The 576,716-nt window shown below is 39.3% G+C and overlaps 2 protein-coding genes and 2 long non-coding RNA genes across 12 annotated transcripts; 2 read left to right on the plus strand and 2 right to left on the minus strand.

Moving 5' to 3' along the window:
- The first annotated feature begins 390 nt into the window (after positions 1-390).
- On the plus strand, positions 391-47,833 carry LOC128148191 (uncharacterized). Of its 3 annotated transcripts, none has more exons than XR_008237207.1 (4): positions 391-1,373; positions 3,971-4,085; positions 4,222-4,542; positions 44,535-47,833. It is a non-coding gene; the product is annotated as an uncharacterized LOC128148191 (long non-coding RNA). The 3 variants fall into 3 exon arrangements; XR_008237208.1 differs by lacking the exon at positions 44,535-47,833 and adding an exon at positions 31,825-34,528; XR_008237206.1 differs by lacking the exon at positions 44,535-47,833 and having other exon boundaries at positions 392-1,373; positions 4,222-7,650.
- A 15,853-nt stretch (positions 47,834-63,686) lies between these two features.
- DPYD (dihydropyrimidine dehydrogenase) lies at positions 63,687-431,705 on the plus strand. 2 transcript variants are annotated; one of them, XM_052801600.1, is made up of 23 exons: positions 63,687-63,816; positions 86,112-86,222; positions 112,217-112,299; positions 164,144-164,231; positions 175,847-176,008; positions 185,055-185,251; positions 189,951-190,032; positions 192,556-192,643; positions 231,862-231,969; positions 235,729-235,898; positions 237,577-237,787; positions 248,207-248,391; positions 255,764-255,979; positions 287,947-288,111; positions 312,807-312,875; positions 315,370-315,453; positions 333,747-333,867; positions 334,734-334,853; positions 361,626-361,768; positions 381,017-381,196; positions 416,486-416,629; positions 427,400-427,540; positions 430,250-431,705. In XM_052801600.1, the coding sequence occupies exons 1-23, from the start codon at positions 63,778-63,780 to the stop codon at positions 430,418-430,420; spliced, it is 3,078 nt and encodes a 1,025-aa protein (XP_052657560.1). In that variant the 5' UTR covers positions 63,687-63,777; the 3' UTR covers positions 430,421-431,705. The 2 variants fall into 2 exon arrangements, with proteins under 2 accessions (XP_052657560.1, XP_052657561.1); XM_052801601.1 differs by lacking the exons at positions 63,687-63,816; positions 86,112-86,222; positions 164,144-164,231.
- Positions 431,706-472,843: 41,138 nt separating this feature from the next.
- Positions 472,844-492,768, minus strand: LOC128148521 (uncharacterized). Its single transcript, XR_008237303.1, has 3 exons — positions 492,312-492,768; positions 491,918-492,010; positions 472,844-473,765 (listed from the first exon to the last, which is right to left on the minus strand). It is a non-coding gene; the product is annotated as an uncharacterized LOC128148521 (long non-coding RNA).
- Positions 492,769-509,838: 17,070 nt separating this feature from the next.
- Positions 509,839-565,658, minus strand: PTBP2 (polypyrimidine tract binding protein 2). Of its 6 annotated transcripts, none has more exons than XM_052800539.1 (14): positions 564,952-565,205; positions 563,281-563,311; positions 549,854-549,929; positions 537,170-537,342; positions 536,601-536,744; positions 532,778-532,942; positions 532,591-532,701; positions 522,153-522,348; positions 514,379-514,533; positions 512,895-512,928; positions 512,363-512,455; positions 511,774-511,990; positions 511,594-511,671; positions 509,839-511,445 (listed from the first exon to the last, which is right to left on the minus strand). In XM_052800539.1, exons 1-14 carry the CDS (start codon positions 565,164-565,166, stop codon positions 511,313-511,315), a joined length of 1,821 nt encoding a protein of 606 aa, XP_052656499.1. In that variant the 5' UTR covers positions 565,167-565,205; the 3' UTR covers positions 509,839-511,312. The 6 variants fall into 6 exon arrangements, with proteins under 6 accessions (XP_052656499.1, XP_052656500.1, XP_052656502.1 ...); XM_052800540.1 differs by having other exon boundaries at positions 509,839-511,442; positions 564,952-565,204; XM_052800542.1 differs by having other exon boundaries at positions 509,839-511,442; positions 514,379-514,518; positions 564,952-565,203.
- Positions 565,659-576,716: the final 11,058 nt, after the last annotated feature.

Genomic DNA, 576,716 nt, shown 5'->3' on the forward strand with positions numbered 1-576,716 from the left:
CCGGGGCTGGGGTGGGCTGGGGAGGAATTCGCCTCCCATTCGTCCTAGCAGCCCTTTCCCCCACAGGTGATGGGGAAGTGGAGTGGAAGGAGCACCCCGACGGGCGCACTGTGTCTCCCCGTCTGTGTGTGTAGACGCGGCCGCCGTAGACGTCTGCGCCTTGTGTACTTACGCTGCTTTAATAATTACATATACGTCTCTATAACCTCATTATTCAGGAAAGACTAGAAAACGCGAGCAAATTGGAGCGTTGGCAGCAGGAGTGATTGCAGGTCTGGATGCACACTCCGTCTCTTCCCAACTCGCCGCCCCCTTCCTCCCCCCCCCCAATCATATTTATCTGAGATTATGTCAAATTTCAGTGATCGGAAATGTCTTGCCCAAAAGCCATTCCCGCTGGAAAAAGTCAAAAGGGTTCCTGGCATTAAAACGACCTTGCGTCATTCCTGATGAAATTAGCAGTGCTGCATGTTTAGAGCTTTTCTATGGATGCACTTTGGTCACAGTAAGAAGTAAGAGATTTGGGGTTTAACCCCCCATCTGTGCAGGAGCTGTCTGCTTTCATTAGCTGCGAAACCCGAGACTGGCACTCGAAAGTGCCTTAGACCTGCAGTCCATTTTTTACTTGTCTTTAAGTGCAAGCGATGGGAATTGCTAACCTCGGCTGAGAAAATTTCATTTCCCCCATCCTGCTAAACGGTTCTGGTCGACATATGTTTGTTATCAGAGAGAGGTGCTATGAACACAGAGCCATTTTCTTAGCAGCTCTTTGACTCTGTGTTACCATAGTCCCACACGGCATTGGTCCTTTCCCGTTGGGAAGTCATGAATAAGAGACTATGAAGCTTGCACGTCAGATCTTCCTCAATTAATCCACCATTAGCATGTTTGGGATCCTCTACTGGATGGTTAACAGCAGCTTTGGTAACTGTATGCTGTCCATACCCAATTATGCTCTGCTAAAAATGAACTCTGCAGAACAACCTTCCTGAGCTGTCAGTGTCTCCCGTTTTCCTATTTTAACGCTTGTGTGTAGTGGCAGGCGACAGATGGTGTAGATCAGATCGATTTGATTGCATTAGGCGATTTTTTTTTCCTCCTCTCCCCCCCGACTCCTCTTCTGGAAGCCCACATTCATCTGAGAGGCGATCGCCGGGGACATGGGAAGCAAGAGCAGCCGCCGATGTGTGAAAGCAACGAGACATGGCCAGCCAGGGGCGCCGGGGTCCCTTCCCGGGGTTTGTTAACATGGTAATCCGGCACCAGGAGAGAAAGCTGCTTTCTGCTGCCCAGAGCCCATTCCCCATCACACATCAGATGACTCCCTGGTTTTACACACAGTTGGAGTTCTGCTCGAAACCTGGATTTAAAGGGTAAGCGCTTCAATAGAGGTGGATTTCTGGCGGTTACTCGGGTAGGTGGCGAAAGGAGCGAGCTCCCAGTGATTTTAAAAAGAGGCTGCCTTTGAGCGGGAATGAATATTTTCTTCCTTCCTCCTTTCTTTCTTTTCCCTGTCTCCCCCCCCCGCCCCCTCCCCCTTTCACCAGCGAGCCCCCTAATTCAGAACAATTTCTCGCACGGAAAGACATCGCGCCTCTCTATTGACGGATGGGATCGATATTCCCCCCTCTGAAATTTGCTTTTCGTGGCAAACCCGAGCTCTGCTCAGAGCTCCGCTACTGATAGCTTAATTGTTTAATTCCCTCCATCCGTTCCCCTCCCTTCTGCCCCCCCCCCCGCCCCCCTCCCCGGGCACGGCAGAGGCAGTGGAGGTGCCCCTCGGGGCCCTTCCCCGGCCTCGCCAGGCTGGGGCTCCGGCACCCAGGCTCCTTCGGTGGGGGAGCGGGGCGGCAGCGCCGATAAACATGGCTTTCCGGAGCCGGTGAACAAAGGTATTTAATGCCGAGGCGGGCGCGCCGCCACCGGCACCTTCCGCATGCGGCGAAGGTGCGAGGCGGGCAGCGCACGGGGGGTTGCGCTCCCCCGGTCGGCGTGCCCGGGGGCGGCGGGGGGGGTGGGGGTGGTTATGTGTGCGCCCGGGCGCGCCGGTGCCGGGGTGGGCAGGGGCGCGGGGGTGGGCAGGGGCCCGCCGGCGGGAGGGGGCGCGGGTGACCGGGCAGCCGGCGGCCGCGGGGAGCGGCGCGGCGGCGGGCGGTGCTCGGCGCTGTCCGGCGCCGCGGGTGCTGCAGGGCCCGCCGGGCGGTGGGTGCGGCGGGCCGGGCCGGGCCGGTGCGGGGCGGTGCAGGGCGACCGCGGCGGCGGGGCTGGGCAGGGGAAGTTTCGGAAGGCGCCGTATTCGCGGGGGGGGGGGGGGGGGGATGAGGCGGGATGCTTGTCAGGGAGGGGAAGGGCAGTGTCAGATGGACATAGCGAGAATAAGGCTGGCGCGGCGCGGGTCGTCTTCTCCCCGAGAATCGCATTCTTTAATATTAAAAAAAAAACCACCAAAAAACCCACCCCAAAGTTTGGATTTCTGCCTAATTCTCGACGCATTTGTGGAGCGCCTCCAGATTTCGGAGAATATCGGTCTAGGTGTATCACTGTAGAGTGTTTTCGCCACGACTCGGTGCATTTTACTTTTTCAAATGGCTTTTGTTCAAGTTGAAGGAAACCCACTGCATCAGTTATTTGAGTTCCAACGCCAGCTAACGGGGTTACAGCCTTCAATTTCACAGCGGGGAAAAATTACGGTGTTTGTTATTTACTTTCTATCTGCCATTTAAAATGCAACTCGAAAGCTTGCCGTGTTAGAGGAATATAGGAAATTACACCTAAAATGAGATTAAGATAGAGTGAGTTGGATTTTTTTTTTTTTTTCATTTAAGGTAATATGGCTATCAAAGTGTTTCTTTTTTATTTGTTTTTCTCTTTCGAATTCAGACAATAATCTGTGTTGCGAAACAAATGTTGTCTTCTCGTACGTTTTCGTAGGAAGCATGGTGGTAATATGTCAAGGAAGGCAAGGGCTCATGTTCAGGAAGGAATCTGTAGAAAAAAGCGAGCATCTTGTATTAATTTCAATTGGAATCTAATCAACAAGCTGGTCAGTTACCGAGCGCAGTGGATAATGAGAGCTGTGCATGCTGCATAATTACTCATGGCTGAAGAAGTGCGGAGTACCCCTGCTACGTGCGGGCTTTGCCCGTGTATTGCTAGTTTCTTTCCCCCCCTCCCCGTCACTCACACAGAAACTGTCCGTAGCGTCAGGAGCCGGGCTGAAATAACCCGGAGAAGTTCCTAATCGCCAGGCGAAGTGTGCTGTGCCATGACGTTGCAGAGATCCTTTCTATTTAGTTGGCGAACAATAAACGTTTATTATCACCGCGGCAGATCATCAGACAAAGCTTCCCCCTCCCGCCTCCCCCAAGTACGAGCGCTGCTGATAAGGGAACTGCTCCGGGTGACAGGCAGAGCCGCAGGCGCCATTTGGAAATAACTTCTTTTCTTTTTTTTCTTTCTTTTTTTTTTTTTCTTCCTCCCCCCGGTTCGCCTTTTGCAAACATTTGCAGGGAGGCGGCAGGTGTCAGTGCGGAGGTGCGCGGCCGCGGCCGCTGCCCCCGCCCGCCGCCGCCGCGGCGGAGCCGCCTGCCCGGCTCGGCGCCCCGCAGCCAGTGAGCTCTGCCGTTCGGGCACACGCGGGGAGCGAAGCGCGCCGAATTCGTACTTTGAAGCCTTTTTCGCCTTAGGTTTTCGTGGCACTAGGGAGGCCTGGCAGAGGAGTGCCTCTGCTGAGCTCGGAGCCTTTGCTATTTCTTTCTTTGATTTTCCTTCTCTTCATCGCTCTCCTTTTCGCCCTCCCTCCTCTTGGTAGCACATCGAGTCAGTGTGAGTCAGGACTTGTAAAACGCATTTCCCAAGCCCAGATGAAAGTCTCTCAGGCGTGGCTGCTGCTTTATCGGAGCTCTCCCAAGCCCACCTATGCAAACAGATTTGTAATATTTGTGTGCTTAACCGTGCATCTCTTTTACAGGAATCTGTTGCCGCGTGTGACATCCCTTGCGAGCTCCCAGAGAGAATTGATGGAGCGTACAGCTAGGGAATAGGATGCCAGAGAAGCACAGAGGAAGAAAGCAGGCAATCGCCAGGTAAACTCAACCTTACTTTGATTTATTTCTGTTCACCTCGCCTGCAAGACCTTGCCCGCTCCAGTAAGGCAGCAGGAGAGCGGAGGGACTGTACGCGTGTGTATTAAACGCCCGCTCCTCTCGTTTGCCTCCGCAGGATGGGAAGGTTCAGCGTCCATTGGATATGGGACGAGATCACTCGGCACCCCTTGTGGATTCTCCTTCTTCTAGAGGGGAATTATAGTTATGGATTTATTGTCCCGGTGCAGCACTTCCAGCAGCAGCAGCCGCAGCAACAGCAGCAGCTTTCTGACTCTCTTCGGTGACGGGTATTCTTGGGTGGATAATACGGATTACGTTGTTATTGCTTAAGAATACGCGTAGTCGAGGAGAGTACCGGCGGCGGGCAGGCAGGCAGGCAGGCAGCGCGACCGCCCCCAGCCCACCAGCTGGCTCCTAACCTCCTCTAGTTGCCAAGGTAGCACCTTTTCCATCTTTTCCTACGCTTTGCAATGTTTCACTCTGTCTGTGTCTCTGCCCGGGCGGGGGGAGTTCGGACGCCCTGTCCCCTGCGGAGGGGGGTGCCCGCCTGTGTGCGTGTGCGTGTGCCTGGGAGCAAGCCCGGGGCCGGGGCGGGCCGGGGAAGTCTTTGCCGAGCCTCGCGGGAGCACGCCGCGGGCGGCCCTGGCCCGCCGGGGGCAGCGGGCAGGGGGAGACCGGGGGAGCCGGGGCCGCTGCGGGGGGCGCCTCCGCGGGGCAGCGCTCGGCGGGCTGCGCCGGCGCCGGGGGGAAGGTGCTCGCCCCGTGCGGGAAGCCCCGGTGCCCCGGCGCAGGCCCAGCAGCCCCCAGCCCGCGCCGCGCCCGGCGCCCGCAGCCCCTCGGCCCTCCCCGGCGGGGAGCGCGGGCCGGGGGCGGGGGGGACCGGGGCGGCCGGCCCCGCCCGCCGGGGGGTCCCCACCCCCGGGACACGGGTCGCCCGCGGGGCCGGGGCGGCCCCGGCTCCGCCCGCCCCTGCCGGCGGAGCCCGGAATGCCGCCCCCTCCGCGGCCGCCGAGTGCTGCGGGGCTGGGAGGCTGCCGGCGGGCGGGGGGGTGCCGAGCACCCGTGCTAGCGGGGCAAGGGGCACCCCGCACGGCCGTGGCCGCGGCCTACCCCGCCGGGGAAGCCCCCGTTCCCTGGGTGCCGAGGGGTCCGGCCACCCGGCCGCTGCCGGGGAGCGGGTTGCGGCCGATTGCTTCGAGGGGGTGATGTCCCCCTAGCCCCCTTATCCTCAGCCCGCCGTAGCAAGCTGGTGAGGGCAGGATTAGGAACCCCCCTTCACACCAGCCCCAGCTCGGCAGGTCGGGAAGCACCCAGCCGAACACAGGTCTCGTCAGCCTCTGCGGCCCCAGGTTGAGATACATGTTCGGGGCCAGGGCCGAGGGGTCGTTTCCCCCCTTGGAGCTCAGGCGGTGGCTTCTTTGCCCCCCCCCCCCCCCCCAAAGAGCTCAGGACTCCCCGAATGCTACTTGCAGCTGGGCGGGCAGGAGACACAACCAAGAGAGCGTTGATTCCTGTTACTGGCCAAGCCATGCCCCATCTAACACAGAAAAAGAGGTGCATCCGTCCCTCTCTCCCATCTCAGCAGCAGGGCACGGGCTTTGGTTAAAAGCCTGGTCAGCCTTTCAGCTGCTGTGCTTAGGAATATCCAGGCATAGCATTCCTACTTGCAGTCTTTTTTCCCCTGCTGTTCTGCCCCCAGGACTGGCAAAGACAAGGAGCTGAGTGTGATCATCCCTATGTTTCCCTATTCGAGAGCTCGCGACATGCCTAGATGATCCCAGGTCTTGTTGCCATGTAGTCGCCAGTGTGAGATTTCAGCCTTAAGTGAAATAGATCAGAAGCCATTTTAAAGCAAGACCAAGAGGACTGTGGTGAGATAGCCTTTTTGAATGGATCTTTCCCCAAGCTCAGCTATGACGAGGCTAAGAACGATTTTTAACATGGATGAGTCAGACATGGGGTGATGGTTAAGTTGTGAGTGCGATGTGGGATGATGGAGAATGTCTTTCTCTCCATCTCTTCCTTAGTGATTGAAAGGCCATCTATGTTCTGCTTAATTATTTCCAAGAACTGCCGAAGGAATCTTACTCTGTTGCTTTCAGTAGCGAATGGAGCACTCGTTGTTACGCAGACGTGTGGATCTGTTATTCTTTAGACACATCTTTGATGCTAGCACTCTGATCCTTCTGTTTCTCTAATACCACTTGAAAGCAGATTTTTTTTTCTTGTAGTTTAGTATGTTCAACAGCCTCAGAAATAATGTTAAATTATGCTTTAAAAAGACACGATGAGCTGCTAAGTCATAGTCAGTTCAGCACCGTAACACAGCCACATTCACAAGTGCTGCAGGAACAGCGATGGAAATACTATTTTAAACATCCAGGTTTGTATTACAAACCTTGCTCTGATCTGAGCTTTTAGTTGACATTTTCCCTTGGGTCATGACTTAGAGTATTATCAGGAGTTCCCATTTCATCACATAAAGGATGTGGTTTTGTTTGCTCTTTGCTTGGTTGAGTATCTTGTGCAGTATGGATTGGACTGGTACCCATAAATACAAGCTTAGCAAAATGTTCCTTTATACCTGGGTTCTTCTAGTTGCTTTCTATTTAGCATGATGAGCTGGTTTTGCTGAATAATGCCTTAATGACAGGGCTGATGCATTTTTAATGCATGTACTCTTTGTCATTGTCAAAATTAACATTTTGATGATTGTAGATTTCTTTTCTCTAAAATCTTTTGGGAATTGCTATGATATGTGAGTTAAAAGAGTGAAACTGTAAGCTCCGATCGGAGAAATACTGGATGTGCTCACCAAAATAATTATAAAGTGTTGTGTAAAAGCTCAATAACATAAGGGCTCTTAGAATGATGTTTCCCAATAGCATGATCTCAGAGTGGCTCTCCCCGTTCATTAGCAGTTCCTGGGGTCTGTCACGTATGTATATTGACGGACAGAAGCAGTTGTTTCTGAACAACAGATGTCTAAGAAGAGACTATTTATACTGCGGGCCTGATCCTGGGAATGCACGTAGCTTCCACGGGACTGCTCAGGGGAGCAAGGTTGCTCATGTTAAATCCAAAATATTTGGGGCCAAATCCTACCATTCAATGCAATAGCAAAGCCCCAATTGATTTCACTGCAGGAAAGATTAGACCCCTAGTGAAAGGGATTTTTACAACACTACACTTCTTATTTTTTTTGCTTTAGAAATTGCGAATCCTGTGTACTAAAAAATGAGGCTAAAAACCCCCTGCCTCTAATAGTCTAATGTTATTTTATTAACAGCAGAAATTATACTAAAAGGCTGTAGTGCAACATAATAAGAAATTACTTTATAAATAAGGGGTTTTAATTGTATCAGTATGAGTATTTTCTAAGACAATGTTTTAGAATGAGGTTTGTGGCAGCACCAACCGTGTGTTAACAGCTGTTTTGGCGAGTGCATATTTAATTAATTTAGAATACTAATTTCTGTTCTAAAATTGTTTTTGTAATCTGCATCCTGGTAGAAAATTAAATAAAGAATTAGCCCAAAAATAATTACTTGAACTTAGCCTTTTTTTAAAGGCCATAATCCTATGAAGATTTATATCTCTGGATAATTTTATCCGCTGGTGTAGCCTCGAAGGCCGCTCCCATAGGTAAGTCTTTGTTGCGCCAGGGCCCCCGTAGCAGCGTAGCCAATGGATGGAGGAGCGGACACTGGGGTGGCAGCCGCCCTGGTGCAGAGCAGGGTGCTGCAGGGCCCCCCCACGCAGCCACCCGTGATGCCGGTTGCTCCCCGCCCCAGCTCCGCGCCAGGGAGACGGTGACTGCTCCAGCTTTCCCGGAGCGGGGGACTGCCGAAAGGGCTGTGCCCCCGGGCGCCGCGGGCACGTCGTGCCCCACGGCAGGAGTGGGCAAAGGAAGAGTAGCTTTGGGCCCTGTTGCCCTGCACAGGCAGGGGAACAGCCCTGCCTGGGTCTGCCTATAACAGGAAGCATCGGTCTGCTTAGCAATACCCTAAATTAAGTGACGAAGGCTGCCATTTGATTTTGGGTGCTCTTTCCACAAGTATTTAAGCCTACAGCCCTTACATGTATACATATTTCTGAATGGAATGAATACATATATATACACACACATGTCTCTGAAGGGAGGCTACAGGGTAATACGAAAAGCCCCCCTCTCCCAGACCTGACAGAGGCACAACTCCCACTCACCTCAGCAAGGGCCGTACCGTTGCAGTGCGTATTTATGACCGGTGTTGTGATTCCTCTTGCTGCCTGCAAATTTGCCTAAAATAAATGCACACACTGTTGCATGTAGATCGGTACGGTTACGCAGATGCCTTTCCTTGGGATCAATTCTGCTTGCTTTCCACTTTTAAGACTATACCTGATTTTGAGGGCAGTGTAAGATTTCTTCCCATAACAGGTTATTGCCTTTCGTGTCAGTTTAGGTGGCTTCTAGTGTTCATAGGGTTTTCTTAAGGAAACTGAAAACAATAATACCTATACATCCACACAGCTATACACATACTTTGCAGTTGTAAGAGTAAGCTAACTAGGCTTTTTCTCTGGGTTTTTACATCACACTAGAAGTAACATATACACTGGATTTTTATGCTTTTATTTTTTTTTTAATAAATAGTGTGTTTACACACACGAAAGGCTTTTTCTTCTCTTCGTTTTAAAAGATTACTATTTTTCTGAAAAGCACCCCCCCCATGCTGTTATGCCCCTGGCTGTTATGACACCTCACCATTTGGTGCTGTAAAGGTAAATTGTAACACTCATTATTAATAATCATAAATTTTTACCAGATTCAGCATCTGCCTCCTGGAAGCTTCAATGGTGGAAACATTTCCTGGGCTAATGCCTGTGATGCTTGCATGCTTTTTATTGCTATCATTTAGTAACCAAATTGCTCAAAAATCAAAAGACTTGATTATCACATACCTGCAATGCATAGAGCTATTTATAAATGTTGGCTCGGTAATAACAATGACTCAAAAGAAATTTAAATGGCAGGCCAAAAATAAGAAGTCTAAAAGTGAAACCCAAGCCAGAATTCATAGAGGTGATGGAAGGAGTCTGACATCAAAAGACAGAGAGGATCCTAAGGAAGGTAAAGAGAAGAGGCCTGGAGGTGATGGTAGAGGGTAGATGTGCCGTGGCTTTGCAGACCCGAGGGCAGCCGAGAGGAGAGGCGCGAGGGATGGCAGGCAAGGAGGTATCGCAGCGTGGCGCTGAGAGAATGCACCAGAAGTGTGGAAACCAGAGTTGGAACATCACACACGTTTGATGGTTTGCTTTCTGGCAAAAACCAGCATCTGGTTAAATGCAGCCAACAGAAAATTAGGTGAAATGTTCCAGAAACTAGAGGGGTTCACTGATGGGAAAAAGAAGAGCTCTGAATATATAGCTGAAGGGAGTTTTATATAAATATATATATATATACACGAATATACATACCTAGCCAAAATTACATAATAGTGCCCGTATAGATAAATGAAATGAGTATCCTGCTTTTGAAATTGTTCTCCTACAGAAATCGGTGGGAATTTTCCATTGATTTCAATGGGGCCAGAATTTCTCCTGTCTGCACGAAAGCGATGTAGCCTGGTGTGTGCAAATAGACCTAGGAGCTATGTAAGGAGAAAATGCAGCGTGGCTATCGAGAAACGTTTCCTTTCAGTGAACCCAATACCTCTCTAGCCAGCGGGGATGATCTAAAGTAACGGAGCAATCTCCATGCAGGAAAGCCCTTGCCTGGGAGATATAAAATTAGCTTGGCCAAGACACTGCAGGCAGCAGTCACCCTAGGAGGGCGGGTGAGCCACCTGGGGAGGCCTTCTTGCCTCTGACTTCTGCGATACACCTCCAGGAGCTGAACCAGCTCTGATAATTCCCCAGTATTTATACTACTAGAAAGAAAGAGGTAGGCCCATAAAAGGCTACTTAAACTTTCCAAGCTACTCTATCAGAGTATTTCAGATTAAGTCAAACTTAATCTTTTATCTGTTTCAAGGTCAGTTGTCACCATGGTACTGTTCCGTATCAGTTCATCTGAGTTGTATGTAATGTACACCCCTTTCACATTATTACATTAAGTATGAAATGTTGGAAAAATACAGCTGCCTTTAATATTAAGAATTCTGATTCATAATGTTGTTTGGAATATTAGCAGTTCTCTCTCTAAGTCAGGACAATATCACAAAGTTTATTAACGTTCATAGGTCAAGCCTATCTTTTAAATCACTGAAAATCAATGACAAAGTGGTCACCATGGGATTGGTCTTCTCTAATTGGAGAAAAGGGGACGTCCTGAACCAGCGCTGTACAGCCTGTTACCAAAAAAAAGAACCATCTCACTGCATCTTACAGAGGCATTTACATAGATAATGTAGATTTTGTATGACTTCTTTTAGATTATCTGATAGTCATAGCTTTGCAAGTATTCACATTCTCCTAACAAGAAGTTGATAGAAAATTCAAATAAAGAGGTATCCTGTAATTACTGCATTATAAAGAATTTTTTTTTTTTTTTAAGTTAGGTGGGAAATAATAAGAGCAGGGAGGCTTGATGCATTAATGCTTCACACCATCTGGAAACTCATCCTTTAGCAACCATTCTTTGGGAGGTAACTTACCTGGTTACTCCAAGAAAATGGAGAGTAGTATTACCTCTTCATCAAATTGCCAAAAACATCCTTCTGAAATCCAAAATTATACAGTTCAATGCCTGCTGTTTTACTGGAGCAACAGTTATTACAGTCTTGATGCTCTGGTTGTTAAAAATGATCACTACAGGGAAAAATTGTTTCTTGTTCCCCTACTTTTGTTCCTCTGCTGCCTGTCTGTCCCCTTTCCTGTTTATGATACATGCAAAAGGTTTGAGGGTACAGAAGGGTTTTTCTTTCTCAACATGTTTTATTTTAGAAATGTCAGGATCATTTAATTTCCTATTTTTTTTCCTGAATGTCTTGAACTATAGAGAAGAGCAGTGGAAACTTTTTCAGACCTCCGTTTAAGAGGTGGTGATTTTTCCGTTTTTTAAGAAAGAGGCCTTCTTCCCTGCATGTTTGCCAGGGGTCTGAGTTATGCAGAGGACAATAACATAATTACTTGCAAGGTTTCAGTACAATCCTTTTCTTTTTGACTGTGCATGTAGTATTGTCCTTTGTTGTGTTATGACATGATGTGGCTGTTGTACATGTGGTGACATAAACCCATTTGCCTTCAGCCATTCCTAGAACCCCTTGGTGAAAACAGGATCTGCAAGTCCTGCTCTAGGAAGCAAGAAACAAAACCACTCCCTTGCTCTCCTTGTTTAGGTGCTCGTCGTTTCTGTGTATGTAAATTCTTACCAGCGAAGAATGCAGGACCAGTCCAGACCCTCGGTTAGAGATGAAAATAGAGATGTTTAATTTTCATTTGCTGGAGCTGCAGTGAGTCAGTGCTGCTCGTTCTGCTCCAGCCTCCCTGGTACAGAGGGAGGAAAAACTCCAACAAGGGAAAGGAGGCTGTATGCGCATGATGCGAAATCCAAGAAAAGCAAACCAAATAAGATAAATCCTCCCCCCAATACTTAGCTGGAGTTTTTATGTTTTCATTTTTACCAAATGCCACAATAAAGTATTCCACATTTCCTGGATGCAAAACTTAAATATGTGCCCCATAGAGAGGCTCAGAATAATAGCTCTGCTTTCTCTAATAAAATCTCTCTTCTGAGATTAACTCTGGAGCTGGCAGTAAGGTCAGTATTTCATTTCATAGAAGTCAGCTCACGCTGACAAGGGTTTGGCCTTCTTAGTGATGGGCTGTTTGCTGCTCAGAAGTGTGAGGAATGGCTTTCTGAAATATCGATAGCTTGCCTTCGCTAGAATTCATGGTCAAATTTAGCTGGCCAGTATCAATGCGCTACAGCACCCAGACTGAAGGGCTGAGAGGCTTGGGCCTTGGGCCAGCCACTAAGGTTTGCTTTTCAAATCAGAGGCTAACTCTTCCATTAGTGTACATCAGTGATTTATAATAACGTCAAATGAGATTTGTGTCAGAGTAGCCCAGACTACAGCCTGGTCTTGGGATTTGAAAAGGCATAGAAGAATTAGGCTGAGACCATTAGTATTCTGTTTTCGTTTGGGTTTGGTGTGCGTGTGTGTAAATGTGCCTATACTCACATGTGCACGCATGCAGAGCTGCATTTCCTTCCCAGGGCCGTTTCCCATGGCTGTGTGGCTGCCGTTTAACAAGGACCGAAGAGCACAAAATCTCCATCCTGGTGTGGTTTGATTGACATGTGCAGAGATCTCACATAAAGGCTCTGGGATCCCGCTTTTCATCCATAAAAGGAAGGCAGGCAAGCTTCATCCCCGGCTAAACCCTTTGCACAACATACATCAATAATGAGGCAGCATCTATTTATATATTGCTCACTGGAAATGACTGAATTCAGACAGAAGTTGGTGAGGCAGCCTGAGCTCCATCAGCCTCCATGGAGTCTATTGTTAGTACCCAGGATGACTCCTCAGGCAAACGGGGAAGAGAGGCACGATTTGGAGCCTACCACGCCACGGGGAGGAATATCAGCTTCGGCACTTGGCAGGTGATGTCTCCTCTCAGAGAATGCCTTCGATGGCTCTGCCAGGACCTGCCAGTCATGGAGGAGGAATGCAGGAGAAACGGTCGCAAGAGCAGGGGGGGCAAGAGCACAGCCCCATTGCTCCTCCCCGGGAAGCGGCACGCTGACCTGGGCTTACCCGCAGGGTGCCTTTCTTCATGAGAAAAGGAGATGTCCAAGAAGGAATGGGAGGGAAGCAGTACTAGCTTGATACACGCCGATACCTTCTTGCCGTGTCATTGCAGAAGGTTTTCAACAATATTTCTTCTTTACCTAGAAAAAAAGATGCAGTAAAAAAGCCCCATCTGGCATTACGATGTTGGTTAGGTAGGTCTGGGTGGCTGATAGTCCAGTGACGAGGCTGAGGTACAATGCTGCACATGCCTGTGACAATGAAAACTTGCTTGTCTGTGAGATGTTTAGTGTAAATAAGGCACTCAAGACCCCTTATCAAAGCACAATCCAGACAGTGCTTTTGCTCTGTGTCCTTTTTTACTCTTCCTTTCCTCTGTGGCTCTTGTGTACTTTGCCCATATGCTCTAAAGCTATTTTGTTTTCAGTTTTATGTGTGTTTTATGTAAATTAGAAGAATCAGGCTCCTCTGCTTGCTAAATTATAAATTGAGTGGAAACTGGTCGACTCGCTTTAGACTATGTCTACAAGTTATACAAAATATAAGTAATCAAGCTGAGCAGACTGGGCTGGGGAGGGAAAATACGTCAATAGCGTGGGCCACATGAGCTGCGTCCACACGTCCCCTTATACTGCCACTTGCCTTTGCAGCCTTGAATGTCTCTTTCCTCTAAAGTGCCAATCTAACTCCTTTTAGACCATTCTCAGAGATGCAGGTTTATTGCCTCCTTTGGTAGTTTGCTCAGCATATTCATTACGCCTTGTATAAATAAACTACTCTTAAAGGCTTGTTTCCACTCTCTCGCTTTAGGACAAGAGTAGGTCCAGGCTGCCTCCTCTGGGAGCACTGATTCATTTTGTCTCCCTTCTTCCCCTTGTAAGTCAAAATGCCTCTTGAGTTTAGTATCTGTCTCTTTGGCTTACTCCCTGCTTTGGCTCAACTGCCCCTATGCCACACTAATTTTTGTACACTTTAGTTTTGCCCTGGGTTATCTTTTCCTTAGTAGCCCACTGCAATCCCACAGAGCAGGGCCGTGGTGTAAGAGCGGGAGCCTGGCAGTGGCTGGCAGCCTGAGAAATTGGTGCCAGGAGAGCAAGGGAATCGGCTGGTGTCTTGGGACTCTCTGAAATGGTGGAGAATCAGTTACAGGGGAGAAAAGACAGCCTTGCTGTGGCCTGTTACTGCACAGTTAGACCAAGTTTTAAGAAAAAAGGGGACTAAAAATCAGACCCCTAAATCTATCTTTACACACTTAAAAGCAGGCTGAATTTTGGGAGCCAGGTAGGACCAGCGTTATCATAAGCAGATACGGGCATGGCCCTGCTCTACAGTCTGACTTCAGGGTTCCTCTTAAAAATGGCAATTTTCAGACGATTGTGACCAAACAAACTGCCCCTAAAAGAGGAGACTGACTGCAGCCTCAGCACAGGCAGGGATGTCTGGCAGGCAGTGGCCATGCCGGCACCCGCACTCTGCCAGCGTGTCTGGCAGCACTAACCGAGGGCAGCCTTGTGCCACCGCCGGCAGCCCGTCCGCCCCACAAGCACCGAGCCACATCGGGGCCAGAGCTCGGGATAGCTCTGGTCTCTGTCCTTCACTTCCACGCCAGCCGGAGAACAGAAAAAAACGTCTTCAGAGAGGCCGCGTAGTGCAGTTCTCGTGAAATCTTGACCAACTTTTTAAGGCCGGCATCACAGAGACTGTGAATGCTATTGCCGTGGAAAATTCAGGTTAGAAACAAATCGCTGCAGAGGGGGTAATTGTGGGTGGTGGGTGGGCTCTGCAGGCACGGCCCCAGGGGCACAGGCCTTTGGTGGGTAGCATGTTCCCATGTAATGCACAGGCCTCTGCGCCTGCTGGGTCCCGGGGTGCCCGTGCGGGTCCTGAAGCCCTCCCAGCCCAGCCTGGCTGCTGAGATGTGCTGCTCTTCGGGCACGGTACGCTCTGCTGATTCCAGTGGGGCTGAAGCGTGTGCTTTGTTAAAGGGGATCCCAACTGAGCTGGTGTTGCCTGAGTAGACAGATGGCCTTCAGGAGTCTCGGGCTAGGACCTGTAGGGCATAAATGGGAACCTCTCTGCTCAGGCTCTGCCCTGCAGTTACTCGAGTTTGGGCTTTCTTTCACTGAGTTCATAAAATAGAGGCTTTTTTTTTAATTCATTAAGTACTTTGATTCAGTGATATACCGTGAGAACGTGGTTTATTCTGTCCAGTCAAACATTTACTGAGAAGTGATAAGAAACATCCAGCTGCTTATTTTATTTCAAAGGGAAGGCATAACCTTTCATTTCCTGGTGTGATTTTTATTAAACCTCTGCCTATTTTATTTGTCAGACCACATATAAATTTACTACCACTTGTGTTTCCAAATAAAAGACATATAGGTTGGTAAGCGGTCTGTAAGTCAAGCTGCTATTCCTTGAAACTCATAAAAGGATCATTTTAATGCATGGAATTGCTAATTAAAGCTGCTTCTCAATACACAAAAATTAAGTTAACAGTAATTAATGTAGCCAGCCTGGAACCTTAGGAAGCTACTGCCAGCAAGTGTCTTTTGGTGCACTCAAGAGGATGCAGTTTGATTGTTGGCACCAACAGACAGGTTGGGAATTGTAAACATGGTAATTAGCAGTAAGTTTCTGGATCTCAACTTGCCAGACTGGCAGTCTGATTCTTGGAGTAGTTGTCGCATGGGAGGAGGGAAAAACAAAGTAAGGGAATTAGAGCAACCTTGCATTGCTCCGCCAACATATGCCACTGGACCAATGTTTTTCTTGGCAAAGATCTCTGACAAGGAGTTTAAAAGCAGCATTGCAGCCCTACTGCAAACTGTCAACCTCACTGCAGGCATCAACCAAGCAACTGTCTCTGGCTCTTCTGCTCAAACTATGAGTGTTGCTCCATGGAAAGGAATTGTAGAGTCTGAGATTCCCCTGCTCCACCTCTATGGTGGAGCACAGTGTTGCTAAGGTTATCAACAATAATGGGATTAAAAAGAGTTAAAATCCAGCTTTTGCAGTAATCCCAGAGTATTCTATTGTTGAGCTATCAAAGATTAAGGTTATAGTAACCTTATTAACCCTTGGTGTAGTGTAAATAAAAGTAAATGTCAACCTTAATTCCACCATGAAATTAAATCTTCACTTCTCTAAATGATGATTCAAAGACAGCTTACTCCAGCCAACATGGTTTACAAAAATACGGAACCCACGTGAATTTAAGAAATCCCATCTGAGAGAAAGAGAGGGAGAAAAGGGCGGTAAAACATGGTGTTTGTTTAGTTTAACGTGAAAAAAAATTAATATTCATCCAGCTTGTATGTCTGCAGGAACTATACCTAGAGCCAACAAAGTGTGCAAAGAATAAGGTAGGGACCAAATGCTCACGGTGTAAATCCCTGTGATGCAGTGAACACAGTTCCCCCAGACTGCAGCAGCTCAGGCTCAGGCTCTGGCCCTGGGCAGAACAGCCACTCCTGCGCCAGGCAGCAGCCACAGCACTGCTGGTGGTTGGTGTCCCTGTCCCCTGCTCACCGGGCACTGTGTGGCCTCGTTAGTGCTACCCCAGCACCAGGGGGCCCTGACATAAGAGCTTGAACTTAGCATTGCTCCACCAGCGCTTTCAGTGCCAGAGACGAGGTGATGAAAACCAAAAAATGTCAGAAATAAAATGGCTGCTGAACCTTCTGGAAACAGAGAGCCAGGTGCTGGTGTGCAGGGCACAGGTTTTCCTGGCTAAGCTGATTCCCAGGGGGTGGGAGCTGCCTCTTTCGGCAATGGACGGTTCCCTCCTCACCTGTGCTGGGCACAGCCCCTGCTTCCCCTGCCCACAGAGGCTGAATCTATAAGTAGGTCTGAAACTGCCTTCTTGGACTAGCTGTCCTACCTGAAGAGAAGGAAGGATGGGCAGACTGGGTTTTTCTTAGAAGTCTATGGGATATTGTCCAGGTAAATCTATATTTCCTTGTGGGGAACAGGAGGGGAATTAGGGTGGGCAGAAATAGGCTGAGCGCCCTTTGTTGTGCTTTTTTGACTGGGAGGAAAAAACTGTAGTGGTAAAATGGGGTGATTCAGAATGATTCTGTATATTAAATAACTCAAATGCTTACTCTGAGTCTCTAGCAGAGAGGTAATTAAGTATTAGGGAGCTGCCTGTAGCAGGAAGAGAGCTCTGGAGGGCAAGAGGCATTGCCAGAGAAAAGAGGTGGTTTCAGTGGGGCTCTTCCCAGGGACAGGGGCTTTGCCCCTTCAGCAAACCCCTGTCTGCCCCTTGGCATCTGCATGTCCTGGAAATTACTGGCTCTGTGGGTTGGTAGAGGCGGGGAGTGGGCACACTCTGCCTCTTCATATTGCTTACCCCAGTCCTCATGAACTCTGGTGAGTTGTGTTATGGAACTCAGACTCATAAAAGAGGTCAGTTTAGGATGTTTTTTTTCCCCTCCACTCACTGAATCATACTCTTCCCTGGTGTAAATTGTCACATCTCCAAGGCGTGCACCAGTTCAGATGTGCCTGCTGGGTCCTGGGCTGCCTCTGTACCCGCTGCTGCTGCAATTGCTACCACAAACACCAATTGGCTTGCTCTGGCTCTTCTCGTCTTTCCGCAGTGTAGGAATAGACAGTGGGCCCATGGGGTTGTTCAGAAATATTACTGGTTTCCAGTGCTGGCGTAATGCTCCCTTCTAGGTAGTATCCCTTTTCTGGATGATTTCCCGGTAAAATAGTAAATGGCAACTGCATAGCAGTAAGGGCGATGGCGTATTTGTTTGACTGATGTTTCAGAGCCTGCAGAGCAAATGCAATTAGGATCCACAGTGTGTTGCGGCTTCCTTTCTTCATTTCCCTACCCTGGAAGAGCTGCTGTTAGATTCAGTTTAAGCCTGGTCCCCGCTCCGTGTCAGCCTTAGAGTGGGGGAGAGGCTCTGGGAAGGGAGGGTGGCATGTCCCCGAGCCCCTGCGGGCACCCTCTGCATCAGAAGCAGCTGGCATCTCGTAGGGCTCAGGTGGGACAGGAGCTGCTGCCACCCTGCTGCTGGCACTGCAGCCCCGCGGCAGGACAGGAGTGATTTTGTTAGTAGGCGTGAGCTTCCCCCGGACTCAGCAGAGTTGGCACTGGCGTGGCCCTGCAGCTCTCAGACTTGCACTCCTCATCGGGGAGAAATCCCCATCGGTGCCTGTGGATACCTGCCAGGCAAAGCAACCCAGGGCTTGGGCTCCCCCAGTCTTCACTGGGGGCAACGGATGCTTTCTTTGGAGTTTTTGCAGGGTCAACTGTTGATGCATTGCGGACACTTTGATACACACTTGGCATCAGAAAGAGGTGGGGAAAAAAATGGTGGTAATCGTCCAGATTTGTCCGAAGGAGGTAATTGAGAACCAATTGCTACCAAAAGCTGAGGGTCACAGTTAATTGCGGTGGAGCGCTGAGGGTCACTCACCTGTAGGGAAAGACAGCTAAAGAACAGGCAGGGGTCAAAATTCCTTCTCTCCTGGTGGGGAAAGAGACTCTCAGCCATGTAACTTGGTTTGTAGGTTATTCTGTAGCTCATAGACCCCGACATGAAAATCCAGGCTCGCGGAGCAGCGCTGTAATTGCTGGAAGAAATGCAGTTGGCAAAGGCAGAGGCTGCCGTGGCTTGCCCTGGTGGCAGGGGGGTGGCCAGGCTGCAGCATCCCTCCTGCCCCGGGCAGGTCTGAGCTGGCCCCCGCAGGCAGCACACAGCAGGAGAGGCATGTGCAGCTGCCGAGTCCCCTCTCCACTGGGTCCTACTCGAGGGAGGGGGCACGTAAATCCTGGACGTGGCTGAAGAGAGTGTGGCATGGTGGAGGTTGCGATGTGCACAGAGCCGCCGCGCTACCGACCCGCTGCAACCGGGAGTTTTACTTTTCAGTTTGAGCATTGCTGCCATGCATCGTTTTATTTAACAAATTTAAACCCTGCAATGTTTGCTATTCCTGGTGCTTCTTAGATGTCTGGACTCAGGCAGACATCAATGCCCATGTAAATTAGCGAAACGTTCTGCAGCGGGTCCTCTGGACACAGAGGCAGGGGAAACCGGGATGCAGGGTGGCATGGACCTGCTGCCCGGGGATGGCAGGAGGGGGTCTGCCCTCGCTGGGCGGTGGCTCCCCAGGACAAAACCTCTTCGGTCTCTCAGAGAAGCTCTTTCCAAACCACTAAAGCTAGTGCAAGGGTTCAGGAGATGAAAATAACGATGAAAAACCTGATCTAATTTTTACTAAACGGCACTTTTTCTAGATATTTTGATTCAGAGCTCCTGCAGGGTAAAAGAAGAATTTCTTCAACTTCCTATATCTGGCAACAAATTCAGTACCACCCTCCTTCAGGGCAGGTCTTTCTTCCTGGCTCTTGCACCTCTGCTTTGTGCTCAGGTAACAAAGTACGGGAGCATGCTACAGCCTGCGCTGCTCTGTGTCTGCTCCCTGCACTAACGCTGCCAAGTGGGGCATAAGCCAGGTCAGCAGGAGAAATGGGAACCAAAGTTTCTTAAAGCAGCCTAAATGCAGGGCAACCCTGCTGAAGTTTGTGGTGTTACGTGAGTGTCGGCTGTAACAGCCCTGAGGGTTGAGCCAGCCCAATTAGAGCCTGGATTCCAGCGCTTCAAAAAGGACTTTAAAGTATACATGTGTAGCACAAGTATTAGAATATGAATAGCTCTGTCTAACCTGAGATATGGGAAGAATGATCGCCTGGCTCTCCTTGGAGCTTACCTTCTTTGATAGTTCAACATATCCTTACATAGAAATCCAAATCCTATGCTGATTTATTTGACTTACTGTTATTATTAAGGACAGCTTTTGGGAAGATCGGTAATAAAGCCATTTCTCCTCTTCTTTTATAATGAAAAACCCAAACGCTGTCCACGCTGCAAAGTCTGTCCCCGGATAGCAAGCCTAGTGCGGCAGTGTTAGTGACACGCAATCCCACTCCCCTCCGTGGGAGCCTTGCCTTCGTGAGGGCTGCGGGCTGTCCCCGCGGGGGTGGCAGCTCTGCTGCGTAGGGCACGTGAGCAATTGTTCTTGTTTTTAAAATGTCAGATCACAACTTGCTCATCCATTCAGTGTCAAGGTTGAAAAATGCTGTCGAAATGAAAATGCAGGAGCTGAGGAATCAGTGAATATGCTATCTGGGTGCTCCAAATTTAGACATTGTGATTGATAAAGGATATAAAATATGTGACTTTTTTTCAAGGGAAAAGACACTCTATTAATATTATGCAATTTGAACACGTTTGTTTTAAGAATAACAGCTCTGTTTTACAGCAAGTGTTCGTACCTGTGTGTGTAGGTGCACACGTACACATGTACTGCGGCAGTTCAGCGTTGCATGGAGTTAGCTGCTGAATTAAGCTGACAGTATGAAATGTATTACCAACTCCCCACAGGGTTGGGCATAGTGCCTGTACAAGAGAGTGCAAAAGTCCGAGTGGTACTGGGTGAGAATGTTTTCTAGCTAAATTTGCTGGTGTTCGATTTGTAACTTCATAGTCCCCTTCCTTTCCATTATTTCCTTTTATTTGTATAAGCTGAAGGAAAAAGGGGGGAAAATGGCTCTCCCATGGAAGGAAAATGTCTTGGCAGGGCAACAGCTCTGTGGATGCTGCCGAATGCTGCGGGATACAAGGAGCTGCTGAACACGAGGTGTACGTGGTGAACTGAAGGAGCTTACAGAGGGCCTGTGTGGCTTTTTTTCGTGATAACCCCAGGGCCAGGACATCTGGGAGCTCAGGGAGCTTCGGTGGTCGGGGTGGTGGATTATTGCGACGAACAGATACGACCTAATCCCCCAGAAAAATAACATATAACCACATGCTCAAAGGCTCGAGCCGTGCCGAAGCCATGGCCGCCTGGGTTTCTCCCATCCTGCCGCTCCCCACCTCGGGGTGCGGCGCTGAGGGCCGGTGCCGCTTCGCCTTGGCGTGGCAATCTGCGCGGGGGCACGACCGGCACGGCGCGGTGCGTGGGGACCCTCCTGCTCCTTGCTGGGCTGGGAGATTTCTGCCCGGGCCCTGCCTGGGTGGGCAGGGATGCCGCCCGCAAGGCAATGCAGCAGCAGCTGGGCTCGCCGGGAGGTTGCGCAGAGCTCCCCGGGGCCAGCGCCGCTCCTCCCGGCCCCGCTGAAAGGATGCGGCTCAATAGCATCAGCAGGGCCCCTGTGCTTTTGACCTCGGTTTTTCTCTTGCATATGCATAAAGCACAGTGTGGTGTTAGAGGGTTTTACTGGAAGGAAACTGAGGAAGCCAGTGAGTTATTTTCAACGGTAAATGTTTATGTTCCTAATTGAAAAATTCAGTGTAATTTTTCCCAGAAATTTAATATTACCTTTAGAATATGAGAGCGGGAAGTCACTGGAAAGCATAAAAAAGGAGGGTCTTGCAGTAAAGAAACTGCAAATAAGGACGCCTCTCTTTCTCTCGCAACTCTCCACGTTTCTACTGATGGATTTCCAGATAGCTACTGTAAAACTCTGGAAATCTGAGTATTATTTCCAGAGGATATATCCATACAGTGATTTAAGCCTGATATTCACAAGACAAAAGCTGTTTGCCGCATGAAATAAATCCTTGCAGTTCAGTCCCTTCTCTGGGTTAACTTGCTCCCTCCGTGAAGAGCTGGGGACACCAGACTGCCAAGTGGGTGGAGAAAGGTAGAGGGAATTGGTCTGATGAGCCGAGGAGTCTTGATCCCCCCGTGCAGCACCTTCCTTGCCCAGCACTGTGCTTCCAGGCAGGATTCAAGCCTCCAACATCTCAGCATTCCTGCCCAATTACATGAAATGAGATCGGGAGAAAAACCTGTTTACTACAGCATGGTCTAGTTTTTAGATCCAAACAGATTGCTGTACATTGGGTGTGAAACTCCCTAATGTTTTAGTAATGATGCTGGAACCTCTCTGACAGCTCTGAGGAAAACACTTTCTGAGGTTATGTAAATGCCTAAAAAGAAATCTAACCCCAAATCTTAATTGTGTAGCAAATTTGAGACCTGTGAAGCCCAGTCATTGCCAGATTTTAAAGCCATGCTGCTACCTCACATAAATGGTCATAAATACTTGCAGTAAATGTCCTAAAAAGATCCTTGGCTCACCGAGTGAGCTAGAAGGCGGCATTGCAGGGCTGCCCCATCTCCGCTGGCTGCGAGTGGCATATGGTGCTGCCCAGGCCCGTTCCAGCGAGAGCGGGGAACCTGGTTCCCTGCAAGTCCAGCCAGAACTATGGATTTCGGGGATCATGTCCCAGGCGGAGGAACAAAGCTGCTTCTGTTTCCAATGCCCACTAACAGGGCAAAGAGACCTTTCCTTGTGCTTCTGTGCTCTAGCCTGTGCAGAAACAATTATAAAACATGTTTATAAATTCCACTTGGGTGTTGCAGCCCTTGCTATGAATCTCAAAATATATTTGAGATTTATTAAGATTGTGCTGCTTCTGACACAAAGGATGTGGGGGACAAAGAGCAGCAGCTTCTGTGGTAGAAGGAAGCACATGAAAACCTGTCAGTACACTTGTAATTTCATGCTTCTAAATGCTGGTATCCAAACATCATTGTACTCACAACTATTCTGCGTGCATTAAATCTGAGGTGTAAAATACTACCTGGTATTAAAAATGCGATAGTAGGACGAATGGTTAGAGTACAGCTAATGTTTTTGTGAGAGCTCTTGTTAGCTCTTACTGCCTTGTCCTTGGTGCAACTTAAGGCAGTTTACTGCATTTTAAAAATGTTCAGAAATATGTGCTTAAGTAAATAGATGTCTTTATTTTCAGTGTTTGAAAAGGTATGTAAAGAGAAGGGGATTGAATAAAGGCAAAGTCCACATGATAGAGCTTCCTAAATAGTGGTTGTGACTAATTTTGTAGAATTGTCCATGAATAACTGGCAAAATGTGTTTCCCATATCCCACAACTTCTAGAACTGGCTGACTCATTACTGTACTCAAGGAGTGGTACCTTTGAGTTGTGATCTGATGCATATTAAAAATTGCCATTGATTTACTTTTTTGGAGGGATTGAATCAAGGCCCTAAAGGACCTGTGATATTTTTTAAACAAAATACTTGTTATATTCTTTCCTTTTTGTTGCTTGTCCTAGGCTAGGTGAGGTATCAGTGCTAAATCACAGCAGCGCCCACTTCTCTCCTGGAGGGAGCAGAGGAGAGGGACAGGGCACCTGAACAAAGGGGAAAGGTAGAAGAGAAAATGCACAGAAGGGAATGACTGGAAATAGCAAAGGAAGGGGAGAAATAGGAAAAAGCAGAAAAGAAAGAGAATCAAAGAGAGACAAGGGAATGAAAAGGAAGAGAGAGGAAAAAGGAGTAGAAAAATGAAAACAAAAGGGAGGACTGGATAAACATGAGTAAGCTCAATAATTAATTATCAGTCTTAATCTTCCAGCATACTCCTTAGGCAGGAGCTCAATGTGATTTGGAGGTTTGTGGGGGTTTTTTTGAATGCACCCACTCCCCACCTGCCCCCCCCCCCCCCCAGCGCAGTCTCCAATAGCTTTTCTCCCTCTTACCTTGGCCGGAGCACGAGGGCTTGCACGGCTCCGTGGTGCCCGACGCTGCCCCGTGGGCTGGCCCAGTGAGCCACTGCTAGGCGCGGGCACTGTCTGATGTTCATCCACATTCAGCTGACCTGAGGTCTGCGAGGAACATGAGTAAGCACCAGCTCCCGGTTAAATCTCAGCAGAGTTATTGTTTACAAAACTGTGACAAAAGATGAAGTAATGTCCTATCTGGCCACGTATCGGGCTGTAGGTCCTCTTTTTTTCTAAAAGGAGAGCTATCTGATGTGTCTTGTTACTGTCAAAAAAAAAAAAATCAGTTATTGTGATTTAGAGGAGCTAAGTGTTTAAAATAAAATATATATTCAGTGCTTTCATACAAAGATTCAGCGATAACCAGGTGGCTCAAATCAATGTACTCTTATCAAAGCCCAAAGCTGTTTGGTTTTTTTTTAAGGTGTTTATAGATTATCTCTGCTCTCATTGTGCCCTCTTACAATTACAGATGGGGATGATGAAAACACACGTTCCCATGCAATTACTTGCTGCTACCTTATAAAAAAGCAAGGCCTAATGAACTTCAGTATGGAGTAAACTAGTAGTGTCCTTGTGAAAGAGCAACCTGAGGAGTTTTGCCCTACTACTGACAGTGAAAGCAGACCTGTCAATGAGAAGAAGCCTTTGTAAAAAGCTAGGTTTAAGATGAGATTTGAAGGAGTTTGACTCAGCATTTCCAACCTGTTGAGAATGAATTCTGGACCTGGGCTGGACAAGAGTTAAGAGCATGTCTTCTGTAAATCCTCACCCTGTGTTTTGGAGAGACCAGTACACTGTCCTCTGGTAATCAGAAACATCAGCTGCCCTTGCGCAAAGAGCAGTGCTCTGATAAATGCACTGATCCCAATTTGTGCATTGCTTTCCAAGCCATCAAAGCAATTTTAAAATCAGTATGTTATCTTTAAGAAGGATGCCAGGCATTCCTCTCTGGGCAGGAATTACCCATCGAGTCTGTGCAGGGAGAGTTAACATCCTAGATGCATTCGTTCTGTACAAACCAGAGAATATAAAGAATATTCTGGGAAAGCCATAAAGGGAGATGACGCAGTAACCATTTCTGGGATGTTAAAAATACAGTCATGCTTATGGGCTGCTGTGTGAGCTTGACTGCAGTGCCTGACTTGGCGTGATACTGTGTGGATGACAGAGTTTCACAAATGTCAAGAGTGCAGGGCTGAGTCCCAAGCAGCTCCTGCAATTTTAACATGGCTCGAAGACAGCTTGGTGCAGTAATAATACAACTAATATACGTAAAGACGTGTCTGAAACAGTGTCGGTAGGTCTGCCAGCAGCACTTTGTTAGACACCACAGTGATCGATCTGGGGTGGGGGTTGTAGGCTTGAGTATAGGTCTGTAGGATCAAGCCACTAGTTTTTAATGGGTTTGAGCTGTTCTTAAATAAACCTTCATTAGTTAGGGTGGCACCGCTAAGTCTGCTTCCTACTGAGCAGCAGGAAGACAGAAACAGCATCTACAACAGTAATAGTTTAACACAAATTGATTTAAAGACTGGAATAATAGGAAGCTTTGAGAGCTTCGATAAGGGATGAAGGAGTTGGGCAGAAAGAGGTGGAAACAGAAAGGAACAAAGCCCAGCTGGCTGCAGATGAAGGAGGAATGGGTCTCCCCTGTTTTCTTCCGTCAGCTGAAGCGCACCACATTGCAAACAGGAGATGTGAATACTTGCGGTGCACCTAGGAAACCATCCTCAACCTTGTGACCTGTTTATAGTGCCAGGAGAATGACCCCTGGGCAAACTGGGTATGCTGCCTCTCACACCCTTCCAACTTCCCACCCCACAACTGGGATCCACTGCGGGGTTGTTCAGGCTGTGTTTTACTGAATGATCTGCTAAGGGACTTGATTATGGTCTCCAATTTCCAGAGATTTTTTGTTTTTTTAGTCTGTCCAAAATACTTAATGCCTGCAACATCTCAGACCTGTCCATGTCTTTATTTGTCTGCTGGGTATAAAGTAGTTTGGCTTTTATGATGTGTCTGTATATAGGGTTTTAGTAGATTGGATTGCTTTTAGATGTTCATAATGAAAGTAACAGCCCCTTACAAAAATCGATTATTGATCATGGGAAGACAGTAGATGTTTTTAATCGTTAGAAGCAGAACTACAAATCAAAGTGTATAAAGCATTTTATTTAAAGGCATTTTATTTTATTAAAAGCACTACATCCAGTGTTTGTGGAAATGGAGTACGTTTTGTTTCTTTATATGAGGGTTCAGAGGAAACCATGGTGGGAGTTAGCCCTTCTCACTCAGTAACTGCACTGATGTCAATAAGTCAAAATTAGACTCTTCCCAAATTGCATAAACCACCAAACGATTCAAGAGTAAGGATTTGGAGGGCTGTAAAATTCCCATTTCAGTTGATAAACTACCTGTAAGAGTTGTGATCTTTTTGCACAGACACCCACGATGCATTCTTTCTTTACTGAAAATTTAGGACTACCATTGTGTGCCTATACATACACACATACATATGTATGATGTGTAGCTGAGCGTGTATGTAAATGTGTGTGTGTGTGTATATATATTTCTGAAACTATATACATATTGCACTGTGTTACAAAGAACCAAAGGTTGCTTTTGGCCATGCAATCTGTGCCATTTCTGAGTATGCCAAGTCCTGCCGGTGCCCGTAGCAGCCTCTCTGTCCCGCTCAGCATGCAGCTCTGGCTGACCCTAGTGATGATGAACTGCAGCAGAAATTCCCTCCCTGTCCTTGTTGTGACCGGGTGCCTGAATTTGGGGGCTGGTTTACGTGTTCCAGAACAGCAGCTCTGCCAGATGCGACCGCAAGAATGTGAGGTCAGTGGGCTGAGCCTTGTGAAGCAGAGAAGAGCTGCCTTTAGCCTGGAGTTTGCACCTTCCACCATTTCCAGGGGTTAAGCAGGAAACTGGTTCCTCCCTGAGAGAAGTCAACCAAAGAGGCATTATCCATTCAAGGAGGCCGGTGGGACTGTGTGAATGCCAGTGGTCTTTGTCATTAACCAGCTCTCTTCAAGCTGGCTGAGGAGCTGAATGGTTCTGTTGATTAAATCCCATCCCTTCAAAAGGCAGGAACAAAATCACCATTATAATATTTTGGCAAAGCAAAACATTTTTGTTTGCTGGCAAGGGGTTTAACTTGTGTGCAGCCATGCTCTCCCCTTAGGATGTCAAAGAAAGAGGCTTCGCTAGTCAAATGCTGCCTGCCTTACCCTGTGTTACCTTAGCCTGTGTTACCCCGATGATAAAGTGCTCCAGCGACAGAAGTCACCTTCCGTGTTCAGCTGAGCTCAACTGGAATCGTGCTCTGTAGCTGTGCCGTTAAGTGACTCTGAAGATGTTATGGGTGCAGAGCTGTGCCACTGTATTTCAAATGATAATAAAACCTCATCGGATAAATTGAAAGAGCACGGCTTTTCGTTGCAGCAAGTTGGGACCGTATAAGCAACTCTATCATTGTGCTAAGGCAGCAGATGCAGTCAGTGTTTGGAGGAAATGGTTCATGACCCGATGATGTTTCCCAAGAGATGCAGCCTGGAAACAAAGACGCTGGGGGCCCCTCGGGTGGGAGTAGCACTGGCGGGGCAGGCGAGGGAAGCAGGAGGATCAGACAATGGCAGAGACCGAGGAGAAAGGTGCAATGCAAGCAGAAAAACTCTTTGCCGTGCTTCAGGCTCACTCTTGCACTCAGAGCTGTAGGATGAAAAGCGATAGCTGGGGAAAGAGCCCCTTACCAATGACTAGCAGAGCACACCAGGAGGGTGCTGCAGCTGCTGGCTCTGCAGTGAAAGTGAGGAGCAAAACCACAGTCGGCAAAGGCACGGACTGCAGGGGTCAGATCCAAGATCTGCATCGCCCTGAGAGTTGGGTCCAGCAGGTCCCCAGCAGGGGAAGGACCTCGCCCCACATTGGGAGCCGCAACCCACTGGGACAGGGTGCTGTTGGGCACCAGGCGGCATGCTTACCACACAAGCACATTAAAGCTGATCCCTGGCCAAGCAAATGCTGATGGGGTGTTACTGGAATATTTCAGTCCCTGAGCAACCAACCCTGAGAATATGTGAGCGCTGGTGCCCCAGGTGTGAAGCATGGCCTGGCTGGAGGTCCAGGGCAGAAGACCAGGATGCTCCCCCGGGGGCTACACCCTGAAGAAGGGCAGCCACGAGGCTAAGGGGAGAAGCTGAGCTGGCCTTGTGCAAATTCTCCGGTGGTTAAGGCTGGCTGAGCTAAGCGGGTCACTTCCCTTGGCTGATGTCACGACTTTGAGGCAAACACCTGGGACCGGTGGGTGAGAGGCAGAGCTGGCTCCTGGCTGCCCCTGCACAGCACGCTTGCCACTGCGGGAGGACTGTGCTGAGGGCGTGCAGACCTGGAGCTCATCCCTGGCAGGGCTCAGCCATCACCCCCAGCACTTTCCCACCTGGGTGACGCACTGAGGACCCCCCCGCAGGCAGCATCCCGTAGCTGTCACACTGACCTGTGCAGGTGGATGTGGCCGCACCAGTGTGCACGCACAAACAAACCCTGGTGGTGCAGCCATCGCCACCCCCAGGTACAGGGGTGGCTTTCACCCCTTCAGGAGGTGTCCCCAGCACACAGTGATGGGCACCAGCATGGCCCCTGCGCTCCTCCGCTCGGGGCACCGGCTGCCCTCATCCCCCAGATTGTGCCAATGTGTGCAGTGCTGCAGGGCAGTGAGAGGTCCCTGGCCCTGAGCCCCCCCCTCCTCAGGAGCTCTGCAGCTCCAGCTGAGAGTTTGGCCCCCTTGTCTTTGCATCAGGTCAATCCAGCTCAGCTGCACTGGTGCAAAGAAGTGAATATATTTTAAGAAAATAACTGCAAAATAAAGGTGTAACAAATAAAGATAAAAATGCTGCTAATGAGTCTCATTGGCAATGGCATTATTTGCAGCTATCACCTTGAGATTTTAAAAAAAAAAAAAAAGTGAAATAAAGCTGTTTTTGTAGGAAGGGGTCAAAGCTTGTGCGTTAGCACTCCATCCCTGCTGTGCTTTGTGTTTCCTGTTGCCTGCTGACCTGCTCCACCTGAAGGGCTGTGCCAGGGAGCAAAGCTGTGGCCACTTTGAAGCCTGTTGGGGCCATAGCTGCTCCCTGGAAGGGGGAGAGGGAAATCAGAGGAGGCAGCACCAATGGGAGGGGAGGAGTGTGGACTGGGGAAGGGAGCAGGTGTAAAACAGCTCTTCAAAGCAGGGGATGAGGCTGGTGTGCTGCTGCGATGAGCTGTGGTGCCTGACAGGATTTGTCCCGTGCCAAGGGTAGGTCACCTTTCCTTTGACTCAAGCAGGTGTTGGAGTGCGTGTGTGTGCATGTGCTGAGCCCACAAACTTGTCTTTGCTGCACTGGGTCTTTTCACAGACAGTCATGGTATTCTCTGCTGCTCTGTGATTTGCAATATCTATTTTATTATTTACATAAACTCATGCTCTTGCTGTATTCAGGGAATTTCATCCAAGCATTGAGGTAGTTTATTTTCCTTCAAATCCATAAGCACAAACACCTTTGGCATAGTTTTTCTGCTACTGAGATCTCTGTATTACTCACTTTGGCTAGGTCCTTTTTTAAGAAGTTAATAAACCTGTCACTGCAAGTGCATTGACTCTCAGCAGAACACTTCTTTCGTTCCTGAGGTCCCTTTCACAACCAGTTTGCATACTAGCACTATTTGTTAGGATCCGGCCACCTTTTCTCTTCAGTATTACTGTGCAATGCACTTTCTTTTGTCGTACCTGAAGGTCATAAGACAACTATCAGTTTGCCTCCTGATGGGGGAGAAGGTATCTGTAATCTGTGTTTCATGTCTTGAGTCTCTTAAAAGGACTAGAAATCCCAAACGCAGTAACTTGTGGGTTTTCTGTCTTAGAGAATTAGGATGTCTTTGCATTACTGAGCAGGCAAACATTGAGCAGTGCTTGATCAATAAGAGGCATCGCCAGAGGTCTGGTATAGTCTACCACAGCTGACGGTAAGTGTTGCTATAGGCTATGGAACTAGGAATATAAATTGTCAAATGACAGTAATAATTCATGCATCCTGGGACATATAAAACCAACAGCATGTCAATAGCTGTGCCATGCTCTGCAGAAAATATGCAGGATTTAGATGTTGCAGGAGCCTGTGTTTTATTTTAAACCACACTTTCCTTGGTGAAATACAGACTTTCCCCATTAAATGCATTTATTTTTTGTTTCATGTTGCTACTTTTCTATTGAGATTCTAAGAGCCACGCGGCTCAAAAGGGGGCCCCGAGATTCAAAAAGCAAAATATATGTATTTATTGAAGGAAAACACATAAAAGATTTATAAAACAGAGGGTGCAATACTAGTTGAGATTCATGGACCATTTCAGCATTCATAAAAGCATACATGGTTCTCTTGTTGGCTTCACTGGGAATCGGACTTGCTAGATGGGTTACACAGGAGGTGTCTGGCATTGCCTTAAAATGAAACTTAATACAGTCACTTTGCATTTTACTTGGAAAGCAGAATATCTTGTGAAATAAGTAAGAACTTCTCTAGTATTCATGCTCTTAAAAAATACTTTGGCATAATTAATATTGCTTGTCTCTTATGAAAAGATACTGAAGAGGGTGAATTATTGCATCTGGGAGGGTACAGCAGGCATAAGAAGAAAGACCGTGTCTATCTGGTACATGTTCTCCCCTGTGCTGCTATTACACTGCTGCTTGGGAACCTAAAAGTGACGAGTGCTGTTATACTGGCTAAGGCTCCCACAAAAATTCTTCAAATGAAACTTTAATGAGAAAAGGAAAAAAAAAAAAACAGATGTTCAAGCAGCCCCATTCTTAACACTTTCAGCTGTGTGCTGCTGTGCACCTCAGCTGTGTGTTGCCAGGCCTCAATTTCTCTAAATCTGCCTGGAACTAGAAAGGGGAGACAGAGAAGTTGCATGTCACTCATGATTATATGAATATAGGCCTAAATGTACAGGTAATACTCGTAAAAGAATGTAAAATATTAACAAAAAAAAAAAAAGGGAAAGCATCACAAAGAAATCCACCACGTGTTATTTGAATCTTCCCCCGTGAGAGGCTGAGGACTCAAACACATACGAATTGTCTGCTCCTCCGTGTGACAGCAATCCTTCCATTTCAGATTTGCATGGTCCTGGCTGCCACTTGTCTGCTAGGGTATTTTTTTTTTTAAGGTGCATATTCAAATAAAATGTCTTAAATATAATTTCTGTTTTTTGAAGACCATAAAGTGATTTCGGTGCAGTGGACTGCACCTACATAAAGAGGCACTAATAGGTATTTTAGCACATCTTGCTGAAGCTGGAATGAGACAGAAATGGTGATAAAAATAACAAAAAAGTTAAGCCTGCTAACTGTCTGAGACCTATGAAAAGGGATGTCTTTGTTCTGAGGAGAACATCTTGGCTCGTTCTGCTCCTTCAGCTTGGTTTGGGGAGGATGTATTTTATAGTCCTCCCATGATACTTGGCAAATTTAAAACTGTTGCTGTTGATCCTGCTTCTCTTTGTATTAAAAGAATGTCTATGGTGTTTATATTATGGGGCAAAACCTGCCATTTCTACTTATTGTATTTTCATTGTCTCTTTTCTTATGACTGTACTGTTTGCCAGCAGCCGAGGGGCTACTTTGATGCTTGCTTTGATGCCACAGTTTATTGTGTTGCACAGTTGAGCCTACAGTTTTCCTTTCTAATCAGAGCTGGCATACTGGGTGAAAAAAAAAAATAAAGCTTTTCTGTAATTATGGTTATCTCATAGAGTCTGCATTTGTTATAGCTGCTGGGGTGCTGGAAACCAGTGTTTGTAAATACCTATATATATTATGATTTTTTTCAGTCTCAGAGGTGATATTTTTGCCTGCTTCTGTTCCTCACCCTGGCCACTCATGCGAGCAGGCTTGTGTACCTGCATGCCGAGAGGCTATTGCCGTGGGAAGATACTGGCCTGCATGTGTTACCTGGATTATGTGCATGGTACAACCTACACCTTGTTCACTCTCCTCACTCTAAAGGATTAGCAATCAAGAAAAACAAATGAATCTTGTTTTATCAATTCACCCAGGGAAGTAAGTAGCCAAAATAACCAGAACATTGATGCTGGCAGCAGGGACAGAAGGCTGGCTGGGTTAGAGTGTGCTGCGTGATGCCCACCTCCGCCTTGCTGCTCTCAGAGGCATATGATTTCACTGTGGGTCCTAGTATGTGTCACAAGGCTCCTGTGCCCACAGAAAGATGCACTTGCTGGCTCCCTTTTTGCCCCATGCTCCATGTGATAATGGCAGGCAGGGCTTGAATAATACCCACTCGGATGTAGCTGTTCCTTTTCTCCCTGTGTCTCGTGGCCGTTTGCGGACTGATGAGGAACCGTTCTGTTTCCGTTTTACAGATGGAAAAGGAGAGACTTCGAGAGGCTGAGTGATTTGTCCAGGATGATGCAGCAAATCAATGGAAGAAAAAGGGAAAAGGCCACTCCACGCAGTTTAGGAGTGCCTTTAATTGCCCCATGGGTTTTGTAGGGAAAGGCATGCAGGTCCCCAAAGAGGCATCTTCCATCGCAGGAGTGTTCCTCCATTGTTTCTGTCAGATTATTGCTGTGAACAGCGGAGAAATGCAAAATGTATTATTCATCTCTCCTACTCATAAAATCAATACCTATCAAAATACAAATACAATTTAAATCAAAGGGCACTTGTTGAGTGCCGATCCTACTAATTAGGTATGATTTCCCAACAATTTCTTAAATTATTTATCCAAGGGATGGGTAGCAGGCACTTTATGTACCCCAGAGTGAATATTATAAACCTCTTGTCATGATACAGCAAATGTGAAATGTAGTGCAATGCAGTGTGATTTGTAACCTTGATGAACTAATGTAATATCAATAGACATCAATCTGTGCAAAAAAAAAATCTGTCTCGTGGTAACATCTAACAAGATGTGTCGAAAGCCAATAACCTTGTGAAATGGACACGTATCAGTGAAGGATGCAGACTGTGCTGCTAGGAATCAATTAAAAATGTAATACCCACTTGCAATGGAAGTTACTAAACCACCACCAACACCACCACCAAAAAAGAGGTTTACATCATGCATGGACATTTGTCATTAGAGCAGCTCCCTCCAGGCTGACTGTTGGCTCTGTAAGCAATTCTACTGTAATATCTGGCCTTTTCTTCTTATGCTGGTGTTGCTTAGTCTAGCCCCATGGTCAACATCTAAACAGTATTTATACCCTATCTAGTTAATTATGCTTTTAAAACATGTAAAGAAAAGAGCCAATGGTTTTGAAGATTTCTGTGTACAAGTTAGGAAGCAGCTCTCCTGTAAAATGAAAGGTTTACAATTGTCGGTCAATAACGTAGATCAATGCTCTTCAATTTTTAATCATAAGGATTTTTCTTATGCAGCTTCTTTGGATCTTAATTTTCAAACTTAGACTCCCATCCATACAGCAGATCTTAAGACTCCATCACACCAGCCATGTGTCAACTGAAAATCCATGGTCCCACCATACAAACATGATACCTACTCACCAAATTGTTCCATATCAGTGATTCAAAAGAACAGTCTGAAATATTATGTATGTTTTCTCCCCAGTTTTTAAAACAGATATTTTAAAAAGCGAACATTTTATCATTTTACTTTTTCCTTCATCATCTGACAAAAATTTAACAGCAAGTGTAATTTTGAGGCCCAAACTAAATAGTTGAGCATGGATCTGCTATGACTTCTAGAACAGGGATACATGAGAGGCTGAAGTAAAACCATCAGAGTAATTCAGAGCTTAAACTTCTTACTCAGTGCCTTCCTGTCTAGCCTTAATGGTGACCAGGCTTCCAAGCAAGCCATCAGGAGCCTGAGCAAAAAGCTGTAGCCGTCCAAAGTGCTGGCACATTTCAGCTGCTGCAGGCAGCCTGTGATCTTACTACACCGCTGGCAGTACTTAGGTGCAATTGTGCAACTGGGGATGCAAGGCAGAGCCTTAATTCAGAATTTCATGGCATTTTAAAGTACAAGTCAGAATTTTAATGGTATTTAAACCTTCCTTATTAGTTGCACAATAAGTGTCTTTCAGCTAGTGTTCTGCAAAATCCTTCCTGGTGGTCTGTGAAAGACACGGTTTGAAAGTCAGAGAGCTGGAGGTTGAATGCCAGGTATGTGGAAATGGATCACTGTGCCTGAACTGATGGGAGGAATAAGGGAGTCTGAAGAAGCACTGCATTAAGATATCGTGGGCTAATAAGGGTAGTAGCACAAAGTATAAAAAAGCATGGCATGAATACCTTGGTTATATGGGATAAATTCACCTTCAATTGCTCAGCTTTTCTGCTTGTATTTTTGTTGCTTTTAATTAATAGAGGTTTGTCTGGCAGGTATGAAAACAAAGTTCAATCCCAGAATGTTTAAGTCCCAGCTACATCAAGTGAAAATAGACAATCCTACATTTAATGTTTTGCATTTTCTCATTCTATTTAAATGAGAACGAGCTATCTGGAAGGAGCATCAAACTTTGCAGCTACTCTTTAGTAGTATTTTCATTTTCTTCTTCCGCCTAATTCCTTTCATACTTGTTTAAAAAGTCCGTGATTGTATATTAGTGACTGCAAAGGTTACCTAAATTAACACCGTGGACTGATTTTGTTTTACATGGAGGGTAAGAGCAGATCTTTCAAACAGCTTTGTAATATGTCTTTTGTGAGTTCAAGTCACATACAGTAATGGCCACTTAAGTGAGCTCCTACATGCACAACTCCTTACTTGCAACAGTACTAACCAATGCATCTATAAAATGGCACTAGCATTTCGGTGCACTGAAATAGGTTCCTCCTCTCCCCTCCCCTTGAAAATTCAGCCCTATGTTAGTGTTTAGTGGATACCAAACAAAAGCGTATGGTCTTCTCCATGGCAGACGTGTTATTCACTGTATAACTGTACCGGATAGATATTTTTATATTTTGCTTGCATCTCCCTTCAAGCGAGGCATGACATTTTTTGTAGTTGTAACTAACACTGTTTTTCAACCATGAGTTGTTATAATTATATAACATTATAAATATAATTGAGGTAATAAAAGCAAAGCAAACAGTCTAGATTATATCTCTGGATTGTATTCAGAGGTTAAAAGTGTGTGGTTTTGCTGTACATCACACTGGTTTAGGAAGGATATAGTTTGGAAATGATCACACATGGAAGACACCAGCTAAGGGGCGTATACCTTGTATATGAGCCTAGATCAAATGGCTTACTTAAATAGGGCAATATGTCTTTTTCCACAGATGTCCTTTCTACAGATAAAGGTGTGTACAACCTGCAGATATCTACAGTGGGCAAACTGAAAGTAAACAAATAGATATGTGTTCAGCTGACAAATTTCTAATGTAAATGATTTTGCCTTAAACTGGAAGGAACAAAGAAAAGCTTTGCGGAATAGATCCTCTATCGCGGAGATAGGGAGGCAGAGGACTGCAGTGGTACTGCCTGGACTCTGTTGTGGTGCAATCTGTAATGCACCTGTCCTGTGAAGCACGAAAGTGCTATTATATTTATTTTTCAAAGAGAGAGCTAAGACAGGGACAGAAACCACGAGACCCGTCTGCACACGTAAGGGAACTCTGTAAAAGCTGAGGGGTTGAAGCAAGCTGCGTGGAGGCCTTGGCTAACACCCTAAAACCATTAGACCATCCTCACAAAATTTATGTTGCCAAGTCTGTTGCCACTGAAATCTGAAAGCAAACATTAGCAGCCAAGAACATCATGCTAATTAATTGCCTCAGGAGGACACAATTTCCAAGATCTAATGAAAGATGGAATCCAGCTCCCATATGTCCCATTTGATAGCCCAAGAAAACATGCCCACATTTTTCACAGAAACAGTGACAAATGTCCAACTACTTGTCTCTCAGCTGAATAAAACTATTCACCAGGCCCAGAGATGGAAACGGCTGCTCATCAGCACCCAGCCTGAAAAGCCAGCCCAGGATCTGTCACTGAGGAACCATTTTGATTCACCATGTTGAAGGCAGCTTCAGAAGGTGACAACTGAGCACCAGCACACCTCTCTGTGCTGCTGTGTCAGCCAACAGAACAGCAGTACCCCATACCTTGCGTGCAGCTACCCTGTCACTTTGCGGGTTCATTTAAAAAAAAGAAATAATAATAGAAATAAAAAAAGGTAGCATGTCATGTTCTTGAGAAAATACTGGAAAGAAGACAGAGGCATCAATGTAAATGCAGTCAACAGTATGTGCCAGTGCTGCCTTGCTGTGCTATAGGCTTGTTCTTGCTTGAACCTGAAATTCCTGTAGATGGGATGTTCGTGCCAGAAGGACAGTGGTGCGTAGCCCCAGGGCAACAGCGAGGGCCGGAGAGCCTTGGTGTTCACCTGGAGAGAGGCCTGTCTGTGGGAGTACAGCCCTGTGTTCAGTGGGGATGTCCTGTCTCAGTGTGGCCCTAGGGCATGTGGAATTGTTCAGCTGGCCTAAAGACATAATGTTTCTTTTTAATATTTATTATTTGAAGGATGTGTCTGTTGCCACGCTGGTTCTCTGTTGCATACGTGAGGAAACCTTGTACTGTGGAAAGACTGGCGTGCTGCTGTGCAGGTGCTGTGGCTGTACCCACGACCTGCCATGTTCAGGGAGAGGCGGGTGTCGTCTCCGCACACGGGAAGATGGTCCTGCTGTGCTGGTGCAAGGTGTTTGATGCAATTCCCAGGTTGGTTTGGATAAAGTTGACTAATGGGGCTGTTGCTGTGCACACTGGCTTATTGTACCAGACCTGACCCTGCAGTGTGAACATCTTTCACACGTTGCAGCCATGGCCCCAGCCCAGCTCGCTTGCTCAGAGGACGGTAGGGAACACCTTGGTGGCCACCGAGCAGCCTGAGAGGCTCAGTGCAAACGGGGAAGCAACAGGGTTGTGGAGCAGGACTGTGGCAGACCTCAGTGTATAATCCAGGTCTTCTGAGCTTCCCCTTATCCATCCAAACATCATTAGTATTTGCTAAATCGTCAGTTTTTGGAAACACTTTCGTCTTTTATATATGATATATGTGAAACTGCTAATCTAAAAAGAGTATCTTGACACCTTGTTTAGTGAAAATGGGCACAAGGAAAGCAGGTACAAATTGCACAGCAAATTTTTACCTTAAATATTGAAGAAAATATATTTTATTCTGTCTAGCCCGAGATTAAAGAGCAAAAAAAAATGAGAAGGTCAAAGTAAGTAATTGTAACACGCCAACTATTGTGTATTTCCTCAAGATCTCTCAGGTTTGTACAGAATAATGACATTTCTGAACTTCAATAACTTCCATGCAGAAAAGCACACCGTTTTGACAGGCCTCAGTAAATCATTTAAAACCATAAGGGCTGCCATTATGCAGCCTGTGGGATAAAGTTAGACACAGGGTATTTTTCTGCAGTTGGGCTTCAATTTCACTCTAGATTTTAGGTGACACAAAGCTCAAAAGGAGCTCCTGGTACTACTCTCCCAGAGATGAGATCAACACTTATGAGTACATGTTTTGATGACACAGCTCAGAAAACTGAAGCGATTATTATTATGGAAGGACCAAGGTGATAAGTACCATGTTATATATGAACAACTGTCAGTCAGACAAGCCAAGAAAGGTCATAATCCATTATATTAATGTCATAAATGTTATCATAAACTGACATCAGGATGGTAAACTGGGATTCTTGCCTTTTTTTTTTTTTTTTTTTTGAAGTGCTGCTGTTCTTAAACGTCACTGTGTCCTGGAAAGACAAGTTTAGTATTAATTTTTCTCTCAAAATAAAGGACTTAAAGATTTTTAGCATAACAGAAGTAGGTTTTTGAACATCCACATAATTTTTTTTTTTTTTTATTTTAAAGTAAGTGGCTGAAGTGTCACAGCAGAATCCAAGACACCATGAACAGATAAGGGAGAAGAAACCAGCAACACAATAATTCCTGACTATTTAGATACTGTCCCCCATTGCTTTTTTGAACTGTAGCTGTCACACCTGCGTCACGTGGGCATCTCCAGACCTCTTGCCCACATGCTGGGGGCTGCTCCAGCTGATGATGGGGGCAGCAGGATGGCAGAGGTGGGAGCTCCTGCCCTGGCTGCTGACCACGCCAAGCCAGGACTGTGCCCTTTTGCAAATCACTCCTTGACTTCCATTTTTTTTCTATATCAAATATGAACTGCTGTGACACTCAGGAATTTATGACAGCAGAATGAGAGAGCGTAAATCATGTTTTATGTCTTTTGTGTTGCTGAGCATTTTCACACCGACAGAGAGCAGGCAGCTCAATGGATGTCAGCAGTGCACGGCTCCTCTGAATTCACCCCGGGCTCCCAGAGGAGTATCACCGGGGACGGAGAAAGCAGCGTGCTCTCTAATGAGGCTTTCCTCTGGCCAGCACCAAGGGGTACTGCATCCATTGCCGACCAGTTAAGAGCCAGGAGTAAATTGTTGTCACCTTGTGTAAATTTGTTCCCAACACAGGCTGCCAAACAAGGGTAAGGGAGGTGACCTCTGAGCCCATCCAAAACCAAAGCCTTGTGTCCACACTCACTAACTTCACAAATTCTACAAAAGAATGTTGTCACCCTGAAGTGTGGGTGCATTGGAGGTGAAACAACTACCCAGTTAGCACTGGACAACTTGATTTCCAGCATTTGGGGGAATGGTATGGTAAACTCCAGAAATGCAAGAGGAATTTAAGGTGAGTTTTCACATCCCATGCAGTCCAAAGAGAAAAGCAGGGTAAGTACTTCTGGAAAGCGCCATGCTGTATTTACCGACCACATCAGATCAGAGCTGTGGTTTTATGTCAGACTTAAAATTCAGCATTTCCAGCACACTCATGCTGATGTACGGGTGTGATATCATTGACGCAAGCAGGAGACAGCCACCAGTGAGTCACCGCGCCACTTCCTCCAGAAGCCAGCTGTCTACGGTAGGCATCCCATTGCACTGCTGATCTAGTCCGGCTTGTAAAAATCACCCATCTAGTCTAGTTTGTCCAATCTACAAATAAGCTGTGCTTGTACTGTGCAGGTAAATGTTCAAAGTGAAACCAATACGGGCTAACTTGAATTGTATAAGATAACTGCAAATCATTACTTCAAGTGAGAGCATAATGCCTGGAACCACAGGCAGGAAAATACATTTGCAGACTATCAAATTATCTTGGGATAATAGTGTAATGCTTTTTGCTGCTGTACTGTGTGTTCTGATAGCTGAGCAAATAATACTACAGCTGGAAAAGCCTCAGAATTTCAGAGAAGAGATTTCGTAAGCAGAGTGCTTCCACAGAAGAGACTGGGTTTTCTGTATTATTTTGGGGGGGAATATTACCCCCCCCCCCCCAAAGATATTTTTTATGATTCAGAACTACATAGAGTAACATCCTATGATAAACAGAACCTTTAGACAATTTGTCTATTTTATAACATAACCTGCGAAGTGCTTCCTTGTTCATATGAGGTTACTTCTCTCTGTGATTTCAACAATATTCTTTTGATCAAATGTGTTTTCAGAACTGGCACAAACAGATCAAGTAGCTAAGCAACTATAGCAGTTTGCGTGCACAAGTGCTGTTTGAATGTAAATTTTTTCAAGCACATTTTTAGAGAAAACAGAGCGCCCTTTGAAATTTTGGAACTAAAGCTATATACCATAGTGCTGTTTATGATGTCTGTAGAAGTGTATGACACCCAAAGCACTTTTAGGATGCTCCAAGATATATCAAAGAGCATTAAATTCAGCACAGCTGGGAATGTCCCCAGATTCACTTATGAATACATATTTCTTATATCCTGTATGTTAACTACAGTTAACATAGCCTTGGTCATTGAGAATAATCCACAGAGTAAGCCTATTAGGTGAGATTTAGCATCTACATTTTTCTGCTCACATCTGCTTGCCTGACATATGTAAATCTGCCTGGATGTCACAGTTTACATCCTATTTTCATTGGAGGATAATGAAACTTGATCGGTGTCTTCATTGCCTTCTCTGTCTCTCTAAGAAATGTTTCTGCTTGTCAGTTCCTCCTTACCAGCACTCTTTGGTGTGATCCTTAGTCAGGTCCTTTATCAGAGGGGAGTACATGCAAGGCTTGCAGGCAACCATACAATTTATTATTGTTTGTGCAAAATGGGTGCAGAAAGTGTTACTTCAAAGACAGTAAGAAAATAAAAGTGATGTAGTAATTTCCTAACCTGAATTTTCTGTACTTCTTTCTCTCACAAAGCTCTGGCATATCACAATTTTAGCAGCAATCAGTCAGTAATAGCTTTCCGAAGACTTATGTTTCCTTTTAATTCTTACAAAACTGAACTGTAGGCACTTCAGTAATTTTAGAATAGCTTAGTCCGAGAGGTAAATTAGAATTAGGGAAAATTAGACCATTTCTAATGAGATGGTTATTACACTGAATAATGATGATTATTGGTTCTGCTTAATAAAACTGTCAGCCAATGCAAAATATATATTAAGTGAAATTACATTACATTATATTTCTATCAACTCAAATTCAGTGCATTGCTTTTCCACAAACCATGGGCATAACGAAATGTTCGACAGTGCTTCCTTTTCCAAATAGGATGAAACGTGGAGCTTTCAAAAACAGCCCTTTAAAGCCCTGATTTAAAGCCCATTAAATCTAATGTGGTGAAGATTCATGCTGACTTCTGTGCCATGTAGATCAGGACTTCACTAAAACGAACAGTGTTCTCTCCTATTGTCTGTGCTAAATATCTAGATAATACTAGTGTGGTGAATATATTACAGTATTATTAGCCTGCTAAAGAAAAAACTTGTAGGCATACATTCCCAGCCCTCTTGCCTCTCCGAGCTCATTGCTTGCCGGTTCACCTGCTCTTCTGTTCTGATTTACCTGGCAAAATAGGAGATGGACTTCACAGGCTGAACTACGCTTTTTATTTCTAAGGTGAAAACAATGAGGAAAATTCTCTATTAGCTAAAAATGAGATCCTGCTTTACAAAACTTGACACTGGAGCCCCGAATGCTTTGAGGTGAGGCAACTCCCCAGAAGCCTGTTGGCTGTCCAGGGACACAACTGGCCGTGAAATCTGAATGCTCAGCATTTTTTTGTTTAAAAGCAGGACATAATATCAGACCTTGCCTTCAGCAAGGACCGCTGTGCTGAGGAATGATAGCCATCCCTCTTGGGAGAGTGACTCCCTGCCTCTGCACTGGGAGCCTATATGGCAGTAAACTGCCAAAGGGGGAGGAAGAAAGGAGGGGGGAAGCCGAGAGCACGTTCCTGCTACCATACCTTCTCTGTGCAGGACTTTGTCTAAAAGGAGATGTTTTTGTGGAATGTTTTGATACAAACTAAGCCATATTTGTCTTACAGAAAAGGTGGTTACTGCAACTACAGTAGCAATATATTTTATAGATTCTGGAAGAGATTAAACAAGCAGTAACAACTGCATGACCAGGTATGCACCTTTGCCAATTGACCTGGTGAATTGGGGCATGGAGGCGAGAGAGTCTTTCTGTGGTGCACATTGAAACCTGGAGAAGCACAGATTTTCCTATATAATTTTATTTCTTTGCGAGTGCTATTGCTCTTACAAACAGCAATGTATTATCTTAAATGAGGATGATAACATGGTTAATAAGTCACAGCACATGTGGTTATAAGGTTTTTATCATGCTTTGAAACATCTACTAATCAACAAGATTTCTCCTTTTATGAAGCCCATTTTGTAGCGTTCCATAAACAAGGTTCAACAGTCACAATTTCATTAGCATTATATTGTTGCCATGGTAATGTGGTACCAATTCAATTGATGGGCTTTTCATCCTGGGCTTATTATAGAATTGCTTTTCCTGTCAAAGATACATCTATATGGAAACAGCAAACAGACCTTATCATCTGAATATTAGCACAAAATTTCATCATATGCTAATTTGGGTAGGAACATATCATGTTATTGGCATCAGACCCAGAAATCATCAGAGACACGATAGAAGTTACTAAACACCATGCATGGCAAAGTCGCACTCCAAAATTAGGAAAATTACTTGCATTGTTTGCTGCAGTATCTGAATTTGTTACCGCAAAAGCACTTGGCTCTGCTGTGATCATTCTCTGTAATGCTGTTGGGAGGGCACAGTGCTGCAGGTGGTAATATCAAAGGAAAAAAAAAGCAGTAACAAATGCTAAACAATAAAATGTGAGCTGAAGGGATGTTGGTCCTTCTCCTGTTTGCACGTTCTACAGCATGTTTTGGGGAAATCGCTGCCAAATGCAACGCCTTGGTTTCCCGGTCTGTAAAATGGGGATAACGACCCCTCTCCCCCTGTGCGGAGCACCTGGCATATACCCAATAACTAGTGATAGCTAGTACTGCTAAACATTGTTATTAAGTAAAGTAGCAATGTTTTTAACAGCTCCAGGAAAATACACTGCACAGATCTACAATTTGAGAAATGTCACTGGGAGAATCTGGACTCACCCAGGGAAATGCAGCAGAGTTGGCAGACCGAGGAGGCAGCAGAACATATGCACTTATGGAGGGAAGATACCCACGTCATTACAAAATCATGACAGTTTGTAGTTTTTTAAGAATAAAGAATATTGTAGGCTACAGGAGAAGTATCTGCCGCAATCTGAGCAAGGAGAGCAACAATACAATACAAGGCAACAGCAGGGTGGCTTGTTTATTGTATGTTGAAATATTTTCTTGTATATTTTCACTGGTTTTTGATGATTATTTCCTATTTAGATAGGAAATATCTTTTTCCATCCTGACACATAATGTTCAGTCTATCATTTCTTAGCTTAATCATGTTGCGTCCTTTGCAGCAGCAAGGGTAAATTACAGACAGGATAGTATTCAGTATAATCAAAGATGTGTTCCATTTTACATGATAAGTTTTGTCTGATTTACAAAGGCAGTATCTTCTCCAGCTGAGTAGGGGAAGAGAGACCTTCACTTGCAGATAAAAAACACCCCAGAGGAGAGGAGAGGCTTCTCCTCCATTAGGATCCTATTGTTCATACAAAAAAATAACCATTGTTACTACTATTATCTATTTATTTACTTTTACCATGATATAGCCACAGGACCCAGCTGAAACTGGGACCTACTTGTGCTAAGCACAGCAAAACCATACAGAGAGCCATGGTCTCTTCTTCAGGCAATTTATAACCTTAAGAGCCATGAGAAAGACCAGAGAGGAAAGAAAAATAGAGAGAGAGGGAGAGACAGCTTACGTAACTGACGGAAGGTCAGAGAAGAAGTCAGTGGCAGAAGAAAAGCAGGTCTCCCACCCTGGTTCCCTCCGTCAGAATACCTGCCCTGCTGGAGGAAGGAGATCTTTGGAGATAGCTTTCCCCAAATTCTGAGGATTCAGACTCTAACTCATACACGGAGCCATACTTTACCCCCTAATTTCAATGGCTGCATCTACGTTGCTGAGCAGGGGCAGCCTGAGGCAAAGCTTGAAGTAAGCTGTGCAGCCCACCCGTATTACCTATTAAAACACCTTCAGGCTGGCTCCAGGGCAACTCTGTTAATCCTCCCAGGGACAAAGGCTCAGGAATACCCTGAGCATGTTCAAGGGCACCAGGGTCAGGGTACCTGCCAGAGGAATATTAATGGGTTTCAACACCACAACCGAGGCAATAGGGATCAGGCTTTCTTCCTCTGCGGTAGGGACTTCCAAATCCAAGCCTGAACAGATGGAGGGAGGGGCGGCAAGAGAGGAGATTTTGGTCACAAGAGCAAAAAAATCAGTTTGCACCAGAATTTGCAGGCTTTGATCAGGAAGAAATATGATGTCTTAGATGAGGAAAGCATTGGCTTGTAGTTATTCTTGCTTTCTCCCCCCCCCCCCCTAAAAATCCATATATTGTAAAACCGTTAAACTCTGGGGGAGGAAGCATTCATCTTCTGATCAGTAAATACTTCCCTTTGCTGTGTGGTGCCTGCTGACTTTACTGCTGTTGCAACCTTTTAAAATGCTTCCAGGAAATCTCATTAGATTTTAACTTTAATTTTTTTTATTAAGGAATCTGAAGAGAGTTTATAATAATCCAAATTTAACTTTTTAATAAACACTGCAAATAATATGCTAGCATGGACTTGATCTCATAGACATATCTGATAAAAATTCTGATCTGTAGTAAAATTTGTTAGCCAGGGGTCTGTTGTCATCATATAAATGAACAAAAAAGCTGGCAGCTTTAAAATGCCAATATTACAGTAAGCCTATATTTTTTTATAATGGTTTTGCGCCGTGCATTCAGTGTTGGTGAAGATTAAGATTTAGCATGCAGAAGTAATATCCATTATGATGGGATTGTCCAGAGCGAATTGAGTAGGACATTTGCTTAATTAAAAGTATTTATCTTAGATGATTTAAGAAGTATGTCCTACTACTGAACTGATGATGTAAATTAGTTTCCTATAATCAGTTCACTACTGGTGACTCTCATACTAAACAGAAGAATAAAAACTAAGAGAAGAGTGAGAGGAAAGTAATAGATCCCCCTGTCTGAGAATTTAAAGGGACTTTAGAAATAATGATTAATTAACACTATGTCACGAGCAGGAAATATACATGCTCACACCCATAATGCAGACAGCTAACCAGAGCCCTAGAAGGGTGCATTTCTAGCAGAAAGTGAGGAAATAAAAACATGAACAAAACCCAGATTCCCACTCCTACCCACCAGACCTCTGCTTCCCCTAATGAGGCCTCAGAGGCACTGACATTTGGGGAGCTGACCTCGAGGATTAGGGGTGGGACAGGTCTCTGCTGCAGTGGGCAGACAGAGCCCGGGGCAGGATGAAGCCCCGTGCTGAGGTGTGGGGAGTCTCGTGGGGTCTCGGCGGTGGCTTTCCCCGGCTGTGGGCAGGGTGCTGGGGGAGCAGAGCTGCTGTGGCTGGGGAATTTGGGCAGAGAGTGGAGAGCAAAGCCAAAGCAAAGGCCAGAGCTACAGGGAGGGCAGGAACTGTTCTGACCTGTTCCCCTGGGGGGTTTTAGGCATCTGTTTATAAAAACATGCCTTTAAGGGAAAGCCTAACTAGTGGAGTGTTTCAACCTGTCTCAATGTTACAGCCGTCCAGCTTAAGTCTCCTGAACTAGCCCGTCTTCCTTCCTCGCAATGCCAAATGACCCATGGAAAGCTGTAGATCTTCAGTCTGTGGGGACAATCTAACATCGGCAAATTCTGGGGTTGCTGCTACAAGGTAGGGCTACATCTAACTCCTTCAAACTGTCCCATCAGCTCAGGTGTCCTGCTCACATGAAAAGTTCATGACTCCCACTGCAGAGACCTACTTGTCAGCTTCTTGGAAAACCCTCCTGCCTGCATGGCAGCCCCCCGGAGACAACTGGACCTTCCACCAGCCAGACATACAAATCACCCGCTAACTAGTTTTGGCTGAGGTTGTTGGATGAAATCTTCATAGATAGAGCCAAGAGGACAGGCAAGAAATATTTCTCTTCTTCATGCCACAACTTGTTTTCTCATTATTTCTTCTTGTCTCCTTTTTACACTCCAGGCATTTTTTTCTTTCCACATAAGCTAATAGGAAGAAATACTGTGCCCTACTCCAGTCATTTAATTTAAGTAATTTGTTTTAATTCTTATTACGAGCATTCAAATAGCAAGTGAAATTTATTGATATATGTTACACTTCTGAAACACTAGAAAAAATTGTCTGGCCCATTCTTTGCTAATGCTGGCTTAGATGACGTTTCAGGAACAGGAGCCACCCTGCAAAGGGCTGGGCATGTGCAGAGGACAGGAGCTGTCAGTGAAGCGCATGGCCACGAATCTGGTTTTGATCTGTCCGTGTGATTTTCCAGGTGAGCCTCGGACCCTGCCTACGCTCTGTGCTCCCAGACGTTGGCCCCACGACGGCAAACGGAGTGACGTCCGAGTCCCGCTTCCCCCGGCCGCGGCACTGGGTGTTCGCTGCTCCCGGAGCTGCCCGCATGCTGCGGGACACCCAGCTGCCCGACACCTGACCCAGCTCGGCCACTGGTGGGGACGCTGCTGGGGCCGGCTTCTCCCTGCTTGTTGCTGCCTGCCTGCCTTATTCTTCTGAGTTATGCCCCAGCCCACGCCCATCCTGTTGTGCCACTGCCTCCGGGCTGTGTTGAGTTTTCAATTATCACAATATACAATGCAGATGATATGTAAAACAGCTCATGTGACTCGAGCAGGCTGAGCTCAGTAGAAATACAGTTAAATAAAAAGTACTGCTATAATACCAGGAGGCTGATTGGAACCACAAGATACTGGTGTCATATCCTGCGGCTTTTATGTTGGTAGATGTAGATTTTAGACATTAGAGCCTAGCTATCCGACAGATAACAACCAGAGGAAATGGATCTGGGTATCTTCAGTTGTGAATAACTGATGCACTTTTGCCAATAAATGGAGGACCTGGTAAACTGCCAGAAGAAAAAATCTTTTCAGATACCTACAAATACAATCAGGCATGTAGTATGTGGTAGCATCTAACTACGTGTAACTTAAAGAAACTCCCCGATTGCTCACAATACATTTAAAATGGTACGTGAAGAGAGCTCTGACCTCAGAGAACCAATGTGGTTACATTGTCAATTCCAAATTCAGACAAGGAAATAAATAGCGAGTGTAGGTCTCATGTATCTGTACAAGCAGTAACAAACCCCCAGGTCAGGTATCATGATATCTAGGTGGGGTAAAACGCTATGACGAAAGAGGGAGAAATAAGCAAAAAATACAATAATGTAAAATGTGCCTGTTACTAACTTCTGGAAAAGCTCAACAGCTAGAACTTTAGAATGTGGTATGTAGGCAAATGTAAAGAGAGCAACACAATAAGTGTGTTTTTGTCCAGAGCAAAATGAAATAGGCATACAGAGCAAATTATAATATTTAGTACTTTCAGGGCAAATTCTAGTTGAGGATCATGAAGTAATTTGAAAATATTAATAAATTAGCCTCACAGCTAGCTTTCAGGTAGGTAATAATGATAATTATTACTATAAATAAATATTATTATTATTATTATCATTCTTGCTCCAAAGAAATGAAAATTGAGGCATAGAGTATTTATGTATTTGTCCAAAGTCTGTGTTTTACTACTGTAACCATCCTTCTCTAGAACTATTATATATCAAAGTTTATCTTTTTCCAAATACTGTGTGCAATACACTATTCAGCTTATGAGCTCTAAAAACCAACCAGCTGAGCTTCCTTACGAAACAGTGCCTGTGAACATCTCCATTTGCATTTGAATTCTCAAGCGACAATCCTGCTTAAAAAAATATAAATAAAAAAGGAATCATGAAAATCAGTACAAAATCTGTCAAGGCCCCATCTGTGACTGGGTATCAGAATATCGCTAAGAAGCTCTGAGGAACAAAGTTCATTCCAAGTCTAACACATAGTGCTTTTTGCTCGATGAAATTAATTCAAGCAGGGTGAAATGAGGGCACATACCATGAAAATCTCTGTTCCTCCACTGAGGAGTGAAGGAAAGCAGCATCTCTGCTGTGTGTGTGGTCTTGGTTTTGGTACATGTAGTTGTGCTTAAATACTAAAGGTTTTACACCGCAAAATACTCAGTGTGCTCACATCTCCTTTTCATGGCCATGTATACCTGCTGCTTCTCTGAGGAGTGTCAGGGAATGAGTAATCTCTGGTCCTGACAAGATGAGGACTTAGATTATGTATGCTTGTTGCAAAAAGCAAGCTTTCATAGCTAGCTACCTGAAGTAGTATGGAAACAAAATGATAGACTCCACCCTGGCCTTGAAAATACCCCTACAAACATGTTTATTTCCTTCTGAATGGGAATTTATAAAGGGTAGGGGCACTTATTTGTAGGCTATTTATATATCTCCTCTTCAGGATCTGAATTCCTAAAAGTCTTGGCCATGGCTTTTTGCTCTCACACATGCAATATTTGAAATTAACTATGGAAATAGGAGAACCACAGCATTAACACCATTCTAATGCACTGTATTATTTTTCTTTCCCTTTTTTTTAACCATTAGAGTATGCAAATGTTCAGTTAACTGGTCCTCATGTTTCCTCTTTATTGAATTGCTTTCACTATGGCAAATAAATATTCATAAAGAAATGTGGACAATAAATCATTTCAAATAGTTCAAAGCCATTTTCTTTCTAGACTGCATATATATTCAGCTGTGACTCGCCTTTAATATTTCATTCAAAAGAGAGACTTGTAGAAGGACAATAGAGATAATGTGTCAAGCAGTAATTAAAACAGGGGCTAATGATTAAAACCATTTTGATCTACACTGTGCTCTGTCAAATTCATAATCTCCTGTGTTTGTTAAGATGACTTTCTACTTGCTTTATACAGAAACTCAAAATAAACTTCTGTTTGAAGACACTGCACAGAACAAAAGATTTCAACCCTGAACTTGTGGAGTCCAGAGCCCTTCTCAGCTCTGGAGTTTAGGTATATCTTCTGTACCATCCTAGCAAGAGAAACTCAGGCAGGCACTGTCCCTCCTGCTGATATTGTGACTTCTCTGGGAAGTAGATCCAGGTGCAGGGCAGAAGACAACCAAGGGCCACCCCAATGGGTACAGGCACATGTAAGCTGTCTCACCATTTAGATTTAAGCTAAGAGCTCTAAAAGAAATGAAAGTTAAAGATCTGGTTAGCTTACACATTTGGGGATCTTGGTTTAAATCCAAATAACAATGAAGTTCCTTGTCTCATTATATGCGTTTTGGCTACTAATACACATATTTGGCCCAAACTCACTATCTTTCCTGATTTGTTGCTGACTTTAGTCCCAGATTCAACAGAGCACTTACATACAGACTTAAATAAATTGATTTAGGAAAGCATTCCTCTTTGTGTTTAATCTTGGGCAGACATTCAACTTTGAAATCAATGGGACTTATGAACAGCCCTGACCTTGGGGTCTAAACGGTTGCTGAATCAGTGCATTGACAGAAACATACTGGAAAAGATAATATCCATGTCTAATCAGAAATATAGTCTCTACTTTCATGGGAAATTACCCATAGATAACACATTATTCTGCTCAAGAAATCCATTTTATAGCATTTATTAGAAAGCCTTAATTCACATTTTCTGTTTATGCCAAAGATGCCAGATGAACAGTGTCATTCCTTGATGGTGTATCTGTAATATTCTCTAAATGAAAAAATAAAATACAGGAAAAGTGCTGGCACACAGGGCCACTCCTAATTATTTGCTGAAACTTTCTCAATTGCCCGCCACATGGCAATCCTTTGGAGGATGGGTGGATGGAAGGCGAGGCAGAGTGCTTCTGAAATCCCATGGACGTGAAGACAATTGCACATGAAATACCATGTTATGCAGTATCTAAAAATGAAACTCCCCCCTAAGAATAACATTTATAAGGGCTGTCTGCCCAGTCTACATATGGAATTTTGAGTGATCACATGTTTTTATGACACAATGAGAGCAGCAAGAGCAAAAGAATTTGATGTTTCTGGTATCATGGTGTGTAGGTTATACAAGTGCAACTACGGCCAAATCTATGAGATTACCAAGTAGTTGGTAAAATAATTCATGCTGTGTTGCATGAAATAAAATAGTCATCTTGCCATTCTTAAAAATGTTTCACACTTTAGTCTTATTTATTATATTACAAAGATGGCAAACAGGGACTCTCAGATGTTGTTTATAGGGTTGAAAAACAGACATAGAAGGGAAGTAAATTATGATGAGTCACGTCATGTCATCTGATTCAATGCATGATGACTATGAGGATCATAAGAAGATGCAGGAAGAGTCAATGGGTGCTACCTCTCTGTACAACCATAGAGGGATACAGCGATCCACATTATTCCACTGGGTTCTGGGGGCAGAGTTTGGGAATAACACATAAAGAACAGTGTTCGCCTGGCTCATGGTGGTGGAAACTCCCACAGTTACCTCTATCTATCCTAATGCTGCCTACATTTGCTTTAAAGGTGATGAGTCAGGAATATGCAGCTGCTGTATTGTACGCTCATTGCATGTGAGATCTGTATTGCCTGCAAACCTCTGAACCAAGGTCCCTTAGATCAAAGGGCAGGCTGTAAGGGGAAAGCACAGAGGGCTGTGTAATTCTCAAATTACAACAAAAAAGCGGAAGCTCCCTTTTCTGTCACATCATCTACTCTACTCCAGGAGAGGGTGAGGTTAGAGCAAATCTGCATTCTGAAACAGTTCTGCTTCTGATAGGCATTTCCATATATGGTCATGAATTGGAGCTAAATTTGCTTAATTTAAGATCACCTGCTCTCAATGAAATCAATTAGTGCTTAGCAGGAGCAAAAAGCTTATAGAGCTCAAGGTGAGCAGGAACAGGTCCTTGTTGGATCAAAGGCTTTTTCCAACACAAAGTTACTAGAAGGAATAATGGATCTATGCTATGATGTTAGGCTCTCCTTAATAATTTCTTTAGTTTCTGCTGAAATCTTACTGATTTAGAAAACTTAATTACACAGGTGAGTTTTGTAACTGATTTAAAGAGTCTGGGATTTCACTTTTTTCAACTTTCCTGATACCTTTGATTAGAGAGGAGTAATGATTTTTCTATGGTGCATGTAACATAGAGGTCATAGAAAAAAAATGTTTCCCCTCTCACTTCACTAGTATTTACATGGTTGTATTTTTTGCAAAACTAGAAAGAAATCACCTACTCTGTTTTTGTACCAAGCAGTATCCTTGTATGCCTATGCCTATTTGTCACAGTTATTCTCCTTTTTAACTTACGAAGATTGTTATTTGTATCTGAAAGTCCCTGTGATGAGTCTGTCTTTTGGCTTTATTTTCTGGTTCTGCCTGCCAATATTGGGCCAAATTCTTAATTAGCATTGATTTGCACTGATTTTTGCCGGAGACAGGCCAACTTTCAACTGCTGGACACTTAACTTTACATCCTAATCACTTTAGCTTTCTTGATTATCCTTCTCTTACTAAAGAAAAGACTAGTTCACTCTTTCCTGAATGTGTAATAATAAGAAACATGCTAAGGCATTATGATCACAAGGAAGAAAGTCCTACAGATGCTCAAATTCTTATGTTTTTAACAACAGTTTAGCACGTATTGTTGTAGTTACCTATGGAGCAAAAGAAGTTCATCATATGTTACACTATGTTAACTTCACACCCTGATGCAGCACTTGAGCTAATGTGAGGTGAAATGCAACATAGAGTAGCGTAACTTGATATGGAAGAAATACTTCTTAGTGGTCATCCACAGAGGTAGGGAAAGAAAAAATATTTCCCCCTACTAGCGTATTTCCTTTTTTCCATATTTACCTGGAAACTGTGAAACCACCTAAGATAAACTGGGTGGAAAGGACTGCTATGCATCCTGCATTGCTGTTTGATTAATTTCATTACATCCAAAGCATCTTTATCAGAAGGATGTTTGCTTATGAGTTTTTTGGTGGTTTTTTTGTTGTTTTTTTTTTTTCTTTTCCAGTGCTCTGGCTTTTCTCCAAGCAGGAGGATAATTCCAACTCATAACAGATGTAGACCATCCCCTAAGACTCAGGATCAATCAGACAGAAGGTGACTGTTCTCCTTAACATCTTAAGATTTACTTTGGTTTAAAAGTCTGTTTTGTGTCCTGCAGACCCATTATTTACTAAAATAAATCCTACAAAAGCAGCCATAGTATGCTTGAAAATTAACAAAACTAGATTGAGTTTATACTCAAATGTAAACTGTTCATCACAGAGGAATAAGAAAAAAAAAGGCTCCTGCTGCTGTGACAGTTAAAAGCAAAAGCTCCACATGGTAAAAAGGGCAAGTGAGAAGAGAGGATGAAGAACAGGTGGTAGAATGGAGGCAAGGGGAGGGGATAACAAAACAATGGGAAAGGTGTATTAAAGGAAGAAGCTTAGACCAAAGCAGCATGTGCAGCCTCAGGGGTATGCTTGTGGCACTCCAAAAAAGGTCTGACTAACTTTCAGAGGTAGTAAAAACACAATGAAAAGAGGAAGAGGAGACGTGACAGCCTCTAGCAAAGAGTTAGAAGAGAGTTGAGAAGAAAAACATAAGGCATACTCTGGTTATTTATATACTCTCCTACACTTCTTTCTTTGCAAAACATCCTGTGTCTCTGTTAGTGTGGAGGTAGGAAGAGCATAAGTAGATGTAATGGCTTAATGTTGCTGATGTGTCCTGTGACTAAATAGTTTGACTTAGAATATCAGTGTTCTGAACATGAAGTACAGTCCATTTATAAAACCTTAAAAGGGGAAAAAACCCACAAACCCTACTGTGGAGTGTATATTGATAATAGAAGTGATATTTGTATTGTAGAAACTTCAGATGGTCAATTGCTCAAGTGGGAATCAAGGTGTCACAATATTAAAACTTGGCCCAAGTAGACTCATATTTTGAGTACTTCAGTCTTTGTATTTGGTATCACTGTCATCTTTTATGGCAGAAATGCAAATCCTTGAAGTTTAGATATGATGAACTTCAGATAAACATTGTGATGAAACTACACATGCTGTTCTGTAAAATCAAAACAAGGAAACAAATTGAATCGATTCTCTCTTCAGTGAAGTTATCAGTAACAGAAATGGGTCCAGAGTCTGTTTATGACTTTGTCTGCAGCAGGTTTAAAGGTCTCTTTTGAGGGACTATGTGATGAGTTTAGCTTCTGCTGTGTGTACAGCTTCATCTGTCCCATGAGGAGGTTTCTGTCAGCACATTGGACTTGCTGTTCACAGGCCTGGGTGCACAGGCTTTCCGAGAAAGCGTTGCAAGGAGCATGCGTTGCTATTGTTTGTATTGAAATTGTTGGCTAAAACTGTATTTTGGGTTTAAAACCTCCATTTACTGTAGTTGATCTTAAGGTTAGAGATGGACCCTTCCTTCTAACTGGTGGTTTCAGGGTTTACTTAACAGGAACCATTTGTGATATAGCAATGGCTGTTCTTGAATATGTTCTGAACTCCCTTCATACAGCACATCCTTCTAAGCACTCCTTGAAATTGGTGGCATCCAACTGCTTGTGTAGTCAAGGGCTATCTAGAGTAATCCAGAAAGATGGCTCGTCATCTTAATGCAAATGGGCATCTTGGTGAACTCATGCCATATGCAACAGCTTTCTTATCTGAGGAGAAACTATTTGCCCCCTTGCTTGGGATGGCTACATATCTCTTCATTGGAAGATACAGAGCTTTGCTGCAGCTAATTATGGATGACTGGGCAAAATTAACCCCTCAAAGTGCCATCAATAAATGCCTTGATTATGAACATGCACTATGTTTTGCAAACAGCAGATATCACAGATAATGACCTTCAGTAAACAGAAGACCAAATAATGATGTTGGAAGACTTATAGAAATTTTTGACATACAGAAATGAAATACTTTCTAAACTAGATGTGTTTAAATTGGAGAATGCAGAGCACATGCTGTAGTCCTGAAAGAAGAAGTTGTAGAAGAAGCTTTAATCCTCATTTCCCCGATGCTAAGCTTGTGTATAAATGTTTTCTTTTGCCTCCTTTTCTGCTGCTACAAATGAGGCAAGGCGCAGCTTATGGGCACTATGTCCGTAGGAAATTTGGGCCGTGGGGAAATCGCACCCATATTTTGAGGCTTGCAGGGTCAGGGTAGAATAGCAACTATTACCTTAGTTAGCAGCCTCTCTGGGCTGCTGTGGAGTAGTACAACTGAGCCCTAACATAGTTGAGAATCTGGCCCTAAATGTTCCCTTGAAATAACAGGCACATGAATGGTCTGGTTTACCTTTTAAGTTGGCGATAGTTAATTGAGAAATACTTTAATCAATACTTTATGTAATTTAAACCTGATGTAACCAAGTAGTCTGTCTCTGAGAAACTTTGCAACAAAGGTTTGCAATCTTCCCAGGACTCAATGGTATTTTGATGAATAACATTTCTAGCAGGCTAATTTTCTAGCTAATTATCATCAAACACCTAGACAGACTTTCTGCAATATTAGATATGCTTTGGGGAAAAAAAAAAAGTAAAATGCCTTCAACCATGGGCAGAAGGGAATTAGAAATTCATTGGTATAAACACTTTCAAATCTTGAACTAGTGGTTTATTACAATATCTTGGCGGTAAAATATAACTACTTATAGTTGGTAGATAGCAAAAATAACATAACTGATTCTGAAATTAAAAATCACAATCTGCAGATAGAGCCCTAAATTGTATATTAAAAAATAAATAAAGTTGTAGAAATTTAAAATGGCAAACTATGTTTTCCTCCAACCAAATATGTTTGAGCCAAAGGGATTCTATGCATTTTTGATTTTGCTGAGTGTTTTATTTCAACCTTAAAGGGAAAAAAAAGAAACCCTACAATACAGCTTACCAAAATTCACAGGTCTATGTAGAACTTACAGCAGTTGTTATCCCAAGTGTATTACTCCTATTCCAAAACACTTTGAGGTTACACTTAGTCATAAATATTTCTAGTCTGCTAGTCCTCTCTTAATTTTGTTCTGTGGAAGTAGTATGAGATAGAGGTACAGATTTAGGAAAAAAAATGTTACTGGAAGAAGCAAAGCCAGCTATGTCTCTGCCACACTCTGCATCCTTTCAAATTCATCCTGCTGATACCAAGGCTTGTCCCTTGCAAGATCACAACCTATATGTGTAGTGTGTAGTACTTGTTCAGTGTCACCTTACTCAAGCAGTGCAAAATCAGATCCAAGGAAAATTGTGTTACCATGGCTTTCGTGGGGGTGGGGAGAGCTCATCATCGTTAAATGGCTGGTATGTACTTGCAAAGCATATAACCCGAAACGAGAGCTGACAGTTTAAGTATATGATGGGAGAATAACAAACAAGCGTAACAAACAGATGGGCTAGCCAGTCTGTTACAACGTGGTTCAACTGCAGGTCTTGCTGTGTGTGTGTGTGTGGAGCTCCTTAGTCAATCTTAATTGTCATAGATCCATTGGCTTTGGTATTTACAATAGCTTTATTTATATGATGATGATTAATTTCTTCTGTGATTGAGGAAAAAAATTAAAAAAATAAAAGGCCTTTTAAACCCTATGATTTTCTGTTCCTTTCAGGCTTATAGCGAATATATCCAGTGACAGTGATATAGGTTCTCTCTGCAATAAGTGTGAAATGACAAGTATGCATATATATATGATCTCATTGTCAGTATTTGACAAGCTTAAAAAAAATGTTTTGGCTATAGAAGCTATTGATGTAGGTGTTATGAGGCATGTGGGAGGGATCCTTCAAGTTTTTGGAATGTTTGAAGGTGGAATTTGCTGTGTGGGCTAAAAGGACTCTATCTGTGCCCCTCTCTCCCTTCAGGAGTCCCAGCCATGTGGAGATCACACTTTTCCAGCCAGTTGTTGTGGCTGTAGTACACCACCTAACTGCAGGCATTCTGCAGGAAGGTGGAATGCAGTTTAGCCAAAAGTTGCCATAGCAATAGATTACTATGCAGTTAGAGTAAAATCTTGGACGTGTAGGTGCCGCAATGAAAAAAGTGATAACTGGTACAAATTTGGGAAGGAGCTCTACTGGACATAATCTTAAAAACAAACGAACAAAAAAGCCCCAACAAACCAAACCAAACAACCTAAACCAACCAAACAAAACCACCAGCAAGAAAACACAAAACCTTTTGCTTTGCTTTTTTGCGTAAAAAGTGGACAGCTCCACAAACACAATGACTTTTTTTTTTTTTTTTAAGATCTAACCTTGCATGAGGTAAATAGCACCCAGCATAATACAGTACATTTTTGTTAGGCATACATTTCAGTATTCCATGAAAGTTGTTGTTTTCCTGTGTGAGACTTAAATATAATATATGGCAAAAATACCCCAAACATGTAAAACAATAGATGACCAAAGAAGTGAAGACATTGTGTATGCAAGATGTTTGTCTAGAAAAGCTATCATAAGGTCACCTGGTATTACAGGGCTAATGGTAGCTACAGAAGAAGAGAAAGGTAGAAGAAACAGTTTTGGAGAAAATAAAAGCAAGAATTAAATTTTTGAATCTGATCAAAATCCACAAATTTAGGCATGAGATTAGACAATCTTGTTTTATTTGATGGGAGAGGATTTCTTTTTTAAAGCATGGTGTGTGTTCTATAGCAGTAGTGATTTTCAGAGTAAATAAGATGGTCTGCATTGGTGGATAAGGTTTCTGATAAAGGGTTAATTTCCAGAAGGAAACTGGTTTAGCTCAGATTTTTTTTTTTTATCAAATTGACTCTGCTTGATTTGATGTAGTGATCTAATATGACCTTGATTAAATTAGAGAGAAAATGATGATGCAGACTGTTCGTCCTATTGACAACTGCTACCTTAGGCTAGGGTGGCAGTGAATTAACGTCTTGCCCATATTTTGCAGGGACCTTGGGTAGGAATTAATTTCTCCTATTCATTTCAACCTTGCCAAGAAGGCAATAACTGTTGCTGATTGTAAAGTTAGCTATTTCTGAAATGGTGAAATAGGCTTCAGGAATTTGCTCAAAACAGTCCAAGACAGATGACTAGCTTGCCATCAGCCTAGTAGTTTAGCAAGGACATGGGGATGTACCACAAGTCATTTATGTTATCTGAGCATCTGTTCTCCAGTCAACCGCTGAGGCTGTGGATAGTCTTTATCAATTGCCTTATACCAACAATTGGGGGCTACAGCCATGTGTGAGACTTGTAAGTGGAAATCGGCTTTCTTCTATGCAGTGTATACGTCCTGGGTAAAAGTCAGCTCTATAGCAAGGTAGGGAAGAGAAATTTTCTTGAACTGTCCTGAGGAAAAGTTAGTCAAGTTTTTGTTCTTTTTGCGCTATTTGCTGGAGACTACAGAGCAAAAGATGTACTGGTTAGTGCTTTGGGAGCTTCTACTTTGTTTGCAGCCCAAGCACTATGTTACCTTACAGCAATTATTTATGCAATGTAAAGCACCATAGAACAGCTTTTCTCCAGCAATATTTCATTGCTTGGCTTAAAATATTCAAGTTAATTACCTGTGTCTGTTAGTGTTGATGGCTGTTGAATACTATTATAAAACCAAGTTATAGTTTGGGTCCATTGCACTGAGCACTGTAAAGACCTGGAGAAGACAGTAGCCTCTATTAGAAAATGATTTCCAACTTACAGCCTTTTAACTCTGTGTTTAAATCTTGCAATAGGAGCAATACATTTCATTGTGTGTATGGCCACAACAGCTGAAGTTGCAAGACAGTGTAAATGAATTGTTTGCAAGTAAATGGAACTCTGTAGGAAGCAACTTGCAGGCATGCAAAGAGTTGGGTTAAAAACGTGCAGAGTCCTGTTCAGTGGCTACATAGAGCACTGGTGGAGGGAGAAAGCTTCGCTGTTTTGATGGCAATCCAGTATGTATTTAACTAACATGAAAAACAAAATTTTAATTTTTGTGTACTATAATAACTAAATGGGAAGATGTCTGTTAATATAAAAGTAATATGTGCTCTTACATAGCTGAACAACTGATGTCACTTGTAAATTGTCATCTCTAAGCAAGCAAGTAGACAGTCCTCTGGGAATGCCATGCATTATATGTATGCTAGGGAGAAGAAAAGTGTTCACATTACAAAATCAGACAAGGTAACTCTTCATTCTTGTTTTGCCTTTAGTGTTAAAACTAAGATTTCTCTGGTAAACCTGCCTACCAAGGTGACTTATGATGAGGCTAGCATATAGTTCCTATCAGTTGCTATGGTTTTTCTTTTGTAGTGCTCTCATTAGTACTTTAATAATAGATTCTGCAATGACTGTCAGATTTTTTTGTTTTGTCACAGGGCATAGCTGAAGCTGTCAAAAGGTACTAACCTAGCCTAAAACTGCTGTTGCTGATCATTGGGCATTACTAAGTATGGCTGGGATTTCAGCCATGAGAGGAATGGATGTATTGAGGAGACAAAGGACTAATTGCATTTACTTAAAGGGACATTGAGTTATCAGTTATTACATTTCTTTTAGGAAAACACAAACCTGTTTGTTCCTTTTTGAACTACTAAATAAGAACAATCCAAACACACCAACAGTTTGTGTCAAGGATGTTAATCTGATAGCAGTTTTTCTTTACAAAATAGTTATTTAAAAAAGCAAACAGTAGCCATCTTGTTTGTCAAATATTTGCTTTGTGAGGCATTTGAAAACCTATCAAAGTTGAAACCAGTTATGCTGCAACTATAGAGACAAGTAGTAAATACTAGTAGTATTTTGTAAATAATTCAAGAGACCAGTTTGTACCTTGTCAGTATCTCTGGAAAGCAAGACACCTGCAGAATCCCTGCAAAAAACCCACAAAACAAAACAAACTCCTGCTGATGCTTCTGCCATTGTTGGAAGGGGTGAATTCATACCAATAGTTCAGTGAATATATTTGTGGTCTCTGTCTATTTTAGAGGCTGATCTTCCTCTGATCTCACTGCGTGCCTCCCTTTGAAACTGTTAAGCACAGAAGTAGCTACTTTTGCATGGTCATAGGCAAGGCAGTAAGTCACCATCTCTAATATTTACCTGAATGGAGAAATACTTGCTGTTGCCAGAAGTTAGGTATGTAGTAAACCTGTTCTCTAATAGCTTGGCAGTCTGACTTCTTGGAGGCTTGGAAAACACCTCTGCACATGGGAGGGAGGGCTGGAAGGTCAGTTTGCACAGACACCAGCCAGTTGACATCTAAAGGAATCTCAGGTGAACTCAGTATCATTTTGTCCTACTTCACTGCTGCACAATGAAATGGCTCCAAACCAGGTTTCATTCAAAAGGCAGACCTCACCCTTGTCAGAATCTTGTTGCCACAGGGAATGTAGAAGATGCAAATAATGCACTGTACCAGGCCTCAGCACAAATGGTCTGATCCTTCAAAACAAAACTTATTTTTCACTCCTCCCGTCCCAGAGGTGTGTATGTCTGGAAAGGAGCACCCTTTGCTTCTAACACCCAGGGCTGAAAGATGAATGTGACACCCCTTCCACCACCACAACCATGAGATGTCTCAGAGGCAACTAAGTGATTTCAAATTTTCAAATCCTATAGCGGATTTGCTTTTTTTGTCCAGAAAGGATAATTTGGTCTGAAACTGAGTGGCTGCTCAGTATCTCTAAAATTAAGTCCAACAAATCCTTCCATTTCAGCCTCCTCTTCCCCAGGTTCAGTGGTCCAAAATCCCATCTTATTGTGAGATCTGTGATTGCTTTTATCCAGGGAAGACTCATGCTAAATGTGTATACTTCATAAACATTCAGATTTCCTGACTATTCTACCTAGCTAAGGTCCAGCAACATGAGAAGCACATTGAGACTGAAAATAATTTGAGGCACATACAGAGAAAAGGCTCTCGGACCAGTGCAAACCCAGGACATCATTTTAGTGATTCTCAAGCTTAGTAATAAATATAGGATTTCTCTACAGATGTCATCACTGGAGGGGGGAAAAAAATAGCCAGATTTTTCCATCCCCTAAAATATCCTTAAGAAACATTTGGTGGCATTTAGATAGGAAAACATTATGCTATGCCAGAAACAAGTCTTACTTTTTAATATTTCTTTGAATTGCACGATAGTGGTTATCAAAAGATGTTTGTGGTGTGAAAATATGTGGGTTCTTTTTGCTTAATTTTTTTCCCCAAGATGATCATGTTGAAACTTGTGGTCCTTGCTACATCTAAAAAATTATAATGCAGTTTAGGAGATAAGCTTTTGTTTACACTGACACAGATGGCTGGAATAAATTAGTGGACTCACTAAAGAACAGTTCATTTTAGTTTAAAATGCATTTGGACACTTGTCAAAGCTCACATGGTGGCCATTTTATATTATTTATTCATCTATTTGTGCTTTACAGTTCCATGCCCAAAGGCTATGTCTGGGTAATGGTCAGAGTTTCCGTCTAACAGAATTTATAATTGTGTATATCTCACACTTAAAGTGCATTTGTACTCCTGTACTGGGGCATACCCTGTGTTATCCTGTGTAGCTACTCTTTCTGAAGAGTACTGCAAATCCAACTGTAAACAAGCAGATTAGAAAAGCAAGGTAAACTTCTTCACTAATGTGAATGTTTTAAGTTGAGCATTTTCCCTAAATTGGTGAAGAAATGCATAAAGCTGTAACTATATACTTCAACGTCAATGCTGCTGTTTGGGAGAGGTAGTGAGAGCAAGACTTCCCAAGTTAACTCTTGAATTCCAGTCCCCCTGGACTGGATTGGCATGAGGGAGGACAAACGATGGCATAGTTACTCTATGGCTCTTCACTTATGGATATTTCAGAAACAGTACAGTAAAACCTTTCCCTCTCACACTTCAACTTTTTCATGTGTATACACTTGTTTACTCCTTGACACCAGTACAGTAAAGACATGCACCACAGATGTCTTCAGAGCTGATGAACCTGGCATCAGAATCAGTGGGGCTACTTCTTTCAACTTTAATAGTGATTTGCCTTGTCCTGGGAAAGTCAACATCACTACTACTGTGACTCCTAGCGTAAGGGAAAAAAATCAAACTAACATCTGAGAAGCTGTTGGGAGCCTTCAGAAGCAGCTTGTCATCTTCATGGCATTTTCTTGCTAATCCCATTTCTCTTGGACCCTTTGCATACTGGATATATCACCTTTTGACAATTGCACTTGGGAGTTGACAAGCCAAACTGAGAGGGCAGGAGCAGCAAATAACTCAAATGTAAATCTGTGCACTGTCATAGTGAGGTGCTCAAAGAAGGTAAAAGAACAACTTGGGTTCACTTCAGGCTTTCCTGAATTTGACAGATGAACTTGCTTAAGTGTAATGAGTAATCTGGATTGCTAAATCTGCATTCAGATGTTGGGAGATGCTAGCTGTGAGACTGTAACCCTCACTCTTATGTGTGAGGAAACTGGTCCTGGAATAAAACCAGTGTGTGATTAAAGACTGCCCACCAGTTACAACTGCACAGCAAATTTAAAGTCTGGAATGTCCTGTCTTTCTAGTACTGGAACTGATGTGAATCGGGGCAGTTTTGAGGAAAAAGTGAGGAGTTGCTTGTATGATATGTCAGTACACTGAGACCTCTAGGCTCCGTAATACATCACTGCCAGAATTTGAATGCTGGACTTCCAGAGTTTACAGTTTACCCTTTAAACTCGCAGATTAACTACTGCAATGGCTGGAGGAGGAATCTTTTGGTTTAGATTGCAGGTTGTGTTCCTGGAACCATTTGAATTTGAAGGACATGACCTTGCTTGCCACCCTGCTCTGCGCTCCCAGCGAGGCAGCTGTTCCCAGCACAAGGCTGTTGCCGCTGTGGTGGCAGTGAGTGCCTGGAGGTTTTCTGAGAAAGTTCACATGCAATTATTTCTTTGGCACATGAGCAAATTTTACCTGAAGAGCATAAGAAAAAAAAGTTAATGGCAGTTTTCAAAAGCCTGTAATTCAACCAAGCCTCAACAGCATTTCATGCCAGAAGAGGAAGTTAGGTCTTTAGCATCACTGCTCTGTTTCTGCTACTGTCAAAACCCTGCTGGGGGGAAGAAAAAAAATAAATTAAAAAAATCAGAGGCTTAGCACTTCTTCAGGAAAAAAGCCCAAGCTATATTTAGGCTGCATAACACTTATTAAAATTTCTTATAAGTTTGGCTTTAGAAAAGTGGGAGTACTTGTATTCTGATGAATGTTGTGCATGCCTCCCTGTTTCTGCTCATTTATTTCCTGAAACAAAGTTCAGCTGTACAGATGCTCAGTGCTGATAAGAGTGCTATTTGCCACAGCTGAGAATCCAGAGATCAGATGGATGATCCAAGGAAGGCCAGCCCTCCTGAACTGCTGGGGAAGCTGGCAACTGCAGCAGGCTGACACAGTCTGGCTGACTGCCATGGGTTGCAGACAGTAAGTTGATCCCCAGGAGAAATGTGTGGGAGTGGAAATAAAAGGAGCCCCCTCTACCAAGAAATACAAATTCTGAGGTAAGGCAGGATATGGTTAGATGTCTGAATCCCTTTCTCTGACCTGTACTTATTGGCAGAATAAGTCCTGCTTCATTTGGAGGGAAAAACCTTACTTCTATGAAATTTAAATGGTGTTACTATTTACTGGTTCCACAGGGCAAAAATCCTACAGGTGTCAGGTTTCATTTGGCTTGGTAGGTAACATGGGGGTAACCAAGGATTTATAACCTGCAGAACAAAAGAGAAAATGTGTGTGATGACACTTTCCAAAAGAAATGGAGGTTCTTCAAAAGGGTGTTATCTGTAATAGCTGAAAACCTGACAGGACAGAATGAAACTGGAAAGTCCAGTGACTGCTGCTAGTCTCTTCTAATGTAACTGCTCCTTTAGAACAAATGGATGCAAGCTGTAGATGGTTGGACACAAAGCAGTTTATTATTTCATATACATGGCAATATTCCTTGTGAAAATGACTTATGGGCCTAATGCACTTGTATAGTCAATATACTGCTGTAGGTCAGGAGCAAATGCAACTAGAAAACTCCTCAGCTAGCACCAGAGACCACCGAGCTGCTCAGCAATGTTAATATCAATGAAACGAACCAGACTCATGGATTCGTTAGAGACAAGTACTAGAAATGCTGGGGATCCTGCTTCTGATTTTCTTGACAACACTTTAACTGCTTTGCATGGGTGATTGTAATCAGCAAGAATTGTTATGCGATAGTGCTGAAGCAGAGACTTGAGAGAACACAGCTCTCACTTGAGACACGAAAGACCACAACCTTATTTCTCCACATCTTACAAGGGAAACAAAATCTCCACTGGGCATCTCAAAAGTGCTCATTTACAGAGATGGAAAGAAATAAAATAATTACAAGGCAAAGAAAAATTTCCATGCTATTCTGTGAGAGGCATTCTCTCTGGAGACATGAAAAGAAGAGAAAAGGCAAACATATTCTCTCCTGCACACAAAGGGTCATCAGTGTCCAGAAGATACTTACACTTTTTCAGGCTTTTTATAAAGCAAATAAAAGTGGGAAGCCCTTTTAAAAATCCTTTTAAATGCTGTAATAAAGAAGGGACAATGAAAGCTAACTGGATAAAATGAATGCTGCAAAGAGCATGTTGAAGACCAGATGTGGGATTCTCTTTTGAGAAGGGGAGAATAAAACCCAAGAAGTTGCCTGGCCTGCAAATAGGAAAATCAAAGATTGATCTTAATTAAAACTTTTCTATTCTTGTGAAATGATGAGAAAAGCTCTCATATTTTGGGGGATCATAGGTGTAGCTACTTGAAAGTGCTGTCTAGAAACTGATGTTATAGTTTTTTGTTTGTTTTTTTCAAATGGAGAATAATTGCTTTTGCTGTTTTTTAAGGTAGCAGGGAAGGCAGAACTTCTTTGTAGGCATGTTGCACTGGGAGTGTTTATTCCAGTGATACCATAAATATTGTGTTTGTAGTATTAAACAATCGCAATGTTTGGGAGGAGAGAAACTTAAGGCAGCACAGAGGCTGTGTTACCTGGCCTGCTCGCCTTTGTGGCACTCCCTGTGGCAGGATGGCTTCTGCGGTGGGGGGATTCTCCTGAGGAGATGCTGGGGGAGGGAAGGCTCACTGTCCCTGCGGAGAGCAGGGTGAAGGTTCAGGGACAGTCCAGGCCAGTAATGCTGAGAAGGTGTATGTGCAACCCTGGGAAGGGGCCTCTCTGCCTCTATGCAGGAGAGGGGCCGTGTCCCTGAGCACGGCGGTATTGGCTGCGGCCCTGGTGTGCAGGCTCCTCTCGTGGGATTTTCATGAAGTAGAGAAACAACCAGGGTGAGGTTTGGCCCTGTCCCCGCTTCCCCTTCTACCAAGGGGAATGGGAAGGATGATGGCGAAGGAGGCTCTGGCGTGTACGTGCCCCGAGACACGGCGAGTGCCCGTGGGCTCAGGCGAGGGGTGCTGCGGCAAGTCACGGAGGCGCGGCTGGGCCCCAGGACGCCCGCCCTTTGGGCAGCGGCGGTGCCACGGCCGTGCCGTGTGAGGCCTGCGGCTGAGGGGCCGTTTCCCAGCGGGGGGAGCGTGCCGTGAAGCCCCTGTGGAGGGCTTCTGCCGAGCCGCGACCTCTCCCCTCAGTGGCCGTTGGCGCCCGCCGCGGGCCTGAGGTAAAGCGGCGCGAGCCCTGACCGCGCCGATGTGCCGGGCCGGGAACGCTCCCGCCCCGCGGGGACACGCGTCCCCCCAACCCGCCGGGACGCCCGTGCCCCGGCGCGGCTGTGCCCGGCGGGGCGGCCCAGGCTCCGGCCCGGCCCGGCGCGGAGGGCGCCCGCCCACTTGGGCGTTGCTGTCCGGGCTGGCGGCTCCGCCTCCTCCCGCGCTCGGCTCCGCTCCACTCTGGGACTGCGGGGAGCCGCGGGAAGGCGGTGGCGGTGCGGACACCATGGCTCGTGTGCTGAGCCGGGACCCGGTGGACATTGAGGTACCCACTCGCCCTGCCGGGACGTGCGGCTGTCGCTAGCGGGGAGGGGGCTCTGCCCGGCGGCGGCGGCGGCGCCCGGGCCGGGAGCGCCCAGCAAAGTTTGGCTGCGTCAGGAAGTGTCTCGCCGCTGTTGCCGCTGCCCGCCGGCGGCGTCCGGGTCCTCGCTCCGCCGTGCCGCCCCGCCGCGGGGCCGGCCGCGGGCAGAGCCAGTCCCGGCCTCGGCGGCTGGCCTGCCGCCCGGGCAGCCGCAGACCTTGTCGGGCGTGGCCGCCGGGGCGGCGGCCTGAGGCTCCGCTCCGGCTCTCGCTCCGCGTCCACGTCCCTCGCCCCGGTGAGGGGGGCCGCCGCCCGGCCGAGGGCTGTGTGGGGGCGTGAGGGGGCGGTGCCCGGTGCCTCCCCTCCCCTTCCCCTCGCCGCCTCCTGTCACTCCCCGCCGGCGAAGTCGAGGGCTGGGCCTGGGCGAGCCCCGTCTCTCGCGGTGAGGTCTCCCTCCTGGTTCTGACAGGGTTCCTGCTCGGGCGCCGTGGCCTAAGGAGGCCCTGGGCGGCCTCACGGGCCTCGGGCTGCCAGGCCGGACCCTCTCACAGCCCCTCACGGCCTTGGCCTCAGTGACCTGCAGCTGCCTGTGGGCCGTCGGAGGCGTGCAGGCCCTCAGTTCTTCACTGTCCTGCTATGGGCCAAGCTGAGCTGACGTACCGCACTGTGTCTCCTGGGAGTAAAACAGTTGCATGGGACGCTGAGCAGGATGGCGGGAGTAGCACGCTTGCGGCAAGTGGCTTGCAGTACCTGAAGCGCTTAACGTCTTTGCATGACGTTCCTTGCTGCAGGTTGGACTGGGAAGCTTGGAAGTAGGGTCCAGACGTGGCCTGCTGCAAGGTGGAGGTGAAGTGGAGTGGGACCAAGGCTAGTGCAGTGTAACATCTGGTGAACTCCTGCTGATGTTAGCCAGGTTGCATGGTTGGGACTCAAGGTAGCTTTCTGCCACTGTTCACAGGACCTTGCACTTGGCTGTAAGCTTCAGCTCTTTCAGAGAGTCTAGTAAAAACCAAAGTGATGATAAACCAGCTTGTAGTTTGACAGTCTTGTTCCCGCCTGACACAACTTTTTGCTGTGGTATACCTTGAAGTTTAAAATATTAGGTTTAGGATGGGCTGTTGCAGCTCATTGACAGCCCAGTCATAATGCGCAAATGTGCACAGCAGCAGCTTGAATACACCTCTAGGTCAGTTGTGACTGAATTTTATCATCAGTTCTCATATTGAGTTTTTGTGTCCAGTCCATTTCCTAACTGCGCTACTGCTCAATCTGTAACTAATGTCCAGAAATGCTCTTACAGATACTCTGATAAAACTGAAACATGGAATGCATGGGAAGAATGAACTATCATAGAAGTCTTCCTGGCAGTTAGGGAGGCACTGTGGTATGAAATCATTAGTCTGCCTTTTACCAGCTCAGTGTTTTCAGAGCAGCCAATCTGAGATTTTTCTTCAAGTGTTGAAGTTCATTTTTCTATTAAAAGAGTTTGATTTTGATAGTACAGGTTTTTGAGTATTTTCCTCTGATTTTTAATGCAAAATATTTCTGGGACTACATTGTTTTGCATTTCTTGATATGTATGACAGATTCAAAGAACAATATATTATTGTAGGATCATGTTGGTAATAGTATGCAGCACTACATGATTTAGAAGACTAACTGGTGGATTTTGAAAAAGGCTAGTGTTTGCCTTACTGTCAGGTTGAAAATAGAAACTTTGGTCAATATCTTCCTGTGTTTTTGTTTTCAGCACTCATTTAAATTAGCAAGGAAGTCAAGGCAGTCTAATTCTAACCAAATGCATTGTCCTTTCCCCATCTGTTCGAATAAATTTAGTCACTGTATGATTTGTCTCCTAGATGAATATATCAATAATTACTGGTAGTCTAATTGCATCTCCCCATCTTCCCCCCCCCCCCCCCCCGGACTTTTTTTGGGGGAAAAAAGTGGTGTATTTAAGTAATGTATTTTCAGTAAAAGTGTATTTTATCTTTTTCTTTGAAGTAGAGAAAGTGCATGGTAGCTAAGCTTATATTCTTGTAGATAAATATTCTAAAAAATTTGGTTGTTCAGTGGAGAAGTCTATCACCATGAGCACTGGCAGCACAACTTGAATGTTTTGGTCACTTTCTTGGCTACAGTATAAAAACTAAACGAATGATTTCATGAAACTTATCTCAGTGATTAGCATCTCAAACATAGTTCATATAATTAAAATATTAAATATGACCTTTGGAGTCTTGGTACTACTTTAACATTTATTTAGATAGTTAAGGCTGTATAAAAAGACTGATGTCACTGGTTAAAGAGGAGCCAAGAATCTGTGCTAGAAGTAGCTAAAATCACAGCCAATTCTCCAAGTTATTAAAAAAAAGAAAAATTCCAGGAAGCTGTCCCTGAGGAATCTTGTCCCCCTTGGTTGCCTTAGGCAGCAGCTTCAGCTCCTGAGCAAATCTTTTGGCCTAACTGAAGAAGGTGAAGAAATTACATAGATAATCTTGTTCTAAAAGTCGTGCTTTCTAAATTGTGGAAGACTAGGAGTGTTGTGATTAAAATATAGGGTCTTCTCCAAAAAATGTTAGTGTTACCCCCCCCCCCCCGCCAAATCCCCCCAAACCCCAAACCAAACCCCAAACTACTGCCAACCCCACAAACCCCAAACACTGGCTTTTTTTGAATCTGGTCAACTCTATATCAAAACGTGCTGATAATATTCCTTGGGTGCAGAAACTCTAAGCAAAAGGAAGGAAAGCCCATTCCAAAATAGCTACAGGTGAACGTACCTGCCTTGGATGTATGGTGCAAGGACTTGTCTTGGCTTTTTATTTATTGCACCTTTAGATCTTTATAAAAAATTGTGAAACCTACAGTATCAAGACAGCATTCCCTTTCTAACTTGTAATGTGAGACTGTGTTAAATGTACATTCAGACTCCAGATAGTGTTTACAGGCTTCATACATACCTTTCCCAATGATACTCTGGGAAAGAAAGCCTTCTTTTTTTTCCTTCCTTTTTTTTTTTAGCAGATTCCTTACTATCTTTATCATTGTATGTAAACCATACATAATTATATCTCTTGGAAATTTCAGGATTCTTTAAAGAATTAAAGTTGTCAGATCAAGTACTCAGAAATTAATGAATGGCAAAACTGTGAAGTGTTGAGTAGAAACTTAACTTAGTTTCTTGAGTTCATGCAGGATGACCCCAACCTTGAATTACATCATTTAATATTGTACTCTGCATGCTATATTTTCCTGACTGCATTTCAGTCCTTCTCTGCAGTCCCTCTAGTCACCTCATTTGGTGATGTTTGGGTGGTGGATACTTTCTACCTCTTTGCCATCCAGTCTACAGCTAGTCAGAGTGGGTCTCCCAGCCTTCTTTGGTAAGGGCTGCTTCTCTGCAGAACAGAGATGCTTTGCCACGCTGTTGTCACAAACCTGAAACACTGATGGTAAATTAAGACCCATGCCCCCAGCATACCTTAGTATGAAACAGCATTATCATTCTTACAGTAGATAGAGAGTATGTTGGCATTTCACAGATCTAACTGTCCCTCTGAATCATCTATTGCATATGTTTAAAGGGGAGTTGGGTGTTGATGAATGGGTAGTTCCTTGCTGGGCCAACAGCTGGGTACCTAGCATGCTGTCACACCTGTTTCCAGATGTTAGCACTGATGCCTGACTTGTGAGAATAAAAGGAAAGGTGTGAAGGGCTAGAGCCATGTTCTGAAACAGCAGTCAGGGAATTGTCTGAGAATTACCAGGGTAAATTTGTGGCGCTTTCACATATAACGTAATGAACATCGTCACTGTAACTGTGTCAAGCTTTCTCTTCATTTAGTTTTAGAAAGTATAGATGGCTCTTAAATCACATCTTTTTGTTTGAAAAGTTGTTATAAAATTCATCCATGTAGCTTTGTTTGGTGTTACTTTAGAAAGCTAACATTTGCTGTGCTGCTTGTGCACTGTACTCTTATTACTGTTGTAGTGTAATCCATAGGTATAAATAAGTTGCTGTTGCCTATTGTGGACAAAAGCTTTACAAACTACATTAACTTCAGGGTGAAGAGGAATGTTTCTTAAGGGCCAGACTGTGCCCATTGGGTGCTGACCTTAGTGAGGACACAGGAGGCTCCAGGAGTTCCTCAGTGCATAGCAGACATGTGCATGTTGATTTTGAGTTTCTTCAGCAGCGAGATACACACTGCTTTCTGAAGGCCGCTAATGAAGGTGGAAGGAGGTTATAGCCTGTTTGAGCAGCTCACCAAGGATGCAGACAGCACACCTGAAGTCAAGGGCTGCAGCTGGTTCCAGGGTTGGGTAGGTAGGGGAACAGGACTTCTTGTGCCATACTTCCTGCTGCATGTAAGAGCCACCTGGGAAGTGCCCCTAAGCCTCAAGGAAGCTTTATTGTACAACCTGCAGCTTCCATACCCCTTAAAGTAGCAGGTTTGATAGCAGTGACAGTTCTTCTTTCCCTGGGATATATACTTAGCGGGTGCTATAAAGTATGGGCTATGACAGCAAGGTAAGCAAGTTTCGTTTGTCAGATTTATTCTTCTCCCAATACAAATGGACTAGAACAGTGAAAGACTGCAGGTAGCAAAGGTGGTGCTTGAAGGTACATCTGAGAGCTAAGCTCGGTGTCCTCTAAAGGGAGAAGCAGGGCAAAGATTGAAAAATAAAGAATACTGTAAAAACACAGGAAACCTCCAGCAAGATAGCAGGGAACCCTACTAGTCAGCATGGCTCGCAAAACTGTCAAGCAACGGTTATGTGAATAAATAGTTGAAGCTAGCTTTCTTTGATCTAGGCTAAACTTTTATTTTAAAAAGCTCCAATTATTACAGTGTCTCTCTCTGTTGTAGATACCTGTTAGTTGTTTGAATTTCCATAACGAAGCTTTAATATGTAGAATTTTTTAAAGTTATTGCTTTATAGCTTGCCGTGATGATCAGATGGCTGTTCCAGATTGATGGCTCCGTCTTCCTAGGGTCATTTGATGAGCAATCAGTGAGGAAACAAAACTTCCTGTTTCGCTATTTTTGTTTAATGAATTTCTCAAGCTCTTTCATTGTTTTAGTGGTTTTATTGTAGTAAACTCTTAGATGAGTGGAACAGCAATTATAGCATGATTACCAAGGCCTCATGGAAGATTATAGACCACAATTATCATGTCTTTCATGGAGAACTGAACAATATGATTTACTCATCAGGTTAAAACCTGGTCTGGCAAGTAGGAAGGAAAGTCTTTTGTATGAAACATTTTGTCTTTTCATGTTGTATATGCAAATCCTGTTGATGCTCAAAGAGTTATGTACTATCTTGCCTCCACTGCCAATAGTCTGCTAAATTGTAGCACTGAAATTCAGTCAAGTCCTCCATAATATATATTGGGATTCAGTCAAGTCCTCCATAATATATATTGGGAAAAAAAAAAAATTGGAAAAAATTGGACAAAAAAAATCGATGCTTGTGCTTTTCATTTTCCTTTGACCTTTGAGTTTTAATGTTACTCATGAATTCAACTTCCAATTTTTTCCACATTTTTAAAATTTTAAGAAGGTCTTTAAAATAAGACTTGCTACTCCCACCTTTTCTCATGGCTGGGACTTACGAGTTGTCACTGCAGTTAACAACTCTGAAAACAAGAAGGAACTGAAATTCATTTTCCTTTTTGTTACGTAAATGGATTTAATGATGAGTTTATGTTGTAGACTGGACTTGAATTTTATTCTTTCCTCTGCTTAGTGTCACATCTTCTGTGAAAGTAAAATTACATGTTGATATAGGAAGCTGAGATCTGTAAGGCAAGATTTTGCCCATCAGATGTGACAAGAGCGCAGTGGTGCAGGGCAGTCTTTTGAGATGCATTTGAAGGGGTACCATTCTAGCAGCAGGGCAGGACTTGCACGGTTTTCAGTGCAGCTGAGAGAGGTGTGGCTGTATCAGATGGACTGGGATTTGCTTGGACCCAAGGCTGCACAGCTATCTCCATCCTACAAGCCAGTTTACATGCATGGTGCAGTTTGTGCTACCCAAAAGCACATGCTGCTGCTTTTCAATGGACACTTTTTAAAAAACTACTGTCCATCCCATCCTATGCCATTTTGCCAGTGTCCCAGTGCCAGTAAAATGACCCAGGGAATACAAACATAGCTGGCACTGAGTTGGGAACACACATCTACTTAAAACGTTGAGAAAAGCTGAAATTCCTGGTGGCTGCAGACAAGCTGGATTGAATGTGTCCTGTTTGTTCTGGCTATGCTAACCCTTTGACAGCACAGAGTTCAAATCAAAAACTGCTTTCTCTCCCTCCCTGGTTGCCTGGCAACCTCCCTCCTCTTATTAGCATATGATTTCTATTCCTTTTTTTATTTCATCAGTACAGTGTTACACACTCAGCTCCCTGCCCTGGGCCATCGCCTTTGAGAAGAGCAAAATTTGTGCCTTTATACGAGATGTTGGCAAGTATGTGATTTGGCAAAGAAATCAAACATTTGGGATTAGGAAACCTTTGGCCATAAATGTCTTATCAGAAGCTCAGAGGGTGGTGTTTGTGTGGGCATGTTATTCAAGTCTTTTCATTTGCTGTCGTTTGTATACTAAGGGCAGATTTCTTCTTGCAGATCAGCACAGCATAAATCTCTGGTGTCTTTACATGTGCAGAGCATCAGATTGTGAAATCTGCCAATAGAGATTGGCTACACAGATCTTGGTTGGCATTTTGTCGTCTTGGTCTGTATGCAGTTCAAATGCAATGCCATAATTCAAAATGTAAATATAAAACCCCCCAGATATATCCAGGTCAAATTGGGACTAGGGAAGAAAACAGGTAAAGAAGTAAGTGGAGGAAATGAACTAAATTTTCCAGTTTTCTTCTTATAATAATGATTATTAGAAATAAGAACAACATTTTGCCTTCAAAGTGGCCAGGTGTATTCTTTTATGAAATAACAGGTGATTCAGACTAGGTCTTAAGTTTAACTTTAAATTCCTTTTTTTCTTCTCATAGACTCTTACAGCTGCAAGAAACACCCAAATCTTTTTTGTTGTTGCAGATGGCAAAGAACATAGGATTCAAGTGGGCAAGTTTTTTTAAATATCATTAGAGAAAAACAACAGCAACAACAAAAATTAGAAACATAGTGAGGATGAAATGCCAAAGCAAGTACATTTGGGGACTGTTTAGATCAAGATATGTATAGGAGTTTTTTCTTAATATTATCCAAATCATAAGCTATTACCCAGTTAAGTTGTAGTTGAATCACCATTCTCAGCCCAGATTGACACCAAAGGGATCCAGTTTTCCTTGCAAGCAGGAAGAATGCAAGAATCTCTTCATGAAGCAATTCTGATATGTACTCTGTCCTTGAGATGGCTCAGAAAGCACTGCGTAACCTTCCCTAACTACCTTACAACAGAAGAGGGGTTTATTTCCCTTGGAAATGCATCATCTGGATGACTAGCATCTCTATATCAAACCCCTAAGTGTATTTGTGAAGGGCTTAGGGTAAACGGAGGTTCCACATTAAACAGTGGCAGGCCTTAGTCAAAGCCATGAGATGTTTTAATTCCCTTAGACATCGGTGTATTAGCACGCATTGTGAGTGGTGGGAGGTGACTTACTCTGTCCAATAGCAGTAGAATGTGAACCTTAGATGGCCAGTACTTAGGTCACATTGCTCACGCTGAGGATGGGGAGAAATACACCCATACCTTTGATGTGTAGTCTCAGAACAAACAAAATAACTTTTTCAACACCCTTGTTTTCTTACTGTGGACTGAGTTAGGCAATTTCACTCCTGCCCTCTGTCAAAACACTTAAACCTTATGAAACATCTCGTCTCTTACCATGGTCGGAGATGCCTCACTAAACCAATGTGGAATTTTGAGTGTTTTTAGGTCTTGCAGAGACTTCACCATTTGAAATTAGGGTAAGCCCACCTATAAAAGTATTTTGTTTTTAATAATGCTTCCAGTATTTACACATACAGTTTCAGAAAGCTTTATTAGTATGATAAATATTAATAAATGTGATGCGGGTATTTTATTTGTAAATTTAAAGTGTGTCGTGGTTTAACCCCAGCCAGCAACTAAACACCACGCAGCCGCTCACTCACTCCCCCCCACCCAGTGGGATGGGGGAGAAAATCGGGAAAAGAAGCAAAACCCGTGGGTTGAGATAAGAACGGTTTAATAGAACAGAAAAGAAGAAACTAATAATGATAATGATAACACTAATAAAATGACAACAGCAATAATGAAAGGATTGGAATGTACAAATGATGCGCAGTGCAATTGCTCACCACCCGCCGACCGACACCCAGCCAGTCCCCGAGCGGCGAATCCCTGCCCCCCACTTCCCCGTTCCTATACTGGATGGGACGTCACATGGTATGGAATACACCGTTGGGCAGTTTGGGTCAGGTGCCCTGGCTGTGTCCTGTGCCAACTTCTTGTGCCCCTCTAGCTTTCTCACTGGCTGGGCATGAGAAGCTGAAAAATCCTTGACATTAGTCTAAACACTACTGAGCAACAACTGAAAACATCAGTGTTATCAACATTCTTCGCTCTGAACTCAAAACATAGCACTGTACCAGCTACTAGGAAGACAGTTAACTCTATCCCAGCTGAAACCAGGACAAAGTGATAAACACAATGAAGTCCTTGAAATGCCAAACCTTTCATCTTTGCTCAAGCCAAGGTTCAATTTTATTTTCAGTATGACATTTGCTGCCTGAAGTGTTACAAGTGACGTGACCTTAAAATGATGTTTATTTTAGTTCATTGAAATGATTGGCCTTTCCAGTTCAACTTGACACCAACAGTGCAAATGGGAGATGGCAGACATGCTTGCCTGTGACTTCATTTGAAAGCTAATTAAAAAAATATCTAGGTGATGAATCTAAATATTTCCATTTAGATGGGATGGTAGTCATCAGTTAAAGGTAATCATGGTGCATTCTGACATTTTAATTTCAGGTTCAAAAACAATTATATATGTAATTAAAGGGAGAAGTGTCCAGGCAGCCAAACTGTCTGATTTACATGTCTTGCTGGTGTATGCAGTTTTTTTAATAGATGTACCTGTGCACACCACTTTGAGAATATAGAAATGAGGTGGAAAAATTGAAAGCTGTTTTGAAAGTTTGACGTTAGTTAATCTTTCTTCCTAATGATGTACTTCTTTCAAGTATTAGTCATATGCGCAATGTCATTAGGTTTATATTTATGATGGAGATTGGACTCTGTGCCATTTTCAGATAGGTTGTTGTGGTACCTAGTTTATTTATTGATATATTGCTGCACACTTTCCTTGGTTCTTTGTTGTGATTTTGTTAGCTGTGCTCTGAGAGGCCTTATTTAAATTGAAACTTCTTATGTTGGAATGAACATAATGGCCGGGGTTTTTTTGGTCAACAAAACATTTGACCAACTTGGAGACAATGAAGCAGACTGCTGTGTAGGAGATGCATCACTGAAATTTGAGCTACTGTTTCCTAAGACAGAGATGTTTGGTTGTGCTGTACGGTCTGCACAGGGCTGTCTACCCAGCCTTGAGAGAGGTCCTCATACTGCCCAATCACATCTTCATTAGTTGATTAAGTAGTGATAATATTGTGCTCTGAAGGGAGCCCTTTGCAGTCTTGCGATGAAAGGACAGAAAGCAGGACATGTCCTTCTGGGTGAGGAGAAATGGGCTGATAAGTATGTGGAAGGATCTAGAGGGAAGGAGGAATAAAATAGGCTCTGCAAGCAAGCTATTGCTGAATTTAACAATCACAGCATTTTCCTTAACAGCCATTGCACTGTTAGCATCTATACTAGCATCTAGCTCATAATAAAATGCTTGGTTTTACCTTGATTGTGAAGGGCATTCTATGAAACCTAATTCTGTTCCGCTCTTAACAATAAGCTGACTACCCTCCCATCCAGGCATGTCTAGCATCCATGCAAAACTCCAGAATGCATGTGTGAAAGTAGGTAGAGGTGTTAGAATAGGTTATTAAAAATGTAGACCCATAATGTGAGTAAAGAAGATTGGAAGTATAAAAAGAGGTTTTACACCTGGAAGTTATTATAGTTATTTAGATTGAGCAAGAATAATAACCAATTGTTTTCTAAGATGTATGACACATTTATGAAAAACCTTGAAGGATAAATGGATCTTTTTAGTATGCTACTTCCACAAAGGACTCTATGAATAAAATAATAGTGAGAGAACTCTCAGTGGATGCTGAATACTGCTAATTGATGAAATTATTACTTATTACACTGCAACTGAACTCTGCTTAGAAACACTATTTTCAGTATGATTTTTTGAAAATGACAGCTGAAATGTAAGAGGCTTTGTATTGAAAGTGAATAGTGATAATTTCTTGATATCTTTGAAATGAAGGATATTTCAGTGACAGTTAAAACTGAGAAAAGTGTTTTTTTTTTTTTTAAGTGCTCAGATTATGGAATATTGCTATGGAAATAAAATGAACTTTTCTGAAATCAATAAAGTAGACTTAATGTGGATTTATGAGGCATTTAAAATAATTTTAAGTATTCTTATTTATAATAAAGCAGTCAATTATTTGTGTCAGCAGTTTTCATATTATGTCACATGTTAAGGTTAAAAATGAGGTTTGTGAGATAGGGTGTAGCCATCGCATTTAGGAAAACTCTAATTGTAAATTAAATCAGTATTGAAGAAGAACTCCATGATTTACTGCTCAGGGCAAAAATGGGAATGAGTACCAGATTTGGCTTTGATTTAGAACTGATGAAATTAAAGCCCGCTGTCCTTCTTGGTGTGTCATTTTAGGTCTATGTACTAGCTCTTAAGGAACGTTATCAGTAATTGGTGTGAGGATCTGTGCGCAAAGTATCATGTGTAGTGTAATATTTTGGAACATAACTGCAGGTGAGTACAAGATCTGATTTCAGCCTTAACAAATTTGTTCATCAGTCTTAGAGGTATACCTCCCTCCCTGTTAATTGGCAGTCTTCAGAATCTGAGGGACAAAGTAAGTGTGTGCAGATTCACTCACACACTTGCATCTGCGTGTGTGTGCATGCTAATGACAGGAACACGGGATGGGAGATTAGAGGTGGTTCCCAGACTTATTCGGCTTCCATTTTAAAGCTATGTTTGATACTGCCCTTCTTTCAGTTCCAGTTGAAAACCAAAATTTTGAAGATTTTAGTAAGCTCATACATAGCTCTTCAAAACAGATGGAAGTGAGAGAGTGACAAAAGAGTTGGGAGGAAAAAAAAATCAAACAAGATAACCACAACAGAAGCTGTTCTAGAATGCTGGTGATAAAATGCAGAACTGAAAAGAATACAGAACAGAAAAAAAGAAAATATTATCTCTTCTCAAAAAACCTGCAGTCTGAGTAAAATGTCAGCAGTCAGCAGTAACCAATACTATTGACTGCTGAAGGGCCAGTTCCTCTTTGTTAGGTTATGATAAGAAATAGTTTTCAGAAGACTGTAGAATATTTGTTCTGAAGTAAAGCAGAGTAGCTTGCACGCTGCCAAACCTTGGCACCAGGTGAGGAGATAAGATGAAATGATTTAAGAACCCCAAGAAGTATTAAGCACAAAAGCAAAGTTAGCTCATTTTTAACTCCCAGCATAATGTTCTCTGTGCACTTAATCAGTGAGCCCTTAATGAAAAATATATAAGCAGTCTTGAGAGAGAGTTGGGTCAAAACTCTTTTAGTGTTGGAGCAGTGTTCTTGTCATATTTGCTCTCTGATTTGCTTTTGTAATCTTAGCTGAACAGCTAATCAGCTCAATTTCATCCAGGTTAGCCTTCCATCCTGGTCAGTGGAAGGCAGGAACATGGGGATGGAGGTCTTCTCTTTCCAGGGTGACTCCAGTAACCATTAGACTATTATGCAAAAGTGACTGCTCTTGTCATTTCCTGTGACTCTTCCCCCCTTTTCCCCTTGTTTCAAATGGAAGCTAGGAAACTCATGCATTTGAGTAGAGGTAAGTGTTTAAACTCAGGTAGAGTTTCAAGTTGAGAACCATCATCCCAGAGAAATGTTTGTGCAAATGCTGCCAGTTGGTGTGTAAGTCCAGGAGGGTGAGAGAGAACAACCATCGTGGTTGTGTACTTCTTGGGTATTTGGTGTTTTGTCACAACTAGCTGCGGTGTTCTGCTTGGCATGCTGGGAGCTGTTGAATCCCTTCCTCAGTTGCTGTAAGAGGAAGCCGACTTAGGCATGCAACTTCCACTTCTGGAGTTAGTCACCTGCCTTACTTACAAAACTTACCTGTCTGTGAATGTAGGCCTCTGCTCAGGAAAAGTGAGCAAACAATAGCTAAAAGAAGAGCTGACCTAAAGTCAAGCTGAAGAAGGTAAAGACCAAATCCACATTGAACTGTTGGTTCTTCTGGCATGTTTCTGAAGCTGTCAGGTGGAGAAGAGTGGGAGGATAGTTAAAACACTTACGTAACAGTTACCTGGGTACTTTTCCTTTGCATCATTTCTAGTGTACTAAATAATGTTACTTCTGTTACAGCTGTTCCTGTTACTCTGCAATATTTGCTGTTGCTCATACCAAACCACAAACAAAGGGATGCTGATCTGAGACAAGTGTTTGTTAATATTTCCATCCTAACTGAATGACAGCTTTGTGGTCTTGTATCTTGTAGTCTAGGAAAGACAGCTTAGTCCTGTCAGCAAGATGGGAATTTTATTTTTTGCAAAAGTCCAATACTTAAATTTTTCTGCAGCTTGGAATCCAAGGCTTTAGAATCATTACAGTATGTTTATAGGAGAACTACTTAACTATATTTTTAGAAAAACTTAGAAATGATAAAAATAGTAATTCTTCCCTGTTCAAAGGTCTCAGCAGAAATAAAGTTTGGCTTAGTAAGTAAAAGAGTTGGAAAATAATACTACTACATATAACACCCTTTATAAAGTATTTTAAAAATGAGTTTTCTGTATAAGCATGTGACAAAGTATGATAGATCAGAATCCAAATGTTTGCTGGCATGTTTTTAGATTGGGCAGCCTAATTTGATTATCCTATTTTTTTAAGAGTATCACCTCTGCCTCCAGGCCACATATTCAGCAGTATTTAATGTCAGTAAGATTTAAAAATCAAAATTGTTGAATAAGAGCAAAGAACTCCAAGGAATTGCTTTGTATTCCTCATTATTGATATATGTTCCACTGTCATCTATAACGCATGTGATGCCCTATGAATTTACAGAATGTCACATTTCTTTGCTTAAAGGTGTCAACATAGGATCACTGTGTGCTTCTGCAAAAGAAGACAATGACATGTTAAAAGGAAGAGGAAAACTTGGCAACAGTTTCCTCTTGCCTTACTTGCATGGGCTGTCAAATTTTGTTGTTTGAAGATTGGCTGTGTTATTTTTTCAATTATCAGACGTTTAATAATATTTTAATATGTGACTTCACACATCAAACCCTTACTGTTTATAGTATATAATTAACAAATCCTTCATATTTCCATTTTCCTTCTACATGCTGATTTTTTTTTCCTTTTTGATTAGGATGCTGTGATGTATACACAAAGTTACTAGAAAATCAATAGTTCCATTGTCAGTTTTGTATTTTACCATTGTATTAAACAGTTGCTACTGAAATTTTTGTAGGAGTTTGCACATTAGTTGCATATGGGTAAGTTTATTTGTTGCTTCTTAATGTTGCAACAGATTTAGAAAGTCAGTACTGATAAATAGTTGGCATGTTCTTGGAACAAATATAAATGTTCACGTGTTTCAAGCACTGAATGTACTAGATGTTTTAGATGTATATTGTCGCTCTCATCCTTGTATTTCAGGTTCATTCATCGGACTTTGAAAATCACCTTTTAACGAAGTTTTCAGAAGATTGCTTTGCTCAGCTGAAGTTAGTTCAGCTGATTTTGCTAATGTTTAAACTTAAAGCAGTAATAACATTTAATGCTAATTTCTCTCCTATGATCAAAAGTCAGTAGAGCATTCACTTTTCATTAACTGACATGTCTCTAATGCAAGTTTGGGTTTTGGTTAAGCAAACACCTGCAATTGAGGGTTCAATAGAGAGGTTCAATTATGGGGATGCAGTGGCCTGTTTTTGGTTTTGGCACCAAGTTTATCTCCGAAGGCAACCGAGCTTGCTTTCTCTTTCAATCTGTTTGTCTTCTTGCAGAAAAATAGAAGTGAGATGTAAATGTATGTGTATGATAATGATCCTTTTTGCTGTGAGATATTCATTAAATGACTGTCTGTATGAGTGAGCAGTTACAAATGTTATTTAGTATTTCTCATGTAACAGGGCAATTTGGTGCACAAGCGATCGAGGCATAGATAAATATTATAGTGAGGAAACCAAAAACTTCTGTTATACCTGTGATGCAAACCTAAATATTTTATGAAGCTTTAAGTTTTGATTTGTAAAGAAGGAAGATATTTTTATTAGGAAGATGAAAAAAGGTAACTTTGAGTGTAGTGGGTTTCATAGTCTGTGGAGACCATGCATGTGCTTACTTTTAAAGTAACAGCAGTCATGAAGCTAAGAATCAAGGCTGTGACATGAATTGCTCTGGGTTTTTTTGCACTTAGCCAATTGGTTGAATGATTAAGACTGTCCAGTTAGAGAGAAATCGGTTAAAATGTTAAATGTAGGTGTGGAAGGATAGCTGCACCAAACTTTAAACCCTTCTATTTTTAAAGGCTGTCAATTAAATAATATTTTGGTCAACAAAATGAATACATAATAGTGAATTCAACTCTGAGTACATCCATGAGATGTGTGCACAGCTACGCCTTCTCTGAATTTGTTGTGTTCACCCTAATAGCTTTTGACATAGTGTATTGTTTATAGTGTGAAAACATGATGTCGTCACAGAGTAGGGTGTTCCTGGGGAATCCTCAGATCTGAGAACTTTATCTTATGGCATGGTGGAGTTTGAGCCTGCTTTAAGCTATTTGGCTTTTAAGGTGTACATGCTTGTGTTAAGTATGTGAATAATTGACTGAATGCTGGGATACTACTTGGGTACTTAAAGTTAAGCATGGAGGGTGAGTATTCACTTGAGTTTTCCTTGTGAGGGTCAAGGTGCTTCTGCAGAGATCAGTTGTGTAAAGGAGGTAGCATGCAGAGTTTCTAGCGGCATAATTTACCACCCAGAGCTCTTCCAATAGAGGAGTGGTTGGTATCTATGGGAAGCAAGTAACACTTTTCTTTTTCAGTAGACCTTTTAGAATTTACAGTAATGCCTAGCATAAATGCATTGCTGAGGTAGAGAAATCAAGCTCTTAATCTGAAAGTTAACGTATCAACAAAATTAGGTAAACCATGTTTAGGGTTGTGTAATTTTGCTACTTTGTTAATCTGTAATGCATTAACTTTGCTTGTGTAACAGAAAGTGCATGAAGTATACCACACTTTTGTTAATATAGACATATTCCTGACTTTTGTGGGAGCGATTTAGAAAACTGCTTGTTTTGTTAAGAGGCAGTATTTGCATACTGCAGGGAAGTCTGAGGACCATGAAAATCTGTAGTGGTAAAACTGTTTTGGAAATCCCACTTTCTAAGTATCTAGTAATGGATCTAGGACTACACCTCTAGGATACCGGTATGCTATGATATTATTACAGGATAAAGAATAGTCTTACTCTCACTAAATATTAGAGGCTGTGTAAGGAGTGCAAGAAGACAGAAAGGTGTTTATTCTGATATAGCAGCAGTCTGTCTTATGGGGAAATCTAAAGCTATGTGGAAGTGTAAAGATGAAGATGTAGTATTTAAGCGCTATGCTAACGGTAGTGACGTGTCAGTGCACAGCTAGAATATGCTTACTACAAGATCATCCACTGGCCTTCGAGTTCTTGCTCCTTTTTGAGGCTCTGAGCTTGTGTGGCTTAGAGAAGAAATAAGTCTTGTGATTAAAAGTTGAGTCTTTTCCCAGCTGTGTTTGATCTCCTCTCGCCACCCATACGCGTACCAGGATTCAGGCACCCATATGCGCACCAAGATTCAGGGTCAGGCCCCAGTCCCTGGAGCCTGTCGGCTTCTCAGCCTCTGTCTCACAGCAGGCTGCAGCGCTACTGCTCTTCTGGTACATTTCCTAGTCACAGGCTGGCTGTCGCTCCACAGAAGTGGAGCCCCATCTTCCAGCTCTCTGGACCTTGAGGACTCTGGTTTGAAGATTTCATAATAATGTCAATTACGAGTTCTCGGGCATGGATGCAGAGGGTCACCTGGAGAGTTTATCCGAGAGATGAGAGGGTTGCGGCTTGTCACGCTATGATATACTGTAATATAAATGAGTTTGCAGTCGGCTTGTGACTTTGCTCACATGTGCAGCCGTTTGTCTCAGTAACAGAAAACATATCTGGTAATATACAAAAATAATTCTTTGGGGGTTTCCCCTCTGAGTCCCATGCTGTCTGGGATGCTTTCTGCTTCTAGAATTGGGTTCTCCCAAGGCTGACTACACTATTCCCCTGACATCTGTGGTCATTTCATGTTTCATCAAGTTTTCTCTGGCCTTTGTCGCCTCACAATTAAACTAGGCTTGAAATACTATGAAAGCACAGTCTTTTCTCCTTTTTGAAATTTTTTGATGAATTCCTAAGATGTATTATCAGCCAGGTTATATAAATTGTTTGTAAAGATTCTCATCAGTTCAGATCCCCTGTAAGGAAATACACATTTGACACAACTGTCAATTTATGACATATTCTATCATACATAAGCATGAGGGAGAAATTCACAACATTTTCCCATATTCCTTCAATAATGAAAAATAATATAGAGCTAGCTTGGGAAGACATGACTTAGATACTTTTTTTTGGAAATCTTGTTTATCTTTTAGTGTTACAAACTCTTCCTAGCACTAGAAATTGCTCTTGCTCATTTGGTAATGAACCTTCCACTTGTAATTACACGGTGTTTGAAGTGCTGCATCTAACTGTGAGTGCTTCATGCAGCTTTGCAAAAGGCAGAGTAGATGTGAGAAGGAAAATGTGAACTTGGCAGTTCAAAAAAGATATTAGTAGGTAGAGTTCAAGGCTTAGTCATCCTTTTCTTAACTGACATGATTTTTAAACAATACTCATTATTCTGGGTCACCTAATCTCATGAAAACAAACACTTCTAGCTTTAGTTCTTTGGTCTTTGACTGACTAACAATAATAAAATTAGTTTCATGTTCAGCTATACTAGAAAATATCAGGGGAAAAACCACAGGTACTTGTTTCTGTCAGTGAATTAACACTTGCATAGCTTTGAAATTAATTGTTTAATATGCGCATTACTCTTAGAAAAAAGAAATATGTTCTCATTATGTTCACTTGGTGAACATATATATCTTGCAATACGTTTAACATTACTTGCTGCGAGGGAGATTACAACTCTTTTTAAGGAAATTGGGTAGATTAATGGAATGGGGTGGGTTAAATTGCTCTCCACATGCATTCCCTAGCATGCCTAGCCTACTCCTGAATTTTAATTGAGAGAGAGAGAGAGATATATATAACAATATTTATACACATATATATAAAAATATAAAAGAGTTTAGCTGAGGATAGTCTGTGAAGCAACTGGAGTAAAACAGGATATAACCTCTGTATTGCAGGGGCTGGGTTAGGTAAATGTGCTGTATGCTAAAACAAAGTGAATAACACATGGACCACATTTTGTGCCCATAATCATAGTCAGCATGTGAACAGTTGCATTTTCAGCAGCTTCATTGTGGCTCTATGCGTATTGATCTGTGGTGAACTTCAGCCGGCGTTTTGGGGCCATTCATAAGAAACTTCCCCAACAAGCTAGAGAAAGTGGACAGAATCCATGGAAAGAGCAAATTATTACTTTGTCTTATTAAGAAGCCTATACAGTTTTAATACCACAGCCTGTGACAGAGCCTGAAGAGGGTTTTTCTGATCCTTATTCTAGCTTTGAATTACCAGTAACAAAGGTGAGAATTACTAAGGACTAAGTACTCCTGGTGCAACTGATTGGTTTTAATAGTAGTTCTTCCAGAAGCAAAGTAATCTTAACTGTGGAATTTTTACCAAATTTCCTGTTTCGAATGAGAGGTAAGGTCCACATAACCAGGACACCTTGCTAAGGCTGTTACTTTGGGGGAAAAAAAAAAAAAAAAGAAAAAAGCTGAAGACTTCAAAGCTTAGTGCTTTAAAGAAAAGCTTTCAGAATTTGGAGTGATGTCATATATTTTACAAAGACAATGCTAGACTAGCAGGACTTTTTGATGACTGCCGTGAAGTTAGTGCAGTCCCACCTATGATGTAAATTGTACTTTTTTCTTAACACCATTCCCTCTCTGCCTGCCACCCTGCCCTGGTTGGTGTTGGAGCGTTCTTAATAAGCATAGTGCTTCCATAACTTTATATTTTATTTTGCTGAATAGGCATTTAATTAAAAATCAGATTTAATTGCAATAGCTTCATAAGATTTCAGCTAAAAGGGTGGCTTTATGAGATGGGAATAAAATGAGTGTGACACTTCTAATGAAATTAAAAATGAAATTAAATTTGTACACCAGAAATTTATGTTGGATCACCACAGAGCATGTGCAAAACTTGTCTTGATTTACCCCCAAATGCTGTGTCAGAAACAGGACTCCCAAATGCAGAATGTGTCCTATCCCAAATAACTGCCTTGAAATCACTTATTTGGACTAATATTAATTCAAATTCTTGGTAAATTACTCACTGTAATATGCTGTTTTAAAACTTTTACAGCCTTTTCATTAATAGATGATAGTGAAGATTAGAGCTAGTATTTTTTGTGTAGACTTCTTAATCATAGCCTTTAAAGTAGAAGCTGAGCAATAAATATCTAATTAATATCTTATGGCAAGTTTATTCTCAGAAGCTACGTTACTGTGTTGGCACAGATCAACATAACCATTTATCACTAAATTCTCAAAATTTAAAAACTGTAGCTATCACGCATGCTAGTCATTCTCAATGTACATTACATATGAGTAGTTTATAGCATTTTAGGATACTTGCAACCTAAATCAATACGTATTAGTCACAATGAATATGTTCCATTCTAGAAGAGGATGTATTAGGGAATTAAACAATTCTTTAATATTTTTTAGCTTATAATAATCTTTGTCTTTTAAAAGACATAAGAGAAATCATTGTCATGGGTTATTATTAAAGGAATTCGTTAAGGTAGTTGTATTTGAGGGAGTCATCTGCAATATATATTGAGTTGTGTTCTGTAGAGACAGACCACTTGGCTTTCTTCCCAAAGTGGTCTTCAGAATTAATCTATGGAAATAATGAAAGAAAGTGTAATACTTTCGTGGTTCCCATAATCATTGGTGTTGTGCAAAGCCACAGGCTTAACTCTACTACGCATGTTGTGCGGCTGTGCCACAAGTGTGTACTCAGCGTGGGCTGAATTTACTTCTGTGTACTTACTCATAGCGCTATTTCTTTCTCCATCAATGTAGTACCTAAATAGTTTTCTACAGAATACAGCAGCGTTATATTCTGATTTACAGCCATTAATGATAATGGATTTATACCTACTTTATTTTTAATGAAATAAATGTGGCCATTTATGTAAAACACTAAATATATAATTCATAGGTTTCTCCATTACTATACAAATAGCATCTTAATGTGAAATCCAAAGCTCATAGTACTCTGAAAAGTGATGTATTATGTACCCACATCCTCCATTGGGGAGCTTGAGTCTTGCCCTTTCAACATCTGGAGAGATCAAACAACAGCTCATCTAGCAAGAATGAGAATTTATGTAGCAGAATAAGCATGGGATTGGGACAAGCAAGATCACAGATGCCCAAATAATTCTCCTCACCAATGAGCTCTCCCCCAGTCAGATGGCCAGTGTCTTTGAGAGATTGGGGGTCCTAGGATTCCTTTCTTGCATGTCCAAGGGGGTTTATTTTTGTTTAGCTGGGTGCATACATTAAGTGTTAGTTGCAACACTCCCTCTAGAACTTTCTTCTCAGTAATTTTCCACTTACTGGCTCACCTACCTGAATTTATTTGTTAAATTTACTAAATGTCTGACTAGCCATAAGCTGCGGAAAACCAACCAGGGAACTGAAATGAATAGGAAGAAAACACCCTCACTAATTTTCCTTTCTGACAGTTTAACAGACCCCAAAGCATTTACATTACTTTCCCATTTAGGCAGTTAACTTCTGAGCTGTTCTTAAACACCAGGGATCTCTAGCTAGAACAGCCACCTTGGTCAGCAATCCAAGATTTAGGCAGATAGTATTTTATTTACGTAGTGGGAATATAAGCAATTTTTATATTGTATATGTGATTTGGTATGTTCTGTGCCAGTTTTATTTCAGATTTAATTCTGGGACATGCTGCGCTACGTAGTCCTTTTGGATTTCTGCAACTGTTGCGCTTGGACCCATGCTCCTGCTGCAGAATTCCAACAGGAGCAAACATATGGGGATTCTTCCGTCCTTGGCTTGCCCCACCATTTGTTCCATGTTTTAAACCAACTGGTGCTGTACCCAGTGGAGTACATCTGTTACAGTTTATTACTAGAAATTTGCAATTCATTTCAGTTTGCTAAAATAATTATAATATTCATGGCCAAGAATACTGCATTAAGCAATTACAAAAGAGAGTAGGCAAAATTTTTCTAAAGTGTATGTGTGATTCAGGACCTACTGCCCAGTTTGGGTGATTTGGGCACTCAACAGTCTATCACCCATGAGTCAGATGTGCTCTGACAGTTGAGTTCGATCATCCTGAGAAATTAAAGTAGCAACTGAGATGCTGTAAGTGACATCGTTTATGTGAATGTCCCTGCTCTGTTTTAATTAAGAAGGAAATAAATTAGCATAAACCACCACTGAATGTATTTGGTTGCCACATCTTGCCTGAGGTACCCAGCTGGGGAACACCCAGAAATGGAGCAGAGTCTTTAGTGCTGGAATTGCAGAGGCACATCTGATAACATCCTCTAACTCTTCCTGAAAGTCAACAGCGTGCAGGCTGCTAAATAATCTATACCTTTTTGAATGTTGTACCCCACTTTTTTGTGTCTCTGCTTCAGGCAAGCTGGGAGTTACTACATTGGGCTATGTTGTTATTTGCAGGTAAAATTTTCAAGTAGGTGAGATTTCTGTTTTGTGGGAAAAATGGATTACTGACCAGTCCAGAGTAAGTATTAAATAGTTGATAAGAAAGTGACCCTGTTGCATTAAAAAAAAAAGTCCCCATAAACAGCACAATAAAATCTTAATACAACAGATAACTACTTCATCGTTATCACCCACTCAAGCAGACTTTTAAAATAAGGAAGCATCCTGATCATCATCATCAGGTTCAGTCTCCATTTCTGAAGTCAGTCTCGCACATCTTTGACATATATTAACAAAATAAGCACACCCTATTCACCACAGTGGAGAAGTATAGTGCTAAAGTCAAGTTTTTTTAAAGGAAAACTTACTTACAAAACCAGTTCCAGGAGTTACAACCAAAAATATGCCTGTTTTCATTCTCCATCACAGACCTGAGTCTGGATCTGTTGCTTGCATGCTGTTCACATTATACCTTGAATTAAATGAGGTCAGTTTTGCTGTGGAAACCTGTCATTCACCTGATTTGAAAAAGAGCTTGGGTTCCAAAAAGCTGATTTAATTTTTCAAGTTACACTGGTATAATGAAAGACATTACAAACTTCATTCTGCCTGTGTCATCAGACCACCACTGTCACTTGAAAATACGGCTGTATTCCCAACATTTGTTTGTGTCCTTGCAAATAAAAGCATTGTAAGAGAAATGAAGTTAACTCATCAGCTCACTAGGCATAAAGGCAGGGTCCTGCGAAGGGGAAGTTGGAATTTATACTAAAATGATGAAACATCCAGAAATAACCCAGATCCTTTAAAATATTTTTGCTTGTTTTGCTTTACTAGTGTTACTTGGAGTGATACAATGAAGCAGAATTATGTGTTTCTATATGCCCTACATAACAAACTTCCGGGAATGGAAACGATTATCATGGTGACTAAATATAATTCTGTTTTCTAGCAGTCCTAGAAATGTCTTTAAATATTCATAATCTAAGTGGTATGGACAATACAAATCTAAACAAATTAGTATGAAGCTGGGATATAATGTTGAGTAATTGTGTTTTGTTTTTGCATAGCACTGTAAATAGGTGTGTGAGGTGTGATTTAAGAGACTTTGAAATTTTTGGGAAATTTTATCTATATTTTAAAATTTCCTGTTCTCTTTCTACAGAACATTCTGGCTTTAAATCCCCGAAAACAGACACATGCAACTCTTCATTCAACTGCAGCAAAGAAACAAGTCAAGAAGCAATGGAAAAGGAATTCTGACAAAAGCTGTTCAGTAAGTGCATGTTTATTATTGCATCTGGAACATGCAATAAATCATTGAGGCTGAAATCTCAGTTGTGTGAGAAATTAAAATTTGAATTTCCTGTGTTGTTCAGTAGCGAAATTTGGCCCCTAGTTCTGTTCCTGTAGATACAAAGTTACTTTGCGATCAGCTATTTACTTTTCAGAACCCAGTACATGCCATACTTTTTTCCTTTTTGGTGATTTAGTAAGCCTTTGATGCAACTTTTTCCCCTTTTGTTATGGAGTCTGATCCGTCTCAAGTATCAAGCAGTATCACAGCTGGCTCACCACCTCCTGAGCCTCTTGCTGTCCCTGGGTAGCCAGCGTCAGCTGCCTCTTCTGCCACTTGCTCCTTTTCTTTCTGTTTTCCAAGAGTAACACTGGGTAGAGCAGCACTTCACTATCCTTTCTGAGACTTTTAAAGGTCATTTTATTTCAGTACAGAAATAAGGGAACCCATCACATGTGCCTATTTTATGTACATATATAAGTATATATAGAGCTATCTATATATGGACTATATATACATGACCATATTTATATGTTACATATAAATACATAAAGATTAGATTAAAACATGGCTCTGGATTTTAAATTCTGTGCATTGTATTTTTCAGGAAATAGGTCGTTTTAGAATAAATATTTTTTCATTATAGACTATATTCTTCAGTATTTCTGCCATTAGATATCATCATTTTCTCTCTAGGTATATAAATTCCTAGTCTCAGTGTGATATTTGACTAATCCTATAGACTTAGTTGTCTCTTTGCTTTCTCGTCTGATTAGAAGGTTTGTAGTGTTTTTACTGTCTTCCTACAGATTCTCTTAGATAATCCTCTAAATTTAGAAGAGTTTTAGGTGGAGTACTACTTCTACTATCTGCAAGCTATTTCCTTTGTGGGTATAATGTTATGGTGTATTTTCATAGTGTTATCAAAACACCTTCTCTCACTAAGTAGGAAAATTCAGGTTTGATAGTTGATACTCATTTATAATTAAAAAAACCCCAATCCAACAAAACACAAACCAAAACAAAAAACCCACAAAGTTCCTCAGTTTCTCAAAATCATGAAATCCAGTAAGACCAACAAATATTTTCTGGGAGGAGCAACCCAGGGTATCCTTAGCATTTCAACCATACTCTAGTATAGTTTCCCATTTTATAGCATTGATTATAAGAATCTCTCTCTTACTATAGCTAATATTCCTATTTTCTTATTTATTGGCTTAGACATTGTTATAATAACTGGAAACTAATGTACGTGAAAAGCTTCTGTTTGTGAACAGGGATGATTATTTTGGGATGTCTGATGCAATTATTGCCCAGAACTGTTTTTTCCTGTTGTACAGGTGGTTGAGCTGCTCAGCAAGCGGCTCCTGGACAGCTGCAGTTTACACTGTTATGTTTTCAGGTGACCTGAAATCAATACTGGGCTGTAAACTCCTCTGTTTTCGGAAAGTGTTTATTAGGAAGCTCAGGTATCCATGCAGCAGGGCAGCTAGGTATCTGTGTAGTAACCTGTAGTAACCTGTTCCAATGTAAATTGTCCTAGTTAGTTAAACTTCAAACTATAGCATACACATACATATCTTTCTAGTGGGTGTGTTAACACACATTTTCTAAAGCTACTAGGCTTTTAAGATCACTCTTGGTTGTCTCTGAGCTTTTCCTCATATCAGCCTTGTTTGATTTTTGTATTCAGTTTATTTGTAAAATGTTTGCTGTTTGAAGGGTTTGCTGTTAATTGTGAAAGTTTTTTCTAGAAAGCTTCCTAGAAATGGTCTCTCTTCCCACGTTCCTGCTTTTAGCTGTGTGTGCGTGCTTCATGGTGTCCCAAATGTTCTTGGATCCCCAAGGTCTGAGCTTCTTGGGCTGTGCAAACAGCACCGATTTTGGGTTCATCGCTAGGTTGTGTTCCTTGGCTGGATTTGCATTTGAAAGAAATTCTGAACATTGTCAAATATTGCAGGATGATGTTTTGGCATGGGTTTACAATCTAATAAACAACTTGGTTTTATAGTTCTGCATTACTGCATGGAGATCTGTGCAGTTAAGACCCTGCACTGAGAGAGATCTGCTCATGTGTTGCAACTTAGAGGGTTAAAGGTTAGAGATAAGCAAATAGGTGTATCTGTACATGTACACACCTTCATCACAGATAGTTATTGTACTGTATATTATGAATTATTTGGTAGAAATGTCATATTATTTAGTTTGAAAGTCATGATAAGAAATGTAAAATGCTGGAAGAAACTGTAAAGGGGTAGTCCTTATTTTTAGGCCAGTAATGGTCCTAGTTTTTAGAACTGTCAAACTTTTCTTTACTCAGAAATATGTAGCTTACTTTTACTGTGCAAGATTTACCACACAGCTTACTATTCTGGCAGAAAAAGCCCTACAAAACTAAAAAAAATCAAACCTAAACATTTGTCTGGCATCCCCTTACATTATAAAGGCGTTAGGAAAAAACGAGAGACTTTTTACATTCTGCAGGTCATTGTTGTTGAGTGGTTTTAATAAACAAAGAAAACAAAATGATAGAATCCTTTCCTAGCCTTCTTAAAATAAGAAAGCTAATGTGCGAAAGGATACATTGAGCACAACTTTTTGTTACGATCTAAAAAGCCATTGGCAGTAACGTTTAGGCTGGCTATTAAACAGGTCAAGCTCTATTTGAAGTCCATAAGAAGTATACTTGTTTGCATTTCCTCAAAATCTGAATTTGGCTTTTAGCTTTGGATTCTTTTAAAGCTGTACTGATGCTGCCTTTGCAGAATTACTGTTGGAGGGAAGGTGGGAGTATGAAAATACAAAACTAATTAAATTAACAGCCCTCAAAACTCCGAACAAAAGCTGCATCTGCTGAGGCATGCATACAGTGACTTTGTAATGTCTAATACACTTCCAGATGGCAGACTTACATATTTCCTCAGAATAATTACACAAGTGAAATTTTAACTCCTAGCCTGCTCCGAGACACTTTGGGTTGCCCATTAAATGAGTTCTGAAGTAGAAACTGAGTGTCAATATCTTTCCTCATCATTAGAAAAGCATTCTCCTAAAGGAAGGTTCAATTATGCTTTCAATGAGTGCTGTTGTTTATTTTCTGTGTTAGCAACCAAATTTTGATGTAAAAATGATTTATAGCTGTAGGTACAAGATCAGTCACTTTTCCTTCAGAAATTTTAACTCAGAGATTTATATCACAGTACGTAAACTATTGCTGAATCACCCTCGGTAACAGTGCTAAACCTAAGCATCAACACTCTGGTTTCTTCCGAGTCATCCTGAAAGGTGGTATAAACAGATGCCACTAGTCTGTCTGGGGAAACAAAGGTTTCTGTTGGTCAGAAGAAATTAAAAGTAGAAGAGTTTTGAGTTGGCTATACTAATAATAAATCTTGGAGAAGGAAGCAAAATTTAGATCACATTAGGTCATCAATTTACAGATAAAACTAAAGCAAAGGAATGAACTGTGGAAGCTGTGAGGACTTTGATTTCAGGGATTTTCTAGGTACTTCAGGATTCTTTAGACATCTGATCTATGTTTTGATTTATGGTTTCCAACTCTCTATAATTCCATTTCTGTATGTATTTTATGCTTGCTGATATTTAGATCATGAACTAGATGGGCACACATTGTGTGCATTTGCATTGCATCCAGCATAATGAATTCTTTGCTTTATGAATAGGGTTTCTAAGCATTATGGGACAAGTTCTGCTTTTACCTTGTAAACATGCGGGTTTGTCGTTTTAATGAAATTCACCTCTGGAATTTTTACAAATTCACTTGTCACTGGAGAATTCAGTAGGATATTGTATCCAGCCTTTTTTGTAATGAAACCTTGGAGGTACCTACTAAAGGATACGTGAGAAGGTGATATAAACCCACCTATGTATTCAGACATTCTTCAGTTTCTGCATTTAGAAATGATAATAATAATTGCTCCAGGTGGAAGAGTTGGAAGTATTTCAACAAGACAAGAAAGGTGAAAAGGAAATGAGGTTTAAATTGGTTTCTAGTTAATTGCCATAGCCTGTACAGTACTGATTTTCTGGCAGTGGTAGCATTGTTCTTTGTCCTTACATTTGCTAAGCCCGATCAACATTGTACAAGAGCCTCTCTTCCTTGAACAAAAAATTTTTAAGCTCAGCTGTTCTTCTGCAGGGGCATCACTTTTGGGCAAGAGTCTTTAACTGTTCTATAGTTCTTTCCAGCCATTAGAGAGAACCAAATTCTTCACCTTGTCTTTTTCTTTGCAACATTAAGATGCAACTACCGGATTGCTCTGTGCTAATGGTGGAGAGCGAGATCTGCAATTCATTGCAAGATGTAACAGATCACATTACTCTTTAAATTCAGAGGACAAGGTTACTCCCTTAAAACAGTAGTAATAAGAGTTTGCTAAAACTTCAAACTGCTTTTCGCTTTGATAGTATTTCTGTGGCTGTCACTGCTATATATGAACATCCATAAAAAGGAATTCTTATTTAAAAAGGTTTGTAAGTATCTCTTGGTGTACCAACGTCCAAGCCTGCATAGAAAAACCTGTAAATAAGATGATTCTTTCTCAGCTGTAATCAGTTTGTTACTTTAAGTATTGCCTTCCAGTGAGATGGAAAAATGCCACGTGATTTTTGTGCCCAATCATGTATCACAGTTACAGAATAATCGAGTTAGCAGTTCACAGATAACTGGGTTGAAGCAGAAATAGTGCAAACTGCAAACAAGTAGATATGAAACCCAGTTCACCGAAGGCCTGAAATCAGGAACCTTAGTGATAAATGCTTTTTCAGTGAATAATTTGGCCATTTCTAGACATGTATTGATGAAAGATTATATATTTATAAATAAAAAATAATCCCAAATATTGTAAAATAGAGAACACTCATTAGAGGAAATCAACTCAATTATCTTTATAATCTAAATGTATAGTTTACCTTTGCAAATATTTATTTTTGTCTTCATTGCATATGAATATGCAAGTTTAGCTCCTTTCTGAATGGATATACAATGGCAGATGTCTCTCTAATCGCTGCTCTATTCAAACATTAATTGGTAGAACATATGTAGAATTCTACTAGTCTGAATAGGTATAGGATAGCAGCAGTCTTTTTAATCACATCACTATTCAACCACTAATTGGTGTGATGATTAAGGGACATTAGAGGGAGCACTTTGACATCTGATTCTTTGAACTGATGTCTGCTCGGGCTGCACTGTATTCATCATGGCCAGACTGATTTCTTAAATAAAACGCTCTGATTCCCAAATGTGGAAAATATTGCATTAGGATCTATTGAGGTGATTAGGGAATTTGAGAATTATTCTTTTATTTAACTAGTGATTGACTGTATATGCACAAACTATTCATATGAATATTACATGAGTTACTGAGTATCAGAAAGAGCTGAGAAGTAACATCAAGAGATTTTCTCTTTTCTCGTAGTGTCAATAATTAAATATTAATACACATTTTAAAATGTACCAGTTTAATCATTTAGCAGTCAAATTCCTACTCATGCATTTTTTAGATTAACTAATTACTCTGCATTTTCTCGTATCGATACCATATGCTGGCATTTATAACCATTTTACTGGAATAAAGTGGTTTACATGTTTATATATGATATCACTTATACTTGCTCTAAGAAATGCATATTATAATCCTTGAATTTTCTGTTTTATTTTAGTTTCAATGTATTAAGGTATTTTCATTGGAATATCTCAATAGGTCCTAACTTGCCTGACTGCGACAAATTAGTGCTTTTATGCACATTTTCTGTGTATCAAATTCTAAATACTAGCTGATGGCAAGTTATGCCAAATCCTTTCTTAGTCCTCTGCAAAAGGTTCCTTCCTACCTTGTGGCTCTTCTGGAGTGCTATGCAAAACCACCTCTGATCTCTTAACTTCTTCTGTTCAGAGTTCTTCAGGTTTGGTGTCCTTCAGATTTGATGCTGGATGATTCCACTTCTTACAGAGCAGCACTCACCAAAGATTTTCAGTTCCAGGTGTATTTCTGAACTTAACGATTTCAAAACTGAATTGTCTCAGAGTTGCAAATTGTTTGGTTTTACACATACGTAAATGACAAAATCAAAAATGCTTGTCTGCCACGAATGCTGAATTCTAGATAAGTCTGATCAACTCGTTCCCCTTCATTAAACCTGAGCGTAGAGATAGGACCAGAAACAATCTTCACTGTTAACTTTCATTTTATGCTTAGGTTTATATTCTTTTAGATGTTGGTTTCTATATGTGCACTTCCCTGTGGTTACTGGATGGAGATAAAGGTGCCTTCTTGTGTTGGTGTATTGGAAAACAGAATAAATAACAAGAAGACTAGCTTCTCTTTTTTCAGCTCCTGTACTTCCACTTTTTTTTTCTTTTGTAAACCATTGCCTATACTGAAACCAATACTGCTCTTTCACTCTTTCCTTTCCTCTTCTAGACTTTCTTCTTGTGTAGCGAAAGTCCCATCTCTGTTCTGTTTAGAAATCTATAAAATTAAAAATGATCATGAGCTTTAGGTTGAGAAATTGTAAGTGCTTGAACATTGCTTCTTGGAGAAACCTGTGCCATTGTTAGCCTGTTAGTAATTACTCACTTCAGATCTATTTATAGTGTCTAAACCCTGGAAGACATCTGCTCACTAGAAGTAAAAGGAGCTGAGAGACCAATTTTAGTGTGAAGGAAGTAGTATAGCTTGCTGAATGCTGTATTTTAAGCAGGGCTGATAGCACTGTCCAATATCAAGTTGCACCGAAGTGTTCATTACAAGACCCTGCTTGTAGTTTGCAACTTTGCCGTATATTTGGACAAAAATTTTCCACATACCAATCCATCAATTCTTTTATGCATATTAAAAAATCAGTCATATATGGATATCAAAAAATGACTTGATTTAAGTATGAATGAAAAAGTCTGGCAGAAAAGCTTGGTTTTGATCTTTTAACCAATCCTGATAACATATTTAAAAAAACCACTAGCATCCTCATGCTTTGAAGCAAAGATGTGTAACAGGCTGGGGATTGAAAAAGTATGTTGGTGCAACAGAACTGTCCAGAAGCTTTGAAAACCTGTTGTGTTTTTATCACCATGTACAGTCTTCAGGCGGAGAGCAGTTAACTGCCTCATCACTCACTGCTCCTTTGCTTACAATATTCAGTATTCTTTGCTTACATTAGTGTCCTCATTTCAGGACCTCCTAAATTTTTGGTGGTGCATCTCAGGAACAATTTGAGACTTTCATAATGATTTCTTTGTTGTTTTATGAACTGATACATTGTTTGAATATAGTGTTGAAAACAAACATAGTATCCCATCCAGTATTGATAATCAGAAATAATGTTTTGGGGATTCTTCAGTCTGCAAAGATGCTAGGTACTCCTTGGTACAAGAACCTTCTTTGTAGCGTGTGTGCTTCATATTGATGAAATGGGAACTAGTCCATCCTCTGGAGCTGTAGTGTTGCCACATTGAGGCATATTCCCTCTTAGTCTTTCTGGCTGTGTGCCAGTTCCAGCTGTCTTCAGAAAGCTACATGTACGTGTTTTCTGCAGTCAGTTCTTCCATCTCCAATCAGTCCTGTTTCATCAGCAAGTATCTGGAACAATCGCTCAGCAAAACTTTCTGTTCCCCTGTAATATTGAGACAGGACAACAACCTCCTGTTGCTTAATTGCTAGCTGAAGTGGAAGAGGTTTTCTATAGAGCTAAAGATCCTACCACATGCATTCCATTTGAAAATTGTCAAGTTGTAATTCATGTCTTTTTGTATTTTCCTTTAAAAAAATAAGTTGAAGATTTCTTGTTCATGTACGATGTGAGAGGAATGTTATTAACATTGCTAAATCAAGTAAACAAATTAAGAAGCATCCAAGTGACTATCTGTATAGCTACCTTAAAGGATATGCACTATTCAGGAATGAAAAACTTAAAGGTAAAGCATTTTATGTTAATAATGCAACAGACAATAAAAAGACAGCAAGGGTAAAACCGAACCTTTATGGATCAAAATCACTTTAGGGAAGGGTACTAAACTAGTTTCTAGTGTACTGAGAATATGCCATAGAGTCTCCACACAGCAGGTTTAAATTAGGCTATGGCTGTAAATAGAAATCAATCTAATCATAGAATCATAAAAATGTAGGTTTGGGAGGGATAGTGAGAGAATTTCTGGATTGGGACAGAATGAAATATAGCTAGACATTTCTTCACAGATATTTCTATAACCCACTTCTAAAGGCATATGATGTTGGAGACTTCTCATTCTTGTTAGTGTTTAATCAATGCAACAGCAAGTTTTTCCTAAAATATACTGTATTTTATTTGTTGAAGATCAAATTGTTGTCTTGTCCTTCTCCTCCTACTTGAAGAACAATTAATGATTGTTCCCTTTTTTGTATAAAATCTGTTATATTAGAAGATTCCTGTTAGATATCCTTCCAGTTCTCTATTTTCCTTCAACTCTTCTTTGCTGGTCATGTTTTCTGAAAATGTTATTTTGGTGCTTTTCTTTGGATTTTCATTTTCTGCATCTTCCTCTAATTGTGATGATGAAAAAATTACCCAATTTTTCAGCTGGGACCTAGCTAGCACCAAGTAGAATGAAATAATTTCTTTGCCTCATGCACTGAACTATCCCACGATGTGCTGTTCCTTCTGCAAGAGTGTTGGATTCTCTTGTATTCAATTTATGGCCTAAATTCTGACCCTTCAGTTTGTCTTGATTTTTAAATTCTTCTCTTGCCTTTTAAAATGTTTAATATCTCCTCCTTCCCTGTTTCCCTTATTCTACCAAACATGATGTTGGTTGAAACCATTAGTACGTTATTCTTTTTCAGCTATCCAAGTCACTGGGGTCCTGGATGAATCATGAAGCATCTTGATTCAGTTCCTTTTTCAGTGATAGAAACCAAACTAGGGGTTGTTCTTCAGTAAGAAGAATGCACTCACTGGATATTTGTTTATGCACTCACTGGATATTTGTTTTATTTAGACTACATTTTTAATTGGCTTATGAAAATGTGGTGTGGAATACTTATAAAAAAAGTTTATTCGAGATTTATCACATCTGCCACTTATTCATGAGTCCATCCTCTTAAGGACAGAAAATAAGACTTATTTAACTTTGTTTTTACATGCCCGCGTTGGCTTTTTTTATGTCACATTATAATTTTTCATAAATGTACTTAATTTTCTCTTCTGGGGGCTATAATTGCTATTTTCACTCCCTTTTTTTGTAAAGGGAAGCATTATGTCTGTCTCTCCTGGCCTTTTGGAACCCCAAGCCCTCAGAGTCTTTGGGTGCAATTGACAGTGATCCATGCATTGCTTCAGTTAGTTCCTTGATGACTCAGTGATATATGAACTGCATCTGTCTGATTAAAAAAAAAAATTCCCAAACCTCTTTTTCTCATACTTAAGCCTGCAATCCCCTGTTCTTGCTAAAAACAATACTTTTAGTAATAGTTATGGCTATACCATGCCATCTTCATAAAGAGAGCAGGGAAGGCTGTAAATAATTCAGTTCACTCTGCATCATTTGTTATTTGCTCTCCTTTCCTGTACATTACCTCTACTTTTTTTTAGTTTCATCTTACTTCTCATGTATATAGGACTATTTTCTTATTGTGTTTTCTCTTCCTTGCTAATTGAAATTTGCTTGGTGCCTTAGCTTTCTGATTTTATTCCTATAGTGCTTGTGCTGTAGAAATTTATATACTTAGGTATGTGTCATAGTTTCCCCGTTTTTGTGATTTTGATTTCCAGGCCATGGGGTAGACATTGTATGATCATAAAGGTCTGTTAAGTGATGTGGGGTTTGTTTGTTTGTTTGTTTGTTTTCCTTTACTCGGGAATAGTTTCCCTTTGTGCATTTCTGGTTTGCCCTCTCTCCTGCTTTCCTTTACTGATCAGTATATCTTTCAGAAGACATACCAACCTGAGCCTATTGAAATTATATTTTCTGAAGTTCACTGTCCTCATTCTGTTAACCTCACAACTTTCTATACTTGGAATTGATTGTAATGCTATCAGAGAGGTAAGTCATTGTAAGACAGTTTGACTTTCTATATACAGCCTGGATAACCACAGGTCCTGATAATGGTAGGGTGCATGTATTCTTTGGTGTGATAACTGACAAACTTTGTTAGTAACAGTCATTAAGTCAGAAATGCTAACAAAATTTTAAATAGTATCAGCCCTTACTAATGCAGGTATCAAGCTGAATGGACTTCAGCCTTAAACTTAGCAAATGGGGTAAGTCATAGAATAGATAATCACAGAATGTAAAAAGTGTCAAAAAACGTGTAGACGTGGCACTTCAGGACATGGTTTATTGGCCATGGTGGTGTTGGGTTGATGGTTGGACTTGATGATCTTAGAGGTCTTTTCCAAACTTAATGATTCTATTCTATTCTAATGTTCATCAAGCTTTTTTTTTTTTTTAGTTAATTTATATTAAATTCTATAGAAGAATTACCAACATTTATTTTAGTATTTTATAAGACAAACTCAGAAGTTAAGAAAACTGTTTAGATCTCTGAACTGAACTAAACAGCTCAAAGACATGAATTTAGAGGAGATTGTTATTAATTCAAATATACAAAAGGTATTTGGAGTTTGCATCCCAACTTGTAAAGAAGAGTTTTAGACTAAACTGGAAAACAGCTTCGAAAAGAGTATTAAGAGTATGAGGATAACCCACAAAGAATTGAAAAAAATGGGATTGATGGGCAAAGCAGGAAGTACAGAGGGAGAAGTGAGAGCTTTCAAAAGTCGAGTCACACCTGGTGAAAGAAATGAAAACAAATAGTAAAAGGTTATTCAGCTATATAAAACAAATAGTAAAAGGTTGTTAAGCTATCTAAGTTAAAAGAAAAAAAAGAACAAGGAAAGTGAGTGTGAAGATAGGATTACACATCCTAGGTATTGTCTAAAACCTTTATAAATTGTTGTCCTAGTTTCAGTAAAATGGGAGTAAAACAAGAGGTGGCTAATGGGCAGACAAGTGCAGAAATGGAAATTACCCTAGACAGGCCAGAAGGAAAACTTGGAGGGTTTAATCTGTGAACTCAAAGGGACAGAAAAATGTCCGTAAAAGTATCATGGAAAAATTGACATGTGAAATTACAGGTCTAAGAGTAAAGCAAGCTGTATGTTATGGTACTTGATTAAAGAATAGCCGATGCAGTTTCTGTATGTTAAAAGATGGAGAATTGATGGGCAACTATAACTCTGTCAGTCTCATATCAGCAGCATGCAAAACTTTGAAAACAAATTTTGAAGCAAAGATTTATTAAACACGTTAAGGTAAATATAAGATGGAATAAGACATGTTGGGCTTTATTGTTAGGGATAGATCATGACACACTGACAAGATTTTTTTTTTTTTTTGCCAATTATTAATGAAGTATCATCTGCTTAGATTAGAATAGTAAATTGATAAGGGACTGGCTAGAAAGGAAATGAGAGTGAGTAGTGAGTAGTGCTTAAAAAGAGCACTGAAGGATCAATCTTCAGATTCATACCATTTAATATTTTCATTAATGAGGTTGACATTAGGAGCATGTTACAAGAAAGTCGACAGGCACTGTCAATACAGAAGGAACTAGAACATCATAAAGAACAGTGTGACACTGAAGTTTAGAATAAAATAAAAGGTAAGAATAAATTTAGTAGTGCAATTAGGAGGCTGTACAGCCAAGGGCTGAGGATAAGAATGACTAGGGGCTTAGTGGCTGGAATTGAGAGAGAAGATGATTTAGAAATACCAGCTGATCAGAGGGTGATGGTTCCATCAACTGGATGAGAAAATCTGAATGTGAAAGCAAGAGAGTAACTGATCATCCAAGTTGTCACTTCCAGTCTCCTATATACTTTAATGTTTTGGACCATAGGTGTCTGACATAGCATGCTCAGTTATTGGATTGTCTTTCTGTGCCAGTTCCTACCTGTTAAAAGGGGATATTCATAGTATGTAGAATAAATTGCTTTTACATCACTTCAGATACTGTAGTGATGTCATTGAAATGTTCGTGGGGAAAAATAGTTCTGCCTTCAAGTAAGGTTTTGAATAGTCTGCAGTAAATAAGACTACACACTGAGCACAAATGTTGAAAGACTATTGATTAGGTGAGTGCTCTCTGTTCTGTCTTCTGATTCAGGCAGCACTTCTGTGTAAAATAGCATATGATCATGTCATTAAAACTGGTGGTTTGCTGCATATGTGGGAAGGGGCCAAATCAAGTTTTGAAGCAGCAAACCTTTTTTTAGGCATTTTTGAATTTAAGTGCTTGACTTTGCAATGCCTGTGTTTGTTTTATGGTGACCTGTATCATCTATGGGTTCTGGTGTGTTCTCCAACCAACTCTATGTACCCTTACTTTGGCCATTAATTGCTATAAACATTTCTTTGTGAGTGAGGTTAATAAATGGGGATTATGTACCTGAATATTAGTTTCTGTCCTTCATTTACCTATGTTGATCATTTGTGGTTTCTCTTTACTGTGTAACAATTTGTAGCTGAGAGATGTAGACTGCTGTGAAATACTTTTTAAGGTATGTGCTCTGATGCACCTTCTTTTCACTTGCTACTGATATTGTGCTATGCAGACATCAAACTAATTTGAGGCTGAATAAAAAATTCCCAAGTAATAACACTGATTTTGATGCCCTTCAGAAAGACACATGTTAACTGAACATTTTATCCATTCTGGAGGGCTTCATCACAGGTTGGTCCTTAGCTAATTTATGTAGTTATCTTTTGCTTTAGCATTTTTATTTCTTGACTCCCCTTCCAGGACTCCTAATACACTTAAAGTTTCAGTCCCTTGGATAAGCATTATTTCCATTCCAAAATTAAAAAGACTTTTCTTTCTCAGAAGTTGCCATTGGCTGTTGGAAGGAGTCTTTAATTGCTGTGGAATAAAAAAGGACTGTCAGGGAAACTGAGTTGGTATCTGTCTTCTTGAAACTCAGTTTAGCTAATGCTGAATCATCAATACTTTGTAAAGTATGAACTTAATGAGCATTTGTTTCTAACTTTTGAAGACTGAGCCCAGCAAACTTTTGTTTTAAAAGAAATGAGGGTGGGGGGGAAGCTTCGCTTTCACCTCTGTCACATCTGAAGTCATTAGAAATAATAGATACTGAAAATCTTTTAAGATTGGATCTATAAGCTTTAGGAGCAAACTTCACTTCCTTTATAATTCCACTGCATTTTTGACAATTCTTGGACCATTTTTCCTATCCTATACAATCTAGAGGCTACCTGCTATCTTTTCTTTAGTGTAAAGCTTTCAGAAGCAACTTTGCAAGAGTGTAAAAAGCCAATGAATCTCAGCCAGTAGTGCATACACAGTAACTGTTTAAGAGTTGGGTGAATTTAACACAAATTTTAATTGCATAAGAAATATTATTTACATTCTATTTCTCAACGATTTTAACAGTAATAGTATTGGTGACCAGTAGTAACATATAAGCTGCACGTGTTTTACAGAGTGCATGAGAGACAAGGGGGCAGCATGCATCAGAGTATGTGGCTTTTTCTTGTGCTGGAAAAGCAGTCCTGTTGCTGGTGCTTTCTCTGAAGTTTTTCTTTCTCATTTATATTTTCCTCTGCATTTATTTGCTAGTAAACGGACAAACAATACGAGAAGGAACTTGCATATATTTGTAGCAATAAGTCTGAAAAGCTCTGTTGCCACCAGGGCTCTAGAAAAGCTGTGGAGAGGTGCAGGGCGTTGCTAGGCAACACCGCATGGCCACAGATAGTATTTTTCTTTTAATTTATTTGTTCTTCAGTTTGAGTGTGTCCTGCTTGGAGCCATTTGGGTAATAGTTAAGGAAGCACATAGAAATCAGGGAGCTGCAGGAGTGGAATAAAGGAATGCAATATGAAAAAATAAGAAAGGAAAAGCCATGACACATAATGAAACAGACCAAGAGACATGAAATAATTAGTAAGGACTAGGGAAAAAAAGTAAGCAAGTGTGGGGAAACAGAACAGGAGAGGAAAAAACCCAAGTAATGAAGAAAAAAAAAAGAAAAGGAAAGACAGGGCACTACTGAAGAAAAATTAAATAATGAAAGCTCAAACAGTGTGTACACAAGGGAAACAGGGAAACTGCTGCGTAAGAATAAGAATTAAAAATCGGAGATAAAAATGGCTTCGTGAAGAAAAAGGAGAAATTTGGTAATTATGTTAAAAGAATAATGATTTTTGTTTCTTTTTGCTTTGCAGCCACCCTGCTCTTTCCTATTGCTCTGTTTGCACATATGCAATAGTAGTAGTGACACTCAGGAGCTGGGGACTGATTAATAAGTCCAATATGTTTTCCAGAGAGGAAAAATAATTTAAAGTAAGAGTTTCAGTGTTATTTAGAAAATATTCAGTGTGTATGTTTGAAAATAGCATTTTCAAACTAGGTAATTGCATTTTATTGTAAAATGTGGATGATTATACTAAGGGTACTAGGTTAAGCTCTGGTTGCAGGGAGTGGAAGCCCTTCACTTGCAGTAGTTGGAGCCACTTCTAGACTTGAGAGTAGCATAGCCATGTGAGGAAAATGCTGTGACAGAGCCAGCCCTGCTGAGACACCCAATTTATTAGCTTAGGAACTGTGCTATCTAGCCCAAATGTCTTGAGCACTGTTTGTGGGACCTGAAGTAGACTCCTCCAAAGAGTGCTAAGCCTAGCTCATACCAAGGAGCCTTGCATTACGCTTCTCTTCTGGTGAATCTTGGCTCCATATGTCCTTGCTTGCTTGGGAGTTGCTGGGAAGGTGCTTGACTAGTGCTTTGGGATATGCTTATATTGCTCACCTCAGCTTGAACACAGCAATTTTTAAGACACTGACAAGAAGGAGAATACAGCACTCTGAGCTGTCTGAAGGCAGGCCGGAAGGTTTTGGGAGAAGAAAGCTATTTAGGCTGAGACATGAAAGCTTCCAAAGGAGTAAAAACCTTACAAAGATGACAGTAAATGGGACACAGAACTGGAAGAGTGCATACTGCCATACTGCGGTATTGGGTTGTTAGATGCTCTTCTCTCTAAGATGGTAGATGGACTTGAGACCTGAGGCTATATATTTATCCTGGGTGGTTTTTTCAAGCTGCATGTGAATAAACAGCGTTACAGCAGCATTCTCCTAATGCTCTTTCTAATGTTCACTGTGAAAAGAACTTTTGAATGCCCTGCTGACAAATGTAGCTACACATAAACCCTGTTAATTTCTGTGTATAGGAAAGTTCTCCTTCATGTCATTTCTTACAGAAAAGAAACCAATACTGTTTATTCCCTTAAATTTGTATTGGGTGATTGTCAAGCTTATTAAACATGCATGGTATCTTATTCAAGGAAAATTACACTTATTTGAGCAGTTTTCACTTAGTTTTGATTATGTCTGTATGTCTGTAAATAGATGACACAACAGATGGTGATAACTTCGTAGGATCTGTAACCATTGTAATAGCCCCATACCTCTGATTTTCTGAATATTTTTTGAGAGGGAAAAAAAATATTTTACAGCAACAGTGTTTGTACTGTCCTGCTTTGTTGTTCCCTCCCACCCTTCGAGACTTGGATGTTCCACCTCCTTAGCAACGAGTATAAGCTTTCAGTTTGACTAACTTGGCTTGATGCATGATATTGAAAGATATTTAATTGTGCTGACTGTTAAACAGTGTTGGCTCCCAGTGAACCAATTTAGTGGTTCTTTGTGCATTCTTATACATGCTTTCCAGTTTCATGGTTTTGTTTTGTTTTTTTTGTTTTTTTTTTTTGTATGCTTCCATTTGTCCACAGAGTCTGAGGTCACTGTCTTACTGTATGTGGACCCTATAGTGTTACAATAAGGTTTTAGATACCAGTCAGTGATGAACATAGTAAAGAATGCGTATAAATATAGTAGTCTTTTCACTAATTTTTTTCTTTATAGTATTTTGAAAAAAAAAAGAAAATGACAGCAAGTCTTCCTCTGATTTAGCTATTTTTGATGGCAATTAATATAAAATGTATTTAAATACTTGGCTTTCCTGAACATCTCAGTACAAGGACATGTCTTTTGAATCTCAAAGAAAATGGAAATAGAGGAGAAATTGCAGACTAGGTTTTTTTCAGAACTATATGAATTGTCAACTTGGTTATATGTCTTCTCATGACATGTCCTGCTATCATCTACAGTTACTTCAGAGTCAACATGTAGTTTAAAACAGAAGAGCTGAGGTAACATTTTGTGGCGTTTGCATATGGCGTTCATATGCCACTCATATGAGATTCAGATTATTTTAAGTCAGATCATTCTTCAGTTTTTCGTAAGGAATGATAGTGATGGAATATCTGATACAGAGTTCCAGCATGTAACACAGCTGCACCAGGGTCTTGATAAAAGGGTTGTACTCTACTGGCTGCAGCCTTTTTCCTAATGCTTATTCCTTTGACTGGCATAGATGGTTCTCAAGCAAACTTAATATTTCCAGTTATTCCTCTGGGAAAATCTAGTCTCAATTTCACATTTGGCTTTGTCTGTGCTAAGTACCCTCAACTGTCACATAAGGAAATTTGTTTCACTGCTATCTAAGTCATCTTTTATGCTGTGATGCTGATTTTCAGGGAACACGGTAATCCAGAACAGAAGCACATATACTCTTTGCTTGGTAATTCACCAAGTCAGAGGATGGGATCTTGTCGTGGTTTAACCCCAGCTGGCAACTAAGCACCACACAGCCGCTTGCTCACTCACCCCCCGGTGGGATGGGGGAGAGAATTGGAAGAGTAAAAGTGGGTTGAAATAAAGACAGTTTAATAAGTAAAGCAAAAGCCACATGTGCAAGCAAAGCAAGACAAGGAGTTCATTCGCTACTTCCCGTCGGCAGGCAGGTGTTCAGCCATCTCCAGGAAAGCAGGGCTCCATCACGCATAGCGGTTACTTGGGAAGTTGAATGCAGTAACTCCAAATGTCCCCCCGCTTCCTTCTTCTTCCCCCAGCTGTATATGCTGAGCATGACGTCATATGGTCTGGAATATCCCTTTGGTCAGTTGGGCTCCGCTGTCCCGGCTGTGTCCCCTCCCAACTTCTTGTGCACCCCCAGCCTGCTCGCTGCGGGGGAGGGGGGGGGCGGTGTGAGAAGCAGAAAAGGCCTTGGCTCTGAGTAAGCACTGCTCAGCAATAACGAAAACATCCCTGGGTTATCAACACTGCTTCCAGCATAAATCCAAAACGTAGTCCTATACTAGCTACTATGAAGAAAATTAACTCTATCCCAGCTAAAACAGCACACTTACCTAGTCCATTCTCATAGTTATTTGGGAAAGAAGCTTATGCAAAATCATGGGAAATAGCTTAGGCAGATTAGCTTCTGCAGAATTGGTTGGGAAAATTGTGTCCTGTTGTGTTATTTTTTTTAATACTGAGGCAACTACAGGGAGCTGTAGTGCATGGTGAACACAGAACCATGAAAGAAAATGTTTTGTTGTGGCACTTCTGAAAAATACTGTTGTTGGAGAATAAAATGTGCCTTGTAAGAGATGAGAGGTGGCATCCTGGGCTGAGGAAGCAAGCCTGCTACATGTAATTTGCTTTTATTCCTCTGCACAGGGCTGGACTGCATTGTTTCAGGGTGGCATTTAAGCATTTTATTGTAACTTTAATTTTTAAAAAGCTCTTATATTTAATAATTCTTCAGCTGTGCATGAAAAATAAGAGCGATCCTGTAAGTTGGTACTCTCAAATATGTGGGGTTAATTCCTTAAATTCTTGGTCATTCAGTTTCTAAAAAAGCAGGGGCTTTTGGGTACGTCTTTTTTCTTATGCTCTTTGTTGAAGGTCAAGAGCATAATCTGTTCCTTAGGAGTACAGTTCTACCTGCACTTTAAAGATTCTTCCTTTTTTCCAGGTTATGAGCTCTGTAAATGTTAATTCTCAATATGAGTCTGGTCTTTACCTACATACTCTCATTTTATTTAATCTCGATGAGTCAGGGGAATATTTGCCTAAGCAGAGTAAAGAATCCCAAGGGAAAAGCAAGCTAGGTTGAGGTATGGGAAAGTACTGGAGGGGAGGAAGTACAGCATTTGGGATATTTTTTTCCTTACTAATCTTTACTTAGTTATATTTTCACTGTCAAGTGAAAGTAGTATATTTAGAAATTCTGTGTAGAGCCTGTGTCTCTTTACTTGGACTTCATGCCCTTAAAGAATTAAATTGTAAATTTATTCTATGACTACTGGAGAATTGGAGGATTCAGCTGTCAAGAATGGGTCCCAGGTAGGATCTTAAACTTCTGTGAAGGCTCTTATGTAGTGCTCAGGCTCTGCAATAGGAAGAAGGCAGGACTACACCCACCTTAAAAAAGAAATTGTATCTAGACAAAGCTTGTCATATTCTAAGAGATGATGTGTATTGTTCCCTGCTACAGAGCCCTATCCCATAGAGGGAAGCAGTCTTAAAAGTGTCCCTTCAGATGCAGAGGGACCGGTAGCTTGTTGCCAAGTCCTCCCATTCATCTACTGATCAAGTTTAACATTTGTTCTAGGAAGAGAAGGAAAAAGTGGGAGAGGCAAAGGTTTTCCTTCCTTTTTGTTCTCAGTTTTCTCTTTTAAAGCTGAGTCAGAAGGGGAGGAGCATTATAAAATGTCCTGTCTAGTGGCATCAACTGCATTCTCTGCTCCTTTATTACTTCCAGCTGTGCCTCTGCTGTCTTGCATATCTTTTGTAGCTTTTTACTCTTTTCTTTTGAGTTCTTTGGTATACTATTCTTTGTGTTGCATGCTTGGTCCTTTCAGGATGTCTTTTCTCATCCTCCCTGTATCGCTACTATCTGATGTGTTATCCATTGCCAAAACATGTGGTGTCTGCATCTGCTCTGACAACAGCAGGTTGAATGCAAGCAAGGTACCATACCCTTATGTGAACACGAAGGCTGTTATAAATTTGCTACTTGAAATTTGTGTGTGTAACAGCACGAAAAGGAAGTTAGCAGAATGCCATCTCAGATTGGAAGATCTTTCACAATCCCAGTAAAATTGCAAACTAGTGTTATGTATTTTTAACAAGTAATTAACTTTTATATAATTACCTGTCTTTAAGGATTAAGTGTACCATATTTTATACTGGGAAAACTTTTAAAAATCCAAAATTGTCTGCTTCCGCTTCAGAATTCCCAGTTACATTGACAGTATTTCTGGTAATTAATAACAAAAACCACACTTGCTGTTTCAGAGAATATCTCATGCATCAGAGTTTCCTGGTCTCAGTCCTGTTTTAGCAATATATTTCCATTTGTGGAGAAAATGTGATACTTGTGTTTGAGTTCGCATGTGCACTATTTTTAGTGCCTTAAAAATAATATTCCTCTTAAAAAAACCTGAGAAAAATTAACATGGTTATGCTAATTAGGCATTGATTGCAGCCACCCACAATTCTATTTAATATTTTTTTCTATTGATTTTTATTTGATTACTAACACTTAGAGCTGATTTTCTGTTGGAATATCTATATTTTTCAAAGCACGTCTCTGGCTGATGTGGCTATATCACATAATGAAAAAATTGTTATAACAAATGTTCATGTATTATGAATGACATGCTGTCAAATGTTATGTAAATACCTGAGGGCTCAGTATACTTTCTGCAGATATTAGGAATATGTACATATTAAAAAAATACTTAGTTTTGCTTTGTGAACAGCTGGTCAGGTATCAGTTTTAAGCTGTTTTTCCCCCTGTTTGGAATAAGAACCCCTTGAGAATGAGTCACAGCAAATAGGAAGGAGGAATTTAGTAGGTAGATATTGCATAGATCGTAATATCTTACAGTTAGGATGAAGCAATCCTTTTACTTGTTTAGTTTTTAAGAATGCTCTTAGATAAAACCCTTGGCAAATGGCATCGGCTTTGTTTAGTTTCTCAATATGAAGATAGTTTAAGGGGGCTTCTTATATGGAATACAGCTATTGGCTACTGAATAACTTTAATGAATTGTAGCACCAACATGAGAAGAATGCAATATATATAAGTCATTTTACCCTATAGCAGATGGGTGCTTAAGTCTGTGAGAGATCAGTGGAACCATTTAGCTTTCTGTGTTGTTTCAGTGTAGAAAGACAGCCTGTTCCAAATCAAGAGAGAAGTCTGCTAAGAATATTTAGGTTTCATCAGAATAAAGCACAGTGTTATATAAGTTTGCATCAAAAGAAGTAGACGTGCTATTCCAAATTCATAACAGTTGTCTATTAGTCTGTTTTTAATAATTTTTCTTTGGCATGTAGTCCTGTTTAATTAGATTCTACTCTCTCTGTTGTTTCAAGATTCCATAAACTGGAGTCTTATATACCAGCTGCTAAAGCAGGAGTTACTGTCTAAATGATATTCACAATGAGTATTTGGAAGGTTTACAATTATACCCTTGCTAATAAATTGTGCTATTTTCCCCAACAGTTTTAAGTGCTAATCTTCAGAAGGCATTTTAAAATTAGCTAAAATTCTGTCAAGAGATTTACAAAAATTGTTAGCATGAAGATAATTATGTCACAGTCCTTGGACTCCATCTCTGATTGTGTGCATAAATCAGAAAATGTCAGCTGTGTTTTCCCTTAATAATTATCCTTGCAGCAATATATTACAGTTTAGATTACTATTATAATGTTGCTTTAGGTTTATAAAACACAAGTTAGTTATTTCTAAAGTTTTCTGCTGATGAAATAATTCACATTTCCAGAATAACAAGTGATTATTGGTGTTAACATTTTATATATCAATAAGATCATCAATATGGAGATAAGCATTCTACACTTTTTATACAGTCCCCTGAAGAAGTCAGCTTTTTTGTTAAAATTTTGGTAAAGGAGATCACTTCTACAGTATGGCCAACATTTTCAAAAGAGCTAGCTAATGTGGTCAGCCTTGTGGCATGTGTGGGACTTGACTTTTTAAGGAATTTTTGGACCAAAATTTGAGACACTTCTTGCTGAATCTGTACAGGACATAGCTACTTAAGTAGATTCTATAGGTCCCCAATAGTTTTGTCAATCTGTTGTTGGAGCCTACCTCCTTAAAGGTAACTAACTGAAATACCAGAGGGAGCTACTACATCCTTCAGAATTTGGACCAGGCTGTCTCATTTTAAGCACTCAGAAGTCTAGGTACAAATACATTTAATATGCACATTTTAAAATTTGGCTGCATGAACATTAGAAAATTAAGACACAACATACTCTGTAGGAACCTTTTTCATGGATTGTAAAGGAGAAAACAGGAGAAAAATGAATTTGTTTTAGCATTAGCAGCAATAGTAAATACGAACTGAACAGGTGAGAGCTGTTCCATCTTTCAATTGCTGTATGTTCCTTATGTTTAATACACAGAGAACATTTGACAGTAAAAATGTGAGACTTACTTTCACAAATGTTTGGAAAAAACTCAAGCTTTCTAAGAAAATTTCCTAAAACCATGTGGAAGCAATGAATTTCAAGAATTCAGCAATCCTATTTACCTAAACCCTTATTTCATGGAAGAGAGACGGTATTATAAGCAAGGCTTTTGATTTGGCAGTGTATCGACTAGGGTTAAGAGATCTACTCAACTTCAGTGATGCAGGCTGCCCTAGAATAGGTCTTACGCTGTTGTCATATCAAAAGATTTTCAACTATCTCAAAATGTGTGTAAGACATTATCCATAATACTAACACTTTTGAAAGTCTTATGTGAAGTATTTCAGGATAGAGTTAAAGTAGCAGTATATGGCTTAGTATGATCCCATTCTTGTTTGACTGGATGGAAGTTTTAAGGTTGATTTTGATGGAAGTGGGGGTCACTTCTTTTATCAGTACTGCATTGCAGAATGGGCGAGTTTGAGTTATGGTCTTCTCAAAACTCTTAGGCCTGTCATGGCAGAGCAAAGGCAGCAATGCTTTTATGATTTAGGGAGATTCTCAGTGGTGACACCAGGCAATAGACTGCTTTTGGTTTCTGAGCTACTTCTGCAAAGTTTTGCCTTTGACACAAGAGGCCAAATCAAGAATTGCTTTTCAAATGACTAAGTCAAGCAAAGAGGGCTTTTCCATCCAAGACAAAAACATATACAAGAAAGCTACGCTGATGAATGTTTAGAGATGTGTTTTAAAAAGTACAGCTTCACTTTTGGCAGAATCCTAGGCTTTTGTTTAAAACTAGAGTGATTCTTTATTTATATTCTCCAGTTATATGAGCTAGCTTGTTACTTCAACCAGTGTCAAAGAGTAAGACTACTTTGGACTTGGTAGTTGCTGAATTTCCTCAGACTGTTACAATATTATTATAAAGTTTATGTCATGATATTTTTAATATTATCGCTTACCATAACTGAAAATACAGAATTACGAGCACATAGTCCTTGCTCCCAAAGCTTGCAGTTTATTTTATTAACAATAAAATATTGCAGTAGGAATAAAAGTTATATTTTTGTGGTTATGGGGGGAAAAGCTTTTCAATTTGTTCATTAATCTTCTTTCTTCTTCGTCTCATACATTCATAATTCATCTTTCTCATTTCTGATTAGATGTTCCACTAGTATGCTGTGTGTGATGCCACAGATATTTGTGGATATCCAGTCTATATCTTCCTTTTTAACTAGTTGTCATGTAGTTTTAGTTAAGTTCTTATGTGATAAATAAGCCATTTATTTATATATAAAATCTCTTCCCTACTCTCTTGCTTTTTAGTTCATTTAAAAACCTCAAAGTATTTATGCCAGAATCCTTTAAGAAGCAGTATTAGGCTTTTGTGGCTTTTTGACATTCAACGGTAGTTTGACTTATGATGACCGTGTCCCTAATTGCATCTCTGTACTTATTTTTCCTCCTGAACTTCTCAAAGGTGATACTTAGTTTAGTATCATGCAGCACTATAGATCTGCCAACAGCAATAACATATAGAGTGCTATGTAATTATTGAATCATAGAGATAAAACTTCCAGACTTTATCTATACCCACAGAAAATCACTTGGCAGTAAGCCACCAAGACTAATTTTTTTCATTGCTTGTGTTTTGATTTTTTTACTTTAGCTGCTGCTCAAAATGAAACACCTGGGAGTTTAATTGCTCATTATACTTAAATCTGTGAAGTATTATGGGCCAAAACATACTGCCCTGAGCAAGATGTTTATAGATATTAATTTATGTGGTAGCATGGATGATAGAATGAGCTCAATTTTTGTTACTGATTAATACTTAAGAATGTAAAGCTCGCCCTGGTCATGGTCTACTGAAGCTTCATCATTTCCCAGTCATATTCTTCAGAGTATTCTCATGCTCACAATTTCATTCATATTGGTAGCCTTTCTTATGAACTGATATCCTTTCAGATGATCTACAAATGTAGCGTGCAAGCTGATACTCAGACCGATGAAGAAGTGGCTTCTATACACCTGTAGCTATGTTTATATTTGGTACTTCAGACACCCTGTTCTCTTTTCTCTGAGAGGATGCAACATACTATTTTGGATGATTGCAGCTCTAACTGGAAAGCAGTGGGTATGATCAATATTTGCTCACTCTCCTGTTCAGTGTGTATGCAGTAGCTGATTACATAGTACTATGAGGTCATCTTCCTTCAGGAGTTTGCATCTGGCTCTGTTTTTAGTTCATTTTTTCCTAACGGTGAAATTATTTGCTCTCCAACTGCTGTACCTTGGATGAGAGCTATTTGGCTGAAAGTAGCTGAGAAAGATACTGTCTAGAAACAATTCTCAGAAATGGTAGAAATAAGTTCATCTTCTTGCCAAATGAATTGGTACATCTATTACTTGAGTCTATAAAATTTGTTCCATTTTTTGTTCTGGGTTATCCACTTTTGCATAGGGTTTATAGTTGAGATAGAATATTTGTGCATGTAAGGCTACATGATCACAGCATTTTCTTTAGATATGGGCCACCTTTGTTGCCCTTCAGCTGATCAACACAGTATGGTCTATATAGACAAAGAAGAAATACCAGCTGAACTTACTCTTTTCAGCATTGTCCACGTGGAGAGCATCAGCTATTTTAGCTTGTATGATATAGAGAAGATTTAATTGTGTTTGATAAAAATTTTGTGTGCTTTGGATCCTCTGCCGTTTCTATGTGCTTTATACCAGAAGGTCAAGAGAAGTGAACTGTGTGATGCTCAGATGTTCTGAAACTGTGCTCAGATGCTGGTGGCACAAGATTGTTAAAGCATGGGCTTTCCTCTTTCGGCACTTGGAGCAATATTCCAAATGGTGTTTCCTTTGGTCTGTTTTCCTGGAGGATAGGAGGTTTGATTTTGCTTGCACAGATACTTTCAGTTTAGTACTGATGAATCAGGAATTCTTTACTAGTATTGTTGATTTGGATTTCTTTGTGTATTTTAAATGACTGACCTGCCTGTGTGTGCTTGGAGCTGAAGGTTAATGTAGGCTGATCTAAATAACGGTATACTTCATTGTAGAGCTTCCTTGTCTTTCTCGTGTAATCCCTTTGAGTTTTTGAGTAGGATTTTGCCATACAAAGGACAACTGATTGTAATATAAACAAATAAATAATATCTGATTAGCCATGGGATAAGATTTACTACTCATACTTAAGGCATGTAGAATTTTTTTAAGGGAGAGAAAAGATTGCAAAAGTTCTGAATGTAGCTTTGTTCATTTCTCCTGCTCAGAAATGTATTGTTAAAGCATTAAAACTTTGTATTAAAAAGTCTATAATCTTATTTAAAAATAATGATAGTTTAAATGCTAATTGAACAAGCTAAAGTATCTTGTTAGGTCATTTACAAATACCTAATTATTTCCTTTACAGTAATGCTTTTGTAGCCTCAAATTGAATGTAATTATAAAAATAAAGAATCAATGCACAAAAGAAATAACAATAGGTAACTTTTATTGTATTTATTATAACTATCTTTAAGATGTGGACTTGAAAATTAATTCAGATATTAAAAACTGTGAAAGCAATATGACCAAATAACAGTGCACATATTTTCTTTAAAGCTACTGCATAAAAAGCCTGATAATCCTGCCTTCAAGGTTGTTAGCAATACTAACTGTTACGCTTGCAACTTGTTTTTCTTTTACACCCATATGGCAAAATTATGCCTCCCAGAGGTGAGTTTTGGTATTGGAGAAAGGTGCTGCAGAGAACAGGGGTAACCTAAAAGCCTCCTGTATTGACGAAGCCTCAAGAGAATATAAAAATCCTATGGATGGTGCAGATGATCAGGGAATTCTTGTTTGCTGGTATTTCACACTGATTTTGCACAGATACAAATTTCTGTACTCCCTAGCATCTTCCGAGTCAATTTTACCGCCTTTATGGGAGCAGAAGAAAAGGATCAGCACTCTGGAGTAATGGAACCAGTCACACATTTAATAATAATTAACAGAATACAGTGAAGTTTTATTTTACTTATTGTCACAAAATTATTGGCTTCATATTACTTTGAGAAATAATGGTGACCTCTAATCTGGAAAAAGCTTTAAGTGGTTGAGGTGCCTATAAGCAATTAATCTTTTCAGTTTCTGTTATGTTTTAAACATTAAATATGAATTAAATATGATTGGTTTGTTCCAACAACACTGCCTGTTTCATTGGGACAGAATTTATAACTTTTATTATAATTCTAAAATGCATGTTTAGGTTTCTATTCTTGTCTGTGTGTGTACAGTAGCTTTGTAGCCTTGCATACTGGTAAAGGAAAAATTAATTTTTTTTTCAAAGAAGAAAAAAGTAAAATTTCTATACATTTTGATATGGAACATTTGTAAGATGATTTCCATGACAACCATATAATAAGATTCATGTTTACTTTGTTTCTGAGTTCTCAGTGTCTTTTTAATGACTCCTGTGTAATTAAATCAGAATGCATAATTTGAGGTTACATAATATAAATCAGTTTTGTTTGCATGATGTTGAATAATGTTAATACATATACAATATACTGTTTAAGAGCCTTACATGGGTTTGTCCATTTGTTGCAGAACTGTGAGAAACTAGAAAATAATTTTGATGACATCAAGCACACGACTCTTAGTGAGCGAGGAGCACTTCGAGAAGCAATGAGGTAAGTCTGGGTCACCATAGCAACAGTCACAGATGTGGTAAAGAAAGAGTCATTCTTCATTATTGGGGGAACAAATGAGTTCATTGCCACCATTCAGCTCTATTCTCTAAGGTATTAATTTGTCAGTGGAGAGGCTTCCCTTGAGGCTGTACTTCGGTTTTGAAGCTGCATAAATGTTAAGCCTGACTGCACAGTAAAAAACGTAAATGTTTAATTTGTTATTTAAAATGCTTAAGGGGTGCCTTGCTTTATATTTATACTAAACTGTTAGTGAATGAAAATATTGTTCATCTAAATTCTGTAAGTGTTAAAGCAATTGTACAATGCTGTTTGAACAAACCTGTGTTTGCTTTTAAATTGGATTTGATTTTTATGTATGTAGTTCCTGTGTACTCTGAATTTTATCACCAGATTTGTATGATTTTGGTTTTGCTAATGGAACGTTAAAATCTATCGGGTCCTTCATGTATTGTAGAGATGTATATTTTGCTTAATATCCTCATATCATTGCACTTAATGCTTATTAGGGGAGGTTAAAATTAGTCATTACATGAATCTTCTGTCATCCTTATGTGCACTGTGAAGTAGCTGGGTACAGGACTCCAAAGAAACTTGTCAGCTATAGTATCTGGAAAAGGGAATGATTACTATGCTGAAAGATGGTGGAACCAAAGACACGTTTTCTAAAGTAACTCACTGAATAATCAGGAAGATGTTAATTATAGTATTATCTGTGGATCAGAAAATTATAGTAACCTGTACTTTTAAAGGTTTTGAAAGTTGGATAGTAAAATGTAATGATGCAAACATAGTGCTTCATTTCACTTGCCTGATATCAGAGTAAGTACTTAGACTTGAACTAGCACAGTAAAAAGTAAAAAAAAAAACCCAACAAAAAATATTGAGAATCTTCTTGAAAAAATAATTACACCCATTTGCTTTGATTGTGTTCATAATCCCTTTAAATTTATGGATGTGTTAGAATTACTTTATTTGCATGACTCTATGTTCATGATGCTCTTGTCTTATGTACACTGCTATGAATAAGTGTTTGTAAAAGTATTCTGATTTGACATGCAACCTGCCTCTTTTGAAGCCTTTCTTATTACTTCCACATTATATTCTTTTCTTTCTGAATATTTCAAATACTAGTGTTTCTAGTAACTGTAAAAATAATGGCATTCACCTTTCTAATTGTGATTTCTTGCTTTTTGCTTGTTCGGCTTCATACATTTAGGGTTTTCTCCCTATGTGATCGGTCATCTGTGTATCTAAATCCTTCGTGTAGTGCCAGTAAATGGAAAGTTATTTAAAATAAAGATTTGGGGAACTTTTGGCATATGAAGCTAATTCTAGTATTTTCAACAAATTGGTTTTCAAGTTCCTGCTCTCCTGTAACAACGTTCCATGGGTAGGTTTGCAGTGTTTGCGATACATGACTCAGCAGAGTTAATCTTTTAAAAACTTGGGAGCTGACAGCTCTTTGGTGATAAACATTAGCTAGCGAAGGGAGCTTTGGCATTTCAAAGGTCATGTTTCTGTTACAAGGACTGTGTAGAAGATTCTTATGATTCTATGCTGTGCATACAATAAAAAGGACTTTACTATCTCATAAATTTGTATCCTGGCTATTTCTGCTAGTGTACAAGCCATTCTGAGAAATAGTTATTGATTGTGAAGTGTGACAGATACTGTGCAGTGCTGGAATTCTCTTAATTGCAGTCAGTATTATATGGTTGATTTTTTTCTTAGTTGTTTTTATGGAAGTAAAGAAAATACCTGACTTACTAAATTAAGACTGTAGTATGTTTTTATAATGTACTTGAGTAACACATAAAAGCTGCAAAATGTTAATTTAGAGAGGTATATGCATGTAGGTGTACATATTTTTCTAAATGTGTGTAAAAAAACACTTGTTATTTTAGGCTGTAGAGTTCTTTCAACTGCTTGCATAGTCACCCCATATCCTTGGTGGCTGCGTTTTTCTATTTGGATCCCAAGATTATCTATAGCATATGTAATTCAGGTGGTACATAATGACAGATTAAAGTTCACTTTGCTTTCCCATAACTATAGTGGACATCGGACCAGGTGTGGTAGGACACAGATTTGCTGGCCTCAGTATTGTGAGATGCCCGCCTCCTTTTGGTAAGGGAAGCATGTAGAGAGGGTTGCACATTGCACAAAGGCACTAAAATCATGTGGGCATGAAAAAACCAACAACAAAATCCTAGTTGGATAGCTAAGCAGATATATGTGGATCTCAGATGAGCCTTAAGTTGAGTGGGCAGTCTGCCCAAATCCTCTCTGATTTCCCAGAGTGGTACTACTGGTCTGCCAGATGAGAGATACAATGAACATTTTTCCCCAGTGCTCCTGTTTGGAATGAGACCTTCCATTTTAACTTTCTCTTTGAGAAAAATGGTCAATTTAATAGGGGTTTCAATACATTTCCAGTCTATGAATATCACTGTGCTCTGCATAAACAAACACTAATATCCAAGAAGGGTCTTGTTCTTTTTCCAGCCTTCAGAAACTGAATGGTGTTCAAATTAAGGATTACATGAAAATCATCTTTCTTGTTTATGTATATAGATGTATGCAAAATAAATTTTCTGAAGGGTTTTGAAATGATCATAAAGCGTATGAACTTTCTCTAGTTCTACTTTACGTATTATTTTAGACTTTGAATGAGATAATGAGCTGATAGTAGTTTGCCATTACTCAGTGTATAAAGAGTGGTATTGTAAGAATTTGGTTTACTTATGATTGCACGTAAAATCATAAAGCATTCAATTCAGCTAATGTTTTGCTTATTTTATTAATGTACTCCAAATGGTTTATTTATTAGTATATTTTAATGCAACTGCAAAGCTTAAGTAAACAATAAAAATACATTAGTTTTTTGAATTGGGGTTTATAAATGGACAGACTATTGCTTTACATACCTTGAATGTGTATACGATAATTTAATTGGGTATTTTATGTAGTAACTTGGCAGAAAAATAGCATGGATGTATACCTATAATGTCAGGTTGCATAAGTAAGATCATTAAGCTTTTGTTGAACAGGGCTCAATTTGTTCTTAATATATAATCACTGTAAAAAATCTGGATCCTGATCCTCAGTAAAGTTTCATCTAGAAATTTAAAGGAGCTTTTAGACTGGTTTGGCTGCTATGAGGAGATAAGTATTTGAGGAGAAGAAAGTGGCATAGCTAACTGTATGCTGACCCTGGTAGTCTTTTCATAGGTGGCAAAACTGGAATGTGGACTGCTGCAGTAACCATTCCTCTGGGAAAGTAGGGTAAAGAAGCCTTGAGGAGCCTTAAAACCAAAAAAACCACAACGAAACTCCATCCAAACTATAAAGTAACTTTTAGTAGAGGTGTAGAAGAAATAAAACCCACAATTATTAATATCAATTTAGAAGAAGATAAGGTTTAGGGAGTTACTGGGTTTAACAAGGTGAAGGACAAATTTCAGAAAGTAACAGACATCAGCTGTCAGGAAGGAAATTTTTTTTTTTTCCACTGAATCTGTTCACTTACTTTGTGTACAGGCATCCATTGTTGTTATCAAGAGAGAGAATCACAGACTCACCGAAGTTAGAAAGAACTGTTGGAGATGAGCTAGACCAGTGGTCTCCAGACTTTATTGATTGTAGACCAGCAAAATGTTTTTGAGCATGCACTCCCAATATGTATATGTTTATTTCTTTATAAATTATATACATGTACTACTGTACTAATATATTATGTGTATTATAAAACACACACAAGAACAGAAATTAAAAAAGGACGAGATAAAGATGAAATAAAAAAAAATATTTATTAATGGTACTAAAAATATTTTCTTCCCACATCCAGGTGGGTTGTCTTGTGCACACTCCAGTCTGGACATCACTGACCTAGACCAGCTTTCCTGCTCAGAGCAGGGTCAAGTAGAGCAGGTTGCTCAGGGCTGTGTCCAGCCAGGTTTACCCCCACCTTTTTTTTTTTACTGGAAGTCCTTGTGTTTCAGCTTGTGCCTGTTCTTTCTTGCCCTTTCACCGGGCACCACTAAGAAGAGTCTGGCTCTGTTGTCTTTATTCCTCCCATCAGGTATTTATACATATTGATAAGATCCCCCCTGAGCCTTCTCTGCTCGAGGCTAAATGTCGCTAGCTCTCTCAGCCTCTCCTCGTGTGACAGATGCTCCAGTCCCTTCATCACCTCAGGGGCCCTTTGCTGGACTTGCTCGGGTATGTCCGTGTCTCTCTTGTTCTGGGGAGCCCAGCACAGGACACAGCGCTGCAGGTGTGTCTCACCAGTGCTGGGCACTGGAGAAGGATCTCCTCCCTTGACCTGCTGGTGATGCTCTACCTAACACAGCCGAGGATGCCGCTGGCCTTTGCTGCAAGGACTGGCTCATGTTCAGCTTGTCCCCCAGGACCCCCAGGGCCTTTTCTGCAAAGCTGCTTTCCAGCTTGTTGGCCCCAGCCTGTACTGGTGCCTGGTGTTGTTCCTCCCTAGCGGCAGGACTTCACTTGTCTCCTTCTCCCCCCCCCCCCCTTTTTTTTTTCCTTCTAACTTCACGAGGTTGCTGTAGGCCCATTCCTCCAGCCTGTTGAGATCCCTCTGAATGGCAGCCCAACCCTTTGGAGTATCAGCCACTGCAGTAGATGATAGATTGCTTTTGAACACTGTACTAGTAGTATGCTTTAGGCCTATGTCTAGTGTACATTTCACGAATCTGGTGTCAAACAAATGAAGTCATAATTTTTAACATCTTCTGAATCTGGTGTTGCAATTGTTTACTTATCAACTGAGTTGGCTTATGGCAGTGGCCTACGGCAGTGAGTAGTCAGTTGGTGAGACCAGTGAGATGTTAAATACATGCGTGGGTCCTACTTGTAGGTGAATATGTGTATGGTCTATCTTGTGAACATTGACTGAATTAGTATGCGTGAAAGCTTTGCAAGTGAAAATTAAAGCTGAGTATTTTTGTATAGGTTTCTTGTTAATAAAGGAAGATTTAAACATATTTCTTCGTACTTCAAAGTGGGAAAGGAGAGAGAAAGTTTGCTTGTCTGGATCAGTATAAAAAGGAACCAAAGTTCATTTGGAATTTTGTTTTCCATTCACATATTTGCATATGGTTTTGGATAATGTGAACATGGGAGTGAGGCTTCAACTGTGATTTCCAGTTTGATAGAAACAGTTTCTGTTAATGATGATATTCACTGTTGTCTTGACAACTGTATAAGCTGGGCTTTGTAATAATCAAGCTTCTTTTAATACAGTCTAGACTCTCAGATGTATTTGACAAATAGTTTCTATGGCTGGGCAAAACCCAAGAAAATTGCACTGTAAGAAGTTCCATGATTTCACAAGTGTTCATTAGTTTGCAGAGTAAAAGTTAGGGATTTAAAAACATGTGAACAAACCAAGTCTGCAAGCACAAACTACAAAATATCTAGTAAACAACTTGTTAGGACTGTGGCCTGAGATGTGGCAAATACAGGTTCATGTTCCAGTTCTGAGTCAGGAAACTCGATTTTCCCAGTTTAAAAAGCCACATCATGGAGCTGGAGAGTTAGAGAAATGCAGGCATGAAATACAAGGAAAATAAGAATAATGAAAAATGTCATGTTAAAAGTATGCCCGCTTTCCTGTATTGTTCTTAAGCTGTTCTGAGAGATAGGACCAATCTCAGCTAAGTTGAAAGGGAAGGTGAATGAGGAGGAGTAAAGATAATTGCTTCTGGGTTCCTGATCCAGGTCTCAAAGATCATCTATTCAAAGAAATCCTTCATGTTCTGGGGAGGTGGAATCCTTTGGAGTGAATTCCAGTGATTCAAAGTAGCCACTAGCCTTGTGATTAGTGTGCTTATTTGGGACTGAGGGAGTAAGTTCAAATTTCTCTTCCACCTTCTATCTTTACTTTTCTCTCCAGTGCAATCATTTGAATGCTGCTTGGGGCATGTTTTTAAGAGAGAAGCAAGTGATTGCTTTACATGTGTTTAACAAAAATGTGCTGCTTCCAAAGTGCAACAACACTATGCCTTCTTGGGTGACTAGCACATGTTCCTCTGATGTATCTCACTAACAACAATCAAACACCCCCTCACACACCAGAGGACATAATAATTAGGTAAACCACTTTGATATATAGGCATATTCATTTAGAGCTTTAGACTACATTTGGCTTAGAGATATTCCTTAAAAAAAAAATTACCTGCAGAGATGTTCTCAGACTGAAAACAAAACAACACACAAAACTGTGGAATTTGGGGAATAGACCATGCTCCCATTAGAATTTCTTCTCTAGATATGTTTCTTGACAATTTTATAAATTTACCATATTATTAATAGCATATGGAAATAAGCAGATGCTGCAGAATCCTAGTGTTGCTAGTTACATTTGGTGTTGCATAGGAATACATGCAGAATATTAAAGCACTTGAGAACTTTTAGTAGTGCTTCCATAGTAAAGACCTATGTGGCTAATAGAAATTAATTTAGTTTTGAGTGCCATTTTGAAACCAGAACTTCACTGTCATCCTTAGTGTACATTACAGATCAAACAGATTGTCACTTGCATTGACCAAACGTTGGCCATATATCTTCACAGTGCAAGACAGCCCTCTGTAAGGATAGCTACGACTGAACAAGCTGCTTAGGTGCTAGAAGCTGTTTAGCGGCATTAACAAGGTTCTGTGTTCATGCAATTTTACCTTACTCTTTGTTGGCTAATTAACTCCTGAGTCACTCACTAGCTACCCTCTGGGGGCCTAGCAGTGCCTGGGATGCATTGCTTAGATCTTGCCATGATGGCATAATTTCTGTCTTCAGGCAGACACTGTGCAGAGCTGTAACACCAAGCATGTATAGGAACCTGTGACATTAATGTAATTATTTTTGTGATAGTTATTAGAACTTGCATTGTCTTTCTGTATCATTTATGTGGAGAATTAAAATACTTCATGTTTCATTTTGCAATTAAAAAAAGGAGGTTCTGATATATGGCAAGTCCATTGTTTTAAGTCACAGGTATAACCTGCAGTGAAGATCTTGTGGAACTAGTGATAATTTTTATCTTCTGCACTTTAGAATGTAATTGCATTACTTTAAATATTTTTAAAGTATAATCAAGAGAACTATAAAGTGTCTTGGTTTGAGCTTGATTGTGGGATGGGCTGTTCTATTGCATATCAACTTCATAATACCTTGACCAGAAATTTTGATACTGAATTACATTTACAAGTTTATTTCAGCTGATTGTTACACATACATTGTTCAAAATATTGTATATAATTTCTCCTTTTTAATTTATGAATTGTAATTTATTTTTTAGCTAGTGATGTAGACAGAGGATAGGCTTGTTTCTTTAGATATTACAGGGGAGGGGATCAAGATGAGTTAGATTGTTTTCCTTTGAATGTTCCTTTAGTCACCTAGCTAGCATAAACTAGCAAATGCAACTTTAGCTGACCTAAAGTTGTGCATCGATGATGTTCATGACTGGCAGATGTAAAATGATGTTGAATTTTTTTTGTGATTCCAATTGGCAATATAGGTTCGCAGTTGCTTTACATCAGAGGACTGAATTATGCCTTGTAGTGTATATAAACAATACATGGATATAGAACAAAAGCATTGTTAGCAAAATAGCAAAGTAACAAATAATATTTGTGGTTTTGGAAACTGCATTACAATTACTACTTTTGTTGATATACTGAAGTGTGCTTTAAGCAAGATATTACGTGAATGTTTTTGTGAAAATCTTGCATGTTGTCCATGCTCTTTCTTGTATGTATTACAGTGACTGAATGATGCTTCAGGTTTGTTCTGTGTATGGTAAACACATTGCTGCTGTATTCATGTGTACCACTCCCAAAAATATTTCGGAGAGGAGAGGAGAAAACAAAAAACATTTTTCTGTCACTTCAAGGGAGGGGAGCCTGTTTTTGCTTTTGAACCATTTAGTTTTATGATTTAAAGGAAAGAATTGGATAACAGTCAAAATTTTGCTTTTTAGCAAACTGCAGGAGATGTTGTCTGATGTTGGTGGTGAAAGAAATTTTGAAAACCACTGTGGCAGATGGCTTACCACAAAGACTCCAAAGATGGCATGCAGTGGGTGAAGCGTTGTACCTTTTAGTGACTAATAGCCACTCATTTGCAAACTGTTAGAGTAGAAAATTGCACTACAGAGTCTTGAGTTTGCTCTATGGGTTCCCCCTTTGTTACTTTTTAAAATGCAAGGTTTTAAAATATTGCTGAAATTTGTTCTTTGCTACAGACAAATCAGGAAAACAATCAGGAAAAAATGCTCTGGATTGCTAGGGATGGTATATACAAGATGGACTACCAGGCTTATGAATACCTGAGTTTCATCAGCCTGTACACTTTGAAAAAGGTTTTGGTCCATTAAATAAAATAAATTAAAAAAAAGTTCAGAGATGAGTGAAGGGAATGTGCTGGTGGTCTTGCCATGAGTCATGGCTTTCTGTAGATTATTGATATTTGATTTTATGTTCCAGGGCTTTGGATAGTTTAGTTAGAAGATGGCTTATACCATTTTAGACCATAACAAAAGTCTGGGACATACACAGAAGCTGAGTGTGTTACCGCTTTGGCAAAGGAGTCAGATGTTTTAGTTCAAGATGTCGAAGCTCATGCTGTTTTATTTGTAAGTCATGAATTTAATCTCCACTGTAGCCAGCCTATTGAGAGTACCACATTCCACATGTATTCAGGAAACCCCATTTCCTACAGTAATTTCTCTTTTGTGTACAGTCGGAAACCAGTCTGTCTTTACAAATGCTATTTTAAATATATCTGCACTTCTTTCTTTTCAGATGTTTACTGTAGTTCTCGAAAGCCCCCCAAAGTGTAATCTTTCTTCCCTCCTTTGTGGTGTCCTTTGAAGTCAATGGGCTTTGTGTTGCCATGGGCATCTCTGAGTACATTCTTCTTGGAGTTCAGGATACAAAGCAAAGCTAGGGGATTGAGGACAAAATATAGTCTTCATCCAAAACTACTTTATTAGGTAGAGTGTGTCTTTGCATTGTATGTTCATTGTGGCCAGATCATCATTATCTTTTCTGATTATGGTGTGATTAGAACCCTTTGGTTATAATGAATATTAGTAGCTACGCTTACTTTTTTTGCTGCTTCTCAAGAGTCCTGACTTTATATTATACTGGCTGTTGTGGTTCTGGATGTAAGAACAAACATCCATTTTCCTAGAAATGTTTTGTATGTTGGGGCGAGGGTGTTCCAGAGATTAAACTGTGGTTCCAACCATCAAAATGAATCTGCCTTTCCCCTGTAAACTTCTGAATTTAAATCCTGTTTATTTACTTGAGGCTATTTGAGAGAGCAAGAAAAGATTATTTAAGTTTAATGTTCCAATGGAATCAACCTGTTTATTGAAAATAAGACTCTAAAGTGTATTGGATTTTTTCAATAAATTAGTTGTTAAGAAGATAGACTAGCATCAGTGCCACACATTTAGCTATTTGGCTACAAAATTTTGCAGAAACTATTTTCCATCCTCTTTTCTAAGGAACACAGATACTTTACAGGAGAATCTCCTTTTATTGGACCTTGCTGTTGAAAAGTTGGTGGGGAGCCCGTTAAGCCCTAGACCACTCTAGGTCGTTCAGGATAGTCCGGAGGCTTTCACTGCTAGAGCCTAAGGCAAGGCTACTAAATTTTAGCACCCCTAGGAGTGAGGAGTGTTAAGATTTCAGGCAACAATTTGTACAAAGGAAGCTGTTTACAAACATAAGAGGTGTCACGGAGAATCAAGGAACAAACTAAATATTCTTGAGCAGTATCTCCTGCTGTCTTGAATGCCCAGTACTGCTTGTCTAGGTTGTGCTTTGTAATGTGCAGAGAATATTGGCAGTGACAAGATTCTTTGTGGAACAGGCATTTGCAGTAAGTTTCAATTTGTATGTATTTAGCTTGTTCAACCAATCTGGAGCATTTAGTTCTGGCTTGGTCCAATAGTGAACTTCAAGGTTTTTTTTCAGAAAGAAAAAATAAAGACATTTTCTTCTGTAAAACAAACCCTGAACGGTTCTAAATGTCACCATAGTATTTGGACCCATTCAAATGAATTCTAAGAATGGATCTGCGTGTGGAACAGAGTTTAATGGAAAGAATTATAATGTGATTTCCAGCAGAATACTTACAAAAGACATTGATTTACAACCTGACACCATTACAATACAATAATCTTTTAAAACTAGTAAGTTTGAGTGAAATATTTTTAAATACTACTGCTACTTTTTTACTACTATTTATTAATAGTATTTAATATTTCTACTGTTACTGTACTTCAAAAAATAGTAATTACTATTACTATATTTAATATTTTTATTTATTTAATAAAGTAATTACTGTTACTATATTTGTAAATACTATTACTTTTATTATTACTATTCAGTAGTAGTGTTTAATGGTACTGTTTAATACTACCAATACTTTTATTATGGGTATTTTACCTATTGCAGATTTTTCCACGTTTATTAGTATTAATTAGTATTAACCAAACACTTGCTTTGTATTTGGTAATGTATTAAAAAAAAAAAAGAAATATGGTTTTGGTCAGTATCTGATAGTATTACCAAAAGGGCAAGAGAACACTTATACTTCAAGGAGTATTTTTATTATAGAAAAATATATATTTATAAAATAATTTCCCCCATGGTTTTTTTTTTTTTTCTCCTACCTGACATGTCTTCCTGTTTGAGCATATAGGGGCTTCCTCAGTGGGTTTTCCTACTTATCTGTGTTTTTTCCAGTGAACAGGAAATGCACTTGAGCATGTGTAAAACAGTTGCTGTTCCCAGGGACTTACAGAGTCTCGCTTGGCTGATGGCTGGCTATTAGATGTTGGGCTATGCCTCACAGCGTCCACACCTCAGTCTTCCCATTGCAAATTTACTTGCATGGCAACTGCTGGTGGTGTTAACACTCTTCTGTCCCCAAGTGTATTCTCTTGTGATTTCTTCTCAGATCAAATAATTAACTGGGGTGGGAATTGTTCTCCCTATAGTTAAAGAATCATACAGGGATGTTTAAAAATACTTAAATAGGAATTGTTATATATTTAAGAGAGATTCTGGCTCCATTGAGTGTTTTCCGCTAAAGATTGCTGTGACTGCATGGCTAAGCCTGAGCACTGCTAGCCGTGTGGCTGCAGTAGCCAAAACAGAGCTGAAAGTCCCCTTTCTTGATGCATCTTTCAGCTTGCACTGAGATGCAGCTGCACTGTTATCAGTATATGGTGTAACTTCTTTTTTTTGGGTAGATATAGACAAGCTTAAATGGCTCCTATGTAGAGTCATACGTTTAGTCATGGCCTACCTGTAGGATGCCTCTGTGTCATCCTCACTGACTCAGTTGACATTTTGTGCAAAGCCAGCGGGGCAGCAGCGTGCCCAGGCAGGGGGACGCGCTGCTGCTGTGAGTCCTGCTCGTGGCAGGTGAGCACTTCTGTGCTATCTCTAAGATAGCCAGCACAGGCAGCTGTGACGCCAAAGCTGCAGGGACATGGATGTCCATGTCAGTTGCTCAAGCCTACAGGACTAGGTTAGAACTTGGCTGAAATAAACACTACCTGCATTTTGGGAAGGGTGATGTCGGGTCTTAATGCCAACTGTTTTGCTGGTGAGACCCCCTGCTGCTGGGCCATGCTGCTCATATAGATACAGTCCTTCTAGGGTACCTTCTGCTATTAGAGATGCAGCCATTCTAGGGATAAATTCTTCTGCAGCCAAAATCATGGGGAAAGGCTGGTTAATACCCCAGGAGAGGACGGAGGACCACTGTTCACCCAGTTGCAGATGAAATCCCCGATTTTCCTTTTCTAATACAAGAAGCCATTTAACCAGCAGGGACTATACAGCACAAGTATTTTGCTCTCTTTCCTAGTTGAATTAGATGTGTTTTCAGAAAGTGTAAAACCATGTCCCTGTACACCCTGCTTCTGTGATCAATTTTTATTCTTTTATTCTACTTGGGTACGCTGAGTGAGTGAAGACTTTACCCCTAAATTGGAAAGGCCTGAGTAATCTTTTGCTATTAGTGTTGCTAAACGTTCTTTCTCCTGCTAGTGTAACAATGTCATAACATATAAAATTTATTTTGTCTTAAAACTGTAACTGCAAGCAGAGCTTTGAAATGCAACTTCTCTTAATATTTTCTCTTCTATCATACTCATTTAATTCTCGATGTAAGACGAGAATTCATCGCTTTTGTGCTGAGAGTGTGAAGCCACAAGTTGATAATGGTAACTCAATATTTGTAATACAAAGTGTTGTTCCTGTAGTGTGGTCCAATTACACAATAGTAAAGCAGGGATGTAACACAGCAATGCTGCTTTCCTATTTGTTTCAGTAAGTTTAGCACAGCGGGAAATGTGGCATTCTTCCAAGGTAATGCGTCAAGCTTACAGTTGGCTGGAAGTGCAATGGAAATTATTCGAAGACTTCGCATGCTGGCTAATAACTCTCGCTGAATGTACGTGACAATTGTCTTACGAAATGTATTTGATGTCATTTCATTGCAAGGATTTATATCTTAATTTTGGGACATTATGGTGTTCTAGAGACATTTGAACAAGCTTCTCTGTAAATGCTATGGCATTGTAGTTTTAGTAATCAAATATAATTTCTGTATGGTTAGAGATCATGTCCAAGACCGTGCTGAATCTTACTAACTTGGAAAGAACTACTCAATTAATTTAGTCAAATGGTGTAAATTTTTCCTCCAAAAAAGTCCTATTTTTTTGAGGAAAAATATGTCTAAAATAAGATCTAAAATGAAAATAGATGTATAATATCAACAGACTGTCTCATTTCTTTTTGAAGCCCAGACAGCTAGTAATGTATCAGCAGTTTGGCAGCTTGGAGAAACCAGAGATGGCAAGGCATCTTTTTTGGTAGTGACTTTGCTGTTGAGACCTGGGGGGTTAGATAGGAATCGCTTAGAATTTTTTGTGGTTGGTCTCATTTTCAACTAATTTTCACATCACTTCAAAGCCATTTCCCAAGTCAGTAGACATCACTGTTGTACTGTGGCAGTCAACCCACCACAACTGTCTTAAAAATACATTAATATTCTTTACAATTTTGAACAGTCCTCAGCAAAATATATACATTTAAAATAGCATGGGAATGGCTTTATAAACTGCTCCATGGTGTATCTCAGCATGTTTCAAATGTGATGAGGAACAGCCACTACTTATGGAGTATTAGCAAATAGTTCACAATTAAGGAGTTAATCTTCAGCCTCATTAGCAGTCTCAGTACAGAGGTTACCAGTGCATGCTAAAAACAATGTTGGGATTTCTTTTTGTGAACCACAGATAGCTCAGAGTACATCAGTTAGTTTCAAGCGGGTTATTGAATGCTATCACAGGTAAAAATACCAGCTGTACTGCACCTGGTTTGATTTAATGATTATAAAGGTAAAATTCCCCATCTCAGGCATTTTTTTATCCCCACTACTCATTTTTCAGTCAGCTTTCTAAAAAGAGCATCTGACACCTCTTGGTCACAGACATTTTCTCTGCGGTAGTAAGTTTGGGCTTACAGCAAAACTAGTAATTGCTACTAGCGTCCAAAGCTTTCCAAAGATCTTTAGTTACGTACATACACCTTTCTTGAAGCATTTCTGAATGCCTTTGGCAGCATTGATCCAGCAAATGGAAGGTTGTTTGTCACTGGCAGCATTTGTCATTCCAGGAGGTGTGTTTGTTCCAGCTGATTGGAGTTGTTTCAGCACTGACACCTGAAGAGTGTATAAAAGAAAATAAAGAACAGAGGAGGATGCACAGGGGTTAAAAAGCCAGCCATCAGGCTTGGCCCATGCTCGTTCAGGCAGAAATAGTGTCAGCTGTGTGGAAAAAAAATGACCACTGACTTAGCTGAGCATCAAGGCTCTGCACTGGTCTAGCAAAGCAAAGATAACTGCAGACAGTTATTAATGGGACTGAAAAAGGGGATCAATCAGTACTGATATCCCTTAGTAATTCCTACCAGCATCAAAAGCACCAGCAAATTCTCCATGCAGTTAATGTAGTAAGCTTGCTGACTGCAAATGTGTGTTGTATATGTTGCCTGCATTTAAGGGTCCTTGTGCATCAGAGTTGGCTCACACAGCAGGGAGTGGAAGAAGAGTGAGTGTTGAGTGGATGAGGGTACGTGCTGATTTGGCAAATGATATAGGTTGAATTCCTGGGTTGATAGTGGCAATGATCAGAGTGCCTTTCCAATGAATAATTGAGTATAGGATGGTCAAAATTTTCCTCTCAGCAGTGACATAATTTGGCATAGTATGTGCCAATATTTAATGAAGAATACACATTTGGGACTGTCCAAGCTGGCTTTAGGCTCCTACAGCTGCTTTCAGAGCTCTGAAAGCTCTATTTTGGGTTGGAAAAAAAACCCCAACACATTTGAACATCACCTGTCAGGGGTTTTGGGGGCAGCAATCACAAAAGGAGGATCAGTCAGAGATAAAGATCAAAACTACAGAGCGACAAAACATGCTTGTCCCTGGATATCCTGGATCAGAGTATCTGCTCAACACCTTTGCTTTGATGACTAGCGCTGACACTGAGATGCTGCTGCTTTTTCAGTAACAAAACTCCAGCTGAACCACTGAGTCTGTATATATAACATGCTGTGATTTTTTTCACCTGTTTCCTTACAGACAAACATACGGCTAGAGAAGGCGGCATTACAGTATGCGTTTCTAATGCTATATAAACAGGCCTGGATTAAAAGTGAACGAAATATCCAAATTCTATAAAAATAAATAGCATCTTTCTTTAATCCAAAGCCTCATACCTACTGCTGTACCAAACAGAATGACTGGAAAGTTTAAACTCAGTGTTTTGTCTATTGTTACCAATCAGTAATAAGTTCCCTACTTAAATTCCATGATTTAATGTTTTCCAGACCTTCAATTATTGTGGCACTGAATTTTCTCCAGTAAATTTGTAAGCATTTCCATGCGTTGTGTGGCAGAGTGTTGTCTTTTATATTTAGTGTGGAACTCCTTTTTGGCAGTAGTAGTATCGCAAAATAATGTTGAATGTTCAGGAGGTGAAAGGACTGTGCCTCTGAGATGAAGTGAGCATTATTTGTGAAAGCATAACCTACACTATTGTTGCCCTCCTAAATACATCTTAGTGCTGTATATTTGCTTTTATATTTAAAATTGCCATTTAATGGTTAATGTGGGAGATGACTAGAAGAAGGAAGAAGAAATTTTCAGCATTTTTATGCTGCATCTTGGCTGCAGTTGGAACAATGGGTCAGTAGCACTAAATATAATCTGGGAGTTTGCTCATTTTGTTTTACCTTTGCATTCTTCCAGTGTATGGTTAATGGTCAGTTAATACCATTAACTCTATTGATTTCCTTTTTTTTTTTCTTAAAAAAAAAAGGCAGTGGGGAGGATTTTTTCTCATCATCTCCCTGATTGCCAAGTTATTTGTATGTAGAGGGAAGATTCTTTTTGTATAATCAATCTGCTGCTACCCATTTTACTGCCAAGCATTCCTTCTCTATGGTAGCGTAATGTTACCTAGGGAACAGCTTAAAGCTGACACATACAGTGGTGCCACAAATTAATTTCACAGTTATCAGGATATAGGGTGATAACAACAACATGAGCTACTGTGAAATTACCATTGTTCCCATTGAGTTACAGTGTAATTATTACTTTTGTGGCAACTATGCAAGTAACTCATGTCACCACTGTAGGATGGGATGTGCTTTCCTTTCTCTGATTCAGTACTTTGTGCTTCAGAGACAAATTTATGTACAATAAACTAGAGCTGTGCTTTGAATTGAAATCTAAATATGGTTATATCTTCACAAAAAAAAGAGAAAAAGAGAAAAGTAACACTTAAGAGACTAAAAACCAAAATCCCTTGCAGTCTGTCCATTATCACCTGGAAACGGATCTGCAAATGTGTGCTAATTTAACAACAAAAAAATCAAACTGTTGTTTTTCCATTATTTCCAGCATGAAAGTGGGCATCTTCCTTCAAAATGGGAGCTTTGCGTTAGTTACTTTTATTAAGGGCCATTTTCAGTTTTCTTTGCTGCCATTTTATGGGGGCTGTTTGGTGGAAGGGACAGGTAAAGAGATGTTTGATTGCATTATATTTTCTTATACTGATAGGTAGGGAAAAAATTCTCGACCAAGGTTAAGATACTGTTCCCAGTATTTAAGATGGAATGTATCTTTGACCCTGAAAAATGGATCCTGGTAAAAACAATGCAGCTGCTGAGGCTTGATGGCAGAAGGCAAGAAGGTCACATAATGTGGTGAAATTGGCACAGGTGCTCCTTGTATCACTTTGTTAGAACCAGCACTAAGTATGCTTTGAGGGCTGCAGGTTAGATTACATATTTTCAGAAAAGTAAACTCCATGGTTTTGGGTTTGTTTGTTTGTTTGTTTTTCCCCCCCCTCCTTAGGCTGGATTTTCAAAAGTTCCTACAGAGCGCTTAGGTATGCAACTTGCAGTTGTGTATGGCTACTTCACCTTAAGCTCCTTTTAAAATTCCCATTCTAGATAAGTGGCTAATGACCAGATTTTCAAAATTGCTGAGAATTCAAGAGCTTTAAATGTATAAATACGAAAGAAGAAAGAAAACTTTTGAGACATGCCATTTAGAAAAACATCATAGCTACTATTGCATGAAAAGAATGAGCAAATGGAACTTGATTAAATAAGTCTGTAACGAAGTGAAGAATCTGTATGCGTATGGTAACTCACAAAAATTGTGAGTGCAAGATAAATTTCCCTGAAGGACAAAATTCTGGTGATGGGAAGGTTTTCTTTCTATTTTAGAATTTAGTGAAACTTCATTGACAAATAATCCTAATGGAATGATACCCTCTGTTGTTTTTTGTTTTTTTTTTTTTTTAATTTAAATACTTAATTTATATTTTATAACATATAAAAATGGAATTGGAGAAAGCGTTTTCTCAGTTATAATGACTTCAGCCAGTCTATTGCAAAAAATGTTTTTTAATTAAATTTGAAGTATTTTTTTAAATTGCAAGATAGCTTGCAGATGGAATCTGTTTCCCCAGTTCTTGTTATATTGCATTGACAGAAATACAGAACAGCTTGATGAGCCGGTTTCTGTGAGAATTGACTTGTGAAGGAATAAATATGAACAACGTTCTGAAGGAGCTGTGTGTGTCCATGAGCATTTCTAAAATGCGTATCTGTACTGCATCACTGAGATTGGAGCTGCAGAGATATGCTGCAAATTTGTGTGAAAATAGAACAATTGTACCTTTTTTTTTTGCATGAATGAGCTACATGAACATTGGGTTTTTTGAGGTTACAAAAAGAATTGTAGCAAAGCTATTGAAAGAGTAGGAATAACATCCAAACGATGAAGGACTGTAAAGAAAAGAGCCATGCTGGGTGTCAGTGTTCCAATAGGTACTATCCATGTTTTTCAAAACAACAATTTTCTGATGCCATTTCTTTAAAACTAATGAAAAACAGCTATGTAATCACAAAATTACAAAGCAGTGTGCTGTCCTGCATCAAAGTACTCTGCTTTTAATTGGAAATACATAAATTGATAAGAAAAAGTCACTTCCATGAAGCTCCCACTGATCTGTCTTTCTGAATTGCTGTACCTGAAGGAGAAGCATTGAAAGCGATAGTTGGGCTATTTTTCAGTAGTTTGATAGTTGTAAGTTCATCTCTAGAAAAGCAATGTTCTGATTGTTTCTTGTCTTGAATTTTTTTTTGGGGGGGGTCAACACAACCTGCTCAGGTTTTGCACTGATGGAATATACCAGTACCATAAAACTTCTGCAACTGACGATCTAGGGGGAAATAATCACAAGATAAGTAAACCTTATGTTCGGGCTCATTTATTATCCATGTGATGAATAATGGTGGAAAAGTGTGTGGTAATTAATGGACTGGCTTCATGGAATGTCTCCTGTTTATCATATGGCTGTTGCTCTTTTTAGAGGTTTGCTGACAAATGTATTTATTGCAGTATAAGGAGGTCGCTAATTAATATGGATGTTAGCAAAACTTTGTGGGAATACTCTAAAAAGTCTGATTTTTTAAAAATCTTCCTCCTGTCTCCCTCTATTTTTATCAGTTCTAGATATTGAAGAGCTAAGGCAATATGTAATGCCACATGATTGCTCAAGTGCAGTAATATTTAACCCATATAAGTTTCATTTGAAAGAAACAGCTTGGTCTTATTAAGAGTTTCTGGGCCTTGTGGAAGCAAGTCATAAAGGTTTAGAGCTGCCAGAGGTGCTCATTGTCCCGGTTTTGGAAGGAGTGGGGAGGTCAGGGTGGGTAGTTGTGGGACTGTGGGGAACTTCTACAGTTGCCAGTAATGAGCAAGAAGCTCAAGTTGATCATAAAAATCAAATGTTGTCTTTTGTATACCTGATGACCCAAACGAGCAGTTATGCTTAGGATAAGTGTTATGTAGTGACAGGTTTTTTAATATAAGTAAGTAGGTACAATAAAGTTGTTAGGTTGTTTTTTTAATGAATCTAAATGTGAACTATATGATGGACTCTTTCATTAATACTTAAATACAACATGTCTCCAAAACTGCTTGCATAAAAATGCCTGGCAAACTATAGAGCAATAATTAAGAATAATTTGCTTGCAAAATAGGTAGCATTAATTCTTATATTGCTTTTGGTGTCATTTATTTATGGTTCCTTAGGTTTACTGGACAAATACTGATAATTCTGTTCTGCATGTGACACAACTGTTGTTTTAAAACAGCAAGGAGAGTTAGAGATCTCTTCCTACCTTTTCAAGTAAGAGAATGATCTCAGCTCATTAGTTTGATGGATTTCTTCCCCCTCAACCCCAATGATCAGTTTCTGATATCCTGATGGGGAGACAGGAGGGAAGAGTGGGCTTTTTTTTGTGTTAAGCAGCTAATTTTGTCCCCTTTTGTTTCCTCTGCTTTTTTTGGTTTCGTTTTGTTTTGTTTGTTTGTTTGTTTTTGGCTCTGGTATACTTTTTTGATGTTCCTCATGTGGCCTACTATGACTTCGCTAGTTAAGAGGAACTGAGCCAAGTCCTGTAAAGTAATCTTTCTTCCTTTGTTTATGGAGTAGCTGTTGGAAAGGTTGCAACTTTCCAGACTGATCTTACATTTTCTCCTTCAGTCTCTGGCTGGCTGATGAGTGGTCAAAGTGCTCAGAAGAAGCAGCCCGAAAGCTGAGGTCCAGCTCTGACTGCCAGGGAAGTGGATTAGGACCTGGTGGTTTACAAAGGGTCAAAACCTACATAATACTGAGTCACTCTCCTGCTGCATAGTCAATTTAAACCTCTGAAATGAGGTCTGTAAGCAGAGCCCTGGGAAGGTCCTTTGACAGGTTCTCATGAATCTTGTCAGATAGAGGCAACCTAATCTGATCTGGAAGTACAACCTGAGCTATATTATGTGCTGTATGTATGAGCGAGTGTGCATGGTACTTGAATGGTGTAAGGGTGAGTAAAATCCTTTTTTAGGAGCATCAACGGACAGGACACCTGTTATTTTTATGTTGTCACAATTGACACCACGTGGTGCTTCGTGCTGTGACTTTATCCAGGGAAAAAATGAACCATGTGGGAATGGGAGAAGTCCTTAGTTATGTTTCATTTGATGGAAGGTGAACTTTTAACATGGGACTTGTGTGCCCCTTCCTGTTTGTCACAGTCGCTGATCCTGAGAGACATGGACATGTGTTTACTTGAAAAAAACCCCTTCTCTTGGAAGTTCCACCTATCGGAAGAGACTTAAAATGGCTCTACACAAAATTGTCTCTCCTTACCAGACTGAAAACTGTGGTCCTCTTGTTTCAAAATAGCAAACCTACTATTTCTTTATGCAGGGCCACTGAAAATTAACAATGGTGATCTGTGCTCTGAAGAATATAAATAGTTCCTCTTCTCCAGGGAAAAATACATAAATCAGCGCCAAATCTCACTAAATTAAAAAAACAAATAACCTATTTCATTTTGGCAGGGTTGGTAATGTTCTGATCCTTGGCTTCAGGGCCAACATATTTTTCTAGGTCTACGTAGAAAGATGTTCATGTAATTTCTGCCTCTACAGTAAATGAAAAGCTGGATCAGCTCTCCTATGTTGTCTCTGTAATGAGTTCCAACTGGAGTACTATCTCTCCATGCTTGGCAGCTTAGGCAGCTTTTCAGTGGAGCATTTTCTGGTTTTAGAAAGAAAGATTTTTAACCTCTTCGTTGCCGAGAAAGGTACAGACATTGTAATGTAAGAGATTACCTTAAAAATAGAAATGATATCAAAGTTTTGAGATTTATGGACATTAGTATATTTTCTGTTTACCCAGAAGAGTCCTCCATGTTCTGACGTGTCTTATTGTTTGGGGAATCAAGAATATACTTTTAGTTTTTTTCTTCATAGTAAGATAGAGGTTCTGGTATGTATTGTACCAAATACAGCCTAGGACTACAAGTTGCTGTCTTATATTAGCTACTTCTGTATGGCATAATTATTTTTATTTTCAAATTACTTTGCTCAGTAGTCTTTCTCTAAGTTTTTCCTCATTGAAATACTAAAACCTGCAAGAAGTTTGTTTGTAAAATGCTTTGACTGGTCAGTTTGCCACTGACCAAGGAAACAAGCTCAGTGGTAATGAAGTTTTAACTGAAGGCAATATATGACATTGTACACTCAAACAATACCACATAGGTAAAACTGTCTTGGAGCAGAAATGTGGTCTCTACCAGCTTCCCTAGAAAATGATACATGATTAGGGAATTCCTTGGGGAAGAATGATCACTTTTCATTGTCCCTCACTAGGCTCTATGAAGAGCTTGCTTTATCTTCTTATTTTGCCTATCATCAGGTTCTCATTGTGGATGAATTAGATCTGCCACATCAGTGTGCTATCTTACAGCTATGAATTCCCTCCCTCAGCACATGTGGAAGACAGCAAAGTGCCAAGCACTTTGGCCAACACTGAGAAAGCTCTTACTCTTGCATTTAATTAAATGAAGCCAAATTCATACGCTTAAACTTGAACATGTGCTTCAGTGTATGCACAGCATAGGGCCACAGTGCTTGTGTCTGCAAATGTAATGTCTATATTGTATGTAGTATTTATATTGGCTCATGGAAGTAGACTCAGGTCCTGGGAATTCAGCTTTTGCTTCTTGTATGATGATGCTCTGCCATGTGGCCAGTGACCTGCCCTGAAGCAACTCATTTGCTGGAAGTACTCAAGGGACCAATCCTGAGTTTCATCCAAAGACTGCCTACTAAGAACATGTAATACTCATGTCACACCATGGATAGTCCTGATCTTGTGTGAGTACATTTCTGTGAGGAGTAGGATTAATAATTAATGCGTGTTCCCTCTGTGTAAAACAGGATAATCTCTGACAGATGGTAGTTTTTAACAAGAACACTGCAGTAATGCAGATCAGACTAAGCATGTTTTATCTGTGCCTCAAAACTAACAGATGCTTACATGGATGTATGTAAAACCCACGTGGCTTTCTTGTGTTCTATTACTAGTTTTAGATCATGGACATACTGGATTTTTGAGAGGTAGTAGTGGTGGTAGTGGGGTTATGTCAAATTTCATAGCATTATAGAAATGGTCTGCCTTTAGCTGTCAAGTGTGCCTATCTGTAGGTGAACAGCTGAGAGGAGAAACAAATTGCTACCAATAGTAGCAACTTATTAAAAAATTCAAGTCTATGAAACAGTATTTTGTACCAGCTTTGCTATTATGAGTTAATATAAACATACAATAGTTGTTTTTTTAAATTCCTTAAATGCCTTCTATACTGCTGTCAAGGAAACAAGATACTTAATCAGTTCTTATTCCTTTTTTACTGAGGCATGCTCACCTAAGATTTAGAGGTCTAACTGGGCACCCATCAGTACAGTCAAGCTGCACTGGCCTCGAAGGAAAGATCATCTGTCTCTTCCTGAAAGCTGCAGAGATATATTAATGAATGATGGAATGGTTGATGTGCTATCAGGAGCTCGTCCAAAATCAGCATCAGGTTGATGTGCTAGCAGGACTGCCTGATGTGCTATAAACATGTTGGATATTTAGATTCTCTCATTGTATGTAACGAACTGTTATAAAAAAACATACACCATGGCATACTTGTGGTGGATGGGTGTCATTGCTTAAATGAAGGCTTTGAATCACAAAACTATGTCCAAGTAGCTATTTTCTTCCATTTGTAAAATACTATGCTATTTCTCAGAATGAGTAATGTACCATATATAGCACCAAAACAGTGTCTAAAAGTGCTTCATATCATGCTAAGTAGAAATAGATACATCTATTGAATGCAGCATCTAGTTTGCATCCTTGGAAGTATCCATTTGGACCTTTTTGCTCTGGAAACATGATTTTGAAATACTGTACATCTGTTCAACAGAATATATGTATTTTTCAAATTTATTGAAAAGTAGATAATATTTTTCAAAGAAATGGACTGATTATTTAGGTGATTTATATATTGAGAAGGCTATTAACATGTAAGAATATCTTTTAGATTACCAGGTCAGACAAAATACCTGGTAGTTATGAGACGCTGGGTGTGATTATTAAAGTCACTTAAGAGTTGCCCCTCTAAGTCCCTAAAGCCTGAGAGCACCTAAAGCCTGCCAGAGTACTTACACTGCTCTACAGTTAAAGAGCTTCTCAATGCTGAACTCTACAGTAGGTTTCCAGACGGGGTCTTCCTATTCCACATCGATTCAGTCCCTCCAGGTTAACCAAACCAGATGTACAGAAGGAGCTAGTAACTACCTGATGCTGAAAGCTAATAGCTTAGAGGTTTAGCAAGTATGTTTGGCATATTAAATAGGTGAGTTCAAATCTCTGCTCTTCCTGATTTTTGAGTAAATGCTTCTACAGCTCAGCGCTCAAACATAGGTTGTCTGATGGTGGTTGCTGTGCAACTATGTTGTGGTTTTTTTTTTTTTCCTTTTTCAGATGGAAAAGCAAAGCTTAAATTTATTCCTTCATGAGCAGGTTCATAGTGATAGCCTTTGGAGAAGGAGGGGCATGGCCCTGGTTTGTCTCTAGCCATGTCAAGTATTTAAGCAACTGAAGTATTCCCAGCTAGCATCTTGGCTGTTTTTTGAGACTCTCTCATGTATACCCCTACCTACTCTGTCCATTCATGTAGTGTGTGTTTGGAGCCTGAGCATCTAACTTGGGTCAAACCACTGCACAGAAGGGCAGCTGGAAGTTACCTTTCGTTAACTTTGGGGTTGCAAAGCCCAAATCTTGCCTTTGCAGATGAAACAATAGTCAGAAAGATTACTTTAATAGTTGCATTTTGAATTCATGGAAAGGGAGTTGCGTGTGCCCGAATTGCAGAAAAGATCTAGCAGTCAAAATACAAGCTAACTCTGTGAATGAGCAGTTATACTGGTAAATGGAAGATTTAGAAGGTAGGATATTCTAAAATCCCTCTTAAGTTTTGGAACTGTGAGAAGAGCAAATCTTATTACTGTATATTCAAGATGGCACGTAAGCCTGAGCCTGTAATTTAAATCGCTTGCATGATTTGAGGAAAGGTAATTATCATTCTGGTGGCAACACAATTAGGTATATTGCAATTCTCAAGATAAGTGTTATCATTCTAGTTGTGTTTGTGTTGAGGTGAATTAGAAACAGCACAAAGGGACATCATCTTGGATAGCTGGATTCAGTCTGGATTTCAATTCCCCTCAGATCCTATCCACATGTATTTTTTAAGTACCCATTCACATCTCTTCTCAGTTTTGTACACCAAAGCCTCTGTTTTTCACAAGTGTAAACAAATGGGAGAGGGGAAGCAAAGAGAGTCTAAGAGCTGCATTAGTAATTGCATGTCCTTCAGGAACCCCCAGGAGTGCCCCTATCTTGGACATATTTGAACTCTCACTCTTCTTCATTTCCGAATTTGATTTAAAATCTTCAAATGAGACTGGATCAATAACTCTGGCTGGGTAACTTATTTTATCTTCTTCAAAGTAAAAATTAGATGTAGTTTTGTGTTCTCTGAGTTTTGACTACATACATCTTATAACACCTGCTTTTACATCATAATTTCAGTATTAGCATTAAGTCTTCAGAATAATTCCTCTGGATACAGTACTTGGCCCTGGACCACAGGAGAGAGATATTTTATGATAGGAGACATCCCAATTTCATCTGTTTTAGATGCTGCTGTGGAGATTTGCATTGAAAGCAGCCTAAAGAATGACTGGGAGATGGGTATACTGCTTCCTACTGTGGCATCACTGGAATGAGTCTCTCTAAGGCCTAATGATTGCTATTAGGTGTATGTATTATCATTTTATAGTATTTCTGGTGTATGTATTTGTTTAATAAACGATCATCTTAGTGGATCTATGGGGCAGATCCTAAAAGTGGAGTCTGCAGTGAAGAGTGAGAGCTGTAGCAGAGAGTTTCAGAAATACTGAGGCAATGCAGAGAAATGAGTGAAAGGGAAACACAGTACTGTAAAGCAGTGTTCAAAAAGGGAGAGGTATGTATTTCCCCCCCCAAGTGAGCTGAAGTGTGGTAATGCGGCACTGAACAAGTAATGATGATAATTTATAAATTCATTAATATGTAATATCTATTATCTCTCTTGATTTTTTCATAGTACCCCATTGAGATCAATGGGTGATTGACTATAGATTGACAATTGTCAGCTTTATCTATTGTCTTCATAGACTGAGATCAAGAATAGAAGCTGGTCTTCTCTGCAGAATAAGTTTCATAAACGTGCTCTACATCTGAGAAATTGCTCTCACCCAATAGAAAATATTTTCAAACCCCTAATGCCTATAGGGTCAGATTTCTGTGAAACAATAGTCTGAAATCTGTTTTCTTTTTCCTATGGAAGTAGATTGACTTATAAGAGTATAAAAAAAAAAAAGTTCTGAGTTATGTCAGTACGTGGCATTAGTATTACACCTTTCAGCTTTCAAGTTCAGATTAGTTACTGGAACACAATGGAAATGATCAGAGAGTATTTTCTGTAGTGTTAGGAAGCGGTTAACAGCAGTTTATTGTAAGAACAAGGAAGATTCTGTTCTTACTGCACTAATATGCAGCAAGATTATTAAATATTATGAGTCATGATAGGCTATGCTGTTATTTAAGTGGATCTGGGATACATATTGAAGTTACTAGCCTTGCACTCTGCTTGTTTTTATTTTGTAGCATTCTGGTATTATGAAATTAAGGGAAACATAAATACTCTCCCATTTTCGTTACTCCAGATATTCCTGGACACAAAGCTGATGAAGTTATCTGTCTCATGAACCTGTACTTGGGTGCTAGGGCTTTGTAAAGGATTTGAGTAATTGCCTAAAAAGCAAATGAAAGCCCAAGAGTGATGCTACTGCTTTGCATTTTTTTCTTTCTGCCACTACAGTGTAGTTTCTTAGTATTAGCTTTTATTTCCATGCAGACAAATTAGATGGGAATTTAACCTGGAAAAGTGATCATTATTATTATTATACTGTTGTACAAAATTCCCAATGAATATGTGTCTATTATTTTAAGCTTTTGCTTGTTCTTTTTTGTGATTGTGGTGTGGCATGGTATAGCATTCACATTGGAAGGGCTGCAGTGCTTTGTCTGTACTAATACTGCTGTATTTACAGCTCTGTAACTTGCTTTGTGTAAGTTTGTGACACTCATCTTGTGACTGGGATGTACTTTCAAACAGGAATAAACTGTTGGTCCTTTGTTCCAAGATTGGACTGCAGAAAGGCAAATGGTTTTCTGTAGTATCCAGTATGTGTTTACTGGGTTCTTGTACTAATGTTTTCTTAGTAGTGTATAATTTTTCACTTAAGAGTTTGTAGACCTACAAAAAAGAGAATAAGGTGATAAAAATGAGTTCATGTAATAAATTTTTTTCCACTTTTTCATTGTGGTTTTAAGCAACATCCCTGTTAAAATCCAGGTATTTGAATCAAAGGCACTACACCATTAGACAGAAGTTATCATGTCACCATGAACTGTATATGACCTTGTTAATGGTATATCTACAATATTAATTATATGATTGCCAAATCGAAGTCTATACCTGTGTGACAAAGTTAAAAGCTTTCAGTACATCTGTCCAATGAATGCTGATATTTTTTGTCATATGGTAAGTTGTGTTCTTGTTACAGATTTCTCAGTGTTGCTTAAAGACTGTATTTAAGAAGAGAGAGTGCAGGTTTGTACAATTCTGTTGTCTGGTGCAAGTCAGTATATACCTCCTCCTGAGTTGACAGCTGCTGCGGTAATTTCAAGAAGAATCCCTGTTGCCTTCCCTGTGGCTTCTCCAGGTGCTAGAATGCCTGGAGGAGGTAAAATGGCACTAACTTTTACAGATGTCAACATCTGCACCAGAGTAGGGCTCTGTTGATTAAAACTTGGATAGTCAAACACCTTAACAGTAATTAACCCAAACTACTTGTGACTGTGCAAATGACATTTCATGTTACGGATAGCTTCTTTGTTCCTCCTCCTCCGAGTTTTAAAGGAAATCTTCTGTTTGTTTTACTGGTAGGAACCCAGACAATTTTATGTGAAATATTTCTACATTTCTTACAAATATTCATTGAAAAACATTCTTTAATAATTCTCTAAGTCATTCCTTGAATTAATTGAATTTGTTAGATAGTCAGATTATTGAATGTAGTCATACTTTGAAAAATAAAAAGATTACGATTAAACTATTATACACTAGAATTAGATACAAAGCTGGGGATTACAACATTCACTTTACAATCCAGATACATATTGTTTAATACTACATAGTGTAAAAAACCCTGTAGGTTGTATCTTGCTTGCTGGATGGATGTTAGAGAAGATGCGTGCTCTGCTCTGCTACTCTGTGAGCAGTAGACACCATGCTCATTTTACTGTGAGCAGTAGACACCATGCTCCAGACACATGCTTCATGTCTGGAAGACACCTCTGTCTCTGTGTACTCAGCATTGTAAGTGATGTGTGTTTTCCATACACTGCGACAAAGTTTCATACACTACTTTGTGTAGCAGAGGCTGAAGCACCACTGTTTTTTTCTGGAAAAGTGACTGAAGAAGGCTGCAGCTTCTGTGTAACTGACCTAGAAAAGCTAAGCAGCCAGGTCTAATTAGGGAAGTGCAGATAAGGTTTGTGAGAACTGGCTGCGTGAGAATTGCATGCTGGCAATTCTTCCCCTTTCTAAGAGGTAGTAAGGGTATGAAAGGTATGTATAGTTGTGGGTAAACAGCTGTCCACCTTCCAAATTCTTCCTGGCAGCATCTTATGGTAGATGTATTTGCAGGCAAGCCTGGTTATAAGTTTTAAGAAAACCACTGTTGGGAGGAACTTTCCTCTTCTGATGTCACTTCTTTGGGTCACGTATTTTTGATCTCCATAGGAGCCTATAGTACTGAGGGTTGTGGAGTCCCACTCTATCAGTGTCTTCTGTTAACTGGCAGCAGCTTTCATTTTATATTTCAAACTGTGACTTACACTTAGGGATATTCTGTTTTTCTGCTTTCCTTGTTTTTTTTTCTTGGTAGTCTTGATAAATGCATAGTAGTGAAATCTGCATATTACCTCTCATTTGTGGAAGGGAGAATAACTGTATTCGTCTCCTGCAAGCTTGTTAGAAAGAGAAACTCATGCAGGATGTGACTGCATGCCACGTACTAAGTGTTCCAGATAAATATTTGCCTGGTTTTGGACAGCATTTAAGATGTGCATGTATCTATTTTAAAGAGAGATGTAAAAGCATCGGTGATTTGTAACTAGCTTTTAGGGTGATGCTGCTCTTCCTAATGTGGTAGTGCAGCACTGCCATTGCGCTGGGCAGTCAAGATAAGAGGCCTTAGTTCAAGTGAAAGGCTGCTTATACTGTTCCTGGGTCTGCCATGGCTTGGATCGGATCTGGTGACTTTCAGGGCATCCTGTAAGCATCCTCTGTGTTCCCAGGCTTTTCCTGGAGCAGGGGAAAGCTGGCAAGAACTTTCTACTGTGTTCATTCTTCTAATTGTTTGTGTATGTTAGGATTGATACGTTAAAAGGTGAAAGAAAACGTAAAGAAAGGGTAAAACTTAAGATACTTGGAAACTGGCTTAAATCATGTTATGTATTATAGCCCCAAATAGCTTATTTTAGTGTTGGTGGTTGGGTTTTTTTTGGCAACCAGGATGTAAACCTAGGATTTTGTGATAGTGTTGTAGCAGGTGATGCTACGAAAATTTCAAAAAGATTTCTTCTGGACTCTCTGGACTCATAAATGAATAGCCTCAGTCTTAATTGATGACCTGTTCTTTTATAGATTAAAAGACACATACTCAGTCTCCAAAACCAAGTTTAGTGTTCAGTGGCAAATGTTTACATTCATGTACCTTCCTTCCCTCAAGTTACACTAACAAGGCTGAGTTACATTTTTTAGAGATTAATATAAGCTATAAGTATTTCCTTTCTGGCATAATCTTATGAATTCAATGTTTTTCTTTTAAGAAAAAAACCCTATTTAATACCTAGAAATTGCACTATTAAAAAAAATGTTGTGTGGCATTTGGAAAGTGAAACTGTCTTCCGTGCAATTCTGTTTTCAAAAATGGATTTTTCAGTTAAAATGTAGGAGAGCATCAGTCAATTACCATAAAAATACAGGAGTAGGGAAGAGGAAAGACGTTGAAGAAGTGAAGCTATTTAGTGATATCACATTTAAAATGCACATGAATTATCAAAAAAAGAAAAGAAAAAAATCAAGTTTATGGCAGTTGGCAGTGGCATTGGTCAAGAAAATGTAAAGAAACTTATAAAGCCTGGTAACAGTGACTGATACTGAACATAGCTAAATGAGTTTCAGTCCAGGAAATTATCAGCCTGTGTCTGGAGACACACTTTCTGAGATACAACTATTCCAGCAGAGAAGTGCCTCGTTTCAGGAATACTGAAAAGACTCTTGAGATTTTAAGTGATATAAAATGTGTCCTAATGCTAATGCATGTTTGAATAGGGTATTATCTGGTAAAATTATTAGCTGCATCTTCAGTGCTATCACAAGAGGGGGAATTCCTTACAGTGCAGGAGAGCTCTTTCATGCTGAGTGCTTTGCGTGGAGTTGGATGCTGGAGCGGGTCTGTATTGTGAAACAGGTGGTGCTCTGCAGACCCAGGGTCTACCTGTTTGTGTGTGTGCTGGTTAGACACCTCAGGCTGGATGTAGGCTGGAGCAGTTGTAGAACTGCAGCAGAACTGGAGCGCTCTCCTGGGAGATTTGCTTCTGAAGTCCTCTGCTGATCAAAGTAAAGTGGTAACATAGATGCACCAAAAAGCAAAGCACAGTGTGCCTATAGCCCTGGTATTGTAATATGTAAGCGACCACCGATGCTCACAGCCCCTTTAAGAACCAGTATTATCTCTGCATACTACAGAAATAAAACAAGACAAAGATGGACCTTTTCTAGATGATCCAAGCAGCATGCGGCAGAACTTGAAACTGGAACGAGCTCTTGAAACAGTTTCACTTCTAAGCCCTAGAGCAATGCAATTAAAATATTTAAATACTTAAAGGATGCTCCTGAGCTGATAGTCAATTCATTTCCATGTGCATTTGCTTCAGTAAAAGTAGGCCCGTATACACAGCACAGAATGTGTCTTATGGTGACTAAGCTATGTATTATTACTGGAACAAAGAGAAAACAGCCACAGACAGATATTTTAAAGATACCACTGAATGTATTGAAAATTAATTTTTCCTTACACCATCATCTGTTTTGAATATTATGTATATGTAGCTTTGTTGGTATTCATGAATCTGTAGTATTTCAAACACTTGCAGAGAAGAATCTGCCTTTACTTCACAATGTATTTTTGTATCACTGTCACTGATATTAATATGTAATATACTCCACATGATGTCTTGTAATTTGAAGTTTTCCAACTGTAGAAGCCTCACACTACTCCTCGTAGGGACGCTCTTGGAGAGTTTATCCTGTCTTAGTGGAGAATTTCATTAAAACACATACTTTGCAACTCATTTGGTGCAGCAAGTTACAAAAACTGCCCCTCATCTAGCTTGGCTGTCTGTAGGCTGGAAGTACTTTCTAAAATTGTCTGTAGCACTTAAAGGCAGCTTTCAGAAGGGACTGATGGTTAGAGACATAAGGGGTTCTTCTCTGGAGTACACCGCTTTCTAGTTGCTCTTTGGCAGTGTGGGCTCTGTCAGGAAGATCTGTTTATTAACATGCTGGCTGAAAACAGGGAAACTGAGGTCTATCTTCCGTGAGCCTGTCTTTATACCACAGATGGTTTAATTTAGAGATTGCTATATTTTGAGTTTACTGAAATAAAGTATTCTGAAAGAATTTAAAAGTCTGATTAGATGGAAGAGGTTTGTTTCCTTCTCACAAGCTCCCCTTTTATTGAATACTTTTAGAGTTATTCAATAGAATTATTAGATACCACAGTCACACTTCAATTTCACTTTCATTCCATAAGTGTGCATCAGACAGGTGGATGCTTTATATGACAGATGAAAGTGGAGGTTTCCTTCAGGATAGTTTCTTTTCAAAGTTGTTTATTTGTGGAGTGCAGCCTCAGGATAGCACTAATGCTTTTGTTAGCAAGTGATTTGTGCCAATACAAATAAAACATTTGATTCGTGCATTCTATTGTAAACAAATGGGCACATGCTTGCTGTCTTCAGACATACTGTATTTTATCAACATGAAGGATCCTTATTTCTTTTATTACAGTGTGTAGCGAATACCAAAGATAGCAGTGTAGTAAGTTGTAATAAGGTGTTATGAAACGAGTGAGAAAGTTACCTAACATTAAATTCAGACAAGAAGTGAGAGTCTACCATGCAGAACATGTCTTCAAAATGTTGCATACAACTGGAAAATAATTTCTGTGTGTTGCTCTGTAAGAAATATGTGTGAATATTCTGTCTGGATTCCTATTTAACTAAAAAAGAAGAGAGCTTCATGTTAAAACTGTTTCTGATACATTTGGTAACACATTTGAGTGGGTTAAATTATTTTATTCCATGTGGTAATCAGAGTGTACAAATCACCATGTTTTGTTCAGTGTTTTGAATGTAGTCCGTTAACATTCATTAACCTTCAGGTATTTTTTTCTTTAAAAAAAAAAAACCACCAAAACCAGCCCCCCCCCCAACCCCCAAACCCCCAACCAACAAACAGATGTAAAATAAAATGGTTATTTAATGTTATGATGCAGTATATATACATGCTAAATTACACCTTATTTCCTTTATGAAACTAACAGAGAACCTACTAGATACTCCCTGTATGATTGCTATTTTGATATTCAGATCCAAGAGATCAAATTGATAGGAGAATCATTAAGGGAAAGACTTTAAAAATTACTCTGTAGGATTTCTCATTAGTGTGAGAGCATACTGTTTATTGCAATAATTACTGCTGTAGTTAGATGCAGTGGAGAACAATGTCAAGTGAACTGAATATTATGAACAATGTAAAGATACCCAGTCTTTCCTATCCAGTAATTTCAAACAAACTTTCTGCTTCTTTCTTTGTCTAAGGAACCATGCAAATAAGACTACTTAGTTTTCTGAAAATGAAAAATACTAAATATGAAATTATTTTAATACTAACAGCAATTTGGCATATCTTCAAAAATTATCAGAGAATTTAACAGTGGTGGTCATAAGATTTGTCTGAGCTATTAAAAAAATGCAATATTTAAAGACTTGAAATGTCTCAAGTTACTCCTCTGTCCCCCTAAATATAAAAAAAATTATCTGGCATAATGTTGATATTTACTGTTGAGATTACATGTATATCTAGCACAATTTGAGAAATGCTATATTCCATAATATGGGATTTTGTACTTGAAAGCAACTGTTTCTTTTGCCATGCAAAAATACAGTTTTGTTTTGTTTTTTTTTTAATAACTGTATGCAGTTTGTTCTCAAGCAGGTGTTAAAATCTATACTATAACCTTGGTGCTCTAGTCAACGTTCATTCACAAGTGTATGATATGAAAAATAAAAATTGGTGTAACTTTAAAGCGTTATTCTTTTTTCAAAAGAGATTTTTAAAATGTCATCAAGGAACTCTGAATCTCAATGACTTCTAAATTTACTGGTTCTGTTTACACATTATGTTTCCTTTAAAAATGTCTGATTAATAGGCCTCCAACTTAATCAGCAGTCTAAAAATGAAACTTTTCTTTTTTACTGTCATATTAATGCCTGTGACAAGGATTCTCCATCTGACACTCAACAATATTCCTGATGATCAATGACTCAGTTTAAAGTCCAGGTAACGAGTTGTCTTCACTCTTCAGAACAAGCATGAGTAAAAATAGCAAAAGTGTTGCTGTAATTTCACCTTAGGGTACAATGAAGTTAGAGGCAGACTTCTCATTGACTTCCTTGGGACCATGATTTTCTTTGCTTGGAGCAGCAGATTAAGAGTGCTGCTCTTGATCGTGGTAGCTTTTAAATAAAAATTTTCAAAAAGCTTGTGTTAAATTAAGTAAGACAACAGCATCTAACTTGATGGTCCATTGGAGCACCCAGGAATGAGGGATAACTCAGTGGTTCTGGTACTGCCTTGGAGGCTTGGATGCAAGTGGTTTCTGTGCTTAGGTTGCTAAAAGCTGCTCAAGTGTTCTGTGCCTTAGTCCTTCATTGTCAAAATGGAAATAGTATTTCTTGGCCTTATAGCTTTGATGGGGAGGGAAATACAAACCAAGAGTGAGAGATGCTCAGGTGCCATGTTTATGATGACTGTCTAGGTAAATGTAGGGAGATAAACACAGACTTTTGTACAGGTGTGAACTTGCCTTGTCTGAGTTCAGAGTTGAGTCTGGTTAGCACAGAGTGAAGCTGTGGCTAGCATAGCTCTGGGTCTATGATAATAAACCCTAGGGAGGGCAGGCAGGGAGAAATTATCTTCGAGTAGACAGTTCAAGTATCTCTTGTAGAATCACAGACTCACTGAGATTGGAAGGGACATAGGGAGGTTGTCTAGGCCAGTCCTCTTACTCAGAACAGCATTGACTAGAGCAGCTTGCTCTGAGCTGTGTCCAGCCAGGTTTTGAATATCTCCAAGGATGGACACTCTACAGCCTGTGTGGGCAAACAGAAAATGGTAGAAGTGTCAGCATTATGCTAAGCCTATGTTTACTGGCAGAATAAGAAATGGGCAGAACTAATTCTTCCACATGTGGTTACGGGCACTGACCTAGCTATACTGCTTCCAGATCCAAGGTGAAGGGTTTTGACACTTTGCTATCACCTGGTCCGCATCCCCAAGGATGGCAGATCTGAACAATGCTGGGGACTGGGCAACACACTGAGAGTCAGTTTCTTATATTCTCAGGGCTGCCGAGGAGATGTCTTAAAGTGTAAGGCTCTTTGACTTGATTTAAGGAACTACATTTCTGCATTCAAAACTGTAACTGACCATTTTCAGGATGAACACTAATCACTGGAGTCACAATGCAGACAACTTTTGTGTTAGCAGGAAGTCATGGTTTACAAAATGGTATTTTTGAAAATGGCTCATTTGTTCATGATACTTGCTTCAGGTATCACTTAGTGCTTTTGTCTGTTGGTTAGTGAGGCAAAAGATGTGTTGCTCATTTTAAAGCTATGATAATAAGGCTGGGTTCTGAGCCTGGAAAAGAAATGCTGCTGGCCTCTATTAAAGGAATAGCGATCTGTAACTGGACAGAAAAATTCAGACCAGCTGTGTTATAACAATATTGCAGAAATAAGTTTGTCAAGTAACTGAAAATGTACCAATATGAAGATTTAGTATAATACAGTGTGCACTTTCATAAAACATCATGTAAAACTAAACATTTGCATTTTGGAATATGGCTCAAATACCTGTTTTGTTTTAAAAGGAAAATGTGGAAATGTGTAATTTTTGAAAAATCAGCAAATCATTATTAGCATATTTACAACAGAACTGTGGGTCTCTGAGCTGTAAATGCTGGTCCCAGAATTAGTGTCTGTAGCATTCTGAAACACTTGGGCTCTCGGGATAGGTTTGGCTTGAGAAATTGGGCCTAGCAAGGTAAGTGTCTGTATTAGTTAATGCTTGCTACTGTTGGTTTTTCTTTTTCTTTCCCTTTTGCTTAATCCACATTTTCCCCTGCTTATCATTCTCCCCCCCCCCCCCCCCCGGATACAGTGTGTCAGTAATTTAATCTCTTATTTCTCCAAGAATAAGGTGGTAATGTCATACTTTATATTCATGGTAAATTAATAAAATATTTAATAGATACTAGCATGAGCCATTATGAACTGACTATGTAAAAAGGTGGAATACTTGAAGGCATTTGTCACATATAATTCATGGATGCTGACTAAACTGATTTCAACTCTTTTGGTTGAGGTGGTTTGTGTTCCACACGTTATCTTACATATATTGTGAGACTATGGAAAATGCTGGAACTTCTTAATTTTTCATCTTAATAGATAGAAAGGAAATATTAAGTCACATGTAAAAATAAGTCTGATTTGTTTGTTCTGTTGGAACATGAAAATTATTTGAACTATTCATTATTAATTCTAATGTTTCTATTGTGAACTCTGCTAGTAATGAGATAGATGCATTAACAATAACCCTTATCGCTCCACAAATGATGGTGAACCATTACTGTCACTCTTGCAAAGCAGTACTGTGAACTATAGTTGAATGATTATGTGACTGAATCTAAAACCAAAATATGATGTTTAAATTTTTTGGTGGAACCTGCCTCTTTTTGAGATTTATCTCTACACAGTGACTTAGGCTTATACTATGGAAAAAGTGTGTGTTAGAGAAGGATTAGGACAGGTATAATGTTACTGGTGTGGCAGTAATAGGATTCATCCAGAGAAGAAATTACTTCAGTTTAAAATATATGAATAGGTAGTGCTATCAGGAGCTATTCAGAAAAAATAGCTTTATATTTTCATGCTAAGCAGAAAAATGCTGGTGATAGTGTAGTACACTCACCAGGCTGATGTTGAGAAATATGTCAGGAGGTTGTGTAGAGCTATTTTCAGGTTCAAAATAATCACCCTAGAATTTCATTTGACTGTGTAACATTTTTTTATCTTCACAAAGGCAACAAACATGCAATGTAAAGTATAAATTTAATGGATATTTTTAATTATGTGCTAGAAAATTACTAATTTGCACTAATGATGGGGAGATCCTTTTATGAATTACTGAATTGTGCAAATTAGCAAGTGAACAAACACAATAAAAAAAAGAATAATGTATCACATAATGTACTTAATCTGTTTTGACATTTGTGGTTCAGTGTTAACTGTTTATGCTAGTACCTCATCTTGCACCGTGCCGGTAAACATACTCAAGTATATTTTAGCAAAGATAATGCTATGCTATCAGTAGAGCGTTTTGCCAAAGCAGTGTCACTCCTTCCTCTGTGCTGAAAAATGGGAGAGTTATTGCCTTATGTAATATATTGTGCATATTTCTATTGTTTTTATTTTAAACTCTGGACAGAGTTTTGCGTGGTCATATTTTGTAAACACAAATTAGTAGAACTTAGGTTGCTGGATTTTAGCATGTGTAAAGCACCAAAATGAATTTGTGGAGAGATCTTTCAAAAATACAGACAGGAATTCTGCCCATAATTAGACTGATTTTTTTTTTTTTTTTCATTTGGGGAATTGATTTTTTTATTTTTCTCTTTGAGTGATAGCTGTCAAATTCCTGTCTCTGTGAAAAGCTCCTGGTCTTCAAAGGGGCTGAAGGGGCTAGTCATGGATAAGGAAGTGAAGGGATGAAGAAAAGACAAAGAGCTTTTACTATTCTTCATTCCTGTCTAATGCAGAAAGACAAACGTCTCTTGATTGGCAAAATATCCCATCTTCTGATTATGCAAAAAATTGCTTCAGAGTGTAGAAAATAAAGAGTAGAGGCTATTTCCAAGAATGTGTTTCTAGTCATAATGTGACTAGTACATTTCAAGCCCGTAGTGAAATGGGAGATCAGAATGGATAACTCTATCCTTCTGCTATTCTAGGCTTGCAAAGGAAAAACAAATTGTATTGACTGAATTACAAGTGACTAAACACCCTTTACTTGCATTTGTCGTTTTCTGTTTCACTGCTTCGTATTACGTAATTGAACACGTATCAGCAGCACAACTAATACACGAGTTAAGTGTTGGTTTGAATTTATATTGATATTCTTTGTTGAACTGCATAACTTTAGTCAGAACTCAGACTGAAGATGAAACATATGTAGTTTGTAGTATCTTTAGGTACCTTTCTTGACTGAACAATGTTTAACACCATCCAGCCCCTCATAGAAAATACAGCCCTTGAATATACCTGAAATAGGACTGGCATGGGATTCTGACACAAAGTGTCTTTCCTTTTGCTGTGTAAAATTTGGAAGCCATTATCAAGATGCCTTCATGCAGGTGAGCTAATTGCTTTTAAAATTGCTAACCAGGCAAGTCCTGACTGAGAAAGGAATCTGATAAAGCAGCAACATCATATACAGTCAAAACTTTTACCGGTCTACAGTAACCCCAAATTGGAATATATTCTGCTGTGATCAGATTCTGGCCAAGGAGGGGGGGAACAATAGCTAGGCTTGCCTGTTGTCTTCCCAGAGCCAGAGGTGCAGGAATGGTGCAGACTGACAGTAGTAACGATCAAGGAGGTTCTCCTGTTGGCTTCATTCGTGGTGAGAGCTGAGATCCAGGGGAGCACTGAAGGCTTTTAGCAACAGTAGTGCTCAGGACAGGGAGAGTGGTGGTTGAGCAGTGATAAAAAGGGCATGGGTAGAGAGCTGCAGGATTCTTACTGCAAAGAGCTTTTAATAAGAGCTGTCTGAGTCTGCAGGTATCCTCTTCTTTTGGCATTCATATAGAGTAGAGAAAACAATTAGCAGCCCTCACTGTTAAGGAAGCTATGCTTGTGATTGTGTTGATATCATAGGCTGTATGGTAGTATCCTATAAATCCTGAGGCATGAAGCTGCTGGAAGTTATCACATGTATTCATCAAACCCTAATGCTTCTGGGTTAGAAAAGAGCAACACTAAAATCACAGTGTCTAAGCCTGGGGTGCAGGAACAATCGGGAAATTGCTAATGTGTACTGTGTGTGTTTTTGTGTAGAGAGAGGCAGTACTAATAGAGGGTGGAAGAGAAGCAGCACTTTGTACTGATTCCTAGGCGTTCTAAAATGTCTCTGTGTGACTTGTCTGAGAAATGCAGTATTTGGATCTTTGTGGAGTACTTTTTTTATATATCAATTTTAACATTTTTCTGTAATTGTTTTCAAATAACTGCGTAAAAAAGAATTGCCAAAAGGCAGGCATCTGCTCATTTGTAGCAAGAGAAACTATCTACCAAAAGAGAATATTTAAATCCTTCCAGCAGGTTTTTGAAAATGCAATGCCTTTGGGAAATGGGAGAAGTATGCTTTTTCAGTTGCACTACATTTGCAGTCCTGCTATATTTGGTGTAGGTCTAACAATCTGAGCATGTACAAAGAAGTGCAATGCCACATATTTAAGAACAAGTTATCTATCAAACCATGGTGAATCAACAGATTAATGATTTTTTTATTCATCCTAAAATTTCCCTGAGCTGTGCTTCTCTGAAAAAAACATTTCTTTTAATATTTTCCAGACAGCACTTAACTGTTGAGCCATCCCAGAAAATGTATTCATTCTTATGCCATTAGCTTCAGTATGGGAGGAAATGTGACAAATACTTTGTCTTTTCTATAATCTTCTTAAAAGGATGTGAAAATTCTTCCTACTTGGGTTGTAAGGGTAAAACCTAAAATACAATATTTTTGTGTCTTCCTTTTAGCAACAAATGTTTGTCCTATTTTTGCAAACACAGATGAACCAATTGTGGTCTAGTTGCCACCTAAGCCTTCTTGACATTAGCAGGCCAGTGCCTTTTCTATGTTTAGCTAGTAGATGGAGTTTTGTTTGCCAACAGACATGCACCTAAAAGGCCATGCTATAGCGTTTAGAAATCAAACCCTTTTAAAAACATGTTCAGGCAGTTGCATTTGAAAATCCTTGTATATAATACATATTTTAGATCCTTTGGGTACTGTTATTTTAACTAGAGTCCTTTTATTTACTCTAATTTTGGAGTGACTGGTAAGGTGCTAAAAATAGGGATTTAATTTATAAGGGAAATGAATACTTGTGTCACTCCTGTAATCCTAAATAACTTGAGAGATATATGAACTCTTAAATTCTTTAAAGTTTGCTTCTCCCTGTGGGACACCTCAACTGCAGATGGAGAAACAGACATAAATTTGCCATTATTCAACATACTAGGCGAAATTGCAAAGGAAGTGTAAACCTCTTAGGTCATCTAGTCCAGTCTTCTGTCCACGTAACGTTACAGTAGTCCTGGTTGGTGAGACTTCAAAGGTTGAACGGCTATCTTATATCCCCAGTTAAGTAGTGTGCATGTAGGAGTTTTTCTACTCTGGATGAATGAAACTGTAATAAGGCAGAAGGATGCAGTGCGGTGCTTCTGTGAACCAGCCTTGCCATCAAGAGGGTCAGGTTCTAAATTTATTTGGTGACCACTCAGATCGATAGAAAGTGAGCCTGCATATTGCCACTACTGTCTTCATAAGTTTTGGTTAAAAAAAAAGAAAAAGAAAGCATTTTGTATTTAAATTATGTATTGTTTTCATGTAAATGTCAATAGTCTGGAGCGTGACTTTGGCTATGTCATTTATTTACATCATCATACTGTGAACGTTGTAAAATTCTTCACAGTGCAAGTGATTATAGCAAAATCTAGATAGAGCACATACATAGCAATCATTCAGTCTTAATGAGTTAGTATATTTACTTCTAGTAAACAAATAAGTCTGAATTTTCAACTATCTACTATTGAAATGTTACTTATATCTTTACACTCAAGATATTAAGAATGCAACATCGATTCTTAGTGTAATTTGTAGAGGGTTTCTCTGCTCTGTGCTGACCTCTGTAGTTTGCCTATATGATTTCTGTTATTGTGTCGTAAAGCTCTTTTCATTTGCTGAGGGGATACTGGTTTTGAATCTCTACTTTTTGAATAAATTTAAGGTAGAAAAGCAAAGCCAAATTAATTCCCTTAAACAGCAAAGCACACAAGAAAATGCCATCTTTAAAAAAAGATGCTTATATATTATAAACAGTGATATATTGTTTTCCTTTGGCTAAAAAATGTATAAATGATACGCAGTTTAGAAATTTAGAACCAAAATAGCAAGCATATTTCCTTTTTTCTGGGTCTTCATGGCTGAGCATATTAATAAGTGACAGTGTCACTTATTAAGGTGTCTTAGACAAACCTCTTTATTTGCAGAAGAAGATGGAAGACAGTCATTGTACACATGCAATTTCTAGAGAAAATATTAAATCTTAGAATTCTCTGCTGAATTCTTGCAGTTTCCACACCAGTGGATCCTCTCAGGGAGAAGACACGAGGAGTGGCACATGGTTCTCAAATACGTAGCTGCATCAATTTTAAGATGAAGAAAAGAGTGAGGACGCTGGAGCTGTTCCTGCTAGTCTGGGTGCTGGGAACTCACTTCTGGAAAACTTGCATTAGGTTGGTTTAACAGATCGCTTAAGGGCTTTCATTATAAGCAAATGAATGGTCTAACTGAGTCCCACTGGGGACTACAGATATTAAAATAAAGCACAGTTAAGCAGTCTGATAATGAACTAAAGTGTTCACCATCTGGCAGGACTGAGCTTTACTAAGGATACTCTGGCTATGAGTTTTAGAATTTGGAAAAAGGTGGTCGACTGGGGTCAATAACTTATCTCCTGCGTGGGAAGAAGCATCTTTATCAGGTTCACAGTGGAAATGTGACTGACGTCTTGGTTTTCTCTGGAGTTCTAAACTGTAGTAGCAGCCAAAAATATTTTTTTTCTACAAGTCTGAAAACAAGGGAAACTGAAACTTTTGAAACTTCTATTTTGAATACAGAGTTCAATGAGGTAATTTGTGCTTTTGTCTGCTTCCAGAATACACTCAGTGTATGGTCTAATGTTCAGGTGACACCACCAGCAAAGCCTGCACAAACCTCCTTGGTCTTTTACCCTCTTTCCTCCCTTCCTCCCATCCCCTACCACTTGCAAATAGCATCATGGGTTTGGAAATTGTGGGGATGCATTGTGTGCAGAGAGCAATGAAGTCTGTCTTGCAAGTGGCTGGATTCTAGATCTAAATCAGATCAGTTCTCTAGTCAAATGGCAGGATGATGGTAAAGAGAGAGCCAGAGAATTCTTTGGTGCTCAGATCCTAAAACTAAGGGAAACGTGAGCTTATTCTGCTGTTACTGCCTTTCCCAAGACTACTTCTCCACAAAGGTTCTTTGTTTAAATCACTCTTGCTTTAATTGTGGTGGAATTGCTGGCATGCCTAAATTGCAAGACAGATGAGCATTAGCACTATTGGTCTGATTGTTAGAGTCTCTGTGGTGCTGTAGTGAGGAAATCGGTTTCTTCTGGGTTTGTAGTTTTTAACTGAGAACATTTTCTTAAACTTCCAATTCATGCATTTTAGTTACATTATACTTCATCATAGATTGTTTATATATCTTAGTATTAAATGTATTAAATGTTTTCGGTACAAAGAAATGGTGGATGTGTGTTACTGTTGTTAACTATGTATTGTACAGAGTGCCATTTGTAAGATGTGCATAGATGATGAAGGCATTTTGGGAGAAAAAACGTCTGTGACTGAACTTCTAAAGTGTATTTTTCCTGAAGTGAACCCTAAGGAGTTTCACTGACATTAAGATAAACAGACAACAGGTGTTTCATATTTTGAAAAGGTAATTTACACAGGATAAGAATCATGCCACATAAAAATAATTTCTTCTCTCCTAAAAAGACTAGAAATAATCCTTGATATAAGTCAAAAAGTCTGTAACGCTTCTGGGAGAAAAGTCCAGGTGAAAGAAGATTATTGTGTACAGGGCAAGCTATAATAAAAACTGTCAGTTCTGTCAAACCTTCTGTCTAAGGTCTATAGAGGATTAAAAGGATATTGAACATCATGTAGCAGCTGTCTCCTATGTGAAAGGGATCACTATTGTGGTGAACATAAATGTACCCATTTAAAAAACTCCATAAGGCTAGGTGTGGCTGAGCCACAAGTGGTTCATTTGGCTGTTAAAAGTGCTGCTCTCAAGGACTTGAAAGAGCACAGTCCAAGTTCTAAATAGGTAGTATCAAGGTCTTATCGATGAGTATGTTTCTTGTGTGTCTTTTGCACTACTGGAATAATACGGGATACCATCAAGTTTGACATAATGAGCAACAAACTATATTCTGTTCCTATGTTGTTGAGAAAATATTAATTAATATGTAGTGTGAAATGTAATCAGTGTTTCCAGAGAAGTTGCAAATTGACTTTTAACTACTTTTTTTGTAACTCTATAAAATCTAAGGTTTAAATAAATATATGTTGTTGACAGTAATAAAAATTTTAGCTATAGTTAGTTTTTCTGGGACAGTTTAATGAATTTTGAATGTTGCTTAATACTTTTGAAAACACAGCAATTTCATAATGCTTAATATGAAACAAAAAGGGAACAATGCTTAGAATGAATATTGCTGTAAATCTGTAATATTTAAAATTTTTGTATTTGAAATAAAAAAGAGTTCTTTCAGTTCTGAAGTGAATGGGAGGAACTAGTCTACTTGATATATCCTTTACTCAGAAGGTGCAGGTTGGTTTGTTTGTTTGTGGGTTTTTGTTTTTTTTCTTTTTGTAACAATGAAGTACGAAAAATGGATAGCTATCCAGATTATGGAATGGATTTCTTATGTATGGGTGGCCCTCATTCTTTAGTACAGTCTTTAGTTGCAGCACCTGCTTTTCCCTAAGCATTCATGTGTTTGGCCAGTGGTGTGGATATAAAGATAAAGCTGAAAATTAAACTCTAGATAAGTAGTTTTTTCTTCTGAAAATGTATCCCATACTTCTGTACATTGCTAAGTTCAACTTTATTTCCTCTTACATTAATTTTAAATAACTAAATTTGAAGACCCAGATTCCCAAATACTTTTTCTTTCATTGTACAAAGCAACAGTCTTTAGGCCAGTTATGTACTAAGTTCTGCTGGAAGGAGTTTACAAAATCATTTTTCAGAGAGCAGTGGTGACTTCTTAGCCAAGCACTTGTTGGTAGCAATTAGGCCATGGAATAGGTATAAGATGTGAGGGCCGATTGCAGTACTTAAATTCTAATTCTAATACAATATTTCAAAATAGAAATTCAAGTACCACATTTGTTGACTTTTCTGTTTAAACACATCTGGTAACATTCAGTGTATTATATAACACTATGGAAACTCTGTAGTTTTGTACAGAGGTCTTATAGGATTATTTTAAACTTCTTAACTGTATCTGGGAGTGTTTGCAACACGCTAAGATAGCTGAGTCTTCCATAGAGGATTTTTTTAAAAACAGTTAGATATGCAAAATAAGAGACTTGTTTTTTTAAATCAAACCCAAATCCCAACGATACCTGTCGGCTTTTAAAGCCAGTGGACAAATCAATGTATTGAATTCTTAAAGCTAATTGAAACGGATACCTAGCTTGTCATTCATGGGAATTGCAAAAATGTAGCAATTTATATACAAGCTTTTTGAAGAGGTACAGTAATACTGCCCTAGTCTGGGACAGACTATCAATAAAGGGACCAGCCAAAGCTCATTAGGGAGGTGCCACAATATAAAGGACAAGAAATAACTGAAAAGATGAGAAGACCAGGAGTCTCCCAAGCACATCAGGTACTGTTTCCCGTGATAGTTTTCTGTGATAGACAGCACCCAAACTGGTAACTGCTGCATGAGAATAACCTCAAATTCCTGTTGATGGAAAATAGGTTGGTCTTGCTGGGACTCAAAGCTGCTGTCTCTGTGTTATCTAGAGCTAAAGTCTGACTTAGTCTCTGACTACTTTACCTGATGTAAACCTAGTGACACCAGTAGTGTCAAAAATGAGAATCGAAGCAGCATTTGATGTACCATGGTCTTGGATGGAGCAGAAAGAGAAAATTTTTATTTTTAGTAGCCCCTTCCAAAACATAGTATGCTGATAAACTGCAAAGAAACCTTTGTCACTTGGAAATGAATGCAAGAAATGGAAAAGAGTAACATTCAAATGAAGAATCAGAGGTTCATTTTGTGTCTTAACTGATAGAGGCTGAGGTGGAATAATTGCTGCACGTAAAAGCATGTAGATGGGTTTGACCTAAGAGAGCTGTGTGGTACATGAGTCTGCACATACTTGTCAGGAACTGTATGGTTGACATAGTCCATTTAAGATCTACCCCTAAGGGGGAAGAACAGATAGGTTTTGACACTTGCTGGACTTCCTTCCTTTATACAATCTGAGAGCATTATATTCATGCACCATGGCAATAATTTTTTGTGAGACATAATCATAATAACTTTGTTTTTGAAGTCAAAGACCTCTGAATGTTGTAGAGCAAAACACAACAAATGGATTGTAAAAACAAAGCGTAGATTTAAAGATGCTGTAAATAAATTGCCCTAGTAAAACTCCAAAGAAGAGGTGGTCTGTATGGGAGTGAAGGAGCTAGTGAAAGGTATTCCATACAGATTCTAGTACTGGTGATGTTAAAATATATATATTTTTAGTAATAATATTGATTTGGTATGAGCTGTGTATAGTATGGTTCACATTTCTATTAGTAACTATTTATTTGATTTGCTTGTTCACAGATTGAGTGTATGAGAAAGCATAAGATGGTTGAAATGATTTGCATTATATATATAAAAATTTCTTTTTTTATTTCTGATATGTCAAAAGGATGCTACAGCTTTTCTGATTTGGCATGTGCTGATATACATGCTTTGTGCTACAACATTCTGTAAGCTGCACTGCTTTTTCTATTTTTAATCAACTTTATATAGCAGTTTTATTCTGTAACATTATAAACTGAAGAAATATGATAAAAGTAATGATATACAAACTATATAAAATGAAGTGGGTGAAAGGCAATAGTCTTTGAGGCTCTATTGCAATACGGTAAGTGAAAAATTCTGTGTCCCAGTAAAATGACAGGAGGAATTTAAGAGCAGGCAGAATATAATTTTCCATGAACTGACTCATAGCAGGCTTCTTGCCATGGGGCGCTGCTCAGAGCACTGCTTCTGAGCTGACTACAGAGCTCTGTCTGGCTGTGTTCCCACCATTCAGCAAGGGTTTAAAAGGAAATCCCACCAATCTGCTTGTCTTCTGTTAGCCACTGTTTGCATATGTCTGATCACAGACCAAGATAGCACAGTCCTGAGTATGCAAAAGAGATGGCGCTAGGCAAGGACAGATTTAGTGCAGGAACTTATGAGAAATGGAGGTTCTGAAGGGCTGGATGGTGGATGGCAAAAACTTGTAAGAACTTATGAGAAATGGAGGTTCTGAAGGGCTGGGTGGTGGATGGCAAAAACTTGTAAGATGGATTGAAAAGTGACTGGTGCACACTCTCCTACACCACTGTCATAAATATCTGCTGGCAGATATTGAGTCACACTTTTTTAATGTTACCAACATTATCCATTAAAATGGAGTTATGCTGAAGAATGATAAAAAGCTATAGGACAGAGAAGTGGAGAAGTTTCAGATGAATGGGGAGAAAAGACTACAGAAAACAGGAAGACAGCCACACAGAGGCAAAGGGGAGAGGAGAGTTCCTGCACTGAAGGGGATTCAGAAGTAAATGAGGAAAGAATTATGGTCGTGTAGAGAGACAAAGAAGAAAAGAGAAAGATGAGTCATTGATGAATGGAATGATTTGGAGTCTATGTCCATGTGATTCACTACCTCTTAAGTGTCTGAAAATAACCTTGTCTCTAAGTGCTATTATTCTGCACTAGGGTAGGAGGTTTTTGTGTCTGAAGACTTTCAACCCTGAGCATTTCTTCCTTTCGATAAAAAACACCTCCCTTATACCTCATGTAGCTGCCAGCAGAGTGTCATATCTGTCTCTAATCCTGTAGAGTACCTCTATTTAAAATTTGCTTCCTCTGGTCATCTTAACTTACCGACAGAGAAGCCTTCCCATTTTTTGTGGGTCTGCCAAAGGTTCACAGGACTCCCAGGTGATTGAAGAGGCAACAGTGATGATGTGGGAGTCTTTCCTTCTTTCTTCACATGTGAACTAGTATTGCCAATTTACATGATACTGAATGTTTTGTTTCTTATTCCTCCTGTGCATTGCTAACAGGCTGGGCATTTCTCTTTCCAGTATTACATATCCAGGACCATGATACCTGCTTGTTTGTATAGTCTGTGTTCACTGCCTTTTATACAGTTTCTAATGCCCATTGTATTCAGAGGCTTTTCTTGGGGATTATCTCTGTTTCTCCTATGGTCCAAAATTATGTGTTCATAGTTGATTCTAATTTAAGATTATTTTGTCTTCATTATTACATTGCACATACACAACAGAGTTCTCAGCCTTGTGTATGAGAGTCCCTTTTTCTGCTTCTTGACTTTGAATGAAAACAAATATTCCTCTAAGTATCATTTGTCTTTGGTATTCATCAAACCCTTGTATCAACTGTTACTGTGTTTTGGTATTTAAACTCAGCAACAAAATCTCCCCGTTGCTTTACAATCTTTTTCTCCTCTTCTATCCATTGGGAAATGTAACAAACAGGAAGACAAAAGGGCATAGGATTTTTTGTTTGATTGTTAGATTTGGCTGTTTTGATTTTTTTAATAAAGAAAATAATGGCAGCAACTCCTTTTTTTTTTTTTAGAGCTGCTAGCAGTAGGTTCTCACCAATGGCTTTCCATTGCAGTAGAGAATCTTTATCCTGACATCTCTTTTAAATGAGCATACATATGTCCAAATCTCTGTTTAGGGTTGTCTTTGACCCTGTTTAAGTACAGCAAGATCAAATGGGGAGAAAAAAGCCTAAATTTTGCAAGATTAGCCTTAAGTGGTTAAAGGATTGAACCTCGAGAGAAAAACTTGTGTGATGCTCTTCACTTCTGTCATCAAAGGCAATGGGCATTCAGCTTGGGAATTATAGATTTATTTCTTCCTTACATGTGGCTTTCTTATTCCACTGTTTACCAACTCATGGTTTAGATAGTGGGGCAAGAGACTTGGAACCAAGAAGAACCTTGAGGTCGTAATTGGGTCTCTTGTGCAAACTGGCCTCTAGTTCGTTGGGTGGAATCAGCTCTACCATTCTCTTAAAATTAATTGACCAAAGCCTTGGGAAGTGTATACAGAACATCATTATGAGACCTGTGTGAAACTGTTATGTGGGTATGTGGGCTATTTCTCTGAGTAGTGAATAAAGTTTTAAAAACTTCTACAAACAGTAGAGCTGGAAGCATTTTTTCAAAATAAATGTTTATGTCCTGCAGAAACCCACATAAATGGATTAGGATTTAATCTGCTTCTAAACCTCTGCCAACAGTAACCATGATAAAGGTTATTTGGCCTGTTTTGTGATATATGAAAATTTGATAGATTATCAGCAATGATCCATTGTGGAATATTACTCCATATTATCTGTTTCACCCCTGGCCTTTCAGCATACATGTGATTGCACTTCAGGTTATATTCTTGCTAGTTAGATAGACAATCTTTTGCTGCAATTTCAGGTAACAATATGACTAAATTGCCCTTATTTGTTTAGAAGCAAAAATGTGTTAAGAGCTGGTCTAGGCCTAGAAATGAGACTATCTGCTGGTCAGATATTTTAACTTTAGAATAAAATACTGGGTAATATTTCAACAATTAAACAATGAAAACTGTTAATAGAAAATGAGTCTTGGCTGTGGCTTCCTTTTCTCTTTTTCTTCTCTACACAAGCGTAAAGAACTGGTTTCTGGTATCATTTTTTCCTAAGGGAAAGATTTTGGTAGAGAAATTTGTTACTTTTTTATCCTTTCTTTTCCTCATTTGATTTCTATTCCTTTTATGCATAGACATACCTCATGGTTTCTTGCATCTTTTTTCCCAATGGGTAGTATGTGTTCCAGAAATTTGTAACTTTTATTTGTCTATTCCATTTTTCTTTTTTATTACATTGAAAAAAAATCCACTACTTTTGTAGTGCCTTTTCCTTTTATTGTCTTCAGATGTTTGTAATCTACTGCTCTCTGTGTTATGTGTTTTGAGTTTTTTTTGTTGGTTTTTTTTTAATTAGTACCCCTGCTATTAGAGGTTGAATGTATGAGTTTGTGTGTATACATGCATGGTTTTAGGTGCTTATTTTGCGCTGACAAGATTGAAAGGTACAAACCTGGTAGCTGATAATGCTGGGCTACTGCATAAGTATCCTTTGCATGTATTATTTGTGCCTGAAAGATTTACAAGCATGCTTACCTTAAACAATAAATAACTTCAGTGTTGCAACATTTAAAAATAAGAAGTTAAAGATTTTAAGTTCACTGGGGATACATATGTATAATTTAACACTGTTCAGTAAGAGATGTAAATTTCGAGCTTAGATGTGTGGGAAACGTGAATTTCTGTCATTATATAGTCACAGGCATGTCTATAAAGCTATGCCAAATGATAATATTTGCATAAATATTTATATAAATATGCTATACTTGCATAGCATTTGTAGGGGTTTTTATATCTAACTTAATTTACCATTTCAGAATGAGACTGAGTTGAACCAACAGCTAAGTGCTTACAAAATGGAAAATATCATTGCTTTTCTTTGAGTTCCTCAAGTTGGGGTTTAGTGGTGCAAAGACTATGGTGTTGCCTTTTACATGGAAATCAATATACATATGAAGTGAATATGGTATCTTTTAAGATTCAACATACCATATATGTTTCTAAAGGAGATGCTGTTCCATGAAAAAATAGGGGAAAAATTGATAATAGGGTGTTTTCTGATAGTTGGAAGGATTTTTCCTATATTTTTACTAAGAAATGCTGGGATATACACTCCGAGATTAGCATAGGTCTGGCTTTGTCTAATGCTCTGGATTTTTATGCAGTCCAGAATAGTACGATGACTTAAAAACATGTGTGTTTCATTTTGTTGTTGGTTTGGTTTTGGTTTTGTTTGTTGTTTTTTTTTTTTAATAGTGAGCATGTAGCTCTTCATTTAAATTTGGTAGGAGCTAGCAGGTGAATTAGAGAATTTTAATCTAAATTTCTAGTTTCTTTTTTACATTATTTAGAACTAAACCCATATTAATGGAATATCCTTGTAAAATGAAAGGTGGGCTTTCATAGGGTGGAAGGACTGTTACAGAAGAAGGAAAGAAACATAATACTTAATGTTTCTTTATATGGGGACATGCATGTGGAATTGAAGCTCGTGGCAATTGTCGATGTATTCCCTTAACCACGGTATTTTGCCTGTGATTTTTGAAAGGATCAATCACTTGCAGCAATTTATGTAATAACTTTCTGGTGGGCAATTCTACTATTTTATTTACGCTTTTTGCCTGGTTCACCAGAATGCAATACCTTTGCTCCTTGGTACAGTAAATGCACTCTGTAATATGTATTATGGTATGGTCAGAGGATAATTTATTGTCAGATAGAAAAATAGGTCAACACTAATGTCACTTGATGATCAACCCCCCAAGTTTAATAAAACACCTCACCAGCACGCATTCTGCACAGTGCTTGATGTTTTATTAGGACTATGGTACCTTACAGTACCTGGCTATAGCGGGAGTGTAATTACTGAGCTGTCAGGGTGATAAGTGGGATTAATGGCAGCCTGGTGCACTTTAGTCTGCAGAGTGCTCAGAGAATCGGAAGATGGTATTATTATAAGAGAAAGTCTGGACTGGCATATTCATGGCACCTTCCCCTCCTCCCCAAAGCTCACATTCAAGTTTGCATTATCTGCCCCCCCCAATTGCTGACATTTTCAACAGCTGTTATTTGTGAACCAGCCCAAAAATCAAAAGAGAAATAATTTAGTAAGGATGTTTGCTAGCCACAACGCGTACACTGCTTATCCTGCTAGATGCTATTCTAGTCAGTTTTGACATGAGATTGTTCTATATATAATCGACAGAAAGGTTTTTTATGTTAAGTACAATTCTTTTGGTCTTGGATACAGGACTGTTGTATTTCAAAGGAAACCACATTCAGGGAAGTGAAGACCAAAAAGTCAGAATGGAATTGTTGCCTTTTTTAAATGCATGATTTTCCACTTCTGTTATTTCCTTCCTGCCTACACAGGCAAAATGATCATCTGAGCCCTCATAGTGGTGTATTTTGTCTAGCATATCTCCTTTTTTTCTGGCTTCTAGTGCTAAAACTTTGCTGTCTTTCAATCTGCTTCGAATGCTAAGAGCATCCCCTTGACTTGGTGCTCTGGCCACATCAACCCTTTGAGGGTCCCCACTGGCCTGCCTTTGCTTGTTAAGGCATTTATAACATGGACCTGTCAGTGGGTAGTGCTGGGCAGCGGTATATTTAACTGCCATGCTAAACCTGCTGGTGCTTTTCTGCCAGAGCCCTCTGACATCCTGACTAGTTAAACTAGTAACCCACTATGGTGTTGAACCTGGATTTAGCTTTATCAGATTTCCTGGTTGTTGCAGCCTGTAAGACCTATTTTCCTTTAAATATTTCCTCTGGGACCTTTCCCCAATGACTAGTTCTGTGAGAAAATCCAAACAGGCACTACCACTTGTGCCTTCAAATTTTGCTGGTGCCGTGATGTCTGCAATACCCAGCTAGATGATAATGAATAGAAAGGTGAAAGACTAATTAATATTTGACATAACTGGCTTTGCCTTCTCTCTTATTCCATGCTTAATTGAAAAAAAAAACCCACCACCAACAAAAAAAGAAAATAAAAGCAATATCTGTGATTGACAAAGTCAAGCCAGTTTTTCACTGCAGGTATTTCAGGCATTTCATTCCTTTTAATGTGCTCTTCATTTCTTTGTGTGTGTAGACCATAGGCCTCTTGCAGCTTTTTTGTGTTCGAAAATATTCTGTCCCAGCCAATGCCACAGTGTTATTATTTGTCATTAAGTAACAATAATTAAGGTGGACTTGTGGAACTTATGTAAGTAGTTGTGCTCAGGTAATAGGTAAAACCAAATTTTATTTCATTTGCCATAGATTGTTAAAACCACAATTTACATAAATTCTGTATGTTAGTAAAACAATATTGAAACAGCATCTGGAATAACTTAATGAATTCTGAGATAATTAGTAGTGTGGCATTTGACCTATGATAATTATTGATATGTAAAACCAAAAGTGTGTACAAATACATTTGTGTTTAATAGAGAACCATTTTACTTCTCAGCTGACTTTTACCTTTTTTTGTTAGGTTTGCTTACTGCAAATTGCATAGACTACCCTGAGGGCTTAATCCTTAGATGGGACTTGTGTGAGCAACCAGACTGGTACATCCTCATGAAAGACTATGCAGGGACAGACAATAAATCTTTGCTACTTCCTATGTTCTAATATACAGTTAGGTTTTGTCATTAGAATCATAGAATCATTTAGGTTGGAAAAGACCTTCAAGATCATTGAGTCCAACCATCAACCATTCCCACTAAACCATGTTCTGAAGTGCCTTATCTACGCACTTTCTGAGTACCTCCAGGGATGGTGACTCAACCACTTCCCTGTGCAGCCTGTTCCAATACCTGACAACCTTTCCAGTAAAGAAATTTTTCCTAATATCCAACCTAAACCTCCCCTGCCGCAGCTTGAGGCCATTTCCTCTCGTCCTATCTCCAGCCACCTGACAGAAGAGGCCAGCACCCACCTCACTACAACCCCTCTTCAGGTAGTTGTAGAGCACGATAAGGTCTCCCCTCAGCCTCCTCTTCTCCAGACTAAGCAGCCCCAGCTCCCTCAGCCGCTCCTCATGAGACTTGTGCTCCAGGCCCCTCACCAACTTGGTTGCCCTTCTCTGGACACGCTCTAGCAGCTCAATGTCTTTCCTGTAGTGAGGGGCCCAAAACTGAACACAGTGCTCAACGTGCGGCCTCACCAGTGCCGAGTACAGGGGAACAATCACCTCCCTGCTCCTGCTGGCCGCACTATTTCTGATAGAGGCCAGGATGCCGTTGGCCTTCTTGGCCACCTGGGCACACTGCTGGCTCATATTCAGCCGGCTGTCAACCAGCACCCCCAGGTCTTTTTCTGCTGGGAATTAGGGATGATAAGAAGAGGGTCTTAGGGATTTCAGCTGGGAGTATGCATAAGACTACTGAATTGTTTTCAGAAGTCACAGACATATCACAGGAAACTCATAGAAAAGTGACTTCAAAATTTATCAGCCATTCTTATTCTTTGGCACATACAGTACAAAGTAATTCCTTCCTCTGTGGAAATGCTGTTGCTTTTGTATGTCTCATTTGTCCAACATCCAGAATCTAATCCACAGTGACACTTCCAGAACTTCGTTAATAAATTCAGATTCACAGCACAGATGTTTTTCAAATAGGAAAATGAAATGGTCAGAAGTTAGCAGTCTTCGATTCCAGGGAAAAAATTACTTCTATGTAATTAGATATTTCCTAATGCTTAGACATGTGTAGTCCATATGTTTGTAGCTGCACCCTACTGCCTTCCTTTGTAAATGGAGTCAACAGAACGTAACCAATCAGTGTGGAATGCAAGTCAATAATGATCATGTAGTGCTTAGAAGTTTTAAATAGAAATTTTATGAAAATGCTCTGTATTATTCTACTGTGGCTTATCTTCTGCCATGCTAACTTGAAAACCTTACACTATTGGCAGCATTTGTATTCCACGTCTCCTTGACACATTTTCTTTTATTCCTGCAGATGCTTAAAGTGTGCAGATGCCCCATGTCAGAAGAGTTGCCCAACTAATCTGGACATCAAGTCATTCATCACAAGTATTGCAAACAAGGTAAAATCAGGCGTGCAGTAGTACACGGAAGCAGAAAACAGCAGTTACTTGCAGTTCTGTTAGTGAGATTGCATTTCAAGATTTATCTTTGTAAAGTCTTAAAAAAAATGGTGTTTACAACAGAGCTTGAAAGTTCAACAATTTAATTATTTTTGCTGCTGTTCTGTGCCCATACAGATAGTGTGTAGTGCAAATCTATTTCTTCATGTCATTTTTCTATAAAGGTTTTGGTTTTGATGGTTTTCAAATACAATGATATTCAAAAAACTGAGCATTACAGTGTAATTATTTAACTTTGCTGCTAAATGAGGTATTACAGTTACAAACCTTTTCTTTCATTAAAGGTTTGTTTTGTTTTTTTTTTTCAAAGAAGTGATTACAGTTTAAATTTGCTTTCGGCAGAAATTTGGCATGAAGGTGGTCATCTCAAGGAATGTTTTCTTGTAGTTTAGAATAAGAGGCTCTGGTAATGCAAATGTAGCCAGTCACTTAGACTGTTAATAAAATACTACAGGAGTAAATTGAACCCCCTCTTTGGAGGTACTGTACCTTTTCCTTTCTTAATAGGCTATTATACTATAATCATAATGAAATCTTAAAAACATTATTCTGATTTTGGTTTACAAATGACTTTTAACAGTCAGAAATAGAAATAAATAAAGATGACTGCAAAGTTGATATGACAAGATTAATTAGGCTGTCTGGGATAGCCTAAAGATGACTGGATATCGATTGCCCCATACCTTTTAAAACTTACTCCCCATCTGTGGAATCATTAGTTGCTGTGTGATTTATTTGTCTGTATGAGCCCAACTAGACTCATAATCTACTGGGTGTGGTACAAAGATTTTCTGGCCGCATTTTATTCTCTAACATGTCTCACTGTTAGAGGCAGCTGACATGGCCAACAAAGCTGGAGTGAAGTGGGCAACAGCAGCACTGCTGTGTGCGAGTTAACAGCCACGTTGCTTTTACTACACTGTGTGTTGTACAGAGAAGACACCGGTAAATTCTGCACCTTAACAAGAAACATTAGGATAAGAGGAGATATTAAGATACATGTATCAATTATAACGTAACTACGTGTTGATGTGGTTTACAGTAATTGGCATTATGCCCAGCATCTGCATATAAACAGTTTTCTTATATAATCTGTACCCTGTCACTGCAGCATTTATTTTCATGAATGTAGGCATCTGTTTGCAACCATAGTATAGTATGCGGCTTATTGCTGCTTATTACCTCTTCCAGGCATCATGAAGCAGGCAAACTGAACAGAGAACGTACAAGGCAGTGATGAAACTGCTAGTCTCCATCTCATCGTTGTGCTGTAGTTTGTTTAGGAAACGTAAAGCAAATTTTATGAAAGTATTTTACCAGGATGGTCTTTTCTTATTAAGTAGTAGTTATGCTACTGCTTTGGGTAGGATAGGGTGATGTGTTGTTGAGGAAAGGAAAAGGGCCTGATTATCAAAACATAAAAGCTGGGAATAAGGAACCAGGGAAGATAACTGAAAACTGCAACAGAAGATGTCAGAAGGAGAACTAACACCAGCAGCATCCTGGAATGATAATTTTGGTGGATCTTTTAGACTGTGATAGCCTCAGAAATATGATGCCCCTTTGTGCCTTTGCAAAAAGGGTAAGTCATTTTAACAGCTGAATTAATTCTGAATTCTGTGAATCCATTACAGAGCAGAGAAAATCAAGGTGGGGTGACTGCAGAGCTTTGAAAGTTGTATTTTGGCAAAGGTATACTGGAATACTACTAGGAAACTGCCTCAAAGGTGTGAGGTGAAGTCTTTGCCCTGCTGAAGCCAATGGGTACACTCTTAGAGGTTTTAATAGGGCCAGATTTAACCTGTCAGATGGGAGTGAGGTGGATCAACCCTACAGAGTTTGGGCTGTTTGATGGTAATTCTTTTAAATCATCTTGGAAGCTGCAAAAGCTAGGTAAGATGCTGGTTTTGTCCCGAGCAGGTGACCTGATCGCTTGCTGTTTTATCAGGAAATCCTGCTTTAGAAAAGAATTGCAAAATACTACTATTCTCTTAGGAGATTTAACATTCTTTACAGAAAAACCTAAGTATCTTAGATTCCTGAAACATACTTAACAGCCTTTCTTTTTCGACCCTATCCCTATCTATCAATAGTTTCTGTATCCACTCTGAAACTAGTTTTTAGAAAAGATATACAATGGTTTTAGTAACTGCTTTTACCTCACGTTGATGCCTGGTAATTGCATAGATGGCAGGAAACATTCACACACAGGAAGTTTAAAAAAGTCAGGTAGTCGATTTCTGCTAGCCAAGATGTTAGGATGGGAAATTGCATGCCTAAAATCAGCGCTCCTTCTGTGAAATCCAGTTCCAAGTGTGAGTTTACATACAGTCTTACCCTTTGCTTTCTTTCCTTACCCTATTGTAAGAAATCTAATGTAGCATGGTTGCGGAAGCATTCCTCTGCAACAGCTCTAATGCTGTCTTTAAAAACAAACAAAAAACTAGAAAACCAAAACAAAAAAACAAATCCAAAAAACTAGAAAGTGAGAAAAACCCACAACCAGATATGCTTAGCAAATAGCTGAAGTCATGGGCTGAGAAAGAAGGCTAGGAAGTCCTGTGTATTTGTGGCCTCCATGTCAATGGCTGTGCCTCCTGTAATTCATGTACCAAGCAACTTCTCAGGGAAATAAACAGTGCTAGAGGGAACCCAACCTTGACTTCATGGCTGCAGTCTGCTAGGCTGAATTTTCCTTTTGATGAATTAGTTTCTGGTGCCTTTGCTAGAAAATATTTCTGTTACAACAAATTCTGTTCTTCAGAAAAATTAACAGTAAATTCTTCTGGTTTCCTTTATTAATAGGATTTTTTTCTACGTATAGGTATGTACTACTGTTTTTACACTATTGCGCTTTGAAACTCATTGCTTTCTGCCAAGCAAGCAATAAATATGAGGTGGAAGTTGAGAGGGGTACTGAAAGCTGAAATGGTTCACCTGAAGGCATGACCCTGGCAGAGTCTCTGTGAGAGCCCACTACCACGGCTGCTCCTGCAGTGTCCTCTCCCCTCTTTCAGTCTGCTGCTCTGATGGTTGGGGTACCTGCACCATATGCTTTTAGAGCAGATAGAAAACAAGAATGGTGTGCTTTTGAAAACCACATTAAAACTATAACTTATAGTTTTGAAAATTTTTAATGGAACCAGTAAGTAATTTTTCACTTTGTTATGCATTTTTCTAAACTTCTATTGAAATAATCATTTGGATATCATTCAGCAATCTGTTTGCTGAATATTTCTGTATTATTGTCATAAGAGTATTTACTTCACATGATCAAGGATATTTTACATGTCATCGAAAATACTTTTCAAAATGTTAAATCTTTTTTGCTGTTTTCACCTCGTAAATAAACTTTCTTTTTTAATCGGAGAACTTAATCTGTTAGCTTCTAGACGAAATAAATAGGTGAAGTGTAGAACATTCAGGTATTTGAGGTCAATAAATCCAGGAATTTGGGGTACACTTTCTAGGCTTATTGAAGTCCCTGTCCTGCTTCTGAAACTTTCTTCATCACTCACTTGAGAAAATCCCTTCAGCAGGTTACCCTTCTACTTGTTTAGAGGAGATTCAGTTCAATAAATTCCTTGTCCTCATCCCTGTGTAAGCAGTAAGCAGTATTGCACGCAGGTATTTATTTAAACATGATTCATTATTAATATGGAGTATTTAGACAGCAGCGTACTGAAAATGAATTACTTTGTCAGGTATTTAAGAGCTCTATTGTATGTAGTTTGTTTTGTTGGAAAACTGCTATAGCAATCATAAAAGGTCAGGGATTCTTGTTCTCTTAAGCCTGAGGCTTTTTAGATATTTACAGGCCATGTACAATGTAGCTGCTCTGGCTGTTCTGCCATTAGACCTGAGCTCAGGAGTAGAAGAGGGACAGGGGAGGAGGGGTTGCTTCTGGGTTGAGAGGGTAATTGAATTGCCAGACTCAATGAGCCTTGAGCCTCTTTGAGAAAAAGGATGTCACTTACGCTGTATTGTGTTAGCTGCTGTGACTCAGTAGAGTTTAGGCCACAACTTCCATTCTCTTTTTCCATACAAACTGGATTACAACTCCACTTTATAAAGGTACAATCTATTCTATTGTGTCTTCTCAGTCAGTGTTTCTTGGTTCATACAGACCGCTTGCGATTGTGTCTCTCAGAGACCAGACTTCAAATTCACCATGCACACATTACTACTTTTGTTTCTAAACATCAGAAGATGGCAAACAAGTATTCTGACTTCCAGCTGTCCTCTCTTTAAATACAGTCTTCAACATTGCAAAGTGTATATTCTTTGTTTTATAATGCACAAGTGCCGTCTTAGTTATTTCTTTCTTTAAAAAGAAAAAACAATGAGAGAAAAGTGTTCATCTGCTGCAGAAGAAAGCTTTGCCTCCCTATCCCTGAATGAGTACTAGGAGTGATGTTAGAATTTTACGTCCTCCTTTCCCTGTGTTGCTACGTCAAAGCAAGGAGTTGGTAAAATGGAGCTCCAGCACCCATCATCCTTTAGGGCTGGCACAAGCATATACTGTACAGCAGGAGAAAATCCTACAGCTTCCCAGAAGCAACCATCAGCCTGAACACTTGCAGCCTGTTCAGCTTTTCTCCTGTTAAGCAGAAGTGTGTGCCAGAGGAAGCTGCCCGTTAGAAAGCAACAGCTGCTCACATGCTCTACCTTTGTACTGTTCAGTGAGATGGTCTTGGGGCTTTTTGTCATCAGACAACTTTATGGTTGAGTAGTTGCATTGAAAAACAACTGTTGGTGCAGTTTAGGCATGGGGATATTGTTGTGTTACGTGGCACAGGTGTAAGGAGTGACTCAGTCTTTATAGTCTGAGACTATAATGCAGAATTGGGGGTGCAGAAGTATCTTTTTTGTTACCAGTACTCAAAAATCACACTTTGTTGCTGCAGCCCTCTGTTACTAGCTCTCACATTTTTATCTCAAGTCTTGCAGTATTACAATGATTCCTGACATTGATTCAACAGCTTTCTCCTTGTTCAGAAAGACCATCTTCTCCCATATCCCTTAGTAATAAACTGGTCTGAGCTGACACGTCAGCTGTTTTCTAACAGACTTTATAGGTGGATGTAAGCCTTCTGGTGGCCAACATTAAAACAAAACAAAACAAAAACCAAAAGACAGAAAACCAAAAAAAACCCCCAAACCCCTAAACCCAACAAAGCTGTGCTTCCCTCTGGATAAAAGGTTGTCCCTGGACTGTGCAGAATACTGGTAAGGAAATGGGGGAGAGAGAAATGAATGCCAGGAACAGTACAGAGACAGTTGTGGAACACGAGAGTAAGTTTTAGGATTTCAGAGGAATGTTTAGGTTTAAATGCAACCAAAGGAAATGTGTGGGGTTTTATCAAGGGAGAAATGGGAGAGGGAACAAACTGGAAGACAGAGATGGATACCAACGGATAAGGGTGAATCTGAAGTTTGGGAGATTGAGGGAGTAAAGGAAAAAGTGTTTGTGGTAATATGCTGGAAGTGAGAAAGAAAAGTGGGTAGACAAAGGAAGGCAAGAGACAGAAAGCTGTGAGATCATTAAGAGAAAATGAAACGAATAAAAGATTGTAAAGGAGAAAGGGTGGTGAGAGACATAGGATTATGACAGGTGAGAGAAACAGAATGATGGTTTTTCTGTGCCAGAGGAACTCTGAGTAAATTAACAAAGGACATCTATATGCCATTGCAAAGACTTTAGAAAATCATGAGTCACAGTTCATATGTAAAATACTGTAAGTAGGATACTGTTAATACAATGAAGGATTGTGGAAGTCAGAAAGCTGCTAGATGATTGGTAATAATTATATACAGATATGCATCACAATTAATCTTTAAGTACTCCTTTGAGGCCCCAGGTTTTTGAAAGTGCTGTTTTATTCAGCTTTCTCTGTTAATCTTTGTATATTTCAGGTCACTAAATACAAAAAAACATTTAAAAGAAAAAGTAGTAATGGTGTTAAATTGATGCACTTGAAACAGTGACTTTTCCTGAGATGTCTGTTTGTACTTAGTGTAATGGAATGGCTGACAGCTGGTTTCAGTTGCCATAGTGTAATTATGTAGAATAGACTTTTGCGATGACACTATGTCAATTAAGGAATCTCTCACATTCTAGACTACAAAGGACAAAATGACAGTACAAGATATTTCTTCCGTTCTTTTTCATAAAAAGATAGTGACACTGTGTGAAATTACAGTCCTGTTATGATGACACAAGTCAAATGATGTGAAAGATTTCTGGATTGATTAAAAATCATCAGCATTATAATATAGAATATGTATGATTTGATGAGTTGCTGTTATGTTTTGTTCATTCTTCTTCGGAAGATATTTGGGGGGGCTGACAGACTGGGGGTGTTTCTTGTTATATTTGAACTGTTGTGTCAATGTGAAAAATGCTACTTACATAACAACGTACTTTAAATAGTGGCTCTTCGGTATGTGAAAATATTTTAATCCAATACATCTTGAGTAAATTTTAAAGCCATCACAGAACATGAACTAGGATAGGAGGTGGTGATAATTTCCCATATTTTTTGCTATGTCTCCCTTTTTTTTAAACTAAACCCAGATGAAAAGGAAATTACCACTTTTTTCTTCTTTTCTTTTAAAGTATTCACTCTGCCCCCAAATCCTGATGAAGTCAGTGTATTCATTTTTATTACACAAAACATAATAATGCATATTCTTCATTGTTTTTGAGAAAATGGCAATATCAAAACACCCCGATGCATAATAAATTTATATAGAAAGCTCTTGAATTGAATGAAAAGATGCTATAAGCATTTCCTGATAGTAAATGCAATTTCTTCTGGTCTCTCAGTATTGATCCTATGTGTTTTAATAGGTTTTTTTTCAAGTAAAAACCAGTCTCATTTGCATGCAAATTATATAATGCTTCCAAATGATACATGTGGAGATCCTCCTCTGCCTGGTTTCCACTGATTATTGATGTCTGTTTAAGGCTTGTTTTTGTTCCCTGTGTTAGCAATGTAGTATTTATTGACATTTTGATGTAGGAAACCACAAAACATCCTATGCAGTTAGATTAATTTATTTCTATGGAAGTGCACAGGAAAAAAGATTCTATGAACAAAGGCATGAGCAGACATTTATCTCATTAAAAAATTCAGAAACATTCTAGTTTTAGACTTGCTTCCTCTACGATGTCTGTAAGAAACTAGCCAACTGAGTCATCTTATTATTTCAGCATCTAAAAAAATTACTCTGAACTGTTAAGGTAGCTTCCTGCATTCCATGCCCTGGAGTAACTTTGTCATTTTAATGAAGCCAGCCTCCCTTTAATTCTGATCCTTTCTCCCATATAACATCTGGTTGTGTAGTTACCAGCTTGCCGGGTCTGCATCTCATGTCTGTTTTGTGTGCAGCCTACTACACTCTGGTTTTGTGAAATAAAAGTGATCAATGATTTTTTCTAAAATGTGAATATCCTATGAATATTCTACCTTTAATGTCACTGGTAAATGTAATGATCATTAATACATGTTTTCAGCTCAAAAAAAAGTTATGAAAGCACAAAGTGTTCACGTAACTAAACATTTAAGATACTGTACATATACTACTGTACCTACACTACAAACTCTCATTTATTACTGTAGTAACACAACGGTTTGCAGTTTTGTAACACAGTTTGTATAACACCACTTAGTGTAATTTACTAGACTATACTGTGTTTCCCTGCCAGTTTTCGTCAAGTATTGGAAAACATTTTTTTAATCATGTTTGATATGTTAGATAATAAATCAACACAGTAAAGTCAGGATAAATGATTAAATAGAATGGAAGGACAAAGAGATGAAGCAAGTCAGAGCTGGGCTCCTGAGGTCCTGCTCACAGCCCAGTCTCCATGCTGGAGTGCGCCTTGGGTATCAGGAACCTTGCAGATGGGCTTGCTCTCGAGCCACTGCACAGAGTCATGGTAGCAGCACGTGGCCATAGCCTTTCACTGGTAGTGGTCAGTATCAACGGCAATGGCAACAGTGGTTAGTTACACTGGTGTTCTGGAAGGTGGAAGAGGAGAGCTAGGGAACTGCAGCTCTTCTGCGAGTATGTTAGAAGTTTACCAATGGTAAAATTGACACAGGGTGACTTTTTGTTGGCAGACAGGGAAACCAAGTCAGCACTGAACATGTACTTCCCTTCCATCTTTAGAGTAGTCCACTTTAGCACAGCTGGAGCACACTAGTGAAGCAGTGCAGAAGACTTGCCCTGCTTCTCCCAAAGATGAGTGGAACACTTTGGACTTCAGGTGTGACTGTCTTTTAATTTATCATTAAAACTCATTTCAGGTGTTAAGACTAGAAGATATATACTCTGATACAGTTTATCTAATGTCTTAATATTTTAGCATGTTAACGTACTATATGTAGCTTTTGGTACTCTCATGTGAAGAGGACACGGTTCCTCTTTTTTTTTTTTTTAACTAGTGGTAGCAGTAACAACCAGGATCATGACAGCAACATCTCAAAACTTCCCAAATCAGGACCCCACCTTTATATACTCCATCATGTTTCCCCCAAATTCAGAGTTCAGCAGCAGTTGGCCTTACCCCCATTAGGACTTAAGTCCCAGTCTCCTCCTTACTGAACTCCGGCATGATGTTCTGAGACAGGTTTCCCTAGATATCCCCTCAATAAGCCGTGATCTCAGTCCTACACCCACAATGACCCTGATCCCATCTCTCTGAAGTCACTTGCTCCGTTAACGTACCCTGTCTTTCTGTAGCATAGCTGTGCTCAAAGTTTGGTTTGAGCTTGCAAAACAATTAGAATGTGCCAGCTGTGTTGATGCTGCCTGTAGTGGCACAGCTCAAGTGTGAGAATATACTTTACAGATATATAATAAAATAAATTTTAAAAAGGAATATTTAACAGTTTTGCATTCTTGGCATAATAAGTAGCTTTATATATTGATTTTAATTACATAGCCTAAAAATGTAGAAAATCCTTAATGAAGTTACTTAGATGGAAATGCATGTTGTTGTAATTGTTTCTATTGAACCAGAGTTGAAGATAATAAAAAAAATAATCCTGGACAACACAGGAAGGGAAAATATAACTCTCATATGTAGTGAAATATCAAACTGAGCAAAAATCCTTTGAAAACCATTTTGTCTTTGAGTTAGTGAGAAAAATCCCCACTACTAGTTTGTAATTATTCCTTTAGAGTGGAAAAAAGGAATGACTAGATGTAATTGCCTGGGGAACAGACATCTAGTGCCACTTAAGATGCTGTAAGGTATCTAGGCTGGTCTCTGAGTGCTGCTTCAGAAAGATGTGGGTCTCCTGCATTGACTGTCACCTCTGCTGTCTGCATGGTTATGTTTCAGGGACATCTCCAGTATAACTAGCCTTCTGTGTTTTGCTGCTGCACTGAGCTTACAATGTCTTCACTGGCTGTTTTTAGCAGCTCTAACAATCTGGCATAGCAAAACAGTATCATTCATCTGGAAGAGCAAAAATGTTTGCTAATACATACAATTTCTGTTTAACTAATACTCCTTTACATTGGAATAAATGAGAATCTGGGGTGATAAAGTGCCTTACCAGTCACCACAGGCAAAATGGTTGAAAATTCTCCCAGAAGAGATGCGTGAAGGGATTGCCTATTCAGCCAGGGTTAGAATTTCAATGGATTTTAATAGTGTCTAAAAAATCCTATGAAAGTACACCGAGGTAGCTGGTTTGTGTTTCCAGGTGATGGACAGGGGCTTGTGCTGTGCAGTAGACCAGCATCTGTAAGCAAAAGGTCCAGTTACATCTACAAATACGTTTCTTAAGCATTGGCATTCTCTTGAGAATCTCTAGCTGTGTCTATTGCATCAGTTTTAACTTTAAGAATTTTATGCTCAGTCTTTTGATATGCCTTTAGTGAATTTGAACCTCCCAAATCAAAGTCTTGTTACCCACTGTTGGTTATATTGTCAGATCTTGACACTGCTCTTTTTATTCATAACTGGATTCTTGCTCTTGCATAGCATTCACTTTGAATGAACGCTTCTGCATACATTAGCCTACTTGACAGGCAGTAAGTCACAGGCATTGCATAGGGTCTGCTGTGACCAAGTACTTCACGTCATTTGAACGCTACATCTTCTGGCTGTTCTGAGTCAGCTGTCCTGGGACAGAGAGGTAAAGATATTTGTTATAAAAACCAGTTTCATGTTAGTGATGATTATGAAGATGGGAATATGGAAGAGGTGGTGGACGAGGAAGGAGACATACTGTATTTTAATGTCTCAGTCATTGCTAGTTTGGAGAAAGCTGAAGAAACTTTTGTGGAACTTCAGCCGTGTGCTAATTCTAAGGGGTATTGTATTGTCTTCTGGCCCTTAAAGCAAACTAGCATTAACCCATCTGCATGGACAACCCTCGTTGGGGCTTTTAAAGTGGGTGGGAGGAGTGGTAAAATGAAGAAAGGACTAGAGTATACAGTTTAGTAAACTTCTGTGTTGACTATACAGAAGAAAAGATAGGATGTAAATTGTTTGCTTTAATTACACCATAATTTCATTAATGTAAATGTAATGTAAATTTGGAACTGCAATCAGTAGTTCTCCCCCTCTAAATGAGACTTCAGTTTACTGCTGGCATTTCCTCTGATGCTCCCTCTTAAGAGAATTATCCAGTCTGAAAAACAACCAGGGGTTGTTTTCTCATGGCATCAGACATGGGGAGCTGGCTAATGTCCATTCCTTAGATTTTTATAATGGAAAGAAATCTTGCTAGCTCTCATATATCAGGGAACGGTTCCTTTCCTGAAGATGTGCACTGAATATTGAGAAGTTGTAAATTGTACATAACTTCTTTAATCAGTTCCCTGGTTTGCTATTTAGGGAAACAGAAGAATAAGTGTTTGCCCTGATCGGTATGTGGTTGAGGAAAAAGAGTTCCAAAAAGAATTCAGTAATGCAGTATCTACGGGTAGCTACATAGGAAACCTTCTCCTCTTCTCATCATGGGTCTGGGACAATTGGCCCTACTGATCTGGTGTGAAGGACAGGCATATCCGCAGAGATGATGTGCACGGATGTGTAAAATAAGCTTTTCATTCCCTGTGTCATAAAGAACTGATAATCTAAATGGCCCTTTCTGGTCAGACCTCCAACAAGGTTTACAACTCAACTACCGCCCAATTGACCTAGAAATGGAGAAAGTATTAACAAATACATAATGCAGGCACAGTAGTTTTCGAATGTAGATTTGTTAAGGCACTAAAAATCCTACTGAAGATCCAGACTGAAGATGCTTTTAACTATTTTGCAAACTAAAAAGTCTTATCTTCACATAATCAATGGTTTGGCAGACTTTCTTTCCAGTGTCCTTAACATAATGCTGTATAACATGTTGTACATTTAAATAATGTCAGTGTTAGTTAATATATTTATATTTCTATATTATTCTACTAGCCAGTTACAGAAAAAGTATTTGGTATTTTCTGTTGAATTTTTGCTTCCTTGTTATGTGACTCTCTCATTTTTTTCTTTTTTTTTCTTTTCCTCCCCCTTTTTTTTTCCCTTTTTCCTTCAGAACTACTATGGAGCTGCCAAAATGATTCTTTCAGACAATCCACTTGGCCTGACATGTGGAATGGTGTGTCCAACATCAGAACTCTGTGTTGGTGGCTGCAATTTGTATGCCACTGAGGAGGGACCAATTAATATTGGTGGATTGCAGCAGTTTGCTACTGAGGTAGGTAGGACTTGCAAATGCCTTAAATTCTTTGTCTGTACCAATAAGTATTGTCTAATTGCTTGCCTTTGTTAATGATTTGTTTAAAAAAAAGTTGGTACTAATAAAATAAAGGTGTAGAAAGTTAGAATAATTATCCTTTTTCTTACAGCTTGTTCAGAAGCTTAGAAATGCTTTCATAATGCAATACTTTGTAGGAATATAAGGAACATTATTTGTGAACAGGATGACTCTTTAGAAACAGTAGTAGTTGAGACAATTTTTTTTATAATGAAAGCTTTATCTAAGCCAGGTGAAATTGTGGATGTTACTGAAGTAGGCTGCGTAGGGAAAAAAATCAAGTGCACCTGCATCTGTAACTGCATGTTAAGGAGATGCAGAACTGTTCCGGGCATAGGGTAGGTCCTATAGCACAATTAGTGTGCATTGGTACTGGCGTTGGGGCAAAGGAAAAGTTTCAGATGATTTAGACTTTTTACTGTCCTGTTTTACCAAAACTAAGTAAACAAGTAGTTTCAGGCTGACCTGAAATGTATGTCTGTGTGCATCTATCTAGATAAATACAGATGCACACACGTGTGTATGTGTACATTTATTAGTTCATAAAGGTATGTGTGTATTTTGGCAACTGAAGCAAAGGTTGTTACTTGCCACTTGATGTTACGAAGTCTTCTAAGGGCTTTCTGTTGAAGTGCATGTGCATTATTTGTGACTGTATAGTTTCAATGCTCCAAATTCCATCTGAAGAAAGATGGAGACTACTACTCATTTGTTAACTTCCTTTGAGGGCATGGAGAATTTGTACCGAACTCATGGTCTCAGCTGGCCTGGCACCTCATCTGATCTATCTGAAGTATATTTGGGTAAAAATTGTGATTTTGGTCTCTGTAGAAGTGAGGAAGTTGTGGCTGTATAAAAAAAGGTATACGCATGTGTTAAGATTGCACGTTTCTATACAGTCCTTAACTAATGAGCATGTCCCTCTTCTGTATCTTGAGCGATTTGGTTGATCATATTTACAAACATACGATGAAATTCCAGTCACCTTTACAAAGCCTGAGAAAAAAAACTTTGTAGGAAGGACCAAAATAGAAATGCAAATCAATCTGGAAGTAACAGATGATATGTCTATAAGGCCAATTTTTTTCCTCTGCTGTCATTCATAGACTTCACACCCCCTTCTCAATGGCTGTCGGTCATGATTTGATGCGCAAATGTTGCTACCTGCTGCAGTTCTTCTTTTATCTGTTTGTATCCCTCCTTTCATCTCTCCAGGAGATTTGTAAAACTTCTGGAGCATTTGCTAAACTTTTCTGCTAGCTGTTGCTGAACCTTCTCTCCCCTCTGTCATTTAAGCAGCTATCCACTTCGATTTTCTTGAGATTTGAACATATAAGCATAATAATCAGTACAGTTTGGACCAAAGTTCTCATTTACAGGATGACGCTAGAGACGCTGAACTGTATTTGTTCTATGTGTATATTCAATAGTTAGGTTTTATCAGTCAAGAGGCAATTTTATTAGCTTTTTTTCTAATGGTCTTTATTCCATATATGTAAAAACTTAGTATTTGTTGCAAAGCAGAAGACTTATTTTTTTCTAAAAAAAAAACAAAACAAAAAAACCTCAACAAAAAACCTAAACACGCACACAAAAAAAAAAAAAAACCCAAAGAAAAAAAGAAAGATTAAACAGTTATCAAGCAGATAATAAATACAATGATGAAATATTACTGTTTAGGAACCAAATGCAAGTAATATCTGTTAAAACTTGATTTGTGTCTCTTTTTAGCCCTAATGCTATGATTAATAGAGGGGAATTATGACTTGATAGATAATGCTAAATATCTGCCATTTTTCTTCAAAAATCTTTAGAAATCTATTAAAAAAAGCTCAGTGCTAGCACAATGATTGATATGAAAACTGCAGAGAGGATGAATAGCTTTGAATGGCTTTGCTCCTAATGTTTCAAGTTTGTTTAAAGTGATATTAGTGTCAAGAGTTCTAACAAAATAAAATTGTTATACAGTTCTATTTAGTACTTTAACAAAAATAACATTTCAGTAAACTTTATTATCTTAATATTTTTATAGTATCCTAAAAATGTTAAAATTAGTTGTTAATAACGTTTAGATTTACTGCTGTTTAATGAAGAATTTGTATGTATTGTAGTACTCAGAAATAATAGGTAGTCACTTTTTTGTAATTAATACTTTTTTTTAGCTTTCAGTTGAATTTTAGTGTGAAAGTATGTATAGTTGAAAAAAATATAATGCTATGAGTGCTTCTAAGTAACAATTGTTATAAAAATATAGATTAAAATACTGAAGAAAATCATAAGGTACTACTGCTCATACAAAAATTGGCCCAGATACTGCAAGCAAAGTGTATTCACAGCTTTACCTATATGAGTAACTTAGCAAATTGTGTAATTTAGGTGTGCAACATGTGTTACTCTTAATGAGAGCTGCATGGTAATTCTCATGCACTGTGTAATAGTTTTTCCCACAGGGGCTTATTTACTGAAAACTCCATTGTGCATAAAGCCAGTTTTAGACTTTTTTTCCTTGGAATTAGTCTGAGGATCATACACTTGATACATTACGAGAGCGAGCGATAATAAAAAGGCACAACTGCTAGCTGAGATAAAAGATAAAATTGCACTAAAGCAGGAATGTGGATTTAGAATGGAAAATATATGGGTATGACGTATGCCCCTTTGTGCTTCTGAACAATGACGGATCATCTGTTCATACTGCAGATAAAACTCCCTAATTGTAAAATATTTGTCTTGCATATGGTAGAACAAAAAAATAGCACCTCACACCTCCTGCATTTTCCTTCTACCCTTCCATATAGTTTTGTAACTATGTTTGGCTCATTCTTAAAGTAAATTGTAATCCAGTCTGAAAAAAATGTGGGTTTTGACAATTAAATGTTCAAGTGGAAAAAAAGGAAATGTCCGTTTGCATTTGTGGTGTAGAATGTGTATACTGGGATGCAGTTACCACGGTAACTGTTGCATCTAGAGAATAACATGGAGTAAAAGCTCACTATTATAAATGATGAGTGTCAAGCGCAGGTTACACCTGCTACTGCACAGGTCAAAATTATATTAATGTCTTTATCTGTCTCCTTTGCCCAAGTACTTTAGAATCAGGAAACATCTCTGGGTTTGGAACACAAGTTCAGGGAAGATATACTGAGATTGCGCTGACAATACATATAGGCATGAGCTATATGACTGTCAGTCCCACAAAATAAACTAAAATTACTGGTTATTCAAGTACAAGTTTGGAAGCTTGTAGTAAAAAGGAAGTGTGATTGATTACATTGTCTGTTGTAGTGTTAGTAAGAAGCCCTCAAAATCTTACATTTCTGGATAGACATTACTGATTCTAAAGGTTCTCCTGTGTTTCTAGTTAATCATTCTGAATGGAGCAGCACAAGCTAAATAGAAAATGTATTATTTTAATTGCTGCATACTAGATTTAAATACTAGACCATTTGGTACTGTGACTCTTGTGCCAGCAACAGTTCTGGTGATTTGTTCCTCTCTGGAGATATATCCTGGCTGCTGTTGCAGCAGAAAGAAATTGGGAAAGGAGACTCGGTATGTTTTTTTCCTGAAAGATGCGTTGTATGAGGTTACCTGCTGCTAACCTAGCGGCATCTCAGCAGAGCACCTGGTCTGGGAGGTGGGCTGTAGTGAGGGTCCTCCGAGTGCTGAACCTCCCTTCTCCCCCAGCGCACCACGGGCAAGGAAGCAACAGCTGCACAGAGGGACTGCCATGGAGGGGTGCGCTGCACCCTCAGGCTCAGGGTCCCTCTTTTGGTTGCACATTGGCAGCTCTGATCAGTCTTAACATAGGTGGGGGGAGAAGGTGGTTCTCGTGGAGCTGCAGTTCCTGCAGTTGGATGGCCTTGGGATGGTTGCCTGGGCCCCTTGCCGTCGCTGGCATGGATGCTGCGTCATCAGAGGAGGATTGTTCTCGGGAGCTAAGACAGCAGGACAAACAGAAAGAAAACTATTTGTCAGTATTAATTTTTATTTTAACACTTTAATGATATAATATTTTAACATTTTAATAATAAAGAGGTTATTTTCTCTTTTAAGTCATGTTGAAATCTAAAATAATCAATTATAAAATTTTAGGCTTGTCTGAAGGGGATGGTGTAGCCTTCTACAAGAGTTCAGGGGATGAATCTGAGGACTTCTGATTTCTCAGGCCAATGCTGAAAGACTTGCTGATATTTGGACAAGTTATATAAATTTCTCTACAGCATGTGTTACGGACACTAAACATTCTTTGGTTTTTTAAGGCATTTACATGAATGTTGCTATGTCCTTTTTAGTGGTGGGATTCATGAAATGTTGAGGTATAGACTCTGCGATGCCCCTAGGTTTTCTTGGGACTGGGATAATATTAATGTATAGTTGTTATGTAGGTTTGAAAAGTCTTTAATGAGATGTTTTAGGCCCTAGTTTTGGCAACACTCACATACTTGCATAAAAGTCTGCAGTATTACAACTTTAGCTGTTATCTTGTGGAGGGAGGATCAACAAGTTTTCCTAACTAGCTCACGTTTGTGGAAAAACTCTTCCTGTACATCCTGTGCTATCCACAGCAATTAAATGAAATTAACTGTGTGATCATGTAGTTTGACAACTTCAAGAAGATTACTAAGCATGCAATTTGTTTCTTTTTTTATTAAAATCTGTGCAGAATATTGTTTTCTTCTTTAAATATTCAACTCTCCCATATTAATGTAAACCAGCCTACAGATAAGTATCTATGGAAACCAGTGGGAAAGTGTGAAACTAATACAATCAGTTCCTAAATGTTACTGATTTCATTGCTTGTGTTTTTCTTTCTGTGCACTAGCAGTTCTGCGTATAACAATTCAGAATGTACTAATATGTTTCACACTAAAATAAATACCAGCTAGATGCTAATGTCTACATCAGTAACTGTTTGGTATCTCATCATCTTAGTGAAGGATATTTAATGGCAAACCTGACTGATAAACTTCTTTCTATAGCCTTTTCAGCATGGAAGCAAGCATTATGTCTCAAGAATATAAAGGATTTAGTTATGAAGTCAAAACTTACATTACTAAAAGATTAAATTTTCCCACTGCTCCTTCCATTTTCCCCATTTTTTCTTTTTTCAGCCTTTTTCTGTTGATGAAGGTTTTGTGATGAAGATGACAGATTAAACATGCACTTTTTACTTAAGAAATGTGACCCTCTGTGTCACTGTCACATACCCTCTGTGTATGTCTTGGAGACTACCAAATATGCTTTTTAGCAGCCTATCTTGTTTCATAGGATTAGGCAAAGGCTTTTTTACATTTTAACATTGAGGTTAAACTTTCAATCTATTTACTGTTTTATTTAACACATTCTTTGTCATATTCCAAGGGTAATTTTAAATAAAGGTGAATTAGGATAAAACTGTCTGACCATATTTGAATTCTGCAAATAGGTGGAGAAGGGTATCTATAGTATATTCCTTTTAGAAAAATTCTGATCAGTGAACTCAAAAGTGACAGAAGTGAGTTACTTTAATTTATTCTAATTTATATAAAAATTGAGATAATGATTCTGAGTAACAGTTCTAACCTGCTCTAATGGTTTTAAATGTTTTAGATTCATTTAAATCATGCTTACTATGCCATAAAATGATTTTCATCAGGTTAGCAAAATGCATTTCTCTGAGTCACCTGCCACTCTGCCAAATGTCACATCTTTTCATCAAAACATGCTAATACTAGAGTCACGTAGCGAAGAAAAGAACCAGAACTTTGTTACACGAGGAGAACAATAAGCTTTTCCCTGTCTGCATTCTGAAAAGCAGGTAAAATGAGTTGGCTAAAACTTTCTAGGAAAATTAAACTTGAATCAGATGCTCAGCAATCAAAACCACTGTAGTTTGCTTAAGTGGGAAATATTGTGGAACCTTAATACAAACTTGTGTTTGTGTGCAGTGCCTTCAATTATGCTCTTTGTCGAGTATACTGAATGTTTTGGAACAAGAACCAACCCCACTGCAGTGAAGGATGTTTGATTTACAAGGGAGAAGAGAACAAACCCACAGATTTCACACTGGAGACAACATCGAGCAAACTCACACCTTTACATGTTGAAGTAACGCAAATAGGGAAACTGTAATATGTTATAAATGTCTGAATCAAGGGAGAATTTTCTTCAGTTGTTGGAACTTCGGCAGAATAGATTGGCTGTTTGAGTTTGGTCAAATTGTATCTCACTTGAAGACAAAGTCTCCATAATCTTTTTTGTAAACTGGGATATTCTTTCTATGGACCCTAATGGACATGAAGCATAAGAAGTGGATGGAATCTGTGTGGGTTTAGTTTGAATAGGCCCTAGATGGTGAAGTAATGATGATTGCGTAGTATTTGATAAAAAGTTAAAGAATAAATGCCCAGTGTTATTAATGTCTATTAATAATCTATCTAATCTCTTTTGTTTGTGTATGAGAGAGAGCCAGAAGGAAAGGCAGACGGGAAGGTGGACAAGAAAGGCAATAGTATTAAACTTTACTTGCATCCTGACCACAGTCTGAGCAGATTAAAATTGGAGAGGACAGTTGTGTGTAATGTGGCATTGAACACTGCTTGCAAGGTAGTCATCTTTGCACACCAAAGGATTTGTACAGAAGAATTCAGTGATATTTAATTAGGTGAATTACACTGTAGGGAAACTTCACCATGAGGTGAGTGAAAATCTTTTGAAATGCATTGAAGCAGTTTGCTATTTTCACACAGTTACCCTGCCAGCCTTAATATGCAAAACTGCCACTGAATTCCAGATGGCAAGATATTGCCGCACAAGCTGGCTGTGCTGCATAAAGACAGTTTCACCCTATTTGCAAATAGGCAGAATTAAAGTTGACCATTCAGCCTGAACTACTAGGATTTCCTGCATGAGTGCTTGGTTTCTGAAGCTTAACACTGCACTACAGTAGTGCGGCACTTCAGTATAACATTTAGTTGATGGGTATGACTATTCAGTAATAAATATAAAAATAATTATGTTAACAATAAAGTAAATTTAGTGATAAATTTATTAAGCATATGCATATTCATAGTGTTCAATATACACATTAAATATGCAAGTTATATGGTTTGTATTGCTGAATAGCCTTCTAAAACAACAACTGCATGAGACTTTAATGGAAATTTGGTATCATTCAAGCCATTTCTGTGTGAATGTAAGAAAGCAGACATTTTAGAAATATCCTTTTGCATTTTGGTTATCACAGTCTAGTTTCACAGTACAATATAAGCTTTTCAGCCTTGAAATCCATTAATAACCACATTAAACCTTCCCATATTGTATGAATTGTCAGGTTTAAATGATTCTTTTTTAAAAACAATTATCTGTCTCTTGCTTCTTGCAGTTTGTTAAAATGCTATGTCAATTTACAAAGACTGGGAGAATTTGACACAGAAATTTTAGTGGGGGAAGGAACTAATCATTGGTTTACCTAGCATGAGTGCTCAAGTGCGCATGAAGAAAATGAACATTGATTCAAAATATAAATGAAAAATTCTATTCATGAGTGGAATTGCCAAAGTTTAACTTGAAAAACCTTTGCTTCTTGAGTTCTAAGGAAAGTAGAAACTGTTGGTAAACTTGTTAAATAGGTTAAATAAGCTATTTATTAAACGAGAATGTATGTATTTTAGAGGACTAATTAATACTTACGGAACGCAGTTCTGCATTGAAATAGCTGGGGAACAATGTTGTCTTCTGGTAGTTTTTGAGGTGCAGCCTTGTCGTGTTAGTGATATGGCTGAGAATCCCAATACAATGAGCTCTTGTATCCTTTTGGTATAATACAGTGCTTCTGCTACAAAGATATACTCCTTGGGTTAAATATTTTCCCCCTAATGCCTAAAATAAAATGAAGATGGAACTATGCTTTTCCACACTCCTAATCTTTAGTAGCCTGCAAGGGCTGCAAGTCCATCCTTTTTCCTTTTGTAGGTTATACAAGATAGAGACTCCGTTCCTTCCCCTACAATGTACGTAAATGCAGAGGACAGTGAAGTCTAGCTCAGTGAATGTGGACTATTTCTGCCTTAGCCTCTTACCTGTATGCCTGAGCAAAGAATTGATTTAATGCAAATCTGAAATAAACTGTGTGACATTACAGCTAGGTTAGGAGCCCATTGTGCTGGGTTCTGTATAAATACATAGTAGTGGTCAGAGACTGTCCCAAAGTACTTTTAATAGTGAAGAACAGAATGGAGTGGATCATCACCATTATACAAGTGAAGAATTGAGGCATAGGGAGAACAGTCTAACTTTCAGATATGCCTACAACTTTTGGACACCCAATTAAAAAGTGGAGAATATCTGAAATAGATCAGCAACTAACATGAAATAAATCCTATTAGAATTACCTAAGAGAAGGTACCTAAAGCATGGGTTACCTTTGGAAATACAGCACTGAAGACTAGGGGCAGTTTCTAAAAAAAGTTTCAAAACCATGTAAGGTTGGTTACCTACCACCTCTAAAAAGTCAAGCCATAAGTGATTTATCCAGGATCACACAAGATGTCTCTTGAAGAAGCAAAGCCGCTTTCACTGGCATTAAAATCCTTTGTGTTATTCACAGAAATACTCTTCTAGCAGTAGGAATAATCTGAACATTCTTTGGAAGGAGATTTTTGGTATTACAGAGATTCTCTGCCGTCTCGCTGATGTTGTAATATTATTCTGTTACTCATAGTCTGGTTCCATCTTCTCTGTAAAATTTACAGTAGTCAAAGATCTGACTTCAGACATTTTTAAGACAAAAAGAACCATAGAAGGACCAAACCCTGCATCCACAACATCCCTCACAAATGCACCCATCATGCCATTTGGGAATCCCTATAATGTTATGAAGCGATCTGCAATAATACATCAATGAATGGGGACGGTACTAGCTGAAGCTTCCTTCATGGTATTCATAATAAAATTTGAGGAGGGAGTGTAAAGTATGTAACCTGTTGAATGTATTGCTTTTCAGGTGTTCAAAGCTATGAATATTCCTCAGATCAGAAACCCTTCCTTACCTCCTCTAGAAGATATGCCTGAAGCCTATCATGTGAAGATAGCTCTTCTTGGTGCAGGACCTGCAAGTTTAAGTTGTGCTTCCTTTTTGGCTCGATTGGGCTATTCGAACATCACCATATTTGAAAAGCAGGAGTATGCTGGTGGCTTAAGGTAAAAACAATGACAACAAAGCACTGTTTCCAATGATTGTAGAAAGCATAGCAAAAAATTTTGTGCAAACATAGTTTATACATGATCCCTCTAGCTTTACCAAAGGAAGAGAGTAGAAAATTTCAGATCTGGAAAACTTATTTTTTATTTAAATAATTCATCATTCGAGTTAAAATAGGTACAGTTACAGGCAAGCTTTAACTGAAACTCTGGTGGCTATCTCCTATATTCGTTTCAGATGACCTCTAAAATTCCAGGGTGCAATTGTTATCTGTCGTGGTTTAACCCCAGCCAGCGACTAGGCACGATGCAGCCACTCACTCACTGCCCCCACATCCAGTGGGATGGGGGAGAGAATCGGGAAAGAAAAAAAGTAAAACTTGTGGGTTGAGATAAGAACAGTTTAACAGGACAGAAAGGAAGAAACTAATAATGATAGTAATAACAACAACAATAAAATAACAATAATAATAATAATAAAAGGATTGGAATATACAAAACATGATGCACAATGCAATTCCTCACTATTTGCCGACTGATGCCTAGTTAGTTCCTGAGCAGCGATCCACCCCCCAGGCCAACTCCCCCCAGTTTATATACTGGGCGTGACATCACATGGTATGGAAAACCCCATTGGCCAGTTTGGGTCAGCTGCCCTGGCTGTGTCCCCTCCCAACTTCTTGTGCCCCTCCAGCCTTCTTGCTGGCTGGGCATGAGAAGCTGAAAAATCCTTGACTTAGTCTAAACACTACTTAGCAACAACTGAAAACATCAGTGTGTTATCAACATTATTCTCATACTAAATCCAAAACATAACACTATACCAGCTACTAGGAAGAGAATTAATTCTATCCCAGCCCAAACCAGGACATTATCAAATTAACACTTTAGAAAATTATGTCAGGAACCATTTTCCCTTATCCAAAACTTTTAAAACAAGATAAGTACTTGTAGCCCTATATAGTGAAAGAATTAGTAGATGTTTAAAATGCTTTAGACAGATACTAATTTAATGGAGATTTTTAAATTTATAATGCTTTCATGAACTACCTTATGCAAATAAAGGTGACAGTGAAAAAATCCATCATGTATGCCTGGACTTGCAGCTTTAGTAAACCATACCATAAGAGTGAAATAAACCCCCTACAATTCTAAACCTTCAACAAATTCTGCTCTACCGACTGTCCTTTGATACTCAAAGGACAGTACCTTTGCAGTTTTCCCATATGGTAAACACTTGGCGGATATTTGCTTGGTGTCATGTCCTCTACACTAGAGATGAATTTTTACCACTCTACCAATGGCTGAGATTGTATCTTGTAAGTTTGTTGGAATCCCTAAATATAAGATAAAATATTTCAGAAACTGACTAGTGGATACCAACCCATTCAAAATCAAAAAGAAATTTTACATGTTGAAGATGTAACCACACTAAAGTGTTTACAAAATAAAAAGTGAAAAGAAACAGAGAGAGAAAGAAGGGTGATGCACTTGTATTTCTCATTGCAGCATCACTGAAATCAGTAGACAACCATTAATGAATTTGATCCATAATGTCGTAATGTGAAATACTTATTCAGTGCTCTGGAAGATAGAGAATCAATGCTGGAGAAGTTGAACGGATTACTTGCATTTTTCCCAGTGAGGTTCAGAAGTATTCTACCTTTTCAGGACATGGTTTAGTGGGCATGGTTGTGTTGGGTTGATGGTTGGACTCGATGATCTTAAAGGTCTTTTCCAACCTAAACAATTCTATGATTCTATGATTCTAATTATCAAGGTGTTGATACATAGGCATTTAACTCTGGAGCTGTTTTACTTGAACTGGTTGCCATAGAGGATTGCAAATTTAGTATATGAAATACTCACCTGTTGAGTAGCACATGTTTTCATAAATACCAGATTTAAAATGAATTTTGTTGCTGTAAAGTAGTAAGAAATAATGAGATGTTTCTAACAATGAAGCTTTACTTGGTGACAGGTTAGACTCAGGTTGGACTCAGCAATATAATACAGTATTTTCTGCAGTTGCTTACAGTGCTTACAGTACAGTGCTGCAGTTACTTACCATGTGCTTCCATATTTGAAGCAATGTGATGTTAAGTTGCATCTGTTCTTCATGTTTTAAGTTGAATTTAAAATAAAGCTTAGTCTGTTGTTGGTTCTACTCCACAAAGCCTTACACTAAGTTTTGCCTGTTCCGTTAGTATCCTTAATGGTCGAGCAGTGCATTTTGAAATGTATTTCTTTCTTTTGAGTCTTAAAAAACACATAGCAATCAAGGTCAAATTTTACTTCCATTCATTGTAGAAAGTTTAACATCAGGTTTAAGGGCATCAGTTCCTTTTGTCCTTATTTTAATCTTGGAACAGAAGGGAGGCTGGCCTGTGGCAGCAATCATCTATTATTGCATTTGTAAGTCTTTGAAGTACATGTTTTAACAAGTTTGGGTTATTAATGGGTGTATTTTCAAGGCTGCATAAACTATTGCAAATGGCTAACAAGACCAAATTAATTTTGTGTTTGGAATCAGCTGTTTGGAGGGGCAGTGCTTGTGCCCTTTTTCAGTTCGCTCTGCCTTTTTTTAAGTGTTTTTAACTAGGATGTTCCTTCACATGCATGTTACATCATAGCTAACTTTAATAATATTGCTACAACAGAAAGGTGTCTCGTGATTGCAGTTCCTGTGGTGTGATATTTAAACATAGCATAAGTCTGTGGTTGTCTGAACATGGCTGAATCTTTCACATTCACGGGGAGGTTTTCCTGCATTTCACCAGTTGTGTAAAATTTGTGCTTTATAGTAGAGTAGGCAGGAGCAGATCTCGCTTTGATTTAGAGACTGTGAACAAGCTTCACTGCCTGTGCTCCTAGCTATGCCACTGGTTTACAATATACAAAAATATTTCTCTCACTAGGCCAAAGAGGTGTTCCTTGAGCAAAAGTAATTTCAGATCACTGGGAAACACCAAACACCTGTCCAAGCACCTCTAACTTGGATCAGATTTGAGGAAGAAGTGAATTTGTGGGACACCGTTCCCATCCACTGCATCCCTCCTGCACCTCTGCCCCGTTTCCTTCTCCCGCTCTGTCTCTCCATTGCAGAGTCAGACTGTCTTCTGCTGCTGAAAGAAACTGTATCAGAATTATTGATGTACCAGTTGACTTTCATAAAATGCTTATTTTCACGATAAATATGCGTGCATGTGTCCCCACAGAACTGTGTGTATTTGCATATGAACTTATATGTACATATACGTGGGTATACTCCACAGCACAAAACTAAGTAAATGTTTAATAAGAGCAAAAAACTGTTTACAAATTCTGACAGTGACATAGCACAGCCAGTGCTGTTCTGGGAGCATGTCATGGAAATTACAGGCCTTCAACAGATATATAGGTGGCTTGGAAAATGGAATTTTCCTTTTTTTATTAGATTTCTTTATTGAATCTTTGTTGCAGAATCATACTGATACATTAGTTTGTGCCTCAGACACCTTTTTACTTAGCATGACCTATGAAAGTTGTGTTATCGTGACGTGTTCATTATATCTGGTATTTAGAACACTTTTCATTGCACACTGTTCAGGAAAGGTGAAAAAAGGGCAATATTAGAAATGATAAGGAGGAACACCAGTTTCTTATCAATATAATTAAAGTTGATGCAACTTAAAATAAATAAAATCCTTCTGGGCTGTCAAAGTTAGATGTTAAAGGTGGTGTGGTCACTAACAGTATGTAAAATAAAGCCACAGTGAATCTCTGTGCCAGTGCTTTGTTATGTTTAATTTGAAAACATACTTAGAAATATCTGGGGAGAGACTTTCACTTTTCTGCATATTCAGATTTTTTTATCTTCATTGAACAGAAGTATCTAAAATAGAACTTCACTGTGTTTCCTGTAATGCATTTCAAGGCAGAGTTTTTGAACTGGCATAAGTAGATGTCATTTCATTGGAGAGAAAGATCTGTACCAGTAGATACAAACTGAGATTCTGTGCTGGCACTTCAGTTTTCCCATATAGGAGATCTGTGATTCTGGGAACTTGAAGATGTCATTCCTATTCTTTCCGAGGAGGAAAAAATGCCAGCTAATAAACATTAAGTCAAAAAGCAGACTTGAGACCAAAAGCTGATAGAAAATTACCGACTTTGTCCATCCTGAAAGATCATAAAAAATTTATGAAGTAGAAATGGAGGAGGGTACAGTTTTAAATACCATTGCTCAAAATAGCATATGCAACACTTTTAAAAAAATGTATAGGAAATTTGATTCTTTCTTATTGGATAGCTTAATGAATTACTGCTAGAAGATCACTTTGCTTTTAATACCCATGAGATCTTTTCTGAAATGGATGTCTTAATTTTGTTTAGTGTTACATATTCTGGTGCACAAAAGGAACAGAGATGAAGTTCTTTTGGACCCAAGCTTAACATATGTTAAATGGTTACCTAGAAGTGTGGGCAGGATTGACCTCAAGGTACTGCCTTTCTGGCCTATATTTTTAGCATTGGCTGAATAATGCTGTTTTGTCACTCTAACAAGTTAAAAAAGCCAATGGTCAAGCTTCAGCACATTTCCATTCACATACGTCAAAATTAACGAAGGTTTGTTATAAGTATTGAATTTTTAACAAATAAAAAAATCCTTTCTTCCTAATAGCTGGAAGGATTTCACAAGCATTTTTATTTGTTTTAGTACGTCCGAAATCCCCCAGTTCCGATTGCCGTATGATGTAGTGAATTTTGAAGCTGAGCTTATGAAGGATCTTGGAGTGAAGGTAATGAAAAATGTATCCTGTCTATGTATAGCTCAAAGAAAAAAGAACAAGAACTGTGCCAAAGATTAACAGCAAAATGTCATGCACATTAGTAAAGAACGATTAAAAGCTACGCTAGACAGAGGCAGGAAGATGCTTCCTCTTGCTCAGGGCATTTGTCTGTCTCCTGTCTGAATGCCACTAGTTTGGAAAAGGGCAATCAATAGTTCTCATCTGGCATGCCTGCATGTGATTAATTGTCTGTAAGAAACAAATTCCTAAATTGCTTTAGGGGTTCAATGTAGCTATTGGAATGATTTGATTTTTTTAATCAAGTTTTTTTCATGCAAGTTTGGCACTACTTAAAACATTCACAGTTGATATTTCTCCTTTTGTTCCCTCTCCCTGAGTTTTTTCTTAATGGTTTATCATCCAGTCTTGCATCCAAGTTTATTTTATAATAAAATGCATCAAATTAAAGTGTTAACATGATCATCTATTATAAACAATAACAGTCATTCAACTTCTTGGAAAGTAATAGTTATGCATTATTCTGTTAAACAAATGTGTGTTGTTTATAGATAATGGGAACATCTCTTTATTGTTAATTTAGGGCTTGAGCTGAAGATTTAGGTAGTATTTACAACTGCTGCACATTCTAATAGAAGTTACGAATGTAGAATGCATCACTATCAAATTTTTGAGTACCAGGAGGGATAATATATTTTTAACATGATACTAAAGTGTTCAGTGAAGCAAGAAATTCTTCTTGGAATCTTCCATGTTGGTTCATATCGTAAAAGCAGTAGACTGTTGTCACAAGACCCAAGTGAGAACCTCATCCTGTCCAGGTTTTATAAAAATGCTGGTAAGATATAAGATAAGGCTTTAAATGCTACAGGTCTATTTTTCTACTCTAAAGATCCCTTTGCAACCCTTGAAAAGATGGACAGAATGGAGGTTGAGTTAGGAATGGGGCTAAAATGAGAGCACTGAGGCAATTTTGGACAAAATTGCTGGTCATAGGCTCCTGGGAACCCCCTGCAAAACTCAGTTCCCCAGAGCTCCCTGTTATGACAGGGTCTCCAGAATGGACTGATAGAGCCACCATGTCATCTTGACCTGCAGGTCCTCCGCTGTTTTGAAGTGCAGCAGAGAATCTCAATGTAAATTTGCTTCCAAGCTCTGCCATTGGTTTGCAGTTGACCCTTTGGCAAGCTGGTTAACTAAACACCTTAGTTTTATACCTCTATAAGCTGGAAATACTTTCTGGTGTTTACTTAAAGCATTTCAGATCTGTGGTGGAAGGTGCTGTATTGTGTAAATGCTCAGTAGTGCTGTTTATTCAAGTAATTCTACTGAAATTAGTAAGAATTAGTCAGCTGAATAAGGATTACAGAGCTAGGCCCTAGGAATATTATGAATCCCCACATAAAATAGTATTGCCGTTTAAATTCCTTCATTAGGTTTTCATAACATATGTACACAATAGGATAAAAAAATGTAATGACAATTTATGGAATGTATTTTGTTGCCAGTGAAGATGTAGTCTGTGTTCTTGAAAGGATTACAACTGTACATGGCTTTTGCACCTCTGATAAAATTTAGTATAAATCTCCAAAGACAAAAAAAAGTCAGCGCTTTAAGTATTTTACACTGTATTTTACATCTGCCTTTTTTCCCCATCAATAGGAAAAGTATATTAAATGGAATATAGGCAGATTCAATAACAAACAAGACATACAATGACATGAAGACTAAACTGTTAAGATCACAAAGTATAGTGCTTACACAATAGAGCATGACATTTTGTAAAGTGAATATACAAGTGATATAACAAAAACTGGTGGAAGACATTCAAGTTCAGAGAGTCTAAAGTACATTGCATTCTGCACACTTGGAGGCCTACCAACTGCCTGATACTGTGTGGGAAAACACTGCTTGGTTTTCTGTTCAGAACCCCTGTTAATGCAGAATAGCGTCATGTCTTTTCTTTATTTCCCTGTAAGAGGCTCATACTATCACTAATGTTTCTGCAATAACCTAAACTGCTTGTTTTTTGGTTGGTGTGCTAGGTGATCTGTTTAGCGCATATTCCCTAAAGGAGGTTCTTGCTTCCACATCATGTTTGTTACCTTCTGATTTTCACATGGGAATAGAACCTTTTGTAGTCAGCACTGAATACAACGATTTACTCACAGTAGAAAACTGCCATTTCCAGGTTTACTTCAGTACCATGTTCCATAGGCAGGCTTCACTTGTTTGTTTAGCTTGCTTTAACTCTTTTAGCTTGCAGCAGAAACCAAGCTAGCCTGTAGTGGTCCCCATCTGAGGATGATCTGAAGGTACCTTTTACCCATAGCTAGTTTGGGCCACTTGCTTAAATCAGAGCCAGTCTGGCCTTTTAAGCCTGGCTTGGGGGAAAAAAAATTAATTTGCTTTGTTTGTTCACTAGAAGATCCTGCAAGATGCCTGTATGCAGGACATGATAGAAATTATTTTCACATTATCACATTAAAAGCAAGTAACCTTTAATTCTTTCAGATAATTTTTAGTAAAGGCCTTGCAATGCATGGAATGACACTCCGTACCTTGAAAGAAGATGGCTATGAAGCAGTCTTTATTGGAATAGGTAAGAAGAGCTGTCTGTCCTGTGTTTTGTCATCTTGAAATTGAATGACTGTCTAAGAATAATCCGGGACTTGTATCTGTGTTAATAGCATGATGTGAGACAGCTTCAATTTGATGCATTATGGAAGTATGAAATATAAGGAAAATGTAAAAACCAGGAAGCTAAAGCTAGCTGTCTTAAGACAGTTATTTGTTAAATTTTTCACATTTATGTGATTTTTAAGTAAGACGAGAATGTAGCTGATTGGGATGATTTATTGTTTGTTTAAATAGTTAAAAAATGGATGAAGTGAAAACTTATTTGTAATTAATTGCCATATTGGCCTGGAGCGATACACAAATTCAGTTTTCAATTTTTGCGAACAGCTTACTATACCCACATAATTACTGAGTCTATATGTAAGCTAGTGATACCATGCTTGGTTGCTTTTTTCTTTCCTCCATATAAAACATGTAACATCCTTCAGATAGGCTGTAGTGAAATGTAATTATGGGATGGGTTAAAAAAATAAGCTGACTTTGACTTATACTAAAACTGGCATCATAGGTCTGTCTTCTCTCATATGCTAAAGAAGTCCCGCACCTGCCTGCTATTTGAATCATTGCTTCTTTTTAATGTTAGATTAGAATTGTTATCCATTTACTAGTATTTTGAAGTACAGCTGGACCCATCGCTACCATATGATAGGCATGTTGAGCAGGCATTGTTTACAGTTGGTATGAGGCTTAATGCTCTTTATTGATCTAGACGTTGCCTAAGTGAACATAATAGGAAACAAGTTGTCCAACTGTTCCTCCTTCCTATTATTGATTACAGAGATGTAATTCTTAGTACAGCGACAACTGTTGTTTACCATCTGGTTATGCAGTATAATAAGCTTTGCAGGTCTATTCTGTCATGTGATTATAGTACAGAACATTGTGATTTATATAATCCTAAATCCTCACATTGTTAGAGACCTTCCATGTATAGGAATTCTGATGTGTCATATTTTGATGTAATTGTATACAAGGGAATGGTCCAACTTATCTTCTTTATTGTTTTCATCTGTCTTTCAAACTGGTTTGTGAAATCTCACCAATGAGGGATTAATTCATAAATAAACATTTGTTTTCTGAGAGTCTCACATTTAGGAAAAAATTATCAGTCATTTTTGGAATATCGGCATGATTCCCCTGCATTTCTGACTTGGAAATTTAAAATAACAGTTCAGTTAAAGGTTAGCGAAAATGACCACCGAGCACTACACATAGGATTGGAATGTTTGTTTTATGTATGTGGGTTTATTTTCTGACCTTAATAAATTTGTCCTGATATAAAGTATTTTTTTGTTAGAAATACATATAGACAACATTGTGCCATACAGATGCTAGGTAAAGGGACACAGCCAGAATTTTAATAAACAAGAGAAGGTATGTGAAGCGTAATTCTCCTGTAAACCATGTGTTCACTGACTGTATTAGGAAACAGGGGGTATAAATGCTAATGAAGGATTATGTGTTCCTACAAAGTTTTGTTATTGGAAGCTACCTTGCATTCATGATGAAGTTGGTCCCTCTCTGTACCCTCATGTCTGCCTGTCATCTCTCTTTTACAGTACTGTGTAAGACACTGGACAGTAATGTGGCCTTGCATACTGGTAGTGAAAGATGGAGGACAAACCAAGGGATTACAGATTTCTAGGGTTAGTTATATTAATGCAACAGAGCATTTATAAACTCTCAACAGCAGCAGTTTTTCCATAATGAGTCTGTACTGTATTTCGTTTTGTGTTCTTTGGCTACTGAACAAACATATTCAATGAAATGTTGCATTCGATTACCCTGAATCATGGGAGTAAAATAATTAGAGAACACCACTTACATAAAATAGAAGATTTTTTTTTTAAAGGTGGTTGTAATTTGCTTTTGAATGAATCTGTACCTTGATGGGAAATTAACATGGTAGTTTTCAATTTTCCCTATTAGCAGAAGACAGAAAAAGTGAATGGGTGTGTAAAAGAAGATGAAGTCCCTGTTGGGAAGAGGGAGTACACTGTAAGAGGATTTTGTCATAGTGATGTGATTTTTGAAGAGCACACCTTTAGTCTTGCAAATGATACGGAACTCAAGAATTTGTCCGTCAGGATTGTACAAGACTCCATGTGTGATTCATGAAATGGAAGAGCACTTGTAAATAGCCAGCTGCATAAGGGCAGGTGGAGATGCAAAGAGAAATTTGAAAGCTATTTTCCACACAGTTATGCATCAGGAAAAAGTCCATTGCTCTGTGGGAGTGTTGCATGAGGTAGGGAAAGTACACCCCTCAGCTGCGTCTATAAAAGGTAAAGCATAGGTGACTGAGGTTTGATCACTTCTAGCAAGTGACCTTATTGAAGAAAAATGAATAGCAAAGGCTTTTTGTGAGAGCTGTTTGGAAAGGTGTTAAAAGTATGCTCTAGTCAACATATTTGCTCTGTTTCAGACCCGAAGGGTAAAGAATTCCTAAGAAGTTCACAAAGGGATACAGGTTAACAGCCTTACTCTAAAATAAATAATAATAATAATAAAAAAATACTTAGCTTCAAGTCTTTGCTTACTGAGGCATTGAGACTATGATGGCTTATCTTAACGTGAAAGACTCTCTCCAGCCAGTAGGTCTGGTGCATTTAAGTCACTGTTTAAAGCTCAGAAAAACAACTTGTACTACACCTGAAAATGAACAGATGGCCAGTATGTGTCACGAACCTTTGGCAACTTCTAGGATCTCAATTTGAGTCACACCTTACCTCCATACTATTTTATTTTGCACTGTCTTATCTTTCCCAAGTAGGCTGTGGCTGTGTGTATAATGTTGTAGAGACTGATGTGGAATTTGGGGTTACAAAGACATACGCTGAACTAGCAAAGACTGGATCCAAGGAAAAGCTTTCATAGTTACCTGGATAAGTGGTAATGAAAGAGACCAATCTGGGCAATGGCATACTGGAAGGCAATGCTGCCCTCTGATAGCAGAACCTCAGAACAAATTGTAGGTGAATCTTAGTCACAGGATTGCTTGTTACCTTTTTTGCTTTTGGTAGTTCTTTCATTCAATTTCCTGGTTTTTGCTTTATCTGAACTGTGTTTCATCCGGCTAGTTCTTAATGCTGTACTTCCGTTTATTTCTAGAGGATCAATACATGAATTGCCTTTTCCCTGTCCATCATTTACTCTCATGTCCTCTCAGTTTCCTCTCTACAAAGATGTATATTTTGCAACATCTGGCAGCAGACGTATCTTGTGTTTTGCATACAAGGACCCAAGAGATAGACCATTCTTCTGTTTTTCTCCAGCAGTCCTGATTTCAGATTACAGCTAACATAAAGGGTAGTCCATGAATCTCAGCTTCTTACATCAAAAGTAATGATAGACAATAGCACACATGAGAATTTTTTCACATGACTAAAAGGCAGCAGCCGTACAAAGGGAGGAACAACCTGTTAAATATATTCTGGGAGTCTCGACTATATTTTTTAGTTCTTTTCATTGTCATTTAGCTTGGTGCAATTTCTAAACTTATTCAGCCTTATTTCAATGGGCAATTAAAAATGCCGATTAAGAATTAGAGATGTAGAATCAGAGTCCTTAAAATTTTCATTTTAAAATTCTGTTTATCTAACAGTTACAGATCTTTTAGTTTTATTTTGTTATTCACAAACATTAATGAATATGAATTAAACCTCCCAATTGAACTTGCAAAGTTTTAAAAATAACCTCTAAACTTATGTATAAGAAAAAAAAAAAAATCCTTTCCAGATTTGATAGATTACACTCAACATGCTCTACCTAGAATCAGCTCTGCTTTTTGATAAGAAATGTTTGTGAAGAATTGGTGATTGAGCTGACAAATCATTTTGAAAATTTTGCTATTAAAAAAAAAAAGTCTCGCATCAGTTGCTGCCTTCTGTAAACACCATAGAGACTCAGGGCAACAGCGAATCGGCATGCTGAGAGCAAAAGGAGAAATCAATGATAGGGTGAGGGGCTAGAGGAGAGAGCACATGGTCCTCAGAGACAGCAAAGTACAGCAGCGAAGGGTATCTTATGGAGAACAGAGTAGTCTGAACACTTTGTATTACTGTGTCTCCTGGTTGATTTTCAGGGTAGAATACTTATGATTTTTACAGAGAATGTCTATGTGTATGTGTCTTGCTTGGCTATCAGAGCAAATGCAGAAATACTAGGCTTTTATTACTCACCCTTCTTGAAGTTCAGCTACTTTCGTTGGAAAATAGGATTCTGTGGTTCTGTCTTCTAAGACTCCACAAAGCATTGTATATTCTTTTTGAAAGAGGAAATACAAAACAATTTTTTTATACAACTATTTAATTGAATGAAAATGAATGACCTAAATATTTACAGTATTTAAGGACGTTTCATGTGACATTCAGACAAATATATAGAAAGGCTATCACCGTAAACATATTTTCTGCAGACTTTTACACAAACCTCTATCCTTATTCTGTAACATTTTACCATAACATAGAGGTTTTATACAACATTTACATTCTCTTTATATAAAGTTCAGATGAAAATATATCTTCAAAGATAGTTTTATTTGGTAAAATATTTAAAAAAATCTTAAGCCCCCATTCCCAGAAATTGCTTAGACACTTTAGTGTCTGTAGGCTTAAACTTGCAGCACAAACTAACTTTCTAGTTAACTTCTCATTGTAGGGCAAATGCAGCTAGTAATGAAGCTTTCTTGTTTCTTCCTCCATCTTGTGATGTTGAATTGCTATAAAGTCAGTTTTATTCTATTAGGGTATTCAGAGGTTGTATTAAATACTGTGAAATAGTAGGTTAGATGAGCATACAGAGTAAATCTAAACAGATTGTTGTTTGGATGTATCCTAAATAGTATATCCTGCTTGCAAGGGTTAAAACTGTACCTAAAAAAGAAATAAATTAAATCCCTTGTGGAAAGAACCTTTGTGATAATTGCAGTCATTCATAGTTAATTAACATAGCATTCAAACAATAATATAATCAGATGATTCCATTGATTGGAATGAAATTACACACCAAAAAAAGAAATTAAAAGTCCAAGCATTGATGTACCTTGTTTTTTAAAAAAACCCTGTGAGATTGATTTACTGTCTCTTTCCCAAAAAGTAAGTAATCTCCTCATGCCTGTTATTATCTTCTGATTAACTATGCAGTGCCACCTGGTGTGCAGATGGGAAGAATATTACACATCAAGAGCTCTGTTCACACCCACCCACACAGATATAAACCTACGTGGCAAAAAGTGAACAGATGTTCATTTTGCTTGTGCTATAGGAAAAAATTGTGCATCGTACTCCTGATTCATAAACTAAATTTGGAGGACATGAAATCTGCATATGGGGCCCGTAGGCCCATGGCCAGCACAGACATTTATGGAGGAAATATGCCATATTCAAAATAGTTCTCATTTCAGGTTGTGAACAGACTTTTATTTGTTTGCTTCTCTGGTTTTGTTTTACCTTGTATTTCTGAGTTTTCTTTTTCTCTTCACTTGCTATTTCACTTATCACCTCCAGAGGGAAAAGTTTAGAGGCAGAGTCATTTGAAAACATATCCAGGATTTATCTGTTGGTTGGCTGTTTTTCAGAATTGTTTTCTGTTTCTTGGCATTTAAGATGTTCCCTAAAATTATGCTTTTAGGCCTCTTTGTGAAGACCTGTTGGCTCAGAGGTAATGTAGCAAGTCATGTAAAATATAAGGCATCTTGGTTAAAGATGGAACTGTGGTACAAGCATTGCACAGCCTTAGGCTCTTAGGATCTTCAGCTCTATTTTTGGAGGTTTTTTGGTGTTGTTTTCTATTATTTTATAATTTCATAAGTATTTTGACACTTTATAGGTGATACAGTTTTTGCTGCAAGGAATCCAAAGCCTAAAGACCAGATAAACCACAACAAGCAGGGGTGAAAAATAATGTGTTGGAAGGTAGTGCAGGAAAGAATGATGTTGTTGGAAACATGATCAGCTAGATACTCAAAATAAATGTGTGTCTAGCTTAGTTTCTTGGTTGGTTTTATTGACGCTTGTTGACAAGGGTTGTCACTGTCTCAGAATCTTGCAAAGATGGTGCTTTTCACCCAGGATTTTAAATGGTGACAACACTGGCCTTTCAGGCATCAGTATCCTTATGCAGTAAAAGCCAGGGAAAACACTTGGAATTACATTTTATTGTGACAAAGCAGAATACTCAAATCCATTTAGCTGCAAAAAGCTGTGAGACTTTGGGATTAGATATAATGAAAATGAAGTCATCAAGATGAGTCATGAAGTCAGAGAGAGTACTTTGAACAGTTTGAAGAGCAACAGTGACAAAGAGCAGTGGCAGGATTTGAACAAAGCCAATTCAAAACATTTCACAATTGCCTTACAGTAACCCAAATAATTTTACAATTAAGATGAAAAAAATTTATTTATTTTTTTAAATAAAGATCCATGAGAAGGCCAGTGATAGATGCATTTGCAATTTAGTACAGAACAGGATCAGAACTGCGCATTGAACTGCAACTGCATGAAATTAAGTCCCAAGGAAGAAGGTCTACACAAGTTTGTGCAGTCATGTATAGGACTTCTTTATAGTCTGCCTCCTGGAGAGCCTTAGCTCATGGCTCACAGCTTGGAGGATGAATGCACTCTTCCATAATAACACATTTCTTAATTTTTTCATGTCTCATGTGAAGAGTATTATAAACAAATTACACCATAAATTAGTACTAATACAAAACTTGTTAGTCCTCAATATTCACGTTATTCTCATGTTCTGCTACTCTTTAATCTAAAAAATTTTGTTATTAAAAAACAAAAGGAATATAGTTATATTAGAAAAGGAAAGAACCTGTTCTTACATGCTTATAGCAGATGTTTGAACTTGCTTTTATTCCTAGTGCAGCATCTTTCCTGGAGACCAACAATATATATACATCAAAGAATTTTTATGCTTGAGGCATCTTTTTCTACTACTGGCATTTGTAGTAAGCTGTTCTTCCAATTCTGTCACTACTGCTCTGCATATTGGTGGAACCTTCCTAATACACATCAGAAGCAGTAGGCAGTGGAAAGCTTTTAAGGCTCAGATGCACGAAACAGCTTATTTACTATTAATAGTCTTAGGACGCTTTCAAAAAATACTAATAATATGCCCATGGGCATCCTTAAGTTATTCACTTGCAAATTACACAGACGTTCATGCTCTTATTTACTTACCTTTCCTACCAAAAAACTACTTAGCGTAACAATCTCTACTGCACATTTTTTACAAAAGACTTTCCTGTCTCTTTCCAAGATGTTGGACAGTTTCCCTGAAGAAATGCAGATCTAAATATATCAATTTGATTCATATTGTTTTAAGAGTAGTTAATTTTTTTAATATCTTAGCAGATTACTTTATCTAACATTATTTAGCACTTTTTGGGAGTTTATTCAAGCATTTATTTTTAAGCATTTTGATGTTTGAGAAGTACATTGGAAAAGAAAATATTGAACAAAATGGTGATGTTTGATACTGCATTTTCATATTCTGATTTTACACACTTCAGTGCCTTACACCTAAAGAAAAGAGTTTTGCTTGCTTACCTGTTGCTTCTGAAAGTTCACTCCACGAGTCATTTACTTTTATCTTTTAGATGTAGAGTATTAATTACGCTGCCATCTTTTTACTTCCATGTTAACATTCAGACACAGAATGAACAACCATCTAAAATACAGCTGGTAAGTGGGTGCGTATCCATTTGCTTTAGTTGAGCTCTCTTTCCTTGTAAGGAGAGTGCATGTGGTCCAATATGTATTTAATGCAATCAGACACTTTTTGAAACATTGTTCTACCTAATACTATAGGAGGGCTGACACAATGCAAAATTTAAACAATAGGTTTAGAAATTCCTTACTTTCCTTCATCTTGCTTATGAAGAATAAAAGGCTAGTTAAAAACTTAGGCTTGTTGCATTTGTTTTTTTTATTTTTAAAGATTGTAAAGAAGTAGGAAGGGTATCAAAATCTCACTTGTTTAGTGCCAATAGAATCATAGAATCATTTCGGTTGGAAAAGACCTTCAAGAAGGTGGCAAGCACTTTTTTGTATTAATGAGTAAAGTTTTAAGCAGTCTTCCTGTACACATTTATGTCTCATAAATGTAATGTTCCTGAATTCATATTCCTTTCACTGCCCATTCAACAAGGGGTGTATCTGCTTGTTGAATTGACTTGACAAATTAAGACAAAACCTGGATTTGTGCGGTAGATTTGTAGTACTTGTTGAAGGACTTTTAGAGATTGCTTTAGGAAAACTTCTTGCTCTGCCACTTCTCTGCTTCGGGAGAGTGGTCTCTAGGAAGCCACTGCTGGAGGGGTCAAGGCTTCCGTCTGACCTGGTGGTTGTCTTGTGCTTCTCAGTCATCTGCTTCCCTTTTCATCATTGCCTGGTAGTCAGGCCTTTGTTGATCTAGGAACAGTTTGGTATAATGAAGGGCAGCTACCTAATTTCAGGGGAAAATCCTGACACCTAGGTGTTCTTGAGGCCAGTTTTGGTCCTTCGTGTAACTTGGGGCACACTCACTAGTGATTCTGTTTGTCTGGGTGGGATTCACAGTCTGAAGGCCTTCTGAGACCTGTAGCCTTCTTTGCCTGTGGTCTGTGCCTGAGGGAATCCCTCAGTCCTTCCTTCAGGCTCAACGCATTAATTGAAAAACTTTCCTATTCCAGTGGTATTTGTAATTTTCTTATCCACTACAATAGCTTCTACCATCATGGGAAGGCATGTCCACCACCTTCCAGATCTCTCTACTTTTAATGGGATGGTAGTTTTTAAGGGCAACAAATATCTGAGAAGAAAATTTTACATGTTCACTATAGTAAGTAATCTTTAACGAAGCTATGTAAATATTTTTGCTGCTGTGTCTTGAATTTTGAGTGGATAGAGATTATCCAGGCTTTTGAACCACTTATTGTGGTCACGATACTTGAAAATTGTTCTTTACTATTCTAATCTATACTTTCTGGAGATGCCAGTTGTATGGTTGCTTTTACTATGAAATTAAAAGCCACTGTGTGAATACATATGTTAATGATTACTAAGACTGTATATAATTAGGATAGAATATATAAATATTATAGTATGTATCACATGGCAAATCTTTTAAAAGAAAGGTTAACAGGTATGCAAATATTTCTCTATTGTGGGTTTGTGTAGCATACAGGTGTGTCCTATAGGCATGAGGTCAAATTTGAGATTCCTTGTGCATAAAGTCTCATAGATAGTCTTCTGTGCACGTTTTATAGTATCAAACCATATTCATTGTCCTTGACAGTGTTTTCTTTCACAGGAAATCCTTTGGCTATTTTTCATTCATTTGTGCTAAAAATGTAACCTGAACATGAATCGTTAGAGAAAGTGAAAATGCATTCAACAGCTAGTATGATGATTCAACATTCCCTCTAATGATCTTTGGTGATTAGTTTCGTAGGAAGAAAAAAAAAAGAATAATGAGAATTTAAAGATCAACGTATTTCCAACAGACAATTAATTGTTAATGTTAATCCTGCCATTGTGTTGAAATTACTAGTTATTTACCAAGTAGCAACTTGTGCTCTATTACTACATTTCTAAGAATTGTCAAGGTTTTGTTTGTTATTGTTTCATTGATGTAATGGAACATGGTATAACTCACTGCAGATTTCTTAGGATTTTTTTTGTTAGAAATAATTCATTGTTGGTTTGTGACTAATGATAATAGATGGTTGTTTGTTTGAGTGTGATGTGTATTTTTAAGTAGATTCTAACAGTTCAGTAGATAATGAAATTTCAGTACCAGATTCTTATTTAAATTGAGATGACATCATTAACCATTATCAAAGACCATTTCTCAATAGTACAATATTTATAGCTTTTTCTCTAATACATTGGATTTTTTAAATGAGAATGGAACATACCTTCTAAAAGAAACAGTTATTCTAATTTTATAGTTAGTATATTGTTTAGAAGTTAGAGAGTGAAAATATCACAATTCATTATTTCAGTATACAGGTGACTTAGACGTGATTGCTTTTCTGTTTGCCGGGAAACACAGGCCTGATTCTGCTATTATGGCCCAATACAAATCTTTCGTAGATGAAAACTGATGGCTAAATTTTTATCTGGGAGATTTCTTAACCTTTAGAGAGTTAGATAAGGGTTGCTTCAAAACCAAAAAAAATGCTCCCAAGAAGATTTTGCGTACTTGGGTGACCAAAGAGCAGGTCTTTACATTCTTATGTAGCTTGTGGCTCCCAAGTTTGATATTCACAACTGTGCTGTAGAAAAAACACTCTTGGTGGCTAAGGGAAAAGGGGAGGTCCAAAATGTGAAGCATTGTGGTGCCTATTCTGAATAGATTTTAGGCAGTTTTAATTATTTGATCCTTGCCCGGGTGAGGTGGCTGATCCCCCACACTCTCCACACAAAGCTTGGGAAGGCCCTGGTGGGCTAGCAGAGCTCTTCCATGCTGGAGCCCGAGGTGATAGCTGAGCCTGGTTCCTGCAGCCTCCTCTGCAGCTTCAGCACAGGAGCTCGGGGCATGGTGTGCTACGCCAGGGGTTAGTGCGGTTAGCCTGAGTTCCAGACTACTACTGATCCTGAAGTTGTTCCAGATTATGGGATTTTAAATTGCCGGTTTGTCTCCTTACGCTCAGAGTTTTGAGTTCTTGCCTGTTCCTAGCAGAAAGAAATTTGCAGAGCTGGGGGAGAGAGACACAGTGACCATTCTGTGCAGGAAGCATAAGGTGCTCGCTTGTAGTGTCTGTGCTAATCACTGGGATAAAGTTCCTGCCTGTTTTGTTGCTGTAGTAGCTTCTTGATAATAAAGCTTGGAGTTAATTTGCATTAAAAAAACTGATTTCCTTCCCCCAGTAGACAGAATCTAAAGAAATCACCCCTAATTGTTACAATCCATGCCTTCTTTGTGCACAGCTTTTTCTGGAAAGCCCAGTAAAATTAAGTAAAGAAAGTTTTGAAATCTTAGCACTTTTTAAATTGTAGGGACATAAGAGTCTTCATACACCCACTACATTGGCAAGTTGGTTCCTTATTTTTCAAATGCAAATATGGGCCTTTGCATGTGCTGAATGTGCCCTTTATTGTATTGAAGCATGGAAAATACACATTGTAGCTCAGTCACTTCTGTAGACCTGCCATGCTTGCAAGAATGGCATGTGTTTAATCAGCCTCGCAGAGTGAATAATCATAGATACAAGTGTGGTGTTCAGTGTTCATTCAGAAAGCTATAGAATATGCAAACAAACTGTTTAGTTAAAGGAGAGTTGAGTGAATTGCAGCTGTGGCAGGAGATGGTAGTTGTTTTTAACTGGAAGCCATGTTCATTGCCTTTAATTTTTCACTTGGTTAATAACAAAAATATAAATCATGAACCACAGTAGATCACTGGAGGGAAGCAGTGTGGTGTGATGCTCTGCTGAGAGTGAGACTTGGGCTCTGGCTATTGGCCTCCTGGCCGACTTCATTCTTCTGTACTATCATATGGGAATAGTGAAACTTAGCACTAAAAGTGCTATAAAAATGCTCAGTATTGTAAAAGTGCTGTGGAGAAGCTAGACTGTGTTCTTGCTGGCAAACATTCAGTCTTTCTTGGAGCTACAGAAATCTTCATTCCTAACCACTTGCAATTTGTGCTGCTTCCCCAAATTTCATTTCTATTCCAGTATTTTGAAAAAGATGTGTAATGACCAAAATAGAAAATTAAATAATGCAAAAGTTTTATTTTGGATTATTGACATGAATCCAGCAATTTCTCAATGATCACAAGGAAGTTGAAATTTTTTATCCGATAAGTTGTTACTCACATTGTACCATTTTCTTTAAATTTTCCCCCGTAGGATTATACTGTTAAAGATGTATTGTATCCTATGTACTGTTTTCTGAAATGAAATTTTAATAATTTATCAAAAATGAAACATTTCAGATATGAAAAGATCTAGAGCAGAAGTAGTTTGCTGACATGGTTACATTTTACTTACATGTTGGAAAAGAGCTTTGAAGACAATGTGATTGCATTTGTGTTGCCAATTTGAAGAGCAGCTTGACTTCGTTTCCTTCAGTTCTTGAAGAAAAATATGCTTCTGCTTGTATAACACTCCTAAAACTCCTTGTAGTAAGATCTGCCATGCAGTAGCGGTTTCCATATTTCTAATAAGCATGCAGTAGTATAAGGGTCAGGGACTAACCAGTGAATAAAAGTCAAAACTCAAAATGAGGTGCCTTTCCTGTTTAGCACTGGGCAGTGATAGATACTGATAATGTTTGATTAATGAGCAGCAGCCTTGCAGTGGGTGAAAACATCTGTAAGAAATGATTTATTATTTCAAAGGTATTGGAAGCTTACCGTATCTTGTAGATTTAACTATGTGTGCCTGAATAAAATAAATGAGATGCAACATGTGAAAAATGAAAACACATTACTTGTAAAGGATGTGTCACAAGGAGGGTATTTTTGTTCAAGTACACTTTGTCATGGGGATTTTTAATGTTGCTCTGAATACAAATCATTTAACTGTTCATAAAATCCACCTAGTTGGAATTCTTGCATCTGTCATGGAGACAGAAATGAGGGTTAAATTTAATATGCTGGAACTTCCCTTAAATGTTTGCATTTGGCATCATATACAGCTGTTCAAACTGCACATATGAACAGAAAGGATTCTCTCTTAGACATATAATAAAAGTAAAAAAATGTATTGATGCAATTTTAACATTGAAATCAGGAAAATTAATTCATTGGTAGTGTCATTAAAAGGTAGTGCCATTAAAGTTTGTTAAATTTGCTGTAAATGTGTTTATGAACAAAGGTCTAATTCTCTTCTCCCTACGTAAGCTGCGTGTTTGAAAATGGGCAGTGACTTGTAGATGGAGGTTTTACTTTTGCACACTTCTAGGCTAGTCTTGGAGTTGCTGGGTGGTCTTCTAGACTGCCCTTGGTTTATAAAGTGGCCTTATTCTTTCTGTGGTACGTGTCTGTGTGTGTTGATCTGGTGGGTTCAGACAAGTTGGAGAGCCCTGACTCCCGTGTTAGAGAAAACTGTCTTTTCTCTAGTTTTGGAAATAGGTAAGGTGGGACAGTGGAAAGATACAGCCTGCTTTCCCATTTTCTCATCTTATGCCAGGTCAGTGACTGTGGAGCGCTTCTTTGCAGTGGGGAATATTTGAAAATGCTGGTCTAAGCTGTTCCATAAATCTACACCTATTATTTGTGTATACCTTACCCACTTTCTTACTTTTCTGTTCTGTCTAATTCAGTAGGCATCTAAAATATTTTTCCTCTTGGGATTCGGCACTGATCACTTAAGTGTGTATAAACTCCAGCCAGAAAAAAACGATGTTTTGCTGTCATGTAAAGAAAGTATAACCTGGTAAAGTTTTTAATAAGGTGTGCCAATTTTTAGTAAAATTGGATGATGTGCTGCTATGTCCCTTGAGCCTGTTTTCACACCCTGTTTTGTCTGTGGAAATTAGTGCTGAAGGGCTACAGCGTAGTAGTCGTATTGTATTTAGTTACTTAGGGTCATCATTGTTTATCGAAAGTTTTGTTTAAGATCCTGTTAGATTCTATTCATAGCATTTGCTTTCTTCACATATAGCCTTTTCTGCTCTGTTCTTCATCTTGTTTTGATCTTACGGGCTCCTCTATAGTGGGAGTTAGAGAGTAGAAAAAAGCCTCTTTATCTTCAATTCTCTTTTCATAGTATCTCTGAAATAAAAAGAAGAGGAAATGAATCTTGTCCTCAGACCATGCCTTCAGCCAGTTCTTTAGGGTCCTTGAGTAATGTCATAGCTTTGAGTTAGAAGATTCTCTTGTTTGTGGAGAGGTTGGCTTGTCCTCTCATCAGGCCCTAGAAGTTATTTTTCTAAGATGTACTTGACAGTTAAAGCAATTATGAAAGTAGAGGGCATCTGGTTTTACTGTCACTGGATTTCATAAAATAGAGCTCCAGCAGTGATAGCAACTCCCTCTCTTTAATGTGGAAGCCACAAACTGACTGCATTAAAGGAGTGACCTTTCAACCTACAAGCTGAGTGGAATTAGAGCAGCTTGCCAACCATGAGGTCTTGGTAGTATCTCTGCAGCAGGTGTTGGCCTAGAGAACATATGGAAGAACAGCTGGACACTAAGTCCTCTGAGCTCTCACAGGATCCTGACCCATGTATATTTATAGAGGGAGGGGGGGGAAAACCCCAAACCAAACAAACCTAAAGAAGTAGATAATCAGAATTTGTAGTAATGCTACGTGGATGTTGCAATAATTTAGTCTAGCAGCCAAATTGAAACTTCAGAAGCAAAAGCTGTCAGAAGCATTGTAAATCTGATAATTTCTGCACTGAAGGATCTGGATCCAAATTGCTTGGTCAGGCAGCTAAGTCTGTAAGCTATCAGGCATGGAAGAGGACAGACCTGCTGCAAGCCCATTTGCAGGCTTCTGTTGTAAAAAAGGTATATAGTGAACGAAGCACAGTTTTTCCCCTTCCCTTCTTGTGCACCAAATACACAGGAAAATGATAGTATGCCTTTAACTGATACATTTTTTAAATGCCCTTTTTCGTTGTTGTTGTGTTTAGTGATTACTTTCAGCTTCTGAATTAAGCTGGCTAACAGTGTTGTAGAAGACCTCAAAAATGCCACTGAGTTAAGGTTGGGGTTAAAGACAGAACTGTTTAGTGCTGTGGTCCTATGAGAACAGTCTTAGTTTTATCAAGGATCTAGTGAGATTTTCACATGCAACATTTTTTTTTTTGCATACTTTTCCTTCAGTATCTTTGTAAATATAAAAAAAATACAGCCTAACAATGTGTAACTTTTAAGAATATAAATTCTGATCTTGTTTCCACTGAAGTTACTACTAAAGCAGTTGATGGAAGCCATGCGCTTTGTATCTAATGTTTGGCTTAAATGAAACCTGTGTAAGCTTTTTAAGCTATATTATTGCACACTATTAACAGCAAGTTTGATGCCTGGCCCTTTGTATATATGCAGAAACAGAAAGAGTAAAAGGAAAACCTTATCACGGCTTTTCTTTGCAGTCCTGAGCAGGAACCGCACAAAATACACTCTTATTGCTCTCAGGAGTGCCAGAACTGTGCAACTACTACTGCTTCTTGACATCTCACCTTTTCTTAGCGCTAAATGCAACTATTCGAGCATCACCATTTTGTAGCAGAGACCTTGCCTTAAAGGCACAAGAGAACTTAAAGGTGGTGGAATAGGCAAGCAAAAAGCAAGACAATGCAAAGTTGAAAGGACAAGTTCATTCTACAGATGTATATCTGGAAATCCAGTCTCTGTTGCTAAGACTCCACAGACAACCAAATTTGTCCCAAGATTGACTTCTAGTTAAGTGGCTTAGAAGGCGAGGCAACAGAACAGGAAACGGAGAGCCTGGTTTAAGCAAGCAATATACATCATAAGCCTTGTTCAGACCGAAGAATCATTTAGCAGCCTCTTCAGTTTGTCAGAACTTCAGTTAAAGTGAATTGCTTTTCCTTGTGTATGTATGCCTCAGTGAACATGCGGGAGAAGGACTCTGCATCCAGCATTGTTATCGCCAAGCAGGACACGCGCTCTGAAAAGAGCATCTTCTGCCATCCCTTCTCAAGAAGGACACCATCCAAACACCATGCAATTTTTATTCTTTACTTGTTGAAAAGTGTCCCCAGCTTCTGTTGACTTACTGTAATGTGGGGAGCTCTCTTTGGTATGTAACTTTTTCTTTTCAACTATATTAGTAAAGGAAGGATGGTGACTCGTGATTTTTCTCCCTTACCAGTTGTACTTAGGTCAAGGGTTGGTGCAGCTACTGTTTTATTTAGATCAATGCACAATGGGAAGGAACAGTGTCAGATATAGGTAAGGGCTTGAATACATGGTTTAAGTTCAATGTGTTTTGCATAGAACAAGTCCAGCTTACTAGTCAAGACAGGTTTCCTGCTACATACTTAATATCATTTGGAAAATCTATGACTGAACATACTGCAGCTGTTTCTCATATTTTAATTTAGGAATAGTAGGGCCTGATTGCATAACAAATGTAGTGTTTATAAATGAAAGTTTTTATACAAGGACAAAAAAGTATTCTTAAATTTCTAGATGATTTTTCATTATTTTAAAATAATTTTAAGAGGCTAAACTGATTCACATATATAAAAATGTGTTATTAGGCTTTGCTTTAAGACACCTCTTGAAGCTTCTGTCACTTTAGAATCTAGATGTATGTTTTATTGGCATTTTTAAATGTAAACAGAAATTCCAGACTTAGTGCTCCACGTGTGCATGGAAATGAATGACTAATTATAAGTATCCTTACTTAAGTCAGGAGTTATTCCCAAAGCAAGTAGTATTCACAGCTGTTGAAATATATTTTGCAGTCATCTTAGTGGCTGTATTGCATCCCAGGGGTATGCAAAAGTCCCGTATTCAAGCCAACGTTATTTTGAAAAGACATTGATATGGGGTCCTTCAACTGTCATCATTGTTTTCCAATGCAGTGAAACTTGGATAATAAACCACAATATGCAAGAATTATGAACTAATGCTTCAAGATAAATTTCATTATGTCATTGTATGCTTTTAAAATGCTATGCTATTTTTGCTTATGTTCTTCAGCTGGGATGGAACTGTATCTATAACAGTATGACTAATTATCTTTACATGCATTTATCACTAAATAAACTTCACACAAGACAGCAAGATTGTTTACTTAAGCAGTATAATACTGGGAACGGAAGATAGCTCTAGAACATAGGATTACATTGCCAGAATGGCACTATTTATTAAGCTATGATAACGCTAATGTTCCTCTTTGATGTATAGCATGTGCGACTTCAGCTGAACTTGTAGAGAGCCTTAAGGATGTTTCATTGAACATTTAGTATGGCAGCAAGCCAGAATACATTTAGCCTAAACCCAGATGACAGGTTGGTAATGAGGTAGTGATTGATGACCACTGCTTCCGTATGAAAACCTGCTTGATATGCTGGGGGGGAAATGCATTGCTAGCTCTATTCATTTCACTCCCTCTGTATTAGTTATTCTTGCTGTAGAGAAGTAGCATTGGCTGCTGGTTATTCAATCCTGGTTTCACTTTTAAATGAGAATCAAGTACTCATCTGAGATTTTAGAAGTACAGCCCTATGACTACATTTATGTGTAATTCAAATCCTAATTTCAATGGATTTTTATTATCAAAAATAACTGCAATTATATCACCTATGAAACACCCTATAATATTCTTATTACCTGCCTCTGTAATTTTACAAGTCCGGTGATTCACCTTCTGTGCCATCTAAATGGCATTGCTTTCCATTCTGATATAAAAAGAGAAACTTTGCCCAAAGGTTGTAAAACATTGCCCAGGCAAACAAGCCTGAACAAAAGACTACTGTTTGTTTTGCCTAGTCCTCTTGAATGCTTCATTTTAAAGACACTTTGCACTGCTTATTCAGATGATAGACAAACTGTTGTTCTGTGTACCAGGAAGGATATTTAAGCCCTGTCCTTCAGCCAGATTCCAGCCTGATGTCTGAATTAGCAGTAAGAAGAGTTAGGAGGAGGCAGCAGAGGACTGTAGGGGTTATATCCATAGCTGCACACACTCAGACAGGGTGTATATTAGATGTCCCCAAAGCTGCAGGATAACTAATGGGATCACATTAAGGCCTGGTTAGAAATCACCCAGGGATGCAGCAAAGGGCGCTAGGGCAGCATAAATATCCACTGTCAAAAGAGGCTCATTATTAGTGTTTTCCCAGGCAGAAGTGTCTCTTGGTCAGGAATGGGTGAGGAAGCTTGTCATCCTATCCAGAGTGACATTACAATCCCTCAGAGCAAAAATACGAGCAAGAAGAATTGGTATCAGTGGTAGAATCAAGAGGCAGAATAAGGAGGTGATAAAGCAGGGCTGGGGCAGTTTCCATTCCCCTCCTGGGGCTCCTGGGGATCTAAGGAAGTTGCCATGCCCTGTGGGGGTGAAGTGGCTGGCTTTTCGACAAGGAACCAATGCGATATCAAAAAGGCAGATTTGTGGTGTGTTTGAGAACGTGCATCGGACCCAAAAGGGGGAACCTCTATTGCTGAGGTTTGCTGATGGGTCTTAATGGCAGGACAGGTTTTGACTTGATCCAGGTGCATGTCTCTGAGGCCAGCTGAGGCCTGTCTGATGCTGCTCGGCAGCTAGGAAACAGCCACCTGTAATGATTATTGTGTGTTTGGGCTAGTAGTGATCACTTCAGGCAAATCCAGGAGTGCTTCTGGTGTGACTCCAAGAAGGGACAAAAGAGTGGGCAAGGCAGGAAACCACTGGACTTCCACTGATGTATGAACTGGTGGTGAATACATTTACAAGCAGTTTGTTTGGTACCACAGTTCATCAGGAAATGGATGCACCTTCCCTTTTTGGGTTGATGCTGGGGAGAACATTTTTATCTGCTTGGGAACCTGTCCAGGAGTGTACAAACTAAGAGCTAAGGTAATCAGTAATGCCTGTTGATGGCAGAGAGGGTCCTTGTGGAATTACAATCGTCTTTGGAGGAGTCCAAAGGAAAGGGATAGTCAGTCCCATTGTCAGGCGCAGGGAGAGGAGATGACCACAACGCAGGGCTGGATTCAGATATGCAGTGCTGAAGTTTATCTCTATATGCAGAAACCAAAAATTATTAGGACAAGAATCATGATCTGGTCTATCCAGGTCATTTAACTCCCACAGAAGCAAAATTAACATTGTTATTTTCTTACTAAACCATACCCCTTCGATGTTTTCTTTCTTCATGTGGCTTTCACCTTTCATCTTGCTCGCAACCTTTTTGCGAACCTCTGTTTATTGAATAGTAAGTTCCTTAGTGAACGCTGGTCTCCATTTTGTCTGGAAGGTACCCACATCACACATGTTCAATACCAAATAATGCTTTAGAAATTATATCTTTTGGATGCGTCATTAATTTGTTGGGAACTTACATTCCATAAATTCCTGTGTATGGCTGTAGCATCCCCAGGGCAGGTGTTCTGTCCTGAGAGCTGCAGAATTTGTCAACTCAAGTTTGATTTAAGCATTACTTTCCTATGAACGTTTTGATCAAGTTTGTCAAGTGTTCACTCTTACAAACTGTCCCTAATTGAGATGACCACGTTTTGTTGCTTACTGACCAGTGACAGGGTGGAGCAGGTCCATTGATTTTTACTCTATTCCTGGAAAGACCTTAATTTTAACAAGAAGTGGCAAGTGAGGACATAGTCTTTGGGTGGAGATTAATGGCCATATGGTGTTGTTGCTTATACACTGGAAAGCTTAGCTATTTACTGTAAAATTTGACTGGAAATTCTGTATGCAAAGCAGAGACTCCTACTTGGTTTGTTTCCATAACAACATACAAACCAACATTAATCACTTATAGTAGATCTCCACACTCCATAATTAGGGATGCAGTTTTAAGAAATGTGGGAGGAGTTGTATAAAATGTTTTTATGTTAAAAACAACGTTAGGCCTTGTTCTCACAAAAGCTTATGCACAGACTTCACTTTACACAATGTAAGTAATTCCATTGGCATTTATGGCTATGTCTACGCAGCTCTGATGCAATGTCTGGGGTGGCTACGCATGCCACGCTCTGTGTCCTGTCTGAATGACTGATACATGAACAAGGTTTGCTTGATGGGGAGCTTGCCTTCTGTATAGGGAGCAAACTTGGTCTTGACTTGGGGTTTACCTCAATAGACGGTGTCAACAGACCACTTTAACTTACAGTGCATGGACTTCAGTATGAATGTAAATGCTTGCAGTACAACAACCTTATGATTTTGTAGAAAAGTGATAGCAAGAAAAAACTGCTCAAAGCACTTGCTTTATGCAGAAAAAAAATTATAAAATTAGCTGCGTATCTTTTTAATGTAGAATTTTAAGCCAATGGGACACCTGCCAAAAGTATATATGATCTTTTTCACTGGTATCAGGTATGTTCGTGCCATCTCCACACTTTCTACAGTATAGCAGTCAATGACAGATACTGCTATATACAGCTGTTACAACATCATAACTTCTTCAATGAGCCAGTTCCACAGCCCCATTAATCCTTTGTAGTGATCTGCAGATCGAAAAAGTTCAAAATCATCAAATGTGAGGTATTACTTCTCCACTAGACTTAATACTCTGCTAGAAAAAGTTGGGTTTTTTTAATAAATACACATTCTCTATATTTTAAAGTACCAAACTGAAATGCTTTAAGTTCTCCTGGCATTTTTTAAGGCAATGATATAACTAAGTTAGAAGAAAACATTTTCTCCAAAGCATCTTGTAGCTGACAAATCCCTGGGCCCCTAGGCAAGTGGTGTTTGAGTCTTGTTACTTTCAGCTGCTCCAGAGACAATGCTGGCAGTGTGAGCCTGGAAGGGAAATGCTGAAGGGGAAAACCCTGCAAAAAAATGAGGGAGAGTTGGAAAAAAAAAGTAGATAAAGAGGAGGCAAACAAGAAAAATATATCTACAACAAAATGGAACTGAAAAAATTAAGGAAATATAAAGGAAGATAAATCAGATAGAATGCATAAACTGAAAAACAAAGAAGCAAATTGAAGAAATAAAGGCTTAAAGACATGAGCAATATCCATAAAGATGATAAAAATGGAAAGGATTAAAATAAAGCAAAAAGCTCATATAGCTATTTTAGCCACATTTTCAATAGTTTCCTTCCTTTGATAAGGTAGATGTCGTTTTTTTCTTTAAAGGAAAAGAACAAATGAATGGAATAAATGTGTTTTGCTGAATTTGGTTCCTTTCCTTTCTGTGTAAAATATTGTTTGCCACATATACCAAATAAATAAGATCTAAAGTTAAAAAGAAGAAGTACTTACATAAATACCTCTCCTGACTGGTCAGCTGTAATAAGTTGAAAGATGGGGAAATGTGTGTATTTTGAGGATTTTTACATCAGTTTTGATTACATTACTTCAACTCAAAGAATAAGCATATTGTTATGTCAGCCAATATTTTTTTTTTCACCAAACATAATTAAATCACATCTAAGGTTGCTAGGTGACAGGTAAGAGAAGATGTATAATTAGACGTGTCCAAAAAAAGTCAAATAGCGGAAACTAGTAATCATGAAGGAAGGTTGCCATTGTCTGTGCTGACACCAAATGACCATCTCATTCAAATGTACAGTTCATTCAATAGTCACCTCCCGCTCTGCTTCTGCAGCTGGGCTCTTACTACTCTGTGTGGAGTCGGTGGAAATAGGGGGACTTTTAATGAGGTGCTAATTTTGGTTTGCTCTCTGAATAACCCTTTGACTACGTATTATTCCTAGGTTTTTAATATTAGCATTCACATGTGTTTCCCAAAGACAGAGGGTGTAGCTGCCCACTGATATGCACAAGTCTTCTTACCTGTGTCCACTCTGTACAGGCTACTGGCAAAGTAGCTATGATGCGACATGGCCTGTAGATATGATCCATCTCCTTAAAACAAGGAAGGGAAAATAGTTGCAAAAATAAGCATTTTACAATAATTAATAGATGTTGGAGGCTTGATTCCTGTCTCTAGTCATTGAGGAGCTCGTCCAGTCTCCAAGGCCTTTCTAAGACCATAAAGAGTGGCCTTTCAAGGACATTGCCCACTTCTCTCAGCACTTTGATTCCTGTGCAGGGTACAGGTGGTCTGGGTGCCTCCAGAGCTCCAGTTGCAAGGAGATAACTTATGACAATGCTTGCACTAGCACTGTCGTAGGCAGGAAATAGCCTGCATGCTTCCCAGACCATAAAGATTCTGGTTATGAAAGATCCACTGTTCCAGCATTTTAAAATCCTATTGTGTGAATGCCCAAGAGCCATCACAACCTTGCTTCTAATGTATGGTCCTTGGCAAATCACTTAAATTTCTTTGCACATCTGTAAAGTGCAGGGATAAATGTTTATCTGTTATCTGGATACTGGATATTTTGAGGATTGTCTGTTTGTGTAGCACCTTGAAAATAGAAAGCACTACAAACCGTAAGTGCTATTTGTTACTATTGGTATTGAAATAACTTATGCAGCCAAGCGTAGAGTATAGCTTGCTGGCTGCTAACTGATTTGCATTTCTACATGCAATGAAAATGAGAAGGTGTTGCTATAATATCACTACCTTCATTTTATAAATTTTATGGCTCTTGCAGTACACCCAGAAATTCTGCATGCTGCATTTGTTATACATTTAAGTACAAGGCTTCAGAAATTTTGAATATTCCGTTTTGTTCCTTTCTTCTTCAGTGTCATGATAGGACTGCATTTATGGCATCTTTCTGATGGCTCCATTTGCTGAGTGCATCATTCTTTTTATCTCTTTCCAGGTTTTTAAGTAATCTTAGTTGGATGTGTGATTTACCTTTTGTTAATTAATATTCCCTTATTCTGTAAAATCTATGTAATTAGGAATTTTGGTTTCAGTACAGAGTTCTAAACGATCTGTAAATGATTGAATGAATAAATAATTAAATAGAAAAGTCCCCCAAACCTCCCCTATGCTGCCTCAGTAGTAACCTCTTTATCTTGCAAAGGCTGCATTTAGAAATAGTTTTGTTTCTTGCCCCCTCAACAGTTTCTTCATTCAAATATTCTGAAATGTGGCTTAATTTATTACTTTGTTCCTGAGCTATGAGTCTCTGAAAATGGCTTTTTCTTTTCTGTTAAATCGGTGATAGAGATGGCCATGGAAAAAAGAAGTTGTCTAACCTATAAATATATATCTGCTCAGCGTTTGATTGCAGACTCAAGAGAGGTTGTAATCCTAATCCCTCCCTCCAAAAATTTGAAGACATGAACTTTTGGAAAGACCTGTATTTACAGGTATGGAGCTGTACCTGTGCATATGCTTGGTGATGTGATTGTCAGTGCAGGGTTATCAAGCTGGTAGATTTCATTGTGCATGCTATTCTTTTAGCATACAGATCTGATTTTGCATTTGAATGCATAAGTGAATACTTGTTTTCTACTTATATGTGTACTATAATAAGAAATAAAGTGGTGGTTACCAGAATGCAGAAGTCAGAGGTAGATTTTTTTTTTTTTTATTTTAAGCAGAGGATTCTGTTTATCCGAGTCTCTTCTCACACAACTGTTGTTGTTGCTAAGGTTAATTAAAGTCATTCTGTGGCAAGTGTTCAAGCAGGCATAGTCTAATTTTATATGTGAAGCAAAACTAATTTATCATTAAAAATACTGGTGTGAAAGGCTCGGTTTGGTAGAACTGATTTGGTGATGCTGAACTTCTGAAAGACAATTTTGTCAATAGGGCAGTGGATGTACAAATCAAGATTTTCCATCTGAATGGTGGGATTTTTACATGGACTTTAAGGAAGCTCTGGTATTGAGCAGTATCAGTTGTAACCTGTTAAAAAATGACATCAGAGGTAGAATTAATGTTCTTACGTGTTGCAAATACCCACGACTGTAGGTAGTGATATTTAAGAAGTTGTTTTTAAATACTAATAACTTAAATAATCTGAGAATGGAGGAAAATTGTATTCAGTTTTGGATTTAAAGTGCTTGGCCTTGTCCTATACTCCTATTTTACAAGATTAGTGACTATTTTTGTTGAGTAAGACAAGGCCAGCTCCATCACTGGGAAGGCGACTGTGAGGTGGCAAGATGTGGTTTCTGCAAACAAGTATGTATAGTATTAAATGGAAGCATGGAAGGAGGTTTCGGAGGGAAGCTTCAAAGATTAACTTTCCAGCCTTGTGTGAGAGTTATGTTTTTTAGTTCTCCATCCCTGAGCTTTGTTTCTTTGTAGCATGGGTAGATGAAGAAAGGGTCTGATTTCTAGTACACTGCCACTGGCTAGGAGAGCTCTGTAACCAATAGAAACATACAGGGCCTGTGGAAAATGCCTGTAGATGCCTGTGAATTTCTCTTAATTTACTGTGAATGTCTGGTACCTATGCCCTAATAGGGAATACTTTTCTTTTACCTAACTGTATTAGTGGATTTTTCAAATCCCAGATAAGAAATTCAGAAATCTTTCCATGGCTTAGGACCTCAACAGGGGGTATTTCATAGAATCATAAAATAGTTGCAAGGGGCCTTTGGAGATTGTCTAGTCTAGCCCCCCAGCTCAAAGCAGGGTCAGCTAGACCAGGTTGCCTAGGACCGTATGCAGTTGGGTTTTGAACATCTTTGAACACATAAGAAGGCTTGCTCTGAAAATCTCCTGGCACTCCTGAGCTTCTTTGCCTCCAAGGCAGTCTCTCTGCTGAATAGCACGTCAGTAATGTAGAGACATACAGATCTTTCGGAAGACAAGGTATAGATCCCGAAGATACTTAGGCCCAAATCAACTAGAGTATTTAGGTGCACACCCATGAAGAGGTTCATTTCAAGTACTGTATTCAGTTGTGGTCCATAACACCTTTAACTGTGTTACAGTTAATGTTAGATTTCTGCAGGAAAACTTTTTTCAAAACTTGATTTTGTTGTGAGTGCTCTCACAAATGTATCTGACTTTCACTACCCAAATTGCCTACAGATCCCAGCTAGGTTTTTCTTTATGGCACATACATAGTCCCAAAAGACTGCCAAGTGTATTTCTGAACAGATTTCCATGTTCAAAAGTATTTGTACTAATTGTGCAAGTAAGCATGTTTATTATATTTTGATCTTCAGTGTATTTTTGTTTCAACTCTAAACAACATGTTATCAATGATTGTATTTTATAATTGTATGATATCAATTATTGACCACTGGCAGACACTTTAAAAAAAAAAAAGAAGTTTGGTACTCTTTAAAATTAATTTTTACTATTCTACTATTACACTGAATAATTGTTTCTCCTCAGTCTCTCTTCATAATTTGCATGGATAATATTTCTGCTAAAGAAGACATAGATAGAATGTAGCAATTTTTTAGCATAAAGGAATTGAAGATAATCACTGAGCTTTCTCGATTCATTGATTAGCCTGAGAAAGTCTGATAGCTAACCAAGGGTTTCCAAACAGTGTCAAAATATTCAGTAGCAAGTTGATGTTGACATAATTGAGGTTGAATGTATTAATTTTGTCTTAGTGATGCAGAAATCTATGCATTTTAATACTGACTTTGGTCTGGGTGTGATCCAAAGCACAGTGAAGTGCCTGATGCTGTGAACAACTAAACTTTTTCTTTAATTGTGCAGCACTCAGCCTTTGTCAGATAGTGGCCAGCACACCAAGCAGGTAGTTCTAAGACTGGACAGACAGCAAAAAGTGTCTTGACAGTGTGCAGAGATTACTTTGTATAAAAAAAGATGGAATATTTCAAATTATCTCAGTATGTGCTTGTTGGCGTTACAGTGTATCCTCAAAGCCCTTCACAGTTCTGAACAAAAGTTATCTTTTAAGTCAAAATAGAACAGTGAAATAATAAAATACAGTAGACCCCCAAATAGTCTTTAATACAATGAGCCTGATTTCGGGACCCCCACAGAAACCTATCTTCAGTTTACCTCCTGAGGATTAATAGAAAAGCTGCATTTACTAGAACTGCCAAATTCTACATTTGACAAAAATTAAATGTTTTAAAAAGAAAGAATAGCACAAACTGCATCTTAAATTTATGCTAGTAGCATTGAATTTAGGCACTTGAAAGCAATTTCAAGAGCAGATTTGCATACAACAGAAACCTGTAAGCAAATTGAAAGTGCTGTTTAGGATTCAGAGGAACAAAATGCATACTCCATCTCTGACATAATTTGTCTTGAGGTTTATGAAATAATTTTTCATCGGATTATAATATTTAAAGTAATTAAAGATACAATTTGCTATTTAATAAACAACGTGTTTTGTAACTTCATTAAAGATGCTGCCTTTCTTAATTGTAATGGTCCAAAAGGTTGTCAGTGAACTGTACATTAACTGCAGAGATAATAATGATTTTATATGCTAGTAATTTTTAAATGAATAACTCATGTAGTTTTTCAGCCACATGGGGAAAATAATTTACATTCCTAAAGCTTACTTTGGTATTAACCCCTTTACTTGGGGAGAGTGGATATCCTTGTATAAAATGTTCATTTGTTTTACATTAACACTAATGCAAGCATGTAGGACCCACTGGTGTGAAAGGATTAAAAGCAGCAGCATTAGACAAGCATGAACATTTCAGAGAGAAATCCTTGCTAGAGGGACCTATTGGGACCGTGTAACTTGATTTTCTATCTATTGATCAGATGCTTCTTGGTTTTGTTACCATTTGAAACTCCACTGGGAGAGAATCTTCCTGCTGTAGGACTCATGCTCACTCCTTGGTATGTTTGTGTGCCTGGACTAATATTAGTATGGGTCGGATGCCGTGTCAGGGGAAGCATACGCTCTCTTGGGAGTATTTGCACCATTGGCTGCAGGCTATTTTAGGCATCTAGTTTTAACTTCCTGAAACAGTCATCTCTCTGGACATGGCCATCTCTTCATGGACTGAAAAGGAACATAGGCTCCTACTTCTTTGACGCTTTAAGTATCACAAAAATTAGTTGCTTAACATAAGCAGTATAAATTTCCCATTTTGAATTTTTTACTTAGCCACCAAAAATAAGCTGAAGAGGAGGAGGGATCTTGTGCGTGTGATTATGCAGATTTCTGCACCCACAAGCCAAGTACCTGACCCATAATCTTAAGTGACAATGTTTCACTTCATGTTCTTGACTGTTGGGCATTGAGGAGGCTTTTGGAGATCTTCACCATCATTTCTCTGTCTGTTTTCTAGACAGTAGCCTGATCTGAGGTTCAACTGCATTATATTTAGTGCCCTGTCAGCAGTATGTGAAACACCCAAGGAAAACTCAGGTACTTGTTGAAAATGGTATAATTAGTTAATAAAGACAGTCCGTCTTTGAATAAAATTTCATATGAAATACAACATATGCTGATGTTGGGAAAGGAATTCAGACTTAATTAATGCATTAAAAAAACCCTTAGACAATCTGTGACTTCTTTCTGTCATTGACCCTTAACTCAGAATAGGGTCTGGTCAAAGTATGACCTTGCTTAGTTATTTCCAGTAAGTGAAAGCATGCAGGGGTAGCTATATAGGTGGTTTAATGTTTCTCAGCTGATCTACTTGTGTAGGAGAATATCACGTTAGTAGGATATTTACATAAAACTCCTTGCTACAGCTGCTTTTAAAAGGAAAGGCAGATAAATATGTGCTTAATGATAAGGGTATCGATGTGAAGTGGGTAAATGACCTGAGCGAGAAAGCTCATTGACCCTCCAGCATGTTACACAGGAATGTCATATTTGTTGCAGCATACTCTGTACTGACACACATCATGTGACAATCTGAGAAGATAAATCCTCTGACGATGCATACTTATTATTCACCTGCAATTATAAAACTGTGTGCTATTTTTCTTAATTGATAGTGAACACTGGAGCATAATCAAGTTGAAAGTGACTCTTCAGAATGTTGCTTTAAAGAAATGAGTAAGAAAGTCTTCTCAAATGTTTTGATAGATGATTCATGGCACTGGAGCTGCTGACGAGGAGCCAATATAGCCAAGCCTATAAATATGCTGTTACGAGAACTCTGGAAACATGCGTTCTGGTAGTGTGACAGATTCAAAAAGTGCTTTTTCTACTGCAGTAGGTTTCTAAAGTTGCTTTCTTCGTGTTCTACATTCAGATACCATTGTCTAATTAGACTAATTGGCTGGCAAATTTGCCTTCCTTTAAATAAAATTAGTTTGGAGATGAGAGAACAAATACCATCAGAAACCTGAATTACTCTTTTTTTTCTGTAATAATTGTTTATTTTTAACAAAGCAGAACCAGGCTTTATTATTTCTAGTGAATTTCTGTTTAATTTACTATATATGACACATTTCCAGAAGGAACGAATATTGGCAGTCTATTTATAAACCTTTAAACAAAGTAATCATAATGGAATAACTGACCTCCACCTTACCTGCAATGGCAGTAATGGATACAGCTCTAACAAATAACTGTTACCTGATGGTATTTTAACAAAGCGAACAGGCTTATATCAGTACATGTGCATTTTCCTGTGTTTTGTAATGTCTTCTGAAGATGCAAAATACACTGAGGATAATGAGAATGAATGATAGCTTAGATTTGTTCTTTGCTTGAACTGCTGGTTGTATTAAATCCACAGCTCCTGTGCAGAACTACAAATCTGTAACATCCATTTCAGATGAATTTGGACACCAGGGTCTGCATTCTTTTATTCTTGGTCCAGAGATTAAAATTGATCACGGGAGACACAAGGGAGCAGATTTTAGTATCGCAGCTCAATGTGGTTAACTAGGATAGTGCATGGCTTCTGTTCTACTTAACTGTGCACATACAGGTTACAAATATTATTGATTGCAAGGGTCAGTGAAGGCTGGAGGGAGGTTATGTTGCTTGATGCTATTCGGTAATTTTTAAGGGACGAGAGCTATGAACCCTCATAGCAGCTGGGACAGGTACAGTTTAAATCTGACAAATGGAGATTTATGTTTGTGTGAGCTGGCAAAACCCTTCAGGTAGAAATAATAAATGGAAATTTGATAGGTTGTTTTATCATAGGTCAAATAATGTGCTGTAGAAGAAGGGGGAAAAAAGATTTAATTATTACCTTTTCATCAGAATGCACTGATGATAGGTTTTCAGTTTTACATCTGTGCTGCAGAAAAATGAATAATGTTTAGAAGTCTTCTTTTGAGGCTTCATATTAAAATATACGTAGAGATGGTTTACCTGAAGTGATTAAAAAATGCAGCATAGGTGGAATGATATGGGAGTAATTACTGAATAAGCTTTATAGCATCTTTTTGTTCTTCCACGTGGACAAACCCAGTGTATTAATATTCTAAGATTTAAGATAAGACAATATAATATGTTAACAAAGAACTGGGAAACAATATTTGTTTCCTATATCGAAATTTCAGATAGAATGGTAACTATTCAGTAGCATTTGGAAGACATTGCTGGTTTACACTGAAGACTTTTACATTTGAAAAAAAAAAAAAAAGGTTGGGGTGAATCCTTGTTACGTTTTAAAAATAGGAATAGCTAGAAAGTCCTATATTTTGCAAGTATTATTTAGTGTGTGGGATTTTCCTCCTGGATAAGTAAGATTTTACAAGTATTTAATATAGATACAGTTATATAGGGTGCAAAGCTATAATTGATCCAGCCTATTGTTTCATAGTCGCTATATTCAAATAGAATGGAAGCTACGGAAGTGGCATGCAACAGAGTAATAGTAGCAGATTTAAGAGAAACGGCTATAGTTAGATGTTTCTCTGATTCTTAACTGTTCTATTTAATTAAATTTAGGAAACAATATTATAAAAATCAGTGTTTATATTTGTAACACTTTGATACCACCTATCAGCTATTATACTACTATTACATCAAAAATACAGGATGATTTTAGTTAGTACAAGTTGATGTTGTCTCAGTACACCTCATTGCAACTTCCTTGCTGTACAGTGCCTGAGATCTGACCAAAGGTATTTTTCCAGAATATCAATGACTTAATTATTTCTCATATACTTCTACAGGATGAATTTGCTGCCTTTGATAGATTTTTTTTTTTTTTTAGCTGTTGATTTGCAACAGTGTAGAGGTCTAGTATTTATTTTAATTTGTGATGCCAACTAAGCATTTGTGTTTTCTTCTTTGTGAAAGTTTTCGATCAGTTTTGTTCTCATTTTATCTATTCTCTGCATACTTACCATATGTAGCTTCTATTGATCCAACTTTTCAAGATTTTTTCCCAATTTTTTTAAAATAAAAAATGAATATGAAGAGATGCTTTCTATGCTAACATTTGATTTTCCCTTTGTAAATTTTCATTGGCTTTGATTATTCCAATATGCCAGCATGACTGCCTATAAACTGGACATATTAGACAGGTAAGTTATAATGAATCTACTTGGGGAAAGATACTGTTTCTATTGCAAACAGTTATTGTAGTATTTTCTGCTTTCTTTTCAGGAGTCAGTTGCTCCCAATCTCTCTGTCCAGTTTATTTGCTTTCGCTTCTACATATTCGGATTTTCTATACTGTATAAAAATTACTTTATTGTGACATGGTTTCTGAGATGATAGATTTTTTTGTGTCCTTCAAATTACTGATAGAGAGTCCCCAAGGAGGTGATCTTGCTTTTGTGGCCACTTCACTTCAGCACCATTTACTGAACAAGAGTAAGCATTGGGGCCAGTTTCTTCTCCTCTAGCGTGGTGCAGCATATCACACTGACAAATAGTTATCTGGCTGGTGTCTGGAGGAAACACAGCCCCCCTGTGTCTTTGCTTTGGTAAGTGCTAGGAAAAAACTTGTAGAAGGAAGAGGGAAAGGAACTGACGACATTAGCATGTCAGATCTTAAACTTCAGCATCCCTGCTATGCCGGTTCAAGGATGCTCCTGAATAATGACAGCTTATGCTAGTGGTAAGAAGTGACCAAATTCCAGTCAGGACTAAAAATCCAGTTCAGCTCTATTGTAAGCAGACTGGAGCAAGCTCTTTTCCTGTGTGGAATGGTACATTCTTATGTTAGAGATGGATTTGACTGAGACTACTAAATGCATTTTTGCTAGTGACCTTTTCAGATTTGTCGCCAGTATAAAAATTGTTTCCAAGATGACATAAGAAAGGTTTGCAGCAATATTCCACGTTGTTTTTTACAGCAGATGTTTCTTCAGTTACTCTGTATTACAATTCACAAAACTCTTATGTTCTACAAATCAAGATTCATAGCAAACTGTTTCAGTACTTTAAGTCCTGCAATAAACAATACCAGGCAGAACAGAACCAGAGGGAAGGTAAGCAGACTTATGCATTCATCCTTCCCTATGATGAGGTTTACTTCATAGTAATCTTCACATTTTAGCAAGTCATTTCACCAGAACTACCATCTAACCTCCTAGCATCCTCAGTTTAACTATCACTTCAAATATGGGCAACATTAAGTATCAGTTTCCAACCTGAGAAGAAAGGCTAGAATTACCATCTGTTCCTTAATTTACAAAGCTGTATATCTTTGTCCAACCTAGTATCACTTCCAGTGTGTCCTTTAAAGAATTACGTTTTAAAAACACTTAGTGATACTGTTTGCTTCAGTTCTGAGGTATGCGTTTTAAGAAAGTGCTTTTAGAGGATATGTGCTCAAGTCAAATTGGGAGTTGAAAATCTTTATGGTGCTTAATTGAATACCAGATATTGAGAATTGCAAAATCACCACATAATTTCTCCAGATCTTTGTTTAATCATCTTGAAACACTGATGATTTTCACTAAAACACATTACCTTAGTCATATTTGAGTGTTATCCCAATAGGATTTGAAGTGCAGGTCCCATATGTTGACCATAATAAAATTAAGAAGAGCAATTAAGACCAGAGGTAGGCTGCGGAGTGTAGGCTAAAGCCCTGAGAAAAGCTGGACTGATTATGATATAACCAACTTAGGGGTGGACTCTGTATTTGATGGGGCTAATGAGTTATGGTTCACCTTTGGACATTTTGGTTGACATTAGATGCCAATCTAATCTGATCATGGGATCACTAAATGTTGTGAGAGCAGACCACAGGGCTGCAGTGTTTTGTAATCGAGGCTCAGACATACAACACTGATTGCGTGGTCATAATCCTAATTTCCATCACTCACGTGAATTGATTCTAAACTCTGCCTGTGATTCCCATCTGCAGTTTCTGATGCCTAGATCTTGTGAAATTTTGGCTACATCTAAACTGGGATTGGACAATTGGCTTCAAAGAGAAATTGGATTATAAGAACAAATCTAGTTCTGGCTGATCTGACTGCTTCATTCCTGTTAACTTCAATACCATTTGCAAGAGCTCAGATCCTTGTCTCTGTGTCTAATTTAGCAACAAAGTAAGGTGTGAGACCTATAGACTGCATTACTTCCAGGTTCAGCTACTCATTCAGATGTTTTTAAAAGGCATTATGGTATGGACATAGCTGTTCAACTTAGAATGTACTGCAGCAATTGTGTATGGCTCTTATTAGATGTGAAGGGTGTTCTTTCACATATGCTGTATACAGTGTTCATTCTAACTTCAGGGTAAGAAAAGGCTAACCCAAGTGCCTTGTAGTTCTTTTACTTTTTACCTTTACTTCTCTTTTTCTATGAACGAGGCCTTTAGCCATCATTAGGGAATTACTCCTACAAACCTTGCAAGTGTACCTATTCCAAAGTAGAGAAATCATTAATAAAAAACAGTAAAAAGGAGCAGTTATATTACAAAATAAATCTACCAGGCTTACAAAGAAAACAAATTTGAAAGAGCCACCTGCTGTGGAGATGAGGCAGTAATCTCAACAGCAGGAAATAAATGGAGAGAGGAAGAAAATACAAAAGCATAGACATTAAAAAAGTAATTAAAACACTTATCTCCATCGACATACATAGCAAACAAAAAAAAATCAACCACCTAGAAAACATACTCTATTGAACCTCACAACAGGAAGTAACAAAGCTGCCACCATAAAAAAAAAATCTCCAGCAAAACGAGAGAGATCCTTTAAAAATACAAGCCTCAAAAGTATTTACTAATTTGTTAATCACTAATGGACTGACCTTGAGAGAAGCTGAGCACCTGCAGAGCATTTGCAACTTTACTGGGCATTTAGTCTTTCAGAAGCAAACCTTTAAAAATGTAGAGAGAGTAACTCTTTAGATACCATTGGCTTTCTGTTCCATTTCTGATGAATGTCATAGCACAAATCGTAATGGTGTGTTTAATATAATCAGCTATGATGTGGCACAGCTTAGGTACCATATTTGGGTAATGCACTTTAGTATAGTTCATATCTAAATTGTTATGTAATATTGATCCATGGACAGCAATGTTATCAATATTGATACAAATGAATGTAACTTCTTATAAACAAATAGGTAGAGCATATGCCACTGCATACAAATAGATTCTGTCATGTCTAGGGAAAACTGTAAATTTGACAGCTATAAGAATTTACTGTTTCAATGTTACATTTCAAGAAAATACTTTAACGTACTTAAAACTCATGGTCCAATTTATACAATTCATGGATTGTGTGACATAAAACTGCTTTAAATACATAGATTTTGGTCTCCATTTCCCCAGACCACAAACTAGACTTGTTGAAGAAGAACAGAACATGCAGAAATATTAAAGGATGCTTATGCGCTTGGAATTTACAATATGTTCTTTCTTCTCTGCCGTGCACCTTTGTAGTCACTCTGACCATATGGTACCTGTAGCTGCAAGTCTCTGGGCAAGTGTGAAATGTTATCAGAAGTGTTACATCTGAAATATTTTTATATGGTAACACAAGGAGCAAGTTGGAACACTGGGTGCATAAAAGGGCAGGGAGAAGGGACAGTATGGATACTTCTCTATTAATTCAAAAGGCCCCTTTCAGAAGGGAAATGGTGGATTTAGAAATTCACCTTTAGAGGGCAATTATCTTAGCTCTGTATGTACTTTAGCACATCTTTTTAAGAAAATACCCCCCCCCATATAAACAAATATTGTTAACAAAAATAACTTATCAGAGCATGTCAGCTCCTCTCTAAACTTCGTATCAGTCTCTGTCCATCAGCCTTCCATGGCTCCTTTGCCTAGGGCACATGAGTGGGCACAACTTGTTATTCCTATTCCTCAAGCTGGCCAAAGGTGAGGTATTGCTGGTGCAGAACCTATGCTGCCTCATTACTGGGCTACATTCAAGTTTCTTTTGCTGATTAGCAGGCTGGGTCTCAGGTTGTCTGGGCTTAGCCTCTCAGGTATTATTTCAGGCGATTTGCATTGCCACCAGAGCAGATACACAGCTAATAATATGTTTCTTCTGCCCACATCTAGTTTCTTATGAGATTCATGCATTTTTCTTCTCATTCTCAGTAGATTCTCACAGTTCAAGGCTTTCTACCTGGTCCTAGGATCTCCTGGGCCCCCCTTCCTCAGCAAATCCCTGTCATGGAGGCTGGGAAGGGCAGAACAAGAGTTTTCTCTATAAATGTGATTTTTCAAAATCTTGTTTAACTTTGAAACATGAACAGGTTTTCATGGATATGGCAAAAGGTGGAAAGACCTCCCTACCCTCTAAATTTCTACCTAATGGTCCATATTTATATGACATAAGAACATTTAAAAAAAAAAAAGTGAATGGGGTTTCATGTTGGTTTGCCAGTTTTAAGAGGTAGAAAATTGGATGTCATTGGCCAGTGAATCCAATTTTCTTTGTTTTCTTCTGAGTTCAGTTTGGACAAGTTCATAAAAGTAATATAATTTTGAAACAAAGTTGAAAGATTCATTATAAAAAATGTCAAAATAGAGTGTCTTGGCTTTTAAAAAAATAGTTCTTGGTATATTCAAACACAGGTTGCATTCACCAGCCTGAATTTACATTTTTACCTGAAAGTAAGGAGTTGGTAAAAACAATTCAGCCAATTCTCATCTTGAAAACTCTCTTTTGTCAGGATAGCAACAGCTAAGAATGCAAAGAGAGGGAATATTGCTTGAAAGGTGCTAGCTATTCATTTGTTTACCTGGTCCAGCTTAAGTTTTTCCAGAATGTGGTATTATTACATTTAAAAATGAAGCAAACCAGACTTTTCAGCGGTTGATGTGAGGGAAAACTGAAAACCTCACAATGCTCTATTAAGTTTTGTCCCTGTAGGCTACTGTATACTTCCACTTCAACTTCAGCTCCTTTTTTTGTCTGGAGATTTGTTTTCAGTCAGGTGCCAGTGAAAACTACATTTGACCCTCACCAAGGACGAAGGCTTATTTTGTATGTCAGTTATTAAGACTGGCTGAGAAGTTCATTTGAAACTGCAAATCTGCCCAAACATGTCAGATTTAAGTAATCCAAACAATGAGTTCGGGTTCAGAAGGCATTCCTGTTTCTGGGGAGAGGGGATTTGATCAAAATAGGAGAGAGAGAGAGATATGCTGTGCCTCTACTCCCGCTTTAGTTTTCCTTTCCAGACCAGGCTAATAGTTACAGTAATAGCAGCAGTATTTATTTCCTTTTCAGACTTAGCCGATTGATGTGTTGACGTGCCTTGATTTATTTGGTGCAGCAATCAAGTGGACTAGGTGCATTGCTTTGCATGCCAGTACCTTACATTGTGTATGCATCACTCTTCTATATTGCCTTGTATATCTGACAAATTGCCTCTAATCATTTAGTGATTCATATTTCATCTGGACTAGAGAATTTTGAGAGGATCTAAATTCTATCTCTTTAAATGGAGACAATGGACTTAACACCGCGAGTTAAGAAAATTGACATGCATCAGTATTGTGACAACAAAGAGTACAGGATCTTGACAGGAAGCAGTTGTTTCTTCTAATATATATATGCATGTATATTTTGATATGTATATATAAATGATATGAAAAAGGGAGGATAAAGTCTGTGTTTTCCAAAGCCACTGTTACAGTGGCTAATGACTTTGGAAGGTATGTCAGACATGGGAGAGACACTGATGCTGAGGTATAGCCCACTGGAGATGGGGTTGTGAGGATCAAATGAAGGCAAGAAGGAAAGAGGGCTTCATACTAAGAGAGTGATGCTTACTGAGAAACAGATGGAGCATCTGGAGATAAAAGGCGCAGGGCCTAGCAAACCAGAGGGTCAGGAATAGAGATTAATTGCTTTCTATGCTGTACCTGACCCAGACTGCGACTGTCTAGATTACCTTTTTGCAAAGCTGACCTAGATCTGTCATGCAAGCTCTTATTTTCATAATGTTTCTACTTTCTATGTTCTCAGTAAATGTTGTTTTCTACAGCCCATGAGGCTTCATTGTGTGGTTTGTATATCAGTTGCTTCAGAAGCTTGTTCCCTGGCATCAGCAGGTAAAGGGACTGAGGCTTCAGGAAGTCCAGGGCTTTGGCTGCAGAAGGCGAGGGGCCAGGCATAGCCCTCTGCTTGTGTACGGGTGTGCAGAGCCCATCTGAACAATGCCAGTGGAATTGTCTTTCTAGGCTGTCTCCTCTTGGTTGTCTTTCAGAAGAGTTGTTCTTCAGTGCAGGTGAAAGAAATAATTGCTATCACTAGATTTTGATATAGGTTATTTAAAGACAGGAGACCTAGAATAGTGAAAGATTCTTTCAGGACAAGAAATACCAAGTAATAAATAAAAAAGCCTTTTAAATGGCTTGCAGGTAGATTTGGAGAGCAGAGAACTAACTACCATTGGTTTCAGCCTAAAACGTAGGGGAAAGACCTCATGTTTTTCCAAGCATTTTTTCTTGGGCAGCTCCTGGCTATTTTGTACTAGTGTGTGAATTCGCTTTTGCTAAAGGATCTCTCTGATTTATCTTCAAAGGGTATTTCTCTTGGTTCATTATTTTGACCTAAATTGTGTCTTTCATAGATGACTGGGGTTTTTTAAATTTTATTTCTCCACTAAAAGCATTTGCTTGAAACTACATTTTTCCTCTACAGCTGTTTTTTCGTCAAATGCTCTCTCTCCTGAGAGGCTCTTGGCTATTTATCAATATTTGATCTGTCTGTAAAGCATACTTCTGTGGGGTGGCCATTTATTATGAAATGGTTTGTCTCTAAAGTGGATCTTATCAGTTCTTGATCTCTTCCTCTGTTTGTCTGCCTCTGCCTGCCTCTTTCTTGGCTACCTAGTGGCTTTAAGAAGTACTCTATCTCTCTATTTTAACAAAATTAAATGCAATCATAATAATGGCAAATACTAAACAGCAAAAGGAGATACATCAGAATCCAGTACAACTTCCAGCAGATGCTTAGCAAAGAGCTTGAAACTGTGCCAGGTGTTTATAGGTATAAGAGAAAAATCCCCTGCACTTCCTTCAAATGTAAATATTGCAAAATCGGTTTTCATTGACTTTTCAGCAAAATGAAAATAGTAAAATAAATAGCAGAAAATGCCACATATACTGACTACCTATTAGGCTTTTTTTTTGGTCATATCAGCTAGGCTAACCATCATTGAATCCAATGCATTCTTAATCCAACTCCTTTGATTTCAGTGACACTGAACTAGTGATGAGCCTGAACCATGAACATTGCAACATTCCCTTAATTCTACTCTTTCTTCAGCCTATGGGAGCTAAATTACTGATGCTGTTAGAGATGAAATAATTTTCATTAGGAGATGATAAAAGTGGCAAAAATACGTGGAAAAACTATTTGTAAGGGTTTCTCCTTGTTTTTGAGCTGGGATAGATGTTAGGTAGAAAGGAAATTATCTTTAATGCAGACTGCACATCTCACTAATGACAAGAGTGTTTCTCCCAACAGTAAACTGAGGCCTCTGAGCTGGTTTATGGACACCTCAATAGAAATAGTTGCATTACTCTGTCCTCTGCCTGTAGGCAGTCACTGAGAGCTTTTTCTGAGGTACTCTTCTTGCCATAGATGATTTTGCAATATATACATAGAGGAAAACCTATGCGGTTTTAAAAATAATTTCTTTAATGCATTTTACATATTGTATTTTCAATAGCACTAAGTATTTCTGGTAGCCTCTTAAGATACCCATTATTCATTCTTCATTAGCTGATAGTCCAGTCTACCCAGGAAGTACAGCATTCAAAGGTCTTGAAGTTCAGTACATGCTAGTATTTTCTAACCTTATTTTTCTCAATATCCAACTATATAGATCAGCGGCGTTTTGAAAGTCAGGTGTTCAGCAACTGAGTCATGATTTTTTTTATAAAAAGAGATCAAGAAAGTGCTCAATAACATTAGATTTTTGAAATGCAAAAAATTCAGGATTTTTTAATTTGCTTTTTGTCTTGTAGGCCTTTTGAATTCACTGAGAGCACGTTTTCATTTTATTCCCTGAACCTGTTAAAACTAAAAATACACTTTTTTTCCATTTTGTATTATAGTAACTTCATTCAGGGATCTAGAATTTTAAGAAACTTCCCTCATATCAGGTAACTCATGAAAAAATCCTAAGCTTTCTCACGACTGAGTCCTGATCTTATGATATAATGAGACAGATTTTTGCTGCTTCAGTAATATAAAAAGGCCCTAAACCTTCCCTACTTGGTACAGCACTCCTCAATGTGCAATCCTGCTTTATTGTTGACACTAACATGGTGTTATTGGGGTTTTCCAGACCAGTATGTCTCAAAGAGAAGAAAGATTAGTCTGCTGCCATCCATGCCTGAGAATGGAGGGAACACAGATTGCTTTTCATGCTCCAATTCCGCCTGCTTGCTCTGAGGACTCCTTGGTTCTAGTGTGTTTTCTTAGAAAAATTGTTGATGTTTACTCCATTTCAGTATATAATTATTAATTAGCATACTTTGATAATATTATGGCTTTTAGATGTAAATATGAAAGTCAAGGTCCTGTTGAAAATACTCTGATAGATCATTGCATTTGCATGAAAAAACTGTTTTAACTTCTGTGTCAACTAGGCTGTTTTTTTGTGCTGTGCAAATGTTCACACAGCAGCAAGAAGATATTCTTTGATAATTGGAAGATGCTTTTTGCTGCTTTCTTTTAATTGAAAGGTATTTGTTGCTATTATTGGTTGTGAGGTGTACCCCTGTCTGTATCCTATGGCTTCTGTATAAGTGTGTGCTATTAATAACTATAAATAAATATCAGCCAATAAGGACTTTGGGGTTTTGAGAAAACAATCAAGAATGGCAAAAAATGATGGCATACAGATACTCACAGATAAGACAGATCTACAGCATTGCCATTTGTCCTCCTCTCCTCATTGGTTAAGCTGTTTATTATTGCCTCATTTGTATTATCTGCAGACTAGCTATATTGAAGAATGCCTCAGAACAAAGGGAACAAAACCATTTCACAGCAGTAAGTTACATGCGCGTGCAGGTAGAGCAATACAAGAAAAGCTTACAAGAGTCTTCTCTTCCCAAGTAGCTTCCCTGCTTTTGCACCCTGTATATCCTGTTCTCTCTAATCCTTTCCTTTGTGTTTGTTTTGGTATGAGTTATATGAATACACAGGTTATCCAGCAACCTTATTTTCAAGTGCCAGTACTATTAAAAGATCATGAGTTATGTAAGCTACAGACTACAAACATGAAACTACAGTCATCTGTGATATTCTTTTAGAAACATCTAAGGGTTTGTAAAAGTGCTTGTATTGAGGAGGTTTTTGAGAATGTGTATGTAGTGTCAAATATGTATTGGTCATTGAAATTTCCCTTGTAGTTCTGATACGCCTTAAAATATCTGTTTTAGGTTTGCCAGAACCAAACAGAGACAGTATATTCCAAGGACTGAGAATGGATCAAGGATTCTACACATCTAAAGACTTCCTACCTTTGGTAGCAATGGCAAGTAAGCCAGGTGTGTGATATTATGTTTTTGTTGTAATCATGTTCAGTAAGTCATTAGCAGTTACTGATATATCAAAATGGACAGCTGGTTACACAGCAGCACATCCAATTACGAAGCACCTCCCAGTGAATAGGTCTGGGGCAGGGTTTTCTCTTGGTGAGTTGCAACCTCAGGAGTGTGGTCAGGAAAGTCAGTCCTAGAGACTGTAAAGCAAATAGTCATATATAAAAATATAAATACATGGGAAATCATTACCCCTAATAAGTTATATTTGTTATTTTGAATTATATTCAAAAGATGTCATAAGCTTCTCATTTATATAAAGTATCTTGATATAAATAGTATATATAAGATGGTCTGATATTAAAGAAGGTGTTGCCAACCCATATAAGCAGCTGCTTTGTGTATTGTTGATAAATGATTTTACTTGATCCCAAGTCATGTGCTGCATGTTTTACAGACACATTTAAGGGAGCACTAGTTCCTTACCCAAACAACTTACAGTCTAAGACTCAGAACAACAGTAGTATGCCAGGAGTTAGTAAGACAACACTCAGTTCATAGGCACCAAATGCAGTCTAGTTTTATGCTTTTACATCTTTGTTTTGAGTACAGATGGCTGTGTTTGCTCCCCAAGGAGTATAGCTGCTTTCAGTGGCCCTGAATGTGAAGTCATAAGCCCCAGATGGATGTATGAGATGGAGCTCGAGATTTCTACGCCATGTTCCCTCATGGTCTAGATTCCCCAATGTGTTGATAAAAAAGAAATTCCATGTACAGTTTTCTGGGCATATACTTAGTGCAATATGAGGTCTTGTACATAGGACCACATATTTAACCACACATACACCTTTTTTATCTACAAACTGATTTTCTTCTAAGCATTCAGAAATTTCTTTTAGTGTCATACAGGGTTGCCCCCGTATTTGTTAGACTTTCCATAAACAATGTATTGAAGAATATATCTTCTGCAGCAAATCATTCTGCATATAAAAGTTAAGTTTATGCAAAATACTTAAGAAGGGAAATTCTGCATCCCATTAGTCCCATCTCTCTGCTGTTTTGATCAAGTCCTTACTTCTGTCTGTTTTCTTAAGCTCATAGTGACCTCAAATGGGTTGGGAGAAAAGGGTGGGGTTTGTTTGTTTTTTTTTTTAAGAAATAGATGTTTAAAAATGAAACAGATTGAGAATCTGAATTGCAAAACATTTGTGGATTAAAAAAGGAAAAATAAATCCTGCAAAACAATGCCCTCTTGTAATAATTTGACTAAAAATACTTTATAGAATTCTGTGTGGACACATAATAGTCATGTACTGTATGTCACCTGCCTACATGAGGATCCTATATATTGTGATCTGCATCTTTTAGAATGTTGCAAAGTAGCATTCTTGATTTGCCAGGATATGCAATGATATTTTTTTATATTAAGTCTTTGTCGTGGTTTAACCCCAGCCAGCAGCTAAGCACCACACAGCTGCTTGCTCACTTGCCCCACCCAGTGGGATGGGGGAAAGAATTGAAAAAAAGTAAAATTCGTGGGTTAGGATAAAGACAGTTTAATGGGACAGAAAGGAAGAAAATAATAACAATAATAATAACAATAACAATAACAACAACAACAACAATAATAATAATAATAATAATATGACAATAATAATAAAAGGATTGGAATATACAAAACAAGTGATGCACAGTGCAATTGCTCGCCTCTCACTGACTGATGCCCAGTTAGTTCCCGAGCAGCGATCGGCCCCTCCTGGCAAACTCCCCCCAGTTTATATACTGGGCATGATGTCACATGGTATGGAATACCCCGTTGGCCAGTTTGGGTTAGCTGTCCTGGCTGTGTCCCCTCCCAACATCTTGTGCTCCTCCAGCCTTCTTGCTGGCTGGGCATCAGAAGCTGAAAAATCCTTGACTTAGTCTAAACAATACTTAACACACTGATGTTTTCAGTTGTTGCTATCAACAATATTCTCATACTAAATCCAAAACATAACACTATACCAGCTACTAGGAAGAAAATTAACTCTATCCCAGCTGAAACCATGACAGTCTACAATGAAAAAAAGGATGAACTTTGAAGAACTAACCTTTTCGGACTGAGAGTAATAGTAGCTCTTTGTTCTTGTCTGTTAATTAACATGGTCTCTTTTACTTAATTTCCTAGTGTCTGTCTGCAGCTGTAGCAACCTCTGGCTCTCTAAAGCATGGAATTTTAAAATAAAATACGTGTCCTATCCTCTGGCTCTATCCTCTTTTTTTTTTTTTTTTTACAATGACATTTCTCTAAATAATAGACATAATAGACTTATTCACAGTAAAATAGATATTCTGCCTGCTTATTAAGTTCTGAATACCACTTGTTAATATACTTTCCTCCAAAAGGGGTTCTCCTTGCAAATACATAGGTGTGAATTTACCTTGGGAGTGGCCTTGTCACCAAGAGCAAAGTGGGCTGCTGTGACTGATCCATTCTAGACGAGTCCTGTAATGGCACTCTGAGCTGCCATTCCCCTGCTGCGCTTGTGCTTTTTCCACTGCTCAACGTACAATTTTTGTGAAGGATTAAGTTCATTAAAAATAAATGAGGAAAGTTTAGAGAGAATTTTAGAATAAGAAGCCTATTAAGTAAATAGTAAATGCAGTGCCATATAGGGGGGAAAATGATAGCATTTGCCATACATTAAGCATTTTAGAAATGGAGAGAGAATATGTGTATTAGGATGTTGTTTGTCACTCTGTTTATATGTCTAAATTGAAAGCATTGTTTACTTGAAGGATACCTGTGTTTCTTCACAATTGCATGTGAAAATCTGCTGCTACTATAGCAGGATACTCAAGTTACAGTGCAATGATTAAATGGCCAGCTTAGCACCTCCTGAATGAAATTATCACGAGCTCATTGAGAATATAGCTTTATATTGTTTATGGCATTATTTTTTAAATTGCAATAATTTGCCTAATCAACAGTTGTATTTAAGCTTGTGATAAAGTGCAGTCTCATACAAGCCACACACACAGTTCAGTTTTACTTAAGTATTTCTTGTATAATCAAATCATCAAATACAAGCTGTAGATGATGAACACATAATGTTGTCATTCTCTCCATGTAACTTTTTGCAAATTGTTTGTAGAAAGCCACTGTAGTTTAAACACTGTTTTCTCCCAGTGGAAGATCTAGGAATTACTGTAATAACAATATTCTTTCTGCCTCATGTTCAGCTGCTGTAGAGAATAGCCTCTGAGAACCGTGTCATTGCCAGAACAGTGTCAGTGCCTCGTAGAAAATTGACTGAGGGGACTAACTTTGAGAAACTATTACACAAAACTATCAACAACTGGTCATCTTTTGAAAAATACCAAGTATTATTCTTTATAATCTGTTAAAAGGTGTTATTTTTCTTAACTGGGAGGATAATGAATATGATAAGAGAGAAACTTACTTTTTGAATAAAAAGATATCACATTGCTAATTTCATCCTGACAGGACCCACAATCCTACAAACGTGTTGTCATTTGAATTCTTTCCAGATAGAAAGGTGCAGCTGCTTAGAGTACTGACTATGAAATTATGTATATGAGCATATCTTAAAAACGGAAATAAAACTGTCTTTCAGTGAAGCAGAATAATTTGATAGTGACACTCCACGCTTGGAAACTGTAAGATGCAATTTTACACTGCTTTGAGTACAAGTACCTTTTGAGCTGTCATGCAGAAATGGTTTCTCTACTTGAAAATGGGGTTTTCCTTTCATCTTTCAGGGATGTGTGCCTGTCACTCTCCATTGCCATCAATACATGGAACTGTGATTGTACTTGGGGCAGGAGACACTGCTTTTGACTGTGCAACATCTGCTTTACGCTGTGGAGCTCGTCGCGTGTTTGTGGTCTTCAGGAAGGGATTCACTAATATCAGGGCTGTCCCAGAAGAGGTAAAACTAAATAACAGCATTTGTGAGAAGGAATATTGGTTGTTATTTCTACAGGGCCAGAAAGTATGCTATAGGTACTTAAAAGACATCTACTAAAGGTTTTGTTTTAAAAATGCTCTTAAAATGTGTAAATGTTTATTAACGATCTGAGGCCCACTTTATATAGTCTCTGTATAAATAATTTTCCTCTGTTGTACCCGTTTCCTGTAAAGTCAGAGAGGTGCTTTTGCATACAGGGGGTAGAATTTATTGTAAATTAGAAAATACAGTAAAATTTTTAATCTTGGAAGCACCCCAGAGATCAAACAGCCATTTGAGTATTGTAGGTGACTCTTCAGGTCATGGTTAGATCCTAGAATGATACCTTCTGGCTGCTGTCTAATGAATCTCAGTGATCTTGACGTTGCCTTGGGAGCCTATAAAATCTTGTAAGAAAATTACTTACAGTGATTTTGGCTTTGAATCACTGCCAATGGCAATAAAGCAATGTCATTCATCACAGCTTTCAGTGTTCAGTTTGATTTTTAGTTTGGCTTTGCACTTTGGCATTTATCAGGACATCTGCACATTTTGAAACTGACTCTGCTTCCTCAATATATCTATACTACAGGAGGTTTTTTTCAGATTAGATCTCCTTATTTTGGTGGTCTTTTCCATTATCATTTATTTGGTACATACTTTACACTTTTGTATACTTGAGGATATCAGGACATGTAATGCATCTTTATAATGAGATTTATGGTAGTTTGGTCATCTGTTTCAAGAACGTGGGCATCTTAGAGATCTTGTAGAAGGGGAATAGAAGGGCAAAAAAAGTAATAGAGGGTCTCTTGATGCATAATTTACTTCTGTTGCACTTCATTTAAGAATTCTAGACACAATGAGATTACTGAAGCCATTGAACAGACAGACTCATGTGCTATTCATGTTCTTACTAATCAAGAATCAGCTGTCACTGAACCAAAATCTCTGTTAGCAGCCTGGGTAAATTCCTAAAAGTTGTCAGTGTTTGTACTCATCCCATCATGCAGTGGCCTTGAAAAAAAGTAAAATAAAAGTAGCTTCAGCTAGTAATGGGCATGCTAGAATGATGTCAGGTTGGATATTACATATTCAAAAAAGTTGTCATGTAAACATAGACAATCAAATCCTGAAGATTTTGCTAAGACAAAATGCTGTTTGACTTCAGCAGTTTTACCACAGCAGAGATTCAGAAGATCTTAAGTATGGATTGTCATTCAGAAAACTGTTGTTTGCACGTGGTGGTCAGCATTTAATAACATCTTAAAGTCACAGTAAACAGAAATTAGGGCATATACTTAATTAATACTAGGCCTCTTCTTAAAAGACACAGATAGTTGCATAAGGTAACTCTTTTGCCCTTGAAGGAATTATACCTATTCAAAGTAACAGAGAACAATAAGAAAATATATTGGAGAAATATTTGCATTGCAAATTTACCTAGTGTCACTGTCTAGAACTGCTTTATTTAATAGCACGGAAGGCTCTGAAGTTGTTATTAAGATGACTGTATACCGTACACAGGTGACTTCTACTACAGAAGAATGCATGGTAGCATCTTGAGTCAAAAAATGTTGGGGTTTTTGTTTGTTTGTTTGTTTTTTCATAAAAACACAACAATGTTCAAGTTATATATTTTATTGCTTCTACTCTACAGATGGAACTTGCAAAAGAAGAGAAGTGTGAATTTCTGCCTTTCCTCTCCCCTCGGAAAGTTGTACTTAGAGGTGGACAAATTGTTGCTATGGAGTTTGTTCGAACCGAACAAGACAATGAAGGAAACTGGAAAGAAGATGAGGATCAGGTTGTCCGTCTGAAAGCTGATGTGGTGATCAGTGCCTTTGGCTCCGTTTTAAGTGACAATAAAGGTAACCCTGACTAATGCATTCTGTAAATGCTGATTGTTATTTTAGCTGCAGCCATTTCCTGTCCTTTGACAGTTTTGTGAACTCTGGCTTTTTGTGAACCTCTGGAGGTTACACAGTTTGTGACTGCTGGTCCTCTTCACAGGAATTTCTTTGTCCTTTAGGTATACCTCTTAGAACAAAACTTGAAGTTCTGATAACAAAGTAGTTTTCTGTATATCATTGTATAGAGCAGGAACTCAGATTAGAGGTACAGTTGCTCAGTATATATCTTCCTTTCCTCTCAATGCAAATGGGATCTCAAAGAATACTGTTGGGGATTTCTTTTGGTCTCACTAATTGACTTTAGAGAAACTCATTATACTACAACTTTGAACTGAACTGATCTGATCTCTGAAACTTTTTTTTTTTTAACCTATTAAATTAAGCAAGAATTAGGACAGATTCATTATTGTGGTTGAGCTGGTCTGGGTATCACTCATTTCTTGTGCATAGGCAATAGAACTAAGCTTTGGTCTTAAAAATTAACAATTACATAGTTCCATATTAAAGATACAGAAATTGCCATATAGATGGCATTTCAGAGACTGAACGAATTGTCTGGATGTAGCAGAAAGAGAGCTGAAGAACATGAGTACAACTAAGAACATGGGAACTGAGCAAAGCTCAGGCTGTTTTCTGACACTAGGTTAGATTTAAAGAGTTCAGGCACATACATCAGATGTGCCTCAAAAGTAAAAAACACTGACTCAGCAGAAGACAGATTGATAAAATGAATAGATCTTCAGCCTGGAGATGCTCATCAACATTAGCAGGTTCTGAAAGCCTTAGTGATCGATGTGCCTACCTCTCCAGGGCATGGTCATGCCAGCCAATTAACCCATGACATGTTGTCATGGTCCTTTGGGTAGAAATGCTCTGACAGAGGACGTGGCAAGTGCCTCAGAGTGCACGTCACCAGAAAATTTGGTAATTAGATGCTGGTTCTGCCATTGCAAGGGGAATTTCAAAATTTCTTAGCATAATGTGGTTTTGTGAATCTTTTCAATCAAGGAAAATCATAAATCTAAAATAATCTAAGCAGAGTCTAGTAGCATTTGTGGTCATACCTCAGACATATAAAATGTATGACTTCTCACATCTGCATTTTCTGTGTATGCCTCATAGATAATGAAGTTAAAGAAATGAGTTTTCTGATAGTAAGATTTTCTAGAGTTACTGGTAAAATTATACAAAAAGTGTACTCAATTCATAGGAAGACAAAACATTAGTTAATGAAAATAAATTATAGGTCCCATTCAAGAATTTTAGAATATAGCCGCTAGCAGAGTTGTCTGTAATCTGAATGAGCTACTCGGTGCTTCCTGTTCACCAGTCCAGTTGTATATAAAGTTAAACCATCATATAGCCATGAGAAGAGTGTAAACGCTCCTACAGTAAAAAAGAAGGATCGACCTGGTTCCCTGAGGAACATGTGAAGTTAATTCCAGGAGCATTCCTAGCTTGTGTGTGTTACTATTCCTTTGGGATAGGTTCACGCAGCTTAGGCTGTTATCTAGACAGCAGCTGCACCCAGCTACGTACAGTGCTAATTACTCAGGGCTGCCTCCTGCCCTGCAGTTGCCTTCTGCTCTAAAGGACACAGGAGGTACAGCCTACGTCTCTTTGAGAGAACAGGCTCCCATTCCACTTGGAGATGTATTGCTGTACAAAGAGTCTGGCATCTGTGTTGGTCATGTTTTAGGGCTCAGTCTAACCTCCAGGAAGCAGGGAGAAGATTAAGATTTTTTTTTAATCTTTAGGAGATTCATGAACTATTCCAGTGGTGGAGTTGACTGAGAATTTTAGAAAGTTTTGTTGTTGTTGTTGTTTTTAAAACCCTCTGTTTAAGTTTTTTGGAAGGTTTTCTAGAACCTCATGTGGTAAATCAAATATTAGCCTATGCAATCAGTATGTTTTGTTGTGATTCATAGACCCTGTGATAAAGGAGTGATTCTGTTTTCTCCCACATTAAAAACTGCTTCAGCTAAGAGGTTGAACTTACTGTGTTGCTTAGCCATAATACTGTGCCAGTCTTGTATCTCCTAGTACACATTCACTGTCTAAATTAGTTGTTGTGAGGTTTTTAAATAGGAACATAAAATAGGAGGGGAAAAAAGTCATGCAGTGAGCTGATCATGAAAGAAGAGAGTCATTTACCTTGGGGGTGAGCAATACACCTCATTTTCACACTGTATTTTTGGTGAAACTGCTGTTAGAATAGCAATCAAATAACAAGGAAAAAGGCAAGGCATTTGTTTTGGATGTTGTGAAAGTGAAAAGAAACTAAGACATGAGGAAATAAAGTGTTTATTTTGAGCATACCATTTCAGTTGCTTTTAAATCTCTCTTTTTTGACTAAGCTGTCTTAATGAAAGTCAAATTTGCTTTTCACCATTGAGCTGGATTACAACCAAATCTCCAGGCTACCTCGACATACATAACAAAAAGAAATTAAAAAAAAAAAACCCAAACCAACAAAAGCATCTTATCTTCTTAGTGTTTTTTTTTTTTTTTTAAAAGGAAGTGCATTTTTGTATTCAAGAGAGAGAGAGATTCAAGCATTCTCCACCGAAAGATGGAGATGAAAATACTGGAGGTACTTAAAACTGGACAATGCCATGAGCAAACCGATCTGACTTGGAACTTGATCTAACTTTGAAGAAGGGGATGGTCTAGGTGACCTCCAGAGGGCCCTTCTAGTCTGAATTATTCTATGACTGAATGACTCAGATGCAGGTTGAATAAATGAGTTAATTGTTGCTCTGCAAAAAGCTCTATCAATTGACTTAATTCATAAGGCACCTCAGGGAACTGCAAATGCAGTATTGATAAGGGCTAAGCTAGCAGGATATGTCCTATTTGTTATTAATATTGTTAAATGCTGATGCTACTGATAGAAGAATAAAGAAAATACTATGAAAACCAGAGGGATTAAAATCAGACTTAGGTCCAGTTCAGCAAAGTCTTCAGGGCAGCCTTGATGCTCATGTTTTAAAGTTTTGTTTAACAAGACATAAGCATGTGGGTGACTGCTGTTGTGAGCAGAAATAGCTCATAGGTTAGAAAGCTTTTTCTAGTCTATTATCCTCAACATGGTGTTTCTTATTCTTGCACGTTAACTGTTAAATTTGCAACTGAAATTCCATGTGCTCACAGTAGGTATTTAGTCTTTTTTGTTTTGTTAAAATAAAATGCTGATTGTGTTTTTAAGCAACAGTTCTAGTAAGTATTCATTCTCCCATTGGGAATCATATAAATGCATCATTAATTAAAAAAAATGGACTCCTAAGTCCATTTTATGCTCGGGAAGTTGCTAATAGACAAAACAGGAGAGTTGCCTTCTAGACTATTTTAAGAACATTACCACTTTACTGAAACCAGTAAAAAAAAACCCCAACAAATTGTTCAAATCAAACTACTGCAGATGGAGTAAGAAAAATGTTTTGCTCCTTGTTGAAAAAAAAGATTTTGCAAGCACAAGCTTCTTTTTTTACTGCATAGCTTGCCAAAGCCTTCAAGCCATCATAACTGACCCACATAAAGAGCTGTGAGAGAATTTTGTACCTTTCCTCGTGTTCCTGCTCTTTTGCTTGGTTTGTTATTTTGGAGGCCTATGACATATTAGTGATTTACTGAAATATCTTCTGTCACCATACCAAATTGCAACTACTCAATATATACAAATGTAATTCTGTGTACTCCCTATCACTGCATACAGCCTCAACATCCATCTTAACACCAGTCCAGTTGGTTTTAAAGTCTAAACATTGAACAACCATTTTCTTATCTATTTTGTTCTGTTAAGCAAAAGGGAACAATATTTTTGGACTGCAAAATTTTGCACTGGAACAAATGTCCTTGCTCTGATCTATTTTCCTGAATTTCTGAGGAGAAACAATGGAGAAATTATGGAAAATAGTACACTTGTTCAAAACACACTACAAAATGCAGTGCAGGACAGGGGACTGAGGCAGGATAGGGGACTGGCAATGTAAGTTTAGTTCAACACTCTCTTTAGCAGGCAGCGGTAAAGAGTAAGTATTCCCATTTACCAGAACACTGAATCTTAGCATGATAATGTCGTATAATGTATTATGCTGTACGTTTATTTTCCTGGAGAGACAAAAAAGTGGCATGCAAAATGTATTGGGTTTGCATGGCAAGGTTTTGGTAGCGGGGAGGGCTACAGGGGTGGCTTCTGTGACAAGGTGCCAGAAGCTTCCCCTGTGTCTGACAGAGCCAGTGCCAGCCAGCTCCAAGGCGGACCCGCTGCTGGCCAAGGCTGAGCCCATCAGCGATGGTGGTAGTGCCTCTGGGGTAACATATTTAAGAAGGGGGAAGAAAACTGCAGCCAAAGAGAGGAGTGAGAATATGTGAGAGAAACAACTCTGCAGACCCCCAGGTCAGTGAAGAAGGAGGGGGAGGAGATGCTCCAGGCACCAGAGCAGAGATTCCCCTGCAGCCCGTGGGGAAGACCACGGTGAGGCAGGCTGTCCCCCTGCAGCCCATGGAGGTCCACGGTGGAGCAGATATCCACCTGCAGCCCAGGGAGGACCCCACGCTGGAGCAGGTGGATGCCCGAAGGAGGCTGTGACCCCGTGGGAACCCCGCGCTGGAGCAGGGTCCTGGCAGGACCTGTGGATGTGTGGAGAGAGGAGCCCACACTGGAGCAGGTTTGCTGGCAGGACTTGTGACCCTGTGGGGGAGCTGCACTGGAGCAGTCTGTACCTGAAGGTCTGCACAGCATGGAAGGGACCCATGCTGGAGCAGTTCATGAAGAACTGCAGCCTGTGGGAAGGACTCACAATGGAGAAGTTCATGGAGAACTGTCTCCTGTGGGAGGGACCCCACACTGGAGCAGGGGAAGAGTGCGAGTAGTCCTCCCCAAGGAGGAAGGAGCGGCAGAGACAACATGTGATGCACTGACCTCATCTCCCATTCCCCATTCCCTGTGCCGCTGCGGAAGAAGGAGGTAGAGAATTCAGGAGAGAAGTTGGGCTCATGAAGAAGGGAGGGGTGGGGGGAAGGTGTTTTAAGATTTGGTTTTATTTCTTATTATCCTAGTCTGATTTGATTGGTAATAAATTAAATTAATTTTTTTCCCCAAGTTGGGTCTGTTTTGCCCATGATGGTAATTGCTGAGTGTCCTTATCTCGACCCATGAGCCTTTCATTATATTTTCTCTCCACTGTCCAGCTGAGGAGGGGGAGTGATAGAGCAGCTTTGGTGGGCACCTGGCGTCCATCCAGGGTCAACCCACCACACAAAAATATCCAAGCCAACTCCAAATACTGCCTTTGCAAAAACCCCCAGAAACAGTAGGCTATTAGTGAGCAAAAATATGTTTTATTAAATCTTTGGTAGAAGCTAGGTATTGCATGGTAACTGAAGGGCAAAATTTTATTTCACATTTCTGGGAATCAGTCACAACTTTCAGATACTGTGCTTTTACTTTTAGTATGATGGTCATCTCGCTTGGAAACTGCAGCAGCAAACCCCAGAAGGCTTCCTAGAGTATAACTACTGTCCCCCCAGTATAGTTCAACGTACAGCAAAGATAAATTTGCCCAAGTAGTTTCCAATTTTATTATTTAACCCACTCCTAATTAATATTTATTTCTATAGATTGAGAAGCATTTGCTAGGGAAAAAGCTTGCAGAGCTCTGAGCTCCTAAGTGAAAAATATTTTAGTTTTCCTTTGTACAAATCCAGAACTTGAGAAGCTACAGAAGCCAGTGAACCTGCAAGGAGTGTTGAGTTTCTTCACGCAAACTGCTCAGACAGCTAGGTAACTTCAGCCTCAAAGCATTGAAGCCTTGACTTATCTAATGAAAGACTAGGAGGAAGGAAGAGAGGTGGCTGTGATGTCCCAGCTGGGAATGCCCACAGGGGTGACCTGGTGTCTCCCGGGTAGCAGAACATCTGCCTCACACGCCCAGAATAGACTTTTAGGCACCAGACTTTTTAAAAAATTGTTATATAAAACTGAAATTTATATAGATTCCTAGTGAAATAGGTAGGAGTTTTCCTGCTGAGTCACTTGGAATAGGATTTTTCTCCACAAATAGGTTTACTGCATGAGTTTGAGTGCAGCAGTTCCACACCCTGAAATGATTACCAATTTCCAATACGTAAAAGTGGTGGGCTTCATGATGACTTCTAACACCCTGTTAACTTAGAGCAGGAATTCTGCTCTTTCACCTGATAGGCATCAGTACACATTTGCTTGCTGGTGACAGGCAGAAAACGAAATCAGTACCAGCTTGCAGCAGGAGCCTCTCCTAGCATACCTGGACTCAGCTTTATCCAGTCAAACCACTTTTTAATCCTGGTTCAGTACACTAGTGGGGCAGAGACTGGGGGAAGCATGATTGTGCCTTTCTTTATTTGCCGGGCATTTAGACTGGGCAGTGTCAGCAGTTAATCAGTCTATCAGTGCATGTGACAGCTGTAGTTTTACATTTGAGATTAAGAAAGTTACAGTATATTTGTATTTTTCTGAAGTATTGCTACTATTCACTGTAAAGGGATTCTGTAAGATGGATATCAAAAATAACATTAATGAGCTACTAAAGCTAAAATTACAGGAACTTATGAAATTGGTTAAACATAAAAACCATTAAACTGTTTATTGAAGCTTCACAGATATACTGCAGCTAATGAGCATTTCTGCTATTTAAGTAAGCCCAAATTGAACACACATTACATGGATACATAATTAGTCATGGCAGTCAAACACACACAGACTCACTTTTAAAGCTTTATTTGAGGAATCTTTTCCATTTGATTTGTTTTGTTAATTAAAATATTTTTTCTGTATTCACTTATATTTTAATATTGTTTTTGCAAGTGCTATAATTTGCTGCTGCTTTTCCATTTATGTTTGTTTGCTCTCTGAATATAGCAAATTTGGAATATATATTCAGAACTGTCCTTTGTTTGGTGTTATTTGTGTTAGCATCACTTGATAGCATCAGAACAATTCAATTGTACGTTGTCTTTCATCCAGAAGGATCTTTTCAAATTATATATAATATCTCACCAGCATATGGAGGAGAAGGCAGCACAGCCACAGGATTGTACTTTTAATTTTCAAGAGCAAAGCTATGTTAGTTTCAAACTTTAAAGGATGTGAGGATGCAGGAATTTAAAAGACACTCTTTTCTTTACCCCTGTCCCAAATCATGCACCAACAAAAACATGTGCTATCTAGTTTGCTTATTGTTCAGTGTCAAACAGCGAATCAGGGAACTGACAGTTGGGGTCACCTCCTTTCAAGCTCAGGTTTGGCTCTTAGACCCTCTCTCACCCCTTACAGGGGCAGAGAAGGGACTTCCCTTTGTGAAGACCAAAGTTCTTCCCCTTCTTTATGCAGGTGGTCTAGGAGGTGGTCCCTTCAGCCTCACAGTTGCCCCGGGTACCAGATCCAAATTGTGAGGACGTTAGGAACTCTTATATAAGATGCTTTTAAATCATGCCCTTATTTTTACTTAACCTAAATCTTGGAGATTATAAAGACAGAAGGAAATAGCTGCTGGATACCATGTCAACCTTGCCACCAGGGAAACAGTCTTTCCCAATTTTAAAAATACTGATCAGGCAGACAAATCTCCAGGCCCTGGGGAGATGTTTCAGGTGAAAGTATGTTGGGCATTCTTTGCACTCAAAAACCTTCTGGTATAATTATGTCCAGGCAGGTATTTTAGCACAAAACAATCCAAAGATAGATTTGAGAAACGTAATAGATCCAGGATAACAGAGGTAATACCCTATTTTTCCACAGGATGAAATAAGTAGTCAGAACTTCCAGTTTTACATCATTTCTTCTGAAAAACTACATCTCTGATAGCACGTTGCCCTCTAACACCTTTACTGTGGTTCAGTCCTGTCTCAGAGAAACAAAAGTCATCTATTAAATCCCCGATACCAAATCCTGCAGCACCGAGTTTTCCCCTGGGTTTTTTCCAAACATGTCTTTACAAGCCTGTACGTATTTAGCTTGCGAGAACTGTCTAGACCACATGCTGAGATGGTACCACTGCATGCAATAAGTTATCCTATATATGACAAATATAAGACAATCAAAAGCTTTCTTGAAGTACAGACAATCTGGGACATAAAGAGAAAGTTAATGTTTTGATTCTTAATAAATTGGCTATCAGCCATTATCAGCACTTTCCTTTTTAAAAAAAGATACCAAAAAAACCCCAAACGCAAACAAACAAACCAAAACCTCATTTTCCAGACTGAAAAATATCTCAGTCTGAAGGTTGTGTTTGGTGTGATCTTTCAGTAATTTAAGTATTTTTGAAGGAAACCATTTCGTAAGTTTTTGATGCTGTTACTATGCAAATATAATTTTTGCCAATTTAAGCCACAAGTATACGCAGGGTGGGAGGGATTGTGCAAGCAATAGGTCTTGAAGATAAATTAAATACTTCTAATAGGAGAACCTGCTACAGTTTTTCAGCTTAAAACTGTCATCTGTGATTCTGGCTTCTGAACCAGTTGCAAAAAAATACTTTGGATTTGAGTCCTCTGGGTATATGTTTGTGTATGCCAAGGGTGAGGAGGAGAGCATAGGTGGGACAAGTAGGTGACAATGTTTGTGCCTTGCTTCCTATTTTATTATTTTGCCCCTAATTATAAACAGCCCCTGCTTTGAAATACACTTCTAATATATGATTTGGAGGTGAAGGGAGATACAGAGTCTGGGAAGAAAATTCCATCATGATGATGTGCAAGAAAGATGCATTTGAAGCTTGCTGTATACTCAGGCATGCGCTGGGGCAATACTGTGACTTTGCCCTTGTACTGGAGAAATATTCTTGTCTTATACTGGCAGGTTTCTCTTTTACATATATGACAGCACAACTACATCAGTTTAATTGACCTTGGCAATCTGCATCTGCTAGTGGTATGTCCCTGAGGGACATTGCAATTTTAAGCTGCATTTTATTGCAGAATCTTCAGTTCCTGTAGACAAAGGTATATAAAACTCCCTCATTTTGATATATGCCATCAACATTTGCTAAAAATGTGATTCTCTTCGTGAAGCTACTTTGAAGTGTCTTTGCGATTATAATAAAATAATTTAAAAATGCAGAATAAAAATCATGTTAATATAGAGCAGGAATATTTTTTCCTGAGCATTTATGTGTATTTAATGCCATTTGTATAATGCCATGCAGTATAAAAAATTACTTTTTTATTTTCACATCTACTTTTTTTTTAAGGACAATAATAGTTCATGTGCAGAAAGCCTATATGTGCTGTTTACTGACATGAAAAAAATTAGGATAACTTAATGAATGCTCTAAAAAACCATCAGAAATTGCAGTGAAAAAGATACAAAATCTATTGTCTTTATGTAAGCATTTCATTTTGATTGTGTTTTTATGGTTTTATTCTTAATATACGTAACAAGTTTCAAAGTGAGCCCTACTTTCAGGATGTTCTGAGTTTAAATATTGTCAGGATGGTTTTGACTTTATTGAAACATATCTTTTTCAGAATTAAATTTCTTTAAAACCAACACACTTTGTCAAAGCCAAATCTTTGGTAGCATAACATTTCCTGGTGGGAAAATGTTCCATCTGAAAATTTTCAGTCAGGTTTAATAATGACCTGTCAGAAAGTAGCAGAGTATCATTTCTGTTGTGAGGGTTAATGAATGTGGGAAGTAAATTATGGAGATCTAAATGAATTTCTAGAAATTGTATCAGAAACATTCTTTTTTGTCAAAAATCGTATGCTGCATATTAAGTTGCACAAAGGATAGGTTACTCAAGAGAAAAACATGTTGATATGGTAAGTGTAGTACAAAGCTATGGGCAGAGGAGGAGGAAGAAAATTTATTTTTCCTTTCTTAATATTGTTCATTAATAAGATTTTCAGAAGTGCTGGACTTTTTCCCTGGGAGATGAATGATGCCAGTGAGAATGACTTTGTGAATCCCAGCTTCTGGGATATGCAGTGTGTTCTCAGGGAGTGACCAGAAGAACATTAGCACTGATTATTTCTTGAGCCTGCGTCGAGTCAGTCACTTCTTGTGACACTTGTGTACGTTTATTTTGTACAGAAGTCTGGCTTTGCAGGCACACAGGAACTGGTTACTTTTCTGATGCTACCAAACTGTGGTTCCATATAGTGTATGCTGTTTTTCTGTCTGAGTCCTGTTCGTAATTACATACCTCCACTAGCTCAACAAAAGTGTTTATGTATGTAAAAAAACTTTTCATTTTTACTGTAAATTTACATTTAAGTAAGTGAAAGAACTTGGAACTGCTTTTCTAATTGTTATCAGTGTATATCTGACAGATTCTAGCAACAGTGTTTTCTTTCTTCTTTTAACATATTTGTCCTCCACTTTAATTACAGTCAGAGAGGCCATGACACCTATCAAGTTTAACAGATGGGGTCTTCCTGAAGTAGATCTGGAAACTATGCAAACAAGTGAACCCTGGGTTTTTGCAGGGGGTGACATTGGTGGTCTTGCTAACACTACAGTGGAATCAGTAAATGATGGAAAACAAGCTTCCTGGTACATGCACAGATACATACAGGTGATTTTTTTAAAAGTATTTTTCTCTTTCCCATTTCTATCTGGTTTTAGATACTTTAAAAAAATAATTTCATTGTGGTTTAGATTAAATGTACAAGTTTTGAGAAACTAATACCTAGATTATCTGGTGATTTGAACATTACAGATTCATTCAGCTTGGATCACATGCTTGAGTTTGGGTAGTTGAACCCAGCTTTCTTACATTATCTTAACACTGAAATCCAAGCAACATTTTCTTGGCCCCAGCTCTGAATTATGCTCAAGGGTAGGAAGCCTCCCTGCACAATACACAGTGCAAGTAGAAGTCCTAATTGGGTAATTGCGGAAAAGAAGTGAGCCCATCAGTATTAAAACATAAAATCTCCCAATAGTGCATAAACTAAAAATTAAATATTGCCAATGTTGTTACATAGGGAAGACATTTTTAGTGTACTAACAGTTTACAGAGTACTCATATTACCTACACTGGAACCAAAGTTTGCTCTAATGAGGCTGATAAACTAGACACAAGAACCCGACAAAAAATCAACACGGAATGCACAGAGGAAAATAATGCAAAGGAGAATTTACCTGAGAAATGTGAGTTTAAGGGTTATAGAACAGGGGTTCAAAAACCTGGTAACTGCATGTTCCCTTTTGGTGCTCCTTACATGTTGATGACTGAGCACCTCTGCCCTAATTTTTCTAGTAAAAGAAAGAGCACAAAGTCTAGAGGAGCTGCAGAGGAACCTTCAGAGACAGGAGACACAGCCTGTCTGGAGAACCAGCTGACAAAGAGTGCGTTCATAGTGCAAGGAACTTTTTAGAAACATGGTACATGATTCATTCTCCCACAAAAAGAGGTTTGAACAACTGAAGTTGGGACTGTAACAGCTCGATGTCTTTCTCCCCCATCCATCTGCTCAAAGCCTCTCTGATTGCATGTTTGTGCAATTTCATGCTGTTGGGGTCTGATTTCACTTCCTAAAAATACTTCAACTGAAAGCTTGTTGTTAGTATCTGTGCATATTTTTTCTCACTTGTTCCAAAGCACTGTTTGTGTCCTGCCTTCTTAGACCCTATGAAAACGCAGAGTGTGAAACATCTTTAATCCCTGACCTGCTTGCTTAATTTCTCAGTGCACTGTGAATTTGGGTAACTGTGAGAGGGGGAGAGAGGGGTATCTCCTCTTTGTCTCCTTCCTCTTTAACCTCTAGAAATACATCACTTAAAAACCTTCCTTTATCATCTTGCTTCCTCCTCAAAGCTTGCTTTTTTTTCCCTTCTGGAATGTATTTAATACTTTGGGAAAAATCTGAATAGTCATGGATTGAGAATTAGAATTTTAAATCAAGCAGGCTTGTGATATTAGAGCATTTCCGTGACCCTTTGTAGGTTTCAAGGCAGCTTATTCAACCTTACAGTCTCACCAGGAAGCTAATGGGAAAGCCTTACAGCAATCTTCACAGGAAAGTTTCCAAATGTCAAGTGTCACCTTTCCAGCTGTTAGATGAATGGGTTGCCCAGGGGCATTTATTTGGATGTGCAGCCCTTGTAAAATCTGGTTGCTGTGGTTCAGAGTGCTGTAATTTGGCAATTTACTTCACCAGTGTTTGGACCTGGTAGAAATTTTAGTGACTGGAGGAGAGTTTGTTTTCTAAAGAAGTTGTTTAGAGAAGGATTGTATTACCCTGATGTTTATAGGGGTAGGTATGTACATGTGTGCGTGCCTTTGTGTGCATGCGCGTGCACGTGTTCAATTCACAGCCCTGTATTCTGGAAATTTCCAATATCAAGTGACAAAACACCCTCACACACTACCTTATTTTCTCTCTACTGTGAGATTCTAAGGCAAGCAACCTTCCTGTCATCTGAGTGTCTGAATTGAGTACACATAAAATTTTAAATAAATACATTGATACCATCTATCCATTTGCATTTCAGTTATAGGAATAGGTAGCCATTTCCAAAATCACCAACTATCTCAGCACCAGGATCTACCAATAATGCCATCAGCCTTTAGCAAAATAAAACTATTCCATGGGATTTCTCAAGCAACCCAAGCCCATGTCAAAGACTGAAACTCAAAACCACCATCCTGACTACTTGCAGAATGCACTGTTTGAATGGCACGCTGCTTGTATCCCAACCTACTCCAGGCAAAAGGCTAAGCAAACAGATGGGCCTGATATGTGCCCTGAAACTCCAATCGCTGCAAGCTCTGGCACATGGTCAAGTGAAGCAGGAGATCCAGACTCAAGGACTCTCCAGCAGAAATGCCTTATGTTCAAAACTGCGAGTTATTTACAGAAGCTTCTTGGCTGCTCTTATGCTGGAAACTTTCCATCATTAGTTGCCTAAATATCTCCTGCCTCTTAACATATTCCTCCCACTGTATGAAGCATGGGTTCATATCAGAAATTGTTGCCTGCAGCTGTGTCAGGTTAGTTTCTATAAACATGACCAGTCAAAGCCTAACTAAGGATAGTTGTAGTAGAACCTGTTAGAAGATATAGTCAGTCTTCCTAGAACTGTTCTTTGCAAGTCATTAGAGATCCAAACAGAATCAGCCTAATTCATGCAACTATTATTCACAACTTTTTTTTCAGGATTCAACCTTTTTTGTTATTCCGTGGATGATGTAAAAATTTCTGTAAAATAATCTTGGTGATTTATTTAGTTTGGGGATTGTAATGGCCCTCACTTTTGTCCAACAGTGACTTTATGATCTTGTGTAGAAGCAATATAGGCTGCTGTTCTCTTCTGTGCCTCAGTTACCATTCATTTCTTTTCAATTAGTGAATGGGATTTAATAATGTAATAGTTATATTCAGGGTAATTCACAATTATTGCAGGGCTAACTTCTGATTTTCTATGCATGCCTTGAGAGCAAAGACAGCTCTCGCATCGCGATTCTTCCAGTATTTTCTTCCTGGACCACTGTGCCAGCCTTAAAGCTTCACTCCTGCTCTATTCATATGCTTAGCCGTGGAGCGTTTTCCCATACGTGGCACTCAAGCTGTCTTCTTCTTCTCCTCACTAAAATCCCTCTTAAAAAGTGACTTTTTCTCTCTGGTTCACAATAAGTTTTCTTTTATCTAAATCTATTTTTTCTTTACAGTAATCTTCCCAGTATGGACACTTTCTTTTATATTTTTCTTAGACTGAAATGTACATGATACACTTATAGAAGGGAGAGCTGGATCCTAACTGATATAAACTGCACTTCACTAAGATGCTATTCAATACGAATCTTGAGCACATCACTGTGCTATTTTGAACCAGTGTTGTATATTTGCTATTTTTTCTTTATCTATGCTGTCAAAGAATATATGGGCTTTGTGTCTGAAGAGTATAGTTGTTGATCCTTTTATGAAGGTTGACCATTCTCATATATTCCTTGAGCATGCATGAATGTACATTATTTCATAATCAATACCAGAGATGGGTGGTTCCCAGGAAGCTTGTCTTTGAAGCCGTTAGTTATGTTGTCTGCTTCTTTTCAGGATAACCAAAGGAAAAATTGAATGTCCCTTTGTTTAGCTAGAACAACATATGAAACACTAGCATGGAGACAAGTAACAAAGCAGCATTTGCAAAAAGGTGGAGGAAATGCAAGTGCAGGAAACCTGGTATTTTAGTTGCTTACCACTGAGTAAGCAGTATGTCTGTTCCAGAAACAGAAAGCCAGGAAGGAGCTTAGAATATCTCTGTCCAACTGGACAGAGCCCTGAGCAACCTGCTTTAGTTGACCCTGCTTTGAGCAAGGTTGTTGGACTAGTAGATGGTCCCCAGGCATCCCTTCCAACCACAACCATTCTGAGATTGTATGAAATAACATAAACATACTTAACAAAGTTTAAACGTATTTAACGAAGTTAAATAATGGCTAATCGGAGAGAGGATAGAAGCAGCACATGCAAGGGAGAAAAGATATGTTTTAAGATCAAACTTAAAAATAGAGAAGGCAGGAGTGAGATGAAAGTATTCAGGATAACTCTTCCAGGCAGTAGGATTTGTAGAGAAGGCTCTCTATTACTTGTGAAAAATAACAGTAATACAACTACTCACTTTCACAGTCTATCTTTGTTAAGGGCCTGAAAATGGAGTTAGACCATATCGCTGTGGTTAAGAATTTTCTCCATCTAAAGAAAATGAATGTCACAAATTGTATCAGGTCTAAAGCTGAGTTCCTGTCTCTCAGCCCTACACTACAGACTATGCTGCTTTTGCCCCTAGGCATATCCTGGTTAGAGCAAGCTGGGGCCACTGCATGCAGCGTGCTGGGGATTTTTCACCACCCTGTTCCAGTATCCAAAAAGTTGCTGTGACTGGAACAGTAAGTACCTGCAATATTGGTAGCTCAGCTGGTTGGCATCAAATTAGGGGAAGAATGGGCCACACTTTTTGTCCCCTACTTTTACAAATCAAGGAAAGACTTATTATAAATAAACCCTTGCCTGCAGGCTTCCTTTTCCTATTTGTTTGTGCAATGTCAGGGAAATCCTTCATTATAAAGATGATTTTACTTTCAGGAAGCTATAAAACATTTTAGTTTGCCAAAAGTTTTGCTTTGTAGAAAACAACGCATCAGGGCTTATTTCTTTTATAAGCATTGTGCTGAAAGGAAAAAACAGCAAAAAAATAAATAGAGCAAAAAGGGAATTGATAGGAAGGAGGGAGATAAATCTGCGAGGATGTATAGCCACTGGCTACTGAACTTTCAGCTGCATCCTGCCCCTGTGTGTTTTTAAAGACTTGGTTTATTCCATTGAAACCTTTTTTCAGTCCTCCCCCTGCCACCTCCACCTGCGTCACCTTGTCATTAACAAAGCATTAGGCACATCTTGCGCTGCTTGAGTGTGTCTGGGTGGAATTGTTTGTGGTTTGCCCTTTGTGAGGGAAGTTTGGCAGGAAGAATAGGCCTCTCTGCATATGGTTTAGGAAGTGCCTTATGACCAGTTTGCATGAAGGCACGCAGGAGGCAAGGCCTATTTTCACATGGGTGTATTCAACCACCTGGTTCAAAAGTCTTTCACTGCTCTGGTAGATTTTATTTTTTTGTCTTGTATAGGATTTATTTTCTATTTTATCACAGAGAGCTCATCTGGGGTCTCTAGTTAAGAATCACTTCCAAGCAACACTCATTTTAGGTGAGAACAACTTTTAGAGATTAATTTGTCCTGCCTGGGAAAAGAAACAATACAATGTAACTTAAGCTGCATATTAAGCACTTAAGCTGTCTATCTGTCTATAGCAATCAATATTTACAGTTATACAAGCAATTAATAGTTCCTGAGCAATCCTCGGACTGAAGTACATTCACAGAGAACATTTGAACAATTCTGGATAGCAAATGAATTAACAAATAACTGCTTTCAAAATGGAGAATTAGGTTTATTACTCACATGTGCACATAGAGTGGAATTGGCCAAAAACCTTTCCCTAAGTCTTTCTTTGCTGTCATTCTTACAGAATCAAAATCAGAGTGCACTGTAAGAGTTCAGTATATCAGTGTCAATTTCAGCAGATTGCCCCACTTCCGGATATGTAGGAGACAAAAAGTGCTAACATTTTAAAAATGCTTTAATTTCAATCATGTGATCCAGGAAGTTCTGTTTTTGGCATTGCAAACAACGTTTTGCAGTTGAAATTTTAGTTAAGAAAGACTAAAAAATAGTTAAAAGATTAGATCAAACCCAAAATCATCAAAAGACTACTTTTTTTTTTCTTTTCTTTGATTTGTCAGTTAGCAAAAGCTTTTGGGATGTAGATTGCTGGGCTGTTTGGTCTTCTAAGAACTCAGATTCTCCTGGTGTAGGAAAACAGCCCTGTGGAGTATGACACAGAGGAAGCAGTGAGCATTCAGGAGGGAGGAGATGGGGGATGTCTGACTTTATAAAGTGTGGCTGCATCAGCTGCTGGCTGGGAGAGGTCGTGATACTGAAGGGAGTTTGGACCCAAGTGTTAGGGATCTTTAAAAATTAGCTTTTCTCAAAATGTCCGCCATTAGGAATGCATTCAGGTTTGCATCATTCATGCTAGGACAATTCCACTACTTTCAGTGCTTTTAAGCCATGAGAAAATTTGACCCCCAAATGTATCCCCTCTGTCCAAGGAATCAAAGATTTGGAGTCAGAATCTGAGACGTGAGTCCAGGCAGTCCCAAAACAAATCAGACGTGAACTCTCAGGTTTTGAACCAGCCTGGGAAACAAAAGGCACTAAAACAACCAAAAAACCCCCTCATCCCATCCATGCTTATTAGTTTTCACAGGTAAAAATGGGATAAGTAAGTTCCTTTAAAAAAAGAACCCAAAAGGCAGCAATCTGTAAGTGGCTGAGGTTTTTACTCTGTTACAGAAAATCTTCCCCACACCTCCAGTAGTGGTTCTTTTTGTCCTGCTGAAGAAATCTTCATTTTAAGGGTAGAAGAAACTGCTGTGATCTTACTAGGAACACAGACTGTGTAGGGCTTCTCTGTGTTACAAATCCCTGCTTTATTTCTTTGTGATTTTATTGAGTCAACCATCTGAGTGAGCAAAGATTTTACTTCTACCTACCACAGCCTGATTAGGATGCTGCTCAGTATCCAGACATGGAAAAAGATTTTCTCTCTACGATTTTTACAGTATTAGATGCAACATTTACATTGAAAGCTTTTCATGGACTCTCCAGAGAAAAGGCTGTCTTCAAAACGAAAACAAAAGTGACTGTGGTGTCACAGCCATAATGTGTATGATGTTCTTTGATCCCAAATCAGAGTCTAATTTTTGTCACCCTTAAAGTATTCATGTTAATACAATTAAATATTAAAACAATAATAGTTTTGCATATATTGATATGTATCCCATTGCATAGGCGAGATAAAATCTTTAAAAGGGGGGAAAAAAGTTGCAGGAGTTCAAAATACATTGAGTTAGGGCTGAGTGATCCTGCACATGGATGCCTTCCCTCATTTTTCACAAGTCCCTACACTTTTTATAGATTGGCAACTGGGAAGAAAACTAGAAGGGGTCTGTCTGTGCATACCCTGTTGGGTTTTTTTCAATCTCACTGCTGCTGGCTGCTGTAGGGAACAGAACTGGCTGTTCAGAATGGCTGAACAAACCTTTGGACTGAACCAGGCTAGTAGTACAGGATGTAAAATAACTGTTTCAGTGTTATTATTGTTCAGTTATTTCCAGCATGGCATAATATTTCAGCACTAATGCTATTTGGACAGAAGATGTTACATATGCAAGTGTTTGCCTGTTTTGCTGATTTCCAAGTCTGAACACAGAATACTTAAACTTTGGGTTATTATATATTAATTATTCCTTTATCAGGGTTAATAATAAATTATATAAAAATGAATCAGCAAAAAAGTCTGTGATTTTTGTTTGTTTTCTACAGTCCTTACATGGTATTGCAGTTTCTACTGTTCCAGAACTACCACTCTTCTATACTCCTATCGATTTAGTAGACATCAGTGTAGAAATGGCTGGACTGAAGTTTCCAAATCCTTTTGGCCTTGCCAGTGCAACCCCTACTACTAGTTCTTCAATGATTCGAAGAGCTTTTGAAGCTGGATGGGGCTTTGCTGTCACTAAAACATTCTCCCTGGATAAGGTAAGGAAATATTTTAAGGTATATTTAGCATGTAATGATTTCTTTGTATGTTTGAAAAATCTGAATCTTTTGGGAATGGCACTATTAAATCTAGCTAGCATAAAGATAGCAGGGAAGTGTATGGTACGTTGTGTAGGTCAACTACTCTGGGAGGTTCCAACAGTGCAGTGTAAAGGTGACACAATTCCTGATTTTGTTTGCTGTTACATTCTTCCCTTATATTCCCTAACCTTTTAATAGTAGCCATCTAGTAAGGGTAATAGTCCTTTTTTTAAATATTGCAGTGAAAATGTTTTCTGTGAGGGATCAGAATGCAAAGGGAATGAGTAACAGCTTTATCACGCAACTCATGAAAGCTGGCTTCTGTGCCAAGGACTGCCAAGATAAGCCATTGAAACTGAGTTGCAGTTGCAATGTGATAATGTGGGTGTAAGCTTGAGGCTGGCTGGTAGTGGAAGAGAAAGATGGAGGCAACATAAAACAAGCCTATGGAAGGAATAGTAGTTGTGCTCAAGGCTTGTAGTACAGTGACATAACCCTTCAGTAACAGGTAGTGGAAGAGGAAGGAGTTAGAATTAAGTCTTGAAGGCTATGGCTCAGTGTGGCACCTAAAATAAAGCATTTGGTGTAGATTTAAAGTATGTAATTGCTTGTTTGACCTGAGAATTGCATTCAGGATGGGTTTCCTGTTACCACATTCAAAATGGCAAAATGAGACTGAGCAAGAAGTTTAGACAGTGAAAGAAAACAACAGTTTTGATAAATGTATTGCAGAGAAAAGAAACAGGACTTGAGCTGGGATGTAGATATAGTTTGACTTGTGGAGAGAGGAAGAGGATCAAAGGTAAGTCCTTGGGCATAGGCCTGAGTAACAGTGTGAATAATGGTAATGTGTTGTCAACCAGTGACAAACAGGAGCGTGGGCTGAAGAGAGCTTTTGAGATGAATTTGGAAACAAAGGGCTTTTATTCTTGGTTCAGAGGTGGGATGTAGAAGTGCACTGATGGATGGAGACCTTAGCAGAAGAGAAAAGGTGCATTTGTTACTCTGCCACCTCTACATGCTTAAGTACCATAAGTGAATTAACTATAGAGGGTGGCTCTCTAATATGAGGAAGGTCTAAGGACAAAGTGCTGTATTACTACAGCATACTGTAAAATATGTCAGACTGGCTTCCGCTGTCACTTACGCCTGAAGTAGCCTGAAGGAAGTAGGTGTTCTGGATTGCAATGGGGATTCCAATCTACTTCACAGGGTTTCTTATTAAAATGCTTTTTAGGACATAAATGTCATTCAAGTGTTCTTACAACTGACTTACGTGTTTAACATACCATCAGCTGTAATTATTCAGTGCCTGGGCTAAAGGCAACTCATAGAAAGTACTGAGATTTATTTATTTATCAGTTTTATTGCTGGTATGCTCGCAGTCCTGCCAGACTGCACGTTGATTACTGTGTATCTCAAGAGCTAAACAGACGCTGGCTGAGTTCCAGTTTTGGTGGGAGTTCAGGAGGAAAGACATGCATGTTGTAGGAAGTGATGCTGGTACTCCACTAAGCAGCAGACTCTGAGTCATTTCTCAAATGGCAACTGCAAAGTGTTCCACTGGATGCCGTGCTCTGGAGGTGTGAATCAGGTGGAGATCTTTCAAGTGAGAGGATTGCTAAAAGCAAGTACCTTAAGTAGTTACAAAATACAATTTTTTTAATATTTGTTGCAAGAAGATGCAAAATATTGCAGGTAGTATTTATTTTAAAGAGAAGTTCAGGAAAGTACTTTGGATGAATTCTAGTGCAGTGATTTCTAGCTAAGCTTTCTTCTAAAGTTCAATAAGAGGCAGTAGTCTTTCTCTGGTGCTTAAACTCTTGAATCATGTATTGCTGTGTGCAGTAGGACTGTGTCCCACCCAAGTACCATGTAGTTTTTCTACCATTGTATTCTTCCCAACAGTGCACTTCCCACAGGTGTTAAGCCTTAGTATTTGTGACATGATTTGAGATGCTTGGCTGCGAGGTGCTGCAGAAATAAAATTGCTTTTATTCATAATGGTATCATGGTAATTAATGCTACAAAAAAAATTCAAATAGGAAGAAAAGCTCGCTGAGGTACGGCAGTTCTTATATGAACAATGAATACTACACAAAGATTGCTCTTGTTGACTTAATGCAGAACAAGGAGTTGGCAGAGAGTTTGTAATAATATAGGTTGACATAATGTGCTAACTTATTTTTCTTTAAACTTAGCTTCTGATTGTGTAGTCATAAATCTCACGCAGTGTTCAGCAGGGAGCAGAATGCTCTCTTGGGCTGCAGTACCTATGAAAGTAGAGATTTCAGACTGAGCTGTCCTGCCCAGCTAGTCACAGCTAACTGCGTAGCAGGACCAGGAACAAAGATTTCCTGACCTAAGCCTGCAGAGTCAGTGGGAGGAGGCAGAGCTGCTCCCCAGACAGTACAGTTCCCAAGAGTGGAACAGCTTCTGGGAGGAAGGGAGCTCGCTAGACACAGGTTTTGGTAGCTGAAGCTCCTCCACTTCAGCCTTGATAGTATGTGTTACAAGCAGAATTCTGTGTTCATCCCTCTTGTGTCCTCATTTTATCTGTCCTGGTTAGGTTTAACTTGTGGGCTTCCTACTTATTTGCAATAGTTAAAGCATAAGCTGCCTGTGTGGCAAAGGGGAGCTTAGCAGCAGGAGAAATGCTTCCTTTTCCAGACCTGATTACTGAATTCACTACTGTGTTCAGTCACTGATAGGGAAACCAGTGACTTCCCTATCGACCATGGGCATCCTTTGGCAATTTAGCAAAAGTGACTGATGCAGGTTAAATTTGAGTGACGTATAGCTAGTGAGAAGCATATACAGCCTAACGACAGATTTCCGTGCATTAACTACTGTGTGGTGGAATAAGATCAGAAGGAAAAGCAGGATAAATCTTGGAAGAAGGAGATCCAAGGACAGAGATAAAAAGGACTCGGGCTGGAGAGCTGTGATTCTCATAAGACAGAGGATTCATTTCATATAAACTTCCTCTCCTTTTCCCTCTTCTGCTACCTAGCACAGAAAACTCTTCTAAAATGCTAGGCTGGGGATCCCTGCAGCCCATGAGAGGCCATACTTTCCTGTACAGGGGAACTGTTGGATAGCAGTGCTGCAGTTCTAGCCCCTGGACCATAATTTACTCCCCCAGTCTTCCCAACCCTCATCTGTCTTGGCCTCACCTTGAAAGCATTACATGTTGCCACAGAGGGAGTTAGCATAGCACTAACTGTTTCGTGCCATGCTCACTCCCTTTTCAAACACCCACATACTTTGCTGCATAATTGCCTTCATGACAACCTGTGTAGCGTTTACTGTTTGTAGGGTGAGGATTTCAACTCTGAGTGATTCAGCAAAAGTTGTTCTTGCATACTACTGTACTATTGTTGAAACATAAAAAAAGCTAACATGAGAAATAGCTGAAATTCCTTCAGAGTATTTATACCTTTAAATATACTGCACTCTAAATACTTTAGAAGGTACTGGATATTATAGCGTAATGCAAATATTAATTATAAAGTATTGTACCTGTATGTGTCTGTAGGTATCTGTTAGGGAGATAGCGACTTGTAGAATTTTATTTAGAAAATTACTCATCTTTGCACAGCTGCTTTAGTATCAAGTAGATTTGATTTCTTCCAGAAATGAGAATAACTGCTTTTAAAATGGACTATCATTAGGAAAGACAAATGGTAGCAGAATAAAAATGTCCCTTCACACACCTTTTCCTACATTCATGTCTTCCCTTTTTGACTGCAGGATCAATAGCTCATTGCTCTGTTGGTTCAAATAGTATTTCTGTCTTATTCAGATAACTATGTGCTGCAACGTGTTATTTGTAAATTTTGTTGGCAAGCTATTGAAGGGAAATGGGGGAGCTGCATATCATAGAGCCCACAATAAATGAATACCAATTATTACCTCTTTTAGAGCTTAGAACAGAAAACTACCCACAGAATGAGAGATACTGCGTTAATTAAACAAATAACTGTGAGTGGGAGTTTTTTATTAGAAGTGTTATACTGAGCTGGTTTACTTACTTGTAGTTTATTAGTGAGTATTGTTTAGTACACAAAATTTGCATTAAAACCTATAATCAGAAAGTTTGTATAAACATAATATAAAAATAAGTCAGAGGTTGTATGAAGTGTGCACATCTCCATACTATATCCATTACCACAGTGAGAAGTTTATAGCAGAAATTGGGGTTTTATCAACAGAATTCAGGCTTTGTTGTTCTCTCACTGCATTGTATGGGCTGCTTAGAAAGAGGAAAAAAACCAACTGGGATAGCAGAAATGTTTGCTTTGATTTTTAGATGCTTCCTTCACTTCTAAAATTTAATTCTGATTAATCAGATACATCTGTCTTTATTCTGTTGTGACATGCATTGATTTGTGATGCTGTCGCTTTCAATAACGTGGAAACAGTTGCCTTTATTATGAGAACCGGCAGAAATCCACATGCAGACTAACTTCATTTTTAATCTTTAATTTTTTTTTCATTATATACGGAGCAAGTTGCATGGATTATTTTAAAAACAAAGCTACAATTAAAACTAGATTAAATTTGAACTAAACCATAGTGGAGAAAACTTTCTAGTCATAATATATGTTTATACGATTCACTGATGTAGATTTTACAATGTGTTTTTCAGAACCATTTCTAAATTAAAACCATTGCTGGTAGAGAATTAATTGATTTAGCCAGGATATATCGCATTTCTGTGTGCTGTTATTACAATATACATATTCAGGCTCCAGCTAGTTCTCTCTGTGTACATTTGCACTGTGCGCACCTCGCTTCATAATTGAAGGTGGTAAAAAAATCATGGTACAATGACGCATTGTTTTCCATAACATTAGTATTTCACAGAAGTGAATCTGTATTACAAAATGTATATTTTTGTATGATATTACAGCATAGTAATTTAGATTAAACTAGTTATAATTTATGGTGCCAAGCCAAAAAGCTATTTAAGATGCATTAAAATGCAGAACCATGACATTTGAAATTCTGATGTTCTTAATATGACAAAGGTTATTCTATGGAGTTTTGCTATAATATGAAATATTAATATTTCACAATACAGTTTTGATGAAGTACAATTTGCCTAGCTTGCATATGATAAAGAAATTAAATGCTTACCAAGGGAGTTCAGTGAGAATTAGAGCCCTGCCTGAACATCTGCTTGAAATGTTATTATCCTGTCCTACTGACAGCATTGCTCCCTCATTGTTTTTCAAGATTGACAGCTGAATATTGTACTGATTTCTGCAGCAAATATGTTTAGGTGAACTTTGTTTCGTTTTTTAGGAATTTAGAACATGCTTTTGATTTCCATCCTATAATTTTTTTTTTATACTCTTGACATTTGTAGATGCCAGATTGAGGTCTAGTATGCTGTAGCAAAGATAGACCATTGACTTGCAACGAAATGCCAGTTGATATCTCAGTAAACAGAAATATTACTATTCTTTATTGTGTGGTCTGTATGAAAGCTGTATGGGCTTTCTTTGGGGAGACAAATGATCAGATTGTTAATGTCAAATATAAAAAGGACTGTTTGCCTTTCTACTAAATAACATCAGACAACTTTTATTAACTACATTTTTTGAACAGAAAAACGTGCATTTTACAGGTTTCCTTAGCATACAAAACTCTGTGAGTGGAATTATTTTTTGGTTTTACAAATGTTAAAATTATTAGTATTGGTCTTAATATTCTTTTGAGTTCTTTATGTACCTTATTTTGTTCCATATTTCTGAAAGAGTTTTAATAAGAAATACCAGCTTTATTGTTCCCCAATTTTTACATATTTAGATCACTGCATAAAATTAGCAAAGGTTAACAGGGGAGGTAAAAGACTATTCTAGGGAAATGCAATAGAATGTAATTATTATTTTTTAAAATGCTGTAGCTACGATGTTGTATTTTAGTTGAATACTTTTATGCAGAAAATGTGTTATTTGGCTACAAAAAAGGAACAAATCATTCTGTGAATCTGAGTAAGTGGCAGGAAAACAGATTTTCCTCCTTTTTGCTCAAGAAAAAGTATTTCTCTGATATGTTCAACTTCAGGGCCATAACTCATCTCTACTTAGTTTTACCCTATCCCTGACCCAGCTTAAAGAAGCCTGGAGGCTCTCTTTAAATGCTAATAACTTTAATAGCTTCAAAATTGCTGTCTGAGGAACTGGAGAGGACTGCGTTTGACCATTCTTTCTCCTCAATCCGTGCACCTGGGGCGGTAGGGACTTGGCACATCTTCACCCTGGAGGAATCCCAGTCTGGAGAGATGTAGCACAGCTTGAACAACAGAGTGACAGCAGAAAGGCCAAAGAGCCTGGGACTGAGAACTTTAGCCAAGTCATTATTGATAAGCCAACTCACTTCCTAGCACAGCTGAAGTCTGCACCAAGTAGATGTACACCTCAAATTGTTGCAGGCGTGCTTCTTGACACCAATGAATTTGCAAGTGAGGCAGTTTGGAGCATTTTAATAATCTGTTTTTACCATTAGTAAGTCTGGGTATTTTGACCAATTAATACTTTGAATGTTGAAGATAATGAACTGCATTTTTAAAGCAAGAATTTAACAACTGTGTGTAAAAAATGTCTCGCTCTCTTTGTGGTTGTATTTATTACTTTAGATATGAAAAACTTCTTACAACTTCATGATAAAAATTAAACCTCTGGGCAAACGTTTAGTCCCACTCTTCCTGTAGCATTAAATATTGCAGAAGTGCTGCATTTCTTCTGCAATGAGAGCCACAACACAGAGTCTCTCATGGAGAAGTCTGTTATCTCAAGGCATGTAGCACAATGTGACAACTCATCAGTGGAAGGCAAAGAGGGATCTGTCACGCAGGTGTGCGAGCACTGAGTCAGTAAACCTCATCTGTGCTAAAGGGTAGTCTTTTACAAACAGAGGATCAGCAAGTTGCTTTCCATATTTTCTCTTTTCCTTCCACGCACCCTCATGGAGCAGAGTAAGCTTGGCTGTAACTTTTATGTCTTACGCTTCTTGAGCTCATTTCGTAAGTTCCATAGAGTCTTTAAGCCAGCAATTCATTTTCCATTCATCTGTTTGGTTTTTACACAGTATTTAGAGATGGTTTCTTTTTCATGTCTTTTTCTTCCAGAGCCAATGGTTTAAAACAGTAGAGCAACAGTGCACTAACATATACAAAGTGTAAATTTGATCCTTAACCTTGAGCTTGAATATTTTAGGCAGCTTATACATAAAAGATTAGTAAAACAGTCTTTTAGGTAGTTTTTAATCTGAAAACTGTTGCATATTTTAATGAAACTCATTGTGCACTTAGAGTGGCATAACTGAGAAGCAGTTCCAGCAAAATTTGGAAGAGCGTAGACTGCAATACTGAGTATTTTGCTACAGAAGCCTTTCTATAAAAAATAGCTGCCAAAAGTAGGAGCGCTCATTCCTGCTCAGCATAATATGTGGTGTTCTGGAAGTGACCAGTACTTAAGAGAAGATGTGATTTCTATTCATAGCACAACTATTAGCCAATCAGTCAAACAAAATGGATGCAAATTTTACGGTAGGCTAAATATCTGAACAGTATTTCTTTTTATTTTGAAGAATCTGCTTTGCTCTTTACTACCTTTACTTTATTTATCTCATTCTTCTGAAAATACCTGCAAATATTTAACAAAAGGGAGACAAAGAGAGCACACATGCACGATGTTCCAAAGCTGCTGAGAATCTGCAGCTTCTGATGGCTGCATCTAAAGTACTCAATATTTTTGAATATCACATCCTGAATAAACAGGATCCTAAAAAGCAAATATGTAACATACTTGTGTAAAGTATCATTCAGATATCATTTTCTGTAGTTGTTTTATATGCCCTTGGAAGGTTGTTGGTAAACTTGGCAATACCTCAAACAATTTTGTGTCAGAAAGGAATTCAGCTAAAAAGGCAGTTTCAATGTAAGCTAGAAATTGCCAAAAGTAATTCTGAAATTTAGAATTTTCACACTTAAGTTTCATTCTCAATTCAGATTTGTTGCAAACTCTTTTTAGTATTTTGCTTACTTCAGAACAACCGACTGCATATAACTTTCTTAAGTGGCATTAATGTATTTAATAATTTATTAGAAAAGCTGTAGTATGTTTTTCTTAATAGTTATATTTTAAAAAAGCCTATCCAAGACAATCACAGCATAAGGCCATATTTAACATTTTGGACTTTTCTTAGTGTCAATGGCATAAACTTCCCTATTTTTTGGAATTGTCATGGTGCACTTCAATAGAAAACCACAGATGTCCAGGAAAAAAATAAAATATTTATTTTGCCATTATAGAATTCAGAAGTTTCCCTCCTGTCAAGTCATTGACTTCCCCCCCTTCCCCATTCGGTTAAGTGCGTGTGTCAGAGTTTGGGTTTTTTTCGTCATTTCCACATTTGAATTACAAGAAAATCCAGAATGCAATCCTGACTTCAGTAGGTCTACTGAGATACTGAAGTGGAATAAAGGAGAAGTGGTCTTTATGCTTCAGTTGCTCAAATTTACAGTCGAGCATCTTTGTGGAGGTCTACATTCAGAATCCATACGTGAAGTAGATAGCTGTGGTTAAATGCTGGCTTCTGCAAGAGTCTAGGTGACACTTTGGGACCCCACCTCTGCCCACAAACATTAGGCTGCAAATGTATTGGGGAAGACATGCTTCCAGCACCATGCCTTCTCCCCTGGGCACCAGCTAGTTGTTTCTTGCTTCAGCTGTGCATGTTAAGTGGCAGCCCTGCTGTTGGATGAGCACTTTTCCCCATCTCCACCAAGAAAAACATGAGAGAGCTGAAGCATCTCATGCAACAGCTACTGCCCAAAGATGCCCGGTTGGACCATGCAACCTTGCAACATGTTTGCAGAAATGTGGTTCCAAATTGACTCTACATGGACACTCTTACATCAATGTCAAGTGTGTATGTGGTGGTGTATAGCTTGTGTTAAAAAGTTTGCAGACATAAGCTGAAATGATATAACTAGCTCTAAACTGGCATATGTTTCCACACACGGGTTTACAGGGTTTTAGCTGAATCATTTTTCAAGGGATTTTTGGTTATACCAGTGTATTGTTTATGTAAAGGCAATATGCTTCTCCTAAACGCTTGCGTTATCCCAGGTCTTGAGTTCCCACTTGGTAAATCAAACTGGTAGGGCTGTATTTAACAGCTGATTTGGCCACACAAGATGTTAAGAAAGCAAAGAGCTGATTTTTGAATCCCATGGTGATATAATTGGCTTTACTCCTGACTGATGTTGTTGCAAAAGCAGAATGAAGTCCCATATGTTTAAAAAACCTGATAGGTTCTTATGTTACAATACCTATTACTTATGCAAATATGTATGTGAGTGTATTCTAAATAACATTTCTTATAATTATTTGAGATTTATAATTATCTAAATATTTTACTATAATAGAGATTGTGGCTTTGTGGAACTCCATCCTTCAGTCAGAAAGTGTAGGATTTTTGTGAGTAAATCTTCTAGAGTTAATTGCAGCAGGAGACAAGTGTGTCCATGCCATGAACTTTGGAATTATTACTTTAAGAATTATCCAAAATGCTCTTGCCACAGCTAATTGCAAAATCCAATTTTTGGTCTATAGAAAAAGGAAACAGGAACACACATTTTTAATATTCCCCTAATATACATATTATGATAGTCTTTAATTGTACATTCTCACATCATGTATTATAAGGGCATACAACTTTAGATTTGTGTGGAGGATTTCATAGTACTTCAGAAAATTATTTCTACTGAATTACACTAATGTCATTGAATTATTATCAAGTATTGACTTTTTATACTTTAAAGTAATCTACTTTGACTTTCCTGATGTATTTTGGACTATGAAGCAGTTAATTACAATGCGAGCTATAGCTTCAAAAGCAGCTGTCAGCACCTTTTCGCTCTTCTTGGCCATATACTTAAACCTACAATATGTAAGTAAATTTACAAATTAGTTTTTTCCTTAACTTCTGCTTGCCTGACTTCTCTGATAATTCAGTGGAATATAAGAGTTTAAAAAAAAAAATCCTAAAACATATTACAAATGAAAAAGACCTAAGCTAATGTTGTAGCTGGGTGGGTTTTTGTTAGCAGCTGACCTTCTATTGCTAGAAAAAAGAAAGTCTTGGCTAGAAGACAGTTCAATAAATGAACATGCTATATATTGATTTTTCTCCCTCTTCCCTTGTTATGTAATATGATTTCCCTTCCCTTGCAAGGATTGCTGTCGTACAGGGTGGGGCTGGGATCATGGCCGTGGAAGCGTATGGGAATGTGTAGACTAAGGAAGGCTGTCACAGCAGTCAATAAGATCTGAGAGGTGTTGACTAATTGCCTGCTAATTACACAGTAAATTGTCTAATTAAGCTGATGGTTAATTAGGGTACGCTCGCACAGCAGTCTTGTGGAATTTTTGTCTGATGTCTGGGAAGCAGCTTGTGTAATTGGCAAACTGGTAAGGACTGGCAGAGAACATGACTGGGAAGCACGCTGCCAGTAGATGACAGAATAAGGATGCGTTTGCACAAAGGTTGTCATGTGAACACTGAGGGGTTTGTTAGCCTTCTCCAGCTACGTGGCAGCGGGCGCAATGAGAAATTTAGCTGAAAGCTACTGAAAGCTGTAAATAAAGTAAGGCTTAAGTGTGTAATATTAGAAAAGCAGTGACACATGCTTTTCTCATATTTTAGTTAGAATGTGGACTTTGGATAATTAAAATGTTTGCTAATAAACACAGACTATCAAAATTCTCATGTAAAGGACTTCACCAACATGTGCAATTTGACCATGGCAGTAATTATTATATTGTGATCTGTTTAGTGGAGTCACAAAATGGTACTGTTTCCCAAGATACTCTATTTGCATGTCAATGTTGAAAAAGTATAGTTGTTTATAAGGATGCTTGCCAACCAACATAACCATCATATATGGTATTCTGAATCCTTATTAGGCATTGTGTCCCTCCCTAGATGTGGCAGAGCATGAACAGGTCATAATGATGCTCTGAATTAAATGTGTGTGCACTATGCGTAACTATAATATGATTAATGAAAGTATCTAGATTCCAGATTCTCACCCAAAGCCGATGGAAACTGTTGGGAATATCAAATATTGAGAACCTAGACAGTACAGGAGTACAGACACCAATTCAGCAAAGCATCAATTCGCTGTGATTTAAATTTGTAATTCAGTAAAACAATGCGGTACGTGCATTTTCTTAAAGTTAATTACAAATGTAAGCTTCCCGCAGAATCAGCATAGCACAATACAGGATTGGGTCTTCACATGGTGCCAAGATTTAATTTTGAGCTATGTATCTGCAAAATCTCAGAAAAAAATAGCTCTTTTGTATATCATGAGCTAAACGGAGAAAATATGTGTATATGTATTTATTTGTTAACAATATTTTGATGTCACTTGAGCAAACTGAAGCTTAATATCCGCTTTCACTCTTGGAAATGATACCTTGTTTCAGAGGTCCCCATCTTTTTACTTTTTAGCATTTGCAGTATGTGGTTTGGGCACAGTGTCTTCCTGAAACGAAAAAGAAAACTGAGTGAATTCCAGATCTGGATTGCAGCTGAAACTGTTGATTTAATTTGATTTTTTTCTTTTTAATTTAAACTACAAATATGTTTCTTCTCCCATAGAAATAGATTTTTTAAAAAAATCAAAATTTGAGGAATTTATACTTTCTTTGAATTAATGAAGCCATTTTTATCCTGTGATCTTGCTGCTTCTACCTCCCTGCACCTGCATAGTTAATAATGCCTTTGTGTAGCAGCCTCTACATTGTGAATTTTTGTTTATGATTTTTCCTTCAAAAATAATTGAGCAAAATCATGGTACACTAAGAGCATTCTCTCTGTGCCAGTCATCAGACACGGGACTCCGAACACTGATAAGCTGTTCTAGAAGGCCTTAAGCCTCCTCTGAGGGGATTATAACAATACTTGTAATGTTGTTCCTCTGTGTATATTTGCACAGAATAAAATACTACGATTCCCCTGCATCAGATTCTGTGAATTCTCTGAAAAAGGTGTAATTAATTGATTCAAGTCTAAACCATACAGGGATGCCCTATGTGCCTAATTTTCTTCCAAATAAAATATATTTTAAATTTACATTTGATATTTACATCTATGTTTTTCCACATCCATCTGTACATGTGCAAAACAAAACCTCTTCAATTCATTTTTCCTTACTGTTTTTTAAGGATTATTCCTTAAAAGTATTGGAGAAACTATTCTTTTTGTCTCTGACAGCACATTCGGGAACAAAGCTCACTTCACCAGCCAACTGCAGGAACTGAAAGCATACGGTGCAACCATCACACTTGCTTTCATTTTCTATCATGGGGCAGCAAATGGATATGTTGCTAATGCATTTTATTCTCTGAAGGCAGAGAAAGGAGTTCAGAGGATAATTGTTACCTTATTATGTCCTTCAAAAGGATTTTCTGGCACATGCTACTATGATTTATGATTTAATAAGTCACACAAACATGGAAAAGGATGTTTCTGATAATTCACACGGTATAGTAAACATATGTATGTAAAGCCCTATTGCAACATCAGAATCTGTAATAACAAAAAATTGTGTGGCAATAATGCTGCTGTTAAACAGCATTGATTACCAACTTTTTTGAGAAATTGCATTTTTTTTAAATGTGTTAATATTTTCGTATGCAGTTGTAGCTGTATCTTATCATATATCTGTACTTTATTGCGGACTCAGTCAAAAATGGAAACATTTCCCAAGTGTCCCTAATACATTCTTTCCCAAAGCCATCTTCATTGTCCGTTTTCAAACCTCACGCTTAAACAATGGAGTCAGAGGAGCCTGTTGTCAGTGCATTGTCGGTGTTATGTTCAGGTTTATTGCCTGCGATGGTTCTCTCCCTGTGCAGTTCAGGATGGTTCCTGTTTGCCACCCTTTTATTTAATGTGTATATCAAGCCATAGAGAAGGTTTAGTAAAGTGACATTGATTGAAGTGTTTTCAATATGTCGAAACTCAGCTTTATAACTCTTGGCTGATTTAGCTTGAGCAGTTGATTGCATTATTCAGTGTTTGTGGGAGACTGGGGCATGGTTGAGAGCATGCTGAGCAAAAGTCAATCCAGACAAGATAGGAGTAATGCTGGGATGGTTAGAGGAAACATCCAGAGGCTACGGCAAGAGAATTATCAGTCCTTCCGGCTGAGGGATGTAGTTCCATTCCAGGCTGTAGCTGCAGCAGCAGATAAGAGCCAGGAGCCTGCACCCCTTTTCTTTTCTGAATGCAGGCCATGCTAAGAGTATCCATGCTTTATATTTCAAGATTAACCTACTGCCACTGCGTGCTATATGGGACTGCGTCTTAAATCTCTCCAGATATTGTCAGTGGTGACAAACTTCACGGCTTGAACGCCACAAAGTGCCTCATTGGGGAAGTAAAAATGCGTCCAGCCCATACTGGCTGTTTTGGGTACACTGGGATGGAGAGGAAGGAGATGCTGGCAGTTCATCTGAACACTGTTGTTGCGTATGCTTGGAGCTCTTGCCCCGGGGTGATCTGTAACAGCCTGAGTCTCTAAACTCCAGCACAAACTTGAAGAGCTTGTTTTTCCTCCTTAACTTTGCAAGGCTTGAGGAAAGGGTGAATATTGGGTTCCTAGTTGCTACTGGTTTTTTATTATTCTGTTTGAGTTTATGTTGCTGCCAAGAGCAGTGTTCTCGGAAGGTCAGTTGATTGCTGCTATTGTGTAGGAGGTCTATTTTGAAGACTGCCAGGAGTACCTGGAATAGATGGTTTCACATGAAAGTAATGCAGATCTCAAACACATAAGTAAACAAAATCTTATTTTCCTAGATTCTGGGTATATTTAAACTCAGATTAATTTCTCTGCTTACATTTATGGACTTTTGCGTTTGTGCCTTTAGGGAGAGCAGAATATTGGTGTCCACGTCTAATTTTTGGAGTATGCATTTTTGAGTGTCACTTTTTTTTAATGGCTACACTTTTATCATTTCTTATTCCAGGCTTAAAATCTGCATTTATCTTGGGCTGAAATTGAACAAATCTATCAGCCAGAAAATTCCTAAGAGAATATTATGATTTTTTTCTAGAAACAGAAAGCTTAACCTGGAAATGCAAACTTAATCTTCACTGTACAGTAAAACCGTATGTATCCAAATACATAAGTTTTTTTTACTTGAGCAACTTTACCCTTATACTATCATTTAGATTTTCTTTTCTGTTCTAACCCTATGGTTGGAGAAGACTCTAAAAGTATATGAAAGAGAGAGTAAGAATATGTTTGAGAGTAAAGTATTAAAATTATAAACCAAAGAACATGGATCTTACAACTTGTTTCTTACGCCACTCTCTTCAGTACTGGAAGTGATGCTTTGCTACTGTAACAAAAATTGTTCTTAGTGTGTGTTGGGAGTTGCATACCTGTAGATACATAAGCTCTGTCTTGTGATGTATATTTCATTGCTTTTGGTGTGGTTTTTTGCTTCTTGCATCCCTCCCTTAACATAATTTAAAAAATTAGTGCCAGAGAGTGCAAGAATTTAGTGAGGTTTAAATTACCAAAAGGGAACAGTATCTACACAGAGAGACTGACAGATTTCAAGCTCTGCTAATAATCTGTCTGACAGTGGAATTCATGCAGAGGAGAGACTTGCTTCTGTGTCAGACATCCTCCATGTGTAGCTTGCTTCAGTTACATTCGAGGGCTCACATTCCCACCATGCCTCTTCCTTATGTGTTTTCCTTATCTTTTAAGAAGTCTTTTGTCAGCCGGCCATTTCTGCTCTTAAATGAGCTTTTAACACTGGCAGTGGACCATCCATACTTGTTTGTTTTTTGCAGGATGCACTGGACTGCTTCCTGTTTCTCATGTAGATGTTGGAACACAACATCACCTATATTCCTGCTTTTCTATCTATAAAACCAGAGTTCACAGTGTGCTAGCTGGTATTTCAAAGCAGGACATTAGTGCCTGTTTTCAAAATAATGCAACTTAATAGCATAATTGAGGATGTAGTATTTGCATTCAGCACGCATGTTTACAGTGAAGTGTCTTGATATAGCTAAGCTCTCATGGACAGAAACATTAAGTGCAACAAAGAAAAACATTTTTTTTTTTAAGTCATGGAAATGAGAGTTGTTTATTTTAAGAGATCTTATGTAAACATAACTGAGGGAGGGAAAGCAAACCGGTCTTTCTAGCCAATCCGTGCCTGCACACATGTATCTCTTCTGGCTGGAGCTTTCCCCTTTGGTGCCATTAGCATTTTCATTTCAAAAAACGACAGTCTGCAGTGGAAGCAGTAAAAATGTTCAACCTGTGGTTTAAATTATTGATTTTTTTGAATATTGAAGCTGTATTTCAAATGGGTTTTGTTCGAGTTACTTCTGGGTAGAGGGTTCCAGAGGTAATTTGATATCTAAAAGCCTGTGTATTTCAAAGCCATTTCAGTCTTTTGAGTTCCTTCAGCTGATCAGCTGATTGGGTAAAATACCTTATTGTCTTCTGAATTGCAGGCAATAGATAAACTGCAGCTCAAGGTTAGCACGTAGACTGGCATACAATGCTCTTAGTGATTTATTATGTGTATTCAGTGTCCAATCAACTGACAAAAATAGCTCATTTATTTTTAATGCAGGGTAACTTATCTTCAATTAAAAAAGAAAAATATCTTTTGAGATGCTAGTATTCACAATTTAGATGGGGTACTCTGTATCGCTGGGTAATGATGCGTAATTAAAATTAGGTGAGTTCATGGTATAGAATCCAGTATGTGTAAATAAAAAGTAGATGCATATATTTTCACAAACAAATTGTGTTATATTACTACAGAACAGAATGGCTGCAGTGAGAGAGAAGTCACTTTTGAAGAACTGCAATACAAGCAGTACTCATGTTTATACACGAATACTTTCACAAAGGGCTGAGTTGTTGGTGGTTGTACACGTACAATGTGTAGGAAGTTAGCCATTCTCAGCATCCTTCTATTCACAGGAAAAAAAAAAAGTAAAAATGGTATTACTTTAATAAGGCTCAGATCTGGCAATGAAGCCATATTGGAATGCATATTGGAGTTCATGGGAACTCTGAAGATGAAATTAATTGCAGGAATGGGCCCAGGTAAGAAGCGTTATTATCACTGGTGACACTAAATATCATAGAATAATGGGAAGATTCAGATTTAAAACAGACAGTTTTTTTTCCCTTAAGGAGGCTGTAGGTTAAAGAGTACCAAAATAAAAGAATGTTTCACTAAAGTGCGAATTATGCAAATTCAAAATTACGCAACTTACTTTGCAAATATGCATATATAGTGCATGTATGTTTATATACAATTCAAATATATGAAGATAAGTCATGAAAAGATGTGTGGCATAAAGAGCTTGTATAATGCCCAATTGGTTTCCCTCCTACAATGACCCTAGTTTCTGTGATTGTAGTTTAAGAATTTGTCAAAAAGTTTGTTGATATTCTTGGGATACTGCACTTCAGTGTTTTGCATTGTAGTTTACAAAATACTATTTAAATACCATGAGGATTAAAGTTTCTGCTGTATCACTGCGTGCATAGAATAGTCTTACCTTTGCTGTTCCTAGATGTGCGGCAGAGGAGCCTGCCCTGCTCTGTACTGGCTGCATAAAACAATGTTAGCTAGGGGAAGGTTGTCTAAGATAAGCAGAGTAAAAAACCAGATTCCTACTGCCTCCAAAAGCAGAAACATGCAATCCATACCTGCTTACATACTCTCTTGTTTTACACATTAATGTGAGTGAGCATTGACTGTACTGTATAGATTAATCTCCAAACCTGGGGACACAGCTTTGGGCTGAGAAGAGAGTATCAATGATTTATGGCTGCAGGGAGGAATGCTGCATCTCTGTGCTGCAGAGCTCATCTTGGTCCTGATGCAAACTTGGCTTCATGGCTCTTGGTGTGAGACTGCTTGTGCGATTTGACACGTGTCAGCAGCAGGTATATCCTATTTCTCAGTGAGGTTTTGCAGTGAGCTGCACTTTAAACTCCCCAGTTCTGTGGTAGGAAAAAGGATGGGAAGACGTTCCCTATGTCCTATTTATCACTAACATAATTATCAGTAATCAAGGATTTCTTGTGGGGCGAAAAAACATATTTTCCTTACACAACTTTGTGTGTGACTTTTTATGTTTAGCATCAGAAGGCTTTTGAATCCTTGTCCCAGTTTTAAATCAATATTCTATTGAAATAAACGAAAAGCCTGCGGGTCACGCTGCCCTCTCTAGCTGAGGACAGATTTATTCTTAGTATTCCAGTTTTGAGCATGCATAAGCCTTTTGCAGCACGTCTCAGCTGGCTTTGCCATTAATAGTGCCAGAGATCTAGCCACAGCCGTTGTATACTTTCTTACACCCCTGTGGCGGTAGTAGTGGGAACATTTGCCACAGATTCCCCAAATGAAACCCTAACTCAATTGTAGTCTCTAGCAACCACCTTCCTATTGATTTCAAGGGGAACAGACTTCATGTCTACCCTATCTATGTGTGCCTGCTGTATCCTTTGACGAGCATATTTACTTAACTGACAGACCTGAGCAATGACTCCAAAGAGTGCTGGGGTTTGGGACCTATTATACATTTAATGAGAAAGAACATGGCCAGCTCAGAATAATTTTTTTTCTCACTGGTAAACAGGAGAATCGTCTTGCTAGGAATTTCCATGTATCATGGCTACTTTCAGTTCTTACAAGAATATTTTAGTGAACTTTGCTTTTTTTGCTTTACTAAATTGGTGCTTTATGTCCCACAGGGCTGATTTTTAAAAGCCAACAGAATGTGTCATTTTTCCTGGGCATTTAAAAAAATTAATAGACAATGATTAACCTACTGCTATGAAAACTTCAGGTGAACCTGGAGGAAAACCAGACTTGAGATTGGGGCCTCTCTGTCTGCCACAAGCGGATGGGAATCAGAGCTTGTCCTTTGGCATAAAGATTCTATGTACACTTCAGCACTTCTCTACATGGATTCCCGTCTGTCAGAGAAGCTAAAACATGTGCAAACACTGAATGTTTATTTATTAAGAGCTCAGTCTGGAAAACTAGAATCAACCCAGCAGGCTGCAAATCTCCACTTTGAGGCTCTCGAGAGGAAAAAGTCATCTCTCTCTAGATTATGGAGCCTATGTGTGGTGCCTCTTGTGATGACTGATGGATGAAGACACAGTGCTCTCAGAGACTGATGGCAGATCCAGATGTGCTGGCTCTACCCTTCTGAGCGCAGCCCACCCAGGATCTGCATTCCCAAAGGCCCTCCCTGGGATGTACACATGATGCCCCAAGTTCAGTCTCAGCTTTCTTGCCAGAGCTGTACTGCATCGTTGTCAATCATAACATGCTAGCAGAGTTCGTTCCATGATTCAGGGGGTCAGGAAAAACCTGTTAGTCATTGCAAAAATGGTAACTAAGTCAGGATGATAGTGTAATTTGGAGTGGGAGATTTGAGATTCCTTGCAGTTGATTCACAGGACAGTAATTTCAAAAGAGTTTTGTCAATTATTTGGTTTTTGTTTTTCAGTTTAAATCTGTTCTGATACTATTTCAATTACTTTTATGTCTACGAAAATAAAATCTAACAGTTTGCATGCAATACTTATGTGTGTCCCCATTCTGGTAGCCAATACAAAGAGGAAAATACTAGTTTTATTTCATGGATTTTAAAGTAGATGACACCTCTAGCAAAATTCAAAAATCTATTTTAAAGATCCTGTCCAAAATTTAGGGCTGACTTAAAATTGGTTTGAATCTCTTACAAGATGTTAAAGTGCTGAGTTAAAATTCATAGGGGCTGATATTTTCATGGTTTGTTTTTTCCCCACAATTATGTTATCCAGATCTACGTATAATCAGGCTCTGAGAATGGTAGGTGGCTCAGCCTTGCAATCCCTGCTCATGCAAAAGACCCTTTGGCTTCAATAGGACTTTTGCATAGGAAAAGATAGAAGGGGTATGTTCAAAAAAAATTAACATTTAAGAGCTCAGGTTATCAAAGTAGAACTGTTATGGATAGATTATCATTGGACTGTAAACCAAAATATTCCTCTAGATACTGAAACCCTTCCACCTTCCCTTTACCCCTTTATCTATGACTTAAAATTGTTTAGTGCCACCTGGAGAATTGATACTTAGAAAATTATAGTACTAGCTATTTAAATACCTTCCCAAATAGAATTGGTGTAATTTCCTTGAATTTCTCACCCCTAAATATACACAAATGCTTATCAGCGTTTATAGTATTTAAGCATTCTTAATCCTAATGGAAAAAGAAAATGCTGCAGGTAGGTACAAGACGTACCTCAATATTTGCAGTTCATCCCCAGCAGAAAATTTAAATATAAATACATGCTTCAAGGGAGTCATGTGATTCTCCTCCTAATTACTTAATCCAGCAATGAAAATATTTTGGATTATATATAAATTTAAATATAGCTTTGGTGTTCTGTAACTCCCCGATGTTGATTCTTTGTGCAAGAATGTTAACAACTCTTTAAATATGATTGTAGTTAAAAGATTTTTCTTCTTGATTATTGAAGAAATCGTATTTTTCTCCCCTTAAAGGGAAGCATCTATTCTCCCCTCCTCCTAGGAGAATATAATAGTCTTGATTTACTTATAGCAGTCTGGAGGAAAATATTTTAGTGGTGGTTTACAATTTACTAATGGAGTTTTACAAAGTTGCCTCTAGGAACAGCTAGAAATACATTGATTATATGGCTTCCCTATGAGAAAACAGTAATTAAAATTATACCACAGATTCTATCAGGACATGTTAATATTTAATTAGGCAATAAGTGAGCTTGGTACAGGTGTCCGGAGTTGTTGACAGGAGCTTTGTTAGTCCATGTAGTGTTGTCTCTTAAATAAATAGTTACCTCCTTGCTTTTTTCAAGTATGAAGTTACACGCTTAATTAGCAGACATTAGAATTCCTGTGTTAGAGGGGTTTTTTTGTTTGTTTAATTTCTATGTCTATACATCGAGTGCAAAATCCTAGATGTTGTGTGTTTTAAAGAACCCATTTTCTCTTTGTTTGCTATTTCTGTCAGGGATTTTGTTACAATTATGAGACTGCCTGCAATTCTCTCCCATTTTTTATCTAGTGGAGCAAATTCAGTGGCATTGTGTCTTGGTTTTTAGTTCATCCCTACCGCTACTGATGTTGCCCCACTGCCTTCTTACAATATTTTGTTTAGCAGTTAGAAAACAGTATCAGAGAAAAAAACATTGAGTTGTCTCTAACGATGATGTTTGAAAAACTACGTTAATTTGGCGTCCTCTTAAAGTACAAGAAGAGAATCCATTTGTATTCTCCTTGTAAGCATAACTCCTTTAGTGAGTCTCCCAGACTTGCTGCTGCAAACACGTCATGTAATTCTTCCTTCTCTTCCCTGAGTCTTAACTATTTTCTTTTATTGGGTCTTATCTATGTTGGTTCCTGCCTGGTTTTCTTAGACTCATACTTTTCAAACTGCCTTCTCCTTCCCATTTCATGGGACCATTCAATAGCACTTGTCTAGAATGAAGCCTTAAGAATTGCTGCTCCTTTATTTGGTGAGTTAAGTACATTTCACAATGAGTTTTGATCACTGATTTGATGGTGGTGGTCCCTGACAGCTGAAAATGGACAAATATTTTAGATGTCTGTAAAAGAATTAATCTCTTAAGGCAAGCTAAGTTGTTATGATCTAAATCCACTGAAGTCCTAAGGGTAAGCATTATAAACTGGACTAGTATATTTTAATTATTATGCATTAATTTTCCACCTTTGTGAATGTACACAGGTCCTTAGAAGCCATGCCACAGAATTTTCACTTTAGGGTACGGACCAAAAGCTGTAATCCATGTAGATATTTTATTTATCCATGTACTCCTACTTTATTCCATTCTGTTCCCCTCAAATCATTAGCACGGCGACATTTTGCTTGCAGTGGAATAATAGAATCCAGTTTTGTCATGTTGATCACTTGTGAGCATCTGCTCTGGGTTATTATCCAGAAATGCCTTGTCAATATTTTAGGGAACGTAAGTGAGTTACAGATACAGAGTTTAGGTTTTTCAATAAAGCTCATCAGATACTTCATCCAAGCTACACAAATAACGTTTTGTTGATGCAAAGATGTAACTTGTAGCAGAGTAAAACTGAGTTTTTACACAGTTTCAAGGCGTTCTATCCTAGTACCTCGGGGATTTTCTGTGCTGTTATGATACAGCATTTTGTTTCATTGTAGATAGTCTCAAGCATCTCACTTCATATGGTCTGAAGCAGTGATTTCTGAAAGATCTGGTTTCTTAGTAGATCCCGGTACAGTCCATATAGCACAATGAATAGCTTCAGGTGTAGTCTTGGAGCTGAGGGTAAAGTTCTAAAGATGGTGTGCTTTTTTTGGTATTTTGAATTCTGTGCTTCAATTAAAATGGCAAGGTTGACCATCCGCTGCTGACTTCTTCATCAGTGACTGTTTTTCATGGGGTTGTCTCCTGGGAGGTGCAGAGCACAGTCCAGAAAAAAATGCTGCACTGTGAAAGCTCTTGTTGCTTAATTAAATGGAAAACTAAAAACCTTCAGAAAAAACAACATTTGTGTCAAGGAAAAATTAGATTTTTTTGTTGTGGTTGTTGGAATTTGTATCATCTCTCAAAAAGTTGTGGATAGAAAATTTCTGAAGAGCTTGCTGCTAGATGTTCTTATTTTGTGTCTTCTGCCACACTATACTCTTATTTCTAATTTTCTTTGTTAGCTGAAGAATATCTTTTTCCTCTTCTTTTTTTTTCTTCTGCTACAGCTTGTATGCTATTTGTTTCCAAACACTGGGAAAGCTTGTTCTTGGAGTAGAAAATAATATTTGTTTCTAAAAAACCAGCAACAAACCAACAATACTGCTCCCCCCCCCGCCCCCCCAAGCCTGAGAAATCTGCTGATCAGCTTCAGATTTCTCTCTCATAGAAGTCTGGGATGTTTAAACATGATTTTCTGTTCTTGTGGCCTCTCACTGAAAATGAATTAATGTTTTGAGACAATTACTGAACATTTCTCTCATCAGTCAGCTAAAGCAACCATTCATTGATTAGGTAGTTTACTATATTAAAACACTGAAATCTAAGAATCATACACTGCAAAAACAGATCCAAAAGTGAATGTCTGAATACAGATACAACTTTCTCTTAGGAACTGTAAGTCTACTTCTCTCTTCTTCTATGGGTATAGTTTTTGACCACAATGCAGTTTGACAGCAGAAATTTAATCATGTCCTACTGCTTACACCTTTATCAGAAAACTGATAAATGTGTGCTCACACTGAACATTAGCAAGAAATTTTTCAAATGTCCTTCAGGTTTTTTTTCTTTTCTCTTCTCTCCCTCTCTCGCTTCCCTGTCTCTCCCAGAGTAACTGATATAAAGCTGATGAGAATTTGGATTTGCTTTGAAAGCATCTTTTTTTCAAAGACTAATTTTAACCTTGTGATAAAGATTGCTTTTTGTATTCTGTTGAATGTGATATCTAGTAATTGTTTGTCAAGGCAAAGCGCTGTAGGACATAATACATTTTAAAAATGATCTTTTGTAATTACAGTACAAATGTCTTTACATTCTAATGTCTAGAAAACAAGCAAATATGTCAAAAATAAGAAAAAATATTAAATGTTGTTTTAATTTTAAAGCATTATGGCTTTGTATTATGAAAAGTTTTTTTTAAAACAACAACTCAAGCGAATGTAATTGTAAACAAAGATCAAAACTTCATTTTCTTGTAAAATATATAACTCAAGTAGAAAATATATAATTGCACATTTGGCATAAACATTATAATTACTCTTCCATTTTTTTGTATTTTCACTCATAATTTGTATTGGTTTTGTCTTGTATTTAATCTCCTGATTTATTACTTTAAGGAGCGTTAGTTCATAAAATTAGGACTTCTAGTCAAACCATCATGTATGAATTAACAAAGATTGGGGGACAGCTCTTGTTTTAAGAGGGGCAGCAGACCGTTTTTACTTGACTTGCAATGGGGATGGGATTATCCCAAGATTATTCTAATGTAAAGAGAATAAACAGTCGGGTTTTTTTTAATACTCTAATCTAGTAAGATTATCTAAAGAGTTTGGGATTTTGCTATCTGAATCATAAGTTATCGGTAGTGGTGGCCTACTGTCTGAAAATTGCATTAGTAAGAAAGGTGGTGTGCTGAGCAAGCAGCAATGATAAAAGCTTAGGTAGAAATTAAGTTCAATGTCTGTAAATTTTGAAGTTTCTCATGCGTTCTCATGGTTAAATCTTAAAGCACTAATGAGAGGCTATAGAAAAACATTAAATGCATGGTAACTAAACCTCTAACTTGTCATTTGTCTTTCACACAATATGAGTGCTTCAGCAGTTTTTCTCCAAAATCCTGATGCACTGCTTTTACCCTTATGGGGCTGTAGTCTTCTGTGCTAACTTACTGATTTGGAAAGCTAGCTTGCTTGCTGGAGCTGTAGTGTTAAATTGGTTTAATAAACACAAATGGGATAATTTAATGTTGTAAAAACATTTATGAGGTAATGGTCTATTTTTTAAAAATAGTTTGCATAATGCAGCTTATTCAGTCTAGAAATAGAGTAGAATATTAAGGAAGATTTACAAGCACTCTTTGTACTCCAGACTTGTGGGATCTAAGATACGTACAGATTTGGGTTGCTTTCATCTTTGCAAACACAGGACAAACAGCCGTCAAAAGACAGATAAGAATATTTTTTTAAAGTATCCTTTTCCCCTCTATAGCATTCTAGATCTTGTACATAAAAGCTGAACAAGTGTAATTTATAAGTAACAGCAAGGATCTTTTTCAAGATCTGATCTGTACTGGTGGAGAGATCGGAACACTTATGCTTTAAATCACCAATCTGAACAATCCTGGAAGGCTGAGGAAATAATAGATTTTTAAGTTCAGTTCTTATATTGGTGAGAGAACTTGAAAAATAATTATTTTACATCATTTTATCATTATATGCTATCTGTTTTCAAGAGAAGGAAAGCAATGAAGAGGAAAGAGAGGGCTAGGTCTAGACTTCATTCACAAAAGCAAGGAAAAAAAGGAGGTGTCTTTATGGTACTAAATTTCTCATATCTGGTGGTGGAGAGATTAGAGCAGTTTCTGCATGGTGGGATGTTCTGAGATAAGTTTTTCTGTCAAGGTGGTTTCAGTTTTTAAAAAATGCTCCTGTATTCACTGAGGGAAAGAGAAGGAGAGAGGGAGGAAGTGACTTTGCTGCGGTTTTGTACTCATATGGGAAGAACAAAGTCTGGCCTATTCCCTCACTAAAATAAAATGCTAAATACAAGTAATGTGAATTCAACAGGAGGCGTTGTGTGCAACATAACAGTGGTTTGTGCACTGGAAGGTGCCAGTGGCTACATCAAACCTCCTTGGGCAGAAATCATAAGCAAATTTACTTGCCTTGCTCCATGAGCCAGTAAGTCTCACTCTATGTTGTAAAAATACTACTCTAGCGGATAAGGTCATCACGGAAATAAATTGTTAATCTGCATGGTTGTACGTGGTGAAATGGTTTTGTGTTTGTAGAGGTCCTTGCTGTGGATTTAGCTTCCTGTTAAAAGGAGCCTGACAAGCTCAGCTTTAAAAAATTCTGAACTTGAGGAAATTCAGGAGAGCAAGTCAGTGCTTTGGGCCTCAGAAGAGGAACTCTACGGAGATGTCACATGTCTCGGCTCTGATGGAGGAGAGAAGGTGAGGAACAACTCAGAAAGGACATATAGGAGCAGTGCTGTGTGAGGTGGTATTGTTGCTTCAGGTTTCACTTGCCTTTTGTGGATGGTTAAAACTCCAGAAGGGGTGGTACTAGACACAGTCTGGCTAGACAGCTGTGTCACAGAAGAGGCAAATCATCATAAGACCTTGAGTGAGAGTTGGCAGGGAATTACAAGGACATAAGTCTGTGATGCTGTTCGTATCTATGAGGGTGTGCAGTGAGCCAGATTTCCAGAATGCTTTAACTACTACGATATTAGGCAGAAAAGGGCGACGTCTCCTTCTCCTCCTCCTCCTCCATATTTTTGCATAGGTGAAAGTGTACATCAAGTTCTGCTGTAATTAGCGGAAACTGTAGGGAAAACTGAATGTTGATGTTGGGGGCTTGATTAAAGCATTTAGAAAATAAGCTCCAAAACCATTTCACACGTACTGGATTTTGAAATCTTTACAGCCTTTTCAATATATCTTTGAAAATCTGGGGAAAAGGAATACTTCGTAATTTGCTTAAATACCTGCATTTTTCAGCTACTGTGTTTTGTTGTTCAAGTAAGGAAGATGGTGTGTTGCATATAGTAAAGTAGAAACTTACATTTGGGCTTTTTTTACATTGCACTTTACTGTCTACTAACTTTAAGTATGCCGTTTTGAGATACTTGACTAAAAATACCTTAATAAGGTATTTATTTAGATCTCTTCTTCACAGAGAGGCCTGTGTGGCTCTCTTGGTGCTCGTATTGATATTTAGTAAGTAGTAACCACAGCAATGTACAGATGCATGCTCCACTTGGCAAGTATAATGCCCTCCCTCCCTAGAAGAAAGAAAGAAAGAAAGGTCAAATAAATTAACTTTGTAAAAAGTAGTAATCTGCTCATTGGGTTAAACCTTTTTCTCATATTAATGAAAAGAAACAGGCAAAGGTCACTAATTCCTATCTGCTTTCATAAGTTAAAGACGAGAAAAGCTTAATTTGAAGAATGCAGTGACTTTCATTGACTTTGGGGGCCAATGCTGCAAGGCAAGTTCTCTGTGTCTCATAGAAGCCTCTCAGAGTGAAGAAAACACATGTTAACACTTGGTATAGTGTGATTAAATGTATTTTTAAAATCTAAAAATCTTATTGAAAACCTTAATTGTGCTGCAGATATTTACCTTGCAGAACACATGTACTTTCAGGAGTGAATACTTGTACAACAGGTTAATATATTAATTAAAGACATGATTAATTCATTTTCTTTCCATATCCCACATATAAATGCCTATGTGTTCTCTTAAGCAACTTTATTATTTCAAGTGTTCATTAAAATACCATTAGCTGTAATATTTTGGGAAAAATAAGCAAAAAAGAATGCTTCAACCTCTGCAAATTAATAGAAACAGAATATCAGAGCTTTGATATGAAAAATCATATAGATTTATCCTTTTGGTTCTTTTTATTATATTTGCCTAATATAACTGTATTAATTGAATAGGCATGAGGCTGTGGTATACCTTTTGGGAGACTGTTTTTATATATTCCTGCAACTGACCTCTTTACACAACATTTTTCTCCAAACTTTTTTTTGTTTGTTTCTAGGAGACTTGATTATGAAATAAAAATGTGAACCCAGTTAATGAAGAGCTGTCTTCTTGATTCCCCTAAAACAATAACTCTGAGAGAGAGGTGAATGGCTTGATTCATTTCTATGGGTCATTAACCTCCACACCTACAGATGACAATGTTAATATTCACAATGTGAATTATTTCTCTGCTGATTAGTTTAGGAGAAACACACAATGAATGTGCTTATCGCATGATCTAACACTGTGCTGGACACCTCTTTGGGTCTCTTAAAATTCAAAATGTTCCTGCTGCCCAAACATATGGGTCTCTCTCTCGGCTTAAACAGCATGGTTGTGTTTTTACAATACAAAAATCTGTGGCAATTATTAACTGCAAATGTGGACAGTGTGAAGCAAAGCAACCTTTAGAGTGAACAGTTAGACATGGGCTGATTAATTGATTTGCACCTTTATTTAAATTTAACTGACTAAAAACTTCTGAGTGTTTGGGCTTTGTCTTTAACATGTTGTCTCAAACCTCCCAGCCCATTAGACTTAAGTAGTTTAGAATTCAACGATCTGATTGCAGAGTTCAGAGATTATTAGAGCAAATGGGGCCTGATCAATGCCTTGGGTCTTTTTTTTTTAGTGTGTTAATTAATTAATCAACAGGAGCAGAAATATATGTGTAATGCAGATTAACTCAGTCTCAAATTACCAGAATATCAGAAATGTTCCTAAGCAGAAAAGGGGAATCCAAAAGCAGCAGGATATTGGTGCTTTTATCTGTGTGGCACCACTTTCTTAGGTGATGTCCTGAGCTAGATATATTTGAGTGATTGATATTATTGTTTCTGCTGTGGTCTCCTGAGGAAAAGGATCAGCTTTTGAGGCAAAAGAAGAAATTCAGTAACTGAAATATTAATGATTCACAGTTGGCCCGTGAATCCATTTGTTGTCACTGTTTCTCTTCGTTTGCATTAACTCCCCCAAACCAAGTTGTTTTGCTGTGATCTAGTATGGAATATAGTTTCCCTAATCCCCAAGTCTACGTTAATTTGCAAGATTTCCCCACAAAACAAAGGAAATTTCCATGGACTGTTCTGTTTACCTTTGCCAATGATTTTTTTAGTCATTTTTTCCATAGCTTTGTCTTCTAGTGTGGTCAGATACAAGCTTTGTTCTCCCCTAGTTGCTCTTTATTAAAAGTCTTCTATCCTTGGTCTTCAGAGTACATGAAAGCTTTGTGCTATTTTTCCCAAGGACTGTTTATTGCTTCCATCGCATGGGGAGGTAAGATACTTGATTCGTTTTGGAGTTTGGGGACATTCTCCCATTCCTGTTTCCGGACCTCTACTTTTAACTGCATGTGGGGACCAGACCCAACTCATCAGTCAGGTCATCTCTCTGTAGCAGTCAGCTTTTTTTAGAATCAAAAAAGTTTTCAGGTTCAAACCCTGAAGTGCTTTCTTTCAGGCTTCTTGCACCAGTTCCGTTGTGGATTTTTATGCACACAACTTGTATGAACAATAAAAGGGTCGTGTGCATTATCTGGGATAAAAGGAAAAGCTGGGGTTTCAGAAAAGAAAAGGAGTGATGAGTGCCAGCATTTGGCCGGACAATTCCTACAAACAGAGAAAATCAGTATTCAATTAACACACAGAAGATGATCTTTCACAAACCCTGTGGGCTGGAGCACTATGGCTATTTCAGCTGCTCCGACCTTACCTGCTGTTTTGGAGACAGCAGTAACAATTGGCCAGCCACCAGAATTGCCCGTCTTAGTGAAAGAACCTGTAATACCATGTAAAATTCACTCCTGAGACCAAAGGACATGAAGTTGGCTAAGCCCAGCCAATAGATCCTTTGCCTAACTCTCTCCCTGTTTAGCTTTTGTAGACATGGCAGGAGACTGAAGAGGAAGGTGATGGTAAGGCAAGTTCTGTGTAGGTATTTCACACTCATCTCAAGGAGACAATTTTCCTTTTTGTTGCTTGTGTGATTTTATTCTCTATGTAGATAGACAGATTCCTTGAATCATCACATAAGTTAAAAATTCCATTTTGCTTCCATGAACTGTGAGTCTCCTTGTGTCTGGGGCTGTCATGTGCTAACAAGAGACAGGAGAGGTGCCAGTGTGTCAGTCATTACAGACTTTCTCCATCTAGCTTACTCTGAGCTAGGAGAGGCAACCGAGGAATGGGATCTTAAATAAGGACAGCATATCTCTCTGGGCAGCCGAGTGGTAATGTTTGGATTTCAAAGCCAGGAAGGATTTTTGGAAGCAGAAGCAGCTTGGTCAGGAAAAGATACGAGGAAAGATAAAGTGATGCACAGACACAGTGCGGGGGGGGGGGCGGGGTCCTGTGACACAGAGGCAGTAGGGAAGCAGTGGAAGCCACCATTCGAAGGAGCAGCTGTCTGCTGGTGGGGGACGGGAGGGGAAGTTCCCTGAGCACCAAAGGGGTCTCACAAAATCTCAGGGAAAATTCAAGAGTGAGGAACGTAGGCAGAGAGATGTACGTGTGTTTACTGTTTCACGTGGCTCTGTGTTATCTCTTGTGGTCATTAAAGTGGAGTGACTGCTTTTGTGACAGTCTGGAAAGTCTGTACATTACCTGATTCAACTTCATGGGATCCTGGAGAGATAAATTATCACTCAGATGTTGACTATGACTGAGCTCTGGGAAAGAGTGAGTTGAAGCCATGGGGATTTGGCAGCAGTCACAAGGTCTAAACAGGGGTCTCTGTTCTTAGAAGATAGAAGAGATTGCCTGGAGACCCAAAGCAGATACAAAAACTTCAGAGTGTTTTTGTGTGGAAGCAGGCTGAGGAGTTGTGAGTGTCCTGCAAGAGGTATAATCTAGGCTGTAGTATCTTGATCGTTGAATTCTTACCTGTAGTAAAATGAGAGAGACTGGAAGAACAGCAAAACACACAAATAGTAAGATAATAAACAGTACCATCGGTGGCTCCAAGCATTGTCTGGCATACACACATACACAAGCCAGCCACAAAATGGAAATCATACCACATGCATGTTATCATAATTTGCACTGAACCCCCCCAAAATAATTCCTAACAGCAGACAGGCTGTTAGCTCAGGCTTTGTGCCATATTACTGTAGCTATGTAGCTGCTGACTGCTTTGGAGCATGGGAAAAAGAAGCTCCTGGTCACTTGCAGCATGGTTAAAGCAACTCATGTCTGTTAGCAAATGACCATGTGCACCCTGTGCTTGCAGGAGTAAGGTCAGATAGCCAGCATTTAAGTCATTGACTTTTCATGTTTTTTCATGCAGGATGATGTGGTAGGATTGGCCTGTGTGTATGACCAGCTTTCTGAGATGAAGTCAAAGCACAGCCTCCTCTGAGGCAATTTAAAAGGAGTGAAACGCTCAAGAGGATAATGCAGAGCAAACTGATGTAAATGGTTCTTCTGCATAAACTGAAATTTTTGTACTTTGTTTTGGGAGTGAGGGGAGCGTGCCTTGCTGTTTGGTCTGGGTTTGCATAAATTCAGAAAATGTTATGAATTATTTTTTTCTGAAAATATAACTTAACTGTCGAGAGGGAGGTGAAGCTTTTGTGATTAAGGGAAAATATTATAATAGAAAAATTAGGGATTATTGTGATGTCCATGTTCCAGACTTATTAGGCTTGAAAATAGATGAACTGGGGAGATTACTTTGTGTTGTGATTTAACCCCAGTTGGCAACTAAGCACCACGCAGCCACTCACTCACTTGCCTCCCACCCAGTGGGATGGGGGAGAAAACTGGGAAAAAGAAGCAAAACTCGTGGGTTGAGATAAGAACGGTTTAATAGAACAGAAAAGAAGAAACTAATAATGATAACACTAATAAAACGGCAACAGCAATAATAAAAGGATTGGAATGTACAAATGATGCGCAGTGCAATTGCTCACCACCCGCCGATCGACACCCAGCTAGTCCCTGAGCAGCGATCCCCCGCCCCCACTCCCCCCAGTTCCTATACTAGATGTGATGTCACATGGTATGGAATATCCTGTTTATGCCACTTTGGGTCAGCTGCCCTGGCTCTGTCCTGTGCCAACTTCTTGTGCCCCTCCAGCGTTCTCGCTGGCTGGGCACGAGAAGCTGAAACATCCTTGACTTTAGACTAAACACTACTGAGCAACAACTGAAGACATCAGTGTGTTATCAACATTCTTCTCATACCTAGCTCAAAAACGTAGCACTATACCAGCTACTAGGAAGACAATTAACTCCATCCCAGCTGAAACCAGGACATTTTGTATGATTTCTACAAATGTAAATGGATATATAATTATCGGTATAAAATATTAGTGCATATTTACTGTATAATAATTAATTCAACTTTATAAGCAAATTAAGATTACCTCAAATTTACATACAATGTGAAGAAAAGTCCCTTTATCCTCTGTAACTGCAGCATTTGGCAGATTCAGGAATAAATAATCTTTTGTGGCAAGGGTATGCCTTATCAAACATATGCAGATCAGTGCTAATTAATGCTAATTAAGGTTTCCTGTCTATCTAGTTGGAAAAACGTCCAAATGTTATGAAATCCAGTTAGTATGCCTATTACCCTAATTGTTTTATATGGGATGGTTCTTAATTAAAATATGTAAATTGACCTTAATTGCTATATACTAATGGAGGTTCATGTTATCTCACTAAAAATGACAAGATGGTGAGGAGGGGTACTTAAACAAATAATTCTGATACATTTGTAAATAAATGACCTTTACTCAAAATTATTTTTAATTGGAAATTGGCAAAAGGAACATTTTGCCATCTATGTTTCTCTTTAGTTTTAAATAATGTCAGAATTTACAGTTCTTTGTTAATAGAGATACGGTGACATTGCAGCTTAATTAAGACTACTAAACAAGTCAACATTTTGTGTGTTTACTGTATGTTTCAAAATTGTTTGCTAACCTCATGTTGACCTTCAGAAATGTCGTGCTTTACAATATTGATCTTAATTTTCACTGGTTTTGGTTCTAGTTTTTGATGTTGATCTCTCAGTCATATAATTTCATTTGTGAATTTTGATACGCTGGTATACTGGACCCATGACCCTGACTTTTCAGCAGAAAGGCTGGGGTGCAGCACCTCTTTGCACTTCACCTGTTAGTGTAGAACATGGACTTTGATCATCTTTGGGGAGGAGAGTTCACATGTATGCTGTCAGATGACTGAGGCCTACACCGTTTTTTACACAAAGTCTTGTATGCCCTCTACCCAACACAAAAGCATTATTTGCATGATACTTTGTGTGGCAGTTTATAGGTGCCCCATATGGGCATTTTCTTGATAGTTATCATACCATTTCCCACACACAGCCAACATTTTTCTCCTCTGATGCAGAGAATCTAATTAGAGAATCTGCTAATTTAGAGAACTGGCCTATAATTGTAGGTTTTACCCATAATAACAGTAGATTTTTAGAACACCTGATACATTTAAGTTTATATTATGTCATAGACATCATTGATATATGCTTCACTTTGCAAAACCAATCTGAAATGTTTCACTGTTTTGCAGGATATTGTGACCAATGTCTCTCCAAGGATTGTGCGTGGAATTACTTCAGGTCCTATGTACGGTCCAGGCCAAGGCTCTTTTCTAAACATCGAACTGATCAGTGAGAAAACAGCAGCATATTGGTGTAAAAGTGTTGCTGAACTGAAGGCTGACTTTCCAAACCACGTAAGTACCACTCAGTCATAAAGATGCAACATACTTATTTAGAATCTCCAGTTTACAGATCTGTGAAAACTCACCTATTTAATATTTATTAAATAGAATGCCAGTTGCTTTACTGACATATGAGTATGTTATTAAAAACCAGAAAAGCCCATCCAAATAATCTTTATGACAGAAAATTCTGTGAAATGATGGTTACACAGAGAACGGTCATGATTTTTTAGTTAGGCTGATGTTTACATTCAAATAGATAATATCAAGGGAAAGAGTTGATCCCAGTGTGGATGCTTGTCAGTTCTGCTGTGAATAATTTTGTATTTAAGATCATATTTAAAGATGTAACTTATAATAATCATTTTCGTTGTGAATTGAATTTGATTATAAAAGGAATCTTTGTTCTTTTCATTCTTAATCCAAATGTGAAAGATACTTCTAATATTTTTATAAGCAATTGGCTGCTTTAGGAGAAAAAAACCAATACTAGCTTAAAGTTAACTTCACGCCAATGATAGAGTTTTGTTAGAGCCTTCTTGGCTATGGGGAATATCTGTCTAGAAGGTAATAATCAAAGTTGGGAGCTATGACGCCAGCTAGCTGGCATAACTGGTATTCAGCTGCTGTTCTAGTGAATAAGAACAACGAGGTGGAAAGCAAAATTCTCCTCAATCATTATCTCAAATGAGTAGAGCTAGAAATCCCAGAGCCAACAGGTCTGCTGTCTTGAAGTTATTACCTCCATGGTTCAGCTGTGAACAAAATAAGTGAACGTTCCTGAATATATTATGACATGAAGATAATCAGTTGGGTTTTTATCTTATTCCTGGAGTTTAAATGTATACATCGGCAAGTATAAAAATCTTTAGACACATTGTATTGATAGTGAAAGTTAAGTGCTGCATGTTTAATATCCTACTTCACTGTGGATGGACTGTGTGTTTCTTTGCTGAGGTTTCTGTCACTTCATTTGCTGTGACTGAGCGTCATAATAGTGAAAGTGTGAACCGAAAGATAGTATTGTAATTCTCTGATTTTGATTTTAACGTCCTTTGTCAAAGCCCTGGATATTGCACGCAGGCAGACCGTTCGCCATTTCTGCTGTGGGAATGGCCTCCCATTGCAGTCTTCACCGAAAATCTATCCCAGCACTTTGTGCTCGAGACCAAACCATTCTTTTCTGGGAGGAAAAGCACTAGCAACAATTTCAAAAGGAAAATTTGAATTTTCTGAGACCTGGCCTCTTGTGTGGGATGAAGTCCCACACTTCCATGGTTCCTGGGGTGAACATCTTCTGATCATCCCTCACTATGTGAGTTATGACTTTGAGGATGTGAATTCAGGTCCTGCACGTTGGCTGTGGCTGCTGCTGTGGCATCTTTGAAGTTGGTAACGCCTGCGTGGGCACAGGGCAAGCAGCACCGAGCAGTAGACCCTGGCTTTGCTCACAGGGATATTTAAAACGAGCCCGTGACCTCATCTAAGGACTGTCATAATTATAATGGTAAATTTGTTGCTAACTGAAAACAGATTTTTGTTCACTGAGTAGAAATCTCTTGGTGCCTATTTTGAAATATTCTGTATAAATAGAACTTGCAGAATTCCTCCCCCCCTCAATTCCTATTCACTCCTCTAGAAAGGCTTTTTAAACTTGATGTGTTTTATTAAAACCAAAAACAGTTTCTGAGAACTGTTTGGGTGAACTTAATTAACAAGCAAAGAATGACATTTTCTGCTCAAATGAAGGCCAAAGAGAGATGAGGACACAAGTGATTACAGTAAAAAAACTTACCTTGCTATGGTAAATATTAAAAACAAATGAAAAATTATACATAATTACTTTTGCTATGTAATACAAGTAATTTAAGGTAAGATTTATCTTACAGATGAAAAGGGCATGAGCGAAATAGCTACCTCACTAGAAGATGATCCCACAACAGCATCCTATCCCATGCCATTAGGAAGAAGCGAACCATAACACAAAAAGAGCAGCTAAATTCCCCCAACAAAGCCTAGGATTTAAACTAAATTTTGCAAGGGGTTGTGCAAAAGAGGACCACCAGTCACAGCTCAGTGGATAATGTCACGTAACTGTGACATGTTGCCTCTATAGATCAGGAGCTAGCGTCTCCCTTGTGCTGTCTTTACCCCTGTAGTGAGGGGCCTCATTCTTTGGCTCTTCTGACTCCTGATGCTTTCTTGTAGCTTGCAATTATCTCTGACTGGCAGCCTTTCCTAGTCTTCTCTTCTATTAGCTTGTCCCTTCAACCTTGAATCCACTTCAGGTGGACTAGGGCAAAAGCTGCCACCAGCAGAAACTTGCTTCAATGCCACCGGCAGTGAATTAAATATTTGTAAGGGTCCACGCAGAGGAGAAAGCAGAAAGAGAAAGTATCTGAATTTTGTATGTTTGCTTGTGAAGTATCATCAAAACCTTTGCTGTTTCAATTTGGGATTTTTTTAATTGAGTTAATTTAATATCACTATTACCGTTTTTTCAGAAAACACACACACACAAGAAGAAATTAGATGGCATGCGCAGTCCAGGCCCAAGATGATTTTTTAAAAATTTTATTTTTAAGTTTTTTAAATCAAGTGCTTCTCTGTTAAAATGATTTGCAGTTAAAAATGGGATTGTTTTCTTTCTGGTACTTCAGTCATCTCAGTAAGGTATTACTTCAGCAACTTGGCTGAGACCATTTAAAACATATGGTATTATTCAGTGTTGTTTATTCTTAAATTTTCAAAGGATGTAGTGTTACAAACACTGTGTCCACTGCAAGAAAACAACCTTTCAGTCAGAGAGCCGTGAAAGTGAGAAGAAAATTGGTCTGTTTGTATCTGTTGTCTTCTTTTTACTTTCCCAGATATTGTAGTTTTACTTATTTATGTTGGCCTGTGTTTGTGATATCCAAACACCTTCCTTACAAGGTTAACTAAGGGTTTTGTTATGAGATTCAATTAAGTATTTATATTTTTCTGTCATATGGCCACACATAGCATCTGATACCACAGGATTTATTATTCTGTGCAATTATTAATCAGGAGAAAATGGATTTTTTTTGTTCTTTAGTAGTAGAGACTGAGAACTTGACAGTGAGAAAAGATGGAACAATTATTTTATTAATTTCGTAGTCTTAAATGTAATATTAAAATATCCCTTCTTAATTAGTATAAAGCTGACACCTTACTGGCAAATTTTGCATCCCCACTCCCCCCAAAAATGTTGTTTGTAAAGTGCTATATTAATCTAAAATTCAAGAAAAAAGTGAAAGAAAAATATCAATAATCAAAATTTTCAGACTGAAATTTAATTGCTGCTTGTTTGAGAGGAATGACTACTGAAACCGTAATCATAGTCTGGTAGTCTGCTCACTTTACTCCCTGCTATAGAGGGACATTTTGGGCCAAGGCCAATAAAAGCTGTTCCCGTGTAATACGAATATTATCTCAACATCATAATGAGAAATAAGAAGATTCTCCCTCTCTAAGAAGTCCTGCTTAGACTAGTTTGAAATGGCAGAGGGGAGATTTGGAGGTGGGGAGTGAGCGAGTGGCTGGGTAGGGGCTTAGCTGCTGACTGAGGTCAACCCACCACCGATGGGAAATGCATAAAGTTGTCAGTTTGTGTTAAGAACACTAGACCAAAATTTGGACATGCAATATTTGAAGTGCTTTAGATAGAGGGGCAAAAGAACTAACACTAATGCCACAAGATGTCCTGCTTTCATATTTTATTTACCAAGGAGATACATAACTATAGGGTGTATTGAGGTACTTTTCAGCCAAAATGTGGCTGAAAAAATGGCGTGTTATGGTATATTCAAGAAATTAGTTTATTTAAGAAATATGAATTTGGCCAAGTAGAACTCACCTAAGGATATGATCAGGAATGAAAACTGCAGGAAAAAAAAAAATTCACTTTTACTTTAGCAAGAGTCTACAAACTTTAATCAGTAGAAAGTGGCTGAGAAGGTTGAAAAGAAAATTATAAAACCTTGGAAGAGAACATATTGCTGAAATTTTATATTCACATACTTGACGTTAACTACAATCCGGCCATTATCCGTGCTGGGAACTGTGAATACTAGTAGTGGCAGTACATCTTTGTGTGCCAGTAAAACAAGGAGGTGTGTGCATAGTGAAGCTGGCAATCATGAGAATCATTTTTAGTGATTGCGAGGGAATGGGATATATTGGTGGTAGCACTTGTTTCACCACAAAAAGCATACAAACTGCTGCTGTTCCTCATCAAAACCTTTTGCTTACCATAGCTCAGCCTCCTCATTTGAGTTGCTAAGTCACCTACTTACACAAATGTCTGTTCTTCCAGTCCCATAAACATGTCTATATAGTTATACTGTCTAGTAGCTGGCCAAATATTTTGAGGCTGCATATTATCCTGAAACCTCCTTAGCATTTGCACTGGGGAGAACAAGCTTGAGAAGAGCAAGGTTTGAAAATGGTAAAACACTTCTCTACAGAAAAATGTGAACTGAGGTGATGGACACAGTTGCCAGCTAGTCTTTCTCTACCTTCCCAAAATTGTAATTGGTGCCCTATAGATGATAAAAAAGTAAGCAAATTAATGAAGAACCTCAACATGCAAATTAGTTGGGGTCTGAGCATGTGCAGGAGGTCACAGCAGTACAGATAAAGGGCTTTGAAAGGACACATAATGAAACAAAATAGATTGCAGGGAAATGTCATTCCCTACAGGGCTAACAGAAGTCCATCACAAACAAGAAAATGCCTGAGAAATTTGTGCTGAGAGGAAGTACTGGGATCTTGGAAGAAGATGCCAAATGGAATATTTTTCAATATTGCTGTATTAGTATACTGAAGTCTTAAAAGTAACTTTTTGGCCTCCTAACTGAACACATGCGCTGCTGCATGACTCTAAGGAACGTACATAGGATACCAGATTGTCAGCTGTGACACTGATTCTGGGATTCAGATATCAGTGTCATGACATGTTGAATTGAGAAACCTCTTCTGCTAGAAACATTAAGTACTCTTGGACCCCAAAACAAAGGTGAAAACTCTTGTCGTCTTAATGTTTGTTCTGCTGCTTGCAGAATGTTGCTGACAGTCTCCCTGACAGTTACTCAGCAGAGAGCAGCTTTTCAAGGCTGAAACTGTTAAAGATATATTTTTGTTCAACATTTTGTTCAGAATGTCCCAGGAACACCTGTCAGGAGTAGCCATGCTAGAGAGCATGTGAGAACAGATCTCTGGATCTCAGGCTGATAACGAACTTCCTTGTAGCATTGGGTTTTTGTTGGTTGGTTGGTTGGTTGGTTGGTTGGTTGGTTGGTTGGTTGGTTTGTTTAAAGCTCTTGGAATGGTGTAATTAGTTTTTTGTATTACCCATTTTTTTTCTACCATGAAATAGGGCAGCCAGTTTTGTTTGGTTTTGGGGTTTTGGGGGGGGGGGTTGTTGTTTGTTTGTTTGTTAGTTTAAATTTAGGTAACAACCAAATTTGTTTTAATTCTACTCTGTGACGATAGGAGGAAATGGGGGGTTACGGAGCAAGAAGAATACAATTGAACAGGCATAAAGGAGTGCCTTGCTCCTGTAAATAACTTCTGGTACATAAAAATGCAATGTTCAAAAAAATTTCCTGAAGTTATAAGATGAACAGAAATAGATTTCCAACAGTAAGAGTAGTTATTTGGATAGTTTACATGGAGAGGTTTGATTAGTTTGCCAAAGCGATCCCTGAAGTGGGGTCCTACATATCAAGCTTATTTGTAGAACCAGCTCTGGTTTTAATAGCAGGTTTTGTCTACAGAATGTGAACAACATTTGTATATTTATATAAACCTTTTCCCTCTCTAAGTCTGCACTAATAGTAGACCTTGTAATCTGATTACTGAGAGGAATTGACCAGAATATCTAAAATTGCTGTAGATCTCCTTTGAGACTTAAAATTAGGGGACATTAGGTGGAAAACTTTTTAAGATACAGAGGAATCATAGACTTCACAGCTTTACTGTGAGGAGAAGGTCAAAGTTGGCTTTCTCACTAGATGTATTAGGAATAATTTGTGTATTTTTGCAGGCATTATTACAGCTTTCACTTTTGATGGGTGTTCAGAGGTCTCTGGGATGTTGGGTAGAGTACATAGTATTTACATTTCAAGATACCAGTCACTGACTTGATTCAGGTTACAAAAATTAATAGTTTGGTTTACCATTTGGGTTTCAAATTTGGAATACTTGGGAATTGGGAATAGCATTTGTAATACAGGTAATTAGGTGAAGGTGAAAGGCAGAACCCTCATCTTCGTCTTTGTGGTAGTCATGTTCAGAAGAAGTGAAGATCAAATTGTCAGCCAGCTGCTCTCCATAAACACCTGCTCTTCCTAGGGCTAGCATAGATAGCTTTGCCTTTCCATCACAAAGAAACAATACTTCGTACACCGAATATCTACTGAGGTGTGCATCCACATGATAAGTCACAGACTTCTTGACAAGCCACAACACCTACAAACTTGGAATACAACATTTCTAAACAACCAGGTAAGGCTGTGCCCATGTGGACCTCACTTGGTACCAACAGCAACCAGTGTATTGTGGACCTGAATGGGGAGGGTACACGCCATGCGTTCTCAGGCCTATCAGAGGACCCTTGCTGGAAGCCCAGATGCTTTTCCACACAAACGGAAGAGGACAGAGTACAAGGAGGGAGGGAGACACAAGCTGGGCTGCCTAGAACCTTGCACACTCCATATCATGGAGGTGCCCAGCAGTGCAGAACAGCTACCTGGGTTCCTTTATCTGAATTTCGGATCCACAAATCACATTAAAAAACTCCAGAAGTTGTTATTGCTGCAGCTTAAACTTCCCAAAGCCAGCCGTCATGGATGCTTGGTAGGAGGTGAAAAAACCCACACAGCAGTTGTTAAATTCACCATATGGAAGAGATCCCTTTCACTACAGAAAACTGGCAGTAGGCCTAGTGCCTTAACATCAGAGGAAATCCTAGCTGAAGAGGGAGGATGAGGTTGGAATAAGGCAGTCACACTGGTTACCTTGACCTGGAACTAAACCACTTGGCCCTAGCTAGTGTGGAGTGCAAGAATGGCCAAGACTCCTCAATTTCCAGTGACTACTGTGGTGGGTAGAAGGGAAGAGACCTCGGAGCATGGAGCATATGACCACCTACCCTTTTTTTTCTTCGTCCTTCACCGTGAGGAAAAGGGAGGATGAAAAAGAGTACAGAAAGATGCTTCCTAGAAAAGAGAGAGGAGAGAGCTGACATGAAAGAAGAGCAGACACATTAACAACATCCCTCCGTGTATTCCAGGGAAGCTTCCACTCTCCCCCACCCTGAGGGTGTCCTCATTGCTCCTGATGCTGGTTCAGCTCTTCGTGAGCTAGCAGGACACATTTTCCTCTGTGCAGTCTAAGGAGGAATTCAACAAGAATTCTGATTTACACAGTGGATTTACACCAGAAGTGCCCATCCATTTCTGTAGGCACAGCAGTTTCTGTTTGCAAGAGTAAGGGAACAAAAACAGAGGCTAGTAACAGAAATGTTGATGTATTGGGTCTCTGAGATCACATTTTCTTATACGGAAGGAAGTTTTCTGGGAAAGGCTCTTCCACAAGGCATAAAAAATGCTCAAGCCTCACATGACCTGAATATTAATAGAGATGGGACTGAGCTACAAAATATGGTGCTGTAAATTTTCACTTCTTGAGGCTTAGGTGTTAGTAAAAAAAAAATGAGAAATTACAGGAAAATTCTCGTCTCTCATCAGCATTTTTCGATAGTAGTGTTGGCTATAGCAGATCTGCTTGAGGCTTGAAAAGTAGCAGAGAACTGGCACAGGGTCAATGTAACACCTCTTTTCTGGTAGAGATCAGGGAAACTACAGACCTAAAATATTCTACCCTTGAAAGCAAATTGGTAGAAGCTGTTCTAAAAACCAGAATTAGTAAAAAGAAGAAAAAAAAAAAAGAGAAAAAAAAGAAAAAAATAAAAAGAAACCCATTTTGTAGTATGCCATGCCTTAAAAAAAGTTCTTTGAGTACATCAGGAGAGACTCAGCTGATAAAGTGAGCTTGGGTTTCTGAAAGTGCTTGACAGGGTCCCTCACTGAAGGATTTGAAAGAAATTAAGTTACCATAAGAAGATGTGGGATCCATAAGAAACCCACATGTATAAATAACTAGTTAAACACGGGAAACAATGTTAAGGAATAAATACTCAGTTTTCACAGTGGATAGAGAACTCCAGTAACATTCCCTAGGGATCTGTGCTGTGTTCTGTGCTATTTAAAATGTTTATTAACAATCTGGAAAAGAGAGAGAATTTCAAGAATGTAGACTTTGCTGCTAATAGTAAGTATTGTAGGGAGATAAAGATGAGAGCTGACTATAAAGGGTTGTGAAGAATCTTGCATTACTGAGTGACTAGCCAATGAACTGCCAGATGAAATTAAATGAAGATAAATGTAGTATGCACATGGGATAAAACAGTACTAAATTTATACATACAGTGATTGATTGTAAGCTAACTATACGAGGGTTACAGTAGAGAGCACTATGAAAATCTCAGTTTAATGCTGAATAGCACTGAAATAAAGCATATCAAACAGAATTTCTGGGAAAGGAAGAGAGAACAAAGCAAAAATCATCACTATGCCAGCATATCAATTCTGGGGTTTTTTGCACATTTTGAATACGCTGTGTGGTTCACACTTTTTTGTCTCAGCAAGGGTGCAGCTGGATTGGAACCAGAAGGGTGGTAGGTGGAAATGAGCAGTAGGAGAGACTTCACTAAGTGCCACTGTGGCTGTGGAGCTTATTCTCACAGGGCATTGCCGGTGCCAGAGGTACATAGGGGTTGAGAAAGAACTGACTGGAAACATTACTTGGAGAAGGCTATGGAGTAGATCACCTCTGGCTCAGGGAATTCCTGTGCCACAGATTTCTTAAAAGCTGGGAGAGTTTTCTAGGGAAATAGTACTGTAAGCTTGCCCTAGAGAGCTGCTGCTGGTGTGTGTCAGAGACAGGGTACTGAGCTACATAACCCATTCCTATGGGTTTACATTGTCAATGCACAAAGAAGAGCTGTTAGATTTGTACCGAGGATCAGAAACCCTCTCCTGCCATCCAGTCCTGTCTCAACCTTTGGACCATTGTGCCTGTATTACATTTTGACAACCTGATTAGCATGTAACTACATTACTTGAACTCAAGCTGAGATGAAGATGTATTTTGTACTAGTTTGAAATGATGTGCTAAGGGTTTTGTAATTCAAGTGCTGTCTTCAGTTTACTAAGACTTGAAAGGCTCTGTTTCCAGAGGGTCACCACAGATGATCCTACATATAGAAACACAAGACAGTCTGCTAAAAATCTATCCAGAGACAATGTCTGTTCGTGCATGTTCAAATGATCATGCAGTATGTTTCATATCGATTGGTCCCAACTGCCACAATTCATTTCAGGTTTTTTGTTGTTGTTATTTTTTTAAGAATATCATTATTAATCTAGCAAAGAGGTGGAAACACACACTCTGGCCATCAATTTGAGGGAATTTTATTTTAAGAAAGCACATATATTTTGCTGGAAACTGCAATTTGTAACTGAAAACAGAACCACGTGGTAAATTCAGTGAGATTTTTACAATCAATCTATGATTCAGATGTACATGTTTGTGGTGACAAATTAGGACCTTGAGGAGAAATGTGAGAAGATCTTTTATGTTTTGCACTTGGAAACTACCGCTTTGTTGAGAAACCTGTCAAACTAGTTTAGTGCAGAACTGTACTTTCTTCCTATGCACATTATAAAGCCATGACTTATTTGTTTTGCTTTCACAGCTAAGGTTTGACAAACAGTAAGTGGTTCAGTAAGGCAGAGGACTATTTGTACATACACTAAGAATATCCTTTTGATTTGGAGAGTGAGTTATTGATCCCTGCAAGAAAAGAACAATTTTCGCAGTTTTGTGAGGACCATGAAGACATCTTTAAAACTTTAGCCTTAGGGTAAGAACTAGGAGAAAATTAAAGCAGTTTCTGAAATATTTCACCAACCATCTCCTAGAAAATAACCCAATCTGCTTGATTATTGGAAAAGACAAACTCCTTAATGGCTAGCATCAGCTGAAGCTGGTTTAGGATGTGCTTTGGCTGTTGCTGCTAAAAATTCCTGGTTTTTAAGAGATATGTGAATGGTCATTAAGCGGGAGTACCGTCAAAGGAAATGCACTAAACATAAAGACAGTGTGATTAAAAAGATATTTCTAGAATGTAATTCTGCTGACACTGACATGAAGAGTTGCATATTTTTGTTCATCTTATTAAGGTTTGAATTTCGTTTTATTTTTCTATTCAGACTGTTATTTAGAGAGAAAAGAAAAGCTCTTAAAATCCCCAACTGTTTTCTCAGTTTGGTAAGTTACTGTGTGCACAACAGAGTGCTGCGAAATGATCTGTGAAATCTGGCTGGGTATCAGGCAGAGCATTCATTCTTTCTAGAAATGTCCTCCGTAAACTGCAACAAAGGAAATGGCATCATGCGTTAAAAAAATCTGTACACTTAAGTTGTCCCCCCTATTCTGTGCTTAAAATAGCAATAACAACCTTGGTGCAGGGCATTTCCTGGCGATTAATAACCGGCTAGGGTTAATGGCCCTCAGCAGTGCCTCGGGCCATCAACTCCTCCCAGCCAGTCATTACTCCCTGGGAAATGCCCTTTTCTGGGTAGTTATTGTTTTAATATTAGGATGTAGAAGTTGCCATTGGATGGGGAGAAAATGACCTTGTGGCAATGTTAAAAAATAACACCCCAAATGGCAAAATTTTAAAATTATCAACAGTCAATGATCCATCAAAATTAAAATCTAAAGTTCGTAAGAATGACAAAATTCTGCTAGCCTTATTACCTGTGCAAAACATTTATCCCCCAAATACTTCTCCCCAATTTCCATTTCATGTTTGTCATAGGCAATTGGGTACATTACAAAACTTGATTTTTAAAAGGCACAGTAGCTTTGACATTCATTTATACTGGCTCTGATATGATTTTAGTCTTTTATGGGGCACTGAGTATATGTGATTTAGATAATTCTGCTTTTTCTCTTTTGTGGAATGTGTATTACAATAATAAGAAGAAAGCAAATTTACATCTGATGAAAGTAGTAAGTAAGTATATGCTGTTCCTGTAGCCCATATTCTGCACTTAATTTCTGTGATGTGGTTTACATTTTAGGCATTCTGCTAGAGCTCTAATGAAGAAAAACATGAAGGCTAGGTCTATATTTAAAAGTCTTGTTCACATACTTATGTAGGGTAGGAATACTAAAAATAAAATTGCATCTAAATGCTGTCCTGGCAGAACCCTAGTGTGGATGCAGTTATACCATCAAACTGTTTATTTTTGTTCAGGAGCAAAGAGTTTACTTTACTGATATGAACTGTGTCGATAGTAGGAGAGCTGGCTCTACGCAGACATGTTCTAGCTTAGACAAGAAAGGCAGAGGCACATGCTTGAATCTATCACAATTGGAGCCAGCTCTTCAGTCTGATTGACAGCAGCTGGACTATATCCCAGGCTCCTGTGCTTTCTGGGGAGGGGGACTGTGGAAAGATCTCAAATTCAGAACGAAATGTGGGAATAGAGGGTTCCAAGATGGTTTTTTTCCTTATCCGCTCAGAGGAACATGTAGATTAGCAGAATTCTTAGTGGGCTCTGAACTGATCTTAATCTACACCCTCAACAATGCTGATAGCTTCTGAACTTTTTATGCACGTTGAGTTTAAGAACTATGATCATAAACGTTTACATGGTCTTCTTCACCAGACTTCTCATATCTGTCACATTTCCACATTCTAGATCTCAGTTCACCCTGTTTTTCTACTTTAATTCATTTTTTATGTTCTGGTTGAAACTAATGAACTGTACTTGCTATTAAGGTTAAGTAGCAACTGCTAAACATGCAAAATCAGGTGGCCAGCAGGACCCAAAGAGCAAACTCTTTCTCTCTTCATACTGTATTAGTCTGATATACTTTTATGTGAACACAGACATGCCAACAAATTACTATGGGACAGCAAATTACTGTGTGTCAGTATGGTAAACTACCCATGTGCATATTTGTGACTTGCAGCAAGTACAAGCTAATTCCAGTTAAAATGAATTTCTTTAATTTTGGACACAGCAAGCTGGACTTACCTTGTATTTTATGGGTTTTGAAAGACCACTGAAGCAGTCGATTGCTGCGGGTGTGCTGATGGCTTGTAACTCATAAATCAGCAGTAACTTGTTTGTGCGTCTAAACCTTGTGTGCATATCTGGTGGAGATAGTATATTCTTTTAATTGTTGAAGGAAAAATGTGACAGTAAGTACTTATTTTCTGAACACTTAAACCCAAATAAATATTTTAAAGTCTTCTTTCAAGGAGACCTAAATACATCCTTTGTTATGAGCCACATAAATTAAATGTAAACTCTAAGAAATCAACAGTAGTTTTCTATCCTATTTCCTGCTGCTGCACCTCTCAGTTCACAACTCCCAGGAAGAATGTTTTTTTGCTGCTTTGTTTTTACATCTTTCTCATATTTTTTAAGCTCAGGCTTCCTAATCTGTTTCAAGTTTCATTTTTCTTTTAATTCTGTTTAACATTTTTGTTATAGAATTGTAGTTATGTCGATTGTTTCTGTCTATACATAACAGCTAGTTAAGGTCTTAGGTTTGGCAAAAAATTATATTGAAGCTCTATTCCTACATTTCAGGGTAACATTTCTAAAAATCTGTGGCACTTTTCTTGCAGTGTAAGAATCTGATAGGCTTATTCTTAGCCACACCATTCTTGGCCACCTAGCCGTATATGGGAGATATACCTCCATATTAAAATCTGAATACACTTGCAGAATGTTTCATTTCAGTTAACTACAGCTCAGGTGAGAGTACCTAGAGGTTGTGTGAATTTTATAGGTACCCCAAATTCTTACCTGTGAGCAGTATGTGCATCTCAAGGTAAAGGGTGGGCATTAAAAATGGATGTAAGTCACATTTGCATTCTCTTAATGTTGTACTACTGACACCCGTCTGGTTCCTAGAAGGACTTCTGCCTTTGATTCTGCCAGAGACATCCGCATTTCACCTGATTTATTTTCAGTTTATCTTTTGAGGAGCACACATACTCAGTACTGGGTCATTGAGAAAATGATGGCACTAGATGGCAATTGGTCTTACAGTGCTTTCATTTGAATGAGACTATAATCCTATAGACTATTCAATGCATTTTAATTTTGAAATGTCCAATCACGCAGCAGTATGCTGAACAAGTTACATAACAATTTTATTAAACATCCAAATATTTAGTGAAAATAGTAAGGCCTCTTTCAGTTTCTCAGCATCTTCAGAGAAGCTTCCCTAAAAGATGAAGAAGTGGGTGGAACTGACAGTTGAGAAGGAAGGATTAGTCAGAAGGTAGCTGCCAACTTCCAGCCCTTAATTTTGTATCTTCTTTGCTGTTGGAGTGTAGCCAAAAAACTACTTGGGTCATCAGACATAACAGCTAGCTACTTAAGTAAATTATAATGTCTGCATGTAAAAAAAATAAAGCTACCCACTCATGAGCTTTTCTGATCATATCTCAGATGGGAGCACTGAAGACCTGCCATCATGAGGTTTGGTGCATAGTGGCACTGTTGTTCACTGAATTTTTGGCCCAGCTGGGGCATACCAGGGGATAATAGGAAGGATATATGAAGAGATCAACAGAAAACATGGATTTTCATCTTCACGTCTTGAAAAGTTCTGTGCCTAAAAGAAAGTAGAGTTTCTTTCTTTGCTACAGGACTATTTTAATATAATTTTACATTTGGAAATATTTATATAGTAAACATTTTTTCCAAATGAAAATATTTATTTATTCTTGAAAGTTTTTCTATAGTCAAGGCCAGGTTGGATCGGCCTTTGAGCAGCCTGGTCTAATGGAAGGTGTCCCTGCCCACGACAGGTGGCTTGGAACTAGATGATCTTTAAGGTCCCTTCCAACCCAAACCGTTCTATGATTCTGTGATAGTCCATGAAACATGTTTCTTGCTTGCCTCATCTTCTTATCCTCTCTCTTTTCCCTTTTAAAAATTCCTAAAATTTGTTACTGGCAAGAAGCTATTGAGTGTGAATTTATTGCTAATCATTTGAAAAGCACAACAAGAATTAATTTTGTATAAGAAATACTACTGTTGATACAGGTTTGTTGTTAAATGAGCCTAGGGTTCCTATCAATATGGGCCTAAGAAACAGTGGTCTTCCACCAGGTCAGGAGGGCTCTCGTTCTTTTGGAGACGTGAAAGCTGGGTAGGAATCAATGAATGTATGTGAGTGCATCTGGTATTTGGCTTTGTTCAGTTGAGGTTTGTGCACGGTGTGTGAGGGAGGTGGATGACACGTAGTTGTGGAGATGGCCTTGCTGCTGGGCTGTGGGTCTGATCTGTCTCTCAACAACAACTCAGTCTTATTAAAAAGCAAAGCTGTACGAGCTCAGATAGTGGCAGAAAAAGTAGAACTGAAGACTGTGTTTGCTTTAGTACACAATAAAGGGGGAGAACAAAACCTGAAGGTAGGAAAGAAGGAAGAAAAATAAACACACTGGCCCTGCAAGATCACAGGAGGAGACAGTGGAGACAGCAATGAACCAGATCTCAAAAGGGAGCAAAGGTGATAGCTTGGAGATTGCACAAGAGAACAAAAGGCAAAATATAGAGTTAAAAGACAGGTTTGAACAAATACCAGACTGCAGCAGGTTCCTGTGCCTGGGGAAGGCTTGATAGGCTTAATGTCAGAATTGCTAAAGATAGGCGGCTCTCTGCTTGGTGCAAGGGTATGAAGTGATCATGAAGAGAATGAGGCAAGAATACCTGTTGATGATGTGTATTTTTGCAGGGATGGTTCATAGCAAAATTCAGGTTGGCAGGAACCTCAGGAGGTGAGGTGAGGTGAGCTAGTCCAACCTTCTGCTCAAAGTAAATTGGTTATGAAATCAGACCATTCAGAGAAGATTACAGAGATTTGGAGAGGATGCCCAAAGAAGTGGAAACTTAAGTGTTCTTCAAAAGAATCATTCTAGTGTCTGGAGGAGAAAGGCAAAGGTATCACAAGAAAATGAAGATCAATAGATAGAACAGTTATTATTATGTTACTGTGTGCATTGTAGCTTTCTACCATCCTTTCATCCATGCTTTCCAACAGGAAAATAACCCAGAAAACCTTTTTATAAGTGATCCTCAGTGAAGTTCTGGTGGGGATGAATCCCACTGGTCCTGCTCTGGCCATTGAAAAGATTCCGTGTTCCCAGCCCTGTGAACATTTGCAGATTGTCTCCTTTCATGAGGTGTACCTGTCTCATTAATCAGGCAGGTTTGGGAGTGTGAGGAAGCTCTCCTCTCTGTGAAGTCCAATAGCCAGGCCAGACAGGAGAGAATAGCGTTAAGGGACTGCTAGGTCTCCCCCATGCAGCTGGCGTGTAAAGCCCTCAGATAATTTCCTGAAGAAAGGACAAGCCTTACAGCCTGTTCCCACACACCTTAATGACCATACCCTCATCTACCAGAACAGCCTAACCTAAGAGCTGTTTGTACAAAATCAGGTGAATTATCAATGCTTTTCAATATATCACTACGAGGATAATGGTGCACAGAGAGAGAGTGGGTGAGTTGTGGAGGATGCAGCCAGGCTGACAAAATCACTTACTCCTCCCAAACATTGCTTTGGCACCAGCAGTGTCACATGATGAAGTAGATCACAGGTCTCTAAAGTGTAAAAGGGAGGGGTTTTTCTCCCTCCTCTCTGAGCTACATTTTTCTCCTCTACCGGCACTGATACTGCTAGTTTTCTTGAGCCTTCAAATCCAAGGAAGTGAATTAAAAGAAGCCCTGGGGGTGATCGAACAAGGGAATAGATAGGATGCACTTCTGAGGGATGCAAAGAGACAGATTTGACCTGGGGAATTGCTAGCTGATTGAATGCAGGAGTTGGGGAACTCTGACAAAGTTATTCAGGGTGCATTTTGTCTCTTTTTATTTTCTACTGAATTTGTTTTCTAAAAAGTTAAGCTGCTTTGCTGCTAAGTAGTAGGGGAAATATATCTGCATGTGTCTAGAAGCAGTCAGGGACTGGAAGGGACCTTAGGGTTCCTTTCACTCAACGGCTGCTCATTCCCTCCATAGGAGCAGCCAACAGCCCTTGAACATATTTGTCTCCAGTTGGCTTCCCCTCTCAGAGTGGCACCCTGCAGAGAGTTGCCTGTGCTATTGTGAGAGTAACAGCAACAATTAGCAAGGTGCTCAAAGAACTGTGTTAAAAAGGACTGTGTGTATATCTGGGCAGATTATTTGATGAGAGAAAAATTTCTAAAGGTGGAGGAAAAAACTCCACAAACTTGTGTTGCCTTTTGCCAGCCTTGTTTTCCACATGTGGTCTTAAGAATCAATAATATGTCAGCACCCTGGTGTAAAGCTTTTGCTACAGGTCATAGCATGCATCTGAAATATCGTAGAATTAGATATATCCTTTTTCTGTTACCTTCTCCAATATTGTATTGGCCTCCTCTGCTTTCTCCTTAGTCAGTGTGAAAAGTACAGAAATACAGCAGGGGCATGGCAGATCCACAAGGGCTTGCAGGTATTGTTTGCAAGAAGTACTGCTGAAAACTGTCTTCACTCTCCTCTTGGATTCAGCCTTTGTTAACTTGTGTCTTTTCCTTCCAGTAATGCTAATCTCCATTCACGCATGTATTTGTTTTCAGTCATTACCAAAGAGACTAAAGATTGAACTGGGATAGGTTTCCTATGCAAAATAAAATCCCCAAGATTCTATCAAATTTCCAGGGAAGTCTTCAGCCACATGGGTAATTTTCAATGGACTTTGAAGGGTTTACCCGAAGCACTGAAATTTTTAACAGTCTATCATAAAATGGACATATTTTTTCTAATCGTGTAACATATTTGAGTTTCCCTGAAGTGTTTCATGCAAGTGCTATATTTTCTTTCATTAAACATCTGCTTTGGGGAACTCACTCTTCAGGAATTACCACATCTTAATTAAAGAGTGCCCTGAAGCATGGAAGGAGGTACAGGTGCATCAGAAGGTCTCTTTTTTTTCTGTCCCTTCATTTTGCTTTCAGTTGTATTCCAAGTTGGTAGGACTCTTATTAAATGTTTTAATGGAAAGTTAGCTTTTCATTTATCCATACTTTCCATGTGCATGATCTATGCCTACACATTTATGTGTACAAGCAGAGCCAAGGGCATGGTAGCTCAACTCCTGCCCTGATAGTGGCTGATACGATGCTGAGTCTCACGTGGCAAAGGAGCAGTTAGAACACCAAGCTGCTCCCTTGTTTTCCTACAGGTGCAGCCAGTCCTAAAGAACATTCTGTTTAGCTTCATGCTCCCGTCAAAGCCACAGCATTCTGCTATTTTACAAAGAAATGGGTTTGTTTATAACGCTTGGGTTTTATTTGTCTGAGGATGGTAGATCCTAACAACTCTAGGCCTTAATTTGAAGTTATAGCCCAGTGTACTCACTGACATCCATCAAATAATCTCATTAAATAGATGGAATCTCATTGATAGAGTCATCATATGAAAATAACTGCCTTTGAAAATAAGTGTCTCCATTTAGCCTGAGAAGAGAATCTTTGTTGTTTTCCGCTCATGCTGATTTTGTGTGTGTGGTAGGGTGAGCAAATGGTAATATTTTCAAACTCCTATCATCAGCTTCTCTAGACTTATTTGTGTGCTGATAATGTTTGTCCTGTTTTTGTGTCAATCTGTTGTATCTCACTGCCACTTCACTTTGAAAAACAAACTAGAGATCTCAATATAAAGTAACAAGGTAAAGATAGGGCTTTATTTGAAAGGTTTGCTACAGAAAGACAGCTAAATAATAAACATATTAATATCTCCTACTTGTCTTATTTATTCAAATTACCTTAAATGTAATTTAAGTGCAAGTTAAGGAGGAAAACAGTGGATGGTTAGAGATTGTTAAATTATTTACTCTTCACTCCCTGAAAAAAGAAGAGAGAAGAGAAACAGAATTATAGGTCAGGAGTGTCAAGACATTCTGCATTGCTTGTCTTTATCATCATGCAGAATCTTTTTATTAAGGCAGCATAGGAGGAATAGATTTATGGACTGAAGGTACAATGTTTAATATGTCCATATCCATCTAGATTGACAGTTGCTACCGACATGAATTTCCCAGGAGAGACAGTGTTACTGGTGTCAGTGGATGGCATCATTTACTTCAATGTTCCATTATTAAATTGGTAACAAGATAATTCCTCTGCTTCTGAGAGACATGACAGGGTTTACAATTGTTAACTTTCTTATTGCATGGGATTTGATGTTCTAGGTAGTTTTTAATAAGAAGCTTATTTTTATTTCAGTTCTGCAACAAATGAAAAATTACAACAAGAAAGTACAGAAAAAGAGAAACCTGCTTGGGTCTACAAGGTATCAAAATCAGGCTGGTTTCTAGAGGGTTATTTTTACAACAGTAAATCTTTGTGCTCCTGTTGTTTTTCAGTACTGCACATTTAAGTGTGTTTGTGCAGTACAGAATATTTGCTGCAGTTGTACTCTTACCTTGTGAGGTGGGTGTTAGAAATGTTCTGTACATTGGTAATTCTGGCTGGATGGTTTTGAGGATGATCATGTCATCAGCCAGTGGCTATTTGGAAAAGCAGAGGACTGCTGCACTGAGTGGCAGTGAGCCTCCAAGAATCTTTCTGCTGGCAAGATGTGGCATAGCTGTGACTTGTCCTGAACCTGGTGTTGTGCAAGAGGCAGGGTTACAGAGGCAGGCTAGTGGTGCAAGTCTCGATAAGGTGGAAAATCTGTATCAACCCAAAAAGTCCTGTGGTGCTGTTGTTTATTCCCTTGCTGCTCGCTCTTTGCTACTGAGACTGCATTTAAGAGCTATTGGGTAGGGCAGAATCTGGTCTATGGTCCATATGTTTCATTCTTTCATGTGTGAAAAAAATACATGAAGTCTATATGCAGCATGTGTGTTTTTTAGATCTTTACAAGATTGTTTATCGTGTCATTGAAATAGTTGAGGAGTGCTCAGTAAACTGTTCTTTATTAACATTTCATCAAGCACCAGGTAGACCACACGCTTTTGTAGCTACATGTGTGCAGGACCTTCAGGACATGCTCTGAGTGTATTGGCTTGTTACCATGTGCAGGTGAGAGATGGCGTGGGTCAGGACTGAGTGCACGTACCCCTCATTCAGACAGACGGGGGATTTTAATGCTGTGAAACAATGATTCAGCTGCCAAGAAGTTCTCCTATCCTAACGTGCTTGTATAGATGTAGGTGTCTTTTCCACTGGTGAGTGATGAACTAAATATGGTATTTTTGCCATTGTTTTAGAAAGACTGTATCTTCAGTGCCAAGCTTCTTCCTAGTAAATGCTTCCTGAGGAATTTTGGTTAAAAACATTTGAGTTTGTTCAGACTAAGCAGGTTGTGTGGCAAGGCTATACTGTGTTGTTTGGGAAGAAGAAGGTTGCCTTGAAAGGAAGATTGAGGTCCTTCCGTCAGACCCAAACACAAATACCTTCTGAAGTTTAGATTGATCAAGAATATTTTGTGGGTATTTGAAATCTGGTACTTAACATAGTCTTCAGTCTCTGGACTTCCTATATCCACAGCAATTATCCTGTTCCATATCTCTGCTTCCCAAACAGGTAGCTGTTACAAAACCAGTCCTTCAGCCTTCTTGAAATCTCCTCTTGATTTTACAGCTTTTAGGGGAACGGTCTCTTAAAGATGATGTTAAGGATCTCTTTCTATTTCTGCAAGGGCTGTGCACATCAAAAATAAAACCCTGGGGATTTTTGGAAGTGTTTGACAAAGCAGAAGGGGGTCCAGGTTGAGGCCAGCAGCAGTGTCTAAATGGAGCATCTATGGACACTTGGTGCAGAACTGTCCTCAAGTCTGGTGCAGCAATGAGAAGGGACAGGCAGGGAAGAGAAAGCAGAAATTATACGGGTGGCTGAATTTCCTGAAGTGCAGGGAGGTTATGCACAGACCTGGAAGAATATGTTAGGAACAGATACAGGCTATGGCCTGTGTTAGATGACCAAAATAAATATGGTTATTACAGGCATGAGGGTAGAGGATTGTGATTCCATTGTGTCTGTTGGGAAGTTTTCTTAAATTTTCAGGAACTGACAATGTTCACATTTAAATCCATCCCCCTGAGATTTTTTTCAGACTCTCTGAGTGTACTGAAACTCCCTTATTCCCTGCAGAGCGATACAGGACAAATGGTAATTGTCTGCCTAGAGTTTTACTGCTGTCTGGCTTTAAATAGATGTTCTCAGGACTGTCTGACCCAAAGTAGGCCCAGTTATTTTTTTTTCTCTTTCCTTTTGTTTTGAAAACTCTTGCAGTGAATTCCATGTGTTAGGGAAGGAAGATCACTTGAAAACACACAGTGGCAAACCTCATCCTTTTTATTTCTTTTAATGCTGTTGCATTCATGAGACATCCGCATAGAGATAATGGAGGAGAAAAAAGCATTTGCAAGGGAAATAGATTCTAGTTTAAGCTTCCAGGGGATTATTATAAACAGGGAGAAAAAATACTTTAAGGATTATGAGAAGTACTTTGTCAGTGTCCTTTTAAGACGAACAACTACTAATGCATTAGTTACAGAATTGTGTGAAATGTAGCTTTTTACTAGGTGCTTTAGCTAGGGTATGTTCATCTTATAATCATGTCCTAAATGGTGCATTATATACCCTCCCTTTTCCATCTCCCCTCCCTCCAACAAAAAAAAAGTTTTATTGTAGATCTTCTTCCATGAATGATCAAGAAAATCTTGTACACAGACCAGTGTCTGATGTTACAAACATGCGTTTGTCCCTTTATAAGCATTTGGAGAAATTGTCTATCACCTTGTGTAATGTCGGGGCGTAAAGACCTTGTCTGGTGACGTCTGTCACAGCGATCATCAGGGAGGGAGCGGTGTCTGCAGGGCCGCCACGCTCCTTGTTGCAGGGCGGGGTAGGCAGGATCTCTCGACAACAGGCAAAATAGCAGTTTGGATGAAGAAGGAGAGGGAACAGCGTATGCCAGCTATGCTTCTGATCTGGAATAAGGAATGGGCCAGGGATCCCACTGTGCTTCAGTCATGCGCGGTTTCGCAGGCAGCCCCCACTCAAGCTATGACAAAGCTGCAATTTAGTCAACCTTCATTTACCACTTACTACACTTCAGCAGCAGTTTTATTGTAAGATCTGTCAGTAGTCTACTTTTGTAAGCCGGGCAAGTGTGGTGCGGCTTTGCACTTGTGGTTCAAACAACTGTAATTAAGCTCAGGTTGCCACTGCAAATTTCAGGAGTCAAAAGGAAGGATGCGCTCTCTGAGGATGCTCCTGGGCTGGGCCATGTGCTGGACTTTCATGAGACACAACTGTTTGGGGCTATTAAAGTTACAGGGCTGGTAATGTGGTACATGGCATTGCAGGCACCAAAGATGGGGGGGAAAAAAAAAATAGTGAGAAGAGGCTGAGAAACTGAAATTTGATACAACTTCTGTTTATTACTTTCCAATAGAAACTCTGATTCTTATCACTTGTTATTCTTACTTCTTTCTTGCTATTCTCTTTCTAGGTAATAGGAGATAATATTCTATGTTTTCTTTATAAATTATAAATTTCTATATAAATGTGTGATTTAGGAGTAGATTCAAACCTCAAACATCACAGATAGTGTCCCTAAATGTCCACATATGATAATTTTTTTTTTTTTGTCATGGGTACTGATTCCAAATGAAAAGACCATAGAGGCACATTCCCTGTAGAGGGGAAGAATAGTCACTTGAGGAGGGACAGCTTTGTTAACATGGAGTGCTGGAGGACCTGTTTCCACCTAGGAATTAAGTTTAATTTCAAGTTATAAGAGAACACTGGGGAGAAGAGGAGAATAAAATCCCTACTTTCTTAAAATTTTCATTATTCCCTCTGAGATCATGGTTTTCATGTGAACAGTCACAGCAGAAATGTAATTTTTGCTTTCAGTTATTTTTGTTATTGTAAACCACTGCTTCTGTCAAAAGTATGTACTTAATTTTAGATGTGAATGCTAAAACTAATCAATATTAAATAAACATGTTGTCTTAATTAACAGCTCTTTGAAACATCACAGATCTTGTTCCTCCTCTTTTGTACACTCCCAGCAGAATTTTCAAACTTCATTAATAACACTTGACATAACCTAACTCAGCTACTTGTGAATATAGTCAGCCACCTTTGTTGTTTTACAACTTTTGCTGCGGAAAAATTTGGTTTGTTTTAAAGCTGGATTGTGTAGATTTCTGATATACTTTGGATTGTGACTGCAACTGTGAAAACCCTTATCATGTTGTCAGTGTCTGAGTTGTTTGGGGTTTTTTTTGCTTTGGTTAGTTTATAAAAAGTGTGAATTTGACAAGATACAGTTTCTAGCTAACTTCCAGTTAGTGCATATTTTAACTAGTTTCTTACTCTAAATTTTTCTGACATATACTTTCTTAAATCAATTTTTCACAATTTGTGTTTTTAAAAATATTAGAGTCTTTTTAAAGAGATTTATGTTTATTTCCGGAGTACTCAAATTATCTTGAATATTCAAATAGAACATAGAGCAAATTCTGTTTCATAAACATTTGGCCTATAGAGCTATATAAGGTTTTTCACAATAGAAAAAAGTGTGGTATAGGAGAGAGAGTCTTTTCCTCTGTCAAGAGGGTAATAAAAGCATAGCCAGTAATGATTGTGTGCGTTTAGTGAAAAGCTTGGTCTTAAATATTTATGCCGGAGGTGCACACAAATGGGCACCTGCAGGCAAGGCAGGCACTTCGTCAAAGGCTTTCCTTCTCAAAAGACTCCCATCTTGCAAACATCACCCAGAAAGGTGGGTGGGTGGGTAGGTAGTCTGCAGGTAGGTGGGTGGTAGATTGATAGGTGCGGATTCATCACAGCAAAACAATGGAAATAATGGAAATAATGATGATGATAAGTGGTATTGTCCTTTTAAATGAATAGATTGTAATCTCACCATGTCTAATTTTCTCCATTAGCTGCCTTCCTTTTTAAAGTATGTTTCCCTCCCTTCTAAAGATACCAAATATCCTTCTTATGGAGATAATTTGGGAGTTTATAGTTTCCAACAATTGTGTGTATTGGACAATTTTTCTACAGTATGCTTTTCAGTATTTTACCTTACATGAATGAGTCATTAACCCTCAGCATTATGGGAAAGTTCAAGAGAAGTGTTATACTGGCTGGGAGTGATAGATTAAGCTCATCCCAGATATTAATACTGACAGTAAAACTTGTTTGGAAAGCAAAAAAGATTAAAACCAAATTTCATCCTACCTGTGAATCAAACGTTTATGTGAAACTTTCATACGTTTCACGTAAGAGGGCCAAATAATCAAGAGCGTGGCCAGATGTTTTTCTGCTCTCCTCTCCTGGAGTTTCCTTTGATGTACACAGACTGCGCTGGTACTGTGGTCATAAGTTCTGTGACTTCTTTTTCTGATTTAACCTTTTAGCTGCTGCAATATAGGTCTCTGTTGCTTTTTTCCTGCAAACCTCATCCTTCCATGAAGTCCTCCATGCAGGATTTCCTGGGCTGAATTCTCTGCTAATTGTACCACAAATGTATCAACTTCCGAGTTTCAGTGTCTGATGAACTTTGATGGGTCTTAAATAGAAATTAACATTGTTACTTAAACTGGACATCGACCGGAGGAATAGTTAACATTTGTTTAACAGTAAATAGCACTGTGCAACTGGAAAGGTGTGTGTCCAGCTGCCCTCCCGGAAGCATCCTATTAGAACTTACTTTACCTAAACACTTGAACCTCAGTAAAGATGTTGGAGGCAGCAGCAGCTACAGGCAGAATCTGGACCTGAAGGGTGCTCAGTGCAGTGAGGAGGAAAGGCAATACACAGAAACAGCTCTTGGGGAACTGGGGCCACAGCCAGCAAATAGGAAATAAAATGTGTATTGTGGGAAAAGAAAAGCTGGGATTTCCCTGTGCCACTCTCCCTGTCCTCCTAGATTTTTCCCATATCCTACGAGTCTCCTCCCAGTTGCCTCTACACAAAACAGTCCCAGCTGCCTGTCACTGTCCTTAACTTGCATAGTATGAGATTCCAGGGGGCTGGTTTTGGTGTAGCCTGGCTTCCTCAAGTCGGCTGGAATATTGTGTTCATACGCTGCTTTGTTAAACTCTTGCACTTATGTCTTACCTACCTCTAAAGGGCCCCAAGTAACTTCTGGCATTGTATAAATAGTAAATAACTTAATTCCCCTGACCTCAGAAACAAATACCTTTGACAGTTTTCCTGGTGGGCTCTGTGTCTGTGACAGCCTTTGTTCTCACTTTATCTCATGGCAAAGAGAATGCGAAGTTCTCTATGTGTTTGACTACACCTGCTGGTTTTCCTTAATGACTTAAAAAACAGGGATAAAATAGATGACTTTGTATACTACTTCTCATCCCCAGTGAAATATACAGCTATATTTCACTATACATGCTAGTAGTATATAGCTGGTAGTTCCCATATGCAGGTAGTGGTAGTTAATGTCTGGAGTCCCAGTAAAGGACCATATTACAAAATCTGTTAACATGGCTTAAAATGATTACATATATATTCTTTTCAGATTCTGATTGCCAGTATCATGTGCAGCTATAGCAGGGAGGACTGGACCGAACTTTCAAAAATGGCTGAGGTAATGGTTTCCTAAATGTATTTCTGCATCTTTTTTTATTCTCCTTAAAAACAAGAGCTGCAATAAGGAATTTCTTGAAAGAAATACATTCAAAGTGAAAAGTGAGAATTTAAAGCATGTCCATTATAATTTGTTTATTCTGTGTTTTCATTAAAATGATAGAAATGTAAATTTGAAGGAAATCTGTTCCATAAAAATAGTCCCTTGGATTTTTAAGCAGTACCTGGAAAGCCTTTAGTCTTTGAATCTAGATACTTTTTATTTGCATTTTAAGCAAACTGTATATTATGACGGATGCCCTGATAAAATTTAATTCTACCTTTGAGAGCCTAACTTGATCTTACCTTGCCTACAGGCACACTAGTTTGACAGCACCAGAAGAAATTTTGAATATAAAACTCTTGAATATTTAAAGTATAAAAGGCTCATTTAATGCTATTCTGGTTTTAATACAGACTTCCAAAAATGATAGCAGAGAAAGCCAGCATATATAATAGCAGTCAGCAGGCTTCCTATAATATAAATCCAATCTCACACAAATGCAAACAGACTATACACCTGAAATTTTGATTCAATTTGAAGGAAAAAAACTATTTAAAAACATGTACCTGTGTCCACAGGGAATAGTATAGGAAATACTAGATTAAGAGCGCAGTAATTTCATTCAGAAAGGTGTCTATATCTGAATGTAATACAGTTATTATTTTTAAATAAAACTGGTTTTCTCCATGTAAAGTATCTAGAGGAAATAAAAAGCATAGTTTCAGATCAATAAAGGAAGGTTTTAACAAATCTAAGCAAAGAAAAAAAATTAGCTTGTCGTTATTGCTATCATTAGCTCAGATCTAAATGTTTTATAAGTATTATAAATTTTTTTATATATGTTTTTGTGTATGTGTAGATATGGGTGTGGATATTTTGAATTTCTGTTTTCATACGGCTGAATGTGTGTGTTTAGACATTGTTGTTTCTTTATTCACAGTGTCCTAAGCCCTCCTATGGTGTGGGAAGCCACTTCTCCATTTTCTTTGGGCATTTCAAACCTATGAGGGAAAAAATCGCTTAGGGGACTTAGGGAAGTGAATTAAACATTATCAGTAATTAGCTTGGTGATCTTCAACACTAGTCCATTTTATACCTGTATTTACCTAATTGACCATGAAATCTTTTGTGGAATCTGTGCTTAACGGGAGCAGTACCGCTTTTAAACTGACTAAGATGAATGGCTTTATTGTGCCATTTGCTCCTCTTTTTTTAATCCAGTGGTACTGCTATCTAGCTTTAAGACAGATATTTCCAATGTGTTTGTATTTATGTTACCACTTTAGAAAGAAGTAGTTATTTAAATGCACTCAGTAATGTGCAACCTGTGTGATATAACTTTCTTCCACAAAGAAGTTGTTAGTCTCCACTCTGTGGAGAGCAGCACACTTGTTTGGGGCGCTCTGGAAAAGAGCAGTGCTATTTAATCACATGCGTAGGATCCTACCTAGAAGGTAATAGATGTGGCTTTCCAAAGAGCAGAAACCACAGAAGGTACCGCAGTGCCTCTCGGCAGGAGGACGACCTATTCATACAAAAGGTCAGCTTGTCACGGAGGCCGACAGCACCAGCAACAGCGCAGCATGGCTGGGCTTGCAGAGCTGCTCGGGACGTGGAGGATTCCTGAAAGTGATGGAAGGCTTCTCCCCTGCTCGCGCGCTTGGGGAGCTGCTGAACCATGGCCACGCAGCAGGCAAAATTACTGCCGTTCAATAAGCAAAACCAAAACGCAAATGCAAAACAAAATACTCGCTACAGCCACGTGGAAGACAACAGGAGAGATCGTCGTCTCAGGCCGGAGCAGTTCGGCAGGGAGGAGGAGGAGCATGGTTGTGTGCTGCCCTTGTATGCCTTGGCTCGTTTGCCTTTTTAATTGTAACTAGTAGAGGGTGCTGAAGGGAATTAGTATGACTAATATGTTTGTATGGACTTCTTTTAATACTCTCTTGTTTGACTTCAGAAATAAAAATATTTAATGACAAAAGCTATGGCACAGTCCAGGCGCCTGCAGAAAATTTAGAGGCTAAATTCGTTAAAGCAGAAAGGAGAAATATACTACTGAGTCACAGTTCTTCAGAGCACAGAAGCACCTGTGTAACACTGACTACTGAACCTCGCTCTCAGTGGTGCCCTAAGGCCCTGTAATTACATTTCATTTTTTAACATTTTTCAGAACCAGTTCCTTATTGTGCCTGTCTCTTTTTAATTTATTTTTTACTTTAATTTCCTTTGTAGTTTTGGGAAGCCACATCAGGTTTTGAAATTTTTTCTCTGTAATGATCAACACATTTCTTTTTCAGGCTATCATAACCATAGTTTTCTCCCTTTAAAAAAAAGAAGAAAAAAAAGAAATGTCTAAAGAATTCTATTTAACATGAACAGTAAATGCTACAGGAAAGAGTACCTTACTTGAAGTTAATTTTGCTTTTTTTTTCTTTTGCATGTTTCATAGGTTGCTGGTGCAGATGCGCTGGAGTTAAATTTATCATGTCCTCATGGTATGGGGGAGAGAGGTATGGGCCTGGCCTGTGGGCAGGTATGACTGTAACCGCAATCTCTTTCATGTCTCTTCAGCAATCCTGTACTACCTCATTGATAGTTACACCTCGGGGAGAAGACACAAGCAGCAGATTACTAGCTTGAGATTTTTAGGTTGAATGTGTTTAAATATTTAGTGCTGAAAGCAAAAAAAAAAAGGAAGACAGAAGCTGAGAATATACAAAATGCTTAGTTTTGCTGAGAACAAAAATGCATTATGTATTTGACAAGGAACAAGATGAAAACAAATAATTTCCAAAAAGCGCTTGGACAGAATTCGTTGGTTTCCATTTCAGTGCCCTGTAGATATCTTTTAGATCACAACCCGGTAACTACTGCATATATCAATATGATTTTGAAGGACATGAGATATACACACATTTCATTTCACAGTTTTTAGCATATGAACCTAACTGTATTTTAGAATCACGGAATAGGGCATACATTCTGGTAGTGCCACCTACAGTTAAAGTCTTCTCTTATGAGAGCCTGTGTTCTGTAACCTATAGATTTGATGGTTTATACAGTTTAGGTTGGAATTATCCGTGCCTGATGTCTCTGTCATGTAGAAATCTGATACAGACTTTATCAATACGTCCCGTGACTTCAGTTACGAGAACATGTGTTGTTTTGCCCATGAAAAGAAAACAAACATGCACAAAAGCCAGTTCTCATACTAATATCCTTTTGAAGTTTTCAGATTTTTGCATGTTTTGGTCATGGTTTGAAATTTGTTTTGGCTCTGAAACATGCCCAGATGTGATGAACTTGGAAGTCTCTGAAAACTCTTGGTTCACAGCCTACCGGGAGAGATTTTCTAGCGTTTGACCATCAAAGTTTCAGAAGTCTGAAGCCTGTTTGATTTCTCATCTTACTACCTTTTGGGGAGAGGAGAAAAGGATGAGGAAGGAGATGCAGAGTGGGAATCATGATTACGTGCCCTAAAATTGACACCCACTATTCAGTTGATCCCCTTTGAGGGGGCTAGTAGACATCTTAATTCATCCTCACTTCCTCACTTAAACACAAAACTTCTATGAACTGAGGTGTGGTTGGATAACTAAACCATTAACTTTCTAAAACTTTTAGTAGGGAGGCAATAGGGGCTGTAATCATTGCAGTGCAACTGTGGACACACTTCAGGTGTAGCTTTATCATAGCAATACTGTCAGGCACAGCGCACGGGACATTTTATTATTTTCTGTGAACAAAATTATGTCAATCTGCTCCATGCTATGGATTATTATTTTAAATGAAAGCAATCTGGTTGCTTTTTGTGGCCAGTGGTCATTTACCAAAGTTATGATTAAAAATGGGACAGAATTATAAAAATCCTTCAGGACCACACTAGCAAAATGGTAATAGTTATTATTAATCATTTCCCTGAATTGCATTCAACAACAAAGAGCTATAGTAGCTGTTTTTATAAGCTTGTGAAGCAATTTTCACCCTTCACTCTGCAGAGCGTAACTCAGTAGTTTGGGTTGTCCCCACCTGAGATGGCAGCATGCTGTAGAAGGATGTGGTTTGGTCACGGAGAGCCCTGAAGGTTTCACACAGAAGCTGAAAACAGGCTCCTTTCAAGTACTCTTTTTTTCCCTTTTTTTTTTTTTTTTAGGCATATGTTATTTCCAGCTTTCGCTGGTTGGAATAATATATGCATGTGAAGTTGCTTAGATGTGTAGTCAGTAGGGAGCTGTCTGGCTACATGAGTTTTTACATATCTTTCAGCTATTGTAAAATCAGAGAACGAAATGCAAAATCTTAGCACTCAGGGCTATCGTGTGGATTTGTGACTCTCCTTGGAGAAGATCAGATCCATAAAGCAAGAAGATGATTACATTATATATACATGTATGTTTGTATAATAATAAAATTCCTCTCTTCCCCATACAATATGGATATTCTTTTGAATGTTTAATGTATACTACTCTTGCTTATTAAATATATTCTTGTGTTTTCTTAACTGTATCACCAAAATGAGGGCTCAGAAAAGAATCTACTTCTTTAGACAAATAAATGAATAAAACAGCCATCTTTAGAGAGCCAGATCCTCAGGTTCTTCCTCAGAGTTGGCTAAAATCAAATTATGGTGGCTTTAAATGTAGTTTATCGAAGCAAATGGTGTGGATAAACTGGATAAAATAACGATATGTGCGATGAGATTTATCAGTAGCTCCCTGAGGAGCTTCCATGTGTGGTGGCCCATCATAAGACAGGAAAGTGCTAGGAAGTATTTTGGCTCTACTCCTAATTTTATTTTTTTTTCCCCAGAGCTGAAGTCAAATAGGTCATACGTAGATGGTGTGGGGAGGAGAGGGCTCAGATATGCTCTGGAAAAAAAAACACCACTCGATACCTCAAAGTCAAAGCATGAGGCTTTGAGAGACAGAGCAGCTTTCCTGGTTGTACAGTGAAGCAGGTTTTCTTAAATCTTTTTGATAACATAATCCATGTCTTCATAGGAAAATTTTTTAAGGATTAGGTCCCTTTTCATGCCTAAGCACATTAAATCCTCAGGAAACTACAGAAATTGCTGAGATGAAAAATAATGGCAGAAAAACATGTATGTGTATTTTTTACTATTTATAATGTCTAAAATGTTCTGCCTTTTTTTTGTTGTTTTGGTTTTTGTTTAAAAAAAAAGAGGGAAAGGAAAGGTTAATTGCATTGTCTACTTTCTCTCCTCATTTCAATTCCTATGGTGTGCCTAAGGGTAAGTGTAGAAATCTGGGAACATCAGATTTGTTTTTTCTCTATCCTATTTTGTTATCTAGTCTCAAACACTTTCACTGTTTTATACCCACTGTAAATTTTAAAAAAGCCAGGTATATCCAAATTATATATATAAAGAATTGGTACAAAGCATGGCTGTTTGTTTTATATGGAGTTACAGTTCTCAGCTTTTACTTGATTTTAATTCCAAGTCATTAGTGCAGACACTCTGGCGCCCGAACAGCATAGCTAGCCAGAGGGTAATATTAAGAGGCATCTGTATTGCTGCCAATAAGTTACTTAAAGCTGGTTCTGTATAAAATGTCAATTATATTTACAAATGCTGATGAATGATAATAAAGTTAAGGTTTGTGTTCTTTCATAACAATCTGCAACTGTATAAAAGTTGGATATCATCAAAAATCGTAATAGAATTTCCATCATTAGGTTTAACAGCACTAATGCACAGATTTTCTTTGAATCAGATAACATAAGTGTACAAAACATTTAATAGTAAACATAAAGACAATGTGGTGAACAGCAGATTATTAAAAAATGATGCTGTTGCTTTCCCACTATAGTTCATAACTGTAGTGATTATAGCATAAAATTATGAAAATAATAAATCAAACATCTAAGATGGTAGCACTCACATTTCAATGTCTAACTTCTGGTGTTGTATTTGTGGTGTACTTTTTGTCTCTTCACTGGAAACCATGCAGAGATGGTTTGGTTTTTTGGGTTTTTTACTTATCCTTCTAAAAAGTGGCATTAAATATTCAGAACCATTACCACGATGTGAAATCAACAGATTTAAGCGTTTGGCTTTTTGGTTTTGGTCCACAATTCAACAAGTCTCTCCAGCTGCTCTGGTAAGAATGAATAAATAGTTGAATTGAGTCGATAATCTGGGTTTTCCTGCTAAGTTTTGTGTCATTCTTTGTTGTTCAGATGAAAACCCAGGTCTAGTAAGTGTAATGTGCATAAACCTAGAATCATTAGAATAAGACCGACTAGGATGAGTGATATCCAAAGTCTTCAAAAATATCAGCGAGTCTCCTTGGCCTAATGGTGGGTGAAAAACAATGAAGGGAAGAAAAGAGCAGCCTACAGCCGCTTGAAAGATTGTAACAAAGATGCTGGGAGAGTAGCTACAAAGAGGAAAAGATAATTCTCAGTAGTGTCAGATGATACAGCAAGGGGCAACGGCCACAAATTGCAGGCTGAATGTTTCAGGTTGGACATCAGGAAAAAAATTCACCAAGAAGGTGATGCAGTACAGGAACATGCTGTCTAGTAGGGCTGTGTATTCTCCATCTCAGGATTTTTCAGGGCTCAGGCAGGCAAAGCCATGGGCAACCTCAACTGGTGTTTGTGCTGGTCCCACTCAGAGCAGGAGCTTGGACTAGCTGTCCTCCAGAAATCCATTCAGACAAACATTTCTGTGATTCTGTGGACTCAATTCCTGTCCAAAAGTAGTGTGGTCTTTGTACCAGGGATAGGAAATGAGTAGTGGATAAAAGGAAGCACAAGGACTCACCTGTTCACTTGGGGTGAGATGATCAGTGTGATAGGGAGATCTCAAGTCAAAAGCAACACATCAGTTAAATTTCCAAAGCACAGAGGATGCTTCTATACTTCTTAAAAAAACAGATCTCATATTCAAAGATCTCAGCCTAAGTGCAAGAATAGAGATTCTTTATGCTGTAAGCAGATATTTTAAAAGTTAATAACATCCTGGCTTATAAATATTTCCCATTAATTAGTCATACCTGTTAACCTCCAAAATATAAAAAATCTTTGCCTGTCTCAGCATTTAAGCTATAGGTTTGGGGAATTGTTTGCTTTTCTTAGTTTATATTGAAGGAGGCATGTATACGTCTCTTGTGAACACTGAAATCCAGATCCTGGTGGTTTAACTATTCAGATCATATGTAAAATGATCTTGGTTTGTGGTTCTTTTCTTACCTTTATTTTCGTTTTACTTAAACTGTATTTGCTACAGCCTTTGCTGCTGGCTGTGTTCATGTTTATTGCCTGCAATTAGGAGGCAAGTTTCATAAAAGCCCACATTGCCTTATTCAGAAGAAGACAAATCTGTCAAAACCAAAAAGCAAAAAAACCCCAAAGCCCTGGTTACTCTGCAAAGATGAGAACTGGCTGTATGGCACAATTAGATTTGCTCTGCTGTACCTTGGAAATAGGAAAGATGAGACTGCTTTTTAATTGAAGTGCACAGCATAGCATGCTAATTTGCTGTTGCTCTGCCAGCAAGGAGCTTGAAGTATTTTAAATAAATGATGCCCCAAACAGAATTTGATTATATCTGTGTTCATGTGGCATTCTACTATCAGCCTACAATAATATGCTGGTTAAGTGTAATTCATTGAGTCCTGCAGGCAGTATTAGCTCTCTCTCTTCTCTTTTGTATCAGGTAGTGCAACAAATTAATGCAAAATACAGCAGGGTGGTGTTACACTGTGCTATATCAGCAGTGGGAACATTGCCACCCAAAATGCAGTATAAACCAGTATAATCAAAGTGAGGTTTGTGTTGGTGTTTACGGTGGAGTTTCAGGATTTATGTGTCGTCTTGTTCTCTCGCATTGGCCACTTCCATCCATTTTGGCTGTGATCTTAAGAAGATAACTCCTAGCTGATCTCACTGTCTTTGTGTCTGTCAGTGCCCTCTGTTGCTTTGGGGCATGTTTCAACCAAATGACCTGTTTCAGTCATGTTTCTCAGAGCTGAAACTGTTTCAAAGATACTGAATTTCTGTAAGTTTCATAAAACTAGGCAGCTGGGTAGGGGAGAGAAATTGTCTGCTGCCCAAGCTGATGGATATGAGCAGGAGCCTTAATAGTCCAGCTGAGGGAAAAGCTCAGGCAGACTCAGGAAATTCAATCACAAGATGCAGACTCCTCAGAAACACAGATTCCTTGGTTCAGGTGGTGATGGTGTTACTCTGCGCGTGCAGAGAAGTGCTGCATTGGGCGTTGTTCTGCTGGGAGGGTGTTTGGGATGTGTGGGGAGAAGGGATGCTGCTGATTGCCTCCTCCAACTCCTGCAAACGTAGATCTAAGCACACATTTTCATGGGCCAGATGTGTTTTGTGGGCTTGCCTTCTTGGCTCCCACACTGATCGTGGCCACACGTCATCCTTTATGGTAGTTCAGTTTTGTTGTTTTAACCTCACTGGTTGATTTTTTCACCTTCCCTGGTTTCATATGTGTGTCCTCCTTTTCTCTTTCTACTCTCTCCTTCTTTAAAAGCCTCTTCATAAAGTAAATGCTTTGCTGAGTTGATTTCAAAGTAACAACTGACTCATGAGCTGTTTCACTGGAAATCTGAACGGGAAAAGCTTGCTGACTATGTGGTCACTCCTGGGTTGGTGGCATCACTCACCTTCCTCCAGTACCTGAGGATTCAATTCCTTTTCTGTTGCCCTCACAGGATCCAGGTGTGATTAGATGTCATCATTTAAATGGATTTCTTCCATGTCTTTAGTTCTGTATGTCCTTTATGTGCTCATGTATTCTATTTTTTGTAACATGTAAAAGGACACAATACTTAATAATGAGGTACGACAGTTAATTGGTATTTTGTCTTAAGAATTCCGTTTTTCATACACTCGAGAAGAAATGAATTAAGATGCAAAGTTTAATAAAGTCATCATCAGAACACTATTCTGTAATTTTATATTGCGGTTTGACAACATTTAATCCACTGTTATGGCTTTAAAGGATTTTTAATTGAATTACTCAAAAGACAAAACGGAAAATAAAAAGGGATTGTAAGTAGGACTGTAATGTTAACAGCACTACTGACTTGCTGAAACTTTTTAATGAAATGGTATGGCTGTTAAAAAGGTTTTAAATACTGTTCATGTGTGGTGACTTTTTATTTATACATGGAGACCATCCTCTACAGAATGGATTTTCTTAAGACATGAAAGTTGGGGATAAGGATAACCTTATTTTCAGTCTCACTATGATGGAAGCATTTCAGCTGGAATACACATTACAGATGATAGATGTCACAAAGAAGGTCAGTTCGGCCAAAATATCAGTGACCTGCCACTGTTTAAAAAGGAAACAAAAAGATTTGGGCTGGTTTAATGACACTTCAGTAGCCTAACTATGATGGAGTATGTAGTGAGTGCTTCCCAGAAAGGAAGAAAACTATGATTTTTTTTTTTTTAAACCAAATGGCAACCTGTACTTATTCTTACAATTGCGTTTTAATGCACTGAGAAGCTTTCAGAAAAGGGAAATGTAGAAAACTCAGGCAAGCATATTTCTGTGGTCTACATGTTTAAATATTTTGGTTAAATGTCCAGATCCTGTGGACTGCTTTGCCTTTGGATATATGGTTGCAGCATAAGATATTACAGTTGTTCATACCGATGACGTCTGGTAAACAGGATTTATTGGAAAGGATATGATCAGGAACAAGTATCTATGTGCAGGTAAAATAAAATATTTTAAGATTGTTCAGCTTGGTGCACAATAAAAGTTAACTATGCAGTGCACATTAATAGTTTTTTCTTTCTATGGTTTCAGTTTTATGCCACTGTTTGCTAAAGTTAATTAGCAGTGTGTTAACTAGCGTCTTCACTGCCTACATGAGAATTTTCAGTACTAGGCTCATACTTTTTTTAATTTTGCCTCACCTCCTAGTAAAGTTAGTCAATGCACTGGGAGGCTTGCTCTTTACAGTAGGCCAAACCTGAATACAGGCCTATATGATGATCATTTAAAAAATGTGGGAAATCCTTCTCAGAGCATACGTTTTAAATTCCTTAGTTTGGTGGTCTCAAAGGTTTATGGTTTCCTCAATTATTTGATATTTTCTGCCTCTTTATTATAGGAAGGGACTGAGAACTTGCCTACCTGACCACAGGAAAAAGCTAAATGTAGCTGCAGCACTCACGTTCAAGTTCTATGCTTCCCTTTAAAATATTTCATGTATGACGTAAGCCTAATCAAACCTTTATGCCTTATAGCAAGTAACCTCTGCATGAACTAAAGAGCTGAAATATTGTTTAATCATGCTGCATACCACTTCTTTACAGTGATATGAGAAACATTATTTTGGTTGGCTAGGAACAACCAAGATAAAATATTTTGTTTTGGTGGGGTAAAAAGGCATTCTTATTAGTCAACAGTTTACATATACCAATGCTGTTGATAAATAAATCTTCCCAGTTAGTATCTCCAAGAAGTTGATAAATGTAAATGTGCAGTTTCACATTTTTCGCTTGAAACGTCTAGGCCCAACTGGTATTGGAACAAATTGTTTGCTAATCTGACTCCTTTAATGTTGCATTAAAATGAATAGCTGTAAAGTGATTGCTACAGTTTTAACTGACCTATCTCAATGAAACATAAGGAGAGCTTCTCCTATTATATAACTATAACAATTTTTTAAAAAGCCTTATAGTTAATTTTAAAAGTAGAAAGTTTTCTAACAGTGATGTTTCATCTGGTTGCTTAGATTAATATTTTAAATTAAAAAATAAAAAACACAAAAAACCCCCACAAATTCGGAATAAGGAAAAATGTTGTGGTTTGACCACCTAAGCAGAGAGAGGACTCAGTTTTCAAAATAAATTCAGTTGTTTTTCTTTTAGTGCTAGGGAGAAAACAAAAAGCTATTACGTGATCTGAGAAAGGAGTAGTTGCAAAGCTGACTAAAGACAGCCACAAACTTTTTGAGTCTCAGTTGTGCTTGATCTTGACATCCATCTTATCATTGCTCTAACTCCCAACTTAAATCTATGTTTTGTACTTTTGTCTACTGGTTAATCAAAAATTTCCAGCTCATTTTTGACCTTGTCTTCACGTTGGTTATCTTTTCAGTCATTAGGTGCTACATTATCAAAGAAGGGGTGTAGGAGTGCCGTGCTGCTAATAAGGTATCCAAAGTGGATCTCCCACACAGCACTTTGATGTATGTATTCTTGAGTTTGGATACTGACCTATTAATATTGGCAGCTATTAGATGAGATATGTTAAAAAGCTTTGGAGTGGGGTTGGGAGGGGGGGTGTCTTTTTTTTAAAACATACTGTTAAGCATTGCTCATTTGTGCAGCTCCGGTAATGTACTACAATAAGAAAACACTGTAACAACTTACTGTTCCCATTTTTTCATTTAGAATAGAGAGAAGTGATCAAAGGCTATTTGTCATATGCTTTTAACATCTTTCAAAGGTTCTAATCGTAGAGCTGGAGAAGGGACAAATAGTGATTGCAATACCAAATGAGAGTAAGAAAGAAGAGGGAGATGGGGATCTGCTAAAATTGAAATTTATTGAAATTCTGATTCTGTCAAAACCTTGTATGAGTCTTTTAAGGTTAGTTGGTTAAAGATGGTTAAATTTAAAGTTCCGTTTTTTTATGTGCACCAATTTTTTTTTTTTTTGGAGTTTTTCAAAGTAGCTTAACTCTGAGAAGTAGGAACCACAGTAGTGTCATAGTCTTACATTGGCTTTTCTCCATACCTGCTGTTATCTCTCCCACTATAGACAGGGTCTCTCTCAGAGCTTTGACTTCTCAGCTGAGACATGACCAAAGCCTGGACCTAATCCAGAGTGACTTGATTTTGTCCAGTGACACATTGGTATCACTGGAAAAAAAGGAGAATCTCAGTTAGGCTCCCCCAAGTGGAACTTGCAGTGACTGCTCTGAAGAGCAGCTGGTCAAATCATGACAACGTACTTGCAGCTTTACTTCAAAGTAATAAAGTCCTAGCATCTAAGAATGGAGCTAGATGGCAGGGGTTTTTTTAGTTCTTATAATTTACTGCAGAAAATTAAAAAAAAAAAGTTGAATCAAGTCTCTAGGCTCTTGCTTAGATTTTTACTTTGGCAAAAACATCTATAAATTGGGAATCATTGCTCCCTATAAATATATTAAAAAATTAAATTAAAATAAAAAATATAAATATAGTCTTTACATGGTCTTCAAGTGGTAATGTTTTTGCCTGTGTGAATAGACTATAACAAAAAGAAAGAATGTAGTCTGTAAAAGCTAATGGGAATTTTCCAAGCTATACCTCTACATCTTAATTGACAGTATTTTGTAAGCAAAAATGTGCTTGTTTCACTAGTAGTACATGCTTAGTTATATAAGCCATATGATATCTCTTCAGTTTAAATATATTACAGTTTTTGTTCAAATTATAAAGAGAACACTTACTACGTAGAAAGAACACAAACGTCTTAATTTACCGAGTAGACTTCTTTTAAAAGATTTTTTAAAATAAAAGAGCATTTTAGAGTATGTAAGAGAGTAGAAAATAAGTATATCCTTGAATTATACCAGTGAGCAATAGTCACAGTACATAGTGTTGCTATGGTAGTGTAGCTAAATGGTAACTATGTGGACCTTGCTTAATTCTCATATGAATCTCTGATCTGTTAGAAATTGTTCAAAAAAAAAAACAAACCTACAACCTCTCTTCATATTGAAAAGACCTCTTGTTTCAAAGTGCAAGTTAATTAATAAAAGCTGAAGGCCTAAACTGGAATGGAACATTTGATCCTCCCCGAACAAGATATGAAATTATCCATTTATGGACGTTTTTGAATTTTTATCCTGAATAGGATTTTCCTGTACCAGTTTATTGAAGATGTCTAATGAGATTTGGGGGAAATTTTTTTTTTGCTAAACTAATGGAAAAGGCTTCCACTACCTTCGGTACACTTTGGATCTCACGCCAAAAGGCAATGCGGTATTGACTGAAAAAGTCTTGAATTCACATGCTGTCGTTATCTCTAAAAGTTTATTTTGTGACATTGGTTTCACATCACATCATATCATAGATTCTAGCCAGAAGGATATAAGCTCTCATCCAGCAGCTACATTTTTGTGGGGTTGACCAGGCTGACCCAAAGCCTCTAAAGTCATTTAGGCATTTTTTGAAATTTTTCCTTATATATTTAGATAGCTTCACATACAACTGCAAAAACTGTTATTCCTGCTTAGGTTAAACTGCCTCATGTCTTTCTTTTTGACAGCTGCAGTCAATAGATGTTGACCAAAACCTGTCAAATTTCCTGAGAAATGAGGAAGCATTTTTTATTCCAGATGAGAAGTAGAGAGTTATTCGTCTTCTACCCTGGGAAATCCTTCCCTTAATTTGACAGGCTTTAAACAAATTGTTAGCTTTAATTAAGTTTGAAATGGGACAAATGCACAACCTGAACTGCCCCTTTCTAGGATGTGACAAGACGGTAACATTAACCATGAGATTCGGATGTCTCTTTTGCTATAGTGATTGACTGCAATTCTATATTTAGGTACTGTGGAAATTTTGGGTAGGTTTAGAGAGAGACAATTTTATGAAGGCAATGTTGGACATGTCATAGGAGGAGGGAGAAAAGATAGCTGTGGAAAAGATCAATAGTAATATGAAAAAAAAAAAAGAGGTGAGTGCTGAAGATACTAATTTGCAATGCTTTAAGCTGAAGTTGCCATACTTTTACTTTTTCTTCACCTTTGAAGGAATAGCAAAAGAGTAGCTCTTCACACACAGAGAGAAATTTTTATTTTTTTTTCCAATTTCCTAATGGATTTCTGGATCCATGTTTGATCTGGAAAACAAATACATGATAGACACATATAAAAACCATTTAAACTAACAACTTTTCAGGCTAACAAGTCCTCAGAACATCTGTGGGATCTCTGTAAAAAGATGCAGCTCCAGACCTACATGTTGAGCTGGTGGAGTGGATTGAATAGGTGAGGGATCTATAGAAATTATTATTGCTCATTTTCTAAAGTTGCTCCAAATGTATCCTGCCCCTGCCTGCCCGCACTGCGGGCCATGGCAGGTAGTGACACCGTAGTGTTCACAAGGAAAGGGTAGCATGGCCCGGAAGAAAGTCTGCCTGTTGCATGGAGGTTATCTGCAGACAGTGAAAGATTCTTTTCTCCTTTCTTGTTTTTCAGATGAAGGTGCATTTGAGTCCTTGTGGGCTCTCAGATAGCAATTTGACTGAGGATAGGTTTAACTCTTCCCTTGTAGACTATTGTTGAATGAAACAGTAAAGTGAGAATGGTACATGAATTAAATTTAAAAGCCAAATCTTGGAAATTCTTGGGTTTTCTTAGGCTACATCATTCCTGAACATAAAAGCACTCCCTCCTTTTCCCATAGATATCTGTACTATTTCAGAAAATGTATCTACTGTGCAGAATGAGCAAGTTAACTGTAGAACATTTTTCATATAAAAAATTCCTCCAGTGGTAATAGATGTAAGGGGGGCTACAAGTTTTTTTTTCTGAAGAGCCAGTACAGAAAGAAAATATGCCACCAGAAGAATGCACTGATGAGGGACTCTTGGTGCCACTTGCCTCCTAACCATATATAAGAAATCCCATGTCACCTTCATGTGTCTCAAATTAATACAAAGACAAAATAAGTCCTCTGTAACTTAGTGTCAGTATTTAAAATTGCAGACACAATGCATTATTTAGCCATGAAACTCAATGGCAAGAGATATATATAAGAATAGTTTTGTGGTCATCAAAGACTTGATGTTTATAAGGAAGATCAGACTTATGCTTGCATTAAATAGAATAAAGTATTTTACTTTCTGAAACTTTGTCGTTTAGGTCATTGTAGTCAGTGATAAATGCGATTTAAGGACTTTACGTGCAAGGTCCTAATGGATCTTGCAACATTCTCAGTGCTGTCTAGAACTTCCCATCATCACAGTCAGGATAATGGACTTGCACAAATCATCAGCATGACCTGTAATGCTAGCTAGTAGTCTGTCCTGGTTTCAGCTGGGATGGAGTTAATTGTCTTCCTGGTAGCTGGTATAGTGCTATGTTTTTGAGCTAGGTATGAGAAGAATGTTGATAACACACTGATGTTTTCAGTTGTTGCTAAGTAATGTTTAGTCCAAAATCAAGGATGTTTCAGCTTCTGATGCCCAGCCAGCGAGAAAGCTGGAGGGGCACAAGAAGTTGGCACAGGACAGAGCCAGGGCACCTGACCCAAAGTGGCATAAACGGGGTATTCCATACCATGTGACGTCACATCTAGTATAGGAACTGGGGGGTGTTAGGGCAGGGGATTGCCGCTCAGGGACTAACTGGGCGTCGGCGGGTGGTGAGCAATTGCACTGCGCATCATTTGTACATTCCAATCCTTTCATTATTACTGTTGTCATTTTATTAGTGTTATCGTTATCATTATTAGTTTCTTCTTTTCTGTTCTACTAAACTGTTCTTATCTCAACCCATGAGTTTTACTTCTTTTCCCAATTTTCTCCCCCATCCCACTGGGTGGGGGGAAAGTGAGTGAGCGGCAGTGTGGTGCTTAGTTGCTGGCTGGGGTTAAACCACGACATAGTCCTATGTAAGAAAGCCTTCATACCTATGTAAAATCAGGATTCTGTCTGAGAAGAGTTATGTTTTTATACTTTCCACAACTGCAAAAGTCCTTACCCTGTTCTTAGTGAGACAGAACTGCCACTGTTATAGTAATTAGGGATGGACTGAAGATTGCATGGTAGGGTCCATTTTCTGTAGCACTAATTAGGCAAGATCAGCTAATGTTACTGAGTGGTAACGTTCCTTCTGAAGTTCTTGGGTGAAATTCTGTAACAGGTTTATTTTTATGACATCTTTCAGACTGACATTTGTGTTCTTTATATATGCACACGTACATATGTACATACACATATGTGGTTCCCAAGGACTGTTTGCATAGTTAAGAAAAGCATGTTCATTACCCTAAAGTAGTTGTATTTCTATCTTTTGCATTATTCAAATACTCTGAAAAACTGATTAAATTCAAGTATTAAAAATATTTCTTCTGTTAATGTGGAAAGTATCCCATGGTTTAAGGTATTCTGAAGAATCAAGAGTAGTTTTCTGCCAGACAAACCTTTTCAGATCCTTATGCAAATGACTTAGTAAAAACTGGGCACCAAAACAAGGTGAGTTTGAGGAGGTGCACCTCAGTCTGTCTGACTCTCCTCTCTCCATTTATTAAACAGGTACAATAGTACTTCCCTACCTCAGAGTGGTGTTCTGGATACAATATAAAGATTGTGCAGTAACAGGATAGTGTAAAAATGAGGACCCTGCAAGAACACTGAAAACAGGTCATAGTAAAAATTTCCGAAATTCCCAAAAATCTACAGCCAGACATTTCTGTGGTAATCTCTTCATGGTTTTGTTTCTTTCCATGAAACACAAGGAGAGGTGACCTACTCTATGCACAGCATTTTCACACTCCTTTTTAAACATGCAGGATGTATCTGCCTTGAGGGTGATAGGACGTGGGATTCATCTCATTACCAATGCCAAATGCAATCAGTAGACAACTTGCTGCTTTAATTTCTGAGGACTTATTCTTATGGTTGTAGCTAAGCTTATCATGTGATCATTTAGAAAAAAAGGTGAATAGTTGTTTTTCCTCTAGTATATCTACCCATTGGCAATGACTAGTTAGGATTAAAAGCTCCATCTAGCCCAAGGCTATAATGAATATTCAGGAAAAATGATTCTGTACTGCTGCTTAGGGAAGTAAAAAGAAACCCCTGTAACATTCAAATCTCCTGTGCCTTTGGAATAAACAAGCAATATTTGATTAAGAACAGGAAGACAGAAGACACACTGATGTACATCTCATACCAGAAGAGACTTCATATGGTATTAAATTACCAACAGATTCCTGTAGTTAGAGTGCATGAATCAATATTATGTTTTAGCTGATAATAATTTCACCAAGCTTTTATTTAGATGATGTTTGTTTAAAAAAAAATAAAATACAGCAGATAAATGAAGTGTGCTACCAATGGATGTTACAGTCCATTGAAGCATTTGTTCGTTCTTCTGGATTGACACACAGAGCAAAATTATGGTACATGTTCTGTAACAATCGCACTGTATCATCATTAATGAGAGAACCAACAAACCTAGTTATGTGTAATAGAAGAAAATAATTTATATCAACATGGTAGGCTTTGAACCAAAAGCATTAAGATCTTGTACTACATTAAGCAGAATAATATTTTAGTTAGTTCATATTGTTGATTTTGCGAATGTAAATGCCCAGCTGTTTTTACAGCTAATAACATTTTACATATCAAGCCATTTAGAAAATATTTAACTATGCAGGCTTCATCAACCACTTTATCAATGATAAAAGCTGCAGGCACTTGCATAAAGTTGGACTGGAGTAAAAAAAGATATTTATGTTGTATTAGCAGTGACAGGTGGTTTTTGTAACGTGATTTATGGGCCTCAACGTTCATTCTTTTACAAGTTACATGCTCGTCCTTGAATGTTTTATAAATCCAATCTCTGCTAAGAATCAGTAAATGCGATTTGTAAACTGGGGTCAATCTTTCAGAAATCCAAGTATATGGGAGGCCCTTAATCAACAAAATGAATTAGGCAAAATGAAGCCTGTATATAGCTTCTTTAAAACTAGCTTTTGGTACCAGGCTGCTCACCTTGTTAAATTTGCACCTGAGTTTAAAACTTTGCTTTCTCAGAAATCTTAAGTTTTGAACTGCATTTCAAATTGGGATAATTTCTTTAGTCCATGATTGCACTTAGAAATGAATTCTGTATTTCTAATCACTTGAATCTTTCTCAAAAATTGTGTTCTTGTGTGACTTCTGCAAATTGTTCTCAGTCCAAAGGCAAACTTCTATGGAGAGGTTGTACACCATCCAGTGAGCTTCCCCTGGGTTAGATAAATGTAGTTCATTCATTTCATATGAAAATTAGCTGTCCAGTGACATGAATATCTTCTGTTTTCAACCTTCTGATGACTTATGATGCATTTTTCCAAGTCCTTAGTGCAAATATAGTAGGAAATTATGAATTTTATAAATGAACAAATAACTTTTTCTTAGTGATCTAAAGAAGAAAATGTGGTATTACAGATAAAAACAGGTGGGGATATTATTCCTCTTTGAGAATATGTTAGTTGTCTGCAGAGCATAGAAGCTCTGGTATTCTCATGCAGTGACTTCATGGCATAGAAGTCCCTCTGGCAGCAGGGAAGCTCAGGCATGTAGTGCCCATGGCCACTGGACACTTGTGATGTCCCTGCAGCGAGGTGAGAGAGGATAGGCTGAGGTGGTTTACTGATGTTGGCCACTGCACCAGAAGGAATCTGAGCAGGAGGGGGCTGGAGGCAGAGCAGAGGGAGGAGGGGGAGGGTGGGAGGGTGAATCAGCTGGATGCTCCAGTACAGCTCCGCTGGAAGACTCGCACTGAAAAGGGAAGCAGCGAGAGCTGTCCCACATGTGTGTTTTGGGGGTGGCACAAGGGTAAACAGTGATTTTTTTAAGGTGTCCAGCATTATCTTTATACGATGTTTATTTAATGAGCAAATGAATTAGCTAAAAGATTACAGAGGAAAAAAATCAGCTTTAGAAATACCTGTTTTGATCCAAAATTGTCAAATTTAATGGAAATTCTGATTTTTTTGTATGAAATTCAACACCTTTCTGATTCCTATCAGTGACTGTGTCACTATGCAGCAAAGCACTGTGTTAATTTTTTTTTCATTTTTTCCATGTTGCCTCACAAAACTTTCCTATTTTTTCCTTGGAATATTAAGTGAAGTAATATCAAAGATTTCTCCTCCTCCAGCTGAGTTTTCAAATTATTTTCCTATTAAGTTATCTGTGGTTTTATGGGTACTGAAAATGGGCAGGTTTCCAAGACTGGTAGAAGTGAACCTTTCAAAAGGGCTTTGTCTAAACATGTGCTGTGGAATCAGATATTTAAACTGTTTACTAGCTTGAGAAACTGAAGACCCTTCCATAGCATTTGTTGCAGTAATCTTGGTGTGGGAGAAGCAGAACTGATGGAAAATGAAGGTCTTTACTTACTTTTAGGGGAAAAAAAAAGGTCAAATTATTATTTATTAAGAAAGACAAACTAGTTAATTTGTCTTAGGTAGGATGGAAATTGGGTTTATATGAATGAAAGAGATCTCCCAACAAGTTATTCAATGTGGATTAAAATAATTGTATTTTTTTTAAGTCTTAGTGTGTGTTGGAGTAAGAATTTTTATGGCAGCACTATAAGCACGATGAAGTCAGCATAATGAGTTATGTGTTGCCAACATCCTGAACATTATTACAAGGATTTCTAAGGAGAAGAATTAACATAAAGGATATACAATTCATGTCTTCTAGAGGGTCTCTCATTTCTGCATTGGGCCTCAAGGAAATTCAAAACAGAAATGAAAGTCAAAGATGCAACTACTTTCATACTGCAGCATTCATACATATTTCATGGAAGCTGCATGGGCGGGGAGATCACCATTTTTCTTGGAATAGCACAGCTAAGTCTCAGGGTTTTACGGTTCATGTCAAGCACTGTGTGCTTTCTAGGAACACAGCCTGTGGGGTTTTTTTGTTTGTATTTAACCACCGGTGTAAAAAGAAAAAACAACAAGGGGATATTTCCCATGTGTTCACTAGACTGACAGCCTTGGTGTCCACCGGATTGTTTTAAACTAAACATCATTTAGGCTCATCCCATTTTCAGTTACTACATAGCAATGCAGCTTTCTGAGTTTTTACAATATCCAAATGGGAGAAAATTATTCATATATGACAGACTTAATTATCTGAGAGTGTGTTAAAGATTTAGTAAATGTAAATAATTGCTGCGGTACCAATTAGCCTACCCACAGGTTATATTTGAACTAAATCTTGTAATAGCAGCATTCAGTTTTTAACCAGATCACGCACCATGTTCTACATGCATCAGTATTGCAAATTTTAAGGTATTTGTTGAAGAGCAATATTAATAGCCAACAGAAAAAAACAACAACCCGTACCCTAAGAATTATATTGAACAATAACCATTGTATGTGCCAGATGCAGAATGTCAGTTCCACTGAGCTGTTCTCAATGGAAAGAATAGTTGATTACTGTCTACATGAGACGTGTTCCATAAGGGAAGTAAATGCCTGGAAATCAGGAAAAGCCAACATTTGAAGATTTTGATTTCTGGCTTTAACAGAGAAGATTCTGATCGTCCATTTACACTATGGCCATCCCAAGTTATTCTCTGAAGTCAGAGGAGAGTTCAGAAATGCTGAATTGCATTCTGATAGCCCTACAACCTCGACTCATCCTTGTTGTTCTGATCAAGGCATGATCAGCCAATGCTTCAGGTTCATGTTATTTTATAGGATACTGGTTATTTTCAATATACCTTACATAGAGTGAATCATTAAAACTGAAAAGTAATTTTTAAAATAAATGGGTAAAGAAAGCCTCTGTCATCCAAAATGGTATTTTCCCCTCTCTGGGAAGGGAACATTTTGTGATGTCTTTGTCTTTTGGAAAAAAAAAAAAGGCATTTTTTCCTTTTTTCATGAACTAACCTTTCTGTAATGGATTTGCAGTTACTCGATGTGTCTGAAATAAGTTAACTAATGAGATAAGGTTCAGTCCTGATATGTAATTTCACAAAATCGCAGTATAGCCCCTTATAGCAAAGTTTTCTATTTCCTTGATATACCTTTTGTTCATATTACTTTTAATTATGTTCTATATTTATCTGACCTATTTGAACAGGATCCAGAGCTGGTACGGAACATCTGTCGCTGGGTTAGACAAGCTGTTCAGATTCCTTTCTTTGCCAAGCTGACCCCAAATGTCACTGATATTGTGAATATTGCGATGGCTGCACGGGAAGGTAACCGACTCCAGTGCACAAGCTGTGCAGATTTACTAATTTGCTGGATGGGGTTAAGATAGGGGAGTTGCTGGAATAATAACAGAAACTAATATGAAAATAGTTTATTTGATGTATTTGGAATAAGCACAGTGATCAAAGGCTTCCTAATTTTGTCCGTATTTCTAGAATGTAGCAATATATGAAGAGAACTATATTAGACTGTTAACAATAAATCATATATGTTTGTGTGCGTGTTTGCACGCTACTATTTCTGTCATATTTATACATTTACCATACCACTGTAAATTGCCCTATTCCTACGTTTAGTAGTGAAAGTGATGTGTGAAAACAGAAATACACTATTTAAAGGTGTATATATATATATTTTTTCTTTAGAACTTAAAGTACAACATGGCAGGAAATTAAGTTTGCAAGTAGGTGTATTAATCCATCACTTAGAACCATGGTCATCATTTCTCTGTTGCATTGTTCATTTTGTCTTGCTCCTCACAAGCTTGGAGGAGGTGACCCCTGTGCTGGGGCACCTCCAGGTGTTGTACAACCACTGTAGCAGGTTCTGTCCCACACAGCTGAAGGGCAGAGATCTGCCTGTCAGCTCCAGTGTTTCCAACGTGCTGTCTTACAGCCCTCACAGATCTTTCAACTGATGCAGCCTGCTTTGAAGCTACTGTTAAATTTATCAGCCCAGGATTGGTCTTAAGGACCCTTCTGCACATCCCCTTACAGTTTGTTGTTTTCTGTCTTCAGCTGTTTATTTGAATTTCTAGTTATTTCACAGTTTCACAGTTTTTCTGTTGTGTTTTTTCCTCTCTTCTTCTTATACACATGATTTAACAAAAAGTGACTGACCTTTTCTTTCACAGGTGGCGCAGATGGTGTTACAGCCACCAACACTGTGTCAGGACTGATGGGACTGAAAGCAGACAGCACACCTTGGCCAGCAGTTGGTGGAGGACTGAGGACCACATATGGTGGCGTGTCAGGTAGGTGTTGCCCTTTTTGATGCGTGGTACTTCCTTGGAGGCTTTCAAAACATCAGGAGGTCCTTGTAGTGGGCTAGAATATCATGTCTGCAGTAGCACCGAGTCCTTAAAGCTCACTGCTGGTCAAAGTTTCTAATAGTCATGACAGATGGAACAGATTAAGTGTGAAGGCTCTTGGGTTGCCCTTTCCTTAATGGTAAAGCGCTGCATCAGAATACTGTGATAGGGTCACTGGAGAGGGAAGGAAATCTCTTCTCTCGTGACCCTCGCTTTTCCTCAAATTTTTCATTCTGTCACAATTGTCAGGCCCCACGTTAGACAGAGGCTAATGAAAGGGCATCGCAGGGGGAAATATCAACAATCCAAATGCAGTGTATGTTTCATAGCCCGAACTCCAGCCTTCCTCCCTCCTTCCCACCGAGTGCACCTCTTCCAAGGCGGTTATTTCCTCCTCTTCCTGCTGTGGTAAAAATGAGAGACCGTATTAGGCAAATATATGTGTACTTTGGTAGCCTGTTCCATGAGATATACAAGAATATCTTGTGTAGGCCATATTTCCAAGTCCTGATTCACAGTTTAATTTTAAAACCAGCAGCAAAACTTTTACACTCCGGTTCAGCGCCTGTGCACACTAATGTATTAATCTATTGACCCTGTGCACTCTGTTGCTGTGACAACATGAACTTGGCCCTGCAAAGACAATTCTGTGAGCTTCTTGACTTTACTGGTATGGAGATTAGTCTCCTTGGTGATAGAGGCAGTAATTATACATAACAGAAGTAATAGCATCCTCCTGATTGAGTCAAACACTATTTTATCGGACCCGCCTCCTACCTCACCCCGAAAACGTGATCAGAGAAGACCAGACAGGCAAAAATGCTTTATTTTATGTGACTGGTGTTATCCTTAGAGAACCATAAGAAATGTAGCAAAAGATAACTTTTAAACAAACTTTAATTCAGACGAGTGTATTCAGTGGAAAATTGCCTTATTGCCTTAGATAACTACATGGAATTCGAAATTTTTTAGAGAACGCTGAAAAGTAAGGAAGAGATAACAATCAGAAAAAATCATTATGCCTATTGCATAATGATTATTTCACAGTGACAGTCCAATAAGATGTTATATTTTAATATTATGCAAAATGGGAGGAAGAGAGGAACAAGAAGAGAACAGCTACAGCCCATTTCAATTTCTCTAGCCTGCCATGTTGACAGGAAAAGAATAAAGGAGGTCACAGTGGGTGCTGTGCATTAAAAATTAATAAAAGAACTATTGCAGTAGTATTTTATGTAAGTAACACCATTCACATTTTCTCATTTAAGTTGCAATTTCTGAATATTCCTTCCTACCATAAGTCTGTCTAATAAAATCTATAAAATGGCCGCATTATGAAAAGTGTGTCTCTTATGTCACAAATTTGAAACATGTATGTAGTGTAAATTACAGTGGCACCTGGATGCTCAGCTATAAGGGAGGACATACCAGCATTTCCATGGTTTATAATTCTGTTATAAGTGGGACCTGAGGAAAAGTTCTTTCTTTATTTTATTTTTATATACATGTGTGTTTATGTGTAAGTATATAAATGTTTTTTTTTTTCCTGAAGTTTTACATGTATCAGAGGAGATAGAGAATGTCATTTTAAGATGCACCATTACCTATGACGCAAATCTGGTTATTTAAAAAATTTGAAAACCACTGGAAGTTCTGTCAATTTATTATGTTTTGAAAGAGCATATTGTTACAGACAATCATATAAAGGTTTCTTGCTGATAATTGGCATTGCTAGGTCCCAATCCCACAACTCATGGTGCAAAAGAAAGCCACAGAGCCAATAAAGTCAATAGGCTCTGCAACACATTGCAATACTTTCTGCTCAGCGATAAGGATATAGCAGTATACAAATTTATGAAAGCAGGAAAGCAATTTTAAATCAAGAGAGCTAGCATGCTTACAAGAAGACAAAAAATGGGAGAGCGTGTCGTCTTGTTAGGGGAAGGGGCAGGGTGGCCATACTCCTGAGGTCTGTTCCTGGCTGTGCCAGGGCTGAGCCGCGTGGCCTGCAGCCAGACACTTGACCTTTCCGTGCTTTATTTCTCCTGTCTGTGAAATGGCAGTAACACCACTTACATGCCTACAGGCTTGTTTGGAAGTGCTCTGTGGTCCTGGCATGGAAGTCGCTTCCTAGTGTAAAGTATTGGTTTTTTATTTTGATGTGCTTAAACTTCTTGTTCTATTTTATTACCTGGTAGAGTCAGTAAGTTTTTGTTGTGTTTTGGAAAAAGTCCTCTCTAGAGAGAATTAATTTTTGAAGTGAAAATCAGCGCTATTATAAAAGCAATAAGTCTGGTCCATTTTCCATGTGTTTTACCAAAGCACAGCTGGTTTATCATGTTCTCTAGTGCACAAACCTAGAGCAGATACAGTGTGTAGCCAAGCTGTATCTCGCTTTCTGGATTTTTTCCAGTTGCACAGATTTTAGTTCTTTTCTGGACTAGAAATGTTGCTCGCTTGGCAGAGAAGTGCAGTAAGTGCAGCAGGAGCCTCTGTCCCACGGGGTGCTGCGCTCATGGTGCTGCGTGAGCGTGGGTGGCCCGGGACTGTGGGTGACCCCCAGCCCCTTGGAGGTTGCAGCGCAGAGTCCCCTCAGTCAGGTGGGCTGGTGAGGTCTGAGACGTACCAAGGCTCAAAGCTGGTGACCCTCAGCCTCACCCAGCTGCTGAGGAATTGCTCGCAATGGAGTGTTTCTGGAGTGCTGGATTAAACTGGATTTTAGATCAGCCTGGGCCTGCTTATCTTTTTCCCCTTCTCTTTACACCTGATTCACAGGAAACTCTCCCAACCTCCAGTATCATCACCTGCTAGTATAGGGGTTGCTCCATCTAAAAGGGTGCTTTTGCTTCGGAGAGTGAAAAGCAGAAGCTGCTGTGCGTAGGGTCCACCATCAGCGGCAGGGACACATTCCTCCCTTGTCGTCACGTAGAGAAACGCGCGCTGTCCTCTGCACTCTGCCTTTCCATTCGCTCCCCTGCAAGCTGCAGGAGCCCCGCGCCTCCATGGAGGGCCGCAGCGGGCGAGAGGAGGCGGCCAGCAGAAATCCAGAGGTAAGCCACCTGTCCTGGTTTCAGCTGGGATAGAGTTAACTGTCTTCCTAGTAGCTGGTACAGTGCTGTGTTTTGAGTTCAGTATGCGAAGAATGTTGATAACACTGATGTTTTCAGTTGTTGCTAAGTAGTGTTTAGACTAATGTCAAGGATTTTTCAGCTTCTCATGCCCAGCCAGCGAGAAAGCTGGAGGGGCACAAGAAGTTGGCACAGGACACAGCCGGGCAGCTGACCCAAAGTGGCCAACGGGGTATTCCATACCATGTGACGTCACATCTAGTATAGGAACGGGGGGGAGTGGGGGTGGGGAATCGCCGCTCAGGGACTGGCTGGGTGTCGGTCGGCAGGTGGTGAGCAATTGCACTGCGCATCATTTGTACATTCCAATCCTTTCATTATTGCTGTTGTCATTTTATTAGTGTTATCATTATCATTACTAGTTTCTTCTGTTCTGCTCTATTAAACCGTTCTTATCTCAACCCACGAGTTTTGCTTCGTTTCCCGATTTTCTCCCCCATCCCACTGGGGGGGCTGGGAGTGAGTGAGCGGCTGCGTGGTGCTTAGTTGCTGGCTGGGGTTAAACCACGACACGCAGCAGCTCAAAATGCAAAAGTCAGCACTTCGCACCCCGAAATGAGGCTGCAGGCCAGCCCCTGTCTCTGCTTGCTGAAGGGCTGTGCTGAAAGCTCAGGCCTGGCTCCCGCCCGCCCGCCAGCCGGCGGGACCTGAGGGGAGGGAGGCGCTTCATGGCGCTTCGTGGGGCCCCGTGGCAGCTGAGGGGGCTGGCAGCCTGGCAGCGCGGCCGGGGAAGCTCTGCGGCTGGGTGGCAGGGACCAGATCACGCTGCAAGGAAGTCGTCCTCTTAAAGGACAGCTGTTCTTCAATGTTTTATAAATTCGCGATGTCCACAGGTTTCTTTATATGGTGCGGGTTGCCTTCACCAGGTGAGTGCAGACTCGCTTCTCGGAGTTTGATAAAGGTTTCCGTCAAAGAGAAAATAATGAAAGTATGTTAATGCCCTGGCCTAGCAGCAGCCTGATATTTTGACTTGCAGTCCTCCCTGTCCTCCACTGTCCAAAAACGTGCTTCTACATGGCCATGTACTGAAGAAATGTTTTCCGTATACGACTTCCCCTTGGCCTCCTCTTCCCTCCTCTTCTCGTCTGCCTCATGCAGAAGTAGCTATATGCAGGAGGATTGTCACTCATTTTACCAGAAAAGAGAGAACTTGTAGAGGGAGTTTCTTTTTTAATTCCTTTTAAATTACTAAATGACAGGTAGTTTCCTATGGTTTGTCTAACACATAAAATAATAATAAAAAAAGTTTACTAACATCTTGCCAGATCCTGAGATGTTTTGAGAACAGACTTATGTCTCTGTTTTTTTAAAACATTTTTTTTTAAAAATCTTTCAAAGAAGGAGAGACTTAGTGAGATTACTTTAAACCCCCCGTTTAGCTTGGAGTTGTCACAGTTAGTGTTTTCCTCCCACCCTGTGCTTGGGCAGTGACCTTCCTGTTTTGATCTAACTTGATCAGCTGAAAATTGCTAAGCTGTAAGAGGCATCACTGTTTCCTCCTTCCTACCCTCCTGTTTGTTGGGTGGTTTTGACAGGGAAGGATCCCAGTATCCCAGCTGGATGTTTGACCACTAGGCTGTAGGATTAGTCTCTCTCTCTTCTCTACTTCCCTGCAAATATTGAATTATTAATACAAAGTGAAACAGCTCTCACAGGATACACACTCATGCTAGCACAGTCTGCTGACCTGCACACAAGCCTGACTTGGGAGAGCCAGCTTTAAATCCCAGGTGTGAGCCCAGGTCCCAGCTGGGTCCCCAGGATTCCAAGTTTACCCTCCAACTATTGAGCATTGTAAAATCTCTCTGGTTTTTCTTCACCTTCTACCTCTATCCTGGTGCCAAAAAATATTTGCAGGAAAAATTTCACTTTAATTTTGACAAATTTTTGTTTTCTAAAGAAAATTTATTTCTAATTGGCACCATGGAGCCTCAGCTGAGCCCAAGGGCTGTGGTAGCCCTACAGATTTCTGTGGCCCCATTACATGAGAGGACATTGTGCTTAGAGGATCCCAGTCTTCATCCATTTTTTATAAGTTTCCAGGAACTGCCTATTACTCAAAAAGTCAAAATGTCCTAATGAAGCCTCCAAAATATGATTAAGGAAATAAGCCCTTATGGTGAAAGAAAAATACTAAAATTAAGGTATGGCTTCCCAAACTGTATAACTATCATATGTGTTTGCAGGATTAGACACGTACTTTGATTTCCATTAAGGAGCTTTTAGAATTGATCCAGCAGTATTTCGGGTTTGAGAATATAGAATACATGTGATTTTAACCCCGAGTTCTTCCTATAAATGTGCAATGCAGAGTATTTGTTTCTTAAAGAGAAGCTAATGCTGTTTTTTATCCTCACAATGAGTAATGACCTCTGGCTCTGAAAGAGATGTTTTAGTCTGTGTACGTATAAATTATTTCAAAAATGTGTATTTTATAGATACTAGAATAAGATACCAGGTTTCCCAGAGAAATATTAATATACTGTCAGCAGCTACATGCTTCCCTAAGATTTGTTCCCTTTAAATGTATTTTAAAATTAAAAAAAACCCTAAAGTTTTTCCATGAACTTTCATAGTATGCTTCCATATTCCAGATGTGTTTTATAAAACACATCACATTGCAGCACAATAGGATATCTATTGCTGGCAAAATAGAGCAGAGCTTCTGTTTGAATTTCCATGGTTTTTTGTTCTTTGTCATCTGTTTGTTTCTTTGTTTTTGTCTGGAAGTCAGATCCTTAGGAGATAAATTTATAAAACCATACACTGGACTTTGCAAAAAACTTAGGTTAAAAGCAAATCTCTCTATGGTGCACTCGCTATGCATCCTTTTAATGCTTTGTTGCAAAAATATTGCAGTATTTTACAGTAGTATGTCAAACACCTCATGTGTACATGCTGTTATTGCTTTGTCCAGTTATTACATTCTGTAGTATTTTGGCATTATTTGCACAAATATATTGCACAGCATGTTTGAGTACATATGTTTGTATGTTTTCCAGAACAAGAGAGATTCAGAAAGTTGTATGTTATAACTTCATAGCTGACCACAAGGGATGTCGGAATATATCTAGATAGCAGATTCAGTCATTAAATGTGGGAACGTATAATTGTTGGAAATCGGCAGAGGCCGTTAATTTTAGTTACTTCTGAAGTAAGTTAGTGGAGCTGTCTGTTTTTACAAAAAAACCCTGTCAGACAGCAATTGTGACCTTTAAGGAAATGCTTTGCAGGTGTTATTTCATTAAATTAAAATGTATACATTATATGAATAATTGAGATTATTAATAGGGGCATATATTCTAATCTGAAATGTATGAATTATATTGAAAGAGGAAAAGTGGAAGTTATAATAATAAGGGCTGCCTTTTAATTTTAATTTTATGACACATCATTAAAAGAAAAGTGGAAAAAAAACAAGAAGAGCATTCACTTTCCTAAACACAGTTCTCAGTGACTGTGCAGTGAGGATTTTGGTCAATAGAAATGAATGAAAAGCTGCCCATCGCTGGAAACAACCCAAAATGTATGTATGCATAGGCACTTCTGTTTAGTATAAATATTTACCAAGAGTTAAAGACTATTTACCTTAACATATATTTATAAAACAGTGTGGATAGGAGTAAAAAATAAATATATGCTGTTGTACAATTTTAATTTCGTTTTATTATTTCTGTTAAATGTAGCTCAGACATTAAAAGCCCTTATTTGCATATATTATGTCAGGATTCACAAAGAGTCCTCTGTTTTCCATCGTGTCCTTGCAGCAGTCTGATTTCTCTTAGTGTTCTGCCGTCACTGGTCTGTGCAGGAGAGATCAGAGCCCTAATAATAGATTTTTGACAGGGAGCTCGCCTGCTACCTGCCCTACACAAATCCTCACTGTTCATGTTTGCTTCATGGCAACAAAGCAGACAGAAGGAAAATGCCAAGTGCTGAGTTTGAGGTACAGCCCTGCCATAGCTTGACATTTCAGCAGAATAGCAGTTTATGAGATGCATAATTTTTCATCTGGGACTCAGCTGCCATTTTCATAGAAGCTTGCAGCTCATTGACTGACTGAAGTAGGGCAAAGGTTTACAGCATAGATCAAGGTCTACATCCTTCCCATAGCTATTTAAAAATAAGTATTATTCTCCAGATAAGGTTGGAGAACTAAGCATATTTTTTCCACTTTTAATATTTTTTAGCCAATTTCTTTTCCACAAAGAAAATGCTTTACACTTTTAGCACAGGTGCCATTTGTTGTTGATTAAAAATGATCAGAATTGATTTCGTTCACCAAAAGATTAAACGAGTCCTGGAAAAAGAATGAAGCATGAGTCTTTACACACAGCATTTGAACAAAGCTGTGTTTTCTCCTCTTAATTTGAAAAAAACTCATTCTGAGCTTGAAATGAATGAGAAGTCTTTACTCTTGAAGTGCAATTGGTTTGTGTTTTATTATTGTTATAGATTGAATTTAAATTTTCACATTCATGCACATGTACTTGGGAAACAAACGCAGTGTAGGTACATGTAAGTGAGTGTTTAATTTAGAATTACACATCTCTGTGAGCGTCAGTAACAGTTCACCATGTCACAGCCTCATATAGAACAATGGTACAGTACATTGGATTAATTAAAGAAGCCTTGCAGAGAACTGAATTCTCAGTATGTCAAGATTTCAATTTTATGTTAAATATTTTCTAAAGGCCAGACCCTTAAATCTCAGGGGCTGTACCAAGCAGTGAGCTGTGAATTTAACCATAGGCTAACTGCTAATGATAAGGAAAAGAGTCCAAGTTGAGGCAGCTGTAATACAGTCATTGGATTAGGCTATCAATCACTCGGTTCCCTGAGGAACAGGCAAAGACGACAAAACAGTGAAAAGGGAAATTAGGAAGGGAGGGCATGACTAGAATGAGATTCTTCACCAAATGTATCTGTTAGTTGGCTGAATCCCCCAAGCATCAGACAGAAATGTCCAGCATTGCTCTCCGACTGAAAGCCAAGTATTTGTTCCAAACTCCTAGAAAACCATCAAATCGTCGTTAACTGTTGTTGGTCTGTACAGGGTTTTAGAAATGCAGACGGCTATATTCTCCTGTTTTACTAGCCTATAATTAGATTAATCTCTAAACTACTGTTGTTGAACACTCTGGATTTACTGTTTACATCAAAGCTCATATAGAATATGTCCACTTGAAATAATTCATTTCCCAGATGAGTGAGGTTTTTTAATAAACAGATAACTGTTAAGCTATCAAGTCTTACTGATGGCTACCAAAGGCAAAAGTCAGAAGGTGATTCAGATAAAATCATAAATTCTACTCAGACATAATATGGTAAAAATACAAGAGGATGACTGTGGCCAACTTGCCCAAGCATGGGTGAAAGAACATGCAGTTTTAATCTGGGTGCAGGTAGATAACATGGGAAATCGGTTCACATAATGGTATGGACTAACATGATTAAGTAAAGAGTGCTCTTATAGTTAGCAGCTTGGAGACATAAGCTGATTAACAAAGAATGGGAATGAATAGAGAAAAGACATGTCAAAGCATTTTAAAGCAGGCTGGTGGAGCGGGAGCTTGTGTTTAGGCCCAGTTACAGTTATGGGTAGAGGTGAATGTACCACATGCAAACTATGACGTGATGAGGAGGTGTAAGTCAGTCAGGAACAGAAAATTTCTCCTTCTGATAATATCAGGAAGATTGAACCCATTGGTGTTGTCCTTGTCAGCACAAGTTGATTGTCTTTCCATGTCTGTCAAGTCTAGGGGAGAAGGTGTCTCTTTCTCTTATGATCACCTCTTCCAATTTTAAGCAAATACTTGCAAAAAAAATCTCTCAGAATATTTTCGTGTCATGTCTTTTGGAGATTATCATGTTGAAAACTGATATATTTCTATCATAAAAAACTTACTACAATTCATTTTGGAGGTCATTTAAATATAACTGCTTGAAGTATCTTATGAATTATTTATCTGGAAAATACTTGGCATGTAAGTACTTTTCAGTTTATTCTAACACAGGAATTAAAATACTATCAAGAATTTCAACTAGACATTAATTAAAATAACAAAAATTGAGAAAAGCCCTAGTGAAGTCTACTGCTAGGTTTGTTTTCCATTAAGTCTCAGCAGCTCTCTCAATCTGATCTTGCTCACCTTTCTCCCTAGATAATCACAATGAAGTCAAAAAGTCTTTTGACTTCCAAGTGCAGCTTGAATGAGGACTAGAGGCTGTGGTGGCATGCAGTATAACTCTCTAGTCTTTCATACAATTGAAAGGCTACTAGTCACTACAAAAGTGTGTCTAAACTGTGAGAGCTGCGTGCTTTATGATATCCTAGCGGCTGCTCTGTGACCGGTTAGAAGGGTCACTCTGGCTTGCCGACTGGTCTCCAGCAATCATGCAAGTTAGAGTTGGGCTTAGCTTTCTGCTCTCAGTGTTGCAGGCAATGCACAAGTACATTTTACATAGAAGCAGTAATTCTAAGTGGTTAAGCATGTGGTCGTGGGCTGGAGCGCAAAGAAGATAATTTCATGTGGTAGTGTTCAAGTTGGCCTGGAGGTCTGCAAAGCTTTGTTGCAGTGTACATGTGTGATGGATTCAAACTTGAATACAGGTTATGAGAGTTTAGGGAGCTTCCATATAGGAGGCAGAGGAAAGACCTGACAAAGGAAACAGGGTCCAAATTCATGTGAATACGTGTCAGTGTTACAAGCTCCCTGCTGTTGATCGTGCCCACAATTATCTTTTCTGCTGACTTGTTATTCTGTACCCGAAGCAACAGCATGGTTTGTGATACAGGTGGTACTTGAGAATGATCAATGAGGCAACCATCTTCTGTGGAAAATATAAACTGTACCTGTCACAGAGCAGAAGTTCTAATTGTAATTCTCCCCAAACCCCAAGAATCTGGCAGAGTTTGTAAACAATTCTGATTAACAATTGTATCAGCAGAAGTTAAAATCCCTGAGTACTGACCTGGTATGTCTTAAGCATGTTCATTTTTTTCCATATCTTACTTTGCATATTGATTTGATCTAGTCACCAAGTGGCATATACTGGTTGTAGAACCCATCTGTATTCAGTGGAGGACATATTCTCATCTTACCTGAACAATAAACACGTTTTTACATTTATGAAAAAAAAAAGAAAAAAAAAAGGCAATACATTTAACATCAAAATATGAGCTAACAAATAAATAGAAAAATGTCTTCTTACTTAACATTTGTTAGCATGGAGCTTCCTCCTGTTCTTCCTTCCCCCTGTGGGACAGCTGTGCTTGCAGGATAGGCCAACTGACTACTGTCTTCCACTGTCAGTCTGGGGATACTACCACTGCTGACAATACACCCCAACTTCTGTACTGCATGCTAGCTCCTCCACCTGCTTCAGTAGCCTCAGTAGCCGCAATGGCTTGGGCATCTCTGTGAGGATGTTGGGCCTCCCACCATTCTCGCTACCTACAAAACAATGGATCGATGTGTTTTGGAAATGGGTCAGGAAGTGGCTTGAAGAGAAGGTTTCACAGTTACATGAAACTGTTCTTGCTGACGTTAATCCAGTTGCAGGATATTTGGACAATCAGATACAGGGGTTTAGGGAAAAAAGATATAATCCTTGGGACAAGTTTAAACCCAGAGCATTGCTTTACATCCAGCAGCACCAAAAGGACATACTTACGCAGTTATTGCTGCTGTCCTGCTTCCATGTAGGAGTAGCCTTTGAAAATTTTACCACTGGTTAGCTATGATTTATGATGAACTCATCACAGTGAATACATCTTTATTCACCTAAATCCCGCTAACATTCTGTATTTTTTAGTATCCTATTTGAATGATGAATAAATCCTAATGCCAGCTTCACACATAAAATACAGAACAGAAAATATAGCAGATTTGTTTAACTGGGTAGATCCTGGGTTTGTATTTCACTGGGCATCACATCATCCCTGATGAGTTATTGCCAGAAGCATTTATAAAAGTATTTCACAACCTCAGAAGAATTTTTTTTACCTTTCAAAAGAATGCAACTAATATATAGTAGTCAGCTAAGGGATCTGCATTTTAATGTGCCTTTTCATGCAAGCACACCATTGTATAGAATGATCTATACAGATATCCTGCTCACACACAGGATATACAAACATATCCTAAAAAATCTTTTAGGAAACCTGCTGTCGTAATTTGGTTTTCCAGTTTATGATCAATTTGCAGTTTCTGCGTTGCCAGGTAATTGCAAATGTCTTCCCTATTAAGACGCACTGTATAACCATCTTTACTAAATCCTGTTTAAATCCCCAAAGACACTCATAGTCAGGGATTGAGCCACCATTATTTGGGTTAAGTGAGAGCCAAGTGAGAACCGTTGAGCACAGTGTCCCACTGTTTCAGAATGAGAAATCCATTGCGCAGCTGTGGCAGATGTATAGAGAGGGTGTTTTTAATGACATGAGATCTGTCCATAAAACATGTGGTACCACACATGACTCAGCATTGAGGCAAGGCTGATGCTGTGAAGAACTTTGTTGCAGGCAGCTCAAAATGAGGAGAAAACTGTGGGGTTTTTTGCAAGCAGGCATGCCGATGAAGACATGGTTAACTGCGTTATGGTTGTGTCTGGCCATTTATATATATTTCATGGTCCTATTGAGTGACCTATTGGTTTTTAAAAGAATGTATGATTACTCCAGTCCACATTTTGGCTGGGCTGAGCTTATCTTACTCCCTGTCAGTTATTGCTGTGCTTACACTGTTAATGCCGTGTCAGCTGCCTGCCTATTGAATACACAAGCTTTGACAGTATTTTCACCGATTTTTGGATATATGCCCGGTCAAGAGCTGCTTAGATTTTAATAGCGAGTACTCAGAGAAATCTTCTCATTCTAGGCCCTGATAAATTCTGTGCATCAGGAGCACTTGCAGAGAAGGTATTGCCAGACAAGGCTTTTAAGAATCGGTTGCTTTTCCTTATAAATCGAGCAGCTTCTTCAGAACTTATTGAAGGCAGGATTTGAAGAATTCAGACCTCCAAGGAGGATTGGGTGGCAACTTATTTTCCCTAAGAAAGATTTTGAAAAAGCCTGCTACGTGGTACAATCTGGTTTATTGAAATAGTGAAGAGATTGCTTGCATCTTTGTTGTTCATAAAAATGCATTAGAGGATCAGTCCTTGGCAGGTATCCATAGAGGAGGTAGACCCTCCCAGAGGCAGGGAAGTCATCCCAAGTCTTGCTTCATCTTGTTGAGGGGAATTTTAGGAAGGAGTTCCGTTCTGCATGGGGCTGGCACACAGATTTCCTTCCAATGTCTTTATTTTTCTTTTCTTTCAGGCTCGCTATTTTACAGCTCTGAGAACATCCCCAGCTTACTGTTAAAGTCAGATAGTGTGGGGTGGTAAAAGGGTCTTCAAAAATAAAAGAAAATTGTCACTCTTACAATCTCTTTTCCAAACTTGGGCTTCTTCCAAGGTTCTTTCCAATGTCCTTTGCTGTTTCTCCCTGTTTCTCATAAATAAGATTCACTGAGCCAAAGGTTTGCTGGGCAGAGAATGCAGGCAGTAGTGGTGCTCTCTTCTTCTTACGCTACCTGCATTGCTTTCATGAGCTGCCATTACTACCAGGACACCTCTGTGTCTGAGAGCCCTTCCAGACTGTCCCCAAGGAGGCCGGGGACTTGCTAAAATACGGCTAATGATATGCACTCACTGTCAGGGATCTCACGGGCAGCTGTGAGCTGATGTGCTAACCAAGTACAGCTAAGGGTTATCCCGCTGAACTTCAGGCACTTCACTACGAGACTGTTAAGCTTCTACCTCATCACTGTAAGGAGATGGGCATTCTCAGAGGTGGGTTCTGTTCTAGCTCCATTGACTGCATCAGAAATTTGAGATTAGTATATTCCTAATTTAGGTACCTCTGTCAAATGCCTAAGATAGTGTGTTCCTGCATCTTGTAATGAAATTCCGGTGGTTAGGCAAGTAACCACCTGGTTTCTGGTGCAGGTTAGACTTCTTTTTTTGAAAACACAGATGTATCTTATTTTAGCCCAGTCCGTTTTCTAATCTGATATCACAGAAGAAAGTGATATTTGTATGCTTGACATTAAAATATCTTCCAATCAGTTAATGTAAAGCATCTGGTGTTTTTCTGTATTTTAATAAGCCCTAATAACAGCATTGCAATCCCTTAATGCTGTTTCTTACATTCTTGTTACAGTAGGTATATGACACACATCTTCTGGTTTAAAAAGCTCAAAACAAATTTCAGCAATTTAATCTCAGTGTTAGAAAAAGGATCACAGCAGCTGCTATAGTATTTTGTATTTAAGCTAGTTTTTGTAAAGACTCGTGACATGCTCCCTGGGAGCTAAATATTGACGAGCATGCTCTGGCAAGCAAGATCAAGCTTGGTGAGTTAACACAGCTCAAGTCTCTGCAGTGACACTGTAACCCAAGTCTGAAAACTATTATCCTACACCATTCATTTTGGCTTTATAGGTGATACTGTCCACTTGAATTAGGGATTTCTACTGTATTTTTAATACCGTAACTGTGGATTCATATTTGATTTAGGACTACAATACATGCAAGGTTGCTTGTACATCTGTGTTTGATGACATCTTCAGTAATGTATTGTGTATAGAATCACAAATGACAGCATAAAACCTTCATGACTTCAAACCTTCGGTATCTTTTATACTGTAGAACACACTGTGTCCTAAGACTGTGAGTCTGTGAAAGCTGTTGATTGAAAGTGAAGCTTGGACATGTATTCATTATGGGATATAATTTGGGAGATTAATTTTTATTTGTGTTCTGTAAGTAAAAAGAAAAATCCACTTTTTTTCTAATTGTAAGTGCACCATGTTTATAATGCTTGTAGTTTACTTTTTGAATTTCCGAATAAAGAACTTAAGCCTATTTGGGCTTCTAGTAAATTTGGCATATACACTAAATTGATTACCAGATGCATTGTGCAACATATGGCATTGTACAGTCTTTGTGTGCTTCATAGTATTTTCTTAAATTACCAGCATTTGTCTTGATTCCAAAAATGCACTTGTCTCGGCTCTCTAGCGCTTTGGACTTAAATGCTGGCTTTTCAGTGCTGAACAGATGTGTTAGAGTTTCACATGGAACATTTATGCTTTTGTGAGTCTTCCTCTTTGAGTGTTCCATACGCAGTATTATGTCAGCGATAGCTCATGCAAATGGGATCTCTTCATTTTCATATGTACATTGATAGCTTAAAATAACCTTCAGAATTCCTAATAATTCTGCGTGACCAAGAAGAACAATGAGGCAACCCAGTTTTGCCCAAAGATACTGCCCCCAGAGTGAATCAAGTGTTTCAGATATGTTTTATTTTAGATTAGAGAAAAACAGGAAGGAAGGAGAACGTAATTCCTTTATGGGTGACAGCAACAGTCAACGACAGTCCTGTACAGTTCTGTGAACAGCCATTTTCCCATGCTTGAGGCTGTGGCTTGAACGGGAGTAAAAATTCATCCATGAAAATGCACAGAATAAGGTGCTCAGGACATTAGTATGTAATTTACTTCTAAGAGGAGACTGCCTGAGTTGATTTACAAAGCATACTTCTAAAAAGGTATCCTTTAAATTACCAGCAGTTTTAGAGAAAAGGGCAATATGACATTCTGGGACAATGAGAGGGATTTGTGACCTGGAGGGCTGACTGCTGTGTCTTCTGCTCAGGTGGAATTGCTCTTTTCACACACAGATTTCCAGGCCTCCCCTTGCACCCTTTCTCTTCTGTGAGACAAAAATATTATACCTTTGTATAGCATTTGGATATCCTCTCCTAGAAGGCTTTGCATAAGTGCCAAATATTGCTGGTATGTGTTTAGCAGCAGCGGCATGTGTTCTGATCAGTGTTTTAAAATCAACAAACACTTTGTGGGCCCCTGGCTTTCAGTTTGTTGGCCTTTACTTTCATCACTGAGGACCAGGGAATGCAGTCTAGGAATTGTGTTGCTACTACTTTTCTTCAGTGGAAGCCAAGGCGATGAGTAAGTACATAAATTAAGTCCCTTACCCTCTGAGCTGCCCTCATTGGATAACAATTAAAATGATCTGACAGAGCAATGCACTAACTTCCCTTGCATCCCCTTATGTCGCTCTGAATACATCAAACAAATGAGTATTTAGGCCTATTAATGCTGTTATTTTTTATTAATGCAGAAAGCAGAGTTACGATACAGGTGCATAATTTCATCTTGCAGTCAGCATTGAGTTGTGTGGCTGGTCACAAGCAGGACTGATGTAACCATGTTTTAATTACCAACCCTCGATAATATATCCAGAGCTAGTAAAGTTTGTGCTTCCTTTATGCCACAAATAGTTTACACAGCATGGACATGCTATTATTTTGCTTTCCATTAAGGCATTAACTCTTCAGCTTGCTGTACACTCTCAGCTAAAGAAATGGCATGAAACTTCCTGTAATTGTGAAGGTTATTAAAAAGAAGGAAGAAAAAGCCTTTCTTTAAAATTGTCATCCATGCACAGCCAAGGTCTCAGCTAAAGCCAAGGTATCAACTCTCTGTTGGAGTGGGGGGGTCCTTTTCTTTTATGGGAAACCAAGTATTGTCATATAAATTTCAGTACAAAAATACCAAAGTATAAGGAACTAAATATTTAGAAACTTATGTACCTGGTTATAAAACCGTAATTATAAGAAAGTGTTCTTCTGTAATGAGCACAGCATATCTGTCATATAGTCTTTTAATGTCTACAGTAGTTATTAGCCGAATATTTCCATTATTACCATTCTGTGAGCTACTGCCATTCTTGAAACTGATTGATGTTTAGGAATAAAGCACTTTTATTATATGTTGCCAGCTTCTGAGGACCAATCTTATAACCTACAGTGCCTTCAAAGGAGTGATGATACCTCCTCTTTCTGGAACTAATCACATCTGAAGAAAGTGAAAGGGTGAAAACATTTTTTTTTTCTGGAGAACTTTCATTGCATTGCACACTATTCTACTACAAAATGATTATAGTGTTTTATCTGCCAAAGGTGACACTGGGGGAAGATAACTTTACAGGAAGAGAGATGTTTGAATATAGGCAACTAGCACTGTGCAGTGGCTTGGCTTGAGGCAGTGAATTTATTTGTGGGTTGATGAAACTGTGGTCTCAATTTTTCATTGTCTGGGTGCAAAACAGTCTTCTGACAGGGTGTGCTGGTTGCAAAGTCTTTGCTAACATTTCGTTAGTTTAATTTGTGTGTTTGTGTTCTGTTCAGGCCAGCACACAGATCTGCAATTTCAGGGAAGAAAAAGTACAAGAAAAAGAAAAGAGAACTCCCCGCCAACTGTTTATCTTCTTAAGGCCACACTGTCTTGCTAGGGCCTAGGCAATCTCTAAGCTCTGAGAGTTTTTCAAAGTAGGAAAGCTGTAAGAAAACATTGCAGGCAAGTTAGTGGTAAATATTGCTCAGAGGGGACTTGTAGTTTGTGGAGGTTTTGTGCGTATTTTGTGCATTATTTAAATTTCTTCATCCTCATCCTGCCTCTGTGCCTTAGAGACTGATCTATAAAGGCTTAGTGCCCTCCGGCTCCAGTGGGAGCTACCAGAAAATGGGAGCTGCTTCTGCTTTCCTCCCAAAAGAAGGCAGAGAAAGAAACTGATGCTAGTTTAACACTGGCATATAATGTAATGTCCAAGCTGTCGGAGCAAGTTCAGATGCTGACACTAAACGCACCAACATGAAGCTCCCTATGACTGTACTTGTACTTTAGAGACCACCTAAAGTTGGAAAGCTTCTGCTCCAAAGATCCTTCAGGTTCTGTGTTAAAATAAATAAGGCAAGTCTTGGGAGCTGAAGAATCCTCCCAAGAAACTATTTTCAGCAGGATAGAGTGGGAACCCAGCTGTTCTCTCTTAACTCATAATTTGATCACCGGATTATAACTTCTCTTGTCCTGCAAAAATCACATCCCTTCCAGCCTTCAGTATGAACAGCTCTAGTTTTTGCTCTTGTTCACATGAGCGTCTGTCTGCCCAGATCCCTTTGTCGAACTGCAAAATTGCAAAGTGAAATTGTCAAAAGCCCCCATACTTTGCTTCTTTTCCCAACCCTACCCTGGTAGCAGCAGCTTGCTTTCCAAATACCTCAACAGACTCTGGTAATGGCCCTTCTTCTTTCCAAATAATGATACAGCCCACCAGCTTACAGACACATGCAGATCCCCATGAACAGTCAAGGTAGGTAGTTTCCATTTATTGCTGGGAGAAAGAAAAGTGTCAAATAACTTCCTACTCATCCTATGGCAAGCAGATGAGTAGGGCTGTGTGCTTCAACTACCTTAGGTATAGCTATCAGTTCTCCTACTCTTGGTTGTGTGAGTCTTGAGAAACGGGAAGTGTTGAAATAAATGGCTATGATACACACAGTGTTGAAATAAACATTTATTTTAACACATTGTATGTGATGAGCCATTTATTTTAACACTTTTCACTTGAAGTGTTGAAATAACAGGTTTTATCAGGGGACGTGTCATCCACTGTTTTATGTATATGTGAATATGGAAATATATCTACTGAGTGTGCGTGTGTATATATACTCACACAGATTATATGGATATGTAATAATAATATGGTAGATGTGTGTGTAGACACGCACACTATTGCACAGGCAAATACAGTATTTTCTGCTGAAATTGAGTAATTTGTTTCACAAAAATTTTGTGTTCATGCTATCGTATTTTTAATATATTTTATGTATCTATAAATAGATCTAAATACATCCGTGCATAAAATTGTATATTACCAGACAGTAGCAACTGGATGAGATAGATAAAATAGAGAGATAGACAAAATAAAATAGATAAACCTCAAAATAGGATAAGAATAATCTGGAGTTATGTAAAGGGAGAAGGAAATACTTCATCTGAGCTTTCTAGATATCTAGATCTGGTTTATTTAGTTTGCTGTACTTCCATAAGCTCTGCCTCCCTTTCTGTAATGGACTTCTTAGACAAGTGGTTATTAAACAGTATGAGGTGTGCTTCAGGTTTTGTAAATAACCTGAGAAGTTGTTGTACTGCATTTTTCAGTAATGGTTTTATTTTTAAGTACACTGTAGGAACCTCAGCACCCTGCTCAGCAGCCAGTCACCACTCTTCCAATGTGTCCTTAGATATAACAAATTGCCTTTGTATGGTTAGAGTTACGCATGCACTAAAGTTCAGGCACAGACACAGACACACGTGCACGTCCCGCTTTCTGGCACCACGGTCACGTTGACCATGGCAGTTGTTGTTGTTAAGGAGGTTAAAACCAACTCAAAGGTAGCGCTATATCTGAGGCTGACAGAGGCAATGCTGCCTTTGAACAAATCTGTAAGCTTCTGGGTGAATAGCCCCAAACACTTTTACTAGACTTTGAGTTAAACACATCTGTTTCTGCACTGAAATAAATGGGCAGCGAGACCTACCGTGTGTTAAAGTGAAGCACTCGCAACTTTTGGGGGGAAGGATTGCCCGGCAGAATTTGGCAGGAGCTCATTTGTCCCTCTGTGATGGCTGCAACGGTCTTGTCTGGTAACTCTGGGCAATATTTCTTAGACGGACTGTCCCTTGGCTTTTACTCTGGTCTAATTCGCATGTCTTTTTCCTTGTGTTATGTTGGGAGCGTACCTCAGTTATTAGCACTACTTTTATTATTTTATCATTATTGTTGTATTATTATTTGTTTTATTTTACTAGCACTACCGCTCTCTTGGTAAAAGGCAAGTTTTGTACTGGCCCAGTGGAGAAGTGCAGTGCAAAAGGTGCCAGACCTCCTTTAGCAGCACACTGTGCTCAGCTCCATGGCACCAAACCAGGTGACTCAGATTCTCAGTCACGATGGGGAGCAATAGCGAAGCAGCCAGGAAGAAGAAAGGGCATACCAAGCCAACCAAAGAACATGTAAAGCATGGTGTGAGGCAATTTCCAGCTTCAAGTCAAACCAAAGTAGAAAGCACGAATGAAATTAAATAATGAACATGTGATAAATTGCAACAGAAAATGCTTTGCTAGGTTTCATGCAGATCACCAGAAGCATCGATTTTTAGTAGATCTGTAGTTTTCAGTGAGAGAATGGCTTTGTTAGAAAATGTTTAACCAGCTCTTGCAGCAACCACAAAACAATTTGTATCTGTCCTCTTGATTTTTCCTACTGAAGTTCGATATGAGTGAAAATTCCCCCAGGTCTTCCTGGATAAATAATATTTACAGATAAGAAAAATTTACTTTTTCTCTCTCTCTTTCTCTGATTCTAACCTTTTTAATTGAGATGAGTCTCTGATGACTGTTAAACATTTATTGAATGAAAACTCTGGTGATTTTATGAACTTTCAGCTGAAAGAGCATAAATAATCATTAGTATGAGTTCAAAAATGATTAAAAAAAAGTCCTAAGAAGGACACTGATTTTTCTCTGTGCTTGTTAAAGTTCCACCTTTTTTTTTCTACTTTGATACAATTTTTTTTTGAAGGAAACATGAAGCAAAATCATTACTTCTTTTTTCCAGTTACAGGTTGGACTCAAACCCATAGGTATCACAAATAGAATCGAATGAGAAGTAAACTTTGAAATAAAAAGGAAGGGGGAAATAATTATCAGAGAAAATATTAACACACCACCAGTTTATCAAGCCATAAATGTCATAGATAGTCACGATATGCTAACAAAAATTAGTAGAATGCAGTCAGTTGACATGGTTTCAAGAGCCAGCAGTGGCAGTGAGATAGAAATTGTTTCAAATCTGCAGAATCCTTAACATTATTCTAAAGTCTTGGAGTAAAGTCCTGACTTCACTGTAGTCAGCACAACCTTTGCCATTGATTTGGTAGTGTTGGCGCATCACCCTTCACAAACTGTCAATAAAATGAAACGCTAGATAGCCATTGCTTTGAAGATAGAGGCTAACTGTTGTAGAGCCATCCCATAAAGTGCATATTCCTTTGAATGCTCCATTTGGTAAATGAGTAATTAAAAGTTTTGGTTGGAAATAGCCAGAGCCTGGCTAAATAGTACATTATTATTAGTGATTTTGGCAAATGGCTATTAAAGTATGAGTAGTAATGGACAGAAGGACTGCCGAGGCTGTGAAATAGATAGGGAGCAGTGGAAAGAGTCTTGTCTGGATCCTGAGAAGTGTTGGGCTGTGCACCATTAAAGCTGTGGCAAGGTCCATATTGAACTTCATCTTTGGGCACTTCCTATATTTTTTAGTGCACTGAATATTGTGCATCCCATTTGGGGACCTCATAACAGCTGTGGATAGTCTTTCTCTCTAAACATGTCTATTCATTGGGTTTTCTTCTGCATATAAATGCATTCTCTGGCCATTTTGAAGGATGTGCCTGCTATGCTGTTTCATTAAACTGCCGCGTTATCGGGTAATTGTTTAAACATAATGCCATAGCACTATCAAAAGGAAAGGTGAACTAATGGCATTTGCAAATGTCAGGGATTATCTTAACACTTTTATTATAGTTTATAAAAAGTAGGTTCAGGGCATTCCATGGCAATTATTTCCACAGAAATTGGTTATTTAAATAAATTGCTAATTATCTGGATATGACAGTATTGAAAACCCTGCTAATGAGTTATTTGATAAGTGTAGCTTATGGTGGCCACCTACAGGTGGGAGAGAGAAAGAACATATAGAATAATTGCAATCAGAAGGAATGCAATGCAAATGAACTGTGTATTACCTGCACATTTCCCTGGACTTTTTGCGAATGCAGATTTATATATATATACATGTAAAAAGTACTTTGATCACCAGTGCTAGGCAGCGTACACGTTATGCAGAAAATGTCTTAATGAAGAATTATGTTTTCTGTGTTTTTTTCCTAATCCCCAAACTGTCTTATCCAGTTACTTCCTGCAGCATTGGATTGATCATCTACAATGCCTAAGCTTTCCCAGACCAATTCCCTTATGTAATGCTTTTTCACCAAAGTCTAGTATTTGCTGTCATTGGCTTATTTTGTCATTAGCTTTATTAATTTTAACAGTCAGGAAGATAACAATGTCAGCTGTCTTCCAAGAATGTATTTACAGAGGGAGGGAGGGTGATCTTGCTTAGATTTTTGGGTTTTATTTTTTTTAGCAGCACAGACTTTATCAGTAATTTATTAATAAAAAATAATGTATCAGCTAATTTTTCTTTGTAATATTTAGGCTCTGTGGTTTAAATCTGATATTAAATTCGTAAAGAAGAACTGCAGTGTAATATAATATAGTGTAAATTAAAAATTAATTTTACTTCACAATGCACAGAATGGGGAGAATTATGACCCAAATTCATTTTTGTTCCATCTAGTAACCATAGATACACAAATTTGCTTTTAAGTCACCTACTAACCAAAGGTATGAGAGTTCACTTTCCTTTTAAATCTGGGTTTTTTTGTTGACAGAGTTTGATAAAGACCATTCAGACTGCTTCAAGATTCAGGCTCAGTGTTATCAGTCTGAATTGATTCACCTCGGTTCTGTTGGCTGTTTTTTTATGGACCTGGATCATCTTTATCTAAAGGCCCATTTAGAGCTGCTGCAAATACGTGTTAAAGACTTTAAACTACCACGTTGGTGCAATGTATTGCCAGTGAGAATGTAGCCCAGTATTCAAGACTTCTGAGACAAGTTTTTTCCCCATTGGGATCAAGATCTGAATTGTTTCTGCTAGGAACTTCCAAAGCCACTGGGTTGCTTGAAGCTTAATGCCAGGCTTCTCCTTGAAGAAGGCATTAAGTTTGGCTCTCAGGCCTCAATCTAGTGAACATTTTTGGTGCCTGACAGGATCAAGTCCTCCGGGGACTCCAAGGACTTATGAAGTTGTAATAAAACATGTGTCTTCTGGCATTGGTAAAGGTTTTTTTACTTCCTAAGGAAAAATAAACAACCAAACAAGTAAGTAGGTATAATACCTCTCATCAGTTTGTCATCAGTCTGCTACCCTCAGAGGACAAGGGCAGCTCTGCCTACCTGCGCTGATGAGGGAGAGGATTTGATTGACGTTATGTTCTGCTTCTCCTTCATGTTGTATTTTGCCTATTGGGTTTCCTTGACTGATAGTCACGAAAAATCTGACTTTTTATTTTAAAAAAAAAAAAAAGAAGAGAAAACCAAAATGCTTTGTTTTAAGGCAGGAAAAGGAAGAAAAAGGTCAGGGACTTTTGCATCCTATAATTATTTCATTGTTTAAATCTTTATATAATAGCAATTATTTGTTCCATAATTAATGAGAGACTTGAAAGAGTAGTTGTCAACATAGAGTAGCATGTCATCTCCACCAGGTATTTTTCTGTCTGTCTTTCATTTTCAAATCTCACTCCCCTGCTTGAGGTCTGGATAAATGGACTTTGTTTATTAAATCTCATTATTTTACAGCAAGGTAAATGATAGCCACATCTAGATTCTGGTAGCAGCTGTAATGCTACTATCAAGGGAGTACCATATCAGCAGTTTCCCCAGCTACGGGTGCTTAACTAGTGGAATTACAGGTCCCAACATGTCAGAGTACGTGGTAGATGCTTATTTTTTAGCATGTGAGCTGTCTTTCAAATACATGCTGGATTTGGACCTCAGCTTCTTAAATACCAGTGGATTTATCAGACAACATTCTGCAAATTCCCTCTACTACTTAGAGCTCTTTTAAAATTTGGCATTAAATCTCCTTTATTTCAACCTTTTAAAAACTCCTTCTCCACAAATCTCTGTAAGAGAATTTATTACCTTCCTGTGGTACTCATATGAAAATGCAAGAAGATAGAGACTCTAGGTCAAATTCAATGCTCATTTGCTTTTTTTTTATTATTATTATTTGCCTTTTTTTTTTTTAATAGCTTGGCATCACTGTTGTTTGTATTCTTTCTGGCTTTGATTTGGAAGGTTGTTTCACCATTTCATTAGGCAGTAGGATCTCTATCACAAGTAAATCACATTGTATTCCAGACCAGCAGCTTTTACTACAGAAGGGGAAGCTTCTGAACTGTTGATCAAGAAATGCACGAGAGAATGGCTGCACCTTCTGATGTGCTCATTCCGTATTCTGTAGACGAAAGAAAAAAATGCTGGGATGAATAGTGACACCTCAGTCAACCCTCTGATTGTCATTAGAGCCATTTATTTACTCTCATCATCATCATCATAAGCACTCCTGAAATGTTTTTAAATTCATTTGGGTGAATTATAGATGAAGGAATACTTTTGCGATCGTACCAATTTATCACTAATTTACTAATCACCAAATGTAAGTAATAACTCAAATTATGAATATCAAGTGCAGCTAGTACTAAAAAGTACCCGTGTTCCATAATAAATTCTAAGTCTCATTGCCATCTCTACTAGGCTTCATCAAATCATATGCTTGATTTCTGTGGACTGAATGAAAGCCTTTCTGATTACCTATTGTGCTGAAAGCTTAAATAAACTGTCATTTGCTTCTTTTCCTCTACTGACCATTGTACAGAGACAGTCATTTAAGTGAGAAGGTGGCTAATTTAATCAGACTGAAGAAAGGAACAATTCTATTCTGGAAATATTTTCTTGTGGAACTCTTTGCTACAAGATACCATTAAGGTCCAGGGTCAATAAGGCTTAAAAACTGATTGAATGCAAACTCTCAGAGTTACATTGGGGTTAAAAGAATACAAACCTTCATGCCTCGAGGCAGATGTCAGTTTTTAACTCATGCAGATTGGGAAGAGATTTCCCTCTAGCCACGTGATTTCAGAGTTACCAGTGTCTGTATTCTTTCACGTTTCTAAAAAATAACTACCTCGTCACAGTGAGATTCTGGAGCAGCTATGTCAGTGCCTGAAAGCAATATAGCAAGTCTGATGCTTACCAATAGCCTCAATTTCGAAGACTAAATATTTGAAGAATCTCATGAACTAGTGTTTTTTGATGAGATTATTTTCAATGGTTTTGGCTGTGTAGTGTATATCTTGGCATGTATGCCCTCCAAAAGGCTTTATCCATAAATCTGTGAGAGCAAACAGCATGGTTCCATTTTTTTTGTCTCAAGTCTCTCTCTAAGACTGGACCATCAATTCTGTCACAGTATTTGCTCTTTGGTCACTAGCAGTCATCCTCTTTCAGAGAATCATTCTATTCCTTTCGAACACATTACAATCGATCTAGCTCGAATGATGGCAAATAGTCATTAGTGTCCTGTGGAAAGTTCCTGTTCAGCTCCAGCTCCTTTCTGTGATCTATTCTGGTGTGATCTTAGATTCTTTAAGGCAGTTTTTGTGAGATTTCTAATTTTTATGAACCAGGCTCTACTTTTCACCAAAACACGCTGATAGTGCATCTTGGGTTAGGCTATCCATTTATGGAAATGAAAGTTTATGTGCTGAAAACATTGTATCTCTATGTAGTCTCTGTTAAACTAGCAAGAAGTACCTGGGTAAAGCCTGAGAGGAGTCCTGATCCCTAACATGGGCATGGAAGAACATGTGGTGTGTCTTGATGGTGGGTGGAACAGTCTGTCTGATCAGATAACGAGCATTCTGGTTTTTGCTCAGGTGCAGAGATCAGCTATTGAAGAAGGAGGAGGTGTTGTATTAAGTATATAATGAGAAGGTGTCTATCCTGAGGCAGCAGAAGTTGTCATTGCGCAAGAAGATAATTTTGTGCTGAATCCAGAGCAGGTGTCAATAGAGACTGCTTAGCTGAGCTTTTGGGTGTGAATGTGTTTAATACTGATGGGCCAGGGTCTCCTGTGAATTCAGTGTTGTCTGTCAGGGTTACAGTGAGGGGCAGTGGTATGTTGCAAAAGGCAGTGTGAGCTGAAGACAGAGTATTTTTAATGGTTAAGACAAACCAAATTTCAGTTTTCTGTAATGGAAAATTACCTTGAAAAAACAGCTCCTTGTCAAAGTGACAGTGCAGCTGTCCTATTTAAAGCAAGACATGACAGGTTTTATGACCTGAACTTGTGTGGGATCGTTCTCCTCATTGACCCTTCCAGCTAGACCGGGGAGGTCTTAGCTGATGCACTAGCAAGGCAGAGGCTCTTTCTAGAGAGCAGAATCCTGAGCCGATAGTAGGTCCTTTGCAGCGACCGGTAAAACTCTGCCTGAGAGGAAGCATTGATGGGGACACTGGAGGGAGGGTAGCTGCTGGGCTCAGTGAGGCAGGGCTGCCTGAAAAAAAGCAACATATCCTTTACTACAGGCTTTCTTAGATTAAAAATCCAACCAGCAGACTGCAGTGCTTCTGTCTCAGAAAGGGTAGGGAAAGAATGGCAACACAGCTTGTTTGGGTTCAAGAAGAAGTTTTGTCTGAAGGAGATGAGGATGTTGGTCAGGCCTCTAAGCAGAGGTGTGGCGATGCAGCAGCTACTGGTTTTGCATGGGCTCTTTTCCCACACTTCCTAATTGTGGTTTCTTCTTCCTCTTGCTTTGTTTGTTGCTTTGGTTTTATTTCTTCCTTCCCGTTTGGTTATTTGCTCTTGCAGAAGGTCAAAGCTTTAAAGGTTATAACAGTACCCATGGAGAGTGTTCGGAAGTGTTTCAGGTTCATGGTATTTCCCCAAGTTACCTAATACAGTAAAAAAAAAAAAAAAAAAAAAGTACTAGCACTTCCTTGCATAGGTTGACAGCCAGCCAGTTCCTCTGGGAGCGATGTGTCCCTCCCTTACACTACTGTATTGTTGTCTAACGGTAACAGAAAATTACCCCAAAGGTTCTCTAAATTAAGTAGAGGTTTTAGGAATACGGGAGTTATCTAGAGAAATCCCAACTAGCCTAAAAAATAAATAACTGAAAGTGTCAGCTGTCTATGCTATCCATCATTTAATGAGCAGCATCTGTATGCATATTTTAAATACTTGCATATCATCAGTAGGATGTAGCCAAAGCAGATGCATTGCAGACGCAGTGTATTGAGACTTCAATCATAATTCCTCTAAATGTAGCAGGGAGTTGTCTGACTCAACCTCTACATACCATTTGAAAATGCAAGCTCCAGTCTTGGAGATGCAGCCATAAATGAATATACTTTATTCTTTTGAGCTTCTATCATGTTAATAGTTAAAGGGAGCTTACTTAAAGGGTTATCTGAATCTGCAAACGTCCAAAGGGGAAACATTAAATAATATATGAAATGTCAAGTGCAGTGAAATGGCACTTTTAAAAAATTTTTAGTCACACATAAATAAATGAGATGTTCCCTCTTACTTGGACAACATCTATGTTCAAAAAATCAACCTGATTCTTTATGTAGAAACATAGATCTCTTGGTCTACAGAGTACTGTATGGTAAAGTATTGCTTTATGTCTCAGACATTGTTAATCTTTATTTTGAGCATCAGCTAAAATGTTCAAGCCAGCATTGCAATGTTTATCCAAATGTTTCTGCAATTTTCTTTTTTTCGGCCAAACTCATAATACTTTACAAGTATTGATACCACTTGAAACCCACTTGGTGTCAATTTATAAATGAATATAACCTCTGCATCTCAGAATTAGATGTTAGTTCCCAATGTTCCTACCATGAGGGATGTGCAAATTACATCAGGGTGTATTCTGACACTGCTAACAAAATGTTCTGGTTTTCTGCAGGAAATGCTATTAGGCCCATCGCCCTCCGTGCAGTGTCTGCCATAGCCCGTGCTCTCCCAGGATTTCCCATCTTAGCAACTGGAGGCATCGATTCTGCTGAAAGTGGCCTGCAGTTTCTGCACAGTGGGGCTTCTGTTTTACAGGTACCTTTTCTTTCTTTAAAATATAAAAATTAAAATAACTGTAATTAAAACCATAATGTATCTTCCTTTCAAACATTAGGATAGTGAGGGTTTTATACCACTGACAGGAATTTTCATGTTTTTAACTTCATGCTTCTTGCTAAGAGAGATTCATTTCAGATGGAGGAGGAGTTGCCAAAAGAAAACTTTGGGTGTCACGATACTAATCTGGGAAAAGGCTAGCCATGAGTATGTGATCACTTTTTTTCTCTGACCTATAGGATTTAAACTTTCACCACCTCTCCCTTGTCATACAAACAAGGTTGACACAGAGTTAAGCTTGAGCTATCTGATCTTCCTTTATTCTCGGGTTTTATCTTCTGCAAAGAGCCTTTTCAAGGAGAGGGGGATTTCAAAGAGCGCTACTTTGGTCCCACTGGGAGCCAGTGTAAAGTAACTCTTGTTTATCCAGGCATCTGTGTCCCTTAAGCATGTTTATTGGATCAGGAGGTGCAGAGCTGTGCCTCCTGCATGGGGTGCTGGCATTGCAGCCCATTGCATTGGAGTGAGGTGTCAGACTGCAGGCAGTAGTTGAGGCTGTTTACGTTGCCTGATGGGTTGTTTTGAGGTCCTGGCCAGACTGGCATGGTTAGTTAGTCCCTGTCATGGAAGGAAGCCTTGGTGGCCTGTTATTATGGGCACCAGGAAATTGGCTGGAAATCAGCCCCTTACCTGCTCTACTAGGCATGCCAGGGCACCATTGCAGCATATATGTTAGAATGGCTGATAAGGAGCAGGTGGTGGTTATGTTATATTATTCCATTATATATTGTTACATTCTGATAACTACTCATCCCCTTTATCTGTAGTTCCCATCACAGACAACAGCAGGTGTGGATCCTGTGGATATCGGCTTTGTGTCACTCCATGGAATGACTGGAGTGGTTTCATTCCCACAATTCACTTTGACGTTAAAATTAGAATCAGTGTGACCATCCTTTCTGCACAGCTATGGTGACTGCTGAGATTAGTCATTTCTTTGCTATGTTTCAGAGAAAAAAAAAAGGCCAACTCAGTGGTTTGGTTTGGTTGGTTTTTTTAATGCACATCACAGTTAGCATCTCTGGGAGCTGAAGTAGAAGGCCACTGCTTTTTTATAGACTTACTATGTTCCTTGGATTTATTAATACCATTTCCTATTTTTTTTAGTCTGTATTGGAATGCTTCAAACTCTTCTTTTCCCATGCACAGACAAAAGATCTACCTTTCTTACACAGTGGTCTGAGAGCTTCTTCCATATAAATACTAAGTAACGGTACAAATTACAGAGCAGCATTTGTCTACAAAAAAGTAGGATTGGCAAGGGAATGTTTTTACTGCTATAGATGCATTTCATTTGTTATTGCTAATAGAGCTTCAGTTTTGATGGCTTTGTAACAACGTTATATGATCTGAACTACACAGAGTGGAATGATTTTCTGTTCTACGTCTGCTGTATCTGTTTCTGCGTGACTAAAAATGAATTTTTTTAATGTCATTTATGCACTTTTCCTTTATATAGACTGTGTATCTGTTTATTTTTTATTATTTCTTTTCTTTTTTGTTGGTTTGCCCCAGTGATAATGGGAATTCTGAAATAGAATTTAATGCAGACATCCCAGTCAGTGCTCAAGAGAAAGAATATTGGATTTACAAAACATTAATTATTGTTTTCTTTTTAGTAATAATCAAGTTCTCTGGAACTGGCTTCCAGAAATTACTTGGATCTATACTGGTCTTCTGCCCTTTACAGAATAATCTCTCTTTTCAACAGATTTTTCCCAGAGATGGTGGAAAAACTCTTTTCTTGTCCTTGGGCTTCACCAGTTTAACTTAAATCATCTCTAGAACTGATTTTAAACTCCTGTGGATCAAACCTATCCTCAGCTTGAGTAGCTTATTTCTGCTTCACTGAAGTAGGGAAGTAATTTAAACTAATCTGAGGTAAATGGATTCTAAAGCTGCTGTGTAGGTAAGGGTCTGAACTAGTTCAATTACATTTATTTAAAAATAAGCCTTTAGTAAACTTCATGCAAGATTGTGAGTACAAGCCATAAGTCTTTCCCTCATCTTGGCAAAGGCAAATGGAAGGGAGAGGGGAATGACTAATCTCTGTAGACAGTCTTATAAGACATACAGTTGACCGGGACTAGATTGAAACTTTTATTTGCTGCTTAGGCAAGACACGTTGTGATAGACACAAGACGACAGCCTCATCTTCATAGGTCATCTCTGGAACCTAATTAGGATTATGAGAATCATCGCTGCTATTTTATTTCTTAACAAGGTCATACGAATATCTGGCTAATATACTTTTCCCTGAATCCCAATCTCTCTCTCACATGTCCTTGGTATCAAATGCCCAAGTTGTTCCTTCTTCAACAGTCAAAACCTCTGTTGCTCATCGTAACAGCTTTGACAGTTCACTTCAGTACCAAAATACAGAGCAAGAACAGAATTTGGAGATCGCATCAAATAAAGTGATCTACTGAATAATTCAGTTTATTAAGATTCACTACATAGCAAGTCCCTGAGTTAAGTAGGGACATACTGGGACTGTACTGGGGGAATTATATATGCATCCCATAGCCTTATCTTAAGTATCTGCTTCGGACACTGTTGGAGGTGGTACTGAATAGACACTTGGACTGACACAGTACTGCACATTTTGTTATCTTACTTCATGTTTCCAAAACCACGAGGACGCCTTATGACTGATCCAGAGGCAGAAAGCAAGCAGCCCAGGCTTTGGCGGTGCTGGAGTGAGCTCTGCGCTCAGCTGTGCTGAATGAGCAGTGGTCTCAAAAACTAGGAGTGGGTACTGCCACTGCTATCACCACCCTGTTACACAGAATAGAGCGTGGATGTTTCCTCATTAGCAGTATTTTAAAAGGGTAGGGAATGTCAGTTCATGCAGCATTAGACATGGTCTGATATCACTAAGCAGCACAGGTTGTATTGATCCATCCATGGAGCCCAGCTAGAGAACCTGGGAGAGCAGCACTTGCATGGCCATTGGGCTTCCCTTCATTTTACCTAGACAAGGGTCCTGTGTCTTCTCTGCCGTGAGAGGGTGATGTTCATGGGCTAAGATAATATGAAGGCTTTGTGTGAGTTGATTTAATTGCAGAGTGGCATATCTCTTAGAGAAGAGGTTTATGAATAATAAATGTACCTCCATTAAAAGCAAGATCAGGTTTTCCTCTGCAGCTATTTCACCTACAATCAGTTCTCCATTATTTTTTCCAATTGCTTTTATTTTTAAAATGTGGGTATTTATTTTCCATTTACGAAATCATCATACACAGGAATGCAAGTCAGGAGTCAGGTGGTAAGCTGTATTTTGATATATGCTGTAACCACCTCAAGTGGTATTAAGCAGGTATTTTAGGGAATGGTTTGGGGAGAGAGTTTCAGTATTCAAAGTGTGTTCTATCCCCTCCTTTAAAAGATAGAGGGCAACATCTTAGTGTCATTACTGGCAAAAAGTTTATGTGTAAGAAAGTTTTGCAGCAGGTATAGAAAACAAACTGGATCATTGTAGTCAGTAGTAGCTGGGGTTAAAATTTTATACAGCAATTTAACAGAGCATTCTTCCACTTTATGGACTTCAGAAACAGTTGCAAAAAGATCCCACTTGTTTTTTAATTTTTCATGAAAAATGCTGAAGCATTTAAATCATTCTTCAGCTCATTCCATAGCACTATACTTTTTTGTAGCATACCCAAATCCACCAATCCCTTTTCAGTACAGGCATGAAATTAAAAAAATAACAACTGTATTTATGGAGATAATCTTGCACTCATTGCATACCAAAAGCTCCAGAAACGTCTAGCTGCATCTTTCTGAGGTACAGTTCATTACTATAGGCTTCCAGTGAGGCTGAAGTATTTTTTTTTTAGATAAGCTTTTTTTAAAACCCTGATTTATCAAAATAAGATATCGGATTTTTTTGCACCTTTTGCATCATGTGTGTGATTTACCATGTCACAATGATGGTTTGTTAGATTTTTGCAAGGCTTTGAAAGAGACATACATTTTTCAAAGTCATCTCTCTGTAGGAAATTAAAAATGGAGACAATTATAGAAAATTCCAGTGGAAAGAGAAAATGCATTATGGAAAAAGCAATAAAAGCGTAAAAATATTAAAGTAAAAATCACTTCACAGTAGCCTGTATGATTGAATTGTAGATCAATATTGTGTAGTTAATGCATTAGCAGTAGAGCATTAATTTGCAATTACCGCAGGTGATCTGATCCTCTGTGTTCTGTCCATTGACATAAATGACCTTTTGTTGAAAGAGATTCTGTAGTCATTATTTCTAGCAGATGTAACCAAAAAAAAGGTAGAACAAAGGGGGTACTTTCTGAAGTATACTTGTTTCATGGTAGAGTCTCTTAACATTATATTCTGGTATGGAATACTTTTGTTAATCTTGAATATTGGTCATTAATGTGTAAAGAATATGGGTTCCTTTTCAAATAAATTTCTTTTCTTACAAAATACGGAGGTCACACATGTCCCCTGTTGCTCCAACATGGATGTCTGTAAAAGCTCTCTACATAGCAACGATTTAAAATCCACCCATATAACGCTGCTTCCTAGCAGGGCTGCCTGTAGCTTTGCCCCAAGCCCTGTTTCAGACCCACCTTCACCCATCTGCGTCTCCCACTTGCCCTGGATGGGATGTAGCACCTTGTAGTCCTGTTCCTACAGGCACTGTGCTCTTGTCCTCACCATGTCGTATTCAGTCCATGCACACCTGCTGCCTCTGGACCTTGCACCATGACCCTCCTCATCTCTCATGCAAGGCAATAAGGTGGGAATATACCCCACCTCAGAGACAGAGCTGCCGTCATGCTGGATCTGCCCCGTGCCCTTCTTTCCTGCCCCACACCAGTTGTGTATGAAACCTCAGGGATCTGAGGAAGAACAAAGCCATTCTGGAAGTATGACAGCCCATGATAGGAAAGCAATAGCGATGGGTTTTGCCCCTGCAAGATAAAATCTCCCTCCAACACAGAACGTGGTTGTTTTTATGAGACTACTTGTGTTTTTTGTAACGTTTTCAAGGAGCATTCTTGTTGGTACCTCTTTGGAGCCAGAGTCTCAAGGGATTCAGGACAGTTTGATTATTATTTTTTCTTCAGCAGGCTTTTTACTGAAGCATTTAGCTGAGGGATTTTTATAACAGCAGGATGGCCTTTTGTGTGTGAATAAACAAGCTTTTCTATCACAAAATAGTGGGACTTGAACTATGAGAGAGCATTGTTATTCTATTTGTGCAGATGTGAAACCTTGTGAGGAACCCTTCTACATGGTATAAAATGCCATGGGTATCAGAAAATAAAAGCAAGGCTCTGAAAATATAATCACTGAAATGACAGGGGAAAAAAAAAAACATTTCATAAACATTATGTCATGTCTTAAGGTTTAGATGCTACCATTTTCTCCACCCTAATCTCAAAAAAACCCCCACAAAACCCCATGAAGTAAACATATGCTGTAATAATTCATCATATTTTTCCCCATTTTATTTTGTTTTTTTTTTAAATTTTCATTAAGGTCCCTGATGCTATTTCTCTATGGTTTTTTATGGCTACAGAACTGCAAAGTAGAGAGCTGGTTCTCCATGCACTGAATTAGTGCTCTTTTAAGCCCGTCTCAGTGTCTGTTCAAGTCAGTGAAGACACTGAAATTTGAGTTAAGTGAAGACTAGATGGGGCCAAAAAATTCTCATCCAGGAATTATCATTTATGCCATTTAATGGTATGGAGAGTGAAAAACTAGAAGAGATTGAAATCATGGGAGTGACAGAGCAGGGCAGTGATAGAGTAGGCCCTCTGTTTTACAATTCAAGGTTAAGTTTATACTGATGACACTTGGAAAAAATTTATTTTGTCTTGCAAGGAATAGCAGGGATTTTGAATGCAGAGGAAGGGCTCAGTCTTTCCTCATGTCTAATCTCAGCTCTGTGTGAGGAGAAAGATGTCAGGTGGGTGGCTGCAAGCCTTAAACAACCACAGGTGCCATCGGTGTGGCAGGGCAAGGCTGGGCTTCTCCTGCCTGGACTCGCCAAGAGTCCACCCTTCCTCTGCCCCCAGCTCGTCCTTACACCAGCGCATGGGGGGAACAGAGGCTGAAGGCTTTGCTTTGTGTCAGTCAGAGAGTGCTCCACGGGCAGATAAGCCCAAGAACAGGCGCACTTTGGCACCAACTGGACACCATAAAGTTTCTGATGCAGGCTGTAGCTCAGGGGGTAGAAGAACAAAACCTTTCTGTACAAAGCTGTCCATGATACAGAGAAGTTAAGATGTTGGAGCTAAGTCTTCTTTCACCAGTTAAATTGGTAAGTGAAGAATAGATTGCTGGATGCAGTGGCAGGCCACCATAATATGAGACAAGATTCAAGGTGTGGCTCTTTACATCCACCAACAATTTTAAGGAAAAAAAATACCACTTAAGGCAAAACCACTTTTCAGATATAAGTCCTTTGATTGAGATAAATGTAGTCTCACGTGGAAATAGCAGGTTTTAGTCCCTATTCCCAAAGAAATTACGTCCTTTTGAGTATCCTCAGTCACATTTGAGCTTTGTAGCCATTTTCACTGAAATTTTCCGGAAGATAGAAAGTATTTTGCTATAAAAAGTTTTGAGAAAACAAAAAAGTCAGGCAGAGGATGGAGCGTACCAGCATTCCTTCACTGTAAGCGTGAGCATGCTATGAGCTCACCTTTATTAGACCTCTGAGAATCCACATGGGACAGTGCTGTTAGGACTGTGTCAGCCACAGGAAAGGCTTTAATTGGCAGTCACACCTTATTAGACGTCAGAGAACCCAACCAGGAGACACAGAGCTGCTGGAAGCCAGGTATCATTAGCTCTGCTGCTCACAGAGCCGCGTGCTTAAAAAAGTCTTCAATGGACACAGCGCTGAATGGAGTGGCCCTTTTCTGCAGAGCTGAAATTTGCAGTACATGCAGAAACAAAAGAGGGAACAAAGTGCTGTTTGAACATGTAGACATAAAATCAAAAGGAAAATGAATGTGAGAGAGAGAGAAGAGTTGGGACAGACATACTCAAGCGATCACTTCTGATAAGCATTTCATTATTTTCTGCTTTTTTCTTAGCTCAGTGCTAATTACAGAAACTCAGCCTGTTCTCAACTGTCTGTCTGTCTTCTTTGGTAATAAAAAAAAAAGTCATTAGAGGACTGCCACACTTGCTCCATTACAGATGCTTGAGATGGAAATTGCTAATTGATAGTGAGAATTTTCTGTGAGAATTCCTTTAATGGAAATTGGAATTTGTCAAACAAAAACAATCTAGAAAGCTTTTTGGTTATAGTTGGAAAAAAATATCAAATTAGAACAGGTTTTCATTATTGATTTTTACTTTTATTATCTTGCCACTTTTAATGAAAAGTTGCAATATTCAAATCAGCACATTGTAAAGTTACGGACTAAACACTAAGCTAATAATGCCTTTTATTTTGTGCAGTTTTGCTGTAGTTTTACATTTTATTTGGAGCTGCTTAAGGGATTTATCTATTAGCTTTCCTTTATTTCTGCTCGTTTCACCAGCTAGTAAATGAGGTCTGCATAGATAGGATTGTTATTTCATAAATTTGTAAGACTGAATTCAAGCTCATTCTGTAACAATTGCTATTTGTCATTCTTATAATGGATTCTCATGCAAAGTAGGTTTAACTATCACTGAATGGTCTCAATTGAGCATCAGCTCAAATGCTGTCCTATACCAGTCACTCCAAGTCTCTGCAGAGGATTTGCTCTCTGCTTTTATACCTGGGGACACTGAGCCTGCTTCTCTTTCCCCTTCTGCGCAGGTGTCTACCCTGCTTCCCTGGGTCTGGTGACATATGGACTATAAGAGTTGAGGAGATGTGAAGAATAATTGCTTTGGCAACATGGTCTTTCCATCTCTCCCAAGGATCCACAATATTGCTTGTCTTTCCACAACCCACTACTGCTGCACCTATTTTTAATGTGGATTCACATTACTGATGTGGATTTGTGCTTCTGCTATCTTATGTGAACAAACACAGAGCTGTCCTCCCTGTAGATAAAACCACGTGGTGTGAATTAACATCACGTGAATTTTGTTTAAAAGTTTACAAAGTAAAAGCAACATGGAGATGACTCTTCAAAAGAGGCTCAGTTAAGTGTTGAAGAAATTGTGGGCAAGTTGGTTTGCTCAGCTCAGGTTGCTTTCAGACACGAAGCTAGCTCTGTTATAGACAGAGTTCCCCTTGTGTACCAGTGTGGAGGTGACTGGAAATTGAATCTGAAAATGTACACAGCTCCTTGTTGGATATTGACAATATAAATAGAAGGAAAGATAAGCACAGTAGAAAATGTTGAGTTTCTTTTTTTGTTACTGCCATCTCCAATAATTACTTAGGGAATTTCCTGTGTTTTGTTTTAAATTATATGTATTAACAAGTCCCCCTCTGCAGGGGACTTGTTTTCCAAAAAGGGAAAACATAAAACATTCAGGATTGCAAAGCTCTGCTATCAGAGAAGTTTTTCTCGGAAACATTATCAGTCATACAAAGAAAATACTTATGTAAGAAATTTTCCTTTTTGTGTCGTAGCAGCTCCATCGATCTTTCAGTCAGAGGCTGTAGCTGGCAGTGAAAGGAAGAAAGGGAGAGCAAGTGGTGGAGGAGGTCATGCTCGGGGAAGGCACAGACCTGGAGCCCACACCGGCACAGGTGTGCGCTGCCATCCAGCTCGGCTTGGGCTCGGTGCAGGGCTAGCTGGAGTTTGGTCACCGATCTGCCGTTTTTTCCAGTGGTAGAAAAATCTTTTTCTGCCCAGGAAGAAGGGAGCAATCTGGGCATGTGAGCCCTGATGCCATTTTGAAGGTTTTTTTCCTGCTACAACACAAGCTCCCTGACACAGATTGATCTGGCTGGCGAGAGGTCCTTTTATCCATGCAATTTGAATGAAAGAAACAAACAGTGAAACCATTTTTCTGAAGCTGGCACTACGTTTAAGAAAGGGTTTAACTTCCTTCAATATCTGAGTTATGTCGTTGCTTTTCTTGCTGATATTTATTATTTGGACAGAGATAGGTAAAACAATCCCTAAGGAAATGTGAAAGTGGCGTTTTATCTCAGACACGAAGGACTCGGAGGGTCAGAACTGTTTTATTCACATGAATCTCACTCTTCAATGGACACAGCAGCTGCTGCACAAATTCATACAGGGAAGCTGATAAGGATGAAAGTAATTTTAGCTGAAATAAAATGTGAGAGTACTAGAGGGAAAGACTCACAAGAATGAGGGGTTAATCATTGCAGGACTGAACGGAGGTTCCAAAATGGAAAAATTGCTTTTCTGTTTGATTTTGAGAGGTCTGCAGCTTTCAAAATTCTGGTCACAGGAGGGTGTCCCTCAGTAGATGGTTCTCATTAGAGTTTGTTGAAAACTTCTTTGAGGAAACTGTTTTTCATTGACAAATTTCATTTAATCAAAATAGATCTGGGTTCAAGTCCCTGCTGTATCTGATTCAGAGTGTCCTGGGATGAAGAATGCTGAAGCTTTACCCTGGATCCGTTATGCATTAATGAACCTGAGTATTACCAATGACCAGGAAATAGTTATTCTGTCACAGGGAAGTTCAAGGATGGAAAAGTTTTCCAGTTTAAACTGATAATCAAAATTCTAAAAATGTGTGGAATTAGCACATTTAAAGAAAAAAGTATTATTTGGGTGAATCAAATCTTTGTTTCAACTGTTTTGCAACATATTTTAGTTTTGACCTTTTCATTCCAATTAACTTGGATTGCAAAACAGACATTTTCAAGTTAAATGGAGCAGTTGCATTCCATGTTGTCAAACAGCACATATTGGTAATTGTGAAAATCTTTTCCATACGTTTTTCAGAACACAGTTCTTTTCTGAAAAACCTGCTTTCCCAGAACCACACTCACTTCTGACAAATATGCCTTTCCAAAAATGCAGTAACGGACCAACTCCAGTCTGGAGAGGATGGCATTCCTGTTGGTTAGCTCTCAGAAAACAAAATCTTAAAAACACTGCTAACTTCTGACTAAATGTGTCATGTTACTTGATGACTTTTAACATCAAACCACCAGATCTGAGAGACTTAACTGATACCTGTTTTAGAAATATCTTTGGAGGAACTGGAGGATACAGCTCATGGAAATGGGTCGAGTAAAAATTACGTCTACCTGGCACAGCTGCTGATGCTGTACCAGCAGCTGCAGAACCACTGGGAGAACTGAAGGATTTCATTTTCCACAACAGTACTTACAAGAGAGAGGCGAGACCTTTGGGTGTTAATAAATGAAATATGAAGTGATATTCAACATAAATTTAAAGATAGTTGTATAGCCTCTATATGTGATTGGACTGTTTACACAGGGGAGTTAGCTCATCTGCTTTCAAAAATATGTTTAATTTTGCAGATCTACAGTACAATGATACAGTTTGCTATAGATGGCTGATTAGGAGGCTGTTTCCCACACTCCTCAATGCTCAAGGCATGTGGAATCATATTTGTTTTCTTAGGAAAGATGATCACGATCAGCACTTTTATCAGTGTGTGTGCCCACCTACTGCATAAAGGTCCACTTTGTAGTTCCAAGAACTGACAGAATGCTTTAGTGAGATAAGGAAATATAACCATTCCTCTAGGGGTGGTTGACAGGGAAAAAAAACCAAAAACAATTACCTCAGGGAGCCTTCTGAAAATTCTTGATTTCTTCTGCAATTCCCCTCTCAGAGACACGGGATACAAAATTGCATCGTTCAGGGTCCCTTGATAAGTGCCAGTTTCCCACTCCCAAACACCCAGTTTAGCTATTTAGATCAAAGATACATTAATTGGCAGAGAAGAACTTAAGGGAAGGAAAAATACATTTGAGTAGGCTAGGAATTAATGCATCAGATAACATTCCTAAAGGATCTCTTACAGTGCTCTTATACCCTGCCGTGACCTCGTCTGATAAGTGGCTAATGGATTCTAGACTTTTTTCTCCTGCTTCATTGTTGGCCACTCACAGTTGCCCAACGTTGCTGGAGTGCAATACATGAACAAGGTCTATCTTTCACCCCCAAAAATCAGGTGCTTCAGGGCCTCTGTGCCAGCAGGAGTAACTGTCACCTTGGTGCTGGGGAGGCTTTTCATTACAGCCTGCCTCAGGAGGCTGCTGTGGCTTCAACACAAGCTGTGTGGCTCTTCTTGCTGCCCAGCTACTGCATCCTTATTTCCTTACCTGTGGTCCCTGCCTTGATGCTCCCTAAATGTCAGCTCAGCTCTGCTCAACACCACGTCAGCGTTATGTTGTCCTGTTGTAGAGAGGATCCAAGCTGTACCACAGATAGAGCTCTTATCCCACAAGCTTGTCTTGTATAGGCTGGAGACCTTCTCCTTTTAACTCATTTTGAGGTCCATTACTTACTGACATTAGCCTATACTTCTCATTAGAATGACACTTTACCTCAAGCTTGTCTGATAAACTCACTTGAGGTATAACAAAATAACTGAAATACTTCATTACTGACACCCACATGGCACCGGACCATCAAGTCATTTTTTTTTTTAATAGATTTCTTAAGCCCTATGTGAATGGTTGCCTGCTCTGTGGAGCCTGGAGTTGTTAGCATCTTTGAATCTTTCTTCTGTGTGTTGCCCCTCAAGTGTCTCTGGTAAGCCCTCAGCTCAATAGGACTTCAAGTCTAGGACTCAGTAAAAAAGATTATGTGTTTTTTTCCCCACAATTCAGACAATTCATAGATGTAATATTTGAGTCCTTCAAACTGCTTTCTGAATGCCGTACTGGACTTCAGAAGAAATAGTAGTTCATTTCATGTATATTAGCTCAATTCTAATGTTTTAAAAAGGCTATCAGCTATCACCTAAATCAGTTTTGCATCTTGATCCAGTATCTGAAGCCTTGTTAAGTAACATCCCATCTGCTGACCTGTATCTCTAGAGTCATTTAAGCAGCTAATTTGAATGAATCAAGTCATTCCATCTGTACTGTATCAATATTTGGGAAGCTTTTTCTTACTTACAAATTTGTTCTTTAAAACAAAGAATCTCATTTTTTTCCAGAGAGTGCACCACGTTGTCCGATAATCCACTTCCCCTAATGTTCTTAATCCTACAACCCTCTAGCAAAAGTAGTAATTGCTGATAGAAAGGATAATTTAGGCTATGCATTTAATGTACTGGTAAGTCAGTGTTCAACGAGACATGAGGAGCAGGAACAATCATTATACAGGCAGCCTTTCCATAGATATTGGTATCCTGAAGATTGTAAGTGCAGAAACCCCTCTCAGAGGAGATTTTATTTGTCTGCTTACTCTCACATTGCAGGTCTTGCCACATTATTATGAGTACTGTGTCAGACAACCAATGCTGTGTGTACTGCTTTTTACTTTGTAGATCTGGGCACATCTAAATCATTGTATAGGGGTTAGAAAACATACATTTTCATTTCTATAGGCAAGGGTATGCAGCGTATGGATTGCATGGCCCAGAAAGATCTCCCTTTAGTTGAGTCAGTTTTTGCTAGTTGCTTTTGAGAATAAATTTTAAATTGTATGTGTGCCTTACCCAGATTATCATGCTCTTGCCCACTACAGTAAAATTAATTTTCTTAAGGCTGTCGATTCATATGCATACCTGGGTGGGCACAAATAGAATCCTTCCTGAAGTACCTTGCATTCATTTACAACTTCAGTCTTTTTCCTCCAGAATCTTAATCAATAGACACTAATCAAAAAAGCAGTAGCCTCAACTATACATTGAAAACCAGCTTAGAATCATTCATAAATGTTTCTCTAACAGGAAGGTGGATTTATGTCTTCAATACTTATCAGGAAGAATTTTTAATAGAAAAAGAAAGCTTCTATAAAAAGATGATAAGTAGTGCTAAAATTGAAAATATATTATAATACAAAATCAAAACAGTAAATCTTTTGCTTACCATTTGGGCATATCAGTAAAAATATTTTGAAGGAAGTCAACCAAATTAATGTAAAAGCAAAATTGTTAATCCATTGTAAAACCTCTCACAGGTATCTCAGAGGAATAATAGTTGTTTATCCCCTTGCTATGGTGAGAATATTAGAAACTGTGAAGTCAAAGGCCAATTTCCTAATCGCATGGCATTTTGAGAGCTATTTTATATAGAGATCCTATGCAGTTTAGAACCAAAGCTGAAATAAGTCTCCGTCTTCTGGGGAAGCAAGATGGCATTCTGCTAAATGCTAGAATTTTATCATTTGAAGGGAAAAAAAAAAGCAAAAAGAAAGCAGCCAGCGAGACCTAAGAATATAAAAGCATTTGAGATCTCAGAAGGAGTTTAAATCAATGCATTGCCACAGTTACAGCACAGATGAAAGAGCCTGCTGTCTCAATTGCCAGGAAACTACTTAGAAACTCTCACTTTGATTTTTTTTTTTTTTTTTTGGTAGTCCGTTACATTACCACTAAATGCAATATATGGGGACATCACTGCTTTGATGTTGTACAGCTACAGCAAATGGAAACTAATATGGTAGAACAGTCAAGCTATGTGATTTGCGTTTATATATACAAATATATACCCATCAATTTTCTTACTTCTAGACCGTGTATCACTGCCACCTATGTGCCTCCTTACTGTTACTTCTGTTTTCATAAAAATGACAATTACTTTACACCCATATTCTGAAAAAAGAAACGTATTTTGGAGGAGTGTAAAAATTAAAATTTTCTCCAAGCTATTGTCTCCTACCACAAATTCATGGCTGGCAAAGGGTTTTGATAGTGCTTTGAGACAATTTCAAATAGGAGCACAGCTGCTGCCAGACATTGCAGCATTCTTGTTCTCACAGATCTAGTCACACCAAGAATACTTACGCTTCTTGCAAGCAACACGTTATTAAACAGGCTAGATTCTCTGACCTGCTCCAGCCTTTTGCAGTGAACTAGCAGTGTATGAGATTATAGACACACTACCTCTTGTTAGTTGAAAGTAGTGTAGGGAAGAATTGGTACAAACATGTCTAGATCTGCATCTCCTCTGCTGCCTCTGCTGAAATTCCTGTGGTTGATGGAATAGAAAGAATGCGGGTGGGGACTGGAGTCCATTTTTGGCACCGTCTTCCCCACCATCACCTGTCCAGCTGGGATTTCACCATATAATAATGAGTTCATGTAAAAACTGAAGGTCATGGGGTAAGAGAGAGTGGACAGAGTAATGCCTGAAGAGGAGTGCATTATTACCTCTTTCTAGTGTTACAGAAAATATTTTCTCCTCTGCAACATCCCCCAATGGAAAAATGCAAGGACAACACTGAATAGGAATTGCTTTAGTGGGTGATCTGGCTGGAAGTACCTCAACCACTTTGTCCAGGTTCTGCACGGATGGCACAGATCTTCCACGCTGTCTCTCAGGATATACCAAAGTTTGGACAGGAACCACATCCATTTTTGTAGAGAGCAAAACGAAAATAAAATGCAGTGTCTGTGTATTTTTCTCATTGCTCCTAGAAACAAAGACTATGGACAAAATCTAAAAGGTCTTACACAGACAGAGCTCTCAGTAAACATTGCAGGGCATTTGCCTCAGTAAAGACTTCAGAAATTGGCATATCTTTGTTGTGTAATGATTCTGCTAAAAGCAAAGGCATTGACAATGTTTTTTACATTGAAAATTTACAACTTTTTCTTCAAAAAATGTAAATTTAAAATTTCAGATTGATGTGAATGATTAATTAGAATCATGTAACCTATAAAATTCTTTTTACACAATAATAATCTCCTGACAATTTACTCCATCTCCTCAAGTAAGATTTGTAATGGCTCTAGATCCTTTGACAAAGTTAGACTCAGTATTTATGTTTATTTAGTGATAGAGCAGACAGGTTATTTCTTATGCAAGATATCAGCAGGGACCTTTGCATGCCTCTCCCATCATTGCATTTTGCAGAACAGTTTTACTTAGAGCCTTAGCCTGTGATTCATTTCACATCGCCATTCCCCAGTGAGATCATTTGGTGTATGTTTGATTTACCAGCAGCAAAGCAGGCACTGTGTCTTCTAGTATCTCAGACATGTCTGTATAGATTAGAATTGTAACCTACAGTTGCAACTTATACTGAACAGTTTTAGATTTCAGAATACTGAGAGCACAATATAATACATAGCATGTTGGCCTGCTTGTCTCTGTTGGGGTGTAAGGGGCAATCATTGGAGTGTGGACCTGGAGGAAAGGGGAGAAGGTCAGATCTTAAAAATGAAATCGTAACAGTTCTACTGCCAAGGCAGAGCCAAGCAGTGCAGTAAAACCAAGCTCATGCAAAATTATCTCTGTGTATATTGGTGCAATATGAATAATCATAGAATCATAGAATCATAGAATCATTTTGGTTGGAAAAGACCTTCGAGATCATCGAGTCCAACCATTAACCATGCCCCCTAAACCATGCCCTGGAGTACCCTGTCCACTCGCTTTTTGAATACCTCCAGGGATGGTGACTCAACCACTTCCCTGGGCTATAGGTTACCTTTCAAAGCAGGAAAAATGTAGCAGCTTTCTCTTCTAGCCCAAGTTCTAGTCCAAAGCTAGAGACAAACACAGCCAAGGCAGCAGGACAGCACTTGTCAGCAGCACAGCTAACAGCTTCACTGTGATCTGGACCTCACTCTGTCCCATAGGTTGCTCACAGGGCTTCTCTCTCATATTCCAAAGAAGAAAAAACTACTTTCTACCCAAATGTTTCAAGTGAAAGCCTGGCTCAGTGAACAGTTGAATGTTAATTTACTCATAAAACAGATTCACTTACATTATTTATAATCAAGGGATATTAAACAGGTGTCATCTCTGCCATGTGAAGTCCCAGCACTACTGCTTGCCAGAACCTGGGCTGATAAACCACATGAGCAACTGATCTACACTTGCTCTGTTTCTTATACTCATCCATAAGCGGTTTCTGTTGGCCACAGGATACAGACTGCTGGTCTGGCACAACATGACCATGTGTATGTTCTCAGTTGTGAAGTTATATTTTTGTTCAGGCTTTTGCTTCAGGGTCTAAAGGGAAGCACATTTTACTATGTTTGGTTGGTAAAAGCATGATGCTGAGGAGAGGAGCTGAGCGGGCAGGGCTGGATGCAGTTCAGTTTCATGCTGCTGCTCCGATCGGTGTGCAAAGCATGGGTAACAGCTGTACAGCAGCACCCTGCTCACCTTTATCTCCTGTTGAGGTGGTTCAATAAGACATTAAATGAGAAGGGGTAGCAATCAAAAGGTAGTTCCATTTTAAATATGGCCATAGCTGGACTGCCTTTCCTGCTTTTCCTGCTCTTCACACCCATAAAATAAGATACCAGCAGAAGAGGGGGCTCAAGGTTTCACTTTGCAAGGGAGGGGAAGCATGCCTGTTCCCAGTGCAAGCAGCAGGAGCGAAGCAGGGCATTAATGATGTGTGGAGACAGGTCGGTTCAGTTCTTCTGCAATTTTTCCGGATGCATGAGTTTGAGTCTCACCTGGTCTATTGCCCGGCCACTTCTCCTGTGCTGAAAAGAGGGCACAGTGTCATTTAAACTGGTGATTCAGAGGCAGCCAGGTATGATGCTAAAAACCTCTCTCTAGGGTGTGGAAATTGTCATGGCTGATGGGTCAGAGTGACCTTTTATCTTGACTTTGTTCACCACCTTTTAAAATGCAGCAAAGGCTTCTACATTGATTCGTGGAAGACACTGTAAGCCTAAAACACAAATCTCACCATCCAATATGTGCAACATAAGAAATTTCAAGGCTCAGAATGTTTTGGAATTTGCCAAAAGCATGTTGGTTTTGTATGTGTTAATGTTTGAATCTCTCTTATTCTAGGAAAGGCCCATAAACATAAGCACTTGCTTTTATCACAGTGAAATCAGTGAAAGGCATGTCTTTGGTTAATTATCTGCACCATTGGGCACCATAGTCATAAGGCTCCTACAGAAGAGGAGGATTGTCTGAAACCACTTGCTAATTCTGTGTCTAAGTCTTTCCATTTCGGATAACATTTTTCTTCAGTGCAGAGATTTACATTTTTCTTTAAAAATTGCATTTTGCCTTTGGTTCTGCAACCTACTTGGCTTTCTAGGGAAGGAAAACAGTGCACTGCACATAGATTCACAGGGATCAAATGTTAGCTCTTAGTGTGATATCATCTTCTGCACATTTTTATATTATTGCAGTTCATAACACTGCACCACAAGATGGAAAACAGTAAAAGCCTCTTTATTTATAACGTTATTACAGGTATCCTCCAGTGTATCTCATGTGTATACATCTTGTCAAAATATTTCAGGATTTTGACAACAGTGCCTGAACTTGTTTCAAGTGACATGACATGGCTTTTACCTGTATTTTTTTACAGTTTTAGTATTTTTAAGAACAGCTAATAAAAGTGTTACCCATGCACTAAAAAAATAGAGAATGCCTTGGTGAACAAAAAGGCTTAAATAAGCATCAGTTGAGTTTTGCAGTTAAATAACCTGTACAGGAAATTATTATGATGTTCTTTATAATTGCTCTGGAAAAAAAAAAGTCTTGAAGTCTATGGAAGGCGTAACAGACCTAATTAATGCCCACACTGTTTCTTCAGAGAAACAGATTTTGTGTAACGTGCATGTGCTGTATAGAAAATGTTCTTGTGCTTATTTGATAGTTTGCCCTTATTTTTAACTTGCACAGCTGTAGTGTATGGTATATTACAATGTAATGTGTACCTGTCTTCAGAATTGCAAGTTTTATTATCATTTCTGAAATGTGAAAAACAATTCCTGTATTTTTTAAGCATCAATGTCAATTATGATCCAAGGCATGTTTTCGTGTCCAAGGAGTGTGGATGTGTTTGTGCACATGCACACACTCATGTTCTAAAATAGGTGGCTATTTCATTGTTGTGTTCATTATGTGTGTATGTAAGCGTAGGTATTATCAGGAGCATTCTTTTTAGCTTTTAGAATAAAAGCTGAATCAGAGGCTGAAAACCCTGACACATCTGGAATTTCAGAGCATTTCCAGGGACTGACAATTAATGGTACTCAACCAACCCTGCACCTCGTAACTGATGGATGATTAGAGTTTAGCTAATGAGAAGGTGTTCGGAGAAGAGTCAGGAATTTTTTAGTCACTTGTCAGTTTGGTTGGGGATCTCTGTGGGTTTAAATCTGAGTTGATACCCACAATGTGGTCCAGAAGTATCCATGTAAATGATGAGACTTCTCTGCTGTCAGTAGTTTTGTGTTCACATGTTAGGCTCTGCAGGTCAGGGATCATTGTTTTATATGTTTACAAAGCTATATTGCTATCTGTGTTTCTACAGTATCTAAAATAAAGTGGCCTGGCCTCCCAGTACCACTGAATGGCAAATGGTGATTAGCAGAAGTGGACCATTCAGTTTTGTGCCTGGCAATGCTCACCCATACTAACAGCTCAGCTTAATGGGTGCTGTTTGCTGAGACACTTTTGTTGGAGCCAGATTCTTCTCAGGAGTATCCAGTGAAAGGACAAGAGGCAATGGGCACAAACTGGAACACAGGAAATTCCGTTTAAATGTAAGAAAAAGCTGCAAGGGAGATGGAACACTGGACCAGGTTCCCCTGAGAGGTCTCTGTCTTTGGAGACATTCAAACCCCAACTGAATATGGTCTTGGGTAGCCTCCTCTAGTTCACCCTTCTCTGAGCTGGGAGGGTGGACAAGACAATCTCTAGAGATGCCTTGCAACCTCAGCAAGTCTGTGGTTCTGTGATTTGCTTGACTGGGGCCTAACTGGATAAGTCTGTGCTTCCTGACAGAGCAGGCTGGGGAATACCACTGTGTGTCTGCAGGCAAAGGTCTGAGCATAGCTGGTGGTTTGCCAGTGTGCTTGGCATGCTCAGCATCAGCGGCCCAGAAGGCACACTTGGGGCTGGGCTTGCAGGCTTACTTCTCAACAGCCTTCAGGTCTGGTCTAAGGGCTGCCATTAGGAAACCTAGGCATAATTAGTGTTATTGAGTCCTTTTTTTCCTGAACTGCAGTGGTGGTATCATGACATAGGATTAAGCAGCCAATTAATATCCTGAATTCTTGTAGTTCTTTCCCAGTGAAGCTGCAGGAAGGGTATATGATAATCAGTAAGTCCAAAGAGCTTGCTAATTCCATATGCTCCTCTGCCAGGATGTTGCTGATAACTGACTTACATTTCATAGGTGTGCAGTGCAATCCAGAATCAAGATTTCACTGTTATTGATGACTACTGCACTGGACTGCGAGCTCTTCTTTACCTGAAAAGCATTGAGGAACTTGAAGACTGGAATGGACAGAGTCCTGCAACCATGCGTCATCAGAAAGGAAAACCAGTACCTAGAATTGCTGATCTGATGGGAAAGGTATGTTGTTTCATTGCCATTCCTGTATAATGACACTATGTCTTGGTTTTGAATGCAATTCCATAATGATTGTATGCAGTTTCTGCTCCTTACCTTGGGTAACCACTGCTGCTGTCACAATTAGTCACCAAGTCTTTTTCCTACTGAGTATTAACAAATATCTGAAGGCAGCTTAAGAAGACAAACTTGAGATGACTTGATATGGGATAACGTTTTTACTATAAATATGATCTCTCCACTTGATTTGTAACATCACGTCTGTAAAAAAAGTGTAGGATGTAAAACTACAAATGCATTGGAACAAGTTCTGGAACTGCTTGTTTTCAAGAAACTCAACTCAATTCAGAATGCTACTAATATTGTGCCAGAAGTTCCTGGGTGTTCCAGCCAGGGTGCAACATCCAGGAGACGTGAAAGCCCCCTAGCACTGGACCTGACCAGCTGAGACAGCTTGCCACAAACCAGCTGTTACTTGGAACACTAGATCAGGTAGGAGTGGCCCTTCGATCATCATACCTGAGCATCTCATGGTGTTTCATGTGTGCTGACTCCCAAACCCTCTGCAAGGCAGGAAAGTTCCAGGTGAGGAACAGTGACACTGAATAATTTAACAGATTCCGCAAGATCATTTAAACCTAGAAGATCTGTGGTGGAATAGGAATGTAAACTGTGGTCTGAAATCCTAACCTCTGGGCTGTCTTTCCTCTCTGCTCTAGTAGTTGCCTGCTACAAAAGCATCCTTGGAGATTTTTGCCAGATGTAATGGGTTGCAGCCTCCCCCAGTACTGCTCACCCCTCCACCAGGGCACTGGCTGATCCATGCTGAGAAGCAGGGAGGTGTAACTGGCTTCCTACTGATGCCCTGCTGCCTACTGCTCTAAGCAAAATACCTGCACAGCAGGAAGGCTGAGCTTTTGTTTCTGGTTACTAAAGGGGATCGCTTTGAAGACTGATTTCAGTTATACATCGTGCCTATTGATTATCCTTCCAAAAATCTGATATAACACTGTTGAAAATGTTGTAAAAAGTAAAGAATTACAAAAGAATAGGATTTGGAGTGTCAAACGCCTCCAAATCTCTGCTTATCGTTGCTGATGACTAGAGTTGGATTTAGCAGGAGATTAGAGACTCCTATATTGTTGTTGTTCTCTGTGGAGCTCTGAAAATTATAACATTACCTTCCAGGAGAAAAGACAATCCTATTCCTAAAGCTCTGGATAATACGCTGCTTAAAAATAAAACAAGTTATAAGCAGTTTCATTTTCATCTACTTATGTTAAGCAGTTAAACCAGGCTCAAAGGGTTATATCTAAACTTCCTTCCTTTAACACCTGTAGAAACATACACAGCATTTCCAACTCATGTACAGAGATTTGTTGTAATTCTTCTTTAAAGCTCCATTCAATGTTCTATCTTTGTATTACCTTTGTATTTTACTAAACAGACAACCATTGTCAGGGGTGTTTCTCATGTCCTTTTGAATGAGAAGAAAAAAATATAATTCTTAGTCTTTTCTGCTTGTCACTACATCAATAATTAACTTTAAAAAGGTAGCGTGAAAAGATGCTTTAAGGAAGCATTTAATAATTCAAAGGAATCTTAACTTGAAACGGGTCACATGAAAAAGAATGAAAAACAAAGCCCTATGTAATCTTGTCTGGCTGGCTCTGTTAGACATTTAAAAAGAACAAGGCATACAGAATATAACTGTGTATTTGATTGCCCTTAGCACTGAATTATATCATTGGATCATTGCTACTAAATAATAACATATAAAGTTAACCAGGCTGCATCACTGGTAAGGTATTGATATATTTTAAGCATAAGCTCAGGATGGCTAAGTATTTGTCCAGGAATGGACGTTCAAGGGAAAAGGCAGAAAAATAATACAACACGGGTAAAACGAAATACCATGATAAATGCTCCTACAAGGGGCAATCAAATACAAAGGCTTGATATCATTAATATTTATAATATCATAATTAGCAAGACTGTGCCTAAGCAGTGTTATTAGTGTAACTAATTATGTTATCATAAACTAAGTTTGCAGTATTATAGGAATCAGTATTCTTACCTTCATAAATTATTATCAATATTGGATTTCATGTACTTGTGCCTAGCAAATTTAGTACTGTAGTTTCATCTAGATTGAAACACAAATATCTAGCTTGCTTGGCAGCAAGTCATAACACACACTTGTGATTCTCTTTCTAAAATAAATTCACTAAAAAGTGTGTCCTCACTCTCTATTTGGAAAAGAGAAGATAGCCTGTTGATGAGATATATATGTTCTCATTGATAAAAGTAACGTGTAGGGATGTGTATGTTATACATGGAGTAAAATATGACAGACAAAATCCTGCATTACAATTTTAAAAACGTAAAAGGAGCTGTCCAAGTTTGTCTTGGTATTACTGTGAGATGAAATGCAGTTTTTTCAGTAAGACCCCGTGAGAAGCTAAACAGCAAATACTGATGAACTTTTGCATTCAAAAAAAAAGTGAAGATGCTAATTTTGATATATTGTATTTTTGGTGCAGTAAATGTAAAAAATATAAAGGAATTATCCTCCATTTTGTTACAAAATTCCTATTAATTCTCATATAGCATCACACGGTTAAGAAGTTCAGGCAATTGACAATTTAATGAGAAGGAACTGAGGGACAAGAATTATTTTCGACAGCATCAAGAACCACTTGCCTTCTGATTGTATACAAATTCATTGAACCTCTCCCAGTTTTGAATATATTACAGAGTTAGGACTGGTCCTGTTCCTAGCTAAGTATGTTCATAATAGTATCTATTTTGATTCACAGTGCAATATTGAGTGTTAATGTCCATATTTTTATATAACAGTGCACTATTCTTTTGATAATTCATTTCCTGTCCCAGTTTCAGCATCAAACAGATGCTGAGTGCAGAGTGTTGCCACAGGAAAGTGACACAATAGAGTTATGTCATGAAATATTGTAGTATTTTATGACCAGAGTAAACTAAAAGATAAATACTTCCTTCTAAGTGGTACACCTGACATCAAACTGAAGCTGTCTTGCCATGCAGTCACCAGGTAAATGACAAACTGGACAGTTGTCACTGTCGGTTGTTACAATTATCACAATAATTTCCTTCCTAAACAGAAAGAATACTAAAAATACTGTCCTAAATAGTGTTGTATAATAAGCAGTTTAATAGCAAACATATCAACTTTTGGCTGAAAAAGAAAATCATGTTGATTAGTACCTGTTCATGCTTCTGCATTAATGAAACTAATACTTTCATCTGATAATTTATAGCCCTTAACATGTGAGAATCATCCTAGCACTGGAAAATATTTTGGAAACAAATGCTGTTTTTAAGTTTTTCACTGTTGCAGAATGTATTTTTTGGTATGTAGACCCTAAATTTATCATCTTTGAGCCAGCTAGTAGATATTTTCTGATAGACTTTTCAGTAACGCTAGCTTTTTCCCTTTTGCTAACACAACAGTTGCTGCTGGAGTCAATACTTGCCATTGTCGAAGATGTGACCTGTGGTACTACACTGCCTGTAATAGCAGTGAGATTCCCACTTAGAAATGCTAACCTCAGCCATGGCTCGCAGTCACTGGGTGAAACTGTCTTCTAGCTCCACCAATTTTATTCATTCTTTCCTGTTGCTGTAGCCTTATCCATAACCGCTCCAAAGACAGTCCTAGCACAGATGCTGCGTCAGACTCACAAAGGTGGACAAAGCCAGTCTTCTGGGCTTCCTTCCTCATTGCTTTTCTGATGGCCTATTTAGTTGTTTGGGGTTTTTTTCTGTGGGAGGACCTGACATTTGAAGCCTTGACACAGATGAGTGTCATTAATATCACCTCTGAATCACCTCTCCATTAAATGCATGGAATAAAACTTGTCAGCTTGTCTCAGCTACAATCTCATCTTGCAAATCTCGACACTGAGATGAGAGAATGGCAAGGTAATGATGACACCACACTGCTTCTCACTGACTCCCTCGAGGAAGAACTTTTGTAAAACCACACTTACCTCAGCATGAATTTAGGACTGAGATCAAGTGCATGATGCAATCAGGCAGACAGTTAAGATGTAGAGCATGCTCTTACAACCCAAAGTTATTAGGGTGGCTGCACAGGAGAGAGGGAGAGCACAGGTAGTATCCTTATAATCCAATATTAACAGAATTACGTTTTAAAATAATGTTCATGAGTTTCTCAGGAAGATACATGACCAGGAGCGATAAAGATAACTCTGTTCTCACCAGGTATCTGGATAAGGTACAGTATTCCCCAGAGGTGCAATTTGATCTCCTGTGTGTAGTCACTGTCTCACCTTGTCTGTTTATTACAGGACTCTTTCATTAGTTGCTTACTGATCTTACTCCAGAGAGCTGAAGTCATCATGTCCCAGAAATATACTGGTGTCAGCTGGTGGTCACAGAAGTGGTATAGTGGTTTTGTGTATAAACTTGCACCTCATGTCAGCTATAAAAAAATCATACTTAACGCAGTGGCCTGTATACATGCCAGGTGGCTAAACATTAAAAATATGGTAGTGTATTCAGTTGGTAGGTGTGGATTTATAGGAAGAGATAAATGTATATGGATGTTTCATACCTTGCCTTCAGCACCAGAAGTTTTGCAAAAACTGACATTTATTTGACCACGTCTAAAGGTTAAAAAATTAAAAAGAAGAAAAAGTAATAATTTAAGCATCTTGATTCCAGAAATATCCAAGACCCGAAACAAATTGATTTTCATAGTGAATCCTCCTCAACTGTTAAGGTTGTGCTGTACTGAAAATGTTAAAACCATATCTGATAAAATCACATTTATAGAAGGTGGTTTTCTCCAGCAGACAGATGAGAGAGAATGATCCTGAACATGCACAGTGTATGAACTTCAGTGAAGATTCTCATCACCTTAAATTTAGCAAGCTGCTGATTTTGTTCTCTGAATGCATGGACTTCCCATTACAACTAAAATACGCACTTCCTTCAAGTGTCTACGGGTACTAACAGCTGAGTCTTCTGAACAGTACAAACCTGCTAAATTCTATCCTGACTGCAGTCAAATCTAAATAGCCTTTTGTATGGCAGAGAAAAAAAACTTGCTACACCATTGACAAAATATTAAATTCTCTCTTCTATTAAATAAATAAATAAAATGTGAATTCCCAGCCATGCAAGAATACTATTGCAATGCATACGCCAAGTTTTGTCTGCCTTCAGATTCTTCAAGACCTCTGACTGCCTTCACTGAGCAGAGGTTTTCACCCTTCATTTTTGGAAGTGCTCCTTGTTATTCAGGAAGGCAAGTTTGTGCAGTATGGTAAAGAACTGTCCCCTTGTTTCCAGAACTGCATAAAGAAGACAGAACAAATGGTACTTGTGGCCATGTCCAGAAATACAGACCATCTCATCATATGGTGGTAGAGAAATTGCAATAAAAAATTAACATTGATGAAGAAACCCTTTCTCCCATATTCCCATCACCAGTTCTGAAGAAGAGTCAGAGGGGGGGAAAAATTAATTTTAGGCTGTTTGATCCTTTTTCCCATCAGCTAAGGCTTGCACCTGAAATATAACTCTCAGCCAGGCAAAGCCTCTTAAGTGTAAGCCAGTATTGATCAAGAAACCTCTTGGTTTAGGATATTATGGGAACTGTGCATCAGCACACTCAGGGACTGTTGCCACATATGCTTGTTGGCTTGACCAAAAATAAGGCTCTGCCAAAATATATCTGAACCAGCACCTGCAGGCAGATGAGGAAATAAGTCCTTTCCTCCTGCTTCGCCCTCGCAGTCTTTCACCTCCTCCCCTGACGTGATGAAAGGTCTCCACAGGCATGGCTCCAGGTGGGAGCCTCGTGGTCCCTCTGTGGAGCATCACCAGTAGCATTTTGGGGAGCGCCAGCAGAGCAGACCCCTGCACCCCACTGCGCAAGTCACACTTACCAGGTTTGGTGCCATTGGTGAACCTCCCAGTGTTTGCAAGCCGAAAGCAATTATGAGCAATCCCTGGCCTGCCCAATTTGTAGAAAAAAGGACCTTTCTAACATTATTTTTTTTTCTTTAACTGATCTATTATGGAAGTTTATGTTGTGATTATCTACAGTGCTGTTTGTCTATGGAGACTGCAAGTTGTTACGTAAAATGTATCTTCCCTAATGGTGAAGCCATTTGCAGCAGAAATGGGTAAAACAAAAGGAACTAGGATTATTAAAGTGGATTTAAAGTAGTTTAATCTTTGTGGGTTTTCTATGTACTGTATGCTAAATTTGCTTTGAGCACTGAGTTTAAAGTTTCGTATTCACAGCCAGTAAATGTGGCTATTAAGAAACTATGTATTCACATTAACTCCTTGGCTGTGGCGGTTTTAGTGCGTTCACTGCTGGCAACGGACATCAAGCCAGGAAAATCCAACTCCTGATGCAAAAGGATTTAAAAAAAAAAAATCCAGTCACTGCCAAAAATACATAATTCTTTTTTTGTACTCTGCAGTTTGTTTTACTTAGGGAAACGGCCTGGTCATACCCTGCAGCATGCATTCATTACAGTGATCTTTGACTGGCAGATGCAGAGTAATAAGATGCATATTTTAGTGCTTATTATAATACCCTGTCCAAAAACAACTTGACAAATTTGTGATTTCGACAGTATCTCATTTTGCTGGCTGCAGTGCTCTGTGATTGCCTGGTCCACGTGGCTTCCAGATTATGCATACCACCAATACTGCTCATTAAAATGGCCACAGTTCACCAGTTTCGGTAGCTTGGAACGAACTTGGAATGAATTATTATACAACAAAGAGGCTGCTGTCATGCAGAACAAAAGACAAGCAAAAGAGAGCTTTGGCTTAATGAGGCTAAGTGAGTGTCTCCCCTGCATCACCAGCTACTTGACGGCCTTTGAGCATGGATTTTTTTCTCCACAGGCCAAAACCTTTGGTCTATTATTTTGTGTTTATGCACCTTGAGGCTAATATACATTTTAATATGCTGCACATGGAGAAAAAAATCAGCCATTAGATTAGAACATGTGCACTCCCTGTTAAGTTAATGACAGCCGAACATAGAGATAAATTTAGGTTTTCATATTTAATTATAGCACAGCGCAGTACGTTTAGCAAGGATAAATTGCACTATTATTATGCTTCATTTTTTTTGACATCTTTTCATATTAACCATGCTCACTTACCCCCACTTCCTCCCCAGTGTCACACATAATGTCTCTCTGCATCATCCTTCTTTAACACCATTAATTTTTTATTCTGTACAGTTGTATATGTATTGTTGTATTTGTTACTTAGGGTTAGCTTGCTAGTTGGATAAAACTGTTCAAAACAGCCCTCGTGTTAGGTGATCTACATAAGCAATAATGACAGAAGAGACATAAAAAGAACTGGCCTGCATGGCCAGACATGGCTTTGCACGTCCCAGAGCAGGGGTTCCCAGCCCTTCTCCCCCGGACGCTTTCAGCGCAGTGCACACTGTCTGTGACTGCAGAGTGGTAGCCCCTTTCTCAAGCAGCTGAATTAGAAAAGCTGGAGAAATAATGCATGGAAGGTTAAATGAGTTCTACAGAATCTTGTAGCTGGATAATATTAATACAGACAATGGTGGTGTTGATATAAAGTGTCTCTCTTCTGAAGAATTTAGCACTGTTTTATTGTATAGGAACTAAACCAGAGGTAATGTTGCTAGGTGGTATGTGCTGTTTGTTGGGGCTTTGTACATGCGTTACCTCTGTTTGTCAGAGCTGTTGCTCCAAGAATAGCATCAGGAATTAGGCCAGACTTCAGCCTTATAGAAGACAATATGAAATTAAACATAGAGGCAAGCTGGCACGCAATTCAGCCTTTGCATGGTCTTATCAAGTTTTAATGGGAATATTTGACAATTTCTGTGCTGCCATGGAGTTGATGGTGATGTTAGACTATTTGTTGTTGCCTGAGAGAGCTTTTAGATTTGCTTTCAGCTCTGGGCTGAGCTATTCAGGTAGCTGTGGTTTGTGAAAAATATGTTTGCATGCTTCACAAAATTAAGGAAATACTGCTATTTTCCAAAGTGGATTAGAGCAGGTAATAACTCATAGGAAGAAGATTTTCCTCCTCCCGCTGTGTGTATAAGCAAGTAGAAGATATTATGCTACAGGCTTATTCCTAGATTATTCTTTATTGGATAGTTGTTTCGTGACAAAAGACACTGTGGCTTGATGACCAGAGGGTCATGACAGGAATAATAATCACCATATGAAAGGGTGTCTGGATCTTGGTGATAAAGCATTCCTCATCGCAATCAGTCACCACTTGCTGGTGCAAGAATTTTCCTCAATGGCAGAGATCAGCTTTTTCATATTCATTGAGAGCAAATCAGTCTCTCTCTCTCCCTCTCCCCCCTCTTTCTCCAACCTTCAGTTCTGTACCAGCTTTTACTGCCAAAGAGATTTTTCTTTGTCAGGTGAAATTCATGGAGTTTGGGGATGTTTAGGACACTGCAGTATTTGTGGGATTGGTATTAGTTGCTGAGCCTTACTCTTTGTGTCCTCACTGAGTAAAGCCCTGGTCAGTAGTGATTGATAGCTAATTGTCTACAGTTCAAGCACTAGAAAATGTGCCGGCAATTAATTTATGTGTGCAAAACTCTTCTCCCTGATTTTGTAAGTGCAGATTTTGATGCAAATTGCATCCATGAAAGCAAGGTTGTTCCTTTCAAAATGTAAGCTATAATTACTGGTCTGAGAACCTGATGATATCAAATTCTTCCTCTAGAATCTACCCCTAGTGAGAGAAGTAATTTATTAACAAAGTTGTGTATTTCTAAGCAGTACCTCTAGCTATCTTTTTATTCATTAAACACTGGTAAAATGCTTGATACTATACGAGATGTAGTCTTACGGAGTTGCAGGCTATATCCTACAGACATCCAGATGGCTTAGAAACATCTATGCAATCAGAAATGTCTCTTCTGTATCTACAGGTAGCTATTATTAGTAAAACCTACTTTTATTTATGTGTTCCCATTTTGTTTCTGGTACTAGTCACAGATGTACTTACTGATGTACATATAAAGACCTAGGCTTTTAGCTTCTGAAAGAATCATTGTCCCTTTAAACTTCTCATCTAAGAAAGCTGTTTACTTGGATAGCAAGGTGCTCTGTGGGCCATAGCGCTCTGTGCAAGGAAAGTGCAAAACAAAGTCCATGGTATTGGTCATAAACAGCAGACTAAGTATGCATTATCAGCCTGTTTTCCAAGAACTGTGTTACTCTTGTGCTAGTTTTGAGAGGGATTTTGACTACAACATCTCTTAATTTTCTTAGGAACAGATTTGGCCCTTAAGCACAGCCCTAAGTGCAGTGACATGCACAGATGTACAAGAAATCTGGGAGGAGTGATTGATAGCGAGAAGCTAAAGAAGCTAAAACTCTTAAGTGCCCATATGCCCTGCCTAAATGATGTGTGTAAACATAATAGGTGGAGAACTTAGTGGTCTACAAATATTTGAAGTTTGCAATCAATTGAAAGAGGGGGATTTTATGATGTAGAGTGAGAACTCAACCAAGACTGATGAGTTGAATTGGAAAAAAAACGAAGGGTTCAGCAAAAGCAGGAGAAAAATTATCCTGATTGGAAGGAAAGGCTTTTTGTAGAAAAGATTGAGGTTTCATGCTGGGCTGCTGAGATTAAAGGTAGGGAGGACTTTTAAAACTCGAATGCATGAAGAAGTACTGCTGGGAGAAATTTGGGGTTGCCAGGAGTATGTGCTGGACTTGTAGACCTTTCCTGTCTGGTTTGCACAAGCTAGCCTATGGCCCTTTCCAGCATTTCAGCTGTGCACTAGGTGTTATCCTTGGAAGCCACTGCATCCTAACAAAGTGTTCAGCTAGTGACTCAGTATAAACCACTGGAGCTAACAGTATCTAATAATCTGCAATTGAAATGTCTTTTTGCTTAAAGATTAAGATCATACTTAAGGAACTTGATTATGTCCTTTCCCACCTATTTTATTTTTATTGCTATGAAAAAAACCTTGCAGGTTTTTCTGTCATCTTGTGTGGTTTTGATCCAACAACATGGATGCCTCAGCAGTCAGAGCAGTACTTTCTGAGTTTTTGTGGATAAATGGATTAAAAATGTCTTTCATTGCCCATTAGGCATACATTGACACAGGGCAACTGCCCCCAGTAACTGAACGGAGCTGTTGGGCACACCTTTTCTACATGTAGGAGTTGAGAAAAGAGATTTCTGCACTTTGCTGACCTATTCATGCTGTACAGAATTCATTAAGGCCCAGGAACTGTGTTTGGGTTGTTCCAGGGAACAATTACAGCCAGCATGTAATCTGCTGCTCTGCAGCACATTGGGGCTCCGTAATAGTTTCAAGGGGCCTGGCAAGAATTTTATTGATTTCTTGGGATCTCATTCAGGCTGATTGCACTTGGGTACTCTGATGGTTGATGTTTAAGAACACCTACCCCAGCTGTTATTAAGAAGGTGGGTCTAATCCTCACATAGGTAAGACCTTGTTTGCCCTTCATTCAACTCAGCAGACAAGTTTTAATGAAATAGCTCCCTTTTATTTTTTATGCCACAGCTCTGTTTTTGATTGCCACGTTTGGAACTATCCAGTGTAAGTCAGTCACTGTATAACCCATATATTGGTCAGGGTATGTCGTATCATATATCTGTTCTTTCATTAATCATTTTGTCTCTTTCCTGTTTGACTGCTTGGAATAATTAATGCTTTTTTTTTCTATTACTATGTTATATTTCTTCCAAGTTGCTGATTTATTTATACATAAAAGCTATAAAGTACCTCGTTGTTTTATACAGTATGTCTGGATTCATGAGAAACCCAGAAGCGTATCACTGAAATAGTACATTTTTTTAGGTCGTTCAGGACAAGACCTTGCAGTTGAGCTTAAAGCAGTTGAATTCTCGAACCTATTGACTATGATTTTATTTATTTATACTACCCATCATTACAGCATAGAGCTTTATATCCTAGATGCTAATCATTACTTACTATTTTCTGAATAGGTGTGCTCTGATTTGAAATATTAAATATATGCCAAAAGGCATCTTTCCCAATTCCAGACCGAAAGTCTAATCCAGACTCTCCAGCAGTTTTTCACTTCCTTTTCTGAGCCTTCTTTCAAATGCTGAACACTCCTGACATTTTCAAATGTCCATTTCAAAAATTTCCATTTGTAAATTGAAAACCAGAAGGCTCATTGTAAACCAACAATGCTCTATAAGCACAAATATGTCTATGTTTTCTCTTTTGCTCAAAACGTATCACTAAGATGTAAACAACTCGCATGCCATTTACATTAGCATAAATGATATTCTGAAACCTCTAAACTTACCTGTTAAAGCAGCAACAACAAGAAATCCTTTGGCAACTGTAGCATGAGTGTGCCTTTTGTAATCAACATTTATAAAAGAGCACCCCAAAGGAGTGAGCATGTTCTCTTGGAGCTGCCGTTCTGGGTGGTACAGAGCAGGGCTAATAAATGCCGTATGCTCCAGAACTCCCCTCTTTCTCTTCACAACAGTCATAATCATGCATTTGATAGACTGCAGCCATTTTGTTAGCAATTTTGTCATAACTCGGTTTTTGACCTTCAGTGCCTGGTCTGTGGGTGGGCTTCTGTGCCTGCTGCTGGATTTTGGACTTAATTTACCAGGATAAAGCAGATGGAGGAGAAACTTACTGTTTACATTTTTCCATAGGACTTAATTTATTTCTCTGTTGTTTATCACTGAGGTATTTTTGTCTACATAGTGTGAATTGTTTGCAAAGGTATTTATAACCACATTTGAGTGATGGACGTGCAGTCTGAAAAGCTTGAAAGTCTGCCTCTCTGCCTCTGTCTAAAAAAAGCATTTCCTTCTCATCCAGTCTGTGTCTTTAGTTGTCTAGTTCCTAAATGGCAGTTTGGGAGGGAATGCCTGTGTGAAGTCACGACCACTATTTTGACTGTATGAGTACTGGTTCATAATTCAGCACGCATTGGGAATATAATTTTTAGTGCAGAATTGAGCACTTATCTTGCAGTGGAGTCTTAACACAGTCTATTGTAAGCATCCAACTTAACTCTCCAAATACCATCCCCATCTCGTCCATGGAGAGAGGTGTCAGTTTATGGTATCTATCTGACTGGCTGAATTGCCCTTAGGAGTCTCCAGCACAAGGAGTGAAGTCCCTGCCCTTAAGCACTGAAGTCAGATATCAGGACATTGGAACAGTTGAACATTACGCACTCAGAGTGGGATTTATTTGCCTCCAGATGTGGTTTAAGACCTTACAGGTATCTGAGGCATCTGTGCAGGTCTGGATCTTGGAGCATGGCACTAGAGACTTATGTTGGGGCTGATGAACCCTTTCCTGCCCAGAAGCTTAGTGTGGTTTGGACACTAAGAGCTTGACAAGCAGAAACACACGGTCAAAAAAGGATGCAGAAAGCTGTTTCCAAAAGCATACGCTCTCTCAACCAGGGAGACCATTCCTTCTCCAGAGGGAGCAAAGAGTCTAAGCGAAATACTGACCAGGCTTACTGCTCCTAGGGGTGAGGAAGTCAGACTGAAGGGGTTGAGGCATTTGTCCAAAATGTCATCTAATGCTTTTGAGCTTTTTGAAAGAAAAAGAAGTAGGTGCAGCCATGTGTATGTTCGTGCATGTGCACGAAGTGTTTTGTTGTTTGTGTTTCTCAGCTGTTCTGCAGACATGTCCTGAAACTCCAGCAAGGTTCCCTCTTCCTGCAGTCAGGGGTGCAGGAAAGACTAGAGGAATCCAAAAGCTTGGAGTGACCACCACGTGTGGTCACTCTCCCCCAAAATAGTGTCAGCCACAGAGGTTGTTCCTGAAAGTTCATTTTAGAAACCCAGAATGGAGAACTGTGACCAGCCACATTTAAGTCCATCTAGCTGAAAGACAAGTAAGCCTCTGCTGTTAGATCCTATCCCAACTGACTGGTGTTCATTTAGAGAGTGGAATTGCATCAGGATATGACAAACGGTTCTTGAATAGTACCTAGGTACATTGAATATTTGCTTCCACATCTCTAGTGGAATAAATGTTAGTTCAGTAAAAATTCATTTTAAATTCATTCAAGGCTAGCTTTGTTCATTTAGCCAGGATATTCTCAGTTGCTGCTGTGAAAGGGACTGTGTCGCAACATAACTTGCTTTCAGTTTCAAGCAATGAGTGATTGTACAGTGTTAGCAGCCCAACACAAGATAATCCTATAATGCAATTGCAATGAAAACTTCGAGACTCAAGAATTAGGTAGGTAGTGGTGGATACATCGAAATCTCAGCTCATAACCATAGTCAACTCTCCCTGCCTCAGTCCCATAAGGGTACTTTAATTTTCTTCCTGTCTTGCAGCTCATAAACATGCTTCTCTTCACAACACACACCATATGCTGTTGGAAAAGGGCTGTAAAGTTTTATAGATATATTTGAGGGTATTATAAAAGTATAATAAAGTAAAAATAATGCAAAGAAATAGAAATTATTGAACAACTGAATTAAAATATTAGGCTGGGATGGTTTTATTGCATTTGGGTTCTACTTGGCTTTTACAGTCATGAAGGGATAGAATTCTTTATTTAGAGTTAGGAAAATTAAGAATTTTTATTTTAACAGTACTTGTAAACATTTGCTTAAACACTTAAATAATTTCACTACGTCGCTGAAGACTACTTAGTTATAGCTCAATCAGTACAAAACTGATTTCTGATGTTTTTCTTTTGAAAATGTTTTACTTGGTTTTAGGGAGATATTTCTAGTTCAGAGATGAAAGTTTTTACTCATACAAATTGAAATGTTAAGTAATTAAGTAGTGTTACAATGAAAGTAATAGTACAATGGTGGTGACCAAATTATGGATACTTCGTTTAATCTGAAAGCGATTTCAACTCAAAATGTGGCCCCTTTCTCTGGAAACCCAGCAGAGAAAACAACACAATTGCTCTCAATAGTGCTGCCCTCTTTTTCCTGTTCAGAAGTGAATAATATACCAAACAGTCATGTCAAAGGGGAGGACGGACAGTAAGAAAGTCTGCTGACTTGACTAGCATAGTTACCTACATTCTCCCAGACAGAAGTTTCTGCAAGTCAAAGTTTTCATTCCAATTTGGGGGGTTTTTTTCCCCTCCAAAATGAGCTGGAGTACTAGACGTTTGAATTTTTCCCGTGGAAAGAGTCTCTCAGAAGTAGTTGCAAAGAAGTTCAAAATATTGCAGGGCTTTCTCTCCTACGATGGCTGCACAGTGGCTGTTCCTGGCTCACCCTCCATGGCCCTCCTGCCACCCTCTGCCCATCTTGCCCTGTGAGTCCAGGCCTGGGGAATGCTCTGTTCAAGCCCCCCCGAACCACAAACCCTGCTGTGGTGAAGCCTGATAACCCTCATAGCCCAGTACTGACCACTGCATGTAACGTGCTATAAAAGAGGCAGGCTGGCAATGAAAATTTTATGTTGTGGTATTTGTCTGGGCTTAAGTTCTGGAGGAATTTTTGAAAGATAACGTGTAGCTTTGTGATCTGCACTGGAACCAAGCTGCTAGTTGTGAAGCAAGCTCAGCCAAAAAGTTCAACTTTGTTTGCACCCCTAATGGTTTTTATATACATAAGAACAGTAAGACTTTAAAAAAGGCTGCTGTAAATTTTACTGTGATCTATTATAGCTGAGGGTATCTTAAATTATTTTTCACCCCTTATCACAGCAATCAGAAACTTCAGATAAAGGTTGAAACTTGCTTTGCTTTGTCTCGCTACAGGGGTATGTTCTTTTCCCCAAGTTAAATAAAATAAGAAGTCTAATTAGACTGTTTTCCAGGGGAAACTTATGGCACACTGCTTGCGTATAAATTAACAACAATGAAAGTGGTAAATTAAAATTGCTACACCAATTTCATTTTTAGCTCTGGTTTGCATTTATATAGAAAGATTTATTATTACTGTGATTTACCTTCTACTAAGAGGTAAAAGAAAGGAAAGTATGAAGTAGCAGCAGTTGTAAATATCTTCTGGAAAACTTCAGCTTCCAGAAAATGCTGCAGCATGTCTGCTCAGAAGCCAAAGTTGCTGCAAGAACACCAGGCCGTCCTCCCTCCATTTTCTAGGCTGGATTCCCAGCGTTTTCCAACACAGCAGTTCAACTGTAAGGTTCAGCATATGCTGAAGGAAAGATCCATCTTCCATCTCAGATGAAGCACTGACCTCCTGTATGGCCTCCACTTTTTTTTTTTTTCCCCCTGGCTCCATGCATGTGCTGGCAATGAGGAGTGTTGGTGGCATGGAATCCCTAGATGGGACATCCTGGTACAGAATAGCAAACCAGCTCTTGGCTCTTTTCTTCAGCACTGTCAGTACCAAAGATCTTTTGTATCTTACGTGCTAGCTTAAGCCCCAGGGGAGACTGACTATACTCCATGACTCCATTCACTTCTTGTGCTTGCTGTATTTTTAGCAATGCTCTTTTCATAACACCGCTGTGGAAGGTGTCTGAGTTGGCCTGGGGGCATGTCCACAACTGTGGAACAAGCTCCCACAGGACCTAGGACTCAGTTAGTGCCTTTGCCTTTCACCCTAAGAGTAAAAGGCACTTTTCCAACTTTGCCTTCTCTGTGCAGAAGTGTAACTATGTTGCTGCTTGCTTTTGTTTTTACAGGAAGGAAATTACTAAAATCTTACCAAAACAAAGCAGCCTGTCCCATACACAAAGAATGAGAATGAGAGAGCAGGTGAGCCACGCGAGATAGGTGGAGTTCATTAGTTAACAGACTCTGCTGGGATATTTTAATGATGAAGGTGGCATAAAACGTTTGCAAGGGAAGACAACAATATGAAACAAGTGTCCATTTTATCTTGTTTCTTTTGTCTTCTGGAACAGAAACAGAGACACTGAGAGGCAGGCTCAAGAAACCTAATTAAATACTGAAAGGAAATAAAAATTAGTTCCCAGTTCTGTTGCCCAGACTGATTCTGTGCATATTCAATTTGTATTATTTTCAGAAAAAAGTAAGACATTATAACCAGAATTCTCAAGGTATTTCTCATTCTTTAAGAGAGGAACTAGGTGTCTAGGCTAGCCTTTAGATATGATCCATACTCCCAGTATTGTCATTAGGCCCTGCCAAGTATTTGGCGTATCTCAGATCAGTTTCATTGTTATAAAAAGGAGTCAGTGGACCTCCAAATCTACTCATTTCTGTTGGGGAAATGTTTAAAGACTTTGAAGCAAAGTTTTCCTAAGGAAAAAACAATTGATAGCAAATGATATTAAATAAGCTGAGTTCCCATGGAAGTAATCATCAACACTAACTTTTTAAAGCTGTTATTTCACTTAGAGAGTTAAATCAAAATATTATGATTGTATGATCTGTCTGTACCAGTGTCAGTATCAGTGTCACTGATACCAGTTAAAGCATCAAAAAGAAAACTTCATAGCATCCTGAGGTTGCTTCGCTTCCTAATTAAGACTACAGCAGCATTTTGCAGAGTGTGAAAGGAATCCCGTGTGGTGTAAAGTAGCTGTAGAAGGGAGAAATCATTTATTTTAAGGACACACCTGGTGCAAGAGCTTGCTTTAAGACTAGGTTGAAGATATAGATCATACTTTGGCTCATGCTGGAACATTGTTTATTTTCTTGGCTTTTTAAAGCTGCATTTGTACTTCTCCTATTTTTGCAAAAAAGACAAAAGAGATGTCCTTAAATGTTAACAAATGCAGTGATATCTGTGATAAATAACTCCACACTAGGACATACTTTTTATGGTTATGCATTAAGCTTTTAAGTCTACTTCCAGAAAGTCCGTGGTAACAGAGAATAGCCTTTACTGAAACTAGTTAGATGTTACACTGTTTTACTTCATTCTTCCTGGGCACTGACATCAGAAGTGACTAGATTCCTATAGGCACCTCACTTCAGAAAGGAGAGATGTGTCTGTACTTTCAAATTAGATGTGCCCGGGAATATTCCTAGGTGCTTACGCCAGCTGGCACCAAGCAGCCTGTGCCGATGATCAGAAGCTGTTCGTCTCCAAAGTAGGTTGGCTGCAGGCAGGCTGCCTGCTGGGAACAGCTCCTGGAGCATGCCGATTTCCAAAGCCTCTCCAAGAATTGCCTGGGACACTGATAGTCAGCACAGGCCAAAAGCGGGCAAGAAAATGTTGTAATGCTTTGTTAGGGTAGATGACAACATCCTTGTGCACAGGAACATTCCCAGACACTGATTTACTACTGTAGATACAGAGTATCTTGTAAAAGTCTCAAAAAAAAAAAAAAAAAAAAAAAGAGAAAGCAATGATTATGGTAGTATGTGAGTGGGCATGAAAGATGGACAGATGGACATAAAAATGAGCTATATTGGATGTTAGTGAAAATTGCACTGGGAAAAAGAACTCTCTCAGCCTGAGGCTCCAAAATCAAGAAAACCAGTGAGAAATTTAGAAACTCTCCAGAAATACCTTCTATCTAAAATATAATAGAACATAATGTAATATAATATGTGTGACTTATATGTGTATATATGTATTATCCAAGTATGGACAGTTTAAAAATATGATAGCCCACTGTCTTTCTGAATGTTATAAAACAGCTAACCCATGAGTTCATTGCATCCTAATGGATGAATTCAGTTTGTAGGTGGGACAAAGTTGCAGTGATTCAAATGAGAGCACTCAGAAGCTATGTTTACATTAAGAAGTAGTGCAGACAAATAGGCCAAATAGGCATGGAGTTGCAGAATGAAATGGTTGATGCTGCAGACTGGTGTCTATGCATTCCCGGGTATTTTTACTGTGTTCTAACTCTAGTCTGGTCTCATGGGCTAAATGCCCATTAGCAGCTGCAGCTCATTTTAGGTGCACTCCTGGAACACACATTCAGGTTTCATTTCATCCAAAATAAAATCCAGTTTGTGCTCTCTGAGACTGCTGTGCCATAAGAACCAAAATGCAGTATGTGGGGATAGTCAGGAAATTCACTTCAAAGGTGTATTCCTGATCTAAACTAAAACACTAATGTAGAGGCACCTGGAGAGCTCATGCAGCAACATTACAGCAGTGCAGAGCTAATGTGCACAATTAGCGAGCAAGCCGAGGCCAACCATCAGTGGAGCAGAGACAGAAGCCGTTTACCACTCAGAAAAGAAAATGTTTGCATAGACAAGGAAAAATTTTGTGCAAACATAAATGCATTAACACAAAGCAGAGAAGAAAAATCTACTGGTAATTGTCTCGCATATGGGATTCTTTGCATTGGCAAGAAAATTGTTTTGCTAAAGATTGCTTACAATAGCAAAAAGAAAAAATGCACCACATCAGGAAAACAAACTGACTCAGAAAATGTAATTTTGCACATATCTGGCTTTGATGCACTACACAAGAACAAAAATAAACTTTTGGTGCCATTTGCACAAGCATGAACTTTAAACTAAGAGCAGCAGCACAAAAGCAGAAATGAGTTTGAATGCCAGCTGGACAGTTAAACATCACTAAATGCTAGATAACAGAGACTTTGTTGGCGTTTTGTGAGAATCTAAAACTGCTGACAAAAACATAAAGCATAGTATTGCACAATAGAACAATCAAAATACCGGCCGGACAATGTAAATTACCAGGAAAAGTTGAACGAATTAAAATACCAGGAAATACAGATACCGCACAAATACTCTGCTTTTAACTAAATTGAGTGAATGAATGAAGCATGTGACTAAACTGGGGCAAGCAATTCATGAAAGTTACATACAAAAAGTCAGAAAACTTAGCTCAAATAGGTAGTAAGCTGTAAGACCCCTGTAGCAAAGTATCTACATGCTGTTTTAAAGGTCTGGGATGTCTTCTAGGCAGACGAGAGCTGGAAATGGATACAGCAATGCAGCCAGGAGAGCACTTGCTTAATAGAAAGTCCTCTGCACTCTGAGAAAAAGCAATAAGGCAAGTGAAAGTAAGGAGGGCATAAGTGTCGTTGCTGAGGTTTTCCAGAGCCACAGGTCAGATAGGCAGCAAGCCAGCCGTAGAGAAGATGGGAAGCTGTACATGTGTATAGTCTTTTAGCAATTTAACAAGGCATTATACAGACCCGCAGGTGGTAATATGCTTTCCATCTTAAAAAAGTAAAAGTAGTTTCAGTTTCTGACACAATAGTCGTATATTTGCAAATGTATTAGATATGAGAATTAAAGAAAGTAACTACCTCAGTACCTTTTGAGCATCCATTAGGGCAGATACAGGTGGAAGAAAATGCAATTTGAGATCAAACCTGTGGTAAAAGAATGCCAGCAGTATCAGCAAGAAGAACTAACGGGGCTGGCTGGGATCGCTGCCATAGCTGTATAGATGCAGAAGCAGAACAGCAAAAGCTGTAGCTGATCATGATTACATTCTCATCTATCTGCTTGAAATGACCAAGGCAATAAATCTAAAAGGAAATAAAATGAGATGAAATTGCATTTGACTCCTGGAGCACTGGGATAATTGCTGACCTCCCAAAGGCTATTACCCAGCTCCTAAAAAGTAAAAACCACGCAGGATAGACCCACACCTGAAAACGGGTAAGTCAGTTTGAAGATTAGTGGGATTCATAAACCATCTCACAATACTTTTCCACGCTTTTCAGATCTGTACAGTCTCCTGAGGTGATTACTAAACAAAACCACGCTATGAATACAACTGCTGTAATTCGCTGGAGTCTTCTCATATATAAAGGAGCTGTACAAAATATCCCACGGTGCAGCGTTGCAGCATGTAAATGCCAAGGCCATTATATCGCACAAGGCAGGGCAGGGGAGGCACTACTGTTTGCGTGAGGCATACATAGAACACAACTCCTCCAAAAAGGCTTCTACATCCACCAGCAGAGTGTAGGAGCAGCCCAGCTGAGACATACTGGAGTAATGTGTGCAAGTGAAAACTTGAATCCTTATGTTTTAAGGGCAGGAAGCTATATGAATACAAAGTGACCATCAATTATTAGAAAGCATTTTATAAAGCCAGAACTAGCACCCTCTCAGTAACCACAAGGGAATGCTGCTAAACCTGCAGATGTACACAAGCACAGGACGACTGAACAAGAATGTCAGATTCTCAAAATAATAGAAATAGAGAAAATGAGGAGATTAAGCTGGGTATTTGTCAGTTTGAGGCAGGGGCTAGAAAAAAAAACTCAAAGGAGTGTTTGAACACGACAAAAATTCAGTGTCAGCTCATGCCCGTCCATCTTTCACATTGGCCATATGAGCTAGGAGAAGTCCCGTCATCTCCTGGAGTACTGCAACCCCACAGGTAAGTGGAACTGTACAATAGGTTTTCAAGTTGCAGCACCCAGATCACTGAGCAGAAATGCTATTGGGTGCCTGTCAAAGCTATTCTGGGACAGAATCCTCCATTCAAAAGGATGACTGTGTACTGGGGAGCATTGAGCTGTGCAGGCAGTGCATTACCCCTGGAGAAACATAGGCCTAACAGAAAGGAGAGACATAAAAACTCATTGCATTCTTAATAGACTTTGAGGCAAAGTAGAGAAAAGGACTTAATTTCAAACAACAAATCTCAGAACCTAACCTCTGCTATATTAGTCAGACTTCTGTGGCTTGACAGTCATTTTGCAGCAAGATCAGGCACTCTGGCAGCCCCGCTACCAAACTGCATTTGGAGACAGTGGAACCTGGGCTATTTCTTGTTCACTCATGCAAATAACATGGGAATAAAAATCTAGTCCGCTTCTCATCGCTGCTATCACTACCATCACCTTGGAGGAAGTTGAATGGCAAAACTGAGTCAAGAAATGAAATTGCAGGTTTTTTTAAAAAGCAAAGAGGAAGACATCCTCCAGTGGAAAAACAGCTCTTGCAGAAAGCGCTCACAGTAGCTTGGTGCAGTACTGATGTCAGGACACGTGTATACCTCAGTGTCTGCTGCCTCAGGAAGCATTATGGCTGGCAATGGGGAAAGGAGTAACAAAAAGAAAAGAAATCACAGGGCAATACTATGATCAGCAGGCTAACCACCACCAAGAAATATGACCCAGGACTCTGCCAAGATCAAACCTTTTCTTCAAGATAAATCATGAACTTGACTGCAAGCCACCCACATTGAAGAGACCCCGTAATTTGTCCGAAGCAGGAGTGGGTGAGTGTATTTTCTAGTCTCACCCCACATGTCTGCATCATATGAGCAGGAGGCAAAGATATGGATAAGGAGGCACTTTTTTCAGCAGGGCTTGGTCAGTGGGACAGAAGAACACAAACTGATGAACACACCATTGACAAACTTTGTAGCTGACGTTAAATTCCATGCCACTGCAACAGCAGCTGTGTCACAGGCAGTTTCTTTGCAGAAAATGCCCACCCAAGCTTTATGCTGCTTGCAAGTTCCATTTTGGGCAGTATTGAAGGTGGCAGAGTAATCCTTCTAACCCAGGTTGCCAAGAAAGGTGAGTTGGAATTTTTTTTTTCAGTAAAAATTACAAATTTTTGTATGTGCTGTTTCCCATGTTGAGGATGGAGAGCAGTTATATTCGTGTTTAATAATGCCATCTCAGCTAAATGTAGCTGAGGGATGCCACCACAATGAGCTTGCTTATTCCTGCATAAACACATTTATGTGTAGGAAACTCGGAGAACTCTGCTTCAAAAAAGTGATTGAAAGAAAATAATCCATCTGGAAGAAGGATTAAAGGCTGAAGTGAGGCGCACTCTCTCACTTCTGAGGTCTGAGCACAGAAAAATATTTGTCTAAGCCTGCAGATAGCCTGAAGTGGTGGCTGAGGGGCGCGAGCTGCTCTGTCAGTCAAGTTACTGTCAGAGCAGGGAGCAGCCTGGGGTGGCACGGGGGGAGTGAGGGATTTGAGGGGCTGCTGCTGCTGCCCAGGAGAGCCCCGCTGTTCATCACTCTACTGCTCCCTGTCACAGCCTTGCCCCTTCTTCCCCCTGCCTGGCCAGTCAGTGCTCCAGCTCTGCACCAAGCATTTCCAGCAGGCATGGGGCACAGGATGGCAACCCTGCTCTATCTCCAGCAAAATCAAGTACTGCTTAAATATTTCACAGCTGTGAGCTGGCTTTGTGCCACAGTTATCCATGAAGCCCATGTAGCTAAGCTGCATTTTGCTACCCTGCCTCACTGCCCTGCTGCCCTGCTCCAGGTGCACACCTGATAGGAAACAGTTTGTCCTGCTCTTGTGTCATGGCTCATCAAAGTGGTCTGTACACAGAAAGAGTGGATATTTGGGAACAGACCTACTGGTCATGCAGGGCCACTCACTACATCTTCTCTGGAGGCAGGAAATGGTCCCAGCCTTCCTGAGGAGAAGGAGCAAATCTCTCCTGTGTGGTGACTGCTCCTGCCTTTGTAAGCCACTTGGACTGAAGCTTTCCTAGGAGCTTTATCCATCAGAATACACAGCACCTCTATAAAATACGGAGGAAAAAAAGTCAGGCAGACAGGTGACATGGATTCTCTATAATAATATAAATTATGTCATCTGTGACCTTTATAGCAGCAGCGCTGTTGTAGACAGCATTAATGTAAAGAAGCTGCACTAAGTCAAAAATTTTGTTTCCCTTTCTGTCTTATGGTTGAAATGGCTATAGATTATTTTTTTTTGAGCTGTAGATTGAATCACTATAAATATCTGGCATAACTTTAACAAGATGAATTCTGTCAAGAAATAAAAATAATTTTGTTTTTACAATTTAAATGAGGATGAGATTTTTAAATATGGCAGGTTTTTGAGTAGCAAAGCTCTGTAGGGCTTGTGTGGTCACTCATCTGTGAAGAGGTATGTTACCTGGAACTATCTGGGTGCAGGACAGCTGAAAACATGACAGTTTTTTCAAACAACGCAAAAGAGGTGTCCACTCTATGCTCCATTTTATCTTTCATTAGCTGCCTGTAACTCCTGTGATGAAGTCAGGTGGAACCATGTGTGCATGTTCAAGAAGAGTAGGCTGGTTGTGGTCAGCCAGTGAGGCATGGTCCCGGTTCCTCCAGTTGCTGCACAAAGGCTTAACCTCGGTCAGCATAACTGCTTGCATATTTAAAGGTCAGCCACATGTAAAAGCTTGTAGGATCACGACAGGAGTTTCTTTGCAAGTATGAATTGTATAGTTTGGTGTACCATGCCAATCCTTTTGACCTGCAAAATAGCCCAGTGAGTACACAGTGCAAAAAGTGATATGTAAAGGAAAGGTTTATGTGTCTCCACTGTTTATCTGTAAGGAGCACATAACCAGTGAAAAAGTCGATGGCCTGTTGAAGCAATATGTGATTGTGGCTATATTTAACAGCAGAGGGCAAGCTGAATGCATATACTCGCAAGCCTAACTTTGCGTACAAATCAGTGAAATCTTGTAGTAACAAGATGATCAGAACTAATTTTAAAGCTATTATAGTAATTTAAAACAAGACAGTTTTTAAAAATACCGTGATGTATGCCTGTGATCTGTATTTCTAATGATTTGCACGTTAGATTTTTAAAAATCAAATTCTTCCTCTGATTGACTTGAGTGAAAACCTAATCAAATTAGCATTTTAGAATATATGACCATTGTAATGTCATTTTCAGAATATAATGATACTTTAGATATTATACTTTAGCTGTCACAAAGACAGGTAAATATGCAAGAGAGGCACTGTGAGGGACTGGAAGGTTGATTCTAATGAGCACTTTTCTGTTTGTCTACATTAGGTTTTTATATAGCATCTATTGCTTTGATACCCACGCATTGACATCTCCTCACTGCTTGATGGTGATATAGGAAGCATTTGTATCAGTTTAGTGAAGGTATCACTTTTGGAATGCATTATTGATATTTTATTCATAAGTTTGATATAATACTCATTTTAAATAGTTTAGCAATTACTTATTTCTTTTCAGATCTGTTTAAAAGTTTTAATAACTTCAAATGATCAAAATTCTTCATCATCACTTTCTTTCAGTGGACCATTCCAATTCTACCATCTGGCTATATTGTCATAATTTTTTTTAATGTCACATGTTATGTGTTGATTTGTCACATTTTCAAAACTGTTGGAAGGCCTTAATCAAACCAGAATACCCAAACTCTTCATAGGAGAACGTTCAGCATTTTCTCATCCTACCTTTTGCCAACTGAAGTGGGAGTTTTGACTATCTAGGGGTGGAGGCACTTATTATTAATGCCAGAACTATTTGTATTATGACTCTTAGCATGAAATTTAGTGAGTTTAGATTATTGAGGTGATGATAAAAGTCATTTTATTATTGAGTTTGAAAACTCTAAAAGGCAATGGTAGGCTTCTTGGTCATAACTGCAAGAGTTGACTAGAGCTCATTTGTCTGCACTGAATACTTTACATTTAAATTAGGGCTGTGTGAAGTAGAGATGGAAGGATTACTGTGTGTGAGAGATGAATGAGGAAAAGCATTGTAGTTTGTGCAGAAGGAGGATAAGTACTGTAGTTCATCTGCCATAAGAGATGGATTACAATGAATCTGAAGTGGAAGAAGGTTTGCTTAGGAATTATTAGCAGTGGTTTGCATTTAAGTAATCTATTAGTGCGATAATAAATGTATAGTTATGTGATGTGTAATCTACCAGGGGGAAGCGGAGTTCATTTCTAGATATATTGAAATGATACGCTGTTTACAGTATAGGCAAGTCAGTAATAAATCTGGAACTTCCAAGCAAAAAAATACATCAAAACAAAAAGGCAGGATAAACAAAAATCAAAACAAAACCAAAACAAAAATCTGCAGAAGTTCCAGCAGATGGAAAAAGTGTATGCTCTTACCACTTATGCAAGGTTTAACTGTTAGCAAAAAGTATTTGATAGGTAAATTTGCAGCTAAAACACATATAGCAATGGTGAAGATACACTTTGCTTTGTACACAGTGGCAGCAGTGGTTATTTTACTGAACGTACTCAAAACCTCATAGAGTGGCTTTCAAAATCTTGGCTTATTCCAGAGGCTGGAAGAGGTGGTTGCTGGTTGCCTTCTCTGCCTAGTCTCTCATTCCCCTGAGAGCACCAATTTGATGGGCATAACTGATTAGACTGTATATATATTTGTTATGGCTGTGGTGCATACCACTATGCATATGTGGTGCGTAGACTTTCTATGTCTAAGTACTGCAGGGTGTCTACAGCTGTATTTCCACCAGGGAGATGCTGAAGGGGAGTGTGGGAGAGCTAAGGAGGATGTAGATAGCCTGCATTTCACCTAGTCTTGCCCACAAGGGGTAATTTGCCCTCGGGCTGCTTGGTAGTGTCAGGTTGCTCAAGGAGCTTTTGAACAGGTTCACATGGGTCATGTAGGCAGTTTAAATGCAGCTTCACAGGGCTTTCACAGTTCTAGAGACAAGGCCAGGCTGCTCCTGGTACCCGACCCAGCTCATTTAGCACAAGTGGAATTAGCAAATTCAGCTTAATACAGCTCTGCTCATCTTGCTGGGTCAGCAGCATCTATGATTGACAGGTCGGTTCGTAACCACTAATGTAGCCATAGCAGCAAGGATATTCATGCTTTCTCATATTTGTAAGAAAAGATTTATTTTTTTCCCTTGTAATAGCCTAGCTAGCACCTCTGAAACTTCTTTGAAAGGACCTAGAAACAGTCATTAGGTACTGCTAGAGTTCAATCTCCTCAGTACATGTACCCCCAGAAGAGGATGGTTGAATCCAAAGAAACACAATTATTTTAGGGTTGTTCTGAACAGCTCAGTTACCAGCCAGCTTGGAGGAGAAGGTGGGTAAAAGTATCTAGCAATGGCATTTTTTCATATGATCAGGTAATTTACAACATTGATATGGTAAGTGTATAAGCTGAATGTATGGATATATATATACACCATGGTGTATAGTTACACATGAAAATGTGAATACTGGACTGATGTATTTTTACTTCTGTACCAGTAAAAGTACAAAATCTTGTTTGCACAAAGTTTTTTCCGATACTAAGGCTCAACTGATACTGATCCACATTTCCTAGGTGCATTTGAATACATTTATATTTGCTTGCCTGTCAGATATTTGTTAATAGCCATTCTGCTGACATCTTTGTTACGCTGCTGCTTAGCTGACAGAATTTCATCTGCATAAATGGGTGGAAAGTCCTTTCCTCACATGTCCAACAAACTGGAGACAAAGTGCCTGCCAATGTTTTAATTTCTTTTGCATGTTCTGGTTAGAGAGTGAGAAGAATGCTTTCACTCCACAGTGTCATGAATATGGTAATCTATGGAAATCACAGAAAGCAGGTACTTAAGTTAAGCACATACTGTACTACAGGAATCCCTGATGAATTCAAGTCTCTTCTGTTTAGAGAAGATGTTGTTGTCTATTAAGTGACAGACTGCCAGATGTTCATGAAGTAGCACAGTAATGTGTATCAGTATCTTCTTTTCTTCACCCCAGAAGGTAACATTTTCTTTATCATCTATGTCATCCTGGCTTTTGATTGTAAATGTCTAAGCTTGCTTCAAATATTAACTCCTTTTTGTTTTATTGATGAATATTTCATGTCTTCAGTACATTTGTAGAATGTAAGTTTTTGCTGCACTATAGTAAGCCTATAATCCTAAAATCTTTTCCTTCACTTGGTATATATAAGCTGCTAAAAACCAAACATTTGAGGTAGAACATGAAGAATAATTTGTTCATGATTTTGAGCTAGTAGAGGAAATTTTGGCAGTGTTAGAAAAATGATGAAAGAAGAAATAATTGTTATTTTAAATAATGGTTTTATCTGCACGCTCAAGCATGGTACTATATGTTTCATGGTGAGGTCACAGCAATATATTTTCCTAGAACACACATTAATGTTCCGTCATTTTTCAGAGGGAAAAATGCTAACCCCCTCAGAATTACTGCAGGGCTGGGGGTTAGCTCATCCGCTTTAAATAATCATGGTCTAAAGAGCAGGAAGAATAGTTGAGTAACTAAATGCAATGGTATATACACACACAGTGTGGGGAGCAGAGGTTACAGGAACAAGTATATGTGCAGTAATTACAGATTATCGAGACAGTGCTGTTTACGAAGCAAATAAAAGTTGCAAGAAAAAAAATCAAAATAATTGACAGGCAGAGTTTATTTTTTTTCTGAAAAATTGTTGTGTTCTGTCCTGTACTTTGAAGGCATTTCCACGTCATTAAAGGCAGTGATGCCAGTAATGTCTCAGCTCTAAGAAACAGAGCTGTGAGAATGTGTGAACCCTTTAATACAAGGGAGAAATTCTCTGCGGCTTCTTGTTAATGTAACTACAGCAGCTCTGGGGGCTCTAACAACTGGTGTTGGCCCAGGAAACTCACTATCAGATGGAAACTGATAGAGTGAATTACCCCATCCTCTCCATGGCACATCACCTGCCTGCATGCCATGGGGAGGGAGGACTCTTGCAGGATTCCCTGCTGGAGGTATTGGCGTGAACCTACTGCCATCTGGATGACTCCTTCATGCCATGGGTCCTTACCACGGAGTGTATGGGAAGGTTCCATACATTAGCATTGCCAGACTGACACAAAGAAGAGCAGCTGTTTAAGATAATTTAGCTCTGAATTTCTGAAAGAGTAAGAATGCCTAAAAGAATAAGAATTAGCAGCTTCACTTCCTCCATTGCCATACATACTCAGTTTTCATTAGTTAAGCAGTTTACCCAATCAGTGGGGAAAGCTTGTGCAAAATATTCTCTCCATATATCTATGAATATGAATATGTGTGTTATTTGCCACCTTCAGAGGAACAGAATTCAGCTTTTGACTTTATTGCTGGATTGGGGTTTTTTTCCCAGAAGGAGCACAAGCTACCTTGACATTGTGACAAGATTTTATTGTTGTTACTGTTGCTGTTCTTTGGTACTGGGACTTTGTGTTTTCTTCCTCCCTGGAAATGTTGGAGTCATGTTTCACTGTATTCTCTGAGAACAAGGAAGGAAGCAGATACCACTTCAGGAAACTTTAGTAATCTTTGTTGTTGTTGTTGTAAAGTTGCAAGAGGGTGGAAAGAGACCACTGAATGGAAACTGTTGCACAGTGTAAAGTATGGTCAAGGCCACATGTATGTGGAGCAGTAATGAGGATTCTAAGTGTATGCAGCTATTTTGAGCACATTAGACTTTAGAAAAATAAACTTGAAGGATTCAGAACCAACTGGATAAAATCATTAAAATTGAAACTGCTTTCTTTGGAAAACTTTATATATCAAATATAGAAGTTTTCCACATGAACAAATGGGGGTCAAACATTACTAAAACCTTTGTGGTGAGGGCATATAAAATGACCCATACAAACCTGATTTAAATTCTTGTAGCTCCTGGGTGAGGGCAGCTGCCTACCTTGCTTAAATGTTAATGTTTCCCTTATATGATTGCCTTTCCATACCATGCTCCCACTTTCAGGAGTCCTGCTTCACCTATTACCCTCTTCAAAGCTATTCATTCTTGTCTGCAGTCTTCATAGCTTTAACTGTGTCAGAGGTAGTCACTTGGCTATGTAGCCTCCCAAGTTGTTTCACTCTTAGCTTTTAACCGTGCAGCTGCTTGTCTCCCCAGTTGTCTGAAGCCAATGAGAAACCTTCCGAGATGTAGTCCTGCCAAAGCAGCAAAGGGATGAAGCCCAGCTTTTTTGTGTGTTTACAGAAGAGAGTGGTATTTGGGGAGGATAGCTAAACCAACTACAGATCAACTGTTCTTCATAGGAAGGGGGTGGTCAGCATGGATTTATGAAGGGAAAACCACGTTTGACCAACTCAATAGCCTACTACAATGAGATGACTGAAGAGCAGTAGGTGTTATCTTTAGCAAGGCTTTCAACACTGTCTCCCGTAGCATCCTCATAGACAAACTGGTGAAACCTGCTATAGCTGACCCTGCTCTGAGCAGGGCGTTGGACTAGATGGTCTCAAGATGTCCCTTCCAATCTCAACCACTCTGTGATTCTGTGAAGGCAGTTGACCACATTTGTCCTTTCCAGTCATTTATAGAATTTGTATTTTCTCCTCTTTCTTCTCTCCTTCTCTGAGGGAAAGCTGTTGGTTAAGTAATTTCAGAGAAAGATCTATTCAGAAGAACAAGCCACAGAGAAGGAAGGTTAAGAGCCACCTCTTGTTTGATTTCTAAAACACAGCAGTGGTTTAGAACACACTAGTGTTTGCCACTATGTGGCAAAGTTTTTGTGTGACAGTTATCCATCCATTTGCATAGCTACAGAGTATGTGGGCCTTTGTTTGGTGCATCTCTACTGCAACCAGTATAGAATATTTCAGTAGGGCAATCTGAACTCTCTTTTAGCAGTTGTTCGTCAGACATTTTTCAGTCTTCATTCTTGTTCTCATCTAGTTTTGCTATGTGCAAGCAGAAACATCTACACTTGAAAAATGTAAAGTACGTGAAAAAAGACAATTTGGCTTCAGTTCCATTTCCAGATTCATGAGGGACATCACTGCGTCACTTAAAATTGTTTACATGTTGAAAGTGCACAAGAGGAATTTAGAGAATGAATGCATACACATCTTCATACCTCAGACTGGAGGCAACACTCAAGGATAAAAGAAATTGGATAATGACATTACATTCAATATGTTCCCTTCACACATGAGGGAAACAGTATTTTTGAAACATGTTGCCTCATAGCTAAATGATACTGCTACCCCAAATTTCCAGGAGCCAGTGATCCCTAGAATTCTTTATGTAAGTTCTTCCTTTACCTTGCGACCACTGCTCCCTGAAAGTCATTTTTGTGAAAATTATTATTTTCCAGTGTTCTTTTTGATGCACCATCTCATCAGCATATACCAGCAGGATATACTTCAGATCCGCTGGAGTACTGTAGGAGACTGTTGCTTATTTTTGGTTTATGATGATACCTAGCTGTGCCTGGTGGGTTGACCCTGGCTGGATGCGAAGTGCCCACCAAAGCCACTCTATCACTCCCCATCCTCAGCTGGACAGGGGAGAGAAAATATAACGAAAGGCTCATGGATCGAGATAAGGACATGGAGAGATCACTCAGCAATTACCATCACAGGCAAAACAGACTTGACTTGGGGAAATTAGTTTAATTTTATTACCAGTCAAAATCAGAGTAGGATAATGAGAAATAAAAACTAAATCTTAAATCACCTTCCCCCCACACCTCCCTTCTTCCCGGGCTTAACTTTACTCCTCAATTCTCTACCTCCTTCCTCCTCCAGCGGCGCAGGGGGACAGGGAATGGGGGTTGCAGTCAGTGCATCACATGTTGTCTCTGCCGCTCCTTCCTCCTCGGGGAGGACTCCTCACACTCTTCCCCTGCTCCAGTGTGGGGTCCTTCCCATGGGAGACAGTTCTCCATGAACTTCTCCATTGTGAGTCCTTCCCATGGGCTGCAGTTCTTCATGAACTGCTCCAGCGTGGGTCCCTTCCACGGGGTGCAGTCCTTCAGGTACAGACTGCTCCAGTGCAGGTCCCCCGCAGGGTCACAAGTCCTGCCAGCAAACCTGCTCCAGTGTGGGCTCCTCTCTCCACACATCCACAGGTCCTGCCAGGACCCTGCTCCAGCGCGGGCTTCCCACAGCGTCACAGCCTCTTTCGGGGGCACCCACCTGCTCCAGCGTGGGGTCCTCCCTGGGCTGCAGGTGGATATCTGCTCCACCGTGGACCTCCACGGACTGCAGGGGGACAGCCTGCCTCACCATGGTCTTCACCACGGGCTGCAGGGGAATCTCTGCTCTGGTGCCTGGAGCATCTCCTCCCCCTCCTTCTTCACTGACCTGGGCGTCTGCAGGGTTATTTCTTTCACATATTCTCACTCCTCTCTCCAGCTGCAGTTGCACAGTTCTTTTATTCCCCCTTCTGGAATACGTTATCCCAGAGCCACTACCACTGTCGATGATGGGCTTGGCCTCGGCCAGCGGCAGCTGTGTCTTGGAGCTGGCTGGCATTGGCTCTGTCAGACACAGGGGAAGCTTCTAGCAGCTTCTCACAGCAGCCACCCCTGTAGCCCCCCTGCTACCAAAACCTTGCCACGCAAACCCAATACACTGTGTCCGCTGAAGTCTGGGTCTTCTAACATTAGATAGCACCCAGCCCCCTAGTAGGAGACAGCTCCCAAATAAGCAACCCATGACTGCATCATGGAGACATATGTGGACTTTCCCAGAATAAGGAGCAGATCAGTTTCAAAGTTAGAAATAAAGTCTGGGTCATCAGATGTATATTGCACTGCCCTGTTCACTAGCCTGTTCCACCAGTTAGGCTACTTGCTGCTGTGCCCATAAAAATTGCAGCAATCTGAAGTGGAGGATTCTCTCTACTTTTTACCATTAGGAAAGAAGCACCTTTTTTAGTTCATAATATGCTCAATTACCTTTAGATTGATCCATGAATAAATTATAATCAAAACAGACTTATTCACCTTAAAGCTCTCCTGGCTTAAGGTTTCATTGTTGATTCATTATGTTGTCAGTTCTCTATTGGCAGGGTAATGCTTTTTTATATCTGGATAGAGACAGTTTTAGTGGAAGATACTGTTATCTTTAAATGAGTAGGATTTAGCTTTTCTGGTAAGAACAAATTCATCAATGATGAATCCCTGGAGAAACTACTGAAACAAAAATCACAATGTTGCTGGAGATTTATACAGTTCATCAGTTAAAGGGCAGCTTTTGGAAGTCCTGGTGGGAGGAGGGGAGCAGGATTTTTATTTTTCCTTTCTTTCTGTAAAATACTTCAGCACAATATTTCCAGCTTCCAGTTCAGTGATAATGCAATTATAAATGATGAAATAATAGCACTTAATATATTTATTTTGGCTTCGATCTTCATAGAATAGAAACACATTGAATTATGGCTATATAGAGACAGATGGATACAAATAATGCAGCTATAGGCATCACTGATACAGATATATAAGTAGACAAGAATTATCTAATTACTCTGCTTATTGCAATCTTCTCAGCACTTGCCATGATCCACATATTGATCATATTAATTGTTTTTTTCTAGGCAGATGTTGATATGACAAAGATATCTGTGTATGGAGAGTTTAGTGACATTGGAATATCTAGAAATTTAAAAAAAAGTACTGTAGCAAGATTTCAAAAGCAAACAGAGTTAAACTCACCAAGTTCTGTGCTTGTGCTTTCATTGGGAATTGTGCTATTAAATCCCCCATAACCCCTACAATGATTAGATGTGATTTAATTTTAAACTCTCTTAAATATCCATCTCTTCAGCAGTTATTTTAACATGTTTCCACTTTTGCTATATCCAGTAACTCACTTCATTAAAATATTGTTTGCCATTTCATATGGCCTTTGACTCCAAAATGCCTGAAACCACAGCTCTGAACAATAAGCAGTCTCATCACTGTTCCCTGTATCTGTGCATTACTCATAAGGGGAACCATCAATAAGTCCTTCCTAAGCTCCTGAGGCTGCATATTCGTGTATTATTTATTGTTAAAGAAAAGATTGCTGGTTTTCAGTGTTGTTTGATGAAATTTGGCTTGGCTGCTTGTGAACTACTCCAATCACAAAATAACCAGACCATTTGTATGGGCACACAGTCACCTTCTGTTAAGTCAGTGGAAGCTCATTGTGTATGCCCAAGCCTGGACTAAGATCTAGGTGTTTCCTTAATTATTTCAAATTGCATTTAATCAGTTTCTTGATGAAAAAACAGCAATGCACAGGAAAGACTAAGGTTGGATGTTAGTTTTCTAGATTAATCATCGTTTCACTTATTTTTAAAAGATACGGATTAAATTGTTTAATTTAACTGCATGCATGTCATTACAAAACATCTGAATTATGGTACTGATGGCATTGCACACTTTTCAAAATGTCTGCTGTACATTCCAGCTAGCAGCTACGTTAGATGTAAAAATCTAAATACTTCCATCTCACAACTTCAAAAATTAATTAATTGCCTTTGTCATTCGCTCTTCACCTATACACAAAAATGAATTCTTTTTCCACACTTTTCCTTAGATCACTGATTTCATTTCAATATACTCGGTATTTCTGTCTGTAGAAATTAGGAGATAGGGCACACCTTAAGAGAACAGAAAAGTAAATTATTTATTCTGCAAAGATTTGGCTATTCTTCCCAAAGATGATCTTCAATCAGTCAAGCCATGAACAACTGTCTCCTCTCTCTACTATTTCAGTTAAAACCTCAGCAAAATTAGCTTTGCTACCTACTCTGAAAGTCAGCAATTCAATTCCTGGCCAGACAGGGAAGAGTCCAAAAATGCTTTGTCATCAGGTCTCCTGCCCTCTCAAGCCCAAAGTTGTTGGCATCAGCACATAAATTAATGGAGAAAGAATAGTTCTCAGTGACACAGCTACTACTTATTCGTAGTCAAAATGTATTTCTAATTGATGCAGCCTAGCAGATGTACAAGAACTCTTTTTACGAAAATTTATATTTGTTAGATTTTTGCTAAAAGTCTTAGGCTTTCTTAAAATCATATAAAGAATTGAGTCTCTCTGTGTGTGCTTTAGAGCTTACTGATTAGATTGAAATTAGAGAAATTCTCCCTTCTAGTCATTTTCCTGTTTAAAACAATTCTGGTTTTGCTGTCTTATTTGACTTTGGTATGTAAAGCCACTACCTTACTGCTGTTCACAGTAATGTTTAAAGCCTTATTTTAAGACATCCTAGAGCATTTCCTTTCCAAGATCATGTATGGCAACTGCATAGAAAGGGAAGTTTGTTTGATGTCTGTAAGAAGCCCTTGAACATGACATTTAGGAACAAAGTTCCCTTTGAACAGACAAAACAAGAGCCCTTTGCTGGTGGGCAAACTCAGGCTACATCTAGATTTGGGACAGATGGGATCTGCAACATCCCCCACAGTTCTCCTCTTGCGTTTGCCTAGGTTGAGGCTTTGTCCCAGAGTACGGCTCAGTCCCAGGCTGCAGGAGGGCACCTCCTCTGGAGAGCACCATGAGACTGCAAGTCTTGTTCTGACTTGAAGTTAAAAATGTGTTGAGGCCACAAACCAAGTCTCGGAAGCAGGGAAGCATTTCAAGGACCTCACCCTCTGGCTCTGTGTTCAGAGTGCCAAAAACCTAGCAGCCAAGAAAGCTTTTATTTGTCATAACAAGAAGCTTGAGGTCCCAAGGTTGGGTATTGTGACTGACAGAGCTCATTGAGGAATTTTTCTCCTAAGGATTAGCAGAAGAGCAGGGTAACCTCTTCTGGATTTACTTCATTTTAAAAAATAATAATTTCTAAATTTTTAAATAATTGTGGTTTTAAAATTCACATTGAAATTCCCTCTTAAAAAATTGATAACCACATCAGTACTGTATCCTGTTCGATATGCTCTTTGAGGTTGTATTATTAGCGTGAATTAATGCTAGCAACTGCTGAGGCTATGTGTCCCCTGTTACTACCTGCTAGTTTCTGCAGTACTGCAGATAAAATACTTTTGCAGAATAAGGAACTAGTTTCAGGGGAGGAAGGGCATGGTCTTTTGCATCAAGCAAAAATCCATGCTTTCTACCATTTTTCATTCACCTAAATCTGTGATTGTGGCACACTACAAGTTGTCCATATCTCTGCTAGGTAAACAAAGGGACTTCTTCTTTCAGGAGGCTGGGTGTTTTATGAAATCTGAACCAGCACTTTCATGTTCTTGGGTGAGACATGAGTTTTGCTATTCAGTGAAATCTTCCTCTAGAGTTTGCTTAATTAGGTTCAGGGATTAAATGTTCAGAAAAGACTGAAAGTGGGACATAGAGGTAAATTAGGAGATTAGAATGTGTTTCAGTTCATTTGGTGTTTGTTAGCCTTACTTTGACAGGTCAAGACAGCCTTCTGTTACCAGAATGCAAAATACATGTTTGTAAGCTTTAACGATGTATATCGATATATTCAGATATCCATACAAATAATCTTAAACACTGGTGGAATCCTTCTAAGTAAACTGATAGTTTCATGATACCTTTCCGCATACTATAGAAATAAAGTTACACATTTGAATTATTTAACATGATACATTTGTTTATATAAGCAAGTATGCAATGGGGAAATAGAAGACCGTTGGATGCTGACCTGCAATTCAGCTATTTTTCTGCTGTGGTATATTAATATTTTAATATTCAATATATATTTTCAAGTCAGATCCTGAAGTTCATATTTGATTTTTATTCACTTCTCTCTCTGCTACAGTCTCACTGATACCAATTTCAACTTCCTGAATAAGAAGCAAGTCACACTCAGCAAGGACTTAGGATCTTGCCCTTGGGATCAGACTCACCTTTTTGCTCCACCTGCTCATTAAGCATAATCATGTTTCCTGATTTTTGTTTCAGAAACTACCCAGTTTTGGGCCTTACCTGGAACAACGCAAAAAGATAATAGCTGAGAACAAGCTTAAACTAAAGGAACAGAGCATTGCTGCTGCGCTTCCCGAGAAAAAGCATTTCTTTCCGAAGAAGCCCATTCCAGCAGTCAAGGTAACAAAAATACATGCTTACGCATAAGAAACGATCAGCCATCAGGCAGTTGACATGCACAGTCATTTCTAGCAGCTTGAGTTGGTTATTACTGCTTTTAAGCTTGTTAGAGGGCATCAAAGACAACTATTTATGCAGACTTTCTAGCTTTTAACCAAAATCGATGGGAAATGATTTGTGATGTACATGTATAGGTACTTCCCTAATGTCATTTTTCAAAATGAAGTTATTCAGGCAATGGAATGGTAATTGTAGAACAAGACGTGGGTAATGCCTTGAAGAACAAAGTAGAACTGTTAAGAATTTCTTGCAGTTTGAATGCTACAGTATAAGCTCAGTTTTGCATGATACCTTTTGATTACTTGCGATGTGCTAAATACCTCCATCTCTCATGTAGGATCAATGGAAAAGGTTGGTGTGCAGTACATATGAAAGCTGTGTCATAGGTTTTCAGACTGAACTTTTAAAGCTGGAGAATGTTTGTCTAAGTAGCTGATCCACCATCTACAATGAGTAAATGTCAAGGTGAAAATAAAACCTGTGACCCCATCTACTGCATAATCCATACATTGGAGCTTTTCCCTTCCCTTAGGTAGACAATAAATGTCAATAAAATGAAACGTCAGAAGCTTATTATTCTGGGTCTTCACTTTAGACCTTACTTTAACTTCATGTCTGAATAGGAGAAAGAAGCAGGCAATGTATTTTTTTTTAAATCAGGATTCTCATGTAGGCCCTTTTATAAAGCAGTGTGAAAATTATCTCTGTTAGGTTTGTTGACTGTCTTCCTTATATATGAGAGAATATCAGATTTCTACAGATAGGTAACTTTCACTGTATGGTCAGACCTGTAAGAATTCTTGCAAAAATAAGGCCAAACATAAAATACAATACAAGCACTGGCTCAAAGTAACACATAATTCCCAGTTTACCAACATATGCAGTATTCCAAGCTAACTGGTAGAACTGCAAAACCAGCCAAGGAGAAATTTTGAGTCATCTTTCTGTTTAAGTTAGTTTGCCACTTCTGTAGACTCCTCTCAGTTTTTTGGACTGCTTATTTTGGTTGATGTCACACTATTGAAAATCACTCCCCTCCTCTTGTGCCGAGATTCCCTTCTTCATGTATACAAAAAGTTTCAAAGAACAGCAATCTACTCTTTCTTTTTCCCACTATGATGAGCATTTTCAAAGCCTACTTGACCTCAGAGGCTTTATGGTTCTGTTCTCTTTGCAGGGAGAGTATTGATGTAGGGAAAAAGAGAAAGAAGAAGCAACAGCCAATACCTGCATTTTCAATGAGATAGCTTGCTTCTGAAAACAGCAGAAAACCAAAAAAGTGATACCATCCAAAAGCAAATAAACTGAATGAAGGAAAAAGTTTAGCAAGAGGGAAAACCAGACATAAAAACTTGAAAAAACATAAATAAAAAGATGAGGTCAATAATTTATCAAGCCTAACTCCAAGTACAAAAGCAAAAAAGAACCAAGTAGTAGGAGATAGATTAAAAAGAACGAAAGAGGCCCTACTGCAGGGAAGAGGAAAATGAATTCCCCCCCAAAAAAACTTCTGTTTATAAAGACTTTGAATACTTCTATGTGGTGTCTGTGCAGAGCTTCTCAGCCAGAGAAATCAGGTTAGCATCTTTCTCACACCTTCATTTAAATGAAACTGAAAAAGACTGAAGCAATTAGAAGAAAGTAGGAACCACCAAAGCTGATTCTGGACAGTCTTTCAGTCTGACCATCTCTTTAGAAGGGAATATTTTAACCATAATGAGAAAAAACAGCAATGAGAAATGCCCACTAAGACATAGGAAAATACCTGTGTTTTTCTTGAAGTAGGGAACTTGCCACTACAAAGGAAGATTTTAATAAAGTTTATTATTAATAGATCCATCTATTGTTATATTGTGGAGAAAATCTGCCAGGAAGATTCAGAATACTCATTAAGGAAGCTGAGTGAAGCTTAATGAAAAAAGGCGACTTACCTGATACCCTTCCCTGATCAGGAATTCTCAATAGAAGAGAGGCAGAGGAGCTCGGACTTGAGTGATTTATTTGTAACTGTCCAAGAATTATTCACATTTAGAATTACAAATCCCAGACCGTCTCCTAGCAGTTCTGTCTTGGATGACCCTCTAGACAGAGGAGAGAATATGTTCTGTTAGTTCAGACTAGGGTATCGGGGGTGGGAATGGTCAGCTCTTATAGCTAGTCCCAGCCTAACTCTAGTTCTCTGGAGCAGTGAAGAGGTATGCTTGAAAACTGATCAGACCTGAGAGGTAGCTGTCCTTGAAAGACCTATGACCCCTGCTTTGGCTGGTTGTATTTTTGGAGGGTTGCTGCAAATTTCCTCATGCCTGCCCAGAACTCCCTCATCTGTCTAATTGGCTGTTGGGTTGGTGATATGTAAATTCCAACATTTGTTTAAATTCCTCATGCTGCCAAAATGACTTTTTTATAGATTTAAAAACCCTCTGTGATTATCCAAAATCTAATTTAATTTTTGGATGGCTTTTCCCATGGCTTTTCTCTTTATTTTCTCTTTTTTTCAATATTAATTGAAACTGCATACTTTGATATTCAGCAGAGTTGTTTCTTCTTTTCTCACTTGTCTGTAATATCAGAATTTCTGCCATATGTGGATATGTGCCCTGGATCTTTTCTTTTCAGTTGCATTTTTGTACAGCTCCCACACATGTATTTGCCTACCTCAGGTTACCTTCTTATTACTTTCTTTCCTTATACATTCCTGTGGTTTTTTCCTAATAATTTAGTTCTTTGTCCTTCAGAGCCTATGCCATAATATTGGGTCACCATTTATCTGCTTATTTATTTCTTCCGTTTTTTTACTCCACAAGTCTTGCTGTAGAGATTGCCCTGTTTGGTAGTTTAAACATTCTGGCATAGCTCTGTTTGTCAGCTTAGCTAGGCCATGACATGTTGTTCCACCTGTTGGAAAAATGTCCATAGAGATCCTCAAGCTTAAATTCCTCATGTTTGAACTATTTTTCACCTTTGTGCGTACAGATATCTTTATATATATGCAAGTCTTTTTATGCTGATGCCGTAAGCACCCAGCTGTAAGCCAGCACCTTGGGAGGTATCTAGCCACATTTAGTCCAGTGCTGTGCTTAATCTATAAAATCCCCTTGAGAGGTGAGGAATATTGATCTAGGCACAGCACTATCATGCCATAACAGTGTACCATTTGGATCCTTCCTAGCATGTATCTGGGTCGCTCACCATGAGTAGTTTTAGCTTGTGCTTGCCTGCCTGGAAAAGACCATATTGTAATCTTCACTGTAAACATGGAGCTGTTGCATATTTCAGGTGGAACTATGCATGTGTTTCACATAATTTATAGGACTCTAAGTCTGCTTCTCCCAAGTATTTGCTCCAACATGAATCACAGCAATAATCTCCCCTGCAGTAGCCCATAGTGACCCCTTCTCTATCACAGTACCTCAGAAAATATTCTCGTTACATGACAGTTTAAGCAAATTTAAGTTAGTCTTCTGATATGGGGAGATATCCTAGAGTCCAAACCTCCTCTTTCCCTCCCCGCTCTGACTATAGAAGGACTGCCTCAAGTGGTTCTGCAATAGAATAGAATAGAATAGAATAGTTGCATTTGGAAGGGACCTACAACGATCATCTAGTCCAACTGCCTGACCACTCCAGGGCTGACCAAAAGTTAAAGCCTATTATTAAGGGCATTGTCCAAATGCCTCTTTTTAAGGCACTGACAGGCTTGGGGCACCGACCACCTCTCTAGGAAGCTGTTCCAGTGTTTGACCACCCTTTTGGTAAAGAAATGTTTCCTGATGTCCAGTCTAAACCTACCCTGGTGCAGCTTTGAACCATTCCCATGCATCCTGTCACTGGATAACAGGGAGAAGAGATGAGCACCTCCCTCTCCATTTCCCCTCCTCAGGAAGTTGTAGAGAGCAATGAGGCCACCCCTCAGCCTCCTTTTCTCCAAACCAGAGAGACCCAGAGTCATTAGCTGCTCCTCACAGGACATTCCTTCCAGCCTTTTCACCAGCTTTGTTGTCCTCCTCTGGATGTATTCGAGTACTTTAACATCCTTCTTAAATTGTGGGGCCCAGAACTGCACACACTATTGAAGGTGAGGCCACACCAACGCTGAATACAGTGGGATAATCACCTCTTTTGACCAGCTGGTTATGCTGTGTTTGATGTGCCCCAGGATGCAGTTTGCCCTTTTGGCTGCCAGGGCACACTGCTGACTCCTATTGAGCCTGCTGTCGACCAGCACCCCCAGATCATTTTCTGCAGCGCTGCTCTGCAGCCACTCCTCTCCCAGTTTATACTTGTGCCCAGCGTTACTCCATCCTAGATGCAGAATCCGGCATTTGGACTTGTTAAATTTCATCCCAGTAATCATTGCCCAATGCTCCAATCTGTCTAGATCCTTCTGCAAGGCTGCCATTTGCGCTAGCAGCCTGTAAGAGGAAGGGCACTGTGCTACTGTAAGTAAAACTGGAATGACTCTGTATTCCAGATCATGGCTGATTAATATAACAGCACTACAGTATCGTAACATCTTGCTAGTTTGCTTGTCTCTTGTCAGGACAGCACATCAAGCAGAAGTTTTCGTGAGCTGTCCATGGTGTTTCCTACTGCGTTTTCTCTTGCAGCTTTCTTTTATCTAGAATGTATCTGTTGGCAAGAGTAGCAAAAGTTACTTATTTTGATATGCTGTTTGTCAAACTGCATTTTTTCACCGTGATAGTACCTGTTCATCTAGTTTTCTAAAATACCTATGAAGTTCCTTGGGTTTTCTTTAATTTAGTTTAAAGTAAAATCTGTATCAACTCTATATTCTGGTTCAAATCTTTTTCTGAAACACACTCAAGCATATTAAACAGCATCATATGTAAACCAGAAAATTGAGACCCTTTGCTCTGTTAATACTTTGCCTTTTCTGAACATTGATCATTGTATTCCAGCTCTTTATTTTTTCTTTGTTCAGCCAACTTGCAATCCCACTTCACAGCTACTTAATTTCAGAACTCTGTTGTGTCAGAGGCCTATTGAAACATAAAATTTACCAGTTGGTTTTTTTGTATTTATTGCCTCACAGTCTTCATAAAGAATGCTGATTGATAGATTCACGAGGCATAATTTTTGTTACAGAAGCCATATTGAATTATGTAGTAAAGGTTCATTTGAGTTATTTTGTAAGTCCCTCTTTAGCTAATACTGCAACTGTTTTACTTGCTTTACTGAAACAAGGGTTAGAGGTCCCTAAATCCCAGAGCACATTTAACAACCTTTTTAACTGTTGGCAAAGCATCTGTAATCTTCCAATGTAAAGTCAGTTTTAATGAGATTACATATTTTTGTTAGCTACTTTACTGTAAATTGACCTTGGTGATGTACCCTCAGATTCTGATGACTTTTTCTTCTTTAGTCCATAATTTTTTTTCCCAACATTTCTTCTTTTCATCTCTCTCTCTCTGACAGTACCTCACCTTTATTACCAAAAAAGAACAGGTGGAAGGCAGGTATCTCCCTAATGGAGATAAACACTGGTACAGAGAGTAATTTACTTTCTTTGCAACATTTCATCCCCTTTCTGTGCTCTCCCTGTATCCTAGTGAGGGCACTTCCGCACAGCCCCTTGTTCTTTCACAACCTATTGAATCCTGAGAACTGACCAAACACCCCATAAATAATAATGAACAGATAGAGTACTTGGGATCAAGCACACAACTTTGCTGTATAAATGTCAGATGCTTATTAGGAGTTTTTTATATTACTTGGTGGTGAATCAACTTCAGCATTTGTGTCATGGTCCCTTGGAGACCTGAAAACTGAGGTTGAGGCCTGTCCTTAGGTCAGGCTGCTATTCATAGAATCATAGAATCGTTTAGGATGGAGAAGACCTTTAAGATCGAGTCCAACTGTCAACAGGTAGACCTCTACTTCTGGTAATCTAAAGATTACCTTGCTTTCCTTACCTGCTGTTGCTGTCAGCTTCAAGTGCACGAAGTTCCTTGTCATTGAACCTTTCTCCTGAACATGGTGTGACATGCAAAGTGTCTTATGGTGACTCAAAAAGTGCAATAAGAGGACATGCATGTGTGTTCCCTTTGAACTTGCTATGTGAGATGCAGTACCTGCACTGTGTATGGCTTTCTAATGAGCTAATGAGAGGCCCGTGATGATCACCATCTCTAGAGCACAGTATGGCCTTTTACAGTGTGGTCTGTATGAAGATGGACACAGCAGGTCTACAAGGAGCCATACGTGAAGCATGAATTGTATTTACAAATGCAGGTTTACTAATATGATGGCTAATGAAAAGCTAATCACCATATAATGTTTGATATATTAACATTAAAAATGCAGCTATAGTAATAAAAATAGCATTGCTAAAATAATATCCTACTGAACAGATCTGCTCCTTGTGTATACTCAAAACCACATCTGCCTAGCTTAGTGACAAAATGAATTTTTTTTCTGTACTCATTAGTAACATAAAACTAATGGATTCTGCTCTGATTCTCTCCATAGCAACTGAATTCCCTGCCAGTTCCAGTTGCAGGACTAAATTCCTCTCCCAGTTTGTTCAGTACACTTTTGTTGAGAAGAGTGAGACAGCACAGCAGTAATCAAAAGAAGCACTCTAGGTCCCTGAGATTGCAAAGGTGTAAGGACAAAATTTACCTTCCAGGTTTGGTTGTTTTTTTTTTTTTATTGCTGCTGGTAATGCATAAGCCAGAAAGAACACAGCTTGACTTTCAGAACCTGGCTTCTGTTTGCAGATCTGGCAGTTGGCAAAAATACCATTATACTGTAAACAGTGCAAATTTGATCCGGAGGCCATTGAGATATACCAAGTGTGGAATCCCATAGTGCCATTTTAGACAGTTGCTTTTTGGAGTGAAACTGCACTTTAAACAGTGAAAGCTGATTATTTCTTGCTGCACTGTTTATTTTGTTCCAAACATTTATGATTTGATGGAAACAAGAAGCTCTGAGATAGCTTGAGATGCTGTAAAAGACTGCACCTGCAAAACATCTTTTAAGTACCATTGCTTTTTTAGTCAATAAAGTCTTGAAACTTTGCAAATGAATAAAGATACAGTTTTTGCTTGAGAGAAAGAAGTGATTAAAAGACACAACACCCAGGAGTGTAAATGAACAGTAACTCATTGACACAGTCTTTTGAAATCACTTTCAGGCCTCTAAAATGCCATCATCCTCCCTGTTTGGGACTCTAAGTCCCCAAAAGTATATTTTGTGAGCTGTGAGAAGTGAGACTTGGTTACAAATTCAGAAATCACCGTATCATATGCATTGTTTTTGTTATTCCCTTTGTAAGTTTGTAGCTGGAAAAATCTATTTTGATCATGTTCTTCTAAGCAACCATTTCCCAAGCTATCTCATGCTATCCTAAACCTTGCACTGTCTCCCTCCTGTCCCCCAGCTGCTTCTCTGGAAGGCCATTAACCACCTCACTCCTTTTTCATTTAAAAAGCCTTTTCTAATTTCCAGCTTTAAATTTATTCATGGCTGGCTTATAATCATGTGTTCTTGTGCCAACATTGTCATTTAACTTAAATAGCTCTTTCCCTCCCTGATGTATACATAAAGAGACATCATATTCCTGCTCTGCCTTCATCTTCCTAGGCTAAACATCTTGTTAGGCTCTTTTTGTCTTCCCTCATAAGCAAGGCCCTCCATCCCATGATTATTTGAGTACCTGCAACCTGCTTGAGCTTTGTGGGTTTTGTTAACATCCAAACGATATTTAAAGAATACAAATGTGAATCCAGAACCTCCCTGAGAAAATTGTTAATTACCTGTGCTCTGTAAAGTCTGCTTTTGTTAGGTTAAAAAGCCCTTCACTATCAGGAATCTCCCCATGTTGATACTTTTACAACACGAGCAGGCAGTGGAAAGCTACTTCATTGTATGTTGTACAGGTTTTACATAATTTCTTCAAATTCTTCAGCACACAGACCAGTACTTGCAGATGACGTGCATTTGAGACATATAGTGGAATGTTTGGGGGCTACACAAGAGAGGCTTATAGGATACTTAGTGTTGCTGGGGGCAGTAGATCACACACAGACACATGTATTTTGAAACCTGTAACAGGTTTGATACAGACAAGCTTATATGAGTCTTGAAACAAGCTGGAGCTGAATTCTACAACTACAATTTTTCAACTGATAAAGACTGCAGAAACCTGAGAACTGTAGCAACCTGAAAACTGCTGAGCAATTCCCAGTAAATCCATGAACTTTTCTGAGTAAAACATGGAAATGAAAATACAGGGGTGTGAGCAGTTCCTAAGAGATCACATTTGATTGAGTTAGTTACTGTAGCTCATCAGTGGAGGCACATTAAAGGGCTGTGTGTTCAAGTCTAGTCCTTTGCAATACCAAAGTAAAAAGTATTAGCTAAACCACTTTCATAGTAGTTAATTGACCTTTTACAGTGGTTTAAGCAAACAGATTTTACTTCAAATTTGCAGTGAATTTGGACCATTCACATAATCAGCTTGCACAGCTCTATTGATGAGTGCTAACTCATTAAGCTGTGATAACTTGCTCATTTACAGTCATCTGTCCACGCTCATCATGCTGCCTTTAGCAATATGCCATAGCTGTTTTATGCTGGAAGAGCATTAATGTTCTCTGCATGGAGCTGAGAAGAACTGGAAGGCTTTTAGCATTGAATGAATGCAACCAAGGTATTTCACATGTCAGCAACTTAGGGGTTTGGCAGAGAGAAAACATTTGAGTGTTTTTGGAACAAGAAAACAGTACAGTTTCCCTGTCCTTCTTCCTGGGCTTAGGATATGGTTGAATTTCCTACCTCAACAGTCATTAAGAGCAAATTCATAGTTCCTACCACTGCATCCAGCGAACAAATAAATTTCTCTCATTGCATAAAGATACTATTGTAATTTCAGTGCTGAAGCCCAGGTAGGTCTCAAAGTTCAAACTTCACTGAGATGAATGGGACTCATTCATTCAGGAAGTAGAGCTGTTGCAAGTTCTCAGCAGGCTCAGGAAGACAAGGTTGGACCCATTTTGCATTTAATTCATGTAGCAGAGCTTTCCTTTAGAGCTAACATTGATAAAGCCATATTACCCTATTGCTCTGATGTGGCATAGGAATAATTAGGGATGCTTAGTTTGTTTGAAAGTAAGGCTGCCCAAAATAAGATACGCAATGAAAATTTAAGTTACTGTAATCCAGTTCTTCTGCAATGAGAATTGAAAACAATATATAGAGCATTGTATGTGATTATAAATTATACAGGTTAAATATAGTGTACTACTACACACTTAAAATGGTTGCTAATAATTTCACAATAATTTTTTTGACTGATAGGAATAAGGTAAGTATTGCTTCTTCAAAAAATATTGAGAAACAGGATACAAAAAGAAATCCTTATCATGTTTCTTGGCAATGCAAGACCAAAGGTAAACACTTTGAAGCTTATAATTCTGGGCAGACTTGTCTGTGTCTCGTATTTGGCTTGATCCTGAGCATTTTTCAATTGACTTGGATCAAATTCCGTAATCAAGATCATAAAGACTTCTTGGTTTATTACAGTAGAATGACTTTGAAGCCAGTTCTGCTCTCCTATCACTCAATGAGATTTCTCTAATACTTAACAGTTATACACCTTTTTAAAGCAAAAGTAAAATGTATTGTTGCATCACATAACCTTAATTTACTAAGCCTAACTTTATCTTAACAATGTAGAATCTTGCACATAAAATCGAGCTTATTTTGCAACATGGGAACTGTTGTAGAAGAGTGCTTAGTAAACTTACAAAATATCCAGGCAACCAATACAGTGCCACAGGATGAATCTTTTAAAATGCAGTCATGTTCATAATCTATGCTATACTTCCACAAGTTAAACTACTTTAACTGAGGGATAGCTGTAGTTCAAAGGACGTGGGACTTGTCCCATCTCTGCCATTGACTCAGTGAAGCTGAACTGCCACTGAACTGTGCAGTTTCCCTTGATGTAAAGTGGAAACGGTTTGCATCAGGTAGGTCCCCAACAACTTCTTTTAGAGGGTATGTTTTCCCCTAGTGGTACGTACCTATACATTGTCCTGCCATACACCTTTACTTTTGCAGCACAGATGTGTTAGGTTGATGCCACAAATTCCTTCCTGTGAAGTTAACAGAACTGAATCAAGATTTGCAGGATTAGACCCACAGCTTACTTCTGTACAATATTTGCAATAAACTGATGATCATGTCATTTGCACATTTTACTAAAGAGAGAAAAGCAGTTATTGTTCTTTCTGTCAGTTTAGTTGATCGTGCCCCTTTCTTTTCTTGCTCTGAGTTCTTAAATCTGTGCTAATGAGAAATGACCAAGGATGATCTGATTGTTTGTAGCATGTCACTCCTGGTTTGTGCTCCATTTTGTTCCTTGAAGTTTCACACAATAATGGCAAAACAATAGCACACTCAAATCAAGTACTAAATGTGTAACCTATTTGTAGAATGTGTTCATATAGGAATATATACTTCTAGTGCTGCCTACATTCAAAATGTGCCTGTATGGAGCATTCTTCGTATTTTACAGGAGGTATGAAGGTAAGCAACTTGGAAATTTATAGGAAAAATCCTAAACATCATCACAATGCGTGGCCAAATCTTCCATATTAAAGTACTAGAGAGTGCTCCTGTGCAGCTATAGAAACTGCTTAGGTATCTTCTAAATGAGTCGATAACTTTTTTTTTCCCTAGGATGTAATTGGAAAAGCACTGCAGTATATTGGAACATATGGCGAGCTCTGCAACACAGAGCAAGTTGTGGCTCTGATTGACGAGGAAATGTGTATCAACTGTGGCAAATGTTACATGACCTGTAATGATTCTGGCTACCAGGTAAGAGCACAGCTGTAATTAGCAGAAAGGCACAATGAGTTATCTTTCTGCTGCTGGGAAGAAAGAATCCACCTTCTGTTAATGAGCAGGTGGGAAAAACAGATGTCTAAAATATTGGATTCGAACCCCAGCATGCTCCCAGGCTATGCCGCACAAGCCCTGCCTGCCCTGCTGAGTGTACCGCATCTCACTGGCTTGCTCTACGTCACTCTCCCAGTCTCTCCCTAACTGCAGGTGGGAAGGGGGATTCTTTTTAAGAGGAAGAAAATGAAGGAGACATAAGTCGGATAGCAGTAAATGCAGTTCTTTGATGGTTTTCAAGTACATGAGGGAGAAAGGGAAGAATGCATCCCTTCTCACTAAGGGGATGTGGGGAGACAAAAGCTGTTCTTATTGCCAAATGCTTTTTAAGAAGCCTAGTCCTTGTTCCATCAGCGTAACTGAACTTGAACTAATTCAGGTTTCAGGCAGGTGGGTTTCTGTTTTGATCTTGATTGAGGTACAAATCCTTTCTCCAGGATAGCTGCCAGGCTTTAGAGCAGCAGGTTGAAGTTCGCAGAAATCATTGTGACCAGAAAATAGCACAATTTTGAGCTGGGGGTCCTGTTTGCAGCAAAATATTTCCTTGATTTCTGCTCAGTATGGTAACATCAGTTGTGTGAAATGTATCAGCATTTCTACATGCCGTTCCTTGCCATGTCCACTGGAGCTGATGGACTGGTCTGCACTAAAAAGGAGGACTCATGTTCTTTTAGAAAACCAAAATATGGTCTAGCATAACCTCCATGGAATCCAATATGCAGCAAGCAATAATATCTACATTAATTTTTCCATTCATCCCAGTCCAAGAATAGTTTGTCAGAAACAAATACTTTAACTGAGCACCAAGTTTCCTCTGAAAACCATGACCTTTTGTTTATCCTTAATTCAGTCTAATCAATAGTAGGTCTGATAAATTTAACGACATACAGTCAAAGAAAGAAGTCTTCCCATGTAAAATCAACCCCTGCAATTAAAACAAGTGTGTCAGAGCAAAGGTAGACACGTTTTTTCCACTGATACGAGAAAATTAATACTGCATTTATACCAGATTAGATTACTGCAGTAGCCTTTTAACTGTCTAAATTTCTTCTTGACACTGCAATCTTCACCTCTTCTCCTTCCATCATATTTCCCAGTGAAGGTGAGGATGTAGCCCTTGGAGAGCCAAAGACTGCGTTTGTATTTAGTAAAACGTTCTTTTCTATAACTGGAAAAAAAACCCCAGCACCTAAAGAAACAAAGTTTAAAACCCCAGGAGGTTTTCTAAGCACAAAAAAAAGTGTTTTTTCCTTAATTAATTAAGGAAATTGGAAAGAAATTAATTGCAAAGAATTGCAAAGCAATTCTTAATTGCAAAGAAATCACACCTCCCCCCTTCAAAATAGCATCTGCTTTGTGCTTCAGTTTGTTTCAAAAATATCCATACTGCTCTACAGAGCTATCACCTTGTAGGACTCCAATAGAAAAGCTTTCCTTTAAATTTGAAGTTAGCACTGTAGTCCTGACTTCCTCTCCCTCTTTGAACTCCCTTTCAAGATGTGCATTGTTGTTAGGGAGAGAGGAAGGAGTCCTTGTTAAGTACTTACAAACCAAAGCTCTCTTTGTGCTCAAGCTAAACTAAAACTTTTAGATTCAGGGCAGTTAGTACCTACTTCATGTCCTTGCGGGTTGCTACAGCAACTTCTGTGCTTTCCTAGTAGTGAAACCCCAAATGCGGCAAATCTGCCTTTGGAGCCAACCTGCAGCACCACCAACCTAGTACCAACCATCTCCTCCCTAGGCTCCCCCAGCTGCTAACAGTGGTTAGGGAGATTTGCTAAGGCACCACCACTTGTTTGCAGAGAAGTGAGAGTTCAGCTTTCAGGCCTGATTTTTCCTTCCTAAGACTCTTAAAAGTAGATATTCAGTGGGGTTTTTTTTATTTTTCACCTTTCTAGGCTTGCTTCTTAGATATTGAAGCTTTTGCAGTTGTGTGATGCTTTTGGTTTTGCTTTTAATTGCCATTTCCATTATACCAGGAGCTTATTTCATTGAGACTGCAATTGTTATTTCACATTCAAATACACTTATCACTCTAATTGGTAATGAGGATTCACTGCATGGAAACGTGAGAGCTAAAGCAAGCTCTGCCTGCCCCAAACTCAGATATCCCTTTCAAAGATTTGCAAAGGAAAATAATCATACAAGGCACAGCGTGCTGTTTTTCTCTACTATTCATTAAATTAGATTGTTTATGCTGTGCTGAAAATAAAAGTCAAAAGAACACACTGTGGCCAGCATTGTGCTGAAGCTGTAGAGACATGGTCTGGTGTCTCCCCTGAACCAATAACCCTGGCAAATTGCTGTCTTACGAAATATTTCCTTCACCTGAACTAGAAATATCCCTCTGGGAGTTTAAACATCATGGGCTGAACTCCTCCTTTTGTAACCAGCCCTTGTGACCCATGAGCTTTCACTGAGGTATAATTTGGCCCATATTTCTAATTTTAAAGTGTCAGGAGGGGGGGTTGTTTTGTTCCCTGCCAGTTGAACAGTTGCTATAGCTGCAGTGCAGAATCACACCAAGATGTCTCCAAGTGCTGTAGCACAGGAAATGCAGACACTAAAATGGGAGCAATTTTGACCTTTTCTGTGAGTGACATCAGTAATGTTTATTCTTGTTCACAGGCTATCCAGTTTGATCCCGAAACCCACCTGCCCACGGTTACTGACAGCTGTACAGGCTGCACCCTGTGTCTCAGCGTCTGCCCTGTTATCGACTGCATCCGCATGGTTTCCAGGACAACACCTTACGAACCAAAGCGCGGGCTGCCCTTAGCCATGAACCCCGCGTGTTGAGGTGATCAGTCCAACAGCTAATGTGAACTTTACACTTGTTTGATGCAATTGATTTGCTTTCTAATTAGTCCTTGAAAATCTACTCTTATAAAAAAATGTAATATTGATAGCCGTTACAATGAACACTCTGTTTTCCAATTATTCTTTTTACAACAATTAAGTTTTGAAATTACAGAAAGGCAGCAATTAGTCAGTCATGGCTGTCAGTTGTCCACTATTTGAAGTGTAACTTTCTCTTCACAATTCATGCGGTAATCTCAAAATTTCTCTATAGAGTCTTTAATCTCTATGTATTTTCTGGCTGTAAATATAATTAAGAAAACATTTTTTATGAACTACAAATCAATGTGCAAGCTAACTGTTTTCAGGGAGGCATTTTGTAATTAAACATTACATTTAGTTTTAAAAGAGTTTCTTAGAAGATGTAATTAACTACATAGCGTTCAAACAAAGCAATGTGGCTTCTATTTTTCTATGGGAAGAAATGAAAGGGAGTTTAAAATAGAATTTAAGAACTGGATTAATCGCTTTCAAATACTACAGCATATGGTAGTGTATTTTTATAATCCTTTCTAATTCTTTCTCACACTAGTCACTTTATAGAATAAATTTGCTGTGCACTGACACATGCTGGACTCTTCAGATTTGTGTGTTGCATGGGTAGCTTGATCGTTACTTTTCCCCCCCGGTGAACACTCATAACATCTCTCTAAAAACAGTTAAACCAGCTTATTATGAGGTCCAGGTTGCATTTCAGGATTCTGAGATGTGACAACATTTTTTGCTCCAAGCTTATCCTCTAAATAACTTTTTAATTGTGCCAATTAATGCTCCAGAATGTACACGTTACAGGTCAGAGATCTGATTACGTGCAAATGGAATACACACCCTGCAGACTGCGTTTGCCAAATACAGACACGTAGGGCAAACTGGCAAGATGATTTCCCCCAGTGCCAATTCTTCATACTTATTGGTTATGTATGGTTTAATAGTTTCACAACCAAAAAGAAACACAGATTTGTCTGTCTTGCTAAACAATATCTCAGTTTTAATCCATTTTTCATTCACAGGAAGAACTTTCTAATACGAACGTATTGCTGTCTGCTTTGCTCGACTTAAGAATATAAAGCCTTTAGTTTCATCATAATAATAAACCATCTATCAATCAATTCAATTTCTTATACACTATATTGGGATCAGCAAAACTTTGATTAAAAATATACCCTGACTTTTGTTTCTTGATTTATGAATCGTGCACCAAATTATAAATAAATGTTGAAACTGACTTGGGTTTGGTTCTGGGGTTTTTTTTCCATTTACCAAACAGATTTTTCTTGCAGAGCCTTGTCAGGTGGTTTTTCATGATCTCTAAGATTCACTCCAGGAATCATTAATGAGTTAATTCATGTGTACATTATTCCATTAATTGCCTACAGTGCAGAATGTAGCATGCTCTTTGCCCCTCTCTGGCACCTCTTTGTCTGCCTTTGACTTGTCTTCCTTTTGCATCCCTTCCCCACATGCACACACTTGCGTGCACACATATGTACACTGTGTCACTCTAATGTTTTGAAGTGTCATTTCATTTAGTATCCTTGCTCCACCAACACTGTTTTGCTGACACTTTGGGCTTGCTTGATGAGATCCCTTGGCAGGCTCAAGCCCAGTGTCTCCACTAATAGCCTTCTCTTCGTACTTTAATTTTTCTCTTCATCATTGTGGATTTTTCACACTCAGATGAAAACAGGAACAGGTAGTCGTACTGCTTAGAAAATATTTGCCTGAAACTTCTTTAAAGCTCTTGGTCTTCTGGTAGTTTCTTCTCTTATGTGAGCTATAGAGGACTCACAGGAAGAACGAGCTGGTTTGTGAATGTTAGGGGCAAAGTTTGTACCATGTACCGCTTGTACCTCTTCGGAGGAGCTGGCTGACAGGCAGCATGCCCTTGAGTGGGGCAGAAAAAAACATCAAAATCAGACCATCTGAAGGTAACATTTTATGTTCTCAGTTAGCAAATGCAAGGAAAAGTAGCTATCTTCTGCCAGGCTGTTACCATGTACTTCTTATTTTGTATCCTACCTACCATGGACCCTGAGGGTGAGAGGCGGTGTGTCACCTGCCACTGAACCGGCCAGCTTCTCCAGGTCTTTTGTTGCTGCATCGTCAGACCTGATTACCTTACTATCCTGAAGGCATCACATCTGGTAGTGTGGCTTCTTTTAAATACAGGACAATGCCAGGAGATCTAATTTAAGTAGCTAAGCACACGTACATAAAAAATGTAGCAGCAAAATTAGAGCTTTCCCTAGGATAATCAGTAGTCGCAGGACATCCAGTATTCCCAAGTTGGTATAAAGTAATCTTTGGAGGAGTAAAGGCATTCTTTGTGAATCAAGATTATAATCAAGACTATAATTTGTTTACCGAAGAAGGAATAACGGGTTATATTATGCAGGTTTCTTTCTCACTACCCGCCCTCTCCCCCACTCTTGTTCTGTCAAGTCTGTTAACAGTTTCGGGAAATGCGTTCCCAAATGAATGTGAATACTTTCCAGCTCTGACAGCCAGCAATAAATCTGCGTGTTGCAGGAACTCAGAGAAATGGCCACATTTAGGTCTCCTGCAGGATTGTCTTTTAAGTCATTGGGGTAAGGCAAGGTGTAAACAGGCAAGGGAGGGAGCCACAAAGGACATATTCCTGGATTTTATAGGTTTTTCACATCCATCTTGGGGACTCCATCCCATTCAGTGCATTCAAGAGCCAAGGAAACAAATCAGAAAAATCTGGTCTATTCTGCAAATGCTGTAGCCAGTTATTAAAAAAGGGACATGAATTTTCAAAAAGTGGAAAAGGTTCCAAATTAAGCTCATACATTTCAGTGATTTAGTCACACATTTAAGGAATTATGTATTATTAAAGACATGCTGGGTGAGATCCTGCAACCCTAGCCCTCGCAGTTTTTAGACATGTTGTCCTATTGATTACTATTATAAAATATTGTAAACTGTATTTGACAAATTAAATTATGATGGAAGTGCCGTAGCTCATCCTCCAGTAGCACATTCTTATTCACATCATATTCCTGAACAGAAAAAGCTCCCCATGTTCAGTGTATGCTCTGCAGTCCAAGAAATACTTGAAAAAGCTGCCAAATCTGCTTGTGTGAATCCCAATGCACCCATACATGTTCATTGGAAAAAGAGATGTTTTGCCTTGCTAACAGACTACACAGGCAGTTTGGTTTTTGGCCTCTAGGATGAACAGACATAATATTTCCAAGGCACTGGATTGGCAACGTTAATAGCCACATTCGAAAAATTACACAGGATTTTTAAAATGCATAATTTCCTGATTTTTAAATGAAATATTAATCTGATCTCTTGGCAAAATTAAGACTAGCCTTTGTGCATGAATCTGATGGGTAGCCTGTGTCGCTGGTGTTGAAGCCAATATACATGTATACTGTTCCTTGCTCTGATGCTTTACGAATTGCTAGAGGAAGCCTTCTTTGCAGATACCCATTTGCTCAGTTCATAAAATTTGTCAGGAGCAAAATGCAAGTTACCTGTCTAGACTCGCTGCCCCTCTTTGTTGTGTCTTGGAGGACACGGCTTTCCACCATGTGGCCTCTGGGAGAGGTGACTCGGCAGCTGCAGGGTGGCTCGCTGTCATTTCTGCAGTCTCCCTGCCTTCCAGCATGTATTACTGTCACCTTTGGCTCCTCCAGCTTTGTTGTCTTTAAGCCTTTTATCTCAAGGTGGCACAAGTGATTGCTAGATTCAAGGCAAACTACCCAAAACCCGACTGTGTGTCATCAACCCCATGCCTCATAAAACCACTTTGTTTAACACAATCCAAGACTGCAGCCTTAGAAATACAATGTTAAGCATAGATATTTCCTATCAATAAGAAAATACTGCCAACATATTCTGTATGTATGTTTCATTATTTATCTACTGTAAGATGGGGTTGGGCATGTTGTTAAAATTTTATATTTTTCAACATGTTTCCTAGTAGAAAATATTTTTTCAGATAAAATATTTATTTTATTGGCAAAGGTTTCACTTCACCAGGCTGCTCCACTTCTTTGATGAACTGTGGAAGATGATAGGTTTTCATTGGCAACATCTGGCAACCTGGCAGACTCTCTCAGCAGCTGGATTGGTAACTTCAGAGTTGCTTCTGGGTCTTTCATATAATTAGTATGCTTATGGGCCATCTGGGTTGCTTCGTCTTCACTGTTGCCATTTCCTGTCTTTTCTGACAAACTGTAAGCTCTCCAGTTATTTCTCCAGGAGATCAGTTTTCAATAACTCCTCTTCAGGTTGGTCTGCTGGGTCTTGTGCAAACATCCATGCTGGCCTTGCCCAGGAGCAGAGACCCCGCTTTTATCCCTCCTTCTTTTTTTTGGAGGTCTGAATCTGCCCATCATGGGTTTTTTGTGATGTGGGAGCAGAGCTTCTCATTGCTACCAAGCAGTGAAGCCAGAGGTTAGCTCGGCAAGTGGACACATATCACATCTGCACAAATAAAGCCCTAAACAATTTCAAATCTTAACAGTAAATACATGTGTGCACACGCACATACACACATATACTCCTCTTCTAGTTTAAGCAAACTAAAGTTACCACAAGGAAAGGCAAGTGTTCATCTTCTGTAACAGACCTGCAAGTTGTTAAGCTTTACCTTGATATACCTACCTGGATGCTTTCAGACACTGGGGATGGGCAATATATGTGAATTAACTTGGACTGAGCACTGGAACAGAAGAAAGTCCTTCCTGCTGTGGCTCAGCGGCTGAAAACTGTAGCTGTTCAGTTTATCTATGCTTTGCCAATGCTAACATACCTCTGAACTTATTGGGTTTCTTGTGCTGCTGCAGAAATACCAGCCCTCTTGCATATACTCAGTATTGCAATGAGTACAGGGAAGATTTCCCATGCTCCGCAGAGAGCTGCACCTTACATGGCGGGGGCTTCCACTGCAGGGCCCGGCTATGGCATTGCCTTCTAGCCTTCAGATGGGGAGGTTAGACAGTACTCGTCTGTCTTCATCGCATGGGCCTTTCCACGTGTTTGGTAACCAGGGTCCTTAAGACAAGGGCAGCAAATAGTTTCAAGCTGTAGCTCACCGGTTTTTGAGCTACTATGTAACATTCAGGAGAATCTTAATAAATGATTTTTCATAAAAGTTGACTAAAACATTGGCAACCATTGATCTGCCTTGTCCTTTTTAAGACCAAACATTTTACTTCTTCAGCATCATGATACAGTTAAAGTTGCTCCTCAGTATTAATGCCTTCTGTGGTGAGAGCTCTTTTGTTGCATTTCAGCCAAGAAAGAGGCAGTCAGTATCAAATGCCTCCAGTGGGCAACTCACACTGGTAATTGTTGATGAGTGTCACACACCACCAACTAGAGCTAATCATCATCCTAAAGGACATTTTTCTCACCTGTTTAGTCTGGAGACTACTTATTGTCACAGCTTTTACTTCTGCTTATTGGAGACAGGTTTAGGCCGCATCACTGAAATCTTCATATTCAGTTGTTGAGAAATAATGTTTCTCGGGAATTGAACTCCCATTATCATGCAAATCAGATGGCCTGCAGATAAAAGTCACCCACTTTTCTTGTGCAGGTGCACGATGCCGAATTTTGTAAGTCCGAGTTCAGTGAGGGAAGTCAGTGCCTTCTGTTTCTCCTGTGGGTGTGCTATAGTCTCTTTTATTTCTTTTAGGCAGAGTGAGTGATGTGGAGTTTGACAAATCTCACTGTAACAAAAGGGAGCCAAAGTGAATGGCAGTGATTCTGCGCTGTGGCGTAGGGCTCCAGCCTGATGAAAGCATTGGGGCTGGGCAGCGCCGGCGACCCTCCCTGGCAGCTCCTTTCCCAGGGAGCGCCGGTTGTGCAGGGGCTGCCTCAGGCCCCTCGGAAGGGCAGAATGGGCACTCCTCTTTCCTTTGCTTTGGCATAGACTTTAATAATAATAGTCTGTGCTGCTGGCAAGACCATGGGTCTCCCTTGCCGTGACTTTAATGTTAAAAGCAAGCACTTGCAGGATTCCTTACTGAAGTCTTTAAGAATTATTCTTGTTAAACAAAATCATGCAAAATGCAAGTGAAAAGAATATAAAGTCGATTTTCCATAAGGTGAAATAGCTAGCAGGATGGTAAGCACAATTATGTTTTGGTGTCTGGGCTCGCACTGCAGTGATTTCCCATGCAGTCACCTGCTTCGTAACTGTAGGACCTTCCCATTGTAACACATTTGCTGGTTCACCATCACGTGCAGCGCAATCTTTTTAAAAAGAGCCCCACGCTGTACTCCATGGCTCTTTTCTTATGATTGTGCATAGGTAAACCCCTTTGATAAGTTTTATGAGGTGCAAACATATATGCTATTTTATGCTACTAGCCTATTTATGGGATTAGCTTCAGGATTTGATGCAAAAGCTTATGATATTGAAAACACACATCACTTCTTCTATTGTAGCTAAGAAAATCAGCTTTAGAATTAGAGAGACCTTGTATCTGGCATTATGTATAGCCCTTTAGCTTTTTAGCATGGCTGTTCCTTGTTGCTATAGCAACCGAATTAACCATTTCATTAATATAATGGAATAAAACACATTTATTCATTTTTGCACTTACAGGTAATCCACATTCAGCTTTCAGCATACTCGTCAAGCTGTGTCCCTTTCACCTCAGCCCCTGATATTTCCTCAGCATTGCCAAAGGGGTTTTATTTGTATTTTTCCTTGCTGGAGAGAGAGTGAGCTGTTGTTTTTGAAGAACATTATATTTTTTGTAATTAAATTTACCTTCATTTCATTGGCTAGCTTCTGCTTAGCATCCCTTAAGTGGAAAAGCAGACTTCACAGGCAGCATTCAGTGCAGAGAAGTGGTGTTCTTCACATCAGAAAAGAATAAATCACTTCTTAAAATAATGAAACCTCATGCCTGTGATCAGCTTGCAGGCTAAACTTGGCATGATGTGTTCTACTGTAAATACTAACAGTACTCAGCTATGTATGCTGCCCAAACAGTCGTGTTGCTGAACTGTGGTGTTAAAAGCAGATGGAGTGCTACACTCTTTGTTTACCTTGGTTTTAATGTTTCCCAAGCCGTGTCCACATGTCATAATGGTTATTGAAATAATAGCTTAATTAAAATAATATGTCTGCCCATCAGCAGAAGGAAGCGGGACTACTCCCTGTGCGTGGCACAGGCAGGGGTGGTGTCAGCCCTGTTTGCATTGCTCTTCGCAAGCGCTGCCGTTCCCGGTGCTGCCCTTGTACTTGCTCCCTCCCCGCGACAGTGTGGCACCAGCTCTGCAGAGGACTGGGATGCAGCGGGGCTTGGCTGAGACCCGCGCAACACCCAGCGCTCTGCTTGGCGGTCTCGGGTTTTGGCCAGCAGTAACCAAAACGGGCTCCATGGTCAGCTGGAAAAGCTCTTCATAATATACCGGTGCCAGGTAGCTGCAGAGGCTACGGTGGCAGGTAGGGTGCAGTCAGGAATTGGAGACCCCCTCAGCTCTAACTTGCTGCCTGCCAGTGACAGAGGGGCCACAGTGCCCAGCTGGGTGCCAGCGATACCCCAGGACCAGGTCTGCTGGTTTTAGTCTTGCTTTGCGCCAGCGATGTGACAGTGAGTACAACACAGGCTCTTGGCTAATATTTATCTGACTGTCATTCCAAAGCAGCTACCAGTGCAAAGTCACAGGCCAAATTTCAGCCCGTGAAATTCATCATTATTAGCAGTTCCACATCTGATGTCATTACAAATGAAGTAGCATATCTGATGTGGGTTGGTTTTTTTTTTTCTTTTTCCTAATATAACTCTGAAGTTAGTAATGTGAAACTGAAGTTTTACTGGGAACAGAGCAGATGTGTAAATGATTTTGAGAAATGAGTTAATTAACTTTGAAGGTATAAACCCTTCCATTAAAAAGACAAGGCATAGAAGTAACAGCACAATAGCATATTGCCTGCTATAAGACTGTTCATTCACTGCTGTTTGAGTAAATGTATAAATCATATAATCTACAAGGGCTGGTAGAGTCTATATCGTTCGTGTGTGCCACCTTCCCTACCTGAATTAAATTTTAAGTGCTTCCTCCTAGGCAATTCATTGTGTAAGAAATGCCTGAAGACCCAGAAGGAAAAAGTTATGTAGCTGGCAAGGTGAAAGACCGCAGCTGGCCCTGGACACAAAAGCTGAAGCACAAAGGCTCTGTGCACATTGCAGACAGTGCTGGTGCCATATTCTCCTCCCGCCTTTGTTTCTCTTTGTGCATGGAAAGCATCCTCCCGGCTGCCTAGTCATACAGGACCAAGTTAATTTTAACATTACATATCATGATGTTGTAGGCGAGGAGTTTGGACTAGTAAATGTTATGCTAATGCTAAGCTTTTGAATCAATGGGTTAGTTTTTGGGCAACTTGTCATCTGGTGTAGGTTTACCCAGAAGACTACGTTCTGTAATGATTAACAGAGGGCTTGTGGCTTCCAGAAACATTGCATCTAAACACCTTTTCCCCCCACGCAGAGGTTAATACTGGTACAATAATTAATATACATTACTATGGTTTTTTTCAAACTTAACAACTCTTTCTATCCTTTACTAGAACTTGGCACGCTTTAAAAATGGCAGTCGGGTACTTCAGACATTCAACAAAGACGACGGAGTGATTTTGGAGGGGGGACACCCTTGGCTGCAACTCATTGGAACTCTTCTTGTCCAACCATGAGGAAAAATGACTGCCTTCAAAATAACTGTGTTCCAAACAAAGCAGAGGCCCTGCCTCGCCCTCCTTTCCGTATTCCCATGGCGCAGAGACTACCTGGGCCCCTGCCCCCCGGGTAAGCCCGTACCTGTGCGGCTGAGGAAACGCCACTCGGCTTCCAGAGCTGCCGTGCGGCCTCATCGGCCTCGGCCTCAGTTGTGAACCTCAGGAAAGCGGGTCCTTACCCTCTGTTAACCTCCCTTCACGTTCTGTAAAGCGAGGGTTAAAAACTTGCTTCCCGCTCTCCTGAGGACTATTCTAAGGTTGATGAACACTCGAAGAAGGAGCTGTGTCTGTACCAAACTGGGCATTATTTCACCGTTTAGTGCGGAGCTTGTATAGTTCAGGTTAACAGCCCCGGCACGGGCCCCCCCCCGGGACCGCCTCCCGCGGCAGAGACCTGCCCTCGCCGCCGGCCTCTCGAAAAGACCCGAGGCGGCCAGCTCGCCGGCTGAGGAGCGGTAACGGCCGCGCTGGGGGGGGGGGGGGAGGGGAGCAGCTGCGCGGCGCGCGGGACTGGCCTGGCGGGAGCGGGTCCGCGGGCCGGGCTGCGGCGCGAGCCAGCCCCGGGGCGGCGGCGGCGGCGGCGGCCGCGCCCCGTTCCCGCGCCAGAGGGCAGCGTTTCCCCGGGCCCGGCCGGCAGCCGCCCGCCAGCAGCCCCCGCCGGCGGGGGGCTCGCGAGGCTGGGCGGCCAAGCCCTGGAGCCCGCGGTAGCGGCACGGCCGGCCTGTCCCGGCCGGTCCCCGGCAGGGCGGGCAGCCTCTGAGCTGGTCAACGCTTTTCCGGACGGCCTCGGGCTTTGCGGCGGTGCACCGCGATCCGAAGGGTTGTATCGCTACCGGCGTTTTAGCTCCGGCCTCACGTAAATGTTAGAGTACCGCACTCCGGTGCAGTCTGCGGCTGCCCTTCGGTAACGAATCCGAGGTGTAACCCCCAGGTTACGACAGCGTACCTGCTGTCGAGTCACTAAACCCAGAGGGGGAGAGATTTCTGTTTTGCTTGGATGCCTGGCTTCACCCCAGTCACCCGTAGGATGGATTTGGGGTCTTAACAGTAAATAATCTAGCATCGGTTTTCTCCCCGCAGTACCTGTGACTCGGTAGCATTTCCTTTTTTCCTACGCAAACAGCAGCACGCACGTAGTTTAACTTTCCCACGGCCACCAGTACAGATGAAACAGGAGGTAGAGCTATTGCCAGAAAGACCGGCTACCAGAATAAAATTAGCATCACAAGAAGAGAAGGGAAAATATTGCTATTAGCCAAGCGCTGCTGAATTAGCCAGACGGAGCTAAAAATAGATTGGAAATGTCTACATTATAGCCGAAAGAGTATGACTTCATATTACCTAAGCCGAAACGGTATTTTGCTGCATGAAAGCTCAGGCATACAAACAGTGCCTTATATGTACATATCTGCAATACATTGTGTGTGTGTATATATATATATATGCTTTATATATTGCACATTTCATATGTAAGTCTAGACAGATGCTAATTATTGCTCGCAGTTAAGTTTCTGTTTCTAAGCAAGTCGTGCGAGACAATGATAAAAGGCTGTCTATCTCCAAACACTTTTGTCTATAGCAGACATAGCTTAAAGCCTAGCTGGGGAAGAGAAATGGTGTTTGTTAGAGGTACTGATGGATGCACCTCTAAGATCCCTAGCAAGAGCCATCTGTACTCCTGGGTTTTCTGCAGCTACGTTATGGGGGTACAACGAGTGGCGGGTGGGAGGTCCTAGGAGCCCCTACCCAATGCATGGGATTATTTACCCACCCTTCAACCACAAGACTTGCAGATCTGCTCCTCTTTCAAGGCCTGGTCTATTCATAAGCACACAGAAAATCTGTGCTCTTCTCTGCATTCAGATAGCCACTTTGGGATATAATTCATCGTGCCGTGTCTTTACACACCAACACGTGCTGTCACTGCCATCAGCACCAACCCAGCTGCGTATTTGGACAGGATCGAGGGAGGGTAAGGTGACATTAAACCCAAATCGCCCAAGGGCCTTACCTGCACCAGAGGCGTGGTACTAAGGTCATTTTCCTACTGCAAGGACACAGCCTCAAAACCTGTCCCCCAGGATGATGGGAATCCCTCGGGATTTCTCCACTGCAGGAGAACCAGGCAGGTGCATCGCCTGAGAGCTCCTGTCCTACAGGATTTCATTACTTTTCAGGCTTTCCATTGTTTTCATTTCAGTGAAAAATATATTGGCTTATAAGTGAATTCCTCGCTATTGATTCAGAAGCACATTTCTGTAGCACAGCCATATTTTGAGAGGGTGAATACAGGCACTTCTCTGACCTTCATTGCTCTGAAGACAGTAGCTCCCCGTCTCCTCACTCTTGCAGGACATGGCTCAATGTCACGGCTGGAAGCTGGATGGGGAAACAACCAGAATATTGGCTCTGTTTGCAAATGGCTCCTCATCTCTGCCTGTCTGCTCTGAGCTGCGAGTAGAGCATGCCAGAGCCCAAATGGGCCCTGCGGTCCAGCATGGTATATATGCAAATCCTTCTCCTGGCTGGTGTGCAATAATTACCTGTGATTATTGCACAGTTCAGCTCATGAGTCAGCCTGGCATGCTCGCTGCCTCCTCTGAAACATCGCTTCACCCCGCACACCTATCCTGACCTTGCACATCCTATTTCTTTACAGACGCCAGTGCCTTCTGTCAGCTTTACGCATTCATCACACCACTTGCTCATTACTGCACACCCCAAATCAAAATTAGGGTCGCCTCATGCATTTTCAAAGCCCTCAGCTGTCTCAGGGCAGGTTATCTCAATGACTCCCTCCGTCCTGCTAACCCTCGGCAGGCAGCCATCACCACTGGCCCAAACTCTGCTTCTTTCGAGCCAAGCCCCCGAGCCCATCTCACGGCACTTGCTGAGCTGCTCACCCAGCCACTTCGTGGTGATGGCGGTGAGCAAAAGCCCCACCACTTAAAGTCCTTAACATATATCCCAGCTTTCTCTGACCCGGCTTTCCCACAGGGATGCCTACGACATCAGCCAGCTGATCCTTTAAAAATGGCAGAAAACAGGGAGACAACTCCAACAGCCCATCCATGAGGCTGGTTTTCTCCCTCCTCTCCTTGGCAGTTCTGCCCCCACCCATCCTCCCTCCTAAAGAGCAGCCTGGAGGCATTTAACATTGCTGGTATGATGCGGCAACCCGCCAGTTGTTACACTGTACCTTTTGTTTGCATAATTAGTTGTATGTAGTGCTTACCAACAGGCCAAGCTGAGTGGCAGGGACTCTGTCTAGATCAAGGCTGGCTGACACTGGAGATTAGCAAGGGAGCTTGATCATTGCTGCACTGCACCTAGGACGTGGCCCAAGGTTGCGGGCAGCTACAGAGAGGGGATTTGCATGGTGACACTGCTCTGAGCAGCCCGTGTCACGTCTTCGATGGTTGCTGCAAGGAGTAAGGATGAACAGCACCCAGTGAGCCCAGCCTTTGGTTTCTATCACAGAATACAGCCTGCTTTTAAGGCACAAGCCCCTCCTTTGCGCTTGAACTGTTATATACACGTGTTGCAAGGGGGGCTGCCTCACTACTGGGAGGGCTTTAAGTCATCTGTGACTCATTTTAGAGCCCTGAACACTGGACTGCCACTCAGGGTAGCTTATTAACACTCTGCAGTCAGAGCCCGCACCAGCCGCGTGTGGCAGGGCAAGAGCCCCATATCTGCTACCTCCTCTGGCCCAGCCACCCAGGGCAAGGGGCTTTGCACGCCTCTGCCTGCCCTGGCTGCTTGGTAGCTCAGCTGAGGCCTTCAATATTTTCTGCGCTCGCTGCTTACTAGACTGGGCTGTAGTAATCCAGAGTTTGCTGCACATGTGACAAGAAACCGACAGAGAAGGTTTCCTTCTTCATTTCACTTGTTAACTGAAAAATACCACTTCGATGCAGTAACGGCATATGTAGAGTAAACATAACAAGCCGGCAGTAACAGAGTGGTGAAACTACTCTCTCACTTCTGCTTTAGCCTTTTGGGTTCAAAGGACTGTGTTGTGGAACGACTTCTTTGTAGTATTTGCTAAAACATGTTTACAGAAAGGCTCAGGCACAAGTGTAAAGTGGCGTGCCAAGGCCGCTGAGAGTGCTAATGCCAAGGACCGCAGCGGCCGGGTGGAGAAGACGCTGGCTGCGGTCACACAGGGAGAACATGTTCCTGGAGGAAGGGACCAGGGCACACACCGACCGTTTGAGCATTTCTTCTGGCAGGCAGCTGAAAAGTTGCAGAACTTACTTCCCAGACATGACTGCTATGAATTTGGTAAGAGCTTGCAAGTTTTAGTGTTTACAGATGGCTTAATTTGGCAGTCATAATCATGATAGGAGTGACTAATCTAATGGGAGTTAAAGGCTGCCAGAAGAAAAGTATGACAATTAGAGCAACACCCCATTCCATGAGTGCTCATAACTTAGTACCATTACAAACGCCATAAGGTGCCCTGATGCTTAAGCATCAGGTGTTCAGTTAATTGCACTGCAGTTCAAGCGAGCCCTGGCACCAAGGAAAAAAAGGACAGTGAAAATCACACCTTCCTCTGTCCCTCCCCACTCAGCTCCTCAGCCACATGGCTGGCATGACAGCAGGCTTAATTTCTTTTCATCCATGGGAAGAAAGCAACACATGAAATCTAAGCAGTGGCCAAACAGCACATATCTGAAGAACCTGCCATGTGAAGACATATTCACAGCGTGCGTTTAAAGCTCTTCATTCTTCCACGTGTTCAAAAAAGTGTATCCTCTGTGTCCCCGAGGGCGTAGTCACAGGTACTAAGCCTACTTCCCACCAGCTGAGCTGCAAGAAAAGTCAAGGAAAAAGATGCCCAAACTAACCTGCATTGCCTGGTATTTGCTAATGACGTGCATGTGTACAGTTGCGGAGAATCAGCTGATGTGCAGTACCTGCTGGCCTCTAGTAACTCCCGTGTGTGTGTAAAGCCCAAGAAACACAAGTGCGCGCGCGCGTGCACACACAAACCACTCCATTCCTTGTTGTTTACTGTTCTCCAGCTAGTACACTATCTGCCTGTTTTCTTTTTCCAGGGGCCCTGCACTGCTGGATATATTCTTTGGACCCATTTTGAAAGCAGCTTCAGAAATCCTGTAGTGTCCATATTATAAGGAGGTTGTATTTTCCTTTGACAGTAGTCTGGTGGCTGTCTATCATTCCCTCTCTTAAAAATCCCACCTACAAGGTCTGCTGCAGAACCTCCTGCTGCCATGGGAAAGGCTGATTGCTAGGTCACTCAGTAAGGTGGTTGAAAGCTGGGCAAAATACTGCTGCTGGGACGATGCTGACATGCTGGACTGGGACGTTTTCAGGAGACTGTACCTGCTGGGCCAAACCCCACTTTTGCTGAAGAAGCTTTCTCAGGTCCAAGATGGGGTTTGTTGGCAGAAAGAAAAATATAGTCTGCATGTCTCTCATAAGTGTCCTGACAACATCCATTAAGGATGGAGATGAGTCAAATTCAAGTTGAGGGCAATGTATCTCACTGCAATGAAGAGCTGGTTCCTCTTCAGGGGGGGACTGTTGTCTTTTAGTCTTTCCTGGTGCCTTTCCTCCTCTGTACCAGGAAGAATCATAGCTCACCTTGGGCTCAGCAGTCACCTAAGAAGGGCGGGATCTTACTGTTGTCTCTGCATGTCGTGGTTTAACCCCAGCCAGCAACTAAGCGCCGTGCAGCTGCTCATTCACCCCCCCACCCCCCACACCCAGTGGGATGGGAGAGGGAATCGGAAAAATAAAAAAGTAAAACTCGTGGGTTGAGATAAGAACAATTTAATAGAACAGAAAAGAAACTAATAATGCTAATGGTAACACTAATAAAATAACAATAGTAATAATAAAACGATTGGAATATGCAAATGATGCACAATGCAATTGCTCACCACCGATGCCCAGTTAGTCCCCAAGCGGCGATCCCCCCCACCCCTGCTCACCCCCCCATTTATATACTAGATGTGACATCGCATGGTATGGAATATGCCTTTGGCCAGTTTGGGTCAGGTGCCCTGGCTGTGTCCCCTCCCAACTTCTTGTGCCCCTCCAGCCTTCTTGCTGGCTGGGCATCAGAAGCTGAGACATCCTTGACTTTAGACTAAACATTACTTAGCAACAACTGAAACCATCAGTGTTATCAACATTCTTCTCAAACCTAGCTCAAAAACATAGCACTGTACCAGCTACTAGGAAGAAAATTAACTCCATTCCAGCTGAAACCAGGACACTGCACCAATTAGTAATTAATTAGTGATAAGAGGAAGAGCTCCAATAGCCTATTATGTGCATGAAATACAGCATTTGGGTGGGTCTCCCCGGAGAGCCAATATCAGCAAACAGATATATTTTGAACAGACATTAAGTCAGGACTCCTCAGTGCAACAAAGCACAAGGTAGCAGAAAAGGCTTCAGTTCTCTCGCTTTTGCTAGAAGATGTTTCCATCAGCAAGAGGGGAAAACAAATCTTAATCACAGACTTCAGCATAATAGCGGCAGTAACAAAACAAGCTCCATTATTAAACTAACTCTTGGTAAGAGCCAGATGATTTCTACAGACAATTTTGCATGCAACTGCTAGATGTAATTTGCAGAGTGAGTGCCAAATTGCCATACTAATTATTTCTGGGCTGATGTTCCCTCTGTGACATAGTGGCATTTGGAGAATGGGGACTAACCAACAAGTGAAGTGCTGAAGTGGGAGATCACTAATAGGGTTTCTGAGAAAGAGAAATATAGCAAATACCAATCTTCCTCTTCGTACGCTCACTCTCAGTTTGCACTGAGACAATTTAATACGCAGAACTGTTCTACCTAGCTCCTCTATATTTTTGGCACCATTCAAGCAAACGATGCCCACCCGTCCCCGGGCAGAGCGTGGGTACAGCTGAGCAGGGCCCTGCGCCCCGGGCGATGCTGGGAGTCAGGGGGTGACCCTGGCGAGGCCTCGCCAGCCCTGAAAATCTCTGAGATGAATTTGTGTCCTTCACTAGGTGCCTGCCATATGAGTGATGCACACACGCTGTGGGACACAGCTTGCCTGGTTCTCCAATCTGTAATAAGATGAGGAGGTGGGGGAGGGCTGGCAAGAAGCTCACTTAATCTGAGTCTGTGAGCAGTTTTGTATCTGCTTTTATGCCTGCTCTCTCGCTAGCAGTTTGCTCTGAGTCAGTTTTTCAAATTGGCTACTTCTACGCACTGCATAATATGAGATGGAAAAGAAAAGACTTTCTGGAGTACTGTGAGGTTTTTTGCTTTCCATTCTTTTTCTCTGTCTTATTTTCCATTTTGTTGTTGTTGCAGTACTTTATCAAGTTTAAGCAGCGTAGTTTTAGTCTGGCACTACAGGCATAGTGTTTAGTGAAAAGCAACAGGAAAAGAAAGGAGCAGGTTGGCTTCAAAGACTTGTAGGTCATATTTTCTTCTGTTAAAAACAGAATTTAAATGTGTAAAAGGCTAATTACTGAAAGTATAATAACCACTTAATATTTGATTGAAAAAATTTACGAAATTGATTTAGATTTTGAATATCAAAAAGCTGATGGATGACAGTAAGATTTGGCCAAGGAAATAAAGGGCCCAAAACCAGCAAGTGGCAGTGGCAGGAATATAAATGATGTTTGCTAAAATGTCGCTAATTCTCCATTCACCTTGTGTTTGACATTACTGTAGCAGGGACTTCGGGCTAAGGGAGACATATTCCCAGTGGGGACTACTGGGACAGACTGGATGGATAACACTGAGCTGCCATGAAACCACCACCAGATCAGTTCCTCATTGCAACGGCTCTACATGGACAGATTTTAATTTAATTTACACTACCGTAAGACCACAGAGATCTAACGGCTGGTCTAAGCATAGGAGGGGTCAGAAACAGTGATGTAAATTATATCGGCAAATACAAGCTTGTCTGAGGCTGGGTCTGCATAGTGTGTGTCCACCTCTCATCCAGCTCTCCCCAGCGGTACGGTGCCCCCGGTGGGAATCCCCCAGGTCTCCCCCATGGAAGCGCAGGCCCTCTCTCCCAGGTTCCCGTTGGGGCTTATGCCTTTTGGTGCTGTTTTCTATGGGAGGCCCTCCAAGCGGAGCTGTGCGCAAGGTGCTTAAGAAAATTATGTGGAAACACAGGACTGTTTCTCTGAAACCAAGGACTTCACTCTGCTACCAGGTTGCTCTTTTTTCTTTCCACTTGTGCATGTTTACTTACACTCATCATTAACTTAATCCATCCCAGATAAAAAAATCTGCTTGTTTGAGGACAGCACAGACACATGCTCTCAGGTGTCTTGTTCCAGTGATGTTAATTTAAGGCTGCATCAATTCCCTACCTCACCCCTCCCATAACATCTACCCCTAACATCTATCGCATGTACCTGCAGCCGCTACTACCCAGCTAGGTGGGTTGCAGGTGATAGCAGCTGGGGTCCAAGCATGCTGGTCAGTGCCTGACCCCACCTCGCATCGCAGGAGGGGCTCCGCACACCCTTCCCCGGGCTCCTGCCTCTCACAGCAGGCTGCCAGCACTGGAAAAACCCAAAGCTCCCACCTCCATCCATGTGTGTGCACCTCCACCCAGCACTGGGAGCGGCTGGGGAACAACCTCCTGTTGTTAGGCACGTCACAGGGCACCTCGCAAATATTTCCAGCTGTAACCGTACTCCGTTTTCACCGGTGATGATTCTTTGAAGCTTCTTATGTCCATTTGCATCATATGCCTACAGCAAAGTGCATTGCTCCCAGCTGCCTGTTACCTGCAGTGGCTCTCCTTCTATCCAAGAAGGAGAGGCCACCGCTGCCTGGCAGGGTCCCGCCACGCCGGGACACCCGGCACCACTTCACTTCAGACCCTCTCCGGTGCTACAATTGCTTCAGGATTGCCTCAGAGCAAGATGAACTCATCAGTGGTTTAGCCTGTCCAAGGCTAATCTCATTATAGATAATCTTGTTTACCACATGCACTGGCCATAAAACAATATGTTAACCATTAACTCTTGGTCTCCCTACAAGCCAGCCCGTTAGAGACACAAACATAAAGACCTTGTGGGGGAGGTGAATCCCTGTTCCCAACTCCACAACTAGCATCACATCCTTCAAGGACAAGGCTGACAGAAGCTTTCCCTGTGAGAACACAGCAGCGGTGTAGCACCAGTCTGGTGCCTGTAGTCACACAGCACATCATCTCCATTCCTCACGTTCACATCCTGACATCACATCTCAGTGATAGGTAGTCAACATCTTCGCTACCAGTGTGGATGCCTTTTGTGATTAAGTTTAACCCTGCTAGGTTCAGCATAGCCTCATGTGAACCAAGGATGCAAAACATTCCCCCACTGACATCTTAAAAATGCACCTCCTAAAACACACCTCCTGTTTGCCTTCTCCACTCTGCTTTCATTGGCTGATGCAGCAGGGGACATGAGAGGGGACCGTCTCACACTGGTGGTGTTGGTCTTCGCTAGTGAGAGTTCTGACTCCCTGCCGGGGTCTCCATGGACCACACGCACACCCACAGGGTGCTGCAGATCCTGCCGGAGGCAGGTGCCCAATACAGCCCCCAGAGGGTAGATGTGGGTGCAATCAGTGCCGTGACTGCTCAGCCTCTCCCAAGCAGTCTGCGCCTGTGGGGGAAGCTTCATCTTTCCATCCACCTCAGAAGCAGGTCTGCTACTCTGCCTTGTCTTTTGTCTCCTGTGCTTTCATATGCTCATGCTCATTTTGGGTTAATCTCAGCTCAACCACCCTGTCATACTGCCAGCCTGTTGCAATACAGAATTGCGGGACATGTTTACCGGTGGAAGTCTGTGTTTGTTTCAATTAAAAAAAAAAAAAGTTTTTCTCCTAAAATGCAGGAAATCTGAAAAAAAAATTACAAAAATTATTTTAATCACAATTTCAGATTTTTCATTTTGAATCTTATCTTTTCAATTACCGGGTCAGCTGTGGGATATTCAGTTCACCGCATCGTCTACTGGACCTGCTGACATTTTCCTATTCTTTTATGTCACTTGTTAAATCAGTGAGGATGGCTGCCTCTTAGAACTAACTTATTGAAAATCATTGTTTTTCTAGATCAGTGTCTCTATTTATTTTCAGCAGGTTGAGCTCATAATTACTTCTAAATTAAAAGCTGAAAAGGAATGTTTAAATTATTTCCCATTCCTAAGATGATAGTAGTCAATATTAAATTGACAAGTTATTTTTAAATAAACATGCAGAAGTTAAATTTTCATTTCCTTTTCTGAAAAAAAAATACCCCAAACAAAACATTTTGAATTAGGTTTTTTGTGTCTTCATCCAACATAAATGTAAAAAAAGCCTGTCATTTCTGTGAAATGATTTAGTTTCACCAAACAACTTTATTTCTTGCCAAGACCTTTTTCTTGCCCATGTCCTGACCAGCCCCACTCCCAGTTTCCCTGGCAGAGGTGATAGAAGAGCTGAGCTGCCCTCGACATCTGGGTTGCAGAGGAACAGGAGGACATTTGATAGTGTTGCTAAGATCCTCCAGGCACCTTCTAACACACTTGCCACTGGTTTCCTCTTAAAAAGACGCCTTTGGACACAATTAAGGGAAACCCCGATTAAACAGGAAAGAGAAAAAAACATCAGTTCAGGGGCTGTCATCGCCAGCACCGTATAACTGACCTCAGCTCCAGCTGCCGCCGAGGCGAGGGCTCCGCCGGCGGGGTGATGCTGCCGAATGCGGCGGGTTCTACAGCCTGCAAAGTCCCTCCCTGATGGGCCTGCAGGGCAATTGTGCTTTTCAGACGTCTCCCCAAAAACCAGCAATTTTAGAGTGAAACTCCTGTGTCACTTGTCTTCTTCCCCGCCGCGGAGGTGCTGTGCTAAGACCTCTGCCCGCCGCTGGCAGCGCCTGCCACAGGAGCGGCTTCAACCCCTTCCCCAGCAGCTTTCGGTGGGACATTGCCCCTCTGCCAGAACGACACCCTGTTTGGTTGTTGCAGGTGGGGAGTGGAAAGAACGATTGGCTGATTTCTCTTTGAACTGTGGAAATAAATGTTCCCAAGCTACACAAATACCAACACCCTCACTGCTGCATCACCACGGATTTGTCTGTATGTCCTCTGCTGATACCAGCAAGTATTTCATAAGTATTCCACAAGACAACCTGCCGTCTTCTGCACTGTTTCCACAGACAGCACAGTGGAACAGTAAGTTAATTTCCATCCATAATATTTGAAAATACCTTAATTATGAATTTAGCAAGTCTCCTTCCTATTGCAGTTTTCCCTAAATTATTTCATGGTTGAGTGAGAATTCAGTCATTAAAAAGCAGTAATGAACATGTAGAGTGAAACAAAGCTGAGGCCTTTAGAAGTCTGCCTTGCAGACCAATGGGAGGAGGGAAAGCCCTTGTCTCTCTGGGACAATGTCTGATCTTAAGCTATAGATCTAGTATTTCTAACATCACCTATGGAAGAAGTGCTTCAACCCTGTCTCTCCCTAACCCTGATCTGCTCTGCTGCTGGTCCGTGAGCACTGCATAGGTCTTACAAGCAGTCTGCGCTGGAGATTGCTGCTGAATTTAATGTCCTGTAGGATAGTATGCACTGCAGCATCAGGAGTTGGAAGGACGTACATAATCCAGAGCACCAAGAAGTGCAACCGAGCACTTTGTGCAGTGGGGCTAATGCCCAGAGCTGGGGCAGTGGTCACTTGCGCAGTGCCATACACCGGTGCTACCTCACTAGACCCCTCCTCAGGACAGCTCCCCACCCTCCTCTCCCCATGTTTGGCTAAGTGTTTTGTCCAGGGTTAGTTCCAAGGGTGGCAGCTCTTCTCTGTGTCTCTAGTTCTTCGATTAGCAAGAACTTCACATGTATTACCTGGGTCTCAAATTATCTTTCTCAAGCCCCCCCCCCCCCGATCAAAGTTACAGGTGAGCATTAAAGAGCACAATAGGAAACATCACATATTAGGCTGTGGTCTCTGGTTTTGGTGGGCATGTTACAGGGAAGAAAGTGGTACTCACATACACAGGTCCATGTCTCAAGCCTGCTCATCCTTGTACTCTTTGATGAAGACTTGAACATCTCTCCAAACAGCCATAAGCAAGGTATGTCCAGAGTGCAAGCGTGGCCAGAGATCAAATCCTCAGACCAAATCCCACCCATCCATTGCCTGAAGTCACTCCTCCTTTAATGCACCAACAGGGGTATAACCGTATCTTGAAGTTTCTCCAGCTTTGGCAAATGTAAACACTGTGGTGCCTTCAGTCCCTGAACTACATATGAAATTAAAATCGGTGAGCAGTTGATATATTAGTTTCTATACTGAGCTATTTTTAATTTTTTCCAAAAATCTTGCATATAACATATCCAAATGGCAAGCGTGATTGTGGCAGTGATTACCAGGGAAATATTTGTAGGAATTAGTGATGGAAGTTTAGCTGTAAACCCATCCTACAGAACTTGTTGATTGAAATTTAAGGATTCTTTGGCAAATGCTATTATTTTCAAAGAGTGGAGACATCATTCTTTATATTCTGTGTTTTATGTATTTGTATACGTCATGCACTAACTAACTGATCTTAGTTTATGTATTTTTAAGATGCCATTCTAAAGGATGATCATACACAAGGATGTATCTACCAGAGACCTTGGGGATCAACTATAAGCTATTGAATAAATTGACAAAAAATGTTTTGGTTTGTATATAAAGAACAAAAGGATGAGTAAGTCATGATTCCTCAGGGGTCGGTATTGGGACTGGTGCTGTTCAACATCTTTGTCGGCGACATGGACAGTGGGATTGAGTGCATCCTCAGCAAGTTTGCTGATGACACCAAGCTGTGTGGTGCGATCAAGACGCTGGAGGGAAGGGATGCCATCCAGAGGGACCCTGACGGGCTTGAGAGATGAGCCCGTGTGAAGCTCCTGAAGTTCAACAAGGCCAAGTGCAAGGTCCTGCACATGGGTCAGGGCAATCCCAAGCACAGGCTGGGTGATGAGTGGATTGAAAGCAGCCCTGTGGAGAAGGACTTGGGGGTGCTGGTTGATGAGAAGGTCACCATGACCTGGCAATATGTGCTCGCAGCCCAGAAAGCCAACCGTACCCTGGGCTGCATCAAAAGAATCGTGACCAGCAGGTTGAGGGAGGTGATCCTCTCTGCTCCACTCTCGTGAGACCCCACCTGGAGTACTGCATTCAGCTCTGGGGCCCCCAGCATAAGGAGGACATGGACCTGTTGGAGTGAGTCTAGAGGAGGGCCACAAAGATGATCAGAGGGCTGGAGCACCTCTCCTATGAAGAGAGGTTGATAGAGTTGGGGCTGTTCAGCCTGGAGAAGAGAAGGCTCCAGGGAGACCTTATAGCAGCCTCCCAGTACCTAAAGGAGGCCTACAAGAAAGATGGAGAGGGACTTTTTACAAGGGCATGTAGTGACAGAAGGGGTAATGGCTTTAAACTAAAAGAGGGTAGATTTAGATTAGATGTGAGGAAGAAGTTCTTCACTGTGAGGGTGGTGAGGCACTGGAACAGGTTGCCCAGAGAGGTTGTGGATGCCCCATCCCTGGAAGTGTTCAAGGCCAGGTTGGATGGGGACTTGAGCAACCTGGTTAGTGGAAAGTGTCCCTGCCCATGGCAGGGGGGGTTGCAACTAGATGATCTTTAAGGTCCCTTCCAACCCAAACCATTCTATGATTCTATGATTGTTTGCTGCTGTTCTAATCATCCATCCAATGGAGACAGGAGACAAGATTCAAAAGTCCCTCCAAGCATCTGTAAATCCAGCTATCATTTGCAGTTCTAGAGACTTTTTTGCAGGAGCAAAATATTTAACAGGCACTGTGAATATGTCAATAAAAGTTATTTTCTCCATTACAAATGCATTGCATTGAATTTGTCTCCTTTTCATTCCTTCAGGTCCAGCAGGGAACTTAGATGTCCGTTGAATTAAAATTGGTTATTGCTGTCAAATATCAGTTAGAAAACACCAGCATTTTTCTTCTCCCATCTTAGCTTTAACTATGATTTTACATGTGCCTTGGTCTCCACTGACAGATTTGAAGAAATCTGGATATTTAAAAGAATTATACTGGGAACTACTATGGCTTTCTCTGCAGTGTTGCCCCCCTGATTTACTCCCTGTATATTAGCTATTCCAACTAAAGCTGTAACAAACAATAAGCGAAGAAGTGTCCCTGGAAAGATGCACATGAGCTCAGTGCTTAGCATTCACCACCTTGATGTCTTCCCCAGATGGAATGGGAAATGAGGAGGGAGTGATGGACTTGCTTGGTGGGTAGGGCAGGGGAGAGGACAGGGCTTGCTACTGATAAAATTTTCCTTTTAGAAATTCAGAAACATTTCTGCACCCTGACCATTAGAGCCCTGCCATGTGGTATAAAATGATGGGTTTAGAGACTACCAAGTGAATCCCATAAGGACAACTTTCAATCTTAAAAGGACAAAACAGACAGGGAGAAATGATCTTGTATACATCACTACCTTGGCATCCCTCATTCATAAATGCTTGGGCATGGACTGTTCTTCTGCCAAGATGCACAATCAGCATTGCAGACCTGAAGGAAAATGTGGGAGAAACTCCAGGAGCAAACCTGGAACTGATAGCAGAGTCAGGGAATACAAATGGGTGAAATAAAAGAGATGGTGGTGAGATTCAAAATGTAGGCCAAGCCCATTCAGCTCTCGCAATCAAGTGTTTACCGTCTGCTGCAGCATCGTTCTGCTCCCATCCTTGTTCCCTTCATTCTGAACAATGCAATGTTTCAATCTTCTTTAAATTCAAGGACACCAAGTCCCTGAGTGTCCCGCTCGCTAGCACTGAATAGGAAAACAAACCCACCCGTCCTTAACAGCATCTTAGCTTACGTCAGTGATGCAGAACATATTGCTTCAAATGCATACTCTTCTAGGGGTGCCATCCATCCACACTGACAAGAAATAGAGCGTTCCCTCCCTTTATCATGTCTGAGAGAGAGGAATGTGTGAAGCAAAGCTAAATGTGTGAAATGCAAATACAAGTCGCTACATTCTGGTAATACATTTCCTATATTGTCTAGGAGTATTGCAGGGCTCCGGCTCGGGGATGCTAATCTCCCCAACAGATGGCACGTCGTCCCTACCTATGTAGAAAAGACATGCTTCTGAAAAAGCGAAGGGGCAGGAGCAACATGAAGAATGCAAGGGGGGGCAGAGTGCCATCCCTCCTGTTCACAGCGTTATCAGGGCTGGGGATCACAATGGAAACTAAGGGAGATCTATCCCAGGTGTTCTCTCAAAGAAGGTACAGGCTGTGCGATTACTCTTTTAAAAAAAGTAGAGATTCTTGGGATTTTTCAATTGGCAAAAACTTTTTTAAAAATAATGTTTGATTAAGTACAGGAGTAATATTATACTAGTGTAATATAATGCGGAGATTTGCATCCACATTTTCTTTCCACACAAACACTTATGTATATATGTATAACATAAGTTCATATACAAGAAGAGTTTGCCACATCTGGGCAAGGCAGACACACACAAATATAGCTGGTGTTACAACAGTTCTATTGGGATGTCTTGTTTGGGGCCAATATGGCTATTTCTCAATACTAAACTAAGCCATAACAGAACACTATTCTTATTTAACTACATGCATTGGGCATGGCGTCACTGCATCTATTTAAAACAAAAAAAATCATGACTGAACTGAAATAGTTATAAAATTTGGAGCTTATAAATGGCCTAATCTGAACTAGCTGTCCTTTCTACAAATTTCCAGTTGATGACATTATTATAATGCATTCTTTCTTCCCCCAAAGAATTTGAAAACACTATTGAAGTACTGTGTATGACTTCAGTACCATGGGTCTTTACAAATACGTCATGAGCCACATCAGAACACATCGCAGAAGAACAAGCGTGTCTGGACTCCTTACTGGGGTGAGCTCATGTGTATCCAGACAAATGCTTAATGAGGAGACACCAGCATCAAGTGGTAGCCACGTGGACATGGTCTATTCTTCTGGAAGTCACTAAGGGCTCTTTGGAAAATAGGTCTTCATGCATGAACAAGCCATTCTGGGAGTGGCAGGAGCAGTGCATTGAGTTCACATGTTATCCCCGGGGTGCTGCGGCACCTGACGCAGCTCGTGCTCCAGCTGGAGCCTGTCCCGGTACTGGAGCACCTGCATCGGCCGTTCCCCTTCTGCATTCCCCGCTGCCACAGGGTAACCATAAAACCCGCTGTCCCTAAGCGATGGCACTGCAGATTGCCACAGAGCCTGCGGTAGTTTGATATCTTTGGGGTATTTATACTGTTAGATGTATTCAAAACTGGTTGGTATAGTTGAAAAGTTCAAAGAGAGGAAAAGCAGTGAGTTAACAGATCCGTAGCATGAGTGTATAGATTGAGTTTCCTTAGGAAACCAGCCTTCAGTAGTAGTACCACTATGATCCCTGAAGAAATTGTGTGAGGATAACTTAATTATTTTAAAGTATTTGGGGATTCAAGAATTTCGCTGGTGGCAACTTGAGAAATGTCAATCATTTTTATCCAGTGGAAAATATTATATTTAGTTCATGAAAGAAAAAAATAAAGAATGACACTGCCAGTGCTTTGAGACTTTTTCCTGCGATGTGTTTAAAGTACTTAGTGCACGGAGGGACAAAAAATCCTGGTGCAACCTCTGCAATCTATAAAACTACCGGTAAGAAATAGCAAAGGTAATAGCCAGTGCTGGTAGAAGCTCAGGGGGCCTTCTGACAGAGCTGACAAATCATTTTGCCACAGACTTGAGGAAAAGTTGGTGAGGTCTTTCTTACTGTTTCTTACTATGAACTGCAAGTATTATAGTCCCTGGAAATCTGCTTGTGATTCATTCTCTGCGTAGGTGCAATTTGACCAATCCCAAATTTCCTTTCACAATATCATAGACATACTAAACAAGTATAACACTAATTTTATTACTAAAAACTACTTTCCTAGTAGATGACTAGTAAACTACTATTTTGCTAATCCAAAATGTGATCACTTTTTTTATTTCCCAAATGGTGTTAAAGTTACCCTGCATTGGCCAGCTTGTAGCCTTTTGGATGCTGAGCTATAAAAGGCAGGACCAAGAGTCAGGATACAGCCTTAGAAGTACATTGCGAGTAGAAAAGTGAATGCCAAATTCAAACCTTTAAGAAAGGTTATTTCATCTACAAGGTAAAATGAACAGGACAGGACACTGATCTTCCACATTTTTACTGACTTGTATCTGCTCTGCACTGCAGTTAACCTAGGAAAGAGTTGCACTGTCTTGGCTGGATTAGAGCAGTCTATCCCAAATGCTTATGTTTATAAACTAAATTTATCCTATTTTGACACAGGAAATTTATTCCTGAAATCCAGTCAAACTGAAATCAAGGATAATGTGGTGTCTTAAGCCACATCAGAAAAATTAATCATCACCATCATTTAAATTTGGATTTGCACAATGATATGGGCTTCTATTACACCTGGAGATATTCTCCATAAACTCTTGATAAGAGCTGGAAAACACCCATAGAGAATATTTCTGCTTCAAATATTGCACTGAGGTCTACATTCACCTGACTGCTCTGGACTTACCAGGATTAAACCTGTGTAGCTGTCACCTAACTCTTCCTGTAGGTATTTCACTCCAAAACTCAGACCCTCCAAACCTCCTTACAGCCACTGAGCAACACTGAAGATGCCTCCCAAAGTTTCACGATAAATTTTCCAGGCCTGGAAAGGTCATCTTCTGGGCAAAGGTGTAACCACCTATGTCCTACCAGGTTGAGAAGTAAAACGTGTAACACTCCCAGAATCCACAAACTGATTTTTCTGCCTGTCCTATTTTGAAGAAAGGTAAAAATTGCACTGAGGAAATTCTATAGAGAAAACAATTTGCATATGCCAACCTGCTTACAAGTCTCTTCTGCTGCTCCTAAAGGCCACCAGTGTCTCAGCTCAATGCAATTACTGCATTGTACAGCTTATCACACTAGCCATTTTCTTTTCCTCCTTTTTTTCAGAGCAGAACCTCATTAAGGGGAAATATGACAGGTCCAGTCAGTGTTAAATCCACACTCTCAGGTTAGTTCTGTATTTGGAGGCAACATTAGGTTGTGTGAACTTTCATTCAACACAAAAGCCGCCTCCTGGTACTCACACTCTTTAATGGATTTGTACCATTTACAGTAGTTGTGCTTGTCATATTGTTTTCCCCCAAATTTTGTCTCTAATAAAGATTAATATTTATATATGTGTTTGCATATATATATACACACACATATTTCCTTGAAATGTCTTTCAGCACTCTGGTAAAACACCAAAAAGATATGTTTCAATGGATTAAAAAGATCCCTGTATTTGTTTTCACTGTGCTATTCCAAAATGCCAGAAATACCAATGAAGTGATGCTTGAAGTGAAAATGCAGCAGCATCCTATCTTTAAGCTTGAATCATTCTGAACAGAGGTCCCATTCCTCTGAATTCTTCCTGTCCTTCAATTTTAACTCTCTTGTACAGTCTCTCAAACAACAGGAAATAAACTATAGTTTTATTTCTCTACAAAAGCATTTAAGAAAAATGAGTACTTTTGCTTCTCTGGGTCAGAACGTTGCCACTGTAACATTTCAGTATAAACACACAGAAATGGCTTACATAATAATTTAATTCCTTGTTTAAGATGTAAAAGTGAGACTTTCAAAAGCAATGCACTTTGTGTACTTCAAAGCTTTAGTGAAGACCCATCACTCGCTGCCTTGACCTTGGCACTTTGGAGCACTTGTCTGCAGAGAAGCCCTCTCCCTGCCACCATGTGTGGGCTGGGGATGCTCCCAGCCCATCACTCCAGGCTGGCTACGCCTGCCCCGACAGCACCCCACTGCTACGGCAGATCCCGCCTCTGCTCGGCAGGGGTTTTTCACCATCATTGCCTTTCACAGCCGCCTCATGCGTTCAGTTGCCTCCCAGCTTTCTCCTGATTTCAGGAAGTTTCAGTTTTCACTAGAAAAGCTGCAAACTGGTTTTAACTGAGATTAAGATATGAAAAATGACAACTTTTCTGATCCTGAGAAGACCATCTCTAGAACTCCTATTGAGTTTAGAGCTCATTTAGCCCAGAGCGAGTAAGAGAAAAGCAAGGAGCTGTAGGACCTCAGCACCATCGAGCCTGACCCACCAGGCAGGGGCTGAGTATCCACGCTGCCCTTGGCTGCTGGTACCGACACCTGAAAGAGCCCTTCCCGCTTGGGTCCTGCAGCACCAGCTGCCTCCCTTTAACCAAGCACACGAAGGCAGCACACGTGTGCACACACGCAGAGCACGCACAAACACCCCCCCTGCTCTGTAAGAGCCTTTCCTTCAATTCCTGGCCTGAGGAAGGTGAAACATAAAAGCACAATTTGTAGCACCACACGAGACAAGATCTAACCACGCAGCTGCATGAGGGGGCTTGCAAAGGCAGAGCAAGGTGGGGTTCACCTGGGGGAGGCTCAGCAGGCTGTCTGTCCTTTATGCTTATGAAAACCTTTCCCTCCGTGACAAGATACAGAAGCTAAACTGGGCGCTGCTTTGTCACAGGCACTGCTACTCAAGAACAAACGCAACGACTGGAAAAAACAATACTAAAAAAGAGGCTGAGCCTTTCCCACTCACTAATTCTAGTTTCAAAGCAAGAGTCTGAACAAACAAGCAGTGGACAGCACGGGTGTTGTGGGATGCCAGCTCTCATGCGACCCCGGGGTGCGCTCGGGCAGCAGCTCCACGTGTACCACGCTGTGCTGCTGTCTGCGGGGCAGCCTTTCGCAAAACGTTACCGTAACTTCCACAGTAGCCACTGCTTAACGAACCATGGTTTAATCCATTAATGGAGCTGAGCCAAAATGAGTAAAATCACGCTCAGGGCAAATTTGTCCATTTTCTGGTGTGTCTTGAATCTCAGCTGGGGGAGGGTGGACCGAAGCAGTTCTCTGACAGTGGATGTAGCCTTGCTGGGAAAAAAAATAAAAGTCACATTGCAAACAGTAATTGCACAACCCTTTCAGGAGGTGTTCATCGATTTGCAAGGTGTGCTTCATTCCAGTGCAGAGAACATCTCCCAACTCCACTCTGACTGCTGGCTTCCTTCAAAAAATCAAAGCCAAAAAGTAATACCAAAGTCGCATCAACAATGGCACCAGCCACGGCTGTCCTGTTTATATGTCCTGAGTAAACAGAAGGGTTTGTTCGAGGAGAACCAGAAAACCCCCTACCTTTTGTGGGCACTTCATTCAGTTTTTAAAAGGAGATGGAAGTGACATGCAGGCTATGTGCCTTTTGCCCCTCAGTGGCTTTTGCGAGGCAAAATCCAGAAGCAAATCCCAGAGCAGGACCCTTCAGCGCAGGGAGGCGATGCTGCTCAGGAAGGGAACCGTGCTCACGTAAGGGGCTGATGATGCTGCCGGAGGTCAACCTCTCGTCTTTCCTCTCAGGGCTGTGTTTGACAGCATTGGCCCCTCCACTTGCTACCCCTGTGCCAACGCAGAGCTTTGCTCCCTGGGCTGCTAACCGCCCATGGCAAGCCCTTACCAGACCTGCCCCGGTAGCCTGCCTGCACGGCTCTCGCCTGCCTCGTCCTCTGCAAGAGTAACCAGTATAGAGTCTCTGAACCTGGCATTTGCAAAAGATGCAGTGTTGTTCCCCAGCTCTTCCCTGTGCTTTATGCAGGGATCATCTTCCCCGGTGACTAAGACACTGCCCGATAGATGCCTTGTGTTCCCAACATGAGGTACACCAGAGAACCCCTCAGTGAAGCAATGACATGGGCAGTATCTTCAGCTTTGCCCACTGCCAGGATGGCTGGATGGAAGGAGTTTCTGGGCAGTACGCAGCCTTTCTCCAAGTCGCTGCCGAGCTGATTAAACCTACGGCACGACCGTCACACTGGTGTTACGCCACGCTCGCGGAATTCGTGGAGCACAGCACCTTCCTGAAGCCAGCAGAACCACAAGGTGTCTAAAATAATAAAATAAACATAAATACAAATAAAACAGTAATAAAGGCTCGGGATCCTGGGTTGGGCTGCCTGCACACGCCCTGGTCACGAGTGCTCCTTGGCACCGGGAACAGCAATGCAGGAAGGAGCTAAGGAGCTCTTCAGGAGTCAGCGTGGGGCTGCGTGGGCCTATTAGCCCTGGCAAAGCTCCAGTGATGCCAGATCCAGTGTAATTTTCAATACAAATGGAAACACAATGCAGGAAGCCACAAACGGTCTGTATGAAAAGCTAGCTTAGGTCTGCAGAGTTTATTAGCCTGGGTGCCCGGCCACAAGAAAATACCTAATTTGGACCGCAGCTAGGCCTGGAAACCACACAGGATGTTTTTGCTGGGCTGCATGTAAGCAGTGAGTAGGTGTCACCTTGATTATCCCATGTTATATATATCTTTGAGGAGGACAGGTTATTTTGCACCAGGAGTTCTCATGATGCATAATTAGTGTGAAGAAATATAGGAAGAGGTGGAAGAGCGTTTCTTATATTTATTCTTGCATAGACAAGCTGTAACTTTAACTATAATTAATGGAAAAAGACCTGTTTGTTCCCAGTTTGAAAAATAGCTGGATCCCACTGTTCCCTAAGCTGGGCAGTCCACAGCAGGGCAAACTTCACTGAAGCAGTGGTGAAAGGGGACTTAAAAGAGGGCATTCCCATGGGACCAGGGGCAAAGGAGGCTAAGCTGCTGTGCACCACATGCGTGGGCTGGTGCAAACCACACCAGGAGCAGAGGAGCTGTGCCCCTGGGGACCCACCTGTGCCCACGCCAGCAACAGTCGCACTCGTGCACAGGGCTCGGGAAGATCTCATCTCTTTAGTAAGGTCTTGAAGTTTCGAAAAGGCAAGGGGGGCATTATTCAACATCCTGCTGCAATTCTGGGAAAGAGACATGGTTCAGGTTTACTCCTCACTTACATTAGTATGCAGGGAGGATGCAGAAACGATTCAGAGTGGTCTGGCCTTGAAGGGATGAGACCCAGGCTTTGCTGTCATGGAATATTAAAGCGTTGGGTTCATGTTGCAGATGAAGGTACAAGTTAGGTACCACATTGCTCAGTCCTGACAGGACTGAGGCGCTTCTAAACATGACCAGAAGCAAGATTTCAGATACCACGGGAGCTTCAATGTCAGAAATACAGGTGCCTACTAATTTAGGCCTATCAAGGGCTGAGCTCAGCGTGTATTTGGAGGAGCACGGTTTGACAGACTGAGGTGCTCAAAGTGGGACTGAGGTGTGCAGGAAATTTGGCAGTACTTTTGCAAACTTCATACTCATGCAAGTTACTTACTTAAAGCTCATTTTTAAGCTGAAACACTCCAGTTTCTCCCTGTGGTAAAATTTGAAAGTCACAACAATACAAAACTCCCACAAACCAAACCAAACCAAACCAAACCAAACCACACCAACAAAAAAAACCCCAACCAAAACCCCCTAGCACATGAACTGTAAAACCGTGCATTCTGCTTTTCATGTGCGAGATTTGGACATTTTGTGAATTTATATGTTCCACGGCAGCTGTGCAACAGAAGTGCCAGCAGACATACAAAACCCCAGGTTTGTGGTCTGGGTATTTGCAGTGCAGCAGCAGCAGCAACCTGGAAGTGGGGCAGTGAGACCATGCACTCAGGAACAAGTTTGCACCAGTGGTGGTATTTAGAAAATGTGCTTATCAGACAACTCTGTTTTGAATCGCCCTTCCAGTTCCTGCTTTGCTTCTTACCAGTGTGCCCAGCGTGGTCTGTGCCAGGACTGCAGGGCTGCGTATCGGCGCGGTGACCCTGGCAATGATCCTGCAAGGGCCAGAGCTCCCTGTGGAAGGCCGACAGCTAGCAGGGTGAGCCGTACCCTCTCTTGCCTCTCTCTACGCAGTCTTTCACACGTTGAGTTGCTCCAGTCGTTTCCCAAGCTGCTGATCTCTGTTAACAGCCTTGTACGCAACTCCAGGCTGCTGGGGGCAGAATGGTCACTGCTTTCCTACAGAAACTAGTGCAAGGAGAGATTTTTTCCACCAGAAGAATTTTGCCCCTCTTTTAGACTCCGCTTCTAAGGGAAAGTATGCTCAAAGCTGTGGAGAGTGTTAAGCAGTATCCCAGGTTACCTTTTAACAGGAGAGCATCACCCTTCTCTTACACCCTTCTCTTACTCTTACACTCCTTAGAAGACCTAAAATTACCATTAGACTGTTGTGTAGCAAGACAGAAAAGCTGTGTCTCATGGTGATGGACTGGATTACTCCACTGACTTTTACCTTCAGCAACAGGCTCCATGTATAGTTTAAAAGGAATGATCATCTTTTTAATAGATCACATACTGAGTCACAAGCTACATATTCAACAGAAAATCAAGCTAATTGCTCACTTCTTCTAAGATATCCCTGAAGGATAATCGACCTCTGCAGAGCTGTTTCTTAGTTGGAAACTAAATACTTAAGCTGAAGAAATGCATTTCTCTTTCAAGTTTCTCTCTGTATTTTCTTTTATTCTTCTTTGTACCAGATACACCAGCATGAACATAAGCTACTGACTTTAATTAAAAATTAAAATTAGCTCTAGTTTTGTTTTGTTAAATCTACAGCTGAAAAACAAAAGAGACTGTCAAGACAGAAAAAGAAAACATTGCAACCTTCCTGCCAGTTCTCATCCCTACCCACTTACCCAGCAAATCGTAAACATGCTGTGCAGCATCTTCTTCCTGCATGTAACTCAAGAGTCTTCAGCAGGATTTACCGCACATGGACTTCAGCTCGTAACAGCAGCTGTGCAGAATATAAATAAAGAAATGGACAGTACCATAACATGATAGATTTGTGAAGCCCCCAAATTTGATAGGAATCTTCTTTATTAATTTAATCTATTACTGGCTAATTGGTTATGTACTGTAAATCTGCAAAGGTCAATTCTTGAAATCACCAAACAATAAGAAGGTATGAAACACTAACAAGTCCTAATACAATAAGAATGTTAATCAATAGTCTAAATGAAGCCTTGTATTGCCAATGATGCATGAAAATGTATTATTCTTAGGGACTAAAAGCATGGGTTTCACTGAAAGCAATAAAATAAAATGCCAAGTATTTTGAGAGAAATACAGTATTGTATTGGGTTTGCGTGGCAAGGTTTTGGTAGCAGGGGGGGCTACAGGGGTGGCTTCTGTGAGAAGATGCCAGAAGCTTCCCCTGTGTCTGACAGAGCCAGTGCCAGCCAGCTCCAAGATGGACCTGCCGCTGGCCAAGGCTGAGCCCATCAGCGATGGTGGTAATGCCTCTGGGGTAAGGTATTTAAGAAGGGGAGGAAAAAACTGCAGTTGGAGAAAGGAGTGAGAACACATAAGAGAAACAGCCCTGCAGACTCCAAGGTCAGTGAAGAAGGAGGGGGAGGAGGTGCTCCAGGCACCGGAGCAGAGATTCCCCTGCAGCCTGTGGGGAAGACCACGGTGAGGCAGGCTGTCCCCCTGCAGCCCGGGGAGGACCCCAGGCTGGAGCAGGTGGATGCCCCCGAAAAAGGCTGTGACCCTGTGGGAAGCCCGCACTGGAGCAGGCTCCTGGCAGACCTGTGGACCTGTGCAGAGAGGAGCCCACGTTGGAGCAGGTTTTCTGGCAGGACTTGTGACCCCGTGGGGGACCCGCACTGGAGCAGTCTGTGCTCCTGAAGGACTGCATGCTGTGGAAGGGACCCACGCTGGAGCAGTTCATGAAGAACTGCAGCCCGTGGGAAGGACCCACGTTGGAGAAGCTGGTGGAGAACTGTCTCCCGGGGGAGGGACCCCACGCTGGAGCAGGGGAAGAGTGTGAGGAGTCCTGCCCCTGAGGAGGAAGAAGCGGCAGAGACAACGTGTGATGAACTGACCGCAACCCCCATTCCCTGTCCCCCTGCGCCACTGGGGAAGGAAGGAGGTAGAGAATCCGGGAGTGAAGCTGTGCCTGGGAAAAAGGGAGGGGTGGAGGGAAGGTGTTTTAAGATTTGGTTTTATTTCTCATTATCCTACTCCGATTTGATTGGCAATAAATGAAATTAATTTTTCCCCAAGTCGAGTCTGTTTTGCCTGTGACGGTAATTGGTTGAGTGATCTTTCCCTGTCCTTACCTTGACCCATGAGCCTTTTGTTATATTTTCTTTCCCCTGTCCAGCTGAGGAGGGGGAGTGATAGAGTGGCTTTGGTGGGTACCTGGCATCTAGCCAGGGTCAACCCACCAAAAGTATAAACAGCATCTGTAAATACTGATTGTACAATGAACTTTTTCAAAAGAGCATCTTCAAGGAATAAGCCATTTCACTGAAAAGCTACTTTCTTGCACAAAAAGTAAAAGGAAAAAGAGTGCTGATGCCATAAAGAAATACTTGACAAGGGCCAACTCTGAACTATATGGATGTAACAGGAGAACATGTTTATATATATTAAATACTGCATTTTAAACATATGTAAATAAATATTTATATACATTAAACTTTCATAAACTTGCTTATAAACCTGCAGCCTCACCCCAGACAGAATCCTACAGCTACCCGATTCAAACAACTGTGCCAAGAGAGCAGAGTTACTGCAGATGTTCACCGCTGTAGGAGGAAGGAGACTTCACCTGGAGGCTTGCTCCACTGTATTGTTTTATGCCCATTTAGAAAATTCCTGCCTTCCTGAGTTTCTAACCGGTTCAGATGAACGTTAAGGAAAAATGGTATTTTTAAATTGTCTCTGAATTCTAAAAGGCTGCAGAATAGTGTTCTGTTTGTAGGACCAATTTAGCTTTATTAAGCAGCATGACATAGACTAAGTGAGCCAAGATAAGCTTTGTACAGTGTGTTGCAGCAGCAGAAGCCAATCAGTCTAGAACCTGATTACTGGGAGCTGAGCTGACATGCTGCAAGGAAAGGTGTTAAAAACCCCTCTTCTCACTTACTCATCCACCAAGCTAGACACACCATTTCACCTCTGATATTATTGAAGGAATTTCTCATGGCAGCAGAGGTTTGGCAAACCATACTTCTCAGAAAATATTTTTGTGTTTCTCTGTTTTCATTAAACCTCTTTGCCAAACTGCCAATTGTGAAGGTCATTTCACTTGCACGGCATTGTTAGAATATATTTCACAAGCAGTGTAGACAGCACTTACTGTGAAATCTGTATTTCTCATTTTCCTGCTGGTAGGAAAATAGAATACTTAAACCCAGTTGGGAACCTAAAGAGTTAGACCTGCTACAGGCAGGTCTTAAATTGCTATTATAAAAAGGTCCATTAGCAGGTTTGATCTGAGCAAGGAGGGTGTGCTAGTTTACTGTATTAGTCTGATTTCTTCCCAACTAAATTCTGCTCATGAATTTTAGAAGTATTGAATTAGAGGAATCTGGTTTTCAGGGCCAGGCATGGATGCTGGGAACAGTCATATAATAATGTACTCTTATGTTTTAGGCAGAAAAAAAGGAAGCGTTATTCTTTCTGAACATTTCCTTCCTCTTTAAATCTTCAGATCCTCTGCTTTCTCTAAGGTCATTGCATGAATTTAAGATACACCATTCTGGAAACTAAATTAGCCCTCATTTACTGGGAAGTTGAATGCAGCCAGACTAATGGTGGTGCAAATATAATTGGTTCCCAACATGTGTCAGTGTGTATACTCCTCAAGCCACGGAAAAGATGCATTATGGGACTAATTTTTAAATGTTAATGGATATTGGATGTTTGCCAGACACCCAGCTGTGCACAAAACATTGAGATGGTAAATAGCTCTTGATCTGTTTAGAAACAAATTATAATGGCTGTTTGGATTCCACATGACTGAAGGCATGGTAACCAGCACAGGCTCACAGACTGACCCTATTAACTGCACTGAGGGGAATGCGCCGATTTTTAAAATCAAAATAAGAGACATAAAATAAGGCTATTAAGATGCCATTTACATTATTTTAGATTAATATTAAACAAACAAAATCCCAATGACAACCCATAGCACCTGTTACCATTGCCTACATAAGCTAACTTTTAAGGGAGCTTTTTTGCTAGGAGGTCAAAAAGAAATCACTCAATTAATTTGATTCTAAAGCTGAGATCTGAGTGAAAAGCTTACCTGCACTTATGGAATAAAATCTCTCCTGCTGTACATCAGCAGTGGGTCTCACTGAGATGCACCAGGGAACAAGACCTCTCTTCATTTGATGTGTAGTTCTCATAACTTTAATTTAAAGCCTATGAATATCAGTATTTGCAGGAAATTCTCTACTTGAAATGTCTTACTAATTGTATTCATTTGGTCAGCAAAGTCCAACAGGGAATTTTTAATCAGCTGGATTAGGTGCTTTTGATTACTATACTGTAGCATTAGCAGAAAGCATCATTTTGCAAGTGAAAAGTGTACTAATTGTCAGCAACACAGGTGAGCTCTTTTCAATACAGCTGCGTGTTCAGCAGTTTGAGACGCCTTTTCACAAATAAGTAAGACAGTCACATGTATATTCAGGAGATCTCCCCCTTTAGGATTTTGCTGTTTTGGTTTGAAAAAATCTGGAAAAAAGCTTTCAAGTCTAGGATATGATCGGTCTACTTACAATACCAAAGTTTCTCCATTAAAAAAATGGCAAAACGGTATGCAATTCCAAGCAGAAGAGCACAGTGTCATTGAATCAACAGGGAATGACTCAAGGCTGCCTAAGAGCTGACTATGCAATGATGTCATTAAATCATAGCCCGTCAATAATGCAAAATTTGTACTCCCCAAGTAACTTCACAGCTACAGCTTTGTGTCTTGAATTTGTGCTTCTTAGCATCTATTCTGTGGGTTGGTTTTCAACTGGGTGCTTTCTGCTAATTTTGGTACCTTACATAGCTCGTTCTCTATGATCTGGAATACATTAATGTATTAGGAAAGGAAGCCTGAGAGTCACTTCTCAGATTTCTTCAAAATTAATTTTCTCTTTCTCAAAAGAAGGTTGCTTTCACCGAATGTAGAACATCTACGAAAATAAAAGCATCCTGACCATTAGGAAATATGTGCAATTCCAAGAGGCACCATCAAAACATGTCAAAGGAGGGTATTTTTTCCCTGACAGCTCAAGAGTCTTGATCCATTCTTACAGAGTAAGTACAGATCTTGGGGAAATGTTTTCCTTACTGCTGATTTCAAGTGCTAAAAAAATGAGACGACAAACAAAAAAACCCCCTTCCTCAACCCTGTGAACTTGCTTGAGAAGCCACGAGATGAAGCCTGCCCCCACGGAGACATGCTGCCACCCTACCGCAGGCAAGAGGGCATTGCTGCCATCCTTAGCCCCGCACAGCCCTGGGCACGTTATTTCAGCGGCATCGGGAGACCCACAGCAGAGGAGTTGTGCTCTCCCCAAAGAGTCCGGGCACTCATGGCCTGGGAATCGCAGAAGCAACTTTACCTCCACCCCACCAGCAGAATAGGAGAAAGTCACAGCGCTGTCCGCAGCTACAGCAATACTGGAGAGAGTCAGGGTTTGGGCATAGGAGCATTGGCAGTGAATTGGAAGGGGGAAGGAAGAGGGAAGCTGGGGTGGCAACTGGATCTCCTCTGAGCTTAAGGAGGGAGGATTGTATGCCTTTGATGCTGTGCTGAGGAGATACACTGTGCTGCCAGCTGATGCTTCCTCCGCCATTGGCAATAGGTGTGGACACATATTTAGCTAACAGTCGCAAGAGCATTCCAGATGCCTTTAGAAGGCCTTGAACAGAATAAACAAGAAGACAAAAAAAGAAAGATACCAATTAGAAGAACACAGGTGCGCATTCCACGATAAAGGGAACTTGGCACAAAGAACATCAGTTCGGCAGTTTATCTTGACCAATTAGACTGAGGCAAATTTCGCATGTTTTAGTTAGTATAACCAATTATCTCTTATGTTTATGCGCATGTACAGTGTTGATATAACCAATCATTAAGTGTAACTAGGCGCATGGACAACGTGTGAATAATGTGTGTAACCAATAGTAAAATAGCTAAACACATGTACGGATGTAACCAATGTATAAAAATGATGTCTGATGCTCTAGTAAAGGGTCTTCAACTATGATCATATTGATCTGTCGTTGAGTCCATTATTATGCTCCCACAAATAGGCGAATCACAACTAGCCGATGTCCCACAAGAGCAAAAAGGGTGAAAACAAGCTTGTTGTTCATTCCTCATCCTGGCTGGGGTCTAGAAGGAGCGTGCCCGTAGCCACATGCATTTCACACCTTTATAATGTTGTAATATATTCCATCCCAGCTGCAAGCAGACAAACAACTGGGACTTCTCTTTCCTAGTAAATCACTGATTCAACATCAGGATTCAGACAGCATGACTACTTCAAGGACCAAGCTATGCCTTCAGTTATGCTAGCATAAATCTGAAATAACTCCACTAAGACTGGAGAATTTATTCTTTATTTTCAAAAGCAAATGAGAATAGAGTCTGTCCAGCAGCATTCAGGGTTTGAACACCCTACATCCAAAGTGTGTTTTCACAGATGCAGAGTAATTTCATTAGAGTACTCTGCAAAATCTTTTACTTGCGTAACTTGTTTCCATTTCTTTTTAGTGTAATGAGATTTCATGATGAAAGCCAAATACAATCTAGTATAGCAAAAGTGCATGTTATGCTGATCCTAATAAGCCCAATGAAAATCAATAATGCTGCTAGCTTCCCTGAAATCAGCCTATGTAAGCTCCAAGCACCGTGTTCTGCCTAAAGCAGAGTATTAGCAGCTTGTGCAAGACAGACATTTCCTAGTAGAAAATCTGAAAACAACCACACTCGAGGAAAAAAAAATAAAATAAACAGTTGTTACGAAAAAAAACCCCAAAATGGGGATAGTTGTCTCCTGTACTTAAACTGTGGGTAAAAGATCAGTTCCTTTCCCTTTTCACCCAGTTGCCAGCTGCTATCAAACTGCCGTGCTGACTGCAGCCTGCATAAGGGCGAGTCGCCAGGCCCCGGCGTCTCTGTCCCCTGTGAAGAACAACAACATTGTCCAGCCATTTGCTGAACAAGGACGAGAAATTTTGCTCTGGGAGCAGAAGCTCCATTTTCGCTGGCATAGAAATGAGGATTATAATAAAACCGGAAAAAAAAGTCAAGCTCACTTTATCAAGGAACGGTATTAAAAATTCAGGCAACCTGCTGCAATCAACTTTGAAAAGATGTGTGTATCGTCTATCATATTTCACTCCTTTTGCTTGTAGCTTGCTCTGCATTCAGTAATGGGAAATCCTGAGTTAAGAGGGGAAGAGGGGGCAGATCTGAAAGCAAAGACAAGAACGCGCAAATGTCAGAAGAGGAAAACAGACAGTTCTTCTATATCTTTAGTCATATATAGTATATCTAAGAGCAATACCCATCATTATGTAGATTTTTATACTGCATGCATTTCAAATAAAATCCTTCTTTGAAGTATGCCTCTTCTTAAATAAGCTACTAAATGTAGGAAGCTTAAATTATAATTTCCACTGCATTAGTAAGCTATTTTTTCTTCGCATAAGAAAATGTTTCTCTGTAATGATCTACCTTATGAATGACCTGGGGAAATAATTTCAGGTTTCTTTAAAATGCAACCATTTGTTTCTTATTGGTGAGTTCAATTTCACTAAAAGTTATGGAGTGAGCAGCAATAGCCTATTTGTGATATTGGATAGCCAAAGGTGCATAATTATTTCCAGTTTACTATTAAAACAATATCTAAATAATTCAGCACGCAGTTGCTTTTTTCTTTTTTTAATGATGTACTATTAACAGGTTGACAGATTCGCAAGAGCGAGGCATTTTATGGTTTTTTTTGAATTAGGAAATTCTTACAGAAGCAAACGTAAGCACGAGCTTTTATTTTTGTGTAACGTTTGCATTAGAAAGTCTTCCCTCAGGACAAGAATATATTGAATTTCTGCAAGTGTGTAACTTCACGTAAGTAGCATATTTGTATTTATTTACCAAACGTAAGTAGGGGAATTCTGAATAAAATGATTGTAGATACAGACCACACATATGTAGCATATAGAAATATGTGCCATGGATAAATCGGAAATGTACTTCTCCCTCTGACAGGGGGATGGGGCACGGCTCATTCTGCCGAGTTCAGAGGTTGTAACAGCTTATGCCTGTACATCACAGGTGTACAGTACTGTTGCTATGGTGACTGGCTCAAATGAGCAGGAAATTTCATTTTGATAAAGTTCTATTCTTGGGCAGAGGAAGAAGGCTCTATATTCAGCATCACATATGGCATTTCTTAATGTCTGAGACACACGTTCTGTAAATAACACCAGACTTGAAAAGCGAGTTGCATTTTCCCCTCGTGGTATTAGCACCTGTAAATAACACCTTGGAAGCGGGTGCTGCGGTTGGGAACATCCCCGTAACACGGATCCGCTCTTTTCCCCGCAGAGGCGGCGGCGGCAGGCAGAGCCGCCCGCAGAGCCGCCGCCACCACCACCAGCACGAGGGGCAGGAGCGCGGGCGGCAGCACCGAGGCACGCGCCCACCCGGCCGGCCACGGCCCGGGCGCACGCTCCTCAGAGAATCGATAGCGCGCTGCTGGCCGAAAACACAGCAAGGCTTCGTTCAGCTGAAAAGCGGGAAATTCATTTCAGGTGAAGTGTTTCGTTAATTGTCACTTAGGTAAAAACATTAGTATTTGTAAAGCAAAGAAATCAAACTTCTTCAGGTGGAAGGTCTTTCCGATGCAATCAATCAAAACAATGTTTTGAAAACAGTGAAATGAAATATTTTCACTTTTTCCAGCTCCCCATGCACCAGGATTTATCAACTCTATCAGTTCACTAAAGCTGACAGAAATTTGCTAAGCAATTCCACAGACCAGCACCTGCATTTTTCAGGGGAAAGAGGATTTGACTGAAAGCTGCCACCCAGCTCTCCTCACTAAGGACAAAGAAAAGACAATTATCACCGGGCTGGAGAGCATCTGAAGGAGTTGCCTCTTCTTCTTCAACCCCTGGCTCTCAGCAGCACCTTCTGTCCTCCAGGGACATCGCACGGTGGGTTCCCAGCCAGGGAACGAATGGCCACTGCTTTTCCCCCCGAGCCTGCCAGAGCCTCGCGAGCCTCCCCAAACTGATGCGTGTTCCACCTACAGAAGGGACAAAATCTACTGGTTTGGGGAAGAGCCAACGGCAGGATTAAAGCAGGAGTCGGGCACCAGCAGGGGGACTGGAGGTGGCAGAGGGTTGCAGAAGGGCAGGGCAGCCCCTTGCCTGGGGGTCACACAAGTCTCGGTGAGGAGCAGGCTGGAGGGCTTGGGAAGCAAGAGACCGGATCTCCTCCACAGGTTAAAAATCTCAGGAGGAGAAAAGTTCTTAGCTCATTTGGCAAACAAGGATCAGCAGGTATCTTTGGCGGGGGGGAGTGGGGGGGTGGGGGGGGTGGGGGGGGGGTGTTTGTTTTGGGGTGGGTTTTTTTGTTTTAAATCTTGGTATTTGAAAGCTCCTAGCTATTTACATCCAGCAGCCTTTTGCAAACAGCTGTTACACCAAGATCTTTTTTGGATCATAGGAATTTTATCTGCACTAATTTGTAATAAAAATCACTTAAATAGTAAAGAATTTACTACTACTCCTAGACTTTATGCAATGCTTGGAAAGTACAGAACATTAAAAGCCTTTTACCTCAGAAACACCTTTCCTTAACCTAACTAGTGTTTCACTCAGGAAAGCCGTGGTGAAATCAATTCTGCTTCTGGCATATGTTAAGCGCTAGTCATTGCTGGGAAGGCCTGTTGGCAAAAGTGAGCCCTTAGCTATCATATGTCTTTTCCTAAACTATATCTTAACTTCCATAAATAACCGATGAGGTGGAATCTCCTTTTGCACCTCAGTATTGTGCTCTTTTATTATAAGAAAAATCTATTTTGCACCATAATAATATCACTTGCCACAATAAAATAATAGGATTTGCTTCTCCCCTGCCCCCTCCTGAACGAAACACCTAGACTGCAGTAAGATAAAGGAAAGCCAAGGAAAATGAAAAATATCAATAAAGTTACACTGGTAAATTGAAATACTTACTATCTTGGGGGGAAAACCTGTTATTAAAATAAAAATACCTGAGATAGTGTCAGACAGTGTGACAATGAAGATGTCATTACTAAATAGGACTCTTCGGTCCCTTAGCTGTCAATAATTAATACATTATTTACACTTGCACATTCTCATTTCCCAGCTTTCAAGATTTCATTTACACTCTGATCCTTTGCTTAGCAGCAAATTTAACATCATTGTGACCTTCTTCTGCCTGACACTATACACCTATCAAGCAGAGAAAGAGAATAGCATCTAATATGTGCATTTATTAAAGCAGAAAGCTTCAGTTACTGGAAGAAGTGACAAATGCCAGTGTTTGCCACAATAAACTGGAAGACAAACAAACAGCTCCCAAAGAAAAATCAATTAAGAAGCCATCTTAATAATACCGTTTGTGGGAGCCGCAGCATTTGCATGGTTTAGGGAAACGTAGCTGAACTGTTTCTAATTAAAACCCAAAGGAATTAGCAAACTTACGAAAGCCATACCACAAACCGAAGACAACCTTATGTTAAAGATATATCATTTTGACTATCTGAAATTAAAATATTCTGTTAGGTTGAAGTAGCATTTTTCTCATGATGCTGAGGAGAGACATCCATTCCTAGAAGAAACAATGTCAGATGGTCATATGAGATGTAAATTGCCATTACATCACAGTGTACATAAATGTACATATTTATTTAGTATAAGAATATGCAAACTATCAGCATAACATTTAACATATGTGAAAACTGTGCTGTAAGCAAGGATTGCCAGAACATAGCTGACTGGGGTAATCCTTTCGAAGTCGGTGCCAAGTTTCATGTTGGAGTTAATTTTTCTGTTTCGAAAAGCAAGTATTCCGGACCTATCCTGGCACGCTGGGGACAGACACTGGAAGATCTTGAATGGGGAACACCACAGAAATTTGGAATTTGGGCTCTCAGGGAATTTTTCTGTTGGCTTCAGCAGATTTTGGAGCATGTCCTCAGTGCAATCAGAAACCACTAGGAGTAAGAGCAGCAATAGTCCTACTCCAAAGAAGGAAGAGCTGAGAAAAGGAGATAACCCAGAGATGCTTTTCCACATGCAGGCATTCTACCGAACCAGTAAACAAAATCCCAAAGAAGTTACTTTGTCATTTTTCAGTTGTGTAGAATTTATGGTCATCATTTAGAAGACCCTCTTCTAAGTCTATAGAAATCTAACGCTCTGATCTTAATTTCTCATAACTTTGCAAAAGGAGGCCGTATTCTCTTAGCCAAGCAGGCGCTTCCTCCAGCTAGAGTTTGCCCACGCTGCCAAAACAACAGGGTTGCATTAGGCAGAAGAGATGATTTCTACAGCGTGACAGCTTCAGGGTTAACCATACCATTGACTCTCTCGGTCTCTCCAAGCACCTCTGCTGAGTGATTGCCACAGTTCTTGCACTTCTCTGTGGTGGGGATGGCATCTTTGTTAATCATACAGAGGCCTGGCTGGATTTGGCACTTTCTGAAAATTCATCTCAGGAGCTGTAATCAGAGGGAAAACACAGACATGCTGGACAGCTTCTACAAAATGCTGTACCATCTGCTTGACCAAAAGGAGCACAGCAGCCAGGAGAAAGCGTTGAAGTGATGTGAACACGTTGTCTTAGCTAAGGCTGGGCTTTCGTGCTGTGTTCAGTCACTGGGGACGTGGAAATGCACCTGAGGCTAACTTAAACCTCAGTTCACCTATGCACAAACACAACAACTAGTCCAACAGTGCCATAAGATGATTGCAGTGATAACCAGCTTACTTCTTGTATAGCCAGCGCGCAGCTGTCACTGTCAAAGCCAGGTAAAACAGGGAGGTCTGCATTAAAGACATTACTATAACCACTCCAAAGTTAATAACTCATTAATTGATTCACCATTGCACAACATATTGATTCCCGTTTCTATAGCCCTGTCTCCTCTTTGTCATCAGCTGGTGATCTCCAGTTGGCACTGGAGTGGGCACATGTTGTTACTGCACCCTTGGTGCCTGCTGCATCCTACTGTCCCTCTCTCTTTTCCCAGCCGGCTTTACAACAACTGACTGCCACAACGCCATAAAAATTAGTTAATATTCAACAAAAGGGAGTTCATGCATTATTTTGTACTCTGAGAAATTAGTATTATTCACGGCAAATAAAAATTTCCAGAATGAATTCTTGCATGCCAGTTCTTAGCCAGGAGCACAATATATTGGTTGAATTGTGTTTTCTTGTTAGCAATAGACATTTTGTAGCAGAAGCCCTGGCACAATCTTTATGATGGAGGAGCAAACAGTACTGCATCCACTCTGCCATCAAAAGTAATCATTTCTGGAAGACTCTAACACAGTAAAAATTCCAGCCTGTGAACTGGATTCAAATCGGTGAGTACCCAAAATGTGTCCAAATGCCACCCCATTGCAAGAAGATCTATTCTGAATTCCTGAGCTATTATGGGAATAGAGTGTTTATGAGACATGCCGGATTGATGGCATCTGCATGCAAATTCTTTTTTGCTTGCCATACAACAAATACACATGGAAATCAGAGTGTAAATTTCCCTCTGCTGTCCATTTCTGTAAGTCACTCCTTGGGCCAGCTTTATTTAATGGGTTAAGAAAACGGGTTGCGCTCTCAGTACAGTTTTTCTTCATTTCTGTTTGCTCTCATTTTTACCATCAACAGAAATATTAGTACTAAAAATGAAAAGGTTTGCAATATGAATAATTTGGAAGAAATTTTGTTTGCTCATGGACTACAAGGAGAAAGTCTAGCTCTTCCTTCATCACTATGCACCCCTGTGGCTACTGATGGCTTTGTTTTCCCAAATGCTGACCTAAAAATCAGCCAGGCAAGAAAGGACCCGGCATAACCCATCATTGACTAGGAAGCTCCATTGTCTTTCATCTTTCCTGACAATACATTAAGCATGCCTAACGTTTGGTAGGAAAAAATCAGATGCAATGTTTACTTCTAATTTGGCAAAATCATCCATAGCCCAATCCCTCCAGGATATATTTGTCAAAGGTGGGAGACTGAAAAGCACAAGATAATCAGCACTGCTACTTCTCAAGTTCTCATTCCCATAAGGGCAAAGAAGAATAGACCAGAAAAAATTGCAGTTGTTTTTTTTTTTAATCGTCATCACCAGACCCCAAAGCACCAGCATTCTCCATGAGATAGATAAGGAGGACCTGTCTACTCTGTTCTTCCTGTGTCCTGTGCATTTTTACTTTTCATATGTGCTGACATAAGAGACCCTGAGATTTCAGAGACCAGCCAGAGCAAGTCCATACAAACACGGCTCTAGAGTGGTTGTGCAGGTAGGCAGCAAGTAAACTGCTTGGGTTTCACCTCAGAGAGGCAAACGGCAGAACTGGAAGCACAGTCTTCACAGGTGGCTTCTCCTCTCGCACCCCTCTTGGCTCTCCCCACTGGGATGGCAAGGGCAGGGTGAGTGCCTACGTAGCAGGTTGTAAGAGACTGTAAGAGACTGTGTTGGACTATATTTGTCTCGACTTTGCTGACCATTTGCTAGCCTCAGCATCCTGTTGCTGTGGGGAGTACATGCTGAAGGCCCTGAAGAAATCACCATATCTGCCTGAAGCTAGCAGTCTCTGTGGAAATGGCTGAACTCTTCGGAAAAACTGCGTACTCCTCCCTCGAAAAAGGAACTGCAAGGGACTGGAAAAAAGGAACTGAAAGGAACTGCAAGGGATTGATAATCAGTGCTTGAAACTGGGACTTGTCATCATTGTCTGTCTGCTGCAACCTGGAACTTGGACCCCCATCACCTGCACAGAGACCGAGTCAACGGGACGTTGCTGGCTTCGTGGTGGTGGTAACTAGTCTTGCTGCATCTCTCCTGTTTTCTTGCTTAGGTCTGCCTCTTTTTCCTTTCTTCTTCCCTCTGTCCTGTTGCTATTATCAGTTGTTATAGGAAATAAAACTTGTAAGGTTGTACGGCATCTGACCTCGTTTGTGTCTTAATCTTGCTCTTGGGATCGTTTAAGAACCCTCCCCGATATTGGATCGGGACACTGGTGCACTGAAGACTGATACCAGTGGAAAAGGACTTCTTCTGGGTCTAACATGAGATTGCTGCTCCAAAGAGTGAGCTGAACCCTCAACTTCTTAGGCTCAAACCCAGACACTTTTGAGGACATAGGTCTGACTAGCTGTGTTTCAGTTTCATAAGATGGGAGTACTTCATGCTACAGATGACTTCATATATTGTTTGGGGGAGAAATTCATTAATGCCTGAAGTACTAAAGAGGAAAGGCTGGAAGGACCACACAGGTGGTAGAAGCCTGCCTGAATGGAGTAGAAGAAAGAAATGGAGGAGCTATTTAAAACAGGGAGGAAATGAAACCATTGCCGAAAAGAGAAAGATTAAGGATGCAAAAGCAGGAGTGGCAGGGAGAGGCCAGGAAGCCCCCAACACCGGGGCAGAAACCTGGTCCTCTCAGGGGCCGACAGCTGGAGGCCAGCTCTGCCAAAGCCCCCTCAGCACAGCGCTGAGCCCCCTGCTCGGACCCCCTGCATCTAAGTAGCTCCAGAGCTTCGCCTTGGAACACGGCTGTGCCGGCCTGGCTGCCGGGCTGAAGGCGGCCCGTGCAAAGCCTGCCTGCGGTCTGCACGTGGCGATTTTTTGCTCCTGTTCCCACGGGCTACGCGTATGCACACACATACTGCCTGCAAAACCTCAGACGTTATAAAGGAAGCGTGGCGCAGCAAAACTGCAATGAAGTGCACGCATACATATATGTGGGTTTATGAATTTAGTTAAGCAGAGAGAGAAACAAACCCAACTAGTAAGAGGGAAGGTCTATTAATGCTCTTCACCAAATTACAGGCTTTTTGATTTTTTTTTTTTTTTTTTTAATATTTTATCTTGAAGATAAGAGGAGACAGAAGCAGCTTTGGTTTTATATGGTCAGGCTTGCTGGTTTTGATAGGTTTGGAACATAGCTGCTGATACATTGAGAAAATACAATTTGGCGTCAGCCCACGCTGTGCGCCAATCTGTTGTGTGGGGGTGGGTATGGATAAGGATCACAACGCAAAATGTGAACTGTGTGTAAAACCCCAGTAACTTATCTCTGGAAGAGGAGTTTATGTAAATTACCATTAAAGCCTTTACTTTTGTTTGCTGATAAATTTATAGACATTAGCATCAAGGTAGCAATCAGGATTCATCAGCTTTACTTTTTTATAACCTGTTAGTCTCCGATAACTTCTCTCTTCAAGTGACATACTGTAACATTGTGCAGTATTAAATGATATGCACAAATAAGTACCTAATGGTAGATTTAAAGATGTTGCAGCAGTCCAAGTTCTTTCATTTTCCTGATTATAATGGCATTTGCATAATGTATGAATTCAAACATTATTGCTGTTAAATAATGCATAAATATTCTCCCATGCTGAAATACATCTATTTCCTCTCCATGAATTATTTTGAATGTATCATTCAGTTGTTTTTCTATTTAAAAATGTAGTTAGAACTCTGCATATATCAGTATTATGACTGGAAGAAGTATCATCACAAGTAGTTGGCTAACGCTCCAAACTGTAAATGAAGTATACATTATTAAATGGGCCATCTCCTTCCTTCTTCAGAAAGCATTATCACCAGAATACAATATTTAGTATTTCTGAAATGTCAGAAAGAAATGCAGGTACATATTTGATTATCTGGCAGGTCTTAGGAAAGAAAAAAAGAAAAACAACATTTTGCTCCCCAACCTGAAAGGAATATGAACATGGTCATATATAAAGAGAGATAAATCTGTAAGGGGGATTGTGTGAGTTCTTGAATAGCTCTTTGTGAAACTAAGCACCATCAACACCCATTGACTTCCAATCCCATATCCCCCAGATGATGGACCCTTTTATTTATATTTGATTTTATAAAATGTGCCATCCAGCAAACTCTTAGATAAATCCTGTCAATGCTGTCACAAAAGTCAGTTACATCAATGACAGATGACAGGATGAATAAAAGGACTCCAGGATTCAAGTAACTAAACTTGAGCACAAAAAAATTTAACTCAGTGCACAACATTTAACAATAAAAATGTCAAAATGAAAATAACATAAAACGTATGTCCCTTCTGGGTCTATAGCCCAGCTGAAATGGTCAAAGAAGGTAAAGAATTTAATAAAACCCCAAGGACTCAAAAATATCTTGTATATATGCTTACCTAGAAATGTGCAAATGTACAGATCTGCCTGCTTCACCCTACTGTCTTTTTTCCCGGCTTATGCCACTGCAACATCTTTGTTATGAAATATCTGCTTTTTGCAATTGCAGTGTTTAAAGTAAGGTTTAAGTATTGACTTCTAATTGTATTGCCTCTCTCTTGTCTCAGTCAATTTTCCATTTGGTGAAGGTACGAAATAATCAAGTCTCCAATAAACATCATCTTTTCTTAAAGTGTGTCATCTTTTATGATTTGTCATTATAATGCTAAAACGTGTCTGCTCCATCAGTGCCATCACCATTACTTTACCCATATAAACCCACACACCTATATATACATACGTGCAAAGAAACTATTTACTCTGTCAAATAGATTTTCTGTCACTGCTCCTCCCTTTTTTCCTTTACTGCTGTTGATGGTATAGTGGAAATGCACTTTTAAAACCTAATAAGCTGATCCAGAGGTAAAATGAACATATTTTGCTTACACTTATTTGAAGTGAGTCTGCATAAAATAGAGAACATTCTGAAATGGATTTGATCAAATGGAAACTATTGCAAATAAAGCACAGAAAATGTCATCTCTTAAATTCAATTCACTTGTTAACCCAAATAAAATGGACTGTGAAAATTCATGTTGGTTTCTAATGCATAGACTTCTCAAAAAAAAAAAAAACCCAAACAAAAAAAAAACCCCAAACCAACAAACAGAAAAAAAGAAAGAAAAGTTGCTGCACAAATGCTTTACCATGAATAAAGCTCTGGATTTACAAGACTGACTATTATTCCACAGATTGGACCATGGAGCCATGAACACATAGTTAAAAATACTGCAATTTTACTCAGTGAAGATATTGTCATTTTTGTAGCTGAGCTGTGATAGGGAAAGATCCCACCAGTAAAACCTCGTAATAGCCACCCAGACACTGCCTAGCAAGAATTAACTCTTCCTTTCCCTTTAGTATGAGGTATTTTCTTTCTGCAGAGGCAGGGATTTTCAAACCACTTCACACCTGCATCCTCAGTATGGCAGCAGTGTCCTGCAGGCAGCCCGTGCCAAGCCGCTCTCAGGTAGCTAAGCATCTGGTTAACTTTACTCAGACCAACAAGTACCACACTTGGGGCTAAGTTTTCAAATCCAGTTAATAAATTTGACTTGCTTTCTCTTGGGGAGAAACATCTGTAAGACACAGCTAAGCCGGAATAGTTTTTTTTCACCTGTTTGAACAAACATAATCATGCAGATTCCCAATGTGCAATTAGCAAAAGCCTGGGGAGACAAACAGGCTGCCTAGAGCAAAGCTACCCTATGTGATGTCTGCTGTACTTTAGCAATTTTTGCAAGTCATAAAGAAAGGACTAGGCAGGTGGAAAGAAATACACGCTAGTTAAAAACGCCTTTGTTTAATTCACAAATGAATTAATAAGTATGAAACTCACCTCCTTATCTCGTTGTGGGTTTGCTGTCAGGAGCAGAGGTACATAGTTCAGAATAGTGACAAAAAAGAGTGGTGGTGTACATTTGAAACACTACTTCCCATGGGTCCCGTGCTTTGATTTCTGCCTTTAATACTGATAAGAAGTGACAGTAGTTGGATAAAACAATCAAAATTGGAGTTGAAGAGCTTATAAACCTCCTGACACTTCAATAAACCAAAAGCCAATACAAACCTTAAAAAAAAAAATCACATATCCCTTTTGACTCTGAATGGCCACATGGAGCAGAACTAACATGCCCTCGGAGGGCTAGAAGTTACCTCCTGATTTATTTTACTCTAATTTCATAAATTTTAAATAAAAAAACAAATGTTAAATTCTACGTGGAGAAGTAAAATCTTTTATAATCTTTTAGACAGTTGCTGCCAGTCCTCAGGAGAGCTTTATGCCTGCTGCTAAATGTCTACAAATCAATATTTAATATTTCGGAAGATGAAGTCTTAATTACCCATCTCCCCTTTAAGCATCAAACCCACTTTCAGTGAAAATACAACCATTTGCTGGCTGATGGATTGACTGCTGCTTATTAGTACATCTTTTCCTGTAGGTCAGAGAGAAGGCTTCCAATCACATTTCTTGTTTGCTAAAGATAGTATACATTTCACCTGACTTTACCCATCTATAAGTTGATCTCAGCTGGTTTCTAAAACTCCTGCCATAGTCAATGGCACCTCCAAGCACACAATTCAGTGTATCAGGCTTAACCCCTTGCCCTGGCCGGAGCTGCCTGCTTCTCTCCATAGGCAACGGGGAGCGTAGGCAACCAGCTTGAACTATGTATCCAACATATAGACAGCAAAGACTAAATGAGAGGTGAACAGCTAATTTATGGAACCACAGCTGACTGAAAGGAAATGTGAAAATTAGAGAATGATATTCCTTAAACATTTTTAATTTGCAGTCCAGACAAATCTTATGGCAGAATATGTTTTTCTCACTTGCAAGTACAACGGTTAAATGTGTGCTAAATTTATGTAGGAAATTCTGAGGAAGGCCAGATTTTCAGATATTTGGGCAACTAAGAATTCTGATGCCTCAGCGTTCAACCGTCCTATGATTTAAAATCTTGCTCTAAGTGCTCTAGGAAGAGATTCACTCACCTTCTGTTTAATGGTGGTTAAAGAAAGCAACAGAATAGAATCCAGCACACTCTGGATCTGGATCCTTTGAAAGTGAGTTACATATCAAGCTCTTCTACTTTTGATACCCACTTTTCAGTTTAGTATCTCCAAATGTGAAGATTTTTAGCGGAGCCGAGAAATGAAGTCCACTGAAACTAGGAAAGGAATCTTTCAGCTGATTTCAGTGGAACCTGGATAAGCCCCAAGAGCACAAAGTCATTGCAAAACTTAAATACATATACTCCAATTAAGTGGAGATTTTGACACAGGAACTATCTGTTCAAATAGAGCTGACAAAAACAAATGGGTTTTTCTAATAGATGTTTCTATTTTAGAAAGCCACTTATCTTCTCCTTTGTTCCTTGCACTTGATCCTGCACTGAAGTCCTGGATTGAATCTGTGGCATCACATTTATTTCTCTGGCAACTGATTTTGGGGTCACAGGCACAAGAATCGTAACTTCATTGCGGAAGATGAGCATGAAATAAGAGACCATAATTTTAAAATAAAGGAAAAATACCTTTCAATTGTCAATATAATACTGAAAATAAAAAGTCTTTGTAAATTTAAAGGTTTAATGTAAATGTAAATTTTTTTTGTTTTCAAAAGCCTAAGCAAGCATGCTGTATCAGACCAAAGGTTTATTAATACAGCATCCCTCCTCTGGCAGTGGTCCATATTTGACACTTCCTGAAGGAGCTTAAGGATAAAAAAAAAAGACAACTATAGTAGCTTCTCTTTGCTGTTAAACACTCCAGGGCCTGGCAATCAGCACTTTCCCCTTAGAGTATATATTTCTTATACTAAAATTGAGAAATATCAGAAGTTGCACTATTTGCATATCCAGCATCTGTGTTGTCAAAGCACTTAATGCTTAGGTAAAAAAAAAAACCCAAACACAATGGAATACCAGTGAGGTCACAGAATTCAGTTTCATATCCCACTAAATCAAGTGCAGGTCTTGTGTCAGCAAGCACGCATGTGTGAATCTTCTGAATCGACAATGATGGGCACAATTATTTCTTGTTATGTGAAGACTTAGTGAAGAGTCTAGGTATGAGAAAGGAAATCTCAGGTGCCAGTACAAATCAGATTAGTGACGTGGGCAAATCTTAATCCTGTCACAGAATTTGAATCTTTAGGGTATAAAGAAGCACGATCACCTCTGTTACTGCAATCTCACTTTGCTCACTGAGTTGTCTGAGGAATACGCTAACACCCTGGCTCTGTCTTGTTTTGAGCAGTGTATATTTATAGTGGAAACCTCTTTTAGAAAACGACACAATGTCCATCAGGGAACCTCAGTTTCAGTTAGAAGCGTTGTTTCAGGTAACGTTACGAGTCAAGATTTGCTGTCAGACCCCAGTCCCCCCAGTCTGGCACTTAACCACACACTTAATTCAGTTTATAGCCAGGAGGGTTACTCATGCAATACTAAACAATGTGCTTACATGACACTTCCCATGAGTGCCTCCCTTCAGATCACCCTTCCAAATGACCAAGACTTTCATATATGAATGTGTGGCCCTATGGGGTGAAAAGCTTTGTCTTCTCCCTTCCCCCTTTAAGCAGGCTACTTCTCATCCCCGCCCAAACCAGTACTTTAGCTTCAAACTTAGAAAAATATATAAAAAGAATTTCCCAACTCAGGGCACTAATTCAATTGCGCAACACAAACGCACAGAAGATGTGCTTCGTGGCGGCACGGCCATGGCAGGCAGCTGCCCCGCGTGAGTCACCGGGGTGCAGCTCCCAGCCAACTCCTCCTTCAAAGAGGAGCTGCTCCCTGGACTTACCATTCCCCAGCTGTAAGCAGTTGCCCGCAGAAACTGCTGCTGCTCTGCAACAAGTGTGAGGCCACGAGATGGGATGGTGTCCACAGCACCTGGGAAGAGCCCAGAGGCAGGCACTTACTCCAGACCAGCTGGCATAGGGCATCCTGGCTCCCTTTGAAAACCATGACCCCTTGGCAAAGTCTTTCCACGATCAAAAGGCATTTGACAAATCTCACAGGGAAGGAAGATGGGAGAATGGAGCCTTCAGGGCATCACGCCTTCAAAGAAACCAGCAGAGCAGCCTGGCAGTCTTCCTAGTGCAGGGAGGGTTTCTCTAGCAGTACGGTGATGTGCACACCTTTAAGTCTCCAGTCAGCTATTTTTATGGTGGCTTTAGACAAATGGAAAGCATATCGAAGATGCAACTCTTTAGCAGTTGTTATTTCTTTGAGCAGTTTTGGCGGAGCGGTAACATCTTTTCACCCCTTCCTATTTCATACTTGTATTCATGCATTAAGAGAATTTCATTGCGTTATTCAATGACAATCACAGGTGACAGCCATCAGTGTGGCTCTGTTGAATTCAAGAGCACCATGCTGACTTACTCAAATTTCTGGCCACAAGCTACTCCAAGGGATTTAATGTACTGCAAGGAAAATGTCTTCAAAAGATTTTTTTTTTTCCCCCGGATGGAAATTGTCCTCAATACCATGAGTGCACAGCAGCTGTATCAGACATTTGGTCCACTAATTAAGAGAACTAGAATAATCAGCTTTAAAGCTCTAATACCCATCTCTAAATACCGCTAAATTAATTCAAACTAATTTTTGCACAAGACGTAGCGCGTGCTACTTCTTATACAGACGTGCCATTTTGATATAAACTGAAGCATTGTTGCTTTTTCTGGTTTTATTTTTGGGGCAACAGTCATTAGTGACCTGATCCTGTCCACTTTGGGTTTAAAAGGAGACTTTCTTCTGGGATGAGTAGAAGCAAGGTCAAGCCCTAAATACAAGTCTTCCCTAGAGGACCAGGATATCCTGATGTGAGAGATTGCTTCAGCAAGCAGAAAAATGAGCTGGAACTTCTCCTACTTTTGCTTTGTCCTTTGCATTTTTCATACTCTGTATTGACAGCTTCTAGATGTGCAGCATTCTGTGGCTGGTGATCCTTCCTACGCCTATGTACTTTGCTGTCTACAGCCCTATTAACCTCAGATTTATTAGCTAGTTTGTCAGCCACTTACACTGCCAACTTCCCAAGAGGCAAACACATCCCTATGTGAAGATGCACCAAAAAGACAGCAATTGAAAAAGAAAGTATAACCCATCTCACCCTTTTAAACTTTAAGAACACAAACAAAAAGTGAATATTCTACATGTATTCAACCACGCTTTAAAATTTAAAGCAAGCTTAAAACACATGTAGCAAACTAGTATTCATTTTACCTTCAGAAAGGTAAGTATTTTCTTACTATTGTGTATTGCTTGGGGAGGGAGAAATATGTTGACTTATGGAAAAAGATCAGAGCGGATATTTGGTAGGAAAGTAAGATATTAATAATGAAAAAGATATATTGTTTTGTGTGATTTAAGGCTCAGCTATAAAAATGTCTCAAAGGGGCATTATTTTGATTGCTGTGCTTGAGACTCCATTACAATGACGTGCTAAAATTTAAATGGTGAGCACAGTATCTGGTGTATGGACACAGACTTGCTTCAGCACCTACACATGGAGGTAGCTATGGCACGTAAGCAACGTGTATGTTCTTGAACATCATGAAAATTTGGCTCTAAGTGCCAACTGGAGATTGGAAATCAAACCAGTAAGGGTATAGGAGGAGAGTCTATGAAATATTTAGATAGGTGGAAACACAAAGGTAGGTTTTTCGCCTCACACATAAGACAAGCAATGAAACTTTTTAAAAGATAATGAACACTTTATAAGTTTTCTCTGTGTAAATCATCAAACATTTATTTTTTAGGCATGTTTCTGCAGTTAGGATACATTGGAAGAATAATCATTGATCTCAGAGGCCTTCAAAACATTCATCTTCCTGCATGATTTGCTCTAGGATGAGTTCACCAGGCAACATAATAAAACATTAGTTGCCTCAATGATGCTGAGGCTATTTTAAACAAAACCTTTTCCTGTGTTTTCCCTGGTGTACATCTTTGACATTTAAAAGAGTGGGGAAGTGGTTTTATATTACCTTGTGAAAAAATTATGAGAATACATGTAAACCTGTGTAAAAGGTTATGGGGGGAACAGGGAGGCAGTGTGGAGAAGGATATGCCAGGAATTTCAGAAACTAGTGTTGAGTATCTAGCCATCCTATGTTTTATCTCCCTAGGCCATCAAGGACTGAGTGGTATCTATTGCACTGAACCTAAGATGCACTTGGGACAAACAAAACCTTTCAAGTAATTTACAATAAGTTTAAATGAAAAACAGTCTGACAGAATGGTTTTTTTTAAGTGGCTTGATATAAAAAGCACAACCAAAAGTTTAGCAAAAATAAAATACATGATGGGCTACTGAAGCAGTCTATTTCACTTACTGAACAAGTCCATTATTTATTGAGAAAATAAAAGGAATAGGAAAAGAAAAGTAGAAATACTTGAAGTTTGACAGTAGTTTACAATGATTGCAGTTTAATTCTAATGGATCTTTTCTCAACCATATATTTTTTTATCTCAGCACAGTTCTTTAAAAAGAATGGGGAAAAAAATTGCAAACATGCTTGTATGAAGAAACTGGGGGGTAGGGTTTTTTTGGTTTTGGTGGGGTTTTTTTTGTTTTTGTTTTTAAGATTTCCTTGTGAAGATGTTGAATGCACTAAGTCTCTTAAAATGCAGATTAGTACAAGCCTCTGAGAATGTGATGGTAGGTCCAGGGTACCTAAAAGTGTTACAATCACTCACTGCTTTAAAGCTTAAGCTTGCATGATGCCTATCAATGACTTAGTCAGGGTGCGCAAACATCATCCTCAGAAGGATTTGAAGCAGACCATCATGCCCCTTTAGAGACTTCTTAACTATAGGACTAATTTGGAAGAGTATATCGGTTACCAAGAATGCTCATTAACACTCTGTGATAAGTGCTGTTGACAGCTCTGCGGGTGAGCCAGATAGGTCTGGTGAAGACTACTAAAGGGTATAACTTGGTTTCTGCACCTGCTCAAGATAGGTCATATTTTACAGTCAAACTATTTGGCCCGTCACAGAGGAGTACGAGAACTGTTGACGTGCAGGAATGGGAACTTACTACTGCTGACACGCCGCTCTGGTCTGCCCCAGTGCTGCCGGGCTTCCCCTTAGGCTACGCTACCAAAGTCCTCATAGACAAATTCAGCTAATGCTACAGTAAGTGTGGTAGACAAGTGCAGTCCCAGAATAGGTTAGTTTGACCCCACACCTCAAACTTCATTTCACTGGAAACTGAAAAGCTGTTAGTTTGGGTCAGAATTACAAGGGGATGAGAAGAGATTCATAAGCTGTTTTGTTGAGAAAGATATGGAAAATTTTTCTGACTCTAGAGAGTAAGGGTGAAAATATTTTCTGAGACCATCTCCCCAAACTCAAAGGCTACCTCTGGATGAAAGACTGGAGATTTGTATCTACAAATGTATTTATACATAAGGGTTCATGAAGCTTGGAAGACAGAAAATCTGTGCTGGAAAACACTAACACAGTTTGCATGAAGTAGCTTCGTAAGACAAGGTGACACAAGTGTTCCACACAGGGATGTATATGGGCAGATATTTTTAAGTGTTAATTTTTAGAAGTTGCATAGCCCTCTCCCTTTGTGTATACGGTTTTTAAAATAAGGTGTTTAAAAGCTTTCAAATAGCAAAGTCTGGCCAGTGCTCTTCCTGCAAGGTAGGCTGATGTGCAGGTAAAAGGCAAGTCTGAGGGAGTTCTGTTACAGCATATCCCATCCACCCATTCCTTTTCCTTTCTTCTACCTATTCTACACAGGAACTTTTCTGAATGTAATAGGAGTAAAGGTAATTATTTTGACTTGTGCCGTCCCATTTAAGAGCCCTTTTGTAAGATTTTACCAGGTTGATTGCTGGATAATGATGTTGTGATATAAAAGCATTCTTCACTTCAAAAATTGATTGCACATTATTTAATTCTGCGTGTTATTTTCATGGTCAGTGTTGATTACTATGCAAGTATATTTTGCATAAAAAAATAAACAAATGTACCAATTCCAGTTTTGTCAATGTATTTCTAAACACTTACTATATTTGACATTTGCAGCTACTTACTTACAACCGCTTACTCTTCACTATTGGGTTTATTGATTGAAATGCCATTCATTTTGTGCAGATAAAAGAAATGTGTCTTAGCCTGTTTCTGTCTATTAAGATGTGGCCAAGAAGAAATTTCACTTCATTTAAAAAAGCTCAGATATCACTTTCCTTGCATTTCCTTCATATGTACACTGTTTAAAATTCTGAAGAGAATTATTATATAATGCATTCATTCACCTTCTGTTTAGTAGAAACACTTCTATTAGCATAATGGCTTCTGCAACCCTCTTTGCTAATAGTTCTTCAGTTGTTTACACATTGTTTGCATATGTGTAACTGTAATATTAGCTTTAACTAATACACCTAAATAAAAGATCAATTGAAGAAAAAGTAAAGCACAAGGAACTCAGGAATGTTAGAGAACTGTAGAATACAGATCTTTATTCTAACCAATCCATCAGGATGTCTAACCTGAAACCAATCACAATCTTTTTAATTGCTATGGCTAAATAGCATTCATCCCCCTCTAGTGATTGAGAGAGAGGATACAAGACTTCTGCTGCTACTAGATGACAAAGTGGTTCCAAGTTCAGATTGCATGGCTTATACCCACTGATAATCTGTGGTCGAAAGATCATTAAAAAAATTATTTTAAATGTTATGGCAGAACTACCCTTAAGGGGAAAAAGTGTCACAGTGACAAAGCATTCCCACTGAGAAAAAATAAAGAATTGTCCTGGATTTTTTCCTTTTTTCAAATTACATTTTCATCTCTTAACAACAAAAGGAGCAGAAATTGGGTAAAATAGACAAATTATTACCTTTTCTTTTTCCCCTCCAGCTAAGAATGGTCTTTTCCTAATCCAGTAATAATTGTGATAAATGGCCATTCCCCCCCCCCAGGAATTATGGTAAGAGTACGCATTGAACGCTGATTGTGTAAATGACCTTGCAAACAAATTCAATCAAGGGTAGTGTCCATGCTTATGGGGTGCTCAGCAGGAACAAGAATTTTACAGATGCGTAAAATTACTAAACAAAAGCAACATCATTATGGATACAGATAAAGATGGGGACGGATATGGTGAGGCAAAAGCAGAGGAGCAGAGTCACAAAGGTCCCCAAAGCTGAAGATGAAACCTACAACCTGATACTACAAAACCCAGAAAAATATTCAAAACGGGAAATTATTATTTCAAACCAATAAGCATCTGTATTTTTCTACAGTGGTAAAATTTTTATGTACTTCAAAATCATCAGAGGAAGAGAGATTACAGGAGTGAAGGCTGAGGGATGCACACTGCCTCGTAACCAAGAACTTTTGAGGCAGCAGCAGCAGCATCTGGGCTCCAAAGTGCTGCCCACAAGCATGACCGTCCTGGGCATAAACTCAACAAACAGAGCCATCGGAGAAGCAAGCTGCTGAAATTACTTTCGCACTACCATAAACTACTAACTTGAAGAGGAGCTCTGGAGTATAATGGGATAAATAATACCAAACAAGAACTGTTCTAATGCTAATATTGCTTTAGCTTCAGAGGGATGAAGCAACAGCCACAACTGAGTTAGAAATGGATCATGCTGTTTGTGTATATCCATAACATTAGCTGTTGTGTACCAATCTAAAAGTTTGTTCTTAAGCTGCTTTCTGATGCTTAGTTTAACTACAGTGAATGAGACAAATGATTGTCAACCTCCAATCCTTTGGAAATGCAATGCAATAGTAATTTAAGTTAGCATAAGCCCCTTGTGATCCATCCACGATTTATTAGAAATTTGGAAATGAGTGTTGCACATTTCCTTCCCCCATTTGCTATCTTCTGCCAGCTGCGTAAGGACTCAATAAAAAAGCCATCCATCCTCTTTTGTCAACCAATAGTTCTCTAGTCTCAAGCTATAAATGAACAGCACAATAAATTAAATGTCTGACAGGGAAGATGTATGACTTTACAATACTGTTTGATCTATGTTTTTCAGGAGAAAACATTGAAACCCATAGCTCTATTTATGCTATTGATTACTGGAAAAATGTGTTTAAATAAAGAATATAGAATATCTCTCCTCTTTTTCACCCAACCTTGGAAATTATTCTAATTCACAATCAGAAGAAACAGTAAGAAAATAAGAGGAAGTAATCAAAAAATAATGGCAGCAAATCCAGTCTGGTGCTTCAAACAAAAAGACATTTCATCATGATTAAAAGGAAGGATACTGATAACTGAATTTGAAAAGATACTTTTGGAAAACAGAGCAAAGGCTAGAGCTTCCCTCACCTTGCTGTTGAAAGTCACTAAATTAAGTCAGAATCAGTGGAGAAGAACAGTTACCTCCAGAGATGGCTTAACCCCCTATCTCCGCTAGAAACCTATCTTGACACAGGTCAGACTGTCCTGTTGAGTTGCTTATCTCTCATGACGAATTTTGAGACTATGCTAGATGACTGGTTCAGATGAGATGTCTAATATTTAGGCAGCTAAATTTAGGGGAGATGAATCACACAAAAGAGCCTGCCTAGCTGCTGTTAAAAATCAATAGGAAGATGAGTTTTATTTGAGCGCTGCACTACAAATGGCAAACTGGCCATTTTATCAAGTCAGTCATGCTACTGTCATGGTGTAACATGCTGTACCAAAACCTGTAAGTACTGGCCTGTTTGAAACAGTCCAGGTTGCCTCTAATCCAGGTTAAGCACAGCTTTCTGTATTTATCATCTGGGATAAATTGCAGCCCAGGAAAGCACTGATGTGGGCAATTTGACTGGGTTGTTAGAATGGTTTTCAGACAAGGAAAGCCAGGAAAGTTTGGTTTTAGTCATTAAAATCAGTAGAGCTGTAGAATCCAGCCTGCATTCCGAGCAACCTGTATCCATGGTGGATATATGGAGCTGCTCCTATGGAACTGCTGTACCTTGCAGCACAATTCTGTGGATAAGAAACAGCAATATACACAGTGGTTGAGAGAGACGTATCAATAGCTGGCACTCAGGAATGAGCTATGGTTCCAGGAAATCAGGAACACATGTGCACTGTAGTACTCTGTCAGCCTTTAGATGGACTTCAACACTGCTGGAAAAAAATCCTGCTCTGCGTTTCAGTGTCTCAGGGTAGGCAGGCCCAGACTGAGCGTAATGTCCTTTTCAACGAGCATCAGCAAGTCCAAATTAAGCCAAGACCACATCTGCACAAAAGGTAACTACCCTCAACAGGGCAGCACAGGGACGTCTTTTGTAGATAAAAAAGTCTGTTACGAAACACTTTCTGTTCTTTCTAAGTCCATCTTTTCTTGACATATGAACTTTCAGCATCCAGTGCTGTGTGAGATAACTGCAATTTTCCTTCAAGCACCTATTAACAGTGATGAGCTGACAGCTGGGAAGCACATGATCAGCCCACTCAACTTTCTGCGTACCTGCCAAAACAATGATGCTACAGAATGAAACCTGCCCTCATCTTTAGATGTTTTCTGGAGAAGCTGGTGTGAAAACTTTTAGAATATCTGTAAAGTAACAGGATAATTAGCAGCAAACAATTTGTGAGGTGTCAGCCTGACATTTGTTTCAGATAGTACCTAAATAACGAAGTTCACAGGGAAGTAAATGTTTTCTGCAATTTAAAGTTTACGCAAAGCATAATTTTTAAGAAACTTGCCTCTACCAACAAGTTACTAATCTATCTGTAGGAGGCAATTTTCAAGTACTTCCCACACAGACACAAAGATTACAGGCCCATCTCTCTACTGGAAAGCTTAGGCTCCTTTTTATTTAGCACGTTTTTCTTGTGAAAGAAACTACAAAAGACTGAGTAATCTAGTGTTTTTAAAACAGCTTTTTAATCAATTTAGTTATCTGATTGGAAGGAGTAACAGAGAAAGACAATATCTCAGCCTAAGTTAACCTCTCTACCAATCACACTCTTTTAGAAAGTTCTCTCTGAAAACAAGAATCAAGCTCCCACCTGACCCACCCCAGGAAAATACTGAACTCAAGCAAGAAAGCGTGCCCAAGTGCATTGGGTCAGGATAACCTCAGCCTCACAGTACTTACAACTGAACCACCCACTGTGAAATGCTGCCAAATGCAGACCCAGACATAGAACTTGACACCCACTGGACACTGCTGCAAGTGAGGAAGGAGTTAAATATACCACAGGGAATTAGCTGTCTAGTTTTCTTCCTTCCAATGCAATTCCCAGTCTAGAGCCATGCTTATACCCTGCCTGCACTACAGGTTTGTACCAGCTTTTCTAAAGGCCTAAATCTTGTATTTCTGCATGCTCCCCTATCAAGTGCAATTAAACCCTTTTTACAGTCAGAAACTCATCGTTCAAGCCTCTACTCAAACTCAAGTAGACATGTGCCACCCCACAGCCTTTGCAGTGTGCCTCAAACCAGAGACCCACCAGCCTGATGTATCTGAGAGCATTGCTGTGCTCTCTTGGGCTTGCTTCCTCCTACTCTCCTGCAAGAGCTGAGACAAGCCTGCAAGTGCTCCTCTTCTGCTGGCCTCGGCAGCACATGTCCTGTTCGCTTGGGGTTTAGGGTCAGACCTTAGACTGGGTTACGTGGGCATAGCGAGGTGTGCTATATTAACAACGAAGGTCCTGCTTCTTCCTCATACTAAATACGAATTAAAGTATCTTAAAGATCAGCACAAATCATAGCACCAATAGGTTGTGCCATATTTGAACAGGTGGGGTCAGATGGTAGATACAATTCAATTGCAGTGGACGAGAGCTCTGTGCAAGGTAGTTGTCCTGGGCTAAGCTGCATGCTGCTCTTGCAACTGAAGTAGCCTGGTGAGCGCTCACCTGGGTATCTTGATGCTGCACTTCAGACTGCAGGGTGGAAGCCCTGACACTTGCTCACTCCAGGTTCACCACTGCATCCTTTCTGTTCTCACCCTGTATTAGTATCAGGAATTATTATTTTAGAGTCATTTCAGTCAGAAAGCACTGATGCACCAGCAAGAAAATACATTAATCCTCCAGAGCAGTAGTCCTCTCAATGCCCCAGAGGGTATTTTTGTAGCCTTTCCTGCCTTGCAGCCAGGTAGCAACCCAGGGGACATTCATCTCTCCCTCTTTCTACATTGCCCCACAATTCATGCAATATAGTCCTTGTTCTGAACTCAGCAGAGATACAATAACTTGCCCAAAGATCCTACGCTCACAAAAGAAATCACAGGCCAGAGGCACAACTTACAGAGCGGGTGCCCATCCTGTGGTGCTTGCATGGCCTCAAATGTGTTTGCTGCTCGTTCTTCAGCATCTGGTGCATCTGACGGCCTCAAGACACAAAAGCCTGAAGTTTTGAATGAGGTTCATCCAAAGTCCTCAGACAGCTGGCAATTAAGATGCCTCAAAAGCATTCCAGAAAACCCAGTGCCAGTTGCTGTTAGGTTTGTTCTTGGAAATATTGAGGTTTTTTAAACAGTATCTGCTTCCCTCTCTAGGTCAGCCATCTCCTGTTATCCTCCTAGGAACATGCTGTTCATAACCCTTACGTTCATCAGAAAGTTGCAGGCCTGGGTGGAAGGTGGCCAGGGGTCCTTCTGAACAGCATCACTTGGCCTCAGGAGCTTGCTTGGTGGCAAGACGACAAACAGTAGGTAGGATGTATGTAATGAGAATGGTAACTGAGAGATTCCTGGGGAAAAATACAGAAGATTAGGTGTTTTTTGGAAGCTAGGAGTCCCACTGCAACCTACTGTTGGTATCTTTGCCTATACTAGTGGGGTCAAGAGTCACACGGATGTGCCACACCTAGGTTGCCACTGCTTGAAAGATATCAGGTAACCACCATCTGATGTGCTACAATAGTAACCAAGACATTTTTTCCTGAAGCAGAGCCTGGAAATCACAGTAAAAAGAAAAATCACAATTTAGAAATGGAATCCTAGAAGACTGCTCCTTTGAAGAAAGCTCGGTAAATCTCTCTAAATTAGCTTCTGAATAGCTCTAAATTAACTTCTATTCATGACTAGATTAAGGCAGTCTGGGTTCAAAGGTGCCTTATGAGAGAGAGCCACCAAATGATCCTGCAATCATCCAAATAATCCTCCCGGGATCATCAGAGTGACTGAAAGTATAGCTCAGGCCCTTTCTGCCTCTTGGGAGTGCTGGCCAGGTCTGTTCTCTTGTCTGAAGAAGGGAAACCTTCATTACCAAGAGGGCAGATAAGCTTGGGTGGACATGTGGGTGAGACCTATGGCACTTCTCCCCCCTGCTGCTCCACAGAGTCTCTCACTGGTATTTCAAGCCAGTGCTTTGGCTCTGGTAGGCACTGTGATACTTGCTGCAGCTTCAGGCTCTGGGGAAGCAGAGGCAGCTCAAGCAATGTTGAACACAGGCTATGTTGCTGGCATCTGCTTATTTATTGCTTGAGACATAGCAGCACCATACACCTTTGCACTGAAAGCAAATTTAAAAAAAAAACAAAAAACCCTATAACATGGTAATTCCTTAATAGCTTGTTCAAGAATTCCAGAGGATCAGTGCTATTTTTAAGCAAACCTAGTATCATCTGCATCTGAACTCTCAAATAATTAGATTACTTTCACTCCAGGACATTCACGCTGTGTTCAGCTTCACAAGTTTTTGGCTACATCTTGCAGCTCTTACACTTGGAGGTGATTCCTCTAGCCTGCAGTAAGATGTAGGAGTTTTGCATACCTTACCATACCTCTTCCTGTTATGTGACCCTGTTTTCTCTGTCCCACTCTCCCATAAAATAAACAACCTGCCTCTAATGACTTTTCCTCCCATTGGTGCCAGTTTTGTTGGCTTCTGTGCCCCAGTCTGGTATTTCTGACATCATTTCCTAGGCCATTCCAGCCTGACGTGGTATGACTGACAGGGTTACCTAGCTGCTGTTGGCCTTGCAAGACTGTTCCTCAGCAGAGACAGCTTTCAAAGATGAGGCCTGATCCTGCTTCCTTGCACCCAATGAGTGATTTCATTATTCAGAAGTGGTGATATATATATAGACAATATATATAAAAATAAAGACACCATAACCATCAGCTCTTTGAAACAAGATTCTCTTTTTAATTGAAGTGGTAATTTCAAGTATCTTACTGTGTGACTAAGGTTTGACTTAAGGAAACACTGACTAAACTCCACACTCTACATTTGCTGCTTCTGCATAAGAAATGGGCATCTGTACTGCACAATTTAAATCATGAAGGACTAACAATTGTGATTAATGACTGATATTAAAAAGCCTTCAGCTTTAGAAAGGCGTTAAGGCAATAGCTTACCCCCACAGAAAATTGCCTTGGCACGAAGAGCATCCTGAATTGTTAATATTTATACATTGATGTGAAAGTCTGAAGTGCTAAATACTATAGATGGTCAAAACCTGCAGTAATGCCAACATATTTTCATGAATATGCGCTGTAATTCAAGTAAATTTTGTTTTGTCAAGTGACTTTTGCTAATATCATTTCCTCTCTTTTGAGTAGGAAGAATAAATCCAAGCGTCTTTTGTCAAAACTCAGAACTATATTATATTTACATCTTTTCTTTGAGTATAGACCTTGCTGAGAGGGTAGCAAAAGATACAAGAAGTGGAATTCACATCTTAGCAGGAGCTTGCAAATAAAGAGATGGGCACCCACAATTTTCCTCTCTTTTTCACACCTTGTATACATATACCCTTAATCAGATATTTAGGATGTTCAAGGACTCCACAAGATTGTACCTGCAGAGCCTATACTCCTCATTGTAAGGTTAAGAGTACGTAGAGGTTATATTCCTTATCTTAATGTTTGGTCTCTGTTTTAATCTTACACATTTAAATAAAAGATATAAAACTGCAAATACTCCTCTTCCACTGCTGAATTTTCCAGTTTCTCTGATGACTTCAGAAATGATAATTCAGTTGAATTTGTGAGAGTGCGTCTTAAGCCAGTGACATCTGTAGAGCAGAGAATTATAGCACCTTGTAAAGTTACTATAAGATTCTCATTGCAAAGCACAACTGTATTAAGCAGGAGCAGTGAACTCATGCTAATCACATTCAATCTCTTATTCCAAACAATGCACATAATAGATGCGAACAGGAAAAAAGGGCAAACAATCAAAAGCTTTATAATAACGGTTCTTAAGCTTGGCTTCTTATGTAATAACTCAGCCACCAGCAGCCCAAAGTTAATTTAAAAGACACTAGACACGCATTATGTGACGAAAGAGGAAACACTTGACAAACTTTCAGCCTGGGAGATTAAGAAGGAAAAAGGTCTGCAGAATGGTATTTTCAATTAGCACCTTATATGTTTCCACAACCCATGACCTGCCTAAAGTTAATAACAACCTTCATGCACCCTGTGCTGATTTATAGGAACCAATCTTGGCCATAAGAAAAGACAGAGTGAATAACTTCTTCCTTTTACCTTGGCACCGGCTGTAAATATCTCAAAGCGAAAATTCACCAAAGGAAAGCATTATGCACTTGGAACCGGTGTTTCTTTGCTGCTCATCATACAATGATGATCTAAGCCTCTGAATTTTCTGCTGCTTCTTGCTATGGGTTTTTGTTTAGTTTTGAACAATTCTTTCTGTGAACCTGAGATCCATACCACTGCAGCTGATTATTCTTTTCAGATGGTTTCCTTCACTAACTTCCTGAGACTTAATTCTTGTTACAGTACTCTCCCTACCCTGAGGAGCACATTTCCTATTGACCAATACTCTGCTCAATTCTGATTATAATTGTAAAGGCACTGCACTGAGAGATTAAACCTCCTACTTCCACATCTCATGCACAGCAATCTGAGAGGGTTATTAAAATAGACTCCCTTCTGATCATCTCTGTAGACATTTTAATCTTACATTCAGTGTTTTTATATCCAAACCTTGCTCCTCACACACAGGGGGAGGGAATTAATTGAATTGAGTGGGAGGTTGATTTGGTGGAGTCCATTGGAACTGAGCAAGAGTATATCTCGTCTATTGAAAAGCACTTACGCTGAATTCTAACAAAATAAGCCCATTTTTAAACTGCTTGCTTCAAAGGGAAGAGTGGGAATTGCTTGTGCTTGTCTTTCCTCACTAGTGTTTCTATTATCATTTTTCTTAAAAACAAAACAGGCACCTGGGAAAGGATGATGCAACTGCAATGTATGGAGTGGAGCGTGGGTTTGTTTTTCCCTGCTAATGTTATTTCTAATACGGAAACGTGAAAGGCCTTTCAGTGGAGTCATGGGATGAGGATGGACTATGAGGGAGACAGTGAGGCAGGCAGTTAACAGTACTTCATTTTCTCTCTCTGCCCACTGCATGAAATCTAGTGGTCTTGGTTCACTCGCTGATTTTCTCACGTTTTCTTGCTTGTATGTAAAGGACACGAAAAGTAGCAACAGTAGGAGAAAGCATTTGCCTAAAGACTTCACTCAGCTGTTAATGCCCAATGCAAACTGGAGCTTCCTCCTGTTAGGATTGTGAAAGTTCTCATAAACCCCAGCATCCCCCAGAACACACCGTGCTTTAAAGAACAGACTACAGGGTTTATCTTAGAAAAGAAGAGGATCGTGGACTGGGAGGACGTTGGGAGCACATTGGGTATGCTGCTAGGTTTACTCTCGTAACTTGTCAGCATCTCTGGAGAGATGTGTTCATTAGGAATGAATCAGGATTTGCATGAGTCAAGGAAATGAGAATGCGTAGGTGTGCCACATCCTGCCCTCCCAATGCGGATCTTCAGCAAGAAGGCAGAATATTTGCCAGGAAGGCCAGAAAGAAGAGAGAAAGACTAACACTAGTATTAAACATAAGGATACTCATGTGTCTGACCCCCAAGTTTGCAGCCACGGCTCAGAAACAGACCTGCTAAATCCTTACCCCCTTCTGCCTCTTTCAATAACTTAGAACATTGCACAATATTATAGTACTTTAACATAACATGGATATGGTGAGCTCAAAAATCTCCCCTGCTTTCCTGGGCCATGTTAGGACTAAGATCTGTGTATTCACCTAAAACATAGGTGTAAAGTATCCTTTTGGCTTCTAGGACTAAACAAAGTTTCAAAAGAGGCCATGACTAGAAGACAGCACTCAAGAACTGCTGTGGAACTAAGCCCTTGGTTTCCAGGACCCAGAGGTCTCTCAGGGAAAATCACAGGCAAGCCTCGATGCCAGTTACATGTCAGTGTGGTCTCTGGAGTCCCACGTTTCCAGTTTTGTCATCCTCATTTTGCTACAATCCATCTCTTTAATACTTTTCTGGTAGGTAGGTGAATCTCAAGCAAGTGTGGCAAGCGGGATACACACGAGAGCTCCAGAGTTGCCCTTCCCCAATTAAATACAAGCCTGTAAAGGAAGTCTGGGTACCTGCAACCCAACTAGAAATCCCGGGAGGCAAGACCTTATTTTCTGCTAAGCTTCAGCGGTTAGTTCAGGGCAAACAGCATCAAGTGCTGAAGCACAAAGAGCCCCTCCAGGGGGAATCTGAAGTTCTCTCTAGCAAGTAACAAGGAGTCACAACTTAGCCCGTAACTTCAGGAGCATTAGCAGTTCTGTAGCATCTTGTTTTTCCTTATGTTGAAGCTCCCCTCACTTTCATTCAACAACAAACTACTGTCCTCCTCGCTATTTTTAATTAATTGCTTTTATTTACCAGATTTTACGTTTGTTAATCTGATCAATATCAAATTAACCTCACCTTCAAGATCGTTAGTGAACATGCTGAAAGAAACCATTTTCAGAAAACCATGGGAGCAGCACACATCCTCCGTTTGACACCAGCCATCACCCTCTCTCCTGTCAATTGATTCTCTCTCATTGCTAGCCCTTCCTTTAGTATATGAGTAGATTTTTGTGATCTAAAAAACCTGAACTAACCAGCAATTCTGTCATATCCAATTGGTACCTTGCCTGAGAAACAGGCCCAGTCAGATGTGGGGGGGGCAGAACCCCCAAAAAACTCATTTGGCTTTGCACATCAATAAAATGGAAAGCATTGGAGTGTGTTTTTTGAAGTGTTACTACCATCATTGTAACATTATCCAACAAAATTTGAAGTCTCTTTTCATCCTGTATATACATCCATATAAAGCATAACCCCAAACATTCCCACCCCCCATTTCAGCATTAAGACTGTCCCCATTACCTGGACTCCTCCCCGCTAAATCTTGCGATGTTCCTCACAGACAAGAGGTCTTGCTCAAGTCTCCCATCGCACAGTTTCTGATGTACTTGTAGATAGGGTCTCCTGGGGCCAGTACTCCACCACGGGACACGAAGGGTGAAGACGGCACATCAGAAGGTAGCGCGCTCTGGGTTCAGGTTTAGATCTACTCAGCCCTCCCCGGGTCAGTTCTGGCTGGGGAAGACAAGCAGTTTCTGGAGCTTTACCCAAGAGCTCCCAGTGCGCTTACACCTGCAGATGGCCAACAACAGAATTTGGGAGCCGGGGCTGCCACAGGACTATTTTGCCTTCACCAGTGACCACAGGGAGCCTGCAGCAAGAGCGTGGGGATCATTCACGGGGGAAAGATGGTGCACAGGGGACAAGGAGGCAGCAGAACCAGGGGAATAAGGCACAGGGAAGCAGTGCTGGATGGAGATCAGATCAGGAGAGTGGCTTTCAAAAACAAGCCAAGTGTAAACAGTGTAAATGCTCTAAAGTTGGGGCAGGGGGGGAAGGCAAAGGACAGGCAGGTGGTGTATTACAGAAAAGACAAACATTCATTTTATTTAAGGTTTGGTGTATCTAGCCTGAGCTAGATGGGAAAATGGGAGACAAGAAAGCAAGGGGGAAAGCAGCACAGAATTTCAGACAAGATGTGAACTGAATCTAGCAGAATTTTTTCTTTCTTTTCATTTAACGTTCAGTCCGCTTTGACTCTAAAGAACAGAGCTGTTAATACACTTCAGAAATTTAGTACAGGAACCAGTCTACGGTTAACTTTGTAATCAGCTGTAAGCATGACACTGATGATCACCTTTACTTTCTCGTTAGCTATAAACAGAAATATTTTAGTCTATTCCTTGAGAACTTCCCTTATTACAGCTTCTTAAAATACTCTCATAGTAGTGAATCAATTTGGTAAAACAGCTTTATTTTTGGCTCACTTTCTTTGACATCCAGATCTGTGTTAATATACATGGCAATTATGTTCTAACTAGAAATGCCACAATATTTTGCTTTATTCATTACTACATAAATATGTAGATTTATGTGCATGGCTCGTAAGTAGTAAATATTACCATTATTTTTCACCATAAACCAGTAAAAGCCTGTCTCATGAAGCACCGTTTTCTTGCCTTTCTCCTCCTACACTACAGCGAGGGGCAAAAATCAGAAATGTTTCTTTGAGAATTATTATGGCCTTTACAACATGACTGACACCTCAAAGTAAAAGAGAGCCTTCGCTTCAAGAAACTTAAGGTATAAATGTCAGCCCTACTCAATTGGGTAAAAGCAAACATAATTCTCGTCATGATTAACAAGGAACTAACACATTGTTTCAAAAAAGTATTTCTGGAAACAGAAGAACAGGAAAATCCCACTGAGATGACAACCAGAGACTTTAAAATTCAAGTTGTGCCTGGAGAATCCTGCTTGGACCTAGAGCAGCAATGGCAGAAACACAACAGCATAGCAAGACAGGCTGAAGCGGAGGGAGATGACACGCACCCCCCCCAAAAAAAAACATGCAGAACAATCAGCAGCCCAGAGAACACCATCATTAATCCATAATTACAAATATTTTTTCCTACCTCACTGAAGAAAAAACACATTAAGAATTTAAATAACTTTACTTAGGCAAAACAGTCAGCATAGCCCGTGAAGCTGATGTAATCCACTATTTTGGCAGCATGTGGCAAACCATTTCATAAGATGCTGTGGTAAATTGATGGGTTTATGATGTTAATTTATATTATATCTCTGTATAATATACAGTATTTTACTAATTATTAGTGTCTAGAAACTAAAGAGGTTCATATGGGCACTTAGGTCAACAAACACCATAGTGTGTACTCAGTATTTCCACCTATATCTAAAATCCTCACCAGTTCAGCCTTTAGGGCTGGAACAATTATATCAGCATAAAGTCTTCTAAAGCTGAGATTTCATTACATTTTAGCTGATATTTGACCTCTGTCAAAGCAGGCAGTGTTGTCTTCCCCCTCCTCCCAGGAGTACGCTCCATCTACTTGGCATTTCTCCAACCATTCAGTGACCAGGTTCAAGTCCACTGAAGGGCACAAACTAATACCAAGAAGGGGAGAGGGAGAAGAGAAGGGAGAAGAGAAGGGAGAAGAGAAGGGAGAAGAGAAGGGAGAAGAGAAGGGAGAAGAGAAGGGAGAAGAGAAGGGAGAAGAGAAGGGAGAAGAGAAGGGAGAAGAGAAGGGAGAAGAGAAGGGAGAAGAGAAGGGAGAAGAGAAGGGAGAAGAGAAGGGAGAAGAGAAGGGAGAAGAGAAGGGAGAAGAGAAGGGAGAAGAGAAGGGAGAAGAGAAGGGAGAAGAGAAGGGAGAAGAGAAGGGAGAAGAGAAGGGAGAAGAGAAGGGAGAAGAGAAGGGAGAAGAGAAGGGAGAAGAGAAGGGAGAAGAGAAGGGAGAAGAGAAGGGAGAAGAGAAGGGAGAAGAGAAGGGAGAAGAGAAGGGAGAAGAGAAGGGAGAAGAGAAGGGAGAAGAGAAGGGAGAAGAGAAGGGAGAAGAGAAGGGAGAAGAGAAGGGAGAAGAGAAGGGAGAAGAGAAGGGAGAAGAGAAGGGAGAAGAGAAGGGAGAAGAGAAGGGAGAAGAGAAGGGAGAAGAGAAGGGAGAAGAGAAGGGAGAAGAGAAGGGAGAAGAGAAGGGAGAAGAGAAGGGAGAAGAGAAGGGAGAAGAGAAGGGAGAAGAGAAGGGAGAAGAGAAGGGAGAAGAGAAGGGAGAAGAGAAGGGAGAAGAGAAGGGAGAAGAGAAGGGAGAAGAGAAGGGAGAAGAGAAGGGAGAAGTTCTGGCAGGAGGGCTGTTAATTTAGCAAGTTGAATCATCCAGGTGAAGGGCAAGAACAAGATAGGCATCAGAGCTGGCAGAAGATCCCTTAGCCAAGAACAGGAAGAGCAGGACTAATCCCTTCAACAGCAGCAACCCGTAAGAGCAGCCCAACTGTAAAGCAAAAGCACCTCCTGAATGATTCCTGGCTACTTCTTGCAGTGCAAGAGGAGGGTTTGGAACACCTTCCTGTCCTTGACAGCCACATTAACGAAGGGACAGGAGACAGAAATAGGTTACGTTGTTAGTATCAGCATATTTAAAGTGATATGTGTATTGTGTGTAGCTAAATATTTCATATAACATTGTATTTTGTTCAAGGAATCAGGCAGTTGTATGTGTTAGAGACTTTAAAAATCCAGTAATTAAAAATTACAATTTTACAAGCATAAAGCATATTGCTCATCCCTTCCAGTTCCTATAATCCCTGCAGTTTCACTAGTACAAGGTGCACAAACTAGCCATTTTTCAGCATCACTGAATCAGCATTTATGAAAATAATGTTAAGTTTCAGGTGATAGCAGTCTTTGTCAGCTTCATGCGGATAACTAATGGAGAAGACAAGTACTGCTTCACCAGATAAGTTGTCCTAGAGATCATACTGCATATCATACTGCATACATGCAGGAGGAGCCACAAATGTTTTAGTTACCGATAACCTAACACCAGCTTCTAAATACTCAGAATGTGGATGTAAAACTGCAAGTCTTCCTCACTAATGTTAAACTACTTATGTACTGGAATTATGAGGAATGTTACACATTTCTTGGAGATTTTAGCAACAACTTATTTCCAATGATAATAAAATAAGCTTGATTATTATGTGTCCAGTACAAAGAAATTAATCTAGCAGTGAGGCAATGTTGGGGATTATCTTCTAAGTGCAAGCAGCAAAAATTAAATTTGGAACAAAGCTGACATCCAAGATACTTGAATCTTGTAGCTGTTCCATCTTTCTTACTGCTTGAAATGATCGCAAAAGAAGAAGATTAAACGTTAACAAGTGTAAGACATTTTGACGCTTCTAAAATTGCCAGATACAGGAGAAGAATAAGAAGTCAGTAACAAACCTGGTAACTTGTATAAATCAAGCAGTTTAAAACATCAGCTCTTTATCAGCGGAAGGAGTTGTTACTGTCTCTGAACAATAGAACGGTAGTAAAGAGGCATGCTGTTACCTGACAGAGAAAGGCAACTTGAGGTACAAATACTCACTCAATAGATTTACAAAAATATGTTGACATTTTGTACTATAGATCATGGCAGCCCAAAGATCAGAGCTGTATTTTTGACAATTAATAACCCATAAAAGATTTTAATAAAATCAACAGTCTGCCAAGTCTCAGCTAAATTCAAAGTGTTTTAGATTACTTCCATTTTTAAGTGAATCACACCTGGCCTTGCAATGATACACAGCTCACCTTCATACGCTGCTTGTCAAATGTAAAAAACTTAAAACATTGCATTTTAAAAAACTGCAAATTCATTTTTGAAATTAAAAAAGCAAGAAAAAGAATTCTTATAAAAAGTGGTGCAGGGACATAGGCTGAAACTGGCTGAGAAAGTGTACGGCTAAGACCACTTGCCCTGCAGGTAGTCCCCTTTTGCCCAATACGTGCAGAAGAAGCTTTCAGCTACTGTCTCATCTCTAGAGAGCTGAAGTTCTTGCATAGCAATTCAATATTTACATCATTTTCTCTCAGTTTCCTTTCCCTTGCATACTTAGTCACTACATCCGGATGAACTTTTTCTTCTCCCTATAAACATGGTTTTGGTAGGGCAGAGCAGAAATCTGCAAAAGATAACATCTCGGCATTCTGTAGCAGTTGCTTAGATACAACCTCCTAAATAGCAGAAGTCTAGACTCGGTTTTTCCAGCACAGAAAATTAATGCTTATTGTTCCAAGCACTAATCCCACTGCAAGTTCACCGAGTTCTACATTGACTATTATTGAGTTCTACTACCATAAACGTAGGTAACATTTACTGACAGACATAGTGAAAAAAATTACAAAGTGGGGGATAAGATTTTTTTTTTTATTATAAAAGAATGATTCAGAGCATAACATTAAGTTCCTAAAACACTTCAAAAAACATGAAGCATTTGAAGAGCTTCTGTCTTATTATAACAAGGATTTTGGTTACTCAGGATTCTAGCAGGTACTAAATATGAAGTGAAGCTGAAATTAATTTGACTAACAAGATCCAAGGATTTCCAATGAGGGAACTGCCTCAAAACAGACTGGAAGCCTCCCAGATTTTTCTAGGGCTACTCAGTATCTTAATCCAAGAACCTGAAGTGCATAGAGCCCTAACTTCACTCTACAGCATATACCCTAAAAGTTCTGCAATCATGGATGCAACTTGCTACAGTCACAGAAGGATCTCAAAAATGCTGGAGAAGGGTCCTAGAAGCCACTGAATCTGCAAGTCTTGGATCCCTAGAAACCTAGTAGCTATAGTAGATAATCAGGTTTTGCTTCAAGTGTAATGTCTCACTGAGGAAAGTTTAGGCTTTATAATACTGTGCACGTACACCAAGCACAATATATTTACTTTCCAGTAAATCTGTCTGGATGCTTACCAAGCAGTTCTATGTGTACAACGCGGCTGGATAGCTACTCCCAACAGGAAGAAACTCTCTGTACCTTTCTTTAGCTATGGAGGAATGTGTCATGTATGTTGTTTCAAATTGCCTTGAAAAAAGCTCTGATTTACAGAACTCCCTTCTTTAGAAAATGAAGAAGCTGCTGTGGACTTAAAAAGGAAGGATGTTAAGGGGTGTATTCTTTCAGTTCAGCAAAACCACAAGTTTTCAACTGGCTCAAAACTTGCAAAAGCTGGAATCAGAAATGAAATGTGGAATCCCTTTCCTTGGGACAACCTATTCAGAATCAGAAGAGCTATGTAAAGCTTATAGAACATAGCCTATACCAACCAACAGTCTACATTCCTGTGAAAAAAAGTTCCGATACTTAACATGTTTTCTTTGAAAGGGGAAGGATTACCATTTCCAGGTATCCCTAAGAAAACTGCAAATAAATGTCAATATTGATCTGTTAGTAAGAATATTTGTATTCTACAGACTTTAATTTTACCAAGTAACTCCAGTCACTTGCTAGTGATAATGGGTGGCGATTTAGTAATTCTTCCATTGCCACAGCTGAGAACATATCCCTTCATGGACCAAAATGTGCTGCAGACCTACTCAAACAAGGTATACCACCTGAAGGAAAAAAGCTATTTAGACTTCATCCACAGCAATGCAGAAGCGCTTGGTGTTACCATTCTCATTCTCCTTTTGTAATCAGAAGAGCAACTCATTCAAAGTACACCCACCTCTGTGTAACAAGATGGCACCACAAACGCCTTCATTTTTAAGGACTATCATGAGTGAAGAGCCACCTGTGAGAAAAAGGTCATCTACAATTAACCATATAGTCTGAAGTAACTACACTCCAAAGAAGATGAGGTTTAGCTACATGTAACAGAGGAATTTGAAAATAACCACTTTCTAAGAACCAAACTGGACAAATCGCAGCAAGAGATTTAGGTCAAGAATTTTTTTTTTCCCCTAAGGTCTAACAGTAAGCATAGCAAAGCAGTGACACAGAGTGACTATAGAGGTTGTGCAAGTTCTGTCTTCAGAGTTTAAAGAAGAGGTTGGACACACCTCTGACCAAAATGGTTAAGGTTTACCAGAATTTGCTTGAGAACTGGGAAATTAAGGTGACCTCTGGGTTATTTTCTATAAACATCAACAGGAAAATCTCTCTCTCTAAAAAGAGAGGGGAAAAGAAAAAAAAAAAAAAAGCCCCCAGACTTTAAAACACAACCCTTGTTCACAAAAAATGTACCCAAATTACCTCGAAGTCAATACCTGAAGGTTAGTGTTCAGACAACAAAGCACAGCATGCTGAAGAGAGTATTTTGTTGGCACAGCACTGTGGCTATTTACTAGCCGAGGATTGTCAATGCTTTAAAGCAGCAGCAAGGGGGGTGTCCCACCACATGCAGCAAATCACTGGTTCTTGTCAGGTGCAGCTGCCAAGAAACCTCTCTCGCTTCAGAAAAGAACAGACTAGTCCAGCACAATTTTGGCCACACAATTGAAATCTTCAAAGGATGCTGATGCTGTGAGAAGTAAGCCCAGGGCATTAAGGAACTAAAGGGGATGGGGTCAGCCCAAAGGATACTGGAGCACTGTTCCATGGAATACAGATGGTCAGAAATTTTACAGTAGATATTTTTTCATCAAAAAATGCCAGTTCCAACATGTGTCACTTCTGATGACTCCTCTAACAAATCTTTACTAGATCCTGCTAGCTCACTTTATCTAGCTCTTTGGCAAGCCATCAGTGTCAATCATCCTAAACTACCCTGACATGTAGCCTATCCTAGGGCTAGAGCCTTCAGGCTTTCAGTCTCGCTGGCTTCCAGGGATGATCAGTACTCATCCTGGGAAAACCAGCTTCCACAGCAGTCTGCATGCAATTGCTAAACTCTGACACCTCTGCACCTGTTGAGTGGAAGTGAAAATATATCACCTTTACCTCACAAACTGTACTGATTTTGACCAGACTTATTTGTAAAATACCCCCCAAAATTCAACCAGTAACTCTCCCCTTACCAACAATTTTTAAGGGCTATTTATGCATGAAAACAAAGAAACCTACTGAAAAACTCCCTTGAGGCTCCTCTGTCCAATACTGCTCCTGCTGCAAAACACTCCTTCCCTCCAATTTCTCATGTACTCCACCCAGTATCCCCAGGCCCCATCACATTTGCTACCTCATAAGCTGCTGCCTGTTAAGAGAGAACTATGTGCATGCACGTTTGATAATTCCTCCCAAAACAAAAGGCAGCAGATTTTTTTCTTCCCTTTCCCATAGCACCGAAAGTAAGGACTTTGACCTAGCAAGCCAACTAATCATGAGCACAGAAATACCAACACCTTAGTATGCGAGACCTCCATCCCCTCTGACAGGAAATCAGCCAACGGGTGCAGGAGTGACAGGGAGGAGACGGGTTATCTAGGGAACAGGACATTCACATGGAGACAGTGTAATTATGCATGTCTCATTTCCTTATGAAACTGGGCTAAAACTCATAAAACATGCAGAACTCCTCAATAATAGGAGTGCTATTTTGAGCTAATTTTTTTTTTTTGAGATATTCAAGCCAATCTGCATTTAATTCACATTTTCCCGAGGATGAAAAGTTCTTTGTTTTCCCTTTGCTGCCTGCGTGCACAACTAATCAAGAAAGAACATAGATTTTAAACATTACATGCTGTAGACTTTGAAGGGGTAAAATAAAAGCAACATAATCCCCTTCCAAATTCAGTTTGTTGATCAGGGGCAAGTTCAGTAAACTCAGAAAATTACAACCAAGGTTTATCATGCAGTAAAAATGACATTTTTTTTTTTAAGGTGAAGTAGGAACTCACCAATCTCCTTTTGTTAACATCCTGAAGAGACCAAATACATGTGCGCATGTGTGTAGATGCACTGTAGAGATTTTCAAAGCTCTAGAAACTCAGATTAGGTAATTCTAAATAAAATCTTACATTAAAAGAAAAAAAAAACAAAACAACCACAAGTTAAAGAAATTCTCTAAAGCTTCATTATAGTGGCACATAATTCCTCAGCAAGGTAGAAACCTTGTCACTGGTTCTAGCAAGCTAACTGTGGACTAACAGAATAATTTATACTAGACTATCATTCTATACAGTTAGATTACTGCAGTCCATGGATTAACTTTACCAAGGCATATTAAGTAGAAAATAGCATGCCAAATCTCACTGTTTCAGAAAAATCAGTCTCTGTCCTTATCCTCTGCGTGGATGAGAACTGTGCTAGCAGGCCGCAGCTGCTCGCCAAGAGAGCAGGAAGGTAAAAAATATTGCAGATGTTGCATGACCAAGACCTGGGAAAACCTATCTTCAAATACAATCTTGACCACATTCACAACTTATATAGCCCTTTCTACAGACCAGCATTACAGGATATGCAACATTTTGCCAAATTATTTAAAAGATTTGTTCACCTCAGCAAAACACTGAACTTGAGGTTGTCCCAGTCTCTGGAATGGAATAAGGTCTAACAGATACAGACTTCTGCCTCATCCCTACCTAACACCATCAAATCTTTTTAAGAAGCCTTGCTCACTGTAAAACATTTAATACGGGGAAAACCATTTCTTGAGATGGACTAGTGGATTTATACACCTGTTTGCAGAGAAAGACATAATTCTTATCTTTTTAGTGTTGCTACAGAACTACTTATTATCTAAGCATCAAATTAGAGAAATTATCTGGAGTAAACTAGGTTATGCAATTGTAGTGCCTTAAATACTGCAGATAAATGTCTGACTGGTGCTTTCATCTGTAACATACTATAGCAAACATAAGAAAACTTACAATGAATCAAAAGGGATTTTTTTGTACGATGGTTTATAAAACTGAAAATTGATGTAAAACATTAAAAATGGCAATCTAAAAATAGTCATATGAGCTGTTATTCCTGCATGGCAAAGGTGCCTTCTAATAAGATGTTAAACCACAATATACCGAAATACTTCCAAGTGCATTCACTTACCTTTAAAATTTTGCCACAATTTTTAGTCAGAATGCTATCAGGTGTTGTTTTACTTCATTTACATATTGTATTTGCCAGTGGACATTACCTGATCAAAGAATCATTTTTGGACTTCTCCAACCAATTTCATTGCTCCGTTACAGAAAAAAAAAAAAAAAAAATCAGCAACCACCTTCTGTCAAAATACTAGAATTATTTTAAAACCTGAAATTGAGTTTGGAGTATCAACATGCCTATGGTAAAGTTCTACTAATATAATCTGAAAACTCACATTTCATGGAGTGTAAGAAGTTATTCATAAACCTTATTTTTAGTAAAATTTTAATAAAAATAATGCTTTGCATTTTCACATTCTAAAGAGCTGAAAATACAACAGAAACTTATTTACATTTTGTAACAACAAAAATGTACAAATTACTATACAAAATGCAGTACCATCTCAAGAAAAACAAGTTTTTGAAAGTTCTAGCAGTTAGGACATGAAACCTGTATTTTCTGAAGAGATACCACTTTAAAGACTAAGTATCAATAACTGAACAGTGATTTTCTTCACTGACTTAATAAAAAACCGCTTCCATGACAATTATGACTATCATTACTTTTAATTTTGGCTGATACAAATATAACCTTTTATTAAAAAGTTACTGAATTTATAACAAATCAGATTCAATATATATTCTTTCCCTTGAGGTTTTTGCCACAGAACTTTTCAAAACAAGAAAAGAAGTATAGAAACTTCTTCTTAAGGAAATAAGCCTGGCAAGAGATGAGTAAGTTACAGTTTTACAAAACCCCTGTATTTGTAAACACTCAAGCACTGCAGATGTTTATTTCAAAATTATACATATGGCAATCACTGTATGCTATTTGATACAGATGTTTTAGAGTAGAAATAGTTTGGCACAGGCTGAACCCATGGAATGGTAAATTTCAATTTGCATTTCTATTTGAAACGTGCAAGCACATTCTAATATGCAAAAGGAAACCCGATACATTTTTACTTTTGAAAATATGGGACCTCATACTATATAGATGAAAAATTTGTAAGATCAGCTCCGTCAGACCCTTAACTACTGTGCAAATCAATTGGGAGATAGTCACATCAATGTGTTTGGGTGCCCAAGTGGTAAAAAGATGTTGATTCACAAGTTTCATGTATGGATGAATCTGATTCTACTAGCATTTCAGACTGGGTGATCACTGTGATACCTGGAGTATAACTTAAGTCATATCTTGGGTGTATTTCTGATAAAACAAGTAAGAACCTAATGCATTTTATTTAATGTAGTGAAGACTAATGAAAGCCCCCTATGTTGTAGCATGACCTTTAAAAAGCTGATAGCTATTTATTGATTTGAAACCTGACCCAAAGAACAGACATCAGGTCACAAAGTAATCTGACATCAATAAATCTACAGTAGTTGTACTGGAGAAGTGACAGAAAAATGCTTTGAATTGAACACTGACAGCTTTTACCAATGTAACGCTTCAGGATCATACAGTTACTCTTAAAAGGGTACTGTGTAAAAGTTTTAATCCTATTTCTAATTGAGGGGAAAAAAACTCACAATAATCAGTTCAAAGTAATATGAAGAAACACTATTAAAGTGCCCAAACTGTTTCTACATTCATTTGAACCCATGTCTCTGAAAAGGTAAAACATCCTGGTCTGGAATATGTATGGTCCGCTAATCTAATGTTAAAGACTTTGTTACTTCAACCCATGAGTATACTGTACGATTAGTAGAAAATCTTTAGCAGACACAAAAAAAATGAAAGATGAAACTGCAGCAAGAGAGCATGGCAAACCTGAGAGATCTATTAGTGCATAAATCTGCTTAAAAAACTAAAAAGATAGAAAGAGAGAGCTAACGAACTACAATAAAAGTTATGTCTTTAAAGCAGTAAGTTATAACAGGGTGGGAAATGTTTAATATGCACATATGCCTGCAAAGGGGTCACTATCTTTCTGAAAATAGAGAGCTGGTATTTTTCACAGCATCAGATTTATGGTAAAAAGCCACAAATTGTATTTTTTAATATTATGCTTTTCCCACCCTGGCAGAGAATAAACATGAATTTAGAAGCACAGTAGAAGTGAAAAACAAAGAAAAGGAGAGATAGAAAGCAGCAGAGAAAGACAGAAAAGGTGAATACAGAGCTACAGAAGTGTTTATTGAGCATGCTACAGAGGTAAGCAGAGTACACACAAAATGAAATTAAACAACCGTCAAACCTCCCAACTTTGTTAGAAAATTAATTTTTAATTGTGCCACTTTCAAACTATACTGAATTTTACAATTCTAAAGATGTAAAAACTCAACTAATAGAAAATATACATGACCTTTTTTTTTTCTACATAGATAACAGAATCTATGAATCTTGAAACTAAGTACATCAATTTCAAAAAGTATTGGTCATTTAAACAGAATCAAGGTAACAGTTCAGACTGACATAGAACTGCTTTCAAATTAACTGGATCTGTAGATTCTGAGCCATGTTTATAGTAAAGTCAGATCAATTTCTAAATACAAAATATTTTGAAGAGATTTATTAAAACTGAATATTACAATGCAAGGTAAATTAAGACTAAAGGCACATAAACTTTGGTCCCACCTGGTTGTCAGTTTTAGAAAACTGCCACAAGATTTCCTGCAAGCATTTGCAGCAAACTTTCTTCATCATTGAAAAATACATGCACCATTTCCTGAACTAGCTTGACCAGTCTGTACATGCTCAGAAATCCACAACCATATTCCATATCTTAATTACAAACTAAAGATGGCAATATATATTGAAATGCACATAAGTCATGTCAACTCCAAACATCTACGAAAAATATTCAGCCACAAACAAGACATTACTTAGTGCTGACATTTATATGATACATCCCACAAGAGTGTGTACAAAAAGGTTAAGATTCCACAATGCTTTTCACGTAGGGCTCAAAGTCACAGAAGTCACTTTTTGTCCTTTAAGAAATTAATATTCTGTACCTTGTTAATTTTAACTAATGCCTACATTCATAACTGAATCTAGACCAGAACCATGAAATACAAAAGGCCTTTTGAAAAAAAGAGCACAAAGCAAAAAGTAACGGAAATCAAATAATGTCATTTTACTCTTTCAGCATAATGCATCTTATCCAATTAAAAAGAAAAGTAAGTGAAAAGCTAGAAGATAAAGAAATCTATCAAGCAGGAGAAACAAAAGCTTAACCTTTTTACACACCCCTGCCTAAACATATTTAAATTATCATGTAACAATGTGCCCCAGACAACCAAATTTGCTTTTTACTAGTTATGCAATTCCAGCAGTACTAGTTTTCCTTTTTAAGGCACGTACGTCAACTAAGTTGAAAAACTGTGGTATTAACTTGAAGTCTTTTAAACAAAATGATGGTTTATCCAAACAACAGTTGAACAACAGCAGTTAGTATCACTGCTTTTTAAATTTTTGTATATTTTTTATTTTTTAAAACAACCAAGGAATGATAACAGCATGGGGAAAAAAAAAAAAAAAAAAAAAAAAAGACAACAGAAGACAAACTCTGGTCCCCACTTTCCTGAACAGTCAATAGGTGACAACACCAAACAATGCAATACACCCTCATTTTCAATCTGCCTTTTTAAATAGTTGACTTAGAGAAAGAAACTCTCAGATGGTGATTTTCTCCCAGATTGTAATTGTGAAGATCAATCAAAGCCTGAATAGCTTCTTCTACTGTTGACATCTGAAGAAGTGCCATCTTGTGATCTCTTCTGAAACAAAATAATGGCATTAGGAACTCGAACACTACAGGGGTTGCTCCTAATGTTTTCTATCCTCTAGGCACTTTTCCTTGAGACATGCTGCAAAAACGCACTTAGGCAGTCTTTTGTTAGAGCTATGTACAGAAAAGATACTTACTGAAAAAATTTAAATGCTTTCACAGTGCCTCCAGTGTTAGCAAACAATGTGCGTAGATCCTCTTCTGCTACTGACGGTCTACAGACAGAAAGAAAATAAGCATAAGCAAGAAATTATTAGTCAATTCAGTGTGCTGCGACTCACGTTAATACTACTGGCTTACTGACAGCCAACACTTACGGAATATTGGACAGATGAAGTGTTGCAGAAGGAGGGAATATATTTTGAAAGTTTTTTGAACCAGGTTTCTTGAAGCGATGCAAAGGTGAATTGCCAAAATCCTTAGTCAGCCCTTGGTCATCAAGTCCCTCTCGAGGTAGTTGTACTGTCTGATGCTTAGAAAGGGTAACCCGAATAATCTTTCCATACATTTTTTGTCCATTAAGATGGCTCATGGCTGAAAAAGACAGGAAGTTTACTCAATTCAGTGTTAATTTTCAATAGCTTGTGATACATCACACAAGCAAACAAGAAAAACACCCAAGCAAATCAAAGGGTCAACGTGCTAAAAGATTGGAATCAAGAACTAGGTCTGCAGAATCTGCATGACTATTTAAAGACCATCACATGTGATTCAGCTGTTGAATTCATTTAGGATACTGTGCAGACCTTCTGGAATACAAGTGCATGCAGTAAGATTTGGGATCTTGAGGGTAACCAGGATACAAGACAAACTGACAAATGTAAACATGCTTAGTTCACCTGATTTTACACAGCATAATTTCAAGTACTTAGACTAATGGGAATACAAACAGAAAAGTAATCTTACCCAGCTGTGACTGGTTTCCATCAGCCATCTGTATAAGAGCACTGTCTTTCTTATTGTATAAAATCTTCACACGCTGCACATCGCCATAAACACCTTTTCAAAGTCAAAGTAACCCAAAAGAAAAAGTTCATTTTAAAGCCAGCCACCTAAGAAATACATTTTGACATATCAATGGAACATTCAGACAGCAACAAGATCACTCACTCAAACTCAACATTCTCACAAATGAATAAAGGAGATAAAGATTTTGAATAGTGAATTTTGAAAAGAATAATTTCTGATAAACCCTCAAAGCTATGTGAATGAATATTAAATTAAAGACCATGCAAAATATATTAGCATGCATTAAAAGAAAATCTGTGTCTATGGAGAGTTTTAAACAGCAAAAGAAAAATAGCAAAAGATTTACTATTCAACTTTAAGCTGAAGTGCTAGCTACAAATAAGAATTAAGGTGAAACAAAAAAAAAAAACCCAAAAAACAAAACAAAATCAAATCAATAATAAAAAGTATAGTGCTAACAATAACATACCGAAGAGGGTAAACAGACTTTGGGGCGTAACCATCTTTAGAAGGAGAGAAGAGCAAGCAGCGTAAGACAAGAAGAGAGAAGAGTCGAGGAAGAGCGGAGATGAACAGATCATCCATAACGAAGGGTGGTTCCCGCAGAATGGTGAGGTGGTCATGGATCATGGTTTCAAGGCGGTTAATTGGGGCAAGTTGGTCCGAGGAACATTTTGTTCAAGCACAGAAGCATGAACATAGGGAATGAAGACAGGGAACACAGACAAAGACGAGGAGAAGGGTAAGACAGGGAAGGGCATGGGAATTTGGGTAAAGACAAGGAAAGGGAAGTTGAACACAAAGGGAAAAGGATGAAATGGGGAAGGGAATACAGCAATGCAGAAGAAAAAAAAATAAGGAAGTGGGGAACAAAAAAAAATAAAATATAGGTCAGTACATAGGAAATGCAGGAATTTGGTCAGAAAATGGTTGGTTTATGTACTGTACAAGAAAAACTGAGTAAAATGTAGTCACCCAAGACAAATATGGGTAAAGTACATTCATATCAAGAGTAAACTACAGCATTTCATCTCAACATGAAAATAAATAAAAAAAGCATGCAATAGAAATTTAACTTTGAACTTTAACTGCATAAGCATGGCTGGTTATGAAATGCAGGCAAAAAATCTTTCAAAATGGCACTCTGATCTAAAACATTTTAACATGCAAGACTGTGGATGACAAAATAGTACCAGATGACATAAAAAGCTTAATGATTTACAGTGACAGAGGCCAGTTAAAAATGGAACAGCTAGACTGATACAAACTTCCCACATTTCATACCAGCTTTCACAGCCATCAAAATAAATGTAAAGGACAGTAAAAATGCAAAACTAAATAAACCCTTCTAGATTTCAGAGTTAGCAAGAAAGATACAGTTAAGGTGAAAATGCTTTGCCACCATTTTTTTAATTATTATTTTTTAAAGACAAATGAGTAACTGCAAAGAAAAAAATTACTAAGAGAGACTGGAAGAGTGCCTCGTCAAGATCTTTGGGAGAACCTTCAAAGAAAAATGTGTTAGAGTAGTTCACATAAATTAAGACCTTAAAATGTGAGATACAAGCATGAAATGAAACAGCAAACAATTAGAAGAAACAAAACAGAAATTCTAATTTACATGATTATAATTGCAAAAGAAAGCATAGTTGCTATTTTGTAAAAATAAAGTTTTCAATTCAAATGTCAAACATGCAGTAGTTCCCACATTTTTCTTACAAAAAATAGGTAGCTGACTATCAAAGGACATTTTAAGTTGTTAGCTACCTGGGAAAACAAAAGTATTTAACAATAATGGCTTTAAAATTAACTTTGGGGGATTATTAAAAAACAGCAAAAATACTTTGAGCTTAAAATCCAAATGTAAGAGGCCAAATGCAAAGAAATTATAAAATACTGACAAATGAAGTGTGACTAAAGAGGGAAAAAAAAAGTTACAATTGTTTCACTGACCTCTTCATTTAAATTGCTAACCAGGAGGACTGTATTGCCACCAGCTGAAACTCCAGGCATTCCCACACGGCCAGCAGCAGCAGCTGCAGCTGCAGCAGCAGCATTTGGAATAGCCAAAGGACTCAGAGCTCCTGGAACAGCTGCAACAGGAAGCCCTAATTTTAAAATAAAGCATATTTTACGAAACACACACAAGTCATTTAAAAAAAAAGTACCTTTATCAGCACAAGTGTTGCATACAATGCTTTACAAAGCAGACCATTCCACTGTTAAAGTCATCCAAAGGGTTGTGAAATGGGTTGTTAAATTAACAGAAGGAAGAGAAATGGGGAAGTATTTTTTTTGATTCAGATCAAGTCTTCAAAGAAGTGATGAGGTATAAAAAGCACTTTCTTTTCAAATAAACATTCTTGTGCACCAAAAGTGTTTCCAGTGTACTCCAAAATGCTTAAAATGTCCAGTTAGTAAATGCTGATCAAATCAGTAAAAATAAACACTAATTGTGCTCTCTGCATCATTACATCTTTATTTTCCATCACCCTTTGAGAGGTACTCCTCACTTCAACTTGATGCTTCAGACTAAGTCTACAACATGCGAGTTGGTCGTGTGAAAAGGCCTATGTATCTCTTAGAGCCTTAGCATGAACTAGGTGAGGAGGCAACGTTGTAAATTCAAGACTGAAGGTAGCACCACTGATTATGCTCTGTGGCTTTTGTAATCCAATTCCCTGAAGACACATGTTACCATTAGCTAAACCTTCAGCTGTGCTTTTTTTTTTTCCTTCTTCCAAGGAAACTCACATCCTGTAGAGCCCTGCTGGTTTTGCCTGGTCAAGTCACTGGGGTACTAGGCAAGTGTGCTACTCCCAGGATCTGTGAAAGGTTCTTGTGATACATATGCACTATACATAGTTTATACAGGAACAGCTTTATCATATTTGATCAAAATTTTATTTGTACATTTCACAGAGTTCAGTAAAAGGACACCAACATAGCAAAATGTGTAAAAAACAATAAAGAAATATAACTTCAGTATTTTATTTTCTTTTACTGCAACTGGGTTCTCAGATTTCAGTATTTTTGCAAAACTTCTAATGCTTATATGATCACGCTAAGCTAATACAACTTTTGACTAATATTCCAGTATGCCAGGTAGACAGTCTAAACATAACTTTTTCACTATGCACCGAAGACTGCTTCCCTTCCCACAATAAGTTTTATTTTAAACGAAGTCATAAAAAAAATAAATTCTTCAGTTTCAGTCAATGCCCAAGTACTAAGCAGATAACAGTAAATACATTCAACCATTAATTTAAAAAAAAGAATAATCCCAGATTTAGTATCAAAAGGGAACACACAGGGAGACAGAAGGCGGGGAGTAAGCATGGTTACAATTTTTTTTTTTCTAATTGCCTAGAGAAGACTTCTATCTTCATTCCAACTCTTTATTTATGTTTTGTTACACAAATTTGTGAAAAACAAATATGGGGGAGGGGGGCAGCACTGAGGGGGGGGAGAGAGAGAGATATTTGGGGGGGCTGGACAAATGACCCCTCAAAGGGAACAGGACATCCATCACTACTCTGTGATAGTGCAAATATCTTCTGGTCATTTCATGTCAAAGCACATACAGAAGAAAAAACAGTAAGTGTTCTAAGAAAGGAAATTAAAGACATGGAATGCTTTCTGATAAAGTTTAAAAGATTAAAAATGTTTGTATTCAGGGGGTCAAACCAGAGGAATAGAAAGTTCTGAGTAACGACAATTCCAGTCATCTCTCATGCCACAAGATAAAGGGAAAACCTACTTGAATCAAAAGGCAACAAATATCATCTTTTATTGCATTATATGTGATATTTGTGGGATTGACTATAATACATAAAAAAAAAAGAAAAACCCTATCTTGTCTTTCTCCGCTCCATCCTGCAAAAACACTTAATAGATTTGAGACTGTATTAGATGGTCTATGGAAACAACAGCCAGTTACATTAAATAGGCAATAAAGTGACATATAATATGCTTCATCACATAAGTCAAGCACTAGCTACCTGGGGGTTAGGAAAGCACTCCCCCCAGGTATGCTACTGTATGATCATCCGTTATAAGGGCTGCGCTAGGTCTTCCATCAGAGAACGCAGAAGTAACACTAGCTGTCAGAGAAAGGATATGAAATTAGATGGACCACTGCTAGGCCAAGCATAGCAATTTCGTTTCTCAAAATACATTTTGTGTGAAAGGAAAGTGTAATACTATACACTAACATATATTAATAGCAAGATAATAATGTAACATAAATATGACACGTTTTGCTCTTTGGTTAAAGCTGAAGAACATAGCTTTACTTCCAAGAAAAAAAATTAATAAAGGATGCAGTTACAGAAAGTACCCCTATGGAAGAAGTTTATTCCCCAAGCCAGACTGTACTACACAGGGAAACCTGTGAATATCAAATTAAATTTCTCAAACAACTTTAAAAAATCCAGTTCTGTTCTAAAAAATCGTTTTGGAAATTTACTTTTGAGTGCTTTGTATTTCATATGCTGAATGTCATGTTTATTTACACTCATGTACAGCAGAGGTCATAGAGACAGAAATGTGAAGAATGGCAGTAAGGCGTGACAGATGTCCACCTGAAGGGAAACAACTTATTTTATATGAGGTCAATAGCAATCATTTAGGTATTAGAAAATGCCAAGATACTAGAGCATTTCAAATCTTCAAGTGTGTCTAGGCACCTCTCCCTAACCTTAGAAGCTTTAAGCTGGTCCAGCATTTTTACAAATAAAAGAACCTAAAGATGACTAGTGAAGTTTTTATTGCTCTTTCCATAGTTGGGCAGAGCATAGCCGAGTAATTCATACTTTAAAAGGCAAAATTCTTCATAGCATCAGACTCTCTACAGGACATTCTTTGGTCCCACTAAAGAAGTTAAAAACAAAGATTAATTCAACAGCATTCATATGAAAATATTTTCAATTATTATCCTTTGAAATAGATTAATTTAAGAACCACCATAAGAAGACGCATTAGTGGAAAGTGCTAATAAAGCAAGCCAGCAATGACAGCAAGGGATAAAGCTGTGGGAGACCTAACCACAACAACATATTTCCAGCTATAGCATTAAACAAATGTCTAAATTGGAGTTAAAGTATTATTACATATTAGTATTTGCAATTATAAGTAGTTCTTATTGAAAGTCTTTTGTTTGTTGCGGTTCACTATAATACGGTTGCTGTTTATTCAAAGTTTTTTTTCCGTAAGGTCTCCTGTAACTTTTTTTTTGGGGGGGGGGGGGGGAGAATGTGTATCTCTCTTCATACAGGATGTGAAAAAAAAGGAAAGAAAAAAACCCAAACCATCTGCTTCTGATATTTCATTTGAAACTAGCCCATTCTGTCCATTAGTGATTTTCTACTTCTTTCAAAAGATAACAAGACTCATTGAAAAGATGTCCAATTTACAGTCTCAAAGATTTCTGACACCTTATTTCATCACAGCTGAGGATGTAGTAGACAAATGAGTAATGATGCATGCAGGCTAGGATGATCTATTTGATTGATACATTTCTAACCGATTACATAGCACACATAGACCTTGTTTCTTGGAAAGGTCAGACAAATTACAAACCCAGAGAAAACACAATTCTTGTTCTGTAGGTCTCTACTGCACTCTGATTTGCCATTCTGATTTAAGCAAGTCAAAAATTTTTAATAAATAAGAACAACTTGTATTATGTTTATTAGTTATCATGCAACACACTGTTTAAGATTTGAGGACTCATCTGAAACTACTTAGAAATGTTAGCTACTTTGACAACATGACCAACTGGTATTAGAAAGCTTTGTCACTAGTTTTATTTTAGCTTCCAACAATTACAAGTAACAGGTTTTTGCTTTTTCTGGATATTAATGAAAACATACAAATATTATACACCTTTTTCCTAGCCTTTTGAGGTCTTTTTCCTCAATGAAGTTTAAACACAGCATGTCACATTATTTATTCCCCCTCAGTTTATCTTTTTGCATGACTTCTGAAATTCAAATTAGTAATGCCATTTTAGTAAAAGGCAAATTAAAGCTATACTAAAAATATATAATGAACTTATGTGTGAAAACCATAGGCAGTAAGAGTAGTCATCTTAATGCAGGTATGCATAACTGTGACTGAGAACTGGATTTAGTCCCTAGTCCTGTTACGAACCTTTTTTGTAACTTTATGTCAAGTAACCACCATCTTTTTGTACTTGTTACTGGCATGCTTCTTATACTTAGCCTGAATGGTTTGGGGGAGATAGCAGGTTCTTTTAAAATCTCTGCATAACAGCTTATGAAGCTGGAAGTGTTACTACACTACATCATAAAGTTACATTTACTGAAGAGAAGGGTTAATTCCATCCAGAAGGAAATTGAGATATGTAATGGTTTGGTATTAAGGCAGATTTAAACACCAAGACTAACAAGACTCACATCTTGTCACTAAAACTCAACTCACAAAATTATGTTAGACCTAAACCTCACTTCTGACATGTGAATTACAGTATATTGTTAAAAAGCCAACAACAAAAAGGCACCCAAGTTGTACAACTATCCAGCATATAATAGCATAACAGAAGCGAAAGTCAGAACTGAGTCCTTACCATGTTTTCTGTTGGTGATCTCATTATATACATATAAGAGAACAGCTACAGCAAGAATTTTAACAAGAATGCCACAGGTTCAACTTATGGTATTCTTTTTGAGCACGCAAAAGAACTTGAAGAGCATCACAATAAGCTCAAAATGGAGCTCGACTCTTTCATGGAGGATCATGCCCTTTGGGAACCATTTGTGAATAGGGCATGGCAGACACTCTGAGTATACTCTGAAGACATCTTTATCGACATTACAGAAATAAGAATTCTAAAGCAAATAAAAGGAAATAAAATATTAAGATAAAAGAAAGAAACAGGAGGAAGGTCGCTCCTATCATTCTGCCATATTTCACACATCATAGTTTGCCAACCTCTACCTTGTAACTCTCAGAACTTTTAAAGTGTTCTCACCCTTCTCCTTTTGAGTATCTGAATTAAAATGCAGCTATAAATTGCATGCACAAGCATCCATTTAGGCTTTTGAGGTTTTTCTACCCTTTGTCCTTTCTTATTTGTGTCACATATTTTGTGCGTTTTTGCACAGTAAGCAGCTCAGAATGAGAACCCTGTTCTTCCATATTCAAACAAGCACCATTCCCATTTTGACAACTATCCAAATGGCTAAGGCACCAACAGTACTATGGAGCCTTTTTATAAAGTTTTTCAGCTGTAGAGCTCAAATTCTGCAAAAACAAACACAAAAGGCAACTAGTAAAAAAAACCCCAAAACCCAAACAACAACAACAACAAAAAAATCACTGTATCATCATCCTCATTTGACAGATGATGCAGTTACAATATACCAAGCTCACCCAACTGGCCATGAGCAGTTAGAAGATGAACCCAGCTCCCTTAAATCTCTTTCAAAACAATGAATGCTTTTACAGAGGAAAAAAACAACCACGATACATAATCTCCACTACTCATCAAAATAAACATGACTGACTTCACTGATGCTCTGAAAACGTTCCACAGCTGCAATGAAAGTTACTCATGTCATGTACCTTTTATTTTCCTGCTGCTCGGAAAAACACTGCATTTAAAGAGGTCCACCCAGAGAGTAAGAATTAAAATATTTAATTAGCTAATACAACTGTCATCTTCATAATTTTACTAGCAAAAAAATTTAATATACACAAAAGAATGAGCCTGATTAAAATCAAAAGGTTAGAAAACTTACGTAGTTTCGTAGACAAAAATTACAAAAGCATCGAAGTGACTTTCAGGCCTAAAATACTAGAACATAAAGTCCACTAAAGCTAAAGTCACTTGGAAAACTATAACAAGTATAGTAACCCCAATTATTAAACATATTGAAAGTGATGCAATGATCCAAGCATCCTCAGAGTGTAATTCCACTATGCCAGGCAAATTAAACCTGTTAATTTGATGCATACTATAAGCATTATATACAAAGAAATGCATTAGTAAGCCTGAGACTCGAAAGCAACTTCTCAAGATTCAGGAAAATGTCAGAATTAGAGTTCCGTAAGTAATCCTGCATTTGGCACTGTTTTATAAATCATGAATCTTCAACTCTCTCTCTCCTAAATCCCTGCCTTACAACAACTAATATGATAGGTCTTTTATTAATAAGCAGCTTCTTTACTTTGTTTTTGCCTCCTTACTACTCATAGTGCATCCCCATGTCTATGTTCTAGTCATTACGTGCTGACAAAAGAATTACTAACCGCCTCAAGGGCATTTCTACAGTACTCATCTCTATGGTGTCAAACTTCTTCACAAACACTCATCCACCTTCCCTATCAATCCATGAAATGAGAGGTTTCATTTTTTAAATGATGGGAAGTTAAAAGAGGAAAAAAAAGGAAATAAACTTTAGCCACAGGTTCTTCAGAGACTTTAGATTCTTACGGTATTTTTTACTTTCCAAAACGTCTGCAATAGCTACAAGTGATACACCATTTTGCAAGTCATACTCGAGGTTGTGCAGTCAAGCACTCCAAAATTTGTGGGAGGTGGGCATGTGTGGAATTTACAACTAGATATGAAATGTATCCTTCAAGTAATCTGATTTTGGAAAAAGAGTAGATATAGCGCATCATTCAGTAGCCTTAACTACAATATTCATCCTTTTCCTGGGCTCACATCATTCACTAAGTGCCTTCTAAATTCTGTAAAACACAGAGAGCAGAGGCCCCTCTTTACTAGATTAACTCTGACTTACTCCAAGTTGGCCCATCTTGTACAAAAAACAAGGCATGAAATCTATGTTGTTCTTAAGTTTTCTTTAGAAGAAAAATGGGAAATGATGAAAGAAAAAAAGTGAGAAAATACATTAAGTGGGAAGAACAATGATCACAGCATAATAAATCAGGTTTTATAAAAGTCATGAGATTATGTCTGAGTACTATTAAATTTTGAAGAGTGAAAGGTGTTCTCAAAGAACAGCAACTTGACAGAAATAGGAGTGAAACTTACGCAATGAATTGTGATAAATTAAAAAAAAACAAATTACAAATTTCTCACAAAGCATGCATTAATTATTTTGCTAATAGTCAGAGGATATATTTACCTGTATTCTTTCTCAGAGCATTTCACCTACTTCTTCTGATGAACTCAAAAGCTGACAGGATATTAGAACTCATGTACCATAGCACTAGAAGTGCAACTACAGATTTTTTTTCCTTTTATCTACGGAAATCCCAGACTAGAACCTTTAATTTTTTTTAAGCAAAGAGCATAACCTTTCCTCATTGAAGGAAACCAACAAAATGTTATTTTCATAATCGGATATTACAAATAAGCATTAGCATGAATGAAACATGCAAATCACATTAACTCTGTTACAAACTTGGGTAGGAGTGTGAGCAAGGTGGGTAGTAGCAGCTGACAGGAACACATGAAAGACGGGAGGACAGATTTGGGAATAAAAGTAGGACTAACTTGACTTTTCCTTATACTTTGTGCATTTTTCATTTTGTCATGCATTCTCTCACTCATTTATGCAGGACTTCTAAAGACAATGTAATTGTGTTACTACAATTCAGATCACAATATAGACTGAACCCTGAATGGGCCTTTGGACGCTATCATAATTTAAGATCTTTAACTGTTAGAAGGATTAATAAACATTTTCACCAAGTGACTTTGCAATACAAAAGAACAACGTCAGAATCATACCTAGAAGAGACGTCTCCTTTGCAAATGCCGCAGCAATGGCTGGGTCCAGCGCTGGCTGTCCATCACCAGATGGAAGATCAGGACGAGTGTAGTCCCTGCTTTTATCGTTGTTGTACTTGACATTCAAATTCACCAATTTGGAAAAATCAATCCGTAGGGTACAGCAAGCATTGTAAATATTTTGACCATCTAAGGCCTGGAAAAGGGAGTCAATTTATTTAAAAAATACACAATACAGGTTGGTTACACAATTATTTTTGTTTGGTTGTTGTTGTTGTTTTTTTAAACAAGGTCAGCGTATAGATATTTATCCATCTTAGTCTAGCTTAAAACCAATTAAGATTAAAATGCATTAACCTCTTTTAAAATGATTCCAGGAACCTTGATGTTTACTTCTCTTACCTAGATACGCACTTTAATGCAGTCAAACTTAAAAGTTAGGCTGTTGAATATTGATAACTAACCTGTATTCCACAGTACAACTTTAATTCAGACATAATGCCAAATAAATTTCTCAAAGAAAAAAAAAATAAATAAATCACACAAGTACTCTTTTATATGGAAAGCTGACCTGAGGGCGGGGAGGAAATCTAGACTTAAAAATACCATGTTAGACAGCTATCTGTTAAAGCAGAATATTTACATTGTTCCTGCATGTTTTCCTTCTCCCCTTCAAGGTAATTAGTGCCAAAATTGAAAGAAAAGCAGCTTTATCTGCTAACCTAGTGTTACTAACACTTTTTTAAAAAAAATCCTATTTTCACAATTAATTGGTACTTCTGAAAGGATGCCTATTAACAGTGAAATTCACATGAACTCTTACCATGACACTACTTAGAACTCTATGAAAACACTCTCTAAAAAGACCTAATTATGTATGTTTTGTCCATCTTCATTACATACCAGGCAAATTGATATACCTGGATTTTATTCCATTTACATTTTGGGCACACCTTTCTTTCAGTTGAAGCACTAACAGCTAAATATGAGAGATTTAAAAAAATGGACATTTTTGTAACTAAGTTGGTTTATATTCTTAAGAAATGCTAGAAAGTAAAGATACAGCTCATCCTAAAAATTAATCCATTCAATCAAGTCATTATATTAAATATAAAACTACCTCATATATACACATGATGAAAAACACAAATCACACCTCCAAATACAAAAATCAGATCTTTTGTTTCTCTTGATTAATGCTGGACTGAAATGTACCACTTCTGAACCTGAGCTAGCTCTTGCACAGCTAGCTTGGTTACAGCTGCAGTGTACTTCCCAACACATTAAAGTTCTGGTAGGACTTGTTATTTTGAGCCAAGCACTGCACAAACCTAGTGTGCCTGCTGGGTATGGAAGCAACATAGCTATTTTCACACACTCATGCATCTGGAAACTGAACATACTGCAGACACCCTTCTGCTAGGTCTGGGCCAGCAAGGCTTTCCCTTCCCACAAAATGTATTACCACAGCTCACATCTCCAGGGCTCGTGAAATTACCACCATTATGAATCAATGTACAAGAATAGGTCAGTCAGTATTGTTAGAACTTCCAAGTAACGGGAAAATAAAATAATACCAAAAAAAAAAAAGTATAGAAACCTGACAGTCTAGACATCGTCTCAACAAATACTTAGCAATTAAAGAGAAACTCCTGTGCTTGAAACTCAGCTTAAACAATGCTTTATACAATACTGGCAAAATAAAATCTACTGTCCTGATTCATAGAATACAAGATGAGGATGAATTCTGTATTGTTGGGGTGGTGGCGGGTGTCACCATTACAGAATACAGAGTTTGCTAGCTCTTTTACACACAGTGGCAAAGCAGAATCCAAGACTCCTAATGTTGGTATTTGGGAAAAAAAATCTCACTTGGAACACTTACATCTAAAAAAAAGTATACACCGAGAATCAGTCATCACTTTTAGAAGATTTCTTACCTTCTAAAATCTACTAAAATATGGATTAAAGGTAGGTCCAGTTTATGCAGCCAGAGCTTACTTCTTATCAAAGACAATGCCATTGCCATCAAGGAAACACCCATTCACATAATGAAGAAAACTACATACAAATGAGACCAAAAGGCAGTATCCTTTAGCTTTGTCCAAATCACAGGACCATGACACATAACTCTAAGTTTTTAAAACACAATCAAGATTCATATTATACCTCTGTATGGAGTCTGTAGACACACTGATTTATGGCTGGCAGAAGGCTGTGAAGTTGATGTAAATCTTTTAGTCTTAAAAAGCAGCAAACCAAAATATACCCACATTCGTAGTTTCCAGAGTAGTCGATGTTTAAAGGGAGCTGCATAAGTAACTAAAACTTACACTGAAACAGCAAAAATTCCTCTTTCTGACAAATTCAAAGTGACCAAAAGCACATACAAAAGAATACTGCACAAGAGAAATCCCTTGTAGATGGGACACAGACACTCTGAAAGAACATCCTGAATCAGAAAGGAAGGAGACGCACTCTTAATAAGCACTGCAGTCACACTCTGGGAAAGGCTTCTTGCAACAGATCAAAACCAAATCACCCCACCCACCTCTACCAGCAGCAGACACCTCCAACACCAATGCATAAAAGATTACCAGCAACTAGGGTTTTTTCAAGATTAACTGTTCACATGTAAAGTCACAACTGAATGTCTATCCTGAGCTCCTTCTTATATGGCAATAAAAAAAGGTGCAACAAACCCTCAAAACCTGTTCCTCTCAAACAGACATCCTGAAAAAAACGAGAAGACAGTAGCCATACTGTTAGTGAATGTACATACGGACATCATCTCAAAGAACTCTAGCTACTGCTAAGAAACTTTGCTTTCTTTGAGCATTTATCTATGCACACATTCACATGTGACACAGTACCACACCACACACATGCCAAACCAAGGAGATCAAGTACCAAGCTCTACAAAACGTGAGTATTGTTCTTTATCTTGCATGGGCCAGCAAACCCATTATTAAGCTTCAACAACAGAAGTATCAAAACTTATGTCATCATGTGATATCACGTGTCATTATACTGAATTGTTTCCAGGCCCCTGCCTTCCCTCCCTCCCTCTTGTTACTAAAAAGTACCCTTCTCTTGGACTTTCCCAAGGGGGAAAATGATTCCGATGAGTGGCTCACCTCCTGCCAAGAGCAGACAGATTCCTGAAAAAACACACTGTAGTATTTAGAAGCACACAAACAAGATGGCTAGTAAGAACCAAGACCAACAGAAAGCAGTGGTAAAAGAACAAACAAAAATCCCTTTCTCAATTCAGACTGACACATAACCCAAGGAGAGAGGCAAGTGCCTGTGCTGACACAACAATCTCCACTCCACAGTGTACTCCTGTGCATGACCTCAACTCCGCAGTGTAAACACACCATCATCCCTACAAGTTTCTCTATGGCCACTTAGACTGTTTTTGGGAGGGGAGAAAACCACCACCACCAAAAAAAACCCCCCAAACAAACAACAACAAAAACCCAACAACAACAACAAACCAAAACACCACATAGAAGAAACAAAAAGATTACTCCTAATAACAAAATATGCTGCTTGGTTCTACATCAGCTATGGCAGCTAAGAAAGGGAGCAAACCAGAAATAAAGAAAATCGCAATCCCCAATACTAGTGAAAGTTCCAAAATAGTGGAGTTGGTTGGAAAGAAGCTAGTATTCCTAGACAACTAGTACAGTAGAAAAATTCCAAATATTTAGAAAGGGTCTTACAACTGGGGCAACATTCACAAAGAATCCAAAATCTGCTCATGTCTCATGGAAGCACCTTTCAGTGAAGGCAAGAATAAGCAAGCAAGGCCTAACAACACGGAAAGTAGCAGAAATAGCCCAGGAAGTCGTAAGGATCCAGAACAGAGAGCTATGACTGTCCGTCACAGACAGTAAAAATGACCAAACAGGGAATATTGATGAAATGGAGGTCTGCACCACAAAACACAACACTCTCTCATTTCTTAAAAATAATGTCAAACCACCCTCTCTTTTGGTCATAGTAGCCAGGAGGATGAAGAGATGAAAACTGCTGACTGAGAAAAGATCCCACAGATTAAGAGACGAAACTAGAGACTGTTCCAATGGAAAAAAAAAAAAAAAAAGCGCGTATTAGGTCTGCGTGGCAAGGTTTTGGTAGCCAGCGGGCTACAAGGGTGGCTTCTGTGAGAAGCTGCTAGAAGCTTCCTCTACGTCCAACAGAGCCAATGCCAGCCAGCTGCAAGACGGACCTGCCGCTGGCCGAGGCTGAGCCCATCAGCAACGGTGGTAGTGCCTCTGTGATAACAGTTTTAAGAAGGGAAAGAAAGTTGCTGCGGCACAGAAACTGCAGCTGGAGAGAGGAGTGAGAACATGTGAAAAACAACCCTGCAGACACCAAGGTCAGTGAAGAAGGAGCGGGAGGAGGTGCTCCAGGCGCCGGAGCAGAGATTCCCCTGCAGCCTGTGGGGAAGACCATGGTAAGGCAGGCTGTCCCCCTGTGGCCCAGGGAGGGCCCCACACTGGAGCAGGTAGATGTGCCCCCGAAAGAGTCTGTGACCCTGTGGGAAGCCCAGCCCACACTGGAGCAGGGTCCTGGCAGGACCTGTGGACCCGTGCAGAGAGGAGCCCACGTTGGAGCAGGTTTTCTGGCAGGACTTGCGACCCCTTGGGGGACCCACACTGGAGCAGTGTGCTCCTGAAGGACTGCACCCCGTGGAAGGGACCCACGCTGGAGCAGTTCACGAAGAACTGCAGCCTGTGGGAAGGACTCACGTTGGAGAAGTTCGTGGAGAACTGTCTCCCGTGGGAAGGACCCCACACTGGAGCAGGGGAAGAGTGTGAGGAGTCCTGCCCCTGAGGAGGAAGAAGCGGCAGAGACAATGTGTGATCAGCTGACCGCAACCCCCATTCCCTGTCCCCCTGCGCCGCTGGCAGGGGGGTAGGTAGAGAATCCGGGAGTGAAGCTGTGCCTGGGAAAAAGGGAGGGGTGGAGGGAAGGTGTTTTAAGATTTGGTTTTATTTCTCATTACCCTACTCCGATTTGATTGGCAATAAATAAGTTAATTTTCCCTAAGTCGAGTCTGTTTTGCTGATGACAGTAATTGGTTGAGTGATCTCTCTCTGTCCTTACCTTGACCCATGAGCCTTTTGTTTTATTTTCTCTCCCCTGTCCAGTTGAAGAGGAGGAGTGATAGAGCAGCTTTGGTGGGCACCTGGCATCTAGCCAGGGTCAATCCACCACAAAAAGAAAGAAAAGCTCAATAAACAGTATTTTCTCCTGCTGCTGATGTAATCAACCACACTCAAGCTTTTCTGCAAAAGGACAGTAAGAATTTCTATCTAGTCAACATGGACTCATGACACTAGGACCTCACATTTCCCAATGTGATTGTGGAGGTTGAGAGAAGTGGTAGCAGCAGCAAAGGTGATCTCAGATGGCAAAAGTACTCTACAAAGTTACAAAATGTTGTAACATCCTGAATGACTGATGCAGCTCTCTGATTAAGAGTCCGATCTATGGGTAGGCTCTGAAGCGGAGGAAGAACATTCCTAGAATCATTTCTTCTCTAAGGCTTTCCTCACCTGAATGAAGGACTTTCTCATGTAATGGATAGAATTCACTGCTCTTTTTTTTACTTTCAGGGTTCAAGATGCCTGAAAATCCTTGTGAAAGATGACTCCCTTGAAAAGTGCTATATTCACAGGAACTATGCTTTTGATGAGCTTCTAAGGCCTGTATAGACCATGAATCTGTGCAATGAAACTCCTCTCAGGAGACAGTCAAGGTAGCCCTCTAAAAATCAGGACGAGATATGCTACTTAAAATACTATTTAGCTAATTCACATTCAGTACCTAACAAACAGACAAGAACACAGTATGGGAGACAGAAAATGATTTGACATTCTCATATTCTCATTTCCCAGTTCAGAAATAAGAGCACAGAGATTTAGCTAGCAGATATTTCTGGAGACACGTGGCTTCAAGCCGCAACAAAGAGTGCATCTGCCCCTCTCTTTGTCAAGCACTGTAGACACCTGTGATGATCCAAGACAGGAAATGGATCTCTTGCAGAATGAGGATAGCTTGAAAGCATTTACCAAGGTCTGATAAAGAAAAATCAAATTAAGAGTGGAGAGAAAAAAGTGGCAGAGAGGGGCAACACAAAACTGCTGCCTTCTCTCCAAACTCATGAGGAGAAAAAAAGGAGAGAGAGAAATTTAATCCCTACTCTCTCTCTCTTCCCAAAGCACACAAACCAGGAGAAACCAGAAACAAGATCTTCAGAAGGGCATAAAAGTTTAAGGCATTAAAAAAAAAGAAGTAATCCTTACAAAACGTACTCCAGCTTGAATAAGTACCTCAAAGTAACTGAAGGTCACATGGTAAGTATCTCTTGGGAGAGATGTGTCCCAAGTGCATCCTACAGATATGCATTTGAATAAAATTAATTTCTTTTGAGACAAGTGTCTTGGATACGAGAAGTTTCTGTGGCTAAAATGTTTATGTAAAACATTCTCCAAAAATAAGATAATTTTTTTTTCTTTTTTTATGTGCAGTTCCTTGACTGAAGGACCAGTTGCATATCTTATTCTTTTCCACAAAATTGAAATATCCAGGAGACAAACACTGTTGCTGCACTTCCTGGGCTTCCTGATACAATGGATACAATCCAGCACTCTTCTGTTTACCTGAACACTGCTTATCACTTCTGAGCACAAATTGTGCTCTTTAGGATTCAAGATGCCTCAAAATCCTTAATGCAATAATCATGGATAATTGCCCTGAAGCTAAATATCTTATCTGGAGATGTCCTTGCTTTCCATTCTGGCAATGACTACCTGAAGTTCCTATTACAGACTTTAGGGCAATGTAGCCTAGCAGAGGTCTTTTGCAGACTGCTACCAGGGCAGAGCCACCCTGAAGCTGTCACTCTCAACAACTGGAAACAAGACATCTTGAATGTAGAGTCAAACCTCAACAGAATCTCTGTAGAGGTACTCTGATTTACCTATGGGCCAAGTGAGGACCAACTGGCCAACTATAACAGAAACTCTCAATTAGACTTGTGATATTTTTAACCCATGTTGGGTCAAGATGACTGTCACGTGCTATGTATGAGTCTCAGTTAATCCTCCATAGACGAGGCATTAATAACTGCCAATATCCAAGATTTGGCAAGAGTACTTTTGGTGCATTTACACAAAGACCAACACTCTGGACTAGCCAGCTGTTCAGACAGAAACACAGGCACTCTAATCTTTCTATGGTATACCAGATTACTGGCATTCAAATATTTAAGTTTGCTGCTTATGCTGAGGGTACTGATCATTTACTATGAAAATGAGCTATTTTTGATGCTTAGAATATCTCCTTATGCATACAGACATCTCCAGGACATCACCTTCTGCTTCATTAGGAGCAACACAGTAGTTCAATGTGCTCTACTGCTGCACAGTCTCAGTACTTTCTCCAACCCATAGCTAGACTGCTGCATTGCACAGAACCCGAAGTTTGTCGTCTTCACCTTTACTTGCAAGTATAACGAACTATAATGATCCAATCTGATGGTGGTGATGAAACATGAATCAGTGTAGCCATAATCTACTTTTACAGGAAATGAGTTTCTCACAAAGCAAGTGGAGCAGGAATGCAATTTTTCACTACTTGCTCATTCAAACAGCAAAAGTGGTCCCATAGGGCTAGAGGCTTCGTATTGTACATTCTTGTCAGTGTCACTATTTTCTCAGAACCTTCAAATGAATAATATCTCTCCTTGGTACTTACATCACTTGAGTTTTTCAAATTGCTCTTTAACTTCCTTAATAAGTCTTCAATTTCTATTAAGGCCACATTCTGACTTCCTGTGAAGAGTGCCAGTGGAAAATTAAATTTCCCCATTATCTTCTATAGTAACAACTGACCGAAAACAAATTGAAAACTTCTTTACTCTTTTACCACGCTTTTAATTTTGAACTCCATGCAACTTAAGTGTAGCCACCACATCCTCTTGCTTCTACTGTATTTCCAGCTGTATTTAAACTGGAGAGTTTCTTCCTATCATCTGTTTCTTTCCTTTAGGTATTTTTGTTTTGGCGGCACTTCATGTTTTACCACTGTAGCTCAACCATCAGAGCTATACTTATTTTACTCTATTTAGCTTGGGAGGGTAGTGGGGAAATCAAACCTTCCTTCAAATATAGCACTCTTCAATACTTGCAGTTGGTATTACTCTTAGCGCTTTGTCTGTTTATGCACAGATTGGTTAAAATATGAAACTATAAACCTAAGACTATTTCAATTTGTCACTAAGGCTCCAAGATCACTCTGACAATGACTGTACATGCAGCAGTCACTGTTATTCAATGAAGTTTAGTCATTCACATGAGGTACCACTAGTGAACAGCTACCCTAATCAAAACATGCAAAACTGGAGAAACAAATACATGCTTTTTTTAAAAAAAAATTATGACCAATACAGCATCCCACAAGCTAGTATCAGTCTGTCAGAAGTCAACAACATCAAGAGATTCTTATGTTCCTTTCATACTTTTACATACCTCATCCTTTTGTTATTTTGTCACTTCTTTATAATATATTCTTAGAATTACACTGATAATTTTCAAATCACTACAGTCGATTTCACAGACGTCTTTCCATTAAATCTTCTGATTATAACTCAAAAAACTGAAGTCAAAAGATTTATCACGATGCCATATTTTGCTTCAAAAACGCACTTTAAAAGCAGCATTAACATCTATTATTGAAAAATAACTTCCCAAACACGAATCAAGACTAAATTACAACATTCTGCAACAAACACATTAGCATCTGTTTATCAAATATTTCAAATATGAATCTAAATGACTACAGTCGATTTCTGCAGCAATTGCAGTTTAAAGATCTAGTTTCTGTATTACTATTTTAAACCTACTTAAAACCTGAAAGGTGTATCCCATCCAAGCAAATTTTTACATATTACAATGAAATATTTGCATTTCCCTCTACTCTGACACATGATCTAGTACATAATACTATTCATCTCTGAAAAGGATATCCCTAATTTAAAATCGTACTCCAAATCTACAACTATTTCCAGACTGCTTTTCAGGACTAGATTATCTTAAAATAGATCATCATAAATCAAGTTACAAATCTTCTTGTCTCTGGCTAACTTTATTTTTCTCAATAGCAGGAAAATTTACACTCTGCTTTCTGAAAACATGTCTGTCTCTTTTTGTGATTCCCTGTCTCGACCACCTCACGGTTTTTTAATCAATACCCAGCATTTCATTTGGTGACGAGGATAAAAATGACCATCCTCCACCATTTAATGAAGGTCTTTATTTCAATATAGTCATCATTCTTTACAACAGAAAACTAAGCCTATCTTTTCTTTCCTCTACTAAGAGATACTCATTGCCAACTTAGTCTGAGGTGCGAGCTTTTTCACTTTTTCCTGAGGTTCTCAGCTATTCTGTCATCTATGGGCAACAAGCACTTTCTATGCTGCCAAGCAACACTTAACCAGCACATCAATTTTAATCAGCCTTCCACAAGCCCAGACTGCATGTGAAGGTTTGAAAATATAAATTCATTCCATTTATCTCTTGAAGAAAGAAAAAAAAACAACAACCCCAAAAACCAAACTAGCCCTCCCCTTTGGTTCAACTTCCCTATTGCCACAGATGTGAATATATCCCATTCAATTAATTCAAAACATCTGGTCTAGATGACATACTGCTGATCTTTGTCATAATTAATCCATAGGCTCTCTCCTGCTATAATGAAGAAAACCAGTTACCTGTTTTTGCCTCTCCTACCCAGGATAGGAGAGTTTCCAATAGAACAAAAAGTAAGATCCTGCTCTCATCTGTCACTGCTGCAAAGCTTCTTCATAGTCTGGTCCCATGAGTAAGACCGCACTCTCTCTTCTGGGCATTTATAGTTATAATGAAGTCTAGATTTTTTTTTAGGATACTATAATTAAATACTTTTGCAGACCTATATCCAATCCACAAATCACATCTTTGTTTTGATGCTTAGAAAGTATCTGCCAACAGTAATCCAATGGGCTTACTAAATCTGCTGCTTACAGTGAATTAATTATGCATCAACATTACATCCTACATTTTTACTTCTGGTTGACATTTTCACTATTGCAGTCTTGCATATTATTTCATCTCTGTGCAGTCTTATTAAAATATTTGTTCATAATTATAGATGTATACAATTGTTTAGACATAGTATCCTTAAACATAGTATCTTTAAACACCGATTTCACGCAATAGAACATTATATATTAACTCCCAGTTATTTTCTGATCTCAAAAAATTCACACACGTAGTAAAGGAGTATGACACATTATTATGGTCAGTATTCTGTTATATTAACATTTTACAAATGTTTAGAGTACAGGAAGGTCTCCAGCTTACAAGAGAACTATACTTACTAGCTTTGCTTGCTGTGCGTTTACTGGATCGCCATACTGCAGTAAAGCTTGAAACTGGTTATTCTTTGTGAATGTGATTATCTTCAATACAGCACCAAATTTAGAGAATATCTGCCAAAAACATTGTAAAGTTTTACACAGAAGCTCCTCCCAATCATAGCTCAAGTTAAAATGAAAATTGGCTTACCTGATGAAGAACATCCAAGGTTACCGGATAGTACATATTGTCAATAATTATTCTAAGTACTGGACTCTGAGCTGGAGTCACTGCACTCTCACTAACAGTGGTCCCGCTAATGGGAGCATTTGTTGCCTGCACAGCCGTCACTGCCTGAAGAACAGCTTGGGCCCGCTTAACAAACAAACAAAAAAAAAAAAAAAAAAAAAAAGATGACAGAAGACAGATTTTTTAATATTTCAAGATGGTAGCTGGAAATTAATTAGCAATACTAATATAGTTAACTTCAGAAACATAAAATAGTCCACTTATTTAAAACTCAGAGCTACTGACATAACACAACGTAAGTGCAATGCAGTCCCACTCTGTGAGAAGGAACAATAAAAATGAAAATGTCAATTAATCCTTATGTCACAGCAAGGAGGGGCTTCAAACGGCACCAATATCAATCTTTCTAGTAGCAAGCTTATTGTTCTACTAGTAAGGATAAAGAAAGTGAGGATTTTGTAGGTTTCAAGACTCTTTATAGAAGAGAAAAAAACCAAACAAAACCCACAAAACCAATCAACCCACAAAAGAACCCAAGACTATACAGAAATCAGAAGTACTTATCCTATTTTTCAAGAGATTGTATTACAGTTAACATTTCACTGCCACTTTAATTATGTAGAAGGCTCTAATAGGAAGAGATAATACTAAACTAACACTTCCACACTTCTCAGTTTTAAAACAATGAAATAATACACAAGACTGACAAGTGTCAGAAAGTAGTATCCACAGAGAAGTAAACAAACTGGTGTCTGTTATCCACCCTCTTTCATGAAAAAAACCACAAAATCCTCTCCATGTGTGGGGATTTTTTGGTTTTTAAACACAAGCAGGGTTTTAGACATTCAAAGGTAACCACATGATGACATCACAAGAACACACATTTATGTAACTACTTCCACTGCCAAAACTGACAGTATCAGAAAGATTAGATGTCTTTTTCTGAGAAAGAAAAAGTGCAGAAAAAAGGGTTTCCATTTAATACTTTCATTACAGTAGCCTTAGGAAGCAAACCAATACAAAACAGAGACAAGTGAGCATGCAAGGTAAAAATAATAACCACCATGTTAATGCATACTGCATATTTAAAGGTATTAGAGCTACTACACAATTTCATATCTCTCAACTTACATGATATTCCTCATACTGAAACGAATCAATGAGTAAGAAAAGTCAAGGTGGGGGGGGAAAAAAAGACCTCGTGAACACTAGTTGGGAAAACAAAATTTACCTCTATGTTTAACATTAATTACTGTAACTGTAAAAACATCTTTTGATACCAACAGGTTCTTTTTTTCCCTAATGTATGAAATACACAACTTTCAAGCTGGCCAGATATTTGGCTGAGTTGCATAACTACTTCCTACTCTTTCTCTAAGCACAGAAGAAGCACATATCAATTAAAACTCACTCCTTAAAGTGACTGGAAAAGTTTAGACTGTATAATCCAAAGAACCAAAACTTGTGAAGCCTATTTTAACATATAACCCTTGTTAGCACTATCTGTCTATGCTTATAGATCATATTTCATTCCACAAAAGTTAATGTGAATACTTGAAGGATATAATCTGTAAAATTATTACAGCAGTGAGTATTTTGTCAAACAAGTTCAAAATAACATTTAGTATCGTATATAAATAGCCACTTAGTATGCAAGCTTTTTTCTTATTTTTGCAAAATGGAAATTAATTTTAAAAGATCAGCTGCAACATTCAGAAAGTATAACATACATTTATTTCTAAATGTTGCCATGTCTGTTCAGAAAGACTAAAACCATGCATTTATGACAAGCTGATGATTAAAGAGAATTACAGTTACAGAGGTCACTCTATTCTCAATCCTTCTGAGTCTAGATACTGTTTGAAACAAGGTATGAGATGTTTGTTTTAAATCCGAGTTTAAAATGTTCCTCTCACAGTGTTCTGATGTCTCACAGGAAAAGGATTTTCATAGAATTATAAAGCTGAGATGAAAATTTAAATGGTCCCTTTTGAATCTATTTATTCAGAGTCAACTCATTCTGAGTACATAACTAAAAATAATCTTGGAAGCTACTATTTCTGAGAAATTCAGAATAGCATAGCTTAATGGAACTTTCCCTACTGTCATTATTTCTAAAGGCCTGGCTGTTTAAAGTACCCCTTGGTTAAACACATTTTTTTCTATCATCTTTACAACTAAGATATTTGCACCTTTCTCCAACTTTTTTATCCTATCTTTCCAGTTACATGTACTAACATCCTGACTTCTTCATATCTTCCTGCTTGAACATCCAGAAAAAGATAATTTCAAAAGGAATTTGGCTGGATGAGAAAGCTTTCAAATACAGATTAAAAAAAATCTAAGTTTTGAGCATAAAAAAATAAAAAAAGGCAGTCTACAAGCAATATCTGCACCACCTTTATTTTTCCTTACAGAAAAAAAGAATATCCAACTGTCTCGTGTTTTACACAATGCCTCATAAGATACTAGTTAGAGTGCTTACTGCCAAGTACCTATTTATATTATTTAGTTCTAAATTAAAGAAAATAGAGACCTGAAAGACTGGGAATATGTTAAAATTGGGTATTAATGTGTATGGTGGCATAAAAGCTGCTGAAAAGTCAGTACATTCTATATGTTGAAAAGGTGAACACGTGAAGTACAAAAACAGTACCACCACAGAAGCCAGAGAATGTAAGAGAAAGACAATCTAAGAGAAAGCTTAAGGGAGTATGTCCATCCACTGTATGTGCTGACAGAATTCAACCTCTACTCTATTAAAGTAAATGAAGGTATTTATTTTTCTTTTCTTTATAACTGACATTTTGTGGGGAAAGAGAGAAAACCAACCCTCAATTTTTAAAAAGTACCTTTAGCAGACAAACTATCAAAAGATTCTAAGGAACTGGAATGTTTAGAAAGATCAATAGGAAAATCAACATTATACTTGATCTGAACCAAGATATCTTTCAACAGATTACCCTGAAATTGTTTTTAAAGGTAACAGCTATAATTTTACTAGTTACATGCCTTACCTAAGACAGGACACAAGCAACAGGAACTGTAACTTGGTACTTACGCTGTCTTTTGTAACACCAAAAAGAAAACGTAAGAAATTAACCTTAAAATAATCATCTGACTTGTAGTAAATTGATGCCTTTTTCTCCCCCTATAATTTGTACAAAATGGTCACCACGTTACTTTTGCTCGTTTTCCTGTTCTACTGAAAACAGATACATATGCATCTATATTTATTGTGAAACAGGTTCTGCAGAGGCAACAGCAAACCATTTTTTTGTTATTAAGTATATTTGTCTCTACAGTGATCATTAAGGTATTCTTCTCCAGGAACAGCAGATCACATAAGCTGAGGTTACCAGTGCTACCAGTGATCATTCAAAGCACTGAAACGTAGGCATTGGCATTAGTCATTATCCCTAGGAAAATTCAGACTGGCATTAGAATCTCAGGTGTCAGAATTAGAAAGTTAATTTTTTTATCCTACAGTCTCTAAACTAAGATGAAAACTTATTTTATGAAAAAAATTAAAGTTAAAAGACACTACAGAATCTTTTCCTTTTTACATTAAGGAACATTAAGAAAATTAATTGTAATGGAAAGATCGCACAGAACGCAAATCCCTTTAATGTCACAAAATAGAATGATCATAGGTGAGACTACAGTAGTATTAGAATGTGGACAAAACCAAATTATTTAAACATATGCCACATGAGCCAAGAATACATGCCATGCCTCATTTTCTACTGTCTGCATCTGTAATACTACAAAACAGTAAATATACCTGGTTGAGTGTGTTATCAGTCTTTAGTTCTTTATGATTGGAATACTGAATATAGATAGGTTGGTTACGAAGATGAGGCGTCACAGCAGAGTAGTAGTTAACCATAGTGATAGCTGCTTCTTCTGTAGCAAGTTCTAAAAATGCCTGTAATTAAACAGTTAATTTTCAGTATTTACAAAGCAGATAATCTTGATATTAGCAGCATATAAAAAACACTTAAAAGGGTTTGATAACACATTTTAACAAATATCAGTCTTCAGAAGATGTCATTCTCTACATACCAACTTTATTTGCTAAGCTAATTCATCTCCAAAAATTCATCTGTGAAGATGCAGGACTAAATATTTATCTTAGAGCTAACTTTTTGCTTTACGTAGCTGCTAACCATCCTCTGTTCCCCCCCCAAATTTACTAAAAGACAGTATAAGTTCATTAAAAAAATTAAAGGAACAAAGGCTCTTTTTTTTTTTTAAATACTTACTGTTACATGACTTATTTCAATAGCATTTTAACAGCATATTTTGAAATTAGACAGTAAGCATACTAAAAAAAGGAAAGCAACAAATTACCTGATTTTTCCCTTTCAGCATGAGGATGTTGGTTACCTTACCGAAAGGTAAACCTAAAGCAATAACTTCTGTTTCTGTCACTTCCCCAGGCAATTTCCTGATATGAAGAACACGAGAAGGAACCCCATCCATTTTATCGTCACCTTTGAATTTCTTGTTGTCATTACCATTGGCTGAAAGACATATTCAGACTCTATTTGAAAAGTTTACTGATATTATTAGTACTCTATTAAAAAATGGTTTTAATTATAAATATGAGATAATTTTTAAGTAAGCCATCTCTTAGTTTGATCTAAATAAAATTTGAGGTTTCAGAACAACTTCTGAAGAGACAAATGTTACATAGTTTCATGAAAGTTGGACTGTTAAAGACTAACTGACCTGGTCTCTTACACTAACTCAATAGCCCTCTGTGATAACTCATTTTCTAAACAAGACAAAAACCACAGCAAATCCTCTTCATCTCACTTTCAGTGAAGTATCTCATATAATACCATGTAAGAATATTAATTATGACTCAGACGGGCTCGCATAAGAACTCTAAAGTACATAAAAAAACCCAATTAAAAGTTACCCAGAATTTTTTTGAAAGGAGAAAAATGGTGGTGAATAGTTACTAAAGAGCTCCTAAAGGAAAGTTTGAAGGATTGTTTGCACTAAGGAACCAGACACGAAAAGTAGAAAAATATCAAAGCAAGAAAGGAAGCATTATTAATGCTGAGAAGGATCACACTGGAGAAAGGGGATGACCCAGAGGACTGACATCACAGAAGTCTGATGAAATCCACAACCTCAGAATTTAAGGACCAAGTACAAAAATGTCCATTATGAACTACAAGCTCACCAACAGAAAATGAAAAACCAACTAATAAACATGATGCAGCCAATATGGATAGGGGAACAAAACAAAACAAAACAAAGAACCAGACAAGATTTTCCTAGCAGAAGCAGGGAAGCACTAACATCATTTTACAAAGCACCAGAAAGGTACTATTCAGAACACTGTCCAGAATTCTTGTACAAAATTCCAGCGAAATTCCAGCTTGAGTTCCTTTTTCTTGAGAATATGCAATAAAAGAGCTAGCCAGCTGGATGGAAGAAGTCTTGCTTTGGAATGAAGGCCAGAAAAAAAAATTACTTACTTTGGTTAAAAGGTAATACAACTGCTGCCTACAAATATGTCAGTAGAGTAAACATCAGAGTCAAGAGCTAAAGAACAACACTGTCATAAGTTATATGGATATTAATGAATCAATGCTGGTAATCAGAATGCATTTAGATACAAGAGAAGCAAGTGTTAAGACTTCCTTTGTTCTACTTCTGGCTATAAAACATGCAAGTCAGTGTGTGAGCTATTCAACTTCTGATTTCATGTTAGAAGAACAGTTCAACAGCTACCTGTATTTCCAAAAAACCACACAAATTGTGACTAGTAGAAAAATTATTAGAGTTCAAATCCATGGGTTGAAGGCTTATACCAAAGAGGATTTAAAAAAAAAAAAATTTATGAACAAGACTACTTTTGTTTACTCACTAAAAAAGTAGAAACAATAAATGGGGGGGGGAATCAATAGGAAGCATTTATGTATGTTTAGTCCTCCAAAAGCCTTGTCTTCATAAGAAAGTTGATGGCTGTGATTTCCACAGGGAAGAGAATAAATAAGTCCTCAATTATCACTCAGCTGTAACCACAGAATATAATTCTGAATTTGTGCCAGGAAAACCATTTACACCTAATCTGATTCCCTGCATAAAAATATTGCATTCATTTATGACGGACTTGAGCACAGAAAGTTTTGCTAAGGGTATGCCTAAGTCATAATGCAGAATTCAAGTTTTTAACTCAGTTTGCCCTAAACCAAGCCAACTTACTCAAGATTAAAAACACAGAATGAAATGGACTGGGTTTTTTACATGTCAAGAACATCCACACTCCAGATCTGGACTTGAAAAGCCAAACCAGGTATGACATTTAACTACCTTTTCAATGCTATTAGGAGGAACCCACTTTTTACTTTTTCAAGAATAAGGTCATTCTCCATATTTCCATTAAAGGAAGTGATGGAAAAAGGATAAATCTATACATCAGGAACTGTTTCCATCACTCACGTATATCTTTTTCTAACAGCTAAACCTCTTCATTCTAATTTGAATGTTTCTACCTTCCACTTCAGCTATCCATCTTTAGATTTAGCTAAACCTAAAATTCAAGATATTCTCTTAGCTAAAAAAGAGTATGCCTTAGAGGCAGGTCATCTCTTAACTCTCCCTGCCCCCCAAATAATAAAAAAATCCAGGACTGAAGGACTGAGCTTTTTAAAGAGTTCTTGCACTGCAGAACACTTTGTAAGTCTTTTCCAACTTAACTACAGCAGACAAAACAACAAAAACCTAATGACATCAGAACTGGTCAAAATTCAGCTAGCAGCATCTCCAACTGACAATGCTAGAAGTGGTTGAATCTATGCAATAGTATGTATTTTATTTTGGTCTGCAGCACAGAAGGACAAATTTTGGTGGAACACAGATGACTAAAACTTCAAAAATACACACTGAACGTCTACACAGGGCTCTAACCTGTATCATTTTGGAAAATGTGGTGAGACTGGGCTTCCAGGTAACCAGATTTCACCTGTTCAAAGTTGCACAATATACCACTTTATCCTCAAAGTGACAGACAGCCAAAGTTTACGAAAAAGTACTTTTATTTTTCACCTGAAGCTCATTACACAATAGTCTTCCCTAGTTCTCAATTCAAATCTCTACAAAACACTAGAAGAAAACATTGTAAAGTATGATAGGCTTCAAAAATGTATTACAAATAGCACATTTCAAACAAACTTGCAAAGAATGAAAGTATTACAGTGATCCTGAAACCAGATTTCCAATGCCTTTCATACTTAAGCTTTCTAAATAATTTGAATTCATTACAAATTTCAAAAATTAAATATGAAACATTAACAGTGAGAAATGAGAAAGCAAAAATAAAGTTTTTAAACTAAAAGATTTTCTGAAACTGGAAAGAAACTTCTGTTTTTATTACATCACCAGAAAAGTATATACCATGAACGCTCAGATCTTACAGAGCTGTTTTGACTTTTGTGTGGTTTTCAACATACAATTTTGACCTATTAATTTTTCCACAGCATAATGTCCAAGATTTTTTTTTAAACTAAAGCTTGTATTTGGATTAGGCCTTAGGTAATCCCTATGTTACTAGTAAAAGTATCACTGGCCAGTATACAATCACTCACATATATGTATTTGCAAAGAAATGTTCCTTTAATAATTATTGTATTACCTGAATAAATTGTTTTTCCATCTATTAGCATTGCTATGTAATATCTACATTTTACAGTTTTTCAACTTTTGCTGCAGTAAGTTTAAAGAACAAATTTATGAGAAATATTTTGTTGTACTATTTATATATATCTTTTCCTAGAGCAGTTAACAGCTTTACCTTAACTCATGTATACAAGTCTCTGACACAATTTTATTTTTTAAACTATCTTAAACTAAGCATCTACTATTCTTTAAACTTTTTTCTTACTGTAAAAAAGAGCTATATAGAGAAGTGCCTATGCTAAAACGTTTAAGTGAAAAAGTATATATATATTAAAACAATATACACAAAAAGATACAAAATTACGCACTAAAGAATGTATGGCAATCAGAAAAATTGGGGGGGAGGGGGAGGGACAGGATGGGGGGACGGGCAACAAGCATTCTCAATGCTATGTAATGCCCAAAGAAAGTTTTCAGTGGTAGGGCAAGCAACCATGACAAAAGTTGTTTATTACTTATTGGCAGAAGCATGCCTTGCACAGTGAAAGCTGAACTGGTAACATTCATAAAAATGAAGCCCACCTTCTTAAAGTAAAATTTACCCCAAAACATTTAAGACTGGATTTTCAGAAAAGAGAAGAAATTAACACAACTTTGGTTATTACTGCTTTTCTTGAAAGCCAAGAGAACATGTACTGTTTCTACCTTTGATTATCCAGCCAGCGTAGCCTAACACTAACTTACTATTTCAATAACGGCAGTAATAAAGTGTGTGTGTGTCATATACTAAATATGCATGCACATACACAAGTGAATTTTTCAAAACATTTGTGAACAAGTAAAATTTAGCTTTCAGAACAGTTATTAAGAGTTTTTGGCACTGTATGAAACCTTTCTCCCTAACTTTAGTCTCTTATTTGCCATTTTAAATGGTACTTCTCAGCTGGAGAGACATCATTAAATTGCACTTGGGAATAGAAAACCGCAACATTTAAAACATGGGAACACAACTTGTTCAGAGACACTGAAAGGTGAATTCAACTACTGTTAAAACAACAGCTTCATTCTCTAACAAATTGTACCGGCATAATCAGTGTCCATAAAGGTTAAAAGGTTAAGTCAAGAAGAGCAAGGTACTAAAAGAATAACATTGTCTTGCAGTAGAAATGGAGTCTGTGGAGATAAGAGATAAACAAGTAACCCAAAAGATCCCTCCCTATACAGCAGGAGAAAGACAAAACTGCAGAAAACTGGGAGGGGGCAAGGGGGTGTTGGAGGGGGACACCTCACAAGCCAGCTAAATACTGCTGAGGAACTGTTATTAAATTGGAAGCTTATTGGCAAGTAGGTATTTCATCAAGTAGTTTGGCTTTCACCAGACTTGAAAAGCCTGATCCAATTCAAACCTCTTGCTGCTATAACTAATAAAAATAAACATGCACTGAAGAGCATAATGATACAATATCTATATTGGGGAAAAAAAATAATAAAAAAATCACCATGAGAATAGCATGACTAAAACAGTGTTAGTATTAGTTCATTTACTAATCAAGTTATAGCCTTAAATATATAGTTTAAAAAAATTTAAAAAAAAAAAAAAATCAGAAATCTAATGTGAATATTCATTATATTCGACTCAAGACTACCAAAAACCCCCCCTGTCCTATAACAGCCATTGCACTGATGTAAGCCCTCTTTGGCTCTCCACCAAGGAGAAGAAAAATCCAGTTTCCATATGACATCAGCTGTCTATTTCTAAACAAAATCTCATCTCTACAAATGGCATTCAAAGCATTATTCTCCTAAATAGGATACTACACCCTAAACACAGTTGATACGTAAGCCACATCCCTGCTGCACAGAGTTCCTTCAATTTAGCATAAATGAAGTTGTTGAAATTGAATGCTTAACAGTTGACAAAGCCTATAAATGGCCATTATCTAAACAACTTGGGTCCCTGGCATTTTTAGTTAGAAACTTCTATTTTATTAAACACAGAAATAGAAACCTATACACATATCTAAGCAACAGAATGAAGTGCAATGTACACAAGGAATACTGTTAAGTCCATGGCATTCAATTGTTAAAGCTATGAAGATTCAATGCCCCCAAGTAGTTTTTGCAGAAAAACTGATCTTAAAGTTCAGCATAACTCCTAACAAACAGTGAATAACTAACTTCCTGCTGATAACTATTTTTAAAAACATATCTTAATGAGATTTCATCCTAGAGGAGTTTTTCTCTGCACATTTTTTTTTTTTAATTTTTCGAGAAATACATAAATATGACCTAAAGTGTTCTGAGGCCAAAAAAATGTAATTGACCTTGAAAATATATGAAGCCTTTAAATTAGATGTGTAATCTTCCTTTACAATAACCTTCTTTCATATTCACACAATCTCCTAATATAGAAATGTAACTATGTGGCTATGGGCAAAGATTTTGCATACAATAAAAAGTTGCTTTCACCTATTATTTCCTGGAAAGAAGGGGAAAAAAAATTTTAAAAATTCATCACAAGATGCTGATGATAAATCCCTGCATATCAGCATAGCGAAATAATTGATAAATAAATATCCTTTCTGCAGGAGTCAATATCTGTTTCACAACTGTCAGTACACACCACCAACCAACTACAAAAAAAAAGTAAATACTTAGGCTTTCCTGAAACACTTATTTCATCCTCCAATACAATCAGTTTATACATTAAAGACAAGAAGCTTACTAACAGTATTATTCATTGTTGTTGCTAATGTAGAAAGTACTTCTTGTGTCACATTAGCTAAATATATGAAATTTAACGTTATCAACAAGTAGAACATAGGACACATATCCACACAGGAAATATCTGACCAAGAGAAAGGTAATGGAATTATGAAGCTATCTAGTTTACAGTTGTTGATTATGACCAGAGAGAAAGATTAAATATTGCAGTGGCTACTAAACACAATCATTTGCATAAAACAACCAGCTAAGGAAACCGCAGACAACCACAATTGGGAGAGTATAACAGAGAACATTGTGGTTTTGTTTCTGAGGTTCTTTCCTTAAATATATATAACCAGCCTGATGTCACAGGTAAAACGTAGGAAGAGGAGACTTTTGGTCTGATCCAGTGACAAACTTCTCCACAAGTGTCAATAGGTTCCCAAAACAAGACAGACAGGACCTTTGCTTTAGTACAGACATCAAAAGTTCAAGCTAAAGATAAAATCTGGAATTTAAAATGTTTGAAAGAGCAAAAAAGGAGATACTACATTCAAAAATAAGATGAAAACATGAAGAATGTGAAGTACTCTCAAGTCTGCATTTGTTAACCTTAAAATTAAAGGGTTTTGCTGTTGTTTTGGGGGGGGGGGGGGGGTGTTCTGCAAGACTTTGTACTTCAACATACTTTATATACCCCATTATGCTTGCCTTGCTAGGCCACTACTACATGTGGAAGTTTTACCACTTGAACTAAAGCATTAACCAGTAGTAATAGGTGGATTTTTACCATAGACATGGGCCACATGCTGCAAAGGAAAATCTTGACCAATCAATAATAAAACTATCTTATCATACAAAGAATACCACCTCTCAGGAATTTGAACTTAAATAAGTAAACATGGTCAAGCAATTAAAAACTTAACTACACAGCTTCTAACTGGCAAACCTGCACAAAGGCTGCCCCTCTGTTTCAAAATGCACTGAGCAGCACTGAGTAAGTTTTCTAAGCAACTACCATAGCACACTTACAATATGGTACAGTGGCTTTTCAATGTTGCACAGTCTAAAACTAACACACTTCCCTTTGGCCCTTAAAATATGTAAAAATACTACAGCTAGAGTGAAATGCAACTGAAGTGGAACAAAAATGAATTACCATGGCATAGCGATGCAGACAGAAATTAACTAAATTAATAATAATAGCCACATTTTATTTCTCCCATCCTGAGGTTGAGGGGTTTGGTTTTTTTGTGTGTTTGTTTGGGTTTTTTTTTTTAAAGTTTCTTAATTTGCAAAAAGATATATTGTTCAGGCATTCACAGTATTAAAATTCAGTTCATCCACACGCACATGCCCAAGTATATCTGCAGAAAAATGTAAATTATAGTCTATTATTAAAGTATTATACTTTCCAATCGCATGTACTGTACTTCTTCAGATCTTTCCAATTACTATTAATTGTAATCAATTTGCAAACTTCAGAAGTAGATTACCTATGTTTAGACATCATTAATGTTAACTAATAACCAATTTTACTTAATGTGCCATCAAAACCAGCACATCTATGTTTATTCCCCAAGTTAAATACAGCACTTGAAATATTATTAGCTTGTATGCCTCAGTGCTAAATATTCCGTTAATACAATGAATTACCTACCAAAGTCACTGGTAACATTCCCTGTTAATATAGTAAAAATAAGATCAAGATTAATAGTATCGTTTAAAGCTCCAGGAGTTTGGTGAGCTCAGCTACAAAACGATTTTTGAGATGTTTTCACTGATTCAACTTCAACACACAAATGTGAACAATGAAATTGGTGGCAGCCATAGTTAAAAAACCTGCCAATCTTTCTGCTTCATCCCTTGTCTTTGACAAGCCAAGTTTCATAAAACTTTCACCAACATCTTTCACTTTTTGTCTACATCCCTTTAAAATTTTAATTTTTTTGGTGTGGATTTCAGCAATACAGCTCATGGCATGAGCATCTTCATATATATATAACTGTTCCTAAAACTTCCATTAAGCAGTCCTCCACCTGAAAAGAAAAAAGCCTCACAAGAAGTTCAGCATAGAAGTAACCCATCACAGAGGAAATGCCTTTTCTAGTTCTTGAAGAGAAGGGACTTTCTTTCTTAGACTTAAAAGCTGCAGAATAAGCAACTGCAGTTATGTATTTACTGAACACACAGCACTGAAAGGTGAAAACAGTTGTTTATGTACAATCATTTACAATGTGCATAACTAATGTCTTGAAAAACACCCAGAGTCAAAAATATTTTTTAAATATCCTGGCTTCAGCTCTGGTTTCTCAGAATCCTGTTACCAAACCATAGTTTACCTAAACTGCCTTTCTAGTCAGTCTGCTGTGCACCAAGACAAAAAAATGAATTCACAGATGTTTATGACAAGGTTATGCTCTCCAAAGAGATCGGAACCAAGCAAGATTATAATAGAAAATAAGAACAGACAATATTTTCAGAAAAGCTGAAGGAAAACACTGGTAGTGGTTCAAGCAGTAGTAGAAGGCCTGTGGTTCTGACAATACAACTTCAACATATCAATGTCAGCTGGTGCTAAAAAGCTCAGAAAATTAAACATTTAACATAAAAAAGAGAACTTGTTAGAAAAGTTTAGATATTTGCTGACCTGGAACCTTACAAGCTGTCCTCCCTTGCAACAAATTCTGATCTAGTAGATGGGATTCTTCCCTCAATGTTTACAGAATGATTTTCTGCCATATGGCTTATAAACTAATTCAGGAAAAAAAAATTTGTATATTTAAATATAAATGCTTAACTGAAATGATATTCCACAACAATAAGGACAGTAATCAAATTATGTCCAAAAGAGGAGATATAAGGGTTCAGAATTAAGTGGTAAAAGAACTCACAAAGAAGTCATCCTCAATTATCCAAGTCTAAATTTCTTTTAAGGCTGTTCTTTTACAAAAGACACACAAAGTACTTAAGACAGTAACTTGACTTGTAGTGAATATTAATATAACATACTGTCAATTTCCTTTCATCTGTACACCCTTGAAGATGGATACTGATGACAAAGCTGTTTAGAAAATGCTCAAGGACCAGCCCTTGTATTTTGAGCAATGTCCTCTGGACAACAGTCCAACATGCTAGCATTTTCCTTAATTCCATATTGTTTATCAAATTACCAGTGGTTCAAACAATCAATAAGAAAGCAAACCAAATGTTTGTCCAACAATTTTGCAAAAAATTTTCTTTCACAAAAAAACAGGGAGGGATTCATATGTAAGACTCCCCATAGGGCAGAGAAAGCATGCATCTTTCATGCCTTTCTCAGACTAAGAAAAAGAATTAGAGCAAGAGTATTCATAAAAGCATTAAAGTACTACAGTATTCTAACTGAACAGCAGCTGAATACCAAAAAAACCTAATGGAACTGTTACCATGATAAAAGGGTAGGATGATCATTTTTAAAAACCTCATCTCCAGTTTCACCCCTAAAGACACAGCCCCCAGTTCTACCAAAACCACCCACTTCCGTGATAAGGCCATTTTTTTGACAACTTAAGCAATTTGGTTTAGGTTAATATTTCTATAGCAGAGATTCAGAAAGAAATGAGGCTGTGATTCACAAGTTTTTGCTCTAAGTTTAGGCCTGCTAGGGCACTGCTAGTGACAACTGTTTTTTTGATTGTGTATGCTTTTACCAATAAGGCTCAGAGGATTACAAAACAAACTGTGTCTTTCTTCTGTTCATCTAGGTATCTGTTTGGAAAAATATGTGATCAGATGTTGAAAATATCAAGGTAAAAACCAGAACAGGTTTCTACATACTCCAGAAAACAATGACCAGGTCTCATAAAATCATGACACTTCCAAACTCTAAGAATGAAAAGGCAAGAACAAGCATTAGTTTTAAGAATTACAATTTAGGCAGATTTCTACAACATGTCTCCTTTATGAAGAACTTAATCAATGATTACAGATTCTCTTAAGCCCTACAAAATCCGAAGAAGATTCATCACTACCATGCCTTGGCTACATCAAAAAAACTCTGTTCACAAAAGTTTTAAATTCTTCTAAAGAAAAAAGTAACAACAGAACTGAAGCAAAAGGAGGACATTAATTTGGACATAAAGAATACTTGAACTCCTTTGGCTTCAGGAGATGGGTACAGAAAAATTAACACATGCGTTTCCATTTCAGATCTAATTACTTCTGAGTCTACAATCTGAACTTGTAAACTGTACAAGTCTGGAAAAAGTACTTCCAGACACACAATAAAAAAAGAGAGATATGGGAGGATATATTCAGAAATAACACTGAACTGCGGATTTATCCTACTCTACAGGGTTTTTTTAAATGCTATTTTACAAAGGCAGGCAGGCAGAAGAGAAATTTGAAGGCAATCCCAAGAAACTGCTTAAAAACAAACAAAAAACCCCAAACCAAAATGTCCCCCTTTCCACTGACCTCTATAGAGAATGACTTGAATTATAATACTGCATTCAGATTGGGGTTTTTTGTTTGTTTGGGACTATTTTTCCACCAACCTCCTTTATATATTGCACAACTTATATGAAAACTTTTATAACAGGCAACTGATACTACAGAAACCAGGCCACTACTCAGAGCACTGTTGCTTGTTAATGAGATAATTTCTGAGAAGTCATTTATGGTTCTGTATGCCTAGAGACATATCAAGAGGTCTTACTTGTACAAAATGTAAAGAATAAATGCATCTGAAAACTCTCTTACAAATGCTTTTTCTTTGGTAACAAGAAAAAAACCCCACAAATCAACACAAAACCCAAACCCTAAATCAGCTTAAAAAGGGGGGAAACAAAAACAAGGTGGGGAGGAGAACCTGCATTTGTTAAAATACATCAAACTCCCAAGTCCACATAATGGAATCAAAGCACTCTTTTCCATTTTAAGAATTTTTTGAGGAGAAAAGAATTTCTATTTAAAGTTTGAGGCTTCTTAGACAAGCTTCTGTATTTTTTCTGCTGAAAACTCAAAATTTTAATAATTCATATATCAATTTTTGTTTTCCCTTTAGCTTTTTTTTTTTCCTTTGATAAATTAACTTACACTTAGTTTTCCTGAACTAAAAGTTTCTCTCAAAATACATAGAAAATTTGGTAACATTCAGGACTTTGTCCTGGTAACAGTGCTCTCCCTCCCTCTCCCACTGCCCAAATCCAAACCCTCACACACACAACCCAAGCTCCTTTTCACTCTAGTTTCTCATTTAAGTAAAGCAAATTGCTGAAGCACTAATATCCAGCACTGCAGAGGACATCAAGAAAATAAGAACAGGGACCTCTTTCAGAACCAGAAGGAAGAAAGAAAAGCAGGGGAGATAAACAGATGTTCTGGAGTTCTAAACTGGCTATGAATGCACTGCACCGCATTTTTGATCTATTCCAAAGAAGTATCATCTCTTCACCTTTGGTTACAGAACTGCCAATGGAAGTGGTTCTCCTCTCTTCTGCTGTCATGCTCCTCCACCCCACAATGCACTGAATCTAGCAACTGTGCAGCCACATGACTTATCAGTTCAGTTGCTCCAAGGAAAAACTACACTTTTTGGCAGTACAGTTTAATGCTGGATTAGCTCATTCTGCAAGTCTATAAGCACTCCAACACAGTGAGTGGAGCAGAAACATGTAGCGTTGGGTGGGGGGGTTCTGCCTGTGCTAAGGAGGCAGGATGAGAAAGCACAGAACTACCCATTCTGGCAACAGCTGCCACCACAGCACCCCAAACATAACATGAAATTGCACCCTGAATCCCAATCTTTACTAGATTAAAAGGAAAGAGTCTGCTACTAGTATCAGCAACTATAATGCTCAGCAGAGAAATACGGTAAAATTGATGAAGCACATTAAAGCAGTGAACCAGGCAACTATTTGGCAAGCTCAGCAACACTCTGCTGCCATGAACCAATTCCTTCACATCTCTGAGGGAAGGAGGGGGGGGGGGGGAAGAGCATGGCGGGGGGGCAGGGAAGAGAAAAAAGCAAGACCTCTGAAGTGAGCTCTCCAAGGGAACTCAATGCACGTTCAACATACAGAAGCATTAACTGCAATAGAAGGCATTTCAGTATGTGCCAATTCACAAAAAGCCTTTCCATCTAGCACCACCCAAAATTTGACTCAAGAACAACACACTCACTTTGCACTGACATTCTGAGATTCTACCACTGCAATCTCAGACTGAAGCAGCAAAGTGAAGTTTCCTGCTTTAGCAGTCTAAACTAGAACAGAGCAAAACTCTGTTTTCCTGAATCCATATTATATTATGACACTCCCACAGGGTTCTTCCCTGTAATGCCCAGACTCACAGATGTCTATGTGTGAAAAAGCTGATGTCATACAGGAGTTGTTAAGCTGTTTACCTTTGCTTGGTAGTTGTGATTCCTTACTTTGAAGGCAGCTGTACAAGGCAAGTGTAATTTTTCATCCCATCACCCACCAACAATTTAGTGTACAGACATCTGAAAGTTGCCTCATGTTTTATGGGATTATTCTTCTCAGATACCCAAGGTTTGTGAGTATATACAAGGTCACTACAGTCTAATGCATGCCAACAGTTCATCTCTCTATAGCACAACGGATTCTTGTTTCAGTGTTCTCCCCTTGTAAACAGGAAATTAGTCCAAGTATAAATGATAGATTTCTCCTTTGAAAGGGCATCACTTACCAGTAACTACCATGCTGCTCATGTTAGAGTTCGGGCTATTGAGTACACTGCCTGAAAGAAGTTCGTCAGATCCTCTCTAAAAAGAAAGAGACAGTAAGAGAGTTTTTTTCCTCTATTTTGTGATTTTTAAAGATGATATTAAAAATGTCAGTTTGACAGGGAAAACCTTTAGAAGAACGTAAGCAAGCATAACCAAACCTATTCAGATTTGGCAGACTTCCTCTTTTCAGATAAGTGCAATAACTTGAAATCTAAGTAAAGCAGTATATTTACATGGCAATCTTTGAAATGAGAGCAGCTTAAGCACAGTTGTTTCACCCACCACTGAAACAAAGCCACCTCCAGACACAATGAGAACTGCTGAACAGTAATTTTGTCCAGCATTTCAAATTAAAATATTATAATATAGTCTATTTCAATAACATCTAAATTAACTTATTGTTTTAATATTTTAATATACATATATTAAATTACTATAACTAGCTGAAACGATAAGGGAAATCTATACAAATAGAAATATGGAGTTTAGCTCAATTCTAACGCCCCTATTAAAAAAAAGAAAAAAAACAAACATTAAAAAAAAGACTCATCTTCCTTCATAGGAAATGGTCAATTTTCATTTGGGGGGCATTCATTTGTCCTGCAAAACACAATTTACGGCAGGGAACTGCATCTTCATCATAATTCTTAAAACATGGTAAATATCAATTAAACAGTCTTTTCAAAAATGACTCGAAAATCGGCTGCAAAAATCAGAGGAGGGTTTATATTGAAAATGTACAAGATAATATTTTCCTATCAAATTACTTGTGAGATGGGCATTTGACATAGCTGAAGAGGCTTTTGCTTCTTTTCCTGCCTTTTTTGTTTTTCCCTTTTTTCTTTTACCCCCCACCCCTTCTCAATTCCTCAAGACTTCCTCTCTCAAAAAGCCCCCAAAATATTTAGGTGATCCTTCATTAAAAAAATTTTTAAAGGGGAATAAACCTGACATCTTTTGCAGATTATCTTTAATTTCTTATTGGTTCTTTCCCCACTTCAGAATTATTTCCTTCAAAAGTATTTCCCCAGCACCCTTAACACTAATTCAGGTCACTGCTAAAACGGAAATGAGGAAAGAAAACAGTTACTACCCATCTTTACAAAAATAAATGTTTTTCATTCTGTTGTGGACACTACAATAGAATCTCAAGAATAGTTAGTGAATATGTTTTACAGGGCACCTCAATACTGCATACTAAATTAACCTGAGGATATCACCTTTCTAGGCAGCACAGTTGCAAGATGCATAAAATCAAACCTTTACCATTTTACCATAGTGTACTGTATGTGTGCTCATAATCAGAACAGTATCTTAAAGTTTGTTTAATCCACACCTGAAATCCACAAGCTCTTAAAAATAGTATATACTGTGTATGTACACATAGAGCTATTCAAGTTTACTTAGTTTTCAACATTAGCTCTGAAGAATCTTGATACACTTTATTGAATACTCTGAGCTCTTAAGGCTACACAGCAATCAACAAAGCTGTGCCTACCAAATCAACAACAGATTTCCTTTAAAATTGAGTAACGCCCAATACCAAGATTAGGTAGGACCATGAGAAGGACCATGTCTTGTCCTTCTCAATGTAATGACAGATCTCTAATCAGATATAACTAAGGAAAAACTTAGCTGGACAAAACTGAGAAACAAGTTAGAGAAGTTATGGAAACTCTTCCATTATTCAAACTACATTGCTTTGTACTGTAAATACAATACACTAACCCAGGCACTCAGTATAAGTTGAAACATAAAACATTCCTTCTTTCTCTTCAATGTTCTATTTTTCTAACATAATATTTACATGGGTAGAATATTGCAAAGTTCAAGATTACTAGCAGTATTAGCTCACTCAGTTGATAACTGCAGTTACTTCTGCTTGCAGCTATCCACCTAGCCTTGCTTGGAAGCCCTGGTCTGTAGACTGGACAGCTCAACTGAATATGCAGAAGCAGCAGTAGACTCTGAATCAGTTCATAGTCAGGCATATTAAGATAATTCAGCAGCATTTTTTTTCCTTTATACGCCAGGCATTAATTTGGAACAGTACAGCATTTACTATGTAAACACCCGAAGCATCCCCAGTACCAAATGAATGGTCTTCCCAAAACCTGCAGGAACTTTACAATTCTGAAATATCTCAAATTTGAGCTGTCTTCAGCTTCAAAAAGTTACTTCCATCAGCAACTGCTGACTAGCAGAACACAAGAGTGATTACATAAACTTCTGGTTCCTAATAAATCAGGCTTTTGAAAAGCTGTTAATTTCTTAATCCACAGCAGAAAAATCCAAAAGGAGCACAAATTACTCAATAGAGTGGATATTCAGTTACTGTATTTGTGTTTTGTGAACAGTTAAAAGAGTTTTCTCTTCATTTTTAAACATACCATTTTGCATTTCATGAATACATTCAGAGTCGATCACCAGATTTTGTCATTCCACTTGAAAGAGTTTTAACAGTTTTGCTTCAGAAGAACAAGTAAACGTGAATTCCTTATATTGGCATGTATCATAAATTCTACATTTGTTTTGTCTTCATAAATCAGTGTTCACAAGTCTGAGTCACAGATGTACAGGTTTGTATGTGGAATGCTCACCATGAAATCACAAACGTATAGCAAACCTCTGCTAACTCACTCCCATATATACTTGCCAAGCTTTTACTAAAAAGACAAAGGTATCTTGTACTGTGCGACCAATGACCTTATTAGATATACATGGCTATTTTTCCTTATCGGTTCTTAAGCAGCCTAGACACCTCTGCACTTCATTCAGTATGTAACTTTAAAACCAGCTATGCTGCAAAAGACACTTGGATACAGAGCGGTTAAATTAAAAAAATCAAAAGCAGTAACTGCCTGGTAATTGTCATTTACTTCAAAAGGGTTATCTTAGGACAACAGTTGTCTAGTAAAGCAATTCAATATAAGCATTTCAAGTAAGCCAATGCATACTCTTAGACTGGCACTACTATGTGACAGAAGCACCTCCTGAATTACAGCACAGACATACTTACTTACATTTATTCAGCAGAGATAAGACTTTATTCAATTTGTGTTTTGGGATGCTTGGCTCTGGTTTTATGTGCATCTTCTCTTAGAGGGTGCTAAGACAAAAAGGCCTGGCATCTTGCTCCAAGGGCAAAGCTCTTCATCACTCCACTCTCTCACACACAAATTTCAGAATTATAACCCATTTCCCAAGCATCTTGAACATTCGCTTGTCTTATTCTCAAGCATGCCAGTTCTGCTAGTCAAATTATGCAACGCAAAGAAACCTTTAAACTAATTTAGGTAAATTCTATTGAGCGTTTCAGAGATAAGGAAACTAAACTCAGATCTCTGAAGAACACAGTGAATCAGATTCAATGAAGAATGGAAGATCCAAGAGCAATGTTCACTTAACTCTTTTCCCCATCCATGCAAATTGCTGTGTTCTAAAGAATCAAAGCAAGTTTGAGATTGTATAACAAGACTGAAGATCACAAGCACATAGGTGACAGGAATGTCCAAATATAAGTTAAAATAACAAATGAACAAAAACCACCACAATGATTTTATTTCACCATAGACTGCAAAGGAAAGCTCCTATAATAGCAACATGGTAAGAGACTAATTGAATATCCATTTTACCATGAGGGAAGGAGATTATAAAGGACAAAATAAAAAGTACAAACTACTATTATACTATTAATAGGTCATCTTCCGACAGCTAGTCCTCAACAGCACAAGTTTTCAATGCCATATTTCTATTCCTACCAATGTCAAGAACATTAATCTACATTAATCTGCCATAAATGCTAAACCAGTAACTATTCTGATCAGAGATATCCGAAACATTTCTTCACAAAACCAGCATCTGCCAAAATGCTATTACACAAAACAAGGGAATCGCCAAACTAACTTCTTGCACTGAGCGAACCTTAAATTTGTTGCAGAGTCAATACTGTCCTTTCAATGAAGCCCATGTTATCACCCTTGCCCCCACGAGAGCATTTCCATCTGCAGTGTGAAAACAGCATGTTAATTTATGGCTTCAACCAATGGAACTACATAAAACTGGCATGTGGGATCACTTTCAGAAAAAGATGAAAAATATACCAACTGAGACTTTTAATATGTATTTCAGAGAAACTTAAAAATTATACATACAAGAATTATTTTATATACTGTAAATTGAAGATATCACTTCGATATTTCAGTTAATTTCTGTAAGTGAACACAGTTATTGTATATACTGTCTCTTCTACAATTTACAAAATCAGTTATACAAAGAAAAAGAAAAAGCCCCTAGCTCATCAATTTAATCTCCCAGCTCCTTGCTTTAACAGTCTTAGCTAACTCAGAATCCCTCACTACACAAGCTGGATTTACGTAGGAGGATTTCAGATTTTTTCCCCCCATAACAGACTACTATAAAGCTTCATGCTATCACAGGTTATATTAAGTAGCTATGTAATTTCAGGAAGTCATTACAGTCATACTATCCTTCCAGGCTTATCAAAAATATACTATTTAGAAGTCTTTGCCAACTATTTTCCTCACATTCCAGATAGGGCTTTAAAAATTTCAAACATTCCCCAGATTTTATTACATCCAAAGTAAAAAAACCACAAACAGTAACAACTTTGGCTTGAGAGTTACCAATGAAAGAGAAACATTATCAGCTCTATTCCCAATAATTCAGGGCTATGAAGGCTCTGATCAGAAGTTATGGCTGAACCTAACATAACAAATTGAGTGTATCACAGAAGGCTTATTAGAAGCATGTGTAGATGCACTACTACTATACTACAAGAACACTAAACCAATACTACGAGAAACAGTAAACAAATGACAAAACTGCACTTTGTTAAAAAGTCAACAGCATCATCTAAAATAAATTCTTAAACTCCCACTAGAAAAGATAAAGAATACACTCAAAGATATTGAAAAATACATTTTCTGATAAATACTCTCATTTGTGGTATTCAAATTTGCTGATATTACAAGCCTCTTTCAAGAACAGGATGCTTTTGCCCCCCACCACTTCCCTCTCTCCCTGCTTCCTCCCCCAGATGAAAGAAAAAAGGAGAACTTCAGCTGCACTGTGCATTTACCACAGTCATTCTCAGCCTACAGGCATGAATTTCCCAAGGGGTATGACAAGCCAGAAGACGAATCTCGTGATTTAAAGAAATCTAACAGCACTGTAAAACACTTCATTTCTAACAACATCTGGGAACAATTTAAAAGAAAAAGCCAGAAACCTAACGGAGAGGAATAAAGGCATATGAGAATTCCAACCCAGACATTAAACATTCCCCTCTAACAGATACACACTTGTAAACACACTGCTTCAATATTCAGTGTGTGAATTAGCTTTGGGGAGTGGATGTTGGAAACAACAGGACAACACACTTTAAACCCCCAACCACAGCATTTATAAACTTTGTTCAATTTACATGCAATGGATCAGAATTTAATGAATGCTTCATTTTTAACAGGATACATTTTTAATGAAACACTGCATAAATACACTTTCACATACTCTAGTGAAGAAGAAATACTTTATCTGCCTTATGCTCTGACTATACGCACTACTGTCAAAACACATAATCTAAATTACCTAATTAATAGACTGTTACACCTCTCATACATACTGGATCACAGAAGACTCATTCAGAACAGGACAAGCCAGGTCCAAACATACAATCCGGAAGAAATTCCATGCAGGTTCATAGGTATTTTACAAAGCATACAATTTAAACTATAACCTTGTTATCACTTCACCAGAACCTTACATAAAAGGAGTATGTCTACTTGATTTTTATTTTTTAAGACTATACTATTTAACTATATTAGCATGAAATCTTATCAGATAAGGCCATGAACTCCGTGGGTGCTTAGTAACTCACTTATAACATCACTTGCTTTTAATTCAGTATGAAGTTAACTGGTACAATATGACCACCTTTCCATATTTATTCTCTGCATTCTCTTTCCCCCCCCACTTCAATTCTTTTTCATGCTGTCCTCAGCCAACCATGTACTGTTTATATATCCTAACAACTAACTTCATTTTTACACTCATATTTTTTTCAGTAAGGAAGGATGTAGGAGAAAATTAAGCTTTTATTCTTTTTTCTTGCAACTATATGCCATGTACCCAATTCATGAAAAACACACAAGGTTTGTAGAAATTGAGAGCAAGCAATCAACAGAATCTGAAAAGTCTTTAAGACTGAAAGGAGACAAGTCTCAATTCCTCTTAAAAGCCTCCAGGTTCTCAAAATACAATGTGGAAAAGAGCCAAGTTTCTCAAAGCATCTCAAGATCAAGATGGACTACTATTAAACCAGGAAGCTGAAGAGTAAAGAATCAAATCTTCACTTAAACCATGCCACCCAGCCTCATTTGGAAACCTTCAAACTTCCAATTGTAATGAAAGACTGAAGGCAAGATTCTAGTCCAATACCAGTTGATGCTTCAAACATCCAGGAGGAAGTACACAAACAATTTATTCCAGCATTTCAGACTTTCTATTCCACTTTTACCAGGAAAGTAAGTGTTACTCTGAAGCAGCTGTACATAACTGGTAGTAAGTTAGAATAGGTGAGAACAACTTGCTAGAGGTACCACCTGGATGTGTTCTTAGCTTTCTGGTTAGAGAATCATGGCACCTAGATGTACATATTTGGTCCTTCAGCAGCAATTTCTACATCTCAAAATAAGATCCATAAGGAAGGTATTTTCTGCTTGATTCTCTGCTATTTTGCAATAATAAATTAAAAACGCTAGTGCTACTATGTCTATAACTCAATACTCATGTTACACATTCATAGAAAAACTGATTTTTATGAAAAGCTAAAAATGGCTGTATGTACTTGCAGCTATAAAAAAAAGCCCACCCAACCCCCTAAATCAAACATCACAGTCCCATTAACAGCTTGTGAAACAACCACCTCATTTGAACCAACTACCACCAGAAGCAACAGTCCTGCCATCTCCCTGGCCCTAACAACTTGTTCCTATTCTGTCCTCCCCAAGTCTATATTGCTACAAGCATTTATGTAACCACATGCTTTGGTACAAATCTGACTAAAAAGATGTAATGCATGTTGTGTCAACTTAGCTTTAAGCCGGTTAAGTTCCCAAGAGAGGTTTGTGAAGTGGCTACCCAAACATTTGTTGCACAAGTATTACAGTGACAGAGAAAACTGGAATGCAGCTTGATCTGCTTGTGAAAACATGGCCCAAAGCTTTAAGAAACAGGAAAGGTATTTTCATGCTGGTATCAGCTCATATTTTTCAGATGGTGCAAGTGATCTCATTGCTCTTCCTACAACCCCCTCAATTAAGATGCAAATATAGGTGTTCTGTTACAAATGAAAAATACGCAATTTCCAATTAGTGACAGACATCAAAACATATCAAATAGGAATACTAAGCCTTCTTTACATTGATGCATACTTGCTACAGAGTACAAACTAATTTTCAACATTTTTCCTTTCTCTCCATTTTCAGCTCTCCTTGTTTTTCCACATATATTACAGTGGAAGAATGAGCATTAAGGAAAAAAAACCCCAAAGTTACAAAGGAAAAAGAATTGAAGTAGGCTGTTCTGGGAATAAATATGAGTGTCATTTCAAACAGGGTCAATTTACCGAAGTTACTGTTAAAAAGAGAGCAGATGTCTCTCATTGTAAGAAGTTATTTTTTGTCACCAAGGACATGTTCCCCATAGCAAGTCCTGGTTTCAGCTGGCACAGAGTTAATTTTCTTTCTAGTAGCTGGTATAGTGTTATGTCCTGGATTCAGTATGAAAAGAATGTTGATAACACACTGATGTTTTCAGTTGTTGCTAAGTAGTCTTTATACTAAGTCAAGGATTTTTCAGCTTCTCATGCCCAGCCAGCAAGAAGGCTGGAGGGGCACAAGAAGCTGGGCAGGGACACAGCCAGGACAACTGACCCAAACTGGCCAAAGGAGTATTCCATACCATGCGACGTCATGCCTAGTATATAAATTGGGGGCAGTTGGCCTGGGGGGGATTGCCACTCGGGAACTACTGGACATCAGTCGGTGAGTAGTAAGCAATTGCATTGTGCATCACTTGTTTTGTATATTCCAATCCTTTAATTATTATTGTCATTTTATTATTATCATTATTAGTTTCTTCCTTTCTGTTCTATTAAACTGTTCTTATCTCAACCCACAAGTTTTACCTTTTTCCTTCTGATTCTCGCTCCCATCCCACTGGGTGAGGGGAGTGAGCGGCTGCGTGGTGCTTAGTTGCTGGCTGGGGTTAAACCACGACATACCACCGCTGGAGAGAGAAATCCAGATGCTGGTTCTAAACTTCTGAAGATAGTCACACTTCATTCTTACTTCACTGTTAGAATGTTCCACGCATTTTTTGCTGTCTACTGTTGCCACAACTAAGTATTATTGAACACAAAAGTTGATATAAAACATTCTCCTAGCTAACATAAAATTAAAATAGTTCTTCTAATTCACAATCAAGTCATTTTTCTCATATTGCTGCCCTTAGCAGTCTTTGTCTAATCTACGAGCAATCTACTAGTAATTATATTAGGCATGCAAAGATAGCTCAAAACTATCATTCTAATATTTTAAATACAATAAAACAGACCATCACATACCATTTGTCTGTATGAATGATTCAAACGTTTTTTTATCCTATCACTCCCTTCCTTTTATTTAAGTATCTAGAATGACAGTGAAGGCAAAAGAGATTTCAGAAAAAGAAAAAAAAAACTGAAAAGAAAAAGCTATTTAAATACATTTGCTTATTTCTTAAGTTTAGTGTAAACTTATCTTCTGACAACTTGCTAGGATTTCTGACTTTTTTCCACACATATTTTCATTATACAGTGTACAGCTCAAATAAAAAGTCACAATATATCCACAATATGCATTTCCACCACAAGGAAACTCTCAGTTATTAGTAGCAAAAAAGGGTCAGTGTTCTGTAATTTTGTAAGAGAAGAGATTAACCCTCAGAACTTGAGGCAAAAAAAAAAAAGTGGACAACGCTTCAAGAGTACTTACAGACACTGCTATTTTGTGCTCTCTTCCTTTTCTCCAGACACTGCTACTTTGTGCTCTCTTCCTTTTCTCCATCAGCTCGTATCTCTTTTGCTTTTAGCTACTGCCCTTCCCCCATACTACTATATTCCCCCGTGTTAAATTTCAGCAACTAGGAAAAAGGGGGACTTTGTGACACATTACTGTTTGGAAAACTATTAGAAAGTACTAGGACAGTGCTTCTTAGCATCTTCTACCCAATCCTAACATAACCAACTAAATACACACTAAGAATTCCCTCTTTTCTTAAGCATATTGCAAAGGCTGATGCCCTGACTTTTGGGGAAAAAGGCCACTCCCACATCTTTAAACATTACAAAACTATGTTTACAGGAATACATGAGTTTTCCCTCCTAGGTATAACTGGGGCTGTCCACACTTGGCAGCTGAAGCTCAGTTTTTGGCCAGTGTAGCCCAAAGCACTGTCAACAACGTCACAAATTCCCAAATGCTATGCACCAAATAATGCACCCATGAAGGAATGACTGCTGCTTTTCTCCCGTCAGGTAGAAGTACACCTCAGCCATTCCAAGATGTGCAATGCATGTATACAAAATGTGTCAGTCAATTGTTCAGGCCCCATTTACTGCACAGCTACATGTGCCATCCAGGAGAAAGATGATACATTAGACTGAAGTGGCACACCCTGAAATACAGTAAGAGAACTATAATCTTCAATACGCACCAAAAGTTCACCTAAGTTATTCCATGCACCTGTGTAGTGTATATTCTTTACATCACATTTTATACCACTCTAAGGATTCTTTTAACTACTCCAGAGAAAAGATACATTATATACTTCATACATTCACTTCAACAATTGAAAAAGGCTTTATCACTCCAAGTGCCAAATCAGTTTACTTATCCAGATTAAAGCATCATAACTGTAAAGAGAACACAAGACAGCAATTCAAACTACAGTTATTAGATTCTGATACTCAAACTTACATAGCCAATGAGCAATGAGAAGTTTGAGACTAGAAGCTAACTAGCAGGCTATTTCATATTTAGTGACTAAGGACCTCACGTAATAAAAACAGAGCAACAAAGATGCACCTTTTTAAAACATAAAAGCAAACATTTTATATAATATGGCAGTTTTTAAAACTATGCATGAAGAAATCTATAAATTTAAAATGTATAGCATTTCTTCAAGAAACTGAAAATTAAAAAAAATCTACGAACTATGTAATATATTATCATTACTGGAATCCTTAGCTCTGTTCTATTCGCAAATACTCTACACAAACTGCTTATATACAACAGGAGTTCACAAACTAACATCAGACACAGGGCTAAAGCTCATTCTTCTTGTATTATTTTGTAAACTGTAACATAAGGGGTGAACTGTGTGCAGAGTGACATTTCCTTGCCTCCATGAATTCCAGGTAAGCAAACCAACACATTACAGACCAAATCAAATATGAATTATTTCATATGTACTCACAACAGATTTAACTGGGAAGTGTGCTCCCACTGCTTATTTTGAGTTGTGCAAATCCCCACATTTACTCTATGTAAACCAAGTTTTCAAATAGTATATGTAATTTTTTCCACCTCCATTTTATTTTTTTCCTCAGCTTTTGGTGTTAATTTCTGGTGGCTCAACACGTAAATAAAATCAAGATTGAACATTCAACAATTTGATGAACAAAAATGTTTTAAATCAAAGCATACAGCACAAAAATAATAGCTTCAAATTTAGCAGCCTTATTAGCAGGTAACACTGAGACTATAAAACTGTTCATAAAACATTATAAGCAAGTATTCATTTTACTTTATACTTGCCTTGCCCACATGCAGTCCCTAAAGCTCAAAAGCCCTTTTTTAATTCAAAGACAATTCCCAGACTACAGTAGTTAACTTCTGCTATTACTCTTTTACAAATGGGTTTAAAAATATAACTAACATTCACTTTTCTGTTTAAGAGAGAAACCAGCCAGACAATAGTTAGTGTAATTCTCAAATTTGTATCAACATGACTGATGATGATAAAGCAAAGCAAATTTTCCAAACAGAAGGGTCATATGTCACAATCCCATTCTCCAAGTATAATTGAGTACATCACAAACATACTGTATAACTGATCAGCATATATACGTACAGTAGGCACAAAATCTCAAGAAAGCATCAGGTCAAACAAATATTCCGGATAAGTCGATTTCACACAGGTAAATCCCTGCTCACTTCCACCAGCTATCCAGTCACAATGAAAGCAGTGTCAAAAGAGCATTAAAACTGCTGATGCAACTCCTTGGACTCAAAACTTGCTCCTCCCATTCCCAAAGCACCCCAAAGAAAAGAAAATGGCCAAGGAAAGGCCTGACGAATGTTCCCAGTTGTTTATATACCACTTATAGGTAAAGCATTCCTCAACTTTAAAACATCAGTTCATCAAGAGCAACAAACAGTCACCAGAGAACATAAAGGACAAACGTTTCACACGGCCTACCACAAAACATGACTGAAGCTAGCATTAGACTGCTACCCAAATTGCATGTATCAATTAGCGAGAAATTCCATTTTCCATTCTTATTAGTATCTTGAGATACAAAAGCTCCAGAATACACTCCAGTTTCCCGCTCCCATATCTAACACCTTTCTTCAGAAAACCATCATCCTTTTTATGTATTCCCACTACTTCCATGCACAAATTGATTGTTTCCTTTTAAAATCCAGAGAATAAGGCCATTCTTACAAGGCAAAGACCACACCTTTTTGACACTTCTGTGCCTCTCCTTGTATTGATTTTACTCACTACCTCTGACATACCTGTCTTACCTTCTTTATTATATTCATAATATAACTTCTACAATCAACAGAAAGAAGCAGTTATGTCATGTGAAGTGTCTTTACTTCATTGTCTGGCTGCTACCTGAAAATATGGTTCCAAAATCACACTACACGCTTACAACGTATTTCATGAACGTTCAAATTCCCCTAAGATTCTAAGTCACTCATAGTTAAGAATGAAAGGGATACTGAATCCATTTACTTCTCCCGAAGTGAGAATGTCAGAATTTAAGGTTCAGGCAATACACAGTCTACCTGAAATTGCTTCTTCATTAGACAGGATTGAGGGCAATTTAGAAATTGTTTTGCCCCAAAGCTGTTCACGTGAGGCAGTTTACTTCTGAAAGACTTGAACTTCCTTGGGTATTTCTCCAAACTATTAAATACATTCCTAAAGTTCATATTTCTGATTGGGATTAGCTCTGACAGAAGTACTTTAATGATTACACTTTCCTCTTGACTCAGAGAGTGATTTTAAGCTAGCTCCAATACTGCGTGAACATGTGAAGCCAGATGGGTCTAGAATCTATGTAACTCACTTCTTACAGCTCCTCCTAGAAGCAAGTTTGCTTAGAAACATAATAGAGGTACATCTGACAAAATAGCTGCTGTATCTACAGGCTAGCTGTATTGTACAAGAACTAGTCCAAATCCAGGACCAATACCAAATCTGAGCCAAAGAGTTTTACTAGACAAAACCTGGCTTACCAAGCAGTTAACATAGATCAGCTTCAGGTGAAAAGGCAGCTACACAGTATAGCTACAAAGTCCCTGGACAAATGTGGAGTCTACATTTCTACCACTGAAAAAGAACTGCTTGCATGCATCCATTAACATAACCTAAAGTTCCCTTGTCCCATATATCTTTGCATTCTCATTATTTCTCAGTCTGCTTCTATGAAGTACCGATCTAATTCCTGCAACAGATTTGAATACAAAAGTGAAACAAACAGTAAATTAACAACCATTTGGAAGCTCTTTCCTTGTTATAACAAATATGATAAATTCATAACTGAACTTGAAAAATAAAAAGTAAAGCAAAGTAAACGCCCACTTCTCTGTCTACATAACAAATTCTACCTCCCATATTTTTGTGTCCTATTACAGACAGTCACTTCTTTTTTAACTTCAGTGGTAACTGTTTAAAAAAAAAAAAAAAAGGTCGGGGGAAGGGGAAGAAGAAAACATGTCTTTTACATTCACCATGCAACAATGAGAAAGTGTTGTTTTGAAAAAAATCTGCAAAATTAAGCTTTAAAATAAGAAGCTGACACCACTACATTAATCTAGAACCACTGTCTGCAGTTCAGTGCTTAGAAAAGTCTTTTGTGTAGAGCCTCCAATTTACCTCTAGGGATTTTTGGTTAATAAAGCATATACAGCTGACTAAATACCAGCTGACAATGACTAGTTAAAATCTTACAACTTGCAATTACTGATGCTCAAAGTAGTTCATTTTGTATCAACAGTTTGCCCCCTTATTTGCTGAGTATACATCCTACCTTCACACCAACTGCAACATCAGTGACAATGCTGTAAAAAAAGAAAAAAACAAGAACACAAGTCAACCAATTTATCCTCATAAAACCAACTGTTCAATGTATTGCAATGCCAAGATAATGAGGAATCAAAACAGCCAAAAACTTCCGCAATCAAGAAAGTATATTCAAAGAACACAGCAGGAGTTGGAGTAAGTACAAAAGAAACTTAGGAAAGCCACTGACTTCCCCAGCTTATAGGCTTCTCCAAAAGAGCCCAAAGTTTCAAGTAAACATTACTTTAAAGCAGCACTGTCAGGAAATTTATTTAGGAAACTCAGGTTTCTGGACTACATGAGATCATAGGGTGAAAATAAAAGAATTTAAAAGTAAGTACATAACTGTTCTCACACACCCCTATTAACTAGACAGCTAGTTCAGCAACATAGCCCACCCTATAGATCTTCTTACAACAGAAAGCAACGAACACATTTTTTGAAATTAGCTTGAAAAAAAAGAATGCATTGGCAGGTACACCTGTATAAAATTTAATCAGGTACACCTATACAAAACTCTGCAACAGGTATGTCAAGGTAAATCTTTTTCTGAGAGTTTGTGACATCACAACTCACAGCATGTAACACAATCCCAAAAGAAATCTAAGTCCCCACCAAAAAAAATATGAAAGCAAAACATGAATACGTGAAAGCATTCCACAATGTAATACTCATTAATGACTTCTCAGACAGGATTTGTAACTCCCAACATTATAATCACAACTAACCATAAAAAGCCTTTAAAACTCTCACAGTTGAAAGGTTATATACTTAAAGCATACCAAAGAGATTGCTTCTCTGTTTGAAGCAGAGTAAACAACTTAATAGGAAATTTGGAAACTGGAAGATGTTGTATTTACACTGACAAAGGCTACAGCCACCAGCCTCACTCTCCAGATCCAACAGAAAGAAGGCCTTGTGTATACTGACTGTCCACCCCAGCTCCCGGCCAGGACCGAGGGCCCTCGCTGTCCCATATGGCCGACTCCTTCAAAACCTTCCCTTCTTTGGCTTCTACAGCCAGTCTCCAGCACGCACAAAGGCATCTTTCTACCTGGCCGGGGGGGAAGGCAGAGAGCTTATTAGGCAGCTCCTGAAAACAAAAGAGCTCGACATCTGGCTCCAGCTGGTATTTGCTCCTCCCCTCCAGCCAGCTCCAAAACAAACCCGAACCCTACAGAGCGCTCCTCCTCACCCCACGGTCGAGGCGCGGGGGGGGAGAAGGCAAAGGCGGAGGAGAAGGAAAGAACAAGAGGTTCTGGAGGGGACGGAGGGGGGTAGACAGCGCTCCCTCTTTACAGCCAGATCCAGCGTCTCGGGTACTATACTAAGTAGGGGGCGGCCCAAAGCCCCCAGCAATTTAAACGGAAGACCCTACCGAAGGGCCCACGCTACGGAGAGGCTGAACCACTCCCCCCCCCCCCCCCCCGTACTGGGCCTCAACTGCGCGGCGGCGGGAAACCGGCCCGTCCCCACCGCCGCCGGGGCAGCGGCCGCTCCCCACACCCGCGGAGACGCCCGCCCGCCAACCGCCAGCCGCGGCGGGGAGCGAGCCCCCGGCGCTGGGACAGGTCCCACCGCCGACCGGCGGCACAACCGCGGCAGTGCCTTCGCCCACACCGCCCCGCTCACTACTCACCCGTCCATCGCCGAGCAGGACAAAGCGCGGACAAGCGGGACAGACAGCCGCGCAGGCGACGCGTACAAGGAGGCTGTGAGAAAATGGCTGCCCGGCCTGCACGAAAACCGCCGAACGTTGCCGAGTGCCGGATTCCGCTCCTCGTCCCTCGCCGCTACAGAGCATGCGCCAGCCGCGCGGGCATGCGCCGTCGGCGCCGCTGAAGTTTCTGCCATCAGCTGCCCGGGCCGAGCAGACTCGCGAGGCGCCGCCGGCCTGCCCCGCCTGGGGCGGGAAGCGGGGCGCGGCAGCGGGTTCCTCACCACCCCGCGCCCGGGACCCGCCGCGCGGCGAGGCGGGGGATTCCCGCCTCTCCCGCCCTCAACGCACCGCTTCGGGAGCGTTTGTGCGTGCGTGAGGGAGAGAGGTCGCCTCGGAGGAGCGCGGCTCACGGTCCTGCCCGGGAAGAGCGTCCGAGGCCGCCGGGGGCGGTGGGGGCAGGCCCGCTCCGGGGGCCCCTCAGTCCTCGGGCTGTGTCTGCCGCCCCGCCCGGGGCCGCAGCTGGCCCGCCGGACCGCGGTTGTTGCGCGGAGAGACTTTCCGTGCTCGGTGCCAGAACTTCCCGGCGCCGGGAGCCTGTCCCTTCTCGTCATGAAAAACGTTCAGAGAGGCAGCGCCAGGCCCGGGCACCCCCGTGCGCCCCGTCCCCTCAGAGGACCCAACCTTGTCAGGGAGCCCTGTCCTTATCGCTCAGTGCGTTCGGCTACACAGTCATTTTTAAGGAAACAACCTGTTGACTATAGAGCTGACCACTAATACTATTTCAAAAAATAATTCAGATGAACATAAAAATTAACTATTGCAGTGAGTTAGGCTGTTCCTTCACAGAAACTGGTGTAGCCATGGTTCTCTGTAAACTACCGTATCAGGGTACAAACTGTTCGCTCTACATGGCCATTAGGAAATAGGCTTTTTCCCCAGAGTATTTTTATGCTGGGTCTCAGTATTTCATCACAAATCCTACAATGTTTGGTACCGAGTTTCTAGAAAGAGCTGTTCCTGGGACAGTCCCGGATTGCGTTTAACAAAAAGTCAAACTAAGGATTTTATACCTATGAAGGAAAATTTGAAAATGTGATCCAAATGTTCCTAGAAGATCCCAAACCCAGAAGGGTATTAAAAAATATTCAAATCATCTTCTGTATTTTCTGTATTTTGATCTGGCAATACTGGTTCTAAAAATAGGTTTTGAGGAGGTAGCCCATTACTTGATTGCACTTTAATTTTTTCAGGTTACTGTAAGACCCTTGGAGTTTCTCACTGAAAATATTGCAATAGAGCCTGATAAAGAATTTAAGAGCCAAAAGGCTATGCATATCTCCATAACCAGAAAATTTTCACTAGGCTTTACTACCCCTGTCTGCCTGCCTCTCCTCTAACTGACCCCATGAGCAGCCCAGTAACTAACTTAACAATGAGGAGTACCCGCAAATTCTCATTCTACCCTGTGACTTTTTGTTGTTCTGTTCTGGAAAAGTCACTCTGATTCTGTGCAGCAATCAATTTACTAGGTGGACAATAACTAATATTGCTTCTCCTAGATGTCAATATCATTTGGATATCTGCAACTACCTTCTCTTTCAGCAACTGCCTTCAGCACCCATTGCTGACCACTAGACTAAATGATTTGTTATTCTCATTCTTATAAAATCCCTCTTAAACATTTCATTTACTTAGATTGTATACAAAGTTCATCATGCCAAATGCTATTCTTTACTTTTTTGCTTTCAACATTGTTATGGGTTTTTTTAGGAAAGTATCTGCTGTAGTATTCTTTACTGATTGCATGTGTTAAAGAAGTACTATGCTCCAAAGTAACATCGAGGACTTCAGAGATTTAGAATTGCTTATAACCATCTCTATAAATCCAGTGCATTTTTATATATTTACTCCATATATATATCATTCCTGTAGATTCTAGCATGTTTAGTAGGCTTTGCACCATTGGAGGTTGGGGTTACAGTTGGTTTCTCTTGTGCTGTATTGGGGATATTTTTGTCTTTCTTCCCCCTTATAAATCTAAACACATCTTGTCCGGTTTTGTATTGGTAGAAGTACTAATCCTTCTACTTCTTAGCAATTAGTAGAAAATTTGTCTTTCCATCTGATGTATCTATCTCACTGCCTGTCTTGCTTACCTCCTTTGCCTTTACAGTAATGCCATCTTCGAACCTGTGTTTCTCTTTTGTAATATCCCTGTTTTCTTCTTCTTTCATGACACCTACCAGAATCCATCTGATTAAGTGAGCTAATACTCATTTGGTTTACCCTCTGAGTTAGATGGTCTTCCATATAAGGGAGACTGAGGAGCACGTGTTGAGTGTTTATAGCAGAAAAGACACTAGAACTGAGTTTGCAAATCTTGGTGAAATAAGGGATGTGACTTTATAGAGCAAAACTCCGGTCCCCCTGAAACCAGCAATAAAAGTGATAATTAGTCAATCAGGATTTTACCTAGAGCATTTAATTTTGGAAGGGAAAAAAAAAGATACCAACAATCAGTGTGTTACTAATAAAATGCCATAGCATCCTCTTGCTCATTTGTTTGTTCAGCGTGGTATTACACTTTCCTCTTCAGGTAGCTTTGACTTTTTATACTATTAGATTATTTTTAGTATGCTTTTGGATGCCTTGTAGAATGTCTACCATGTTTTGGACTTTGTGATAGTATAAACAATGACTTGATCTGTTTTCTCTGTGGCTAGAGTATGTCTTTGCTTTGTCTTTCTCATGTTTTAGAAGGTCAGAAAAAAACTGGCCAAAAGCACCCTGTTGTCCTTAGGACTTGTCAACTTTCTGCTGAAGTCCTGCATCACTTATTTCAGAAGGCAGCTAAAATGTCCAGTAATAGGTGACCATTTGGTAAAACACCTCTAGCAAACCCCTCCACATTCAATTGTTATATTATTAAACATGAGAGCTTATATCCTCTATCCAATTTATTCCAAACAAAATTTAAGCGTAGATAGTATTATTAGCTGTTCAAAAGTTCTATACTTTTTAAATCCTAGTAACCTTATTGCTGCAATTATATTTTGTTTTCCAGAATAATTTCTTTCACTCATTGATATATTTAGATGTTTCACTTTCATTAGTTGTTTCCTTTTATTTCAAGAACAGCTAATAAATAACAGTCTGTGTAGTTCAGCAGCAGTATGAGTGGTGTATGCTTAGTGAAAGATTTCAGGAATTAGGAAGCACACAAAGATATTTTCTGCAGTACGTTATCCCAAATTGAGTGCCTGGAGTTGCTGGGGAAAAAAAATAGCATCCACATGCTCAGAGAGTATCTTGTCCAAGAATTTGCCTGAGCACTTTTTGGCATCTGCAGCATTTTAGGGCAACAAGTTAGGCGATTTAAGAAATCATTGTGTGGAAAATATTTTATTTTGTTTCAAGCCTACTGCCTGATAATTTCCTTCAATGTCCTTCAGTTCTTTTCTTACAAAAAATAGATGGGTGATTTTCCCTGTTCATGCAGTTTGTGAATACATATACCTTCATCATATCATCTTCAGTTATATTTCAAGAGCCCTAGTAAATTTAATGTCTCCTCTATTAGAAGTCATTCCATATTTTCAGTAATTTGTTTTGCCTTTTCGTACACCTTTCCTAATCCTATTCTAGAAGATTGTAATGGTCCTTATTATTCAAGTTACAAATCCAATGGCTACATAGGTGCATAATAAATGCTTTCTTGTTCATTTCTGGTTTTATATTCTTTTTTTTCCTCATAGTACCAATCTCATTTGCATGTTTGAATGCTGCTAAGCCATGAGCTGATGTTTTCACAGAACCCCCCACAACTCAAGCACTTTTTGCTGTGTGGAAGTCATTCATTTAGATTCTGGGATTTTGCATGTATAGTTTGGCTTATTTTCTCCCTTGCATATTACTTCCATTTTTCAGTACAGAATTTAACTTGCCATTTTATCATTCAATCACACAGTATCAGGAGAGCTTTCCACAATTCTTCACGGTCAGCTTTTGTTTTTGTTGCCATGAATAATTCAGCATCATCAGCAAACTTGGTCGCCTTGATAATCACTCTTTTTTCCAGATCATTTAAGAATATGCTGAACAGTGCAGGTCCCTGTGGTACACTACCAGTGACCTCCCTCTGCTGTAAAAAAAAGACCATTTTTTTCTTGCCCTTCATTGAAAATCTTTTAATAATCCAGTATTAATAACTAATAATTAATAAGATATTAATAGATCAAATAACATACTTGTTAATCCTCTATCAGCTTATGTTGTGGTTTCTCTCAAGAGCTTTAGGCAGCGAATTTCAACAAATTCTTTTTTTGAAATTATATCATGTTGTTTTGATCAGACTATGCTAAAACTCAACCTTAGTGACTCCTTCAAAGAATACGATACTTTTTGCTATTAGATGCACTTACACAGTCACAACTCTTCATTTGTCCCTATCACCAAACCAAATAGCCCTGTCTCTTCAGTTTCCTGTGTCATTGAATGGCATTGCTTAGTACAACAGATCCTCTGGTTATCATGGGAAAGGTTGATCATTCGGTTTACCAGTCTTTGTTATATTAAACCACATTATTCTATCTTAAGCCAGTTCTTGTCAACTTCATAAATTCCCCAGATGCCTTTGAGCAAAGTCCCAACATTTATTAGTAGCTATTCATCATTTTGTGCTCCTGTAAACAATATTCTTAACATTTCTTCCCAGCAGTCTGTGTTGATTTACTTTGTTTTATTGAACTAAGTTTTGAAGCTATCGAGTAGCTCTTACAAGCTCAGTGCCCTAAATAAATGTCTCTTTTTCAAGTTCAGGTCAGAACTTGTCTTGCTGGTCTGAATCCCACAGGCTGCTCTCCAGCATTTTATTTCCAGCATCCTTGCTAGAAAGACAGCTTATCTTGGGTGGGCTGGGAGCGTTACTGCTCTCTACCATCTCAAACACCAAAACATGTGACATAGCTCATACTGTACTTCAGTAAACATTCGTATGGGTCCAAAGGTCCATTCTTGACAACTAGATTATTATTTGCCTGCCCACTTTCCCTCTCTTGCTTGTACTATATCCACCTGGAAATTTATTTTCCAGAGTCAGTTCACCTTTTTCTACCACTGTGATTAAATACATGTACATTTACTTTCTTCAGGGCTGGAGATAAGTTTTACTTTTTATTACAAACATTGTATGCCAGTGGTGATTGTAAACATCTTTCATACTATAGGGTTTTCTTGGTTTTTGCCTCAGCTGATTGGTAGTGGAGTGAAGGTCATGTTGTGGGTCGTGTACAGCCAGGGCTTCAGATCTGGGAAGAGAGTACTCCATTCTGTCGTGGAAAAGAAGTGAAATGAATCATTTTTTTTCTGAATGCAAAGATGTCTGTTGAGGTTATAAGACAAAGGGTAGGAAGTTCTCTGCTTCTTGACCTAAAAAAATGTATAGATCCTTCTGTTGTCACAAACAGGTGTCTAAGTGCTGGCCTGGCACTCTCCAAGACACAGGTGAAATATTCCAACACTAAAGCTATGATTGCTCTCCAAGTATGTTAGTAAAGTAATTTAATTGGTTGTGAGAACCTAGTTTTCACCTGACTGGCTGATCAGTCCTGATGAGGACTGCTCCCTTAATGATGCGTGCTTTTACAAGCCTAGATCTTTATATTGCAGGCAGCATAGCTGTCCCACCTACCAGACAGTCATACAACCCATTAAAAAATCTCTAAGCACAATACTTTTTAAATCATTATTTAATGTTTATTTTTATGTTGGGTTCCATAAAAGACCCACAATCAGGAGAGACTAGCTTTACTACTTAAAGACTCCCTTACTATTACAATAGCTTTTGCCAAGCAGTATTGCAGTAACAAAGGTTCTCTGTTTAAGGTTCTGACAAAGTATAAATTTAGGGACTTCAAAATGATTTTTATTTTTGAGCTGAAGTGAAGATGCCTAAATTTTGGCTAATGGTACTCTTATATAAGGGTATGGCTAATGTAACTGAGCTCAAGCATTTAGCCCAGTGACTCCCTGGAAAGCTGTTGCTTTGTGCAAATTTGTGCCCAGTCTGGCATAATGTCTCAGCAGGTAGGTGGTGACTTGTGGCTGAGACATGGCAATGATTAACTTCCTCATCCGATATGCCTGCTTTCGTGGGGGGTGGGGACTTTTCTTTAGTTCCAGTGCAAAATCAAGCAAATCACAGCTGCAGGTGATCTAAACTCATCTGGTTTGACTTTGCACTGAAGCTATCTAGACAGTCTCACAGTCTTTTTTATCAGAGGAGAGCCCCAAGACCCCAACCCTCCTGCCTCCAGCTGCTCATTTGCAGTCTGAGAGGCCTTCCTGCTCTGCACCCTGCAGATGGGAGTGAGCTCAGGCAGAGGTTTAAGCTACAGCCTGAGTAAATATCCCAAAACTAGGCTTAGGTGTAAGCTTAAGGGGCCGCTTAGATATATTTTGACTCACCCTCTGTCTAACTCACAGAACAACATTGGACAGAAGACTTTATGTAACATACACAGTGACCCCAGTCTTCTACAAGGTCTGAGGTTGCCTAGTTTTACAGACATGACAATTATGATTACTAAAAAGGTGACAAAGAAGAAATGGAGAAAACATACATTTTTTTAAAAAACTCAACACCAGCAAGGAAAATACTCCAAATCTCCAATAACATAGTAAATTAAAGCAATATATTCTCAAACAAAGAAAGAAAACTCACAGCAATTTCAAAGAATGTTCTTTGCACAGCTGGACTGAAATGGGACTTCTGCTATTGATTTCAGGAATACCAGAATTTGAACTCTGAACTCAAATAATTTAAAAGGAGTAAAAAGTGTCTCACAGTAATTTTTAAAAGGTCACGTAAGTGACAGATGAGCTCACCTTTCTACTTTACTCTTTGATGTTAGAAAATAGAATTATTTTTGTACAATTTTTCCAAAACTGTGCTCTCATAACATCCCATCCTACAGTGGTTCTTCCAAACCCTTTTGCACCTCATGTAGGAGCAGCATTATGTTCCTGGGCATTTTTAATAGGGATTATTTTATGGACTCCTACAAGACTGTATAAATTATCGAAAAGAATACCATAGAGGAAAAATATTTTCAAATGGATGCTGTCCATGGTGGTGAACGATATTCACAATGAAAACCTTTCAAGTGTTACAGAAAAAGGTCTTCAAACAGGACACCCCAGAAATGTGACTGTTTTTTTAAAAAATGAAAATCTTCAAAGCAGGCACCTCTTTCTCTGAGGAAATCCTCAAAGGGGCATTCCTCCAGAGTGAGAATCTTTGAAAATGAAATCTCTTAACTGATATGAAAACTTTGAAAGCAATAAACCATTGCTAAAATTGAAGGCAGTATTTCCTTGGCAGAGTATAGGATATTCTTAAAGGGAGAAATGACTGCACCATTGTGCATTGTGCATAGAGGTTATCAACCCCTACTCCCTTACAAGAAGGAATAAAGATTTTTTAAAACATTTTATCATAATCACAAAGTTATTAAACTACATTATTACAGTATTTTTAACAATAAAAAGTATTGGTGGCAGTATGCTCTTTCATCACTGGACAGGCAGTTTCATACACACTGCTGACTTGAAAACAGCTTCTTCATTTTAAAAGATTTAAGTAAGAAAGTCCATGGAGTGGAGCTTGTTGGAAATATTTCTGTGAATTATATTCCCATGGAGTAATACTTTTTTGTAAAAGTAAGACTTTTCACAGAAAATGCCAGCTGTGCAGTATATTTTCCAGTTCAGAATAGTATAGTTTTTGGAATATGGACTATTTTTCCAGGATGGGAATCCATTTTCAATTTTTTTCCAACTAGCACAGTCCATGGAGTCATTTCTGGTTAAAAGCTTTACAGAGAAGTGATATAATACATGGATGTGACAACAAAGCAAATTAAATACACTATATATAGGTTAGAAAGGAAACAGTGAAAAGACAGTTTGCTTGTTGTGCCATGCTGAAACGTCATGGCCTTTAAGATGACTGCTGTTGAGGCCTGTTTTTGAGCAATGCAAGGAGAAGGATCTCTAGTACCATTTAAAGAGGCTGACTGCTGTGGCACTAGACTAGCTATTGCAGTGTGAGTGAACTGCAGCTGACCCAAAGACAAGGGCAAGCCAAAATGATTTGGAGCGCAAGACATTGGAGTTTAAAGCAGCCTGGAGAGACACAGAGAAATTCAGAAATCAGAAGATAAAATACATATTTGTCCACCTTCTCTCTTACCTATGAGGCTCAAAGAAGCAGCATTCTAATCAGCTTCTGCTCCTGGCTGTGCGAACCTACAATGGTGCCAACTACCTTCACGCAGTTCCTATACTCAAATATACAGTGGATATCAAACCAAATGGTGTCTCCCCCACTCTTCCTTATTATCTTCTCATGCTGCCCTCACACATTCCTCACTTCAGGATTTGGGTATCCTAAACACCCTTAGGAAAATGCAGCTAAGGTGGCGCATTGTGGCATTCTGGTTTTTGATTGCTTTACTGCACATATTCTTCCCACTTGTCTGTTTGTCTAGCAGCAGTTTAACTGGGATCACTTAAACATCTTTCTATATTAAATATTGTAGATGAAATTATTCCTGCAGATTTCACAAACTGGGATTTCTATAGTGTGCAGTAGCGGGAGATCCAATATGTATACATAGGAGGCAAATTTGACCCAAATGGTGTACCTTATACAACAGAGTTCTTTAATAATAGCTTATAACCAGGATCTGGTTTTGAGTTTTAGAAAAACATAGACAACCACAAAAAGTAGAAGTTGCTGGTACACTAGAAGGTAGACATGAATAATGTTTTTGCTAATATCAGGAAAAAAATCCAGATTGCGAGGACCAATTACAGTGTTCAGTTGCTATTACAGTCTTTTCAGTCACTGAATACAGTCAATGCAGCTGGCAACACTTAGAGAATCTAAGTAAAAGCTACAAATACCTTGTGAGACCATTTTGAAGACGATCTGCCCAAAATAGCTGCGCATAAAAACTTTTCTGTAGCACTGCCTCTCAAAACACCAAAACTCCTGAACGAGGCTGCAGGCTCCCTCTGCCACCCACAAAGCCAGCGTCGACGCAGCGTTCTGCCTTTGTGGGCACCGAAGTGGAGAGCAGCCCATGCTGCACGTGCTGGCAGCGTTCTCCCACCTCCTGCAGCCAACGTGCAGCCCCCAGACAGCCCCAGAGCTGCCGTAGTCTGGGTCCTTAACTGCAGCCACTGTTGAGCTTTTCTGCACCTAAAACTCTCCCAGCATTGTACCCAGTGCTTTACATCAATCCATGAGAAAATACTAAAGCCCCTTCCCAGGCTCTTGCTCAAGCACGGACTGGTAAATTTGCTCCCACCCTCCAAACAAGATTTTCGGAGGGGTGGGTGCCCCTGCAGCTCTGGTATGGCACAGCTGGTCTGGGGAGCATGAGGCTTTGGTGTTATGAGCATGAATGCCTGAGTAATCTTAAGACTTCACTATCACAAGTAGAACTAGTGACTTCTGCTGTGTCGTAGGATACAAAGCTAAAAGGGCACCAGAAAACAATTCATAAGCTAATGTTTTGGGGTGGGTTTTTTTTCTATTCCTCATGCTCCACAGGAATTTCGTGCTATGTTAGCTGTAATTTAAAGCTGACCTGCTACAGCAAACAAAAATCTCACTTATGGAGAAGTAGGGACAACAGATCAGGAGCACCTCAGTAATTTTCCTTGTCAAACCTAACTCTTCTTGTCTTTGTAATTTGGAAAGAACAGAAAAATCCAATGTTTCTGAGGTCACAAATATTCCTCTCTAGACTAAATGGTATTTTCCATTTGAAAATTGTAATTTGCTCTATAGACCATGCAACACAGATACAGTTTCCTTTCTTATGTAGCATAAACAGTTTCAGAAACTTTACGTGGTAAAAGGCACATCAACTCACTCTGGAAATCTGAAAATGTGTGCTGAATAGAAGAGCAACAGATTAGAAATGGTAGTCAGAAATAATCCTGTTCTTAAATTCATTATGTTTCCAGAATGGATTTCCTTTTTTTTAAATTTCAGTTTGCCATCCCCAAAACTAATGTACTTTATAGTTTTGAGAGTAATCTTCTATGTAGTCTGCTGTCCTTTAGGAGTGCTGATGTAGCTGGAGAACAAGAGCAGCTTGTCACACTGCATTACTAACCGTCTGCTTGCAAACTTCAGAGAATTTCTGGCCACTTGTGACATAATATCTCATTAACCTTTTGCAATATCTGAACCCAGCAAAGATATCTGCATTTTGAGAATAAACAGCAGCTATCATCTCAACTCCCCTAGTGAACTGCAGCAACTTTTAACAAATACTGCCAGCAGTATGAGATGCAGTCTAGTGATAGGTTGACTCTTCAAGACTTGGACCACAGCAATCATCTTATGTCAAATTTACATGTCTATAGTTCTTTACTTACTTTTCAGTTCAGATATCAGTCCAATATTGTGCTTGCTGTCTGATGTGGTGACTTAGCAGATGTAAAATATGATTTTAAAAGGGCAAAACTGATAATTTACAACCATTATAGGCACAGAGTGCGTAAAGTAGAAGTCATCATCCTGTGATAAGTAATCAAAATACTGTATTGCTGTGGTCCTGGTGCAGGTTTTCAAACGGATTGGAGTGTCAGGAGTGTCATATGCCTCCTGCTTTCTGCACAGGGGCCGGCAGAGTTAACCTTTGGCCTTGGGGCACAGGAGCTCACTGGCGTGAGTGAGAAAGGATCAAGGCCACTGACACATACAAGCGCTCGTCAGGATGAACAGGTTATTCAGAGGCACAAAAATACCACCCAGCACCAACCCAACCTGAGGCACTGCAGCTCCCTCCAATTAAAGACATGCACTGCTGAACAAAATAAGTTCTGCGCAAACATGGTCCTAAAAGCTGCAGAGACTCTGTTTACATATCTCTAGCCTCCTCTTTCAGCTCCATATTATTATTTTAGTTCAGACACAATTGCCCTGCACTGATTTTCGTTCTTAGTTGTATTTATATTTCAAAATGTTGCTGAGATCATCCCTGACTTAAAGCTTAGGGACCACCAGACCAAAACCTTCAAAACTCTGGCTTTTGATTGTCTAACAGTGCTGAAGGCATGTTCTTAATCATAGAGAAACAGCAGGCATACATGCTCAGTTGAAAAGGAAAAGTTTTAGTATACAACATATTCTTATTCAGATACCACACGTTTTTTTACTGGTAAACAGTAGAATAAAACACCAGGCTATCATTACAGTATCCAAGGTACATCTGCTCCTCAGCTTGCTCCTTACTTGCAGCATGCTTCCTCAGCCTGTCACTTTTGGAATTAGATGTGACGCCCTATGCCATGCCCTGTTAAAACCATACTCAGCTGGACAATGCATTAATAGTGCAGGCTGAGAGTAACAAAAATACAAAGCCAACAACAACTTCAGAACTAGTTTTCACACTCTTCTGCCTTCTTCACTTTCAGTTGGTTTTGCTCTATTTTTTTCATAAGGACACAAGTAAAACAAAGCAGGCTGGGGTTCCCCAGAATTAACAAGTTAATAGCATTCATGTGTTAAGGCTTATTCTTCTTGAAACAAAGTAGTCTAAGTATTAGCTAAAGTTAAGGTGCTCAGGCACGTACAGTGAAGGCTTGACTGGAGCACTATTCTAGAGAGGTTTGCAACAAGATATGAAGATTTAATAACACATTGCACTTAGATGTCATAAGCA

This window comes from Harpia harpyja, chromosome 11 (assembly GCF_026419915.1).
Source record: "Harpia harpyja isolate bHarHar1 chromosome 11, bHarHar1 primary haplotype, whole genome shotgun sequence".
In the NCBI taxonomy this organism is placed as follows: domain Eukaryota; kingdom Metazoa; phylum Chordata; class Aves; order Accipitriformes; family Accipitridae; genus Harpia; species Harpia harpyja.

Coding starts and splice junctions, on each gene's coding strand:
- DPYD (XM_052801600.1), top strand. CDS start 63,778: ATGGCTCGTGTGCTGAGCCGGGACCCGGTGGACATTGAG. Junction 248,392..255,763: donor ACATGCACAGATACATACAG/GTGATTTTTTTA, acceptor TGTTTTCTACAG/TCCTTACATGGTATTGCAGT. Junction 315,454..333,746: donor TGGGCCTGGCCTGTGGGCAG/GTATGACTGTAA, acceptor CTATTTGAACAG/GATCCAGAGCTGGTACGGAA.
- PTBP2 (XM_052800543.1), bottom strand. CDS start 565,583: ATGACGAGAAGGGACAGGCTCCCGGCGCCGGGAAGTTCTGGCACCGAG. Junction 532,943..563,280: donor ATGTTGCAGTTGGTGTGAAG/GTAGGATGTATA, acceptor TTGTTTGTTAAG/CGGGCCCAAGCTGTTCTTCA. Junction 514,534..522,152: donor AAAGGAGACGTCTCTTCTAG/GTATGATTCTGA, acceptor TTTTAAAATTAG/GGCTTCCTGTTGCAGCTGTT.